The sequence below is a fragment of the Sminthopsis crassicaudata genome, chromosome 1 (genome assembly GCF_048593235.1).
Source record: "Sminthopsis crassicaudata isolate SCR6 chromosome 1, ASM4859323v1, whole genome shotgun sequence".
Classification (NCBI taxonomy): domain Eukaryota; kingdom Metazoa; phylum Chordata; class Mammalia; order Dasyuromorphia; family Dasyuridae; genus Sminthopsis; species Sminthopsis crassicaudata.
This window is the reverse complement of record NC_133617.1, coordinates 626,756,235-627,310,283: the sequence shown is the minus strand read 5'-3', so window position 1 is coordinate 627,310,283 and position 554,049 is coordinate 626,756,235. Positions and strand designations below refer to the sequence as shown.

The following is a 554,049-nucleotide window of genomic DNA, read 5'->3' as shown; positions in this document are numbered from 1 at the left end:
AAAGTAAGACCCAGAGAAACTAAGTTGCCCAAGATCACCCAGGAGGTACGATGTAGAAGTATTGCAGCTTTAAGTCCAGCATTTTGTTGCAGCATTTTTGCTGGAAATTGGGGAACAAGGACATGACTGGTGAAATTGCTGAATATCCTTACCACAACCTATAAGATTCTCTGAGTTGTGTGATTTGACTCTGTTCTCCATAAGACTACAGAAAGGAAGTGTCTCAGTGTACTAATTGTCTAGCAAGAGAATGTAATAATTAAATTATCTATAGATGGCATCCGCCCTGAGCTACTCATTCAGACTTCTCAAATTCTCCCTTGGGTTGTGTAGCTATCCTAAGAGACTAGTATAGAGGCTGCTATAACTGCATGGTCCACTACATGGACAGCAGCCTTCAAACAACAGGGATGCTCAATCTTTGCCACCCTTCTCCCCACCTCAAGAAAGTTCTTACTACAGCAGGGCCTTTTTTTTTTGTTGTTGTTTAGTGGTTTGGTTAACTCCTCATTAGCTGGTCTAATAATAATCTAGAGAATGAAATGGGTTTTTGTTGTTCAGTCATGTTCCTGTTTGGGATTTTCTTTGGCAAAGGTACTACTGAAGTGGTTTACTATTTCCTTCTCCAACTCAATTTACAGATAAGGAAACTGAGTTAAGTGACTAATCCACAATTATATAGCTACTAAATAGCTGGGGCCAGATTTGAACTCAGTTCTTCCTGACTCCAGGATCAATACTCTATTCATTAAGACATCTATTTCCCATTTCACTGCAGATTGTATCTATAGATTTGGAGACATGTTATGATCTTATAGTTTATTATTCATAATAGAGTAAACTGAAATAGAGCTAGATAACATATTTCTGAATGGTGTCATCCTTTTCCTGATGATTTCTAAAACGTCTCCCAGTTATCTTTCCAGATGTGGTTCAGAGATGAATCCTAATCATCCTAATCTGTGGCTCATGAGAAAGGAATCAGATTCTTATTCCTCTCTCAGGGTTCATAATTAGAGACAGTGAAGACAGTGGTTGAAATCAGTTTCCTATCTTACCACTCCAAATGTGATACATAGTGGCTGCTAGTTTCTGCTACTCTGGATCTTTTTTCTCCTCGGACTCTCAGCTCTTGTCTCTGCTGCTGCTTTTTCAGATGTGCTGGACTCCAGTCACTTTATCTTCTGGACCTGCTGACTCTGTTTTTTTGTGGTTTTTTTTTTGAGGCTGGGATTAAGTGACTTGCCCAGGGTCACACAGCTAGGAAGTGTTAAGTGTCTGAGATCAAATTTGAACTCAGGTCCTCCTGAATTCAAGGCTAGTGCTCTATCCACTGCACCACCTAGCTGCCCCCTGCTGACTCTGTTAATTGTTATCTCTATACATTTGCCTACTCCCCTCTGACTCTAGAAACCTGCAAAAGAAAGGTCATTGGAAAAAAGAGAGGAAGTGAACATCATAGTGTACATATAGTGCTTTCACTTTTTCCTCATCCAATCATATATCTTTCTACTCCAGAACATACCCGGGGAAGAACACTTTACCCTGATCTCTGTGACAGTCTCAATTCTGATAATGTTGTTTCACAAATTCTTCTCTCTCTCTCTTCGTCTATAAAAAATTCCAAGAGTGCAGTTTCCTCAGAGATGAGAAACAATGCAAAAGTCCTGGTGCTCACTCACAGCTTTGTTGCTCATTTGGTCAGAGGGAAGAATTTCTGATAGTTCCTTTGACCGTTTATCAATTGGGGAATGACTTGTATTCTTATAAATTTAACACAGTTCTTTATATATTTTAGAAATGAGACCATTTTCAGAAATACTTACTATAAAGATTTTTCTTTCCCAGTCCAAGACATGGAAGCATCTGGGGCCATAGTGGAATTTCAAGAATTCTTGAAGAAATAATTATAAGCTTGCCTATATATACCAAGATTTCCCCCCCAGATTTGTACTTTCCCTGTAGTCTTGTTTCTGATAGTTTTGTTTGTGCAAAAACCTTTTAATTTAATGTAATCAAAGTTGCCCATTTTGCCTTTTATAATGTTCTCTAGTTCTTCTTTGGTCATAAATTTTTCCCTTCTCCAAAGATCTGATAAGTAAATTATCCCTTGTTCTGCAAATTTGTTTCCATTTTGACCTTATGGAATAAGGTGTGAGATGTATGTCAATGCCTATTTTCTGACATATTTTCCAGTTTTCCCAGCAATTTTTGTCAAATAGTGACTTCTTATTCCAAAAGCTGGGTGATATATATTTTCTATGTGATAACATAAATACTATCCTGTACTAGACATGCATTTATTACTTTGAATATTTGTATAATGTCTAGGGATTTGGTTATCTGCATCTGAAGAAACCTAGACATATTCTATATTTAAACTACATATGGTGACTCAGAGAAAATCTGGGTAGGAGCAAATGAACCAAAAGTGAAAATTGCTTTTACAGCCCAGATCCTAAATTAGACTTAGTCTTTGTGAATCTGGAATTTGGAGATCCTTGAGCCATGAATTACAAAATCATCCTAAATCATCCTTCTCTTTGTGGGTCAGGGGTTACCCCTCTGTCATCCTTCTTTTCTGAGATCAGGATGACTGAATTTTGGAATGAGAGTGATCTTAGGGATCCAGTTCTGGGAAGGATAATCATAGGCACATATAATGTTAGATTTGTAAAGAACCATTGAGATAATCTAATCTAATCTCCCTTTTTTATATATGAGGAAACTGTGACTCAGTATGGGGAAGTATCTTGTCCAAGATTGGAACTGGTTCTATAACCTTGGTTGCTCTTTCTAGTAAAACCATTGCTGGGTTTGGGGTTAAGAACATCTAGGATTCAGAACAGAGAGGATAAAGTTAGAAGCCTAGCAGAGAAGTCACATAGTCTCTTGAAGGTTACTGTAGGTAGCAGCAAGTGTGGACTGAGAAATCTTAATAATAGTTGATAATTTGTATGGCACTATATGATTTACAAAGGTCTTTATATACTCTAACTCATTTAAGCATTATCCCAATCTTCTGTGATACGACAATGGGCAGGATTATGTTCATTCTTTAGTAGAGGAAAATGAATCTCTAGTTTAGGTGATTTGCTCATGATTACACAAATAGTAAATGTTAGAAGTAGGATTTGAATCTCTATTATCTGACTATCCATTTCAAAGCTGAACAAGCAAGGGGAAAAAACAAACTAACAAATATGTCTTAGGATGAAGAGGAGAGTACAAAGAGTAGGGGAGCAGGATTCTTGGAGAGGAGCTGAAGGAAGGTACTTCCTCTATACCAACCAACCTCTATAACAAGATTACAGGTTTGGTAAACACTTCTATCCCTTCATTCTTGGGGAAATGGTGGTCCTTGTTGGTCTTTATTGCTCTTAAGAAAATATCCTGGCTAATTCCTAATCAGGAACTAGCTCACTGAGGGAATTTCTCAGTCTAATAAACCCATTTTCCAAAAAATATGTTTGGAGATTGGGACTGTGAATTCAATTGCAAAACCTGTGACACTGGCTTGGGGACCCCCATCGCTGTTAGGGTATCTCACCCCTCAACACTTTGATATTTCTAGCTATTGCAGAAACTGAAGAGAAGAGGTTGGTTGGCTGAATCCAAGTGCCGGAAATTCCTAATGACCATATAGAGTGTAGCCAGAAAGTCAACTAATTGGTTCATCTTATAGACCTTTTTCCATTCTCAGAATTACTTCATTCAGGGATAATCTCCAATAAGGCACTGGGCTCCAAAGAAGATTTCCCAGAGGGTGGACAATCAAGAAAAATTTATTAATCACCAACCTAGGTACCAGAACTGTGCTAAAAGCTGGGGATACAAAAATAAATAAAAGTGCCTGCCCTTAAGGAGCCTGAATTCAATAGGGAAACAACAAGCAAACAAATATGTAAAATAAGCATAAGTAAGAAATAGATAAAGCGGGAGCAGCACTAAATTTGAAAAGAATTCCTGTAAAAAGTGAGATTTTAGTTGGGATTCAAAGAAGCACAGGGAATGTGGTAGGTAGAGATGAGGAGGGAAAGCCATTCAGCATAACTGACACTAAAGAAAATGTAGGGGAAAAAGGAGAACGGGATAGAGGCGGGAAAGGGAGAGGTGGGAGCTAGATGACAGAGTAAAGAAAGCACTTTTTGCCATGCTCTCTCAACACAACCTTCTAAACAACTTAAAAAGCACAGTCCAAATTGAATTCTGAGTAAAACAGCAAAAACAACAACAAAAAAAAAAAAGAAAGAAAGAAAGAAAGAAAGAAAGAAAGAAAGAAAGAAAAAAATCCTCTATATTATCTCACCTGAGCCCAACCATAACCCTGTAAAATTAAGAGAGATGTTGTTATCTTCATTTTATTGAAAAGAAAGCTGGCTCAGAGAGATTAAGACTGTTTGAGATACTCCCAAGTGTCCTTTGGCCTGATATCAGAAAGAATTATTGCCCTTTGAGACATATACAAACATAGGTACACTTGCTCTGGGTTAGAGACATACAACAGAAGCACACTTCCACACACTGGCTTTAGCAACATCCTTTTATTTGAAACCATTAGTAGAGGTGGGGCAGGGGAGGGGGAAGCTCTCAGGTGACAGGACTTCTTTGCTGCGGATGTTTAGCAGCTGCTGCATTCACTGGGGTAAACATCCCAGTGTAGGCCAATTGCATTGATGAGGGAGCCAGAGCGGCCACTGAAGAATCTCAGAACGGTGTTGGGGTACAGTGGGGCAGCATTGAAGCTGGTGCCTGTGTCCTTGCCAAAAGGCAGGTAGCGGCCCTTGTCTGTCACAAAGACCAGTTTCCGAACGTAGTACTTATATTTGCCAGACACTTGGATGATTGATTCCCCAGGGTACAGGAAAATCTCCTCCAGGTCACCCTGAGAACCCCCAACATAGTTGCTCCATTCCTTGCCATATCGGACCTGGAGGCTGGAGTTGGGAGAGGAAGGAGAAAAGAAAAAGGGAGGGAAGTATTTAGCATCCTACGAGCAAGAAAAACAGAATAATGTGCTGGCTGGGAGACCGAATATTATTATTATTATTATCATTTTTTTTTCCCTGAGGCTGGGGTTAAGTGACTTGCCCAGGGTCACACAGCTAGGAAGTTTTAAGTGTCTGATACTGGATTTGAACTTGGGTCCTCCTGAATTCAAGGCTGGTGCTCTATCCACTGGGCCACCTAGCTGTCTCCCATGGGAGACCGAATATTATATATTATAAACATGGCAGACATCTATCAAGCACCTACTCTATATAAAACACTGTACCAGATAGAGGGGAGATATATATTTAGATAGAATATTATACCCTTAATAATAATAAGCAAGCATCTAAATAGTGCCTTAAAGTTTGCAAAGTTCTTTACAAATATTAACTTATCCTTGCAGCAATCCTGGGAGAAGGTGCTATTATGTCACATAGTATTTCCTGATCCTAATTCTTTCATCTATCAATCACAGGGAGTGAATGAGGGATGTCATTATTTAATTCACAGAAGTGATAAAAAGTATTGGGTCAAATTAGGAGCCCTGGGTCCACTGATATTATCAGGAGAGAAATCATCAGGTCAAGGTTGAAGGAGAAAGAAATGAATAATCTTGGTTTCTGTTTCCTTGCTAATGAATTTTTGAGGCAGTTCTTTGTTAACTTGGCACTAAAAATAAGGAGAACAAACCAAGGTATGAATCCAGGAGAATACAGAGAAACTCCAAAGACTTTTCAAACCCACTGACTGCTAACTACTTCTTATGATGCATGTGGTCACCAATGATACAACCAGAAGGAATCTCAAAGCATTGTCAGGGTTAATGAAGTTTGGGAGAAGAAATTGAAGGCTCTCAGTGCCGTCAATCAAAGGCAAAAGTTTCAGAAGAGAAGGCCATTCTGGGAAATAAACACCTGGTCCAGCATTTAGCACAGTACCTGGCACACAGTAGGATCTTAACTAATATTTAATTTTCGTTTGGCTGACTGGTTAGGAAGATGTTAGGCAATAAGCTTTGTTTTTTGGACCCTAACCTAAAATATATGAAATGGTGATTTTGGCCAAGGATAGAGAGTATCTAACAAGGACTGGTAAGGTTTTTGCCTGGAAGCTTTCAAATATAATCAAAAGGATTAAAGCTGAAAATAAAGTAGGAAAATAAAACTGCCTACCGGACTTTATAAACTAGCTAGTGTAGAAAATAGTGCCAATGTAGGAAATACAGCAATAGAGATTCCAAAGATTCACAGGAGACAAACCTGGTAGAAGCCAGTGATAGGTATTTACATATAAATGCCTCAAATATTGGCAACAAGCAAAACGAAGGATCCTAAAGCAAGGAATCTGACTATGCCTGAGACTTGGTAGACTGGGACTCATGATTGGAATATGTCCCTGGAAGGAGATGCTTTATTAAAAAACAACACAACAGGAAAGATGAATGAGAGGGGTGGAAGATTAACTGAAGAAATCTAAGAACAAAAGAGGGATGAATAGTGAGGGCCAGCCCCACTAGGGATTCTTACCCAACAATGTAGTATCTGTTGACCCGGATTCGGATGGCAGTGATGGGGCCATCTAACTGATTGCCTGAGTGGGAGAAGCGTTCTCCTCCACCTCCTCCATACTCCCCATTGTAGGAGGATGACCGTGGCTGAACTGGAGACAAAACAATTGATAAAGGGGATAAAAAAAGTGGCAATTCCACCAAGGCTCTGTCACCATCCCTAGGAGTTCTTCCACAGATCTGCCCCCTCTCCAGACCCAAGCTTGAATGTCTATTCCATACACTTCTCAAAAACCAGGTTCCTTCTCTGATATTAGGCATCCTATACTACAGATCACTTACCGGATTCAGCTGAGACACAGAACAGGGCAAGGAGAACCAAAGCCAACATCCTAGGAGTCAAGAAGGAAAGAGTGAACATTAAGATCCAACCACCCTGCTTTCCTAATTTAGTCCTAGGCTTTTTAACCGGCTACCCCAGACCCTGGCACCCCCACCCCCTGGCTCAGAGCCCTTCAAGTCTGCCTTCCTAACTCTGGTATCCTCATTACCCTAACTCATGCCTCTAACAAATCTACAGCGATTACTCATCCTCCTAATTTAGGACCAGGCATCCCCTACCCCCTCACCTGGCAGATCCTGGTATAGTGGGAACTTAGTGAAAAGCCAAGTCCTTTTTATCTCAGGCCCAGACCCTCCCCTATTTCTTATCGTGCGAACTTCACCTCCTGAACAAATACTATAAAGTCATTAGGGTCAGGTGTGGCATAGAGAGGGGGATATCTCTCACTGGTCCCCTCCCAATTTGGGGTTTCTTCCAGGACTGTAGCTGGCTGAACCAGGGTCCCAGATCAAAAAGAGTCAAGATGATGGGGTGGAGTAGTCATGGGCAGCAGAGGGGGAGGTCTAAGAAAGATAGAAGAAGGGGCAGCCTGAACAGCATGATATTGAAAGTATTGGAAAAGGTTACCCTATCCAAAATTTCTCTTATGCTGCTTTTCACAATGCCTGACATTCTACCATTAGTGATTTCTTTCTTTACATTAATCTATAGGCTTTTAAAAGTCTCAGAAGATATTCAGTCTTTCTCACCTCAATGTAAATGAATTGATCTGGGACTCAATACAGCAAGGGAAGAGGTCAAGGCAGACAAAAGAGAAATGAGAGTAGACAGGAGGAGTACTCTGTATCAACTTTATTTCCTTCACTCTTATTTTGTTTACTAGCTTTTGGGACAGACACAGTCCAGTCAAAGAGAGAATGTAGCCTAGATCCCTTCAGAGAAAATGCATTAACCTAGACTTGAGCTGATAAAAACAATTTGAATTTTTATAATCCTGTAATTGTAATCCTGTTGTATTTATAACCTTCCTATGAGGTAGATGGAACAAGTATTAACACCATTTTACAGATAAGGAAACTGAAGCTTTAAAAATTGGATTGTCTTGCCTAAGAACATGCATCAGTATTAGAGTTAGGATTTAATTCCATGTCATCTAATTCCAAATCTAACTCTGTTTCTACTATACCACTGGCCTAAAGGTCTTTGAGTGGGCCTCAGAGGCTTGGGCTAGAATTATTTTCTTCCTCTTCCTGGCCCCTTTTCTCTGTTTACTTCTTTCTCCCGTCTATTTCTACTTTCTGTCTCCTTCACTGTCACTTTTCATTTCTTCATTTTTCCTGCCTTTCTCTTTCCTTTTGTTTTTCTCTCTATAGCTTTTTCCTTACCTCTTCCCTTTTCCTGAGTGTCCATCTTCCTTTCTCTTCCTCTACCTCCCTAATCTCTCTCTTATCTCCTCCATCCCTGCTTCTAGAGACTTATGTAACCTCTCAAATATTCCCTCTTCTTAACCCACCCCACCTCTCTGGGCTTAGTCCATATCTGGGAGAAGAGTTCATCCCACATGTCCAATCCTTTGTCAAGTCTTGTTGTCTCTTCTTTCACATCTCTTATTAAATCCCCTTTCTCTTCCTTCACACAGTCAAAACCCTAGATAGATTCTCATACCCTCTCACCCAGACTCTTGCTATAAGTCTAATGGGTCTCCTTGCCTTGCTCCTGTCCATCCTATGCTCAGCTGCTAAGGTGTTGTGTTGTTTATTTTATTTTTTCTAGAACGTACATCTAGCCCTGTCAAGCTCCCATGGTTCTCTGTGACCTTCGGAATGAAACATAAACCACACTTTTTGGCATTTAAAGCTCTTTATAACTTGGCTGCTTCCTATCTTTCCAGTTTTTCAGTTGACTCATTTCCACATACTCTCTGATCCAAACTGGCCTATTTCCATCGATAAACACAGCACTCCATCTCCTATGCTCCTATGCCCAGGTCCTAGTGCTCTGCTACCTATCTTCTTCCTCTTAGTTTTTCTGGATTCCTTCAAAGTTAAACTCAAATAAAACCTTCTATTTGAGGTCTTTCCTGTTTCTCCAGTCTTGAGTGCTTTTTCCTCCTCAATTACCTTTCATTTATTCAATCTAAATACTAACTAGGTCCCAAAGTTTGAATAATGAAGGAAGAAAATAGCATTTATTAAGTATCTACATATGCTGAGAACTGTGTTAAGTACTTTAAAAATATCATTTCACTTGATCATCACAACAACCCTGGGAAACCGGTACTATTATTATTCCTATTTCGCTAGGGCAGGAGATTGGAAGTTAGAGTCTGGGGGACACCCAATTTGGAAGGCAAGTAGATGTGTGGAAGAGATTCATAAAAGTCTGCAACTGGTAGCATTTTCCTGACTCTAAAACTCTCATACATGTTATACAGTTTAATTATCTATACTCATTGTTCTTTAGGGTAGGTAGTGTGAGAGCTGGTTCCTAGATACTTAAGATAGAACAGTAAGAGCAATTAAGTATAGTCCTGAGAATAGGACCCTGACAAGAAGTACATGGTAATTTGAAACTGTGATGAGATGCAGTGTGATCAGAGTATTCACTAGTTTCCAAATTTTGTGTAGTAACACCTCCTTTTACAAAAATTATTGTGCCCCATTCCTTTCTTACAAAATAATCCTTGCAGATAATTTTCTTAGATCATATTATATTTAATAACATTAATAATTTATTATGTTTTTCTAACTATACAAATACTAAATCTGAATGTACAATACAAATAAAATATTTAATAATATAAATTGTCTCCACATAGTGTTCATAGGAACATAGATTTAGAGATGGAAATGGTCTTTCAAATCAGGGATACTTAGTCTTTATTGTATCATTGGATCCTTTGGTAGGCCTATGAAGCCTATGGGCCCTTTCTCAGAAGAATGTTTTTATATGCATTAAAAAAAAGACAAAGGATTACAAAGGAAACCCAATTTTATTGAAATAAAGTTTTTTTCCCCCACCCAAGTCCATGAATCTACCTACTCACCAGATTAATAATCCTTATTCTTAGCTATCTAATCCTCTCATTTTTCAATTGAGGAACCCAAGGCTCAGAGAGGTTGATTACTTGCCTTAGGTAGTAAGTGGCAGAACATAACTTTAAATCCTGTCTTCTGATTCCAAATCTAGTACTCTTTCTTTAAAAACAATTGATGATGTTTTTTCTTAAACATCACCATAATTTCCCCAGTATTCCTGCCCAAGCCCCTTCTAGAGATCCATTCCACACAATAAATAACATTTTTTTTAAATAAAAAAAGAAAAGGAAAATAATTGATGCTATAAGTAAATGAATAAATCAGATCAATACATTGAAAAACTCTGAAAATATGTGCAACATACACTTTTGCAAGAGAATGATTGGGGGATTTTTTTTCATTATCTCATGATTGTTCTTTGTAATTTGCAACATTTTTTTTTTTCTTTAAGGTAGTTTTTTTCCACTTACATTTTCTACCCATTTTATAAAATTTATAAATTTTCTTGACTGCTTGTTTCATTCTGCCTCAATTTATGTAGATTTTTACATGTTTCTCTATATTCATTGTTTTTATAGTATTATTATATTCATGTCCACAACTTGTTTTGCAATTCTTCAGTTGACAAGCATCTATTTTATTTTCAATTATTTTTTTATCACAAAAAAATGTGACTATAAATGTTTTGGTGCATATAAGGAGTTTCTTTTTAACAATAGCTTTCTTGGACCATGAAACTAGCAATGGAATCTTACAGTAAAAGGGTATGGACATTTTAGTCACTTTATTTACACAATTCAAAATTATTTTTAAACAAGATTGTATTGATTCACAGCTCTATCAATAATATATGGTGAGCTTTTCACCCCACAATTTCTTAGCCATAGACTGTTCCCATCTTTTGTCATCTTTGGCACTTTGCAAGATCTGAGGTGAAATCTCAGGGTCGTTTTGATTTACATTTCTTTTATTATTAAGGATTTGGTACATTCTTGCATGTTTATTAATTTGTGATTTTTCTTTTGAGAACTATTTGTTCATACTCTTTGGTCAGTTGTTTATAGGGAAATAAAAACTAATTTTGTGGTCTTATAGATTATATGTTAATTGTCTACATAGCTTGAATACCATAAACCTTTATCAGAGAAATTTGATTCAAAGATTTTCCCCACTTGACCACTTCCCTTCTTATTTTAAGTGCATTATTTTTGTGTTTGCATAAGTTTTTGATTTCATATAATCAAAATTATCTATTTTATCTTTTTTAATTGTTTCTATCCTTTGTTTAGGAAACATCTAGCCATAGCTGTGAGAGATATATAATCTGTTTTTCTTCTAATTTTTAATTTTTTTTATATTATGATCTTTAATCTTTTTTTAAGTTTTATTTATAAATTTTTTTGACAGTATATATGCATGAGTAATTTTTTTTTTTATAACATTATCCCTTGTATTCATTTTTCCAAATTACCCCCTCCCTCCCTCTACTCCCTCTCTTTGATGACAGGCAATCCCATACATTTTACATGTGTTACAATATAACCTAGATACAATATATGTGTGTAAATACCATTTTCTTGTTGCACATTAAGTATTAGATTCTGAAGGTATAAGTAACCTGGGTAGATAGACAGTAGTGCTAACAATTTACATTCACTTCCCAGTGTTCCTTCTCTGGGTGTAGTTGTTTCTGTCCATCATTGATGATCTTTAATCTTAAAGTAATTGTAAATTAGGTAGTATTACCTTCTTCTTTTTTTTTTTTTTTTGCTATATTGATAGTCATAAGCAATGAATATTTCTAGATACTTAAGTTTCTTTATTTAAAGAGTACTTTGGAATTGAATCTCCGAGTATTTTATGGGGTTTGGTAGGTTGATCCCCAGATATGTATTTTGTGGTAGTAGTTGTTGTTTTGTTTGGGATTTCTCTTTCTATTATTGCTTCTTAGATTTTATTATTATCATCTAGAAATGCTATTGAATTTTGAGGATTTCTTTTGTAGATTGTAAATTTGATGAAGTTACCATCCTAATTAGTATCTTTGTTAATAACCTAAGATTTTCTTGTGCATTGTTATGTCATCAGCAAATAGAGATAGTTTTTCTTTAGTCTCACTTTACCTCTTTTTATATTTGTAATTGTTTTCTCTTGAATATTGTTATTTCACTATTCTATTGCCAGTTTAAAAAAAAAAAACACAAAATATGAGCAGGCCTCTATTTATAAATTTCCATGTTCTGATGTGCTAGATACATAGGACCAGGTGTTGAGGAAAGGTATAGATAAAGAAGGAACAATGACAAAATTGATTTGATGATGATTCCAGAATTGAGGGAGGAAGGGAAGAAGGAAGAGAAAGAATATTTAAGGGAGGACAAGGAGACTGGTGGGGAGAAGATAGCTGGAATATTGGGAATGAAGTGACATAGCTAGGGCTTTTCTTGAAATAGTAGTTTGGGAAAAGTAGTCACCAATCAAGAAGTAGATTCCCAGGAAAAAGTTTTTCTATGGCAGAAAAGCATATGGTAAGCATATGGTTGTGAAATTGAAATGTAAAATTAGAGTAGACTATGAGAATAATAATAGAATATTTGAACTGAAAAATATTTTGGACATCCTTTCATTTTGGAACTCTCATTTCAATAGCAATCATTTATTAAATATCTACTCTGTGCATGGTACTGTGTTTCTAGTAATACAAACTCTAAAACAAAACAGATCCTATACTCAAGGAATTTATGAAGTAAAGATAAGATATTTTAGGGATTTAATGGTCATTTTTAAAAAGAATAATTTTTATTTTGAATTTAACAAACACCAAAATAAATGAGCTTTTCCATATAACAGCAAAACAGAAAAAAGAAGATTGCACACAAAATGGTACCAATTTCTTTTAAAATACATAGCAATTTCAACATGTGACTTTCAAAACTGTCTTGCTGGACTAATTATTTCTGTGATTCTTTCTGTGCTCCATTGTGCATTAAAATAAATGGTCCAATTTTTCTTTGAACTGGAAGCACTGGCTTTTGGCTTTGATGTTTCTGGAAGTGTTTCTTTTGAGGTTTCCTTCAGGAGGTGACCAATGGATTCTTTCTATCTAACCTTTTGCTATTGTTGTTGTTGCTTCACCCTCCTAGTCCTAAAAGATTTGGGTTGTTTTCATTTAAGACGTTTTTTGAAAGAAGGTAGCCAGGATTTTTTAGGTATGATTTTCAGATAGTTGTTGATTCAAAGAACTCTGAGTTCTCTCCTTGAACTGTTTTCTAGGTCAATTGTCCTTTGGTAACATAACTTACATTTTCTTCGCTTCTATTCTACCTTATGTCTGATTTTTGCTTTAATATTTCTCACATGAGAAAGGCATTGCTTTCTGTCAGACCCATTCTAATTTTCAGGGAGTTAAAATCTTAAGTAATGTTGATCATCTGTTCCAAGCTATTAATTCTCTTTGCCATCTTGCCTTCCCAGATATTTCCTTTAACATTATATCTCCTATCTTGTTTAGTTTCTTCCAGATACTCTTGTAGATTTTGTGGTCAGAACATTCTTTCGAGATTCTACTTGGACTTACTTTTTAGTTTTTTAGGTTTTTTTTTTTTTTTTGTGGTTATAACACTCCTAGTTGGATAATTAAATAGAATCAGTCCTTTTGTCTTGGGCAGCACCCAAGTTGATTTGAACTGTTCACACTGCTATGCCTCTGTTGGAGTGATGCATGTCCCTCACAGTGTACACACAAAAGGGCATACACAAACCTTCGTATTACATCTGGATAGAAGCTATAAATTTATTTTCTCTTCTTGGTTCCTCCTTGTCTCTATCTACAGGCTGCTTAGCTTATCTCTTTGAGCCACTCCCTTCCTCTTCCTTTTGGTCCCAGGTCTTTGAGAAAATAAGGACTATTGGTTTTCCAGCTACAATCCCATTGAGTCAAGACAATACTGCTTTTTTTTTGCAGGCCCAAGACACCTCAGAATTTGTTCTTCCCTTCTCATCTGGTAGTTCTTGCTCCTGGGAACCTACCTTCAAAAGTCACTTTGTATAAGTTTCTAGCTGAGGATGACTTCCCCCACATTCTCTTTCCAGCTCCCTTCTGATTAATTAAGTCAGCAGTTTAGTGGATCCTTAGAGAGTTGTAAAGACCTTAGAATTTTAAGAAGGGCCCATGTGTTAGAACCATTGAAGAAAAATTACTAGTACTGAACTCTGCGTTTTAGGCACATATCTGATAGAAACAATTTAGTTTATTTTTTAATATTAAATGAATATACAAACCATTTCTGTTTTGAGGAAAGAGAGGAAGAGAGGTTCAAACTGACTCAGTTCCTAGATGATCTCCAACATAATTATCAACATATCTCCAAGATAATTAGAATTAACATTTATTTATAGGAATCTTGAATAAAAAAAAAAAGATAATGTTAAAATACAGATTGGAGGTTAACATTCCAAAATAACAGTGACTATTAGAGGACCAACTGTTCTCTTGTAATAATCAAAGGGATTTTTTTGTTTCCTTTTATCTCTTAATTCTTTGTTATTAGAGAAGGGAGGGCCATTGCACCAATCATTTCAGGAGCAGGGAAAGTCAATAATCTCAACAAAACCAGAAATATTCTAAGTTTTGAAAGAGAAGTTTCTTCCCTCCTAAATATATATCCCATTTCCCTAGCAAAGACCTTTTGTCCTATAACTTATCCTTCTTCAAATAGGAAAGTTTAGAAAGGTGTTGTTTTTTTTCCAGGATATATTAAGAAAAACTATTTCTTAATATTTGTAACTTTGTTTAAAAGAGAATTTTAAAAATATGCTTTGATAGAGGTTTTCTCTACTTTCTAAAAGAGTTTCAGTTTCCCTTGAGACTCATTCACTTTGTTTCTACATTTAACAGCAATTGCTATCTAAATGGAGTAAACAATTGTTATCTAAATTTCTGATAGTCTAACCACTATACCAATGGACTATATGCAGAAAATTATTAATCTATTAACAAGTACTTATTAAGCTCCTACTATGTGTCAAGTACTGTCTTAGCTTCTGAGAATATAAGTACAAGTAGCCAGGAGTTTCTGGACAGATGGAGATGAGATGCTCCTTTCCTTCAGACCTGGTTTCTTATTTGGTTTTCTACCAGTGCTCTGAGACTATGGGCTTGTTGCAGTGAAAGTAAGGGAGTAGAAAAGGGGAAATGGCATTAACTAGTAGAGGTGGTGGTAGTTGTTTAGTCATTTTTTCTCCCTGATTCTTTGTGACCCCATTTGAGGTTTTCTTGGCAAAACACTGAAGTGGTTTGCCATTTCCTTCTTTTGTTCATTTTACAGATGAGGAAACTGAGACAAGCAAGGTTAAGTGACTTGTTCAGGGTCACCTGCCTGGTGAGTGTCTTAGGATGGATATTAAACTCAGGTTTCTCGACCCTAAGAACAGTGATCTATCCACTGTGCTACCTAGCTGTTTAGGCAATATAAGGTCTACTATCTCTAATACTACCTCGTGAGAGGGGTGAGGGATGGTAGCAGCTCAAAATCCCTTCTAAAATGGCTCACAAATTTTCCTTTTTAATGGTAAAAGAAGGCTCCATCTCTGATGTAATTTAGAGTTATTTAATTTTTTTTTCAACATTCCAAGGCAGTGATTGACTATGTGAAATTGGGGCTCACCCTTTTTTATCTCTGTCTCTTCTTAGAATGAGAAACCTGTTATTTATGAGAATTAGAAAACTATAAAAATTTGCTTCAATTGCGCAGAGTTGACCATTATTACAATTTTGGAAACAGGGACACTTGTTCTCTACAAAATGGGAGATAGGGTAAAATAGTGAAATCTTGTCTCTGACTAGTTTGACCAAGGTTGAGTGGGTCTTGATTTTCCAGGAGAAAAATAATATCTTTTCTTTGAATAGTTACAGCTTTTCCCCTTTTCCTTTCCTATGTATATATGAATGTTGACCTAGATAGCAAAGTGTAGGGAGAGGAAACTTTCATTAGTATTCTAATGTTGAAGAATAATAACTGAGAATAACTACCACTACCATCACAATAATAATAGTAATAATACTAATAATAAGGGAAGATTGATATTTGAAGCTTAAAATTCTAAATGACAAATTCATCTCTTTATGCCTTTTTGACAGGAGTATTGAATTTTGGAGACCAAATATGAACAGCATTGTAATATTTTGCACTTTTATTGGCTCATCTCCATCCTTGAATGTATTGGAAATTTTAGTGTTTCAATTTTTTAGCAAGACAAACATCTGGAAACAAAACAGATAATATTTCTCACAAATATATGTATTATATGTGCATGATTTGTGTGTGTGTGTGTGTGTGTGTGTGTGTGTGTGTGTGTGTGTGTGTAGCATTTAGAAAGCTGGACTGAAAGCCAACCCAGATTTGGGTTCAGTTTCTGTTTCTGACATATGCTATTTATATGATGTTAGATAGGTCACTGGATCACTAAATATTATAGGAAACTTTCTAAACTTTCTTTTGTTGAGAAATTGCCAATCTAAATTGGTAGAGTAACCATAGGTCCGGTCTATGTCCCTTTAGATATTATCATGATTAATCAAATTCATCTGAAATTATTACTTAATGTGTAGTAGTTTGGGATTTTTTTTGTTATTGTTAATATGAATTTTCTCAGACTAATGGATGTTAATTGTACAAATTGCTGCCCCATGAAGGTAAATGACACTTTCTTTTTTTGACATGAAAACCAAGTTGTATTAAAAACAATTGGGAGTCATTTGTCAGGACCTTAGCAATTGATGATGAAAAGTCAGTGTGGACTCTAATTGGCAGCATGTATGAACATGGGTTTTCAGAAGTAAAACTGAAGGAAAAAGGGTAAGAGAAGGATAGATGGAGCAAGCTTAGGATGAGGAGGCTTTGGGAGGTCTCCTTCCCTCCTGCCAAGGTTTGATGTTGCTTGTTGATATTTTCTGTTTCCTCATTCCTGCTGATGCATGGCTTGCAGAGAATGCAGTTGGTGCTCTTGCAGACCCCTGGACAGATCTTCTTCCTCTTACACAGCAGGAAGAGAGGGCTGTTCTGGAAGACTATAAAGATGCCTATGTCCCACAAATAATGGGCAAGGTCTACTCTCCCATCTACTTCATTTCCTCTGGATTAAAGTCACTCTGAGACTATGGGACCCTGGATCAGAAGACCCTGGACTCTCAGCCACCCAGTCATTTGTGTGCCAGAGTGGAGGTGAGATAAGAAGAACCTTGACCTTGAGAGTTGATTATGTGTTCTATGGTTTATGTTGCCTGTGCTTGATATATATTTTTTTAATATTGTGTTTTCCTATCTAATCTAAGTAAAACGTTTGCTTTTCTACAATATGTTATAAAAATATTTTAATGACTTTCTAAGACAAGGAAATTTCCAGTGGGGTGAGGGGGTCAGGCTAATTTACAGGATCCTGAATATGGGCTCTGACTAGAGTCTCAGGGAGTAACTGGTAAAAAAAAGAGCTTGCCCACAGATCCTTAAAGAATTGATTACCTTTATGTGACAGCTTTTTCCTGGATTCAGTTTGAATTTTTTAGATTTTTTTTTTTTTTTTTTGGCAAGACTATTTGATCATTGGGTTAGATTAAAATTGCAAGGGGCATTTATCTATATCAATCTATATCAATATCAACATCTATCTCACTATATATCTGTTTATTTTTCTTCCCTGGGCAGTAATTGATTGTTAAGAATTTTTTTTTTTTTTTTTCTCACTGAAATCCTTTCTGATCAGGTGAGTTGCTGTTTCACTGCATCTCTTTCACTGCATCTCTTTATTCTATGGGCGTGTAAAGAATCAATTTGGATGTAATACTATTTGGTGTGTACAGTTGCTATTTGATATATAACATATGTCTCTGCATTGCTGTATCATAGTAACTGCTATTTTTGTTGAACATTGCTGTATTGTTGTCGAGTATTCTGATTGAGATTGAGCTAAGAATGAAGATTGTGTTTGAGGTCACAGAACTATTGAATTTTAGAGTTGGAAGGGACTCCAGTGGACCTTCAGTACAACCCTTCCCTATCCTGAATGAATCTCCACTATGGTTTCCCCTTTCCAATGGGCAGAACCCACTCACCACCTACTGAGGTCACCTTTGCCCCTTTGGATCTGAGGGTCTTTTGGAGAATGTTAATTGTTATGACATTTTCCCTTCCACTAAATCCGTCTCTCCCACTTCTATCTCATTTCTCCTGGATCTGCCCTCAGGAGTTCAATAAAAAAAGTCTGATCTCTCCACTAAATGATAGACTTGTAAATCCAGAAACACAGCAATCATACCCGTGATGAGATTTCTCTTTTTCAGCCCCTTCAACTGACCACTGCATTACAGACCTTGGGCCTTTCACCAATTGGCTGATCTGCTTCAAACATTCAACAATTTTATCAATTTCCTTTCTAAAAGATTATCCCTAAAATTTCAGTTATGGTCCTATCAAGGCAGAATATAGATGAATTATCACTCCTTTATTTCTGGAAGCCATGCCTTTTCATATAGCAGAATAACATCAACTTTTTGGTCTCTTACTTTATACTATTTCATATTGAGCTTATAATCCACTATAACCTCTAGATCTTTTTCAGATAAGCTGCTGTTCAGTTGTGCTTTCCCCAGCTTGTGTTTTCAAAGTTGATTTTTTGAACTCAAGTTTAAGATATTTATCCCCATGAATTTCATTTACTTACATTTGGTCCAAAGTTTTAGCTTTGTCAAGATATATTTTTTTGGATCTTGATCATTATTCAGGATGATATAATTATCCTTCCTAGCAGGTGTCATCTGCAAATCTGATAAGATTATCATTTTTATTTCGAAGAAAATGATAAGATATTAAGCAGCCCAGATCAAAGCACATCTTTGGGCACTCTATTGAAAACCTTCTGACATTTTGACATATAATTCTTAGTGACTACTATCTAGTCAACAAATTCTGAATCCACCTAATTTTATCACCATGTAGCCCATTTCTCATTCTTTAACTTAAGAATGATATGGGATAATTGATCAAATACTTGGCTAAAATATAGATAAAATATGTTTACAAAGACTCCTGGTTTTTACAATGACATTATTAAAAGAAAGAAAGAAAAAAAGTTAATCTGGCATAATCACTTTTTGTGGCAATTTGTGGTTGCGATTTCCTTTTCTAGATGTTTACTAATCTACCCTAATGATTTGTTCTAAAATTTTCTCAAGAATAAAAAGTAAAATTTTCTTTAATACAGTTCATAGATTCTATAGTTCATAGATAATTTTCTTTACTTTTGAATATTAGGATATTTTCCCTTTTGCAATATGGTATTATCTCCTTTGTTTTCTATGATCTTAAATTTTTAAAAATTGTTTTTCTATTTTTATATCATTTTCACTTCTGAATATATCCTTTCCCTCTCTTGCTCAATGGGTCTTTTTTTTTTTTTTTAAGCAAAGAATTAAAAAGAAACAGAAAAAAACACAATATAGCAGAACTAAACAACACTAAACATCAGCTAAAACCAATAGCGTGTATAATGTTCTACACCCATAGTCTCCTACTTCTGCAAATAAGGGAGGGAAGTGAATTTTTGCATTTCTTTGGGTCCAAGCCTGGTCATTATAATTACATAACTTTTCATTACAAGTCCATTCATTAACCCTCTTTCTGACCCTTATCACACTTCACCTCAACTATTGTAATAGCTTCCTAATTGGCCTCTTGTCTCCCACCTCCAATTTACTGGATACAGATTAATCTTGTTGGCATATAATTCTCCTTATCCATTCCTAGTGGATAAGATTATGGAAGACCTTGAATGACAAGCTGAGAAGTTTATATTTTTTTCCTATAGAAAAAAAGGGTCTGTAATTAGTAAGGGTTCTACTAGGGGTGAATGTTCTCTTGATTCTGCTCATTCTAAACTTCATTATTTTGTGCAAGTCTTTCCATGTTTTTTTAAAATCATAAAGCTCATTATTTCTTTTTTTTTTTAATTGTGGTAAGTTTATTTTTATTAATACATTGTTTTATGAATCATGTTGGGAGAGAAAAAAATCAGAGCAAAAGGGAAAAACCATGGGAGAAATAAAAAAAAAAAAAAAAACACACAATAAAAAAAGAAGTGAACATAGCATGTGTTGGTTTACATTTAGTCTCCAGAGTTCTTTTTCTGGATGCAGATGGCATTTTACATCCAAAGTCTATTGGGATTGCTTGGGATCACAGAACCACTGAGAAGAACCAAGTCTTTCCTATTTGATCATCCAGTATTCTTGCCGTTACTGTGTACAATGTATTCCTGGTTCTGCTTGTTTCGCTCAGCATCATTTCATGTGAATCTTCCCAGGCCTTTCTATAATCAGCTTGTTCATGATTTTTATGGAACAATAATATTCCATTATCTTCATGTACTTGTTTAGTCTTTCTCCAGTTGATGGGCATCTGCTCATTTTCCAATTCTTTGCTACCTCAAAAAGAGATGTTACAAACATTTTTGCACATGTGAATCCTTTTTGCTTCTTTATGATTACCTTGGGATACAGACCCAATAATGGCACTGCTGGATCACAGGGTATACACAGTTTTATAGCCCTTTTGGGCATAGTTCCAGATTACTCTCCAGAAGTGTTAAATCATTTCACAACTAAGCTCATCAGTTCTTATAGCAGAGTAATAGTCCATCACAAACATACATCACAATTTATTTTAGCATTCACTGATTGATGAAAGCCCATTTTGTTTTTAGTTCTTTGCTACCACAAAAAAAAAAAAAAAAAAAAAAAAAATTAAAAAATGCCATGAACATTTTGGTAGAAGTAGGGCCTCTTCTCTGACAATCCCCAATGTCTAAACTATTTTTTCTTCATATTTTCACCTCCTGACTTCCTTCAGGTCTCATCTAAAATCCCACTGTTTGGAAACATTTTGTGGTTTCCCATAATTCTAGTGCCTTTCTTCTGTTGATTATTTCTAATTTTTTCTGTATAGAGTTTGTTTTTACAGAGTTTGAATGTTGTCTGCTCCATTTGAATGTAAACTCCTTAAAAGCAGGGATTATCTTATGACTCTTTTTTGTATCCCTAATACTTAAAACAGGGCCTAACACAATGCAAGAGTTTAATAAATGTTTATTGACTATTGTTAGCCCCTTTTCTTGTAGTGATTTTTTAAACGTGTTCAATCTGCAAGAAAAAAATCACTGAGACAGAGCTCTTTTAAAATTTATTTTTGGTAAATAGTATGTTGGCTTTTTCAATTACATGTAAAGATAGTTTTCAATATTCATTTTTATAAAATTTTTAGTTCAAAATTTTCTCTTGCTCTCCTCCCACCTCCTCAAGTTGGCAAGAAGTCTGATATGTTATACATGTGCAATCATGAAAACATATTTCCACATTAGTCATGTTGTGAAAGAAGAACTTAACAAAAAAGGAAAAACCATAAAAAAACAAAAAAAGAAAAAAAAGAAAAACAAACCATCAAAATAATATGCTTCAATCTGCATTCAGACTGTCTTGGATCATTGTATTGCTAAGAATAGCTAAGCCTCTTATATTGGATCATTCAACAATATTACTGTGAAATGTTCTCCTGTTCTGCTTACTTTACTCAGCATCATTTCATGTAAGTCCAGGTTTTTCTGAAATCTGCCTGCTCATCATCTCTTAGTACAATGGTATTCCATTACATTTATATTCTATAACTTGTTTAGCCATTTTCCAATTGAGGGCAATTCCCTCAATTTCCAATTCTTTGCTACCACAAAAAAATCTTTGTTGCCAATGGCACAAAAAGAGCTGCTATAAATATTTTCATATATTTAGGCAATTTCCCCCTTTTTATGATCTTTGGGGGATAGTATTGTTGGATCAAAAAAATATACAATTTTATTGACTTTTGTTTCCAAATTGGTGTCCAGAATGGCTGGATCAGTTCACAGCTCCACTAACAATGTATTAGTATCTCATTTCTTCTTATCTCCAACATTTATATTCTGATGGGCATGAGGTAGTACTTTGGAGTTGTTTTCATTTTCATTTTATAAATTGTGGAATAACTTGTGTTCTTAAAATTTTTACTCAGTTCTCTATAAGCTTGAGAAATCAGGCCTTTATCAGAGGCATTTGCTTAAAAATTATTTTCCAGCTTTCTACTTTCCTTCTAATCTTGGCTGTATTGGTTTTGTGTGTGCAAAATCTTTTTAATGTAACCAAAATTATCCATTTTACATTTCATAATGTTCTCTCTGTTTTGATCATCAATTCTTCCCTTCTTCATAGATCTGACAGGTCAAATATTCCTTGCTCTCTTAATTTGCTTATGGCACCACCCTTTATATGAAAATGGATATATCCAAGTTATGTACCCATATTGACTTTATCTTGTTACATGGAGTTACATGTTGATCTATGCCTAGTTTCTGCTAATGGCACCTTATTAAAAGTTCCTAATTCTATCTAATTCTATATAATCTTATGACTTTTATTTAAGCTGAATCCTGGCATTTCCCAGAAGCCTGAGCATTCAGCAACCAAAGCATTAGACCTTGCTCCAGGGCTCAGGGCAGCAAGAGGAAGAGAGGTGGGAATATGAAGATTGGGATCAGAATTTGTGAGAGTGGGAGAAGCATGGAGATGGGAAAGGTAGGGCCTTCGTAGACAAAACCATACATAACAGGACATTAAGTGGGTGAACCAAATTCTCATGATCCCCTTGGATTTCCAAAGGTTTAGGAAGGGTCTGATTGCTATCCCTTCCTGACATCTGAGTAAATATCCAGAGCCTGCACCCAGAAAGAAGACAGGCGGTTTTAGCCGCTGAAAACTGAGAATAAAGGGAAGAGTTACAAAGGCAAAAAAACAAAAACAAAACCTTTCATGCTGGGGAGCAAAGAAGAACTACTCCCTTTTCCGGTAATACCTCACCCCAGGAAATGGTTCTTTACCATGGGTGACCACATCCACCCTGTTTCCATAGAAACACCTGGGAGGAAGAGGGTGGCAGGGGCAGTTGAGTCACAGTTGCTTAACTGCCTGCCCCAAATGGGCCCTGTTTATGCCCTTCTGGGAATCCCACCCCATTCAGTGCCCTCCCAGCATGCACTGAAGCGATCATCCCTCAAATTGGATGAGAACAGAGACTGCTGAACTATCTGAAGAAACCAAGGTGAGAAGCATGGGTAGGAAAGAAAGCTGGGGGGAATATAGAAATAAAGAACTAGAGATTCAGAGAGAGAGACAGACAGACACTTATACACAACACACACAGATGGAAAGAGAGAGAGAGAGAGAGAGACAGAGAGACAGAAAGAGGGTAAAGTGGGGGAGACATTCAGACAGACAGAGATAGAGAGAAAAAGTTTGGAAGATCAGAGAGAAACAGGCCTGGGGAAACAGAAAGAACTGGAAGGATAGAAATTGAGACAGAGAGATAGAGAAACTCAAAGAGACGCACAGAAAGAGATGGTTTAGGACCTCGAGAGACAGAGATAGGAAGAAAAAGAGAAAGACAGAGGAGAGAGAACTTGGGAAGGAGAGAAAAAGAGATAAAGAAAGAGGTAAAGAAATCTAGAGAAAGACAAGTGCTCATCTGAGGACTACAGTGAAAACTTCAGAGAAACAAAAGCAGAGGTACAGAGATTGGAAGTCAGACTTAGAAAACCAATCTTTGCCCCAGAAAGACAGACTTAGAGAAAGACTAGGGGAAAAAAGACAAGGGAATAAGTTTAGAGAGATAATGAGAGAGAGACTCCAAAGCAACTAGGAAAAAAACCCAAAAAACCAAAACAAGAAAGGCAGCCGGAAAAAGGAGCAGGAACCACTGTAAGTAATGGGAAGAACAAGAGTGATTGGGCCCCTGGGGTGGAAGGATATTTCTGTCCTTCCCTCCCCGCCATTTCCTCTTAAGCAAAATGGAGGGGGAAAGAGTCCCTGCAGGAGAAGATTCCAGCTGGCTCTTTAAATGCCAGTGCTAGGGACACCTAAGTTCTGTAATAGAAGTGGAGCCCCGGATACTGAAGTATTTTCCCTCTCTCTCTCTCTCATTCTCTCTGTCCCTTTCTCCCCTTTCTCCCACATTTTCCATTTTTCCTATTCTCCCCTTCTCCCCCTCCTCTCTGGCTCTGTTCATGCATCTGCAATGGACTCTTTTTCTCTCGTTTTCTTTCCCTCCCTTTTTTCCTCTCTGTTTTTCTCTCCCATCTTGGTCCTTCCATTTCCCTCTCCCCCTCCCAGATGTCTGCAACTCTGGAACAGCCTCCCGAGGACCCAGGCCTGCCCCAACCCTCCCCGTGGCCCCCCCTCCTGTGTGGACCCTGCATCCCCATCATGCTGGGCCTGGCCTTGGTGGCCGCCATCTTCCTCGTGGCCACAGCTGTGTTGGCCGAGCGTCTTTTCCGCCGTTCTCTGGAATCAGACCCTAGAGTCCAGGGGCCCAGCCTGGTCTGGCGCCCAGGAGGGGAGCTGTGGATTGAGCCTGTGGGGACACCCCACGAACGGTCTGAGGATTGGTATGGTTCAACAGCCCCTCTTCTGCACTCCCAGGCTCCTGAGCCTCCTATTCTTGGGGGCACTTTGGAAATGCGGGCCACAGCACCTCCCCTTCCAGATTCTCCTCTCTGTCCTTCACTTCCACCCCCGGCCCCCGAGTCTCCTGGCAGCACGTTCTGCATAGCAAATCCTTGGGAAGAAAGGCCTCGGACCACTGGTCTGGTAGGCTGGTTTGAACCGCAGCCAGGGCCAGAACCCTCACCCCCCCCACTTTATGGCATCCGAAGGCCTGGGAGCCCTGAGCCTGACTGGGGCCTACAGCCACGGGTAACCCTGGAGCAGATCTCAGCTTTTTGGAGAAGAGAGAGCAGGGTACATGGAGGCCCCTGAACAATGAGGTTTTACCCAGGTTAAGCTTCCCATAAAGAACTTCTTCCATATTGAAGGCCTAGGGGAAGCTGGGCTTCCTGAGGGTCAAAAGACATTGAGACCTATGGACATAGGACCCTGAACCTCCCCTTTGGATCCTGGACTATCCCTCAGACAAGAGAGGTAGGATCTGGAAAGGACCCTCAAGGATGGAGTGCTGAGCACTTTTTAAAAACACCAAGACTCTTTTCTTCTGGACTCTGGAGGTCAGGCTGGGAGGGGATGAAGTGGTCACTCCAGCAGAGCCAAATGGATCCCTTGCTCACCCTATGATAAGGTGCCATCTCACTTTAGAATGGCTTAATGGAGGTGGGGCAAATAGGGATGTTAGTATAACTGTAAAGTCACCGGAGCAAGAACATCAGGCGGGTGAGATGTAGGAAATGAACAATTCTCTTTCCCAGCCTTCAGCTGCTCTCAGTTTCCCACCTGTTGTTCCCTCCCAAGCTCCCAAGCTCCTCACCTATGACAAATAAACCTGCTTCCAAGCACTTAACTCCTGTAGACAAAAACAATTTTACCTTTATTATTTGTATATATGCATACAATATAACTTAATTATATATGTATAACTTGCATATATGTATAAAGTATATATACATATAACTTGTAAATATGCATTCAAGTGTGTATATATACATATAACATATATATGTATACAAGTATATATATGCTTATACATGTATGCAAGTTATATATATGCATGTATGCAAATATATATAACTTGAATCTATTTATACATAATATGTACATATGTTATATATAACTTGTATGTATATACACACAAGTATATGTGGATACTTGTCTATGTCACTCTATGACAGAAGACAAATGTTCTGTTCCAATTCTTAGGTCTAGAAGGGATTGCATCATATCCATCCCTTTCATTTCATACATGAATTAGTTGCAGCCTGAGGGAGAGGGCTTTCCTTTAGTCTGCATGACCAGCTTGTGTCAGACCCTCGGTCTCCTAACTTCTGGATCTGACATCCTTCCACCACATCTTCATGAGAGAGAGATGAAGGAAGGCCTGTATAAGCTAAGACCGTTCCATGTGAAGGTGGGGAAGCTACAGCAAAGCCTGAGAAGGCTCTTCAGGAAATGGTGGTTGGAGTTGAGAGTAGTGCTTGAGGGACCCTTTCAGAGAGGACTTTCTTTCCTGGGGGAACAGGCACCTGGAGATGATAAGTGCTCTGTATTCTATTAAAGTAGAAAGGAGATTTCTTTAATTTGGCAAAATAGTTACTCATTGGCAACTATGTAATGTGCTGTGTGTTGGGGTCACTACATAAATAAGCCGTGTGTAATTTGTATCCAAATAGCTTACAATCTAATAGAAGGGATTTAATCTCAATAAACTATGATACAATGTGTCGTCAGTCAGTATGACTCTTCGTGACCCCATTTGGGGTTTTCTTAGCAAAGATCCTGGGAGGGTTTGCCATTTCCTTCTCCAGCTCATTTTACTGATTACATGACTTGCCCAGGATCACCCAGATGGTTAGTGTCTGAGCCTGGATTTGAACTCATGAAGATGAGCCTTCAGCTTACAGAATAATTAAAATTCTAGGAGTGAATTCTGCCTGGGGGCTATCTGATCTGGCCTTGGAGGAGGGGAAGGGTTTCGGCCTTTGGAAGTGTGGAGGGACTTTGGGCAAATGCATAGAGATGGGAGAGGGGTCAGGGAGTGCAGCCAGAGTACAGAATGGGCAAGTCAAGTCAAGTCAATAAGTGCATGATGGTACCGTATCATTGTGTGTTAACCTATTTATGACTATATTTATCACATGGGGGGGGGAGGTTAATTATTTACTGATTAAACAGTGAGTTGGATGTGATATGACTCAGTTTATTCTGTTACAAAAGGGAAACCATAGAGGCCTTAGAGGAGATCCTCCATCCCTTGGCGGTTCAGGGCGTGACTGCAGGCCAGATCAGTGGAGAGTGCATTCTGACTGGTCAGTAGGACCCAGGATGTCATCCTCAGGGGCCAGTGCAGACCCCATACCGGAGTTATTTGTATCTTCATAGGTTAGCATTTATTGAGCACCTACTATGTGCAGGATCTAGCATTAGCACTCTGAGGAATGCAGGAGATGTCCTTGGCAATGGTCCTTGTCCTCCCCCTCCAATCAGGAGATTGAATTCAGTGGTGGAAAAGCAGAGTTATTGAAACAAGGCCATATATGAGTGTCCAAAACACAACATTTTGGAGTGAAAGAGTGGAAAGAGCCCCAGATTGAGGGGCAGGTTTCAATTGCCACCTTTGCTATTTGCTAGCTGTTTGGCTCTGGGTAAATCACGTAAGCTTTCTGAGCCTCAGTTTCCTAATCTATTAAATGGGGTTATCTTTATTACCTATCTCACAGAGTTGTTTTAAGGAGATCAAAATGCCAATTGTCCTTAGGATGAAGACTTTGGACAAGGCATTTGCTCATTCTGGAATTCAGTTACCCACAGAAAATTCAGACATTGAAGATCCTCATTTCACATTATTCCCTCAAAGTTCCCTGTGCTCCCACCAAACTCTGTTCCCAAATTCACCCCGTGGTTTCCAAGTTCTGAGGGAAAATGCTCTGCGAACCTTTGCCCATGATACCTGAAATGTCTTCTCTCTCCCTCTTTGAAGAATTCTGACCTCTCTTTGAATCCCAACTCAAACGGCATCAACCCTCCCTGATTTCCCTTCGGTCAGTCACAAATGTCTCTTTTCTTAAGCATTTAAGTGTTATTGTATATTATTCAATTCAATGAACTACATGCTCAAAGCATTGGAGATATAGAGGCAAAAATGGAAAAAAAAAAATAATCCCTGTCCTCAAGGGGCTTAAATTCTATTGTAATGACAACAGGCACACAAATACACATTAGATAATTTGATCCCTAACTGTTGACTCCAGAGAAGACCTCATGGAGGGGGTGGTACCTGAACTGAGCCTTGAATGAAGACAGATTCAGAGTCAGATTTGAAAAGGAAGTGAATGGAAAGTGTGGGAACGCTGAGGTAAAAAAACAGCTCCTAGTCCAGTTTAGTTGGAATTTTGAAGGCACAACTCCCTTGGAAGGGAAAAGGAACAAGCATGAATAAGAGCTTGCTTTGGGCCAGACTCTGTGCTCGTCCTTTACTAGTAGATTATCTCATTTGATTCTCACAACAACCTTGGGAGAGAGGTGCTATTATTATACACATTTTACAGTTGAGGAAACCGGCAAGTAGCAATTAAGGGGCTTACCCAGGACCACACAGCTGGTAAGTATCTGAGGCATTACTTAAAGTAATGAAAGTGAAACCACTGAAGGTTTCTGAGAAGAATTAAACATTACCCAAATTAATCGAATACTTCTCCTTTGTGACTCTCATTGAATTCTCCTCAAAGTTTACCACAAGGACACTAATGTGCTGAAGGTCTTCCTTACATTTAGGCTCTTAAGAGACGGCCAGATTTTAAGAGTATTTTTGGCAGCTGTGTGGAGGATTTGCTGGAGGGGAGAATTTAGGAGCAGAGATGCCAGTTAGAAAAATGGTATAATGGTAAAGACAAAGGCCACGAGGGCCTAAACTAGGTGGTACTTCTGTAAGTGGAAAGATGGTAACAGATTGGGATATAGTTTCCCATATCTCAACAGATTGAGATATGGGAAACTACAAGCAATAAGAGTTGGCAATAGTTTGATCTTGGGAAATCAAAGGAGTGGGAAAAATCAGGGATGATTCAGAAACTGAGAATCTGGGTGATTGGTTTCCTTAACTGTAATAAGGAATTTAGGAGAAAGGACATTCTTAGGGGGAAAGATAATGAGTTCTGTTTTGGACAATTTGAGATACTAACAAATATCCGAGTAGTTTTAGATAGCTATTCATCATTTTAAAGGTTCATTTATTCTTATACTTTTTAGTGTTTTTAACAGAAATGAGTGGTTTATTTTGTCAAGATATTTTTCTGCATCTATTGTAACAATCATATGATTTTTGTTCTTTTATTAGTAAGAAAGTCAATTATGCTTAGTTTTCCTATTACTGAACCAGTCTTGCATTCCTAGTATAAGTTCAGTCTTGTCATAGTATGTATATCTTTGTGATTTTTTTTTTTTTTGTTGTTGTTGTTAATCTTTGGCTTGTATTTTATTTAAATTTTTTGCATTACTATTCATTAGGGAAATTTGTCTGTAGTTTTCTTTCTCTGTTTTGACTCTTCCCAGTTTAGATATCAAGCCCATCCATAGTTGTGTCAGGAAGGAATTTGGTAGGATTCCTTTACTTTTTTTTTTTTTTTTTTCAAACAGTTTATGTAACATTGGAATCTGGGGACTGAAGCTCTGGAGAGAAGTTAGGAGTGGATGTGTAGATTCAGGAAAAATCTACATAGAGATAATGCTGATGAGATCCACAAATGAGAGACTGAGAGAAAAAAAGAGGGTTCAAAAAACCTTGAGAGAACCTTATATTTTGGTGTGAGAGAGCAGGAAATGGAAAATAAATCAATGGGATGGAAAAAGAATAGTCACATGGAAGAGAAGGAGGAGGAAGTAGTCAGTTGGTCAACCAGATGGACTTCTTTAAATTTCAGATTATTCTGTAAAGAACTAAGGGTTGGATAAAATGGTGTCTGAAATCCCTTTAGTGGCTAAGGATAGGGAGTTGGTGGGAGGTGTAGCTAGACCTAAATAAGGACCCTGCCCTTCCAGAATCCATAATCTAAAAACAATAAATACTAAAGATGGGTGGACACATTTATAAGATAATTAGGGAAAAGTCAATATTGACAATGTAAGTCGAGCACAATAGGATTATAAAGAGAGAAAGGGCCTTAACTCTTTCAAGTTTAGGTTAGATCAAGAAGCCTTAATGAAAGAACTGGGATTCTAGGAGGGAAAGGAAGGAACCCATGAAGAAATGTAAGTAGTATGAATGGAAGAGAAGCAAGATATATTGGGAGAAGATTCCAATTTGGAGAGGATGACAACTGGACCTTTGATCTGGAAAAGCAAAAGTACAGCAGCATGAGATGTTGTGGACATCATTCCTGAGAACATAAAAATAGAGTGAATAGACTATCAGACCTGATTCACAAACCCCATTGACTTTTCCTTTTCGAAGATCTCTTTTATCATTATATTGCTTTCTGACCCTCATATTTCACCTTAACTACTATTATAGCTTCCTAATTGGCCTCTCTGCTTTGATCCAGTGATTCCCCACCTCCAATTTATTCAGAATAATCTTGCTGGAACATAGTTTTGAGCTCTTTGGCCCCTTCAGTGATTCCTCTTTTCTAAAAAAAAAAAAAAAAAAGTTATTGATAATTAATAAAAAAAATCCAATGATGTCATTTTCCGATGTCCACCCATTCTCCTTATACGCTTCTAGTGGAACTCTAATTACAGACTCCTTTTTTCCTACAGAAAAAAATACAAACTTCAGAGCTTGACATTCAAAGTCTTCCATGATCTGCCTTCAATCTGTCTTTTTATGACCTTTTCTCCCTTCTATTCTTTCTGGAGTATTCTGTATCCTGGCTAAATTGGTCTTCTACTATCTTCTGAATAGACCAAAATAATTTCTTTTGGCTAGAGTGTTTTCCTTGTTTCTGCCTATGCAATTCCTATCCCTGTAATTTTTTTCCTGTAATTTTTTAAAAACAATAGTTTTTTATTTTTTAAATACATGCAATGATAGTTTTCAACATTCACTATTGCAAAATCTGTTCCAAATTTTTTCCCTCCCTTTCCCCGCCATAGCCAGCAAATAATCCAATATATGTCAAACATGTACAATTCTTCTACCTGTATTAAAAAAAATTAACCAATTATAAATATGATTAATAATAATAATATAAACATAAAAATAAAAAATTAATATTGATCATCAATAAAATAGAACCTGTCCTAGGTTATACATTCTGTCTGTTGCTTATTATTCACAAAAGCATCATCTTCTATCTCCATGTCATGAACATTTAGGCCTTCCAGACCTTCCATCTCCCCTGCTGAAGCACTTTGGGCTTTGTCATCTGTTTTCCTGTTGAACTATTGGGACTCGAGTTTTTCCAACCACATTGTAGCTGAGCTTTTTTATTTATTGTCTCCTCCAATTAGAGTGTGTGAACTCTCTAAGAACAGAGTTTTTTTGTTTGTTTTTTATTTAAATGCTATTTCATTGACTGGAGGCAACTCCAAGCATCCTGATCTATATTTTGCCATTGGACCTAGATGGCTCTGAAGGAGAGAGAGGCTGGTGACTTTGGACAACCCTCTCTTAAATCTGATTCACTTACATGATCTGACATCTCCTTCCAGATGTCATGGTACTTTTTGAGAATGAAGGACAAGCAATCTCTACATAGTAGTAGCTGCCCCATTGGGGACCCAACTGGTCAGTTTTAAAAGTTTCCTTCCTTCCTTCCTTCCTTCCTTCCTCCTCCTCTCTCTCTCCCTTCTTCCTCCCTAATAATTTATTTATTAATGGGTTAATTGATAATCAATAAATTGTCAGTAGTTTCTCTCAGTAATCAAAGACATGGAGATACCTGAAAGCTTAAATGTTTTTGGAAAAGATGATAGGTAAAAAAAATCAAACCTGACTGGTAAACATTTAATGAGGGGATGAACAATTAATAAGGAAGCAGGCTAAAAGCTGTTTTTCTCCTTCATAAGCTGGGTTACCCTAGATCACAATGGCAGGGGTGGGGCAGGGCAAGGGGACCAGTGGAAGGGCATAGACTTATTTTCTAAGAGCAAGAATTCACCTACATTAGAATTTGTTTATAAGATCTTCTAAATGGGTAAATATTACCCAAGATCAAAGAATATATACCCAGAGTATTTGTGCAACCTCTTCTATTAGTAATATTCCTCAGAGACTCATTGACTGATCTATTGGGAGATCCCAGAATCCATGAATAAGGAAATAGAAAGGAAAATCAAAATCCTAATTCACTAATTGATTATTAGCATAATGGAAAAATAACTTTCCTCATAAAGAAATTTGGATGAGGGGGGAAAATAATGAGTTCACATTTTGGATTTGTTGAGTTTGAGAGGCTTAAGGGACATAGAGTTCAAATGTCAAATTGGCATTTGATCATATAGAATCAGTGCTTAGGAAAGAGATTAGGGTAAGATATAAAGATGTGGAAATTATCTGCATGAGAGATCAGATTTGAACCCATGAAAGCTGATGAGGTTACCAAGTAAAAACTGTAGACAAAAAAAAGACAGCTGGACCTCAACCCAGGAACACTTGAATTTAGATCCTGCCACAGACACTTAGTGTCTTCGTGATCTTGGGCAAGTCACTTAACCTTGGTATTGCCTCAGTTTCCTCTCCTGAAAAACAGGAATAGTAATAGCACATATTTCCTAGGATTGTTGTATTTATAAAGTACTTTTTTTCCTTGAGGCAATTGGGATTAAGTGACTTGCCCAGGGTCACACATCTAGTAAGTGTTAAGTGTCTGAGGTCATATTTGAACTCAGGTCCTCTTAACTTCAGGGCTGGTGCTCTATCCACTGCACCATCTAGTTTTAAAGGACTTCATAAATATTAGATCAAACCAATTTTTTTTTTTAATCTTACTTTTTCACCTAGCACATTTTTAAAAAAATCATCCAACCCCCCAACCCCCCCCCAAAACCCCCCCACCACTCTTCTCTCTCTTTTTACTCACACCTCTTCTTCAAGGATCAATCAGTTAAAGCACCATTTTCTGTAAGACCTCTCCAGATCCTCCAGGTGATAGTCCTTCCCCCACTCCTGTTATTTTGATTTTACTTTACACATCTTTTACATTTACTTATCCTTAAATATGGCTTCCCTTCCAGTAGCATATAATCTCTTCTAAGGACAGAGGATGTTTTCATCATTGTGTTTATGTCACCAGAACCTACTAGTGTACCCAGCACATAATAGGTGTTGTTGGATTGAATTCAGCAACTTGAACTCTAAGCACATTTTGTTGTCCTTATTAATTTTCTTTTAAAAAACTTCCCTCCCTGAGGCAACTGGGATTAAGTGATTTGCCTAGGGTCACAAAACTAGGAAAAGTGTGTGAGGTCACATTTGAACTCAGATCCTCCAGAATTCAGGGCTGGTGCACTGTACCAACTAGCTGTCCCTCTTATACATTTTCAATCTCAGCTCATCCTGAGCTCTTGACCACATGATGTTTAGAATCATATGGCTCTTTTTAAATCCCTTGTTAATTACTACTTCTATCCATGCCTTTTGGAAATCAAAGTTGGGGGATGAGTTATTGGTGCATTTCCATCACTTTTAGCTTTTCCACCTCCTCATTGGGATGATTGCCATATGCATTTTTAGAATTTAGCTTCTCTTTTGGTTTCAACTCATCTTTGAATGTTCAACTCAAATTCCCCTTTATGAATCCTTTCTTGAGCCTCTCCAAAATGATCTCAGACATCACATAACATTATGATGTTTTATACATCTTTAATGTATGTATTATGTGACTGTTTCCCATATGGCTTCTAGAATATAAGCTCTATGAAGACAGGAAAAGTTTCTCTTCCAGAGCCTAACTCAATGTTCTGTACATCTGTCCCCCCATTGCTAATGAGACTAACAGTTGCTTCTATTGTTGGTGATTTCCCTCTGAAACTACCTTCCATTTACAATGTATATATCTTACAATGTATATATTGTATCTACAATTTGATTTTCTTATTGTCTCCTCCTTGTGCTAGGATGTGTGTTTTTGCCTTTCTTTGTATTCTGAGCACTCCTGGCACATGTAGGTGGTTAATAAAATTCTTCTTGATTAATTGACCATAACTACTTAATGGATTATTGGAAGTTATTTTAAGCCAACATTGCCCTCTAATGGCCAAGGTTGAGAACTATTTAACTGATTGGCTCTTCCTTTTTCAAAGGGAATTAATTGTATCACCATAGTCTGTGTTCCATGTCTTTTTTCCTTTATCTTTCACCATTCATACCAAATTCCATTTCAGGCAATCTCTCTCTCTCTTTTTTAACTTTGTTTTAAATTCCATTTTTTTTTTTAGTTTTTACTTATTAATATTTTTTTTATTTAGAATTTTTTTCCACAGTAAATATGCATGAGTTTGTTTTTTATAATATTATCCCTTGTATTCATTTTTCCAAATTATCCCCCCCCTCCTTTCACTCCCTCCCCCCGATGACAGGCAATCCCATACATTTTACATATGTTACAATATAACCCAGATACAATATATGTGTGTAAATACCATTTTCTTGTTGCACATTAAGTATTAGATTCCGAAGGTATAAGTAACCTGGGTAGATAGACAGTAGTGCTAACAATTTACATTCACTTCCCAGTGTTCCTTCTCTGGGTGTAGTTGTCTCTGTCCATCATTGATCAACTGGAAGTGAGTTGGATCTTCTTTATGTTGAAGATATCCACTTCCATCAGAATACATCTTCATACAACATTGAAGTGTACAGAGATCTTCTGGTTCTATTCATTTCACTCAGCATCAGTTGATGTAAGTCTCTCCAAGCCTCTCTGTATTCCTCCTGCTGGTCATTTCTTACAGAGCAATAATATTCCATAACCTTCATATATCATAATTTACCCAACCATTCTCCAATTGGACTTCCATTCATCTTCCAGTTTGTAGCCACTACAAAAAGAGCTGCCACAAACATTTTGGCACATACAGGTCCCTTTCCGCTCTTTAGTATTTCTTTGGGATATAAGCCCAATAACAGCAATGCTGGGTCAAAGGATATGCACAGTTTGATAACTTTTTGGGCATAGTTTCAAATTGCTCTCCAGAATGGTTGGATTCTTTCACAACTCCACCAACAATGTATCAGTGTCCCAGTTTTCCCACATCTCCTCCAACATTCATCATTATTTGTTCCTGTCATCTTAGCCAATCTGACAAGTATGTAGTGGTATCTCAGAGTTGTCTTAATTTGCATTTCTCTGATCAGTAGTGATTTGGAACACTTTTTCATATGAGTGGATATAGTTTCAATTTCATCATCTGAGAATTGTCTGTTCATATCCTTTGACCATTTATCAATTGGAGAATGGTTTGATTTCTTATAAATTAGGGTCAGTTCTCTATATATTTTGGAAATGAGACCTTTGTCAGAACCTTTAACTTTAAAAATATTTTCCCAATTTGTTACTTCCCTTCTAATCTTGTTTGCATTAGTATTGTTTGTACAGAAACTTTTTAGTTTGATGTAATCAGAATCTTCTATTTTGTGATCAATAATGATCTCTAGTTTTCCTCTGGTCATAAATTTCAGGCAATCTCTTTATAAAATTATGTAGTCTTTTCACCATTTTCTTATTCTTCTTTTACTTAAGATTACTTTTGGAAAACCCTCTTTTGCTCACATCATTTCAAATATGAGTCAAAAAAGCTATCTTTATGGTACTGATACCTAAACAAGGTAGATTGAAAACAGAGAAAGAAAATTATAGACCAATCTTCCTAATGAATATTGATGCAAAAATCTTAAATAAAATGTTAGCAAAAAGATTACAGAAAATCACCCCCAGGATAATACACCATGATCAAATAGGATTTATACCAGCAATGCAGGGCTGGCTTAATATTGGGAAAACTATTTATAATTGACCATATCAATAACCAAATTAACAAAAACCATATGATCATTTCAATAGATGCTGAAAAAGCATTTGATAAATTCCAAGATCCATTCTTATTAAAAACACTTGAGAGTATAGGAATAAATGGACTTTTCCTTAAAATAGTCAATAGCATCTATTTAAGACCATCAGTAAACATCATATGTAATGGTGATAAACTGGAACCATTCCCAATAAGATCAGGAGTGAAACCAGGTTGCCCACTACCACCATTACTATTCAATATTGTACTAGAAATGCTAGCTTTGGCAATAAGAAATGAAAAAGAGAAAAAAAGAATTAGAGTAGGTAATAAGGAAACCAAATTATCACTCTTTGCTGATGATATGATGGTATACTTAGAGAACCCCAGAGATTCTACTAAAAAGCAATTAGAAATAATCCACACCTTTGGCAAAGTTGCGGGATAAAAAATAAACCCACATAAGTAAGTCATCAGCATTCTTAAACATCACTAACAAAATCCAACAGAGTTACAAAGAGAAATTTCATTTAACATTACTGCCAATAGTATTTTTATTTGGGAATCTATCTGCCAAGGGAAAGTCAGGAATTATATGAGCAAAACTACAAAACACTTTCCACACAAATAAAGTCAGATCTAACCAATTGGAAAAATATAAATGCTATTGAATAGGTTGAGCAAATATAATAAAAATGACAATACTACCTAAACTAATCTATTTATTTAGTGTTATACTAATCAGACTCCCAAAAACCTATTTTAATGACCTAGAAAAAATAACAAAATTCATCTGGAAGAACAAAAGGTCAAGACTTTCAAGGAAACTAATGAAAATAAAATCAAATGAAGGTGGCCTGGCTGTACCAGATCTAAAACTATATTATAAAGCAGCGGTTACCAAAACCATTTGGTATTGGCTAAGAAATAGACTAGTTGATCAGTGGAATGGGTTATGGGTTAGATTCAAAGGACAAAATAGTCAATAACTTTAATAATCTAGTGTTTGACAAACCCAAAGACCCCAGCCTTTGGGATAAGAATTCACTGTTTGACAAAAACTGCTGGGAATATGGCAGAAACTAGGCATTGACCCACACTTAATACCATACACCAAGATAAGGTCAAAATGGGTTCCCGATCTAGGCATAAAGAATGAGATTATAAATAAATTAGAAGAACATAGGATAGTTTTCCTCTCAGATCTATGAAGGAGGAAGAAATTTGTGACCAAAGAAGAACTAGAGATTATTGATCACAAAATAGAAAATTTTGATTATATCAAGTTGAAAAGATTTTGTACAAACAAAACTAATGCAGACAAGATTAGAAGGGAAGCAATAAATTGGGAAAACATTTTTACAGTCAAAGGTTCTGATAAAGGTCTCATCTCCAAAATATATAGAGAACTGACTCTAATTTATAAGAAATCAAGCCATTCTCCAATTGATAATGGTCAAAGGATATGAACAGACACTTTTCAGATGAAACAATTGAAATTATTTCTATCCACATGAAAAGATGCTCCAAGTCATTAATCAGAGAAATGCAAATTAAGACAACTCTGAGATACCACTATACATCTGTCAGATTGTCTAGAATGTCAGGAAAAGATAATGATTAATGTTGGAGGGGATGTGGGAAAACTGGGACACTGTACATTGTTGGTGGAATTGTGAATATATCCAGCCATTTTGGAGAGCGATTTGGAACTATGCTCAAAAAGTTATCAAACTGTGCATACCCTTTGATCCAGCAGTGTTACTACTGGGCTTATATCCCAAAAAGATACTAAAGAAGGGAAAGGGATCTGTCTGTGCAAATATGTTTGTGGCAGCCCTTTTTGTAGTGGCCAGAAACTGGAAACAGAGTGAATGCCCATCAATTGGAGACAGGCTGAATAAATTGTGGTATATGAATGTTATGGAATATTATTGTTCTGTAAGAAATGACCAGCAGGACAATTTCAGAAAGGCCTGGAGAGACTTACATGAACTGATGCTGAATGAAATGAGCAGGACCAGGAGATCAACAACAATACAATATAATGATCAATTCTGATGGATGAGGCCCTCTCCAACAAAGAGATGAACCAAATCAGTTCCATTTGTTCAATAATGAATAAAACCATCTACACTCAGTGAAAGAACTCTGGGAAATGAGTGTGAACCACTACATAGAATTCCCAATCCCTCTATTTTTATCTGCTTGCATTTTTTATTTCCTTCACAGGTTAACTGTACATTATTTCAAAGTCTGATTTTTCTTGTGCAGCAAAATAACTATGTATATGTATATATATTGTATTTAACTTATACTTAATTTTTCCCCCCTATTTGAATATGGTTTATTTGAAGAACTCCAAAGTATTAACAAAGAAACTAATTGTGCTGATTAATAGCCATAATAAAGTAGCAGGAACCAAAACAAATCCACAAAACATCAGCATTTTTCTACAGTACTAACAAAAAGTAGGAAGGAATAATAACAGTATTCATAAAATAAAATATCTGCACATTAACCTATCAAGACACACTCAGTACATATAAATACAGCCATCAATTGTTTTTTATAGAAATAAATATGGACAGATAACTAGAGTGAGAAGCACTGTTCATGGTTGGTGTGCACCAATGTAATAAAAATGATGTACTTGTCTAAATTATTTTACATATTTGTTATGATAATAATAAAGGTTTTACGAAGGGGTTGCTATACAGAACTAGGTAACAGAATTCATGTGATTGAAGAAGAGATCCAAAATTACAAGGGAAATTAAAAAAAAAAAGAGAATGAATTGAGAGGGCATCTAATATTACAGGATACCAAGTTATATTATAAGGTAGTAATATTCAAAAGAAATTTTCATTGTAAAAATATATAAATTGTGAAACTGTCTAAATAAGCCAAGATTAAAAAAATCAAACTAGCACTTCTTTTTTTATTACACTTTATTTTTAAAATTAATTTTATAATTATAACTTTTTTTTTGACAGTACATATGCATGGGTAATTTTTTTACAACATTATCCCTTGCACTCACTTCTATTCTGAATTTTCCCCTCCTTCCCTCCACCTCCTCCCCTAGATGGCAGGCAGTCCCATATATGTTAAATGTATTATAGTATATCCTAGATACAATATACATATGTGCAGAACCTAATTTCTTGTTGCACAGGAAGATTAACTTATATTTTAACATATTTACATGTATTGGTTTGCCTACCATCTGGGGGAGGGGGGAGGGGGAAGAAAAGGGGAAAAATTGGAATAAAAGATTTTGCAATTGTCAATGCTGAAAAATTATCCATGCATATATCTTGTAAATAAAAAAATTAAAAAAAAAAACCAACTATGTCCGCTATTGCTTAGATACAGACATATCTTATTCAGATAATGCCAGTGGTGACCAGCAGTTGTCCATAGCTGAAATTCTATGATTCAGTGGAGTTTATTCAGAGGAATGAACTACATCCTTATGTGTTTCCCCATGAACTGCTGCTTTGGTCAGAGTAGTCATGGAAGCTTCTTAAGAGCAGGCAAGGACTATTTCATATTTATCTTTATAGTTTTAGACTTTTGGGACATCTTTGTAGTTCTTAAAGCAATATAAAATGGGAGTTACTGTTACTACTAGAACTTCAAGGTCTCTGTACTTCTTTTGGCTCTGTCTTTTGAGGGATCTATTGTAGTTAATTCTTGCTAACATATTTTCTTCTACTCCTACGTAATTGAGTATCCTAGTCTAAGTATTTCTCCCTTCTCTTTATACCCTGGTGTTTATATATTTTGGACCACAAAATGTGCTTTCTCAGTTTTATTTACAAAGGAAAAAGGAACACGCATATTTAAATTGAACAACAACAAATAAATAGGCTTCCTGTTTTTTGCATATCTATTTTTAGATTTGTATCAGGTGATTAGGGTTTTATGTCTGGGGAAATTCAGCACATTCATCACAAGTGCTGAATCATCCAATGGAGACAGTAGAGAGGTAAGGATAAGTGCCATCAGTCATTCACCAGTCATTCGGCTTCAAGATATCTTTTTCATCCAAACAATATTAGAATTTTTCATCCCAAAATCTAAAGTGGAGTAGAGTCAAGATGTCAGAGAAAACACAGGGACTCATAGATGAGCTCTCCTAAATTCCCTGCCAAATAACTTTATGTAATGCCCCCAAACAAATTATGGGACTAGCAGAACCCACAAAATGATGGGTAAAATAATCTCTAGTCCAAGACAACTTAGTCAGCAGGAAAGTTTTGTGATACTAGGATGAGAGTGGAGTGAAATCTAGTCTAGGCCGTGCAACAAATCAGCAGCAAGCCTTGTGAGCAACTGATGATGTGTGTGGGGGGTGGCATTCAGAGCTCTCAGATGATAAGGGAGTCAGGTAGTTTTTCAGAAGGGGATTGCAGGAGAACCCTTGCTGGCAGTGGGGGCGGGGCTCTTGCTGTATTGCCAATATTTAGATGTGGATTAAAGTCCTGAGATGAAGAGGAGCACTAAACACCTGAGCTTGTGGCTTGTGGCTGTAGGGAACTGGGCACCTTGGTCATAGTTCCAAAAGAGAAAAGAGTGCTTGGGGTCAGTCACAGACCAAAGCATAGTCCAGGGAAGTAGTAAACATAACACTCCCTAGATCATAACATGTAGACCCTCAGAACTAGTTCTGAAAACAGATGCAAAAAACCCCTGAAGTTTGGGACAGTGTCCTCTCCAGTCCTGGAGTAGAGCCCATTTTTAACATAAAATTAAAATTCAAGAAATAGGTTGGAAAAATGGACCAAAAAAAAAAAATCCTGACCACAGAAAGTTACTATGGTGATGGGGCAGTTCAAAATACAAACTCTGAAAACAACAAAGTCAAAACTGCTCCACCCATAGCCTCAAAGAACAATGTGAATTGATCTTAAACCAAAATGAATTCGTGGAAGAGCTCAGAAAGGATTTTAAAAATCAAATAAAAGCAGTATAAGAAAAATTGGAGGGGGAAATGACTGATGCAAGAAAACTATGAAAAAAAAAATCAACATAGAAATAGAATAGAAAAAGAATCCACACTGATCACCTCCTCAAAGAGATCCTCCAAAGAATAACTCCCAGGAATATTATAGCCAAATTCCAAATTCAATTCATGGAGAATATTTTGCAAGTAGCCAGAGAGAAATAATCAAAATATCGGGGAGCCGCCTGATTACACAAGTTTTAGTAGTCTGCACATTAAAGGACCAGAGGAGATCATAGAATGATATTCTGGAGGGCAAAGGAGCTAGGATTACAACCAAGAATCACTTACTAAGCAAAATTTAGCAATAATCCTTCAGGAAGGAAAATGGATATTGAATGAAATAGAGGACTTTTAAACATTCCTGATGAAAAGACTTAAATTGAATAGGAATTTAATTTTCAAAAAAAATAATCAAGGTAAACAAGAAAGAGAAATTATAAGGGATTCAATAAGGTTAAATTATTTACATTCCTATATGGGAAAATGATACTTGCAACTTTTAAAAACTTTCTCATTATTAGAAATTATAAGGTGTATACATTGAGCATGGATGTGAGTTGAATATGATGGGAGATGATTGTAAAAAATTAAGGATGAAAAAGAGAAATGCACTTGGAGAAGGGGAAAGAGATGGAATGGGGTAAATTATCTCACATAAAAAAGGCAAGAAAGAGTTTTTGTAATGGAGAGAAAGATGGGGGAGGCATGGAGGGGAAGCACTTGAACCCTTCTAGAATTGGAATTGACTCAAAGGAGGAGTGACATACATATCAGTTGGGTATAAAAATCAGGAAAATAGGAAGAGAAGGGGATAAAAACGATCGGTTGATCGGTTGGGAGAGACAGTAGCCAGAAACAAAATTCTTCTGAGGATGAACAGGGTGAAAAGGTGAGAGAGTAGGATAAACAGTAAAAAATAGGATAGAGAAAAATAGTTTAAAATAACTGTGGAAAAATGTTTATAGCAAGTTTCTCTGATAGTGTTTTTGATATCTTCTCAAATATATGTAGAATTGAATCAAAACCATAAAAATAAGAGGCATTTCCTGATAAAGCATCTGAACAGTTTTCAGATTAAAAAAAAAAAATCAAAGCTTTCTTTAGTAATGTGAAAAAATGCTCCAAATCACAATTGATTTGAGAAATGCAAATTAAAACAATTTTGAGGTGCTTATACTGATACCTATGCCAATCAGATTGACTAATATAACAGAAAAGGAAAATGACAAAATGTTGGAGAAGTAGGAAAATTGTGACACTAATGCACTATAGGTGGAATTATGAACTGACTCAGCTATTATGTAGAACAATTTGGAACTATGCCCAAAGGGTTATAAAACCTTGCTCTTTGACCTAGAAATAGTCCTATGAGGTCGGTATCCCAAAACAAAAAGAAAAAGGGCCTCAATGTACTCAAATATTTGTAGTAGCTTTTTTAGTGATGACAAATAACTGAAGGGATGCCCCTCAACTGGGGAATGCCTTATATGTTGTGGTATTTTGTTGTGATGGATATTATTGTTCATAAGAAATGATGAGGGGGATAGTTTCAGCAAAACCATGAATGACTTATATGAATTGATACAAAGTGAAGTGATCAGAATCAAAAGAATTTTGAACATAATAGCAATATTTATGATGAACAACTGTGAATGACTTAGCTCTTCTCAGCAATACAATGATCTAAGACAATTTTGAATGACTTATGATGAAAAAAAATCTATCCATCTCCAGACTGATGGAGTCCGAATGCAGATTTAAGTATACTTTTTTTTGACTTTCTTAAAAAAATTTTTTTGGGGGGAGTGTTTTCCTGTATTTTCTTTTACAACATGACTGATATGGAAATGCTTTCCCTGACTGCCCATGTATAAGATATATCAAATTGCTTGCCTTCTCAATGGGGAGAAAAAAAAAAAAAGGGAGGGAGAGAATTTAGAACTCAAAAGTTTTTTTTTTTTTTTTTTTTAAAGCATTGGAAATTATTTTTACATGTAATTGAGGAGAAAACAAATATTAAATAGTTCTTCTAAAAAAATCATACAAAAAAAAACTGAGGAAAAAAAAGAATCAGTAATAACGTCCCAAAGATATTTTTTCATCTTTGAATTTTAGTAAATTAAAAGGGCTATAAAGGCTTGAAACTACTGAGACATTTGGGACATTATGGCAAGGGTGTAAAATGGAATGAAAATATTGCTAGCCAGTAAACTAGTAATCATTTTCTAGTGTCTGGGAGGAGGGGCAGGAATAGAGTGAGCCTTATGGATCTTGTTCCCTTCTCACTTTGATTCTTCTTCTTTATGAAAAATTTCCTTCCATCACAGTGCTGCATGTTTTGACCACCTTTCCCTGCTCTGCCCACAGCCTCCCTTTGAGTGGGAGCCTTTGGTTCCATTCTGCTTAATATGGATGGTTCCATTTTGCTCATTTCTCTAAATTGGATATTGCGGGAAACCATCCAGAACTGTTTGGTTTTACCTGCCTATCTCCTTGGGAAGATTGGTGGAAAACCACCCATCTGAGAATTTTGGAAGAGCAATCTTAGTTCAGTTCATGGAAGCCATGTCAAGAATCAATGATTATGACGATGTCACCATCTGCCGGTGGCTACCAGGAACCGCAAGGAGGGTGGCGAGCTACTTTGAGTTAGGGGAATTCGCCAGTGAGGAAAGGGCAGGAAAACAGAATTTCAGATTTGACAAGGACCCCTGGGGCCTTCTAATTCAATCCACGCTAGAAAGGAATCCTTGGCTTTGCGTACCTGACAAATAGTGTTTGCTTGGAGGAGGAGGAGCCCACTCAGTTCATTCCACTCTTGGAGATGCTCGGAGTCTCTCCTGGTATGAAGTCAAAATTTAACCCTTTGCTCCTCCAGTCTGCTTCTCTTGGGTCTTCCTCTGGGGCCAAGTAGAACAACAACAACAACAACAACAACAACAACAACAACAACAACAACAACAACAACAACAACAAAATATATATATATCTCAAGACAGATGCCCTGAAGTGCCATCCTGGAGTTGCAGTTGGGAGTTCTGTCCAGTGCCTGGATTTTAAGTGGCTGAGGCTTCTAGGGTATTTTGGGGGTTCCCTACCCCTAAAATATAACTCAAGGATTATTATCACTATTGAGCTTACCATTGTTAGCCTGTGGACACAATTAGCTCAAAGGCATTTACTAAGATGGGACACCCTTCCATTAAACCAAGGTTCACTTTTCCACAAATACACAAATCTCTTGAGTGGGCATAAAGTTAGAATACACTAGTAATAAAGCAATACAATGACAAAGCAACAAATTGCTGTAGTACTGCAGGGTCCCTATATCTTTTCTCTTTCTATGATACTCTTGGCTCAGTGTCTCTGCTGGATTATTATTCAGTGGGGCTCTATAGTCCTTATTAAGTTATATGACCATCAGGAGTCAAACTCTCCTCTGCAGTTCAAGTCTATTTTTTTTTTTAATAGTATTTTTTTTCCCAATTACATGTAAAGATTGCCTTTACAATCTCCCCCCAATTAAATGTTTGCTTTCCCCAGTGTGATATATAGCAAAAATATATCCCTAGTTCTATATAGCTCTCTTAAAATCCATGTAGAATATTTTTTTCAACCATACAGATATTAACATTCTTGCATGAGGGTCTGTGTTTATCAAACCTAATAGGCCTAGGAATCACATTCTCCCTTAAATATTTTAAAAAATTCTTGTAGGTTACAATTTGAATGAATCTTGCCCCAAAACAATGATAATAAAGCAGATAAAAAGAAAAAAAAGAAAAAAGAAAATCAAATTTTCTCTCTTAAAAGCAAAGTTTGATCTTAAAGGAGTTTCCAACAGTGATGGGGGACCCTAGAGTTGAATGAAAATCACTCCCTTGGCTTCAGGTGAGAAACTAAGTTCCCTCAACTGAAAATTCCTTAAAGTTCCAGCAATATATTAGGCATTCCCAGGGATCTTCATATTGCATGAGGTCCAAACAAAAATTTCCTTTAACACATAAGGTAATTTGAATGGGCTGGTAGGTGGAAGCAGTGAATAAAGAATGCTGGCCTTGGAGTCAGAAGGATCTGAGTTCAAATATGGCCTCAGACCCTATATTAGCTCTGTAAGGCTGAGCAAGTCACTTAATCTCACCTATAAAATGAGTTGGAGAAGAAAATAGCAAATCACTCCAGTATCTTTGTCAAGAAAACATCAAATGGGGTCATGAAGAGTTAGATATAACTAATCGACTAAACAATAAATCTGAATGGTAGTCCAAATTTCCCCTCACTCAATCAGGTAAGCTAGGTTAAAAAAAAAGAAATGTCAGAAAGTTCTTCAAAGATATGTGGGACTTCCCGCAAAAGAATTAATCACCTAGGGTAAATTATTCCATTTCTAGGTCATTAGGCAAATTTTACCCTGTGGTAGTTTATATGCACCTCAGATAAACTGTTCAAGTTCATGTCAAGTATTATTATTTTAAGAACTACTTTGAATGAATAAGTTATTTGGTCTGTTATAAATATCCAAATTAACTCTAATGGACATATAAAGTTGCTCTTTGAATCCAGAGAAAGAACTGATAAATAGATGTATAAACTAATTTTACATTTACATAACTATCTGTATTTAATGGTAACCATAGGTGAGAGGAAAGGGAAAATTTTACATGATAATTTTGTTGAATATTTTAAAGGCATAGCAAGTTGTACCCAGTAGATTTGCAGTTTCATATACAATCATCTTTTTAATTATATTGTTATGGAAATGCTTCTTATTCCATAATTTAAAAATAAAATTTAAAAAGTTTATATTTGCTTAAAAAAAAACAACTCAAAATGGATGTGTTCCTACAATATGCTCCAGATAAAAGTGCTAGGCAACAGTATTCTAGAGACACAATACTGATGTTCTTCCTAACATCTTATATACTCATCTTGGAAAAACTTCCCACTAAATCTTTATTCATTTAAACAAATTTAAAGCTTTTTAAAAGTGGAATCAGGTTGAGAAGCAATGGGTTTCACCAAATTGGAAGCTGGATGACCACTTGTTTGGTATGTTGTAAGAGGGGTTCTTTTTCTGGTGTGATTTAGATTATCGAAGATTGCCGAGTTCCTTTCCAAGTCTGAAATTCGGGGCCTCCTTAATCTCCGAGACCAAGAACCTAACTGGCAGACAGCATGAGTTAGCAGCGTGACACAGCAGCTGAAGAAGCTAGTCCACTGTGAGAGTACAGCCCACTGCCCTTGTCAGACCTAACGGAATCTCGTGCTTATTTTTGGGCACCATAACTTAAAACAGATGTTGATGAGCTGGCTAAGGTTCGGGGAGAGCAGTCGGGATGGTTAAGGGCCTTGAGAACTAGGCGGACTTATCTAAGTTTAGCCGGTAAAAGGTTCAGGATATACATGATAACTGTGCTCAAGTATTTGAAGGGCTGTTGGGTGGAGATCAGGCTTATTTTGGGGGAAGCCAGTAGTGGGTGAGAATTACAAATAGACCAAGTTAGGCCTGGCGCTAATGAGGACTTTGTTGTGTCCAACTCTAGGGACCCAACGTCTGTGGGATTTTCTTGGCAAAGGTACTGGAGTAGTTTGCCTGCCATTTCCTTCTCTACCGTGTCCACATTTTTCAGATGAGGAACCCAAGGAAAGAGATGTTGACTCACTCATTCTGTTTGGAAAGGCTGCACATGCTTGGGGAGATATCTCCCTAACTGGCTATCCTCAACCTAATTCAGCCTGTCAACCGGGTGTGGCCGGGAACCACTACAGGTGGCTACACAAGGTAGACATTACAGGTATCCTTGCAAAGGGCCCAGCAAGCCCTCACGCCACAGATGCAACCCATGGCAGAAGCAGAGAATAGGGGGCACCAGTATATTTGTTTAAGTCCCTTGATATTGAGGGCAGGGATTGGGCTAGGAAAACCGATCCAGGTACTAGACTAAAACTGCAAATGTTTTAGTAAGATATCAATTGGCACCTACCTATGGTGCTAATTGTGTGACTTGGGTCACGCTCCGTCACTTAAGCCCCATTTCCCATCTGTAAAATGAGGTTGGAATAAATTTTTGAGTTCCTCCTAGCATTAAATTCCACATTTAGCTTATTTAAGATGCTGCATTGGTCATCCACAGCCCCTTTTTTCCCAATCTTTTCCAACTTGGTATACTAAGGGATTGCCAGGGGTCTTGACCTTCTTAAACAATTAGATAAAGGGTCCTCTGAGCAGGAAGCACAAGCACAGGACTAGACCAGGGAGGGGAAAGTCTGGAGACAACACGGGAATGTGTACTAGGTTAGAGTTTAAGGCCCTACTCAGTCACCCCAAGCTCCCAGCTTTTCCAATCTCCCCTACAACACGAGGAAATGGAGACCATTAGGAATAAGGGCTTTGGTCCCTGGACAAATGCTAACAACAGGAAGAAATTAGAACATTAATTTTTATTTTTCACATTTATTTTCATTGGATCAATGAATGGCCAGAGACAATTCTGCAAATAAACTTCCGTTGCTGTCCCATGTTTTGGGGCAGTGTTAAGCTTCTTGGGGCTATATAGTTAAGATGCATTTGGAAATCAGTTGGAAAAACTATTTTAGACCTCAGTCTCTCAGAATCTGACAACCCGTTTGCTAAAAATGGGAGAAAATATCAAGAATTCAGTGACACAATGGTTTCTCAGAAGCATAATTTGGCCAGGGTGTAGTTAATCAAAGATTAATTTGGATACACTTCAGGTTAACTATCTCCCCAGATATAACTCCCTATAGTAAGAGGCTGACTGAATATATTAGTGAAGCCTTTGAATCCTACCATATGTTAATGAAATTGAGTGGAAGGTCCAGTTACTGCTGTTCAGTACTTTCTAAGTCTACAATATGCTGAAATACAGGATTCTGGGAGAGCTGGGCAATGCTATTTTCTGCTCTTTTCCTCCATAGAGAAGACTGGCTCATAACTATGGGGTGGGGGGAAAAAAAAAAAAAGAAAAAAGACTAGTTGCTTCTTTTGCTCATGATAGATGTTTCTGAATCCATTTCTAGTCTCTCAAGCCCAGTCAACTTCATAGACCTGAAGTTTGTTGGTAGATAAGTTCAGAAATAGGTAATTTTTTCCTGTAGCTGAAATTTGATTTTCAAGCTATAATAATTTTTCTAAAAGCAGGACCAATGTGGAAATGTCTTTTTTTAAAATACAACATGAAAAAAAAGCTCAATTGGGAATAATGGGACTATAAGGCATTTCCTTTCCATCATCATTACCAAATTTAGTAAAACTAGAAATTGGGATTAAGCTGAGATCACCCCTTTAGCAAGCTGTAGGGGTTAGGGGTGGGGATGAAGAGTATGGGAAAAACTTTTCCCATAGCACCCTAAGATCCTCAATTGTTCAGGAAATTTCCAATGAAGTCAGTCACTTCTTAAATATCTATAATATCCTTCAAACAACATCCTTGTAATCTATGTGTTTCCATTTCAATTTAAAAGCAATTGAGATTTCCCTTAGCTCTTGAGTTTCCAAGTTGAAGCTTCAAAACAACCACATCCTCAAGAGACATGTTTCTATAGAAATCCTGTCTGTTGCACTAATTCCAGGGGAAAATATAGAATGAGAAGACAATGGATCACACATTATTTCCTCAATGTTGCATAGTTAAAGGGACATACACACACACACACAAACCCCCCCCCACCCCCCAAAAAAAACCAAAAACAAAAAAACTGGCATTTTACCCACAGTAATTATTAAAAGTAAACAATTACTTTACAGTTTCAGTGTTATTCCATTTCAAACAATTTACAATGATGAAACCATTAAAATCCAAACTGCATTGGTATTTCTCTCTCCCCCCTTAATCTATTTGGCCATTCCCACGCAGGAAGCAGGTTGAAGAAATCACATCTTGAGGAAAATGCTTTCAGCATATGTTTGTCATGATGTTACTTGGAAATAGGGCTTGGAATTTAAAAAAAATCCCATTCCCCTTGCAATTGAGTTAATTTTCATCTTAAAGGATGAATTTTTAAGTGAGGGCAGTGCAATGGTAATAAACTAAGAGTGGTCCTAAACCCCACTGTATAAAGAGCAGTTCTTGGCACCAACACTGGACATGGAGACAGTAAAGATGCAACAGCAATAAGTTGTTTAAAAACAAACAAACAAACAAACAAAAAGGCATTTGACTTTTCTATTGTAAAGATTCTTTGTAAAGAGCTAAAAGTTGGTGGGGAAGGCACTTGGCAGTGAAGGCTTTAGACAACTGGTTAGTGAGGGGGAGTTCAAAGCTAAAATATGCCATAGTTCTTAGCTCTTAAAAAAAAAAAGTAATAGCCTCTGCCACCACTGGACACATTTCTAGGTGCCATAAGGACAGAATCCCTTTTGAATGAGATCTCTAGTTCCCCAGGGCCCAGCAAAACCCTGTAGGCAGAGTCATTGTAACAGGGAACTATGTGAAATACTAGGGACATCCTAGCTGTCACTCTTAAGAGCAACATCAATAAAGCTTTTCCCAGGAACGTACCTTTGAATTCAATGTTACTTGAAGCCTGGAATACTAGCATTGGATTGGGCCTGGACATCAGATTTTACTCAGTAAAGAATTCTATTGGAAAGAGGCTCTTCTGAACAGTGAGAATGGTGTTCAGTCTCTGCTTTCCCAGGAGAGCATATACCACAGAAAAAAAAGGTGAAGAAAACAAAATAGACTTAACACAATAAGGCATGATTGCTTTGGGCTTGCATTGCCTAAGAGAAGGATTTGGTACTCTTCTTTTGGTTGGAGAATTCAACTGTGCACTTTTTGTTTTGCATAGGACTAAATGGAAGGAGGTTCCATTTGGTGCCAACAGTGATATTTCTCCATCTTCCACATGTTGGAGTTACCAGTCCACAGACCCCAGCAGGTTGTACATCTGTTACCTTTAGAGTTTATAAGGTACACATTTATGGCCCCCCCCCTACAATCCTTAGAAGGCATTACAGAATCCTTTTAGTAAACATTGAAAGCAACAAACACTGCACAGACGATCACAGACTCCAGAATCCTAAGTTCTTCTTGTCACTATGCTCAGCCACATTTTTCCTCTTCACCTGTCTCCGGTGCAGGCCGCTCTCAATGGGACTGGTGTGAAGAGACTGTAAACATGATTCTAAGGTGGTGGCTGTACACGGGTGAGAGTTTGGGTCCCTGTCTGGGGACAGTGTTGAGGTAGTTTTGATAAACGCTCCAAAGTTGTTCTCCACGGAGGAGGATGTGGGGCTGGCGCTGTTGACTGAGGAGTAGCCTGAGGTCACTTCTGTTCTGGTCTCCCTCTTGTCCTGGAAAAGGAGCCAGTGCTTCTCAGTGTGCGTGTGGTCTGATGGCGGTGGCACATTCTGCTTAGAATGCTCCTCTAGTCGACTGTCTTCATCACTGGACTCCTGACAGCAGTGCTGTTCTGGATCCAGATACACCACAGTTACATCAAGGACCCCGCTGGGAGACGTGACTGTAAGAACAGAATACAAGTCTTGGAGAACCAACTAATGCCCATCTGTAGCACCAAGCTCACTGTAGATGAGAACATTAGATGGGTCACCACCTGAGCCAACTTCATGGGTGTCTTGCCCGGGACAGTCTCTGACAGAGGGTGCTAAGCGACCTCTTATGGGAAGGACCCAATGAATGACCACCTTATAGGTCATTCAAAAGTCAGGAGGCAGCATCCATATAGCTTTCATTGATCATAAGAATCTCACAATGAACTCAACCCTCTCTATTTTTGGAAGACTAATCTTCAGGATAGGAGAGGCAGCAGTCTCTATTCTGGCCTTGAAAATGATAACCTTACAACCCAGTAACATGTAAGATTATATTTGTTCATATCATTTAACTATTTATCCCTTGAGAGATGAATATTAATCTTATACATTGATTAGTTGCTTATATATTTCTTTTATGTATATTCAGATCTTACATTAAAATACTGACTTTTAGAAGTCTTTCCCAGCACTGGTGAGATGTTTCTGCATAAATATACATCCATCTGAGGTTATACAGATGATAGAGGCCTGACTGACCAGAGTGGCAGAGGCACAATTCTCAGCAAAAAAATGACAATTTGTGCTTTTCTCCAGTATTGCTAGAATAATGAAACTTAATCAATTCACTTATTCTTCTGGGCATGACAAAAAAAGCTGAGAAAGCCATCATCGGGTGTATGTTTAAATAGTCTTTAACACCTTTAAGCAAAGATCATGATTCACGAGGGCACACAGGTATGCTTATTACAGTAACCACAACTTAACAAGAAGTGTGTTCTGCACTCAATTTGGAGAAGTGCTTCTGTGTGACCTGACACTTACCATCTCCCTCTTTCTCCCCTTCACTTTCCTGGTCTCCCTCATAGCCAGAGCAGTAGTCCAAGCTCCAGTCCAGGAAGTTGCCCAGGAGAGTTTCCTCTTGACTGGATAACTCGGCAGTAGGTGTTGTCACAAAACTGCCTCTATCTTCCTGAAGGCTGTTTTCCCTTCTTCTGAGGAAAGAACACAATCTAAATTAAATACAAGGCAGGAAAAGTGGCACTGGGAAAGCTCCCCCAGAGAGTCCCAAATAAAATAGGAGCCTGGGCCTGGCTCACTTCAAGATCTTTACCAAGTCACTTAATCCCCTTGCCCCTTTAGGTAAGTAGCCCTAAATGTTTGAGAAATGACACCTCCCTGCTGACAGCTTTTTCCTGCTCTTATTGGAGCCACAGGCAGAAGACAAACAGCCTTGCTTACTAGGCCCACTACAAATAGGTTAATCTCAGATGGCCCTTTATATTTTGCATAGCGGTCCTTTTATTCCTGCCTGATGTGCTCTGTATGTGGCTGTTTTTAATTTTCTCTAATCTATTAAGCCATCTCCTATTGCCTTTGCTCCTCTCAAAAGATACCAAAAAAAGACCATTTCTTCTTTACTAAGAGGTCCTCAAATCACCTTCTCCTCCACTATTCTATTCTCTTATTTTTTTTCTCCAGTCCCAGTCTCAGACATACCTTCCCACCATTATCTTATTACCATTTTGGGGCCATTTTTGCCAATATGCAGGGCATGGGGTGAAATCTCAGGATTGTTGACCTGCATTTTTCTTTTTATTTATGATTTAGAGCAGTTTTCCATACTTTTGTTTTATATTATTTATTTTGTTTATGTATTTTGGATAACAAACCCTCTATCAAAGATATTTGACCAAAAGATTTTTTTTTTCCCATTTGATCATTTCTCTTCTAATCCTAGGTGCATTAATTTTGTTTGTGCAGAAGCTTTTTGGTTAAAAAAATAATAAGTTATCTATTTTATCTTTGGTAAAACCTCTATCTCATTTGGTTAAAAATACATCTCCTATCTACAGTTAATAGTAGTATGAGATTTATTTTTCTTCTTATTAAGGTTGGATAACCATTTAGAATAGATTGTGAAATATGGTGGCATGCATTACTCTTAACTTCTGCCAGACAGCTTTACAGTTTTCACAGTTGTTTTTAATCAAATAAGATAATTCTAGGTAATTTATATTTTTCACTTTCCAACACTTGGTTATTAAATTCTATTTTTGATTCTCCCTTGCCTAGTCTGTTGCATTGATCTATATTTCTGCTTTTTAACCAATATTAGATGGTTTTGATGACTACTGCTTTATAATGTCTGAGGTCTGGAAGTGGTTATTTCTCCTTCATCTCTACTTCTTTTTATTGTTTTTCTTGATATGTTTTTCCAAATGAATGATTACTTTATGGAATTCTATAGAGTATTACCCCTGGTAAGTTGATTAATATAGCACTAAAAATTTCTGGCATTATGTTTTTTCAATATTGGTATGGCCTAGCCATAAATACTGAATGTCCTCCCAGCTATGTTAAATAGTTATTTCTGAAAAGAGTATCTTTTAACAGTCTATACAAATCTTCTGTGTGCTAATTTAGTAGGTAGATATTCAGATAGTTTATGTATTTTATGGCTATTTAGAATGGGATTTCCGTTTCTATTACTGCTGCTCGTAGAATTGATATTGATAATTTAAGGATTTGATAGGCTGCAGCTTTGCTGAAGCTATTGTCTCAATTAGCATCTCTCCTGATTCCCTAGGTGAGATAGATGCTTTTTATAATACTAAAATAAGCTTTATGCCTGTATTTTCTAAGGTCTTTTTGAGTCAATGTTTATTAGCAATATTAAAAAAGTAATAATAAAAATTAATAGTTTTCTTTCTGTGTTTTATCTTTTCCTGGTTTAGGTACTATGATTAAAATTGTCTCATAAAAAAGATTCTTGTAAGGTGCTTTCTTTCTCAATTTTTGAGAATAATGTGTAATTTGTGTACTGTCTTTAAAAGTTTGACAGAATTTTCTTATGAATCTAACAGGATTAGGAGTTTTTCCTTTGGTAGTTCCTTTATAGCTAGAGAAAAATAGTAATTTTTTCCTGATATAAATAACACATTGAAAATACTGAGCATAGGGGTAGCTAGGTGGCGCAGTGGATAGAGCACCAGCCTTGAATTCAGTATTTGAAAAAAAAAGTATACTGAGGCAAAATTTTAAAAGCAGGACATAGTCCCTTTGGTGAGATAATAAGAGCCTTGGTAAAAAGAACTCAGTATGGATATGAATCCCACTTACCTTTTGGTTCTCTTCCCAGAAGGCGAGTTGAGGAAGGTCTGAATTTCTGCCACACTGAGGGAGGAAGAAGGTTCTGTGTCCTCTTGCTTCACTCCTAATAACTTACACAATTGGCCATAACCCATTACCTGGGGGAGTGGGAAGGGGGGGGGTGCAGGGAGGAGGGGGAAAGAGAGAAGGATAAAATGTAATACTTTTTCATCTTCTCCAATACCAAAACATGAATGATAGAAAGTTTTTGAACAGGTGGGCTGGTAAGTTCAGTTATACACACTTCTCCCACATCTGAACATTCTTAAACCAAACTTTTTAAGATAACTGGTCAAAGACAAAGAAGTATACCTTTTCTTGACCTATTCCTTCATAACGTTTATCCTCAAAACGTTGTTTCACAGCTGTCAAGGAAACTTGTCTATAATCCTTTGGGGCATCATCATGGAAGCTAACAGAACAAAGTAAAGGAGGAAGAAAATAAATGATAGGAATCAAATACAGAGAAGTGACTCATTTCCATTTCAGTGACAATGAAGGCTTAAAAATCAATTTTAAGCTAGAGAGAAAAATGCAAGATATTCTAAATGAGTTCAGAAAATACATCTGTTAAGATTGGTACTAGACCCTTGAGAATCATTTAAGGCTCCCGTGGAGCATGCAATTGACTGTGAGAAAAGTCAAATTACTCTCCCAAGAAGGCCCTATCTAACTCCATCACTCTGGGAGGAGGAGATGGGTAGCTAGAGAGACAAAGAAAGACCAACATTAGTACTTTTTTCAAAAACAGTTCCTATTCTCATGGAAGTTTCCCATTTGATCACTGAAATGATTTACTATGTAATAATCTGGCCATCAAAGGTCTTGGTGAAGAGGCTAAAAGAACCATAGCTCCAAAGTCTTGACACTGAGCTTGACAGAAGAAAACTTTGTAAAGCATAGAAGCCATCTTCTTGGGCTTGGTTATTATTATTTTCTCCTGCCTGTTCATTTAGACTTCCTGTATTCATCAGTACCACTGGAATAAAGAAAAATCAAACTTTCTTTAAATGCTTGGTATTATAGCTTAGTACTGATACAAACATGTGCAGTACAACAACCTGTCCAATCTCAAAGGAGATCTGGTACTGCATAAGTCTTCAGATGATTTGGAAAAAATGTTTTAGACTATAGTGTTGCTCAGAAGTTGAATAAACAGTAATTGCATATAATTCCTTTCCCTTTAAATTATTGTAAACTTTTCAACTTACCATTTTTTGTGAAGGCTCAAAACGCAGGGTATCAGGTCTTCATAGAAGAATCCAGTGCATTCCCACAATTGACTTGTCCAGGGATGTGCTGGGAAAGAAGGGTCAGAATTAGACAAAGTACTAGGGCTATATCATCACAACACTAATTTCTCAAGGACATTTTGTTTCTTAGTGCCAAAAAATAGTCTCCAAAGATTTAAGTTCCCTACCTCAGTAAAATTCTATCAGCAGCAATGGCACAGCAATCTAGTTAGTGTACACAGGACTTACCAGAGCCTTTCTTCCCTGGCTCTGACGGCATAAACAGAAACTTACAAAGCCAAATAAAGACTCAGAAAAGGGATTTCAATTCCTTAGAGTTGTGGGGTCTTTACATGGAATCTAACATAGAATAGTTACTGTCATTATTACAGAATGACAACCTATCATTAAATGAAGCCAAAGAGAGATGATAGGGAGATGAAGTGCTTTTTTTTTTTTTTTTTTTTTTTTTTTTTTAGCCACAATCCAGTGCCCTCACCAGAGCCTGCTCACCTGCTAGCTAACTGTTGAAAGAATTGCAAACAATTAAGACAAATTATCAATGAGAGAACACCTTATACTTTTTGAGGGGCAAAAGGGGGGAGAAAACAGTAGGGGAGAAATTAGTGATAACACAATTCTGATAGTTCTTAGCATCCAATTCAGGAGACTGCTATCTTGGCTAGAGGAAGATCAGTAATGCTTTGCTCATTTTCCCTTTTCAGTATCTGTCATTGGGAATGGGCATGACTGCCAAGACCACCATTCCAGCCCAATTCAAGAATCTAGGTTTGGGGTCTGTACTACCCGGGCCATTTCACTGGTTATTCTCTGCACCAAAAGGACACCATGCCACATATGTCAGGCAACCTAAGCTCCCCTCAGAATTCCACATGTACTTTGATACCTGAAAAAGCCAAGAGGTTTTTCAGTCTTCCTATATTGGCTGGAGGAAAGGTTGTATTGTAGCTTTGTGATGGGGATGGGTGAACAAGTGAGAAATGGGAGAAAGAAATCTAAGAAGATGAGCCTGTAGAGCTGAGAAAAACTTTGTAGAGAATCAGGAGTTGCCTCTGGAAACAGATCCAAGAAATACCCAAATTGGCATAAGTATAACATCCTTTCATTCTTTTCCCTGGTTCTGCCAGAACCTGCGAAGCCTTAGAAGTCACTTCCACTCTCAAGGTCAGAAGGAAATAATGATCTTCTTCTCTCTGCTTCCCAACAACGGTGATGAAAGATTAAATTCATACAATAAAGACTAACTATATGTCCACTCATGGACTCATCTTCTTAACCAGTTATAAATAAAAAGTCTCCTACCCGGGGAGCTCAGAGGAAGATGTACATACAGACAACTTCACTCTGGATCACTGCTGTAAAACCACAATTGCTGGCTGTATCCCATCCTTTGTAACCCCTTCTGAGATTTCACACAGCTTGGGCTATGCCTTGAGCTTCTAATCCCACCTTGGATGCAAGAGAATCCATAGGTTATCCTGTAAATCTTGATTTTTCTCTTTCCCCCAGAAATAAATACAAATAAGTTTGATAGAGATTTATGAACTATGAAATGCTACCATTGTCAAATTCTACACCAATCTTATAACTAGACTGCACTTCAGGTATGATGGAGAAGTGCACAGACCAGCTGTGTGACTGGGGTGAGTCACAAAAGGTGTTGATAAAACCTGTTTCCCTATCACTGAAATGAGGAAAACAGTACTTATACTACTAACCTCACAAGGTTACTTGTAAGGATCAAATCAGGTATTGTATACAGACAACTTTGTAAATTATAGACAGATGTTGGCTATTATTACTATCAGTGTGTCTTACCTTGCCGGTGCATCAACTTGGCCAACAACAAGGCTGCAGCAGCCAGATGGGCTGGGGAGTACACAGAGAGACTCGTATACAACAAAGAAAGTTCACAGATAAAGCTGTATAGATGAAGAGTTCTTCTCTCTGTTGGAACTACATTCATTAGCACTTCTTTGTAATCTACAAGAGTAGGAATCTAATAAAAAGAGAGAACACTACAATTTATTAAACTTAAGCTTTCAGATCTAAATAGCACACACTACTCCGTTTAACTACAGTAGCCTACTATGTAATAAGGGGAAGTCAGTCTCTAAGATGAATTTAAATCTATCTTCAAAATACTTTATTTATTTGAGAAACACAAACACAAATTTTGCTATGTGGATCCTTAGCAAGTCTTGTTACTCAAGTGTACACTGAGAGGAGTTCTGCTTTCGTGGAGGGGAGGTGCAGGAGCCACTTGCAGGGCTGATGCAGAGCTTTAACTCTTTCTCTATTTGGGCTGATATTTTCATTACTGCTTTGGCCAATGCTGAATCTTTCTGCATAAAGCTAGGTTGGTTCTTGGAAGACACACAGACTGTTGCTAGCCCTGGACTTCCCAGATAGATTCTTCTAGAATTTGTCCTTTGCTGGCACTCTTTTAGAGTCTTGGATCATTTGCATGACATAATAAAGCATCAGAAAGATGACTTTTAAAATGGGAATATTCTTAGTCAATTATGTCTATGAAAAAGGAAAATTCATAGATCACAGATTTAGAGCTAGAAGGGACTTTAAAGGAATCAGGTCTAATCCCTTCCCTGTAAAGATGGGGAAACTGAGTGCCTCAGATAGGATATGAACACAGACCTCACTTGTCTTACCTATAATGCCATGTTCATTTTTTGCTTCATTGTATTCTGGACACTTCTTAGTGTCCCAAAGAAAAATATGTTGAGTCACCTCCTTCCTTGGTACTATCCTGCAAAACTTAAATCTAAAGGTACCATTGCTGCACAGGGAACATTACAGGAAGAAACTCCAATTTCTAGATACTGTGAGCTCCTGCTCAATCCTATCAAAACACATTGGCATGATTGCTGTGGGAACCCACCTAATTTGTTGATTTGGCCTTAATCCTCCCTACTCAGGGAAAGGTCTTCTTGTGATACTAATCAGTACCAGTGATTACTTCCAGTTTCCCTGAACTCCCCCTCCCTCACCTCTATCCCCTCTCAGCCATTGACATAATCATTCAATAGAGACAGAAATACTTTAATTTAAAAATCCATAACTTACTCGAATCTTTCCTTCCAGGGCAGAAATGATCTCTCCCATCATTCTTACTAGATCTTCATATTTATAAGTGTTATCTGTTAACCAAACTGCTTCACGAATTGTCAAGATTTCTTTGCTAATGAAACTGAAATATGAAGAGATATATACCATATTTTAATTAAATGTTAAAAGCTTGTAGGGTTTGGCAATGACTAGAACTTTATGGAAAGTTCTGCTTGAGTGAAGGAAAAAGGTAGAGAGTTAAACTCCTTGAGCACTCAGTGCCACTGGGAAGCTTAACAATATACATGGACAGACAGAAAAAAAAAAAAAAAATAGGGACAGAGGAATAAAAGAAAAAAAAAGTACAGGTCCATGAGAGAACAAAGTTAGGAAAGGTTAAAAAGAAAAAAGAAAGCTAGTTGTCTGGTGGTGAATGATCAAACTATCCACACTGTTTTTACTTCCTCCACTAACCTATCCTTGAGAACCTTAGAATTTATACGGAAATAGTTAAGGGCTGGATTAGAGATTTTTAAAATTAGCTTAAAATCAAAGATCTTCCTTCTTTCCACATGTTAGCTTTATATAGGTATTGGATAGCCTAAAGTTAACTGTAACCATTGTTCATATGAAATGACTCTAAGGCAACAGAATGAAAAACTCATCATGTATCTTCTGAATAAAAATGCTTTCTCTTGACTCCATTAGCAGCTGCCTACTAGACATCTGAAATTGAATTTCTCCACACCACCTTCAACTCATCATATTCAAAACAGAACTCATCATCTTTCCCTCTAAGCTTTTAACTCCTTTCTAACTCCTCTATTCTTGTTGGGAGAGCACCCCCATCTTCTAGTTACTTAAGATTTAAAACCTTGAAGTCATTCTCCATTTTCCTTCATTCTTTTTACCTCCTACCACTCTTCTATTCTCTTTCCCCTCTCCCCCAACCTGTTGTCAAGTCTGGCTGATTCTAACCTCCAAATCATCTCACATTAATCCCTTTCGCTCTACTCACAAAATCACCCCAAGTGATTCAGGCCCTTATCCCTTCACCTAGTCTACTGTAAGAGCCTCCTAAATTGTTTCTCTGACACTACTCTGTCTTTTCCAATCTAACCTCCACATAGCAGCTAAAACAATGTTTGGCAGCTCAGTGAAAAATAGTTCAGGAAATTAGTACTGTAACCAAAACTGGATACATTCCAAAGGACAAAGCACTCTAATGCTGAAGTTATTTTTTTTCCCTCAATGCAATTTCATTACATCTATCCTTTAGCTGGAAAAAGGTAAAACAATTTTCTTAAAGCATTTGACCATGTTATACCCAAATACAGACAGCTTAGCAACTACTAAACTGAAGAGTGAAAGAACAGTGATTTTAATACAGCAGTGGATAGTCAGCAATCAAAATGAGTTTCAAAAGTCCATATGGTATATTTCTGTTAAGACAGTCTGATGAGAGATTAATAAAAAGGAGTTAAGACTCATATTCCCCCTGAAAATCAGGAATAAAAATGCCCCAGAAGAGCAAAATTACTAAAAGATGTGATAAATAAATAAACTCACTGAAGAGACAATGAATAAATCAAAGAATAATTCAGATTTAATTTTCTAGAAAAATGTATGGCTTTTTAAAAAGAGGAAAATTTAAGGAATAACTGCACATGAAACAAATCTCAGGAGGAGGTAATAGAAATAAGGAAATAAGGAATACAGAAGAGAAAAATTAAATACTTCAAAAAACATAACCAAAGCAGAAGGCATGAAGTGGAATAAAAAAGCAAATAAAACAGTTGGAGTCAGAAAAACAAACACAGAAAACTAGATAAGATTTGAAAGCAGTAGAGGAGAAGCTAAATTTGGAGGACAGATCTAGGTGAGGAAATCACCGAAGTATCAAAGTCCAGGGAAATAATGAAAAACAAAACAAAACAAAACAAAAAACAACTGATCCCAATATTTTGAGTAATTATTGAAGAAAATTACTCAAAATATTGTGATGACTCTCTGAATAGAAATATCTAGCATCAATCCAATATGGATAAATTACAAACTCAATCCTTCAAGTACATCTTTACTAAATAACAAAACTGGTGAGAAAAATTCCAAAGTACCAGAAATTATATACTGCTTTCCTCTTCCTCCTTTCTTTCTAATCAATCACTATATCTTACCAGATTTGGGGGAGGAGAGGCATCGAGGAATGAAGTGACAATAAAAGTTGGAGCACAGTTATATAAATGGAAAAAAAATAAAAACAAAAAACAAAAACAAAAACTCAAACTAGCTTTTAGTCTCAAAAATCAATTTTCTAGTACATCTAACCTTTTCATTTGAAAATTTAAAATAAAAGTTATTTAGGACCCCCAAAGACCTTAAAGAATCGAGAGAGAAAAGCTACACTTGAAAAGATCCTTTAAGGAACTTGGTTCTGATTTAGCCTCTCTGACAGAGTTCACACAACTGCCTAACAAAAATACAAAAAAAAACAAACCAAAACAACCAAGCAAAATTGGACTAAATGATCTCTAAAGTTCCTTATGCCTCTAAATTCTAATACTAGATAGTTAATTACAGTTGAAATTTCAAGATAGATCTTCTACAATCTAATAAAAACAATAAAACTAGTCATCTTATGAAATGAGATCTCATCTCAAGAAGCAAGCATGGGGTATTTGTCAGGAATATTCTATAGATTAGTTTCTTATATTATGATGTTTAGCCTGTACTAAGTTTAGTTAGGCTAAGACTTTAAGATTCTAAAGAAGAATAAAAAATATCCCAAGATTCTAAAAACAAAAATGGAATAAATTTAAGAAGTCAGATTATGAAAGATATACTTTAGACCTTAGAAAATAAGGGCATAAGGTTGCATGTACCTTCGGATTCTAATGTTTATTGTGCAACAAGAAAATGATATTCACACACATGTATTGTACTTAGACTATATTGTAACACATGTAAAATGTATGGTATTGCCTGTCGTCGGGGGGAGGGAATAGAGGGAGGGGGGGTAATTTGGAAAAATGAATACAAGGGATAATATTATAAAATATATATATATATAATAAAAAAAAAAAAAAAAAAAAAAAAAAAAAAAAAAAAAAAAAAGAAAATAAGGGCATAGAAAGCTGGCAGCTTTCGTAAATCTTAAGTATCTACCCGATAAAACCCAGAGGAACACAGCAGCTACATTGGGTTACATGTTGGAATAAAGTATAAACATAGTTTCAGAATCAAGAAGTGAAGATGCCTGCCTAAATCCTACATTTAATGTTTCTACAACCTGTTTTTGAATTTCTAGAGAGTACTCAGGTCACAGAGAACAACCCAGGGTCCACACAGCTTTAGAAAATTATCAGTCAATAAACAAAACACCCAAATCATTAGTATCCTCTCCTATAAATGTTTAGCCAGCACTGCAGGATCTGTGAACAGGTAGGTATCTTACCGGGTACAGATAACCATGCAAGCAATTCCCAGAAGCTGTAGCTTGGCTCGAGGTACCACTCTCAGCTTCAGGTAACGATCCACACATTCCACTGTCATGTGAAGGCACAGACTTGTAAAATCCTTCATGGTGGCAACTTCTACTAGCCAGTCAATCAAGATGTACCTATGAAAACAGCAACCACCCCACAGTCTGTATTAATAAAAGCATTAAAAGAAAAGTTATATTTAATAAAGCTCACAAATATCCAATATAAACATTTTCCCTCTGTAGGAAGGAACTTTATAAATAAAACAAGCATACTCTAAACCCAACTGACCATAGCTGAATTAATTTGTACAAATAAACAAACAATGTTGAGGTGACTGCTTTCATGATGCATGGAGATGCTAAATGATTGAATTGGGTGAAATGATTGATTCCAAAGAGATCACAAACCTGAATCAATTACAGGGTGAACCTAATACCTAAATAATTCTGGACAAGCAAACAATGAATTGTCAGACATGTCTTTTTTTCTTCCATTATACCCACAAAAAGACTGCTCAGTCAAGTGTGCCTACATTCCTATTAACTGGCTATTAGCTTCAAGACTATGCATTGATTAATTCTTTAAAGGCTAAAGGAACATTTTCTACTTTTATATAACATTGACAAAACCATCACTAGAGTTGGCTATTCAGCCTTGAAACTCTACATTTCAAGATGATTGTTTAAAAAAATTAAAGTTAAGGGGCAGCTAAGTGGCACAGTGGATAGAGCACCAGTCCTGAAGTCGGAGGACCTGACTTCAAATCTGGTCTCAGACACTTAACACTTCCTAGCTGTGTGACCCTGGACAAGTCACTTAACCCCAATTGCCTCAGGGGAAAAAAAGTGAAGGTAAGAAAGAAGTTCATTAGGGAGACATTTAAGGAAATATATAGAGAACAATAATATCCCATTTATATGGAAGTCACTTATGTACCTAGAAAAAGAATATGAAGGCATGACAATTATAATTATAACTAATAATTGTTGGTCACACCTAAGTATGCACTTCTAAAAAGTTAATTTTAAGTAGCATAAAGTAGGAAACATTAAAATGGCTAAAATTTTTTAAATTTAAAAAAAAATCTGTAGGGCTTTTCAGTTAAGTTGAAAAATTGATTTATGTGTAATCATTAATCTCAAATAATTCTGGACAAGCAAACAATGCACAGTAAAGAATTCAAAGGGAGCAACTCTATCTTTCTTGCCACCATACAGAATGTGTTGGCCATTTGTAGCTAAAGTACATTTGTAGCTAAGTACTTACCTCATTGTATCATTCATTCCTTTCTGCACAGTGAAGATACTCTCTTTACTGACAGGGTGAGAGGCCTGAAAGAGCTGTAGCACTACTTCATTGGAAGATTTTGCTTCTAACCCAAGCTGGTTTCCATTTCCACAAGCTTTAGCTAAAGATATCTTGAAAAGAAAACAAAACCAAAAATAAGCCTGAATCACATACCTATAGACAATTCATAGTAGCAGAAGAGATGGTTGGAGTCAGGGGCCTGAGCTCACTCTTAGGCTCAGATGTTTAGTACAAGATAAGGCCAAGTCAACGCCTCTCTGGTGCTTATTTAGCTTTCATATTTATCAATGTTTGGGGCTAAACTAGGTGGTTTCTCAGGTCCCTCATAGGCTTTTTTGCAGTGTAGGACAGTGGAAAGAGCTCTGGATTTGTAGCCAGAGGACCTAGGTCCTCGACTCAGGTATGGGACTGGACAAGATATTCAGTTCAGTTGATGATGCCACGCTCTGTCAGTGGACAAAGGCAAGAACAGCCAGGTTACATCCAGCCTCAGAATCCTTAATAGCTGAGGAGATTATTCCGGGTGGAATGGAGATTATTATTAGAAGGGGGCATGAGGAAAGACTTAAAAATGCTGAGACCTAATAAATCTTTGAGAAAGGCTTAAGATTTGTACTGATGAAGGGGAAAAAAGTCCTCTTTTCTCTTTAATATAAGGAAATGTGAAACCCTAAATGTAAGTAATGTAAGGAAAGAAAGAACACTACATGTGGAGTCATGTACAAGAGAAATCAGACTTGATCTCTGCTTGGCCCCAGAGGCCACAAACCAAAAGCACTGGAAGTAACAAAAAGAAAAATGCAGGCTTGACTGAAGGAAAAAAAAATTCAAATAATTACAACTATTTAGAGTGGAATGGCCAGCCTTTGCAGGTAGTGAAATCCCCCTCCTTCAAAGTTTTAAAGCTTAAGACTGGATTCTTTTTGTTGGGGATATTATAAAGGAATCCTGGTTCAGTTATCAGCTGCACAAGATGACCTCTTAAGTTTCTCCTAGCTATGAAATGCCTTGCTTCTGTGAGTTAAGATCTGTTTTTGAAGCTGAGAAAGGCTACTTTTTACTTTTCTGAACTTTTTTCTCTGTAAAATGTGGAAAATATTTACTCACAGGATTTTGTGAGATAAGAGATAAAATATAATGACTAAAATAAAATACACTTAAGGAATATAAGCTGGCAATAAGTAAATAAATAGTAATGTTTTAGTTTCAGAAAATTTTATTTTACCTGTGCTTCCCAGCAGCCCTTGGTTGCATAGTCCCTGAGTTTCCGGAGGCTCTGGAGATACCTTCCAGGGTCTGACATCTGTCAATGGAAGAAATTACAACTTATTTTTTTTCTTTTGTGGAACTCTGAATGTATCACAGCTTTTCTATTCTACAAGTCCTTAATAGTGCCCATCACCATTCCTATCACTACCTATAAACCCTCAAATTCTGGAAAATGCTACCAGTAAAAGAAAATAACCATTCAGAGTTCTTTACACTGCATTAGAGATGTTAAACTTTGGAAGAGTCTAGGATAGGTGATTTGAATAGGTTTATTTGACCAATTGATATGACTTTTGTCATATCAAAATGTCCACTTTGAGAACACATAATTTTTTACTTTTAATCAATCAATAAGCATTTATTAAATGTCTACTATATACTAGGCAGAACACTGGGTGATGTTAACACAAAACCAAAAATTTAACAATCCCTGTCTTCACAGATCTCACACAATATTGGAAGAAACATAAATATAGGTAGAAAACTTACATAAAATAAGGAGTGTAGGGAACACTAGCAGTTGGAGGGGTGTAAGGAAAGAATATTCAAAGTTACTTACAGCAGTCCTTTGACTACTTTCCCAAAGGAGGTAAGAACTATTTAAACATCCCTGATTAGATGAAGCCTCAAACATTTCAAGTGCTTCTTTTTTTTTCTCTTCATCCTAGAAATAAGTCAAAGTACAAATTCTCTTTTACTTAAAACCAGCTAAATATTAACTTTTATTGCCATGTATATTTACATCAACATGAATATTATATATACACACTATCCTAATAAGCAATCAGATATTCATCCTTAAGGATCAGCATTCTAGCTCTTAAGTAGCAATATCTTGCTTTCTAGAAATGTTAATATTTAAAACCCAAGACTACTGACAGATAAGATAATACATATATAGTAATCTGTAGATTTTTAAAATATAGAAATGTCACCATGATTTCCCCCCCTCAGAAGTTTATCTTTAAAAAATCAAGCACAAGAAAAGATGTAATTCTCTATGTGATCAAATATCAACACAAATTAGTATTTGAACAGGTTTTCAGGTAATATAAAGCTGAATTATCAATATCCCAGAGATAACTGACTGGGATGTAATTGATGGTACCCACAGAATCTTTAAAGAAATGAAAAGAAGACAATTTATCCTCTATCAAAGTGCCTCCAAATTGCTCTTTTCTTTGTAGTCCTGTGCCAAGTTTATGATTTTTGTCTTCTTCCTTCCTATCAGCTTGGATGGACAGTTGTTGCTTCCAGTGAACTTGTTTCTAATATCTGAACTCATCCTTTGCCCCCTTCTAGCCTGCCATGGGCTGAAGACTAATTAACTAAGTTTGAAGCACTGAGGGCCATCCTGCTTCCAGGTCATCACCTACTCCTTTCAAGAAGATCACCAAAAATATAATTCCTGTATAAAAAAAGAACTGCTACTGGACTCTCACCTTATATCATAACCTAGAGTAGTGGTCCTCAAACTTTTTAAATAGGGAGCCAGTTCCCTAATAGGGGAGTTAAATAGGGAGTTCACTGTCCCTCAGACTGATGAAGGGCCGGACTACAGTAAAAACAAAAGCTCGCACTCTGTTTCCGCCCCTCAGCCCATTTGCCATAACCCAGCGAGCCACATAAACGTCCCTATATATTACCAAGAGAAAATTATATTTTCAAATCTATATAGAACCATATATATATATGGTTAACTTACCTCAAAAAGGCTTAAAACTTTACCCAAACAATATAATATGGATCCTTTATGAACCTTAAAAGAAAAGAAAAGGCAGTTACTTCATTAAAAACAAACAAAACACCCATTTCCCCCAGTTACATGTAAAAATAATCATTTTTTTTTTTTTTTTTGGTTATACACGCACTTTAATTCCCCCCTCCCCCCATCTCCTTATGAATCATGTTGGGAGGAAAAAAATCAGAGCAAAAGGGAAAAACCACAGAAGGAAAAAAAAAAAAGTGAGAATAGTGTGCTGATTTACATTTAGTCTCCATAGTTCTTTCTGTGGAGAGAAAAGTTTATGGGGTTTAAGACAGTTACATCAAAAGGTCACTGCTCAAACCTTGATAAATTTCCCTCCCAAACCCCAGTTGAAGAAAGTAACTGAGAGAAGCAGGGATGGGGTACAAGTGAAGCTTGGCAGATCACAACTCCACAGGGCCATCCTCTCCCATATTTAAAGACAAAGAAAGTGGGTTCTTCCCCTTGTCTGTCCTCTGGCTAATGCTTTTGCTTTACCTCAATTCTTGGGGGAGGGGCTATCTCACAGTTGTTGTGTGCATATTCTCCCTGCCTGATATCTGTCCAAGCTTGTGATCAGGCTTCTCTATCCGTACTCCACAGAGTTTCTTCTCTTTAGGGTCACCAATAGACCCCAATCATTGAATCCACTGGCCTCTTTTCAAACCTCATCCTTTTTAATCTCTACATGGTGCCAAAATCATAGAAATGGGAGCTACAAATTCAGACATAAGGCTCCTTACAGGCCAAATATTGATTTAATTTTAAAATGAAATGCAATCTGAATTTTATTGTATTTTTACTTATTTTGTTAAAAATTTCCCAAGTCCATTTTAATCTGGTTCTGATGAGTCAGGTTTTTTGTACACTTCTGGTCCTGCCTCAGCTTCTGAAACCATTCTCAGTTAGTCTTTTTTTACTCATCTGCTTGCTCTCTCCCTCTCTATTCTGGGCTCTTTCTCCTTCTAATTTTCTGAGATGGTTTTCCCATGGTTTGAGTCTCACTTTCTTCCTCCTCATGCTCTCAGTCTTGCTAGCTTCTACTGTCCCTTCTTGGCAGAAATGCCCCTTTTTCTTTTCTTTTTTTATTTTATAATTATAAATTTTTTTTTGACAGTATATATGCATGAGTAATTTTTTTTTTTATAACATTATTCCTTGTATTCATTTTTCCAAATTATCCCCTCCCTCCCTCTACTCCCTCCCCTAGATGACAGGCAATCCCATACATTTTACATGTGTTACAGTATAACCTAGATACAATATATGTGTGTAAATCCAATTTTCTTGTTGCACATTAAGTATTAGATTCCAAAGGTAAAGTAACCTGGGTAGATAGACAGTAGTGCTAACAATTTACATTCACTTCCCAGTGTTCCTTCTCTGGATATAGTTGTTTCTGTCCATCATTGATCAACTGGAAGCAAGTTGGATCTTCTTTATTTTGAAGATATCCACTTCCATCAGAATACATCTTCATACAACATTGAAGTGTACAGAGATCTTCTGGTTTTATTCATTTCACTCAGCATCAGTTGATGTAAGTCTTTCCAAACCTCTCTGTATTTGTCCTGCTGGTCATTTCTTACAGAGCAATAATATTCCATAACCTTCATATACCATAATTTACCCAACCATTCTCCAATTGATGGGCATTCATTCATTTCCCAGTTTCTAGCCACTACAAAAAGAGCTGCCACAAACATTTTGGCACATACAGGTCCCTTTCCGCTCTTTAGTATTTCTTTGGGATATAAGCCCAATAGCAGCAATACTGGGTCAAAGGGTATGCACAGTTTGATAACTTTTTGGGCATAGTTCCAGATTGCTCTCCAGAATGGTTGAATTCTTTCACAACTCCACCAACAATGTATTAGTGTCCCAGTTTTCCCACATCCCCTCCAACATTCATCATTATTTGTTCCTGTCATCTTAGCCAATCGAACAGGTGTGTAGTGGTATCTCAGAGTTGTCTTAATTTGCATTTCTCTGATCAGTAGTGATTTGGAACACTTTCATATGAGTGGATATAGTTTCAATTTCTTCATCTGAGAATTGTCTGTTCATATCCTTTGACCATTTATCAATTGGAGAATGGTTTGAAGAAATGCCCCATTTTCAATTTTTCACAAACCCTGATGTACTTATCTAACTGCCAGTTCTAGTCACATTTAACATACTGCTGTAACTTCTAAGTCAATGTGTCCCAAAAGGAACTTACTCCCTCTTTCACAAAATTAGCTGCTCCTCTCTTCTCTATTATAGTTAAGGGCACCATCATTTAAAAAGATTCTCCATTTAAAAGTTCAGTGTCATCTCTGACTTCTCATTCTCCCTGTTCTCCCAAACCCATGGATCTCTTAATTGCAACCATTCTCCCTTTACAAGGTTTCTTTCCTTTTAATTCCATAAATAGTGTGTGTGTGTGTGTGTGTGTGTGTGTGTGTTAACTAGATGGTGTGGTGAATAGAGCACCAATTCTGGAGAAGAACCTGAGTTCAAATTGGACCTCAGACACTCAATACTTACTGTGTGACCTTAGGCCAAGTATCTTAACCCTAACTGCTTCTTTAAAAAAAAAAAAGAAAAAGAAAAAAAAACAAAACTAAGATGGGATAACCATTAAATGTCTACTATGTACAAAGGTGTGTCCTGAAGATTCCTTTCTAGTGCCAGAATCCTATTCTAAGATCTTATTTCATTCATACCCGAACATCATTAAAATTATTACATTATTCAAACACCTTTTTTCTCCAGCGTTATGTTGCACATTAATGTCTAATTAATCTTTAAAAACACCACTTTGATTTTATCATTTCTTTGTCCAAAAACTGCCAACTGCTCCCCATTAGCCATATGATCAGGTACCAACTTCTTATTTGGCATTCAAGAAACAATTCAATTTAATCTCAATCTGCTTTTTAAATTCACTTCAATAAACACTGACTACATGTGTGCAAGGAACCTTAACTTTTGTAATTTCCTACAAGAGCCCTTTTCCCCAACCGAGTCTCCTCAGTGTCCCAAGAACATACCTTTTGATTTTCCATTTCTATTCTTTTGCTCACATCATTCCTGTTCTGTTAAAATATACAAATTCTGCCACCTCTTCAAGATGCAGCTCAAATATCCTGTCCTCTACAACTTTCTTTTCTGATAAGCCAAGGATGAATTAATCTTTTTCCTCTAAAGATCTTTAGTAATTATTGCCTATGTTTCATTGTTTAATCATATACTTGAGTCATCTTATAAGTTATTTTGAATGCCTTAAATCTTTTTTTATATATTTGTGTTTTATCTTCCTAGCTTATAAGTTCTCCACATCAAAAAGTAGACTTTTAACCCTCACAGTGCTGAATCCACTTCAGATATCCAAACATGTGTTGACTAGATTTTTCAAGCTTATATTCATATTCCTCAGGGTTCTGACTTTGCCAGCTGAAACTGAGGTATTCTGAAGCATTAAAAATAAACATTTATCCAATATTCACTACATGCAAAGTATTATTTTAGATTTTAAAAGCTTAAGGTGATCTTCAAATGAAAAGAATAGCATAAGTGCAGATCTTTATAACTTACTTTTTGAAATTGACATTCTGCTTTGAGGCTTTCAAAGACTACAGCTTTACAGCAGCTTCCAGACACAGACCAGGGAGGACGAATAAATAGCCAGATAAATGGAGCAGCATTAACATTCAGGCGTTCCGTTAAGCTGAAGAAACGTGATGCCTTTAATCCATTCACTTCTGCACGACCCTCATCAGAAATAGACACTAGAATGGCAGTCCAAAATAAATAAACAAACAAATAAATAAGTACCCAAGTAAATGCTTAATAAGGCTTGTGATTCTAACCTGGCTTGATATAAAAATATGGAAAGATCTGATTTATCAGATAGTCAAAATTTTTAACAGTATTTCAATAAAAAGTTCTGGAAACATTTAGCCAAAGCCATAAAGAAACATCAACAATAAGGCATATATTTCTGGGCACAGTTATTAACATTAATTTTAAAAAAAGTTGGTCTACAAAGATTGGAAACATTTCAAGTTTTAAAAGTGAGTCATATCTATTTACAATATGTCACATAACACTGTTAGAGATCCTGGGCTTGCTCAATTGAACACTTACGGCCTTCATTGTAGAGGTAGGCAATCCCTAGCTTCACAGCAGCTTCAAAATTACCGCTTTCAGCAGCCCTAAAAAAGAACACCAAAGGCTGGTTAGAGATTTTTTCTTCAAAGTTTAGCGTTATAGAAATCAGCTAATTTACTTGTACCATTGGTGCAGTTCAAATTGAAGTGGATCTGACCTCAACATATGTGCTTGAAGGATAATGAACATTTCTTTATTCATTTACCCAATAATAAAGGATGATCAAGGCTGGAGTAGTACATTTGGGCAATAGGAAAGTAAAAGGCATAGTCCTTTCTGGCAATAAGCTAAAAGTTTATTGGGGGCAATCTAGAGAGATAAGGAATAATTAAGGGAAAATTACAAAGATATAAATGATTGATGGTAACATACTATGGCCACAGCAAAGGAATGACAAAAAAAGGAGATTGATTTTTAGAGAAGGCTTAATTTCCAAAGGTTTAAGTAACAGTGCATCAGTTTAGGTTCATAGAGACTAATTTGAATAAGAGAAGTTAATATTTGCAAATTATTTTTAAAACATACATAGTTTTGCTACTTTTAAGTACTTCCAGTGCCCTACTAGAGGGAAATATTTTCATTAAAGGATCTTTGGATACTTATTTAATTGGATAACAGTGAACATTATAATTGTACTTTAAGGTTTATAAATTATCTTCTTCATAATTTTTCCCTCATGGAAAGTTTTTAAGTAACCAAATATCAGGTATGTTGTAGAACAATTCTTAATCAGATGTACTAGTCTTGGTAGCTTCTAAGGTCCATTCTAACTCTTGAGATGAAAACTTTCCCTCCCCCCCCCCCTGAGGCTGGGGTTAAGTGACTTGCCCAGGGTCACACAGTTAGGAAGTGTTAAGTGTCTGAGATCAGATTTGAACTTGGGTCCTCCTGAATTCAAGGCTGTGCTTTATCCACTGCGCCATCTAGCTGCCCCTGAGATGAAAACTTTCTACAATCTGGAGCATGTCTACTTTTCTAGACTTGGGAGGAAAAAACTCCTGAAGACAGTGGCCTTTAAAGTGAGACTTCAAAGATGGTAGGATTCTAAGAGGGAGAGGTGAGAAAGCATTATAAGAATTGGGAATAGTCTGGGTAAAAGCACAGAGGTAGGAGATGGAATATTATGTATGGGAGACAAAAAGTTTGACTGAAGGAAAAAGTATATAAATTAAACTAATACAACCAATCTGGAAAGAAAAGGTGGAGGCCAATAAGAGAAAATGATGAGAGCCCTAGTAGAAATGAAATTATTAAGAACCAGCAAATGAATAGATATGGAGGTTAAGATAATGAGTTCTGACTGGGAAGCGAATGTAAATTGTTAGCACTACTGTCTATCTACCCAGGTTACTTATACCTTCGGAAGCTAATAATTAACGTGCAACAAGAAAATGGTATTTACACACATATATTGTATCTAGGTTATATTGTAACACATGTAAAATGTATGGGATTACCTGCCATAGGGGGGAGGGAGGGGATAATTTGGAAAAATGAATTAAAAAAAAAAAAAAAAAAAAAAAAAAGAAAAGAATGCCATAATAAATTGTTATTGGTACTAGTGAAGTTAGCTTCCATATCAATAAGAACAGAACTCTTAGATGAAAAGAACACAGGTCATTTTGCTTCTCAGTAATTTCTAAAATATATTTTCTCTCAATGTATTTCTCCTAAATCATTTTCAGGAAGATCAGAGCTTATTTTAATTTCTCAGATTGAATTCACATACAATGATGACATTTCATTTTTTGCCATTCCTTCCAACATTTTCTAGGGAAAGATAACATCATGATCAAGGTCACTGAAGCCCTGAGCAGTGCTGAAAGGGCAACTTGTTAAGTGGCTCTGCCATAGGCAAGCCATCAATAAACCTAAAAAGATGCTAAGATTAAATGTAACTACAAAGGAGTGCTTAAAGTCTTTGAAAACACAAAGAAAAAAAGAAAAGAAAAGATACTAGGTATCTGCTAGTGAAATAAGCTGATATTGAAAAACATGATTTAAATGATATTTTAAAGAGGAATCCAATAAAATATGTTCCTTGTGCATTCCCTCAAAAAAAAAAAAAAAAAAAAAAAAAAAAAAAAAAAGATAATGAGTTCTGTTTGGGACAGAGTTTGAGATGCCAAAGTAACATCTAGGTGGAGATGTCAAGAAAGCAATTGGGAATATGCATCTCCCTAGATATAAAATAAAGGAGTTAGACCATAGGATCTCTCTAAGACCTTTTATACTCTAAAATTTGATTTCTACAGCTGATTAAAACAAATGGCCATTGCTGAATTTGACTTTTGAATCTGAAAGATCAGTGATTTAAAATGAAATGACACAACAAAGGTTACCTTTCAAAAAGCTTTAGATTATCTGGAGAAGGCCACATCTCCCGAAAGCTTGCACATGCCCAAACACTGGCATGATTATCTACAAGATACTTAAGATGCGGATGTACCTACAAAAAACCAGAAAGGGTTAGAAATCAAAAGGATATCATAAAAATATCTTCCTAAGAATTCTTTTAGACAAAGTATAAATTTACTCTTAATTCAGGAGTTAAGTGATTGAAATTTAGCATATGCAAAATAATGGAGGTATACAAATAAAGAAAACCTGGTCCTTTTAAACTCAATTAATATTTATTGTCTACAAAGTATAAGATATTGAAGAAACAAATATTGAAAAAAAAAAAAGAAAAGAAATTATCTCTGCCATCAAGGAATTTAAAATATGTGTGTGTATATATGAAATTTGTGTATACAGGCACACACTTATACTCTCACAAAAATCATAGTGTATAAGAAACATGTCAGGAATATAAATATAAAATACTATGAGAGATCAGAGCAAAGAAAAGTTCATTTGTGACTAGAAAGCAGGAGATTATCAAGAAAAGCTTCATGGGAGAGGTGGTAAATTTTTAAAAAGTGGATATGTGAGCAAGGAAGAACAAGTGGCTATTCAAGGCACAGGGAATGATGTGGACATCATGGGAAAGGCACAGGGAATGATGTGGTAGGGGAAGAATGGGAAAGACTAAAAGTACACACTTCCTCTTAGAAACTATTGGATTGTTTATCCTCTTTGGGATTCAGTTTCTATAAAATGAGGAGATTAAACTGGATAGCTTCTAAGGTTTCAATTCTAAATCCCATGATCTTAAATTAAATAGTTAATCAAAGTTGAAATTTTAATCTAAGAGCCTCTACAGTGAAAAAAAAAAAAAAACACACAAAAAAAAACATACTCAAAAAAGATGATATGCAGGCAAAAAATAAATATAAGGATATAATTACAAGGATGTTTGAACAAAAAAAAGACAGGGAAGAGGGTGAGTTAACAATTACAGATTTTATAGCACAAAACATTGGAATTGTACTTAGTATCAAATTTTATTGAATATTGAGATTAGATCAGATAATTATGTTTCCTTCCAGTTCTGAAGATAAAGAATAATATTCATGGCTTGTGAATATATTTTCAGTTGAGTTGTAAAAGTAGAAAAACAGGTAAGTTTCTTTCCTACCGACAACTTAAAAGAATGGCAAAAAGATGAGTCAAATCTAACAATTATAAAGTTAAATATGAGTGCAAGTTCGTATGGATCTTAGAGCATCAGCTCACTGGTGAATTATAAATTGGCAATCTAAGGACAAGCCCAACTAAATTAAAAGACTTTACACATCATCAGAAAACTCGGCACTAAGTGAGGAATTTTTTTAATTACTGTTACTCATGAGGATCACCTATCCATTAAAACTTGGAGGGAATGTGATTTGCCTTGATGAATAGTGCACACATCAACTTTAATTTAATATGTGAAGCTTTTAAAATTCAACAAGGTCTTAAAGTATTTATGGGATAAGAGGAGGTGATTATGAGCTATAGCAAAAAAGATTCTTCTTTGGGAGTTGGGAGATCTGAGTTCTATTTGGTCCCAGTTCTATCACTAATTTGCTTTTATTACAGATAATTCATTTGTCAATGATTCTCAGTCTTCTTATCTGTTAAATGAAGGGTTAAAGAATGATGTAAAAGTTCCTCTAAGCACTGAATGTCAAGAATAGCTTTTGTGCTTGAGAATGTATTTTTAGAGATTTAACAGTATTTCTATTTACTAAGGGAAGCAGAGCACCAAAAGATGAAGGCTTGATTAGCACTGAGGTTCAACTAGACACAAATAGAAACTTCCTGACCACCAGGGCAACCACATTTTACAACATACTCCTTAGTAGGCTGGGTGAACCAGATTTGGTTCATCAGTCTCTATACTTTAGATAGCTTCAAAAACACATTCACACAATTCCAAGAGACTTGTGATGGAAAATGGAATCCACACCCAGAGAAAACTATGGAGTCTAAGTACAGATCAAAGCATACTATTTTCATTAAATTTTTTTTTCTTTTGTTTTCTCCTTTTGTTCTGATTATTCTTTCACCACATGTCTAGTATACTGTTATGCATAACATATCAGATTGCTTGTTGTCTTGGGGAGGGGAGAGAGGAGAAAAATTTGGAACTCAAAATCTTATAAAAATGAATGTTAAAAACTATCTTTACAAATAATTGGGAAAAAATATACTATTTATTAAGTCCAAAAAACCCCTCAAACCACAGTCACATAATTAGAGAAACTTATTTGAAAGTGCTTTAAAGGTCATCTAGTTTAACTGAATCTGTTCAGAAATTTCATCTATAATATTCCTTACAAATGATCAATCAGCTTCAGTCTGAAGAATTATAGTGATAGGGAATATACCACAAAACTCAGAAATGATTCAGTGTAATTTTGGGAAGTTCTGATTCTCTAGAACGTTTAAGAGGGACTAGGAAGGTAGAAGTCAAAGAATATTGCATTGGAAGTCATGAGAGCTCAGTCTGAATCATGATATATGGCAAGCTTTATAACCTCAATGGACCTTAGTTTTTATTCTATTTCTGTAAAATAAAGAGCTTTAACTAACTTCCTTTCTAATTTGTAATTTGTATTTTGCATTATCCTTACGTGAAGCCAAAATCTGCCTCAAATATTTACCAGCTGCTTCTAGAATGTATGACTAAACTCTGACTAAACAAATCAAAACTGTCTTCTAAAGGCTAGGCCTTTAAATACTGAAATGCAGGTATTTTCTTCTGCAGGTGAAACAAATGCCCCCAGTTTCTTCAAGTGATCTTTATATGGCAGTGATCCTGACCATCCTGTCTCCTTTGTCAATGTCAATCTTAAAAGTTGCACCCCAAACTTAACACAATAACTCAAATGTTCTGAATGGGGCAGAGGTCAGGAGAATCATTTTACTTCTCTTATTCTAGATACTATATACTTTTTAATGCAGCCTAAGATTATGTTAGCTTTTTTGGCTACCAAGACAAATTTGGCATATTATTATTATTGTTATTACTACATCGTAGTTTTAGACCCAGGAGAGACTTTAGAGGTCAATCCAATTTTACAAATAAGGAAAATTGACAGTCAGAGCAATCAATCAACTTCTTCATAGTCACACAGGTAATAATGGCAGAACTGGGGCTTGAACCTTGGTTCTCTTCAAATCAAACCTCCTTTCTATGGCATTGCACTGGCATCTTATACACAGATGGCTCACTGGACCTGCTATCACCTGAGACTTTGAGCTCTTCAGCTAAAATGGTTTTTAAGCTCCTAAACCCTCCACTCTCTGTTAAATTTTTATTTTCAAATGGAGCAGATTTCACAAAAATCTGGGAAGACTTACATGGACTGATACAAAATGAAGTGAGCAGAACCAGGAGAATATTGTACACAACAATATATACACAATACACAATGTTTTTTTTGTTTTGTTTTGTTTTTGTTTTGTATTCAAGCACAACACTTTACATTTATTCATTAAATTTCATCTCATTAGTTCTGGCCCATTGTTCTAATCTGAAAGTAGCCTTTTGGAACTTGTCTTTTGTCCTCTAGGTTAGGAATCCTTCCCAGCTTTGCAAATATGCAATTCAACATAAAAGAATCTTTAAGGTTTGTTACACTGACTCTTTCCCTGTAATAATAAATTAGGTAAACATTGATGTAAAATTTAGCAGTATCCATTTTACTAAGGGATAGGATTTTCTTGACTTTTCTAAATGGTAATATCTACGTCTTTAAAAAAACATTTTTAAGCAGATACTCAGCAGTAAGATACTCTGATCACTAATTGATGAGTTTAACTTACAGCTCGGATGGCTAGGATATCCTCGGCAGGAAGCCATTTCAGTATATGGAAGAGGACATCTTCAGGAAGACTCAATAAAGTTAAGACGCGGGGCCTCTTTTTAATTCTTCGTTTTGAAGGAAGACAAAAACATTTGGAGCATCTACAGTGAATCACTGAAAACAACAATAACAAAATATAGTGAATGGAAAGTGAAAAACAAGCCCCAATTAAACATATTTTTAGGGAAAAATTGAAATCTAAATCTCAGTAAGAAAAGAACAATAATACCTCATGTATCAGAAACTTTGTCTAAAATGTAGCTGAGAACAAGTTTGCAAAAATGCCTCTGAACTATCAAAATGGAAGCTAAAAATCCTCGCATCTAACTCATATGAAAGATTCTTGGGTGCCAACTTGGCCTATTTACTCTTCAGACACAATTCTTTGTGTCTCCATTTGTGGGGCAAAGATCTTGGAGCTGTTTCCATTTCCTTTTCCAGATCATTTTAGAAATGAGGAACCTATAGATTAAGTGACTTGTCCAGAATGACCCAGCTAGTTAAAGTGCCTGAGGCTGGATTTGAACTCAGGTCTTCCTGATTCTAGGCCTGGTGCTCTATCCAAGCTGCCAGACACAATTAACAACTTGTATTAACAAAACCAGAGATCAGAAAATTCTGTAGGTTGCCAAAGGTTAGCACAATGACAGTACAACTAAAAATACATAAAATCTTATTGTCCGATGGGGGAAAAAAATCCCCATTATTCTTACTACATTGTTACACAGTAGATGATAATCCAGAGTCAAGAAATTCTCTTGTCTGACTATAATCTTATTTAAACTGTCCATCTTCTCTCTTTGCCTTCCCACAGCAAACCTTGTTCTTTAGCAACATTGTAACTTGACTGCTCATTTCTCTTCCAGTCAACCTTCCCTGCGTTAGTCAGTCCCTCCATCTGGATTCTGGTAAAACAGTTCAATTCTATACTGGCTCCTTTCATCATATTGCCAAATGTATCCTCTCACTATCTCCTATTGACTTTGTTCCTTTGTCATGTGCTGCTGAACAAAGATGGAGAAAATCATGCAACTGTCCTGACTAGGTTGGTTACAAATGTCTATTTCATCATTTCTTCTGGACACTCACTGCTGCTAAGTAATCCTTCAATGTCTTCTTTATTATCTCGCTATCTCAATCTCCACAGTAGTTCCTTCAAAACCTTTTCATCCCTCCTCACACATCCCATGGTTCCTCTTCTCCTAGCTTTTTTTTTTTTTTAAGTTTATTTTACAAATTCTCCTAGCTCTTGTCTCACATTTTACAGAAAATATTATTGAGGCCCCTGCTGAGGGCTTCCTCTTCTATCACTCAGATGTCTTTTCATCCCTTCTCCAGCACCTCATCTTACTCTTTTATGTTCAATCTCTTTCTGCCTACTGGTTCTTTCCCTACTGCTTACAAACACAATCATGACTCCCTCACTCTCAAAAAACAAAAACTCCCACTTGGATCTTCCATCCCCACTACTATCCTTCAGCTTTGTGTCTAAATCCCTCGAGAGGGTTATCTACCTCAATTACTACTTCCACTTCCTATTTCCTCACTTCTTAATCTTGTTTACAATCTGGCTCCCAAACTCATTATTCCACTGAAACTGCTTTTTCCTATTACTAAAAATCTCCTAATTGCTAAAACCAGTGGTCATTTCTCAGTCCTCAGCCTCCTTGTCTGCAGTTGTTGACATTGTTGATCACCTCCTCTCTAGCTTTTCTTGACACACCTCTCTCCTAACCTATTTTGACTATTCTTCTTCTGATTCTTTGCTGGATCCTCGACCAGGTCCTGTCCACAAACTGTGAGTGTCCGAGGATGCTTCCTATCCTGGGCCTTCTTTTCACTCATTCATTTGGGGTGTGTGTGTGTCTCATCAGGATTTATCATCTTGATGATGATGATTTTTCAAATCTAACTTCTTTGTTGACATCCACTCTTAAATCTCCAGCTGCCTTTCAGATTTCTCCAAGTGCATGTTCAGCAGACATCTTCAACTCAACATGTCTGAAACTGAACTCCTTATTCTGTCCCACTAAATCCTCCCAACTTTCAAACTTTCCCATTGCTATTGTGGGTACCATCATTCTCTAGATGTTATCCTCAGCCCCTCACCCTGACCATAACTTCCGTATTCAATCTGTTAACAAAGCATGACAATTTCTCATCCCTAACATCTCTGCCATCACCTCCCTGAAAGTCCTCGTTATCTCTTGCCTACACTCTGCTACAATAGGCTGGCTGCTTGGTGGGTCTGCCTGTCCCCATTCAGGCCTCCCTTCAGTTGCCAATCTGATTTTTTCTAAACCAATAGTCTGATTGTGACTCCCTCACTATCAAAAGACTCCAGAAGCTTTATCACTTATGACATCCCCAGGATCAAACACAAAATTTTACTTAGTATTCAAACCCTTTATAACCCAGCTTTCAGCTGCACCTCCTTTCTAGTCCTCCTACATTTCTTCACACTGATGCAGTGATGTTGGTCTTCTTGGTATTCCACAAACATGACAGTGCCAAGCATTTCTTTGGCTGCCTTCCGTGCTTGGAATGCTCTCCTTCCTCACCTTGGCCTCCAGACTTCGTTTAAGTTGGAGAGAAAACCTCATCTTTTTCTACAGGATGCCTTTCTCAAAACCTTTTAATTCTAGTTAATTCTCTGCTAATTATTCCCTACTTACCCTGCATCTGGCTTCTTTGTACATAAAGTAAGTGCTGCTTGTTCTTGTACGTTAGACTGTCAGCTCCTGGAGGGCTTTTATCTTTCTTTGACTCTCTAATGCTTAGCACATAGTAAGCATTTACTAAGTGCTTATTGACTTAAGTGAAGGAAAAAAGGCAGTGTGGATGGTGGATAGAGCGCCAGCCTCAAGAGCAGAACATTTAGATTTAACTCTTGGATGGGTGAGCCTGAGGGAGAGTTATCTCAAGATTTTAAAGAAACTCTCTTAAGACCGATAGTCCCCCCCTCCCCCCAAGTTCTGGTGTTAGAAGCAGCGCATCCTCTGGGCACGTTCAGGGATCCCTCTGCCTCTCCTTAGTCTCCAGCCTATTCCTTCCCCTTCCCTTTCCTCCTCTCCTCTGCTAGGAGTCCGCTCTTACTTAACCCTACCTCACCCCAGCCAAACTCCGGTGGCCCTGGGCAATGACTTCGTACTTCAGCGTTAGGAGGGAGCGGGGCAGGACGAGCCCCCGAGCCCCCTCAGCGCTGGGGAGTGCTCACTTTCATAACTGGCCCCTGGCTCGTTAGGTACCGTAAAGCTGTTCTTCCGACACAGCCCACAAGTGGAGGCAGCGGGGTTCCCGGGACGCACCGCTTCTGGCTGAGGTCTGTGGCTCCTTAAGAGCCATTCAGGCAGCCGCGGGGCGCGATCCCTTCCTCCTTTCCTCCCGGCGGCTCTGCGCTCAGCGCCCATTTTCCCCATTTAAAAGGCCCTCCGAATACGCCGCCCACATTAGGCAGGCACCTGGACAGAGGGGCAGCCCTTTAACGAGGTGGGCGCTGAGGGCCCGGACTCAGGGCGGGATCCAGAGCGCCTCGGGGAAGTCGGAGGCCCGTGCTCCGTCCGGATCTTGCCCCCGTCTACCCGGGAGCCCCAGGAGGGTCACTTCACGTCTCCTTTCCCTCGTATAAAATGAAGGGCTAGAGCTGGGCCGGACCACTTCGGGGACTCCTGCCTGGTTTGCGGGCGTCCCGCCTTCAGTCTGGGGGAGCACGGGGGTCCCCGTGCCATTATTCCGGAGCCTCGTTAGGAGGAACGCACAGAGTAAGGGGGTCGGGCAGACGACGGCGTCCGCTGACCCAGAGCCGAGGGAGGGACCCCTGGGGCGGAGCGTCCTTATCCCAGCTATGAGTTTCAAAGGTTGGCTCGGTCACTCACCCCCGCCGCGGACCCTCATCGCTACCGCCGCTGTTGCTGTTGCTATTGCTATTGCCGCTGCTGCCGCCACCGCCGCCGCCGCCTCCTCCTCCTCTAAGCGCCCTCCTCTAGTCGGGTCTTGGTAAGAGCCGTGCGGGCCGCCCTCTCTAACCTCCGGGCCCCGCCCCCCGCCTCGCGCCCTTTTTTTCAAACACAGCAGGCGTCCTCATTGGCTGGCTCGGGGCGCAGGCGGTAGGCTTTAGCACTGGGCAGAAGCGGCTCGCGAGGGCGTCCCCATGGCGTCTGGCCTTCCGATTGGGCGCGTGAAGACGCGAATTCGAATAGGGGCGGTTGACTGGCTGGGAGCGCTGGCCCGTCTGCACAGCTGCAGTCGAGGGTTCAGGGACGAGGGGGGCGGAGCATTGGCGCGGGGGTGGGGCGGGACGGGTAGGAGGGGGCGAAATTAACTCGAAGCTTGACGCTCTTAGCTATCTCGGCCGCTTCCTGCACTCGCGCAGCCTCGGGGACAAACGCTCGGGAGTCGAGGTAGCCCGGCACTGAAGGCGGTCGCCTTGGCTGAGTCCCCGCACTTCGGGAGGCCTCTTAGAGTCTTGGGCCTCTTGCAACTCCTAACAGTATCTCTCCTCGATCCTTGACCACCCTGACCCCCACATTGCCAAACCTCCGATCTTCGGTTCGCTCCACACTGGCTCCTCCTCTGATCCGGCTTGGAGCTGGCCTCCCCCAAATCCCTAAGAGCCCCCCCAGCTCCTAAGAGAGTAGTCTTGTATCTGCCTCTCTTGCTTCATCTTTAATCTTCTCATCCCTTGGAATCTGCTGAAAAGGCTTGCAAATGACTCCTTCAGCAAAGCCAGGACGTTTTTTCAGTCCTCGGGACTGCCTGGATTTAAGTACTCGATGTTGTTGCGTTCCCCCTGTCTCTTGGCCTCGCGGTCCTAGTTTTCCCTTGATTTGGGTTCTTCCTCATTAACTGGAATTAAAGCCACTCCAGGTGATCTTCATAAGCCTTCTTAAGAGCACACCCTTGAGGAGAGGAATTGCGCCTTAGACCTCTATGGAGAAGAGATCTAAAGTCCAGCAGTGATTAAGCTCCCTCCCCTGTGGACGGGTCGGGAACCCATTCGTTACCTCTTCTGCCAAATCATTAGATCACCCTCCTCATCCTTTTTTTTTTTTTTTTTTTTAATTTAAATTTGTTTATTTTTAATACACATTGTTTTATGAATCATGTTGGGAGAGAAAAATCATGGGACAGGGAAAAAAAAGAAAAAAGAAGTGAACATAGCATGTGTTGATTAACAGTCAAACTCCATAGTTATTTTTCTGGATGCAGATGGCATTTTCCATCCCAAGTCTATTGAGATTGCCTTGGACCTCCTCATCCTTAACGGCCATGCCACAGATCAGATGACTTTCAGGATTCTATTGGGATCACAATTTTCCTTTATATCATGTATGCTAATGATTGACTTGTCAATGGTATTAGGATACAGTATTTCCTGGAAATCCCAGAGGGGCTATCAAGGGATATTACCAAGATCAGTCTTCTGAGGGACATGGAAAATGTCCCTTTACTGATGGTGCCCTAAAAAAATCTTTGGTCAATTTGGAGCTGAAGGACCTCATGAGGTTTTCCAGATTCCACACTATACTGGGAAATTACAACACATGGGTAAACTCTAACTTATAAAGAAACAATTGCTAAAAGTTGCTACATCGAAATAGACTTGGTTTGGTTTCAGTGTAACTTCCCAGCAAAATATAAGCATAGGCATGTTGGACAAGAAGTCACTCATCTCATCAAACCTGTAACTTTCAGGGTTTGTGATGAGCTAAAGTGAAAGAGAAAGATGAATGGAACATGGTCCCTAACCCAAGAAATTTTTAGCCTGGTAGAACATACATGAGCTACCTTATTGGAACCTCATAATGATTCTGGGAGACAGATGATATCCCCATTTTACAGATAAGAATATTGAGGCTGAGAGGTGTCAAATGACTTGCCCAGGATCACATAGCTTATAAGTGTCTAGGCAAGATTCAAATCTCAGATCTTTCTGATTCCAGCATTAGCCATTTAACTGGTTCAAGGATATAAGGCATACTTTTATATAAAAAGTGAGCAGAGCAAGAGTAGAGATAAAGTAATCAGCACTTGCAGAGGTGAAAAGTTTATTTCTAACTGGGCAGATGAGAGAAGACCTCATGGGGAAGTATTTGGTTTGATTCCATTAATTTAAACACTATATAGTAGGTGTCAAAAAACTCTTACATAATAGGAGTTTACATGTAGAGGGAGAGAGATGAATTAACGTTAGAACAAGTATCAGAGAAAGGAAAGAAATGCCTCTAAAGGAAAATAAAGGAAAAAATTCCAGGGGAATTCAAACTTGTATCAGGAGGTTGGAGGGTAGAAAGTAACATTGAAGAAAGGGAAGAGGGATCACTGAATCTTGAATTATGCATTGTCTGAGCTTCTTCAGAAGCAGCTTCTCCATCTCTAAAGAATAATAAAGAACTACTAGACCCATCAGGAGACAAGACATTCATGGCTTAATCCCAGAAGAAGAGTCATGAAACTCCCTGCTATTTAAGTCAATCTGACATGAATAATCAGAAGATATGTTGACTTCTTATGGTGTCTATATGGAACATCATGAAAAGCCTCCTTGAAACATTGTCACACTGCAGAATTACTGTACACTTTGGATGATTCATTCATGTGAAAATCTAGATTAATAAAATACTAGATAAAGAATTTAAGACCTTCCATGAACAGATGGTGTTTTCATTACTGTTGAACCAAAGGTAAGAGTTTCAAAAGAAAGAGGGAAAAGTTGGGAATTAAATAAGTAAGATGATAGAACAATTTTGAAACTAATGCATTTATTATGCACTTCTAACAAACCTGTACATTAGAGAGATTTATAGTTTTATTTTGTTCTTTGCATGTGGAAATGTTCCTGTCAAGAGTTTGTCAATTTCAGAATAAGTGAAAATTTTGAAACAGAAAAAAAATTAGATCTTGTCAGAAAACAAGATTTGCATTTCTGAATCATGACTTTAGGTCATTATGAGAGGTTTTTGGTTAGTGATGGAGTGCATAAAAAGAGGGCCAGCAAAAATAATTTGTTTTCCTAGAGACTTGCAGATTTGATGGAAAACTAAATTAGAAATGAAGAGGGAGAAAGAAAATGCAGAAAGTGGCTAGTATAACATAGGAAAAAGACAGTGGAGAAGATCAGTAATTCACATATAACATCTTCTTGTAACTTCCACATCTCTTGCTTCAAGATCTAGCTGGAATAGTAAGGAAGTGAAGTCTTACAAAAGTAGCAGAGAAAGTTATGAAAGGGAGATGCTGGGGATGGTTGCTCACTCTATTCACTCTGTGATGGGTTAGCTGTGGTCAGACCAGACCAGAGGTTCTTGCTAGTAACTAGACAGCAGAAACAGGGAAATACCAACCTTCCTAAATTTATATTTCATTCTTTGAGTGAGCCAAGCCTGGACTTGTCCTAAGGAAAGTGTGAGTTAAACATCCTGAGGGAGTTGTATTGTTGTACTCCTAGTCCTGTTTTATTGGAGGATTTAACAATCTACAGCTAGGTAGATTACTAGGTCCAAAATAATCCTATGTCTAAGGGATTTCCCAGATCTTGGAGAGAAGTGGGCTTAATGTGCTTGATTGATTATGTAGTCTCCTTGTTATTAAGTATTGTTCATTTACTTATTGAATAAATACACTTTATAAAGCATTCAAACTTGTGTGTATCCAGTGGGGCACCAGCTCCATTATATACTAAAGTCATATGACTAGAATCCATTGAAATTCTGGACATTCAAAAGGAGACAAAATCTCAGAACTCTTTCTGATTGGGTAGATCCATGAAACTACCTACCCTTACACTATAGGTGGTTCCTACTGTATAAGAGTTGAAGGATAGAAGATCTTGGATTCTCTGGTAACCATACCACAGTACTCACAATTTCTGTGGGATATTTGTAAACTGCCAGTTTGAGTGTGGAATTCTCCAGTGAATAAGCTATTAGTGCCATATAAATAGAAGATATTCAAGAAGAGAGCAATTAATAATACTAAAAGAATCAGACACATGAACACAAAGGCATAGACTATAGAGAATAAAGCTATTTTTTGTTCATCATTTCAGAAGAGAACCAATGACATCACAGTGATATTTTAACTTATGTGAATTGAATTTAAGTGAAGCTGAGTTGCATAAAACCATCAGTCTGATGGTCTTCCATACTCATCAGAGCCCAGTGACAAGACAACAGTAGACAACTGGTGATGGCCTGGGATGTAGTGGATGGCCTCAGCATCATCCATGTCTGATCAAGCTCTAAGCTCCACAGAGCCTGCTTCAGCTACCTGCATAACTGTTGGAGCAATCTGATCTCATATGCCAAAAGCTATTTGAGATCTCAAAAGAGCTCAAAAATATTTGGTAGAATATGATTTAAGACTAGACTCATGACTGCTATTGAGCATCTAAAAAATCTAGTGGAGTAGCTTTAGATATTGAAAAAATATACTGATGTGAAAAAATCTAAGAGCTGGAAGGAGAAAATCTGGTTGATTTTAGCATTTTGGATATTCAGAAAATATATTTATATGAGGAATTCTAAGAACTGAATTGGGAAACCTGGCCACCACTGAGTAGCTGTTTGGGGGGTGGGAGAACAGAAGAAATAAAAATGACAAGTTCTGGAAAGAGATCATATCATACTATGCCAAAGGGAAATCTGGATGTGCTCATATTCCCTCTTTGTTAAAAGTTAAAAATAAAATTTCTGCTTCACCACCAAATTTGGAGGTCATCTGCCTTAATGAAAATTTCATCCTTCAAAAACTTGAGAAAAATGATAAATGGGATCTAGTTCTAACCAGTAATTACTGGAGGAGCTAGGCACTAAATTAGAAATGATAGGAAGCTTGGCTTGAAGAGACTCTGACATTTCAGAATTTGTATCTGTAAAATTTTATAGGGGAATTTGGCTTAAAAGGTACACTCTAGTACAAAACTGATGACAGAAACATTTCTGGCAAGAAAGAAAATGGGAAGTTGTTTAAAGAGATTGATGTGGATACTTTCAGGATATATCAAATAATTTGGCAAAAAGGTGACAATTGGTGAATAATATAAGAGTTTCCTGGGTTTCCAAGCATGATGTCAGAAATGCAAAAGCCAAGAATGAGATGAGACTAGCCATAAATAAATGGGAAAGAGAACACCAAGGGCTTTGGGAATTTTGTTGGGATAACACAAGGGATATAAAGGCAATTATAAAGAGAAGGCAGAACTCCCATTGTTTCTATGTTCTCTAGCAAGGAGAATGATCTACAAATGGGGGAATAAGGAATGAAAACAGGAATTTGAAACTAAAGGAGATGATATAAAGAAGCATATTTTTTTCATTGAGTTTGAGAGCAGAACAAAATATATGGCACAATACTGAATGTGTTACCTGGGCCACTGTTATTGTTGTTTGAAAAATCATAGCAAATAGATATTTGTAATACTATGGACCAGCATATGTTGTTCTGACTTTTAAAGAGGGGAAGAATGGAAAGAGTATAAAGGATTTTTTTTCTTTTGTGAGTACTTAGAGAATTAGTGATAATTATGAGTTCATCAAGAATAAATCATGCCAGATTAATCCCATTTCCTTTTTTTTGTTGTTGACAGATTTGCTAGATCACTTGATTAGGGAAATGACACACATAAAGAATATTTGCATTTCAGTAAAGTATTAAGCAATTTTCTTATGATCCCTCAATGGACGAAATGGAGATGTTGGAAAGTATAGTCAGGCAGGCTCAAAATTGGTTGAATAGCTAGACAAAAATAGTAGTGATAAATGGATTGTTGTCAAATAGATGGAAGAACTCTTCTGAGGTGTTCCTTAGGTTTCTCATTGGCTCTTTCATATTCAACATATTAATGGTCTGGATGAAGGTGTACATGACATGTATATCAAATTTTATTAGGGATAGCTAATACATTGAACTGTAAAACTTACATTTCAAAAATACCTCGCTAGATTAAAATGTGCCAATTGCATAAAATGAAGTTTAATGGGGATAACTAAATTTGAGTTTAAAAAACTGTTGAAGAATAGGATAAAGGAATAACATGGAAAAGATCTGGAGGATTTAATGAATGTCTTGCTTGATAGAGTTAAGCAGTATAACATGGCAGTCATAATAAAAATCTTAAGTTACATTAACAGAAATATAATGTTCAGAACAAGGGAAGTGATAGTGTTTTTATGCTACCAGGCTAACATACAACAAATATTCTTACATTCAGAGCACCATACATTGGTAGCAAGTTTAAGCATGTCTAATGGAGGACAATTAAGAATCCAAAAATTTCAAGAGTCAAAAGATTCCTGTAAGATCCTTTAACCCATCAGGTACCTGAAAGAATTCTCTTTGCAAGATCTCATGTGAGTAGTACTAAAGACTTCACTTGAATATCTCTACTTGAAGCAGTTCCATTCCTATCCAGATAGAACTATTAGGTTTTTTTTTTTTTTTTTTTTTTTTTTTTTTTTTTTTTTTTTTTTTTTCCTTTTAGCAGTCTTCCTCTCCCACCATCACTCCAATTGAATTGGATTGGATTGGGGGAGAGAGATTATGTTTGTAAGGTCAGTTTGGATATTACTTTTTTTCCCTCTCACAAATGTCTGTATTCCTTTTTTATACTTTGATTAGTCAGTAGATTTTTTTTTCCTTTAATCTTTTCATTATTGAGGTAAGGGTATTAATGCTTGGTAATTATGAATTGTTTAAATAGAATAGATTTTGTTGCTGCTATTTGAATCTTCATTTCAAATATGTTTCTTAAAAACAATATATTAAAATCCATTCTGCTATCTTCTTTCCTTTTTTTTTTTTTTTTAAAGATGAGTTCATCTAATTCAAAGAGTTGACTATATTTCTACACCACATTCTCTCACTCTTACCCTCCCTTGACCAGTTCATATGAAAGTGAAGTTCAAGTATTACCTGCTTCCTCCACCCCTTCCACATAATTTGGATAGTCTTTTTGTGGACCCAGACAAGAAACAAAAAGTATTTATTAAAAGTTTACCAAGTTAAAAAAAAGGGGGGGCAGCTAGGTGGCATAGTGGATAGAGCACCAGCCCTTGAATTCAGGAGGACCCGAGTTCTAATCTGGTCTGACACTTAATACTTCCTAGCTGTGTGACCCTGGGCAAGTCACTTAACCCTAGCCTCAGGGGAAAAAAAAAGTTTACCAAGTGCCAGCCAGTCACTACTAAGTACTGGCAATACAAAAACAAAAAGTGTCTTTACAGGAGTTTATAACATAAAAGAAAGCTGGAACCTGATTACGTGAGGTAGCAATCTTTTCTTTTCTCCCACTTTCTTTCACAGTACATTTTCCCTCCCTTTTCTTTTTTCTTTAAAAACAAACAAACAAAAAAACCCACAATATACTCCCTAGCATTGTTTTAATTTCATGATTATTGACTTATTTATAGAATTCTTGTTTTTTTCACCTTATTGGAACACAAATATTTCATCCTTGTTTAGCCCCTTTCAGTTGCTCAAACATATTTAACCTTTTATGTTTGACTCCTTCATTATTTTTATTTATTTATTTTTGAGGCTGGGGTTAAGTGACTTACCCAGGGTCACACAGCTAGGAAGTGTTAAGTGTCTGAGATCAGATTTGAACTCTGGTCCTCCTGAATTCAGGGCTGGTGCTCTATCCACTGCACCACCTAGTTGCCCCCCTTCATTAACATCTTAACATTTCTAATTAATTCTGGACTTTTCATCAGGAGTTCTTGAAAGCCTTTAATTAGATTAAAGATCTATGATTCCTCTAAAGGTGATTTTTCTAGGTAATTTTTTTTTTTTTTTGGTTGAATCTACCTCTTTTGACTTTTGGTGTAGTATAGAGAACTGGAACTCTGGAGAAGTATACTTGAAACAAGGTGTTAAGTCAGTGGAATTGATGAAAGAATGGTTCTCGAGTTCACATATATTTAGTATACTATAATAAAAAAATCAGACTAAGGGGGGAGACTGGTGGAGACTGTCATTGCTGGAGGAGACTGGGTCAGACTATGACACACACAGACTATGTATGAAACAATAAAGACTTTGGATTCTATTCTTGTCCATTCTTGTGGTGTCTATCATGCTGAGACCAAAGCCCTTCCGAAGGACCTCCAGAAATCGAGCCCGAACATTACAGTGTAATGTATTCCCAAATATCTTTTCATTTAAAGTAGAACCTTTGATCCTGATTGTGACTCTTTGTCCTTGAACACTCTACTTGCAGTATTTTGCTTTGACTTAGGACCTCTGGATTTTGGTGATATTCCTGAAAATTTTCATTTAAAGCTTTCTTTCAGGAGATCCTGGTGGATTCTTTCTATTCTCTTTTTCCTCTGGCTCTTGTAGATCTGAATTGTCTTCATGATTTCTTAAAATGTTATCTGGCTCTCAAAATTTTTTTTTGTCATAGCTTTCAGGTACTCTATTGATCCCAATTTTTTTCTTGTTTTTCACTTTATTTTTATATAAGCTATAATTTTTTCTCCTTTTTAATAATTCTTGTCTCCTGTCTGGTCTGTTCCAGAGTTGAAGGAGTCAATTATTCAGGTGCCCCTGGTATTAAGCTATTCATTCTTTTGAGTATTTCTTCTAATATTGTCCATTTCTTTGAACTTTTAAACTCATATTTCATTTCCCACAGGAATTCTAGTTGAGTTTTTAGCTAATCAATATTTTTGAGCTCTTGCTAATAGGTTTTTGTGTGTGTGTGTGTGTGTGTGTGTGTGTGTGTGTGTGTGTGTGTGTATGTGTGTGTGAGTGATTCCCTTCTAGATTTGTATCCAGAGCATCCCTAATTTCATTTTTTTTTTGCCCATTCTTTCAATCTTGCTTCCTAAACTGGGATTATGTGTTAGGGTCAGATACTGTGCATTTTTTGGGGGGAATTTTAGGTTCTGATCTTTTATTATTTTGGGTTCTGACATTGCTTACTCTGGGTTTAGGTGCTATGTTAAGGATCTCAGGTATGGTTCAGTCCAGGAAACTGCAAACTCTGTATTCTCTCACCCATCTGATCTAGCTTGGATATTGATTTTCTAGGCTCTGGAGCTACAGGTCAGGCTCTGGGTGCCTTATTAAACCCTTATTAAAACTCCAGAACACAATTGCTGACTCAAACTCCTGCCACTTAGCTGGAAGGCCTGGCAGAATGACAGAACTGCAGGTTCACTTTGGTTCAAGCTCCCAACCCTGATAACTCAAAGTCTGGGCTCCATCCTCTTCTGTAAGTTGAATTTCTTCCTTGTGGGTCAGAGCCTTTCCTAGCTGCAGGCTCATCTCTATTGAGATGCTGGCTTACCTGTCTGTGCTGTGAGTAGCTGGAAGTAGTTGGGCCCTATCCACTTCCTTGGGTCAGAGCAAGAGAGTAGTGGGTTCAGCCTTGTTCCCAATCTTTATCCTGGTTCATACCTGACAGTCCCAGCAGTCTAGATGTCAGAAGGCTTTGTTCTGGGCCTGTTTTGCTGAACTGTCTTCCTGGGTCTCATAAGCTTTGGACTAAATTTCTGTGTTGACTTGAGCAAGAAATATAATGTACTGTCGTTTCTTCTTGAATTTCTGATGACCATTCTTTCTTAAATCTTTATTGAAAGGTTGTAGGAAAGAGTTAGGCTACTGTAGTGCTTTCCTGTGATTTGTCAGTCATCTTCTCCATTGTTAGAAGTGTGACACTAAAGCCAGAACCCTTTGGCTTAGGTTGATTTTGGGATGAAATTGTGAGTTTTTGAACTTTTACAAATGGAGGTTGATCTGGCACAACAAGGATGGTATTTAGGTGCTCTGGAGAGACATTATATGGTTGGCTCATAAGCTAAGGGGTAACTGAGGCAAGAGGTGAATTCAGGAACTACAAGTACATGTCAAAATGGCAGAAACTGGAAAAGAACTAGGATCCTCAGGTCCTAAAAATAATTAACATATGCATCAAAGGAAAAAAATGGCTGAAAAATCTGCAAGAATAAAGCTTTAATTAAAAATTAAGTTTGCAAAGTGAAGAAAGGTACTGATGATAGTGATGAGGTGCAACAAGTCAGGAAGCCCTGATTCAGTGAATGTACTCTAGCAAAAGACCATGTCCTTGGTGGCACATCTGAGTGAGAAGAGAGTTAACTTTATAGAATTATCTTGTACAGACAGAGCTATCCTATTTATATTTATAATTTTGTCTTGACCAGCAATTAACTTTTGTGAAGCAGGATTTTCATTGGTTGCTGTAATTAAAAAGTGCTAAACACCTGTCAGATTGGCTAAGATGACAGGAACTAATAACGATGAATGTTGTAGGGGATGTGGGAAAACTGGGACACTGATGCATTGTTGGTGGAGTTGTGAAAGAATCTGGCCATTCTGGAGAGCAATCTGGAATTATGCCCAAAAAGTTATCAAAATGTGCATACCCCTTTGACCCAGCAGTGCTACTGCTAGGCTTACATCCCAAGGAAATACTAAAGAAGGGAAAGGGACCTGTATGTGCCAAAATGTTTGTGGCAGCTCTTTTTCATAGTGGCTAGAAACTGGAAAATGAATGGATGTCCATCAATTGGAGAATGGTTGGGTAAATTATGGTATATGAATGTTATGGAATATTATTGTTCTGTAAGAAATGATCAGCAGGAGGAATACAGAGAGGCTTGGAGAGACTTACATCAACTGATGCTGAGTGAAACGAGTAAAACTAGGGGATCATTATACACTTCAACAATGATACTGTATGAGGCTGTATTCTGATGGAAGTGGATATCTTAGAGCATAACACTTAGGATAACATAGAGAAGAGCTAATCCAATTCCAATTGATCAAAGATGGACAGAATCAGCTACACCCAGAGAAGGAACACTGGGAAATGAGTATAAACTGAGAGCATTGTTTTTTTGTTTTGTTTTGTTTTCTCTTCCCAGATTATTTTTACCTTGGGAATACAATCCTTCCTTTGCAACAACAACAACAACAAAATTCGGTTCTGCACATATATATTGTACCTAGGATATACTATATTTAATATGTATGGGAATGCCCTATCTAGGGGAGGAGGTGGAGGGAAGGAGGGGGAAAATTCGGAACAGAAGGGAGTACAAGGGATAATGTTGTAAAAAAAAATTACCTATACATATGTACTGTCAAAGAAAATGTTATAATTATAAAAATTAATAAAAAGAAGTGCTAAAAAAAATCAATGTGGAATAGGAAACAAGAATGATAGTATCCAGTCTGATCCTAAGATTTGAGATTTGCAGTGCCCTACAAGAAGACACAATTGTATAATTAAGAATTGTGTAAATATTTAAGAATAATCATGAATAATTACTATTTTTTTTTGATTCAAGCATTTTTTCCCCCAACTTGTTAGGATACAAATATTTATTAAATCCTTTGGACCTAATTACTTAATAAATGGAACTGCTAAGCATTTCTTTTGGCCTAAGGGGTCTGTGAAAAAATACTAAAAATACTAAAGGTGCTGTCAACCCAGAGACGACAGTTGCAGAGAAAATGCTAATCTGCCTTGGTAGAAGGGATTTTCTAGCTGGGAATTCCTACAGATCCATTCTCCTGATATTTAATATAACCCTTCTAAATTTCATTTTGTTTTCTGTGTATTTTAAAGTTCTGCTTATGTTCTTTTCCTTTCTTTACATTTCAGTTTATCAGAGCCGGATGAATTGGAATCATTGAAGGAAACTAGATTCATTCTTGTGTTTCAATAAACTAACAAATACTTTAATTCGTGTTTTTCCAGCCCAGAAATATATTTGGAAGAGAAAACAGCAATAAAAGTCTGGTAGTTTTGGCTTTTCTCTTTTTCATTATTACTGACAAATGAATGAGTGGATGGGTAGGGGAAGAGGGAGGATATAGAGTGAATGGTTTAAGATGCCCAATGTAGATTAGTGTATGAAAAGTGGTTTAGGTGAGTTTGCTCACCAATTCTTCATATCTCAGGAGATGCAAAATTGGGGGGATTAACCGGGGTGGGGGTGGGGAGGAATCAGTAATGGTTGCGATGAGGAAGGGAAGGGCATCGACTGAAGGTTTGGTTGGGGGAATGTTGTAGGTGGAGAGAAGAGTTAGCAAAAGGGCAGATGGTGAGATTCTGGGGTGGATGGTGAATTAAATTTATGACACAGACCAAACTGGGCTTTTCCCTCCTCTGTCATTTTTTTAAGGAATTTTTTACCTCTCAAAGTTCCCATGTTTTCTCCTCCTTTAAACCATTTTTTTTTCATTGTTTAGAATCAGGTTTAGAATAAGAATTTCCCAAATCACTTCTACTATAGTTTCTAAAAAATGAAATAATTCAGGCACATCAATAATTGATTAGCTACTATGCTTTTGGCAGAGAGCTATAACCAATGTCTAGATATTTAAAATCTCTTACTACTGTAAAGAAGCCCACTTGTGTTGAAGGTGGTTATTGTCTCTCTCCAAGGAAGCAGAATAGATACTACCCTCTTCTCCTTTATTCTTCTCCAAGGGAGAGGAGAAGGAAGTTGGGACCAGAGGCTATCTTCTTCAAAGAAAATGATATTTATATCTGCTCCCTTAAATACTGTTTGATGTTAATTTAGGGATTATGCATGGGTTCAACCTAATTTCTGCACTATTATTGAGGGGAAGAAGAACCTTAAGCTCTACATCTAAAACTTGATCCCTTTACCACCAAACACTAGTTTCACAATGAAACATGCTTAATAAACATGCAATAAAAATGAACATGCATAATAAAAAGCAAAGAAACTCATTTATCCTGTCTGGCATTTAATTATCTTAAAAAAACTGACTCTTTGCTACCTTTCCCAACTTTGCTTTCCACTTTACTTTGAACCAGATATACTGAAATTCCTCTCAAGATACTTCATCTCCCAACTCTGAGCATTTTCATCGACTATCCTCCATACTTAGGATGTTCTCCCTCATCTTCACTGACTGGTTTTCCTGAATTTCCTGAAGTTCCATCAAGTCTCAATTTTTACAGGCATTTCCCAACTTCTGTTAGTTCCCATCCCTCTTAGAAGAGGTAATTCCTTCTGATGGTTATTTCCAATTTATTCTGTATAAAGATTTTTTTTCACAGCTTTTTTGGATGTCTCCATTATATTGTGAACAGCAGAGACTATTTCTTTGTATTCCCAGGGCTTAGTCTAGTGTCCAGTACATAGTGCTTAATGCTTATTGCCTGTAACCTCTACATTTCCCACACTGGAGCAAAATCCTAGGGAATCTATGTAGTTATGACTCTGATATTTGGTTTTAGCTGTTATAAGTCTGGATCTATTTATATTCTGCAAACATGAGTTTTAAGCAATTTTAGGGATATTTACAATGTAATTGTCATCTGAGTGTTACAAATAATTATCTTCTTCAGTAAAGAAAGCCCAGTACCTTGCTCCCTATCTCATTTGAAAATTCCTGACATCAGCTCTCAAGATGACCTAGCCCTTGATGTCAATAAGACAGATCTGGCTAGAGGACCCAAGGCAGAGGGAGGCTGTCAGTACCATAAATTAGGAGCACCAGATTACCAATTTACTTACACTTATCTGGTAATGGTGTGCATCGAGTTCATCTTTAGTCTTCATGACAATTATGGTAGGACCTCCCATCAATTTCACATGATGGGACAGAGGGAAAGTCAGTATGGTATGATTCAAGAGGTACCATGTCTAGTTCAAATCGCCTGGGCATATTTAATTCTATTCAAGTAGGAAGCCACCACCAATGGATTGGACTGGCTGTCACTTGAGGGCAGTGACACCTCCCCTCTTTTTATCCCTAGCTTGATTACTCTTGACTTCTTGTCCCTATGCTCCTATTTTAATCAAATTTTTTTTCAGCTCTGCATTATCTCCTTCCCATAACTGCAGCCCTCCATAAAAAGGAAAACAAAACCTTTGTTTCAAACATGTAGATCAAGCAAAACAATTTCTCACATTGGCCTGTATGAGTTTATTACTTCTCAGGAAGTGGGTAGCATGTTTTCTCATAAACCCTCTGGAATTGTGGTTATTGTGTTGATCCAAGTTCTTAAGTCTTTCAGAGTTGTCCTTACAATATTGTTGCTATGTCTTTTAACATGCCAATGTATTTCTGACTCATGAGTTCAGAGTGTCTATTAGGAATCTCGTTTGGCTTTGGAGAGCCCTGCAAAATTTACAAAATTAGTTCTGACCCAGAGAGAGCAACTATCCAAGGATTCTATGTCACTATATTGGTGAAATAATTGACAGGCATCCATCTCAATCTGGACCCATGATCCAGAAAATCAAGCTAGAACTCATGGGAGTTGTTGAAAATGTTAAGGAAAAATAAAGGGAAGTAAAAGAAGAGGGTTTGGGGAATGCCAACATTAAGAAGAAAAAGGATAACAATCCAAAGAAGTTGATAATGATCAGATTGAAGATTAACAAAGCTTCCCCCTTAACCTTCCCTTCCTTCTGATTCACGCTTTCTATTTATGGCGATATTTCACCATAACTCAGGTTTGTCAACTAAGAGTCATCTTTGACCTCTGTCATATTTTATTCATACCAAATCCTTTCCATTTTATTCCTGCAATAACTCTCATAGTCCTCTTTTCTATTATCACTACTATAGCCTTATTACTTACTTGCCTAGACTACTACAGTAGTCTCTGAACAACAAAACATACTCAGTCCATGAGCACACATGTAGTTTGCTTCCTTAAGTGGTTAATGTCTTCCAAAGCATTTTCAGCAGATGTGTTCAGTCATTTAACTCTTCATGACCCCATTAGGGGTTTTCTTGACAAAGGTGCTGGAGCAGTTTGCCGTTTATTTCTCCAGCTTATTTTACAGATGAGGAAACTGAGGCAAACAGGGTTAAGTGACTTGCCTAGGGTCTTTCAGCTAGGAAATATCTGAGGCTAGTTTTGAATTTGGATTCTTCTCACTCCAGACTTGGGACTCTATCCATTAGACCTGGTGTTTAGAGAGGATTAGCATCTCTAATGTGAGGGGCTCCTGAGCTCTTTTCAGGTCTGTTCATCCAGTTTTGGTGTCACCTTTCCTCCATCTCTCACCTATGGCTCAAAGAAGCTGTAGCATGCATAGCAACCACACTCTGGTAAATCCTCTTGGCAGATGGCTAAACCAGGCTAAGGTTAATAATCTACAGGTCTCACTTCTATTGATGAGTTTGGGTCTCCCCCAAGCCTTTGGCACTCCTGCCTGACTACCCCTGCACAATGGGCAGATGAGAACAATTTGTTCCAAAAACCATGAAGGCGGCTGAAGCAGATGCTGTGGAGCTTTTTCTGACAAAAAAGATGCCAACATCACCCACAGCATCCTGAGCCATCACTAATGGTCTTCACTTTGGTCTTGCTACTGGACTCCAATGACCCTGTAGCTCTGCATGAGTCAAAAGACATCAACCTGTGTCATTGGTTCTCTTTGAAAAAAAGGATGAACTTATGTCTCAACAAGTCTTTCTACTCTGGTACTCTTATCATTTCTAAACCATCTTTCTTATTGTTGGCAAATTTTCTAAGGCATAAGACTTCTTGTCTTCAATGGTCCTTTGTGTGGTTTCCCAAGCAAAAGTCTAATTCCTTTTCCTGACATTCAAGGCCTTCCTTAATCTGGGGTCCAAAACTCCTATTCTGAAACTCAAGTCATCTAGCCTTTGATTAAAGATCTCCAGTAAGTGGAAACCTGCTGCCTTTTAGGAGACGTTTCCAAGAATGAATTTGTTTTCATTTGAGATAAGTCCTGACATCAAGCCTAAATTTATCCTTTTGTGATTACACTTATTTTGCTTTGTTTCTAGGGTAATCAGAACAAGGCATCCTAAATTGCCTGAAAGATTCTCTCAAAACACAATATATTTTACAATCACAATCTTTAAACTAGAGATATTTGATTTGTCATTGCAAGTATGGAACACTAAACTCAGACCTAATCGTCTTTTCTCCAAGTGGGCACAATACCTGTATCCAAAGTAGGACTGGTCTTAGATGGACTCCTGCAACATTTTATTTAACTTGTATCCATCAGAACGTAGTGGAGGGAACATGTTTCATCTCTTCCATCAATTACTGATGTTAGGCCACTGGGTGGGGGGAGGGGATTGATTTGCTTTTTCATACCTTATACACAGACACCTCTGATATTTGGTTTGAGTGACATAATTCTGGCTTGGTATATCTAGGCATATGATATACGTGCTTGGGTTAAGAACCCAAAGAGCTAGCCAGCAAGCTCTCTGTAACACCTATGGATTCACTCTCTTTTTCTAAGTATTGATGTTCATATTCCAACATGGGCTTGCTCTTGTCTCAAGGTAGTAATCAGCTTGGCCAAGATGACAACTTTTTCTCCTTATGCTAAACATAGTTAAGGCCAACTAACCAACTGTTGTAAATGAAATTTTCTTGTTCCAGAGTTTTCTCTCAGATTTCTTCTTTTTTTATGTGTTCAGTTCATTTCATGCTTCTAGAGAATCTTTGGGTAAAGATACACTTTTCAAGTGTGATGGACAGACAGAGACTATTAAATGCTAGAATAATATCCTACTGTTGAAATGATTAGGCCACATGCTATCCAATGAGTATTGTGGTTGTTGTTACTGTGATGTAATCAGGGTTGTGACTTGCTCAGGGTCACACAGCTAGCTAGCTATTTGTGTTTGACCTTGGGTCTTCCTGACTCTGGGGTCATTACATTGTGTCGACTAGCCATCTCTGCCTAATGAGTTTAAAAAAAATGACTTGTCCCGCTCATGGCTTCCACCTATAATTTTTCCCTCTAAATTCCCTCTGTTCCATTTCTTCCATCCAGGAACTGGCTGCCTGGGAAACTTGGAGGCTACTGGGGCTGACGTAATATTTTCTATATTAACTGCCAAAGGGGCCCACTGCCATTGCATCCTTATAGAGCTGTTGAGTGTATCAGGAAGGACACTGACTGAATGATCTCAGGCTCAAAGAATTCTACTTTTCTGACTTCATATTCACCTACTTCTTGTATATTTTTTCCTCAAAGTACATCTGTACTCAAAATGAAAAGTAAAGTCCCTCCTCGAGGGAGTTCATGGTTTCATTTTTATATGCAGGAATGCACATATACAGTGTCAATTGCTATCTCTATATAAAATAGTGACATACAATGAGATAGGGAAGGCAGTGGCAATGAGATAAAAGTACCATAGGCTGCTCTTTAAGTTTCAAACATCTTTCCCAGCATTTTGTAAATGGGCAAAGCTCAAGAAGATTTGTTCCAGTGAGACTTGACTTATGCAATAGTCATCCAATTTATACTGAGTTTTGACTTCTTCCAAGATGCCAAACACCTGTGGGATAGTAGATACAGTCATAGTTAAGATCCTTGTTATAGGGATATAAGCAGTGCATCCTAAATGTGTCAGGAGGAAAAAGTTAGAGGCTGGTGAAATTCCTTAAATCCATCAATAGACAAATATTAACATGAAGTCATTAAATCCCATTAAATCCCAGAAGTTGAATGATAAGTCCCCAAGAAATACTATTCCTTTTTCAGGTGAGCAACATCTCTAGGACACATACCTATTTATCACAGTATTCAGCTATTTATATAAGGAACTCAAATTAAGTTAAGAAAATTAAAGGCTAAGAAATTTTGTCATAGTAAATTGCAGATGTGAAACTGTAACAGGATGGAAAGATCACTACCCCCCCAAAAAAAGGAATTTCTCTCTTTCCAAAGCTGTGTTTCTCATATTCCTAGATGTCTGAGTGCCATATCCACATTCTGAGGTCCCCAGAAGAGTTCAATGCTTCTTGTATGCTCCTCCTCATGGAAAGTGCCATTAGGCAGCATTCTGAGAAGTTTTTAAAAAATATTAATTAAAGCTTTTTATTTTTTCAAAACATATACATGGACAATTCTTTAACATTATCCCTTGCAAAACCCTGTGTTCCAATTCCCCTCCCCCCTTCCTTTCCCCATGCCCTCCCCTACATGGCAACATTGTATGTTAAACAACAAAAAGAGTGAGAATGCTATGTTGTGGTCCACACTCAGTTCCCACGGTTCTCTCTCTGGGTGTATATGGCTTTCTTTATCACTGAACAATTGGAACTGTTTTGAATTATCTCATTAGTATTCTGATAGCTTAATGAAATCTGCTTCCCACACTCACCTTTGACCATTTGAGGTTCTCTTTAGGCAAATGGTAGTTGACCATCCCTTGGTGCTCATCCTTCAGGACACTGCCTGGCAAAGAGAAAGAAATATTCTCACAAGGAGCAAGGGGTGGGAAAGGATATTTCTTGGAAGGATTAGTTTTCAATCTAATATAAATGCTGTAGACATATTTTTAAAGGGGACCATTTGGGGTGGAGAGAATACAGAAGAGCAGATAATCCAAACTGGTTTTGAAAGACTCTTTGAAGCTGCTTTTCCCTTAGAGCTTCTTTGTCTCCCATGCTGGTTAACTTCTGCCATTAATAGAAAGGATTTTTGTTCCTTGAGAAGCGGAAGGACTTTGGCTACAGTCCTCAGGTGGGGACTAATTTCTTATTTTCAGAGGAATTTACTGGGAAAATCTGTCTGGCCAGAGGACCAGACAGACTTGGGCCCTGGAGGGCCTGAGCTCCAGTACCTGGAAAGGTGTCTCTCACAAATGTTTTGAATGACTCGATTGCTATCTTTTCTTCTTCAGGAGTGAAGCCTTTAATCTTGGCCAGTAGGGTGTAGCCACTCCCGTACTTGCTCTTAAGGTGCTGTGGGCTGCCCATACATTTGAATTCTCCATTCACCATAATGGACAGCTTAGTGCACAGTGCTTCGCATTCCTCCATGCTGGGGAAACAAGAGGGAGGAGGGAGGCGTGACCAGACTTGACAGAATGGCCAGTTCCATTTCTGTAGAGGGGTAGCCAGGACATGGCTAAGGGAGGGCCATAGTATTTAGCATAGTAAAAAGGGTTGGCATAAAGGGGGAGGAGGAGGCCCTCAGGTTTGGAGTGGGAATTTCCCCCTTCTCATCTCATGATAGGACATTATTTCATAGAACTTGTCAAGACCAGTACCAGAGGAACCCGAAGTTCCCTCATCAGAGGGATCTTGCCCTTGCCCACTATCCTTAGCACCAAGAGGCCACAGACAAGGTCACGGAGTCGTGCCCACTCTCCTTCTGATGCCTTTTTGTACCAGGCAAAGGGCAGCGCCTACCTGTGGGAGGTAATGATGACGGCCTTGCCAGTCTGACACATCTCTGTCACTGCGTTCCAGAGCATCCGCCGAGCCACAGGGTCCATCCCAGTGGATGGCTCATCCAGGAAGATAATCAAAGGATCCCCGAGAAGGGCAACTCCAGCGCTCAGCTTACGCCTGTTGCCACCACTGTGAGAAGAAGAGGGCAGAATAGGGACAAATAATAGTATGCCGATCCTCAGTACTCATTGTTCATTGGTTCCAGATGTGTGGAATCCATGATACTCAAGTTGAGTCCCAAATGAATTTTTCCTATAAGGAGTATATTTCTGAAGCCATTCCTCCTCATCTCACTTCCCCAAAGGGACATCTGGGGAGAAACAAGCCAACTCAACTTGGCCCTGCTGGGCTCCTCCCTTCTTGATCTAGGAGCCATCACATTTCTAATCTCCCCCTTCCCCATGCTGTCCTACCTCCCTTGGTGGTGAGGTTGGAATCTGGATGTGGAAATGGAAGCTATATGATCCCACATTCTCTGCTGCCCAGGGATCTCTGAGGTTGAGGTTGCTAGGAGTCCTGGGTCTTCTGTCACCACAATCTCCGCCTGGGCTCTCACTGCTGTTCCAGCTCTTGCTGCTTTTCCTCCTGCTGAGCACACTGGCCATTCCATGCTCCTTGTAGTACTACTGTTTTGGGAGCCAGAAGACTATACAGTGCAGCCGCATCATCTTGTAGGAACTGCCCTGGGACCTACCCATTAATATGCACCACACCTTAGTATTATGGGCTCCAAAAAGACAGTTCTTCACAGTACAACCTTCCTTGAAGAGGAGCTGTCTACGACAAGAGGGCAAATGGCAAAGGCAGTGGGGCCGGGCAATGCCCCTGGATAACTTTACATTTCTACTGACCAACCAAGACAACAATCAAGTGTGGAAGTGCCAAGCAAGCACCAAGGACTGAAGCATTTTTTTCTCATCAAAATGTGTCAAAATACCAAATTCTATGAATTTTGAAGCAGATGAATACTGTATTTCCAAGGCTTTAGGGCAGAACATAAAGGAGAACAAGAATAAGAAATAATGGCCAGATATGTCCAGTGTTTGGCAGCTAGATGGCTCAGTGGAGTCAGGAATCAAATCTGATCTCACATACTCACTAGCTATATGACCCTTGGAAAACCAATTAACCTGTCTTAAGGAAATGGCAAACCATTCCAGGATATTTGTCAAGAAAACCCTGTGGACAGTATGGTCCACAGGGTTAGGAAGACTTTCAGTTGAGGTGGAGGTGGGGTAGAGTTGGGTGGTTCTCCAAGAGTCAAAGAATTAAGTTGAAGTCAAAAGTGTCAGAGAAGTAGTTTGGTTACAAGAGTTTGGGTAGTTAGAGAAATGACAATTTAAAATATATGCTCCAAGTATTTGATTGAATTTTTAATAAGCATTTATTTTTTCATTCTTTGTCTTCCATTTCTTCAGTGAAAAAGAAAAAAAAAAAAGAAAAACAAAACTTTTGTTACAGATGTACAAAGTTAAGCCAAATTCCTATATTGCCTATGTCCAAAAATATTTCTCATTCTGCATCTTGAATTCATCACCTCTCTGTCAGGTGGTGGGTAGCATACTTTATCACCACTGGATTCTCTGGAATTATGCTAAATTGTGGCATGGTTAAAGGTTCTTTTGTTTCAGAATTGTTTTTTACAATCTTCTTATCATAGTATAAATGGTTCTGCTCACCTCACTTTATATCAATTCACAAAAAAGTTTCTCCAAGCTTCTCTGGAACAGTCTATTTTATCATTTCTTATAGCCTTATATTCAAGCACCATTATTTGTCTAGTCATTCTCCAGTTGACGAGTTCTACTCCTTTTCTACTCCTTCCCTACTTCTGTCCTGCAAGTTTCTGGTTCTTTGCTATGACAAAGCTGGTATTGACAATTTTGTTCACATAAAACCTTTTTCCTTTTCTTGGAGTTCTTTGAGGTAGAGTCCCATTGATGGTATGTATAAGTTAGAAACTTTGGGTCATAATTCTAAATTGCTTTCCAGATTGGAAAATAGTGCAAAAATTGTTTTTTGTTTTTATAATCTCTACAACATTTGTCATTTCTTCTTTTTGTTTATTTGCCTGTCTGTTGGGTATGAGAAGTAACTTAAGGGTTAATTTGAATTTTCCTAATTATTAGTGATTTGGAACTTTTCTTTCATATTGCTCTAATTAGTTTAGATTTTTTCCCTTGAGAACTTCTCATTCATAACTTTTGAATATTTTTGTCAATTGAGGCATGGCTTATGGTGTATCATTTTAGTGATGAGCTTGCATGTACCTTCTTGCTTCAACATCATCACCATTCCATTAAGAATAGCTAGCATTTATATCACTTATCCATATTAACTCATTTGACCCTCACAGCACTGTTACCCACTGTGGCATCTAGCTTTCTGTCATAACAAGAATCTAACTTTACATATGGGAAACTTAAGGGATCCTTGGCTGAGGCACAAATCTCCCCAAATTATTCTAATACCCTTTCATAGGCACAAAACTTAAAGAGTATTTTTTTTTATCCCATCATGGCTTCCCTTTAGGATAGCACCAATATATGCCATTAAAGAGAGCAACTAGGGAGTACCATAGTGCAAAGAGTGCTGGGCGAAGAAGACTCCTTATCTGAGCTCAAATACAACCTTATAAGCTGAGTGAGCTTGGGCAATCCACTCAGTTCCTCCTCTGTATGATGGACTGGAGAGAAACATAGCAAACCATGCCATTATCTCTGCCAAGATAGTCCCCAAGGGGGTCACACACAGAGTCAGATACAATTGAAACAAACTGAACAACCACAAAATGCCATTATTGAGAGGCAACTATTAAGCCTGGAGGGAAAGAACATGTCTAGAAGGGAAGAGGACAATTATCCAAATTGTGATTTAAAAGTATAAGCAAAATGTCATTCTGAAATCAAAGCCAAAAAAGTAGTTCATACTCCAGAGAGCAAGACAAGTACTCCTAGAGAAGTTGTATAGTAGCTGGGGTACCTCTAGGTTTGAAGCATTGTGTCAGCACTCATTTAAACCAGAGCTCAAAGGCCTCCACTGATATGTTCATTGTCACTTATCAGTCAGAAGACACATTAATTTGAAACAAAACACATTCAATTGAACAGCATAGAAAATCAATTGATCAGAAAGGATATCCCCATGCAAAAATGGAGTATACTCCCTTCACAGGTCACCACACTACATATTCATACATATTCATCTGAATATATACATATTCAGAAAACACAAGTAAGCAGGGAGCACACACAGAGAGCAAACACTTTGGGAATATCTTATTATCTCTTGGGTTAGTATAAATGTTAGGGATCAGAGGTTCTGATCTATGATGCTACTAAGGGCACTATAGTTGTGACAGAGCTGTACTTTTCAATTTTTTTTTAATTTTTAAAGCTTTTAATTTTCAAAACATATGCACAGATAATTTTCAACATTGATCCTTGCATAGCCTTGTGTTTCAGAGTTTCTCATCCTTTCCCCACCCCTTCCCTAGATGGCAAGCAATTCAATATATGTTAAACATGTTAAAATATATGTTAAATCCAATATGTATAAACCTATTTGTACAATTCTCTTGCTGCACAAGAAAAATCAGATTAAAAAAAAAGAAAGTAAATGAGTAAGAAAACAAAATACAAGTCAATAAAACAAGAGTGAGAATGCTATGTTGTGATCCACACTGAATTCCCAGTCCTCTCTCTGGGTGGAGATGGCTCTCTTCATCACAAGATCATTGGAACTAGCATCAATCCTTATTGTTGGAAAGAGTCACGTTCATCAGAATTGATCATCATATAATATTTAATGTTGTCATGTATAATGATCTTCTGGTTCTGCTCATTTCACTTAGCATCAATTAGTGTAAGTCTCTATAGGCCTCTCTGAAATCATCCTGCTGATCATTTCTTATAGAACAATAATATTCCATAATATCCATATATAATAATTTATTCAGCCATTCTCCAACTAATAGTCATTCACTCAATTTCCAGTTTCTTGCCACTCCAAAAAGGGCTGCCACAAACATTTTTGAACATGTGGGTCCTTTTCCCTCCTTTAAGATCTCTTTGGGATATAAGCCCAGTAGAAATAATGTTGGATCAAAGGGTATGCACAGTTTGATAGCCCTTTCAGCATAGTTCCAAATTGTTCTCCAGAATGGCTGGATCCATTCACAGTACCACCAACAATGTATCAGTGACCCAGTTTTCCCACATCCCCTCCAACATTCATTATTATCTTTTCCTATCATCTTAGCCAATCTGACAGGTCTGTAGTGGTATCTCAGAGTTGTCTTAATGTACATTTCTCTGATCAATAATGATTTAGATTTCATATGATTAGAAATGGTTTTAATTTCTCCATCTGAAAATTGTCTGTTCATATCCTTTGACCATTTATCAATTGAAAAATGGCTTGAATTCTTATAAATTTTAATTAATTTTCTATATATTTTAGAAATGAGGCCTTTATCAGAATCCTTAAATGTAAGAATGATTTTCCAATTTATTGCTTCTCTTCTGATCTTGTCTGCATTCGTTTTGTTTGTGCAAAAACTTTTTAATTAAAAATAATCAAAATTATCTATCTGGTGTTCAAATTATGAGTTCCAGTTCTTCTTTGGACATAAATTCCTTCTCCTCCACAGATCTGAGAGGTAAAACTATCCTTTGTTCTTCTAATTTGCTTTTATTCTCACTCTTTATGTCTAAATCAGGAACCCATTTAGATCTTATCTTGGTATGTGGTTTTAGGTGTGGGTCTTCCATACTAATTTCCAAATTTCCCAGCAGTTTTTGTCAAATAGTGAGTTCTCATCCCAAAAGCTGGGGTCTTTGGGTTTGTCAGAAACTAGATTATTTTGTTCTGTGAACCTAACCTATTCCACTGATTGACTACTCTATTTCTTAGCCAGTACCAAATGGTTTTAATGACTGCTGCTTTATAATATAGTTTTAGGTCTGGTACATCTAGGCCACCTTCATTAGTTTTTCCCCCCCTTTAATTCCCTTGAAATTCTTGACCTTTTGTTCTTCCAGACGAACTATGTTATTATTTTTTCTAGATCTCTTCAATTCGTTTAGAAAAAAAATAACCTTTTTTTTTAACTTAAAAAATGAAAAGAGGCATGCAAAATATGAGAAAACACTTAATGGGGAAATCACCAATCTCTATTATTGCTTTTGAGCAAGTATGTCTACTATAGCTTGCTTTGTTAAGTATAATAAATAAAAATAAATAATAAACAGGACTTGTAGAACTTTTCTATTTGACTTTGTAAAAGCAGAAGGTGCTACTGGTGGTATCTATTATTGTTATTTGCAAGGAAATGGCGATGATGTGGTTATGATGTGATGTTGTAATGTTTTATAATTGTTTATAGAGCTAAACAACCCAATGACTTTGGAGAGGCTGAATCAGAACTGAGTAAATTCACAAAAGAAATGACTGGCTAATCTCTCAGTCTTTTCTTTTTTGTTGATAAATAAGGCAAGAATGCTTTGAGGTGTCAGGTAGGGAGAAATTTCATCTGTCTCTCATCTGGTTACTATTCATCTGTGAACACAGTATTTCTGTTTCTTCCCTGATATTAAGCCAACTAAGTATTCAGTGATAGAATTGACAGAGTCACAACATTGTGAATGAACTAAAGGATCAGAATAACTAACAGAGGTCCTAGCAGCCCAAATTGGCAACAAAATCCCCCAGAGGTGGTAGCAGTGGTCAACAACAGAGAAAATGTCTACAGATGAATGTGGACAGTCATATGAAAATGGTAGTGGCTTTAAACATTCTGACTCCTGGTGATGGAGAATGGCAGAAAGGCAGTGATCCTCAGAGCATATCATAGAGCTGTCAGTGTAAATGGGAGTTGGGAGTGTGAGCAAAGAAGAGCTGCTAATAACTAAAGTTTAAAGAATCTTAAAGTTTATAGAACTTTCAAGTTTGTATGTATGTTTGACATATTGTGATCCTCACATCACTCAGTAGTAGATACTTCCAAACATTATTTTATAGAATAGGAAACTGAAGCTGATACAAGCTAAGTGATCTTCCCAGGCTCACACAGATGGCAAATACCAAATCCACCTGAGACACTACCACGTGAGAGCTCAAGAAGATCTGGCTGGCTGGAATTGGACTAGGGTGTGTGTGTGTGTGTGTGTGTGTGCGTGTGTGAGTGTGTATGACTTGCACACCTAAATGCACTAAAACCACTCTGTCTTTGTTCTAGGGGTAGGAAATGGCTTGTAGCTGAGTAAGGGCCAGAGCTGAATACTTTGTGTTTCTTTTCCATGCAATGCATTTAGTTATGTTGGGAAATCATGCAGTGGTTCAATTATGGCATACCAAGCAGTGGTTCCTCAGTGTTACTGTAAAGAATAAGGGAGTTTATGTTCAAATCAAGTGTTTTATAATGCTTGCTCACTTGGGGCTTGGTCTCCTGATTTACTATGGTTCAGACCACAGGAGTTTCCTTTTCCATTGCATTAACACACATTAGGGAGGTTTGCTGGAATCAAGAGAGGGAACATAAAGTGGGACCTCCAATATATGGTACATTATAATACAATACATAATAGTACAGATGTTTAAACCAAATCTCAGGAATGGGTGAGCTGCAGAAAACATTGCTTAGTCTAGGATAGGTCAGGAAGAAATCTATCATGCCTATCAAGAGATCTATCATACCATGGAAGAGGTGGTGGTTAGTATGTGAAGCTGTTGTTGGCTGGTGATTCTCTTCTTGGCCAGGGCACTAACAATTGGCTAGTCATGGTAAACCTGAGCTACTGAGGAATTCTAGGTCTCAAGGGCAGGGGCTGCCTTTTGCCTTTTTTGTATCCTTAACATTTAGCCTAGTACTTGGTGCATATTTTTGTACTTAATAAATATTTAAAGACTAACTGACTAACTATCCCAATTCAACTTTCCTTGCCTGCTTGCAACTGTTCTGGTTCTATTAAACCTGAGACAGTCTATCTTATCTTGTTTCGCTACTATAATTTGTGCTGAATTCAGGATGTTTGGTTTACCTTTACAATTAGTATTATAGTCATTTCTGAGTATGTAAGAAGCAAAGTGGTATAATAATTACATCATTTGTATAGCACTTATTCTAGCTAGACACTAGGCCAAATACTTTGTAATTATCATCTCTTATAATAATATGAAATGTACTGGATTTGGAGTTCAAAGATCTGGGTTCAAATTACATTTCTGCTACTTGAGATCTGTGAGATGTCCGGCAATCAATCTTCCTCCAGCTCTGAATACATAAAGGAAAGATAAGAGAGTGAGCATTTGCAGAACATCTACAACATGCCCAAGACTGTGCTCACTGCTTTACAAATATTACCCTGTTTGATTCTCACAGCAGCCCTGGGAGGTGTTACTGTAATCTACATTCAACAGTTGAGGAAACTAAGGCAAAAAGAACTCAGGGGTCACACAGATGGTAAATGTCTGAGGCTGGATTTGAGTTCAGGGCTTCCAGACCCAGGTCTCTCTCTGCTGCATCACCGGCTGCCTCTATAATTCTACCATCCTAGGACTTAAGGGTCTACTTTGCCTATTCCATTCTTGTGTCCCCTGAAGGCTGGAGTGTCACAGTTCTGTCTCAGTGTGGAATAAGAATTCTCTGAATTCTACACTAAGTTTCAAGTAATCAGCTTTATAGGGACAGGATCAGGGAAGGACAACCAGAAGAAAAAGTGAAAAATATCTGAAACTTCTGAGGGTTTGCTAAAATTAATGAGTTGCCCCAAGACTAGAGAGTTCATTGGAGGTTTCCAAGTGAAGATTGAATGACAACTTGTTTTTGGGGGGCAGAGTTCTAGAATAGATGTGGAATCTGGAAGAAGGTTCCTTCCAATTCTAAGATTCGGTAACCTGTGGCCATCAATGCCCTATGGCTGCTTATACCACTAACACTGCTGCCATCTAAACCTCAAGCTTGTTGCTTAATCACTCTTATATTGCTCATGAAAGAGGAAACTGTAGATCAGGAGGGCTCCTGGGATACTCCCACCAGTCTGGGCAATGGGCAGTTCTGCTGAACCCTCATCCACATCCCGGGGCATAGTCACAAAAAGAGCCAATCAGAATGTCCTTTATGGAATGGTAATATGACTTGTCAGATAATCAGATGCTCTTTGCAGCTCTCCTATTCCTCAAACTGCCCCTCCTCCTTTCTGTCTGAAGCCAGGATTGCATAGCTAGTGTGCAGAGGTCCCTATGTCTAGAGTTATGGCTAAGAAAAAGGCATTCTGAATTATTGTAACGTAATGGTTATTGGAAGGGAAGAGGCTGCCAAAGCCCAGGGTCTCACCTGTAGTCTTTCACAAGTTTGTCTGCTTGGGCCATCAGGAGCAGCTTCTGCATCATATTTTCCACATGCCATTTGATTTGAGGCATGGGAATGCCCCATATCCGGGCATACATGGTTAAAGTTTCCCGTCCTGTCATGTGCTGCAGCAGGGCATCTAACTGAGGACAATAGCTGACTTCTCCCTGCAGCTACAAGGAGAGAAAAGCCCTTAGGTAAGCAAACGCAAGCTGGCTACTAAACAAAACCTTATTTGAATCACATATGTTCCACAAGGCAAAGGATTCAGGCATTTTGATCCACATTCTAGCTCAAGGTAGCAATTTTTTTTAGTGTTCCTGCCAGGGCTTTCTGCTGCTGCCAAAGCTGCCAAAGCTTTGTATTGGGAGCCTGATCGGGCCCATGGGCTTCTCAAATTTTTTCTACTCACAACCCTTTTTTGCCTGAGAAATTTTTTTCCTCGACTTTGGATATATGAAATAGGTATACAAACCGAACATTTGCTGACAATAAATCATAAATTTGTGCCCCTCACATTCAGTTACATGACTCCATAGGGGGTCACAATTCATAGTTTAAAAAAGTTTTGTTCTAGGGAGCAGTCATGGCCAACAGGTAAGAGGAGGGGTGTGATTATTGTAGAATGGTGCTTTCAAGGTGTGTGTGTGTGTGTGTGTGTGTGTGTGTGTGTGTATGTGTGTGTGTGTGTGTGTGTGTGTGTGTGTGTTGAAGATATTTAATATTTTGCTAGCACTAATTTCTTGTAAGAGAATATTAAGATTAATGGCTTTTTTAAGACTAAGGGGACCAAGGATATTTAATTAGGGCTTTTCATGAGTTCTGGAGACTAAGGAGGTAATGGGGCAGTTTTATATCAGTGTATATGAGTCTTTTCTAGGAGGATCCATAATAGATTTTTAGATCCTGTTTCCTTCTCACCTAGTTATTATGCCAGTTCCCTACCTGCTATTCCTGCCCTCTTCTACTGCCTTTCCCATCTACCTATCCTATCTATATCTATCATATAGATATAAGAAAATATATCTATTTCCATCTATATAAAGCTGCCTGGGTAACCTTTCTATTGAAGCATTAAGATGATGTCATTCTTTTGCTTAAAAAATAGTCACTCAAATACCAAATAAAATACAGATCCTCTCATTTTAATCGCTCCATAATATACCTCTCCTTTACTTTTCCAGCTATGGTCTGATAAGACTTTCTGTCTTGTTTGTTCTTGTACTGTTACCATATCTGTATCTTTATTCACACTTTTCCCCATGACTGGAGTCACCCTTGCCCTCTCTCTGCTTCTTTCAAGTACTATCTCAATTATTACTTAGCCTTTAGTACAGTGCCAGGACACATAATAGGTATTCCATAAAACCTTGCTGACTTGACTTGTCTTGACCAGCATTATCAAACATTGTTATTCCAATAAGGAACTGAATGTAAAGGAGAAAAATGCTCAGATAAAACTGCAAAACCCAAAACTTTATAGGAATAATTTGGAAGTAAATACCTGTCAAAATATTTTGGAGATAACTTGTTTCCCAGAGGTAAAGTTCAGCAAGGAAAGTGTGCCCAAAGGTTTAGATAACAACAATCCTTTGTGCTCTGGATAATCTCACTTTCTGGCAAAGGATAATCCAGTCATGACCCCTTTAAGCCAGGTGTTCACTGAGGAAACTCTCCTATTTCCCAGGGACATGAGAGCCAAAAGCAAGTGATCCATCACATCTTTTTACTTCCTCACAATACGTTTATTGCAACAGCTAAGAGAATGGAACCAAGTACTGCACTCCTATTCCCATCATGCTAACTCTCATTCTGTACCCTGCTATGAGACAATCAATAGGGAGACAGGACCCAGAAATGTCCATGCATGAATCTGTTGTGAGAATTGCTACTCAAGACATAAGAATGTTTATGTAATGGTCCAGCCCACTTTTATGTACATGAAGAACTGCCTTTGCATGTTAAACTCTCCTTAGGAGGTCTTCTGCTTGCAAGTATTTTCCTTACTTTGAAATCAACTAAACTTCTATTTGATTCCCAACTTTCCTGTTTCTAGCTTACTTTGCCAAGTTCTGGCCAACGATAGGCTAGAAGCTACTTTGGGCTGATAGACCACATGGGAGGAAAGTAAGTTGGAAACAAGATTTATGGCCTTATTCAGAGGGAAATACAACATTACAAGTATCACAGACATTTGATGGGATGTGACTTGGGAAATGGCAGTGAAGGAAGTGGGGGGGTCAAGAAGGAGTAGAGGCAGCAATCCACACATATTCTTCTAACATTTCCCTTCAAATAACTTTAAAATAAGGTGTCAAATAAAATTCTAGAGAAGTACAGCCAATAAAAGGTCAGAGTGAGGCATTTTGTTAGGCTGAGACATTTTTCAGCCCAAGACTACTTAGGAGATTGGTAGGAGGGGATCTGAGATGCTGGGGAAGGGGCTAGAGCAAGTGTTGCAACAACACTAGTGGCAGGTCTCCTGGGTTATCAGTAGCAATAGCAGCAGCAGCAGCAGCTGCAAAAGCAATAGCAACAACTTTCTTTTAGCCCAGAGATGGTAAAGGGATTGGACAACTGGCCAAAAGGAGATTATAGGGAACGCTGAGCCAGCACTGGGTACAGGACCAGATATTGTTTGTCAACCCCATTGCCCATATACACTTCTGGGGCACAGTCCCAAGGCAGAGATGAGTGTTTGTGCTGGGTCACAAGTGAATGGGGACTCTGGTTGTAGTTCCAGGGTAGAGAGGAACACTAGCATTTGTGGTTGCAGAGGAACAGGGGCTCTTCCTGGACAAAGACAGAGTAGAGACCAGGAAAGCAGTGATTACTCTTCTCCAGGGCAATATGATGTTGGAAACATTGAAAACTTACAGACCCCCACAACTAGCTGTGAAAATAATAGTGCAAAAAATCCCTGAAGCTCGGGACAGTGCCTCCCCATCCCCAGCCTAATTTTAACATAAAATTCAAAGTGAAGAAATACACTAGAAAAATAAGCAAACTAAAACACACACACACACACACATACACACACACACATATGAAACCTCCATCATAAAAGAGATGTTTAGCTGTTATGGTGACAAGAAGATCAAGAACAAACTCAAAAGAAGAAAATGATATGAAATTAGCTACAAGCCAAGTCTCAAAGAAAAATGCAAATTGAACACATTCACAAGTAAAATTCCTGAAAGAAATAAGAATGGTTGAAGAAAAATTGAGGGGAAAATGAGTGATGCAAGAAAATTATGAAAAGAAAGTTAATAGTTTGGTAAAAGAAGCATAAAAAACACTGATGAAAACAACACCTTTCAAAATAGAACTGGCCAAAACCGCACAGAAAATAATTCCTTAAAAATTAGAACTGGTGAGACTTCAAGAAACCATCAAACAAAATAAAAAGAATGAAAAATAAAAGAAAATGTGAAGTATCTCACCAAAAAACAAAACAAAACAATAGCAACAACAACAACAACAACAACAACAACAACAACAACAAAAAACTGACCTGGGAAACAGATTGAAGAGAGATAATTGAAGAATTATTGGACTACCTGAAAGCCATGATCAAAAAAAGACTGTATATGTCATATTTCAAGAACCTGTCAAGGAAAATTGCCCTGTTAGAACCAGAGGATAAACTAGAATTGAAAGAATCCACTGATCTATCACTTCTTGAAAGAGATATGAATGAAATGAAAACTCCCAGGAGTATTATAGCCAAATTCCAGAGCTCCCAAGTAAAGCTCCAGAGCTCCCAAGTCAAGGAGAAAATGCTACAAGCAGTTAGAAAGAAATAATTCAGAATCAGGATCACACACGATTTAGTAGCTTCTACACTAAAAAATCAGAGGGCTTGAAATATAATATGCTAGAAGGTAAAGAAACTACTATTATAACCAAGCATAACCAAGCAAGACTGAGTATCATACTTCACAGGAAAAATGAATATTTAATAAAATAGAGGACTTTTGAGCATTCTTGAGAGTAGAATAGAGCAGAATAGAAAATCTGACTAACATCAAAAAGAAATCATGAGAAATTTAATAAGCTTAAATTATTTATATTCATCTGTGGAAAGATGATATATATATATATAATTCCTAGGAACTTTATCTTTTGTAGATCAGTTAGAAGTTTACATTGACAGAGAACATGGGTGTGAGTCAGTCATATTGGGATGATTTAAAAAAAATTAAGAGGTGAGATTGAGGTATGTATTGAGAGAAAGGGAAGGGAGAGAAAGAATGGGGAAAATATTTCACATAAAAAAGGTATGTAGGGAAGACCTTTGACACTAGAGGGGAAAATGGAGATTAAGGAGCTTAAACTTAACTCTGATTGGATTGTTTCAAAGAGGGAAAACATATACCATCCGAAACCAAATTAACTTTCTTTCCCCCTAAACCATCTTCTTTTTCTAATTCCTGATACTCAAATCTTACCAGTCATTATGGCTTGAAACACAGGGGTCATTTCCAACTCTTCATTCTCTCTCAACAGCTCACATGCAGCCTATTACTGCCTCGTGTTGATTTTATCTTTTTAACATCTTTCATAGGACCCCTGCTCTCCTCTGACATTGCTACTCACCTTAGTGGAGACAGTCATCACCATGCATGGACTATTGCAATAGCTTTCTGGTTGGTCTTCCTGTCATAATATTGCTTTACTCAAATCCATCCTTCCCTCCTAAAGTATGGATCTGATCATGTCATTCCTCTACTCAATAAATTCCAGTAGATCCCTATCACCTCCCGTATCAAATAAAAAAATCCTGCTTTATATCCTCTCCCGTCTTTTCCAGTTTTCTACCTTACACTCCTATCCCACCCCTATGGATTCTGTGATCCAATAGCCCCTTCATTCCAGTGCATTTCTTCTGCTAGTCATCTCCAGATTTTCCTGCATACAGCTTGTCCATCAGCAGTTGTTTGCATGTTGTGCCTCCCATTAAACTATGAGCTTCTTGAGAGCAGAGATTGTCTTTCACCCTTCTTTGTATCACCAGTGCTTAGCATAGTGCCTGTCATGTGTCTAATAAGTGTTTATTTACTGACTAGTTTGCACATCCTTGTAAGTTCCTTCTAACTTGCATCCATATGTGAAGTACTAGGAACCATGAATCTAACCAGCATGTGTAAACAGTCAAACAAGGAAAGTTAGAAAAAAATTGAGTATGTAACATTTTGGCTCACTTGTTGTTCAGTCATGTTTGACTCTCATTTAGGATTTTCTTGATGACGATACTGTAATAGTTTGCCTATATAAGATTTAATTTTAAAATTGTAAGAGATCTTAGAAATCACTTAATTGAACTCCTTCAGAAAACTGATGGCCACAGCAGTGATATGATTTATTCAAAGGGACACAGCTCTTTAATGGCAATGCTCAGACTGGGATGTAGGTCTTTCAACTCTCAGTCTATTGCTCTGTGTATAATGGAATATCTTTGAAAAGTATCATATTCATATAGAATCATATAAGAGGAATTCAGCTCTTCCTTTTTCTTCATACTGCTATAATAATTGTGATCACTGTTGCCTCTTGTCCAGAGTGTGGCAGCAGTTTCCCAACTACTTTCTATGTATCCAGTCTATTCTCACTTCCTGTGTTGCAGCCAAAGGAATCTTTTTAATGCATCATTCCAAGGATATAAAATTCTTCCTTAAAAATATTTAATGACTCTTCATTATCTACTGAGTAAGGTATAAACTTCTCAGTCTTTTCATTGAAGGAGTCTATATTAGCTTCAATTTATCTTTCCACTCTTATCTCACACTATGTTCTTCTACACACTATTTTTTCAGCCAAAGTAGATCTTTCTTGTCCCTTTCTCTCTCCATCTCTGTGACTTTGCTCATGTTGTTCCTCCAAGTCTAGAATGACTGTCCCTTTCATCTTTACCTATTTTCATCCCTTCTCTTCCCTCAAGACTTCATCAGGGCATATTTCCTTTTAGTTGGAAGTGATCTTTTGAATCTCTCACTACTTTAGACCTCTCCTTTGCCAAATGATATTGCTATTTGTGTAAATCTTTTTTATTAAACTGTAAACTCTTTGAAAGTGCTTTGCAACTGTACTCCTTAGGTCCATGCGACTATTGGACCTTTCCTTCTGATTTGTAGCTAAAACTTTCCATATATGTTGTTGTCAACCTCAATTAGAACACAAGTTCCTTAAGAGCAGGGACTATCTTGTTTTTCTCTTTGTATCCCCTGTGCTTTGCACATAGTAAGCATTCAATAAAATATTTTATTCTTTAATTTATTCACTTGTGCTAGGCACTTAATTTTTCCCAAACAGAATGGAATTCTTAGACACCTTTTATTAATACAAGTTGATCTCTCCATATCTCTTCAGCACCCAAGAGGGACCAAGTCTATTTGGATTCTAGTTTGGACAAACAATGGGCTTGGGAATACAACAATTGAATATAAAAGAAAGTCCTGTAGACAACTGTGAGGCTCCTCCACCCCAGCCCTCCAAAATTAGAACCAGATTTAACTATTAGTTAGGCTAAACCTTTTGAACAGAACCCATCTTGGGGCACTCTGATTCTGACACTTGCTTTCACACTCCAGAAAGCTATAAGAAACACTCTGCACTCACACTTTCAGGGAAAAACTGTTTTAATTTTCTATCAACTATTCCTAAATTTCCATCACTAGTTTAGCACCTATGTCTTTCATTCTCCTCATTACAGTTTCCATTATTACTTGTTCATTGATTGCCATCCTTTCTATCCTTCTGGGAAGTGTGTTTCCCTGGCCCTGGGGAGGATCTTACCACATTGAGGTTACTGTGGATGTTCTTTCCGTTGATAAAGGCATCTCCAGATGTGATGATGATTTCCCCAGTCAGCATTTTGAAAATGGAGGTTTTCCCAGCTCCATTGAAGCCTAGTAACCCAAAACACTCTCCTCTCTGGACTGTGAAAGAGATTTTGTTCACAGCAATGATAGATTTCAGCCTATGGATATATACCTAAGAAACACCAAGAAGAAAGTCCACATATTTCCTATGAATCATGAAAAACAGGACTATCAATCCTTATGTAATAACCATCACCATACCTCCTAGGGCAGTAGGAGCATTCTCCCCCCTTAGCTCAAGCTACTTCTCCCCAACCTTATGGAATCCAGGGACTAGCCACTCCTCAATCAGTTACATATATGATGTGCCTCCAATGACCAAGGTCCAGGAGAGCCCTGCTCATTTGGCTTTACCTTTGTGAGTTCTTTAGCAATTAAAGGGGTAGCTTGCAGTAATTCTTGAAGTGAGTTCAGGATTCTTTCTCTTTCATTTTCCACATCAGGGTCTTTGAAAATCAAAGATGTCTCAGTTTGCACGTGTGACTATTTCAGAGAGAGGTAACACAGACATGAATGCTTTTCAGGCATTTGATTATCCTGAGGGATAGATGGGAAAAGTGGCTAAAAGGCTGGGGATGAGAAGGCAAAACAGATGTATTGAGTCTTGGGAGATATCAACTAAGTAGCTCTTGGCTACTTTTAGAACATTTTTCACCTCTTAGTTAAGCTGACTCCAGACTTCCCAAGGACAATCAAAACATTGGAAAATTAGCTCAAATGTGATCAGGAAATTCTGGAAATAGAAACTTTACTTGGCATTCCATGTAGCCTGATGCATTTTTGCATCAAGAATATAGTAGTACAGTTTTAGGAAAAGAAAGCTTATATGAGGCCTGAAAGTGTCAAGTAGCAGAACATAGAAAGGTATAATTTTCTTAACTATTCTCTCCGGGAATTTGCCCTCAGGAGGACAAACATATTTACAATCAAAAGAACAAGTTCCTGTCCTGCCTGTATTGTGCATGACAATAGGAAATAATGGATTTATTTGGGTAGCATGATTTTTGTGAAACCCAGTACTATCCCACCACCACTCATGCTGTGAACAATCTGTGTGTGTGTGTGTGTGTGTGTGTGTGTGTGTGTGACAGAGACAGAGAGACATAGAGACACAGAGAGATACAGAGACAAGAGAGATACAGAGACACACAGAGAGACATAGAGAGATACAGAGAGAGGGAGACAGAGAGACAGAGACAGAGAGAGAGACAGAGAGAGAGAGATAGAGACAGAGAGACAGAGAGAGAGAGACAGAGAGAATGCCAGAGTCTATACACTGGTAAGAGCTCCTAGGAGAAACAGGGTAAAGGGTTTTCTGATTTCCTTTCTCTCTTGCCAGTGACTTGAGCTTCCACAAAGCCCCATGCCACTGATATTCCAGAATCACACTACTTTTCTTGGAGAGCACATGCTGAGAGATTGAGACTTCTGTCCCACTCCCCAGACCTTGAGATTATAGCTCCTTTTTCAGATATTTCCATGAGGAATGATGTTGAATGGGACCAGTTAAGATTTTACACAAAGTCTCTGAGTTGGAGTAGGTCAGAAAAAATTAGGCCTAAATTTCAGGAAGTCATGTGATTCCTATTACCAGAGAGCTATAAGGCAGAAAAAGTCAAATCCTAGGCCTAAACTTCAGAAATTCAGTGACCCAAAAGAAATGGACAGAATTGTTGGCCATTGGTCAATGGTTTCTTCCTTTTCAGTCCATCCAATGAATTTAAAAACCAACAGGAAGGGGGTGGGTATCGCCTCTTTTCTGCTACATAATCCATCCTGGTTCTGGCCCAGGGCCGCACACCAGACTGGACTATCCAGTTGATGTGCTTGGGCCTTTCCTAGAAAGGACTCCTCTAGTGCTTTCTGTTTGTATCTGGAGATGCCTCCGAGGTCTAGCACCCAGCCCCATACAAGCCCCATACACCGTCACCAAGAGCCCAATCGCAGTATTCAGTGCCTCCCATGGGACAAAGCCTTGTCCTGGGCCCGAGGACACAAAGACGAAAAGCGGCAGAGTCCCGGACCTGGAAGATTTAGCTGAGCATTTACCAGAATAGAAGCTAGGCTATGACTGGGAGTTCAGACTGAGCATTAGACAAGATTTGAAGAAAGAGGGATCAGTATAGGCTGCAGGCCCTGCTATCATCACAAAAGGAGTTAGCTCTTGAAGGGAAAGAATTCAGTAGGTAGAGGTTGCTGCAGAGGGCTCCAGGTGCTGGGTTAGGTTAGGCCAATTTGTGTTTGGCAACAGTGGGAAGGAAAGAGAGCGAAGGGGAGAGGCTGAGTAAGAGCCCAAGCTTGGCTTCCCGTGCCAGGGGATTGGCAGGAGAGGTAGAAATTGTGTTTCAGAGTCTCTTACAGAACAGGAATTATAAGCTCTGTGGGTGGTTACTAGCTCTAATCACTTACTATTTAACTATGGACAAGCTACCTAATTTCTCTTAGTCTCAGTTTTATTAAATGTGAGATACTATTAATAACATTGGTACCAACTTCCTCAGAAGGTTGTTGTAAGGAGATCACTTCATAAACTGTAAAATACCATAAAGATAGGTCATTCTATGCAGTGAGCATGGAGGTATTTCCCTCCTCCTAATTTATGGGTGATCCTTGAGGCACATGGACTACAAGGGATCTACTTCCAGTTTTAAGAGGGAATTGGAAGATAATAATGAAAGGAGATAGAGATGCCAATCTGTAGGGATCCACATGTCATCCATGGGGAACTATGTGCACTGAGCTGCTGGTGACAGTGAAATAAAAGGAGAGAAATATATCATGCAGACTCAGAAGTCATTAGTGAGTTATATGGAAAGAGAGGTTTACTGGTACCATGAACTCTATACATTGTGAAGGTCTGAGGAAAGATAAAAATCTCTAGCCACCGTGAGTTCTTTGGAATACAGGGCCTACTGAGAGGGAAGAATTGATTGATTCCCTATCAAGATAAGTAACCAAGGGGCAGCTAGGTGGTGCAGTGGATAGAGTACCAGCCCTAAAGTCAGGAGGACCTGAGTTCAAATCTGGTCTCAGACATTTAACACTTCCTGGCTGTGTGATCCTGGGCAAGTCACTTAACCCCAATTGCCTTAACAACAGCAACAACAACAAAAAAAGATAAGTAACCAAGACTATATATGTCCCTATAGGAGTTTTCTTGTCTATTATAGGTTAAAATATAAGCCATTCTCCAATTTTTTTTTTTTTAGTTGTTTGTTTTGTTAGTGTGAGTGCTGCAGAGGATTTTAGGATGTTTTCCAGGAGAGCAAAATGAGCCAGATAATCATTCTCTCAGGGTTTTCCTGGATGGGACCATGAATCAGAGCGATTTTCCCAAAGTGTTTCCTTGGTGGGTGAGTCAATGAGATAGAGATTTTGACATGATCCTTCCCAAGTGTCCAATTATGCCAGCAGCTGGGGTTCAGCTGATGCATAGATCACATAATGAAACAATAAGACAATTGAGTGTACTGAGGAAGAAGGACGAGTCAAATATAACTTTTGAGCTATGGACTTGGGTAACTGCATAAGCATAAATAGGGGTAGGTTTAGTGGGAGAAGATGGTGTGCTCTGTTTTGGCCATTTTGAATTTGAGGTACTGCCAGCTCATTTGGTGGAGATGTTTGGTGGGCAGCTAGAACTATGAGACTGGAGCTTAAGAGAGAAGTCAGAGCTAGAGCCAGAGATAGGGATAGGAATATCACTCACAAAGAGGTGAGATTTTGAGTCAGGAGAGGAGGTGAAAACCTGGAAAACAACAGTGTTTAGGACAGAGTCTTGGATCACATTCTCAGTTAGCAGGCAGGAGAAGACTAGGAATCAGCAAAGAAGTCCTTAGAACTGGAGACAAAGGCAAAAATGAAACAAGTTTTCAAGAACCTTACATTTTCTGTGGGGAATACACATACTCAAAATATGAGATAATTTGAGGGGGGAGAGAACTTTAATAATGGAGTTGTGGAGAGCATTAGGAAAGGAATCATAGAGGAAGCAGCACCAGAATTGAGTCTTGAAGGAGAGGTGTGTGTTACAGGCATATGAGAGAAAACTTGTGCAAGAGAATAGAGACCACCAATTTATGGTGGGTACCTCAAGTGGAGCTCACTCAAAATGGAGTGGTGCCAGAGTAGATTTCATTCCTTTAATGAAAGGAAATCTGAAATCAGGCCATTTAGCTGGTCAAAAGCTAAGATAAAAACTTCATATGGTTGATTTAAGTTTCATAATAAGCCACTCACCAATTTCTCTCTCTCAAAGATCTTATAGAGAGACATTTTCAGTTTCCAGAAGAAGTTGGTCTCAATGAAGAAAAGGAGCAGAAAAAAAATAAAGCCAGATATAACCATGGAGGTCAAATATTTTCCAATCCCAAATTTCTTCCATGAGTAGATATTTTCAGATACAGTATCTGTGAGACATTGATACTTCATTGAAACCTTGGTTTTATCATTTTTTTAAAATTTCATGTATTCAGGTAATATTTCACCTTAGCATATACCATTAAAAAGAAACACATTTTAGTGTTATTTCCATATCTTGGCAGATGACTATTCTGTTGGTATTGATCTAGTTGAAACAAATTCCCTCTATAGAAAATATTTGAAAAACATTCAAGTTCAACAAAAGACTTTCTCTGGTCTTTTCATATAACAATCATATTCTATACTCAAAGTACTTCCATATCCTTGAATGTGGGGATAATAAACTGCAGGGTTTTCAAACTTTGTTGTTGTTGCTTTCATCAAGCAATTATCCTTTGTCTTCCTTCTCCAATTATACATAGAAATTACTCCAGAAAAAAAGCCCCTCACCCATTTAAATTCTTAAACTATATATAGCAAATAACTATGGTCTGAAGCAACTATATCAACTCTCATTTCTATGGATGATCTGGTTTTCCTTGTATTCCGAATTCATTTTAAGTTAGGCCCTATAGGTCATAATCAAGTTTTCTCCACCAATTCAAACATTTTTCCTATGCAATGTCACTGTTAATTCAAGAACTGTCACTCAGTCTAAAGCCCATGAATGAATGTTTGATAACTGAAAATCCTCATCTGGTTAAGGTATCAGGGCATAGCATTTTATTACTTATTTTAAATGGAGTGGGGTGGAGTGACTCAAGAGATTCCATCAGCCAACCCCAATTTAAACATTCTGTCTTTTAAAGTTTTAATATTATATTTGCCATACTTAGTAAATCCACCTGAATGTTATTAGTAACATAACTAGACTTCATTTTTCAATAACATATCCTGTCTGAATGCTGAATGCCTCACACTAAGTCTCTATGGCACAGTTCCTAATCAAATCTAGTCAATGACATTTTCCCATACTTCCAAATATATGATGCTATAACTTAACAAATACAAAGTTAATATCTATCTTGTTGCTTGCAAAGGCCTTCCCTGACCCAAAACAATAAAAAAAAAGGTTAGGGAAAAGGACAAAAAGAACAAGTTTACTTTCTCAGAGGGAAGACCAAGTTCCTTGGGGACTCTTCTCCCAGGGACTAAGGGATAAAGAGTCAGCTGGAAGTTTACCTCTTCACTATTTAGGTAAGAAACCAAACCAGTGTGGTTTGGTGTTTGTGTAGTAACCCTGATCCACTGGATGAGATAAAGGGTTGGAATTCTTACCTAAAGGGTCCCTCTACTCTGGACTCCCTCCCCCTTACACAGGCTAGATTTAATCACTGACCTATTTAAAAAAGAAAAGACAATCACTTTTCCTATCTCCGAAGAAAAACTTAGTCCCTACAGATATCCAGAACATGTAAGCTTTTCCCCACAGAGATTAGGGTCCTGGGTCCTGGAGTTGACTAGAAGTTGCCCCTTATTTTCAGTTTGAGAAACCAAGACCATGTGGCTTAGTGCTTACAAAAAGGTTCTGTGTTCTGGGGGTACTTAGGCAATTTACCATTTCCTTTTTCCACTAAAACATCTCTACATCCTGCTCTGGACTGACACTTGAGTAGGTTTAATGCTTAAATTCTTGTACATTTCTGCAACAATATAGGACAACTCAGATTTTCTCCAGAGATCTCTGAAATTTCTCCAGGGAGTCCCTTGTCTATAGGTGATTCCTGAGGCAATTGGGATTAAGTGACTTGTCCAGGGTCACACAGCTAGGAAGTGTTAAGTGTCTGAGGTCAAATTTGAACTCAGGCCCTCCTGACTTTAGGGCTGGTGCTCTTTCTACCTGGACATCTAACTGCCCATTTTATACAGATTTCAACAGGTATTGCCAAGTATCCTCAGACTCTACCCTTGTAATTCCATTTGATCAAGGATCTCATTTAGTCAAAAGCCTGTGATTGATTGAAGCCTGTTCTCACCTGTTTAAAGTATAAGGGTGTAATATTTTTCACTAACTTTTGAGGCAAAAGTAATTAGATTAATCACTACATGTGCAAACAAGTGCAAATACCTGCTTTTCACTTTCTAATTTACAAAAAAGGAATCATCAGCTAGATTTGTTGTCCAGCTCTGATAGGGTGGGGAAAATAGTATTTAGCAATATACTAATTATAACAGAATTATGCCACAATGAAATCTGGATGTTTCATAGACTTTGTTGTAATGATTTATGTATTCACTGTTTACATTTCCCCAATCTCTCTAGAAGATCAAACTGAATTTTTGATGACCTAAGCAAGCTAATCTACCTCTATACCTGCCTTGTAAATCCTTGTTGTATAGCAGACTCAATGTGATCATCCATATGGGGGGGGGGTACAGGGAAGAGACGGATTAAGTTTCTAGTTTGCTTTAGCCAACATTTCACATCATTTCACATCATTGCCCTAATGATGATCTGCTTTACTGTTTGTAGGAGTCAAAGCTCTAATTTGGAGCTGCACGGTTTCCATAATACATAATGGGATCTTAATACAATACTTAATACAAGAACTTGCATATATTGCAAAGGGATATTGCAAAGGACTAGGCTCAACTCACCATGTAGGTATTATTGCCCGGGTATCCCCAAGAGCAAGGGCCAAAAAATACTCCCATCTTTTCCCCTTCTATCCTTTAGGATGTTCAGAGAAGGATTAACTTTTTCAGGCTCTGAGGGCACTGATGAGAACATTACTGCTCCAGAGTACTTCATGATACTCTAGGGATCAATGGGATTTTTTTGAAAGGATCCTTACTTCTTAAAAGTCTGAGTCTACAAGCTATTTGTCACTTAGTTGCTCTGCATTTTTACCTTGAATTTTCTCCAAGAACTTCCTATTTCTTTGTTGTGGGGTATGATTTAGGAAGTGACAATAACCTCTGATGACACTTGAGCTCTTTTCCTTTGGGGCAGAGAAAGGTACCATTCATCCAACTACCCTTATATCTTCTATTGCCAATGATGGAAAAACAGAGAAAAGATTGTTTCCAGGGACTGAAGGTAGGTGGGTGGTATGCAGATACTCACTCATTTTTAGGCACTTCTTCCCTGTAGTTTCCAACAATGCACACATCATTTTGGTTTGATAGTTATAATACAAGTTGGAGAAAGACTTTGCTAAGTTATAATTTGGTAGTATCTGGAATATAATATCCATTTTTTTGTTCAAATTTTGAAGGCCAAGTTCTGTAATGAGAAAGAAAAAAAATGTTACTTCCATCACATCATTCTCCTGTCTCATGATTGGTCTTAACTTCTTAGCCTAACCTCCAAAGACCTCCAATTTTATCCCCCATAATTCCTTTATAGAAGCCATTTTGTTACATCCATAGGTATAAGGCTCCTTTAAATGGGCAGCCACATGCAACAGATTTGAGTGGTTCAGAAGTAATCTCTGTGGGTAAAGGACCACCCGTTGGGCAGGATACTGGCCATATTGAGTTAGCTATGTAATGGATGACGGCTTTCGCTGATTGGCTATGTGTGTGTGACCTCACAGATCCTTTTTAAGCCCACTGTGGGCAGCTCATTGCTCTCTTTATCCTGGGGTAGCCAAGCGGATGGATAGCCGAGAGAGGTAAGGAGGTTGATAGTGAACATGTGGACCTTCAGACCAGGTGTTCACTAGGGAGTTAACAAGTTAGAGCATTATGTGAGCAGGTATAATAAAGGCTTTAAGTCTGCACGTGGCTGTTCTTGAGCATGCTACCAGTTATTAAATTACGATTCAAGAAATCGTGGCCAGAGGCCTCTGAAAGCCTCAGAGGAGGCCAGTTGGTAGAATTAGTTGACACTGCAAAGGTCAGTGGCCAGGGGTACCCTGGAGCCCTAGGAATCAGGAGAGACTGATAATAGTAAAGACTATGAAAGCATGTTACACATAGGAGAGTATAGGAGTGTGCAATTCATTCACAAACACTCAAATTTAATTATTCTCACTTCATTATCTGTTCCATTCTGTGTTCCTATTTTCTCTTTTTTTCAAATTTATTTTATTTTAAGAAACAATAAGAAAAAAGAAAAACAGAAAAGGAATCTAAAACAAAACAAAACAAAACAAAAGAGAACATTGTGATGTTCCCACCAGAACATCAGGGAGGATTCAAAAATATTTAACAAAAATACCAGTTCAAGAAAGTATATATAGTAGAATAAGAATTTATATTCACGAGTGTCCACCTTTTCTTTACTTTCTTATAATTGTTCTTTTGTTCTCTTCTGCCCATCTTTTTTTACCTATTTTTTCTCTCCTTTTATTCCCCCATCCCCAAGTTGGCTATGGTTAAAAAAATATATATATATTTTTATACATACATACATACATACATAAAAATATACATACACATACAAATCCTACCCCCCTCCACATAGACACACACACATCTCTTTCCTATCCCTTCTGACCTTTTACTTTAACTCTGTTCCCTAATTTGCCTTGCTATAACTTAACCTCCCCCTACTCATTGGTTTTTTTTTCAAATGATGAAATTAAGGGATGAGAGAGGAATGTATTGGGGGAAAAAGAAAGGGAGAAGTGGAATGGCACAAATTATTTACCATAAAAAAGGGAAGGTGGGAAAGACAGGGTGAGTGAGTGAACCTTACTCTCATTCTTTAAATAAAAAATGACATACTCAATAGAGATATAGAAATCTATCTTACCCTATAGGAAAATAGGAAAATGGGATATAGGAAGGGAGGAAGGGTGATAAAAGAAAGGGCATATTGGTGGGGAGTGGTTAGTAGCAAAATAGCTACTTGAAAAGGGACAGGGTAAAAGGAAAGATAGAATAAATAAATACAATTAGCAATAGTAAATGTAAAAAAAATTTCAAAGCAATGAATGGAATATTATTGTTCTCTGGGATATGGTGAGCAGCATGCTCTCAGGATAAAAAACAAACCTGGAAAGTCCTCCATGAACAAAATGAAATATACTGTATACAAAGTAATAGCAATATTCTGGGATGACCAGTTATTGTTATTCTCAGTAGTACAATCATCCTCTACTACAACTACTCTAAAGAGATTATGTTGAAAAATCCTGCCAGAGAAGGAATTGATTGAATCTGAATACAGATTAAGGCATTCTCTATTTCTTTCTCTATTTTTAAATTAATTTTTTGAGGGCTTTTATTTTCAGTAGGGTGGGAGTTATGTGGTTTCTTTTGCAATTTGACTTTTATGGAAATGTTTTGTATAATTTCACATATAGTTTCTTAATTGTGGGTGGGGATAAGGGAGAGAAACTAGAATTAAAAAATCTTAAAAACAAATATAAAAAAATAGTTTTGAATTTAAGTGGGGGCAAAATTAATTAAATAAATTAAATAAATATTCAGGGATCATTCTGTGGTCATATTCTCACTTTCTTGTCCAATAAATATTCCAAATCCAGAACTTGCAACTCTCTAGATTCTCCACTGACCACACTGTCTCTTTTTGATACAAATCCTGAGGTTATCATTCTGACAAAGATGCTGACAACATGGTGAAGACATTTTCACACACCTACTAGCTCTCCTCCTTCTACATTGATTTAAATTCCATGGTAACAATATACTGACAAGTAAATCATTGAAGACACAAATGATGACATTCCTCCAACATTCTCTGCATCAAATAATCATCAAATCATCACACCAACTTGTACATGCTAATCAAAATCCAACCCAGGTCTGTTTTTTTTAATATAGCTTTTTTATTTAAAAGATATATACATAAGTAATTTTTCAGCATTGACAATTGCAAAACCTTTTGTTCCAACTTTTCCCCTCCTTCCCCCCATCCCTTCCCCCCAGATGGCTGGTTGACCAATACATGTTAAATATGTTAAAGTATAAGTTAAATACAATATATGTATACATGATCAAGCAATAATTTTGCTGTGCAAAAATAATCGGACTTTGAAATAGTGTACAATTAGCCTGTGAAGGAAATGCAAAATGCAGGCAGACAAAAATAGAGGGATTGGGAATTCTACGTAGTGGTTCATAGTCATCTCCCAGATTTCTTTCACTGGGTGTAGTTGGTTCAGTTCATTACTGCTGTATTGGAACTGACTTGGTTCATCTCATTGTTGAAGAGGGCCACATCCATCAGAATTGATATCATATGGTATTGTTGTTGAAGTATATAGTGATCTCCTGGTCCTGCTCATTTCACTTAGCATCAGTTCATGTAAGTCTCTCCAGACCTTTCTGAAATCATCCTTCTGGTCATTTCTTACAGAAGCATAATATTCCATAATCTTCATATACCACAATTTATTCAGCCATTCTCCAGTTGATGGGCAACCACTTAGTTTCCACTTTCTGGCCACTACAAAGAGGGCTGCCACAAACATTCTTGCACATACAGGTGCCTTTCCCTTCTTTAAAATCTCTTTGGGATATAAGCCCAGTAGTAATGCTGCTGGATCAAAGGGTATGCACAGTTTGATAACTTTGAGCACAGTTCCAAATTGCTCTTCAGAATGGCTGGATATATTCACAATTCAGTGTCCCAGTTTTCCCACATGCCCTCCAACATTCTGCATTATCTTTCCCTGTCATTCTAGCCAATCTGATAGGTGTGTAATGATATCTCAGAGTTGTCTTAATTTGCATTTCTCTGATGAATAATGACTTGGAGAATCTTTTCATATGGCTAGAAATAGTTTCAATTTCTTCATCTGAAAATTGTCTGTTTATATCCTTTGAGCATTTATCAATTGGAGAATAGCTTGATTTCTTATAGAGTTAATTCTCTATATATTTTGGAAATGAGGCCTTTATCAGAACCTTTGACTGTAAAAATGTTTTCCCAGTTTATTACTTCCCTTCTAATCTTGCCTGCATTAGTTTTGTTTGTACAAAACCTTTTCAATTTGATATAATCAAAATTTTCTATTTTGTGATCAATAATGATCTTTTGGTTCTTCCATAAATTCCTTCCTCCTTCACAGATCTGAGAGGTACACTGTCCTCTGTTCTTCTAATTTATTTATAATCTCATTCTTTATGCCTAGATCATGAACCCATTTTGATCTTATCTTGGTGTATGGTGTTAAGTGTGGGTCAATGCCTAGTTTCTGCCATGCTAATTTCCAATTTTCCCAGCAATTTTTGTCAAACAATGAGTTCTTATCCCAAAAGCTGGGATCTTTGGGTTTGTCAAACAATAGATTATTAAAGTTATTAAAGTTACTGTTTTGTCCTTTGGACCTAACCTATTCCACTGATCAACTAGTTATTTCTTAGCTAATACCAAATGGTTTTGGTAACTGCTGCTTTATAATTTTAGATCTGGTACAACTAGGCCACCTTCATTTGATTTTTTTCATTAATGCCCTTGAAATTTTTTTTTTTGTTGTTGTTGTTGCAAAGGAAGGATTGAATTCGCAAGGTAAAAATAATCTGGGAAGAGAAACAAAACAAAACAAAACAAAAAAAAACAACAATGCTCACAGTTTACATTCATTTCCCAGTGTTCCTTTTCTGGATGTAGCTGATTCTGTCCATCATTGATCAATTGGAATTGGATTAGCTCTTCTCTATGTTGAAGAAATCCACTCCATCAGAATACATCCTCATACAGTATCATTGTTGAAGTGTATAATGATCCCCTAGTTTTACTCGTTTCACTCAGCATCAGTTGATACAAGCCTCTCTGTATTCCTCCAGTTGGTCATTTCTTACAGAACAATAATATTCCATAACCTTCATATACCATAATTTACCCAACCATTCTCCAATTGATGGACATCCATTCATTTTCCAGTTTCTAGCCACTATGAAAAGGGCTGCCACAAACATTTTGGCACATACAGGTCCCTTTCCCTTTTTTAATATTTCCTTGGGATATAAGTCCAGTAGTAGAACTGCTGTGTCAAAGGGTATGCCCATTTTGATAACTTTTTGGGCATAATTCCAGATTGCTCTCTAGAATGGTTGGATTCTTTCACAACTCCACCAATAATGCATCAGTGTCCCAGTTTTCCCACAGCCCCTCCAACATTCATCGTTATTAGTTCCTGTCATCTTAGCCAATCTGACAGGTGTATAGTGGTATCTCAGAGTTGTCTTAATTTGCATTTCTCTGATCAATAGTGATTTGGAACACTCTTTCATATGAGTGGAAATAGTTTTAATATCATCTGAAAATTGTCTATTCATATCCTTTGACCATTTATCAATTGGAGAATGGCTTGATTTCTTATAAATTAAAGTCAATTCTCTGTATATTTTGGAGATGAGGCCTTTATTAGAACCTTTAACTGTAAAAATGTTTTCCCAATTTGTTACTTCCCTTCTAATCTTGTTTGCATTAGTTTTGTTTGTGCAGAAACTTTTTAATTTGGTGTAATCAAAATTTTCTATTTTGTGATCAATAATAGTCTCTAGTTCTCTCTTGGACACAAACTCCTTCCTCCTCCACAAGTCCGAGAGGTAAACCATCCCATGTTCCTCCAATTTATTTATGATTTCATTCTTTATGCCTAAATCTTGGACCCATTTTGATCTTATCTTAGTATGTGGTGTTAAATGTGGGTCCATCCCTAGTTTCTGCCATACTAATTTCCAGTTTTCCCAGCAGTTTTTGTCAAATAATGAATTCTTATCCCAAAAGTTGGGATCTTTGGGTTTGTCAAACACTAGATTGCTATTTTTATTCACTATCTTGTCCTGTGAACCTAACCTATGCCACTGATCAACTAGTCTATTTCTTAGCCAATACCAAATGGTTTTGGTGACTGTTGCTTTATAATACAGTTCTAGATCAGGTACAGCTAGACCACCTTTATTTAATTTTTTTTTTCATTACTTCCCTTGAAATTCTTGACCTTTTGTTTTTCCATATGCACTTTGTTATTTTTTCTAGGTCATTAAAATAGTTTTTTGGGAGTCTGATTGATATAGTGCTAAATAAATAGATTAGTTTAGGTAGTAGTGTCATCTTTATTATATTTGCTCGCCCAATCCAAGAGCATTTAATATTTTCCCAATTGGTTAGATCTGACTTTATTTGTGTGGAAAGTGTTTTGTAGTTTAGCTCATATAGTTTGTGATTTTCCCTTGGAGGTAGATCCCTAAATATTTGATACTATCAGTAGTTACTTTGAATGGAATTTCTCTTTGTAACTCTGTTGGATTTTGTTAGTGATATATAAGAATGCTGATGACTTCTGTGGGTTTATTTTGTATCTTGCAACTTTGCTAAAAGTGTGAATTATTTCTAATAGCATTTTAGTAGAATCTCTGGGATTCTCTAAGTATACCATCATATCAGCAGCAAAGAGTGATAATTTGGTTTCCTCATTACCTACTCTAATTCCTTTAATTTCTCAACTCTTACTGCCAAAGATAGCATTTCTAATACAATATTGAATAGCAATGGTGATAGTGGGCAACCTTGTTTCACTCCTGATCTTATTGGGAATGGTTCTAGTTTATCCCCATTATATATGCTGCTTACTGATGCTTTTAAATAGATGCTACTGGTTATTTTAAGGAAAAGTCCATTTATTCCTATATTATTAAGTGTTTTAAATAGGAATGGATGTTAGATTTTATCAAATGCTTTTTTTCTGCATCTATTGAGATGATCATATGGTTTTTGTTAATTTGGTTATTAATATGGCCAATTATACTGATAGTTTTCCTAATATTGAACCAGCCCTTCATTCTTGGTATAAATACTACATGATCATGGTGTATTATCCTGGGGATGATTTTCTGTAGTCTTTTGCTAATATCTTATTTAAGATTTTAGCATCAATATTCATTAGGGAGATTGGTCTATACTTTTCTTTTTCTGTTTTTAACCTACCTGGTTTAGGTATCAGTACCATGTCTGTATCATAAAAGGAATTTGGTAGGACTCCTTCAGTCCCTATTTTTTTCAAATTGTTGATATAGCATTGAGGCTAATTGTTCTTTCAATGTTTGGTAGAATTCACATATAAATACATCTTGTCCTGGGGATTTTTTCTTAGGGAGTTGATTAATAGCTTGTTCTGTTTCTTTTTTCTGAAATGGAACTATTTAAGAAATTTACTTCCTCCTCTGTTAATCTGGGAAGTTTATATTTTTGGAGGTAGTCATACATTTCACTTAAGTTATCAAATTTATTGGCATAAAGTTGGGCAAAATAACTCATTATTGCTCTAATTTCCTCTTCATTGGTGGAAAGTTCCTCCTTTTCATTTTTAAGACTAACAATTTGATTTTCCTCTTTCCTTTTTCTAATCAGATTTACCAAAGGTTTATCTATTTTTTTTCATAAAACCAACTCTTTTATTAATTTTATTTTTTTAATTTTTTATTTATTAATTTTTATTAATTTTTATTAATAAATTTTTATTAATTCAATTTTACTTTTAATTTTATTAATTTCTTCTTTTAATTTTAGAATTTCTAGTATTTGATTGGGGTTTTTAAATTTGGTCTTTTTTTTTTTAGCTTTTTAAGTTATAAGCCCAATTCATTGATCTATTTTTTCTCTATTTTATTCAAATAAGCCTCTAAAGACATAAAATTTCCCCTTATTACTGCTTTGGCTGCATCCACAAATTTTGATATGATGTCTCATTGTTGTCATTATCTTGAGTGAAATTATTGTGTTTATAATTTGCTGTTTCGCCCAATCATTCTTTAAGATGAGATTATTTAGTTTCCAATTACTTTTTAGTCTATCTACTCCTAACTTTATGTTGAATGTAATTTTTATTGCATCGTGATCTGAAAAGAAAGCATTTACTATTTACTTCTGCATTTAATTTTGAGGTATTTATGTCCTAATATATGGTCAATGTCACTATTCAGTTTTCTCCAAAGATCTATCATATCTAATTTTTAAAATATTCTATTTACCTTTTTAATTTCTTTCCTACTTGTTTTATGGTTTGATTTATCTAATTCTGAGAGTGCAAGGTTGAGATCTCCCCCATTATAGTTTTGCTATCTATTTCTTCTTGCAACTCTCACTTGGTGAATATATGTTTAGTATTGATATTGCTTCACTGTCTATGGTACCCTTTAACAAGATATAGTTTCCTTCCTAATCTCTTTTAATTATATCAATTTTTGCTTTTGCTTGATCTGAGATAAGGATGGCTACCCCTGCTTTTTTGACTTCACCTGAAGCATAATAGATTCTGCTCCAACCTTTACCTTTACTCTGTATGTATCTCCCTGCTTTAAATATGTTTCCTGTAGACAACATATTGTAGGATTCTGACTTTTGATCCAGTCTGCTATCTACCTCCACTTTATGGGAGAGTTCATCCCATTCACATTTACGGTTAAAATTACTAATTCTGTATTTCCTGCCATCATATTATCCCCAGATTATGCTTTTCTTTTTCTTATCCCCTTCCCCAGTATTAAATTTATGGGCCCCACTTGCGTCATGCAGCTCTCCCTCTTTAGAATCCCTCCATCCTCCCTTTGAAACCTTTCCCCTTTCTTGTACCCTTTCCTTATTACTCTTTTCATTTTCCCTTTTCCTCTCCCACTTTTTAATATGTTTCTCTGTAAACCAAATATGCCAATTACTTTCTTTTTGAGCCAACTCTGATAAGAGTAAGATTCACACAATGTTCCTTCCCTTCTCTAAATTCCCTCAGATATGATAGGTTCTCTTTGCCTCTTCATGGGATGTAGTTTCCCTCTTTTTATCTCCCCTTTTCCCTTTTTCTGACACTATCTCCTTCCCATTTCTACTTCCCTTTTTTATGTTATATCAGTAAAATCAAATTATACATGTGGTCTTTATGTATATCCACAACAGAAATACAGTTCTCAACCTTTGACCTTTTTCTGCTTGAGTCCTATGGTTGGAGATCAAATTTTTTGTTTAGATCTGGTTTTTTCCTTACAAACAAATGGAATTCATCTGTTTCATTAAATGTCCATCTTCTTCCATGGAAGAAAATGCTCAGTTTAGCTGGGTAGTTTATTCTTGGCTGCATTCCAAGTTCTTTTGCCTCAGATTCCAGGCCCTTTGATTCTTAATGTGGAGGCAGCCAGATCTTGAGTGATCCTTATTGTGGCTTATGTTTGTTTTTTTCCTGGCTGCTTGTAATATTTTTTCCTTAGTATGATAGTTCTGAAATTTGGCCACAATATTCCTTGGTGTTTTTATTTTAGGGTCTTTTTCAGAAAGTGTTCGATGAATTCTTTCAATGCCTATTTTACCTTCTGGTTCTATTACATCTGGGCAGTTCTCATTGATGATTTCCTGAAAATAGTATCTAGGTTCTTTTTTTCATCATGATTTTCAGATAAGTCCAATAATCCTCAGATTATCTCTCCTAGATCTATTTTCCAGATCTGTTGTTTTTCCAAGTAGATATTCATTTTTTCCCTAATTTTTCAATTTTTTGGTTTTGCTTGACTGATTCTTGATGTCTCAATGAATCATTCATTTCTATTTGTTCAGTTCTGATTTTTAATGAGTTATTTTCTTCATTAGCTTTTTTTACTTCTTTTTGTATATGTCCAATTGAGTTTTTAAATGAGTTGTTTTGCTCTTTGGAATTTTTTTCCATTTCACTATTTTTTTTTTTAGTGAGTTATTTTCTTTTTTCCAATTAACAAATCCTGCTTTCTTGGGAATTCTTTACCTTTTCCAATTCATAAATTCTGTTTCCCTGCACTTCCTGGGAATTTTTTAACCTTTTCCAATTCACATTTCAGGAAGTTACTCTCTTGCATAGCTTCTCTTTCCTTTCCCCATTTTTCTTCTCTCTTTTGAGAGTTTTAATGGTCTCTTCTAGGAGAGTCTTTTGTGTTGGGGACCAACAATACCTGGAGACTGTTTGCTATTATAGTCTCCTCGGGGTTGAAAACCTGCTCTCTTTCTGTGTAGAAGCTATTGTCCTTTTGATTTTTTTTACTCATTTTTTAAAGCCTGTAGGGTCTGCCTTCAGAGCCAGGAGGTTACCAGCTTCCTCTGCAGAACAAGGATAGATATATGGACAGTAGCTGTCCTGCCAAGCAGCTACAAAGAACTGCAGAGTATGGGAATGCTCTGGGAAAGAGCTCCCTATTGGAAGTGGGAAATGACTCAGTCCTGCATGGCCCAGCTGCAGGGGGGGAGGCGGGAGGGGGGAAGTGGAGGGAGGTCCCCTGCTAAGAACCCACTGTGTGGATTAGCCCTGAGGCTAGAGGCTGAGCAGCAAAAGTGTCACTATCCCAAGCTAAAACCGGCTGTGGGGCTATGGGTATTAGCAGTTGCCCAGCAAATAGTCTGAATAGTCCCGCAAGACACCTGAAGTGGCTCTGCCCCGGAAGCAAAGTTCTATTGCCCCAAGCTGAGCCCTGCACTGTGCAGATTAGTGACTGCCTGCTAGAGCCCCAGTGATGCAATTGCCGTTGCACAGTTGTGTTGTAGTCTGTGCTGAGTCACTTACAATTTTGGGTGGAAATAGCCAGATCTTGTTAGGTTCTGGCGTTTTTAGTGTATCCTCTACCTTTGGCTTTAATTTCTCTGTTGCTCTACTGCTTTGTAATCAAGGCAGAGCAGTCAGCCTATGGCAGAGTCCTCTCTATAACTTTTCTAGCCACAGAGGCCACCCCCTCTACTATCTCCCTGCTTGTGCTGATCTGCACTGGTCCCTTAGGACAAGAAGACAGCCAGCACCGAGAGATGGTGCTCCATTCTGGAGTCTTCCAGATTATCTTCGGCTGGTAAGTTGTTGTACTTCTAATTTCCATGAATTTTACCAATCAAGCGCTAATTTTGAGGATGAATTTAATAACTGGTTGTGAGGGCATGAGAGGAGTGTCTCTTCCATCTTGGCTCCACCCTCACCCCCCCAGGTCTGTTTTGAATCATCCTTATGTATGATAGTAGCCAATACCTAGGAACATGCCCTATGACTCCACAAAGAATGTAAACTACCTTGAGTAAATGTAAGCAACAAAGGGAACTCCAACTGTTCCATGGGAGAACTTGTGCATGGCTCTGGGCTTCCCCTGACATTATGCCTTCTTTGTTCTATTTCTATAATATCTGGCCTGGTGTTGGCATGGGGATTTATCTTGTTGTCTTGTTGCACTCTAGCATCTTGTAAGCTCCCCCAACAAACCTTAATAAACCTAAACTATTAATAGCCATGCTGGAATGGATCCCTTTTCCTTTAGTAACTCTGTATTCTCTTAAGAGAATATGCTATTCTACAACTGGCACATTAGGGCAGAACACATCTTCCCCATTATTCCCTATTCCTGGATAAAGGTAGTACCTTGATACTACCAGGAAATATTTTCTGTCTTCTTACTGCCTATAAAAATTCTATTTATTCTTTGAGTACCAGAACACATCTCACCACACTCCAGGCAGCCCATGCTGATTTTGCTTTCCTCTGGATTCTGACAGTTATTATTGTTTGTACTAAAATTCAGAAATTATTTTTTTCCTGTGTATATGTCTCAATAATATTCAATGATTGCCTTGTATGTACATCATCAGAATACTACAATGATGGTTAGCATTTATTTGTCATGTATTACATGCCAGGCATTGTGCTAAGTGCTTTACAAATGTTATTTAATTTTATTCTCGCCACACTGGGAGGTAGATGCTATTATGATACGTATTTTATAGCTGAGAAAACTAAGGCATAGAGAGCCAAGATGAGTTGGCCAAGGTCCCATAGCAGTTCTGACTCCATGTTTGTGCTGCTCTGTGAATCCCTCATGTTCAGCATGTAGAAAACTCTTATCAAATGCTTTCTAGCTGGATGATGAGCATGGAACCCCGAGGGAAGCTCAGTGCTAGAGAGGCAGTCTGGAGAGTGACCATAGAGAGGCAAGAGTAGACCCTCGGAGGCTGGAGCAGATCACGAGATGGGGTTCCATGGGCAGGAGGGTGAGTGTGGCCCTCTCCTTTTCCTTGAGGCTTTGAAGCCAGGAATTCTCTCTCTTCTGCTTGCCCACTCTATCATTTTACATTAGCTTTTCCTTGAGCTTCTTATTGTGTCTATATGACTGTCAGCTTCTCTGACAGTTCTCCATTATTTCTTGTATTTATCATTATTTGGTACCCAGGGGTCATACACTGCTCCTCCCCACAACTCCTATGAGTTATCGCCAGGACCTGTTATGTTAACATTGCCATGTCCCTCCGCCACTCCCCTTTCTCTCCTCTGACACTGCCATCACCCCACACCCAAGCCATTATAACAGATTACTGGTGGGTCTGCCTGCCTCAGGTCTCTCCTCACACCAATCCATTCTCTCTTTATCAGCCACTAGTCATTTTTTCCCTAAAGTGCAACCTCATTTTGTTATCCCCCTACCCAATAAACTCCAGGGGCTTCTTGTCACCTCTAGGATCAAATACAAAATGCTCTGCTTGCCATTTGAAGCCCTTCATAATCTAGCCTCCACTTGTCTTTCTAGTTTTCTCATACTTTTCCTGAACATGTACTCTTTGATCCAGTGGTGGCCTCCTAGCTGTTCCACAAATGGAGCACCATCTCTCGGTGCTGGCTGTCTTCTTTTCCTGAGATGTTCTCCCTCTTCATTTCTGCCACCTGACTTCCCTGGCTTTCTTTAAGTCTCAGTGAAAATCCTGACTTCTACTTGAATCCTCTTCCAATCCTTCTTAGACCTAATGCCTTATCTTTGTTAATTATTTTCTATTTATCCCGCACCTAATTTGTAAGTAACTGTTTGCATGCTGTCTCTCCCATTAGATTGCAAATTCTTTGAGGGCAGAGACTAGCTTTTGCTTTTCTTATATCTCCAGTTCTTATTATAGTGTCTGACACATAGTAAGCACTTAATATTGATTGGTAGATGGTTTAGGCATTTAAATAGGCAAATGACCTTTTATATTTAGTGTCAAGGAGAAATAAATCAACTAGTCAAATCATCTTCATCCAGGACTGAAGTTCTTAGTGATATTCCTGTCCTTGAATCCATTCCCACCCATTCACTCACGGGTGCTAACCACTCCTAACAGGCCTTCCCTCCCTTGTCTCCTGATTCACCAGAATAGCTTGATGAATAGGGAATGAATATCCTTTACCTTTAACATCTGTAACAGAAATAAAAATGAATGGAATGACGCCTGAAATGATGTTCAGAAGTATGAGCTTGGCACACCCAGAAGTAGGACCAGAAAAGAGGAAGCTCATCAGGTACATGCTAGGTATGGCACACCAGCCATGTAGCATTAACATCAAAAAGGTAGCTTCAAATTGACCGGGATCGACGTAAGCTGTTTCATCCATGATTTTTAGGATTACCTTAGGCATGGACACAGTTTCAAAAGGAAGGAAGAAAAGAAAAAAATTAATAAAAGTATTATGAAATAAATTCTGAATATCAGAGAGGAATGCACTATTCTCTACTCTAAAAACAAGTTTTGCAATTCTCAATTAATTCAATTGAGCCTTTTGTAAAAATTTTGGTATTTCATAATGAAACTAAGAGATATCCTCATTTTCTCAACAGCAAAGGAGTCCTTATGGATAGCATTCTCTTACTGTATTTGTTTATTTTTCTAGTTGGAATAGTTTTCCCTTCTAATTGGTAAGATAAGGGAACACAGAAGGAATGCCTTAATCAATGTGGATATCCCTAATGACATTGTCTCCAAATATTTAGGGTAAGAATTTAGGGAACAAATATATAGGGAGCTCAGCCTAAAGAAGGCCATCAATATTTCTCTAGATCCAAGGAAATTAACATTTTTAGACCAAGGGCTGGGGATCTAGAAACTTTTAAATTGTGTTTCCCAGTTGGCAGGAGTCAAAGTAGTCAACTTGACTTTTGGGGTAGATTCAGGTGCTGGGTTAATGGGAAGTTTCTATAATGTACAATAGAATGAAACTTAATATATACACTATCCAATACTTACCAATAATAGCAAAGTGTGAAAGCAGATGGTGATGATATCCCACAACAGGGAAGAGAGCCAGTAATGAGCTATAGAGGTTCCACTGATAAACTGGAGATATTTTGACCTTCTGATTCTCTCACTGATTGCCAAAATAGCAAATGAACTGATTATGAATGACACTCCAAAAACCAAGGCAATGGAAAGAAAATGTCCCTTAGGACCCCTATGAGAGACAAGATATGAGAAAAAAGGTTCAGGGTACTGGGATTTTGAATGTCTGGGAGCCCCTTATATGCCCTCGGTGATTCAGTAGTTAAGTCTTAGAGAACTGCCAAAGGTTCAAGACAGTTTAAGTAATTTATCCATGGTTCTGAATCCCCTGTCATTCCATCTTCTCTAGCAGACTGCCCCTTTGATCATCTTCCCTCTCACTTATTTTCAAACTGTCCCCATCTAATGGTTGCTACAAACACGAATATCCCCCATCAAAAAACCCTTACTTCATCCATCTTCACTAGATTTCATCTCATATTGTCTTGTTTTTAAACTCCTTGAAAAGGCAGTCAACAATTGATACCTCCACTTCTTTTTTTCTCATTCTCTCAATTCTCTAGTCTTGTTTCTGACATCAGAAACTGTTATTCAAAGTTACCCAACTTTGAAAGAGAAACTATCTCTTGGCAAGCCTTTTCCTCCAAACTAATTCTTCTTGACCTTTCTGAAGCCTTTAGTAAGGAAAGGATGAAGGGAATAAGCACTCTGCTAAATGGTGTACAAACATCACCTCATTTGATCCTCATAATCCTTCAAGAGAGGTCTTATAATGATCTCCATTTTACTATTGAGGAAACTGAGGCAAACAGGTGTTAAATAACTTGCCCAGGATCCAACATCTTATAATTAACTGAGGCCAGACTTGATCCAGGTCAATCATTCTCTTCAGATTTTCATGGAGCTGCTTCTTTCCTTGTCCTCCCAACTAAACGCCTGATCCTTCTCAGTCTCCTTGACTGAATCTTCATCCAAGTCACTCTCACTGACTGTGAGTAATCCCCAGGGCTCTGTCCTGCACCTTCTTTTCTTCTCCTTTTATATGATTTCTTTTTCTATATGATTGACGATCTCATTAGCTCCCATGGATTCAATTATTATATCCTTTTGCTGATGACTCTCAGATCTACTTATACAACCATAACCCCTTTCCCCAGTTTTGCATCTCCAAATTTGCCATTTCCAACTGGCCCAAAACTAGATGGTGCAAAGGATAATATGATAGACCTGGAATCAGGAAGATCTGAATCTAAATTCAGTTTCAGACCCTAGCTGGGCAATTAATTTAGCTTTTGTCTGCCTCAATTTTCTCTACTATAAAATAGGGATAAAAATAGTACCTAACTCAACGGTTGATTGGGATAGATAAAATGAGAAATATTTGGAAAGTGTTTCACAAACATATAGCATTATATATAAATGCTAATTATAAATCATAATATTTATGTTATTCCCCCGCCCAAATCCTTCCTAATTTTCCTGTTATTGTTGAGGGTACTACCATCTTCCTTTTTACTCAGGTTATAACCTATTTGTCATCCTCCACTCCTCACTATCTTTTATTCCCATTATCCAATCTGTTTCCAAGTTCTGTCAATTCTACTTTTGCAACATCACTCTTTTATGCTTCCTTTCCCCACTTTATCTCCTTAGATACCACAGTCACCTAGCTGAAGGCCTTCAATACCTCAAACCCGGGCTACTTCAATAGCTCTCTCTTCCTATTTCAGTAAATCCTTCACTCCAGCTGTCAAAGCCTATTGATTTAGTTTTTATTTTATGGAATAAAACAAGTATTTCCATAACATAGTATAATAAAATATATAATAAATATATATAAAATATATATTATTAATATATTATTATATACATAAAATATAATAAAGATGCTTATGTATGAAACTAATTTATTATGAACAACTTGCTATACCTTTTAAATATATTATAAATATATATAAATATTTACATAATATAATTATATTATATACATTATATAATATAAATAAATATTTATAACAAATAGATATTTATAAATACAAATAGATATAAATACATATAAATATAATATTAAATATGCAATAAAGTTATTATATGAATTTTTTCCCTCTCTCCTTCTCCCCTTCCCCCCAGACATATGTATATGTAAAATCATTCTATAAATATTTCTAATTTTCTGGATGCAGGCAGTATCTTCAAATGTCCTTTGTAGTTAATTTGGTTATTTATAACAATCAAAATTGCTTATTTATTCAAAGTTGTTCTTAAAATAATATTGCTGATACTGCATATTCATTTTCCTCAAGTACAAGTCTGTCCACGTCAACTTCCTACTCAATAAACTCTAATGACTGTGTATCACTTCAAAGATTAAATATGAAATCCTCCATTTAGCATTCAAAGTTCTTCATAACCTGCTCCCCAATCTTTCCAGTTAAAATTTTTTTTTTTAATAAATGACTCCTCTCCATGTACTCTGTCATCCAGTAACCCTGGTGGTAGTGTTTTTCCTCATACTCCATCCCCTTCCTCATCTCTGCTTCCTGGCTTCCCTGACTTCCTTCATATTCCAACTAAAATCTCACCTTCTATCGAAATCTTATGTAATTCCCTTTAATTCTAGTACCTTCCACTCTACTGGTTATCTCAAATTTATTCAGTCTAGAGCTTCTTTGTCCATACTTGTTTGCATGTTGTCTTTCCCATTAGACTATAAGCTCCTTGAGGTCAGGCACCATCTTTTGCCTTTCTTTGTATGACTAGCGCTTAGCATAATGCCTGGCACATAATAAGTTCTTAATAAATAAAGTAAGTATTAAAGATAAGATTTAAACCCTGTTTTGTTAACTCCAATTCTATCACTTTATGCATTAAATTAGATTGGCTTCAAGAGTGTAACATCAAACTGAATAAACAGGTAGAGAAGTACTACAGAGATATAGTCTTAACTTCATAAAAAGGAAAGTTATACATACTGAAATACTTTGTCAAAAATAGAATGTGAATCACGGGGAGACTCTGGGTCGTTGGTGACTGTAATGGAAGCTCTGGAGCCAAAAAACAACTTGTAGACAATATTATCTGCCACTGACAAGGCCATGGGAGCAGAATGGTAAGCCTGATTATTGAACAGAGCAGTGATGATTGTTCGTTCTCCCTCTTCATGAAATGACATTGCCATAAGATAGTTTTCATCGAAGGTATCAGATTGCTCTGTTGCCATGAGTATCAGGAAATCTTCTATAGGATCTGGAATTGGAAACAATATTAGAATGTTAGTCAACTGGCACTGATTAACAAGCTTTGTGTTCTTAGCACTAAACCAAACCTCATGATGTGAAGACAACATAAACAAAATTGAACATACAAATCAGAGAATCTTATGCTGTCAGAATGTATTTTAGTCTAAAACTGTCATATGATATTGAGTTTTGGAAAGAGAATATTAATTTTCCAGGATCATACAACTGCTGTTTAGTCTGAAGATAACATAAGAATATGAGGAGAAAGAATGGCTTCCAATTAGTGGTATTCTGAGGCAGGGCTCCAGTCACTCTGCTCTTTTTATGATTATGAATGCTAGACTTGGAAGAAACTATCCAGCCGTAGGTAGAAATGACCTAGCCTAATCCTGTCACATAATCAGATGAGGAAACTGAAGTCTAATCTGGAAAAGTCTTTGTCCCAAGGTCACATAGCAAGTGACTTCCTGACTTCCAGCCCACTGTTCCATCATGATCTAGTAATTAAAAATCACAAATTATATATAAAAGTATGTGAATTAGCATACAGGGATACACAGATGGATCAGTAACCTACAATATTACTTAATAACCAACAAAATAATAATCTACAGATATTTTAAAGAATTTTGTCTAGCACACTATCCTTGCTGTCACTCAAATTTGCAAAATATAGAAGTCTGTGTTTAGGCCTCTATTTCTTTTTGGTTGTATGGTTTTCTCTATTTTTTATATTCTACTTTTTTTTGATAAAGAAAAAAATAAATATTTTAACAATAACAGCTTATTCCCTCATGCACCTTTTTGATGTCTTCCCTCAACTTTTTCTCTATTTGTGTGCTTGTAAAATTTTGCTGTGTGTGTGTATGTGCATATGTGTGTTTTAAATGCCAGGTTTCTATATCTTGCCCAGGCTACAAGGGTGTGATCCCAGTACTGACTGATCAGTACAGGAGTTCTGATTTATTTGGTTTCCAACCTGAGTCAGTTCATTTTTCCTTAAGCAACCTGATCCTCTTTACCCCATCCTAGTTGATCTTCTAGATCCTGGGAGGCCTTACCATATTCATGATGAATTAAGTTTGAACATCCAATAAGCATAACCCCTAAGCTAAAGAGATCCACTATCCTCACCTTCCCTGGAAGTTGGGATTATAGGCATGTGCCAACATGGCTGGATTGTTTTTTCCAAAGATTTTCTAAAAATTGATAATCAGTAAGCACTGTGAAGTCACATTCTCTATACCTCCCAGTTAGCTATACAATTATAATAATCTGGTCTACAATCCACTTCAAAAGACCTATCTGGAAGCAGAGCCATGATGGAGAAGTAGAGGGAGCATTTCAATCAAATTCTCCCAATATTCCTCTACAAAAATCTTTAAAATAATGTGTCAATTGAATTTTTGAAGAACATAGCCAAAAAAAAATTGGGGCCAGACATTTTTCTAGACCCAAAGGAGGGAGAGATCTCTGACATGTGGTGGGAGATGGCCTGCAACATATGCAATAACAATATTACTTAGGGACTTGGAAGCTACACAATTCCTAGAAGAATATAAGAATTCCTAAAAGAAAAAGAGCAAAAAGTTAATTTTGAAATCAATTAAGAGCAGTAGTGGAAAACTGGGAAAAGGAATGAAAGTGTTACATGAAAATCACGAAAAGAGAATAAAGAGTTTGGTAAAAGAGGAATACTGAAGAAAATAACTTTGTAAAAAGCAAACTCAATCAAATGAAAAAAAGAGACATAAAATCTTATTGAGGAAAATAATTCCTTAACAATTAAAATTGAGGGGCAGCTCTAGGTAATGCAGTGGAGAGAGCACCAACCCTGAAGTCAGAAGAACCCGAGTTCAAATGTGACCTCAGACACTTAACACTTCCTAGCTGTGTGACCCTGGGCAGGTCACTTGACCCCAATTGCCTCAGCAAAAACAAAACAAAAACAAAAATAAAAAATCAACCAACCAAACAAAAAAAAATTAAAATTGATCCACTTCCTATTAAAAACACTAGAAAGCATAAAAATAAATGGAACTTTTCTTAAAATAATTAATTGAAACCATTAGCAAATATTATCTGTAATGAGGATAATAAACTAGAAACCTCAACAAGATCAGGGTAAAGCAAAGATGTCTATTATCACCATTATTATTTAATATTATACTAGGAAAGCCAGCTTTAGCAAAGTTGGATACAAAATAAAACCCCATAATTCATCAAATTTCTATATTTTACCAACAAAGTCCAGTAAGAAAAGATAGAAAGAGAAATTCCATTTAAAATAACTGAAGACAACAAAAAATACTTGATAGTCTACCTGCCAAGACAAATCCAGGAACTATATGAACAAAATTACAAAATATTTTTCATACAAATAAAGTCATATCTGAACAAGTGGAAAAATATTAACTGCTCACAAGTAAGGTGACTAATATATTCTACCTTATTCAGCGCCCTACCACAATACCAAAATATATTCCATAGAAGTAGAAAAAAATAAAAAAAATTATTTGGGAGAGCAAAAAATCAAGAATACCAAAGGAATCAATTAGAAAAAGGCCTAAAGAAAGATAGCTTAGTAATACCAGATCTCAAACTGTATTACAACCTGGTAATCATTAAAACAATCTAGTACTGGCTAAGAAAGAGTAGAGAATCAATGGAATAGATTAGGCATATAATATAAAGTAGTAAGTGATCATAGGATCTTAGTGTTTGATAATCTCAAGGAGTCAAACTTTTGGGACAAGAATTTACTATCTGATAAAATCTCCTGGAAAGTGATCTGGTAGAAACTATGCACAGAACAACATCTCACACCCTGTAATGAGGACATGAGCATGGAAAAAAAATCATCTGCCTCATCTATAGATAAAGGAAAATTGTTATGATCTAACAAGAGTTAGAAAGAATGGGAAATGATAGTTTTGATTACATGAAATTAAAGTTTTTAAACAAAATTAATGTAGCTTTTTAAAATGAGAAGGAAAGCAGGAAAATAGGAAAAATTTTTGACAGCAAGTTTCTATGATAAAAGTCTCATTTCTCAAATATATGTGCAACTGAGTCAATTTTTTTTATTTAAAAGAGTCATTCTTCCTTATTTGACAAATTGTCACAGTATAGGAACAGGCTATTTTCAGAAGAAGAACTTAAAGCTTATCAATAGTCATATAAAATGCTCTAAATTATTATTAGAGAAATGTAAATTAAAACAGCTTTAAGGTACCACCATATACCAATTAGATTGGCTAATATGACAGAAAAAAGAAAAGATGTGGACAAATGGGGACACTAATATACTGTTGGTGGACTTGTGAACTGGTTCAACCATATGGGAGAACTATTTGGAACTATACTCAAAGGGATATAAAGTGTACATGTCGTTTGACCCAATACTACTATTACCAAGTTTGTATCCCAAAGGGATCAAAGAAAAAAGGGAAAGGCCGTATTTGTACAAAAATATTTATAGCAATAGAAAATTAATGGGTTGCTGCCATATGATTAAGTCTGACAGTTCTGAGATCATCATGCTGGTTTCCCCTTCAGAGAGTCGTTTTAGTTGTTCACTTATGTCTGATTCTTCATGGACTATAGGATCCTCCACTCTCTCTTGAAGACTGTTCTAGTTTATGTTCATTTTTTTCAAGACACAATCTATTCATCTTATCCTCTTCTGTCTCCTTTTCCTTTTGCCTTCAATCTTTCTCAACATTAGGGTCTTTTTCAATGAGTCTGCTCTTCTCATTATGTGGCCACAATATTTAAGCTTTAGCTTCAGAATTTGACCTTTCAGTCAAATTTCTTCAAGTATTGATTGACATGATTTTCTTACTGCCCAAGGGACTCTCAAAAAATCTTCTGTAGTACCACAATTTGAAAGCATCAATTTTACTGCACTCAGCTTTTCTTACTCTCCAGCTCTCACAGCCATACACAGCCATACACTGCTACTGGAAAAACCGTTGCTTTGACTATATGGACTTTTGTTGGCAAGGCAATGTCTCTGCTTTTTACTTTGCTGAACAGATTTGCCATAGCTTTTCTTCCAAGGAGTAGGTGTCTTTTAATTTCATAACTGCAGTTGTTGTCTGCAGTGATCTTTTAGGCCAAGAATATAAAAACTGACACTGCTTCTGTTTCTTCTCCATTTGCCAGGAATGATGGAGGACAGTTGTCATGATCTTAATTTTTTTTTTTTTGATGTTAAGTTTCAAGTCAGTTTTTATGCTCTTTTATTTCACCTTCATCGGAGGCTTCTTAATATTCTCCCTATAGAATATATTCATAGCAAAATAGCGACAACATTTTTCTAAGGTTAGTACAGTTCTAAGCCCAAAAATAATTATGTTGTCAACCACCAGCTTATTTTCCTGATAATAACTCCCCGAGATGATCTAAATCCCTTGTGTGCCCTGACTCCTGATAAACAAATCAGCCAGCTCTAAAGAGGCCACCCATTTTCAAAGGGTACTTCTTCCTGCTGAATAGAATCAGGTCTCTACTCCCCAGTGCTGCACTACTCTTACTTCAGTTATGTTCTATATTCATATGCTTGCCTTAGTTGTATACTGGGTTCCATTTTCTCTCTCCCGACTCCCTCTTCTCCAATGCTTACAATTATTCTTGGCACGGAACTTATTGTTTTGCATGTTATTTACAGCATCCCAATTCATTAAGAGATTGTCTTCCCTGATATCTCTGGTTGGTCCACGGACCTCTCATTAGACATAAAATGAGAACCCAGATAATTACTTAACCTCTTAATAGCTGTACTTACACTGGGGGAAACAGAACCCTATGTCCTCCCAGAAGGGACTCCCTTATACCAGAAGACTGTCACAAAACAGATGCCCACCAGTTGGGGAATGGCTAAACAATGGAATACAAAGTATTCCAAAATGGCCAAACAAAACAGAATATATTGTGATGTAAGATATGATGAGGGAAATAGGTTCAGAAAAACCTAGGAAGACCTATAAGAAATTGATACAGAGTGAAGTGCACAGAATCAAGAGAACACTATATACAGTAACAATAATATTGTAATAACAATTAACTGTGAAAACTTTGCTAATCTGATCAAGACAGTGACCCATGACAATCCCAAAGAACTCATCATGAAAAATGGTATCCATTTCCAAAGAGAGAACTGATGATCTCTGAATGCAAATAGAAGTATTTTTTACTTTATTTTTTGTAATAATACACTTTTATTATGGAAATATATTTGACATAACTCTTCATGTGTATTATGGGTATCATATTGCTTGTCTTCTCAATGGATTGGGAGAAGCTGAAAGGAGGGAGAAATTTGGAACTTACAAATTTTAAATGAATGTTAAAAACAATAATAAAAATCCTACTTATTTCTTTATCATGCTTTCATTGTTATATGCCTTCAGTGTATGAATAGATTACTTTCATAAAGATTTTACAGATATGATAAAGAAGGCCCTTTTCTCCATACACTTTTATGGCAAAATTCATGGGATTTCCTCTCTCCCAATTATTCTTTTTATCCTAGGAATGAATTTATGACCACTTTTAATACTAAACTATGGATAGGTAAAAGAACAAATCTTAAAATCAGTAAACAATATTATCAGAAAAATAATCATAATGAGACAATATGCCAAAAACACGTAGAATACAGCCAAACCATGATGGAAAAATCTGTATCTGAAAACCATTCATTAATAAAAGAGACCAGTGAAGGACTAAGTCTAGTCATGCTCTAAAAAATGACAAAGTAATAGAAAAGCAAAAGGTCCAAATAAAAATTTAAAAATAGAAATTCTGAAAACTAAGGAATCCCTTTTCCTTCAACCTATTACTGATCATACTTTGCCAAACCCCAACCTTTCCACTATCTTTGTTTTCCACATATTGCTTAACAGAGCTGGAGAAAGTCATGAAAAAGTGTTAACTATTTAACAAAATCCACTACAGATTTATGTCCCATAATCTCAACTGAGCCCATATTGCGGGAGGCAAGATTTTTATATTTCCTTGCTCAATTCACTATCCTTCTCACTAAAGGAGCTATTCTGAACCTTTTCACCCCTCTTCAAAGTCTCCCTAAGCCTTTTTCTCCTTTTATTTATTTTATTCTTCTCATTTTATTGAAAAAAAAAAACTAAAGCCATGTTTCAAGAGCTGTCTCATCTTTCTTTCTCCTTATCTCATATCACTCAGATGTCTTCCCCCAAATACTTCCCTTCATCTCTGTTTCATATGAAGAAGTTGTTGTTCTTATTGTCAATGCAAACCCCTCCCATTCCATCCTGTCTTCCCCAACAAATTGCCCCTTCTATCATCTTATTTTCAGTTTCTGCCTATCTGGTAAGTTGCTTACTTGCTGCCTACAAACATGCTTATTTCTTTCCCATCCTTAAAAAAAACTCACTCAATCCATGAATCCCCACTTACTATTTTCCTTTATCTCAGGATCCTTTTTTTTTTTTTTGTAGCTTAACTCCTTGAAAAGGCCACATATATTAGGTGTTTCCAATTCCTTTTCTATCATTCTCTTCTTAACTCACTCTGCAAGTATGACTTCTGATCATTCAACTGACACCGCTTTTTTAAAATAGTATTTTATTTCCCTCCCCCTCAGATACAAGAAAATTTTTAGCATTCATTTTTATAAGATTTTGAGTTCCAAAGTTTTCTCCTTCCTTTTCTCCCTCCCGTCTTTTTCATCTTCTGAAGAATGGAGGTAGTTTGATTTAGTTTATATGTGTGTTATAAGGTAAAACATATTTCCATATTAGTCATGTTGTGAAAAAAGAAACAGATAAAAAGGGAAAAAAAAACATTAAGAAAAAAGTGGAAAAAACATGCTTTGATCTGCATTGAGTCTATCAGTTCTTTATCTGTTTATGAATAATAGTTTTGCCATTATCAAAAGATGTGCTAGATATATTTTTGCCCATGTAGATCATTTCCCCTTTTTTATTATCTCTTTCGGATACAGACCTAGTAGTAGTATTGATAGATCAAAGAGTATGCGTAGTTTGATTGTCCTTTGGGCATAATTTCAAATTACTCTCCAGAATGGATGGATCACAACTCTACCAATAGTGCATTAATATCCCAATTTTTCCACATCCTTTCTAACACTTTATCATTTTCCTTTATTTTGTCATATTGGTGAATCTATAGGTATGAGGTAGGATCTCAAGAGTTGTTTTAATTTTCATTTAGCTAATAAAAAGCACTTCTTCATATGCTTATAGCTTTAATTTCTTCATCTGATAACTGCCTATTCATATGTTTTGGCCATTTATCTATTGGGGAATGGCTTGTATTCTTATGAGATTAAATTCTCTACATATTTGAGAAACAAGGCCTTTAGAAGAGACACTTGTTGTAAAGATTTTTTTCTTAGCTTTCTGGTTTTCTTTCAATCTTGGTGGAAGTACTAGAAAAATTCAAGACATCCCAGACATAAAAAAATACATATCTGAAGCCAAAGGATCTTGCAACCACATGTGTTTGTACAAAAGCGTTTAAAATTTAATAAAAATAATATTTTTTGAATTTTTTAAATGCTTTCTATCTCTTGTTTGATCAAGAATGACACTGTTCTTGGAATGGCTAGGGGTAGTGATGAAGGTTTGAAGTTTGCAGAACTCCGCTTGGGATACTCCAGAGTCTACACACTCTGAGTTTTATGAAAATACAGTAGAAAGATAGATAGTGGAGCTCAAACTGCTCAATGTTCCAAGTGTAGACATGCCAAGTGAGACGGAAATCAGAGCTAAGATCCCGGAAAATTCTAGTCAGGAACAATCAGGTCCCAACCATAGTATCCAAGAGTGATGGTGGTAGAGGTGGGGGTAGGGGAGATGTAGAATTTGGCTATTGCACAAAGACCTAAAAGTGGAATTGAGGATGGACTTATGAGTAAGCAAAAGGAGATACTACCAAGAAGGTGGAGAGAATAGAACATTTCTACTTTAGCTTTCCCAAACAACCCTCTAAACAACTTTTTTGAAAATGCCTCCAGTCAAATTCTGAGTGGGATATTAAAACAAGTGACAGTATCTCTTTTTTTTCTTCATTCCAGGGCAATTTGAGAAAACCTAAAAAAAGGTCTATGTTTGAATCCGGGGATGGAAGATAGCCAGGAAGAAGTACCAGCTGTGGCACCTGAGACTATGACAGCAGAGGCAGCAGCAGAAGTGTCAAGAGGGATGAAGGGGCTAAACTTCTGGTCATAGAGATATTATGGAACCCACATTGAGTTTAGATTTGATAGCATCGCAGTTGAGATTAGATTATAAAATTTTTGTGTAGGATTCCTAAAATCAGTATGGTTGCATAACTTCTAGATCTGCTCAGGAGCACAAGATAGAAGGTAGGAGCAATGCTTTGGTGAACAGGAAAACAGGAAAAGAGGGGTGATTAGAGAATAGGGAATAATATAATACTAAACTGGTTAACTATAGGATGAAAATTAAAAAGAGAGGAAAGTAAAATCGGAGAGTAAAATCACTAGTGGCCTAGGCTAATATTGAGGAAAAGAGAGACTAGAGGTCTAGAGATATGGAGAGGATTTGGAATAGTTTAAAAATGGGGCATAAGGAGAGATGGAATGATACATTATAGTTAAAGGAATTTCTTGATGGAAACAGAACACCTCTTTATGACGACAAAGTCAACCCCTATATGGGGTTGAGTCGGAGTGGAGCAGTATTTCATGAAAGTTAGGAACTGGTAGCTAGAGTATTTGAGGGAAAATCAACATATGAAAGTCTATACATAAAACATGAATAGTATAACTATCTTTTGTAAAAATAAACCTTGGAAAATATAAGAAACTAATGCAAAGTGGAGCAATTAGAACCAATGCTTACTATACAATAACTGCTTTCTTTATAGAAAAGATAGGGGGCTGTAGGTGTGGAATGTTGTATATTGTCAGAGATGGTGAATATAGTAAGTGATCTTAATGAACTGCATCTTTTCTAATCTTTTTTTTTAAAATAATGGAATGTTTACTGAATATAAGAGGAAAAGTATAAGGTCATTTTGCCAATAACCTTTGAACGTGACCCTTCTGTTATGCTTACTGAAGTCTGAGTAGGATTGGGTGAGATTTGGGAGTTCCACAGGTTAGACAAGGACACTTGTCCTTTAGAGAGATCAGTAAGAGAACCAGAAGTCCTATTGTTAGTTTCACCACCTCTGGTCCAGTCACATATGATTGCAAGATCCTTTGGCTTCACATATGTATATTTTTTATGTCTGGGATGTCTTGAATTTTTCTAGTACTGTCATTGATTTAACAAAATTGTCCAGCTGGTAAGTATTTGTTAATAAATTGTAGGAATGGGATAGTTATATATAATTTTTCCTGATTCCATTAGGTCCTCAAACCCTCAGACTAGAATACATGGAGAAAACATTCCAATGCTCTTTGCTGTCAACTTTGCTTTCCTAGAGTTTGTTATTCTGAAAAACGTTTTTGTGCCTGATTGTGGTATAATAGTGCTATTATTACTTTTCTTTGGGTCCAGAATATCTGATTTCATGTCTATAGGAAACTTCCTGTCTCAGGATCTATTTGGTAATAGATGAGTCTTGGAAATTAGGTATGCAGTGGAGAATTGCTTGGGGCCACTGAAAGATCAAAGGACTTATCCAGGGTGATTGTTTCCTTGGAAATGATTCAGGTAACAGTGTGGTGGAATGCAGGGTTTGAATCCAGAATCAGGAAACCTTGGTCTTAATCCCAGCTCTACCATATAATCCTAGCATGACTATAAGCCAGTCCTTTTACCTGTCTAAGCCAAGGTCTTTCTTCTCATCTGTGAAATAAGGGAATTGTTAATTTCTAAGGATCCCTGCAACTCTAAAACCTGTGATGCCATAAATATTCACATGCCACCAGGCCCCTTTCATATGATTCTTACCTACACTTTCCATTGGCATATGTCCCTCAGCTTGAATAACATTTGCAACATGATCTGAGAGTTTAGGATGCAGCCTCAAAGTTGCAGGAATGAAGAAAGGCACAATTGTATGGCCATATTGGCTTAAAGTCAAACGTAACATGGGTCTTTTCGATGCCTGTCTACTCATTTTTAAAAGGTGTATAGTTAATATGACACAAATCAGAGGAACCAATGCCTGTGTTAACATCATCTTCTTGTTGCGCCAAGTGAATAATGCCTTCTTAATAAACATGGCGTAGAATTTCTGGCAATGAAGCTTCAACTATAAGACAGAGGAGAGATTAGGAATTACAATGGCTATAGATCTAAACATGTGAAACAACTCCAAATTATTTGCAATTTATGGATCTGTGGCAGCTTAATGGTAGAAAGATAATATATGATATATAAAGTCTGAATAATAATCAAAAAGGAATAATTTTGAAAAGGTAAACAAATAAGTCACAACATGAGCATTCTGTTCATACTGGAACAAAGTGTTTCATAAAGTGACAATTCCTATTTATATAGTACTTTAAGGTTTTTTTAAAAAAAGTCTGTAAAGTACTTTACACATTTTACCTCAGCAAATATCACAATACTTTTACAGGATAGATAAAGTGTCTATTTTTATACCCATTTTATAGATGAGAAAATTGAAACTCAGAGACTGTAACTCAAGACCATAAAATTTTTCAATCAGTCATTAAACAAACTTTGCTAAGCACTGCTGGGGATGAAAAGAAAGGCAAAAGATAGTCCCTCGTCTCATGGAATTCACTGTCTAATAGGAAGACAACATGTAATTATATGTAAATGAGCTATATGCAGGATGGACAGAGGGCTGACAAAGATCTTAGGTTGTAGCCCACTTACCAAGGATTTCTTCTACTTCCTCCATGAATAGTTACTGTTCAACCTCCATTTCATGAATAGCAAATAGGCTGAATTTATCAGCTGAGATCTTCTCACAATAAGAATAATCTCCAAAAAGATAAAAAAGAATTTTACAACTCTCTCTATATTTTCTGTCTCTGCTGCTCACAAATCAGATTACTCTTACGTATAAAATGCATCTGTGTTTCCAGGCATTCCAGAATGCAAAGAACACTCTGATAGCTGTCTCTCACAGATAAACATTTCTATATGTTTATAAGAACCCAATTCTCACTTTTATGGATAGCACGAGATCTGGGGTCAAAGAGTTTGAGTCCTGGCTCTATTTCTTATTGCTATCAATTCAAATATCCTCTCGGCTTACTGTTTTATAAAGTGAGGATAAAAATACCAGTACATATTTCTCATGTGTTGTTGTGAGGATAAAGTGAGATTCTGTACAGAAAGGGCCACAGAAATGCCAGCTCTTCTTCGGAAAGAAAAGGAAAATTGACACTTTTTCCTTACTACTTCTGCTTTCAACTCCATCTGCTGGCTGGTTAGAGCCATGATTATGATCTTTGGTACTATGTTAATAGTAGCTCATTCACACTAAATACAGCACCTTCAAAATCCCCCAAAGTTCCTGCATTATCATATCCATTTCACAGATGAAGAAACCTAGAAGCAAGGTGATCAAAGAGGCACAAAGAAAGTAAACGGACTACATGACTTCAAATTCAGCATCTTTTCCCATTATCTCCTTCACTTGACTTTGCTGAAATTATTTACCTCTTATGGCTGTGCTTAAAACAATTTGTAATCACAGAATAGTATACAAATGCAAGTGCTTCTCAAACCTGTGAGAGTCTGTCGTCTAAGTTGTTTGATTTTTTAAAGGTGTTCTTCTTGAAGGAGGCAGGAAGATCTGTGTGCTTCTTTGATTTGAGAGTAGGCAGGCCTGGTATAGAAGGAAGATGGATGGCCTGGAGATCCATGCTGGAATCAACTTCTTTGCTAACCCTAGATTAAGAAACCATAAGGAATTAATTTTATTTATTTACATAGGGAGATGTTTATTTTTCTGCCTCTGTTTCTTATCAAACTGCGTTTCAACACAGCCTCTGAAAACATGGCTCTCATCCAGGAAGGACATGATGGACAAAGACGGGGCTCACATGTTCAAAGGTGGGCCAGTGGGGACAGATAACAACATCTAAAGCTGAATTCACAGTGATAAACATCAAAAATTCTTAAACTGTGAGTCATACTATGTAGGATCATGTAACTGATTGTGGAGATTGTGAAATTATCATGTATTATCAGTAAATATTTGGTTTGTATACTACTTTATGTAGCGAGCTGTCGTCTCCAGAAGCTGCCGGATCGCTCTCTGGGAAGAGATCTGCTGTGTCTACTCAAATCTCTCAGACAGATTCTTCTTCTTGTAGTGAACTGTTGTCTCCAGGCAGTTGCTGTTAACTCTTGTCCTTAGAAGTGACTTCCCTTCCTGCATAGAGCCCCATCAAGCCTGATGCAATGCAGAGTCTTCTTATTGAATCTCCTCCAGCTCTTATCCTTCTCCATGTAGACTCACTTTCCAGGCCCACTGTTGCTTTTTATCACTCCCAGAGAATGGGCGTGGGATAATGCAAGGGCTTCTGGGAAGAACCACTTCAGCCAATGGGCTTGCTCCTTCTATCAAGTCAACCTGAGTTCTCACCTTGTCACTATCCAGACAACCTCAGTTCTCACTTATTAATCCTAACATCTCCCCCTTTCTTTTGATTTAGAACATAGGACAGTCATGACCTTGAAACATAAATCCATCAATATGGGAAGTATTACAGATAATTACATAAATGACCTTGAAACATAAATCCATCAATATGGGAAGTATTACAGATAATTATATAAATTACATAAGCACATAGTAACATAGTAATGTAACACATGCTAGAAGTATATAACATAATCATAATCAAATAATCATAAATTGAAAATTTATAAATGTCCATAAGTCCATTGTCCATTAGTCTCATCTTGTGTGAGGAAGTCCAATGATTCCTGCTGGTTTTAAAGTTCTTTAACAGTCTTCTTATTATCCATGATCTTTCAGTGTCAGATGTTTCTTAGATCTTCTCCTTTATTTTGAGGCCTTTCTCTTTTTCTGTCTTTCTCTGATGGACAAGGCGAATATGACTTGTTGGCACCCATCTGATTCCTTCTCCTGCTGAAGAAATACAAGCAAACCCTCTCCCCCAGGCAGTTAACCTATCTGGTCCCTTCCATTCACCACTTTCTGGATCTCTCCACATCACCTGGCGATTATCTAAGGACAGTGGAGCTGCTCGCACTGGACACTGCCCTTCTGGTGTGTTATAAAACCTGTCTGCCGGAGCCAGTGCATCTTTGTCAAAAATTAGAAAATTAATGGTATAGAGAACTAAATTTAGAAGTTCTCTAGGGTTACCTGTGGCTCCCCCTTTCTTTTGTTTTTGGAGGAGTGTCTTAATATCTCTGTTTCTTCTCTCTACTATTGCCTGCCCTTGAGGATTAAAGGGTATGCCCGTGGTATGTAAAATCTTATACTGTGCACAAAAGTGTGTAAAATGTTTGGACGTATATGCAGGTCCATTGTCTGTTTTTATTGCTTGTGGCACACCCATAATTGCAAAAGCTTGTATAAGGAATTCAGTGACCACTCGGGCTGTCTCTTTTGCTGCTGCCATTGCAAATGTGAATCCTGAAAAGGTGTCTACCACTACATGGATAAAAGATAGACGACCAAAAGATTTATAATGGGTCACATCCATTTGCCAGATTTCATTGGGTCTCTGTGTATATTTATATACACAGGATCACATAAAAAATTCTTGGGTGAAAAGAGGTTGAAAGTAAAAGAAAATAAGGAGGCCTGATATATATTATAGGTCCAAAGAGACTAATGCAAATGATGTGGAGAAAGACAGAATTTGTGAAGAGGTTCTCCATTACTAATCAGCTAGAACAAATGGGTCTTTGCTGAGAAGTTATTCAAAGACTGCTGCTTTGCTTATCAACTTTCATGCCTAGCCTTTATCAATATATTGACATAAAGATAAATACTTTTCCCTATAATCTATAGCCAAATTTAATTTTAATTCAGAGAATGTGATTCAAGGCAATGCAAAAACTATTAAATGAAAAGACTACTTAGCACGGTCACTAAAATAAGAGAATATGTACAGAATTAGATGGTACCTAAGACAACATAATAACATCTAAGTTGTAAATAAATACTTTTGGAATGTATGAATCATTTTCCATATTCTTTATATATGAAGACTGCATCATCTTCCTTAAACCTAAAAGAAACAAGCATTTCTATAGAAAATAACATTGTTAATGAACCTGAAAAAGGATACTCAAAGAAACAGAAATCCAGGATTTCTCAGCATCAAAAACAAGATAAGAAATGTAGGGACACATTCTTTTAGATCCTTTACAGGATGTTCTGCCTGGTTTTCCCACCTACTTTTCTAACAGCTCCTTTTTTTCTCTTTGGTTGTCTTTTTGTACTTTTGGCTTTTTAAGGTACTTTTTTGTATGGCTATTCCTACAGGCAACCAAACTTGCTTTGATAGTCGGTGTTTTTCTTTCTCAGTCAGTCCTTTAGTTTTCTAATTCTCACTGAGACCCGACTCCCTTCTTATGGCAACCTCTCCGATCACCCATTCCAACACTGGATGCATTGTCACTCATTGTTTCCCTCACTGGTCAAGGGCAAAGGGGAGATGCACATTGACTTGATTTTACAAAAGGGTGAACAAATCAAAAGAAATGAAAATTAGGATTTTATATGAGAGGGTAGGAGTTATGATTTGAGATAGTATACTATATCAACAGCAGAATACAACAATAATAACAATGAGAAAAGAGTTGAACATCTTGATTAATATGGCATGAAGATATAGATCATGAGAATTGGGGAAGTTAATAAACTGGGATTCTGGTGTGTCTGAGGGGACATCAATTAGAATACTTCATCATCATGTCGACAAGGGTAAGGGTAGAAAGAAAGGTTGTAAACTAGCCATAGACCTTGAAAAAGAAAGATAGGATATTGCAGTGAGAATTAAGATGATAGAGGCAGATGGAGTGAATCTTAAAGAAGCTACTGAGTGCTGGTAGTAATAGTAGTGGTAGTGATGGTGGTGGAAATGGAAGTAGTGGTAGTAGTTATTATTATTGCCATTCTTAATGCAGAAAGGATTTGAACACAGACTTTCCTGATTCTAAGTTTAGCATCTTTTTCATTATGCTTTTCAAAAGTGGTAGTTTCCTCAAGGAACATACCTAATCTTTTGTTTGTTTGTTTGTTTGTTTGTTTTAGATGCTGCCTAGATTACTTCATAACTTTTTTATTATAGCTTTTTATTGACAAAACATATACATGGATAATTTTTCAACATTGACTTTTGCAAAAACTTCTGTTTCAACTTTTCCCCTCCTTCCCTCTACCCCCTCCCCTAGATAGCAGGTAGTTCCATACAGAATATACCTATTCTTAATGGCCTACTACATTAAGAGATTAAGAAAAGAACAGTTCCCAATAGTGGCAGAAATGTGTTTTCCAATATGGTAAGATTTTGTGAGTTCCATATATGGAAAGCATAAAAGAAAAAAGGGGTCTAAGATGACAGCAAATTTATTAGCTATGTATTAGCGCATTTAAGGATGGGTGCATAGGCCATTGGGCCTTCAAATATTTGAAGGGAGGCTATTTAGATCAGGCAGGCAGAACACTTTATATAGTACACCTTCAATGACCATGGTGAACAACTTTGACAAGCATGTATTTCCCACTTTTTTGCCTTGTTTGACAAGGATAATCAGAGGATTATTGAACAATTACTTCTATGGTTGCATTTATTAAGACATTATTGTAATGCATATTGATAAATTATAATTGTATTGATTGTAATACATACTGATAATACATATTGATCAATCAATGAGTATTTATTAAGTAATAATTATGTGCCATTAAATATGATGCCAGGCTGCCTTTTTGCTCTGTCAAATCTATTATGAGTGTGTACACTGTGTTCGCTGTATCTTTTGCTCCATTTTTGTGATTAAAAAGATATGATCTACTAGAGAGAATCATCAAAGATAACTTGAATACATATATAAAAATTAGAAAGACACATAGGTTGGTAGTTATTGGTGTAATCAATTATATCTTTACTGATATTATTACCCCTAATTTTTTCCATTCTTTTGGCATTTCCTCCTTCTTGGGATATCTAATAAAGTTATCCCTTAATACGATTTCTGATTATGTTGCTTCCAGAATGGCTTTCCCCCTTAATTCATTTTTAACATTCTTTTTTTAAATCAATTTTGAATTCCAGATTAATTCCCTCCTTTCTTTGAGAAGGTAAACAACATGCTATCAATTATTCATGTGAAATCATGCAAAATAATTTCCATATTAGCCATATCACAAAGAAGCAAAAAAAGTTGAGAAAATTATACTTCAATTTATATTCATAGTTCATCAGTTGACTCTCTGGAATTAGATTTCATTTTTTCATCATGAGTTCTTTGAAAATGTCTTGGTTCATTGTATTGATCAAAGTAGTCAAATCTTTTAACAGTTGATCACCATTATGATATTACTGTTACTGTGCACAATGTTCTCCTTTCACTTTGCATCAGTTCACATAGGTCTTGCCATATTTTTCTGAAACCACCAGTGTTTACTTATGTCTCTCTTCTATATTAAACAGGACATGAGAACCGCCAGTTGAACAAGACAATAAAGATAGAAGAGGTAAGGTGATTGGGCAAAGTATAACTATGACTAAAATGTCTAGTTGGTATCTAGGAAGTGTTTGTATATCCAGCAGAGCTACAGTAAATGTCCTACAGTAAATGATTAGGATGGGTGACACAGAACAAAGAGACGTAGCAACTGTGGGAGGAGGAATTCTTCCCATGACCTGTCTCCAGAATGGAACTTCAAGAAAATGATAAGAAATGGGAGGCAGGTAGCTGTACTAGATCTAAAATGATATTATAAAGCAGCAGTTACCAAAACCATTTGGTATTGGCTAAGAAATAGACTAGTTGATCAGTGGAATAGGTTAGGTCTAAAGGACAAAATAATCAATAACTTTAATAACCTAGTGTTTGACAAACTCAAGGACCCCAGCCTTTGGGATAAGAACTCAATGTTTGACAAAAACTGCTGGGAAAATTAGAAATTTATATGGCAGAAACTAGGCATTGACCCACACTTAATACTGTATACCAAGGTCAGGTCAAAATGGGTTCATAACAGAGGCATAAAGAATGAGATTATAAATAAATTAGAGGAACATGGGATAGTTTATCTCTCAGACCTGTGGAAGAGGAATGAATTTATGTTCAAAGAAGAACTAGAGATCATTATTGATCACAAAGTAGAAAACTTTGATTATATTGAATTGAAAAGTTTTTGTACAAATAAAACTAATGCAGATAAGATTAGAAGAGAAATAACAAACTGGAAAAACATTTTTATAGTCAAAGGTTCCGATAAAGGCTTAATTTCCAAAATATATAGAGAATTGACTCTGATTTATAAGAAATCAAGCCATTCTCCAATTGATAAATGGTCAAAGGATATGAACAGACAATTCTCAGATGATGAAATTGAAACTATATCCACTCACATGAAAGAGTGTTCCAAATCACTACTGATCAGAGAAATGCAAATTAAGACAACTCTGAGATCCCACTACACACCTATCAGATTGGCTAAGATGACAGGAACAAATAATGATGAATGTTGGAGGGGATGTGGGAAAACTGGGACACTGATACATTGTTGGTGGAGTTGTGAAAGAATCCAGCCATTCTGGAGAGCGATTTGGAACTATGCCCAAAAAGTTATCAAACTGTGCATACCCTTTGACCCAGCAGCGCTACTACTGGGCTTATATCCCAAAGAAATACTAAAGAGGGGAAAGGGAGCTGTGTGTGCCAAAATGTTTGTGGAAACCCTCTTTGTAGTGGCCAGAAAGTGGAAACTAAGTGGTTGCCCATCAACTGGAGAATGGCTGAATAAATTGTGGTATATGAAGATTATGGAATATTATGGTTCTGTAAGAAATGACCAACAGGATGATTTCAGAAAGTCCTGGAGAGACTTACAGGAACTGATGCTGAGTGAAATGAGCAGGACCAGGAGATCGCTGTACACTTCAACAACAATACTATATGATGATCAATTCTGATGGATATGGCCATTTTAAATAATGAGATGAACCAAATCAGTTGCAATAGAGCAGTAATGAACTGAACCAGCTACACCCAGCAAAATAATTCTGGGAGATGGCTATGAACCACTACGTAGAATTCCCAATCCCTCTATTTTTGTCCGCCTGCATTTTGCATTTCCTTCACAGGCTAATTATACACTATTTCAAAGTCCAATTCTTTTTGTACAGCAAAACAAGTTTTTGGACATGTATACATATATTGTATTTAATTTATACTTTAACATATTGAACATATATTATTGATCAACCTGCCATCTGGGGGGGAGAGGAGGGGAAAAATTTGAATAAAAGGTTTGACAATTGCCAAAGTTGTAAAATTACCCAAGCATATATCTGGTAAATAAAAACTGTTAAATTATTTAAAAAAAAAAAAGAAAGAAATGGGAGGCAGGGAAGAGAAATTCCCATGGAAAATTCTTGGATAATGAAATCTTTAAGTTTGTTACTGTGTTTTAAAAAATGAAGCTTAAAAAAATCCCTCTTTTTTACTTCTGTATGTGTAGGTGCTCCAATGTTGTGCTGATGTTAAAGTGATTTTAAAAAATAAAGTTCTTTGAGTCATAATTGACTAAGGAATAATGCCACTTGGAGGCTTTGTCTTCAGTCATAAATGACAGCAATTACATTTTAATTTTTTATTTTTTTTAATATAATTTTTAAAAATTTTATAATTATAAATTTTTTTATGATCGTATATATGCATGAGTAATTTTTTTATAACATTATCCCTTGTATTCATTTTTCCAAATTTTCCCCTTCCTCCCTCTACTCCCTCCCCTAGATGACAGGCAATCCCATACATTTTACATGTGTTACAGTATAACCTAGATATAATATATGTGTTAAAATCCAATTTTCTTGTTGCACATTAAGAATTGGATTCCGAAGGTATAAGTAACCTGGGTAGAAAGACAGTAGTGCTAACAATTTACATTCACTTCCCAGTGTTCCTTCTCTGGGTGTAGTTATTTCTGTCCATCATTGATCAACTGGAAGTGAGTTGGATCTTCTTTATGTTGAAGATTTCCACTTCCATCAGAATACATCCTCATACAGCATTGTAGTTGAAGTGTCTTCTGGTTCTATTCATTTCACTCAGTATCAGTTGATGTCTCTCTAAGCCTCTCTGAATTCATCCTGCTGGTCATTTCTTACAGAACAATAATATTCCATAACATTCATATACCACAATTTACCCAACCATTCTCCAATTGATGGACATCCATTCATTTTCCAGTTTCTAGTCACTACGAAAAGAGCTGCCACAAACATTTTGGCACATACAGGTCCCTTTCCCTTCTTTAGTATTTCTTTGGGATATAAGCCCAGTAGTAGTACTGCTGGATCAAAGGGTATGCACAGTTTGATAACTTTTTGGGCATAGTTCCAAATTGCTCTCCAGAATGGTTGGATTCTTTCACAATTCCACCAACAATGCATCAGTGTCCCAGTTTTCCCACAGCCCCTCCAACATTCATCGTTATTTGTTCCTGTCATCTTAGCCAATCTGACAGGTGTGAAGTGGGATCTCAGAGTTGTCTTAATTTGCATTTCTCTGATCAGTAGTGATTTGGAACACTCTTTCATATGAGTGGAAATAGTTTTAATCTCATCATCTGAGAATTGTCTGTTCATATCCTTCATTTATCAATTGGAGAATGGTTTGATTTCTTATAAATTATGGTCAGTTCTCTATATATTTTGGAAATGAGACCTTTATCAGAATCTTTAACTGTAAAAATATTTTCCCAATTTGTTACTTCCCTTCTAATCTTGTTTGCATTAGTATTGTTTATTCAGAAACTTTTTAGTTTGATGTAATCAAAATTTTCTATTTTGTGATCAATAATGATCTCTAGTTTTCGTCTGGTCATAAATTCCTTCCTCCTCCATAGGTCTGAGAGGTAGACTATTCTCTGTTCCTCTAATCTATTTATGATCTCATTCTTTATGCCTAACTCATAGACCCACTTTGATCTTATTTTGGTATATGGTGTTAAGTGTGGATCCATATCTAATTTCTGCCATAATTACATTTTTAAACCATTTATCTGAAAAGGGGGGAGTAAGAAGAAGTGTTCCATTATCCTTTTCCATGTCCTGTTAAATTTTGGAGGAAGAAGAAAACCTTTTGTCACTTATAGTAAAATAGTGTTTAATAGAGACACAATACATTAAAATTTATCATTTTCATTGAGCAAGGAGTTTCCCCCAAATCATCATGTTCAGTTTCTGAACATGCAAGAAAATGCAAACATTAGAATAAAATTAAAAGATTAAAGAAATAAAAAAGTCCATAGGAAGACTGATAAAGGTTTGCTGTATCTTAGTGAAAGCCCAAGAAAAAACATGAAAGAGTTTATATCAACATTTACTGAGCACTTACACTATCGACATTTTAGACAGAGGGAACAAAATTAGGATGTTGACCTGCCATTCAAATGATTTGATAGAAGAAATCTTCCTGATAACCTAACTCAACAGGTCTATTACTTATTTCATTTTTTCCCCTTGGGTACAGTTATTATCAATTGCATTTATTGATTCTCCCACTAGTTTATTAATTTTGTAGTGTTTAAATACTTTTTCATTATTGCCTTTAGAATCTCTTGTAGAGAATTCTAGAGTTCTGGAACCAATTGTAATTCCCACTTCTGAAACTTTACATCATTCCACCATTTCCTCCTTAGTAATGCAAAAAGTGTCCAGAATTATCGCTTTACTCACCTAAGGAAGACTTCTTCCATAGTGGTGACAGAAGCCCCAAAGCTAGAGATGCCCAGCTCTGCTTGTCTCTCTTCCAATTCTTCAAACAAAGCTTGAAATCTGGAAGAGATTTAAAAAGGGGGAAAACTAAAAAGAGCCTTTTTTAAAGGTAGTATTTTAATATTTTGGGGCCTCAAATATTTTTATTCTAGGATGGGAAGCAATCACTTCATAAGAAATTTATATGGTTATTTTAAGAAATATAAGGAGGTGACAAGCATAACTCATTCGGGGAATTTTTGATGTGGGAAAGGGATGTCAGTTTGAGGCAAAGTACAATGAGACTATTTTCTGAAATGAAAAAAAATTCTATATTCAATAGATTATTCTATTATTCTGGTTCAATGGCAACTGTACAAGCTGATGAAAGCCAGCAAAGCTCATCCCAAAGGGGTGAAATAGTTTCTCTGAGGAAAATTCATGCCTCAGATAAATCAACAATATAGTCTGAAGAATGGGCTAGACTTTATATCAAAACTTTCTAGTAGTTCTTCTTTCAACCCACTTTCCATTCAACTGTCTAAAGTAAAGATCTCACCCTGCTGCCCCATCCTCACTGAATGTCCCCCATCCTCTCTCCAACCCGCAATATACTGAATTTCTATTATCTTCAGAGTCAATTTGAGATGCTTTCTGGCATTTAAAATCCTCTACAGCCTGAACCTTCTTTCTTCTCCAGTCTTCTTACATTTTATTCCAAGAAATCTTTAGTAAAGCAACACAAGCCTTCTTGCTATTCTCACTCTGATCCCAACTCAGTGCATTTTCACTGCTATCCTGAAATGCTCTCTCTTTCTTCACTTCCTGTCTTCCCTGGATTTCTTAAGAGAGTTAATTAAAATCCTACCTTTTACAAGTCATTTTAGGTTGCTCTCATATCCCCACATCCTTACTTCTATTGTCTTCCCTCTGAAATAATTTTTCCTTTCTACTTTATGTTATATGTAGTTATTTTGCATGTTGTCTTCTTCATTAGAATGTACATTCCTTTTAAGTATTTAATACATTTTTGGTGACCAGTTGCTTGATACTACTTCACAAAATAATTAGCCTGTTCTGAAAATTTAGTGTTTTTTTTTCTCTGTGTAGAAGTGATTAGCTTTCTCCATTTTTTCCCCAGGGAAATTTCTGATTTAGTAAAAGTAATTTTCAATGAGTTAATTTTCTAATTGCAAATACTCCTATTCACTTGGTGATGTAATTCAAGGAATATATCTTTTGCTTCTGTGATTTTTTGAAGAGGAAAGGGGAGAAAGAAGGAGGAGGAAGTGGAGGGTAAGCAGGGAGAATGAGAATGAGACAGACACTGACTATCACAACAAGTAGTCAGACTCCAGAAAGTGAAAATATTACTCATTCCCTGTCTGGAATGATGTTTTGTGACAGCAGCAAAATATGAACATGTCAGGACAAAAGTATATTATCTGTGTTTTACACTTTCTCTATTTTTTTCTTTTTCTTTCTTTCCAAATCAATACTATTGCTACTAGTGGAGGCAAACCAAGCTACTTTCTTGTTGCTCTTCTCAAAATTCCTGTGACTTTTCAAACCAAATGACTGTTTCTGACCACTATTCTCCTGTATGTATTATCTCTTATTACAACATAAGACAGGAACTGTCTTTCTTTTGTATTTGAATGAACACAACATTGTTTTTTTTAGGGGCAGCTAGGTAGTACAGGACATGAAGAGGATTGGTCAGGATTTGTCAGGGTCAGGATCAATCAGGATTGCTCAGGAAAATAATTTTAGGGACCAAGTTGGTTCTCAATTAAGACAGATTTTAAGACAAAACAGTGAGGTAGGCCTAGTTTGTAAGAGATCAGCAGCAAACTAGACAAGAGATTCCATATTTATACTAGTTTATGGACCAGGTGTCGCAGAGTTATAAGTTAGTTCTTTATGTGGGCAATTAAACACAAGGAACAGAAAAACAGAATGTGTTTGCCCACCCAGCCAGATGCAAATGGCCTGGATTATGCTACATATTTCAAAGATCTCTGGTTGTAAACAGTAGTAAACAGTATCATGTATGCCCCAAGTCTTAAAAAAACGAAAAAAAAAAACAGCTTTTGTTGGTGGGCAAAACTTCTCTTGTTGATGGACAAGTTTTCCAAAGAGTAAGGTGCAAGGTAAGGGCAATGCCAATCCCATTAGCAGATGAAGTGCCCGAACCAGAGTCAGAAAGTCTCATTTTCCTGTGTTCAAATCTGGTCTTGCACACTTACTAGCTGTGTGACAATGCTCAAATCACTTCACCCTCTTTGTCTCAGTTTCCTCATCTGTAAAATGAATGGGAGAAGGAAATGGCAGATTCCAGTGTCTGTGCCAAGAAAACTCTAAAAAGGGTCATGAAGAGTCAGACAGGACTGAATAAAAATAAAACCTAATTTTCTGACATGGTACATGATATGAGCTCTATGGACCCCACCCTGTTCCCATTGTCAAAGGAAGGCCATCTTCCTGGGATTGCTCTCTTGTCAACACGACCAAGGCTTGCCCAAGCATCCAGGAATCACTAAGTACCCTGAAAATAAGGGACTTTTTCTTCCCCTGAGCAGGCACACATTACTTGCCCAAGTAACCTTTGTGAGAAAACACTTTCATTTACTGCATTAGTATATCCCAGGTTTTGTATTCCATTCATGCAGTTTGAAGTAGACATAATGTACATATGAGTTCTTTCTCAATTAGGAGCCTCCTTAACTCCTCCTTAACTCTGCAAAACCTTGCCTTCGCTTCTCCTTGCCTTCCCACCCTCAGTAGTCTCTCTTCCCTCACAAACCTCATATAGATTACTTTGATAATCCTATGCGTTCTTTGAAGAAATAATCTTTGTGGCTATGAGGATGCTTTTGTTTTTCATATTCTAAACCAATCAGAACCTAGGGCTTCATTAGCAAGCATCTAATTAATGTTTTTTCATTCATGCATACATACAGTAATTCTTTTCTTTCTGATTCAAACATCTGGAGGACAAAGGCTGTTCCAGGGATGCAGAGACCAATAACAGCAGTATGAGCAATGAGAAACAGCCAGTGCTACTTAAAATCAGCTGAGGGTTTGAAGTCTTTGATTGCTAAATTGCGGAGAATTTAGTTATCTAAGTTTGCTTTAATCTAAGAGCTGAAAAGGAGAAAAATGTCCCTCTCCAATTTTTCTTTCCATTTTTCATGAAAATATGTTCAGGAAATATTTTTTTCAATGCCAAGTTCCTGGGAGTGGATTTTTTTTTTTGGGGTGGGAGATGAGCTTATATTGTATTTTGCATTTTAATTTTATTATTAAAGCTATGTGATCCTGTAAAGGGCTAGAACTGAGTAATTGCACTTGGATAATGGAGCATGTGAGACTAATTGTTAATTGAACAATTCTCTATTCACATGTTTGAAGGATGACCCTCCCCAACTATTCTGTGCTGGCTGGATCGGTGGATGTGGACAAAGAAGGGGAAGTGACATGAGTAGGTAGAATAGGAGGATGAAATTGAGGCATTCTCCTGGTGGTGGAGAGAGAGGAAGGAGGTGTGGAGATTGCTAGATCTAATCCCCTGACAGTGACCTCAAAAGACCAAGAATAAAGACTTTTGATTATCCTGACTCTGGCTGATTCTGGGAAGACAGGGTCCCAACATTTGGCCTCCAAGGTGGACCAAGCACCCTACCTCCACTGAAGTCCTTCGGCGACCAGGAGATTAGGTGAATATTTTAATAGACAAATAAGGAACTTACTTTATTAAGGGCTAAACCATCAATCTGTTATAGCTGAAATGGGGTAGATGTTAGCTAAAGACATTCCCTTCACCTCAGCCAATTCAGCCCCAGCCCCTGCTCCAACCCCAGCTCTAGCCCCACCCAGAAGTGGTGCTATAGAGTGTATAATTAAGATAATTGAGGAGCAGAGTTTACTTGTAACCTGGGTACAGATTGCTAAACTCTTGGGGACATTAAAACGCACATCCCCTTGATTCTTAGAGGAAGAAAAACTAAGTGTAGATAACTGGAAGCTAGTGGGACTTCAACTGAAAGAATTCCACACAAAAAATGGGCATCATTCAATTTCTGTAGAGGTATTTTATATATACAACGTAATTCAATTAGCTTTAAAGTATCGAGCAAGTTGTAGGAGAAGGAAAAGTTTTAAAAATGGACAGAGGAGGAAGTGTGAGGGAAAAAAGAAAGATGGTAAGCAATCTCAAGATCTTGCCCGAGGGCAACGGGACTTAAATGAGGATCCAGGGTGTGATGATTCTGGTTTTCTTGAAGAAGCTTCAACCTCACCTAGAGAGCAGATTATTGACAGGCCCACATCAACTCCACCTTCAGAAATGGAGGGAGGAGGAGTAGTGGGAGGGGTGGTGATATCATCAGCACCTCCTCCCCAGCAATCACCAACTCCTATAACTAGATTACAGAAAGCAATTTTTAAAGCGGCAGAAGAAGGAAAGGAGATACATAGTGATCTCAGACTTCAAATTTTTCCTGTAATTCAACAGTTTAACTCTTCAGGCCAAGGAAGTAGAAGATATATTTCTTTTGATATAGACATCCTCAAAGACCTGAAAAAAGCTTGTATTCTCTATGGGGCTACATCAGTTTATGTTAAGATGTTATTACAGAATTTGGCTTATGAAGTCTTAACCCCTTGTGACTGGAAAGACATTGCAAGGGTGTTCTTAGAACCTGGACAAATTTGTTGTGGCTTTCTGAATATAGTGAGCTCTGTAGGATTCAAGCCCAACAAAATAGTCAAAGTGGAGTTAATACTTCAATCACCTGCGACCTACTAACAGATATAGGTTCTTGTGCAGAAGCTTCAGTACAGATTAATTACTCCATAGCAGCATTTGAGCAAATTGCTATTGCTGCTATCAAAGCATGGGCTTCTCTCCCCGGTAAAAACGACAAGGGTGAGACCTTCACAAAAATTGTACAAGGACCAAATGAACCCTTTGCTGATTTTGTGGGATGTATGACAGCTGTCATATGGACTAATGGTGAAAATACAGTAACAGACACTTTGGTAAGGCAACTTGCTAAAGAAAATGCCAATGAGGTTTGTAGAAGGATTATACTAGGACTACATAAGGATGCTCCTTTAGAGGAGATCATAAGACGCTGTGCCACAGTGGGCACAAATGCCTTTTATAGCCAAGATCCCAACATGGGAAGACAGGGTCCCTTTTGGCAAGGGACTTCCAGAGAGACTCGTCAATGCTTTCAATGTGGAAAAGTAGGGCATCTGAAAGCTCAACGTTGGCATAGAGACAGAGTGAGAAAACAGAGTGGGAGAACAAGACCCAATTACCCCATGTCCAAAATGCAACAGAGGACTCCATTGGGCATCAGAGTGTAGACTGATTCAGGGAAAAGGGATGAGGGGCCCAGCTCCAGGGCTCCAAGCAAAAAAACACTTGGGACATGATGGCAGCCAATGCCACATCCAGAGAGTGCCTAGAAGTCCAATACTCAGACACGACCAATCAGCCAGGAAGCCATCTGATGGGAGGAAGAGATTATATAGTCAATCAGCCAGAAAGCAACATGATGGGAGAAAGGGACTACAATTAGGGAGGATAGAGTTGTATGCAGCTTGGACAACTGAGATACTCCCTGGAGAGGTGAAATCTGTTCCTCTCCAGCCTATGTATCCCTTGCCTCCAAGCACAGTAGGCTTGACCATTTCACCTCCTGAGAGTACTTGGCATTCCCCAGTATTTGTTGTAAAAAAGAAATCTGGAAAATGGAGGATGTTGACTGATTTAAGAAAAGTAAATGAACAGATGGAAACTATGGGAACTCTTCAACCTGGACTTCCATCTCCTACTCAATTGCCTAGAGAATGGCCTCTTTGGGTTATAGACATTAAGGATTGTTTCTATTCTATCCCTCTAGATAAAGAGGATATTGAAAAGATTTGACTTATCAGTGCCCAGCGTTAACTTAGCTGAGCCTTATAAAAGATGTGAATGGACAGTTTTGCCACAGGGAATGAAAAACAGCCCTACTGTATGTCAAATGTATGTTCCTGCTGCTCTTACTCCAGTAAAAAAAGCATTTCCAAAAGTAATGTTATTACATTGCATGGATGATATATTGGGATGTACACCTGAGGAACAAATGTTAGAAGCATGTCTACAAAAAAACCATAGAAACACTAAGGAATTATAAATTGCACATAGCTCTAGAAAAAATTCAAAGACATGCTCCTTTTCAATATTTAAGATATGAAGTATATCCCAAGATGCTTACAATACAAAAACTCTCCTTAAGAACAGAGAAGCTAAACACCTTAAATGACTTCCAAAAATTGATAGGAGATATCCAATGGATGCATCCTGTGTTAAGCTTGACTATCTGTCAGTTGCAACCGTTATATGACATTTTAAGGGGAGACAGTGCTTTAAATTCACCACGCCAGCTTACAAAAGAAGTTCAAGATGCTTTGAGACAAGTTGAACTGGCTTTATCCAATGTGGTTGAAAGAGTCTCTCAAAAAACCTTGGAAATATTAGTTTTTGCTACACAAGAAGCACCCACAGCAGTCCTTCATCAAGGAGACAATGTGATAGAGTGGGTGAACCTCTCAGCACAATCAGAATAAAGCCTTACTCCTTACCCAGTGCTTGTGGCTAGAATTTCATTAAAGGCCATTAAGTGAGCAGTACAATTATCTGGGATAAGACCTGACAAGATATACACCTTTTATACTAATGCATAAGTTAATGTGTGCTGTGAAACCATCCCAGAGTGGCAATTTTATTAGCCATGGCTCCAAATTTTACACACGGGTCTCCATTAAAGATAACCAGACTGTTACATAATTGGCGATGGATTCTTGAAGAAAAGGTTTCTAAAGTTCCTCTTAAAGGACCAACTATCTTTACAGATGCATCCAAACATAATATTTGTGCTGTATACTCTTGTGACTTAACTATAAAGAGAGTAATCAGAACTCCTTTTCAGTCCACTCAGCAGAATGAATTGTATGCAATCATTCTAGCTCTTGCTTATTATCTGGGAGACATAAATATAATATCTGATTCGGCCTATTCAGTAGGTGTGGTACAAAGAATTGCCAAAGCCCAAATAAAATTTGTAGCCTCCAATATATATCAGCTCTTTAAGGAACTTCAAGAGCAAGTGAGAAAGCATCCAGGTAAGATTTATATTTTGCATGTTCACTCCCATAGTGGACTTCCAGGTCCTATTTTTGATGGTGATTCAAAGGCAGATAGCCTTCTAACCATGCTGGCCAGTACTCCTTTATTTCAAGAAGCACAAGAATCTCATTCTAAATATCATCAGGCTGCCTGAGCTTTACATTTACAATTTGGAATAGCAAGAGAAGAAGCTAGGAGCATAGTAAAAGCCTGTACAGCTTGCCTTCCTTTCTACACTCCTACACTCCCTACAGGGAAGAATCCTCGTGGTTTGAGACCTAATGAAATTTGACAAATGGATGTGACTCATTATAAGTCTTTTGATTGTCTATCTTTTATCCACGTCGTGGTAGACACCTTTTCAAGATTCACTTTTGCAATGCCAGCAGCAAAAGAGACAGCCAGAGTGGTCACTGAATTCCTTATACAAGCTTTTGCAATTATGGGTGTGCCACAAGCAATAAAACAGTCAATGGACCTGCATAGGCTTCTAAACACTTTGCACACTTTTGTGCACAGTATAAGATTTTACATACCACAGGCAAACCTTTTAATCCTCAAGGGCAGGCAATAGTAGAGAGAAGAGACAGAGATATTAAGACACTCCTCCAAAAACAAAAGAAAGGGGGAGCCACGGGTAACCCTAGAGGACTTCTAAATTTAGTTCTCTATACCATTAATTTTTTAATTTTTGACAAAGATGCACTGGCTCCGGCAGACAGGTTTTATAACCCACCGGAAGGGCAGTGTCCAGTGCAAGCAGCTCCACTGTCTTTAGATAATCGCCAGGTGATGTGGAGAGATCCAGAAAGTGGTGAATGGAAGGGACCAGATAGGTTAACTGCTTAGGGGAGAGGGTTTGCTTGTATCTCTACAGATGGAGAAGGAATCAGATAGGTGCCAATGAGCTGTATTCGCCTTGTCCATCGGAGAGAGATGGAGCAGACCCTTGAAACAAAGGTGAAGATCCAAGAAACATTGGGTGGTTCTGTTGCTGACTGTGCCCACCACTGAAAGAGCCTGGCAGTTATGGCGTTTGACTCATGGACATCAAAAATTGTTGGACTTCAAAATCCTCAGGAATCATTGGATTCTATGAGACATCATAAGACTGTTGCAGGACTTAAAAACCTGTGGGGATCATTGGATTCCCTAACATGTGAAGCAATGGACAATAGATTGGTTTTTGGACTATCTCTTGGTTGCTGAAGAAGGCGTATGTGTGACTGATGTTTACATACCCTCCTTGTAAGACTTCTGGAAGTCTCTTGCAATACCATGTTGATTCATATTGTTTGTTATATCACTACTTGCATGTACAATTCATACTTGTTACACCACATCGAGTCTGCGCTGACTGTGGGGAGAGTCATCACTAATAGCCTCTGCGTTATTGCTTTGTGCTTGTGTAATACCTCCCATGCTGATGGGTTTGTGCATACTTGTCTCTAATAAGACCCTTCAACCCAAAAACCCGCTAGCAATCCCCACTTCCCTTTGGTGCTTTTCATCTCCCTTCCTGAGATGTCGGGGGGGGGGGGGCGTGATCACCTCCCTTTTAGCGCTTTCATCTCCCGTCCTGAGAAGTCAGGGGGGCGTGATCACCTCCTTTTTGGGGTTCTCACCTCCCTGAGAAGTCAGGGATGGCGCCACCACCTGTGGTCTAAAACAAAAGAAAACCGGAGATGTAAAGGGCTAGAACTGAGTAAATGCACTTGGATAATGGAGCACGTGAGACTAATTGCCAATTGGACAATTCTCTATTCACATGTTTGAAGGATGATCCTCCCCAACTATTCTGTGCTGGCTGGATCGGTGGATGTGGACAAAGAAGGGGAAGTGACATGAATGGGTGGAGTAGGAGGAGGAAATTGAAGCATTCTCCTGGTGGTGGAGAGAGAGGAAGGAGGTGTGGAGATTGCTAGATCTAATCCCCTGACCTCTACCACAAAAGACCAAGAATAAAGACTTTTGATTATCCTAACACTGGCTGATTCTGGGAAGACAGGGTCCCAACATGACCCAAACATTCTAAAAGTCTGAATATATAACTCTTGAGGGGAGAGATATATCAGACAGTATAATATCCTTAAGGGGTGAGGAGCAATGAACCAAAGTTATAAATAGTTAAGTTTCATCTTTTAATATTTCATCAATATTTAATCTCCCAGAATGGAATTAAATCTAAGAACTAGGTGAAAATATAGAATTCTGTAAGATGTAATGTTTGGGGTAAGGAGAGATGTTTGGATTTAATTGTGACCATGAACTAAGTAAACAAATGGAGTAGAGTGACACCTAGAGGCTAATTCAAACCCCTTGACTTTATTTCATCTATTATGACTATCCTTATGAGCCAACATTCCAAATGATTATCAGGTTAGAGGGATTCACTTTCCCATGAATATTGCACATGCCAAGGGAATAGTAACAAAGTCACAAGGGGCAGTGACAGGAACCTAGAGGCTCAAATTCTGACCTGAGGAAAGCATAAGGCTAGGAGGAGATTGACTCAATCAAATTACTCAACCCACCTTAAAGCTGTAAAGATGCCATGTTCTGACACTGTAAATTGGGAACATTTTTTGATTGAATTGAATTAATCATAGGCTTTAGATATGGCACAAAAAAAGTTCTTTTTTTTTTTAATGTCACTGGATGAACTGAAGTAAATTTACAAAGGAAGAATGTTTGAACTGGTTGAGAAAATTTGGTCATACAAAAGAATAGGCCAGAGTTTTAAGTATCTAATAGCAGCTGAATAGTAGAAACTTCTAGTCAAGCCTTGAGAGGAATTCTTATGGTAGGAGAGAAAGAAATGCCCCTTAGCCTAGGCCTTTGGTCTCCTCTCCCCAAATCCATCATCAGCAAGGTTGGAAGAGGACTTTGGCTACAGTGTCTGCCCTGGGATCCAAACTGGATGCAATGAAGAAAGGCAAATTCAAGGATCTATATTGAGCCCAGGAGAAAAGTTATACAAAATCTAAGGAGGTCATTCTGAGAATCCTAGCAAAAGGACTTCTACAATCTTTGAATTATCCCTTGTCACAGGTGCTTTCTAAGCTTAATCCCACTTTTCTCTAGACTCCTTATGTATATGTGGGAAGAGTATGTTATAGATTTTGGGGGGTTTGTTTCATTCCAACTGTATCACTATTTCCTTTTAAAATTAATCTTGGCTGATTCATTTATATCAACTAATAATGTGTTAGGTTCTTACTAAGTGCTAATGAGATAATGAGATATTAGGTTCTTACTAAGTGCTAAGTCAGTACTTAACAATTCAATGCAAACACCTCCAAACTGACTTAGCACTTAGTAAGAACCTAATATCTCATTATCTCATTAGCACTTAGTAAAAACCTAACAATAATGGAGAAGAAACATGGTGATGTGTATACATACATATTTATATATGATATAGCAATGGAAATATATCTCTTCTCTACTCCTTAGGGCTTTCTCGAAGTTTACAGGGGATAAGAATTAACCATCTGAGCTCTGAAGATGCAACTTGGGTGGTTCATATAAGACAAGTGGATTCAAGGAGAAAAGCCCCAGAGTATATGCTATAGTAGAAAATCAACTTTGAACACTGAACAACTAAAAACCATCAGCATTGTTCTTTCTGGATCCTTCATACCTGTTTACACTTTCTTTAGGCAGGATAAATGATAACTCTGCTCCCATATTGCTCTCCAAATAAGCATTTGGTATATATGCATAAATCAGATTTTCAATATTACTTATGTTACACTCACTGTCCTTCACCATGATAATATGATATCCTGCACCTGAAAGAAAATATATGAAAAATTAAATAAACATTTTGACAGTTCCCTTCCTTACATCACTCTTGGACTTCAGTTATTTAAATTAAGTTGTCTCTATAGGAGGTGCAATTTGATTGCAATCATAAGCTGTTTATCTCTGGTGCTTCTTGATTTTGCTTCTCACTCTTGTCTCCTATTACTCAGCTGGATTACAGGATAAGAGGCATAATAAAAACAAGGGATCTGTATTCTTCATAATGTTTTAGGATGATTTTGTATCTAGGTAGGGAAGGATGGACTATACGTCCAAAAAAGCTTTAAGGGCAAAAAGGAGAAGGTTCTGAATATGATTCTGGGGTGTGTGTGTGTGTGTGTGTGTGTGTGTGTGTGTGTGTGTGTGTGTGTAAGGTATGGCATAATATGTTTGTATGGGGAATTAAGAAAAAAATGACAGCCAAATAAAGGAAAAGAAAAAAGGGCCTTTGGGAACATAGAAGATGGAGGTCTTCTCCCCTCAGTTCCACTTCTGCTAATAAGTGGCAGACAGTGAAGTATTTTTCCGGAATAGTCAGTCAAATCCAAATCCTTTCCTTTTGGTAGAAGTGGTAGAATAAGATGAACTGACTGGGAATAAGCAGAGTTGTGCACAGAGCCAATCCTGAGAGACAATTAAGACTCTTGTGACAGTCTGAGGCATATTATGAGGGCCAACACAAACCAAGAATTGCCCAAAAAGGTTTTCTATTATCCACTGTAAATGACTGAACTATTCCCTCTCCTGAAAAGGCTGGATGACAGAAAGGTTAATGAAGAGGCACCAGTGAGGAAATGTAGAAAGGAGTTTGATGTGAAAATGGTTGCTGGACTTCATATTATTTGTTTTTAGATTCTTTTTGATGCTACAATGCTTTCTATTTTAATTTTAAAAATTATGTCTCCTCCTACATAATCTTTCCTGAGTTTTTAAGTCACATTATTTTTTTCTTTTTGAATTGTTTTCTGATTCTTCTTTCACGATTCTACATGAATACATATTTTCTAAGATTCTCTGAAATCATATTTTTTTGGTCATATTTTAATGATGTAGTATTTCTTAACATTAATATGCCATAATTTGTTCTTTAGATTGTGAGCTCCTTGACAATGGCTTTTGTTGTTGTTGTTTTGGCTTTCCTTGTATCCCTAATGCTTAGCACATTGCCTAATATATAGAAGCTTAATAAATGTTTGTTGACTTGAAGATTTGACCCATTCCTCAAATGATGAGTACAACCTTAGATTTTAGAACTTTTTCCTTTTTCCTCTTTTAATCACACCTTCATATCAGTAAGCCTATTATCTGCAACTATTCTATCCCTGGTATTACTCTCCCTCTTAAACAGCTCTCTTCTTTCCCTTTCTGTTTAGTTTGATAAACTTTCACATTATTTGCATGTACGTGTGTGTACAATTGTGTGTATACAATTATCCTTAACCTGTTTCAGATAAGAGGGTCATTTGATATGTGATGCCCTCACTTTTTTTTCCATATTTGCATACTCTTCTTCTCATGCACCTAATTATGTTTAAGTTTTATTATTTAAGTATTTAAGTTTCATCCTCTTCTTTCCTCTTTCCACATTAGAATATTCCTTCTACGCTCCCTTTTTATTCCCCATTGAAAAACTTCAGAACAGAATCAATCTACCTCCAGTTCCTATTTTTCTTATTTAATTACATCAAAACTTGTTGATAACATTAAGGTTTCTTAAGGATAGTTAACAACACATTTTCCCTTTTAAAGAATGTATTTCATTAACATAGAGCCTATTTTAATTGCTTGAAAACATTTACCTTTCTATGTTTCTCTTGACTTTTGTGTTTGCATTTCAAAATTACTACTTTGTTGTTATTACTTATTGAGGTAATCTAACTCAGAAATATTTCTGAGTTATGTTTAACTTTATGACTCTATGGATTATATAGCATGCCAGGTCCTTCCCACCTCCATTATCTCCCAGAGTTGATTCAAGCTCACATTTGTTGCTTCCATGATACTATTTATCCATCTCATCCTCTTTTGTTTCCTTCTTTTGCCTTCAATCTTTTTCAACATCAAGATCTTTTCTGGTGAGTCCCACCCATCTTCTCATTATGTGGCCAAAGTATTTAAGCTTCACCTTGGTATTTGACCTTCCAATAAATGGTCTGAATTAATTTCTTTTAAGTATTGACTGATTTGATCTCCTTGCCATCCAGAGGACCCTCAAAAGTCTTCTCCAGTACCACAATTGAAAAATGTCAATTCTGTGCCACTCAGCTTTCTTCATAGCCCAACTCTCATAGTCATACACTGCTACTAGGAAAACCATAGCTTTGAATATACAAACCTTTGTTGGCAAGGTGATTGCTCTGATTTTTAGTATGCTGTTCAAATTTGCCACAGCTTTCCTTCCACAGAAGCTCTTTTAATTTCATGACTTCAGAAGTGATGTATAGTGATCTTTTAGCCCACAAATATAAATCGGACACTCCTTCCATTTCTTCACCTTCTATTTTCCAGGAAGTGATGGGGCCAGTTGTCATGATCTTTTTTTTTTTTTTTTTTTTTTTTAGCTAAATTTCAAGCTAGCTTTTATACACTCTTCTTTCATTTTCATCAAGAAGCTTTCTTAATTCTTCACTTATTCCTACTTAGCTCTTTTTTTTCCATTAGAAATACTTGAGAGTCCTTTATTCCACTAAAGGTTCATTTTCCATGGGATTATACTCAGCTTTGCAGGGTATGTTACTTTTGGTTCTCTATCTTTTGCCTTTTGAAAAGTTTTATTCCACCATTTCCTCTTAATAGTAGAAACTTCCATGTTTCATGTGATCCAATTGTGGTTCTTTGATACGTGAACTCTTTCATTTGGCTGCTTACGGTATTATTTTTGATTTGGAGGCTCTGGTTTTTTAACCATGAAATTTTTTTTTCCAAATGATAGATGAATTCTTTTCATTTTTATTTTATCTTTTGGTTCTAATAAATATGAGTTTACATTAATGTTTCTTAGCATAGTGTCCAACCATTTTAAAAAATCATGCTTTTTAGGAAATGATGATTTTTAAAATTTTAATTAACTTTTTTCTGTATCCTTTCTTTTCTTTTCTTATATATTTTTTTCTTTTTATTTTTCAGTCAGCAAAAATTCACCTTCTCTTCCTCCTACCCTCACATCATCCCACCTCCATATTGAAAATGAAAGAAAAACAAAATCTCTATTATAAATGTGCATAGTCAAGCAAAAAAAATTCCATTTAGCCATATACAAAAAAGAAGTCTCATTCTGCACCCTGAGGCCTTCACCTATCAGGAGATGGGTAGTATATTTCATTATTAGTTCTCTGGAATTGTAGCTGATCATTATGGTGATTATAGGTCCTAAGTCTTTCAGAGTTGTTTGTCCTTACCATATTGTTTTCATTATATAAATTTTTCTCCTAGTTTTGTTCATTTTTCTCTGCATCAGTTTATATTTGTCTTCTCAGGTTTTTTCTCAAGCTATCTCTTCAATTTTTGGCAGCAAAATAGTATTTCATCATTTTCATTTATCATAACTTGTTCAGCCATTCTTTAACAAGGACTCCCTTTTAGATTCCCATCAAAAAAGATATACTTTTTTGAATATCCTTACAATTTGTTTTGATTAGGAATAATCTATTTTTCTTATTTGCCCTTCCTTCCTTCTTTTTCCTTTCTGTTTCCTGTTGAGTGAAATGTACTTCTGTATCCAACTCTTTGTGTGTTTATGTATGTACATGTATTCTTCCTTCATTTTAACAGTTTAGAAGTGAGATGGAATTATTAGCTGATCTTTCCTCTCTTCCACTTCTCCCTCCTTTTCTGCTTCTAGACATCTACTTTTGGACCCTGATTATGTGAAATAATATTCTTTAACCTTCTGTTCCTCTCTCTTATCACCTACTAGTATATTCCTCTGCCCTTTAACTTTCATTCTTCATTTAAGATCATCAAAAGATGAAAGAACTACTCCCACATCTTAGAGTCTGATTAGATTACCTCAATGACCCCTGATAATGACATGTGTCACCTTCCCTTGATAGAATATAATTAATCCTTGTCTAGTATGTTGTGATTGTTCATTTTTATATTTTTTTGTTTCTCTTCACTCCTAAGTTTGCATTTCAAAGTTTCTATGCTGCTGTGGTCTTTTCATCAAGAATGCCTGAAAACCTTCTATTTCATTAGAGATAACTTTTCCTCCTATATAATTATCCTCAGTTTTGCTGAATAAGTTATTTGTGCTTATAAACCTAAATGTCAGCATATATAGACAGAAACATATGTTTTTTTTTCAGGTCTCTATGAATCTATATCTATATCTATCTATCTGTCAATATCTTCTGAAATATCTGAAATATTTTTGAAAGTATTCCAAACTTTCCACTTCTTTATAGTGGTGGATTCTAAACTGTGTCCCTCACTTTGGTTCTTTGGTCTTTGAATTTCTTTCTGGCTTCTTGCAGCATTTTTTCTTTGACCTGAAGTTCTGAATTTTGGCTCAAATGTTCCTGGGAATTTTCATTTTGATGTTTCTTTCAGAGGGGACTGGTGGATTCTTTATATTTAGATTCTGTAAGAAATCTGAGCAATTTTAACTGACTGTCTCACTCTCTCTACATTCACCCCTCTCTTCCTGATTGATTCTTAAATATGGTTCTTACTGATCTGTTTTCTAGGGCAGTTTTTTGTTTGCTATGAGATATATTTTTCTATGCTTTCAGTCTTTTGCTTTTATCTTAATATTTTGTCTCATGAAATCAATTGGCTCTATTTGGTCCATTCTAATGTAATGATTAGTTACACATAGGCCCAAGTCCCCTGCTACATGGATGGGAGTAAACTCTTGAGTGACTGTCTAGATCATTAAAACTGGAGAAGCTAATTCATTCACAATGAACTGCTCTCTTATCAGTTACATATAGGGGATGAAGATGCCATGAACTGAACTAATGAGAAGGGAAGGAACTTTCTTCCTCTGTTACTTATTTACCCTGCTTCTGAGAAATGGGCCTGGGAATATATGTTTCTGTTGTTTATAATTTGTCTTTTTGAGTTTCGGGTACTCTTCAGGAGGTCCTCATGAAATCCTATCCTGGCACTGGATTCAGGATTGCAGGCAGAGAAATATAGCTAGCCAGCTAGCATAAAAACTCCGAAAGCCTGAATACCTTGGACTCAAGCACAGGAGGGTTTTTGAATTTAGAAATGGGATTGTGATATAAAGAAACCAAATTAAATTATGAATTTAATCCTGAGTTTTCTTCCCCAGAGAATAAGATGCTACAAAAGGAGGAAGGTTATAACTTACATGTGTTGAGGAGCAAGTTTGTGTACTTGTGATTATACTTTTAGAAAGTGTAAAAACTAATGTATTAGTGGCTAATGGATCTGTAGTAGAGGGCAGTTTATTATCTCAAAATTGGTGGATTCTGATGTCAGTGACAAAGAGCCTAGATACTTTCACTATCTTTTAGAATACCAGAAAATCCTGGAGGAAGAGAGAAATGTAATATACATAGTGAGGGTCTTGGGAATCAGTGTTATACTAATTTTCTGGGGATTTATTGCTTGGGCAGGATTGAATACATACTATACCATGCAGCTAATTTCTTTTCTAATTATGTCTTCCAAAATTTTCATTTTTTTTCTAATTTTTCTCAAGTACTCTCATTTATAAAAAAACATTTTAAACTCTTAAAAAAACCCATTTGCTTTACCTATTGCAGAAATTCTAGTTGAAGTTGCCCAAGCTATGCTTTTCTTTGAGGCTTTACTCATAGATATTTCAAAATAATTTTCTTCCAGATTTGTTTCTTCAGTATTCCCATTACAACAATGTTTTCTGCTGAGATTCTTCCCTTCCCCCCCCCCCCCCCCTTTTCCAGGCTGCTTCCTGACTATGGATTTTATGTTAGGGCTTGGTTCTGCACACTTCAAGAAAAATGTGGGCTTGTCCTTTTATCTTCTTAGGAGTATCAAATATATTATTACAGGATCTCTTGGGACTAGCAAGCTTTCAGTGCTCCTAAAGTGAGATGTTCTAGGGCAAAATCTGATCATTGTCTTTCTGGTCTGTACTCTACATAAGTTTTTGTCCTGAATTTGGGACTGAGTATACTGCTGTTTAACTACCAGCCAGTGGTGATGCTCTGCTAGTTCAGTGACAGAATTGTAGGCTTCCCTTTTGGCTATAATTCTTGCCCTGACTATTCTTCTGAAGTCTTCAGTCTAGGGCAGAAGCTAGAACTGAGATCCTATTCTGCTCTGGTATCTGAATTAGTGTGGCTATTGACTTTGGAATTTGCTCTTGTCAGAGCTCATTGTCTTTTGTCTGGATATGAATAGCATTTTTCCTCATGAAACCTTTGGAATTGTCTTGGGTCATTTATTTGCTGGAAATAGCTAAGTAACTTCATAGTCTTGATTATTATACAATAGTAATGTTACTATGTATTTTCCTGGTTCTATTCATTTCACTTTGCATCAATCAGTTCATAGAAGTCTTCTCAGGTTTTTTGAAATCATCTTGTCATTTCTTATAGCACAGTTCTTCCTATTCTATTACAATCATATACCTTAACTTATTCTAGCTGTTCCCCAACTGTTAAGTTTGTTCTCCCTTTCCAGTTCTTTGTCTCTATTAAATGAGTTGATATATATATATATATATATATATATATATATATATATATATATATATATATATATATACATATATTTTACATGTAGACCCTTTCCCTTTTTAAAAAAATCTGCAGATGCACTAGTGCTATTACTAGGTCAAAAAGTATGCAGAATTTTATAGTCCTTTGGGCATAGTTCCAATTTGCACTCCATTATGGGTAAATTATTTCACAATTCCAACAACAGTGCATTAGTGTCCCAATTTTCCCACATTTTATCATTATCTGTCATATTAGCTAATTTGCTAGATTAGGTGGTACTTTTTAGATTTGTCTTAACTTTCATCACTCTTACCAATAGAGATTTAGATCATTTTTTATATGACTATAAATAGCCTTGATTTCATGTGAAAACTGCCTGTTCATATTCTTTGACCATTTATCAATTGGAGAATTTACTTGTATTCTTATAAATTTGACTCAGTACTCCTTTTAAAAAAATAGGTGTTTTTTTTTTGTTTCCTTTTTATTTCATAATGCTTCTCTTGGTCTTGTATTTGATGATCAAATTTTCTGTTCAACTATGGTCTTTTCATCAAAAATGACTGAAAATTCTCTATTTCACTGACTGTTCATCTTTTCCCCTGAAAGCTAATACGTAGCTTTGTTGAATTTAATTCTTGGTTGTAGTCCAAGCTCCTTTGCCTTCAGAAATATCATATTTCAGGCCCTTAGATCCTTTAAAGTGAAAGCAGCTAGGTCCTGGGTAATTCTGATTGTGGCTACTTGATATTTGAATTGTTTCTTTTAGACTATTTGTAATATTTTCTCCTTGATTGGATAATTATGAAATTTAGCTACAATATTCTTTGGAATCTTTCAGAAGTTGATTGGTAGATTCTTTCAATGCTAATTTTACCCTCTGGTTCTATGATATCAGAGCAGTTTTTTCCTTGATGATTTCTTGAAAGATGCTCTCTAGGCTTTTTTTTTCCCCCATCATGGCTTTCACATAGTCCAATAATTCTTAGATTGTCTCTCATGAATTTATTTTCCAGGTCAGTTGTTTTTCCAATGAGGTATTTTGCATTATCTATATTTCCATGTTTTTAGTTTTGTTTGACTGATTTTTGACTGATATCTCACTGAGTCACTTTCATTGATTGAATCAATTCTAATTTTTAGTGAATTATTTTCTTTAGTGAATTTTTCTTAACCTCTTCCATTCTTGCCAATTCTATTTTTTAAAGGAGTTTCCTTTTTCTATTTCACCAATTTTATTTTTTTTAAGGAATTTTCTTTTTCCATTTTGCCAAATTTATTAAAGAAGTTGTTTTCTTCAGTATATATACATATATATATATATATTTTTTTTTTTTCCCCAATTTTGACAAATCTATTTTTTAAGGAGTTGTTTTCTTTAGTCGATTTCCATGGTTCCTTTTTAAAGCTATTGGCTCTTTCCCTTAACCTTTCATACTTCTGTCTTATTTTCCTTTTTTCTTCAATCTCTATTTTAAGATTCTTTTCAAACTCTTTTAAGAGAGTCTTTAGAGCTGGAGACCAGTTCATATTGCCCTTTCAGCTCTCACCTGAGGGCATTATGCCTTTACTGTCCTCTTCTAGGTTTGTGTTCTGATCTTCCCTTTCTATAGTCAGAACTCTTTTTGCTTCTTTGCTCATTTTAAAAATTGAACTCTGTTCCTAAGGCACAGGGGAAATGCAGGATGACAGGGACCTCTCACTGACTGGAGGGCTGGGGCTGATGGTGATGCAGACTTTCCCACTGTGCTGGGTGGGCCTGCCCAAGTCCCAACTGTGATGCTGGGTTCAGGCCTCACAATTTGCCTCCTATAGTTGGGTTGGAAGTTTCACAGCTGGTCTGCTGTATTTCAGTTAAGAGCCTCCTGCTAGATTTCCTATGTCAGGCCTTCCTGCACAGGGCCTTCCTGAGCCAAGCCTTTCCATGCTGTGCCTGCATTGGGCTGTGTTCCCTCCTGGCTCAATGAGACAGACTTTTCCTGAAATCCTTCCAAGATATTTTAAGCTGGAAAATTATTATAGTCTGAATTTTTGTAGGTTCCAGAAACTGTTCAGAAGCTTGATCTAATATTGATTTTGAGGGAAGCTGGGGAGAGCTCAGGCATGTCTTGTCTACTCTGCTCCCTGTCATCTTGGCTCTGCCTCTGTTTTCTATAAATTTGAGAAATGAAGCCTTGATCAGAGATATTTAGTACAAAAATTGTTCCCAGGTTCCTGTTTTCCTTCTACATTTGGATGCACCAAATATTTTTTGTGCAAATTTAAAAAAATTTGATATAATCAAAATGATCTGTTTTACATTTTGTACTGGCCTTGATCTTATTTGGTCAAAAATTCTTCTCTTCTTCACAGATCTGACAAGTAAACTACTCCTTGCTCTCCAAATTTGCTTTTAGTATGTCTAAAATATGTACTAATTTTGACCTTATTTTGCTATGTGGTGTAAGATCTTTGGTTTACACTTAATTTCTGCCATTTTAAGTGTAAACCAAAAATCTTGTTTTCTAGTTTTCCTAGTGGTTTTTGTCGAATAATATATTTTTAATCCAGGAGTTAGAGTTTTGGAATTCATCAAATAGTAGATTGCAATAGTGATTTATTATTGTGTCTTATGTACCTAAGCGATTCCACTGATTTTCCACTTTTGTTTCTTAGCCAGTACCAGATAGTTTTCATGGATATTGCTTTAAAATATAGTTTGAGATCTGTTATGGTTACTTTTTTTTTTAATTCCCTAGATAAACCTTTTGGTTTTTTCCATATGATTTTTGTTATTTTTTTCTAGCTGTATAAAATAAATTTTGATAGTTTGATTGGTATGGCACTGAATAAAGAAATTACTTTAGACAGCATTGTCATTTTTATCATATTAATTCAGTCTGTCTATGAGCAACTGATTTTTTCCAATTGTTTACATGTGACTATTTGTGTGAAAAGTGTTTAGTAATTGTGTAGAAGTGCATTACTTAGGTAAGGTTTGCCACACTCTGGAGCTAAGCTATTTATTTTTCTCCAGAGCTTTTGTTTTATTTTAAATCTTTTGTTTAATTTCTTGCACTCATTTAGTCATTGTGGAAAATACATTTATTTTTGTCTTAAATCTCTCCTTGCAGTTTTCCTTTTTTTTTTTTCCCCCCCTGAGGCTGGGGTTAAGTGACTTGCCCAGGGTCACACAGCTAGGAAGTGTTAAGTGTCTGAGATCAGATTTGAACTCGGGTCCTCCTGAATTCAGGGCTGGTGCACTATCTACTGTGCCACTTAGCTGCCCCTCTCCTTTGCAGTTTTTAACTGTTGCTTTCTCTTTCTAAGCTTGATTTTTGGGGATATCTCCATATCTATAATTCTTTTGGCCATTGCTATCTCTTTATCCATTTCTTAAGGTTTAGGTCCTCAATTTATGCATAAGCAGCTCTGCCCCTTACTGCACTATTGGTTGAGTTATTACCACTGCTTGGCTTTGGTTCACCAGGGCTCCTATGATGAACTCTTACCTCCTGGGATGTGCCTATGTTAAAAGGACTGATAAATTTTAGTCCCCTTTGTATCTTTGATATTCAGACTGCTTGACCTGCAGGATCATTATGGCATCTCAAAACAGAGTGCCAGGCACTTTAAACCCCAGGCCAGGTCTGAACATTATTGTGATTGTACTAGTTATTTATGAGTCTATGTTATGATAGCTAGAATGCATAGTGGACAGAATGCTGGGCTTGGAGTCAAGAAAACCTGAATTCTTATGTTGTCTCACATGTTAACTTAAGCTCTGAGATTCTGGGAAAAGCCTTTAACCTCTCTTGGACTTAAGTTTCTTCACCTATAAAATGGGGATAATAGCACACTGCTCAGAGTTGGTATAAACAAACTCCTGTGTAATTTTCAACACTATAGCCCTAGTTTATCTTTCCTGTTTCATTATATATTACTCTTCTTATACTCCCTAATTCTCTCTATATAATACGTATGTATTTTCTTCCCTACATTATATTTTTTTGTATTTGTATCCAATTGCCTTGTACTGTCCATGGCATACATTAGATGATTGTGCATTACTTAGGTAATTGATAATTTATTGATTGAATAATTATCTCTTAATGACAACTGCTCTAGGAAGAAGGTTTGGGAACTCACAAGTTTTTTTTCATAAAGTAGTGGTTCTTAGGAGCCCAAGTTTTTGGGAATTTGGAGATACTTAGGGGCAGCGACATCAAGAAACCTACTCTATAAAAAAAGAGTTCTCAAATATCATTGACTACATAAGCAAATATCACCAGACTAAAGCCCTGTTTGTCAGCAGAAAGTGGAGAACAAAGACATTTTATAGGAAAAAAAAAATCCCATATGCCTAGAGCATTTTGTGCATTCTCTTAGGTTAGTATGGTTTCTTTTTTATTTCTTTTCTATTACTATGTCAAGAGGGAAAAGAAATAGTACCTTAAAGAGAAAGAAAATTTATGGGGGTCCATAAGAGAGTAATAAAATATTATTATTATATTGTTATTATTATATTATAACTAATAATATAGTTAGCATTTTAAGGTTTATACATGTTATCTCATTTGATCTTTTCATTGACCCTGGGAGATAATTGCTATTATTATTTCCATTTTAAAAGGTAAGGAAACTGAGATTGACACAAGTTATGTGATTTACTTACCCAAGGACATATCCAAAGACAGTCACTAATTTGTGACTGAGACAGGATTTGAAATCAAATTTTCCTGATCAATATTCTATTCATTGAACCACTTTTCAGCCTCATCAATCCATATGGATCATTGAAAGAATATATTATCTATCTAAGGTCACCCAGGAAGAAAGTGAATTATCAGGATCTGAACCAAGGTCCTTGGATCCCCAATCCATCCCTCATTGTACTGTACATACACACTCCTTCTCCAGAGTGCAGGGGAACTATTGCAAAGTTATCATGAGAGTCAAAGCAGACCCTACAATAAAGATAAATATTAGACCTGCTTGATTTCTCTCTCCTGCCCCGCCCCCCCCTTACCATATTTTTGTTTGAGGAAAAGTGAAGAGCCACAGCATTGCAGTTCCCCCTTTGCCATGATGGCAATGCGGTCTCCCAGAAGATCAGCTTCATCCATAAAGTGGGTAGTCAATAGAATAGTTCGGTTACTTTTCTGATTTTGAAGGAGGTCCCAAATGTCTCGCCTTGAAACTGGATCCATACCTGATGTTGGCTCATCAAGCATCACTACCTACAGACCAAAAAACCAGACTCAAGATTAACAAGGTAAGTTTTCAAATGAAATTTCAATGCTTACTTGGTGAGAAGCCTGATCCTGTCTCTATTCCCCAACTGATATGCTAGTTCACTCAAGGGAGAATGATGAGTTTACTAGAAATTCTACTGTAATATAGAAATTATTCTTCTATATTGTATATTCTTTGAATTCATTGTTCCAGCTGAGATGAGAGAGAGTGGAGTTGAATCACTTGTCTAAGGACAGAGAACAAATGCAGGCCAAGGAAGAGTCAGTCTTTTAATGCCCTAAATTCTATGGCCATCCTATACTCAGACTACCTACCCATTTGTTTAATATTAAGTATACCTTAGGAAGTTTCATTTAGAGAAGACCATATCAACTTACTTAGGTCTTTATAAGTGGATTTATCTATTTAAGTTGTTTTGGGGACTCGAATTTACCCATAGAAATGGGGAAATTTATACCTTAGATCCTCCTATGAGTGCGATGCCAATGGAGAGCTTGCGCTTCATTCCTCCACTCAAGTTCTTTGAAATCACATTGCGCTTATTCTCCAGTTTAAGAATTTTCAAGACAGAGTTGATTTCCTCAGAACAATTTTTATCACCCAATTCTTTCAGCTAAGAGAACAAAGTTAAGACAAAGAGTAGATACTTTGTAAAAGGGAACTTTAGCCTATCCACAATTTTTTTATGCCTCAAAAAGACTTGCAGGCAACTCTAGTTGCTTCCTTACTCAGGAATATCAATTTAAGAATGTCTTTCTTTCCCCTATGTCTTTTTATGTCCACAGAATGTTTTTTAAAATTTATTTTTGGATTCTTTAAGGGTAAAAATATTGGTCTGTTAAATGGCCATGTAAGGCATGGAAAAAAAAGTAAATAAACATTCTTTTGGGCCTACCTGAAAATAAAAGTAAAGGTGTTCAGCAACAGTCATGAGATCAAACAAAATGTCATGTTGTGGACAAAAGCCCAGGCTTTTCCGGATCTGATTTAGGTCCTTTGAGATCTCATACCCGCTGAGATATACCTCTCCACTTGTGGCAGGGATAAGACCTAGAACCAAGCAGAAAACACCCTATCTTTCTATTTCGCCCTCAGGAATCCCTGTTCTACTGTTATCATCTTTCATATTAATTAAACTTGTGCCCTTCTTCCCTTGGAAATATATATATATGTATATATATATATACATATATATCTTTTTCTCCTGATAAAAATGTAGGCTCCTTGAATTGAAGATAGGGGCTATTGCATTCCAGTTTTTGTCTAGTAGTGGCCAGCACACAGTAGGAATTTAATGCTTGTTAGATTGAATAAGAAGGTACAAAGAAAGATAGCATCAGTCTCTGCTAGAGAGCAAATAATGTGCTCTTGGAAACAAGAGATGGAACCTTGGATATATACATCTTGTTGGTCTAGATGTCAGATGTGTTCAATCCACTTATAATTCTGCTGTAGGACTGTGTGAAGAGGCAATCTGCCACACCAACATAAGCCTCTGGATATAAAGTTTATCTTGAAAGTAGTCTGATCAGGATAGAGTAGAGCTAGATTCTATCACCTCACTATTTCATTATGTCTTTTTGAATTTAGATTAAGGTCAAATTAAATTTTTTTACTACTATTTACTACTACTAGGGTACTATTCACTACCCTATTACTTCATATTGTATTGTAAAATCCCCAATCTTTTCCAAAAAAATTATCACTTAGTTATAGCCTTCCTATCTTGCATTTGTGAAGTTGACTTTTTTGACTTTTTTATTTACATTTAGCTACATTAAATTTTATCTTACTAGATTTGATTAATTGTTTTAATCTCTCAAAGTCTATTGCCTAACGTGTTAGGTGTCCATCTAACATATTTGTGTCACTGAAGAAAAACTAATATTATATGTAATACTAATGGTTCTTTATGATCTTTCTCCTGCTTAACCTCTCTACCACAACTGATATGCCTGGCCTCCCAGAGTCTCTCTGTGTTTTAGTGACATTGTTCTCTCTTGGCTTTTCTCCTGACTACGCACTGATTCCTTAGTTTTTTTTTCCTACCCTTTGGAGATACCATACCAGTAGGATAGTCTCTGCCCTCAGAGAGCTCACAATCAAATGATTAATTACAAATTAATTAATTACAATCTACTCTAATTACAAAACATAATATAGATGACAAAGTCTAGAACCATATGACAAAGTCATATAACCATAATAGAAATATTATATAACTCATGTCTTCTCCCCTCCAAAAAAAAAGTTTTTTGATTTCTCATAGGACAAGTAGACCAGTAAATAGCAGAATGCCATAGACATTCGTATATTTAGATTTTTGCAAAGGATTTTACATTCTCTCATGCCATCTCTGTGGCCAAATTGGAGAGATGTAACCTACATAATAGATGGATAGTGTATCCACTTATTTTATGTTATATATTATCAACATATATTATGTTGTTTGTCCATTTTTAAAGAGAACCAATTGACTCAGGGTATGATGTCTTGACTTGTTTGTGAATTGGGTTTAAAAGTAAGACAGAACTGCACAAAGTCATCAGCCTCATTCTGTCTTTGAGTCATCAAAGTCCAGTGGCTAGACAAAAGTCGAGATGACCAGGGATGGCCCAGGATGCTATGGGCAGCCTCAACATCTTCCATGTCTGGAAGACACTTGCTTCAGCTCCTTTCATCAATAATTCTGTCAGGGATCTTCCCACGCTGGGGGCAGACACCCCTTAACTCACCAAATGGCCTGAGGCACGTCAGTTACTTTCAACCTGGTTCACCCTCTAGGACAAGATTTTTTTTTTTTTTTAAACTAGGTTATGGTCCTGTGCATGTTAAGCTTCTTGAAGCCACAGGTAACAGGTGATACTATATATACTCTTTGGCCAAATGATTCTTCTATTAGTCCTATATCTCAAGGAGATCAAACAAAGGTGAAAAGAACCCATGTGTATGTACAGAAACACTTATAGCAGATCTTTTTTGTAAAGGCAAAAAATTAGAAACTAAGTGGGATGCCTACCAATTGTGGAATAGCTGAAGAAATTATGTTATGAATATAATGGGATACTATTAAGCTAAAAGAAACGATGAAGGGGCATTCCAAAGAAAGCTGGCAAGACCTATATGAATTTAAACAAAGTGAAGTAAGTGGAACTAAGAGAGTATTTATATGGTACTAACAACATAGTTGAAACAATGAACAACTTTAGTAAAATTGTAGGCTATAAAATCAACCCACACATATCATTACTATTTCTATATATTACCAACAAAATGCAACAGGAAGAGATAAAAAGAGAAATTTCATTTTAAATAACTGCAGACAATACAAAATACTTGGGAGTCTATCTATAAGGACAAACGCCAAAATTACATGAATACAATTATAAAATACTTTGTACACAAGACAGATCTAAACAATTAACAAAACAAAACAACAATAACAAAACAATTAAAGAAAAACTTAATTGCTTAACAATAGGCTAGTCAATATAATAAAAATGACAATACTAGTTAAGTTAACTTATTTATTGTCATACCAATCAATCAAAATTATTTTATGGAGCTAGCAAAAAATAATAACAAAATTCATTTGGAAGAATAAAAAGGTCAAGAATATCAAAGGAACCAATGAAAAAAGTGAAGAAAGGTGGTCTAGCTGTATCATATGTATTACAAAGTGATAATTATGAAAACAATCGGATATTGGCCAAGAAACAGAATAGTGTATCAGTGGGATAGAATAGGTACACCCCTAAATCCAAGTTTTGGGGATAAGAACTCACTAAATGATAAAAATTGCTCATAAAACTGGAAAGCAGTTTGACAGAAGTTATACAGATCAACATCTTACACTGTATATTAAGATAAAATTAAAAGGATAAATGATTTAGTCATAAAGGATTCTATCAAATAAATTAAGGGAGCATGGAAAAATTTACTTGTCAGATCTGTAAGAATAAGGAAACAGTTTATGATCAAACGAGAGAGAGAGGATCATGGGATATTAAAATGGCTAATTTTGATTAAATTAAATTAAAAGTTTTTTACAAAAACAGAAATAATGTAACTAAAATTAGAAGGAAACTAGAAAACTAAGAGAAAAATTATAGCAAGTTTCTCTGGAAAAGGCCAGTCTTCCCAAATGTATAGCAAACTGATCAAAATTTATAAAAATATGAGCTATATTCTTCAACAAGTAAATACTTAAAGGATTTATCAAAAAGGCAGTTTTTATAAAAAGAAATAAATGCTATCAATCATCACATGAAAAAATTATCTAAGTCACTAATGATTAGAGAAATACACATTAAAATAGTTCTCACATACCACTTTACTCTTATTACATTAGCTAACATGATAGAAAAAAAAATCACAAATGCTGAAAGAGAATTCAGAAAAATTGGGACACTAATGTAGTGTTGGTAGTTATGAAATAATCTAATCATTCTGGAAAATAATTTGGAACTATGTCCAAAAGGCTATAAAATTGTACTTACTCTTTGACTTAGCAATACCACTATATGGCCTGTATCAAAGAGATCAAACAAAAGGGGGGAAAACCTATTTGTACAATATAGAAAGTATTTGTGGTAGCAAAGATCTGATGAGGTAGCAAAGTGATGGTTCACTAATTGTGAAATAGGTGAACAAGTTCTGGTATATGAGTGTGATGGAATACTATTGTGCTATAAAAATGATAAATAGGATGGTTTCATAAAAGCTTGGGAAATCTTATATGAACTGATGCAAAATGAAGTGAGCACTACCAGGAGGTCATTGCACGCAGTAATAGCAATATTGTAACAATGACCAAGTGTGAAAATTTTAAGTTACTCGACTCAAGACAATTCCAAAGGACTCATGATGATAAATACTATCCATCTTCAGAGAGAGAACTGATGAACTCTGAGTCCAAATTGAAGTATTCTTTCTTTTTTCTTTTCTCTTTCTTTTCTTCCTTCCTTTCTTCCTTCCTTTGTCTTTTTCTTTCTCTTTCTTTCTCTCTTTCTTTCTTTCTTTCTCTCTTTCTTTCTTTCTTTCTTTCTCTCTCTCTTTCTTTCTTTCTCTCTCTCTTTCTTCTTTCTTTCTTTCTTTCTTTCTTTCTTTCTTTCTTTCTTTCTTTCTTTCTTTCTTTCTTTCTTTCTTTCTTTCTTTCTTTCTTTCTTTCTTTCTTTCTTTCTTTCTTCCTAGCTATTTTTCTTTCTTTCCAGCATTTTTCTTTCTTTCCCTTTTTCTTTTTCCTTTTTTCTTTCTTCTCTTTTTTCTCCCTCCCCCTTTCCCTTCCCTCCCTTCCTACCTCCCTCCCTCTTTCTTTATTTCCATCTATTTTCCTTTCTTTCAAAATAAGTAAGTTAATTTGGAGGTTTTTAGAATATTGTACCAGAGATCTTCCATGAGCCTTATGAAGTTATGTATTTAACTGATTACTTGAATGAAGTCATAGAAAGCATGCTTGTAAAATTTATATATGGCATGAAGCTGGAGGTAGAAACTAACACATGGATAACAAAATCAGAAGCCAAGATGATATCAGTTGTCCAAAACAACTGATTGAATGTAAAAGGATTAAATACAATAAAGAAAAATGTAAAGTCTTATAAAAATGAACTCCACAAGTAGAGGAAGAACTATTTGATAGGATTACTATCTACTAGGGTTCCCTTAGGCTAGTTCTAAAAGCTAAGGAAACTGCTTCCACGACTTGACTGGCTTGGGTTCAGTATCATTAATATGACTTTTTAGTCATCTAAGGGCATTAAAAAGATCCTCCTTTGTGGAGTCAGTAACCTTTAGACTTGGCAGATAGTTCAAGGCCATGCATATCACCACATCCTGCCCTGATGACCTTATATGGACATACATTTTTTGTATGTAGGCAAGGTGTGTGTCATATTTATCCAAATTAAGTGGTCTAGTGTTTTTAAGGAATAAACTATGAGGGTTTCACTTCATTCCAATGTTGAACCTAAAAGAGAGATTTGAATCACCTACTGACCTGCTCGCCAAAATTTGTATAGTCAAGAAATGGAATGAAATGGCAAAATGGCTCACATGTTTGAAGTGGTAGAAAATCAATACAAATATAAAGAATTAAGAAGAGAAAAGGGAAGGGAATAAGTATTTATATAGCACTTACTATGTTAAATACTTGCTGTTTCATCCCCACTACTACCCTAAGACAGGTGCTGTTATTATTCCCATTTTATAGTTAAGGAAACTAAAGCAAACAGAATTTAAATAACTTTCCCAGGATCATACAGCTAGTAGGTATCTGAGGCTGAATTTGAATTCAAGTCTTCCTGATTCCAGGTCCAGCAATGTACCCATTGTTCCATTTATTTACCCCAGTTAAGGTGACTGGTCAATTAGAGCAATTCTTTTGTCGACATATGGTGCGATTTAGAACACAATGAGGTGCCTATTGATGCAGAATGATTAGCTCAACAGGTGCTGGAGACCAGGGGAAATATTATCCATGGGAATAGACGGTTGGGGCATGGGAGAAAAGACCCAAAAATCAACATGTGGTTAGAAGGAACCTTCTGGCAGAGGAAGCTTTGGATGTAACTCCTGAAACACAAAGTAAACAAGCCATTAATTGCCAGCCTAAGAGGGTGCTAGTAACTCTAGTATAAAATGCAAGATAGAGCAGAAGAGACCCTGAGTCAGGTCCTTTCATTGCACATGCTCCTGTGAAAAAGATCTGGGGCTTTGGTGGATTGTAAACTCAATATGAGTCAACACTGTGAGATGATAGGCAAGATAAGCTAACATTAGTTCCAGAGAGAGAAGTATAGTATACAGTGTGAAATATGTAATATATAATTCTACTGCAATATTTTAAGACTATACTCTTTCTTGAATCATCATTGAAGTTCTAGGTGAACCATCTTATGATTGTATTAAATACAATATAAGTTACAGCACATCCAAAAGGAGGCAGTCAGAATGGTAATATCAACTGAGATGTTGGGAATATTTAGTATAGAGAATGAAGGCTGGATTCCCAATAAAATCAGGGGTGAAAAAAGGTTTCTCTTTATCGCTACTATTCAAGATTGTACTAGAAATGTAAGCTTTAGCAGTAGGAGAAGAAAAAGAAACTGAAGGAATTAGAATAGGTAATGAGAAAACAAAGCTATCACTCTTTGCAGATATGATGCTATATTTAGATAATCCTAGAAAATCAACTAAAAATTACTAGAAACAATGAACAACTTTAGCAAAGTTGCAGGATATAAACCCAAATAAATCATTGGCATTTCTGTATGTTATCAACAAAGTCCAGCAGCAAGAGATAGAAAGAAAAAATCCATTTAAAATAACTGTAGATAATATATTTTGGAGTCTACCTGCCAAGAAAAACCCAGGAACACAATTATACAATACTTTTCACAGAAATAAAATTAAGATCTAAACAACTGAAAGAATATCAAGTGTTCATAGGTATGCCCAACGAATATAATTAAAAATAGCAATTCTACTTAAATCTACATATTCAATGTCATACCAATCAAACTGCCAAGAAATTACTTTATAGATCTATAAAATAATTAAAAAAACCCCATAGATTAGAGAAAGTGGAGATAATCATGTCTTAAAGTACAAGTATGACTTTGATAAGTAGAATGGGAACTCCAGAAAAGGAGAGCATGCATGAAGATATAGAAGGAGGAAAGAGTATAGGATATTTATATGCAAGATAGGCATTATTGTTGATTGCTTGGCCCAAGAAGCTAGTCCCCTGCAGGAAATTTGTTCTATTGTCATAATGATGTGGTTCTGACAAAAGGGACTCTTCTGATGTTCAACTTTTAAATTACTTAGTTAAGGTGAAGTATTTTCTTTATAGCTCTTATGAGCATGATTCAAGATTACTGAATAAAAGTAAAATCAGAACTGCACCCATACTGATTACAAATTTCCATACTTTAAACAAAATGAAGGGCTCCTTTCGTCCATACTGCTCCTTTTTGACACTTTTTGTCCATTTACTCTCATGAAGCCTCTATGATAGGCCTCTCTAATTTGTTTACATTTTGTGGGTAACAGTGTAATAATTGGGCTGTTTATCTGCTACCCATCATTTTTGACACACCAACTGCATAATTCTGGATATCTTTAATAGCATTTCTCTTCTTTTGTGAAAGCCAGGATAATGATTTTAATAAACTCCAAAGGTCATTATGATAAAAATCTATTCTAATATGTATGAGAACATTGTCTTTACCTAGTTTTTGTGTTGAAACAATGGCAATTTTAAAGGGCCAAATGAACAGACAAGATAATTGTCTGTTTTATTCAGTCCTAGGACCAGTTTCCTTCTACCTCAACCAAAAATTCTGCCCAATTTCTACAAAGAGTCACACTCAAAGAAAAACCCTGACAGGAGATACAGCACAACATAAGCAGAGGACCAATGACATAGGACCAGGAAGAACACAGGAATGCTGAAGAGGAAAGACAATGCATAGAATCTGATTTAAAGATGCAGTATCAAACATGGAGTGCTAGACTGAATACTACTATGTCACTGTTAGGATGTTCATGAACTTCTAGGAACCAGGATCTTGAATCATGAGAGCTATAAAGAAAATACTTCACCTTAAGTAAGTAATTTAAAAGTTAAACATCAGAAGAGTTCCTTTTGTCAGAACCACATCATTACGACAACAGAGAGAACAAATTTCCTGCAAGGGACTAGCTTCTTGGGCCAAGCAATCAACAAATCCATTGCACTGGGTATCAAATGCCAATAAGCAGATTTCGTTACTACATGAGGAAGAAATCCTTTGACCATCAGAGCCGATGTAAAGTTTCTTCATGAACTCTGCCTACATTATTTTCCTCATTATAATGAGCCAATTTTAGAAAACAACAGAATGGAATTGAAATTCACAGACATTGGTTCCTGATTCCTGATCATCTGCATTACCAGAACATTGTAGAAGGATAGCTCAACCTTTAGGATGTAGTCTCAAAGATATGATACAATTACCACTGTCCCTTTCACCAGGAACTTAATAGCATTTCTTACATGAAATCATCATTGATAATACATTGCAGCCTACTTCTGCTGCATATTTTAAATGTTTGCTAATTTTATAATATCTTCTGATGAATATTAAGTCAGTAATAAAATTTATATTAAATAAAAATAAAATATAATTAAAAACAATAATAACTCTCCAACAGTTTAGAGCAGACCTTTCTACACTGGGAAGGAAAGCAAAGCATTTGTTTTTTGTTGCACAATTTTGAAGTACATACATACCTGTCAGTATGGACAATGTAGTAGTCTTCCCTGCTCCATTATGTCCAAGAAGCACAGTGATCTGCCCCTCAAAGATGTTCAGTGTCAAGTTTTTTACTACCTTTTTAATGGTATTCTTTGATTTAAATTCCTGTGTAAGAAACAAAGAAAGTGACCACATATAACTCTTTTTAAAAATATTTATTTTTATTTTTTATTATTAATTTTTATAATTATAACATTTGACAGTACATATGCATAGGAATTTTTTTTCTTTACAACATTATCCCTTGTATTCCCTTCTGTTCCAAATTTTTCCCCTCCTTCCCTCCCCCCCTTCCCTAGATGTCAGGCATTCCCATACATATTAAATATCTTATAGTATATCCTAGGTACAATATATATGTGCAGAACCGAATTTTTTTGTTGTTGTTGCAAAGGAAGAATTGTATTCGGAAAGTAAAAATAATCTGGGAAGAAAAACAACAACAAAAAAAAAGCTCACAGTTTACACTCATTTCCCAGTGTTCCTTTTCTGGATGTAGCTGATTCTTTCCATCATTGATCAATTGGAATTGGATTAGCTCTTCTCTATGTTGAAGATATCCACTTCCATCAGAATACATCCTCATACAGTATCATTGTTGAAGTATATAATGATTTCCTAGTTCTGCTCATTTCACTCAGCATCAGTTGCTGGAACTCTCTCCAAGCCTCTCTGTATTCATCCTGTTGGTCATTTCTTATAGAACAATAATATTCCATAACATTCATATACCATAATTTACCCAACCATTCTCCAATTGATGGGCATCCATTCATTTTCCAGTTTCTAGCCACTATGAAAAGGGCTGCCACAAACATTTTGGCACATACAGGTCCTTTTCCCTTCTTCAGTATTTCTTTGGGATATAAGCCCAGTAGTAGCACTGCTGGGTCAAAGGGTATGCACAGTTTGATAACTTTTTGGGCATAATTCCAGATTGCTCTCCAGAATGGTTGGATTCTTTCACAACTCCACCAACAATGTATCAGTGTCCCAGTTTTCCCACAGCCCCTCCAACATTCATCATTATTTGTTCCTGTCATTTTAGCCAATCTGACAGGTGTGTAATGGCATCTCAGAGTTATCTTAATTTGCATTTCTCTGATCAGTAGTGATTTGGAACACTTTCATATGAGTGAAAATAGTTTTAATTTCATCATCTGAAAATTGTCTGTTCATATCCTTTGACCATTTATCAATTGGAGAATGGCTTGATTTCTTATAAATTAAAGTCAATTCTCTGTATATTTTGGAGATGAGGCCTTTATCAGAACCTTTAACTGTAAAAATGTTTTCCCAATTTGTTACTTCCCTTCTAATCTTGTTTGCATTAGTTTTGTTTGTGCAGAAACTTTTTAATTTGATGTAATCAAAATTTTCTATTTTGTGATAATAATGGTCTCTAGTTCTCCTTTGGACATAAATTCCTTCCTCCTCCACAAGTCTGAGAGGTAAACTATCCTATATTCCTGCAATTTATTTATGATTTCGTTCTTTATGCCTAAATCTTGGACCCATTTTGATCTTATCTTAGTATGTGGTGTTAAATGTGGGTCCATGCCTAGTTTCTGCCATCATATATAACTCTTAAAGAATACTGAAATTTAAAATAAACTTCCTGTGGCTCCAGAATACTTACTCCGAAAAAAAAATACTGAAATTTACTAAGAATCTACATTAATTTCCCTTCAATGGAATGATACTACCATATCACGGAACATGAAGGGAACTATCTAAAAAAGGCAGGCACTTCAGTATGAAATAAGCCAAAATAGGCCACCTGAAGAAGGAATCTTTTGGAGTAGCATTTAGGGATTGCCTCACAGATCCACTGTACAACTAAACAGGTCAATTTCATCTCATTCTCACTATGTACTTTTTTTTATTGTCATAAAAGTAGCTATCCAATGTGAGCTGTAACTCCAATTTGTTCATTTGCCCCAGATCAGATCTAACTTGGTTTTAAAATAAATTGGAATAATCCCAGAATTCAGAAGTAATGGTTATGAGGTTTATAAAAAGCAGAGAGGATAAAGGGCCTGCAGGCAGCAGCAAGATGGATATCAGCAGTATGGCAGGGACAGTGGCCTTAGCATTAGCATCAAAGTGGGCACTAGCACATTTAGGATTGCAAATGAAGCTTGCTATGAAGATCCCAAGAATGATGGGATGGAAAAAGAGACCCAAGGCTAGTGTCTGCCTTGGTAAAATTGGAGCCCAAAATGTAGAAGTAGGTATGATATTTTTTCCTCTCAATAGTATTTTATTTTTCCAAATACATGCAAAGATAATTTTCAACATTCATTTTTCTAAGACTTTGGAATCCAATTTTTTCTCCCTTTTCCCCTTACATTCCCTTCCCTAAGACATCAAACAATCTGATATAAGTTAAATATGTACAATTCTTTTAAACATATTTCCATATTTGTCATGCTGTGCAAGAAAAATCAGATCAAAAAGGGAAAAACTATGAGAAACAAACAAGATGAAAAAAAAAACTATGCTTCAATCCACATTCTCCGTAAGAACTACCTCTGAATGTAGATGGTATTTTCCATCCCAAATCTACTGGAATTGTCTTGAATCATCTCATTATTGAAAAGAACCAAGTCCATCATAGTTGATCATCATATAATGTTGTTGCTGTGTACAATGTTTTTTTTGGTTCTACTCACTTTACTTAGAATCAGTTCATGTGGGTCTTACCAGACTTTTATGAAAGCAGCCTGTTCATAATTTTTTATAGAACAATAATATTCCATTATATTCATATAGCATAACTTATTCAGCCATTCTCCATCTGATGGGCATCCACTCGGTTTCCAGCTACTTGTCTCTACAAAAAGAGCAGCTTCAAAAAATTTTGCACATGTAGATCCTTTCCCCTCTTTTATGAACTCTTTGGGTTATAGACTCAGTAAAGACACTGCTGATTTGTATGCACAGTTTGATAGTCCTTTGGACATAATTCCAAATTGCTCTCCAGAATAGTTGGATCATTTCACAACTCCATCATTAGTGTTCCAGTTTTCCCACATCTCCTCCAACATTTATCATTATCTTCTGTCATCTTAGCCAATCTGAGAGTATGAAGTAGTACCTCATAGTTGTCTTAATGGGCATTTCTCTGATCAACAGTAATTCAGAGCATTTTTTCATATGACTAGAAAGGACTTTAATTTCTTCATCTGGAAATTCTCCATTCATGTCTTTTGACCATTTAGCAACTGAAGGATGACTGATATTCTTATAAAGTTGAGACAGTTCTCTATATAGTTTTTAAATGAGGCCTTTATCAGAAATAATTGCTATAAAAATTGTTTCCCAGCTTTCTACTGCTCTTCTAATCTTGGTTACATTAGTTTTGTTTGTACAATTTTTAAAATTTAATGGAAACAAAATTATCCATTTTTGCATTTCATAATGTTCTTTAATTCTTTGGTCATAAATTCTTCTTCTTTTCACAGATCTAAGAGGCAGACTATCCCTGGTTCTCCTAATATGCTTATAGTATCATCTTTTATGTCTAAATCACAAACTCATTTAGACCTGATCTTGGTATAGAATGTGTTAGATGTTGGTCAAAGTTTGTCATAGTATTTTTAAATTTTCCCAGCAATTTTTGTGAAATAGTGAGTTCTTATCCCAAAAGCTGAAGTCTTTAGATGTATCAAACACAACATTTCTATAGTCATTGACTATTGTGCCTTGCAAACCTAACCTATTCTAGTGGTCTATTTCTTGCTCAATACCAAATGGTTTTGATGATCATCACTTTGTAATATAGCTTTAGGTCTGGTACAACTAGGACACCTTCCTTTGCAAATTTTTTCATTAATTCCCTTGATATTCTTGACCTTTTGTTCTTCAAGATGAATTCTGTTATTTTTTATAAAGTAATTTTTGGGGGCAGTTTGATTAGTATGGCCCTGAATAAGCAGATTTAGGTAGAATTGTAATTTTTAATTACATTAGCTTGGCTAATATAATCACTAATGAGCAACTGATATTTTTCCAATTCTTTTAGTTATAACTTTATTTGTATGAAAAGTATTTTGTAATTACAATTACAAAATTGTGTTCATATAGTTCCTGATTTTTCTTGGCAAGGTCGACTCCCAAATATTTTATTTTGCCTACAATAATTTTAAATTGGATGCTTCTATCCCAAGTAGCTATGATTGCCTGCTACCTTGCCTGCCTTAGTCATTGGGGGGTAGGGGTCAGAGGGTAAATTGTAATAGGTTCCTTGTACTAAGTTTAATCTTCCTTGGTTCTAATGAAATACTCAGAGATATATTATTCATTTTGGGTGGTTGTTTTTTATAGCATGCCCTCCTGGCAGTTACTATTACCAGTCTGTCCTAGGCCCAACAGTACCTTTGACCACTGACCTTTGCAGTGTCAACTCTACCCGGCTCGCCTCCTCTGAGGCCTTCAAAGGTCTCTGGCCACGATTTCTTGAATCTATAGTTTAATAACCAGTAGCACACTCAAGAACAGCCACGTGTAATCTTAAAAGCCTTTATTATACCTACTCACATAATGCCCTGACTTAATGCCATGACTTGTTAACTCCCTAGTGAATAACTGGTCTGAAGACCCACGTGTTCACTACCAAACTCCTTACCTCTCTGGGCTATCCATCAGCTTGGCTCAGCTACCCCAGGTTAGGGAGCCAAGTTAAAGAGAGCGACTTGCTGTCTGCAGTGAGCTTATAAAGGACCTGTGAGGTCACAGACACAGCCAACCAGCAAGAGAGCCGTCACCTATTATGAAGCTATCTCAATATGGCCAGGATCCCACCCACAGGGCAGTCCTATATCCACAGAGATTACTTCGGGGCCACTCAATCTCTTGTTGTGCTGTGGCCGCCCATTTAAAGGACCTTTAAAATTCCCTTCTCTTGTTTTGTGGGAACCGCATCCTTACAGCTTTTACTGATGGTTAAAAAAAAGAACATATAAAATGTGATTCCCTAGTCACCAGGCCCAGCTGAAAGCAGTCTTAAAGTGTTGAGACTAGTGAGATCCTGAAGAACAGGCAGAGCAGCTTTTCCCTAGTGGTAAGGCTCTTTACTTCCAGGTGGCCATCCACACCAGGGCCCATTCCTCGATCTCACATCATTACCTGGGGACAAGCAGGTATTGTCTGTTCTATAATGTTCAAGTCAATTGCCAGCACCCCAGGCAGATGCCCAAGAAAATTTTGTGTCTTAACACTAACAGAGATTGTAAACACCTGTAGACATGTAATAGAAGAATTGCTTTGAAAATGCCCATATGTAATGTACAATCATGAAATAATGGTAACAAAACATGAGACCTTTGAATCATAGACAGTAATAAAATAGAGATAGAAATGGAATGAAAAAATAAGAGTGAACAGATCCTCTAACTCCCAACTTGGGGGCCACTGTGGAGAACCACAAGTAGTAGTGGAAGACAGAGAGAAGCAGGGCACATAAAAAAGTCTGCAATTAGTTTTTTTAAAAAACATGCCAAAAAAGGGTAGTCAACAACATGAAGATTTTCTGTTAATAGGGTTGTATAATGAAACCAAGGAAAGTCAATAGGCAGGCTTTTGTCACAGGTTAGAAACAAGCAGCAATAACTAGTAATGCCTGGTACTGTTTAGTAGTTAGAACCTTTGAATTTGCTAGTTGAAAATAATCCAATGATAGAAAAAAGAAATCAAATTAGTTGTAAAGAAATTAACAAAGGAAAAACTTCTGGTTCTGATGATTTCATGAGATTTCTATCATACTCTTATGGAACAAACTAGTAGTCATACCTCACAATTTATTTTCAGAAACTGAGAAAGAAAGAATCTACCTGAATTCTTTTATAAAGCAAATACAGCCTAATAACCCATTCCAGTGAATTATAAAGCCCAGGAGAATTATAGATCAATATCATTAATGAATACTTATCAAAAATTTTAAGCAAAAGCCTATCAAAAGACTAGAAAAATTCATCCAAGCAAAGAATTTATCATGACTAAGTTGTATTTATACAAGGAGGGCAAGAATGATTTAATATTAGGAAAACCATCAGTATAATTATGTCCAAAATGAAAACATCAAAAATCACATGATTATCTCAACAAAGGTAGAAAGAACATTAGAAAAATGCAACACTCATTTGTATTGAAAATCCTACAAAATATAGACATGGAGAACTGGTTTTAATATTTTAATATCTCATAAAGAATTTTTTAAAAGTAGGTATCTTGCAATGTGGATACAATGGAACTTTCTCCAATAAATATGGAAGTAAAGCAAATATGTCCACTATCTCTGCTATTGTTTCATATAATTCTGGAAATAATCAGCAATAGCAAGAATACAAGAGAAATAAATAAAATGCATAAAAATGGGTAAAGAGGAAATAAAAAATCTATTTGATGATTTCCTTAGAAAATCCTAGGATTCAGCAAAGATAACTGCTACAATTAATAGCAAAGTTGTGGATTACAAAACAAATCCTCAAAATTCAAAAGCATTTCTATGTAATAATAACAAAATTCAAGAATCAATAGTAAAAAGTGAAATCCTATGTATTCTGATGGAAATGGATATCTTCAACATAGAGAAGAGCTAATCCAATTCCAGTTGATCAATGATGAACAGAATCAGCTACATCCAGAAAAGAAACACTGGGAAATGAGTGTAAACTGTTAGCATTTTTTGTTTTTCTTCCCAGGTTATTTTTACCTTCAGAATCCAATTCTTCATTTGCAACAACAACAACAACAAAAATTTCGGTTCTGCACATATATATTGTACCTAGGATATACTATAACATATTTAATATGTATGGGAATGCCTGCCATCTAGGGGAGGGGATGGAGGGAAGGAGGGGAAAAATTCGGAACAGAAGGGAGTACAAGGGATAATGTAAAAAATTACCTATGCATATGTACTGTCAAAAAATGTTATAATTATAAAAGTAATAAAAAAAAGAAAAAAAAGAAATATACCCATGTAGATACACATGGCTAACTCCAGAAGCAAGCAAGATAAATAGATATGGACTTTAACTCCCAGAAACAAAGAGTCTCCCACAGTAGAAAATTTTAATATATTAACAACTATCAAACTAAGATAACACAAATAAAATGTAAAAATGGACAGGAAAAAAAAAAGAGAAATCCTGTTAAAAAAATAAAATAACTATAGATTGAATAAAGTATCTGGAGATAAATCTACTAACATATGCAAATATGTATAAATTTAAATTACAAAAGGTTCTTTAAAGAATTAAAGAGCAACTTAAATAGTTGGAAAATATTCAGTGTTCATGATTAAGTTATAACAATATGATAAAAATTACAGTGCTTCCAAAGTTAATTTGCACTTTTAATGCAATACCAACAAAATTATCAAAGGGCTATTTTACAGAATTCAATAAAATAACGAAAATCTATTTGACAAACCAAAAGATCTAGAATACCATAGGAAATAATGAAAACAGTCATGAATGAAGGGAAAATAGTACTTCCAAGCTTCAAATTGTCTTATAAAACAACAGTTGTCAAACTCTTGGTTAAAAAACATTAAAGTAGATCAATGAAACAGACTTGACGAGGGAGAATTAGAAATAATTATGTTCAATATATCAGAAAACATAAATTATAAAAGAACAATTTGAAAAAAGAAAGTGCTGAGGAAAATGGAAAGCAGTTTGCCAGAAATTAGTCTTAGACCAACATTTCATGCCATATTCCATAGTACATTTTAAAAATGAACACATTAATTTATTATTAAATGTCATACCATAAAAGTATTAGAATTGAAACAGATCATGTACATTTCATAGCTATGGATAAGAGATTATATTCTTAACTGTAAAAAAACCTAGAAAATTGATTAGATGAAACTGAAATTGTTCTTCATAAGCAAAAATAATGTGTAGGTCAGAAGGGAAGTGGATGAATGGGGGAAAAATCTGTATCAAATTTATTAGATAAAGGTTTGTAATCTAAGATATGTAAAAATCAATAGAGACAGCCAAGATGACAGAGTAACAGACAGAAATGCAAGTAGTCCATTCACTAAAAAACTCTAAACAGTTAGAAAATATGCACCAGTTGCAAGTCTAAATGGGCAATCTAAGAAAAATTCACAGAAAGTCAATTTTTTTTTTTTTTTTTCTGAGATGAGAACACAGAGAGAAAAACAGAGAGCTCTGGAGACACTGAAGATGGGATCTGGTCAGGGGCACATCAGGAGAATCATTCCAGCATTGTTACTGAAAGAAGCTTGGGGATATGCCCTAGTTCTAGAAGAAGCAACAGAGCCCTATAGAGCAGTGTGTCCTTGTGCAAGGTTGCAGGAACAGGTGCCAACTTACAGTGTAATGGACTGACATCCAGTTTCAGGGCACAGACCCAAGGACTGAGAAAGTGATGCCAAAATATGTATAAGCAAAGTCCCAAATTAAAATACAATGAGGACATAAATTAATCTAGAATTTCTGAAAGTGATTGAGCAAAAGATTAAAAAAAAATTTTTTTTAAACAAAGAGGAGAATACTACCAAAAAAAATTGGAAAAGAAACAGAGAGCTAGGGAAGAAAGCAATGAAAACCCCAATTCCATATAGGCTCTTCCTGGAAACCCAGAATCATCGATGACCTATCTGAACTAATTCCTTGATCATCCACTGTCACTCTTTTGAGAAGATGAAGCCAAGATTTCTCACCCACCCAAACAAGATTCTAATAGCTGTTGTCTCTTGGTCTCCAGAACTCTTAATAAGTTCAGTGCCTGACTCACAGGCACTCACTTTTATTAAGGGACTTCATTATACAAACTTAATCTCCCTCAAAAATCTAATCTCCCATTTCTTTAATTTATATTCATTTCCCAAAACATAATCTTCCACTATACCTCAGGTACACTGAATTAGTAATACCTTTTCTATTACCATTACCCACAATAGTCCTATATTCATTTTCATGAACTTTGAAGTTCCTTTATCTGATCACAATCTGTTACCATTCCATTTCTCTCTTACAATTCCTAACCCCTTTTTATATGCTCACCATGACCGCCAATCTCTCCTCTTGCAATAACTTTTCGTAAGGTCTTCCTGTCTCAAGTCTTTCTCTATTTCAATTCACCTTCAACTCAGTTAGCTACCAAAGTGATCTTCCTAAAGCAAAAGTATTACTATAGCATACTCTTATTCAATTGCCTCTCTATTACTTGTAGGATCAAATCCTATTTCACAGTCAAAATCTTCTATAATCTGGATTTTGCCTACTTTTGTTATTACTTTACTCTTTTTCATGTACTTTGTGATCCAGTGATTCTTTCCTTTGTCATTGTTCCTAATACAAGACACGTCAACTCGATATTATTTTCACTAATTGTTCTTGATGCCTGGAATTCTCTTTTTGAGCCTGTCTCCTATATCTTCTCTCTAGAAACTGGAAGCTAGGAGGATCTGGGATGACTCAACACTTGTAGAATAAAAGAAGACTCAAAAAGTTGATCAAAGGGATTGGTGGAAGTTTGGCTTCTGCCTCTCACCAACACTATTCTGTCCCTCCTGCAGGGTAGGAACTTTATCTCCATAAATAAGGAGAGAGTACCAAACCAATGGACTTTAGGATAAGGATTACAAATTATATTCAACAAAGGGTTAGTGAAGAATTAAAAATTCATTGGAGACTAAATTTAAATACAAAGAATTGGTGGGTCAAAGAACTTTAATATGAGTAATAGAAAAATTACCAGCCTATTTCTTGACTTTGCTAACATGGGGCTCTGCTTCATAAGTAAAGGGGGCATCATCCCAAGCTTTAGATTTTTTAGGCAATTGTTTTCAGAGATAGCTCTTGGGACCTGTAATATTTTGGGACTTCCAAGGTGCTATGATCTAGGAAGAGGTCAGAGTGCTGGAGCAGAGGTGCTCCTCCTCACCTCAAGACTCTGATTTGGTTCCATGTATGGGCAATGCATCAGAGGCCTGTATGCAGTGCCAAGCAGGTGGTGTCACTATTGACTTGCCCAGAGCTCCTTGCCCAGAGCTCGAGAACTTGCTGCTGGCTTGTCAAGCATGGCATGCACTCAATTGTGCTCCCCTCTTGTCCCAGTAATCTCAGTTGTCCTGGGCTGGGTTACTGTTTTGCCCAATCCTTTAGTTAATTTTGCCACTCCAGAGTTCATTTTTAAGATTGGGTTTGGAGGGGAATTTGGGAGAGGTTGGTTGAGTGTCTGCTTTTACTCTATCATCTTGATTCCTTTCCCTCCCAAATCTGTTCCTTTTTAGGCAGTATTTTACATTTCTGAAAGTATTCTTCCATTTCATCTGGGCTAATAGATTTTTTTGACATACATTTGGGTGAAGTCATTTCTGATGGTTTCTTTTATTTCATCTTCAGTAGTTGTGAATTCTCCTTTTTTTCTCTTTTGATACAAATAATTGGTTTCCCCCTCTATTTTATTAGATTTTTTAAGGTTTCTTTGCTTCCAATTTTGTTTCTCCCTTTCATTTTTGGAAAATGGATATTCAATGAAATAGAGGACTTTCAAGGATTTCTGTGAAAAGACCAGACTTGAATAGAAAATTTGACTTTCAAATACAAGATGCAAAAGAAGCATAAAAAAACTGAAAAGGAACAAGAAATCATAAGGGATTTTGATAAGATAAGTTGTTTATATTCCTACTTGGGAAAAGTAGAACTCTTAGAACTTATTATTAGGGTACTTAGGAGTATGCATAGCAGATATAATAGGATGAATATCAAAAATAAAATAAAGGGGTAAGAGAAAGGAATGCACTGGGAAAAGGGAATAGGAAGAGGTGGAGGAGGGGTGAACTGTCTCACATAAAAGAGGTTGTGTCATATAGAAAGAGCTTTTACAGTGGAGAAAAAGATGGTGGATATATGGGAAAGAAGCATTTGAATCTTATTCTCATTGAAATTGACTCAAAGAAGGAATAACATACACAGTCAGTTGGAAGTAGAAATCTATCTTACCATGCAGGAAAGTAGAAAGGGAAAAAAGGTAAGAGAAGATTGGAAGAGCTAATAGAGAGGAAGGCAGTCTGAGGTAGGTAAAAGTCAGAAGCAAAGCACTTTTGAGAATGGACAGCTTAAGAAGAGAGAGAGTAGGATAAATGGGAAAATAGGATAGAGAGAAATACATAGTTGGTAATTGTTACCATGGGAAAGTTGTTTTTTTAATAGTAAATTTCTTTAATACAGACTTCATTTCTCAAATAAACCAAAAAAATAAAATTTATAGAAATAAGAGCCATCCCTCAATTAATAAATGCTTAAGAAATATAAACAGGAAGTTTTCAGACAAAGTAATCAAAGCTATCTATAGTTACATGAAAAAAAGTGCTCTAAATCACTATTGATGAAAGAAATGCAAATTAAAACAAATCTGAGCTACTACCTCATACATATCAGATTGTCTAATATGACAGAAAAGGAAAATGACAAATGTTGGAGAGGATGTGAGAAGATTAAAACATTAATATACTAAGTTGTACATGTATTCAACCATTTTAGAAAGCAACTTGGAACTATGCCCAAATGGTATTAAAACCATGTATCTACCTCAACAAAGTAATAATATTACTAGCTCTGTTTCTCAAAAAGATGAATACAAAAAGAAAAGGAACTTATGTGTACAAAAATATTTATAGCAACTCTTTTAGTGATAGCAAAGAATTGGAAATTGAGGAGATATTCATCAACTGGAGAATGGCAGAATAAGTTATGGTATATGATTGTGATGGAATACTATTGTTCTTTAAGAAATGCTAAGTAGAACACTTCCAGAAAAATATGGAAAAACTTACATGAACTGATGTAAAATGGAAGGAGCAAAACCAGGAGAACATTGTACCTGTGCAATACTGTATGATGATCTATCATTAATAATTCTCAGCAATATAATGATTCAAAACAATTCTGTAGCACTTATGACAAAAGGTGTTCCTCTTCAGAGAAAGAAATGGTAGAGCCAGGATGCAGATTGAAGATACTTTTTCTTTCTTTTTCTTAAGTTTTTTTTTTTTTTTTGGTATACTTTTTATTTTTCTTGTGTATGTTTTTTTTATTATTTATGTTTTCTTTCACAGAATGACTTACATGGAAATGTGTTTTGTCTAGGTTATACACATGTATAACCTATGTCCAATTACTAGCCTTTTCAATGGAGAGGAGCTATAAGAGATAAGAGAATTTTAAAATGCAAATTTGAAAAAATATTAAAATTATTATTATATATAATTGGGAAAAATAAAATATTAAATAAGATTAAAAGAGTTGGCTGAAAGAGGGAATAATATACAAAATTGGGTATAGAAATCTATCTTACCCTAGAGCAAAGTATGAGGGGAGGGGGATAAGAGAAGAAGAGCTCATATTAGAAAGGGCAGATTGGAAGAGGTCATAGAAAGGATAAATAAGAGAAAAGTAGGATGGAGATAAATACACAGTTAGTAATTATAATTATGAATGTGAATGGGATGAACTCACCCATAAAATGGAAACAGCAAAGTGGATTAAAAACCAGAATCCTACAATGCATTGCTTGCAAAAAGCACACTTTGAGAGACATGCACAGTGTAAAAGTAAGGAGACAGAGCAGAATTTATTAAGCTTCAGTTGAAGTTTAAAAAAAAAAAGCAGGGGTAGCAACTATGAACTCAGACAAGGCAGATCTTACTAAAAGAGATAAGCAAGGAAACTACATTTTGCTAAAAATGTACTATAAACAATAACAATTCTAAACATGTATGCACCAAATGGCATAGCATACAAATTCTTCAAGCAGCCCTCTCCCTTTAGAGACCCTTCCCCCTCTTATGCCTTTCCCCTACTATTTCTCTTTCCCTTCTGCTTAGTCTATCCCTTCCCTTTTCCCCTTTCCTCTCTCACTTTTCTACGATGAGAGATGTTTCTCGGTGAAACCAAATATAGCTAATATTCTTTCTTTGGGCCAAATCTGATGAGAGTAAGATTCACACAATATTCAGCACCCTCTCATCTTTCCCTCAATTATAGTATGTTTTCTTTGCCTTTTCCTGAGATGTAATTTTCCACATTTTACCTCCACTTTCTCCCTTTTTTTTCTGTTACAATCCCCTTTCCATTTTTAGTTTCTTTTTTATAACAGTAAAATCAGATTATACATGTATTCTCAATGTATACCCACAGAAATACAGTTTTTTTCTTTTTATCTTTTTGTGCTTTTCTTGAATTCCATATTTGGAGATCAAATTTTTTGTTTAGCTCTGGTCTTTTCATCAAAAATACATGAAATTCACAAGTTTCATTGAATGTAGCATACAAATTCTTAAAGGAAAAAGTTAATGAGTTACAGAGGAAAAAGACAATAAAACTACACTAGTAGAATTTTCCCTCTTAGCATTAGATAAATCTAAAAATAAAATAGAAAGGAGTAAGAATATGAATAGAATTTTAGGAAGTTAGATATGATAGATCTCTGAAGAAAACTAAATAGGAATAGAAATATATCTTTTCTCAGTAGCAAATGGCATCTATACAAAAACTGATTATGTATTAGGGCATAAAAACCTCAAAATCAAATGCAGACTACATCTAGATAAACTACAAAAAGGCATATGCAATTTCTGAGCTGCTAGTTGCCAGTTCCTATAATTCACAAAGAGGAAGTGCTCATGGAAAATAGTCTGGGGTTTTAATGTGACCTCTAGCTCCTTCTTGATCAATGTATTTTTAAAAATAGTGCTTACAACTACATAATCCAGTTGAAATTGCTGTCCATTAATTATGATTCATAATATTATTAAAGGAAAATCAAGAATGTTTATATGACCAACTTTTGACCATTGTATAATAGAGGGGAATTATAATTATCTTCCACAAAATTTTTCTTGGGGCTTCTGGTCTAATATTGCAATTTATAAAGTGTGATCCAAAAATCCCTGAAGCCTCCTTCTGGAATCTTTCAAGGTCAAAGCTATTTTTATAATATTACTAACTTATTATATGCCTTTTGAAATATGTATACATATATATTAATGTGAGGCCAGATTTTCGTTATATACTTCAATTAAAATAATACATCGTAATAGACTGAATGCAGAAACAAACAGGAGAATTTAGCTGTCTTCTATTGTCAGACCTTAAAGAGATTGGCTAAAATATATGAAACAATGTTATTCTTCTCATTAATTTTTTTGCTTTGAAAAGTTTATTTTCCTAAAAGATGTTATGTTAATATGTAACAGGTTTGTTATTTTAAAAATTAGATTAATAAATATTTTAAACTTTATTAGCTTCAATTTCAAATATAGTACATACATGTAGCTATAACCAATGTAAACTAAATCTCTTTGGAGTCCTCAAAAATTAAGAAGATAAAAGATTTCACATGTGCAAAAATATTTGTAGCAGCTCTTTTTGTGGCAGCAAAGAACTGGAAAATGAGTAGATACCCATCAATTAGGGAATGGCTGAAAAAGTTGTGGTATGTGAAGGTGATGGATTATGAAAAATGATGAACAAGCTGATTTTAGAAAAGCCTGGAGAAATTTACATTAATTGATGCTGAGTGAAACAAGCAGAACCAGAAATACATTTTATATAGTAAGAGCAAAATTGCACAATGATCATCTATGAAAGATTTGGTTCTTCTCAGTGATTCAGTGATCCGAGACAATCCCAATAAACTTTGAATAAAAAATGCCATCTACATCCAGAAAGAGAACTATGGAGATTGAATGTAAATCAATACATGCTAAGCTCACTTCTTTTTTTCCCCTCTTCTGTGGTTTTTACCCTTTTGTTCTATTTTTTTTCTCAATATGATTCATAAAGAAATGTGTATTTAAAAAGTTAAATACATGTACAACCAGAAAAATTAAATTAAATTATAAAAAAGAAGGTGTTCTTAGATAAAATTTTCTTGAGAACTGTTTCTCTAAGTTATGGTGGTATTCCTCATGCTTTTGAAAGGAGACCTATAAAACAATACCTTGGACAGATTATGAATTCTTACTCCTGCAACCAAGTCTATAGGTTCATCCTGCACATAACGGTTTTTCTGAGATGTATTAAAATCATTCTTTATTTCTTCTTTCTTTGTAGCCTTACGTGGCTTTCCAGACCAATAGGAGGGCTAGGAAAGAAATTTTTAATGAATTACAAAGTTTGAATTATACTATAGTTTATTTCTTTATGCTGTTTCTCTAAAGTAATGATGTTTAAATCATATTTTAAGAAACTGTATCTATGTCCTTTCATTGACTTACCTTGTAATTTTAAAGATATACTCCCACAGGAAAAAAATGGGCAATGACATGAAAAAATTACAAATTAAGAATCTATCTCATATTTAAAATTAACATCACAACATACTATGGTGTTTTGTTCAAGAAATCGTTTACTAACTTGGATTTATATGAGAATGCAAGAATATTTTAACCTTTGGGGGAAAAAATAGCTGACATAAGTAATCCTAATAAATAATCATATAAAAACTCAAACATCCCAAACCATATGATTATCCCAAAGCTTTCCTAAAAGAATAGCACTTATTTATGCTAAAAACTCCACAAAATATAGAAACAGAGGAACCTATTTTTAGTATACTAAACTCTATATAAAACTAACATCATATACAATGAGAATAAATTGGAAAATTTCTCATTATCAGAGTAAAGCAGGAATTTCCACTGTTCCCACTATAATTTTATATGGTTCTCAAAATGCTAGTAATAGCAATATGGCAAGAAAAAGAAATCAAAGACATAAAGATAAGAGGAGATAAAAACTATCTCTGTTTTTACTGAGAAAATCCTAAGGAATCCGCAAAGATTGTCATAATAACACAATTACAGGCTATAAAACAAAGCTTCAAAAGCTGTAATATTTCAACAAAATGACAACAAAAACCAAAAAAATCAATAGGAAAAAGGGAAATTTCATTCCAAGTAACTACAAAATGCATAAGCATCTGGGGAACAATTGGCAAAAATATACCCCCAAAAAAGAATAGATTCAACTACAAAGTGAAACTTAAATAAATTCAGTGCTTATGATTGAGTCATGCCATATAAAAGGACACTGTCACCAAAGTTAATTTACACTTTTAATGTTATACTAAATTATTAAAGGTATTTTACAAAATTTGATAAAATAAGAACAAAATCTACATGGAAAAAAAGCATGTAGAATATACAGTGAAAGAACAAAAAGGGACAAAGGGGAATAGCACTTCTAGACCTTAAACTATATTATAAAGCTGCAGTCATCAAACTTTTAATGTTTAAAAAATATAGAGATAGATCATTGGAAGAGACTAGACAAATGAGAATCAGGAAAAAATGGAAATCAGTAAGACAGTATTTCATAAAGGGGAAAAAGAAATTATTTAGGAATGAACTCCCTATTTCATAAAAACTGCTAGGAAAATGGAAAACAGTCTGACAGAAATCAGGCTTAAACCAATACCTTTCACTATATTCTATTTTAATACATTTTAAATGGATATATAATTTTAGTATTAAAGACTACCATAAAACTAGATGAGAGATAGATCATATAATTTTTAGCAATGATTAGGAGATGTATTCTTAATTCTAACAAATTACAAGCAATTACAAAAGTTAAAATAGCTAACTTCGATGCCATGAAATAAAATATTTCTGCACAAATAAATGCATGTAGGATAAGAAGGAAAGCTATTGGGGACAGCTAGTTGGTATAGTAGATAGAGCACCAGCCCTAAAGTCAGGAGGACATGAGTTCAAATCTGCCTCAGACACTTAACATCTACTAGCTGTGTGACCCTGGGCAAGTCACTTAACCCCAATTGCCTCCACAAAAAATAAAGGGAAAGAAGGAAAACTGTTGAAAGGGAAGAAAATAGTTGTTTCCTATTTCTCAGATATGAAGGTTTAATACCTGAGATATAATTAACACCCACATATATATGCACATATGTATATATGTGATTGTAATGTTCTGGTTAGCTTTCTGGAGGTCCTCCAAATGGGCCTTGATTTCAGCAGAATAATCACCACAAGAATAGTCAGGAATAAAGTCCAAAGTCTTTATTATCTCCTTCATAGTCTGCCTCCTTTGCCTGGGGGACCTTCAGATGAGCCTTGATCTTAGTGGATGAACGCAGAAGTCAGGGGAGCCACCAGAATGGTGGGAGATGGAATGTCTATGGCTAACTTTATCCTCAGTTTAAATACCCTATTACAATTACATCATCTGTATAACTATTATATCACCATGCCAAGTACTAAGTATATGTAAACTAGATAACCATTGTCTCATTAATTCCACTGAGTTAACACCTTGTTTCAAATATACTTCTCAAGGGTTCCAGCTCTACATGTGATCAAAATACAAACATTTATATAAACACAGAGATATCTTTGTAAAAAGATATTTATCATAAACTATATTCCTATGTATGTTTTCACTCATTTTATTCACATTGTATTCAACTCTTCCTGATTGTCCTTGGGGATTTCTTGAAAAAGACACTGGAGTGGTTTGCTTGTTTCTTCTCTGGTTCATTTTACATCTGAGAAAACTGAGGCAAATACTGTTAAGTGATTTGCCCAGCAGCACACTGCTAGTAAGTATCTGAGGCCAGATATAAACTTATGAAGAATCTTCCTGATTCAGGTTTATTACCTAGCTGTACTTAAGTGTACATATATATATATACACACACAGATATGTATGTATGTATATGTGTGTATGTGTATATGTGTGTATGTGTGCATGTGCATATGTGTGTAAGGTGTATAAAACCAAAAGCTACTTAGACATAGATAAGTGGTCAAAAAATGTAAACAAGTAGTACCCAAAAGAAGAAATATGAAGAATTTAATAACCATATTATGAACATCGGCAAAGATGACAAAAGATGGGAATAATCAATGTCAAAAAGCAATTTTGTATTTTGGAAACTGATTTTTGAATTGTACAAATAAAATGACTAAAAATGATTATCCTTAATATTGGAAAATTCCATTATTAGTTTTGAAGAGGCCTTAAAGAGATTTCTCATATATACCAAAATATTTTTTGCAGTAAATTTTTGTGATAGCCAAGAAAAAGTAGATACCCTTTGATTAGTTAATGGCTAAATAAACTGTGGTATATGAATGTAATGTAATATTACTATGCTAGAAGAAAAAATGAATGTGATGAATTCAGAAAAGTAAGGAAAGTTTTACATTAATTGATAGTGGCATAGAACCAAGGAAATAATATACTCAATGAGGATGATAATATAAAAAAATAACAAAAAAGATTAAAAGTGAATTTTACAAAATTATAAAAGAAGCATGGCTCAAAAGAAAAGATATGAAAGGGCACTCTCATCCTATTTTCTTATGAGGTGGGAAAGCCCCAAGTGTTATACACTGCACATATTTTCACCTTTTTTTCTATACATTGATCCATAATATTTATTCTTTTTTCTTTTTTTGTCTTTAAAATACTATTTATTATATGAGATGACTCCTTGGGAGGAAGATTTGGAAGGAGAGTTGGAAAAATTGTGGGAGGACAATCAAAACAAATACATTAATAAAAACTCATTTAAAATTTTAAAAATTAAATGACTATTACAATGAAGCATTCTCTATAACAACACTATTTTCATGTCCTAGAATAATAATGCTTTTTAAAATATGAGCACAAGTTACCTATATTGAATAATCTCCTCTTCCAATAATGATATATTACCAAAGAGCAGGATATTAAGCTCTATAAGGAAAAAAGAAAAGTTAAATACTTGAGTTCTGCCATCAACTCTATTCCTCCCATATCTGAGGAGAGAGGAGAAATCCATAGTTGTAGGAGTTTTTCCTACCTTGCCAACTACAAAGCATTCCTGAATTAAGCAGAACAGAATTGAGTGAGACAATTCTTTGTAGCTATGGAACACAAATCTCAAGAATTCACTTCTGTAAGAAATCCCAAGCACGATAGTCAATAAAGTAGCATTTGTAAAATGTCCACTATGTGCCACACATTGTGCTAGCCAAAGGGGGAAATAAATATAATGAAATAATTTCTTTCAATGAGATTACATTCTATCAGAGGACATCTCTAAACTCAGAGCACCAAACGTACAAAAAAACCTGTACTTTCTGAGACATGAGAGTCTAGAATATTTGTTCCATATGCTTCTAGGTGCACCTCATCCTTTAATATCATGGGTGCTAAATATGAATTCACTGAAGTTTTCATATCCAAAGCAGCATTCATTATCTGCTGTCACATTTTCAGAACAATAAGAGATTCTGAGCATCAACTATGAATTTTTATATGCAAATGCAAAAAATACAGACAATAAGAATGATTAACTGGAAGTGAAAATGCAAAGAGGCAAATTTGATCTCAAAAGTATCACTGAAACATATAAGACTTATGAATGGAATATAAATCAGGATGTGTAGGACTTGTTTAGGGGGAAAAATGGTAAATGGGGTAAGTACATAGAATTTTATATTGAGAAGAAAACAAAACATGAAGCAGTTAGGAATTAAGACTGGGGAAAAATAACAGAAAGCATTTGCGTGAATATGAACACAGGCAGAAAAGAAACTATTTGGTTACTGAAATATGCTAAAGGTCATCTGAATAGAAAAGAATAGATGAGGAATTTGGAAAATATTACAGGATAGAGAATTTGATCATATACATATGTGTGGGACAGTAGTGACCACAAAAATAATCAGAAACTTTTGAGCTAAGAAAAAAGCAAAAAGGGATTTATTATGCTCTCAGTAGAAAGGGCAACTCCCAACAGACAAGGTGTTGTCAATGGAATGCAAAGCACAAACTGCAAAACACAAGATTAAATAGAACACCCACGCCCCTTGAACACTTTAAATTCAGAAATCTATTTCAGAAACAAAAGAATTTTAGTAAATAACAAAATCATAATTTAAATTTCCCTAGAGAAATGCTATACAAGTAGATATTGTTAGCTGAATTCCCAAAGCCAAAACTGATTTTAAAAGAAGTGCTTAAATGCTAATTAAGAGTTGATGGGAAACAGGAGAGGAAATGTTCATCCAAGACAATCGTATACCTGCAGCTTTTTAGCGATAGTTCAATTTATTATTGTCAAGTCACAATTAGGGCATAGTTCAAGGCCACATTCTCATGAAAGGTCTTCACTCAGTTAATTCCTCATGAACCCTCTGCTTTTATTTAGCTTTTGAAGACCTCTCACACCATTTTGTGATACATTTCCTTAACCATCTTGTTCTCAGTCTCCAATTCCTCTGGATCTGGTTTGTCCTTTTTCTTTACGGGGGTTCATCCTCATCAGGAACCAAAGAACCTGTTTTCAGTTTGATTCCTTGGTCCCACCCTCTAAAAGTCCAAGTCTAATTGGATGTCCCCTTCCAGGTTGTTCAGTCTTTCCTCTGTGGAAATCCCAGTCATGTACCTAAGGTTAAATTTACCTGTAAAATCTATTAGTGGGCCATCCCATGGCTGCCTTGTGATGTCTTTCTCCTTCTCCCATGCTTTGTGGTATCGCCCTAATTCTACTATGTTTCCCAACCCCGCCTCTCCTCCTTACAGCTAACTAACTCTTTTAGGGCGTTAGGTGCCTTTTAGGACTTAGCCTGCCAGCTAAGGACATGCCCCAACTTCACGGGGTACTTCCTTTCTACTAGGGAAATTGTGAATTCCACTGAGGAACTTGTCCTTCATGTGCCCTCCCAACTTTATTTCATATTTACCATCCTTTCATTTTGTCTGTAACCTATTTCCCCAAATAGGTTACCTTTTGCCAAAGAAAATGACCATTGTCCTTGGGTGCTCTGTTGTAGGTGAAACCACTACTTGGAGAGGCAGTGGCCAGAGATCTCTGAACACCTCCAATTGGGTTAAGATTGGTAGAAGCACTGTACTAGACAGTGGCCAGAGATTCTTCTGAGGGTCTGAGAATTAGGAGTGACTGGTAGTAGTGGCTCCTCAGTGGGAAGAAGCCACAGGAGTTATCTTCCCTTTGTTGTTCAAGCACATATTTGAATAGCATACAACACATTCCCCTTCATCCTCCACTGCTCTTCTCCATATTTATGAAGTAAAAGTCAATAAGTATTTATTAAGTGTTTTAATTTGTATGCAGGCAAAAAACAGTTCCTGATCTCAAGGAATTCAAAAGTTCAAAGAGGTTATATATAACATGTAAATAATAACGTAAAAACAAGATATAAAAAGCCTTCTCACATAAAGTAGGATTTAATCCCATGAATATGGAAAGATTTAAAAGAACTGATGAAGCAAGTGAAGCAAGCAGAGCCAAGAAATCAATATGCATAATAAGTAGAAAAACCATGCACACACAAACACACACAGAAAGTTGAAAAACAAATGCTGCAAAAGTATAAAGAACAAGCACAGATCAAAAGAAAAGACACGAAAGGATGTTCTTACCTCTTTAAGGCACACAGTTGTTGAATATTACTTTTGTTTTTCAACTTTTTCACTATATTGAAAGGTTGTGAAAATATTTTCCTCTATTTTGTACAAAAGATAGATTTTTAGCTAAGATTTGAAATAAACAAGGCAGAGACAAAGGGAAAATATTCCAAGTATGGGAGTCAGCCAGTGAAATAGAAAGGTTCTGGAAATGGACTGTGTGAGGAACGGCAAGGAGGTCAGTATTACTGGATCATGAAATAAATGGAGGATAACAAGTAAGGTAAAAAAATGTAAGACGACTGGAAAATGGAGGGGGACAGGTAATGAAAGACTTCAGAAGCTCAATAGAAAGTTTTATATCATATTACAGAAGTAAAGGAGAATTACTGGAATTTAATAATAAGGCAATAACATGGTCAGACTTGCATTTTAGGAAGATCACTGACAATTGAATGAAAAACTGGACTGGGGAAAGACATGGGGCAGTAAGACTAGCCAGAAGGTTTTTACAATAGTCTGTGCATGAGATGACAAGAGACTGCACCAGGATGATTGTCATGTCAAGAAATGTAATCACTACAGAAATAATACTTGGCGACTTACTGGATATGGGGAGGAATGAGAGAAAATAAGTAGGGAATTATATCTAGTTTGGAGCCTGGCTAACTGGGAATTAGCCCTTATAGTTAACAAGAAGTTTAGAAAGTCGAGGAGGGAGCTTGAGGAAAAAGAAAATGAGTTTTGTTTTGGAGTTTAAGATGTAGCTCAAGATAAGCAGCTCAAGATGAGAGATGGGAGATCAAGAGAGAGCTTAGAACTGGAAAAAGGGATTTGAGAATCATCTATATAGAGATGAAAATTGAAAGCATGGGAACTGATGCCATCATTAACTGATGAAAGAGGGAGAAGAAAAGTGGGACAAAAACTAAGTCAGCCAAACTTGATAGTTAGCTTCCCATTCCATAATTTAACCCCACACAACAAACTGATTCACATAAAAGGGGATTGTGTAGTTCGTGGTGTTTCAGGTCTATTTTTCCACTGTCTCTTCTATTCCTTTTTTGAAATAAGTTTTTATTGATATCTTTTTTTTCAATAGTATTATGGTTTTCCTTAGAATCTTTCCCTCTTCCTCACTCAGCCATTCCATGACAAATAGCATTGTCTGACAAAAATCTGTACAATTTATTGGAAAAATTCTGAAAATAAGTGTATTACTTAACCTCTGTGGACCTCCCACATCAGTAATGAGGTAGGAACAGCCTCTCATATCTTTTCTTTTGAGGTATGCTTGTTCTTTATAAATTTATAACTTTTACTTTTAATGTGTGTGTTATACTCTAATTGCATTTACACAATCTTACTCATTGTGTATATTATTTTCTTAACTCTCCTTACTTTACTATATATCAATTCTTATAAATCTTCCCATGTTTCTCTGGATTCATCAGATTTATCATTTTTTTCCCAGCAAAGTAATTAGTATAACCATTTCCCAATTAATGGGAATATACTTTGTTTCCATTTCTTGGCTACCACAAAAAGGGCTATTATGAGACTTTCGTTTAAAATGTATAAATATTTTTGTCACTTTATTTGTGTAACTTCAAATTGCTTTCCAAAAAGATTGTATTAATGCATAGATCTACCAACAATGCATTAGTATGCCTATCTTTCCATCACTTCAACATTTACTATTCTCATCTTTTGCTGTCCGCTTTGCCAATTTACAGAGTATAAGTTGAAATCTCACGGTTGCTTTAAAATGTGTTTTTCTTATTATTCTTAATGTGAAGCATTTTTTCAGGTCCTTGTCAACCTTCTGCAACTCAGCGGTGAACAGTTTGTTCACAACCTTTGAGCAAATTTTCTTCTATGTAGTTATTGGGGAATGGTTATTTTTATACATACATACATGTATAAGTATATTTGTGTGTATGAATGTTTGTACAGCACTTAATTATTTATATATCTTGACTACCTTATCAGAGAAATCTGAAAAAGATTTTTTTCAACTGCTTTTTAACCCATGTGCATTTTTTCTGTATAGAAACTTTTCAATTTCATATAATAAGTTATTTTAATTTTAGCTTTTGCAACTGCTTCTATTCCTTGGGAGCCCTTAACATAAGGGTTAAGAATGCCTTATCCATAATTGCAAGAGGTATGTAATTTTTAAAAAGTTATTTAACATATCCATTTAGAATATATTGCAAAGTGTTGATCAAAGCTTAATTTCTGTTAGATGGTTTTTCAGTTTTTGCAGTAGTTTTTTTTTTTAAATCAAATAAAGCATTCTTTAATGTGTTTTCTATTATATGGAACATCCACTGTTTCTGATTCTCTCTTGTCTAGCTCATGACATCAACCTACCTCTCTATTTGATTAATACTAGATGGCTTTGTTGACTGCTGCTTTATGATATACTTTAAAGACTGGAAGTATCCCTCTATTGTCCCTACGTCTTTTAGCTATTTCCTTTGACATATGAAATCTTTTGTTTTTCCAAATTGTTATTATTTTATAAACTTTTATAAGACATTCCCTTAAAATTTTTTCTATAACATTAAAAATGTAAATTAACTTTGCTAGTTGTCATATTTAATACATTCCCATGACCTAGTCAGGAGCCCATTGCTCCTTACTTTACTATATGCTTTTTATTTTTTTGCAAGGTTCACTTGATATTAAAATCTATACAGATCTTTTGTATTTTTTTATATATTGATCTCCAGATGCTTTATGCAATTTTTAGTTACTTGGAATAGTGTTTTTCTTCTATTATTGACTCAAATTATTTTATTATTACATATAAATGCTGCTTATTATTGAGGCTTCAATTTATAGCCTGCAGTTTTGCTAAAACTATTAATTTCATATATTAATGTGTCATGGTGATTCCCTATGATTTTTCAAGTGTACTTTTCCCTCATCTTACTATTGTCTATAGCACTTTAAGAACTGTATCGAACAATGGCAGAAAGAGTAGGTATCCTTGCTTTACAACCATATTTATTGGAAGAATTTCTAATGTTATCTCAATTACATATGACTCTTGGTTTTAAATAAGAACACAATAGTGACAAGACTTCATTGTTTTCAGTTTTGGATAAATATAAAAGAAAAAGGAAAATATGAAACTAAACAAATTGATGAAAATGTTTAATTATATTTTCATATTGAACATTTATCTTTTTTTCTCAAATATTTAAGTTCAAATTTTTCAGGTGGATCACTAGGCCTTTCATTCTGAGCTTTACTGCTTTTTGAAATAGATTATTTCATTCCCTCATATTTTTTTTGGTGGGTGTAAAATACTTTTATGTTATTTGAATTCCTTTCCTTTGTATTTTAAGGTATTTCTCCAGATCATTTGCAGAATCTGTTCTTCCTACATTTACTTATTAAATTTACTCACTATGTCTTGGGGTATACAGCCTCAGGATTTTTTCTTCCGGAGGAGATTTAGAAATTCTTTCAATTGGTATTTTCTGAATTCCAAAGTCACAGACAATTCTCTTCTATTATTTCCTGTTGATTATGTTTTGGTGTTGATTTTTTTTTATCCTGTTGTGTTCTTCTGAGAAATCTATGATCCTTAAATTATCTCTATGCACAATATATTCATCATTAGTATTTTATTTTCATGTTACTGGATTTTGCTTCTCTCCTCAATTATCCTTTCTTTAATTTTGTATTCCCAATTTATTGGGTTTTTTTTGTGAGGCTTGACCCTGAAGATTCCAGCTTATTTATTCGCCCATTATTTTTGCTATGCAGGTCACAACTTCATTCTGGTTCTATTTTCTTCTCACATTCCAGGTCCTCTATGTCTCATCAAAAGTTCGATCTTTCCCCTTTGTTTTGCAATATTTATTCATAGAAGCCTGAACTTGTTTTGTAGTTTTTAAAACTATATTGTTACTGTTTTCCCTGTTGATGTTCAAGATCTTTGGGTTTTCTTTTTCCTGAAATCTTTGCAAATTTTAGTCTTTTTTTCCTTCTTATTTTCTCTTATTCATTTTATGACTTCATCCCATCTGATAAGTTTCCTTGAAGCTTCCAAAGCTTTTCTACCTCCTTTCATGCTGTGCAGAGCACAATGCACCAGTCTACATCTTTGCCAAAAATGACTTTTGGGTGGTTAGAACTGATCCCAGCTAGATGCTGTGCTCTCTTTCAGGCTTAGTTCCTATATACATAGTGTCCTATAAAATTCCCTCTATTTATTAAAGTTTTGCTCCAGTGGTTCAGAATTTTTCAGCCTTGGAGCTATAGTGTTGATTGTCCTGGCAGGAGTTCTTCTAGTTTTACAGGGTGCCAGCAATCCAAAGCTTTATAATGCTAGAACTACAGATTGTGCCCCTTGATATAGTCTTGTTGCTGAAGGATTGAAGATTTGCCAGATTCTATTTGTTTGGTGTCAGGGGCACATGTTGGCATTGGGGTTTCACAGAATATGCAGAGATACAAGTTGTTTAGTTGTGACAGTATTAAAGATGTTCCTTGGTGACCTGTGCCTTTTTTCCTAAATGGAGGCGTCTTTGTCAGATGATTATCATGTGGATACTTAATAGTATGCTAAAATGAGGAGCTTACATAATGAAAATGTACATAATCTCAGAATCACATATTATGACTTTTCTTTACAATTTTTGATAGTTAATATGGTGCTGAATGGTCAAACTGTCAGATCAAACACTGGGTTATTACATCTACAGATTCCTTAGATTTTGAACTGAAGTATAACCGTATGGTAAAGTTCTGTCTCATGTTTTTTCTTATGATGGTCAGGTGTTAGTTTCAGGATCTGTGGATTAATCTGTGATTGTATATGAATCTAATAATGGGAGCACACTTCATGTATTGACTCAATATACCAGTTAAATTACAAACTGTTATGGGCCAGAACTCTGTCTGTTCTTGAAATAAGGATTCTTATAAGGTGTTAAGTCAGTGGAATTGATAAAGACAATGGTTATCTAGTTTAGCATGGGGCTTAATAGTTCTCTAGTTCAGTACATGAACTTAGTACTTAATATAGTTCCACAAGATTCACACCTATGATAATGTAATTAGAATAGAGTCTATAAGCTGGGACAAACTCAGCCAGGGTGAGACTCAGAGAATACAGAGAACTGGAGGTAGGAGCATAAGCCCTTGGACTCAGAGAGATTCACTCCATCTTACACCACTGTGGTGGCTGTCCTCCTGCATTTCCTCCACTGAGACCAAATTAGCCCGGGCCCCAGGCAAGGACACTAGACTTTGAAGGAGACAATAAAGAGTTTGGACTTTAACACCTGACTATTCTCATGGTGATTAATCTGCTGAAAAGGCTCCCAGAGACCTCCAGAAAACCAACCTGAACATTACAACAAACTGTGCCTTTATACCCAATAATCACTTACTTGCTGCAATGAGGAAAAATACATAAAATATACCAGTGAACATTTGGCAATCTGAGCCCAAAGTACATTGTCAAAAAGTAGGCCAGAAGGTGATCAAAGCAATTTATTGAAGATTGACCAAAGGAAGAAATTTCAATGAGGTTTTATAAATAAAAAAGATCATGTTAGGATTTTCAAGATTAACAACTGTCATGATGAGTGAATTTATGCCTGAGTAAACAAAATCTAAGCTGTGTGATTTATTTGAAAGATACGTAAATTGTGAACCAAATCAAGCCCAGGTTCCCTCAATAGGCAAAAGGACTCTTGAATACAAGTTTTGCACAGATTTTTATACATTAAAATAAAACAAACAGGATACAAAACATGATGTAACATCAGGTAATTTGATTTATTATTGGAGGATAGATTTGGGACTTTTTGAGTTGGAAGGGGATGAGCAAGCAGATAGAATTCCTTGAAATTAGATGATTTAGGAATAAATCTCAAAACGGTGATTGTTTACAAAATGGAGTAAATCTGATTCTTACAAAGAACGATTCAATTTTACAAAAGAAAGTCTCCTTATGACTTAAAATGTTAATCTCAGTCTATGAAATAAAGTATTGAGAAATGAACAGCTAAAAGCAAAGGGGAAATCCCCCCTTTTTTTGAAATTCCAGATGAACTCCTATGTTCAATAAGTAGGGAACTAATGAAACAACTTGTCACTGCATCAGGTAGACATTCTTATGAAAAGAAAGAAAAAAAAAACAGAAGCACACAAGTTCTATGACTAATTTGGTTCTTCCGTCATTACTACTACCAACAAAAAAATTCTGAAAATGGCTATCTATTGGTCATTGGCTAGTAACTCATCAGAAATTATATTAAGTGATTATACTTAGATATTATAGTAATTCTATGGAGGTAAAAGTTTAGCAGTTTGAAAGAAAGTCTATATCCACTTAAACAGTTATATCCAAAAGGAGACATGAATTTTATTAAACTAAAGTTATTACATTTTGTCCTTAAAACAATGTGAATTAAATTGCTTATCTATCCTAAAAAACTCAGGTCATTTCACTTAAATAAGTATCCTAACTCAGTCCAGTCTGGCCTTGCTCTGTTTTCATGCTCCACACTAAAATATATGTTGAAAGTTTTTGCCTACCTGACCCCAAATCCTTCCCAGCCCTCCTTTGCTGTTGTGTCTCACTCTGACCTACAGTCATATAACTATAATGGCTTCTGGTCAGTCTTTGTATTTTATCTAGTTTTAGGCTACAATACATAATGCAAATTTATGTACTGATCTTTTCTTGTGCCATATAATCTAGACTAACTTTTAGGATATATTATCATGAAAAAAGTTCCATGTGCTTGACTTTATCTTACATGTTAGGGACTTTTGGTGAGGACATAGAGAATCTAAAGTTGTAGTTTTGGGAGCAGGCCTATTAAAGATCTTTCCCTGATTTCAGAAAATGTTATTTGGTTTGGTGTGTCCAGGGATCAATTTCAGTGCTTGGAAAATCAAAACAGTCAATGAAAACGCGAACTCTTTCCAATTTCTCAATCTAAATTCTCCCCCATCCTCTATGTATCAGTAAAAATAGCTAAGCAAATACAAAAGTATTGTGTCTGATAGGTTGATACAAGTTTCCATCCATAGTTAACTATTGCTCTACTAAGAAGGAGGAAGGCAGTTTTTATGAAAATACCAAGATCAGTCATTCTAATGTAATGTTGTTCTTGTTTATAAAATTTTAGTCATCCCATATAGAAGTTTATGAGGAATATGCTGTGAAAGAGTTTAGATTCTCTAATTTTAAGCACCCAAAACTGGTCTTATATCATGAGGGTGATAAGGAAGATAGATGAAAAATGAATCAACCTGTTTAGGAGATACCTTATCTTAAATATCTTAGGAGACACCTTAGTACTGGTATTAAATGGAATTTGAAATGCGACTTTCCAGAGGATGTTGTTCAACTCTATGATTTCCACATTACTATGGATTCTGAAGAGCCTCTCTTGCAAGTCAACATGATTAAGAAAAGTGTATAGCCTATCCTTCACCTCTCACCAATCACAGTCTTAGTTTAGTTTGCCCCATTGAGCCTTGTGCAACCAACTGTATAAAAAGCTGTTTTGATGCTCAAATCATCCCTGGCCACTGATGGACTTGGGATCTCACTTTAGCATTTCTATCTTTGCTACTAAATTGATTAAACTCAGAACTTTGTGTTTCTCAGTTTCTCTTCACTGCAGATTTTTATTGCAATACTAGTAGGTAAAAAGTACAGGGCATATGTAATTTTCACCTTTAAAGAATAATAGACTAATAGACTATCTTTAGATTTTTTTTTTTTTTTTTTTAGAAAAAGACTATCTTTAGGAAGAAAAAATGGGTTCAGAGAACAAGTCAGATGCTGATTTCTGGAGAAGGTAGAAAAGGACAACCTTAGGAGTAGACTTGTAGAAGGTAGAGTTTTTAATACTCTTTTCTCAGGGGCTCTTTGTTGCAAGATGCAGTTTCAAGTAGTAGGACAAATTTTTACTGTGTTGATTCTACATTATTGATTTTATGCTATCTTGATTTTTAAAGCTGAGTCTATATTTTCCTAAAGCCACCTTTCTATATCCTTGAGTTGTGCTAAGGAATTTAGCTTTCTTTATGAGTTAGTTTAAATGTATAATTAAGAACTGCTATCTTTCATACTGGATTACCTCTGGGATACTTCCAGGATACTTGTTTGTTATCTACAAGCCTCATAATTAACCTGGTATCATCCCCAAAAGATATTATCACCTGAACTTCCCTGTAATTATACAGAGATTTATCTCTTCCAAGGAGATAACAAGCCTATTAGTTTTGATCCCCTAGCAAAGATTAAAAGATGAAGAAAGGTCCCATAAAATAATTGTAATTCCTTATTTATCAAAGAGAGTCATAATTAGTAACACTTGAATGCCAGTTCACCTTTCTTAGTATAGTTGATCATAATATACCATGACTACTAAGACCCCTTCTTTATTGTGTGACAGTAAAAAGGGTATCCTCCTTTTTACTGGGTCATTGGCTTTATTGAGGTGGCCAGTCTTACCTGTTATGTTACAGTTAATAAAATGTTTATAAACTGATTGCTGTTAAAAAAACACAAACAAAAAAACAAAACCTGATTTTTTTCAGAGTATATACCTCAGTCTACCTTTATTAAATTTACTTAAGACAATTTTGGAGATCCTACCAAGATCGTGAGAAGAAGCCTACTGCCCCAAATTCTCTTAAGGAAATTTCTCTTGTCTTTTGGGTGTCCCACGTGGAACTTTACACTTGAACAATGGTCAAAACTTTGCCTTTGAACCTAAATTTTCTCTAGCTAGAAAGGTAATCACCCCTTTGGGGAAAATTTTCTTTTGTCTGCCTTATGTAATGCTTTGGCTGACTTAAGGATATGAGAAGAAGTAAGAATAATAAAAGGACTGTAGCTATTCTGAAGGATTTCAACATCAGAACTCACCTTAATGAAGAAGTACCAAGGCTGAGGTATACCATATTGTCCTGGAAAGACAGCTTCCACATACCAGGTCACTAAGCCATATAAGATACTGTCAATTAGCAGCATTATCAGCACCTCCCCAAAGCCGAATTTCTCAAACATGGATATCTTTGACACATGTTTCCATTGAACACCTGAACCTAAGATTCAACAAGAAATAGTTATTATGCCTGCCAGATTAACATTGAAAAAGAATTACTCTCCAGCAGAGATATCAAGTACATGGCCCTGTTGCATGAGAATTACAGTGATCCAGATTAAATATACTTGGTAAATTTCTAATAAGATATATAAAAATACAAAAAAATAGAAGTTTTCTAAGTCAACGTGTAGTTGACCATAGAATGCTATTATAACAACAGAGAAAAAGCACAAACTCAGATGAGGACAACAATGTTAAAATGCCTACTTGCAAAGTCTCAAAGAGAAAGATGAATTGATCCCAATGATTTAAAAAATCAAGTAAGAAAGGGAGGAAAAAAACTGGGAAAAAATGAGTTATGCAAGAAAGGATCAACAGTCTGGAACAGAAAAGAAAAGAAAAGAACAAAATTTGACTCCTTAAAAATAGAGTTAACCAAATGGAAAAAAATCCACTGAGGAAAACAACTCCTTTAAAAGCAGAATTGCCCAAATGGAAAAGGAAGTACAAAAGTTAATTGAAGAAAATAATCCCTTAAAAATTAGAATTGGACAAGTGGAAGCTAATGATTCTGTAAGATACCAGAAATCAAACAAAATAAAAAAAGTAGAAAATGTAAAATGCCTCATCTCAAAAACAGATCCAGGAAAGATAATTAAAGAATTGTTGTACTACCTGAAAGCCGTGATTAAAATAAAAAAAAAAAAAAGCCTTTTTCTTTCTTTTTTTTTTTTATTTAAATATGTCATCTTTTAGTCCTTGATTATAAATCTAACTGCCAATAAATAGAACAGGTTTTTTTTTTTATGAATGAAAACAATATAATTCGAAATAGAAATACTTAAGACAACTTTGGATTCTTATTGGTGTATATATTTTTTTTATAAGTAGTATTTTATTTTTCCAAATACATGCAAAGAGAAGTTTTCAGCAAACCTTTGCAAAACTTTGTGTTCCAAATTTTTCTCCCTCTTCTCTCCCCTCCCCAAGACAGCAAATAATCTGATATAATTTAAACATTTGCAATTTCTCTAAACATATTTCCATATTCATCATGCTGAGCAAAAAAAAAAAATCAAGCAAACAATGACAATAATAATAAAATTGAAAATGCTATGTTGTAATCCACACTCAGTCCCCACAGTATTCTCTCTGGATGCAAATGGCTCTGTCCATCACAAATCTGCAACTGGCCTGATCATCTCACTGTTGAAAAGAGCCACATAATCATTGTTACCAGTGCAATGTTCTCTTGGTTCGGTTCACTTCACTTACACTGCATGTAAGTCTTTTTTGAAATCAGCCTGCTCATAATTTTTTCTTTCTTTCTCTCTTTATTTCTTCCTCTCTCTCTCTCTCTCTCTCTCTCTCTCTCTCTCTCTCTCTCTCTCTCTCTCTCTCTCTCTCTCTCTCTCTCTTAGGCAACTGAGGTTAAGTGACTTGCCCAGGGTCACACAGCAGGAAGTGTTAAATGTTTGAGGTCAAATTTGAAGTCAGCTCCTCCTGACTTCAGGGCTGGTGTTCTATCCACTGCACCTAGCTGAGCTGCCCCCTGCTCATTATTTCTTATAGAACAATATTATTTCATAACATTCATATAGCATATTTTTTTCAGCCATTACCCAACTGACATTCACTCAATTTCCAGTTCCTTCTTACTATAAAAAGGGCTGCTACAAACATTTATGCACATTGAGTCCTTTTCCTTTTTTTATTATTTCTTTGGGATATAGACTCAGTAGAGACAGTGCTGAATCAAAGGGTATGCATAGTTTTATAGTCCTTTGGACATGGTTCCAAATTGTTCTCCAGAATGGTTGGATCATTTCACAACCTGGACAGCATTTTCCAAGAAATTTAACAAGGAAAATTGCCCTGATATTCTAGAACCAGAAGTTAAAACAGTCATTGAAAGAATCCACCAATTACCTTCTGGAAAAAGATCCCCAAAAGAAAACTCTAAGGAATAATGCAGTCAAATTCCAGAATTATCAGGCCAAAGAGAAAATACTGCAAGCAGCCAGAAAAAAAAGAAACAAACAACCTGAGTATGAAGGATCCACAATCAGGATTACATGGGAATAGGCAGCTTCAACATTAAAAGAATCGGGGTTTTGAATATATTCTGGAAAGCAACTGGTTTACAACCAAGAACCAAGTAGCAGCAAAATTGAGAGTATTTTTCTTATAGGAAAAGATGGACATTCAATGAAACAGGGGACTTTCAAACTTTACTTATGAAAAGCACAGAGCCAAACAGAAAATTTAACAAATTTTGACATCAGTCAACTTATATTCACACCCTCTATCTATCTATCTATCTATCTATCTATCTATCTATCTATCTATCTATCTATCTATCTTATTTATGAACATTGTTGAAAACGATCTCATCAGATTTAGTTCAAAGGAGGAACAACATACATTCTCGGTTGGGTATAGAAATTTATCTTAAGGGTGTAGGAGGAAAAGGGGGAAAGAAAAGGGGAAGACTGATACAAAGGAGGGAAGATTTATGGAGAGGGTGGTCAGAAACAAAACGCTAGTTAAGAGGGGCAGTATGAAAGGAGAAAGAAAAACTTAAGTAGGAGGAAAAACAGGACTGAAGGAAATATAATTAGTAATCATAATTGTGAATGTGAAGGAAATGAACTCCCTTTTAAAATGTAAGTTCATAGCAGAGTAATTAAAAACCAGAATCCTACAATATGATGTTTACAAAAAACACATCTGAAGCAGAGATACATAAAGTAAAGGTAAAAGGGTAAAAGGTAAAAGGTAAAAAGGTAAAGGTAAAAAAAAAGTAAAAGTAAAAGGTAAAAAGGTAAAAGATAAAAAGAGCAAAATATATTATACTCCACCTGAAATTTAAAAAAGCTATCAATCTCAGAGAAAGCAAAAGCAAAAATCTAATTAAAAGAAATAAAGAAACTACACTTTGCTAAAAGATACCACAGATGATGAATAAAGTGATATAGCACCACTTGATAGAAAAAAAAATTCTCAGAAGAGACTTAGAATGGATAACAAAAATATATTAGTGGGGAACTTCAATACCCTCCCTTCATAACTAGATAAATCTAACCAAAATATAAACAATAAAGAAACTAAGGAGGTGAATGGAATTTTAGAAAAGTTAGATTAAATAAAAGTAGGGCTAATAATGATTTATCTTAAACAAAGTCAATCTTAAAGAGTCAATCAAGAGAGAAATCTACATTAGATCTATATACATGTAAAAATCCACTTGTCTTAAGATGCATGCTTTCATGCAATAAATGCAATATTCCTATATATGTGTTTAAGACTATGTAGATATGTGGGTATGTATAATATCAACTATGTATGTGTATGTGTATGTATATGTATATAGACATATGTGTGGGTCCATGAGTAGTTGTGAGTGTGTATGTGTGTGTGTGTGTGTGTGTGTGTGTGTGTGTGTGTGTGTGTGTGTATAATATATCTGTATCTAATAATAGCCTGCTTGAGGAAGATGGGGGGAATAAAAGGGGAAAAAAAGAATAAAGTAAAAGGAATGCAGCAGAAAACAAAAGAATAACCTACAAGTAAGCAAAGAAAAGATGCATCCTAATTAATATCATTTCTTCATTATTATATATGTTTCCTTGAAATGTAAATTTATGGTTACATATTTTGAATCTTTTGTGATGTTCTGCTAGACACATAACAATGTTTTGTTTTGTTTTTTTATTTTCTGTTTTTTTCTATTCTGATTTTTCTTATTTTGTATTTAATTCGATTTAAAAAAAGAAAAAAATTTATATATGATAGACCTTTAGAAAAAAGTGAATGAGGATAGAAATAAATATACCTTTTTCTCAGTGGTACATGAGAAACAACTACACAAAAACTGACCATGTATTTTTAAAATTTAATAATATTTTATTTTTTCAATTACATGAAAAGATAATTTTCAACATTCAGTATTGTAAAATTTTGAGTTCCAAAATTTTTTCTCCCTCCTTCCCTTCCTTTTTCTCTCTCCAAGATAATAAGCAATCTGATATAGGTCATATCTATACAATTAGTCATGTTGTGAGAGAAAAATCAAAAAAGGAAAAAAAAACTGTGATAAAGAAAAACAAGCAAATGAAGAATAAAAGTAAAAACAATGTGTTTTGATCTTCATTTAGTCTTTATAGTTCTCTTCATGTGGACAGCATTTTCCATTCCAAGCCTATTGGAATTGTCTTGGATCTTTGTTAATCTGGATAAATTACATTTTTGTAAATAGTGATCCCTTTTCATTAGATCATCAAATTTGTTGCCATATAGTTGGGCAAAAGAGCTCTTAATTTTTTCTTCATTGATATTAGGTTCACCCTTTTCATTTTTGAAACTAGCAATCTGGTTTTCTTCTTTTTCTTTTTTTAATCAAACTGATCAAAGGTTTATGTTTTTTCTTTATAAATCCAAGTCTTAGTTTCATTTATTATTTCAATGATTTTCTTACATTCCATTTTATTAATTTTTCCTTTGATTTTCAGAATTTCTAATTTGCTATTTAATTGGTATTTTAAAACTTGCTTTTTTCCTAGCTTTTTTTTTTTTTTAGCTATATACCCAATTTCTTGATCTCCTCTGTCTCTATTTTATTCATGTAAGAATTTAGAAATATACAATTTCCCCTAAGAACTGTTTTGGCTGCATTAGTTTTGGTGTGTTGTCTCACTGTCATTCTCTTTGATAAATTATTGTTTCTATGATTTGTTAGTTTGACCCATTCATTCTTTAGGATTAGATTGCTTTATTTCCAATTAGTTTTTAGTCTGTCTTTCCATGGTACTTTATTGCATGTAATTTTTATTGCATTATCCTCTGAAAGGGATGAATTAATATTTCTGCCTTTTTGCAATTGATTGTGAAGTTTGGAGGAAGTTTTGGGGCCCTAATACATGGTCAATTTTTGTGTAAGGGCCATGTACCACTGAGAAAAAGGTATGTTCCTTTCCATCCCCATTCAATTTTCTCCAGAGGTCTAACATATCTAAATTTTCTGTGATTATATTCACCTTCTTAATTTCTTATTTTGTGATTAGATTTATCTAAATTTGAGAAAATGAGATCCCCTTATTAGTATAGCTTTTCTATTTCTTCCTGTAACTGATTTTAACTTCTCTTAAGAATTTGGATGCTAAACCACGTGGTGCATATATATGTGAGTTTTGATATATTACTTCATTGTCTATTAGGATCCTTACTAGGTGCTAAGTCGGTACTTAATATTTCTGTAGCCCAGAATTCACACTTTTAGTTCAAACCTTTAAAGGAGTTTACACCTTTCAAAAGGAGTTTGCTCATTGGTTGTAAGGAGTTCCCACAAGCCAGTGGAGTACCCATAAACTCATTCTCTGGGAGGATATAAGGAGCCAGTGAAACAGTGAATGATTCTTATTAAAAAGTTACTATAATGATGCTGGCTAAATAAAAGTGGATATTATGAAGTACTATCAGTGATACATGTTTTGCCACATATTTATGTTACCTTAAGGTAGATAAGATATGTGTACCGTTGACATTGATTTTCACTTGCTGCTGGTATCATTTGCATTAGGAAATGTGCACAGTAATGAAATATTCATGAATGAAAAATGTTTTTAGGGAAAAAATGAATATTTTCCTGCAATTATGTACAAAAACTTATCTTATAAAAATGAATATTGAAAACTATCTTTACATGTAATTGGAAAAATATTGAGGAAAAAAGGTGACAAGACAGAAAAATGTGGATCTGTTCTCTACTTTGTTACTATGAATAGTAATGTACTTAATATTAATTTTCTTTAACTTAACTAGAAACTTCAAAACAATTCAAGGTTAAAGTCTAGTTAACGATAACATTGCTTTGGATATTGCTTCATCGTACTGTTATGAAGATCATTTAGATTCTGCCTATGAATCTTTCTTCTCTATTAAAAATATGAGTGAGAAGGCTCCCTACATTCTGAGAAGTAGTCTTGTAACTCTGGTAACTTAAATTTGCTAATAAAACACATAAGTGGATTATACTCCAAAAATCATAAACTCACATTTTCTCCCTTAAAAAGGGAATATGGAAATGTAACACACATATTGACTACTTTTGGGAGCATTTTAGCCCCAAATCAAATATACATATCAGTTTATCAAAATTTTTGAATGAGAAAATGTTAGTTCTAATATTGAAATCCTTAAAATCCATTCACACAGTCAGCATATGTATGTAGCTCCACCCAACTTAAAATAACTGATGACCTTCCTCCAGGTGTAGGATGTCTATTGAGGACTCTGGCAAGAATCTTGACAGAAATGACTAGGAGACACTCCCACTCTGTGATTGTTACAAGACAATCTATTCCCAAAAGATGGACAATGGAGTCATCCTTTCACTCTTGGCACATAACTTCCTCTTACCATATAATCTGGAAAATTTCAGTCAGCTTTTGTATGAGCAGTGGACCCCCATCTTGTAAATCTCAGTTGGAATAGAATCAGCACCAGGTGCTTTCAAAACCTCTTTAGTTGGAACTTCAGCTATCAATTTGTTAATTTCAACCTGAGGTAAATGGTCAATTGCTTCAGATTGATTGATGACAGTCTGTTTAGAACACTATAGAAGTATTCAACCATTCTCTCTAGGATCATGTCCTGATCACCAATGAATGTGGTTCTGTTAGCATCAAATAGCTGAGATGTACCTTAGATCTTTGGTTCATAAATAGCTTTCAGTGAATCATAAAAGCTCTTTGGCTTGTTACTATCAATATAAGACTGAATTTCATCTGCCTTCTTAGTGAGCCAAGAATCCTGCATCTCTCTAAGTTTCACTTGTACTTTAGTTTTAGATCATCTTCTTTCCCCATTATCAGCCAAATTGTACCTTACATAAGAATGCCTTTTTAAAAAAACTGCAATGAAGGTCAAACGTTAGGTCCAATGCCATCACATTTACTTTACATTTTACATTTTCTTTACTTTACACATTACACTTTCCAAACTATAATTATAAAATTAGTATTGTGATGGGCTGGAATACATTTTAAAAATAACAGCCTTGTCATCAAACTCCTGAGTATTGGGATTGGGCATCCTATATATCAGAGATCTATCCTATATATCAGAAATCGTATAATAAATCAGTCTTATGCCAAGGAAGAGGACTCTCCAATTCAGAGGTTTCTTGGACCTACTTTTCAAGAGGAGTTACCTCATTCAAGAGCTTTTTTAAAAAATATTTTAAAAATTTTTTATAATTGTAACATTTTTGACAGTACATATGCATAGGTAATTTTTTTTTACATTATCCCTTATACTCCCTTCTGTTCTGAATTTTCCCCTACTTTCCTCCACCCCCTCCCCTAGATGGCAGGCATTCCCATACGTATTAAATATGTTATAGTATATCCTAGGTACAATATATATGTGCAGAACCAAATTTTGTTGTTGTTGTTGCAAAGGAAGAATTGGATTCAGAAGGTAAAAATAACCTGGGACGAAAAACAAAAAATGCAAACAGTTTATACTCATTTCCCAGTGTTCCTTCTCTGGGTGTAGCTGATTCTTTCCATCATTGATCAATTGGAACTGAATTAGCTCTTCTCTATGTTGAAGATATCTACTTCCATCAGAGTACATCCTCATACAGCATTGTTGTTGAAGTGTATAATGATCTCCTAGTTCTGCTCATTTCACTCAGCATCAGTTGATGTAAGTCTCTCCAAGCCTCTCTGTATTCCTCCTGCTGGTCATTTCTTACAGAACAATAATATTCCATAACATTCATATACCATAATTTACCCAACCATTCTCCAACTGATGGACATCCATTCATTTTCCAGTTTCTAGCCACTACAAAAAGAGCTGCCATAAACATTTTGGCACATACAGGTCCCTTTCCCCTATTTAGTATTTCTTTGGGATATAAGCCCAGTAGTAGCACTGCTGGATCAAAGGGTATGCACAGTTTGATAACTTTTTGGGCATAATTCCAGATTGCTTTCCAGAATGGTTGGATTCTTTTACAACTCCACCAACAATGTATCAGTGTCCCAGTTTTCTCACATCCCCTCCAACATTCATCATTATTTGTGCAAGGGCTATTTTTCAGTATAGTTTTAGTTGATCCTCTAGACTGAATCTTGATTAAGGAATCTAATAAGAAAAAAATAACCATTTTTCTAGTCCATGTAAGAAGGAGGAGACTGAATTGGAACTTCCAGTAGCCAAGGTGTAAACAGTGCCATAACTCTTCCATATGCATTTCCAAACAACCATAAAATAGCAACCCAAGACAAATTCTGGAACAGCAGAACCAGCAAAAAGAAAGGGTGGAATAATCTTTTAGTTCAAGAAACTTGGAAGATTGACAAAAATGTCTTATTTCACTCAAGTGAAATGGAAACACAGTTCAGTACAAAAAGCATCTTGACAAACCAGCAGTAAAATGCTGAGCCCCTCTGCAGTGGATCAGGAAAATGACAATCCAAGATCTTTCCATGTGCCAAGGGCACAATCAGGCGGATTCAAGAGGCCAGACCACCACATGCTTCAGTATGTAACACAGAAACACCCTTTTAGGCCTCAGCATATGCCAGACACCCCCATTAAGACCTCAGCTCAGCACCAGGTATGCTGCCAGAGCCCTGCAGCCTCCAGCAGCACAAAGCACCTCCCACCCTCATCCCTTCAGCACAGCACCAGACACAGAAGTGCCCTCTGGGTTTCAAGGCAACCTTAGTGCAGTTGCAGTCTAACAGTCAGGCCTGCAGCCACTGGCAAAAGAATATTGAGAGATAGTGTCCTTTCCACCCTGAGAGCAGAGCTCAAATTTAAAAGAAAGAAGGCAGGCCTAAAATAAGATGAGCAAAAAACAACAACAAAAAAAGAAAATAACCATAGAAAGTTATGGTGACAGGGAAGGCCAAAATACATACTCAGAAGAGGACAATAATGTCAAAAGACATCGGCAAAACCTAAAAGAAAAATGAGAGCTCAAAAAGGAGTTGAAAAATCATTTAAGAAAGATAGAAGAAAAATTAATAAAATAAATTAGAGTGAATCAAGAAAAAAGATGCCATGAAAAAAGAGCCAACTACTTGGAAAAACAAAACAATTGTTAAAAGAGTAGAAGGGGTCAATGGAAAAGGAAGCACAAAAGGTAATTGTGGAAAACAACTCCTTAAAAGATAGACTTGGGCAAATGAAAGCCAATGACACTGCGGAACAACAAGAAATCAATCAAACATATTCAAAAGAATGAAAAAATAGAAAACAGAAAAAACAACTGACCTAGAAAATCGATCTAGGAGAGACAATATGAGAATCATAATCAAAAGAAGGAGCTGGACAATGTCTTTCAAGAAATTGTCAAAGAAAATTGCCCTGATATTCTAGAACCAGAGGGCAAAATAAGCATCGAAGGAATCTATTGATCGCCTCAAGAAAGAGATCCCAAAACAAAAAAACTCTAAGGAACATTCTACCAAATTTCAGAACTATCAGGTAAAGGAAAAATACTTCAAGTAATCAGAAAGAAACAATTCAAATATCAGGGAACTACAATCATGATTACATAGAACTTAGCAGTTACAACATGAAATGATTCAAAGTCATGAAACATGATATTTTGGAAGGCAATTGAGCTACGTCCAAAACCAAGAATCACCTCACTAGCAAAAACAACAAAAAATGTCATTCAAGGAAACAGGAAGATTTCTAGCTTTCATAAAAAATACATTAATTCTGCCCAGGATTTATTTTCTAGGTCAGTTTTTTTTCATAAAGTATTTTAAATTTCTTTCATTTTTCTATTCTTTTGAATTTGTTTGATTCTTGATGTCACAGAGTTGTTAACATCCATCTGCCCAACTGAGACACACCAATTCAATTTAAGGTGGTGTGTCTCTTAATTAGCTTTTATATTTTCTTTTTTATTTAGCCGATTGTATTCTTTAAGGAGTTATTTTCTATAGTGAGTTTTTGTATCTGCTTTTTTTCCATTTGGCCAATTCTAGATTTTAAACAATTTTCCAAGTTGTTGATGCTTTTTTTTTTTTTTAAACATTATCTTACTTCATATGTTCATTTCTTTTTCCAATTTTTCTTCTACCTATTTTTAAGCTTCTTTTTGAGCTCTTCCATGAGTTCTTTTTGGGCTTGACATCATTTCCATTTTTCTTTGGGGTTTTGCCCACATGTGTTTTGACAATAATGTCCTCTTCTGAGTTTGTGCCTTAATGTGCTGTCTTAAGCTTCCCTGCCAGTGGCTGTAAGCCCTGATTATTGAGCTGGTACTACATTGATGTTGCCCTGAGGCCCATGGGGTACCCTTCTGTCTGGTGTTGTGCTGAAGAGGTAGGGTGTGGAATGGCTAGAGCTGCTGAAGCCTATAGGGGTCTGGCAGCTTACCTGGTATGGGATGCTAGTGGTGATGTCTGGCATGTGTCTGGTGGGATTGCTTCTGTATTTCCCCAGATCTATAATGAAACATGCAGTAGTCTAATCTCTTGAGGCCACTTGTTTGCCTGGGGCTACAGTGAAGAATATGATGATTCCTGGAACTGGAGTCTTCCCATTCCTCTGCCTATGCTAAGGCATGTGGGAGGATCCTGGTGTTGGAGTTCCCCTGATCCACCACATGGAACTACTGCTGGTTTGTTGACATGAGCCTTATTCAAGGCTTGCAAGAAAGCTTCCTGTCCTGGACTGTGCCCCATCATTACCTGAGTGACATTTCCTGCTTCTCTTCCAAATTTTCCTGGGCTAAAATACTGTTATATTGTTATACTCCATCTCTTTCTTTCTTTTTTTTTTTCCCCTGGGGCTGGGGTTAAGTGACTTGCCCAGGGTCACACAGCTAGGAAGTGTTAAGTGTCTGAGACCAAATTTGAACTCGGGTCCTCCTGAATTCAGGGCTGGTGCTCTATCCACTAAGCCATCTAGCTGCCCCACTCCATCTCTTTCTTGATTTTGCTGTTCTAGGACCTATTTTACAACACTATTTTATGGTTGCTTGGAGATGAATGTGGGAGAATTATAGTGATTGACTGCTTGCTTTGTCTTTTGGCTCCCAGAATCATTATATATTTCTGAGGCAGGACTGTTTTTTACTTCTCCAGTGAGTCTGATCTCTCCTTTCCTTATACTCTTTCTCCCCCCCCCCCCAGTTTTTCACTTCTCTTTTTTTACCCTTGGCTTCCCTACTACCAAACAAATGAGACTGGACCCTTATGAGTGTTTTGAATTATATATAAAGAGGCTATATAATTATATAAAAAGAGGCTTAGCCTCAGGGGAAATGTGATCGAAACTTTACTTCCAGGTAATGGTTTCCAGGAGAAGCTGAATTGTATATAATCTTAACTTTATCTTTTTAAACGTATATTCTTTTAATTCTTAAATAAAGAATTCTTAAATTTAATTCTTAAATAGTAAGTTGATTTTGAATTAGATTTTATAATGCACAAATGCTTTTAAACCTTGAACCTACTGAACTTAACATAATTTAGACTGGAATCATAATATACTCTGTCCCTACTTTTCAACATGTTCTGCAGGAGAACTTTCCTGTTAGTTTGTATAAGTCTTTTTTTTTTTTAATATGTTTCTTGTAAGTAATAGATTGTAAGATTTTGTTTTCTAATTCAATCTGTCACTTTATTTTATTGCATTATTTTATTTATTGCATTATTCACATTTAAAGGTATGTGTTAGATTTATAGTTTACTCCATATGTCTTTAAAATTGGTCTAATGGTATGATTTTCCCCCCTTTCCCTTTCTCTCCCCAATATCTTCCTTCAGTTAATTTTTAAGGTAGCTCTCTTCTCATTCTCTTCCTCTTTTGCTGATTCCTTCTTCTCATTTGTTATCCTATACCCTTTAAGGTCTTTTTTTTTGTTAGTTCTTCTCTCCTGCTTTTATCTGGTTATATATTTCTTTACTCCTTTTCCCCCCCTTTCCTCTCCTTGGCTAGTCCTGTTCATTACTTTTTAAAATTTCATTTTTTTGGTGCCCTTTTCAAAAAATATTTCTCTCAGTTTCTTCATTATATGTCTTCTCTATTTACTCCAGATTTTTAATTCTCTGATTCAGGATCTCTATAATCATCTGATTTCTCTCTTTTCTCTGTAATTTTTTAAAAATATAAAATCCATGGTATCCATTGTAGATTCTATTCTTTAAGCTTTCTCTATCATTGCAGGTGATCCATTTCATTTTCCATCGTGCCTTCCTCTGAAAACAATGCCAATTATTGCAGATATCAGAGAAGACACTGCTTTATAGTAGGGTCCTTTCCTCATCACTGATCTATATAGATCAGTGCTCTCTGATTGACCTTTAATTTTTTTCTCTTATTCCATTCTTCCAAGGGCCAGTTGCTACCAGGGATTAAAATTTCCCTTATCTTTAAGATACTATGTTTTACTTGCATAGTGAACATATTTTCTTTTAATCATCTTATACTTTGCTACTTTTCTCTGTTGTCCTTCCCTTCTGCACATGTGCACTCCCAATCCACATTTCTTCCTTTCTTCCTTCTTTTTTTTTCTTTGCTAAGGTTTGACTTTACAGATGAAAATTTTCTATTCTGATTATTATTTTTGCTGTGCAGGACATACATTTTGCTCTAAAAATCATCATTTTCCCTTTAAGCCACTCAGTAACAGCATATTGTAGATCTATATTCTCAAATTCCAAAGGTCCTCCGTCTCACCAAGTGTTGCATCATTTCTCTTATTGAAACAAATTTGCCCAATCTGGAGGTCTTATTTGCTTCTGTTATTATTTTTCCTGTTAATTTATCTTTTTATGTTCAAGATCTTTGGAGATTTTTTTTCTTCCTGAAGTCTTTAGTACTTTCAATCTTTAGCCCCCTCATTTTTCTAATCACACGTCCCTGACCCCCCCTTCCCCCACCATTTGATGGTAGTTTTGTTATTGGCTGGATCTCATAATATCTCAATTCATAATTCATCAGCCTGGGTTTCTTCCCCAAATGACTTTTGGGTAAACAGAGCTGGAGTTACTGTATGCTGTGCTTTTTCTCTCAGGCTTGATAGAGTGATGCAAAATCTACTCATGTGCTCAGTATCCTGTCCTGGTAACCTGTCTCCTCCTTCTGTTCCTCAGTTCTATGGCCTGGCAAGGCAGTACAGAGATTTTTTCTCTTTTACTGGTGATTCAGAGGTTTACCAGCATTGGTGTGAGACAAATAAAAAGCTTGAGACACCAAGTTTCTGGACAATTAATAATCAATTTGTTAATTAGGTTAGCAAATAATCAATAAATCAATGGTCAGTGGTTTCTCTCAGAAATAAAAACAAAACCATAGAGATCCCTGAATAATTAAATACCTTTGGGAAAGGAGATGCCAATTAACTAAGATTGGTGAATAATTAGAGAAATGATGAACATAATGAGGAGGTAATAAGCCAGAAGTCTTAAGTTCCTCTTGCTGAGAATGTGACTTGATCATTAAACTCAGCTGCTTCCAACAATCTGGAAAAAGGAATCTCTCTCTCTACTCAGATCACTCTGATTGTTTTTCTCCTTTGATGGGGTGGGGGTAAAGGGAGGGGTAAAGGGAGTTGTTGTAAGGGCATAGACTTCCTAGAGGGAAGAAATTACCTAGATTAGATACTGTTTGTAAAGTCTTCTAGTTGGATAGGGTCCCTCCCAAGATCTCAGACCAGGTACCAGGAGGATTTGGGCAATCATTCATGTCCTTCAAAGACTGACTGACCTACAAACACTGATCTCTGAATGATGAAATAAAAAATGAAAAACCTAATCTTAATTTAACAAATTGTTATTAGCAGAAAAATAATCATTTCTTTCAGGTGCTTCTGGGTTGCAGGTTGCAGGTAGGGTTCTGAGTGAACTCAGAGATATTAAGCATCACTTCCTTGATTCATTTTTATTTAAACCTTCTTTTGGATTTTGAATGCGCTAGGCCATGGAAATAACTGCAGCTGCCTTATCTTTTGAGCATAATTGATGTTTTAGAGAGGTTTGAGAGATTATGGAGATTATAGAAAAATATCTAGTCTTGTTGCTCATGTGACCTGGAAGTCTCCCAGTTTTAAGTTTTAATAAGTTTAGCTATTAAATTTTAATAGCATAAAATTGCATTAAGACTTATCTTATTCTGGGCCTCATCCATAATCCTGCTGCCAAGACAATAAAAAAAAACAAACATGAATGGAATTCTGCTGAGGGTTTTTTCATTAATATTTTAAAGTCTTGATTGGGTCACTGTATTTTGTTTGAGCAGGGAGAGTTCTTAAGTCTTTCAACAATTGTTTATTGTAATGTAGTTAAGGTATAAACTATTCTCACTTTATTCTAATTGGTTTTATATAAATCTTCCCTTTTTTCTTTCTCATGGTAATATAATTTTCCATTGTAACTATACACCATAATTTATTTGGTCATTTCCCAAATGATGGGCATCCACTTTGTGCTGCTTTAAATAGGAGTTTTCTATAATAAGGGAATTGGACTGAATAGACAGTTTCAAAGGGCCCTGTAATTATAATAAATTCCCTGCCCAGATTGTTCTCCTGTCTTAATACTACTTCCTTTGATGCCACTGGGGAAAAACTCAAATAGATATGGGGTTCACTAAACCATACATGAAAATCTCTGAGTACTACAAATTGACTTAGAAATTAATATATTAATACTGTTTTATTGTATTTCAATTTATTTTGTTAAATATTTCCCAAATTCATTTTTAATACATCTCCCCACTCTTCCTGGCCTTCATGTTTGATACTTCTTTTTTTGATACTCCAAAGTGGCAGAGCATCTGTGCTATCATAGGTACTGAGGAAGAAGATGCATGTCACACAGGAGGAATGGCAAGCCAGTCTAACTAAAATGAGGAGTGCATGAAAATAATAAAATGAAATAAGACAGGGAAAATGGAAGTCAGATATGGGAGGAATTTAAATAGGTTAAAGATTTTGTATTTTATCCTATTAATTCACCTAGAAAACAAACAGAGAGCCAATGATGATTTTTTTTTTTAAATAAGGGAGTAACATAACCAGACCTATGTTTCAATTTGACAGTTGTTAGAAGGGTGGATTTCAGAAGGAAATCATAAACTGTAAACAGTGAGATCAATGAGGAAATTATTGTAGTAGTCCAGGTAAAATTGGAGTGACAAGAGCCTAGACCATTGCAGAGTCTGTATGTATGGAGAGTAGGAGACAGATATAAGAGATTTTCTGGAGGTAAAATTGACAAGGCTAAGAACTGATTCAATATAGGGGATAAAGAAGAAGGAAAATTCAAAGATGTTTCTAGGGTTCTCAATACAACTAAGTGGAAGAGTGATATACCTTGATAGAAATAAGAGGTATGTTACATGTGAATTCTACCAAACATTTAAAGAACAACTAACTCCAATGCTATGTAAACTATTTGAAAAAATAGGGATTGAAGGAGTCCTACCAAATTCCTTCTATGACACAGACATGGTACTGATACCTAAACCAGGTCGATTGAAAACTGAGAAAGAAAACTATAGACCAATTTCCTTAATTAATATTGATGCTAAAATCTTAAATAAGATATTAGCAAAAAGACTTCAGAAAATCATACCCAGAATAATACACTATGACCAAGTGGGATTTATACCAGGAATGCAGGGCTGGTTTAATATTAGGGAAACCATTAGTATAATTGACCATATTAATAATCAAATTAATAAAAACCATATGATTATCTCAATAGATGCAGAAAAAGCATTTGATAAAATCCAACATCCATTCCTACTAAAAACGCTTGAGAGTATAGGAATAAATGGACTATTCCTTAAAATAACAAGGAGCATATATTTAAAACCTTCAGTAAACATCATATGTAATGGCGATAAACTAGAACCTTTCCCTATTAAGATCAGGAGTGAAACAAGGTTGCCCACTATCACCATTACTTTTCAATATAGTACTAGAAACTCTAGCCTTGGCAATAAGAGCCAAGAAAGAGATTCAAGGAATTAGAGTAGGAAATGAGGAAATCAAACTATCACTCTTTGCAGATGACATGATGGTATACTTAGAGAACCCCAAAGACTCTGCTAAAAAGCTATTAGAAATAATTCAGAATTTTAGCAAAGTGGCAGGATACAAAATAAATCCACATAAATCCTCAGCATTCTTATATATCACCAACAAAATGCAACAACAAGAGATACAAAGAGAAATTCCATTCAAAATAACGGTCGATAGTATAAAATATTTGGGAATATATCTACCAAAGGAGAGTCAGGAATTATATGAGCAAAATTACAAAACACTTGCCACAAAAATAAAGTCAGATTTAAATAACTGGAAAGACATTCAGTGCTCTTGGATAGGCCGAGCGAATATAATTAAGATGACAATACTCCCTATTTACTTACTATTTTTACTGGACAAAAGATCGAGAATTTCAAGGAAGTAATGAAAAAAAAAATAAGTGAAGGTGGTGTAGCTGTACCTGATCTAGAACTGTATTATAAAGCAACAGTCACCAAAACCATTTGGTATTGGCTAAGAAATAGACTAGTTGATCAGTGGCATAGGTTAGGTTTACAGGGCAAGATAGTGAATAAAAATAGCAATCTAGTGTTTAACAAACCCAAAGATCCCAAATTTTGGGATAAGAATTCATTATTTGACAAAAACTGCTGGGAAAACTGGAAATTAGTATGGCAGAAACTAGGCATGGACCCACATTTAACACCATATACTAAGATTAGATCAAAATGGGTCCAAGATTTAGGCATAAAGAATGAAATCATAAATAAATTGGAGGAACATGGGATGGTTTACCTCTTAGACTTGTGGAGGAGGAAGGAGTTTGTGTCCAAGGGAGAACTAGAGACCATTATTGATCACAAAATAGAAAATTTTGATTACATCAAATTAAAAAGTTTCTGCACAAACAAAACTAATGCAAACAAGATTAGAAGGGAAGTAACAAATTGGGAAAACATTTTTACAGTTAAAGGTTCTGATAAAGGCCTCATCTCCAAAATATACAGAGAATTGACTTTAATTTATAAGAAATCAAGCCATTCTCCAATTGAAAAATGGTCAAAGGATATGAACAGACAATTTTCAGATGATGAAATTAAAACTATTTCCACTCATATGAAAGAGTGCTCCAAATCACTATTGATCAGAGAAATGCAAATTAAGACAACTCTGAGATATCATTACACACCTGTCAGATTGGCTAAAATGACAGGAACAAATAACGATGAATGTTGGAGGGGCTGTGGGAAAACTGGGACACTCATGCATTGTTGGTGGAGTTGTGAAAGAATCCAACCATTCTGGAGTGCAATCTGGAATTATGCCCAACAAGTTATCAAACTGTGCATACCCTTTGACCCAGCCATACTACTACTGGGCTTATATCCCAAGGAACTACTAAAGAAGGGAAAGGGTCCTGTATGTGCCAAAATGTTTGTGGCAGCCCTTTTCATAGTGGCTAGAAGCTGGAAGATGAATGGATGTCCATCAATTGGAGAATGGTTGGGTAAATTATGGTATATGAATGTTATGGAATATTATTGTTCTGTAAGAAATGATCAACAGGAGAAATACAGAGAGGCTTGGAGAGACTTACATCAACTGATGCTAAGTGAAACGAGCAGAACCAGAAGATCATTATACACTTCAACAATGATACTGTATGAGGATGTATGCTGATGGAAGTGGATATCTTCAGCATAGAGAAGAGCTAATCCAATTCCAATTGATCAATGATGGACAGAATCAGCTACATCCAGAAAAGGAACACTGGGAAATGAGTGTAAACTGTTATTTTTACCTTCTGAATCCAATTCTTCCTGTGCAACAAGAAATTCGGTTCTACACACATATATTGTATCTAGAATATATTGTAATATATTTAACATGTATAAGACTGCCTGCCATCTGGGGGAGGGGGTTGGGGGAGGAAAGGAAAAAATCTGAACAGAAGTAAGTGCAAGGGATAATGTAAAAAATTACCCATGCATATGTACTGTCAAAAAAAGTTATAATTATAAAATAAAATTAAAATAAAAAAAAGAAATAACAGCAAAGTAAATATGTCCAGTAGACAGCTGGAAATGCAAGACAAAAATTCAGAGAAAAATTATAGCTGCATATAAGAATTTGAAAGTCACATGCTTAGAAATAGTAATCTGGTAATCAAACCCATGAGAGCTGAAGAACTCACTGTGGAGAGAAAAAAGAAGGCCTAGGATAGGCTCTAGAGATGGCCACACAATAGGGACTAGAGAATGATAATGAAAAAAAAAGGTAAGGTGTATAGGAGATACACCAGGAGAAATCAATCAAAGAAGTAAAGGGAGTAGAAGGTATCTCAGAAAATGGTCAAAAGTGTTACTCTGTAGAGAGTTCAAAAAGAATAAGAATTGGGAATTAGATTTGTCAATGTAAGAAACTGTCCTTAATAGATAGAGAGCTATAGGATATGAATAAATAGTTCTCAAAAGAAGAACTACAAATGGAATCATAATAATGAAAGAAGACTTTAATTCATTAATTAACAGAAGAAATTCAAATCCAAAAAAAAAAAAAAACCCGAGTTCTACCTCAAATTGGCAAATTGGCAAAGATGACAAAAGATGGAAATAGTCGATGTTGAAGGGGTAATGAAAAGATAGGCACACTAGTGCACTGTCAGTGCAATCATTTTAGAAAGCAAATTGAATTTATGCTAGTGAAGTGACTAAAATGTCCATACCTTTTGACTGAGAAAGCCCATTACTGGTCTTATATGTAAAAGAGGTCAGTAAGAAAAATAATGTCAATTGATAGTCAAGAAACGAAGTAGATGCTAATTCATGAAAGTAATGGAATATTACTATGCTATAAAAATATGACAAAAGTGAAAAACACAGAATAAGATCTATATAAAGTGATGCAGAGTGAAGTAAGCACAGTTAAGAAAAAAGTTCATGACTACAACTAAAGAACTACAAAATATCAAAAGTAAATGTTACAAAATATAAAGAAGCAAGGCTTGAAAGAAGATATATGAGAAACGCTCAACCCTATCCCTCTGCAGAAGTGAGAGATCAGCAAGTAATGTATTTTGCACATATTTTTAGACATTTTTGGTATGTATTAATTATGCTAATTAGTTTCCAGTTTTTCTTTTTTTAATCCTTAAAATATTATTTATTATGTGGGATGTCTCTCTGAGAGAGAGATATGAAGAAATAGTGCGGAAATTATGGTAAAGTTACAAAGACATCAACAAAAATGCACATAGATTCTAAAACAATAGATTATTGCCTCTAGAACAGGTTCAATTGACTGATTAGTTCAGAAGGCAGATTGCAAAGATCCCAGAAGTGAGTAGGAGGAAAGAAACCAGCAGCACGAAGTGTACATATTTGTAATATGGAACATGGTTGTGAGAGCAAAGAAATAGAATGATTGCTTGATGAAAGGCAGGGTCAACTGAAATTTATAAAAGGTTAAGGGAGACCAAGTCAGGTGTGTAAGCAATAGGGTAGAAACTAGTGAAGAAATAGGGAATGTGGAGTAGCTAGGCAGTGCAAGTAGATAGAGCACTGACCCTGGACTCAAAAAATAATAATGGGAGCTGGGGAAAAGGAGTTTTGAGGTAGAGAAGGGTGGCAGATAGATGGCTTTTGTTTTCACAATTTAGTAAGAGCTAAGAGGTTGAGGGAGGGAAAAATGTGAATTAAGAGATTTTTAGGAGAGAGAAGGCAGTTTGGAATAGCCACTGAGAAAAGTGTGATGGAAAGGCAATCAGTGAAAAATATGTGGACAATCATATAATAGTAAAAGGCTCAGATAAAATCAGATACATTTTTGTAATCAAAATTATCCATTTTACCTCTGTTGATCTTCTCTATTTCCTTAGGCAAAATTAGTTTACGTTATTACAATTCTCTTCAAGGAAGTTTAACTAATTCTTTTTGCTTTATGAAGCAATATTGCACACCAGCTTCCATCACTCCTTGTAAGATCTTACAAACAAATTTATATATTAATCTGTTATTGCCTTTGGCAGCTACCTTTCTCCATTTGGCAAGTAAGCCAAACGTTTGTTATCTCAGTCTTCTTATAGCAATTGACTTATGCTGATTTAACTTCTAAATGAAATTATTATATTTATGTGACTTCTATGATTCATGTAATATCTATTGTCTAGTTTCCATTTTACTATTAATAGTTTGTTTAAAAAATTCAGGGTTAATTTTCATAATTGTACATCACATTTTTTTTCTCACTACTATGATTTCTTTTCCTTTAGACTTTTCATAGAGATCTACATAGAAGCAATTAAATCCATAAAGTTCATAAGGCTATCACATTAAAATGTAGAAAAAAAGGGGAAGAGGGCTTATTATAGAGCCACAGATATATATCCACTGTTAGGAGTTATGATATATTCAGCAAAAGAGACTAAGACAGGTCAGAGAAGAAGAAAATTATGATGATGACAATAAATAATAGCTAACATTTACACACCACTTTCTATGTTTTAGGCATAGTGAAAAGTTCTTTAAAATAGTATCTCATTTCATCTTTACAATAATCCTAGGGGATAAGTGATATTTTAACCTCATTTTACAAAGGAGGGAAATGAGGCAAATTGAGGCCAAGTGACTTGCCTAGAGTCACACAGCTCATATCTGAAGCCAGATATGAACTTAGGTCTTCCTAACTCCAGGAAAAGAAACATATAAAGAGAATAGTGTTACAAAAACCCTGAGAAAGGACAACATCCTAGAGAAACCTATAGAAACATTTCTATAAAGAGGTCAGGAAAGATGAAGATTAAGAAAAAAAGATCAGATCTGGCAATGAAAAAATAATTGGTAACTTTGGAAAAAACAGCAATCTAATTCCACATTGAACATCAGTCTCTTCAGACAACTTCCCCTTTTACAATTCATCAAAATTATTTTTCAGTGTCTTCAAAATTTCTTTCTTGTGAGCTTCTCATCTTCTTTGACTACCTTTCTCTATGGAATTTTCATCTATTATTCTACCTATCTTTAGGAGACTAAGCTAGTAATTTCTAATCTGGAATTCATGAATTTACTTTAAAAATATTTAAAATAAAACATTTTGACATTTTGATAACTTATTTAAATATTTCAATATCATCTGTTTCCTTTGTAATCAAATGTATTTTGTGTTATGAATTTAAAAGTTATTCTAAGAAAGGGGTTCCATAAGCTTCACCAGCCTGCCAAAGAAGTCATAGACATGAAAAAAAGGTTAAAAATCCCTGCTCTAAAATTTTTGGAAACTGTTCTTTCAAATATCTATGCTTCAGGAAGATAGCATACTTCCTACATACTTTTGCCAACTTGAAGTACGGAGACACAGAAGAGACATATCTTTTCTTTAGGTGGCCAACAATGAATGGCATCTCTCAGAGCAACAGGATCACTCTATGGAGTATAAATTGCTTATTCTTCCTCAAAACGTACCCTCTTTAAAGTTTCAAAATTATTACCTAGATGAAATGGTTCAGTAGTTCTTTCCTTCTTAATATGTGTTATATTCTTTTTTATCTTGATGCAGAACCAAATTGTCTCTTGAATTGAGTTTTCCTTTTTTTGTTTTCTCTCAGTTTTACTTCTTCAAGAAACACTTTGTTCTCTCTAATAAGGAGAGGAGCTGTATTCCTGTAGTCTTTTTAGGCAGACTAATATTTTATACACAAAATGAAACCTTCTAATTTTATTCATAAATCAGTTACACCTTCCTTTCCCTTTGTTTTTAGTCAGGTCTCAGTGCCTTCCTAATTTTTAACTTTTTCCATTATTAAAACAGGAATTTACACTGAAACTTACTCATATTAATGAGTAATGAGAAACAAGTATTTTTCTAAGTACTTGAATTTGAAGAACTTATTTTTTCTAAATATTATTTTTCTAAAATAATTTTAATAGGAAACAAAAGCTTTAATTGAAATAAAAGCTTTTGTTTCCTATTAAAATTATTTTAGTATATAGCAACCAAACATAGAATTTGGTTTTGCTTTTTTGGGGGAGTGGAGGATCAGGAGTGTTTTTTGTCACTGAAGTCATTCAAACAAGGGATATTAAGGTACTTAGGCTACTGTCCTTCCAAACTCTTTAGTTTTCTCTCTCTGGTCCTTCTTCCTCCTTAGCATTAATTCATCTTCTGCTGAGCCACACTTTAAGACTACCAGTCACAGTGGCTCTAGAATCTGCTATTGGCCTAGAATTCTCTTTCATGTAGCATGAGGTTCATGCTGTTGACCACCAGGGTCAATTCATAGACTAATAGCTTAAAGATTCAACTGCCTCAAAAATCTCCAATCCTGCTGCTCAAACCCTCTTGGAATTAATGCCTACTCTCCTTTCCCCCTAAACCTCCAACAACAAGGTTCCCTTTTTCTTTGTCTGACTGGCTTTTCCATATGTATCCTTAATCCCATTCCCTTTCTCCTTCAGTAGATTATATCTTAAATCACTGCCTTTCCAAATCTTTAATCTTTCCCATCTACTTAGTTCATTCAAGATGCTGAAGATTCTCCCATTATTAAAATTTTCTTACTAGACACTACCATCACATCAGACCACTTCCTATCCAATCTTTTATAGCTAAACTCCTTTAAAAATTGTCTATGCTCACTGTCTTCATTCTCTCACCTTTCACTCACTACTTAACCTTTTGTAATATGGCTTCTGGCCTCATCACAATGACTGAAACTAGAGATCTATCTGTAAAATCAAGGGCAAAGCAAAAATATCCATTATCATTATTACATGTGATATCATGAAATTATTAGCTATGCAGCAAGAAAAAAAATTGAGGACTTAAGCATTAGCCAAGGAAACATGGTTAGTGAATTTTTGAGATAATATGATGGTTTAGAGAACCCTAGCAAAACAGCTAAAATTAATTGAGTCAATGAGTAACTTCAGTAAAATTTTAGTATATAAAATACATCCATATAACTTATCATCAGTTATATGTATGTAGATATATAAAAATATTACCAACAAAGTCCAACAGGAAGAGTTATTCAAAATAACTAAAGATTATATAAAATACCTGGGCATCTACCTTCCAAGACACACCCAATGGAACTGTCTATAATTCTGAATGCAATTACAAAATACTTTTTATGGAAATACAAACATCGCTAATTAGAGAATACTTGTTATGTCATATATATTAGAGAAATGCTTATAGGGAGACTGAGTCAATATAGTAATAAATGATTGATTTATTCAGTGCAACCAAAAGATTAACTTTATAGAAGTGGAAAAATAATAATTCACCTGGAGGATCAAAAGATCAAAAATATCAGGAGAAATAATGAAAAGGTAAGAAGGAAGGAGGCCTAGCAATACCAGATTTCAAACTTTACTTGAAAACAGTGGTCATCAAAATAATTTGCTACTGGTTAAAAAACAGAGATAAATCAGTGGAACAAATTAGGTATAAAACTTACAGAAGCAAAGAATCTAGCACAATAGACAAGACAAGGCAATAACTTGCTTTGCTACAAAAACTAGAAAGTAGAATGGAAGACGTAGGTTTAGATCAGAACCTCATAAGACATATCAATATTAACATTAAATGACAGTCATAAAGGGTGATACTGAAGAGGGAACCCAAAAACTGAAAATCCTTAAAGGAGAAAACCTCCTTCAACTCTTGCCTCAGTGAGGGGACTCCACCCTAAGCACAAACAGTTTCATCTTTGTTTTCTGGGTGGGCTCAGTCCCAAAACCCATTGAATTCAATTCAAATTCTACCCTAGCTAAAACCTATTGAGGAGCCAACCTGGAATTCCACCCACGAGCCCCCTTTGGCTTGTAGCCAAAGCCCTGTATTATAAAAGAGTCAAACTAAAACCCTCTCTTTACAGAGATTCCAAACAAGGCAGCCCTATGCTTGGCACCCCAAGAGTTTCTGCCCACTGGAATCCTATTTCCAGTGCCCTCTTCTCTTTATCTAACACCTTTTACTAAGTAGACTTTAATCTTACTTCCAATCCCCATAAAAAACCTTTTTTTTTTTTTTTTAATCAATCTAGGTTTTCGGGTCTGTAAATTCCTTTATAGAGGACTCTTGCACTGCCATTAGACCGCATTTAACTCCCTACCCTTGTGCTGAATCCTGAGGGGTTGCAGGAGAGCTCCATTTGACTCCCTGAATCCCGAACCTGCCACTAGATCTCATTTAACTCCCTGACCACCAGAAACCCTAATGTCATTTGGGTACCCCAAATCTAAACCTCCTCATCATCAATATTATAAATAAATCAAAGGAACAAAGATAAAACTACCTTTCTAATCTATTAATAAAGGTAGGGTCCATTGCCAAATAAACAATATAAAGGATCAGGGAAGATAAAATTACAGAGAAAATAACTGACTAGGAAAAATTCTTTTGAGACAAATTTCTTTGATAAAACGTGCATTTTACCCTCAACCAGGGTTTAACCCATCTACTGAGATAGGCTTTTCTGATTCGCTTATTTACTACATTACCTAGCTATGGCCGCAAAGCCAGAGGAAAGAAAAAAAACCAAATACTTTCTAATAAACAATGCATTCCTCTTGATTTCTAATAGCACTATTGTAGGCCAGCTACTCATTATTTCATGTCTCTTTTTCTAAGACAATTTTCTAAACTTGTCTCTCTGATTTCCCTGCCCCCCAATCAAGTCTCAATATAATCTCTAAATTAATAATCTTTTAAGACAACTTACATCAAAACCTTTCTTCAAAAACATACAGTGTTCAGTATTGCTTCCTGAATCAAATGTTTCAGATTAATTTAATAGGTCTTCCATAACCCAAAAAGATCCCATTCATTCTATTATTTTTCATTAATCGCTAGAATTTATCTTGCACTCAAATTAATCTAATCGTATTTTTCAAGAACATTCTCATTTCTATTCCCATGACTTCAGACATGTTTTTGTACTTTCATATGTCCTCTCTACTTTTCTATTCCTAGATGATTCTTACAAATTAAAGCCCAATTTAGGCTAATCTTGTCAATGAAGCCAGGAAAGATTACAGTTGCTCTTACTCTCTAATATCTCTGAACTCCTATAATTCCTACAATATGTAATGTATACCATAAGAGTTTAGTTCCTAATGTTTCACAAGTGTTAAGTCTTATATTTCTAAAAAACCTATAAACTGCTTAAAGTCAGGAAGAAATGGTAATCACTTAGTAAATGCTTATTTAATGGGAGGATTTGTATGAATTAAAATGAATTAAAGATGAAAAACATTTTATTGAACTAATCACATTTCAAATTTGTTTTAAAGTGGGTGACATTTAAATATATCAAATGCAAAAATTTTTCATTGACTGAAAAAAGCCAAATCTTTGGTACTTTAAGGGTTCTATTTCAAAAAGAAAATTAGACTAGCATTATTCATACCACTTTTATACCTATTGTCTCTAATTAGCAATATGATCAAGAAATAATTAAGAAAAATCATACTTACCTTTTGCTTCAAGTTGGATCATGAACATTACTCCCAAAGCCATGGCAACATTTGAAAAGAGACAGGAAAGTATCTTCATATAATGAGACATACTGTAGATGTTGTTACTGATATAGAAGAATGGAAGGTAGGAGAAGAAATAGATAATACTTCCTGTGGCAACTGCTATGTTAGCTATAAAAACCAAAAAGAAGAAGTCAAATTAATTTCCAATAAATAATATACATAGGCTATTATAAGAGTTTGCATTTATCCTTATCAGTCATCTTTCTTCCACATTATCAGTCTGTCACAATGTTTTTGGATTACTATTCTCTTCCCCAGTTTGAATAGATATCCCTGAGTTTTTTTTCTCATCTATAAACTTCAGATGCATACTAATTATGTTTTCATTCAAGTTACAATAGTGATATTAAACGAATGTAGGACTGCTATACTATTTTCGCACACATTGATCCTTTTAGTTTTTCTTTATTCTATTTGGGGAACAAATCTAAAAGTGGCATAGCTAGATTAAAATGATACAAAAACACTGAAATGAAAAAAAAGTTGAGAGCTCTGTAGGAAAGACCTAGGAGTTTAGCTTCTGAATGTAAGAGATATAAAACCTTACTCAAATAACACATTCTTTGAAAATTAGAATGGACCAGACAAAAGTTAATGTTTTCTTAGGTCAACAAGAAATACTAAAAACAAAGTCAAAAGACTTTAAAAAAGCCCCAAAAAACCGAAAATGTGGAAAATAGATTAAGGAGAGCTTATTTAAGAATCATTAAACTAACTTAAAGACTTGATTTTAAAAAGCTTGGATATCTTATTTCAAGAGTTCATCAAAGAAAACTTCTCTGATATATTAGAATGAGAGAGAAAAGTGAAAATACCAAGGATCATTTAATAAACCATTTACTATAATAAACCTCAAACTGAAAAGTCCCAGAAATATTATGGCCATTCTTATATTTTCATTCCAAATGAGGGTAGGAAGATGATAAAAGTACTCCATTAGAACTGTCATGTCATTAAAAAGGAGTTAATCAAGGCAGAGGAGGGGGTCTGGGCCTACTCCCAGTACTCCTACTTTTTTTTTTTTTTAAAGATCTTGAAAAGAAAATAGTTGGGGGAGGGGAGAAATAGGGAAGGGGAGGAATATACTAGGCAATAAAGAAGAGAAACAGTAGGAAATCTTATTAACATGTAATTGGGATATTCAAGTAGACTATAAATATGGTACTATGGTAATGATAATTAACTTTGAAAGACTTAGCTACTACAATCAATATAATTATTCACAGTTCCAAAAGCTTCATGATAAAAATGCTATGCATCTTGAAAGAAATGATAAACTTGAGTACAGACTGAACCATATTTTTTCACTTTATTTTTCTTGCTTTTTTTTTTCAATTTGGCTAATGTGATATTATATTTTACATAACTTTATATATATAAAACAGGTATCATATCTCTTATATTCTCAATGCGTTAGGGAAGGGCTAGACAGTAGTAAAGAATTCAGAACTAAAATAAATTAAAAGAATTTATTTCTTGTTCTCTTAATCTTTTTATGCATACATATAAAATTTATGTTAATCATTATATAACTGGCCAAAATATTTTTTAATGATTTTTTATTTGTTGTCTCTTTTTTCATTTTTAGAGTGGCAATTTTGTTTTTCTTACTTTTTAAAAGAACAGATGAAAAATAATTTCTCTGTTTCATTATCTTTTAAAAACTGGCTTTTAATTTTATCAATGTAATGAAATGTTTATATGAAATTCTATCTTCTTTGATATTGAGAATTTAGACTTTTGTATTTGCTTGTAATTTTTAAATTTGATGTTTTCTTGCTCTTTTCTAATGGGAAGTGTTAAAAAGTAATTTTCCCCCTAAAGACTGTTTAGGTACAAACTTTGAATACTGTTTACTGTAGCCATTGTTGTTTATCAAACTATATATTGTTTCTATGACTTACATAATAGATCAATTATTTAGTATAATTTAGTACAAAATCATTTTGTCTCATTTAAGTTTGCATTCTTGCTTCAAAAGTCACTTATTCTATTATCTTAAAGGTTGTGATGAGGTTTCACCATATGATGAGGTCTAGATAAGAGATACCTAAATAAAATTAGGATTAATTGAGGTCTAGTGGCAGATTCGGGGTACAGGGAGTCAAATGGAGCTCCCCTGCAACCCCTTTGGATTCGGCATAAGGATACAAAGTTAAATGAGGTCTGGTGGAGGTGCGAGAGTCCCCTGTAAAGGAGTTTACAGGCCCGAAAACCTAGATTGATAAAAAAAGGTTTATTGTAGGGTTTGGAAGTAAAGTTAAAGTCTGGTTAGTAAAAGGAGTTAGATAGAGAAAAAAATACACCATAAGTGGTGGACAGAGAGTCGGTGATGCAAACCATGGTGCTTGCATGTTTCGACCCTCTGCCAAGAGATGATTCCAGCTTGGCTTTTTTATTTGCTTGAAGGGGCCTATGGATGGAGTCCCAGGTTGATTCCTTGAGGGCCAGAACCCACCAGGTGGGGTTGGGAAACCTGAGCAGATCATTAGAATGGAGGCTGGCTACAGCCCAAATTAGCTCAGATACAGATCTCTCCCCTTGGAATACAAAAGGGTGGTTTTGACCAGATCTTGTAAATCAAAGGTCAGTCCCAAAGGGGACTGGAGATCAGAAAAGGAATCTTAAAGGGGGCTACTGCCTGCATCAGTTGTTTTAATAATTTTGCTATACCAGTTATGAATTTATTTTCTCATAAAACAGTCAGTTTTGAAAAGGTTATCATGCAAAGATGAGAAATAAGCAGTTTCTTTGTAGTTTTATTCATTGATATCAAGAATTCTGTCATATATAACAGAATATAATTTTCTGGTTTTTTTATATTATTTTTAAAGATATGGAGGAACATGATGAAATTACCATTATCACTTTATTGTTTGTATCTTTCCATGATTTAATTAATATTTTTCTTTATATAATTAGAGTTGATCAGAGGATGTGTGTGTTATGTGTACAAAATACTGGTATCATATCTATCAGCATATGTTTCATCATAATATTGTTTCCCTACTTATCTCTTTTAGGGCAACTGGATGGTATAATAGATAGAGCACTTAGCTTGGAATCATAAAGACTCATCTACAAATCCCACTTCAGACACTTATTAGCTGGATGACCTGGACACAAACCTCTATTTGTCTGATTTGAGAAAATGAGCTTAAGAAGGAAATGCCAAACCATTTTAGTATCTTTGCCAAGAAAAGCCTAAAATGAAGTCATAAAGAGTTGGACATGATGCAAATGACTAAATAACAATCCTTAGTTTTTTTAACCAGGTCCATTTTTACTTTTAACTTGTTTGAGATTGTTATTCCTACTTCTGCTTTTGTGAATTTCCTTAAAGCATAATAAGTTCTGCTCCATCCCCTCATTTTAACTATGTTAATCCTGATTTTTCAAACAACATATGACTGAATTCTGCATCCTAATCCATTCTGAGACTATATACTTTAATGAGTTGCAATTCAGTGCATTTATGACTGTTAATTGTGTTTTCCTTCATCATTACTTTTTTACTTTTTCTCTTTTCCCTTACCATTTTTTAATAAAGGAAATGTAGAAAGAAATGAAATTTGACTAACATTAATTTTTTGTGATCTAATTAATTTTTTCTTCTTCACCAAGTGTAACCTCCTTTTACCCAAGTACAGACCCTGATCTATGATTCTTAATCTTTCTTACCTCTGAAACTGTATTTATTTTGCTTGTAATAATTCTTTCCTTAAAAAGTACTCACATGTGCAAAAATGTTTGTGGCAGCCCTTTTTGTAGTGGCAAAAAACTGGAAATTGAATGGATGCCCATCAGTTGGAGAACAGCTGAATACGTTATGATATATGAATGTTATGGAATATTATTGTTCTATAAGAAACAACCAGCAGAATGATTTCAGAAAGACTTGGAGAGACTTACATGAACTGATACTAAGTGAAATGAGTAGAACCAAGAGAACATTGCATACAACAAGATTATGTGATAGTCAATTCTGATGAATGTGGCTCTTTTCTATAATGAGGTGATTCAGGCCAATTCCAACTGACTTGTTATGGAGACAGCTATCTACAACCCAGAGAGAGAGGACTGTAGAGACTGAATGTGCATCACAATTGAGTATTTCAATCTTTTTTTTTTTTTTGCTGCTGTTTGCTTGCTTTTTAAAAAACTTTTTCATTTTTTCCTTTTTAATCTGATTTTTCTTGTGCAGCATGATAAATGTGGAAATATGTATAGTAGAATTGCACATTTACTGTCTAGGAGAGAGGGTGAGGGGAAAGGGCAAGAAAAATTTGGAACACAAGGTTTTGCAACAGTAAATGTTGTAAACTGTCTTTGCATATATATATTATTTTATTTATAATTTTTTTGACAGTATATATGCATGAGTAATTTTTTTAAATAACATTATCCCTTGTATTCATTTTTCCAAATTATCCCCTTCCTCCTCCTACTCCCTCCCCTTGATGACAGGCAATCCCGTACATTTTGCATGTGTTACAATATAACCTAGATACAATATATGTGTGTAAATACCATTTTCTTGTTGCACATTAAGTATTAGATGCCGAAGGTATAAGTAACCTGGGTAGATAGCCAGTAGTGCTAACAATTTACATTCACTTCCCAGTGTTCCTTCTCTGGGTGTAGTTGTTTCTGTCCATCATTGATCAACTGGAAGTGAGTTGGATCTTCTTTATGTTGAAGATATCCACTTCCATCAGAATACATCTTCATACAACATTGAAGTGTACAGCGATCTTCTGGTTCTATTCATTTCACTCAGCATCAGTTGATGTAAGTCTCTCCAAGCCTCTCTGTATTCCTCCAGTTGGTCATTTCTTACAGAGCAATAATATTCCATAACCTTCATATGCCATAATTTACCCAACCATTCTCCAATTGATGGACATCCATTCATCTTCCACTTTCTAGCCACTACGAAAAGAGCTGCCACAAGCATTTTGGCACAGATCCCTTTCCCCTCCTCACTATTTCTTTGGGATATAAGCCCAGTAGTAGCAATGCTGGATCAAAGGGTTTGATAACTTTTTGGGCATAGTTCCAAATTGCTCTCCAGAATGGTTGGATTCTTTCACAACTCCACCAACAATGCATCAGTGTCCCAGTTTTCCCACATCCCCTCCAACATTCATCATTATTTTTTCCTGTCATCTTAGCCAATCTGACAGGTGTGTAGTGGTATCTCAGAGTTGTCTTAATTTGCATTTCTCTGATCAGTAGTGATTTGGAACACTCTTTCATATGAGTGGATATAATTTCAATTTCATCATCTGAGAATTGTCTGTTCATATCCTTTGACCATTTATCAATTGGAGAATGGTTTGATTTCTTATAAATTAGGGTCAGTTCTCTATATATTTTGGAAATGAAACCTTTATCAGAACCTTTAACTTTAAAAATATTTTCCCAATTTGTTACTTCCCTTTTAATCTTGTTTGCATTAGTATTGTTTGTACAGAAACTTTTAAGTTTGATGTAATCAAAATCTTCTATTTTGTGATCAATAATGATCTCTAGTTCTCCTCTGGTCATAAATTCCTTTCTCCTCCACAAGTCTGAGAGGTAGACTATCCTCTGTTCCTCTAATCTATTTATGATCTCATTCTTTATGTCTAAATCATGGACCCATTTTGATCTTATCTTGGTATATGGTGTTAAGTGTGGATCCATATCTAATTTCTGCCATACTAATTTCCAGTTTTCCCAACAGTTTCTTCCAAATAATGAATTTTTATCCCTAATGTTGGTATCTTTGGGTTGTCTTTGCATATATTTTGAAAATAAAAAAGCTATTATTAAAAAAGAAATATAATGAAAAATGCTATCCAAAAAGTATATTAATTGAAAAGAAATATAGAAACTATTTATTAAAATTCTTCTATTGTAAACATTAGAGTTCCTACATCAGATGACAAATATTTATCCTATCTCAACAATAAAGAGAGGGGTTTAATAAATATATACTAAGTTAAAAAAATTCTTCCCTAGATTTGATCTCCCTTTATATAACCCTATTTGCCCTTTCTGTATTCCTGTTTATTTCCTTATTGAATTTTATTTTGACATTAAAATCTGTGTATTTGTTTGTTTGGTTTTTTTATTCAGAGAAAAGGATCATGAAATGCTAGTGCCGCACTCTCCTATCCATTTTATTGTTTTCTTCTTGTGTACTCCTTTTGTGTTGCAGAGATCTATGAGAAAAATTTCATGTATCTCATGCTGCAACAAGAATCCAAAAAAATTTTCAAGTGGTTTGGTTTCTCAAATGATGGTGAGGAAGTGATTTCTAGTCAATCCCACATCATTCAAATTGGAAGAGTTCTATGGAGATAGTAGGGAAGTTCAACTTTCTCTTTCATTGCTTGGCAGTTAAGACAAACTTTTGCCAATATCAAGACAAGGGATAACATATCATCTTTGGGAAATGTATAACCATGTATTTGAGAGAGTATCCTGGGCCTATCAGCTAAAGTAGGTCTGGGCTCTGATAGAAAAGTCTGTTACTTTTTGACTTAGCTAAGAATTATGCCAATGGAAATTTGCTGTGACTCTTAAGTATAATGCATTAAAAAAGGAGCTCTAAGGATCAATGATGAGTATCTCCAAGTTACTAGAGTACTATCAAGAATTGGACATATAGACAAGACCACTATGACTGATTTTCTGGGGACACCGAATATTTAAATGGTGAGAGAGAATAGTTTTGGGAAGCTGATCAGAAATTGGTAAATTGTTTTCCTTCAACCCAACTGATGAATTATAGAATATAAGGGGAAATTTTAAAAATAAAATAAAGTGTAAAGATCCTAAACAGTGCTTAGCACATAGATTTAATAAATGTTTGATGGCTAAATAAAGTATGTAATGCAATGCTTATACTTCATTATCCCTTTATGAAATATGAATATCTCAAATGAACTTGATCAAATTAAAGGGCAACTAGGCTAGCTAAAAGGTCAAAAATATCAGTAATAACACTTTAAAAATGTCAAATTCGTCTTGGTTCTTAAGACAAGATGTTTCTAAGAATTGTGAAAACTGTCAGTGAACAAGAGAATTTGTTACAAAAAATTTAAGTTCTTGAGAAGGAATTGATCCTTGCTTTATGAGGAATGGGGGAATTCTCTCTCCTTCCTATCTCCACTATTATGAGTGCATGAACACACACAACACACACACACACACACACACACACACACACACCCCACACAAACACACATACACAACCCACACATACACACAGACACACACTCCACACATACACACAGACACACACCAGCTTGAAGCTATTGGCTAGTCAGAAGACACAACTGGGCAGTAAGCTTAGTCATTCAGGGCAGCAGAACTGAGGAAATAAGTGAGTTGAGGGATATTTAGCAGCAGAGAGGGATGTGACAGTAGAAAATATTGTGCCCAGAATAAGCAGCATAATGACTTAAGAAGAGAAAAAAAAAACCTGGAGGCTTGTAATACCAGAGATCTGAAGAACCTGGGCTATGTGTTTCCTGTGGATGCCTACAATTCTGAGACATACTACAGTTTTATAACTTATTTTTTCATAGGAGGTTGGGGTACAGCCTTTGTAGCTACAGGTTCTTGCAAAGAATTTCAATGAATGACTTTGCTTTTGATTTCAGTGTGTGTAATCTTCCTGATTATTAAAGCATGATACATTTGTGAGGGCTTGTGAGCTATGTTTTTGGGAATGAGAATCAACAGAGTGGGTAATTACATTTTTATATACTACACACAATTATATAAAATTATATTATGCTGTGAGTAATTATATTATAGTATGCCTGGGTATTAGTCTTTTAGGAAATTTGGCTTGTTATTATGAATTGGAAAGAAATTAAAAAGGGATGCCATATAGAAATACAATTTAAAAAACACTATACTATTAATTTTCAAAGGGTTCTGCAGAAGGATTTTAAAATTATTTTCATCTAACTCCTCAAATAAATTAAAATATCAACTCATGAGAATAAACAATTTACTCTGAAAGGCTTAAATAATGCCTAAGAATCTCTGTTCTCTATGAGAACTTTTAAAAGTAATAGGGTGGTAGTGATGTCCAATAGGAAGGCTTAAAAGAACTTAAATCCTGTTGAATCTGTGTGAAAAATTTAGTAATTACAAGATAATATTCTTTTAACTCACCTCTAGTGAAGAACACAGTAATCATAAAGCTGAAGGAAATGGTGGAAATGGCAAAACATAATAGAAAGAAAAACACCAAAGCTGGGTCACTGTTTGTGAGCACTGACACATCATAATCCATCTACAAAATAATCATTGAAATAATTCAGTCACACAGATAAATTTTATTTCAGAAAGACAAGGAAAAACATAAAATAATTGAATATCCTTAAATTAATTAAGGTATATAAATTCTTTTTCCAGATGGCTAAAAAAGAAATTTAAGTAAATCAATTTACTAATGAATATAGAAAACAATATAAATAAATGGAAGTCAATTAATATGGTACTAAAAAAACCTAAATAATTTTAAGTAATGATAGTATTCAATTATATTTCATATTGTTTTCTTTAAAATTATTTTGAACCATGATTTCAGATATGGAATGGGTATGGATAGGGGTGAGAAAGGGGTAAAAGAGGATAGAAATCAGCAGCAAAAATAAAATAAACTTGAATTAAAAAAAAAAAACAACAAAAAGCTTTAATGTTCTCCTTTTGCTATAATCACTTGAATATGATTTTGCATTGAGTTCCCAAGATTTTGACACATATTTAATTCATTATGAAACCACATGAAACTACATTTATATATTGCATTGGATACTAAACATACCTCTGAAGAAGTTTCCTCAAAGCTTTTAAGCTTTCAATGGCATTAAAATCAAGTGAATTTCCAAGACATTGAAGCATGTTACTTGGAGATATTTCTGTATGCTCTTGACAAATGGCTTGGTGCAAGGAGATATCCAGTTTGAAATGCCTGTAATTGCAGAACAATTCTGCTTCCTAGCATATCAATGCATTGTGGTAGGGTGAATATAGAGTGGTAATAATACTAGCAGTGGTCCTCTTGGGACAATCAGAGAAGATCTGAAGAAAGATAGTAGGAAAGAGGTTTGGCTCCTGTGAAGTGTAAATAATTCTAGGCTATTTCTGCTGAAACAGCAAGTGACCAGCCTTGGGACTAGCTGGGTTGGGAAATAGCTTCAGTTCTAGGAAACTCTGCTGATAAGGAATAATAGGCCTAACTGTGTATAGATGGGGTCCTGGATGAAAAGGAACAAGCACATGGCAGGTTGAGTGCAGAAGCAGTGGGACAGGTTAGATGCTGGCTGCAACATTTACAGGAGGGTAGAGTTCTTGGTCTGGGGTCCCAGACTGGAGAAGAGAATCAAAAGAGAACCTGAGACAAAGAGCACCATCTCCCATATCCCAGAGGTATGGGAGGAGGTTATACCAACAATCTATTGCAATTTTTAAAAAAAGAGTAAGCAAAAAATAAAGAATCTAATTTAGGAATTTATCTTCAAAGGAGAGAATATTGAAGTCTCCCCTACCCCAAAGAATAACATTAAATTTTTACGTGTCAAAAAAGAATTCATAGAAGAACTCAAAAAAGACTTTAAAAATCGAAGGAGAGAGATTGAGGAAAAACTAAAAAAAAAAAAAAAAAAAAAAAAAAAAAACAATCCAAGAAAAACAAGAAAATTATGAAAAGAAAATCAACTAACCAGAAAAGGAGTTTCAGAATCTCGAAAAAAATAACTCTTTGAAAATCAGAATTGGGCAAGGGGAAGCCAGTGAAGTTATGAGAGACCAACAAATAAAAAAAAAGTATAAAGAATCAAAAATATAGAAAACATGGGACATCTCATAAAATATATCTAGATTACAGATGAAATAGATAAAGCATAATAATTTGACTACCTGAAAGCTATGACCAAAATTAGAACTTTGATATAATAAAACAAGAAATAACCAAAGAAAGTTTTCCTTGAAGTGAAAAAGGAAAAAGTAGAAAATTTAAAACTCTACCTATTACTACCTGAAAGAGATCCTATAAGGAAAATCCATGGGAATATCACCCACAGATCAAGGAGAAAATATGACAAGCAACAAGAAAAAAAACAATTCAGATATGGTGGAGCCACAATTAGAATTACACAAGACTTAGAAGCAACTACATTAAAAGACTGTAGATCTTGGAATACCAAATATCAAAGAACAAATGAACTAGGGTTGCAGACAAAAATATCATACCCAGAAAAATTAAGTTTAGTTCTGAAAAGAAAAAAATAAACAGTGAATGAACGCCAGACCTTTAGGATTTTGCTGCAAAAGACCTGAATTTAATTTTAAAAATCAACATGCAATATCCAAGAGAAAATAAGATATCAAACAAAGACTAATTTCAAAGTCCTCAATAAGGACAAACTATTTATGTTTTTGTACATGAAAATGTAAATCATAAGCCTAAGACTATCATTAGTAATTGGATAGTCTGAAAGAAAACAGGGATAGAGCTGAGTATGATGTGATTCTAAAAAGTAAAATCTATATAGTAAAAGGTAAAAAGAGTAATTATGTTATACAAATGAGATGTGAGAACAAGAACTGAAACAGAGGAATTAGATGAGGTAGAAGGCCTAATAATTTTGAAATCTTACTCATATCAGGAATAGATTACAAAGAGAGAATTAAACATATAGATATATTATAGATAGATAAAATGATGAACAGATTTTATTTTAAAAAAAGCAAGGATAATAATGATTTCAGACAAAGTTAAAGCTAAAACAGTCTTAATCAAAAAGAGAAAAAATAAAGAAAATTACACCATGTCACTCATTTTAATCAATGTTGTTTTAAACTATAAAAAAAAACAACAAAAACCCAGATACCATAATGTTGGAGCACTGCTGTGGTGTAGGAAATGATGAATTGGTAGATTTAGAAAAAATACATTAGCTTTTTTTGCACCATTCTAATTCTTTTTCTAATTTTTGCTCTCACTTACTTGATTTTCAAAGTCCCTTTTGAGCCCTTCCATAGCCTGGGACTGATTCTTATTTCTCTTGGAGGCTTTGGATGTAAGAGCTTTGTGAGTTCTTCTGAGTGTGTTTTGATCCTCCTTGTCACCATAGTAACTTTATGATCAAAAACTTTTTTTGTAGTCTGCTTATTTTTGGCTTTTAACTTTTTGTTAAAGTAAGACTCTTGTTTCCAGGGTGGGGGGGGTGCACTGTCCCAAGCTTCAGTAGTTTTGTGCAGTTACTTTCAGAAATCCTTCTAGTGATCTGACCCCAAGCACTTTTTTTCTGTCCTGGAGCTTTTAGGAGGGTTCCTGCCCCACTGTAGCTGTAAAATTTAGTGTGCTAAAGCAACAGAGTGCTTTGCTGGGGCTGGGGCTGAGGCTGGGCCTGGTGTTGGAACTGCACAGGCATGGCCTGCACTAGGATTGCATGTTGGACTTCCACTCTGGTGTCACAGACTTTTTCTAACATTCTAAGTTGTCTTCAGTTGGAAAATATTCTACTCCAAACTTTGGATATTCTGGTGCTCTAAAATTGTTTATAGAGTCATTATTTAAAGTCATTGTGTGGGGGAAAAGGTTGGATGAGTTTCTGCCTTTATTCCACCATCTTTTTCTAAAATGGAGTTAAGTATTTTATTTCCTTTTAGGTTAATCTGGCAAATTATATTTTTGTAAATATACATCCCTTTCAATTAGATTGTCAGATTTATTGGCATGCAGTTGTGTGAAATAGCTATTATTGTCTTAATAGTCTTTTCATTGGTGGTGAATTCACCCTTTTCATTTCTGAGACTGGTAATTTTTTAAAATCAAATCAATCAAAGTTTATCTAATTTTTTCCCAATAAAATCAGCTCCTTAATTTATTGTTTTCTTATATTCATTTTTGTTAATTTCTCCTTTGATTTTCAGAATTTCTAATTTGTTATTTAATTGGGGGGTTTTAATTCATTCTTTTTCTAAGTTTTTTAGTTGTATGTCCAATTCATTGATCTATTTCTGTTTTATTCATGTAAGCATTGAGATATATAAAATTTCCTCTAAGGATTGGTTTGGCTGCATCCCATACTTTTTGACATGTTGTCTCACTACTGTTACTCTCTTGATGAAATTATTGTTTCTATTATTTGTTGTTTGACCTATTCATTCTTTAGGATTAGACTGCTTAATTTCCAATTAATTTTTAGTCTATCTTTCCATAGCCCTTTATTGCATGTAATTTTTATTGTATCATGATCTGCATATGATACATTAGTTCATATAGTTCCATCTTTCCACATTTGATTGTAAGGTTTTTAATGCCCTAATACATAGTTTTTGTACAGATGCCATGTATTGCTGAGAAAAAGGCATATTCCTTTCTATTCATTCAATTTTCTCCAGATGTCTATCATATCTAACTTTTCCAAGATTATATTCATATCCTTAACTTGTTTATTTTTTGATTAGATTTATCTTATTCTGAGAGGGGGATGTAAAGACCCTTCCCATTAGTATAGTTTTGCTGACTATTTCTTTCTGTAACTGACAGCTTCTCTAAGAATCTGGATGCTATGCTACTTGGTACGTGTATATATATATAGTATTGATATTGCTTCATTACCTTTTAGCAATTTGTAGTTTCTTTCCTTATCTCTTTTAATTAGATTTAATTTAGATTTATTTCTGATTTTTGCTTTGATATCAGAATTGTAAGTTACTCCTACTTTTTCCCCCTTTTAGTTGAAGCATAATATACTCTGCTCTAGACTTTTATCTTTACTCTGTGTATATCTCTGCTCCAGCTGTGTTTCTTATAAACAATGCATTGTAGGATTTTGACATATGATCTATTCTAATTCACTTCCATTTTATAGGAGAGGTAATCCCATTTGCATTCACAGTTTGATTAACAGTTGTTTGTCTCTCTCCATATTTTCTCTTCTGTTTATACTCTATTTTTACCCTTTTCTTCCTCAACAATCTTTTGCTTCTGACCATGACTCCCTCAATCTGCCCTTCCTTCTATCACCCTTCCCCTCTTCTCTTTACCCTTTGCCCTACTAATTCTGGCTTCCCTTTTACCAGTCTACCTTCTTTTTTTCTTTTCTTTTTGTCCTCCTACTTCCCTATTGGGTAAGATAAATTTCTATACCCAACTGAGTGTGTATGTTATTCTGTCTTTGAGTCAAATCTGATGAGGTTAAGGTGAAACTCATTCTTCTTTCTTTCCATCTATAGTAACTGATCTTTTATGCCTCTCCATGTGATTTAATTTACCCCATTTTACCTCTCCTTTCTGCTTCTTCCTTTAACATCCTTTTTATATCATCATCACACCAAAGTCAACTTATACTCATATCCTCTTATGTACACTTTATACTCCTTGATAAAAGAAGTTGCTATGCTCTTTCCTATCCCTCAAAGTTTTTTAATTCATTGACCTTTACCTGTGCCTTTCTGATTTAAAGATATGTTAGTTCATGCCCTAAAAGCTATTAAACTGTATATGCCTTTTAATCCAGCAATACTATTATTAGATCTATGCCAAAAAAAAATCTAGAAGAGAAAAAGAATATATGAAAAAACAAACCTATATATATGTACACACACACACACATGTATTACAGTTCTCTGTGAAGGTAAGAATGCAAACTAAAGAGGCATCCATCAATTAAAGAATTACTGAACATGGTATGGCATATGAATGTGACAGAATATTATTGTAAAGTAAAATATTATGAGAAAGATAATTTTAGAGAAACCTAGGAAGGCTTATATATACTAATACATAGTGAAGCCAGCAGAACAAGGAGAAAAATTTATGTAAAACAGTAGGATCATAGATCCTGAGAACATGGATTCTCTTTTACTTGAAAGATTTTCTCTTTGACCTGGCAGCACTGGAGCTTATATTTTATGGTTTCTTTTTGCTAGTATCCTACGAATTCCACTGATTTATACTTTGCCCTCTAGTTCTATTAGTATAATTTTCTTTCATAGTTAACATGAAATATTGCAGTATTTCTCTAGCAGGCTAATAATTATTAGGTATGTTCTTGCTGAGCTCTGTTGCTAGATCAATTTTCCTTTTGATAAGGTGTCTGAGTGGGTTATGTAAATGTGGCTAACAAAATGCACAGAGAAATATACTGGAATTTTGCTCATGCTTCTCTAAAATATATTGTTATTTCTCTACTTAGGGAACAGAAGAAGAGCCTCAAAGCCAATTACTCCATTCTCTGAGAAAACTATGATAGATTAGTATTATTTCTATCTGCCCCACTAAATATTATTGGCCTAAGAATTTGTAGGTTCAGAATGTATCAACTTTCCTGGTCTACTGTAGATTAAAGGAATAGTATTGCCTTTAGCTTATACCCACCGATTTGATTCTTTATCATCAAATGTTAGTAACACAAAAGACAATCACAAATAACAAAAATAGTAAACTCATTTATACAAGGAGATAGCAAACAAAAATCAGAGAAATTATTATACAGATTAGAATATATGAGAAAATACACAAAAATGAAATGGCTTTTTAGATGGTAATAAGATGATATGTTCTCTTAGTCAAAAGAAAGATTCCAATCTTATTCAGGGGAAATTCCCTTAAGTTTTTAGGGATATAAGCTAGAAATCACAAACACTGAGGATCTGATTCCCTATATATTTCTGTCATTTGTGACATTTATGTCTTTATCTTTTTTTTCTCTCTTCCTCCTTCTCTCTTTCATTCTCTTCCTTCTCCTTTCTTCCTCTCACTCTCCCTTTCTCATCTCTCATCTTCTCTTCCACTCTCCCCTTATACAGGGTGCATTCTTTCTACCAATTAAGAAACTCTCATGCAAAATGCAATAGGCTCAGCTGGAAGCTACTGCTATACCAGGTATCTTTTCACTTCTGTCTTTTGCACTTTTCTTTAGCATTTCGTTTTGTATTTTAGGTTCTGTTTCATTCATTCAGTTTGTTTTTCTTCAAATTATATTGCTTTGTTTAGGTTTTCTAAAATTCTATTCTAATTTGTTAATTTTTCTTTAAGGTTTTTCTTTAAGAACTATAATTCTATTTCTTATCTCTTCCTCCAACTCTTTTTATTAGGCTTCCATTACTCTAGAGGGTTCTTCTATTTCATTCTTTGTTCTGGAGTTCAAGGTGCAATTACATCAGACTTATTCTCCTATAAATTTCTCAATGCCTTTTTTTATCCCATAGTGTATTTAAAAATTATATCAGGAGTTTTTTTAGTTATTCATTAATTTAAGCTCTTTGCTGTTTCTTTTTCCTTAGTGCATTTGAAAAATTCTGTTCTTGGGGCAGCTAGGTGGCACAGTAGAGAGAGCACCTGCTCTGAAGTCAGGAGGACCTGAGTTCAAATCTGGTCTCAGATACCTAACACTTCCTAGCTGTGTGACCCAGGGCAAATCACTAAACCCCAATTGCCTTAGCCAAAAAAAGAAAAATTCTGTTTTTTCATTTTGTCTTATTTCTGTGTTTTAAAATGATTAAGGAAAGGAAAACTTAAACATGACCTCTTGATCTTTGAATCATCTTTCTGTAAGCTTAATGTTTTCAGAGAAATAGTTATTTCTCTCTTAAGTAATAACCAATTATTTAGATTTTCCCTTTCTAATTCCTTATTCAGAAATGAGACCCTGGTAGGCCATTCAGCCAGCATTGGAAGAACATTGTTGATAGATGAGATTGCCCAAACTCTTCACTAATTGTTAACCAATCAAAGTTGATTTCCACCTTCAAGTATATCCCCTTTCCAAAGGCTTTTTAAGCATTTGGAGGCCTCCAAGGGTAGTCTCTGATTTATGAAAGAAAGCCAAATAATCATCTTCGTATTAATTATTTACTAGTCATAATTAATAAATTTATTAATGACTCAAACTAAGTCTTTCAAACTTTTCATATGAAAGTTTTCTTTTTATCAAAATGTAAAATAAACAAGTCCTACTCTGAAGTCTTATTGTGGCATAGAGCTTGTCTTGTGTAATTGAAGGCTTTGCCAATAGATAATAACCTTTCTAGGACTGCAAGTTCTGAAAAGCACAGTTCTGAAAGCAATCTTGAGTCTTATGTTCAAGGAACAATCTGGTAAAATACAAATTTTCTCATAATTAACAGACTGGTAAATAGATGACAAATTATTTGGACATGGAAACTCATAAAACAAAGGAAAATGAAAACCTCCAAGCCATTCTTTTTTTATAGTGATGGAGGGGAGTGGGTTCCAAGAAATATATATTATAATAGTTTTTAAAGCACTCATAAATATAACCAAAACATAAAGAGTTTGAAGTATAAATTAGTCTATAAGAATTTATTCTTTACTTACTCTTGGTGATTATTATTTTATTTTTTATTATTATTATATAATTTATTATATTACTTTTGTAATTATTATTAAATTGTCTCCTAAGAGATTTAATAAATACCATAGATCAATCTCAGAGTTTTTATACCATGGTCTATATATCAAGCTATTCTCAAAGGGGAATTCTAATATACTAAGACAAAATCAGATACTTGCCTTCAAAGAGAAGAGTGTGGTCATAACTGAGATAATCATAATGAAGAGAACCATGTACATGAAGAACCATGAACTCCAATGAAACCAGTTGTTAAGTCCCATGATGTGCATATACTCCTATTGGGGAACAAAAAAGAAAAAAATTATTCAATTATTTTACATTTACCTGATGCTGTCCTGGTGCAGCAAATTATAACCAAAGTCTTAGAAGTTAGGGATGAAGTTGTCCTTTTTTTCTAATTCTATTATTAAAAAGGCCAGGGCATGGTTGGAGGGAGGCTTGAACAAGATGAAGAAGAACTACTGATAAATGCTTGAAGGTAATGTGTGGGTCTGGGAATGTATTTAGAGCAAGGGGAGTAAAAATCTATGTTATCTGTATTACATTTGTATACTGTAAATATATATCATATTGAAAAGGTGATAAGGTGCAGCAAAAAGTCAGATGCAAGAAGATAGCTTTAGTGAAGAAAAAAATATCAGAAAGATGTATCCATTTAAAAAGTCTTTTCAGATAAATATTGAGTACAACTTAATATTTGCATCCAGTTGCTAGAAGAAATCTGCTAATTTCAATCAAAAGCAACTGGAAAAGGTTTGTTTGTTTGTTTTTAAAGCAGTTTATTTTTTTTAAAATACCATCTTTCCTTTGAGACTGACTAGCAAATAAAGTTCCCAATCTGTAGAGGGATGCAGAGAGTGGGGGAACTCTGGGTAAGGTATAAGACTCATTAGCTTAGAGGAAACCTGCTGACAATGTCTGGTTTGGCCCCCCATTTCCCTTTTTCTGATAAGTCAAGGAGGGCGTGACTACCTGTGTTCTACTTGAAGCAAAGATACTTACAGCAGGGTGTTTACTCAGTGTGATTGATGGTTCTCTAGTTCACATATACTTAGTACTTAGTATGGTGATGTAATGGTTCTACAATTGGCACATGCTCAGTGTGCTATAGTGATGTAATTGTACTAAAGTATTTAAAGGCTGAGAGGATTTGAAATAAGCAGACTAGAGTGTGTATGAGAGTGTGAGCTTGAGCTCAGACTCCAGACTTCATACTCTATCCCTGACCAAGACCCTTCCAGAGAATCTCCTGAAAGCTAGCCTGGGCATTACACCAATCATTTAGCTCTAACAATTAGTAGAAAAAACAAGCAGTATGAACTAATATAGCAGATATGAAAAACAAGGGGCATGCTTCCACAGCCAAGTGAGATTGTGCTATTTGTGTTTCTTTAGCACATAGGATTTCAAAATATCAGAGATCATAGATATCTATCTACCCTAAACACACAGACACACAGACACACACACACACACATACACACACACAGAGACACAGAAACACACAGACACACACACACACACACACATACATTTTGTCTTCATTTTATGGATGAGAAGGGTTAAATGATTTGTACATAGTCCCAAAGCTAGTAAGTGGCAAATATAGTCCCAAAGCTATTAAGTGGCAAATATTTGAACCAAAGCTTTTGAAAATTCAAAATCTAATGTATCTTTTTTTCTATAATATATAATTTCTTGTGAAATAAACAGGTTGGGCTTCTTGTTAAAGAAGAAAGTGATAAGAGTAGTGTGCATGCACATACACGCACAACAAATGGTACCACAGAAAACGTAACACAGATACTTACTAATACATGTGGATTTGGCATGTGAGCCCGAAGTATGTCACATGTTACAGAACAACCAATATCAAGAATACAATATGCTACATGGAGAAACATTTACTTGGAATGCTTGGAGAAGCATTATACTATCAACTGTAACACATTTTTATTTCCCCAGGGTAGGAAACCTATACACAGAAGGTAATTAGTAAGGAAAAGAAAACGAATCCCTAAAGAATTCTTATTGCTGGGGGCAGCTAGGTGGTGCAGTGGAGAAAGCACCAGCCCTAAAGTCAGGAGGACCTAAGTTCAAATTTGGCCTTAGACACTTAACTCATCCTCGATGCATGACTGGGTAAGTCATTTAATCCTAATTGCCTCAGCAAAAAAAAAAAAAAAAAAAAAAAAAGAATTATTATTACTATCTAGAATTAGAAATGTATTATAGTCCTGTAATTACATTTTTGAATTTAAGTTTTCAGCATTTTAACAAATTTATGATTTATTTCTATTTAGTCTCTTGATAGTATTTCTTATCATCCCATTACTACAAAGAACTTGCTACCCTCAACTATTCCTTTGTTAGTGTTTCACAATAAATATTTGTTGATTTGAGTCATTAGGAACTCTCTAAGAATTATGAGATTGAAGTGGTACTCTGAATAAAGTGGACAAAGTCCAAAGAACAATAGTGAAGTACATTTAGCAAAGGCCATGGATGCCAATAAATATTTATATTCCAATGTAAATTTGAGGTTATCACCATAAAAATGAGATACTCAGAAGTAAACTTTTTGCCTCCAGATGACAGAAATACCTTCAAGATAAATTATAGATCATGCCAATGAATGGATTGCTATGTTGGAATGTATACAACTGTCTATGTCTCAAATCTGAAACTGGGCCATTGAAGGAAGAAAAATAGAAAATCAGTGATGCTGGCCATACTTCATAAATATTAATTAGTAAACCTGAGTATGGATGCATGAGGAGCTGCATGTTGTTCATGGGTGTAAAATGAGAACAATGACCATAACTGACACTTTCTATCATACGTTAGCCAAATAAATCTTCATTGTTTTTAAACTCAAACCTACATTTATAGCATCTTTGTGCCATTATTACAGGTAGTAAATTTTTGAGAAGAGTATGAATTATCAGAGTGAAAAGACTGTGCTTATTTAATATTATTTTTATTATTATTATTAATTTTGGAGTTATTTTAAAATAATTATTTGTAAATCTGAAAACTACTTTAATTAAGGGCTTGAAGGAACCATTCTTCTGTGATTTCTTGGTTTCATCAATAGTTAGATGGGTATTACTATTTTTTTCTTGAGGATATATAAGATGAAAGAAGTGCTAGGACTTAGTTCTTTGCAGTAATTAGGGGAGCATAAACGTATGAGAATTTACTTCCTCTCTGAACATCTAATTTGCCTCTTCTTACAAGGCTCAAAAATGTATCTTCTGCCTTATTATCCCATTGCTATCCTTTATGAGATTAGTAGCAGTAGCAAAAGCTGACTCCAAGGAAATAGGAACAAGAAGAATAATCTCCTCCAAGGGACCTCATTAATTCTTATGACAGTTTCCAAAAGATTATTATTTTTTTTTTTTAAAGAATGACCTCCCTTTCTCTCCTTTAGAACCAGTTTAAAAAAAGAAAAAGAAAAAGATGGTACATTGTAAATCAGCATTTCCTTCTTTTATAAATAATTTAGAAGAATTAACTAATTACTTGGCTGCCTTAGTGCTTAGAAAACATACTGATTTGATGTTTGGAGCCTTTCACTGAAAAATATTGTACCAGGACAAAAATCTGAGGTCTACAAACATTTTAAGTATAGTATATTACAAAATAGCTGGGTTCTATAGCTTCCATTCTCTCCATCTCAAATTTCTGTATAATTTTACCCATCCTTTTCCCCTGCTTTCCTGTCTCAATACAGGATCCTTCCTTATTTCCATGTTTAACCTGTCAACTTATGCTCTTAGTGAGTTTTTGTGCTCTTTAATCACATCCTCTCTTACTTTCTTTTGATCTATATTCCATGTCTCTTTTGAGCGGCACTTTCTTCTTTGCTTACAAACATGATTAAGACTGTTTTATACTAAAAATAACCTCCTTTGACTTTCCTATCTCCTCACCTTGGCCTTGTATGCTTTCCTATCTCTGCCTCCATATTCACTTCTTAAATGTATTCTGCCCTCCCCCACTCCCACCAGTTGTGATTTCTCCTTTCTATAAATTCTCATAACACTTAATATAACATTTACAAGATTCTGCCATTGTAAGTCCTTGAATACATACATTAGCTGTATGATTTGTTAAGGTCCTGGCAGGTAGGAATTGTCTTGTGCATTTTTGTAACCTCTAGTGCCTGCCACAGTGCATTAAACTTAGTAGAACTTTAAGATCTGTTGAATTAATGAATAAATAAAATGGTGTGGAGAAGAGAAGTGTGTACCTTCTTCCTGGATATGTCACAAGGAGGGCAACATTGTTGACTAAGTGTTCTCCATTTCCTGGGTAGTTCACATTAAGTGAACCCTGTTTGCCTCAGTTTCCTCATCTGTAAAATGAGCTGGAGAGGGAAGTAACAAACAACTCCAGTATCTCTGCAAGAAAACCCAAATGGGTTCACAAAGAAACAGACATCATAGAAACTACTGGACTACAACATTTATACACTTGGGCATCTCTCCCACAGTAGGAACTTTTTAGTGTATTAAATACCCTGTAGGGGTTCTTAACAAAGTTCTTAGTGATTTGAGTTAAAAATTATTTTACGGTAGTTGGGTTATATAGTAGATAGGGTAAGCCTGAAGTCAATAAGAGTTATCTTCATGAGTTCAAATTTGGCCAAAGGTATTTTCTCACTGTGTGACCCTGTATAAGTCACCTAACCCTGTTTTTCTCAGTTTCTCATCTGTAAAATGAGATGGAGAAAGAAATGGCAGACTGCTCTGGCATCTTTGCCAAGAAACCCCCCCATTGGGGTGACTAAGAGTCAGACACAACAGAAAATGACTGACTACAATGTACAAAACACTGTATTGCTAGAAATACAAATACAAAAAATAAAGAGATGCTGTTCCCAAAGACTTTTAATTCTACTGATGATTTGTTAGTTTTATTTCATAGATGATCTCAAAAAGCTAAACCAAAATTAAGTTTTACCATTTTTCTAACTGGAAAAACTAGAAACATGCTGTTGTAATTTTATTTGTTTTGGAATTATAATTATGAGATAAAATGTCACAATACATATTTACTGTAAATGTAGTGCTAACTAGCACAACACCTTCACAGAAATGGTGAACATGGATTTTAAAATCATTCTCTGATAGTTCCTATAGGTAATCACTATAACATGAGGAGAATTTACTTTGTACTTTTTTTCATTGAATTATTTTTTTCCTCTAAGCTGAGGAAACAATTCAGAGAAAGACTTGCAGAAGTCTTTGTTGTAGAACAATTCTGGATTCTGGCACAGAGTAAGGCTGCCACTTCTCTATCTGGGATCACAATAATCCTCTTTTATATCAGAAACAGAAGTCAGGATAAAATGGATGCCTTTCTTTTGTGTTCTCTCTTTTTTTTCCTCTTTCCCTTCTGCTTGAACCAGCAAGTAAGATGAGAGCAATGGAAGCTGGGATAAAGTAAGGAAAACCTGAGTATCAATCATTACTTGAAACCTTGAAGAAGATGGGAGAACTATTGGGGCATGGAGGAACAGCTGGCACTATTAACTCACTCAGAACCAAAGAACAACAGCCACTCTGATTTCAGTCTGCCTTTAGGTAGGTAAACTGGAAAAAACACAGTCTTCACAGTGTTCCCTTTAATTTTTGATCTAAGACAGGAGAAGGAATGGTCCTCATCCCATTCCTTCTTTTTCAGAAACTTTGGACTTGAATTTAAGATCCTTTTTATCCACACCAAAAATTCTGGAAGAGAACTGCAACAGAAAAGTGACAAATATAATGACAACTTTTCCATCAGAAGTGTTTATTTTCCTTTTCACTTGGTTATTTTGTGCACAATAAATTATGTGATCAAAACATATTAAATTTAGGAATACATGAGTGATGTAAGAAGTGACCCAAGAGAATGGAATAGACCTAAGAAGAAGAGTCTCTGAGTCAGATCCAAATAGTAGATTTAATTATTAATAATAGATTTTATTACCTGCTCAATATTTCATTTAATCGTAGTTAACTCCAGTGTTAAGTGCTAAGACAATTGAAATTCTGCCACCCAATGACAATTACCACTTTATACAGATAATGAAGGTAGTGCTAGGTTAGTATTACATATATAAATAAATATGAATAAAATCTGAATTCAAATCTCCTTAAATCAAGTTTATCCTTACTCCCAAATCATGCTCTATATAGCTTCTAAAGTACTTTTCTTAAAGCACAGTTCTATCATCACGACTTCCTATTCCGCACTCTTCCAAACCCCACCAAACTCCACTAACTCTCTATTGACGCCAGGATAAAATATAGAATCCTTTGGAAATTTAATATTTTTAATTTCCCCAGTTACATGTAACATTTTTTTACATTTGTTTTTAAAAGTTTGAGTTCCAGCTTCTCTCCCTTTCTCATTTAAAAGACATCTATGATGTTATGTAAAATATTTCCATAAACCTCATGTTGTGAAAGAAAACATCTATCTCTCCCTCCTCTGCAAAAAAAAAACAAAAAAAAAACCTTCAAGAAATAGTTTTTTTTAAAAGCATGCTTCAATCTGTATTCAGACACAATCAGTTCTTTCTCTGAGTATGGATAGCATTTTTTATCATAAGTCCTTCAAAGTAATCTTGTATCAATATATAGTTGAGAATAGCAAAGTCATTCACAGCTGATCATCTCACAAGATTGCTATTACTTGGTACACAGTAAATTTCACTTTGAGTTCAAGAAAGATTTTTTTCAGATTTTTCTGAGAACATCCTGCTCATCACTTCCCATAGAACAATAGTTTTACATCATAATCACAAAGGACAATTTATTAAGTCATTCCCCAATTAGTAGGCCTGTCTCTAATTTCCAATTCTTTGCTCTGTGAAAGAGCTAAAATATTTTTGTACATAAAGATCCTATTCCTTTTTTTTTCATTTTAAAATCTTTTTTTTTTCTTTTTTGATATTTATGCTTAGAAGTGGTATTGTTAGGTGAAAGGATATACATGGTTTTATAGCTCTTTTGGTAAAGTAATCTTGTATCAATATATAGTTGAGAATAGCAAAGCCATTCACAGCTGATCATCTCACAAGATTGCTATTACTTTGTACACAATAAATTTCACTTTGAGTTCAAGAAAGATTTTTTTCAGATTTTTCTGAGAACATCATACTTTTGATCATTTAACAAATGGAGAACTTTTTCTAAAGTAATTTTGACTCAGTTTTTTATACATTTGATAAATGAGGTCTTCATCAGAGAAACTTGCTTAAAAATTCTTTCCACAATTACTATTGCTAACTGCTTTTCCTCCTCTGTATTTTCTATTTTCTTTCACCCTGTCTCTCCTCAAAAATGATTTGTTTTTGACCACCTCAATATGCCCTCTCTCCTATCACCCTTCCCCCTTCTCATATTCCTTTCCCTTCCTGTAAAATAAAATAGATTTCTATAATCATATTGGGTGTGTATGTTATTTCTTCTTTGAGCCAATTCTGAGCAGAGTAAAATTCACTCACTCTCCTTCCTCCTCCTCTTTTTACCTGTATTGTGTTAAGATTTTTCTTGTCTCTTATGGCAGATAATTTATATCATTCCACCTCTCCCTGTATATTTCTTTTTCATATATTAATTCAATTAATTCATCTCTCTCCCACCCTAATGGAAAAAAAACCTGAAGAAAAATAAAGGAGGGATGGAGAGAGATAAGGAGGGAGAGAGGGAGAGAGAGAGAGAGAGAGAAACAGAGAGAGGGGAGAAAGAGGGGGGGGAGAGAAAATGTTTCAATCTATATTCAGACAAAATCAGTTCCTTCTCTGAGTACAGATAGTCTTTTTCATCATAAAGTCTTTCAGAGTAGTTATGGATCATTATACAGCATTGTTATTAATTTGGGTACAATGTATTCGAGTTCCTGAAGGACTTTCCAGGCTTTTTTTTTCTTTCCTGAGAGCATTTTGCTCATTGTTTCCCTTAGAACAATAATATTCCATCACAAACTCATCCTATCATTTATTCAGCCATCCCCCAATTGATGGGCATTTCCTCAATTTCCTTTTTTTTTTTTTTTTTTTTTTTTTTTTGCCCTGAAAACTGCTATAAATATTTTTTTGGTATATATCTTTTCTTTTTAAAAAATCTCTTTTGGCATTCATGCGTATTGATATTATTACATAAAGGATATGCATGCATTTATGGCCCTTTGGGAATAGATCATATCTTTGGATCATTTATAACTTGGGGCATGGCTCTTATTTTTTTTAATACATTGACTCAGTTCTCTATTTGAGAAATGAGGGGTCATCAGAGAAACTTGCATCAAAATTCTTTTTACAATTACTATTGCTAATTATATTCCTCCTTCATTTATTCTATTCTCTTTCTCCTTTCATCTTATCCATCCTCAAAGTGTTTTGCTATTGACCATTCCCTCCCTCAATATGCCCTCTCTTTGATCATCCTCCTCCCTTCCAGTATCCCATTCCCCTCCTATTTTCCTGCAGGATAAGATAGATTTCTATACCCCTATTGAGAATATATATATATATATATATATGTTATTTCCTGTTTAAGCCTATTCTGATGAGAGTAAGATTCACTCACTCCCTCTTTTCTCCCCCTCTTCTTCTTTACTGTAAAAGCTTTTTTCTTGCCTCTTTTTTATGGCAGATAATTTGTACCATTCCACTTTCCCCTTTTCCTTTCCTCTAGTATATTCCTCTCACTCCTTAATTTAATAATTAAAAAAGACATGATCATTTCATATTCAACTCACACCCATGCCCTCTATTTATACTCATCCTAACTGCTATAATAATGAGAAAGTACTAATGAATTATAAGTATCATCCTCCCATGTAGGAATATAAACAGATAAACCTTATTAAGTCCCTTATGATATCAATTCCTTGATTACCTCCTTATGCTTTTCCAGATATTGTATTTGAAAATCAAATTTTCTATTCAGTTCTGGTCTTCTCATCTTGAATGCTGAAAAATCCTTTATTTCAGTGAATGTCCACCTTTCCCCCCGATGAATTATACTCAGTTTTGCTGGGTAGGTGATTCTTGTCTGTAATCCTACCTCCTTCTCTCTCCAGAATATCATATTCCAAGCCCTCTAAATCTTTATTGTAGTAACTGCTAAATCTTCTGTTATCCTAACTAAAATTGAATTGTTTGTTTTGGATGCTTGCAATATTTTCTCCTTGACCCGAGAATTCCAGAATTTGGCTATAATATTTCTGGAGATTTTCATCTTGGTATCTTTTTCAGATGATCAATGGATTCTTTCAATTTCTATTTTGCCCTCTTGTTCTAGTAAGTCAGATAATTTCTTGAAAAATGATGTTCAGCTTCTTTTTTGATCATAATTTTCAGGTAGACCAATAATTTTAAAGTTATCACTCTTGGCTTTCTTTTTCAGTTGGTTTTCTACTGAGATATTTCACGTTATTTTCTTTTTTTTTTTTCATTCTTTTGGTTTTGTTTTATTGTATCTTGAGCTTCCATTTGCTCAATTCTAATTTTTAAGGAATTATTTTCTTCAGTTAACTTTTTTACTTCCTTTCACATTTGGCTAGTTTTACTTTTCAAGGAATTTTCCTCATTAGTTTTTTTTGTATTTTCTTTTGCATCACTCTCATTTCTTTTCCTAATTTTTCCTCTCTTTTACTTGATTTTCAAAATCTCTTCTGAGCTCTTCAGTAACCTGAGACAAATTCTTATTTTTCTTGGAGACATTGGATGTAGGATCTTTTACTTTGTTATCTTTTTCTGAATGTGTTTTGATCTTCCTTGTCATCATAGTAAGTTTCTATGGTCAGAATCTTTTTTTCTGTTGTCTGCTCATTTCCCCAGCATATTGTTTGACTTTTATCTCTTTGTTAAAGTAGGGCTCTGCTTCCAGGGTGGAGGATGCACTGGCCAAGCTTTAGGAGTATTGTGCAGCTGTTTCCAGAGATCCTTCTAGGGACTTACAAGTTTTCAGTTCTTCCAAGGAGAAGTATGTTTGAGTGACCACAAGCACTTTGTTCTGCCCTGAAACTATGAGGAGGGTACCCACCTCCCTGTGGTTACAAGTTCTGGTATGCTAAAATAACAGTCTTTCCTCGGAGCCAGTTCAATGAACCCTTGACCATCTCTGGAAAAACCAGTCCAGTCAGTGCTGCCACTGATTCAGAGGCCCCAAGGCTTGTTCCTTGGGGCCAGGGTGGGGACAGCCAGCATTGGGATTACATGATGATCTCCCACTCTGGTGCAAAAGATCTTTCCTGCTGATCTTCTAAATCATCTTTGGTGGAAAATTGTTTCACTTCATCTTTTTATGTATTCTGACTTTCTAAAATTTGTTTAGAGTCATTATTTAAAAGTATTTGAAGAGGTTTGGGGGAAAGCTCAGGCAAGTTCCTGGCTTTACTCCACCATGTTGGCTTTCTGGGTTAGCAAATACATCTCTGCTTTTGTATAAGCTGGAGACTTTGTGAAACTCAACCTCACATAAATCCAATTCATGTGCAAGTCAAAACATCACCTGTAATGTCATTGGTCCTCTTCAAAAATGAAGGACAAATAAACAAGTGCAGGTTTATGTCACACACTCCCTCAGAAAATTCCAGTGACTTCCTATTGTCTCCAAGAGCAAATACAAAATGCTGTTTTTAGCATTCAAAGTCCTTCATAACCTGACCTCCTTATGCCTAGAAGGAGAAAGAAATGGATAAAAATTTGAACTGTTTTTCATAATAAATAACTCCAAATATTGAGTTGATTGACTGTAAGACAGCCAGTGGACCCATAGTTAAGCTTGATTCTTTCAAAATTAAGTTCACTTTTACTTGTAACATAGAGATGAAGTCAACAGGATCTTTTCTTAAAATGGAAATATGGGTTATATCACTATCAGCAATAACAGTCGAGGAAGTACAATAGCCAAATTCTTCCAACTTCCTCTCCAAACAACTTTAAAAATAATTTATTACACTGAATTCTGGAGCAGGAAAAACAGAACCAACAAATGCTTGGGGTGAAATATTTTTTGAGACCCAGACAACTTTGGAACCTTAGAAATGGCTGCACCGGTAGAAATGACACATTTAGAAGCTCTCAGCCCAAATACTGATTAAAAAAGACTAAACTAATTAAAAGAAGATTTAAAATTAGTCAAAAGAAGATTATAGGGGGTCTGTGCCAAACAATAGGCAAAGATCAGATGCTATTTGGCAACTCCAATGTCCATATGCAATTACAGAAAACAGAGAAGAGCTAGAGTTTGTCGCTGCAAGGGAGCAAGAATCCTGCTTGTTAAGGACCAAAATTCAGATCAGGAGTGAAATGACCATACCAAGGACCACAGCATAAAGCAGTGGTCATATCACCACATCCTTAGATTACATTACAAACCCTGAAAACTAGCTGTGAAAACAGCATCAAGAAAAATACCAAATACACAACTCACTTCCACTGGAAGTGAGCTAAGTTCAACTTAAACATAAAGTTCAAAATCAAGAGAGAGACTGGGAAAATGAGTAAATAACAAAAGAAAGATTTACTGTGAAAAGCTGCTATGGGAGAATTCTGGGAAGATGGCATTATAGGTTGTTAAATCATAAACTCTCCAGATTTCCCCTACAAAAAGAATAAATTTGTGCTTCAGGGCGAACATAGGTGAAAAATCAAGAAGATTTGAGGGAAAATAGGCATCCCTTAGATACAACTGGAGAAAATCTGAAGAAAGACCAAGAGCCAGGATTAGCCTCTGTGAGGTGCAAACACCTCCAGGCCTGCTTGGAAGAATGAATCATTGGGGGAACCCTGGGGTCAGCTGGGTGTAGCTGGAACCTTAGCAGGAACCACAGAAAGTTTCATCACCTGACTGCTTTGGGAAGACAGAGGGAATCTCTGCTGATTAGGAAGGCAAGGCCCAGCTTCAGGGCAGGGACACAGCTCTGGGCAAGAAGAAGCCAGCACCTGTTAGTGCAGAGGCAGCCAGGCAAGCATGCTGCTAGCTGGGGGCATGGCAAGAGAGGGGAGCTCTTGGTTTGGAGTTCCTGGTCAGAGGGGAGAGGTGCAGTGAAAACAAAGACACTATTCCCCCACCTCATGATTAGAGGTGCTGATAGTAATACCTCTTATTTAAAAAAAAATAAACAGGCAAAGAAGAAAGAACCCCATCACAGAAGCATACTATGGGAATAAGAAAGACCAAGTAGGACTCAAGTAAAAAAAGCTTCTACCCAAAAGAATAACATGGAAGAGCTTCCCCGGTCAGAGAGAATTTATAGAACTCAAAAAAGAATTTAAAAATCAAATGAGAGACCTTGAGGAAAAACTAAAAAAAAAATAAAATAAAAACCATTCAAGAAAAAACAAAATGATTAAAAAAAAAACTTAACCAACTAGAAAAGGAGATACCTAGTCTTAAAGATGAAAATAACTCCTTGAAAATTAGAACTGGGCAAGGAGAAGCCAGTGATGTTATGAGAGCCCAAGATATAACAAAACAGATTATAAAAAGTGAAAAAATAGAGCAGAATGTAAAACATAAGAAAAATGACAGATCTGGAGAACATATCATGAAGAAAAAACATAAGAATGATTGGACTGCCTGAAAGTTATGACCCAATAATGCAAAGAAATAATCCAAGAAAATTGTCTTGAAGTGATAAAAGAGGAGGGGAAAAAAGAAATAGAAAAAAAAACTTTGATTATCACCTCAATGAGATCTTTTGTGGAAAACACATGGGAATATTATGGTCAAATTCACCAGATTAAAGTAAAAATTTTGTAAGAAACAAGAAAACAATAATTCAAATATGCTGGAGTTACAATGAAATTGTACAGGATTTATCAGCAGCCATAATAAAAGACCATAGATCTCAGAATCATATCTACCAACGATCAAAAGAACTAGGCCTGAGGCCAAAAATATCATATCAAGCAAAATTATCTATTAATATTGAATGAGAAAAATGGACATTCAGTTTTCAGGACTTGCTATTAACTAAATCCAAACTTAATAGAAAATTTAACATATAAAAGTCAGTATTAAAGATCAATTAAAAGGAATTCGACAAGACAAATTGTTTATGTTTTTTATAAATGGAAAATGAATACCATATGTTTAAGATTGTCATCAACAAGAGGGCAACTCAAAAGAAAGAATGGAACAGAATTAAGGCAAAAATAGTTATTCTATAAATGAGGAACAGAGGAGGAATAGACAGAGACATTAGAGGGGGGAGGAAGGCTTGTAGCTCTGAAAATCTACTTATATGAGGAATGAGTTAAATAGGTAATACTACATACATACCATGAAGGATATAACACCCTCCAAAATCTAGAAAGAAATAAGGGAAGAGGGATGGGGAGAAGGCGAAGCAAAGAGAGAGGAAAATAAAGGAGGAATAATGGGGAGAAAAGGTTAAGTAACAGCAAGGCAAATTAGGGGTAGTATTAAAGCAATGAATCAGCAGGGATAGGAAAAATATATTTTTTCATTATGCTTGCTTAGTAGACTTACTTATGTATTATTTGACACCCTGAGGATGGAGATAGTTGCTATTTTGAATATGGGATGTATGATCAGGGAAGGACAACATGTCTAGCAGCAACATGTAAAGGGTGAGACTAAACCAAAAGGGCTGTGAACTCTGAAGGGAGAAGAATTAACCTTACAATAAGTAAGCTTGTTCTCCTTTTTGTATCAGTGTGTGAACTCTCATGGAGTTTTTCCACTTCAGTAGGAACATATAAAAAGTTTAAACTGCTTCACTCATCCTGAAGTCATTCATTTACTGTACCCTTTTTGGAGGTTCAGAATTTTATTTATAATGCTATTAACTGGAAAATGGTTGAATAAGTTGTGGTATATGAATGCAATAGAATACTATTGTTCTATAAAAAAGTGATGAATAGGCAGTTTTCAGAAAAGTTTAAAACAACTTACATGAACTGATGCTGAGTGAAGGGAACAGAACCAGGAAAATATTGTACACAGTAACAACAAGACTGTATGATGATCAATTATGATAGACTCTCAGCAACACAGTGATCTAAGACAATTCTAATAGATTTGGGATGGAAACTGAAGACTGAATACAGAGCAAAACACTATTTTTACTTTTTTGTTGTTTTTCTTATGGGTTTTCTCTTTTTGTTCTGGTTTTTTCACATCATGAAATATGGAATTAATATGGAAATATGTTTAAAATGATTGTACATGTATAACCTACATCATATTGCATGCTATCTTGGAGAGGAGGATAGGAAAGGAAGGGAGGGAGAAATTTGGAATTCAAATTCTTACCAAAATTAAGAAATTGAAAATTATATTTATATGTAATTGGAAACATTAAATACTATTAAGTGAACAAAAAAGGATCCAGAGAGCATATTTGATAATATGCAATAAAAGCCCTTGAAAGAAGAGGATTAAAAGAAGCACAATTAAAAAATAAGAAAAAAATTCCCAGGACCAGATGGATTTATAAGTGAGTTGTACCAAATGTTTAAAGACCAATTAATTACAGTACTATATAAAGTATTTGAAAAAAACAGGCAAAAAAGGAGCCTTACTAAATTCCACATAAACATGGTATTGATACCTAAACCAGGGAAAATGAAAACAGAAATTATTGACCAATTTCCCTAATGAATACTGATGCAAAAATTTTAAATAAATATTATCAAGGAGATTATAACAATATAACACAAAGATCATATAATGGGAGGGGGTCTTTATACCAGGAATTCTGGGCTGGTTCAAAATTAGGAAAACCATAAACCATAACTGGTTATGATGTGGGTGTAGCTCCCTTTAAGATTCCTTGTACCTTTGATTTACAAGATCTGGTCAAAACCCCAAGGGAACAGATCAGTATCTGAGCCAGTTTGGGCTTGTACCCAACCCCCCCACCGGATCTGAGCTGGCTTGGATAACCCAACCCCCAACTATCTGAAAAGCCCGCCAAAAATCTGCCTTCCAGGAATCAGCCCATAGGCTTCTTGAAGCAGATAAAAGAGCCAAGGTGGAATCTCTTTTGTCAGAGAGTTGAAAGATGCCAGCCAAGTTGCTTGTATCAGAGACTCTCTGTCTCGCCTCTTTCGGTGTATATCTTCCTCTATTTAATGCCTCTTACTAACAAGACCTTAACCTTGCTTCCAAACCTTGCAATAAATCTTGTTTTTATTAATCTAGGTTTTCAGGCCCTGTAAATTCATTTACAGGGGACTCTCGCCGCCACTAGACCTGATTTAACTTTGTATCCTTGCGCCGAATCCTAAGGGGTTGCAGGGGAGCTCCATGTGACTCCCTGTACCCCAATCCTGCCACTAGACCTCAATTAATCCTATTGGGGTATATACCTCATTATTAGGTATTTACCTCATCATGTTACCTCATCAGTTATATCAGTAACAAAAACAACAAATCATATGATTATATCAATAAATGCAGATTTTTTTTAAAAAATACAATACCTATTCTATTAAAAATATTAGAATGCTCCTAAACTAGAGCACTAGAAATTGAACTTTTATCAAATGGATAAAGAGCAAAAGCAAGAGCAACCATTATATGTAATGGGGTTAAAGAAGAAGTCTACACAATAAGATCAGGGTGAAGGAAGGGTATCCATTATCGCCAGTATTATTCAATACTAGAAATGCTAGCTATAGCAATAAGACAAGAAATGGGAAAGGAACTATATGTACAAAAATATTTATAGGAGCTCCTTTTGGTTGCAACAAATAGGCAATTAAGGAAATATTAACCAAGTGAGAAGTGGTTGAACAAGTTGTGGTATATGGTATGATAGAATACTATTGTGTTATATAAGAAATAAGAAGGATGGCTTTGGGAAACTTGGTAAGATTTATATGAACTGATGTAAAGTGAAGTGAACAGAACCAAAAAAAACATTCTACACATTACAGCAATATTATAATGATAATCAACTGTGAAAGACTTAGCTATTTTGATCAATACAATGAACCAATGCAGTTTTAAAGGATTAATGATGAAAATTACTATCCACCTCCAGAGAGAGAACTGATGAACACTGAGTACAAATGCTTTTTTCACTTTTTACTTTTTTTGAATTTTTTTGCAACATTACTAATATAGAAATGTTTTATATGACTTCACATGTATAAATGATAACATATTTCTTGCCTTCTCAATGGGTGGAGGATTAGAGGGAAGAAGAAAATTTTGAACTCAAAATTTAAAAAAATAATTAATGCTAAAAATAAGTGAACAAATAAATTAATTTGTTAATAGTCTGAAGAGTATACATGGTCAAGATCCTTGGGGTTCAGTATGATGACCAATTACCATTGACAGATGCAGTGATTATTTGATAGATGATTACCTTCAGTTTTTTTTCTTTTTCCTGAACAATGACACGGATGATGAAGGTTGAAGTGCTAAGGAAGCTCAGCATTAACAAGATGGAAAAATGCTCCTGTAAGATTGAAATGAATGGGTCCTTCATGTAAGATGGAAATGGGAACCTCTTCATAACAATTTGGATTTTCTTATGTTGCTGAATCACAGTGTCATTCATATGGTAATGCATGATTTCTCTGTTGACAGCATGTTGCAGAGACAGAAACCCTTCTCGGTAATATCCTAAACGAGAAAGCAAAGAATACTAAACACAACAGATTGAGAAATTCTACAGATGTATATCATTTGATGACTGTTGGGAAAGTTAGACCTGCCTATTCATAGAATGAAGATGAATTAAGGCATGAAAGACATTCCTTCAGTTCTGAGGGATGGCAGAAAGCTGTGCAACTGCCTTCTCTGAAAGATTTATCCCCCTATAGGCCCTGCTAATTTCAAAGTCTTCTCAAATTTAATGCCCCCTCTGGATGTAGTCTATAAGCACACAAAGACAAATGTCAATGATAAGGAGCAATGTTAGCTTCATTTGATGCTAAAAGAATCTATATAAATTGAACTTAATCAAGATGAGACATTGTAATAAAGCAACATGAAAAAGATTAATGCTGCTGCCACTGCATTGGCATAAATGTAGCTCCTGAGTACTAAAATAAGGCCTTAACTAATCTTAATAGTAAGCTTATCTTATTAAGTTCCTGCATTTTTCCATGTAAACCCTATTGATATGGGTTTCTCATCTTATTAGAGGAGATGAGACTCTTCTCCCTATGGTTCCATTGATCTTTACCAGTGAGGAAACAGTCCCACACCAAAGGATTTTGAGAAATGGTTATCCATATCTTTATTAGAGGAAGAAGAAATGTCTGAAGTCCCTTTTCTTTGAAATTTAAAAGAAGTACTGAGATCCAGACAATAAAGCATTAAAAAATTAGCAGGAGCTAATTAAATGTTAACATAATGGTAGCTATTTTTTATGTGAGATGGAGAAACATATCGTATGTCTGTATGTGTATATGAGGAGACAGAAAAGCAGAAAGAATATTCTATATATATCTATACACGTGAACAGTGCTTGACATCCATATATCATGTAGCAAAGCACATTACATGGATTATCTCATACAAACCTTATAACACTTTGAGATAAATATTATTATCCACATTTTACAGATGAAGAAACAAACAGGAATTAAATGATTTTCAGTGTCCCACTGGGCAATTAGCAAGTTAAGTGAGGGAGGACTTGAACCAAGGTCTTCCTGCCTCCAAATCTAGAGCTCTTTCTGTTTATAAAAAAGCATAAATAGATTTGGACAAGGAGCTTCTACATCTGAAAGATGGCAGCTTTAGATATGTGTAGATATGTGTGTTTGTATATATTGATATGGAGCAGTGAAGTGGTACAGTGAATAGGGGGCTGGCCTGGAGACTTGGGTTTAAATCTAACTTCAGACACTCAATAGCTGTGTGACCCTGGGCTACTCAATTAATCCTGTTTGTCAAAGTTTCCTCATCTGTAAAATGAGGAGAAGAAAATGGCAAACCATTCCAGTATCTTTGCCAATATCTTTGGACATGACTGATATGACTGAACAATAAATAAATAAATTAATTAATATGTGCACTTATCTACACAGATATACATGAGTCTGGGAGCTTTAAAAATTAGAATTATTCCCCTATAACTGCCTTTAGAAATACAACCTTGATATTTATTGAAGCATCTTTCCTGACATAAGGATCTAGATACAATTTGGGAGATGTCTCATATAAAATCTCTCTGACTCATTCTCCTGACAACAGAAATCCTAAGAACTTAAGTATCTAGCTTATTTTGTTTCTCTCTTCAGGTTTCCTACAGACATTAATCATAAAAAAATGTTTTATTTATACAACAAAAATACAGAAAGAACTCTTCTCCAAGACCACAGATAGTCTAGAAAACTTTCTTTCTAGACTTTCTTTCTTTTGAGGAATTCTTATAGCCCTTGTGACATATACACTGTCCCACGTGACTGATTTTTAGAAAACAAACTTTCCTACTGGGACATGCCAGGTCTACACAACTCAAGTATCAATGAAAAGCAAGGCCTGAGATTGCTCTTCATTATGTTTTTGCACCTGGATTGAATCCCTTACTTGGGTACTTAAGTTTCATGATTCCCTAACACATCAATTTCTTTCCTCCACTTTGGTATTATGTTACTATGGTACCTATTCAGCATTTATATATGGCACTCCTTCCCTTCAAAAGGCCATGAAATACTGCATGAGTCTCTTCAGATTCACATGTGTCTTCCTGTGTCTGTCATCATTGTGTCAACTCCTGTATACATCTGTATTATTTCCATTTGTGTCTCCCTTTCAGAGGTCTATGACATCCCTCTAATATGGAAGCAGTTCCTTTATTGTAATGTACTTCAGGAATTAATAACACAAAAGAGGAGAAGGGCTTTTGCCAGATCATTCTTTACAAATGAATGAAAACTCCTTCCTTAAGCCTTTAAAAAAAATTTTAAGTCCTGGGGCAACTAGGAAGTACAGTGGATAAAACACTAGCCTTAGAGTCAGGAGGAACTGAGTTCAAATGCAGCCTCAGACACTAGTTGTGTGACGTGGGCAAAACACTTAATTACCTCAAAAAATAAGTTTTTACAAATTATACCAGGCACATATATACTACCTCCAAGTATATATTATATAACAGCTTACAAGTGAAAAAAATTATATATATTCATTTTTTAGTGATCCTATTTCCACTTAAAAGTTTAGAAATATAGTTCTTCTGCTAATTATTTTTCGATTCTTGCATCAAGGAAATCTGCTATCCTTCAGAAATGTGCAAAGTTATCAGAGACTCTGGTTTACGATCTATACATCATCAAGTTATCCTTAAAGGATGTCTGACCCACTATCTCTGACCCTGCAGGCGTATTCTATTTTTTGTTTCTTTATTACAGAAAGCAAGTTGTTGCTAGTCCCTCTTAACATCCAACTAATCATATTGTTCCCCATGCCTCAGTTGTGTAATTAATCATGTTGTCTTCTACTTTATAACATCACCACCAATGCTATATCCAATTGTGCTATTTTTTTTACCTACCTTATTCTGTTCTCTCCTGAATCCATAAAAGGACAGTTGTCCTTCTATTTGAGGTCTCTGGCTTAGAACCTGAGGCAATCATACATCCACTCTATTGGTGCTCTACTAATAAACTTTAATCTTGCTCAAATTTTAAAATTTGCCTCAGCCAACTGTGTTGAATTTTACTCCTGACATAGTGAGCTCTTTATATATGCTCTTATTATCTGTATGTTATCTTGCTCCAAATGATAGACAGTATCACACCTCCGCAAATGTAAGCGTCTGTTCAGATGACATTCCCACTTCTCACCACTAGCCTGGCCTCCCTTCATCTTTGGTTCTAATGGCTTGATATCCCCATTCTGGAACTGTGAAGTGACAAAGTGGAGGTATATCCAAGGATATCAATAAGAAACCAGGTCCACCAATAGATGGTCTCTGCTCCCTTTATACTTCCCAAACTGCATACTAATAACAGCTTCTAGACCTAGCCCCTCTTCCACACCGGCAGATCTGCCTCCCTCAGACTGAGAGATCCTTGGTATCCTTTTGTAGTCCCCAGATAGCATGTCCAAACTTGGCTCCTTCCTCATTTACATTTTGACTTAGATCCTCCTTTTATGAGAAATTCTCTGGCTCCAATTGTCCAAAGGCTTATATACATACATACAGGGCTTTGATGAGACTCAGTTCCTCATCTCTTCCTTGTTATTGTTCACCTATTTAAAAGGGAGTCTAATGAGTCTCCCTATGGTCAAATAAATGGTAGTGATTCATTGCTTTTATCGGATCCATATCATTTACTGAAATAATTTTGTAGACTGGAAGAATAGCATTAATTAGAATTGGATAGTTGATCATGTTATGTTTTCAAGAGACAATATGATATCATGAATGGATTATGTTTTCTTTTTAGAACTCCAGACAGCAAACCTAAGTGTCAAACCAGTGCTTATTCTTTTTCACACTCTTCTGATATAAAGCAAGTAATATTTCCCTACTAGTATCTTGGTAAAATCTTGATTATGAGCCTTTATATCCTTAACAAGAATCCAAAGATTCAGATGTTATTTGTAACTGATGTACTAACATCAACATACATGGAGTAAAACCTATGACATCTTGTTGGGTGACTTCATATGCATGTTTTAAAAATATCAGATTCTTAACTCCATTGAGTCATCTACTCCAAATATATAACATAGGGTACAATTAATACCCTTTAGTTGTGGATCTCCTTTAAGAAACCTGAGGATGATGTTTAAGACTTATAAGTTCTTTAAGCACAAAAATCTTAATCTTTATTAATGTATGCAAGAAGGAAAATCACACACACAGAAATATCTCTTATAACATTCTGATATGTAAACAGAAAGGATGGTAAAATAGCTAAAAAGTCAGGCTTAGAGTCAGGAATACTTTGGTTGAAATCTTGAGGCTGGTACATACTAGCTGTGTATCAATAAACAGCAATGCCCCCAGGCCACTTGAAGACAGAAACTTTTTATTTTAACATGAACTCATGTACCTGAATCTTTTTAAAAAATATTTTTGTAACTCAGGGTTCAAACCTGTGTAATTTACAAAAAACACTTTTCATTAGTGGAGAGAATGACTATGTCATGCTATGTGAAGGGGAGAGTAGGTAAGAGTTTGGAAAAGAAGAGACATACTGAATTTTGATAAGTCTTGATTCTTTTATTTCCAATTTATCATATATACATACACCCAGACACATAGATGTACACACATATGCACATACATATACATATATGTGTGTGGGAATGGCGATGTGTATAAAGATCTCTCTGAAGAACTTTGGAATTATGAGCTATGGGAGACATTGGCACAGGACCACCCAACACTGCATGCTAACATCAAAAAGGAAGTATTCTATGAACAAAGCAAATTAAACATGGGCTGCACAAATTTAGAGACATCCCCACTCTAAATGTTCATGTGGATTATGGTGTGTTCAACTCATAGTAGAGTTTTCTGAACTCTCATAGGTCTTACTGGCCAGTCAGACACACTGTATCTCGACTCCTATAATTGTAAAATCATTTTGGCCCTTCAGGAACAAAAATACCAACCAACCTACATATGTAAAATCTTAATACTTGAAATCAGAACAGCAGAGTACTTAAGGCTAAGTACCTACTCAATGTCCCTTACTCAATGGGGGATTTTGTCTACATTGTTGTCTACATGTTCTCTTCTAATTAGACTATCAGTTTCCTTGTAGAGACTACCATTTTTCCTCTTTGTATCTCCAGCAGTGAATACATTTCCTGGCACATAGCAGGTATGTAATACTTTCTGATTGAATGTCTAACTGATTTATGTCTGAGTTTGACTCCAATAATTTATGTTCAACTAAGGGACATATGATTGATTCTCTAATCCATAAAAATTATTCCCACCAATAATATACACTCTGATATATATAGTAAAATATAAAATTTTAATTTTACTTTTCCTGTGTTGAAGCCCCTTTTCCCTGGGCTAGTGATACACTGTTGGTGAAATTGTGAATAGTGGAAAGCAGTTTTGGAACTATACTCAAAAAGTTATCAAACTGTGCATACTCTTTGATCCAGCAGTGTTTCTACTGGGCTTTTATCCCAAAGAGATCTTAAAAGAGGTAAAGAGACCCTCTGCAAAATGTTTGTGGCAGCCCTTTTTGTAGTGGCAAGAAACTGGAAACTGAGTGGATGCCCATCAATTGGAGAATGGTTGAAGAAGTTATAGTATGTGAATGCTATGGAATATTATTGTTCTGTAAGAAATGACCAGCAGGATGATTTCAGAAAGGCCTGGAGAGACTTACATGAGCTGATGCTAAGTGAAATGAGCAGAACCAGGAGATCATTATACACTCCAACAATAATACTATATGATGATCAATTCTGATGGACGTGGCTCTCTTCAACAATGAAAGGATTCAAACCAGTTCCACTTGTTCAGTGATGGAGAGAGACATCTACACCCAGAGAAAGGACTGTGGGAACTGAGTGTGGATCACAATACATTTCTCACTCTCTCTGTTGTTGCTTGCTTGGATTTTGTTTTCTTTCCCAGTTTTTTTCCTTCTTGATCTGATTTTTCTTGTGCAGCAAGATAACTGTGTAAACATGTATACATATATTGGATTTAACATACATTTTAACATATTTAACCTGTATTGGACTACCTGCCATATAGGGGAGGGGTTGGAGGGAAGGAGAGGATAATTTGGAACAAAAGGCTTTGCAAAGGTCAATGTTAAAAATTACCCATGCATATGTTTTGTAAATAAAAAGCTTGATAAAAATTTTTAAAAATCATCATCATCAACAAAAAGCCCTATTCTCATCATGTCACAGTTCATCAAATAACTTTATCATAAGTCACAGCTATAAAGTTGGAAAGGACCTTGGAGGCTATCTAGTCCAACTCTTTCATTTTACAGATGAGAAAAACCAAGGCTGACAGAAATTGAATACAGGTCCTATTTGCCCTTTTTTAGGATTGTATTTGGTTTCTGATAATTGGAAACCTAAGGAACAAGACATCCATTTTCACAAAAGATCTCTTTGGTAGATGGATAATGAAGCTAATGTTAACACCCTTAAAAACCTATTTACCTCCCTTCTCTTGGCAATCTCTAAAAGGTGTCAGTACATACAATACAGATTAACCCTTCTATTTAAGATTATTCTTGTACTATATCAATGGGTAAGAACTTTGAGGGGTTTAAAAATGAAGACAGTTCTCTACAAATATAGATAATTGCTACTGAAACCCAGAAACATAATTAGCACATGATAATTCTTCAAAGGTGAGCAGATAACTGTTTGTATCACGTTTATTTTTGCTAATTGTAAAAACACCTAGTTTAGATATGACCCATGTTTTTGATAGAAATTTTAGCAAAACTGGCATTTCTGAATTGGCACCTTCTAGCTCTCTGATCCCAATTTATCTCTTAATGCTTTAAAAAAAAATTACTTAGTATTTAATTTCCCCTACTTCCATGTAAAAACAATTTTTAAAATATTTTTTTTAAAACTCTGAGTTCCCGATTCTTTCCCTTTCTCCCCCACCTCTCTACTGAGAATATAAACATTTCAATATAGGTTATACATGCAGAACATGTCTATAATAATAATGACCTGGATCCAAGCATGGGTAAAGCAATAGAATCCTGTCTCAGTGCAAACAGAGATCCCCACTATAATCTCCTTATAACCAATTATTCAACCTCCTAACTGGCTATGGGTTGAGAGTTCCACTGCTGCTGCTGAGTCAGTAGCTCTCAAGGCCTGTTCCTGATTTGCTGGGGTTCTGTTAGCATAGCATGCAGTGTACTGTGCTCACTCTCAACCATATTCAACAAGCCTTTCCTGCTGACCTTCTAAGTTGTCTTGGGTGTTTGTGGACTGAGAGGTTTGGAAGCTACCACATTGCCACTGACTCAATTGCCTTGAGGCCTGTGACTGGTTTACTGGGCCTAGGTCAGTGTTGGCACAGCCTATGCCAGCCTGTGCTCTACCCTGACCTTTCAAGGTGTCCTGGACTAGAAAATTATTTCACTCCATCCTTTTGTGTGTTCTAACATACTAAAATTTGTTTAAGTATTTGGAGGGATTTGGGGGAGAATTTGGGAGAGTTCCTACCTTTACGTTGCCATCTTGGTTCCTCTTCTCTTATGCTTTGTAACATTTTCTCAAATATATTGAGATTAATGGCTGAACCAATACTTCCAATTAGTCCAAATCATTAAGAATAAGTGAGCTGCTGAAATGCTATAGGAGACCCAAAATCCTTTACAACACTCACTCAAATTGGTAGAATCCCACTGGATAAAGTGACATGTCTTTATCTTCCACTGTCCCTGAGATCTAATAGCACTGAAAATATCAAAATTATTACCTTTCATTTCTATCATAAGAGTAAACCTTTATAAGAACTATGGCAGGGGAACATCTGGCCCATGAACCGTATCATGAAATCATTTTATTTAGCTCTGCCAAGGCAACTGCAGATGATAATAAGCTAAAAACTACATACAACAACCTCACACTGCTTCAGTTTTTAAAATGATAATTTTGTAAATCCTATACATTATGTTATAAATATCCAAATGGCCCTTGACAGAAAAAAAAAAAAAAGTTCCCCACCCTTAGGCTACGGAGTCTGCTAAATGAGGTCTACAAACAAATTCTTTAATATATTGACAAGTTTCATAAAACAATGGATATTCCTTAATTATGAAGGAGTTATGTTCACTAGTTCCATGTGGGTGTGCTAACCTGCTTTCTTTAAAATAACCAATTATGTATCTCCACCCTCATGATGCTGTCTATTCTATAATCAATAATCCTGTCTTCCTCACTTAACCAATTCTTTATTCTCCAAATCTATATTAAGGCTGGTGAGTCCTACTGCTGGGTCTCTGATCATTCAGAAAAGCCACTGACACAAAGTATTGGTCTCTGCTAACTATCAAGTTGATACTTGGATCACTGTTTATCAGTTTAATTTTCAAATATAACAGCATCTACTAAATCGATCCAACAGTGAGATCCACTAACTGTATAATATGCTGAAATACTTTAATTTTCTTATTCAAATTTCAGCACTCCATTTATATCCTAATATTTCTAGTCATTTTTCATACCATTATTATGAATGAGACATTTAGACTACAGAACTCCATAATGGTGCCATTGATTAGCAGTTCTGAAATATTCTTCCTGAGGTCCGACATCTGAGAAAGTTATTTTGCAACTTTATCCTCTTAAGAGTCTGCAGCCACAAAGCTGAATAATTTGAATCACCCTTTGTGCACATTATGTATTACATTCAAGAAATAGTTTCTCTGACTTTTCCACAAAGCTAAAAATCTTCCTTCTCTTCGTGTAGCAAACAATAGGGAACTTAATATAAATATTTTGAGTGCTCTCCAATAACAGCAAACACTTAAGTACTAACTTAATGCCTTATGTTTGTTTACTTGGGGCAAGGAAAACATTTAACTGCCTTTTGATTTATTCATTTATGCTTGAGAAGAGCTAATCAATTTTACTACAGCCAGGAATGCCAACCAGGGAGGCAACTGGAATCAGTAGATCCCACTCTGGCCACTACTATCCTTTAAGTGTTCTCCTGTTAATGCATAAACTTGAAGGCAAAGATGTCTTAATTTTTATATCTGTATACTTGTCTCTTAGCACAGAACACGTAGAATTTAGTGAATGCTTTTTGATTTATTTATTCATTCATTTAAAGTGCATTAGAAATGCCTTGGGAAACTGGCCAAAATGGGTATAATAAGATGAACTCCCCCTCACAGCTACTCTACAAAAATCCAAAACTACCAAATTGGGTCCTGACCAGGAAATCCAAGGAAAAATAAATCATAATGATCTATAAACAATGTAGTTAGAGTCTAGCCAGATGCTGAAACTTCCTTAAAACAGATTAGTAGGCACTGGGAGGAAAAGGTTCAGGATCTAACACAGGAGTGCCCAATACAGTGTGAAAAGCAGAAACAAATGCCAACTATCAGATCTATTACAAAAAATTCTAGAATTGGGTCACAAATCCAGTGCAAATATGGATGTCTAGGGCAAGAAGCAACAACCATAGTAAAGCTGTGCACTAATTAGAAAGACAGAACAATGATTCCTAGAGCAGAGCAGAGCCTCAGCTCCCTGCCCAATCTGAAACCTAAAACCAAATAAGCAGAATAGAAGGGAGCCTGTATTTCTATCACTCTGAATCTTCAGAGTTTGCCAACTAGCTGATAGTTAATTCCAATAGAATCTACTGAAGCTCCAATCAAGGGCAAAACCACAAATACTTTTCTTAGACCAAAAACCAATTCATGAGTTTGCAAAGCTCAGACTAAGCAAGCAGCAGTTATATACCTTGGAACTCATGAACAGAACTGGATCTCAATTCTTTTTTTTTTTTTTTTTAATATTTTAATAGTTTTTATTTACCAGATATATGCATGGGTAATTTTACAACATTGACAATTGCCAAACCTTTTGTTCTAATTTTTCCCCTCCTTCCCCACCCCCCAGATGGCCAATACATGCTAAATATGTTCGAGTATAAATTAAATACAATATATGTATACATGTCCAAATAGTTGTTTTGATGTACAAAAAGAATCGGACTTTGAAATAGTGTACACTTAGCCTGTGAAGGAAATCCAAAATGCAAGCAGACAAAATTAGAGGGATTGGGAATTCTATATAGTGGTTCATAAACAACTCCTAGAATTCTTTTGCTGGGTGTAGCTGGTTCAGTTCATTACTGCTCTATTGGAACTGATTTTGTTCATCTCATTGTTGAAAATGGCCACATCCATCAGAATTGGTCATCATATAGTATTGTTGTTGAAGTATACAATGATTTCCTGGCTGGATCTCAATTCTAGTTTTTAGTCCATTTTGAAGCCTACAGAGGAATAAACATCAAAGGAATCCAAGAACAAAGGGGAAGCTCATAGTTCTAACACTGAACTAATCAGCTGGCTGATAATGGATAAATACAGCAGCAGTATACTGGAAAAATACAGCAAGCCTACAGAGCTATTGTTCAGACTGGGACCTTTTTTCTGCATTTGGGCTATTTGGAGTGAGAGGTTCTTGTACCTAGCTTTCAGCTCATCATTTGACTGTGGTTGCCTTGGCAGGGGACAAACCAAATGATTTTGCAGGCCTTATATGACTCGTGGGTTGGACCTTCCTCAGTCCTGGCTTTGATCCAAATTGATGTCAGTGACTGCAAAACCTAGACCAAGGAAATAGCAACCCTGTCCTGGTTAAGACCACTTTGGAAGCCTTGAGCTCCAGTTTGAGATATGTCTGAGATTCCTAGAAAAATACAACACTCAGTATCCACAAAAAAACCCTAGCAATAGCACCAGCATAGATCTTCTCTCCAAAACTGCATAGGGATCAGCCTTGACTTGAAGTCTAAAGTTATAGGAAATAGTTCAGAAGAATAAGCCAACCAAAATAACAACAAAAGAACCCCCCCATAAAAAGTTATTGTGGGGACCGAATAGCTCAAGACACAAACCCAGAAGAGAATGATTATACAACATTTACAAGTAAAGCTTCAAAAAACAAAAACAAAAATTATGTTTGAACAAAAGTTCAGCTATATTATAAAAAAGATATGAAGAATTTTCTTTTTGATAGTTAAAAATCATTTTACAGGAGAAATGAAAATATTAAAAGAATTTAAAAAGAAAAACTATGAGCAAAGGCTTTAAAAGAGAATTAATACTTTAACATAAGAGTTTCAAACCAACTCCTTAAAAATTAGACTGAAACAAAAGAAATTGATGACTCCACAAAACAATAGGGAATTTTAAAAAAAGAAAAAAAATAGACAAAAATTTAAGGTATGTAGTAGCAAAAATAATTGATCTGAAAAGTAAATTGAGGATTTAAGAATCATCAGACTACTTAAAATTACTTCACATGATTATAGTGTGTAAGTAGAAGACTACAGAAATAAGGAAAAAGGAGTGACTACAGTGGATAACACTTAAAACCCATTTTTATAGTACAGACTATACACACATACATAAACAATCACACATGAGTGCCTTTGGCTGCAGAAACATATTTCACTGAAAAGAAAAAGAAGAAATTAAAAGAGTTAAGAGGAAAGAATGAGAGGAAAGATAAATTCAGGAAGAGATTAATTAGTCATAGGAAAAATAATGAATAATGAAGGAGGATTTTTTTAAAAGAGTAATAACAAGTAACTGAACTCTGAAAAGTGTTATGACCCTGGATATCTTAGAATCAGCGGGAGTCAGGATAAGCAAAAGTCTTTATTCCTGGTCTTTTGGGTCGACATTATGAGATTAGATCTAACAATCTCCACATCTCCTTCCTCTCTCTCCACTGCCAAGAGAATGAATTTCCTCCTCCTACTCCACCCACTGATCTCACTTCCCCTTCTTTGTCCACACCCTCTGATTGAGCCAGCATAGAATAGTTAAGTAGGGTCATCCTCCTAACATGTTAATAGAGAATTGTCCAATTGGTGATTAGCCTCAAGTGCTAGATTACCTTGCATCTAAGTTAAATACATCTGCTCAGTTCTAGCCCTTTACAGAGATGGAAAAAACAGAAGAGGGGCAAAGAAGAAAAAGAATTAACAAAGAACATCAAATGAAGAACACTGATGCTAAACAAACTCCTTAATTACCTCATCACCCTCTTATTCTTTATAAAAAAGAGGATGGGGGAGAGGGAGAAATAAAGAGAAAAGTGTAAGAGAATAAGATGGGGAGAAATATTGATCATAACTATGAATGTGAATGGAATAAACATCCATGAAAAGGAAGAGGATGGCAAAATGGAAACCGGAATTCAAACATGTGTACACGTTCAAAACACAAAGATTCACACAAAGTTAAAAAAAAAGGGGGGGGGGCTGAAGCAAAATCTATTGTGCCTGAAGTCACAAAAGCCGAACTACCCAATCATAGTTTCAGATAAGGCAAAAGTAAATACAATCTTAATTAAAAGCAATAAACAAGGAAACCATGTTATGCTTAAAATTGCTGAGAATAAATATTAATAAAAATGTGAACTGAATGGCATAGAATCTACATACATAAAGAATCTCCATACTTACAAGGGGAAGGAGATAGTAAAAATATGACAGAAGAGGAAAATCAATGTACTCCTTGCAGACAACTACAAAAAAGAAACAAGAAGATAAGGCCCTGAAAGGAATTTTTGAAAAGTTAGATCTCTGACAGTTATTTAAAGGAAATAGAATGAAATATAATTTTTTTTCAGCAGTGAATGGTCTCTTTGCAAAAATTATTAGTGTGAGGGATAGAAAATCCTATCCAAAAATGACTACTCAGAGGTCACTCATAGAAAAGCAGAATTATTTATTAGAATCTCAAGAAGCAGACCCCATCCTGGTCTGTGAGCCAAATTCACAGCAGGAGAAAGCCACTCCCTTGAAAATGCTCACAACTTTTATACATTTCAGACAAAGAACCTCCAAAATCCCACCCTCCATAGGTTGTGATTGGTCATACAAATCTGCACCCCCTCCCCCATTTGGTCAGTGGAATGCAACTGACAAGGTGATTTACAGCCTCTTCTTTGGACAATGGAATGCAGCCTAGGCCTTCACGTGACTGGGGCCTATAGGTCTGGTTTACGTTAGCTAGCAGTCTCTGATCAATATGTGCTTAATCTGTAAGTTCTTCACCATACCTTACTCCACACATTAGGACATAAAAACCTTACAAACAAAATGTTGAAAAAACTAAACATAGCTTTTAGGGAATATCATATAATGAAATTTTATTAAATAAAGGACCATTAATTCAAAATGCTTCAAGTAAATAAGAAGATAAAAGACTAGACATTTTCTTCAATGTCAACCTCTCAAACTCTCCAAATAAGTTTAGCTGTCCTTCATGGTCTAGAACACAAAATCCAAAAGGAAGTTAAAAAACGTGAACTGACCAAGAGTTGATTCACTATCCAACTCCTACCTCCTATATTACTGGCAGGACGTACTGAAAAAAGGCTGAGGATCATAAATCTCTCAGAAAAAACATGGCAGGATAAATAACTTTACCACCATAATGAGGGAAATAATAAAAAGAACTATTCAGAACTTCTCTAAATACAGAAAATGAAATATCAGCTGAAAGAATTTACAAATCACCATCAGGAGACCAAAACAAACAAACAAACAAACAAACTCAAGGCTGCAAACTCCAACACTCATAGTGATTAAATTAAAAAATTCAATTTAGAAACAAAAGGTTTACAAGAGAAATATTTCCAAATATAAATGAAAGGAAATTCAAATAATGTAAAACTATTTTGCACCCACAAGAATATAAGAAGGAACAGAATATTATGTTCCAAAAAGCAATGGAACACAGGATAAAGTCCATGGTGACCTACTTTACAAATTTGAGTTTAACTATATATAAAAAACATGCATTTTCAATAATAAAGAAGAAACATGAAAATGTTTTTAGAAATAAAAACCATAACTGGAGAGAGTATTTAATTTTCAAATATCCCAAACAGAAATGCAAGAGGAATATCTTAGAAAACATAAAATGCTCATACTAGTTAAAAACTAGATAGAAATCTTAAATAACCCAGTCTTTTAAAAGAGATAATAGATTGAGCTATAAAGGAACTACTGAAAAAGCATGAAAATTTTTTGCTCCTGATAGATTCAAAGGAGAATTCTATCAAATTTTTAAAGAACAGTTACTACCTATATTTCATAAATTATTCTCAAAAATTGAGAAAGAATGCACTCTACCAGAATCATTTTTTTTTATGAAATAAATAGATCTTAACACCTAAACCAAGGAAAGACAAAACACAGAAAGAAAACTAAGACCAATACTACTAATGAATGTTAATTTAAAATTTTTAAACAAAATCTTATCAAATAGATTACAACAATTTATCCAAGAGATCATTCATTATTACCATCTAAGCTTATACCGAAGATGAAAGGATGGTTCAATGTTAAAGACAAACAAGCAATGTAATTGGTCATATTAAAAACAAAATCATTCAAAACCAAATGACCATCTCCATAGATGAAGGAAAAGTCTTTGAGAGAATACAACATTCTTTTGTACTAAAAATATTACAAAGCATAGGCATAAACAAACCTTTTTAAATTAAAAAGAAGTTATCTAAAACAAAAAAAAACAGCATTACACACAGAGAATACACTAAAATCTTTTTACAATAAATATGTGTGAAGCAAGGATACCTACTCTTTCTTTCTTTTTTACCCATTACCTTATTTCCTATTATCCATCCCCCCTTCTCTCTCTCTCTCTCTCTCTCTCTTTCTCTCTCTCTCTCTCTTTCTCTCTCTCTCTCTCTCTCTCTCTCTCTCTCTCTCTCTCTCTTTCTCTCTCTCTCTCTCTCTCTTTCTCTCTCTCTCTCTCTCTCTCTCTCTCTCTATTTAAAGCTTTTTATTTTCAAAACATATGCACAGATAATTTTTCAACAATGACCCTTGCATAGCCCTGTGTTTCAGATTTTCTCCTCTTTCCCCCCATCCCCTCCCCTAGATAGCAAGCAATCTAATATATGCTAAATATGGTAGAAATATGTTAAATCCAATATATATAAACATATTTATACAATTCTCTTGCTGCATATGAAAAATCAGATCAAAAAATGAAAGTAAATGAGTAAGAAAACAAAATGCAAGTGAACAACAAGAAAAAGAGTGAGAATATTATGTTGTGTTCCACACTCTGTTCCCATGGTTCTCTCTCTGGCTGTATATGTCTCTCTTTATCACTGCCCAAGTGGAACTAATTTGGATCCTCTCAATGTTGAAGAGAGCCACGTCCATCAGAATTGATCGTCTTATGGTCTTATTGTTGCCATGTATAATAATCTCCTGCTCCTGCTCATTTCACTCAGCATCAGTTCATGTAAGTCTCTCCAGGCCTCTCTGAAATAATTCTGTTGGTCGTTTCTTACAGAACAATAATATTCCATAACATTCATATACCACAATTTATTCAGCCATTCTCCAATTGATGGGCATCCATTCAGTTTCCAGTTTCTGGCCACTACAAAAAGGGCCACCACAAACATTTTTGCATGTGGGTTCCTTTCCCTCCTTTAAGATCTCTTTGGGATATAAGCCCAGTAGTAACACTGCTGGGTACAAGGGTATGCACAGTTTGATAACTCTTTGAGCATAGTTCCAAATTGCTCTCCAGAATGGATCAGTTCACAATTCCACCAACAATGTATCAGTGCCCCAGTTTTCCCACATCCCCTCCAACATTTGTCATTATCTTTTCTTGTCATCTTAGCCAATCTGAGAGATATGTAGTGGTATCTCAGAGTTGTCTTAATTTGGATTTCTCTGATCAATAGTGTTTTGGAGCATCTTTTCATATGACTACAAATAGTTTCAATTTCTTCATCTAGAAGATGTACTCTTAACCAAATAAGAGTTTCAAAAGATAAAATAGATAAGTTTTGATCATTTGAAATGGAAAAACTTCTACAAAGATAAAATTAATGCAACTAGGACCAGAAGTAATTAAATGGAAAAAAAATGCATCAAAATTTTCTGATACTGGATTTAATAGCTAAGACACATAAATTATACATACATACACACAAATGTATATATACATATATGTGTGTGTTTATGTATGTATATGCATTCTGAGAGATGATTTATTTGAACTCCTACTCTATTCCAATAAGTATTATTCAATTTGATAGAGTTATATCAAAGTTTTGTATATAAGGCCTCAGAGCTGTGAGCTTCAGGTTCTAAGTTCACTTGCTTAACCATAGAAAGTTAATTAAATGTCCTCCATCCTTCTTTTGCCTTGTCATTGTGACCAAGTCCAGCACGACAGAGGTGACAATGACATGGAAGGTCCCTCAAAATGCTTTTGGACTTTTGAACCAATCTTTTGTCCAATTATGACCACATAATTCACTGATTGTGATAGCTTGTATCATTTCCTCCTGCCCATAGTAAGGAGCTTATCCATTTTAGATAGAGAAATTCCTTACTTTACCCAACTTGAGACTCTAATCATATATTATTTTGTTTATTTTAGTTTCTGTGTCACATGTCAACCAATGGAATTATTCTGTTTTTAGTATACCTATTCCGTAGTGACTATCCTTGTTAAGCCCTGGAAAGAGGAGGCGTCTCAAATTGTGAGAAAGATGTGAGGTCCACTTCATTAGAGTACATGGACTCTTTAATAAAATACCATTGGCTCAGAGCTCTGCTTGAGTTTCTTTTATTACAGGTGGGATAATTTTAATCCTCACAGTATGTATGTGTATATATGTGTATATATACTTACACATGTATGCATATAATTTTAATTTCCCAATAGATAGTCAAAAGATATGAATAGTTTTCAGAAGAACTCCTATTCACAAACACTAATGAGAAGTGCAAGTTAAAACAACCCTGAGATTGTCTGCAAATTGGCAAAAATTACAAAAAACTTCAATAGTCATTGTTGAAGGAATTATGGAATGGTAGGTATACTAATACTTTGTTGGTAGAGTTATAAAATGGTATGACCAGTTTGGAAAGCAATTCGGATGCAAATGAAATAACTAAAATATCTATACCCCCTTTTTTTTTTTTTTTTTTTTGCCAGAGTCTCCATTACAGGGATTATAGTCCAAGAAAATCATCTTTAAGAAAATCTCCAGATACTTGAAAATATTTATAACAGTACTTTTTGTGATACTAGGGAATTGGAAACAAAGTAGATGCTCATCAATTGGGAATGGCTAAACAATTGTTACAGATAAATGTAATGATGGAATATTACTTCACTATAAGAAATGCTGTGTGTGATGAAAACAGGAAGTCTTCCCCAAAGATCTTTTAATTCTAATACCTTCTCAGTTAATTATTTCCTCTTTATATTATATCCAGCTTGTTCTGTATGTAATTATTTTCATGTCATCTCCCTGATTAGGTTGTAAACTCCTTGATAGCAGAGACTGTCTTTTCTCTCTCTTTTTTTTCCCCCAGTGACTGTCATGTTGGGCCCATATAGCAGGTGCTTAGTAAATATTAATAATTAATAATCACTATATATTGATTGATTAATTAGGTTATCATAAAAAATGGATGGTTACATCCCAAATATTTTGGTGTGTTTTGCAAGCACAGCAACAAAATATAAATTGAATTAAAGATAATGATGAGACAACATACTAAAATGTCTGAACTGCAGCCAAAGTAGTTCTTAGAGGAAAATATATATGTTTAATCTTATTAGTAAAAGAGAGAAAGAGCAGATCAACAAATTAGTTATACAAATAAAAAAGCCCTACAAAACAAACATGTTATATTATGGAATTATTATTATTATTATTCCATTATTATTATGGAAAACTTCAATTAAACAAAAAATAATAATTCTAAAATTCAATTGTTTAACAAAAATGAAAGAAACAACCATTAAATTAATCAATAAAATTAATTGCTGGATTTTATAAACTAAATATAAACCAATAATTATAATTATAATTATAATAAATTGTTAATTTAGTTTCTGAAAAATAGCCAGTATCAAAAAATGAAAAATGTGAATTCACAACAAATGAACGATTAAAGGAAATTATTACAAAGTATTTTGTTCATTTATATGCCAATAAAAACTCATAATATAAATGAAATGGATGGATATTTACAAAAATATTTACTGCTTAGATTAAGGGAACAAGAACTAAGAGGGTTTAACCAACCCAATCTCAGAAAAAGAAACTAAATAAGATACAAATGAAATCTCAAATTTAAAAAAGATAGAAACAATTGATTTACAAGGAGATTTTATCAAACATTTAAAAATAATTCCAATATTGTAAAAACAATATTGTATTTTCCTATCTGAAAAATATGAAAAGATATGAATCTGTCAAATTCCTTCTAGGATTTAAATATGGTCTTAATACCAAAACAAAGAAAATTATAAACCAATATTTCAATTAATAATGATGCAAATAGTGACAAGCAAAATATTATCAAGAAGACTAACATATCACCAAGTTTAGTCTATAATTATAACCAGAAAAGATTTCTATCACAAAAGCAATGCCAGTTCAAAAACAAGAGGATGCCCATCAGTTCAATATTAGGAAAACTTTCATCATAAGTAAATTACATTAATAACAAAAATAAAAAAAACATGATTCTATAACAGATATAGGAAAAATTTTGAATAAGTTATACTGTTAAAAATACTAGGAAAATGGGAATAAATAGATCTTTCATTAATTACAAAGAGCCAATGCTATTTTTAATGAGTATAAACTATACAAGCCTTTCCAATAAGATCAGGGTAAAAGAAGAATGTCTATTATCACCATTATTTTTACTATCATGTTAGAAATGTTAACTCTAACAATATGTCAATAAAAAGAAATTGAGGGAATAAGCATAAGCAAAATAGAAACAAAATATCACTTTTTTACATTTATGATTGTTGGTTTAGAGAATCCGAGTTAAGTTAGTTAAAAAGTAACTGAAACAATAACTTCAGCAAATGTAGGATGTAAAATGAATCCACATAAATAATCAGTATTTCTATATATTAATCAAAAAAATCAAGCAAGAAAAAGAGAAAGAGAAATTCTATTAGAAATAAATACAGAACATACTTAACACTACCTGCCATGGCACAGAAAAACAGTATAAACATTCTTTATGCAAATATAGATGTAAAGAAGCAGAGATAAATTAATTGCTCATGGTAAGACTAAGCCAATACAATAAAAATCAAAATTAATTTCCTTGTTCAATGCATTACAAATAAATTATACAAATGTTGTTTTATAATAATAATAAATTGGGTAGATAATGAAAAGTAACAAATAAACACTGTAGCCTAAGGTTTGATAAACTAAAAGATCCCAGTTATTTGATTGGGATCTCAAAAATATTTGGGAATACTTGAAAAATATCTAGCAGAAACCAGGTATAGAGCAGTATCTAACATAAAAATAAATATCATAAACAAATTTGATGGTCAAGAAAGAAAATACCTTTTAGATCAAGGGAATGGAAGATAAAATTTCATGGTCAAAGAGTGGATAGAGTCACAGAGGACAATTGAGATTATAATAAAATTAAGTTTTGTACAAAGCTAATATAAGTAATATTCAAAAGAAAGCAGGTTAACTAGAAAAAAAACTTTGTAGCAAGTTTCTCTGAAAAAAGCATTTTCAAGACAATATAACTAATCTAAATTTATAATTCATATTACAATATATTAATTATAAGATATGCCATTATTAATATTATATACTATACATCATATATCATACACTATTATATTATTTATTATGTTGTCTATTATACAGATTATAGTAGTATAGTATATAATATGTTAACTATAATGTAACTAATAATATAACTACTGAAATATAATGTATTTATAGCTAATCAAAATTTTAATAATAACAGTCATTTTCCAATTGATAAACAGTTGAAGGATATGAATAGGAATTTCCATTTAAAGAAATCCAAATCATTAATTGCCATATGAAAACATGTTAAAAATAATGTATGAGATATAGCCTTATACTTATCAGATTGGCAAAGCTGACAAAATTAGGAAATGACAATTGTTGGAGTGATTATGAAAAATCAGGTACTGTAATCACTTTATTAGTAGAGCTGTGAATTAGATTAGTCATTCTGGAAAGCAATTTAGAATTTTGCCCCAAAAGTTATTGAACTGCATACCTTGTAACTAAGCAATAATACCACTACTACATTTATATTCCAAAGAGCTCAAAGAAAGAGGGTTAGGGTTAGGGTTATTTAGGTTATTTAGGGTTAAATATTTACAAAAGTTATTTTAAAGAGTAGCAGATAACTGGAAAACAAGGAGATGCCCATCAGTTGGGAAAACACAGAAAAAATATGGTTTACATAAATACAAACAACTAACTATTGTGTTGTAAGAAATGATAGAGGAAAATTTCAGAAAAACAAGGGAAGACTTGTATGAATGGATGCAGAATAAAAGGAGCAGAACAAAGAGCACAATTTATGCAATGGAAACAACATGGTAAAGAAAATAAGTTTGAAAGACTTAACAATTCTGATCAATGCAATAATCAATCATGATTTCAGAGGAAGAAACCATGATATCATGTAAACATCTCTTGCCTCCCATGGGAAGAGAGGAGATATATAATTCCACTGTGAATCAGTTTTCCTTGAAGTAAGAGGAAAAGATGTCATTCTATTATTCCAGTGCTCTGTCTTTGTTGTAAGGGGAGAGAAAACCATTCCATCTTTCCAAGTGTCCTGACTGTTTTTTCAGGCTCCTGCTGGAAGGGGAGAAACATCATTTCACTGTACCAGTCTCCTGTCTTTATGGAGAAAGTAAAGGAAGTCATTCTACCTTTGGCATAATTAAAATTTTTAAATATATATGCATATATATATGTTAAAAAGTACATTAAAGCAACATCAGAACTCCAGAGGTTATTTGTTAAGCATCAACATTTTTTAAAAAATTAGATAACTGCTTCATCTGAAGCATTTGAATAGCATATTCCAACCAGCCATGGTTTGAAGGCCTCCTCTCCATGTAATCAGATATTGCCACATAAAAATAACTAAAATTTCCTGAAGAAGATCCTAAAGATCCTTATATTCTAATGCAAAAGATCTATGGGGTAGTGAGCTGGGAAGGGCATATTAATCTAGAAAGTTACAAGGACAGTAAGTGGAGCCATAGGAGATTGTTATAACCACATCCAGGAACTATTGCTCTAATCATGATTCAAAGCTCCAGAACAAGAAAAGGTGTAAGGCTGCCATGTTAGGAACCTCCGCAAAGAGAGAACTCCAGCTTGGCTCTTTTATAGCTAAAGGGGCCTGTGGGTGGTGTCCCAAATTGGCTCAGATCTGAGTAGAGGTTGTGAGAGACTTGATGATCTATTGGACTTCAAAAGGGTACCTTTGACAGGATTTGGGAATCAAAGATTCTAGCTTCTTGAATTGATAAATGCATCAGCTAGAAGGGCTGGGAATCAGAAAGGAATAAATTAATATGAAAGGATTAGTTTCTTAAAGGGAGCACAACCCACATCATTCCCCCCTCAAGCAGTTAAAACTTAAATTCATTTAAGAAAAAAAGACTTGGGGAAGAGTCTCTTATTGAGGCAGAATTGAAGATTTCCTCCTTCAAGGATTTTCCGAGTTCTGGGTCCCCTCTTCATTCCTCCCTCAAGCAGTCACCTCCAAATGCATGTGAGAAAAGGGGCAATGATCTCCTCTTAACTGCTTTGAGCTGACAAGGGTCGTAGAGATCTGGGGGTTCATGCCAGGAGGTGAGGCGTGAGGTGTGAGATTTGGGGATGGCAGCAAGGCATCTAAGGGATGTTTGTCCCAGTCAGTTGTCCTCAGTCAGTCCCATGTTCTCCAGGCTGAAGAGCAGTTGAGAATCCAAAGTTTGAAGCCTAGAGAAAACAGATCTCGGGAGCAGATTAAAAGTGGGGTGTCATCCAGGGTGGAGGCAACTTTTGGGAATGGGGCAAAATGCATTAGGTCACTTCTGTGGGCTGCTTGTAGGATGCTAATGGCCCATCTAACTATCAAAGAGAAGCAGGAGAAAATGCTGAGAGCAAAAGATTATTTGTAGCCTAGCCCTTTCACCCTTAATTTCCAAGAAAGCGAATTCCTCCAGGGGTTGGGATTAAAGCAGAGGTTCTCAAACTACTGCTGGCTGGCTAGGTGCAGCCACTGAGGACATTTATGTGCCTGCCAGGTTGTGGCAAATGGGCTGAAGGGTGGAGACAGAGTGTAAGCTTTTGTTTTTATTATAGTCCAGCCCTCCAACAGTCTGAAGGACAGTGAACTGGCCCTCTATTTAAAAAGTTTGAGGACCACTGAGGGTGTGGACTCAGAAGTCAGGGGAGGCAGGAGGCCTTGATATCTAGTCAAGATAAGAATGCAATTTAAACTCTTAGAAATCTCTTAACTGTCTGATGCAGGAGAAATTCTATAGCTACTCCAAGCTGTCCATGGACCCAGAGGGGTTTCAGTCATGTTTTGTAAAGGACACCAGAAAGGAGATTCCATTCAGGTCAAGGGGAATAGATTTGCAGATTCAGCTGCTCCAGCTGCTGTCCATTTACCCCTATGGCATCTTTAATCCCCCAGCTCTCTGATTCTTAAAACCCTTCATATACTCATAGGAACAAACCCTTGCAGAACAAAGGGAATATACCCTTTCTCCTTCTGGCTGGTTTCAAACACCCTCAAACTGATAATCCTGGAAGCAAGTCAATGGAAATTTATTTTTGGTCTTTACCAAGCTACCCACTTGGCAAGAAATGCTCTTCAATAACAAAACTACCAGAAATCTTAAAATTATTTCAACAGATGAAAATACACAAGAGTTTTTGGCAAAGTACAACATCCTTTCTTATTAAAAACACTAGAGAGCATAGGAATGGAGCTTTCCTTAACTAATAGCAATTATTATGAGGACAACATAGAAGCCTTTCCTATAACATCAGATGTGAAGCAAGGATGCACATTATCACCACAATTGTTCAATATTATACTAGAAATGCTAGCTATTTAATAATAAGAGGGGGAAAAAGAAATTGAAGGAACCAGAATAGGAGATGAGAAAACAAAACTATCTTTCTTTGCAGATGATATGCTGATATATGTGAAGAATCCCAGAGAAGCAACTAAAAACTAGTTGAAATGATTTAATAACTTTAGCAAAGTTGCAAGATTTAAAATAAACACATATCTATATATGACCAACAAAGTCCAGCAGCAACAGATAGAAAGAGAAATTCTATTCAAAATAACTGCAGACAATATAAAATACTTTGGGAGTCTATCTGCTAAGACAAACCCAGGAAGTATATGAATACAATTACAAAACACTTTTCACACAGATAAAGTTAGATCCAAATAATTTTTTTAAAAGGGAGAGAACTAATCAAGGCTAGACAGAAAAGATTAACAAACTCATAATAGCACACTCAAAAAGCAATATGGTAAGCATGATTTTATGATGAAAAATTAAAGAATGTTTCAAAATCTTGTGAACTCTCCCTAAATATATGAATAGGCAGTTTCTAAGGAAGAAATTCAAATGATCAATAGTCAAGAGGAAAAAGAAACATTCCAAATTACTTATAAAGAAATGTAAATTAAAGCAAATGTGAGTTCTTACCACACCCCTATCAGAATAGCAGAGCTAATCAGAAAATGGAACATGACAAATACTAGAGGGGCTATGGGAAAATAGGCAAAATTAACTCAATGTAGGTGGAACTTTGTATTGGCCCAGCCCTTCTGAAAAGCAATTCGGAACTACACCCAACAAGTCACCAAATTGTACACACCCTGTGACCCACAGTAACACAACTATTAGTTCAAAGAGATCAAAGAATGTGAAAAAGGAAATGTGTATAAAAATATTTATAACAGTTTTTTTATGATGGCAAATAAATGGAAGCTAAGGGGGCTGCTAATCAACTAAGGAAATGTTAAGTTATAGCATATGTATGCAAAAGAATGCTATACTGACCAAATAAATGATTAATGGGACAGTAGAAAAACATGGAAAGACTTGAATGAACTGATGGGAAGGTAAGGTGAACAGAATCAAGAGAACAATTTATATTAATAACATCAACATGGCAAAATTGAACTATTTATTATATTAGTGCAATTGAGTAAGATAGACAGGTGAAGCTTTCTCAAAGAAGTTTATAAGACTAGGCTTACGTCACATGATTTCTATTCCCAGAGTCTGCAGAGCCAGAAGATCAGGTCTTGGGCCCAAGTTGCAGAAAGTCAGATAGTCTCTAGGCCTTGGGGTCTCTAAAAGCCAAGACTCTAGATCAGTGGCAGGAAGTGACAGGAAGCAAACAACATTGGTGACCATTTATCACTGGTTATTTCCTTTTAGTCTATCCAATGAAAAGGCTTGGATCTTTTGCTATTTAACAGCTTTACTGCCCCGATATATCAGGTCCATGAGCACATGTTGGGAGCTGAAATGCTTCCCAGGTGTGCTTGGGTCTTTCCCTGTAGGAACTAAATGATGCTTTCTCTTTCTACCCGAAGATGTCTCTGATTAATTTGGGGAAGGGGGTCTAGCACCCATCCCATACACAATAATGAATCATAATATCTACCTTCTAACCAAGTGATGACAAACAGATGGTGCAAAGACATACGCTTTCTGGACATGATCAATGTAAGAATTTGTTTTGCTTCATTATGTATATTTATTTTAAGAGTTTTGTTTTGTTTTCCAAACTGGGAGGGAAGAGAGGGGAAAGAGAAAAATTTTTTTTTGTTTCACTAAAAAAGATAAACTAAATTTAAAAGAAAAAACATAAATTTATGTCAAGCTGATTAAAACAAATGATTGTAACAAAAGGACATCTTTTGTATTAGAAGTTTTTTTAATATGTTAAAATTATTAGTTTTTTTTAATATACATGAATTTAATTATTAAAAGACAAAAAAAATCTCCAGTTAGGGTATAAAACTTAATTTCTTCACTCTATGGCACTAACTCATCATTTAATTTAAAAACCTTAGGAATTTAAGAAAGCTGAAAAGATCATACAAAATGAATAGAGCTAATTCAGGCCGGGATCTCTACAGAGAAATCTGTCTATGCAATTGTGCAACCTCTTTTGGAGCTGCATGGCCTCTGGAAAGCAAGTAGAAGCAGCAGTAGAGTGGGGAAGATGGAATGATTCAAGTTGACAGCAGTCTCTCAGCAATATCAGAAGAGGTCCTGATTTAATAGGGAAGATTATGTTAAAAACTGCTAAGGCATTTCCCAAACCTGTCTTTGGGAGTTTCCATATTTTCTAGAAATATTGGCCCTAAAGAACATGGCAAGATGAAACTTCTGTACTCCTCCCTCCTCCCACACCAGGTGACATGATTTGCTATTTGCAACCCAAAATGTATTTCCTATATGTCTTTGGGAGGCACAAGACAAGCACTAGCCAGGCTGTCTCAGGCTGGGAAAATGAGTGTGCAGGACAGGTCCTTTGCAGATAAAACAGATCCTCCTAGTTTCCTAATATGGCAGGTCCCAAGTTCCACTTGTGCCGCGGCCTTGATCTTCTTTCCCCTTTTTCCCTATGCCATACCCTTTCCTGTTTTCTCCTACTCCTTTAGTGGTACTTTACCACACAGGCAAACTTTTAGAAGGACTGGGAACTCACTGGGTTCTATATCTTGTTACAAGCTCTTATAATAAACCTGGATTTACTCAAACTGATGACCAGGAGGAATAAATTAAAATGTGTAATTCACTGACACTGTAGTAAAGGTCAAGGTAACAGTGTTGGCATCAGTATCCTGTAGTTCTTTTCCTGCTTGGAGTTTGGGAAGAAGGAACAACTCCAGGGGAGAATTCTAATTCTCAAAGACTGCTTAGCATTAAGCAAGCATTTCCTACATACCAGGCCCTCAGACACAAAAACAAGAGGGAAAAGAATTATTTCTTTTTTTTTTTTTTTTCAATTAAAGTTTTTCCTTTTCAAAACATTTTCAACATTGACCCTTACAAAACTTTGTGTTCCAAATTTTCCCTCAATTCCCCCACTAGATGGCAAGTGATCCAATATATGTTAAATATGCTAAAATATATGTTAAATCCAATATATGCATACATATTTATACAATAATCTTCTGCACAAGAAAAATTAGATCAAAAAGGAAAAAATAATGGGAAATAAAACAAAATTCAAGCAAACAACAACAAAAACAGTGAAAATGCTATGTTGTGATCCACCCTTAGTTCCCACAGTCCTCTCTCTGGGTGTAGAGAGTCACTTCTTTCAAGGAGCTCACAGTCTGCTGTGGGAGGAAAAATTCTAGACACAAAAGTGGAAGTTTATATTTAATCAAGAACCAACTGGGAGCCATTGAAGCTAAACACAATCTGGTTCCAGCCCCCCCCCCTTTCAAATTTATTTCATATTCACATTCCTCATTATAAACTCTGAATTTCAGATAAACTTCTGATTTCCTTTTCTCCAAATTCCATGTTCTATTTCCAACATCTTGATCTTCACATAGGTGGCTCTCCTTGATTAAAACACACTCTACATTCTATGAGTTATGTGTTCTCTGTCTTCAAATTACCTTATTAATTCAACCTTCTAGAGCTAATTTTCTAACTCACACATACAATTTATATATAGTTATATGTGAGAGTACAAAATAATATAAAACATTTATGTTATATGAAAATTATATACATGTGTACACACATAGAATGAAGAATAGAACAATGACTTTGTCTTTTGTCTTTTATTTTAGCTCAAACTCATTTACACAAGTGAAAACAGCTTTTAGAAATTTCCAACACTAAGGCAGACAGCTATCTAGGACAAATTACCATAATAACCAGATATAAGAGTTAGGGAGACAACATTTAACTTTTAACTTTGGGGAATTCTTTTGTTAGATGGTTGTGGTTTCCTAAAGATTTGTCAACCTATCCTTATCAAGGATATTCCACCATACTTTTGCAGGCTGGAGGCTGACAACTTGGAGATGGCTCTAAAGAAATTAACTGAAGAAGTTGGTAGCAAGGAACATTGCAACAAAGAATATGTGCCTAGCAGGGACAAGAGAAGTTTGAGAGGAACAGCAGAGACACCAGGAGTGGGGTGAGCTAGTGGAAATAGTATTTCATCACAATATACTACAATTAACTACGTGCAAGTTCAGTAAATAGCAAAAGCCAACAGAACCAGTTTCAGAGAGATAATTGGAATAACATTAGAAAGTACTGGATACCTCAATGTCCCTCTGGTGTCATAAATATAAACTGCTTGCAACAATTGTGCCCTGACCATATGAGTAACCACTCACCTATCATATGTGGCGAAGAAGCATTCCCCAGATTTATGGTGTGAATGCTACATTTTTACTTTTACTTCAATGCTATTTTATCTAGCCTTTCCTTTAAATTATGATAGCTTCCAGTTGACTAGTAAAAGTTAACATATCAGTGGAAGATAATGAGATGTTGTTCCAAATGAATATAAAGCCACAGAGCAACTTGAACCTTTGGTAGCTTTTCTGGTGTTCCATGTGACTTATGTGCTCTCCATCTTTTATCCCCATTACTATATTATACAATTCACCATGTCTCACAATAATCATTATAATGTTTCCAAATTAAATTTGTATAAGCTTAAAAACAAAACTTATAACTAGGTAGTTCTTTTTCAAAAATACAACCAAGTATACTTAAATGTTATATTTATAAATGTCATTCCCTTATTCAATTCCTAAAATATTAGCATATTTTGGCAAAAGGGTATGAATATTTTAAAAAGTATAAAGTAAAAGAAACTATAAGCACTAACAGGAAAGCTAGAGATAACCAATTATGCTATTTTTAAAAAAGTATAGAGTGTCTTACCAGGCAATCCTCCATCAACTTGAGCGGCTTGTCGGGGACCTACACCTAAATAAACTGGAAAAAGCAAGTGTGTATTCCATCCATTTAACAATTCTCCAAACTCTCTTTTCATTGATGGAATAAAAAACTTTTGATAAAAGGGAAAATGAAGGTGGTAGTCAACCTACAGAGAACAAAAAGAAAAAAAATCTCAATTATAATAAGACATTAACATTACAATTCATGGGGGGAAAACATGAACTGATAAAAGAAATAGTGCCTAGGGAACCTAGTAAATGTATAAGTGGACAAATAAAAACTGTCAATGTCAAAGAATAGAGAAAAGTTTTTCCTTGAGACATAGAGCAAATCCTACTAGTGGCCACTTTAATGGATTGTATTCATTTGTTTTCACTATTTTCTCTTCATGTACAAATATCTCGAAGTAGTTTTGATAACACACTGAACATTATAGTTCCATCAATCATAAACCAAACAGAATAAATGGATGAATTCTCTAAAGACTTCTTAAGGAGGATCATTCATCTCAAAACTTACTATGCCAGCTACTTATACTTTTCTTTTATCTCCTTGCAAAAAGATACTGAATCTGAAACATTATGAGTTGATCTTAGCCTCAAATCTTAACCATTCTGCCAATCAAGTAACTTAACATTTACATGCTACTTTATATCAAGAAAGCAAAGATTTGGGGACCAGCATTGCCTTTCACAGAATTACAAAGTTAGAGTGGATTGTAAGAGATCAACTAGTTTAGTCTCCTACTTTATACCAATCTTTATTGTTCTTACTAGTGTTCCTAGTGAAGGGTATTAGATAGCAAGGGGACATTCTGAAATCTTCTATTCAAATCTTTAAAAACTTTTCTGATAAGCGTTCATTGACAGAAAAGAATGAAGGTTAACTGGGTAAAATAGATAACTAAATAATTTGGGAGCTCTCAACCAGAGAAAAGACTACATTAAAACCATCAGGCCCAGTCAGAATAAGAGCTATAATTTAAAAAAAAATTCCTTACGTTAAGTGGCAGGCGTTCAGTTCTGTTTCCAATGATATCACTAAATATAATTGTAGCAAATGTCAACCCATGCTTTGCTTCTCCCTCAGGTTGTTTGCTAGGTGGCTTAACTGAAATGTAAAAAGTCAAGCAATGCATTAAAAATGTCTAATTACTCCTTTTACCTTATGGGGAAAAAAAGGAGCAGCCTATTCTACAACCAACATATGGTAAACTTCAAAAACTCTTAAGGCTCTGTAAAAGCTTTTCTTTTCTTAAGGAAAAAATAAATCACAATAATGACTGTCAAAATATTTATGCATTGTTCTATTTCAACCTAATGACATACCTGAGAGAATTGTCAAGTTAGATATTTCTTCAATTAATTCTATACCTTAACCTGATTTTCTTTAACCCAACTGCAAACTGATGAAAAATAAAGGAAAAAGGAATAAGTATTTAAGTGTCTTACTAGATATTTCTGTGTTGATCCTACCTATAAATAAATGCTATTATGACCATTAGATTGCAGTTAAAGGACTTGCCTAGGATCATACAGCTAGGAAGTATCTAATATCTCATGTCTTCCTGACACTAAGCCTGGTGAGCTCTATATACTGTGTCATTGAGGTGCCTATGAGGTTTACTTGCATTACATAGCGGTTAGTAAAGGTTATTTCTTCTTTCAGCACAAATTACACAAAATGAAAATGATACACTACAATACTGAAGATCAGAAAGCAAGCAATTAATCATAAGTACTCAGCAAAACAAAGAATAATACAACTTTCCTCCAAAAATAGCATTGGGAGTCCTCCTGAACTCTCCCTAAAAATCCTTCCAAACACTTCTAAATAATGACCTAAAACAAATTCTGGAGTGGCAGAACCCATAAAAGAATGGGGTAAAACAATCTCGAGCTCAAGACAACTCAGAAGGTTAGCAGGAAAGGTCTGTGGCACCACAGTAGGAATGGAGTGGAGTCCAGTGCAGGCTGCATCAGCACAGACCAGGTGTCAGAAAATCAGGCACAGGCCTTGGAAGTCACAGAATCAACAGTAGCAGCTACTGTATCCAGAAATCTCAGCCTACAAATGTTAAGGAATATCAAACAATTGGCCCAAGGCAGGTTACAAGGATCGCTTCCTGGAACTGCAGGGAAGGACTCTGTTGCTTTGCCCATATTCAGATCTGAATTGCAGTCCTGGGTGGCTGTCCAGGGGTGAAGAGGAGTACTAGTACACAAGAGCTTGTTTCTGCAGTAGAATAGGGACCCACCCTCCTCACAATTCTAAAGAGGGATGGTGGTGGCGAAGAGTGCTTGTGGCCACTCACAGACAACCGCACAGGCTAGGAAAGTACTAAATAAACCTCTCTTTAGATCACACCACTTGCAAAAACTGGCAACATAGATCCCTAGAAGTATCTTTAAAAGCAGTGTCATAAAACTCCAGAAACCTGGAACAGTATACCCTATTTTAGGGGAAGCAGTGCCTCATTTTAGGAAGGAGTTAAAAGACGAGAAATAGGCTGGAAAATGTGCAAACAATAGAGAAAAATCCCGACTATAGAAAATTACTATGGTGACAAGAAAGATCAAAACATGCTCAGAAGAAATAGCAAAGTCACAATTCCTATATACAAAGCCTGAAAGAAAACTATAAATTAATCTGAGGCCATAGAAGAGCTCAAAAAGGATTTTAGAAATTAACTTTATTTAGTTGATTTAGAAATCAACAAGAGAAGCAGAAGAAGAAATTGGGAAGAGAAATGAGTGATATCAAGAAAATCATGAAAAAAAGAGTCACCAGCTTTGGTAAAGGAGGCACAAAAACATACTGAAGAAAATAATATCTTAAAAAAAGACTAGGCTAAATGGGAAAAGAGGCACAAAAATTTACTGAGGAAAGGAATTCCTTTATTAATTAATTTACTAATTAAATTTAAGGAATTTAAGGAAAGAAGCATTAGCCAAATGGAAAAAGAGGGACAAAAGCTCCCTGAAGAAAATAATTCCTTAAAAATTAGAACTGGGCAAGTGGTAGCTAAAGGCTTTATAAGAGACATCAAGAAACAATAAAACAAAACAATGAGAAAATAAAAGAAAATGTGAAATATCTCAATGGAAAAACAACTAATCTAGAAAACAGATGCAGGGGAGATAATTTAAAATTTACTGAATTTCCTGAAAGCCATGATCAAAAAAAGAGCCTATACATCATCTTTTAAGAAATTATCAAGGAAAACTGATTGATATTCTAGAATCAGGGGGAAAAACAAAAGTAGAACGAATTCATCAATCACCTCCTCAAAGGTACCCCATACAAAAACTCCTAGGAATATTACAGCCAAATTCCAGAGTGCCCAAGTCATGCAGCCAGAAAGCAATAATTCACAGAGCCACAGTGAGTATAAGTAAATATTTGTTGATTTCCACATTAAAGAAGTGGTATGTTTTGAATAGGATATTCTGAACAGCAAAGGAGCTATGATTATAACCATGAATAGTCTTTCATGAAAACGTGAAATATCTCAATAAGGACTTGGAAAATAGATGTAGGAGAGATAATTTTATTTTTTGAGAACCATGATCCTTATCTTTTAATTATATCTATTTTGGACTTTGCTTTGTCTGAGATCATAATTGCTACTCTTGCTTTTTTTGCTTCAGTTGAACCATATAAATTCTGCTCCAAGCCTTCTGCCCTTTTAATGCTGGAGAAACTGAGGCAGGATAGAGATTATAGAACATTTTAATAATTTATTTGAAAGGGCGAGATTTCCTGGGACCAAATGGATCCATTGTTTGGTCCCAGGGCTAAATGAGACTATCATCTCCAAGAATCCAGCAGTGAATGTCATATACAAGATTTTTTTATAGGGCAACAAGAACGATAACATAATAGGGGAGGTACCTAATGGGGGAGGCACCGAGGGAAGTAACTGAGAAGCTCCTGATATTATAGTGATGTCTAATAATGGATAAAGACCTTTATCCTATCAAACTTTAAGAGGGAATGGTTATAATCTGAGGCAGAGTAACTGAATAAGACAACTAGGAAGGGAACTGTGGCACAACACCCTGACTCTGTATCTTTCTGTTTCAAATATCTTTCTTGTAAACAATATATTGTAGGATTCTGGTTTTTAATCTAATCTATCTGCTTCTGTTTTATGGGAGAGTTCATCCCATTTACATTCACAGTTTGATTACTAGCTGCATATTTCCCTCTATCCTATTTTCTATTCAGTATGTACATTCTCTTTCCCTTCTTCCCCCATCTTCTAACTAGTGGTTTGTTAATGATCCCTCCCTCAACTTGCCCTCCTTTTTATCACTTCTCTCTTCTCTTATTCCTTTCTCCTTGTGTTTTTGCTTTTCCTTTTATCCAACCCCTCCCATTTCTATTCCTTTTCTCTTCTTACTTCCCTATAGGGTAAGATACATTTCTATGCCCAACTGAGGTATTCTTTGTAGGTTGTTCTCTCATTAAGCCAAAACTGATGAGATTAAGCTTCAGATAATGCTAATCCCCCTTCCTTCTACCCCTCTGCTGTAATAGGTTTCTTGTGCCTTTTCACATGATTTGAATTATTCTATTTTATCTCCCTTTTCCTCTTCTCTTAGTAACTCCCTTTTCCACATTTTAATGTTTTTTTTTCTTTAACATCACATCAGAAACAATTTATATATGCCCTCATCTATTTATGCTCCCCTCTAACTGCCCTAATCAATTCCCAAGAATTACAACTATCATCTTCCCATGTAGGGATATAAACAACAACAGCTACAACAACAACAAAAACTAACCAACATATTTAAAGGAAATATAAAAGAAAAAACTTACATGATATTCTAGAATAAAAGAGTAAAATAGAAATTAAAGGAATCCACCAATCATCTCAAAGAGATGCCAAAATGAAAACTCCCAAGATAGTCAAATTCTTGAGCACCCAGATCAAGGAGGAAATATTGCAAGCAGATAGAAACAGCTCAAATATCATGGAGTCATAATCAGGATTATACAAAATTTAGCACCTTCCATGTTAAATAAGTGGAAGACTTAGAATATGGTATTCTGGAAAGAATTATAACCAAGATTTAAGATCTAGAATTATAACCAAGATTTGACTCTCTAGCAAAACTAAATATAATTTTTTCAAGGACTAAAAAAATGGATATTCAATGAAAGAAAGAACTTATAGGCATTCCTAATGAAAATACCAAAGCTAGATATACAACTTGATAGACAACTTTCAAATACAAGACTGAAGAGAAGGAAAAAAGGCAAACAGGAGATCACAGAGAGAAGTCAGGAAGCTGCTCAAACTCTCCTTTTTTCCCTTGAAAACTACATAAAACCAAGCCTCTGAACAAAGTCTGGAATAAGAGAGTTTATAAAGAAGTGGTAAGAAACATTTTTCTAGATCAAAGCAAGAAAGGTCAGTCTTATTGGAGTGAAAGGGGTGCACAGCCAGCTCAGAAAGCATCTGGAAAGCCAGTGGGAGGGTCTTAATCATAGCCAATTAGCAAGAGATCTTAGTTCTGGCTCAGTAAAACAACAGCAGAGTAGATAAGTGGGGCAGATTCCAGTCTCAAGTCAGAAGGCAAACTTCGAGCCAAGGAAACAGGCAAGAGACAGGACCACATTGGGCTATTCCCAGTGTTGTGAGCAAAGCACCAAACACAAGGGGTCCCTGTGCTCAAAGCCAAGGCTCAAAGTGACACAAAAAGCTTGAGATAGTGCTCCCTGTGCCCAAGGAACACAACTCAACTTCAAAGTCATGAAATAGGAAAAAGAGAGGAAAAAAAAAAAAGAAGCAAGAAACAGAAAAGAACCGAAACCATATAAAACTATTATAGTGACAGGAAGGACCAAAACAACCAACTCAGAAGAGGACAAAATGCCCACATGCAAAACCTCAAAGTGGGATATGAATTGGTCTCAAGTCCCAAAAGTCTTCTTGGAAGAAGTCATAAAGGATTGTAAAAGACAAATAAGAGAGAAAGAAGAAAAATTGGGAAAAGAAACGAGAGGTATGCAAGAGAGAGTTAGCAGCTTGGAAAAAGGGAAACAATTCCTTAAAAAATATAATAGGTCAAATGCAAAAAAAAAAAAAAAAATCCAGTGAAGAAATCAATTCCTTAAAAATTGTAACTGACCAAATGCAAAAAGAAAAAAAATCCACTGAAGAAAGTATCTTTAAAACTAGAATTGATCAAATGGAAAAGATGATACAGAAGCTAACTGGAGAAAATCATACATTAAAAACTAGAACCAGGAAAATGAAAGCTAATAACTCTATGAGACATTATGAATCAAGCAAATTTTTTTAAAAGAATGAAAAAATGGAAGAAAATAATCTCATTGGAAAAACAGTTTCCCTGAAAATTAGATCTAGGAGAGACAATTTTAAAATTATTGGACAATTTAAAGTAAGAAAACTATTGAATTTATAAAAGTAAGAATAGTTCTATGGGGGAAAAACACAACAAAATAAATGTCTTTGATTAATTTGATTAAAAAAAGAATAAAATCAAATTACCAGCCTCAAAAAAAAAAAAAAAAAAAAAAAAAGAAAAGAAAAGAAAAGAAAAGGGTGAATTTACCACCAATGAAGAAGAAATTAAAGCAATAATAAAGAATTACTTGTCCAACCTGTATGCCAACAAATCTGACAGTCTACAGAAATGGATGAATATTTACAGAAATATACATTGCCTATCTTAATAGAAGAGGAAATAAAATACTTAACCCCATTGAGAAAAAGAAATTGAACAAGCCATCAATGAGCTCCCTAAGAAAAAAATCTCTCGGACCAGATGGATTTACAAGTGAATTCTACCAAACATTTAAAGAACAGTTAATTTCAATATTATGTAAACTATTTGGAAAAATAGGCTAAGGAGGAGTTCTATCAAATTCCTTTTATGGCACAAATATGGTACTGATACTAAATTAGGAATAGCCAAAACAGAGAAAGAAAAGTATAGTCCAATTTTACTAATGAACACTGATGCAAAAAATTTGAGCAAAATATTAGCTAAGTGATTATAACAACTGAGCAGCAGGATAATATACTATGACCAAGTGGGATTTATATTAAGAATGAAGAGCTGGTTCAATAAAAGGAAAACTATTGGCAAAACTGACATATCAATAACAAAACATAAATCATATGATAATCTCAATGGATGCAGAAAAAGCTTTTGACAAAATTTAGCACTCATTCCTATTAAAAACACAAGAGAGAATAGGAATAAATGTAGTTTTCCTTAAAATGATAAACAGCATCTGTCTAAAACAGCATGCACTATATTTAATGGGGAGAAGCTAATTGCATTGCCATTAAGATCAGGCTTGAAACAAGGATGCCTATTATCACCACTATTATTCAATATTGTACTAGAAATATTAGCTCTATCAATAAGAAAAAGAAATAGAAGGAATCAGAGTTAGGCAATGATGAAATAAAATTATCACTCTTGGCAGATGATATGATGAAATTAGAGAATCCTAGAGAATCCTACTTGAAACAATTAGCAACTTTAGTAAAATTGAAGGATATGAAATAAACCCACATAAATCATTAGTATTTTTGTGTTGCTAACAAAGCCCAGCAGCAAGAGATAGAAAGAGAAATTCCTATTGAATAACTATAGATAAAATAACTATTTGAAATAACTATGGGTAAAATAAAATATTTGGGTGTATACTTGCCAAGACAAAGTCAGGAACTATATGAATACAATTACAAAACACTTTTCATGCAAATACAGTCAGATATAAACAACTGGAAAAATATGAATTACTTATGGGTAGGCTGAACTAATATAATAAAAATAACAATTCTATCTAAATAAGTCGACTTATTCAATGCCATACCTATAAAACTGCCCAAAAAATTACTTTATAGGGCTGGGGAAAATAATTACAAAATTTAATTAGAAAAAAAGGTCAAGATTATCAAAGGAATTAATGAAAAAAAAATACAACAAAAGGTGGCTTAGCTGTACCAGACTTAAAATTCTATTATAAAGTAGCAGGCATCAAAAACCATCTCTTACTGGCTAAGAAACACAGTGATGGGTTATCAATGGAATAGGTTAGGTACACAAGCCACTATAATCAAAGACTATAGTAATCTACTGTTTGATAAACCTAAAACTTCCAGATTCTGGGATAAGAACTCACTAACAAAAAATTGCTAGAAACATGGAAAATAGTATGTCAGAAATTCAGCATAGGGCAACATCTCACACCCCATACCAAAATAAAAGTCAAAATGGGTACATGATTTAAACATAAAGATAATAATATAAGCAAATTCAAAGAGCAAGAAATAGTTTACCTATCAGATCTTTGGAGAAGGGAAGAATTTATGACCAAAGAAGAAATAAAAAACATTATGAAATGCAAATGGATAATTTTAATTTCATCAAATTAGAAAGGTTTTGCACAAACCAAGATTAAAAGGGAAGCAAAAAAGCTGGGAAACAATTTTTATAGCCAGGTTTTTCTGATAAAGGCCTCATTTCTAAAATATATAGAGAACTTTCAAATTTATAAAAATACAAGTCATTTGCCAATTGAAAATGATCAAAAGGATATGAACAATTTTCAGATGGAGAAATTAAAGCTTTCCATAGTCGTATGTAAAAATGCTCTATATCCCTATTGATTAGAAAAATGCAAAATAAAACAACTCTGAGGAACCACTTCATACCTATCATATTGGATGATGGGAAAAATTAATGATAAATGTTGGAGAGGAGGTGGGAAAACTGGGACACCAATGCATAGTTGGAGTTGTGAAATGATCCAACCATTTTGGAGAGCAATTTGGAACTATGCCCAAATGGCTATAAAATTGTTCATACCTTTTGATCCAGCAGTTTCATTACTGGCATAAAAGAAGAAAAAGGACCCACATGTACAAAAATGTTTTTAGCAGCTCTTTTTGTGATGCCAAAGAATTGGAAAACTACTGAATGCCCATCAATTGGGAAAGGGCTGAATAAATTATGGTATATGAAAGAAATGGAATATTATTGTTCTATAAAAAATGATGAATAGGCTGATTTTAGAGAAGCCTGGAAAGATTTAAATGAATTGATGCTGAGTGAATGAAATAAGCAGAACCAGGAAAGCACTGTACACAGCAACAAGACTATGTAATGATACACTATAATAGACTTGGTTCTTCTTAGCGATACACTATAATAGACTTGGTGGTTCTTAGCTATGCCATCCATATTTAGAGAGAGAACTATGGAGACTGAATGTGGATTAACATATATATATATACTATTTTTTACATTTTTTTCCTTCTGATTTTTCCCTTTTGTTTTGATTTTTTTTTCTTAATTTGTATGGAACTCGTATGAAAATATGTAAAAAATGAATGTGCATATATAACCTTAAAAAAAAAAGGTAAAAAGGAAAGACAAATCTTAAGGAACTTAATAAGGTTAAACTGTTAAAATTCCTGCATGGGAAGATGATACTTGTAACTCCTAAGAATTTTTTCAATATTAAGGCAGTTAGATGTTTATTTAGACATATGGCACAAGTGTGAGTTGAATGTGATTGGTTATCTAAAAAAATAAATAAAATTAAGGTGTGAGAAAGAGACATGCACTGGTAGAAAGGAAAAGAGAAAGGTAGAATGAGGTAAATTATCTCACATAAAAGAATCAAAAAAAGAGATTTTATAGCAGAGAAGATAGTGAAAGAAAGACTATATTTGAAGCTTACTTCATAGGAATTGGACCAAAGAGGGAATAACATACATACTTAATTGGGTATAGAAATCATTCTTACCCTACAGAAAAGTAAGAGAGGAAAAGGTAACAAAAAATGAGTGGGATGCTTACAGAAGAACACATGGGAGGAGGCCATAATCAAAAGCAAAATATTTTTGAGGAGGGACAGAATGAAAGGAGAAAAAGAATAGAATAAATAGGTGCCAAATACAATTACCAATAGTAATTGTGAAAAAAAAAACTTTTGAACAAAGTTTTTCTGATGAAGGCATCATCTCTAAAATATGTAGTGAATTGAGTCAAATTTATAGAAATTAGAACCATTTCCCCCCAATTGACAAGTGATAAAAAAATATGAAATCAGTTTTCAGATGAGGTAATCAAAACTATAGTCACAAAAAAAAAAAAAAAACCCAAACTATAGTCACTATTGATTGGAGAAATACAAATTAAAACACCTATTAAATTGGCTAATGGGACGGAAAAGAAAAGGACAAATATTGTGGGGATGTGCAAAAATGAAGACACTAATGCATTGTTGATTGAATTGTGAATTGATACAACCATTATGCAGAACAATTTGGACCTATGCCCAAAGGCCTATAAATCCATGCATACTATTTGACCCAGAAATATCATTATTAGATCTGTCTCAAAATAGATAAAAAAAAAAAAAGAAACTAGCCTAGGTGTACAAAAATAATTATAATACCTCTTTTCTGGGGCCAAAGAATTGGAAATTGAGGGGATGCCTATTGATTGGGGAATGGCTAAACAAGTTGTAGTATATAAGGAATATTATTGTGCCCTAAGAAATGATGAGCTAGATGCTTTCAGAAAAACCTGGACTTACATGAATTAATGCAAAATTAAATAAGGAGAACTAGAAAAATGTTGTACATAATAACAGCAAGACTTTAAAATCAACTGTGAATGACTTAGCCATTTCTTTTTTTTTATTTGAATTTTCTGAATTATTTTTCTTTTTTAAATTTTTATTAAGATTTTAAAAATTAATTTTATAATTATAACTTTTTTTTGACAGTACGTATGCATGGGTAATTTTTTATAACATTATCCCTTGCACTCCCTTCTGTTCCGAATTTTTCCCTCCTTCTCTCTACCCCCTCCCCTAAATGGCAGGCATTCCCATACATATTAAATGTTATAGTATATCCTAGATACAATATATGTGTGCAGAATTGAATTTTTTGTTGTTGTTGTTGTTGCAAAGGAAGAATTGGATTCAGAAGGTAAAAATAACCTGGAAAGAAAAACAAAAATGCAAAGTTTACATGAATTTCCCAGTGTTTCTTCTCTGGGTGTAGCTGATTCTGTCCATCACTGATCAATTTGGATCTGAGTTAGATCGTCGACTTAGCCATTTTCAATCAAAACAACTCTAAGGGATTTCTGATGCTACCATTCCCAGAAAAAAAAGTAATGGAGTCTGAATCAAGTTCGAAGCTTTTTTTTTTTTTTTTTTTTTTTTAAATTAATTTGGGCTATGTTTTCTTTTATAACACAATATGAAAATCTGCTTTGTATGACTACACATTTATAAAGAACTATCAAATTGCTTGCCTTCTCAATGTGAGGGAAAAAGTAAGAAAGGGGGAGAATTTGGAACTCAAAATTTTAAAATAAATGTTAAAAAGTGTTTTTTGTATATAATTGGGGAAAAAACTAAAATAAAAAGATCATCAATCCCAAGGACTTCTGGTGAAAACTACCCAAATTGAATTCTATTTCTGTGATGCAGACAAATGACTGTAGAAAAGTCTCATTTTGTAACCTGTGAATTTATTGTCAGAAAAGCTCATAATATTCTTTTGCAAAGTTCACAAGAAACTTCTGTAGTGGCTGTTCAAAAAGGCACCTTTTTCTATATATAAGAAGTGCACATGGGTAAAAGAAACATACGGACAGGGAAAGAAGCCTGAATGCTCTTTATAGAAATCTAGCAAAGTAGATTTTTTAGATTTTAGCAAAGTAGGTCTTAAGAGTCAAAGACAGAGATAATAAAATGTATAGTGAAGTTATATTCCACATCTAGAAAGAATTTCTAGGACTCTGAGAGACTCAAATGTATAAGAAAAAGTCAAAAGAGACAATGAACTTGCTTCAGGGCACACACTGCCTCCATAAGAACCAACAGGAATCTAAGAAATGTATCATGGTAGTTACTACAAGCTAGGAAGAGATCCTTCAGTGAGGGGACCCAATTCTCCAGCAATAACAAGGGGATGTAAACTTAAATCATTCTCCATACTAACTTCACTAATTAACCACAAATTAAAGCTACACATGCAGGAATCAGAGACTGTATGCAGAGATGTCATTTGAAAGAGTTCATGTCTAGTACTATGCTAATGTTACAAATTTTGTTAGGCTTTTCAAAAAAGAAATAGATCAATATACAATCTTTTTGCTTATGTCTGAATACTGGACCATCACTAGAAGTTCCTTATGTTGAAATTACCCACCAAGATGATGGGGTTACAGGGTGTAGTCAAATTCTCCCCATACCAGGGCCACCAAAATGATGGGATATAGGGTAATATCCTAAAAGTATATTGGAATTACAGGCCTGTATCACAGATTATCTCAAAAGAATTTATAGGCTTAGATAATCACATCCTCCAAAATCAAGGGGCAAAGGTTTTATTGTACTGTTAAGAGTAGGTTAAATGCCTAGCAGTCTTCAGCAAGGAAAAGGGGTTTTAAACAATTAACAAAGGGGAAGACAAGTTCCTTAGCAGAGATCCATTAAAGTGTGCCAAGTGGGGGATTATAGCACTAATCCTAAAGGGAGTTTAAGATCCTAATAGGTGTCAGTTATTGGAATGCTTAGCAGGGGACTAATCTCCTAAAGGAATTAGCAAATTAAAGAGGTACAGTTTCTTTTATGGAAGAAATATAATGTAGATGGGTTTGATGTCATAACTTGACTTTTGGATTGACACAGTAAACTGTGGGTTTATGATGATTCTGTCAATGCAAGGAACAAAAAGCTTACTAAAGGCACAAGATAATCTCATCAATGCTCTTTACTATTGGGGGATGGAGGGAAAAGGAGTATTATATTCCTATCAATACTCCTCTCTGTTTACCACTGGGACTAGTTTGGCTTCCAGATTTTTTTTTAATGATACAGGGTTTCTCTCAACACCCACCTAGGCTCTCATCATTTCTATTTCAAATCTTGAAAGGTAAAATCCCTATAAATTGGAACACTAATGCATTGTTGGTGGAGTTGTGAAATGATCTAATCATTCTAGGGGACGATCTGGAATTATGCCTAAAAGGCTATCAAACTGTCATCCAGCAGTATCTTTTCTGGGTCTATACTCCAGGGTATATATAAAAGAGGGAAAATATATAAAAAAGGGAAAAGGACCCACATGTGCAAAAATATTTGTAGCAGCTCTTTTTGTAGTGTCAAGGAACTAGAAATTAAGTGAATACCCATCATGTGAGGAATGGCTAAATAAGTTATGATATATGAATGTAATAGACTATTATTGTTCTATAAGAATTGATAAACAGGCTGATTTAAGAAAAGCCTGGAAAGATCTACATGATCTGATATATATATATATATATATATATATATATATATATATATAAATTAAGTGAGCAGAACGAGGAGACACTGCACACAATAATACAAGATTATGTGATGGACTGACTTTTTCAACACTCATTTAGTTAGAGATATGAACCTGATATGGAGTAGCTGATTGCACCCTCTATTGCTACTAGAAATCTAGGGGGCAGTGACAACATTGCCTTCAATTGAAACTTCCTATTTAAAGGAAAATTTGGGGGCTCATTTCTTTGCAGAGGCCTAAAAGCAGGAATCATGCCATACCAAGGGACTTCTTTTTGGCATAGCTGCCTGTCAGGAAAAGTGCCTACTGTGAAAACTTTCTCTTCTTAGTGTTAACTCCTCTTTATTTCTCTGCCAGGATTTCTCTGCTAGGACCTTTATCTCTCTGTTAAGACCTTGCCATTGAAGAAGTCAGTCTCCTAGCAAAAGCTGGTTTCTCATCCAACAATAAACTTCCCTTTTTGCCACCTAAAACTCTTCAGGTTTGTGAATTCTTTCATGAAGGACTTACGCTGACCAAAGAGAGGCTCCTATAATTCTCTACACTGCCACTAACTTCATCACATATTGTGAGTACAATGTAAGTGTGAATAATTATATAAGTATTAAGTCTTCTATTACTGATAATAAAATTTAAATGATTATGGATTAATATTCTATGAAATAATCTGAAAAATCTAGGCATTTAGCAGGTGTCCCCCCATGGGAAAATGCATTCCATGTTTCAAACAGGCAAATTAACTTATGTAGCAGAATTGTTTTTCCTTTCACAATCTTGGAAATTACATATATGAAGATTTTATAATTATAGTCCATTGTAAAGCACTAATAATAAAACAGAACTATTTTCTAATTGTTACTAGTAGATTATAACTTGTTGATAATTGCATACTAGTCTCTTCATATATGTCACTGCTTTGAGCTCAAGATTTCAAAATTATTTTAGCTTAATTTTATTTTTATACTTTCAATTTTGTAATTCATAAAAACAAACACACACATTTGCAATAATGAGATTAGAACCTTATTATCATATTACAGGTCTCAGATAAATCACATTTAAAAATTAGAAAACAACTTTTAAATACTTTATAAAAAAGCTCTTTTTTTGTCCCAAAGTCTTACCTAATACATCCAAGTGGAAGGACTTTCCCACTTTCTCAACTAGCATCTTCACAAGATGACTTTCAGGAGGGATATAATATAGTTCCAAGAAATCTGGTGGAAAAGTTTGAGTGAAGTTGTTGGGTAGATCCTCAATGGGTAAAGATGGGTATCTTATAGAATTCTTAGCTTCTGGTTTGCTCTTCAAACGAAGTGCAATTAAAATTCCAGTAGACAGCAATGGCAAAAAGATTTCTAAGAGGGTTGATATAAACATGCGCTTCTAAAAGAAAAATGAAAAATTCCATGTTAAACCAAAATAAGGCCCAAATAAAAGGCATGTGGAGGGGTTCTTCTTCCAGCCTCATTCCATTGTGTCCAGAAAAGGAAAACAAGAACTGAAACGAGTCATTTGGAAGAGCTCCAATAATTTTTTTAATAATAAACTGAACTCACATCAAAAACATTTTCTTTGAAAATTAGATAATTATGTATGTACACACACAAATATATGTATACATACATACACACACATATATACATATGATGATATCTCAACCATTGTAGAACACTGTACATTTGATAATCAAAATTGTTTAAAAAATGTTTTAGTCTCTCTCACAGTCCCACATTTTTTTGATAGATGCATCTTATACTTACCTTTAAGATATAATTTTTCCAGAGAAGAAGCTTTAACAACCTATATACTCTCATTCTTCTGTTTTGAAGAAAAGTTCACCACTACATAGGGCCAAAGGAAAATAAAAATATTATACATTTAATAAAAATAAATGCAGACTTTTTTTCTGAGAGACTTGAGGGGGAGAAGCAACAATCAATGTAATAGATACCTTTTTTTTCCCTATGTTTTTTCTTTACTGTCTCTTTTCTAAGTCTGAAGTTAAAAAAACAAACAGGAAAACAAGACTGTTTACTGGGCTTTTAAAAGACAATACATAAGACAATACATTAAGTGTTTATGTCACTGTTCTTTTGTTCCATTTGTGAACTTTTTATAAGCAGTGACTGGTGGTGTAGTGGAAAAATTACTGGATTTGGATCAAAGGATCTGGGTTCAAATTTCATTAAAATGATTTCTATGACTGCAAAGCACTTAACTTCTAAAGATTCAGTTTCTCCAAGTGTAAAATGAGGAGAGCCTAATCCAAGGACCATGAGTCAGCTAGTGCAAATATAGATGGCCAATTTAGATATATATTTAGACTCCAAACCAAGTTTCACATCGAAACCAGCCACCTCTCCCCATCTCTTACCAATGATCCCTCTACATCCAACCCTGGGTAACTTAATCAACTCTGATGTGGAAATATCATTCCAAGGCTCTGGTATTGTGCTTGAAATGCTAGCTAGTATAAACACACATAACCCACCAAATCTGGCTGGCCCCAGACCATGCTTCACATTTCATCTGGTCATAATCCACCCTGCTGACCACTAAACTTTCAGAGAAGCCATGATGGATGACTTAATCCATTCAGTTTTGGAACTATCACCTTGGGGCCATATATTGTACTGACTGGTGAGTCAGCCAATGAGAATATATATGGCTCACTGTACCAACAAAAAACTCAGACCATGATACATTTTGTCTGATTATCCACTTCAGCCTTCTCCTTGCCATTGACCTACTGTCATATACATTATACCTTCTTCGTTGCTTTCTATCTTTTGTCCTATTGCTTCTGGAAAGGGTGTTATCAACAGCTCCCCTATCACTCCATTAACCATCCCTGTGACTTCTCAAATTGAAACATTTCTCAAACCATTAGTTCCTTATGTATTACCTCTTCCTTTTAGGATAAAAGAAGCTCTTAAAGGCAAATTTTGTTTTGCTTTTATATTTCTATTTCATTCTACTGAGCCCATAAGCAGCTAGGTGATTTAACAGATAATTTTTAGAATCTGGAATTAGTTAGACTGGAGTTCAAATTCAGTCTCAGATACTAGCTGTGTGGTGCTGAGCTAGTCACTTAATACTTCTCTCTGCCTCATGCAAAAGCACAGTTGAGGAGAGAAAGCATTCCAGGCATGAGGGACTGCTAGAAAAAATGCTTAGAGGCAAGAGATGGAGCATCTTATTTGTGGAAGAGGGAAGAAGTCAGTGTCACTAATCAAAGAGTACCTGTTGTGGAGCATCATATAAAAGGATAGGAAAGTTAACAGGGGCTCAATAACAAAAAGCTTTTAATACCCAAAAGGAATTTGAATTTGATCCTAGAGGCAATAGGAAGTTATTGGAGTTTATTGAGTAGAAGATTCAACTTGATTGGACCTGTGTTTTAGAAAAAAATTACTCTGATCACTAGAGTAAGAAGAGACTTGAGGCAGACAGAATCACCAGCAGGCTAATGTAATAATAGTCATTATATGCAAGGGTAAGGGCTTATACCAGTATGGTAGCAGTATCAGAAGAGAGGAAGGTATATATATACAAGAGAGGCTACAGAAGGAATATAAATAGACCTTGGCAATACCTTGGATATGTGGAAGAGAGGGAAAAGAGATTGTGGTAAATCAATGATAACTCCTACATTGCAAATCTGTGACTACTACTAGGGCAGTGATGTACTTGATAGATATAGAGAAGTTCAGAAAAGGAAACTAGTTTGGTGGGAAAGGTAATGAGCTCTTTCTGATATGTTAAATTTGAGATGTCTCTTGGAAGTCCAATTTGAAATATCCAATCAAGTAAGAAAACTATTGGTGATATGGGACTAAAAGCTAAGGACTGGATTTACTAAGGCTGGATTTACTGATCTGGAAATTATCTTCATAGAAAGAATAAAATCTTTGGGAGCTGATTAGGTGACAAAGTGAGTTAACATGGAGGAAAAAGTAAAGAATGTCCAGGGCAGAATTGAGGGATACCTATGATAAGTGTGTGGGACATGAAAGAAGATCAGTAGGAGAGGAACCATCAGAGAGGGATAAAAAGCCCATAAAGTAGTATTAAAATGAAGAGCTGGTCACAGTGTTTAATGCTCTACAGTGGTTAAAAAGGATTTAAAGTGAGAAAAGATATTTGCATTGATCGTTAAGAGGTCACTGGTAAATGGAAAAAGCAGTTTTAACTGAATGATGTGGTTGGAAGGCGGAGTTGCAAGGTGACAAGAACAAGTGACTTGTTTTCTTTAAGCTGGTGCTAGGTTTTTTTTAGGGCTTTCCAAAAAAAATGTCAGGGGTTTTAGCCTAAATAGTACTTTTATTCTATTAACTTTCTTGGACACTCTGAGAATTAATCTCACCAAGTCAGTGGAATCACCTACCCACTCCCATTGAGAGGACTTCCCCTATGCAGCCAAAAGTTCAGGACCACAGAGTTCCAAGTCCTTCTATTAGACCACCCACACACTGGGGGTCTCTTCTCTTGGATAACACATAGTGAAAAGGGTTTACTTAACAAATGTACTGAAAGAATAGTCTGTATGGACACAATATTGATTCAGTTGTTCATAGCTCTCCTCTTATCCCCACAGCCAAGTTACTTATGGGGCACATTGCATAAGAATGTGTTGACTTGCACATGTGTAGAACGTGTGGTCGATTCATTCTAAGTTGCCCTAACTACCCTGTGGAGTCAGCTTTTATATCTTAACCAACTGGATGATTATATTAGTGGTTTAAACCTTAATTCATTAAACCAATGTGGACCTAGAAAAATACATATTATGAAACTATTCATAATTTGCATACACAGAACTTGAGAGTTGAATTCATAAATAACAATATGAGAAATATTTAAAAATTGGTAATACTATCAGAATGTGACAAATGATATAAAATATTAACAACAAAAAGATATTTAAAGGGCTTCCCTTATACTCTAGAATAGTGATATACAGAGAACTAAATGGAAAAAGCAAAGAATGGACTGTTTTTTAGGTGTATAATAAAACATATAGCATACCATTCAAAATGGTAAACTGTATACATTCTGTATGTATGCAATGAAATTACAATTAGATAACCATAATAACGTAAAGGGCTGAAACTCTTGAGTTAATGCACTGAGGTAGGACAGCTGAGCACTTAAGGCTAATTACTGATTGGGCAATACTCTATAAGCATATGCTTGGAAAATGGCCCTTCCCACTATTCTGTGCTATCTGGATAATTGGTATATACAGAGAATTGTAGAAGGGACTAGGGGGTGGAGTAAGACTAGCCAGAGTCACTGCTGGGTGAGAGATGGTCATGGAGATCCTGCCATTCCCTTCACTTCTACTGCTAAAGACCAAGAATAAAGATCAAGGACTTTTGGCTGATTCTAAGGTATCCAGGGTGCTAATGCGGTCATCATACAATAAAATTAAAATTTTGGAATCTACATGGAAAATGAAAACTAAACTAATTGTGATCTGACTTCATTATGAGAACTGGGATAAAGATCTTAAGAGCTTATAAATGCTACTTAATATTGTAAATATTACCTATCTAAAAACAAGGACATACCATTATATGCAAAAAAGAAGTGTTTAAAGCTTTTAAAACATCAAGGGAAAGCAAGAATGTCTACAATCACTACTATTATTTGACATACAGCTAGAAATTCCATCTATAGCCATAAAACAAGAAAGAGAAATTGAGGGAATAAGAACAAACAAGAAACAAAATCCTTCCTGCAAATAGGATTTGAAGAACCCTAAAAATTCTGCTAAAAATTAAAATAACTTCAGCAAAGCAGCAAGGAAGGAAACCCACATAAATTGCCATTTTTTTTTCTGTATAAAACCAACAAAACCCAAAATATATAAAATATTTGGGAGTCTATCTACCAAGACACTTGTAGTAATTGTATAAATAGAATTACAAAATACTCTTCACAAAAGACAAAAAAATAATTAGAAAAATATTAGATTCTAATGCTTAAATCATGCCAATAAGAATAACAATATTGCCTAAAATTAATTTAATCAATCAGTATCATTGAAATATGTGAGTGTCATAGTTTATAGTTTTAAAGAACTTAAAAATACTTTTATAATCACAAAAGAGTTTTAGTTGACCGATTAGTTTCTAAAAGAGTTTAGCAATTAAGAGAAAATTTGGGAGAGCTTTTTATTATGAAAATCTGGGGCTTTCAGTCTGCCAGCTAACAGCCTACAAGGAGGCTACATATTATAAAAGAGATAAGGAAGGAATCGTGGCTCCTTGTCGTTTAGATTTTATTACTCCACATCCTTAGATGGATATGTCCAGTAGGACATGAAAGAAGATCAGTAGGAGGGAAACTATCAGAGAGGGATAAAAAGCCCATAAAGTAGTATTAAAAAGAAGAGCTGGTTTCAGTGTTTAATGCTCTACAGTGGTTAAAAAGGATTTTAGATTTTGAGGAGACCCTGGACTCTGAACTATCATCTCCCCACTTTCTGTCTTTTGGAGTTAGGGACTCACTATCCCCCTCCTTTCTATCTTTGGGGAGAGCAAATTCTTTTTTTTAAAATTTTTTAAAATTAATTTTATAATTGTAACATTTTTTGGCAGTACATATGCATAGGTAATTTTTTTTACAGTATTATCCCTTGTACTCCCTTCTGTTCCAAATTTTCCCCTCCTTCCCTCCACCCCCTCCCCTAAATGGCAGGCATTCCCATACATATTAAATATGTTATAGTATATCCTAGGTACAATATATATATGCAGAACTGAATTTTGTTGTTGTTGTTGCAAATGAAGAATTGGATTTGGAAGGTAAAAATAACCTGGGGAGAAAAACAAAAAATGCTAACAGTTTACTCTCATATCCCAGTGTTTCTTCTCTGGGTGCAGCTGATTCTGTCCATCATTGATCAATTGGAATTGAATTAGCTTTTCTCTATGTTGAAGATATCCACTTCCATCAGAATACATCCTCATATAGTATTGTTGTTAAAGTGTATAATGATCTCCTAGTTCTGCTCATTTCACTCAGCATCAGTTGATGTAACTCTCTGCAAGCCTCTCTGTATTCATCCTGTTGATCATTTCTTACAGAACAATAATATTCCATAACATTCATATACCATAATTTACCCAACCATTCTCCAATTGATGGGCATGCATTCATTTTCCAGCTTCTAGTCACTACAAAAAGGGCTGCCACAAACATTTTGGCACATGCAGGTCCCTTTCCCTTCTTTAGTATTTCCTTGGGATATAAGCCCAGTAGTAGCACTTCTGGATCAAAGGGTATTATGCACAGCTTGATAACTTTTGGGGCATAATTCCAGATTGCTCTCCAGAATGGTTGAATTCTTTCACAATTCCACCAACAATGAATCAGTGTCCCAGTTTTGGGGGAGAGCAAATTCTAAGGTCAAGGACCAGAGATTTCATTTTTCTGCAGGAGCCATGGATGTTTCAAGATGGAAGGGGGTATAGAGCTGATTCTTTCAGGGAAGGTCCCACTCAAAGGGGTGATGAGCTCAGAAGCAAGTTTGACATTGGTTGAAGCAGCATTCAGTGGGTATTGTGGTGTTGGCCATCATTTGAAGGTGAATTGACTAGAGCCTAGAGAAAATAAATCTAACAAGTAGGAGGTAAGGGATTGTAGCATTGCAAACTGTAAATGGAGTTACTTGGGTGGCCAAAGGCACAGGTGCCAAAAAAGAGTTAGGCATTGGGTAAAGGACATGACAGGTTGAGGGGGATCTCCAATTGAAGACATTTCTTTTGGTAGAGCCTTCAGAAATACAAAAGTGTTTACTTCAGGGGCACAGATGATGCCCGAAGTAAGGGTTTGTCATAATCTGACCAATAACCCCACATGTTAAGTCAGGAAAAGCTGGAAAGCAGCACTGACAGCAGAGCCCTCAATTTGAGATATATGGTTAAACAGACAGAAAAAAAATAATATGAAAGAAAGCAATTGACCTGCAGAGAGTATGGTCAATTTTCTCTATCTTTCCTAAAGATTGAGGAAGCCAGGTAGAGTGGAGATGATAATTTTAAGTGCCTCAGCCAGAGTTTGGGTTGTTTGTTATGTGAAGACTTAGCCATAGTTATTTTGTAAAGAGCTGGGTAGGCCAAAATGAGGTATCATCTCTTTTAATAGAGGCTTTGTTGTTCTTGTGCTGGCCTGACTCTTTCTCCTGAGGAATTTTCTCTGCATCTGGAGTAAAAACAGGCTTAATTCAGGAGCTATGACATTCTCTGAGAAATATAACAGGTGACTGACATCATAAGTTGGCTTTCTGATGGGATACAATGAAGGTGGGATTTCCAGATATCTCCACCTGGGATGGGGCTGTAATCAAAAGTCCATTGAACAAAACGGCCTACTTAAGCTTAGAAGTATAAGAACCAAGTAAAGAGAGTAGCTAAGAACCCCATGAAGTAGATTGTTTTGAAGTTACATTTAACTCAAAAATCATTTTCAGAAAGGGAGATTCTAACTGAGGCATTCAACCTTTTCCTAATAGGAATCTTGAAATAATCCCCTGAAAAAAAAGCAGGAGAGTGAGATTGAAATAGGAGTTATATGTGTAAAGTCTAGCTGCCAGTTTTTTCCTAGACAAGTATCCTCACCTAGGCTAAAATATCAGATATTGGGTAGGTCTGATAATCCTGACCAACAAGTTCTCTTAGCTTATGATCAGTATAGATTTGACAACTTGATATAGGTTTGGAGACATTTCCACTGGCTTGTCTCTGGAATTATTAGAAGCTGGCCTAAAGGTGTTTAAAACCACCCAAGGGTAAAAGAGAATATCCTCTCTTTTGCAATGGCCTGTTATAGGACAGAATGTGCAAATTGGGGAACAGAATATAAGAATTGGAGTATGAAGGTCAATGTAATAGATTGGTCAGAAGCGTCTTTTGTGGCTGCATCAGCAAGCCAAAATTTCCCATGGCTTGATTCTGTGCCCATCAAATAAATTATTTATTAAAAAAAAGTTTGTGCAACAGGACACACGAATACAAAGATATGTTATTCCCACATTAAGAATAAATTTAAATGAAATTGACTTTCCCATTGATGTAACAAAATTCTATAAATTATATCCCTCTAAGAAAACCTCCTGGGGAAAATTCTGGGAAGATGGTAGAATAAGTAGGTAAATTTCAAGCTCTCCACATTTCCTCCACAAACAACCAATTTATGCCTCAGGACAAACATAGACTGCTGAAAAATCAAGACGACTTGTGGCAGAAAAAGGGTCCTCCTGGTACAACCCAAGAAAATCTGAAAAAAAAAAGATCCCAGATTAGGGATTAATCAGTGTGAACTGCAAACACCTTCAGCTAGCTTAGTAGAAACATCAATGAGGAGCCCTGGGGCTAACTAGATTTGGCTGGAGCTTCAGAAGGAATCACAGAAACTTTCACCTGCTGGGCTATGTGTGGAGTCTGGGGTCTGACTTTGGGAAGCTTGAGTGAACCTCAACTGATCAGGAATGCCAAGACCAGTTGTACTGCAGAGACCCTGAGGGAGAAGGAACCAGCACACCTGGTGAGTGCAGAAGCAGTGGGGCAGGGCTGTTGCTGGCCTTTGACACCTGCAGAAGGATGGAGCTTTTGGTTTGGGGTTCCAGGTCAGAGGACAGAGCTGAAGTGAAGCTAGAGTCACCATCCCCCTATCCCAGGATTAAAGATACATTAAAAACTCTTATTTTTAAAAAAAATGAACCAGCAAAAAAAGAAAAAAAAAGAACATGTTCAAAGGACACTAAAGTAAAAAAAGCTTCTGCCCCAAAGAGTAATTTTAAATGGCTTCTGCACAGACAGAATTTGTGGAATAATTTTTAAAAAGAATTTAAAATTCAAATGAGAGATATTGAGGAAAAACTAAAATAAAAGTGAAAACCATCTAAGGAAAAAAAAAGAAGATTATGAAAAAAAGTTAACCAACTAGAAAAGGAGATACAGGGTCTAAAGACAAAACTCTTTGAAAATTAGAATTGGGCAAAAGGAAGCTCGTGAAGCTTTAAGAGACCAAGAAATAATAAAACAGTATATAAAGAATGAAAAAAAAATAGAATGTGAAACATCTTGTAAGAAAAACAATAGATCTGAAGAAAAGGTCAAGAAAAGAAAAAATAAAAATAACTGGACTACCTGAAAGCCGTAATCAAAAAAAGAACTTTAATGCAAGAAATAATCCAAGAAAATAGTCCTGCAGTGATAGAACATGTGGGGAAACAAAAATAGAAAGAAATCCACTGATCATCATCATCTCAACGAGATCTCTTTGTGGAAAACACAAAGGAATATTATTTCCATATTTCAAAATCCCAAGATCAGAGAACATTTTGCAAGAAATAAGAAAAAATACAATTCAAATAACACTGAAGTTACAATTAAAATTGAACAGAACTTATCCGAAGCTACAATAAAAGACCACAGATCCTGGAATCATATCTACTAACAATCAAAAGAACTAGGCCTGTGGCCAAAAACATCATATCCAACAAAATTATCTATAATATTGAATGGAAAAAAAAGGATATTCAATGACAGATTTTCTAGACTTTCTTTCAATCCAACCCAAACTCAATAGAAAATCAAAGATCAATTTCAAGGAACTTAACCTGAAAAATTATTTGTTTTTTTATATAGAAATATATACCATAAGATTAACATCAGCTTTGCGTAGCTCAAAAGAAAGTTTGGGGCAGAATTAAGGTAGTAATAGTACATAAATAGTAATGATGTTATATAAATGAGGTATAGAAGAATAGATACAGAGGTTCATTAGAGGGGAAAGGAGGATTTGAAGTGTTGAAAACCTACTCACGTCAAAAATGAGTTAAAAATAGGCAACACTACATATATACCATGAAGGATATAGCACTCTCCAAAATATGTAAAGAAATAAGGGGGAGGGATGATCAGCAGGGTAATCAAAGGGTGAGAGAAGAAGACAAGGGAAAGATCCATGGGTGGAGGTGAGGCTATGTAATAACAAGGCAAGTTCAGAAGCACAATTAAAAGAAAGAGCTAGCAGGGATAAGAAAGTTTGTGTGTATGTGTATGTGTATTGTGTATCTATATATCTATACATAAATATATCCTTACTTAACTACAGCCTTTTGAGGGGAAACAAGGAAGAAGGGTTGATGGTAAATAATAAAATAGAATAAAGTAAAAAAAAAAGTACACAGCAGAGAACAAAGGAACAACCTACAAGAAAGTAAAGAAAAGATGGATACTCGTGAATATAATTTCAAGTGCTATTATATATCTTTTTTTATACTGGTAATTTATTGATACATACTTTGAATCCTCCTTGATGTTCTGCTGGGCACATGACCCTGCTGTTTTGTTTTTCTGTTTAAAAAAAATTTTTTTTTTTAAATTAAGGAAAAAAAAAAAAAAGAAAACTGGTTCCACTAAAAATTTCTTCTCCAAACTATACTGACAATGTTTCAGATTTAGTTTCAGTAATCAATAATAATAATCAAAAACTAATAGGTCCCAGAAGACAGTTTTATCAATTGTTCTTACATCATTTTGAAACCTCTAAGGATTTTGTTTCACACTGGCATATATCTTTAGTAATAGATAGGTGACTAGGCCAAATACTCATTTACCAAATGATTATACATTTTCAAGTTGGAAACAGCCAGAACTTACATATTTGCAATGTAGTCGTGGTTTCTACTGACCACTTGCTCTGAATATAGAATATTTGCTATATGAGGACAAAGTAGGAACATGATTATGACAGAAAGTATCTTTAGCTCTGTTTGACTTCAGGTATAAATCACAAATGACAATCAAATATACAGTTACAATTCCATCCCATATCCAGACTCAGGAATAATTAGGGGCAAACACCTTCTGTTCAAGGAAAATGTTTAGAGAGCATCATCAAGGTTATGAAAAGCCAAGGATTGATTATAATTTTAGAGGAGATTACTGAACTTTTAAGAACTGTGAAGGTCATATGTCCTTCTTTTTCTCTGGAAGAAGAATTGGATCCAGATGAGTGGAAATTAGTAGGAGAGCAATTAGGTGAACAGTACAATTACCTTTGTGACATTTTACCCTTTGGTTCCAGACCAAACTCAGTTTCCAAAGATACAATTCATACCTACAATTTAATCCAAATGGCTTTAAAAAATGTTATTCTAAAGGAAGAGATGAAGGAGCAAAATGGGGAGGTGTCAACTAAACTAGGTGAAAAGGATGAATCAGATAATAATGAAGTTAAGTACAATTCTGAGCAACAGCAACAGGAGCACCTCCCATCTCCTCCCTCAATTAACCCTTCATGGGTGGAGCAAGAAGGAGGAGAAGAAGAGGCAGAAACACAAACAGAATTGTCTGTGAAGCAGTCTAAGCCTATGACAAGATTAGAAAAAGCATTGGTTAAAGCTAAGAGAGAAGGACAGGATATAAGTGATTTTATACATGCATATCCTGTGATTGAAAATATTGACTCTGTAGGTCAAAAAAGGAGAAGATATGCACCTTTAGATTTGAATAAAATTAAGGATTTGAAAAAAGGTTGTACCCTTTATGGGGCTACATCAGCTTATGTCAAAATGTTACTAGATGGTTTGTCTTATGAAGTCCTAACCCCGAATGATTGGAAATCCATAGCAAGGACATGTGTGGAACCTGGAGAAAATTTATTATGGCTTGCGGAATTTCATGAATTATGTAAAATTCAAGTCAGATGCAATTTGGAAATAGGAGTTAACACACAATTCACTTTTGAGCACTTAGCTGGTGAAGGTCAGTATGGAGAGAATTCGGAACAGATTAATTATACCATGACAATATATGAGCAAATTGCTAAGGCTGCAATAAAAGCTTGGGGTGTCCTCCCTGGACAGAAAGATCGGGGAGAGGCTTTCACTAAAATACAGCAAGGTCCCAATGAACCTTTTGCAGATTTTGTGGGACGTTTGCAAACTGCTATCAAAAGAACTATTGGAGAAAATGCAGCTACAGAAATAATGACCAGACATCTGGCTAAGGAAAATGCCAATGAGATTTGCAAAAGAATTATATGGGGATTAGACAAAGATGCTCCTTTAGAGGAGATCATAAGACGCTGTGCTACAGTGGGAACAAATGCTTTTTATACCCAGACAATGATAAATGTGGAAAGACAGGGTCCCTCCTGGCAAGGGCCTTCTAGAGAAACTCGGAGATGTTTTCAATGTGGAAAAATTGGACATCTAAGAGCTCAGTGTAGGTATGGAGATACAGTGAGGAAACAGGGTGAGAGAAGACCTAAAACTCCATGTCCAAAATGCAACAGAGGACTCCATTGGGCATCAGAGTGTAGAATAATTCAGGGAAATGGGATGAAGGGCCCAGGTCCAGGGCCCCAGGCAAAAAAGACTTGGGGCATGATGGCAGCTGATGTTACACCCAAAGAACCTTTAGAAGACCAGGACTCTGATTTAATCAACCAGCAGAAAAGCAATCACATGGCAGAAAGGGATTACCTGATAAGTGAGCCAAAAGGCAATCAGATTGCAAAAATGGATTACACTTGGGGAGAATACAGGCCTTTTAAACCAACAGGGCTATGTCCAGTGCAAACAATTCCAATGTAATTGCCAGATGATGAGAAGAGATTTAGAAAGTGGTAAATAGAAGGTAATTAGATAGGTTAACTGCCTGGGGGAGAGGGTTTGCTTGTATTTCTTCAGCAGGAGAAGGAATCAGATGGGTGCCAACGAGTCATATTCGCCTTATCCATCAGAGAGAGACAGAAAAAGAGAAAGACCTCAAAATAAAGGAGAAGATCTAAGAAACATCTGACACTGAAAGAGCATGGATAATAAGAAGACTGTTAAAGAACTTTAAAACCAGCAGGAATCATTGGACTTCCTCACACAAGATGAGACTAATGGACAATGGACTTATGGACATTTATAAATTTTCAATTTATGATTATGTTATATACTTCTAGCATGTGTTATGTTACTATGTTACTATGTGCTTATGTAATTTATGTAATTATCTGTAATACTTCCCATATTGATGGATTTATGTTTCAAGGTCATTTATGTAATTATCTGTAATACTTCCCATATTGATGGATTTATGTTTCAAGGTCATGACTGTCCTATGTTCTAAATCAAAAGAAAGGGGGAGATGTTAGGATTACTAAGTGAGAACTCGGGTTGTCTGGATAGTGACGAGGTGAGAATTCAGGTTGGACAATTACAAGGTGAGAACTCAGGTTGACTTGATAGAAGGAGCAAGCCCATTGGCTGAAGTGGTTCTTCCCAGAAGCCCTTGCATTATCCCATGCCCATTCTCTGGGAGGATAAAGAGGACAGCTCTCCAGGAAGAGGAGAAGACTCTGAATTGCATCAGGCTTGACGGGGCTCTCTTCAGGAAGGGAAGTCACTTCTTTGGACAAGAGTTAACAGCAACTGCCTGGAGACAACGGTTCGTTACAGGAAGAAGAATCTGTCGGAGAGATTTGAGTAGAAGACACAGCAGATCTCTTCCCAGAGAGTGATCCGGCAGCTTCTAGAGACGACAGCTCGCAACACATTCCTGTACTAAGGAACATAATTGGGAAACTGAGCCAGTCGGGGCTTACTCTAAGAAAAGCTAACAGCTGTCTTCCAAGGTTTTTGCCTAGATACAGACCTCCACCTGTAACCATTCAAGACCACATCCATCTCAGTTGCAGCATTTCTCTGAAATGGTAGATTACTGATTTAATGCTCTGAAAAACACATACTTGAATTCAAAACACAAAACAACAACACTTACAATCCCAAGAAATTTCATCTCAAATAGCAAGTTTCATAATTAGCAAGTAATAACACCTTTAGATTCAGCTCTCAAGGATCACATATCCTAAATAATAAGTACTGCACTGGTAAAAGATTCATCACAAAAAATTCACAACTTATCTTGATATCTAAGCATATAGTTAAAAAATCACAACAAATTACACAAATGATTTTGCTTTAAGATGCTCAACAACCAGCAATCTAATGGGATGTAGAAATAAGCGTTAAGAAATGCAAAATAAAATAATTGTTATGAAACATAAAACATACCTGTTATTAAACCACATCTTTAAAGTGACTTTAAAATAACCAATTAGCCTTATCACAATAAAGTTTACCAGGCCTCACATAGCTAAGAGATTTCACTTAACATCTTTCAATTGTTTTTCCCTTTTTCCTTCTTTTAAACCTATCTTGGTGTAAAAACCAATCATTAGAAATCATTTCTACTTAACAAACTTGTAGATTATCAGTAAAACCATGGCTTGTTTGGCAACTATATAAAATATGGGAACAACATAACCCACATGAGCTCCTTTCCTGGGGCTAGTGATTCTGCTTCTAAGATGGTTTTAAGAAACCTGAAAGCTTACAAAATTACTGGGAATCTACAGAGACTCTAGAGAAGGGGCTAAACTGCTTAGGCTACTCTGCCTTCTCTCTCTAGCTATTTTTGTGGGCTTTATTTTTTGACACTTCCATCCACATTATGTAATGAGGGGATGGGAGCAGTAAATCTTTAGATCTCAAAGCAAATTGTTCTACAATACAAAACCAATCCAGACAAGGTTTTCATCTAAATCCCATCATTCCACACACAGTAATTATCAGTTTTAGTTGGTTTTAATTATCAGTTTTAGCTGGCTTTAAACAGTTTAAACATAGATACAAGACAAATCTCAGCTCTACAATTTCAGAAAGAACTCATTACTTATCAATTAGTAGTTACTGAGTTGCATAGACACAACTGGTGTAGGATTTTCTTTTTCCCAGCTATTGCAGCTTAGGAGGAGTGCTTGGGCTTCTGATTTTCTGTTTCTTCAAATTAGTTTTCTTTTTGAGTTAGGGAAGAAATAAGAAAATTCTTAAAATTCAGAACATAATCTATCACAAAAACTGAGTCACAGTAATACACACCACTTCAAAAAGTTATTTTTAAAATAGACCAATATTTAACTTTAGATTCCCTAAATTTTAACTGGATATTTTAAAAATATGATTCACATTAACCTTTTTCTCTCTGTGAGTCAGGAAAGGATTAAGTGTCGGTTTTAATTTCTTTTTTTTTCTTCCTTATTAATTTTAGAATTATAACATTTTTTTGACAGTACATATGCATGGGTAATTTTTTACAACATTATCCTTTGTACTCCCTTCTGTTCCGAATTTTCCCCTCCTTTCCTCCACCCCCTCCCTAGATGGCAGGCTTACAAATACATATTAAATATGTTATAGTATATCCTAGATACAATATATGTGTGCAGAACCGAATTTTTGTTGTTGTTGCAAAGGAAGAATTGGATTCAGAAAGTAAAAATAACCTAAGAAGAAAAACAAAAATGCAAACAGTTTACACTCCTTTCCCAGTGATCCTTCTCTGGGTGTAGCTGATTCTTCCATCATTGATCAATTGGATCTGAGTTAGATCTTCTCTTTGTTGAAGATATCCACTTCCATCAGAATACATCCTCATACAGTATTGTTGTTGAAGTGTATAATGAATGATCTCCAGGCTCTGCTCATTTCACTAAGCATCAGTTCATGTAAGTCTCTCCAAGCCTCTTTGTATTCACCCTGCTGGTCATTTCTTTTTTTTTTTTAATTATTTATTAATTTTATAATTATAATTTTTTTGACAGTACACATGGATGGTTTTTTTTTTTTTTTTTACAACATTATCCCTTTTATTCACTTTTCCAAAATTTCCCCTCCCTCCTTCTACTTCCTTCCCTAGATGACAGGCAATCCCATATATATTAAATATGTTACAGTATAACCTAGATACAATATATGTGTGTAAAATCAAATTTCCTGTCGCACGATAAGAATTGGATTCCGAAGGTATAAGTAACCTGGGTAGAAAGACAATAGTGCAAACATTACACTCCTTTCCCAGTGTTCCTTCTCTGGGTGTAGCTGTTTCTGTCCATCACTGATCAGCTGAAACTGAATTAGATCTTCTTTTTGTTGAAGATATCCATTTCAATCAGAATATATCTTCCTACAGTATCGTTGTTAAAGTGTATAATGATCTCTTAGTTGTGCTCATTTCACTCAGCATCAGTTCATGTAAGTCTCTCCACACTTCTCTGTATTCATCCTATTGGTCATTTCTTACAGAACAATAATATTCCATAACATTCATATATCATAATTTACCTAACCATTTGATGGGCATTCATTTTCCAGTTTCTAGCCACTACAAAAAGGGCTGCCACAAACATTTTGGCACATACAGGTCCCTTTCCCTTCTTTAGTATTTCCTTGGGATATAAGCCCAATAGTAGCATTGCTGGATCAAAAGGTATGCACAGTTTGATAACTTTTTGGGCATAATTCCAGATTGCTCTCCAAAATGGTTGGATTCTTTCACAACAACAATGCATCAGTGTCCCAGTTTTCCCACATCCCCTCCAACATTCATCATTATCTTTTCCTGTCATCTTAGCCAATCTGACAGGTGTGTTGTGGTATCTCAGAGTTGTCTTAATTTGCATTTCTCTGGTCAGTAGTGATTTGGAACACTCATATGAGTGGATATAGTTTCAATTTCATCATCTGAAAATTGTCTGTTCATATCCTTGACCATTTATCAATTGGAGAATGGTTTGATTTCTTATAAATTAGAGTCAATTCTCTGTATATTTTGGAGATGAGGCCTTTATCAGAACCTTTAACTGTAAAAATATTTTCCCAATTTGTTACTTCCCTTCTAATCTTGTTTGCATTAGTTTTGTTTGTACAAAAGCCTTTTAATTTGATGTAATCAAAATCTTCTATTTTGTGATCAATAATGATCTCTAGTTCTCCTTTGGCCATAAATTCCTTCCTCCTCCACAGGTCTGAGAGGTAGACTATCCTCTGTTCCTCTAATCTATTTATGATCTCGTTCTTTATGCCTAAATTATGGACCCATTTTGATCTTATCTTGGTATATGGTGTTAAGTGTGGGTCCTTATCTAATTTCTGCCATACTATTTTCCAGTTTTCCCAGCAGTTTTTTTTCAAATAATGAATTCTTATCCCAAAAGTTGGTATCTTTGGGTTTGTCAAACACTAGATTGCTATAGTTGTACCCTATTTTGTCCTGTGTACCTAATCTGTTCCACTGATGGACTGGTCTTCTTAGCCAGTACCAAATGGTTTTGGTGACTGCTGCTTTATAATATAGCTTTAGATCAGGTACAGCTAGACCACCTTCATCTGACTTTTTTTTCATTAATTCCCTTGAAATTCTCGACCTTTTGTTTTTCCATATGAATTTTGTTGTTATTTTTTCTAGGTCATTAAAATAGTTTCTTGGGAGACTGATTGGTATAGCACTAAATAAATATATTAGTTTGGGGAGTATTGTCATCTTTATTATATTCGCTTGGCCTATCCAAGAGCACTTAATGTCTTTCCAATTATTTAAATCTGACTTTATTTTTGTGGAAAGTGTTTTGTAATTTTGCTCATATAATTCCTGACTTTTCTTTGGTAGATGAATTCCCAAATATTTTATACTCTTGACAGCTGTTTTGAATGGAATTTCTCTTTGTATCTCTTGCTATTGCATTTTGTTAGTGATGTATAAAAATGCTGAGGATTTATGTGGATTTATTTTGTATCCAGCAACTTTGCTAAAGTTGTGAATTATTTCTAATAACTTTTTATTAAATCTCTGGGGTCCTCTATGTATACCATCATATCATCTTCAAAGAGTGATAGTTTGAGTTCCTCATTTCCTACACTTATTCCTTTAATCTCTTTCTCGCCTCTTATTGCCGAGGCTAGCATTTCTAATACAATATTGAATAATAATGGTGATAGTGGGCAACCTTTTTTCACTCCTGATCTTACTGGGAAAGGTTCCAGTTTATCTCCATTACATATTATGCTTACTGATGGTCTTAAATATATGTTCCTGACTATTTTAAGGAATAGTCCATTTATTCCTATACTCTCAAGTGTTTTTAGTAGGAATGGATGTTGTATTTTATCAAATGCTTTTCCTGCATCTATTGAGATGATTATATGGTTTTTATTAATTTGATTATTAATATGGTCAATTACACTAATAGTTTTCCTAATATTAAACCAGTCATTTCTTATAGAACAATAATATTCCATAACATTCATATACCATAATTTACCCAACCATTCTCCAATTGATGGGAATCCATTCATTTTCCAATTTCTAGCCACTACAAAAAGGGCTGCCACAAACATTTTGGCACATACAGGTCCCTTTCCCTTCTTTAGTATTTACTTGGGATACAAGCCCAGTAGTAGCATTTCTGGATGAAAGGGTATGCATATTTTGATAACTTTTTGGGCATAATTCCAGATTGCTCTCCAGAATGGTTGGATTCTTTCACCACTTCACCAACTATGCATCAGTGTCCCAGTTTTCCCGCAGCCCCTCCAACATTCATCACTATTTTTTCCTGTCATCTTAGCCAATCTGACAGGTGTGTAATGGTATCTCAGAGTTGTCTTAATTTGGAATGGTTTTAATTTCAAAGTGCAGGCTTTCATTCTCGGATTCCCTACTTATGCTGTTTTCTTTCTATTTTTCTCTCTTGTTCTGATCCAGCTCTCTTCTACCTGCTTTTACCATCTTCACTGCACTGAATATATTTTCTTTCTCTATCTCATTCACCCATCTTTGCAGTAAGGAATAGGGATGATATGATGTGAGGAGAGAAACTTTCTTTCAAAATCTTTAATCTTACCAATTGCTTTTCCAATCAATCTTTCTTGAAATTTGCTTTTTAAATCTTTTTCAACATTTTATAAGATTCAATTTTTTCCTTACAATAAATTCTCAGAGTGGTACCTTAGATTAGGTGCCATACTTAATGATTAATCTCAAAACCTACAAAATCTGCTAAAATGGTTTTTAGCAGTTCTGCAACATTAATCATCTCATTTTATTTCTGTAGATCCAACCTGGCCAGTGTTGGGATCCACAGGAAAAAGTCAGGATTTTTCCCTTTCTAAGGTGAAAGTTGGGAATGTTAATCTTTCCCTATGTTCTTCCTAACTGCACCCCTTAGAAGTTTTTTTTCTTTTTATTTAAAATCTTTTAAGGTAACAAAAATCTTGCTCATCGCACAAGAATGACATTCTGCAAATGCAGAAGTATGGACAGACAAAATGACAAGACTAATGCATTTAAAATGCTTGAGAAGTCCCTCATGATCCTTCAAGGTATACTAAAGTCAGACACTTGTTTGAATTCCCCCTTTCTGAACTTGTCCCAGTGGCCGAGGTTCCCAAGGGGAAAAAAACCCACTTGAATGACTAGGAGATTCAGGATGAGAAGGAACTTGAGATCTGGGATTCCATCTGCAAGACAAAATGACTTCACGACTTACATGTAAAGGTCACATCATAAACTAGAAAACAGGAAAGAAGGTCACTTTTACAACTGTGATTAGGGAAAGAATTCTTAATCCAACAGACATAGAGTATTATAACAGAAACTGAGTAATTATGATGGGGGATTAGATATTTCCACCAAATCCTCACAACCTAAAAAAACCCTCTCCAAAATAGAAATTATGCTCCAGGAAAAAGCAACTTCAGCTGTCTGGGCAGTCCAAGCCATCAAGAACCCAAAGGATTAAAACTCAATGAATTTACAAGAGAAAAAGCTAATCTCTTATTCCTAAACACACTCAACACTCTTGCTCCACCAGCCTTCATTCTACCAACAGCAGGATTGCAGAAGCTGGCCCATGATGATTATAACTATGTGTCAACTCCCACTCTTCTCAAAATACTTCAAGATCCAGCAAAAATTTGCTCAATTGTGACAATGAGCAACATGATAGCAGCAAGAAACAATAGCACTCAAAAACTCATTCAGAGAACATAGGGAAAAAAGGGAAATGGGATAGGACCAAGGGGTAGAGGAAGAGAGTTATGTGACACAATATTAAACTTGAGAGAAAAGCCCAGCATCCCACTGTGACCAGTTCTATTCCCTCAAAAATCCTAAAAGGCAATGATCTACACTGGGAAACCATAACCTGTTCAGTGTGGGAAGACATTGAAACAGCTTTGCAATCCATCTCCCATGGAATCATTAAAGGGAAAGTAATCAGAAAGTGACCAGTGAAGGAAAATTTAAAAAACAAAATAAAAAGACTGAAATTACCTAAAAAAACTCAGAAGAAAAAAAACCCTCAATTAAAGACTGTGATCATAAAAAGATAGAGCAAAACAGGAGATATTAATAAGAATAGGAAATGGTCTCTAGAGCAGGGGAAAGAAAAAGAAAAGCATCTATGAATATATATTGCATGGACCCACATTTAACACCACATACTAAGATAAGATCAAAATGGGTCCAAGATTTAGGCATAAAGAACGAAATCATAAATAAATTGGAGGAACATGGGATGGTTTACCTCTCGGACTTGTGGAGGAGGAAGAAATTTGTGTCCAAAGGAGAACTAGAGATACAAAACTAATGCAAACAAGATTAGAAGTGAAGTATTATACACTTCAACAATGATACTATATGAGGATATATTCTGACGGAAGTGGATATCTTCAACATAGAGAAGAGCTAATCCAATTCCAATTGATCAATGATGGACAGAATCAGCTACACCCAGAGAAGGAACACTGGGAAATGAGTGTAAACTGTGAGCATTTTTTTGTTTGTTTGTTTTTCTTCCCAGATTATTTTTACCTTCTGAATACAATTCTTCCTTTGCAACAACAACAAAAAAATTCAGTTCTGCACATATATATTTTACCTAGGATATACTATAAGATATTTAATATGTATGGGAATGCCTGACATCTAGGGGAGGGGGTGGAGGGAAGGAGGGGAAAAACTCAGAACAGAAGGGAGTACAAGGGATAATGCTGTAAAAAATTACCTTTGCATATGTACTGTTAAAAAAAAGTTATAATTATAAAATTAATAAAAAAATAATTTTTTTAAAAAAAAGAATATATACTGCAAAGAAAAATTAATCAATTTAATCAAATCAATTAGTCAAATAAAAGAAGACTCTGTGGATTCTCAAAGGAGCATGGAAGCAAAACAAGCTGTTCCTGAATGATTTAAAAGAGAAATTCAAGAAAGCAGAATTTATGGACTAAACCTCAGAGATAATTGACAAGAAGTTTTTGTTGTTGTTGTTGTTGTTTTTGTTTTGTTTTGTTTTTTAATTCACTGTTACAAATTTCACCAAAGACACAAAAGAGAGAGTAACTGGGAATTCAAAAAATGAAAATGATGATCAATCTAAAAGAAAAACAAAAAAAACAATAATGTTGCAGAAGAGCAATTTGGTTTGGAGTTAGAATGAGAATATTCACATAGGATTCTCTTTTAAGTCAAAACAATTTGTCAAAGTGGGTAGGTGTAACTAAATGGCAATTAGGGTCAGAGGGAAGAACACTTTTCTACTATAATTTTGGCTCTAAGCCATGTTTGTAATAATAAGCCTGCTAAAAACAATCTTTTTCAGGCCATAGCATAACCATGCCATCTATTAAAAACAGTCAAAACAGCAACTCAGTTACCTAGGTTTAAGGAATGATGTACTGGGTAAATGTTCCTTCTGTGGGCCCAGCAAGTCTAAAAATATTTTATATTAGTGATTTTTTTTTAAAGTTTATGATTCTAATTTTCATAAACTAGTCTAGTGCCCAAGGTTAAGATCCAGCATCTCCTCTTCAATAACATTTTTAAAAAGCAAAAAAAGCTTCTATACAAATAAAATTAGTACAATTAAAATTATAAGATAATTTTAGAATTAAGTTAACTGGGAAAAAATGTTTGCAGTGAATTCCTCTAATAAAAATCTGATATCCAAGACATATAGGAAACTGATTCTCCATCAGGGGTTCTCAAACTACCGCCACGGCATAGCGGCTGAGGATGTTTATGGCAAATGGGCTGAGGGGCGGAGCCAGAGTGTGAGCTTTTGTTCTTACTATAGGGCCCTCCCACAGTCTGAGTGACAGTGAACTGGCCCCTATTTAAAAAGTCTGAGGACCACTGTGCTAACTGATAAATGATCACAGGATATGAACAGGTAGTGCTTAAAATAAGAAACCTAGATTTTCAAAGACTATTAAAAAAATGGTGAAACCATCTCATTTATTAAAAAATTATCTTATTGAGTTAGGAAAAATAGTAACAATAGAAGAACAAAGTCAGGAACTTCAGAGGGGGGAGCAGGGGAGAAGGCGAAATTTGCAAAGGAGACACTAATATCAGACCTTAAAACCTTACAAGGTTAGAGTGCTGTTGAAGTATCAAATGGATTAATTTAGATTATTTTAAATTTAATCCTCTTGTATAAATAAAATCTGTGCAGCTAAGAATAGAAGGAATGAAGAAAATTGGGGGGAAAACTTTCATAGACATTTTCTCAGAATGCTGACTGGATTAGAGTATCACTGGAAGACCTGGACTTAATAAAGAAGATGCTCTCCACCTTCAGGGAAACTGATTACAAGTAGAAATAAACATTATATATATATATCTATATGTATGAGCGCTTATGTGTATGTTTAGAGATAGGCATCGATGATTAATTGTGGGGTTAACTTCTCTCAGTCTCACTATTTTAATTTAATTGGGTTTGAATATATGACCCCTAAGATCCCTTGCAGCTCTAAGGGTATGATCCTGTGTCCTTCCAGGTTGTTCCAATGACGCCATCTTCCACAATTCTGTCAATGCCACATTGAGACATCACTGGAAAAAATATTTTATGTTTCCTCCACAAACTTACTCAATTCAATCTCCCGATTCTATTTCATTCTAGAAATTAACCCCATCAAAGTAATTTACCTCAAATATCTTTGATAAAAGTCTAGCTACGCACAACCATTCCATCTGCCACGTCCCTGACTCGGACAATGATGCTGGTGAAGTTTGCCACTTAGAAAACGCAATTCCTCTTCTTTCCGGCACAACCGAATAACTAGCCTTTTTCAAACATTATAAAAAGGAAGGCAAAATTCACAAGCAGCGGATGTTCGTGCCAGGGCTCCGCATGCCTGGTCTGGCTGGAGGGATCTGCGCATGCGCCGGAGCGAACCCCGAGGGCCCTCACTGCTAGGGTGGAAGCTGAGGCCATAGGAGGGCGGTAAAGGGTGGGGTAGGCTGGGGAGTGAGGGGAGGATTGTTCCCTAACCTTGACAATCCAGGCCAGCCCAGATGAGGAAAACGGGGGCGACAGCCAAGGTGAGGCCTAGGGAGCCAAGGCTCCTCCAGTTCCCCCAGCTCTCCTGATACCTCGAGAGCCAGTCAAAGGCTACGGATCCTCAAAACTTCGGTTCCATAATTCAGGCAGAGCTGCCCAAATCGTACCGCAGGGACCAAGATGACCAAGCAGCCGCCACCTAGCACTCAGACTACCCAACGGCCTCCGCTGTCGTCATGTGACCCCAGCGCGCACGAGTTGTGTCTAAACAAAGGATTCGAACTTCTGGGTAGCACGCTCCCCCACTTCTTAAGTGAGTGTGCCTGCGCATGCGTAGTAAACCACACAAAGTTATTTACATCTTGGGCAATAAGGGATTCTGGGCTATTCTTCTATGGCAAAGTTGACCCTTTAAGGAAGGGCTGTTCTGACAAATCCTCCCCCAAAGGGCAAGGGAAGGTTTCTTTCCTTTGAGAATTTTCAACAAGTTGCCTTCATCTTCATTCTTTCTGTTTCCCTCAGTTTCCACCTCAGGTGGAAGATGGCTTCTTGGTCAGTTGCATCTCCACAGCTCTAAGTTCAGGACCTCCTCATTTCTCACTAATTGGATTAGTCTCTTCTCTACAAACCAGAGACCGAATGTGTTTTTTGTTTGTTTTGGCTGAAGCCACTGGGGTTAAGTAACTTGCCCAGGGTCACACAGCTAGGAAGTGTTAAGTGTCTGAGATCGGATTTGAACTCGGGTCCTCCTGAATTCAGGGCTGGTGCTCTATCCACTGCGCCACCTAGCTGTCCTGCTAAATGCTGTTCTTTTAACAGACTTATCTATCCTGTCACTCACCATTCCCCAACCCCATATTTTTGCCATTGCCTCAGATTATTTCTAGGCTATAAATCAGAGCTGTGTTTTAACAGCTTCCTCTCTAGCACATTTTAAAGGTTAACCTGCATTACAAACATTAGAGCCATCGTTTTCTTTCTAAATCTATTACATATTATTCCCCTTCACCTTGTGTTCTAATTAACTTTTTGAGGGAGGGGCTTGTATTTGTTCTAATTAAACTGGACTGTTAGATATTCCCAGAACAGGTTGGATCCCTAGCTTCAAAGCATAGGTCAAATAGCTACTTCCCTTCAGAAAGGCTTTCCGATCCCCTCCCCCTCTCCCAATTACCCCCCCCCCTCCCTCCCCCTCAATAAAAGGGATCCACTGGAGAAGGAAATAACAAACCTCTCTAGTATTTTCCTAAGAAAAACCTACGCACAATAGTAAAATGACAAAATATAAGGCTCAGGAGGTCAGAAGGTGTCCAATGCACTATCAGTGAGAAGTGGAGGACAACTATAGGTGATTTCAGGAAGAATGGAGAGACTGAGCCAAAGACAAAAGGAAGACAAGCTGCAGTTATGTCTGCTGATGAAATCAGCAAAGCCCAAAGCTGTAAAGATCAATATTGCATAGAAATCTGAACTATAGGGTCTATGAACCAAGGTAATCTGGATGTGGTCAAACAGAAGATGAAAAACTTAAACATTGATATCTTAGAGGTCAGTTAACTTAAATGGATGGGAATGGCGAATTTAATATAGTCATTGTGTCATACACTTCTGTGGAGTAGGCCTTTATACTCAATGAAAGGATGAGAAAAGTAGTATTGGGGTATAATCTAAAAAATGACAATGATATCTGTTAGAATACAAGGCATCACAGGGATACAGGTCTGTGTTCTAATAAACACTGATGCTGAAGAGGCCAAAGTTGAGAAGTTCTATGAAAAACCTACATCTTTTAGAAATAACACCAAAAAAACCATATTCATCATAGGAGATTGGAATGCTAAAGTAGGAAACCAAAGTATAACTGGAATAAAAGGTAAGTTTGTCCTTAATGAAGCAGGGCCTCAACTGATAAGAGTTTTGTCAAACTAATCTTTAGGTCATAGCAAACACTTTCTTTCAACAACCAAAAGGTGACTTTACATGTGGATATCACCAGATAGTGATAAGGAACTCAGTGTAATGAAGAAATCCTAGGATAAGAACAAGTTCCAGCTAAATTTAGCTACTCACTGTCCCCTCAGTTTTATATTCCTTTTTTTTTATTTGGAAATTTTTAAATAATAGCTTTTTATTTTCAAAATATGATAGTTTTTAATGTTCAGCCTTGCAAAACTTTGTGTTTCAGATTTTTCTCCTTCCCTTCCCCCCACCCTCTCCCCTAGACAGTAATACAATATATGTTAAACATGTTCAATGTTATACATTTCAATTATCATGCTGCACAAGAAAAATCTGATCAAAGAGGGGGAAAATGAGAAAGAAAAAGCAAGTAAACAACAACAAAAAAAGATGAAAATTCTATCTTGTGATCCATACTTAGTCTCCACAGTCTTTTCTCTGGATGCAGCTGGCTCTCTTCATCACAAGCTTATTGAATTGGCCTGAATCACCTCATTGTTGAAAAGATCCTTTACCATCAGAGTTGATCATCACATAATCTGTTGCTGTGTATAATGTTCTCTTAGTTCTACTCACTTCATTTAGCATCAGTTCATGGCTCTCCAGATCTTTCTGAAATCATCCTACTGATTGTTTCTCATAGAACAATAATATTCCATTACATTCATATACTATTAACTTATTCACCAATTCTCCAACAGATGAGCTTCCACTGAGTTTCCAGTTCATTGCCATTACAAAAAGGGCTGCTAGAAACATTTTTCACATGTGGATTCTTTCCCTTTTTTATGATCTCTTTGAAGTACAGACTATTAAAGACAATGCTGGATCAAAGGTATGAACAGTTTGGGCATGGTTCCAAATTGCTTTCCAGAATGGTTGGATCAATTCACAATTTCATCAATAATGTATTAGTGTCCCACATTTCCTCCAACATTCATCCTTATTTTTTTCCTGTTTTCTTAGTCAATCTGAGAGGTGTGTAGAAGTGCCTCAGAGTTGTCTGAATTTGCATTTCTCTAGTCAATAGTGGTTTAATTAATTTTTTCATCTGAAATTTGACCATTTATCAATTGGAGAATGGCTTGCATTCTTATAAATTTGAGTCACTGAATTTTATATTCCATGTGAAATGATTGCACTTGTTGAGACAGTTTCCAGTCAAAAGTGAAGAAGCTTTATACAGTTAATTAAAACAATCCTTGGTGATCTCTCTGGCTCCAACCATAAGTTTCTTATTGAAAAATACATACTTAAATTGAATAAAGTAGGGAAAATCATTAAACCATGTTGGTATGACATAAATTTCTTTATGAATATGAAGTAGAAGTGATGAATAGATTTAAGTGATTAGACATAGTAGATAGAGTGCCTGAAAAACTATGGACAGAGATTCACAATAGTGTACAGAAAGTAATAATAAGAGACATTCCAAAGGGGAAAAGAACAGCAAGAAAACAAAATGACTTTGATAAGATTTTACAAATAGCTGAGGAAAGAAGGAAAGCAGAAGGGAAAAGAGAACTAGGAAGATAATATATCCAATTGAATGTGAAGTTCTAGGAAATAGCAAGGAAATATAAGCTTTTATTAAATGAGCAATGATAAGAAGTAGAAGAAAACAATAGAATGGGAAAGAAAAGAGATCTTTTCAAGAAAAAAAGATACATCAGGTAAATGATTCAAGCAAAAATGGGCATAATAAAAGACAAAAATGATAGACATTTAACTGATGCAGAAGAGATTAAGAAGAGGTATTAAAAAATATACCAAAGAACTACATAAGATATCCTAAAGAATGAAATCAAGTAGTCCTTAGAAAGCATTGCTAACTATAAGGCAATATTATAGGTGATGGGATTCCAGCTGAATTATTTAAAATTCCAAAAGATGGTTCTGATAAAGTGCTATAATTTATAGACCAGAAAAATTTAAAAACAAAATAATAGTCATTGGATTAGTAAAGATCAGTTTATATCCCAATCCTAAAGAAGGATAATGCCAAGGAATATTCAAATGATTGAACAATTACACTCATTTCACATGGAATATAAAATTCAGAGGACAATGAGTAACCAGATTTAGCTGGAACATAGAGTATTATCTGAGGATTTCTTCATTACACTTAGTTCCTTATTCTTTCATCTTGTGATCATTTATTAATTTCTTAATAAATACTATTATATTTATTATCCAATTAATTGTGTCTTGAAAAAATTATAAAATTTCACCTGAAGCTAGTTGTTTTTTTCAGTATATGCAAGTTAAAGCTAATGACTTTATGAGCCATCAAGAAACAATCAAGCAAAATTGAAAGAATGAAAAAATAGAAGAAAATTTGAAATATCTCATTGGGAAAAAACAATTAAACTGGAAAATAAGTCTAGGATAGATAATTTAAGATTTAATTTACTGGACTACCTGAAAGTTGTGATAAAAAACAGTCTACTTATTATTTTTCAAGAAATTATCAAATAAAATTGCCCTGATATTCTAGAACCAGTAAGTAAAATAGAAATTTAAAGTACCCACTGAAAGAGATCCCAAAATAAAAACTCCCAGGAATATAATAGCCAAATTTTAGACCTCCCAAATCAAGGAGAAAATACTGCAAGCAACCAAAAAGTAACAACTCAGATATCATGGAGCCATAGTCTGGATAAAACAAGGTTTAGCCGTTTCTACATTAAAGGATTGGAGGCTTTGGGATATGGTGGAGAACAAAAGATTTATGATTACAACATAGAATCCTCTATCCAGAAAAACTGAGTAATAATCCTTCAGGAGGGACATGAATATTTAACAAGAGGATTTTCAAGCATTTCTGATGAACAGAGCAGAACTAAATAAAAAAAAATTGACTTTGAAAAACAAGATACAAAAGATGCATAAAAAAGTAAACATGAAAGAGAAATCATAAAGGATTCTCTAAGTTTATATTCCTATATGGGAAAATGATATTTATAACTCCTAAAAACCTTGCTTATTGTTAGAACAGGAGTATACAGAAAGAGAAAGGAGAAGTGTGAATTGAATGTATTGGTATCATTATCTTAAAAAATAAAGTTAAGGTTTGAGAATGCACTAGGAGAAGGGGAAAGGGAGAGATAGAATGGGATAAATTATATGACATAAAAAAGGCCTAAAGGAGATTTTACAGTGGAGGGGGAAATAGGGAAGGGGAGTACATGAACCTCACTTTCGTTGAAATTGATTTAAAGTATGAATAATATACATATTCAGTTGGGTGTAGAAATCTATGGGAAGAAGATAAAAGAAAGGGGAAAGGGAAGAGAACTGATAAAAAAGCATAATTTGGATTAGATAAAAGTCAAAAGCAAAACATTTTTAAAATTATAGCTTTTTATTGACAGAACATATACATGAGTAATTTTTTACAACATTGTCCCTTGCACTTCTGTTCTAACTTTTCCCTTCCCTCCCTTCACCCCTTCCCCTAGATGGCAGACAGTCTTATACATGTTAAATATGTTATAGTATAACCTAGATACAATATATATGTGCAGAACTGTACAGTTCTCTTGTGGCACAAGAAAAATTAGATTCAGAAGGTAAAATTTACCTGGGAAGAAAAACAAAAATGCAAGTAGTCTTCATACATTTATTTCCCAGTGTTCCTTCTCTGGGTGTAGCTGATTCTGTCCATCATTGATCAATTGGAATTGGATTAGATCTCCTCTGTGTTGAAGATATCCACTTCCATCAGAATACATCCTCATACAGTATCATTGTTGAAGTGTATAATGATCTCCTAGTTGTGCTCATTTCACTCAGCATCAGTTCATGCAAGTCTCTCCAAGCTTCTCTGTATTCATCCTGTTGGTCATTTCTTACAGAACAATAATATTCCATAACATTCATATACCATAATTTACCCAATCATTCTCCAATTGATGGGCATCCATTCATTTTCCAGCTTTTAGCCACTACAAAAAAGGGCTGCCACAAACATTTTGGCACATACAGGTCCCTTTCCCTTCTTTAGTATTTCCTTGGGATATAAACCCAGTAGTAGCACTTCTGGATCAAAGGGTATGCACAGTTTGATAACTTTTTGGGTATAATTCTAGATTGCTCTCCAGAATGGTTGGATTCTTTCACAACTCTGCCAACAATGCATGAGTGTCCCAGTTTTCTCACAGCCCCTCCAACATTCATCATTATTTTTTCCTGTCATCCTAGCCAATCTGACAGGTGTGTAGTGGTATCTCAGAATTGTCTTAATTTGCATTTCTCTGGTCAGTAGTGATTTGGAACACTCCTTCATATGAGTGGAAATAGTTTCAATTTCATCATCTGAAAATTGTCTGTTCATATCCTTTGACCATTTATCAATTGGAGAATGGTTTGATTTCTTATAAATTAGAGTCAATTCTCTGTATATTTTGGAGATGAGGCCTTTATCAGAACCTTTAACTGTAAAAATGTTTTCCCAGTTTGTTACTTCCCTTCTAGTCTTGTTTGCATTAGTTTTGTTTGAACAAAAGCTTTTTAATTTGATGTAATCAAAAATTTCCATTTTGTGATCAATAATGATTTCTAGTTCTTCTTTGGTCACAAAATTCCTTCTTCCTCCACAAGTCTGAGAAGTAAACTATCCTATGTTCCTCTAATTTATTTATGATCTCGTTCTTTATGCCTAAATCATGGACCCATTTTGATCTTATCTTGGTGTACAGTGTTAAGTGTGGGTCCATGCCTAGCTTCTGCCATACTAATTTCCAGTTTTCCCAGCAGTTTTTGTCAAATAATGAATTCTTATCCCAAAAGTTGGTATCTTTGGGTTTGTCAAACACTAGATTGCTATAGTTATTCCCTATTTTGTCCTGTGAACCTAACCTATTCCACTGATCAACTAGTCTGTTTCTTAGCCAGTACCAAATGGTTTTGGTGACTGTTGAAAAGCAAAACATTTTTGAGAAAGGTCAAGATAAATGGGGGAAAATAGGATGGAAGGAAATACATAATTGGAAATCATTACTGTGAAAAAATGTTTAGAGTGAGTTTCTTTGATAAAGACAATTTTTAAAATATTTCATTTCTCTGCAAATTAAAACTCTGAGGTGTCAGATATTGGCTAAGAGGACATGAAAAGATAATGATAAATGCTGCAGGGAATGTGGGGAAACTGGGACAATAATGCATTGTTGGTGAAGTTATGAACTGATCCAACCATTTTGGAGAGTGATTTGGTACTATGTCCAAAGGCTATAAACTGTGTACATCTTTTGATCCAGTCTCACTACTGGGTCTGTATCCTAAAGAAATCATAAAAGAGGGAAAAGGACCCAGATGTACAAAATAGAAGTAGCATCTATTTTATAGTGCCAAGAATTGGAAATTGAGTAAATGTCCATCAGTTGGGAATGAGTAAATGGGTTACAGTATATGAATGTAATGGAACATTATTGTTTTATAAGAAATAAGACTGATTTCAGAAAAACTTTGAAAGATTTACATGAACTGATGCCATGTAAAGTGAGTAAAACAAAAAGAACATTACCCAGAGGACTATAAAATCATGCTTACGTGTTTGTGTCCCAAAGAAACAGAAAACAAAAAGGGAGAAAGGACCTATGTGTACACAAATATTTATAGCAGCTCTTTTAGTGGTGGTAAAGAAGTAAAAATTGAGGGAATGTCCATCAGTTGGGGAATGGCTGAATAAGTTGTGGTATATGATTGTGATGGAATATTATTGTGCTTTAAGAAATGATGAGCCAGATGCTTTCAGAAAAAGACAGAAAAACATGAACTTAAGAAAAGTAAAATAAGCAGAACCAGAACACTGTACTTGTGCAATATTGAATGATGATCTACCTTTAATAACTTAGCTATTAATAACACAATAATCCAAGATAATTTTGTAGAACTTATGACAAAAGATGCTGTTCATCTCCAGAGAAAGAACTGGTAGAGCCTGAATGCAGATCAAAAATATTTTTCTTTATTTTTCTTGTGTTTTGTCCGTATTTTCTTTTACAGAATGACTTACATGGAAATGTGTTTTGATAACTACACATTTACAATCTATATAAAATTGTCTTTTCATTGAAAAAGAGAGGAGAGAGAATTTGAACCAAAATTTGAAGGAAAAAAAGGATGTTAAAATTGTTTTTACATCTACTTAGGGAAAATAATAACAAATAATTTAAAAATTTAGGGAGAATTTCAAAAGCACAGTAGGTTAGCTAGAAAATGGGTAAACTGGGTTGTAGAAGGCCTAGAGAGAGGTAGGAATGATCTTAATAACAATGAGGACTCAGAAGAAAGTAATGTAGGCAAACAGTTTACATTTATTTGATATTCACCAATATTCATTAAAAAATCTGTAAAACTCCAAATCAATTATATTTTCATTCAAAATCCATTTTCCATTCTTAACTCCCATTGATATTTTTCTATGCTTTAAAAAAAAAATTCCCATTTAAAAACTGGGACACTAATATGTTGTTGGTGGAGTTGTGAACTGATCCAACCATTCTGGAAAAAAGTTTGGAACTATGCCCAAAGGGCTGTAAAACTGTGCATATCCTTTGATCTAGCAATGCCTATGCTAGGTCTGTATCCCAAAGATATTTAAAAAATGGAAAAAGACCTATTTGTATAAAAATATTTATAGCAGCTCTTTTTTGTGGTGGTTAAGAATTGGATGAATAAGTTATGGTATATGATTGTGATGGTATACTATTGTGCTATATAAGACATTATGAGAAGGAGGCAGAAGAGATATACATATTTGGACATGGCAAATGTTGGAATTCGCTTGTTTTTGTTTTTTGTTGTGTGTGTGTGTGTGTGTGTGTGTGTGTGTGTGTGTGTGTGTGTGTGTGTGTGTGTGTAGTGAATGAAGTGCTAGATCTAAAATCAGGAAAACCTGAATTCAAATATGATCTTATTAGACACTTATTAGTTGTGTTAACTTGTTAAGTCATTTAATTTCTATTTGCCTCAATTTCCTCATCTGTAACAAGGGAATAACATTGGTATCATGAGGTGTCTCAAAAGAATTTGTAGGCTCAGACCCATCTCCAAGTCAAAGGGCAAAGATTATTATAATTGTAATGTCAATCAAAGGGACCTAGGTTCCAGGAAAATTTAGCAAAGAACCTGGAGCTAGAAGATACATTTATAGGAAAAAGTAAGAGATATGCTAATTTTATGGTTTAGAGATGGATTTGAGGAGTGGTCTGGTATGCAATTCATTATTATCTCAGAAACTTTATCACTGACTAACAGATTGTTATCTGACAGCCAGCAATGTTTGTGGAACTACAGCATTCCAAAAGCCAGGGGACCTTTGGGTTATTGCTACATTTCCTTTAGAAGCTGCATTTCATCACTATCTTGTAGGGTTGTGAAGATAAAATGAGATAATATTTGGAAAGCTCTTAATAAGTTTGTTGATATTCAGTTGAATCTGTCATGGCTGACTCTTTGTGACTCTACTAGCTCCAAAATATTTAGGTTAAGTTTTAATGAAATGATAACGGTGGGGAAACTGAAATTTAGGGGATGCATGGAAGCTTTCCCCTCAGCTCTGCTGCTTTAAGAGGGATTAATGGAACATCATTGGAAGAAATTGAATCTAAATATGGATTGGTAGAGACTATGGATTATAATAATGGAACATACTTTATTCCTAAAGTCTTATAAGAAATAATAGGGAGGGATTGCAAATTGAGTGGCAATCCCATACACCTGGGCATTTGCCCTCATCAGGGAAAGTCGAAAGAATGAATCAGATTCTTAAGAAACTGATAACTAAATTGATGTTAGAAACTAAATTTCCTTGGACCAAATGTGTGCTTATTCCTCTGTTAAAGAATTAGAAGTGATCTGGGACTTTCCCCATATGAGATACTGTTTAGTTTACTTTTATTTGGAAAAAAAAAAGCGGGCAGAATACCCTATTTTGAAACAAAGGATAAGTTTTAAATAAATTATATACTGACCACGTCCTCATCCTTTTTAGTCCTTAGGAAATGAGGATTGCTGATCCAGACAACATCTTTGGAGTTTGCAGTTTGTAGGAGAGTGGGTGTTTACCAAGTCTTGGAGGAAGCAGAATGGGAGGACATTACCAGACTTTACTATGAAGGAGACTGCCATCTGGAGACTGAGGATACCTGGCTTAAAGGAGCTTTGGAGGAACCTCAAGGATGGACTATTAAGTACAATTTATGACCTCTAAAATTGACTTTGCAATTAGGAATGTCTTGGTGGGAAAGGAGATTAATTATGTTTAGAGAAAATTTTAACAATATTGTACATGTTATTTATATTTCCAGAAGAATTTATAGGAAGTTCTCTATTGGATGAAGTTGAATTAGCATTTTTAAGAATGAATAAATTACTAATATTAATTTGGATAGGGTTCTTTAATATAAAATTAGAATATTCTATATTCTATGCAAGTTTTAATTGGTTGTATGGAGTAATTTAAAAATTTTCCCCAGTTTAGGGAGAATCTGAGAGCAATAAGTCTATGTTTTTGTCTCTTTGAACATGATTAATACCTGAACATGATTTGATATTAGTTATTGAGCATCTTAAAGTAAAATGATTTATGTAATGCTTAATTTAAAACCTTTCTATTTAGATATGAAGATAAGCTGTGAATTTTCTAGGATGAATCTCTTACAATTATCAATGTAAGTAGTTATAGTCAATACTTATTTAGGATATATTATCCTTGACAGGTAAATTCATCTGAAGCTTTGATTAATAAGACATTTTTTGGAAAATTTCTTGGGGCTGTAGCTGATATTATTTAGAGTTTTGAACTCAGATATGACTGTCTGATGGATCATCAAGCCAGTAATCCACCAAATGAAAGTAATATGCCACAAGTTGTTCAGAGGAATGTGATCCTGAATTGTTACAGGTAGAGGCTAGTAACTGGACAAGAGTTGGGAGGACAATCTTGGCCTCTGCTTCAAACTCAGTTTCCCAGTGTTTTTCCTTTGAGTAAGAACCCACCTGATTATTCCTGAGTCTGGCTATAAGGTGGAATGGTTAAGCTGAGCTAAGGATGCTTTATCCTTTTATGTATGTGCTCTCAGGCTGAATTTTAAAAATTTTTATTTATTTATTTATTTTTAAATTATTGCAGTTTCTTATCCGAAAATATGTGATCACTATATCCTAAATAAGTGAGTGCTTGGCTAGTAATATATCTGTTGCTAGAAATATGTGTCTGTAGGTTTCTTTTAGTATTTTTGTTGTTGCTGATAGGCATTTTTATTTGTAAAAAGTTGGCTACTCTAATTACTGGGGACACATGGTTGGGTGATAGATGGCCCAAGATGGAAATTGGGGTACATAACTTCAATTTGTATGCTGAATAAGCTCATTAGACTCCAGGCCCTGGTTGAAATAATTACTAACCAGGCAATAAAGGCACTGGATTTATTATTGATTTGAGAGAGCATATAGTTAGCAAGGAAGGGCTTTTTAAAGTTCCTTGGTGTAATTCATAATTTCCCAGTAGAAAGGGAGTACCCTGTGAAGTTGGGGCATGCCCTTAGCTGACAGACTAAATCCTGAAAAGGAATTAACACCCTAAAAGAATTAGTTAGCTATGGGGAGAAGTGGCTGGAAAGCATAGTGGGGTTAGGGGAGATACCATGAGGTATGGGGGAAGGGAAAAGACACAACAAGGCAGAATGTTGTGGTGGGCTGACCCAAAGGAAGGTAGTAGCCATGGGATGGCCCACAAGTAGGTTTTAGAGGAAAAAAATTAGTTAGGAACTGAGATTTCCAGAAAAGAAAGATTGAGCATCCTGGAGAGGAAAGTCTATTAGGCAAGGATGGACCCCAGTAGAGAAAAAGGACAAATCAGGTCCAGAAGGTTTGGAGACTGAAAACAAAATGGTTGAAGAAATGTAGGTGTGAGAATGGTGTGAGATGTCTTCAAAGGATAATAAATAAAAAGGAGGGATTGTTTGGGATTAACTGAGTGAAGACCCTCTCATGGGAATATGACCTAATTATGATTTGAGATTTTATAACACCAAGTTGAGCTATAGCTAAAAAGCTGCAGGTGTTTGATTGTCTTAAATGAACATTCTGTTTCTGACCATCTCTTAATTAGCATTAGTATTAGTATTAAATGATTAGTTTTACTTTTTAAAGTGTTGATGGCTTTGAATTCTCTCATCAGAGAATATCTGCTTGAATAGCAGTTTTCTAGGGAAATTTAAATTAAGAGTTTATTATTATTGACTTGTATTCTTTTGTTTTTGGAATAAATTCCCTAAAAAAAAAAAAAAAGGTCAAGGGTGGGGAGGCTTTTGTTCTATTCAATCTTATATGTTTTGTAGTTTATGTTTTGTACTCCTTTTACTGACAAACACCTTGTCAGATGGAAGATGCCCTTTCTCATGAGATTGTAATAAATCCCTTTTTGCCTTTTCTTACTTTGAGTCTCTGTTTTTGTGATCATTACTGTCTCACAGAATCTCAATAAGGAAACAGGAGAAACTAGAAAAGGGGGAGACAGGAAGAAATCTTTAAATCAAGGATTACAAATAAGCAAAACAAACTCAAATCTTAGAAGTGGATTTTAAAAGCATTAAAAAAAAGGAAGATTGGCTAAAGTGATCAAAGTCAAGTCAAGCCAGAAAGAAACACAGAGAGAAAGAGAGAGAGACAGAGCAAGAGATATGGGGCTGGAGGTGGGGAAAGAGAGAGAGAGAGAGGAAGCAGCATCAGATTGCATCAAGTATAGATTGATAGACTATTAACATTGTGGTTTCTTAGTAAAGACAGGAGTAGAGAAGAAGTGTGTGTGTGAGAGAGGATAGGATGATAAGAAGTTTATAATCAACAATTATATCTATGAACTTCACTACGACAGATAAGTGTGGAACTCAAAAAGCTTGTAAAGGGTTAAAGGGAACTGTACAAAAAGGGGAGGGTCAGTTCTCCAGCCCTGACAACTGTGAATCACAGTACACTTGAGAAACTAAAGGAATGTTTTGATTTTAATAATCTTTATCTTTTTCTCTGAGCAGAACTGACTGACTCAAGGAACACATGACCCTGGGAGTCAGAGATATCTGCTTGGAGGTCATAAATCATATTTACTGATACAGATGTTGCTTGCGGAAAAAAATGTATGCTTTTCTTTAAACAATAATAACCTTACTATGCTTAGAAAATATATTCTGTATAAGAGTGGGATAAATTAGAGGTTCAAAGGTTTTCACTGTAACTCCCTCTCAGTCTCTTTGTATCATTATTGTACTCTCACATGACATAATCTATTATGTTGGTTAGAATTAGAACCCCACAGCCACTAATGAGTGGGTCCCATAATAGGATAAAATCATTGATAAAATGGAAAAGATGAGCAGAATGGATTAGAAAGTAGAAATACAAAATACATTTTTATAAAGGAATAAACTTGAAATATATTCACACACAGATAAAAATAAGAGTCTGGAGTATGATGATCTATTATGAACATTTTTCCCAATAAGCTTTTGATAATTTCTCTCTCTCTTTCTCCCCCTTTTTCTCTCTCCTCTCTCCCTTCCTCCTTTCTTCTCTCTCTCTCTCTCTCTCTCTCTCTCTCTCTCTCTCTCTCTCTCTCTCTCTCTCTCTCTCTCTCTCTCTTCTCTGTCTCTGTTTCTCTCTCTCTGTCTCTATCTCTCTGTCTCTGTTTGTCTGTCTGTCTGTCTCTTTCCTTCCCTCCTTCTTCTTCCCTCTCTTTCTTTCTCCTCCTTTTACTATTTTATTTTACTATCCTAAGCTTAAACACTAGATATATATTTTACTAGTAGTGCAACAAAAAAGGCAATAAGTACTTATTTTAAATGTTTAATGAGAAAAAATCTTTTCAAAATGTTCCTATGTAAGATGAATTATATTTGATCTCCTGTTAAAATTCTCTTGGACTTTTATATTTGACTTATAACCAAAGGATTATAAAGCAGTGTCTATCATTTGATCCAGTAATAGTACTACTAGATCCAAATTACAAAGAGATTAAAAGCAGAAAAGGGAAAAACTTATTTCTACAAAAATTTTTATAGTAGCTTTTTTGTGATGTCAAAGAATTTGATGAACAAGCTATGGTAGATGATTATGATGGAATATTGTGTTATATAAGAAATGATGAGCAGAATACTTACAGAAAAACATGGGCAAAATTACATGAATTGATTGGAAGTAAAGTGACCATTACCAGAGCAACACTGTGTCTAATAACAGCAATATTATAAGAATGATTAACTGTGAAAGACTTAATCTTTCACAGATCTGATCAAAATAATGATCTAAGATAATTCCAAAGAATCCATGACTTTAAAAATGCTATTTACCTTCAGAAAAACAACTGATAAACTTTGAATAAAGATTGAAGCATACTTATAAAAACCTATTTCCTTCTTTTTTATTATTTTCTTTTATTAGTATTCTCTTTTGCAATATGGTTAATGTGGAAATATTTTAACTTCCTGTTTATAATATAAATCAAAATGCTTTCTTTTTCAAGGAGGAGGGAGGGATGGAAAGGAGGAAACTAATTTGGAACTCACATTTTTTAAATGTTAAAATTATTTCACATGAAATTGGGAAATATTTAATAAAATCAGCCAAAAAAGTAAAAGAAAAGACACAGAAAAAAGCTATCTACTTCCAGAGAGGTTATGATCTCTGATTACAAAATGAAGCATAGTGTTTTTCATTTTCTTTATTTTTTTTGCAACATAGTTAATATAGAAATATATTTTACATAATATTACATGTTTAATGGGTGTCATATTGCTTGCCTTTTCAGTGAAGGAAGGGAGAGAATATAAAACATTTTTAAAAGAAAATGTTATCTTCGTTTCAATTGTAACCCACTCTCGTGACAAGCCTGGCATCATTGCCTGAAGGACAGTCTTGTGATGCAAAGTGACTCATATCTCAAAAGAAATGTCATTTCTGGCTGTTTAAGAAATTTGTGAGCCATCAAAAATGTATAGATGTGGGGCAATTTTGGAGAGAGAAGTGATAGAGAGGCATTCAATAGAAAGGGAAAAGGCAACACTCAGAACTTTGAATGGATGAGATGGTACATGAGAGGTCTTCCCAAAGCTACAAACATGTAGTAGAGTCACATATTTCCCATCCTCAATATGTCACTTCATTCCCTATAGATTGTTAAGAACAGACTCCTTTGGTGAAATTGTTGTCTTTGTTTGACCTGGGATTTTATCTTTCTTCTACAGAGCAACCTTACTCTCATGTACTCTTTTATTTAATCTGAATAACTTTTCCAATTTTGATTTACTGTTTGCATTGACAAATCAGTTTGTTTGGTGAGAGAGAACTAAGCTGATGAAAGTCAATCATTGCCTTTCCTTTTAGAATAACTTGGGAAAGTAACTTTTATTCTGACCTCCTGGAAGAAACATCAGTAGATAAAAATATAATTCTAGCCCAATGCCCTTTTTGAAGATAGAAAAGTTAAGGTGTAAGTATCCAGCCATGGCATTTCTCTTGTATCCATATGCTCCTTTGAAGACAGGGTGGGCCAGATCCCAGATCAAATATCTACCTATTCATGCCATATATGGGCTAGTTGTAAATATATGAGATAACTATGTATATTATATGACATATATAAACATACATGTACATATGCATATTTGTGTATCTCTGTGTTTATATACACACACACATATATTCACACATATATGAACCTGAGACTCAGAAAAGTTATGATTTGCTCAAGATCATACAACTTCTATTTTTTTTGTAAAATACAGAATAAATATCCAATACAGAGAAAGTTTCCTTTCATATTCTCTTGCAGCTTAACCCTTCACCTTTCTATTTCCACCATAGTAGTTAGGAATTTTGTCATTTAAGTCTTTCTTTCATACCTTAGGATGAGTCCTAAGCATGTCTACCCTATAAATATACAATAAAATCAGTTTCCTATAAGAAGACTGGAAAATATTTCATAGATTTCTGTCATGGAATTTGATGATTGATCACTAAGATTTCATTCTTTTAGATGTTAATTTTTTTCTTAGATTTATGAATCTTAGAACTCAAAGGGATCTAGATGATCAGTCAAAATAACTTCTTCATTTTAAAGGTAAAAAACTGAGCACTGGAGAGGTTAATAGTAAGTTAATAGTAAATCCAGGATTAGGACACAGATCTCTTTATAAGTACATTTTACTACTTTTGTTCTTCATAAACCTCTACTTAAAATGAAAAGGCACCTGGGACAAGTCATCTCATGTTTTGATTGTTATCTTTATGTTATCTTTATTTGTTATGTAAGAACAAGATAGGTATCTGAGATTGGAGAACAATACCAGCTAAAGATAAAGGAGATAGGCATGAAGGCTCCACTTGCCTGTTGCACATTCAGGCTTAAGGCCTCTAATCAACAAGTATTGCAAAAGTTCAAGCTGTCCTAATTCCTCTGACAAGACCTCTCTCCCAAGTCTGAAGGACAATGCATAAGCCCAACTCTTTGAAGAAATGTGTTCATTTAGTCACCTGACAAAAATTTAGTAGCAGCACTGGTTTAGCCTTATTAGCCATTCTGCAGAATAGTAGATTTGGTGAGGGCCAACATGATAGGACTCATTCTCATCAAAATTTTGAATTGCATTAATGAATGAAGGTGCTAAAATCAGATCATCAAGTGACAGTTAGCAAATGAAATGATTTGCTACCTTCAGATGCCTTCTTAACCAAAAGGATTTTTCAACAGTGGTGATATGTTTTGCATGGATCAATCCACATTAATTGTCCTCCTTAATGTCAGGAATCTCTATTCAGATGTCAGCAAAACTTGGCAATGGTGTGTAGTTACTGAATAGAAGAAAAGGAGTTGACCCACATGAAGATCAGATCCATGACCTTAACTTTATTGATTCAGTGCCCTGGCATAACTAGCCACAAACTGTTTTAGGTATATAGTTTTATAGAACATAGATAGTAACCTAGGAATCTGACTTCTGTCTTCAGCTGTTATTGATTTTCCATTTAGCCTTGAAAGCTTCTCTCTACTTTTCTTTCTTTCACCATAAAAGTGATATATCAATGGAAAAATGACATAGATATGTGACTTTGGATAAGTCTTTTGCTTTTTCCAAAAGCCTAAGATTCTTCATTTGTAAAATGTAAATATTGAATTAAATTTGCACAAAGGTTTCTTCTGATTATATGATTGTATTATTTATTTTCTCCCTTCAACCCATGCCCAGATAATGTAAGTCTAAAAGTCTTCCCAGATTCTTGAGAGCTCCAGTGGTGGAGCTATGTGAAGCTAAAGATCCATTACTATCAAATAACGTGAATAATATACACCCCATTTGTGTGCATACTTTCTGGTTGCTTTCTGCTTATATCATTAACAAAAGCATTCTTTTTGAGCAAAAGAAAGAAATTAGTGATTTTGTATATCCCTCATAGAATGAGAAGAGTTATTAAGCTGATTCGGTTGCTTCTGAAACAGAAATAGGAAAGAATGCAGTTTCCTCATTCCATCAAAACAATGTAATGATCAAGCATGGACCACAGACTTAGGGTCAAATAACACTGAAGGGAAGAGAAAGAATGAGAAGTAAAGTTTATCTGTAAGCATAATAAACCTGAAGCTTAAAATGGGGAAGGAGAAGAGAATTTTCCAGGAAAACCCCAAGTATCCAAACCTTTGCATAGCCCATTTTCTAAGAAAATAAAAAAGTGCTAACCAGGGAATTCCTCAGGACACCTGAATTAAGAAATCAGGTAAAAATTAATCTCTTAAATGGAAAATGAGATTTATTTTACTGAGACCAAAAGCATCCAGGCCAACTCTGCAGGTTGGTAGTTAACCCTGCTCTGTCAGATAGAATCTATCAGAATTTAATTTTCCCCCTGAAACACTAGAGCTCTCTATGGGTCAATGTATTCTCCAAATAGCAAATGCAGTTTTACCTCATAATTTTCCATTTTCCACTTTTTATTTTATTTTTGTAAACCTAATTTTTTTCTACTTCATGTTTCAGATGTAAAGTATAAGGTTGCTTTTAAATGTGTTTATTTTTAAAAACTTTACTCAATTTCTTTCAATTCAAAGTTAATAATTTTTACTTCTACTACTTTCTACTTTCTTTCCCTTATTCACTACAGTATAGCTACATCAGTCAAAAGTAAGAGAAATGAGATTTGAATCCAAATTTTCTGATTCTAAAACCAGAACTCTTTCCATTATAGCAGGGGCTTGTCTTAACAAAGCTTCAATGCCTTCATCTTTAAAGAGGGCCAATCATACTATTACTACTACCTCAGAGGATTATTATATATTGATTATTATTATTAAGAACTATATAAATATGGATTGTCAGTCAACCTTGTGAACCACAAATATTATATAAATGTGGGTTATCAGTCAATATAGGTTTGAGGTAATTTTCAATAATAATAAGGAATCTTACCTGCACTTGGAGAAATATAGTAATTTAAATAGGAATTTTAAATAGAAATGAGGACAGTATTTTATTTTGCAGAGAAGAGGGAAGAAAGAAATTAGGAGGGAAGAAAGGTAAGAAGGAAAAATTTTGTAAAATTCCTTTAATATCAGTCTCCCTCTGTTAGAGATGCTCTTGGCAATGGCATTTTCAGAGGGGTGGAGTGAACCCATAGGGACAGAAACCACTTGAATTTACATCAACTATTAGTATTAATGAAGCAATTTGAGCTCTTACCCCTTGATTCTAAGGTTTTTTCCCTCCAATGTCATGGCAAAAAATTGGGAGAAGAACTAGAATATCCATAAAAATGTGTTTTGGCTGTGCATACCCTTTGATCCAGCAGTGCTACTACTGGGCTTATATCCCAAGGAAATACTAAAGAAGGGAAAGGGACCTGTATGTACCAAAATGTTTGTGGCAACCCTTTTCGTAGTGGCTAGAAACTGGAAAATGAATGGATGTCCATCAATTGGAGAATGGTTGGGTAAATTATGGTACATGAAGATTATGGAATATTATTGTTCTGTAAGAAATGATCAACAGGAGGAATACAGAGAGGCTTGGAGAGACTTACATCAACTGATGCTGAGTGAAACGAGCAGAACTAGGAGATCATTATACACTTTAACAACAATACTATATGAGGATGTATTCTGATGGAAGTGGATATCTTCAACATAGAGAAGAGCTAATCCAATTCCAATTGATCAATGATGGACAGAATCAGCTACACCCAGAAAAGGAACACTGGGTAATGAGTGTAAACTGTGAGCATTTTTTGTTTTTCTTCCCAGGTTATTTTTACCTTCTGAATCCAATTCTTCATTTGCAACAACAACAACAACAAAATTCGGTTCTGCACATATATATTGTACCTAGGATATACTATAACATATTTAATATGTATGGGAATGCCTGCCATTTAGGAGAGGGGGTAGAGGGAAGGAGGGGAAAATTCGGAACAGAAAGGAATACAAGGGATAATGTTGTAAAAAATTACCTCTGCATATGTACTGTCAAAAAATGTTATAATTATAAAATTAATTTTAAAAAATGCGTTTTGGATATAAAAGCTTCAGTAATAGGGGTCTGGGAAATGATAGTATTGGAATAATTGGAAAGCTCCATGAATCTGATAAGGGTCCCTTTGGACTAATTGCAAAGCTTCATTTTTTCAAAATCCAGAAATGATGAAGTAGAAAGTTGTCTCTGTAAAGCATCTAATTTTGGAATTTATGAAGAAATATGTTCAAAAATTTTCCTAACATTTTAGAATAAGCCTGTAATCATAGTTGATGGTTAAAATAGCGGTCATAAGTGGGAAAGAGATAGGGAATTACTTTCTAAATCTCAGACGATTTTTAAACCTTGGATAATGTCTCAGCATATCCATTAGGGTCTGGGTTCCAAACTAGTAGGAGAGCAGAAAAAGACCATTATTATTATTTATGGTGAAAAGATTAGATTTTCAGGTGTTCCCTCGTTTGTTTTTTTGTTTTTTTGTTTTTTTTTTTTTGGGTGGTTGTTGTTTGTTTGTTTGTTTTTTGTTTTTTGTTTTTTCCAAATTTCCAGAGTGAAAGATGGAGGAAGTTGGATTGAAAAGAAAGGAAAATAAGATTTTGATGGAACAGATGAACTGGAAAGTCAAAAAGATCGAGTCAAGATTTAATTCCTCCAACAAAGAAAATTGAGACTTAGAGAGCAAGAACTTTAGTTTCTTTCTATTTCCCCAATCTAATTGCAGGCACTTTAGTTTGGAATCTCCTGATTTAGAACCACAGAAAGTTCTGTCTCGTGCTGATGGATGAGTGCGCATGCTCTTCTGAGCCTGCAGCTGAAGTGGGTGCAAATATAATTCGAAGGAGAGTTGTTTACAACCCACCCGGAGTCAAGTACGATTGAGAGAGGGAGTGATTGATAAAGAAGTGATCTTCCTATATCAAATTCTCTTAGAGAACAATTCGATGAAAAACTTGTGGCGGTAGAGAACCAAGCAGGAAAAATGTTTGCCTTTTTTGTTTTAGGTTTGATTTTATTTTGAGAATAGACAAACTAAAAAATTACAAGAGCCCTCGAGTCACAATCCCGAGTCTTTCAACCTTTCGAGGCAGCTGACCTACGAACGAGAAAGGAAGACGACAGACGGACACCTCCGTTTGAAAGTCCCTAGTCAAGCACCATCCAGTTCCATAGCTCTCCTCAGTTATCTTCCCGCTCCAACTTCAGAGTTCTTTATTCTTCCCGGCCTGGACTCGAGTTGTAGGCAACTCTCTGCTAGAAAGCCTCGGAGGGCCAGTCTTGTCGCTTAGCCAATGCCTGTGAGGTATTTGGTGACTGCAGCTCTGACAAAGGGCCGATTGGGAGAGGAACCAAGGCGAGCATTAAATCGGACTTGCTCCAATCTCAGTCATTAAATCATGGCCCGAACTGTCAACATGAAGGAGGCCGTCTCTTGGCGGTCTGGTCTCCTGGGCCTGTTCCCGGATCTGCTAGAACTGGGAAACTCCAGTGGCAGCTCTTCACTAATGATGAAAGAGACCAGACGGTGTAGCAGGACAGATCCCGAGTTCAGGCATCCGCGGGGGTCCCGGCACAGCAGGCCCACTGGAGCCGCGGTGCGGATTCTGCTCAGTGTGGCTTATTCAGTGGTACGTGCCTTGGGACTCGTGGGCAACCTCCTGGTCCTGAACCAGATGAAAAGAAAGCAGGGCTTTGTCACCAGCCCGGCCTTGACCGACTTTCAGTTCGTGCCTGCTCTGCCCTTCTGGGCTGTGGAGAACGCACTAGACTTCACCTGGCCCTTCGGAAAAGCCATGCGCACGATGACCTTTACTGTGAGAGCCGGGAGCATGTACGCCAGTGTCTTCCTCCTCGCTACCATTCAGTGGCCTCTGCTCTCAAGGGCCACAGACCGCGAGGACTAGGTTGGGACGGTGGCGGGAGGCGCGTCCCGGGCTGGGCGGAGGCGGCGGCCGGTACTTTTCGGCCAAGTCTCTCTGCGTGCTGCTCTGGGTCTCGGTGGTTCTGGTCACTCTGCCCCATGCCATCTTCTTCACTGCCGCGGTGATGGATGGAAGAACTCTGCTTGCTACGCTTCCCGGATAAACCGGGGGTCGGGAACCCTCAGTTTAGGCTAGGGTTGTACCGCGCACAGAAGGGGCTGCCGGGCTTTGAGCGGCGGCTGATCAGCTTCCGCTATCTTGCCACCCGTGCGCAACATCTCCGAACGTCCAGTCCGTGGAGACGGAGGCGGCGGGCGTTGCTCCTTCTGGAAAGGGATCCGGCAGCGCGATTGAAACCAGCGCTAGGAGGCGTCCCAAGGTCTCCTCTCAGCTATCGGCTCTCCGTGGTTCTTCTCGCGTTGCTGCCCAACCAGGCTCTGACTACCTGGGGCATCATAATCAAGCTGAATTCGGTGCATTTCAGTCACGGGTGCTTCCTGAGCCAGGGGTGCGTGTTCCCAGTGAGCGTGTGCCCGGCCCACAGCTGCCTCAATCCCACCCTCGAGCATCTCCTGCGCGGGAATTTGGCAAGGCTCGTAAAAGCCTGCTCTGGCGCACCGCCTCGCCCTCGCTCACTAACGTGCGCCCCTTCAACTAGTAAACCCGAGCCCAAGAAATATGTCTTGCAGACCCTGGCCCTTCCCTGCATGCTTCCTTGGAACCCGACCTCCTCCACGCCCGCCCGGCCTAGCGGTCTACAGCGCATTTCGCGATAACCTGCTACCCACTGGCTCAGAGGGACGCCGCTACTGAAGGAGGAGGGAGGGAAGTGGAGGGCTGAAGTGTGGAGCGCAGTGGGTAATGTTCCGGGGACGGGGGAAGGGACTGGGGAGGAGACAGAAGAGACAGAACAGATGTAGGACGGACTGGAGAGGAGCAGGAAAAGTGCGCGTTGGGTGTAGGATGGAAAGTGGACCAAACTTCCAGAGGGTAAGGGGAGAGCCACTGGGAAGTCGGGCTGCACAAATGCAAAAAGAAAAAAAAAAATGCTAAAGAAACCCAACGTTAGGTCAAGTGATAAATTGTGGTGGTCTATGCAGGGCTTTTAACAGTTTCCCCACTTATGACCCCTTTTTGCTGGAGAAATTTTTTCAAGAATGTTTTCATTCATTTCATGAAATGTTGAACTGCTGGTAAGTGCTCTCTACTCTCAAATAGGCATATATGTATATAAAATAGGCATACAAATCAAGCATTTACCTATAAGTCGTAATTTCACAGATCCCTAAGAAGAACCCATGTGAGGTCCCGAATCACAGTTTAAGAAGCTTTGCCCTGTGCCTTCTTTCTCGCCTTGGGCAAGAGAGCGCTCTAGATTTTTGACAGACCCATGCTTGTTGAGATCAGGTTGTGAGCAGAGGAGGAGAGTATAATCTCTACAAAAGAGAGATGAAAAAGAAGTTTCCTGAGACGGGGAACTGACCAAGGTGGGGAGCGAACGTTATAAATTAGAGATGGAATCAATCCAGAAGACTCAAACTTTGAGCCCCTTAGAAATGCTTCCACTTTTCCTTCTTGATTTTGTTGAGTATTTACAAACTATTCATCATACTCTCCCTGTGGTAGATAATGTGTGTGTCATTCCTGGTCTTCAGCTTTGTCTTAGAAAGAAGTGAAATGACTTTGGGGGCGGGGAATCCACAAAATAGTATGTGGGGTTTCAAGGAAGGGCACCTTCACTCAGGAGTCCTGAAGCTAGCTCTCCATTCAAAATTTAGAAACTGACTACCCTGAAATGAAAGAGATCACTGACTAATACCTGATTCTGACTATATCTGTCCTATTGTGGACTTAGAAGGGTGACCAGAATGGCAAAAAAAAAAAAAAAAAAAAAAAAAGGAAACTATTAGATGCAAGGCTCAGTTAAAGAAATTGATATTTTGTGATCAGTATTGCAAATATTGCCCTTATTTTTAAGGATGTGAACTCTAAGACCAGATGAAATTCCAATAGCTTCACCCAGATTGTCTAACAAGTAAGTAAAGCTGGTATTACACCTCAAACATTACTCTGACGACCAGCCCTCTCCCAGCCAAACTGGGATAATTTCTCTCAGAAAAGTGAAATACTGAATGAAGATAATTGTAATCATAGAATTGTCAAATATTTCGCTATTTTGCTTTTGAAAGGTCCCCTTGCTTTTGAAAAACTTTAAACCACTTTAAACACCTTTTTAAAACCTTGATTTGAGATAATGTTATTGTGCATATGTAAAAATTCATGTCAGGTTACAAGTATTTAAGGAATTAGAAACCATCCACTTGCTAGTTCTCTCTCAGGATACTGGCCTACATCCCCAAGTTGAAGAAGAACTGCTACTGATCATTTAACTTCAAATCTTTATTATGCTTAAATTCTGAAGAATTTCTGAAGCACAAAGCATATAAATTAGTCAAATAGTCTTCATTTTTACTGCTTCCAGAATCCACTCATTGATTGATGAGTTGGGACAAGATATTGGGCAGATGCAACCTCCTGCTCTGGTAGTTGTTTCAATATAATTTTACCCAACTTATGATTTCATCTCTGCAGGAAACTTTCCAGGAAGGATTGATGTTGTTGTTTGTCCTTCATTCTCAAAGACAAACATAACTTCAGGGAAATGATACCATAATATGCAAGACTTGGATTTGAGGGAGGTTACCATCTTTACTTTTCTGGGGAGGAAATTCTTCTACCAATGCCGATCATTCATTGCTTACTGGTCTGCAGCTTATATTATCTTAGAGAGAAGTGAAATGACCTTTTGGGAGGGGGGTCCCACAGACAGTATGTGGGATTGGGGTAGGATATTTGAACTCAGGTGTTCCTGAAGATAGCCTCCATTCAAATTTTAGAAACTGACATATGACTACTCTGAAATGAAAGAGTAATTTAATGTCTGGATCTGACCATACCTGCTCTATTTGTGAACATAGAGGATGACCAGATTGGTAAAAGAATTGGAAACTATTAGATGCAAGACTCGGTTAAGGAAATTGATATATTCAGCCCACATATGAGAAATGGGGTTATGAGAACTGTCTTTAAATATCTGCATGGAGATTATGTATGGAAGAGATATTTGAGTCCTTATGTTTAGCTCCAGTGAGCAGAATTTAAAACTTTACAGAAATCTCAGAGATTTAGTTGTCAATTCAACAAAAGGAATAGACCCCTAACATAATCTCCCCTTAGCAAAGGGTTAAAACGAGATACTGAGTTATTTGTATTAATTCTTAGAATTAATATTCCAGATAAGTAAATCATCTGCTTTTCAAGATCTGTTCATTGTTCCTCTGAGCCCTGGTATTTGAATGCTAAGCCAAATGACTTGTAGTGTTGGGAGTAAGGATTTGCTTCCATCATAGACCTGATAGCATGAAAAGTGTGGGTTATAGATATGTTTTCCCCTTCTATACTTCTATCTAGGGTAGAAAATATTGGGGAAAATCTATAGTCAATAGTATTTGTTATTCAGGAAATAACATCCTTCTGCTTATTTTGTGGTCACAGGGAAAGTAGAAAAAGACCTACCTTGTTTTCCAAGGATCTTGTATGTTTGAGCTCTGACATTCTTGCCCTCCATCCTAATTACTTTTTTTTTTTTTTAAAAGAATATTGGGGCTAGAAAGAACTTTAGGTCTCTGCTCATTTTATACACAAGAAAATTGAAACCCAGAGAAACTAGTGATTTACTCAAGTTGTGTTTGTGACAATTTGTTTTAAGGGTTTGTGACAGCTGGGATTAGAATCCATGTCTCTTGACTCCCAATGTAGGGTCCTCTCTATTTAACCTTGTAGTCTACTTTTCTTCCAAGTTCATCCCCTTTCCTGTTGCCCTTGCTCTTTCCTTTGATTACCTCATACTTTCAATCTTTTGCCTCTAAGAGAAAGGGAGCTTTACTAAGAACAATGCCTAAATAATTTTATATGTATTAATTCAGATATTTATTGAGTACCTATTAGATGTGTCACTATTCTTGGCACAGGAAGGGAAACAAAATTATATAAAAATGTAATGGTCTTAGACCTGAAGGAACTCATACCATTAAAGGAAATAAATAAGAAGTGGGAATATTCATGATGGCTCACATTTTGTAGCAAGCTTTTTGTTTACAGAACTATTTCCTTACAACAATTCTTTGAGAGAGGTATATGCTATAGGTATTAACAATGAAGTGTAATGCAGTGGATCTTGCAGAACAAGGGGTCAAGTTAAAGTATTAACAAAGGTCACTAAACCATACATAAAGATCCCTGTGGGCTGAACAGTTAACTTAGAAAACCACAAGTTAACACTATACACAGTTTATTGTATTTTTATTTATTTTGTTATATATTTTCCAATTACAATTTAATCTGGTTCAGGCCCAACATTTGCAAGTGATTCATTTGCGTCCTATAGTTTTTGTCTTAGAGAGACCAACAATATCCTCCTTCTCTGTTAAGACAAAACTCTATTCTTGGTTTAGTTTTAATCATCTAAGAAAAATCCTCAAGGATGTTGACTTTGTCTACATTTTATATTTACTGATGTGATTGGGGATGTCCCTGGTGAATACTGACCTCAGTGCTAAAAAAGTGCATTTAAGAGTATCTAATGACCATCCTGGCTTCTTCTTTGTTCTCTATTGTCAGAGAGATTGCAAGATTATTATGTGATTATTTACTTCTTATGTTCAAGATTACTTAGTCAATTTAACAGGGATAGCATACTGTTTGGTCCCCAGATGACACTCTAGCTACCTGTGAATGCTTTCCCACTCCTCACTGCTATAGTGCTCTTGGTCAGGCTTTGATCAAGTTGCCTTCTAGTTCAAAGGAAGTCTAGAAGACCCATTCTAAAATATGATAAAAATATCTAAAATATAAATATCTCCTTAACTCAGTGGGTCCTACTTCCTACAGACTACTCTTTCAACCACTATACCCCAAGCTCATAGAATTCTATAATTTCCTATTAATGGCTATTTAATTTGTTAATACAATGAATTATCATAAGAATTTAAAATAAATATCAAGACTTTAAATATCACCATGCAGTGTTTACCCAAGGTATAAGAAGCAGTATTTCTTTAGAAAAGAAGTCACAAGGGAATGGGGCAGTTTTCTCAATGAACAGATTTCATTTAATTTCTTTAAGTGTCTAGGAAGTTAAATACTCTATTAGAAGATTAAGACTATGGTGAAATGTTCGTAGACTAATTGAGGAGAAAGAATAAAGACAATTAGTTCCTACCACACCTGGGGTTTGGTTTTATAAGAATCATGTCTGACAAGTAGACAGAGCTGCAGAAAAACCTATGTGGAGATGTGTATACACAGCATATTTCGCTGAGAGCACATGGGATTTTAATTTTTTAAAGTGAATATGTGTTCAGTACTTAACCATAAAGCATATTATTTTTACTCATCTAATTAAAAGAAACTAAAACATGAACAAACTTAATTTGAAAAAAATTAACAACTAACCCGTGCTTTAAAATTTAAACCTAAAACCAGGAATTGAAAAATGTCCATTTTGGGAGACAGTTAGGCACATCTGGTACATATAACCCAGTATGAGAATCCTTCTTAGCATGGTCATGGTTTCACAGCTATAAAGGTCAAAAAACGCTGCAGTTACCTCTTCCACCAAAAGATGGCCTTTTCATGCTATCTTTTGAGCAAGTGGTGCCTGAGTTAATAGTGATTGTTTTTCTGAGACCTGCTGGAAATTGATGCATGAACACGTCATTTATTCCCCTTTCTTACCTTCCCTTCTAGACCGTAATATTTCTCTCTCTCTCTCTCTCTCTCTCTCTCTCTCTCTCTCTCTCTCTCTCTCTCTCTCTCTCTCTCTCTCTCTCTCTCTCTCTTTCTCTCTCTTTCTCTCTCTCTCTCTCTCTCTCTCTCTCTCTCTCTCTCTCTCTCTCTCTCTCTCTCTCTCTCTCTCTCATTCAATTGAAAACCCAGATAATGTTCCCAGACTTCTGCAAATGGAGTTGGGGGCACAGTCATGCACTGTGGCCAGCTAGTGATGGAAAGGGCAGGGTGACCTCTGACTTCTTTGCAGAGGAAAGCACATCTTCGGGTGACATGAGTGAGGAAACCTCAGGGCAATGAGCAAAGTAACCAGGCCCAACAGACCTAGGAGCCTGGGATAATGGAGAAAGGAAATGGGGGGAACTACCCAAAGGCTTTGGTCACGTTTAAAAAATCACACGACACAGGCTGGCAACATGATATCGACATTCAGCAGCAGCAATAAACTGTACAGGAAATCTAGAAATTCAACATGTAAAAGGCCTGGTACCTGGGATTCTCAGCACAACCGAGGTAGGAGCTTAACCCCAGAAATCGCACACATGCATACCAAAATGTAAACACTGATGGCATCGAAAACAAGGGTAACAGGAAGGAGCAGCTCCAAGTTCATATAAAACTACCATCACAAGAAGGGTCAGGGAATGTTTGAAGCTCACCAACTTACACAGAACCCTGGCAGCAGAAGGCCCTCCTGGTAAAGGGGTGTGGGAAACAGCACTTGAGCTATTATGGGGGAGGGGAGCAGATACAGCTAATCTTTTAAACTACAGGAGGAAGCAGAAAGCTTATGCCATGGCAGCGACATTCCCTCGCTGCTGAATTTTCCATTACAAGTCGTAATTCTACGAAATGCTTCCCAAAAGACAAACGAGAAGTTGGTCCAGACATTTCTCTATGTATTCCAATTCTGGGGGGGTAGAGGTAGGAAGGGGCTGGAAAAAAATGTAAAAATTCCCATAGACATGCTGAACATTTCCTAGATTTCTTAATTATTCCTTGTAAAATTCAGGGCAGAATTTCCTCACCTGATCATTCCTACTTCCTCTCCAGATTTAATGGAAGAATAAGGAAGGGGGGGGGGGGGAGAATGGGAAACTGGTCATCCAGAAATTTGGCTTCTTAGCCCAGGCTCTTGTGCTTGTGAACTTGGACAAATCCCTTTTCTTCTAGACCTCAGTTTACTCGTCTGTTAAAACCAGAGATTTGGAATAACTTCTACTTCTTGTCACTTCCTGGCTAACCATGGCTACCAAGACTCTAGCTACATATGGATCATTTGGTCAAACAATCTCCTAAATACTCCGTTAGGATTACAGGAATGCTGACCAACGGATGGACCACTAACTGTACACATGCCGCAGGTCAGAAGGGGCTGGAGTGCTACCTAAATAAATCTGTCTTGCTCAATACCCTGAGTATTCCTGCCAGATTTACTTCTATAGGTCTGCAAACAAGCTTTGGAAAGTCAGCTGGTACTCTGTCGGAATTCTGTGGGCGAGCTCTTGGGGTTCTCTACAAGAGGAAGACAACACTGTTGTTACACAACCTAAGTTCACACAGTAGACCATAATCTCTTAAGGATAAGGGACTGTGTTTTCTTTTCTTTTTGTTTCCCTGAAGAAAATACAAGTCTTCTGCTGATCGGCAAAACACAAAGAACCAGAGGGATGAGATTGCTTGTTGAATTGATACAATTCCATTGTTTATTGTTTTATTCCACATATCTAACAAAGAGAGCCACAAAGCAGCAGCCAAATAAGGCCACAGTTGAAGCCACAATCACCACCACAATCACACTGCCAGCAGAGATGACTAAGAACCCCAGGATTCCTCCAATCAGGATCTGAGCTAACTGTACCATGCAGGTCAGGGCGGCACAGTCGATTCCCTTCCCTCTGCCACTACTGGAGGCCAAACCTGTGTCTTGTTGCCTCTGTAACAAGAGCACAAGAACAAGAGTCCATCACATAAGGGATATGTGTGTGTGAGACAGAGAGAGACAGAAACAGGGAGATAGAAACAGGGACACACACACACACACACACACACACACACACACAGAGAGAGAGAGAGAGAGAGAGAGAGAGAGAGAGAGAGAGAGAGAGAGAGAGAGAGAGAGAGACGATTGATTGCTGCATGGTGCCATTTGAGGACTTCTGCGATCAATCTCCCTGATTAAAAATATCTCTTCTCCCAGCTTCTTACTCTCCTGACATTTCACCATATCAATTCATTTTCACTTGTACCATTTATTTCATAGTATTAATGTACTGGGTCTTTAAAAATATTAATATTCTCAGGAGAGGTCATACTTTACCACAAGCAGATGTAGGAAAACTTTTTTTCTAGCTTCCTTTCTCCTGTTCACTCCCCATATACCAACTCGGAAATAAATTATTCATGGACAAAACAAAATTAAAAAGTAAAAATTTCCCTGGCTCAAATGAATAGGGGTAGTTGATATAGAAGCCATTTGAATGATTTAACAAATAAGGAGTCACATTGTGTCTGGTTTTAAAACTAGAGATTCAAAGAACATAAAATCACAGATCTAGAGTTGGAAGAGATTTTATAGACTATCTATTTGGACCCCCGACTCCCAGAAAAAAGTCACACAATGAATAATTCTTTTTCTTATACAATTAAGTGCCATTACATATGTAGTGGTTAATTTTCCAAATAAATATCAAAATATTTTGATGGGAGTAAAGGAAATAATAACAAAAACAATTTATTTAGTGGTCTCTTTTTCTGAGTGTTAAAGCTCAGAACTTTAGAGTAAAATGATATGCTGGCTTTGAGGGCAGGGCCTCTGAATTTGAATCTGGACTCTGCAATCTGCATCTGGGTGACATCCAACAAATCACTTCTTTTGTCTGGGAGCTAGGGAGATAGGAATGAACACACAGTGACAATAATTCTAAATTAGTTCACAACTCATTTTTCCCCTCATAGCCTCTAAAAGGCAATTAAAACAGACTTAGGGCTTGTGATTAGATTTAACTTAATCACTAGGTTCTTGTTCAATTATTTCAGACATAATCCCATTTGAGGTTCTCTTGGTAATTACTGGAGTGGTTTGTCACTGACTTTATAGATGAGGAAACTGAGGCAATCAGGGTTAAGTGACTTGCTCATAGTCAAACAGATAATGTGTTTGAGGTTGGATTTGAACTGCAAGATGAGTCCTCCTAACCCCAGACCTGGCACTCTATTTACTGCATCACCTTGATGCCCTTACTTGTCTCTATTCTCCAGAAACAAATTATTGTTGAAGAGCTATAATATATCCTTTAAAAAAAAAGGTACTTCTTTTACTTAAGAAGCTATTCAAACTCTTCACCTCTGTATTGGTAGTATTAAAACCCCTTTGTTTTCTGTTTATTTATAGGAATCCATATTTCTGTAGAACCTGTCATTCTAAATCCGGATGCCAGGAGTCTTCTTTTGATGTTTTTTCCTGGGGTACAGGCACCTTGAGTCAAGATCCTTGTTTGTCTCTTTCTTTCTCTGTAGCTGATTAAACAACAGAAGAATTGGCCCAGGAGGTTAGATTAAGAAGAGTCACTGGTGAGGAGGTCTTTACCCAGGCTTGGCTGATTTATTTCTTATTTAAGAATGACATTTGCAGTTCCTCCATGTTTTGACTTTGTCTATAAAAATACCATAGGAAGAAGTGAGCATCCTTACATTCAGGTTTCTTTCAGTTGTTATTCATGAGTTATGTGTTATGAATTTCAATGTCTTCAAACTATTTGGAGATTTCTGAATTTTAGTCTTTAGTGGAAGATATAGAATGATCATTATTAATTTTTTACTTTAATAATACCTTATTTTTCCTCAAGTACATGTAAAAACAATTTTTAGTATTCATTTTAAAATGTTGAGTTCCAAATTCAATCATTATTAATATTAAATTGAGCATTCATACTGAAATTATTTCTCCATTTCTATTAAAAATAGGAGAAAATATATCAAATATTTATGCAATAATAAATAAATTATTTCCAAATAAAGATGAACTCACATAATTATTGCATCTAGTTACAATATACCTTTTTTTCATGATGGTTTAGTAAAAGCTGAGCAATTGACTAAGTAAAGGGAGTAGTTAAAGACTCTTACTTTCTATAAATAGAATCTATGTGATCCAGCTCTCAGAGCAGTCATGAACCCCTGACAATAACCTCAACTTGTTAAGAAGGAAGAGAATGTTTGGGAAGAGGGGAAGATGAGAAGAATAATCTGTGTATTTCTACTTCACAAATGGGGGAAATGATACTTTGTTCTTTAAACTGTCTCTGAAAACATTTTGAAAATACTGGAAGGCAAAGGTAGCTTTCGTGATTCCTGTAGTTACAATTTTAAACAAAAATATAGATGAAGTGATATTAACATTTGGATGGGAGAAAATTTTCCTTTAGGAATTTGGCCTTCAATAGTTTACCTTTTGCCGAGTAAGATGATACCTCTAAGTTCTGAATGATTAGTTCTACAGAAGTTACTCTCTATTTTTGGAATATAATACTTGACATTATGGATTTGTGGTGGAGAGTATTGTGCTGGAGGATTTCACCAGAGGTGACCAGCTGGATGCAGCTACCTCATTATCCTGCCCTAGGGTGCACTTAGTATGAGAAGTTTAGTTCATTTTGTTAGTGTCAAAATCAGGCAAATCAAGTAGAAGAGACAATCCCTTTAATGAGGTGAGCAGCAGACTTTAAAACATGATTGAATTCTGATCACAGAAAAGAGGGCAGTGAATCAGATCAGATCCTTTCCTCTCTTGTTCATTCACATTCTTTGGATCCAATAAATCTTTCTTACACTTGAATTTCAAGCAGGCTTGAGTATTTTAATTTATTGATGTCTGACAACTGGACTATAATGATGGGATGACTTTCCAAGGTGGCACTGTTCCTAAAAAAAAGTGCCAAGATCCTTGGATAGGTCACAGACATGATGTCTGGATTTCTTCTTTGAATTTCACCAAATGTTGACCTTGGACAAGAAAGTGGAGGTAGAAGTGAACCATGGTGGAGGAGGAAAGAAAGTGGATTTGCACATGTCCAGAAGGCTGACATTCCTCATCCTCATTCTCTGCTAATAAGAATCTTTGATCCTGCTCCCTTGGCACTGAGGTCTCTAACTGGTAAGGCTTTTGCCTTGCCTTGCCTGGAGCCAGGTCTCCATTCTACTTCCTGGCTATTAACATACCATGTTATACTTCCCCTTTGTGTTGGTTATTGTTCAGTTGTGTCTAACTCATCTGTGAGGTTTTCTTGCAAAGACATCAAATACTTTGAATTTCCTTCTCCAACTCATTTTATAGATGAGGAAACTGAGGCAGAGTTAAGTGACTTGCCCAGAGTCACGTAGCTAGTAAGTATCTAAGGCTGGATTTGAATCCAGATTCTTCTGGCTCCAGACCCAATGGTCCACTGAACCACCTGTTTGCCCTCCTGCTTTGTACTGCCTTCCCTCATTAGCATATAAGCCCCTTATGGGTAGGGACTGTTTTGCTTATTTGTATTTGTATCTTACTTATTTAGTACAGTGTCTACACAGTAAGATCTTAAAATAAATGATCTATCTCTCTAATTATCTATATGTAAATTTGGACTTTTCTTTTCTAAAATTTTGATTTCATCTAAGAATTACCCTGCTAACTAAGGAAACTCACCCCACCAATGCAGACTGACAACTATTCTGCAACTTATGGTCTTAAACACTGAATGGAGGTGGGACGCTGAGATTAAGTGATTTGCCTACAGTTTTAAATGCAACTGTTTCTATTTGGAAGGCCAAGTTTATGGCAGCTATTCCACATGAGTATATTGAAGATGGACAGGCAGGCTGAACTAATCAGTGAATAAATAGGGTAGGTGAACATGATCTCCTCATCCAGCTTCCTTCTCCATCCTATATGCCTGGAGAGATAAGAAGCAAAAGACTAAAACACTGGGTTACACTATTAAGTGAGACAAATTTGTGTGGAGCTGTTCTGACAGCAATCACAATTAGAAGTTTTACAAGAAGATCTACTGACAAAGCTGGTCCAAAGCCAGAGAGCCAATGGTTAGCAGCTGAGAAGTAAAATGCAGTTTTCATTGTCATATAAAAAAGTTGTTTCCTCATTCTTCTAACTGCTCCAAGCCATTTGTTTTTCCCACTAATTAGTGGTCCTGACAATGACACCTAGTTGCACAATCTGTGATGGTCACAATTTAATCATCCCTCTCATAGACATTCCCAGAGATGGCTGAGATCATAATGCAATGCAAAGTCATACTGCCTCGCCATTGAAATTCTAGAACCAATTACCTATGATTATCAGTTCAGAAAACAGACTCAGAAGGACATGCAAATTGTTTTCAAGTATTCAAATATTTCACATGGGAGGGGAATTATGTTTGGTCCCCAAATTATAAGCAGTACCTGGAAGTTTCAAATCAAAGTAAGGCTTAATGTAATGAAAACTTCTTAGCACTATCCAAACTTCCAAAGTCATAAAGATTCCTTTTTTATTGAAAGACTTTAGGAAAATCCTGGCTGACTATTTCTTGAAAATTTGTAGTGAAAATTCTTTTTTAGGTAGAAGCCAGCCATCTCTTATGACTTCTGTGATTTCATGATCTCTGAGTCTCTGTTTATTCATCTTTCAGATGGAAAGAATGCAGGTAGCATCTAACTTACAGGGTTATTTTGAAGTGCAAACATGATTGCATTAATATGTAATGTTTTTTGCAAACTAGAAAGTGCTATGCAAATAGGGACTGCTGCTCATGTGAACAAGGTATTTTAAGGGGTTATGATGGTTCTTAGTATGGCTGGATGTCTGGGTGGGGAACTTGAGCCACTATGGTTTGAAACTAGCCTGGTAGGATTTCTGCTACTCCTCTGACCTTTTCAAGTAGCCCCACCTTCCAAGGCTTATAAAACAGCTTCTTTTCCTAGGACCTCTCAAAACCATCTTCTGGGAGCTAAGATTCAGAGACTCACCTCCTCCTCCCGATGGTATTCAGCAATAAGGTGGAAGGGCACAGTATACAGAGTGCTCGACATCACTCCAAAGAGGCCACACAGAACTAGAGTGGAATAGACATTGGGAAAAAGTCCAATAAATCCAGTCCCTAGGCCAAAGAGCAGATACCCCATAATATAAAGACCTTTCAATCCCACGTAGGATAACAGAACTTTCTGAAAATCTGTGGAAAGAAGAAAGAAGGAAAAAAATTATAGGTAGCCTGGCCTTCAAAAAGGAAATGTTTTTAAGTAGTCTTTTGCTTTGCAGATTCATGTTAGGAGGATAAGTAGTCAGGAATCAAAGTTTATTTATCTTGGCTTGAAATATGCAGCTTTGAAAATCACTTTTCTGTATCTGTCTTTCAAAGGAAGGACTAGATATAAGTTTTCAAGTCGCTTAAAAGCAAACAGGAAGACAGGGACACTGAGACCTGGAAGGGGGGGAGACTAGGGGAATTGGAGCAAAAGCTTGAACCTCATATTCTTGGTGGAATTGGACCAGTGTTTTCAGTAGTAACTCTATCTTGTAGATGAGGTGTGGAAGACTGCACCAGCTTCAAGGATTGGGACAATTCATCAAATTTTCATAGATTGTGCTCAGTGCAAAATGAAGGGAAGATTTGACAATTATTTAATTGGGATGAACAATGGGTAAGGGTTCCTCTTGGACTTCACATAGAACTTTGCTAGGACCTCTCTGTGTTCTTAATGCTTTTTTTTTTTAATTTTAAGTTTTTTTAATATTGAATTTTATTGCTTTTTTGAAAAAGTACATAATTCCTCATATTACTTTCTTTTTTCATTTTTATCTTTTTTATGTTGTCTTCAACTTTTATAGATCTTATTGTTTTATTGTTATTTTCAAAATTATCCTGATTATCTGTGCTTCCTCCTGAACTTCTTCTTCTTTTCTATTTTTAAAATGTTTGAATGATTTTTTTTTCTTTATCACTATTGCTAGCCTTTTCCCTTTTGGCCTCCCAATTAAACACACACACACACACACACACACAAACTTGTAAAAATTCCCTTATGAAATTGCAAATTATTATTTCCTATTTTATGGCATCTATGTGGTTCATTGGTTAAAGCACCAGGCTGGAGTCAAGAAGACCTGAGCTCAAATGTGACCTCAGATATTTACTAGTAGTGACTCTGGCCAGGCCACTTAAATTTGTTTCAGTTTTCTCATCTGCAAAATTAGTGAGAGAAAGGAATGACAAAGTACTCCAATATCTTTGCCATGAAATAGGGTCACAAAAGAGTTGGACATGACTGAAACAGTAAAACAACAAAAATTCTACATTATATTATATGAGTATTTGTAATATCCTTAGACTAGAATATAAACCCCATGAGAATGAGAATTATACAAATTTTATATTTCAGTTATGATCTGGCGTGGTACTTTGTAATGATAAGTTCTTATTACATGTTTGTTGAACTTGCACTTGAATGTGAATTTGAATTAGATAATTTGATTCACAAAACTCTCCTTTTCCCTTAGGGAAAAGGAAGGTTGGAATAGAGGAGACAGGCCCTGAATTATCTGTGGGATAGAAGATGGAGATCTGGACTTTGGAATCAGGCAAACCTGAATTCAAATCTTTCATTAGTCACATACTGTGTTAGCGGTCAATTAACTTTAACAACCTGTGAGCAGGTCAATTAACTTCTGTCAGTCTCAGCTTCCTCATTTATAAAATGAGAATAATACTAACACCTACCTCCCAGAGTTGTTTTGTGGATCAAATGAGATAAGATTTGTACTCAGGAATCTAAAGTCATTGTATAAATGCTAACTAATTAGTTAAAGAAATTGAAATTCAGAGACAGCTTTCTATCCACCACTGAAGACTGCATCTCCACAAAGGCTTACATTTCTAAGTTTTTAAGTTTACAAAGCAATATCCTCACAAAAATCCTGTAAGAAATGTAGAGTATGTCTAGCCTGAGACACTTGGCAAAGCTATGTGACCCTGGGCAACCCTGATCGTCTTTTTAAAAAATTTAAAAAACAACAAAAAAGGAGAAATGTACATCACATATCCTTATTATCTCTATCAATGTAAGTAGAAATTTAGAGGAGAAAGTTAATTGCCCAATTGTGACTAAGTCACAAACTTGGATCCCAAACTATGTTTTCAGACTTGAGGTCTAGGCTTCTACCTACTGTACTCTGCTGCCCCTCTAATAAAAATACTACTTTATTTTTTAAAAAATTGGTCATAAAGTCATTACTTTTGAACTCAAGAGAGTGTCATGCAGAGATGTATTTTGACAGTCTTTGTCTTTCCATCCTGAAGATACTGATTTTTCCTTGGTTCAAGTCTTTACGTTTAGCCTTCCTAATTCATTTCTCCTTTCACTTCAAAGACCCCCTCCCCTCTCTCTTTATCTGTCTCTATATCCTCCCTCTTCTCTCTGTTTCTGTCTCTCTCATTTTCCTTCTGTCTTTGTCTCTCTCTCTCATTTTCCTTCTGTCTTTGTCTCTCTCTCTCTCTCTGTGTCTCTTTCTTTCATTCTTTCTCTAACTTGGGCTCTTTTATTCCTTCTTATTCTGCCTCTCCCTTCTCTCTCTTTGTATCTCCTTTCTGTTTTCTTCTTCCTGATTTGTCTCTTTCTTTCTCTGTCTCTTACACATCTTTTATGCTTTTTTCTGTTTCTCTCTCTTTCTCTCTATGTCTGTCTGTCTGTCTCTCTCACACACACAAAACACACACACACACATAATGAATAATGAAGAAACTTCAACAGTTCTCCTTCTGTTCTAGAATGGAATTTTCTACATCTCTCCAGCTAACCACTTAGCTCTTCTTCTCCTAGGAGATCAGATGCTTAGTTTTACCTTCAATTGGAGTCACAGTGCTTCAGATCATTTTGATGGAAGCCAGGGCTTAGGAAATGACAAACTGGCAATGTGTTTCTTCCATTAATTTCATATAGCATGTATAAAGCTTTTACCCCGGGTCAGAAAAACAAAATGAAGCTAATCAAGTTTTTGTTGCTGTTGCTACTACTGCTAATTCTTGTCAGATTAGATATATGCACATCATTATTTAATGACAAACTTCTAGGATCTGGGGGTTTCTTTTTGACCAATGAAATGTATTTATTTAGGCAAAGAGACCAGGAAAAGAGAACACCAATGAAAGCAAAGTGAATTTTGGAGATATAAAGATATTCTGTTAAAAACTACAGCTGTAATGACAGCTTAGACAAAACTACTCAGCATTTGTCAGAGGAATATTTAATTCTTAATTCTGATTCTCACTTGGTCACTGATGTGCCATAAGACTCTCTTTTAATTACATACTCTTTTCCTGCCTTAGTGGCTCTAGGAGGAAGCTGTATTTTTTGGGTTGATGAGGTTTAAAAGGGGTATATAAAAATCTCAAAAATGAAAAACTCTCTAAGAAGAGGAAGGGGAGGAAGGGATAAAAACTTGGAACTCAAAATTATGTAAATAATGAATGCTAAGGGCATCTAGGTGATGTAGTGGATCGATCTCTTGGCTCTAGAGTCAGAAGGATCTGAGTTCAAATCTAACCTCAGACACTTGACACATTATCTGGGTGACAAAGCACTTAATCTCAATCGCCTCACCAAAAAAAAAAAAAAAAAGAGTGCTAAAAATTGTCTTCACATATGATTGAAAAGCAAAATAATATTTTAAAAAGAAACAAAAGAAACACTCTGACTCATGATAATGCCCAAGTGGCAAGTCATCAAATATAATAGCCATGAAAGATGATCAAAATAGTAACCATATTGAGCATTGCAATGAGATAGATCTGAGTTGGAATTAAATTGATGAGCCCATGATATCCTCAGATTAAGTGGAAGAGAAAAAGCACTGGACTTAGAACCAGGTAATTCACATTTAAATCCCAGTTATGGCCCTTCTTTGCTGTGTGGTCTTGGACAAGCCATATCATCTCTCAGGGCTTATTTCACCCCATATAAAGGAGGAAGAAGGATTCACTACGTACTTCAAAAGGGGATTTTTAGGAAAGTACTTTGTTGAACTTAAAGAGCTATTCAAATATAAAATAACATTATTTTACATAGTAACTAGAATTAGATTAGCAAAGCTTTATTTCTCCTAAAAGAATTTAAAATAAATGTGACAATCATCATATATAAATGTAGATACTAAAATAATCGTGGTCTTTGGATAGTAGTCAAGGTGTCCAAATCATGGAAGTGGAAGTTTATTGGAGAGGTCATCTAGTTCAACGCTTGACAGAATAGGAGACTTCTCTACAGCATTCCAGACAAGTGGTCATCCTAATTCCTTTTTAAGAGTCAGAGTGAGGTATAATGCATGATGGATTAGACCTGAAATTTCGAAAACATACATTGGAATCTTAACTCAGACACTTATTAGGAGTCTGGGAAAATCACTTAATCTGTCTGGGCCTCAGATTTCTCATCTGGAAAACGAGAGCATTAAACTTCATTACCTCCACTTCCAAATCCAGGAACCTATGACCTACTATGAGAGAGAACTTTTGACTTACTGTCACAAGAAGCAGCCCATTCCAGTTTTGGTTGGTTCTAATCAGTAGGAAGATTCTTTTTATATAATAAACTTAAATTTGCTTATTTGAAACTTAGCTATTTTCTTTAGTTCTGACTTCTGGAGTCAAGCAGAATAAGTCTAATTCCTATTCCATGTATTTGAGAGCCCTTCAAATATTTCATTGATTCAGAATCACAAAATTTCAGAGTCATTTTAAGTCGGCTAGTTCAACCCATACTTGAAACAGAAAAGGACTTCCAAATACATGAGAATGCTTATAGTCTGTTTTCCCAAGAATTTTAAATATGCATCCCTGCCCTCTTCCATTTCTGGAAATCTTGTGAATTCACATTCTTTATGGTAAAAAAAAAATGTTCAGTTTAAACATTTCAAATCAATAAAAATGAAACAAAAAAACAAATGAAAACATTTAGAAGGTAGCTAATAGAATTATAGAATGAGCTTATATCATAAAAGGACCAACTTGGGATGTTTTGCATGGAGAAGAAAAGACTTGGGAAGTTGCAGGGAAGGGGAAAAGATAGTTGTCTCCTTGAAAAAGAGATTAGACTTGTTCTATTTGCCTTCAGAAGGAAGAATTAGGAGTAGCCGGTAAACATTACAGTGGGGAAAATTAGGTTTGATGTAAGGGAAAATTTTCTAATAATGAGAAAGGTCCAAAAGTGGGCCTTAGATCTGCAAACAATGTCTGAATGTCCCACTTCTACGATCTATTATAGAGACCATTCTTTTTAGTCTATGAAGCTTATTCCAGTTTTGGCATTTTGATTCTCCAGGGACTCTCCATGGACATACAGCTAATGAATGCACAATCAAGCCCAGAATAAAGCTTGTGCTTCCAACACTACAGTCCTGTGTTCTTTAACAGCCACTATGATCTTTCTTGGGTCTATGATATCAGTAAGCTTTCCAGATCTGTGTCATCTATAAATGTGTTATGTATGTTATGCATGTTATGGCTTCATTTAATTCATTGCTTAAAATAGTGAACAATCTAGGACCAGGAAGCAAAATTTACTAATGATCTCCATCCAAATTCACATAGAATCATTAATCTATAGTCTAATAGGAATATGCCTAACAGAGGAGCACATGTTCCTATCTTATAAGTGGAATCTCTTTTACCAGATTAACACTGACTGTGATAACTTTGGTCAAAAGGACAGATTCCTCATTAATCAGAAGATTATGGCCTTATTTTTGAGATCCAGTAATTAATACAAAAATAGAAACTGATCCATGTTTTCTTTGCAAATGGATGGAACAGAGGTGGAGGAGACCATAGATATGAAATATTGTATTTACTATTAGACTCAGTTTATATATTGCTTTGTCTTGCTGAGTTTTAAAATTCTTCTTTATGAGTTATAACATCTTTAGACTCAGAGAAACCTGTGTTCAAGTCCAACCACCAACATATACTGGATGTGTGACTCTGGATTTGACTTATTGCACCAAATAACTCATGAAGACTAAAAATTGCAGAGAAGAAGCTGATTTGCATTGGGAAAGGAAGTTGTCTTACACAGGAGGCAATATTCCTATATTGATGAAATCTCAGTTCCCAGCCCTGAAATGGATGACTTTCTAGAAAAAGGAGCACAGAAGGATACATCAGGAAATAAAAGTAATATTAAAATAAAAAAATTAATTTTTTTTTCTCAAAAAAATTAAAATTTTTATAGGATATAAGGGGAAAAATATTTTACTTATATAGCTCTGAAATTGGTTCCCCTCCCCCTTACATAGATGACTTAAAGATCTCATATCAATTTTCAGAGTGATAAAAGCAGCAGGCAAAAATACTTCTTAACCAGGCTGTATCTGTCTTTGTCATTAAGGGGTGGGGAAGGGTGGAGGAAGAGAAGGATTATCTTACAAGAATACACTGAGGAAAACACTGAATTGATGCATAAGCCCCAGCATCCAACTTCCACTCCTCTTTCATAGGTGCGAAAACTGGTAGAATTGTGCGGAGCATAAGGATCCCCATGGTACACAATCTGAAAAAGAGAGTGAATTGAACTGCTGAGTAAAGCATATTTATTGGTCTATTTCTATGATACCAGAATATCACATAGCCAAGAACACTGGAAAATCTTACTCGAATGTTTTTGTTTACTACCCAAAGAGCAACGTTGTACCACGTGAAATAAAGCCTATGAGCCATTTGGGAAAAGAAGCTATTTTTGGAGTCTTCACTGCCCTTCTTGCTTTTATGATAGCCCCTACCTAATCTATTCTGCTTCCAGATTAATCTTCTTGAAATATTAGCTCCATCACCCTCTTGGGAGACTATCAGTAGCTCCCTAAGGGCTACTCTAGCAAATTCAAATGCCTTTTTCTACCTTTCAAGGAAGATCTATAATAATCTGTCCACCCATGTTATGTTCATCCTTCTATCCCATCATTCTCCAATATATACCTTCCTTTGCAGTCAGACAGGTATGTGATGAAAGGAACTTTTCTTCCTATTGGTAGAAATTGTCTTTATTATATTACATTTAAAATGTATCTGAAACAAGTAATTCTAGAAGGATACACTCTTAAGGAAGTGAGGGTATAACTTGGGGTCTGAAGAATTGCATTTGAAAACTAGCTCTGGCACTTATTTTGTGTAATCTTGCCCAAGGTGTGATTTTGGGCCAATCACTTCATATTCTTTTTTATTTTTTTGTTTCATATTTTTAGGTCTGTTGTCTTATGTATAAAATGAGGGGAGTAGATTAGATGATCTTTAAGGTTGGAAGGTTTTATACTGAAACTAAAGCTTAATTACTTTGGTCACATGATGAGAAGACAAGACTTAATGGGAAAAGCTCCTGATGTTGGAAAAGACTGAAGGCAAATGGAAAAAGGAATGAAAGAGGATGAGATGGATAGATAGTCTCATGGAACAATAAACTTGAGTTTGGACAGACTTCAGGAGATAATGGAGGAGAGGGAGGGTAATGGAAGGTCTGGCACGCTATATGCTCCATGGGTTTATGAAGTCAGACATACCTTAAAGACTGAACAACAAAAAATGTCACTTCCAGGTCTTATAATCAATCAACAAACATTAATTGCTCATTCTATTTCAGGCAAGCAAAAATACTCTTTAGCAGACACACAAAGTTGCCTTTGGCAAGTTTAAGTATCAATAATCTAGCAGCCAGGAGTGTTAAAATGAAAGGAAGATAGCTGTATCCCTCAAGAAGCATACCTTCTATTGAAGCTGCATTCCACAGATAATAATCAATAGCCCTGTTGTTTAGAATAAGGCACTAATAGGAACAAGAAGTAAAACTTTGCCTATTGATAGAATCAGCCCCAATATTAATTAGACTGAATATATGTCTACCATCATTTCTCAAGCATGACTGTAACTCATGCAGGAAATGGTGGCAGTGGCTAAGTACTGTCCACAGTGAGGTTCATTTGGAGAAAGGAGGGCAGAGTTAGTATCATGCTCTAACGTTTAAGAGGACAAAAGTATGCTCATTTTGCTGAATGTAACACATTGTGCATATATATTTTGTTCAAACTCAGGTCTTGTCAGACAAATATGTGGTACTCTTGAATACTAGCCTGGTCTCAGCTTGTCCCATGGGTCTTATGAGTACCTCTTTTCTAAGGTTCACTTCTGGGTCCTAGAAGTGCCTCTTGGAATTCTATCCCTTTGTTCTCTGTTTCATATTTTCTGTTTTGGTAACCAAGTAGTCCTCCTGTTTCTTGCTTCTCCAGTGTCTGATATTTTTGTGATTTCATCAGTGTGGGCATTCCAACCATTGGTAAAGAATGTAACTCCTTCATGGTCATCTGGTCTTGTATACCTTTTGTCCATGTCCTTCTATAATTTCATCACAGGAAATACACCCTCTCCTGGAGACCTTCCTTAGACTGTGTTGATTTCTCAAAGATGCCAATGGAGCACACAGACTTTCCACTGGGTATGCCTTAATTTCTTTAATAGAATTTCCTTAACTTTCTTTAATAGCATTATTGGCACTACTCCTGTTTAATTCTTTATTTGTAATATGTTACAGCCTTCTCTCCATTGCTCTTTGGCTAACCATTAGCTTCAATTGTTTGTGGAATGTAGTCTTCCATGACTCATTATAGAATGGCCATGATTCTGGTCATACAGCATCACCAGAAAAATATTTATGTTAAAAAAAAGATGAATTTTTGTCTTAAAGATAAGCTTGGAGTCACTAATTTTACATTTTCTCAAAGGCAATTCAACCTGCCTGTTGAATTCTAAGCTCAGATCATTGTCACTTTGCAGTGTCCATCTAAGATATGATTGAATTCTGTAAGTTATCAATTCAACTTCAAATCATAGCTTAGATGGTAGGTATTCTTCTTTTATATTGGCCTTTTCTGTGTACATAGTTAGGCCAAATTTGAGTGATTACAAAAGCTCTTTAGGAGGCTCTGTAATGTTCCAGAAATGGATACAATCAACATTGTCATCTAAAAATAATAGCACCTGGAAGATCTCACCATTCATAGGAAATTCTTCTTTGGCACTAGACCTTTCTGATGCTGGCAAACATCCCTGGTGAACAACTGTTTCCTAATTGTATTTGGGGTGATATTCCTGTTCAAAATATTGCTCCTTGGCCACCAATATATATTGTCTTTACCCCATTAGAATTTAAGCTCCTTGAGGGCATGGACTGTTCTACTAGTTTGTTTTAGTGTACTCAACACTTCATACGGTATATGGAACTTTGCAAATACTTAATACATGCTTTTCATTCATTTATCCTTTCATTAATTCAAGCTCATTCTTTGATGCACTTAGGTTTATTTGAACTTTACATCTAATCTCAAACTGAATTTAATGTTTACTGTACCATAGAGTGTTCCTGATTTGTTTGAAGACTTATGCCTTGTTCTTGTTTTATATCCACAATAAAATATAGCAGTCAGAATTCAGCAATTACTTGCTGATTGATTGGTCTATGTGAGTGGATGTCAGTGTTACCTGTCCCATGAAATCCGTGAAGAAGAGCATATTGGAAAGGAAAGCTGTCCATCCAATGAGATGGCTGACACAGAGATAGCGGTAGTGAGAAGGCATACTCAAAATAGTCTTCAGCAAAGACTTTAAAGTCATCTTGCTCTGAGTCTAGGACAAAACAAGAAGCAAAGGTAAGGTCATTATAAGATCATAGCATCATCAATTTTAAACTGAAAGGGATCTTAAGTGCCTTTCCCATAATTGTACATATGAGAAAACTGAGATACAAGCTCCCACAGAAAGTTAGTCAAACCAAGTTATGTGAGTTCAAATTGAGAACTCATTCTACTGTGCTACATTGTGCCTTAGAAATCCCATGTACTTGGGGCTTACTGTATACTGTATACTGAAAGTAATAGTAGTAATAACTCTAAGGAGAGGCATTTCACCTGGCCATTCATCATCCCCTAATTAACTTATTATATCTATGAAACTTCCTTAAAAAGCTACATGGCATAGTGGATATAGTATGCTGGATTTGGAGTCAGGAAGTTCTGGTTTCAAATTCTTTCTGTGACATTAGCTGTATGATTCTGGACAAGTCACTTAATTTCTTTAAACTTTGGTTTAATCATTTATAAAATGAACCTACCCCCTCCAAAAAAAGCCTCCCTACTTCCCAAAAGTCAGAATTGGGTGAGGTTTTACATAAGATGACTAACACTCCTTCCTACACACAAATGTTAGGAGAGACAAGATAAGATAGTGAGAAAACACTGAACTTAGACATGAGTTGAGATCCCACCTCTGGTTTTTACTGGTGATATGATTGCAGATCAATCTCTGAATCTCAGTTTCCTCATTGTCTTGTGGTAAAATTATATCTTGATTTGGTTCCCTTGACTACCTTATGCCACCTTTAATTGGCATAATAAGTAAATTTATAAATAGCCAGTATAAAAGGAGCAATATTAGGGAGTAAGATTGCTAAGAGGAATCTCTAAGTCATGGACAAACCATCCCAAAGATCAAAGGAGCATAATTTACAAATTATATCATATATTAACTAAAAACCACATCCTGATAACATGTTCTGAATCAGGGGAAACCATCTAAGTTCTGCTGTCAGGGACTTTGGTTCCTTGATATGAAAATCTCACATAAGTTCCAGATACCTAAAATAAGACCAGTAGAACATCAAATGGTGCTGACAACTCAGAGATGACATGGCTGTTAACTTTAGTCTTACCAATGAGACGATTTGAATATGTTAATGAAGATTCAAGCTCACACAGATAAGCATTAGTGTGTTACTCCTGAAAAATCCATAAAATGAGATCTCAAACTCTTTTCTTCTGAGCATTTTTCCATCTACCAAGGGTCCATGCTGCTTCAGTTCTATGACCACCATTATGCTATTGATTCATTCCCTTCCCATTTTCTTCCTCCTTTTTTATCCTGTCTGCCTTCCATCACCACACCATCTCCTGTCCCAATATCATTTGCCTCTGTAACTTTTTTCTATGTCTTGTCTCTGTACTTTTCATACCTGTTTCTCCCACACATTTTGTACCTTATTAAAGTGTGATTGCAATCTCAATTCCCATCTGTTATTACAATCTTTCCTGGTGAGTATCCAAGGAACCAAGCATGTCTGTCCCATTTCATGATTTTATAATTAGCAACTAATCATCAAAATATGGATAATTAAGTTGGTAGTATATATCTTGCGAATTGTTGTTAGGCTCAAATGAGATAATGTATGAAAAATACTTTGTCCAAGAATCAGCTACACCCAGAAAAGGAACACTGGGAAATGAGTGTAAACTCTGAGCATTTTTTTTTTGTTTTTCTTCCCAGATTATTTTTACCTTCTGAATACAATCCTTCCTTTGCAACAACAACAACAACAACAACAACAAAAAATTAGGTTCTGCACATATATATTGTACCTAGGATATACTATAAGATATTTAATATGTATGGGAATGCCTGCCATCTAGGGGAGGGAGTGGAGGGAAGGAGGGGAAAAATTCGGAACAGAAGGGAGTACAAGGGATAATGTTGTAAAAAAAAATTACCTCTGCACATGTACTGTCAAAAAAATGTTATAATTATAAAATTAATAAAAAAATACTTTGTCCAAATCTTAAAACCCTATAAAATGTTATATATTGTTGTTATAAAAACATAATAACAATGAATATAAACACTTCTACTAGTATTGTTGCTATTGCAGGGGAACACATAATTTGGAGAGTTTTTTTTTTAGTTTTATGCCCAATTATTGATTCTTTCTCTCTTTTGTCAATGAAACCATTTTAGATATATATGCATTTCTTCATAAAGACTGCTTTAGCTGAATCACATAAGTTTATTGTCTTACTATTGTCATTTTCTCTAATAGAATTTTTTACTATTTGTTCTTTTTATTTTAGGGGCTTAAGTTATTTAGTCTCCAATGAATTTATAACTACTTCTTCAAAGGTCCTTCATTGAACATAGTTTTATTGTCCTCTGATCAGAACATTATAGTATATTAAATATTTCTGACTTTCTGAATTTTTGGTAAAGTTTTTGTCCCAACACAATTTAATTTTCTAAAGGTGCCACAAATGTTTGAAAAGTATATAAACTCCTTTCACAATGAAGGCCATTCATAAATATATACATCTGTTGATTGTCAGTGTATCTGGCTAGCATATCACACTAACTCTTCCTAACCCTGACTGATGATGATGATGATGATGATGATGATGATGATGACAATTATGTCAATTTGTTATTCAGTCCTTTTCAGTCATGTCCAACTCTTTATGACCTCCATTTGCAGTTTTCTTGGCAAAGATACTGGAGTGATTTGCCATTTCTTTCTGCAGCTCATTTTATAGTTAAGGAAACTGGGTTAAACAGGGTTAAATAACTTGTTCAGGGTTACAAAGCTAGGGTCTGGGACTAGATTTGAACTCAGGAAGATAAATTTTCCTGATTTCAAGCCCAGCATTATATATGCTGTACTACCAAAAGTCTGATGATATCAATAAGTAATGTTTACAGATTACTCTTTAAACTTTAAAGTGTATAAAACATTTTCCATGTTTTAATCTTGCTTGATTCTGATAATGTAAGATTGGTAGTACATTATTGTAATCCTTATTTTTAGATGACTGAACTAATTCTCAGAAATTTAATTAAGTTCCAATTCACACAACTAGTAGACCACAAGAATCATTCATAGACATTCTTAAATTTTTAGTTTCAAGAACCAGATTGTACCCTGTCCTACTGGGACCCTCCTATCAGACTTTTGCATGCTAGAGAAAATCTTGAAGCAGTATGTTAATGAAAAGTTATAATTATCTTCCTGGCTACTATCAAGTAGTTCCACATATTAACATATTTGTATTTATAAGCTGCAGGATAAATCCATATTCAGTGGAAAAAGAGAAGGGAAAATAAAAATAGATAATAATCAATCACAAAATGTTAGAGCTGGAAACTCAGAAATTATCTTGGTTCATTTTATAAAAAAACAAAACTGAAGTTCAAAGAGGCTCTCAGACTGAGAAAGAAAAGCCTGGACACTAAGCTTCCAACTAATCCTTCTCTACTCATAAACTCCTTCATCTAGCTTGTATCCTGAGCTTATTTTGAGCAGACCACAATGCTAATAACCCTAAGAGGAGATACAAGATTTGGATAAGATACTTTCTGCCTTCATGGAATTAAGAGTATAATATGGGGAAATGAAAAATATATAGGTGATAAAAGGAAAATATCACGATTAAAATATCACGTTAAAGAGGTGCAATGTAAAGTGCTATCTGAGATTTAAGGGCAAAGTTCATTATTAAGGGGATAGATCCCAAAAGGCCTATGAAGGAGGTGATATCTAAGTAGAACTTAAGAAGATGCATAAGAATCAAGAAACCAGATCTTTAACTCAATTAATGCACTGGACAATAGGTATTCCCTTTTGCTTAACTCATTAATTTGGGTCTCTGCTTCATGCATGCTATTCAGCTCATTTCCTTGCTTTCTCTGAAACCCATTTCTGCTTTTGTTTTTAAATCCTCATGAGCTTTCAGATTAGACTTGTTATTTTACTAAGAGTCAGGCATGAAAATTCTCAGCTTCCCCTTTGGGTTTTAAATACAAAAATGAAAATTCAATCGCCATTTTCTCCCTAGTTCCCTAATTTCTCTGATAAAGTCACAAGAGATTTTACAATGGTTTTGAGTGTATTGTAAAGTCTGACAGAGTCCGCTAATCACTGTCTGATGAAGGGTGCAATGGCTACATTAAGTAATCAGGGTAACCAAGAGTAAAAGGGTAATAAGGAGACGGAAATAGTAAACTGCTCTGGCATTTTTGTCAAGAAAATCCCTAAAATGGAAGGGAAAGCATGAAGAGTCTGAAAAAACTGAACAATAAGACTGCCCCAGTCAGAGCACATCTGAGTCCCTGTGTCTGACCACAACAGTTTAGGACAGACAATGCTTTTATTATTATTATTATTATTATTATTGTACTATGCCAAAGTATACATTTTATTAGAGTTAAATGAGGCTTAAAGAGACAATGTTGGTGTTCAAAAAATTTGGAGACTCTAGAATATCAGGAGCCAGGTCTTTTCAGACTCTTCATGCTCTTCCTCCCCATTTTGGAATTTTCTTGACAAAAGATGCCAAAGCAGTTTGCTATTTCCATGTCTGGCTCACAGATAAGGAAACTGAGGCAAACAGGATTATAGACCTGCCTATTGTATCCAGATGACAACTTGATTAAAGGACTTGGACATGTTCATTCTGGTAGGAGAAAGATTAAACTAAGGGGGATGGCATCAGAAAGAGAGCTTGATTTGAAATCATCAGACTTGAGTTTAAATCCTGGCTTTTTGCCTTGTGACTTTGGACAAGTCTGGGCTTCAAGGTCATCTGTAAAATGAGAGGGTTTATTAAATTATCTCTAAGATCCATTACCAACTTTATACCTACAATCTTATGGCCCTATCATAATGATCAAAGGTTGTCCCAGCAGAACATGCACTCAGAAATGCTGTCCTTTTAGTTTCTATCACTAGTAGCAGCAATGACATCACATAGCTTGTAATTCATTCTCTTCACTAATTCAGCACAAACTCCCCTTCCTCCAGCTCACATCATTTGTTTTTGTATTTGCTTCAAAGCCACATATTTTCCAGTGATATCTCTCTCTCTTCTCTCTGATCTTCTCGTATCTTAACTTCATTTTTTATAGTTTGTTTTGGCATTTGTTCTTGAAAAAACAAGTTAGTTAATATATGATGTTATGTTAATATATGTTAATATATGAAGACTGATCTATATTGAAAACTATCCATGCATATATTTTGAAAATAAAAAGCTAAAAGAAAAAAGAACTGATGCATTGACTGAAGACTGAACCATACTTTTTCACTTTATTATTTTTTATGTTTTTTTTTTCCTTTTGATTTCTTTCTGCTTTCAGAACTGTGACTAATATGGAAATAAGTTTTATGAGAATTCACAAGTTTACCATTGTCAGGAGAAGGAAAGGGAGGAACAGAAGGAAAAAAAATTTGTAACTCAAAATCTTGTAAAAGTGAATGCTCAAAACTATCTTGACATGTAATAAAATACTATTAAAAATAAAGTTAATATATTCATAAACAAAAAAGAAAAAAAGAATCTTCAGTGGGTCTCTACAGCTTCTGTAATCAAATATAAAGTCTTCAGCTTAGCTTCAAAGGCCCTTTACAATGTTAATGTTGCTCCAGCCTTGTTTATCAGATTTATTTGCCAATATTACCCTTTATATATCCATGTTCTAACCAAATTGGCTTCCTTGGTATTTCCTAATAACAGAATTTCACTTACTTCCTGTTTTTTTGTTTTTTTCCTTTTGTTCAGTTTGTCCTATATGTCTAGAATCCACTTCCTCCTTACCTCATTCAATCAATCAAGCGACAAGTATTTATATAATATCTACTATTATATCCCAGAGACAGCTAAGTGGCCCAGTGGATAAAGTTCAGAGTCTGAAGTCAAGAAGTTCTTTCTAAGCTCAATTTTGACCTCAAATACTTACTTGCTGTGTAACCTTGGGCAAGTCAACTTAACCCTGTTTGCCTCATTTCCTCATCAGTCAAATGGGGACATACTAGAGAAAGAAATGGCAACCTGTTCCGGTGTCCTTGCTAAGAAAACTTCAGATGGGGGCATGAAGAATGGAACAAAGGTGAACAATAATAGCATGTCCCAATCATGTTAAAGAGAATGGTTGGCTGGTTGGTGTTCTTCATTCTTGAAGAAGATCAAAATGGCATCACCACGTTAGAGTCAAGTTACAGTGTGTCGGACTGTGGCTGACCAGATCAATAGGACCTCTGAGAACTCTGCCACAAGTCGGACACAAATAGTCCCTGTGAACATTTGGGGTGGATTATCTAACACATCTCACTTTTCTTCTGAGCTAATTCACTTCTGCTCTGCTCATAGAGCACAGCACTTTTTCTGATGAGGGCACACCATGCTGGGCGGTCCTGTGCCTGTGTCTCCCGTGTCATATAATAAGTTCTTAAAAGGGACTTTGAGTCCTATATCACTTTTTTTTTTTTTTTGATCACATTGTGAGCACTTGCCCTGTGTGAGTTCTCCATAAAATAATCTTTTTGGCAACATTGAATGATGTGCCCAACCCAATGGAATGTGCTGTCATTTTACTGGAGGGGATACAAAGACATCAATACAGATAAGTAACCACACAAGATATACAAAAGAACTACAAAGTAATGGGGAGGGAGTGAGGCTGGGCCCAGTTAGCATATAAATAAGAAAAATTAAACAAAATAGATATAAAATAGAACACATAGGGAGCCTTATGTACAGAATGCTAGCACTCAGGAAAATCTGGATTGCCACATATAATGAGCTCTGAAGGTCGATAAGGGTTCCAAGGGCAGAAGAGAAGAATGTTCCAAGCACGGGAAATGGTCTCTTTAAAAGCATGGAGCCAAGGAATGGAAAGGCACGGATAACTGAGCCGTCCAAGACACTATACACAACACTACCAAATATGTGCTAGCCTAATAAGAATACAAATGAGAAATATTTAACAAAAATAAATAAAATGCAATGGAATATAGATGACATCATAGTTTAAAATTAAATCTATATGCTGCCTGCAGTGATTCTTATATAGAGATGAATGGTTCTGGTTTCTTTTTGAGTTTGACATCACTGATGTACAAGTAGAAAGTAGGTCAGCTTTTCTGAAAAGTAGAGACTATGTGCTTTTGATTGAGAGGTGATGGGCTAGAGGTATAGTATCAAGATGTATTTTCCTATATGATGACTGATCTTGATTTGTTTGGCTAATAATAATAGCAATAATGATAATTGTCATTGTTGTTTTAATCTTTTTGGCAAAGATGCTGGAATGCTTTGTCATTTCTATTTCAAGTATGTCCCCATTTTACTGATGAGGAAGTAAGACAAATAGGGTTAAGTGACTTGCCTGAGTCACACATCTAGTAAGTGTCTGAAGCCATGAATTCACACCTGATTGACTCCAGACCCAGCACTTTACTTACCATGCTTCCTAGCTGCCCTTGATAATAATAATAGCTAGCATTTATAGTATACTTTATAATTTTTGGATAATTTTTCAAAGTATGATCTCATTTTTTCCCTTATAACAATATTGGAAGGTACTTGCTATTATATTTCCCTTTTACAGATGAGGAAACCGAGATGGAAAGCAGATAAGTAATTTACCCCAAATTCCACAGCTAATAAATGTCTAAAGTTCTATTTGAATTTGTTTTCCTGACTCCAGGTCCTGCAATCTATTCATTTTGCTACCTAGCTGCTAACTGTATATATTTTTTCATTCTACTTGGGGAGACAGGAGTGTGGAATTGTTTATGAATGCTAAATATTAAGGAAGAAAAAAAGGAAAAGAAGGGGATAAACATTTATATAGTGCTTGTTATGTATCATTGAATTAAGTGCTTTATAAATATCTCATTTGGATGATTCAGGTCAATTCCAATGGTTTTGTGATGAGAGAGTCCATCTGCACCCAGAAAGAGTACTGTGGGGACTGAATGTAGGCCACAACATAGTATTTTCTCTCTTTTTATTGTTGTTTTCTTGCATTTTGTTTTCTTTCTCATTTTTTTCCTTTTTGATCTGGTTTTTGTTGTGCAGCATGATAATTATAGAAATATGTATGGAAGAATTGCACATGTTGTTTTTTTTTTTGTAAGCAACAGATAGAATTTTTTAAAAATTAATTTTATAATTATAACATTTTTTTTGACAGTACATATGCATAGGTAATTTTTTTACAACATTATCCCTTGTACTCCCTTCTGTTCCGAATTTTCCTCTCTTCCCCTCCTCCCCTTCCCCTAGATGGCAGGCATTCCCATACGTATTAAATATGTTATAGTATATCCTAGATACAATATATATGTGCAGAACCAAATTTTGTTGTTGTTGTTGTTGCAAAGGAAGAATTGGATATGGAAGGTAAAAATAACCTGGGAAGACAGAATTGCACATGTTTAATAAAAATTTGGATTGCTTGCCATCTAGGAGAGAGTGGGAGGAGGGGAGGAAAATATTTGGAACACAAGGTTTTTGCAAGGATGAATGTTGAAAACTATTTATGCATATGTTTGGAAAATAAAAAGCTTTAATAATAGAAAAATTATCTCATTTCATCCTCACAATAATCTTTTGAGGTAGATGCTATTATTATCCCCATTTTGTAGATAAGGAAACAAAAGCATAGAGGGTTAAGTCACTTGCACAGAGCACAAGAAGTAAGTGTCTGAGGCCAAATCTGAATTCAGGTTTTCCTGACTCTAGGCCCATATTCCCTGCACTATCCCAATTAGGGATTAAAAATAGAGCAATATCTTATCCCCAGACAAGTATAAATATATGCATATATGTATATGTATATTTATGTGTATGGGTGTGCGTGTATACATATATATATGTGTATACACACTAACATATTTAAACAAAGGATGGCATATGGTAAAGTTAAAAATTCTTTTCTCATATGATATCAGGTCTTCATGGCTTGAGAAATTTGTGATTGTTGTTTATTTTTTAAAAATTCAATAGTTATTTTTTTTAAAAGAAAGAGTAAATAATATGAAATAATGAGTAATTATCTGAGAAAGAAAGATTGGAATGAGATTGAGGAGAACAAAACATTTTAAAAGTATTATTTTGTTTTTATTCCTCACAACAATCCTAGGAGATAGTAGCTATTTTTTTATTTATTTATCTTTATTGACAGATGAGGAAACTGGGGCAGAGAGCAGTTAAGTGACTTGCTCACGGTCCCACAGGTAGTAAGTGTCTGAAGCCAAATTTGAACCGCCAGAGGAGTTAATGTTTTATCTTAGAAGCATCAGATGGCCACTGACATTTCTTGAACAGGAGGGTGAAATCACCATACCTGTGACTAGATTTGGGAACCATATAGTATTCTATACATTGTAGAGGATGTATTCTTAGAACTCCATTAGGTTACTGCAATAGTCCAAGCAAGAGATGACAAAGGCTAGAATATAGTTTAGCTCCTTTATTCTTTTCAGGGTACAACTCTGGTTCCCTTTTCAAATTGTCTTGTATTTATTTTTAGACACTTAGAACAAAACCCTAGACTTGAAGTCATAAAGATATGAGTTCAAAGCTGGTCTCAAACACTTATTAGAGCTTGTCTGTTATTTTCTCTCTGTTTCAGTTTCTTCAACTATAAAATGGAGATAACAATAGTACCTATCTCCCAGGATTGTTTAAGTATCAAATGCGATAGACACTTAATATAAACTTGTCTTCTTCCTCTCTTATAAGCCATGCAGACAACATCCTGAACTGGCTATTCAAAGTTATCACTTTTTTTGTTGCCCCCCAAATCCTAGTGTTCTAATAGTGTTAGAGCAGGAAAGAAATATGATGGCCAAAGGAAAAGCTATAGTTGAGAAATTGCCATTACTTTCACTTAATTGGGGAATTTAAAATTTAGCACTCAGGAGAAGACTAGTTTTAGCTGGTATTTCATGACAAATAACAAGAAGTTGTAGGTTCTCGTTTGACGTTATAAATTTTTTTAACATTTAGAGTGAAAAGATAGAAAAGCCAGAGGGGAAAAAAAGAGTTTAGAATAAAACAAAAACAAAAGGACTTCAGCATCCTCACCTGCTTTTCATTATTTTCCCTGGCTTCTTCCAGTTTTGCTGTGGCTAGTTCAGTTTGCTCTGTTTTCATATAAACATTTCTGACTTTTTCTAGAGAACCATAAGTACAACTTCCATTCTGCATTAGCAGAGGATCCTGTGGGTTGTGCTGTAGTGTGCTGGCTTCTTGGTTATCACAGAAGGGTGCTTCAGGGATGCTACACAAGTGTATGATGAGACAAGTGGTAAGCACCAGAGCCGAAAAGAAGAACATGACCTGAAATTCTGTGCCCAGTAATCTTCCCAGTTCCAAATTACCCCAGTCTATAGCACCCAAAAGGTAACCGAGAGCACCTCCAAAACCTGGGGAAGAAAAAGAAGAAATATCATGATGATATGAATAATACATCTGTATTCATTTTCCATTATACCTTATTCATCCCTCCATTATATTAACATTTATTTAGAGTAATAATAGTGGTTTAAACATATAAAGATTGTAGTGGGGAGCCCCAAGTCCTGAGTTCTAGTAACAACCCTCTCATTAAGTAGCTTGTGACTTTGAGCAAAGCATTGTCCATTCCTGAGCCTTCATTTCCTAATTTGTAAAATGTGGGAGAGGTACCAGATGAATTCTCAAATTCATTTCCAGCCTAGAATTCTGTGTGATAAGACACAGAATTTTATCACAAATTGTGATAAGACAACCTGCAAGATCAACTCAAGTTCTGATTTTAGTGATATCTATTGCTTAGCATTAATTTAATTCTAGCAAATATTTATTGAGGACCAAATATATGCGTAAATATGCTAAAAGAAAACAATATTTTCACCATGGCTCCTATTTTTTTTAGCCATTTCTACCCTACTTCAAACTTGCACTGACTCCTCACCATTCCCTTATGGGTAGCCTCCTCCCAATTATTTCTAGTATCTTTTTCTGCATTGTCTTCCCTCTATCAGAATTTAAGCTGTCTGAGCTTATAGTATACACACACACACACACACACACACACACACATACTTTGCAATTCATATAGGACCTGGCACATATTAAATGCATAATAAATATACTACTTGCCTATCTTTTTATCTCTCTATCTATCTATCTAAAATTGTTTCTGAATCTTCTTCAAGATGCAGATACTTTGGAGCAAAATCAAAAGAGAAGCACAAAACAAGCGAAAGACCAATACAAGACTAACCATTATAGTCTAAATAACTATGATCAAGTACTACAGTACTCTAAGCTCATTCCTTGAGCACTGTATCCTATTGATAGAAAGGTGGTGGTTTATAGGCAGGGTTGTATTGATTTAACAACTGACTCTGTGAAAAGATATATACAGAACACATTTTTATGTTTAATCTGAATTATTAACATTTTCTCCAAATCTTAATTATTAACATTTTCTTCATAACTTTCTTAAGGCTAAATAATAAAACAATGAGTCAAGCCTCAATTTATACCATTTGCTGATTTCTCTAGTATAAATGCTTACACTGAAAATTTAATATTTTTCAAGACTCAAGAGTATTATTTTAAGTCAACAAAGTATTAATTTATTATTTTCTGGAAGAACCCTTCCCAATAGAAAAGAACCATTTTACTTTAAAAAGCATATTCATATTTACTTCTAAAGTTATGAATCCCACAATCATTCTCCATAGTATGGAGTATGTGCCACTATTTGAATATAGTAGCTGAAGCAGTTCAGTGATAGGGCCAAGAGCAGAATTTAGAATTACTGACTGTCAAACTAATTCAGTCTTTTAAATTGCACTATTACTTGGAATTGAAATCAATAGTAACTTACAGCCACATCTTTTTTTATAGTTATCAGTGTTTCACCATTTCAATTTATTAATTAATTATCTTATTTAATTTGCTTAACTAATTCATTCCTCATTATTGATCCTCTGAGATACATACTGTAAGAATTTGCAGCCCTGTTTACAATCCACTTATACACAAAAAATTATACTTAACCTTCCCAAACCTTGATTTTTCTCAACCAACCCTTCTGTGGAAGCTATGACATTTCTAGGGGCTCTATGTTATAGGTTCGGGTTCATAGAGAGCTTTTCTTTGTAATCCTTTAACAAAACACAGCTTTTCTTAGAGGATGGCTATTGTCCTGGCCACAATCCACCAGTTACCAGTTTTTCCTTTTCTTTTCTCTGCACCCAAACAATCTTTATTTCCACTACTAACATCAGTGGTTCCTTTATGGTTGATGGAATCAGCTGTGAATATCAGTCTAAGAATGCAAAGAACATTAGCTGTAGAGCTGAGAGCCACTATACATGGAGTAAAGCAGACAAGCAGTCCAGTTTTCCCTTTTCTTGGATCTGGGTGTAATGGCCTCCATGATACACTCTATCTAATTGTCCTGTGTTGAAATTGTCATTGGTAATCAGAAAATGGTTCCAAAATCTCTAAGTAGTACTTCCATTTTCCTAAATTGGAAGGAATGGGATCTTTTCTATATCTATTTATTCTGCATATATTTTTAATATAGTTATATGTGTTCATGACAGAATATAAGCTCTTTAAAGATTGTTTCATTTTTGGTCTTTGCATTCCCAGTGCCTACCACATAACATACACTGAATAAATGCTTCCTGAACATAAAAAAAACTACTTAACTATTCTGAGTTCATAGCCTTAAGTCTGTGATAACATTTTTGTTGTTGTTGTTCACTCTGAAAGAACAGAAAGAATATTGGACTGAAAATTGAGAGATTAGCCATATCATAGTCCAGGCTTCAGCACTAAGAAGCTATATGATCAAATTTTAAAAGTTTTGCACAAACAAAACCAATGCATCCAAGATTAAAAGAGAAACAGAAAAGTGGGAAAAAATTTTAACAGCCAGTATTTCTGATAAAAGCTTCATTCCTAAAATATATAAAGAATTAACTCAAATTTATAAGACTACAAGCCATTATCCAATTGGCAAATGGTCAAAGGGTATGAATAGACAATGTTCAGATGAAGAACTAAAAGCCATTTCTAGTCATATGAAAAAATGCTCTAAATCATTATTGATTATTTTTTTTGAAGAACCCTTCCCAATAGAAAAGAAACTGTTTTACTTTAAAAAGCATATTCATATTTACTTCTAAAGTCATGAATCCCACAATCATTCTCCATAGTATGGAGTATGTGCCACTATAATATAGTGCTATAATATAGCAGTTGAAGCAGCTCAGACAACCCTGAGATACCACTTCATACCTCTGAGTTTGGCTAAAATGACAGGAAAAGATAATGATAAATATTAGAGGGGATGTGAGAAAACTGGGGCACTTACGCATTTGGGGGGAGTTGTGAAATGATTCAACAATTCTGAAGAGCAATTTAGAACTATGCCCAAACTATACCCTTTGATCTAGCAGTGTCTTTCCTGGGTCTGTATTCCAAAGAGATCAGAAAAGATCAGAAAAGGATCCACATATGTAAAAATATTTGTAGCAGCCTTTTTTGTAGTAGTAAAGAACTAGAAATTGAGTAGATGCCCATTACTTGGGGAATGACTGAATAAGATATAGTATATGAGTGTCATGGAATATTATTGTTCCATAAGAAATGATGAACAGGCTGATTTCAAAAAGGACTGGAAAGACTTCCATAAACTTATGCTAAATGAAGTGAGCAGAACCAAGATAACATTGTATAGAGCAACAAGAGTATGTGATGATCAACTGTGATTGACTTGCTCAATGAGATTTAAGGCAAATTCCAATAGACTTGTGATGGAAAGAGCCATCTGCATCCGGAGAAAGAATGATTGAGATTGAATGTAGGTCAAAGCACAATATTTTCACCTCCTTGTTGTTTGTTTACTTGGGTTTTTTTTTCTTTCTCATGTTTTTTTTTTTTCTCTTTTGATCTGATTTTTCTTACACAGCATGATGAATATGGAAATATTTTCTTTCTGTCTCTTTGTCTCTCTGTCTTTTCTCCTCTTCCTTCCTCTCCTTCTCCCCTCCCCTCCTCTCCCCTCTGTCTCTGTCTCCCTCTCTTCTTCTTTGTCTCCTTCCCTGCTTTCTCACCTCTATTTTACTTCTGCCTCTTTCTCCGGTTATGAAATTTGGCTATGATGTTCCTGTGGGTTTTCTGCTTTCAGATGGCAATCGAGGAATATTTTCTATTTTTACTTTTCTCTTTTGTTCTAATATTTCAGGACAATTTTCTTTTATTTCCAATAGTATTGTCTCAAGATTCATTTTTTAATGTTTTCTCATCTTGATTTGTTCTTCAGATTAGTTGTTTTTCTTATGAGATATTTCACATTCTTTTCTATTTTTTTATTGTATGGGATAAACTGAGTGAAGACCTTCATGAGAATATGGCCTTGAGACTTTACAATAACAAGTTGAGCTATATCTTTAAAAAAGCTGCTGATGTTCAATTGTCTTGGAGGAATATTTTCCCTCCTGTTTCTCACCACTTCTTCAATAGCATTTAAGTATTTCTTTTAAAGGTGATGATGGCATTGGGAGTTCAGGTAACAGAGTTCTCTCATCTAAGAATATCTGTTTGTTATAGCAGTTCTCTAGAGAAATTTGAATTAAGAGTTTCTCTTTACTAATATTCTTTTTTTTTTTCTGGGATAGACTTCAGTGTTAGAGAGTAGGCCTGGACTCCCCCAGTCAATGGGAAAAAAGGATGGAGGTGGGAGGGGTGGGAAGAGTGAGTGTGGGTGGAGACTTCTGGTCTATTTAATCTTGTGTTTTGCAGTCTGTGCTTTGCACTCCTTCACTGACAACACCTTGTCTACTAGGAGCTGCTCTTTCTCACAAGATTGTAATAAATCCCTTTTTGCTTTTTCTGACCTCCAGAGTCTCTGATTGTTTTTGTGGTCGCTACTGTCCCACACATCATTCTTTATATTTTATTTTATTATTTGTTGGTTTCTTAAAATTCACTGGCTTTCCCTTTTCCAATTCTAGTTTTCAAGGAATTGTTTTCTTCCTTTAGATGCTGGATCTTTTTTTCTAATTGGTAAACTTTCTGTTTCTAATCTTCTTGTTTTTTTTTTTTTTAACTTTTTCCTCATTCTTTCTCATTTGATTTTTTTAAACTCTTTTTTTAGTTCTCCAATGAATTCTTTTTGGATAGATGGCCATTTGACATTACTCTTTGGGGTAGGAGGGGCTTTTTTACAACTTTATATCTTCCTCTGAAGATGAACCCTGGTCTTCTCTATTCCCACAGAAACTTTCTATGGTTGAGCTCTTTCTTTTTTACCTGATCATTTAAAAAGTTTTATGTAGGAGCTTATTAATATAATCACCTCTAGTTCTGGGGTGTGGGAGATGGTCCTCCTTTTGTTCTTCTCTCTGTCTTAGAATCAAAAGCAAGAACTCTTTCCTCATTGTATATGCACTAATTCCTTTTTGCCCACGACCACATCTTGGCAACACAGCTGAGCCTGGTATCTCTTATCAGCACAGGTTCCCAATATAATTGGACACATTCCCTGGATTCCACATACTATCTGCCATCCTGTTCAGGAAGTAAAAATTCCTGTGGCTGAGTGAAGTTACTCCCCAACCCAGTTTGCCCCAGAGCTCCCTGCTTGCTGTTTCAGAGGAACTACTTGGAAGTGTCTACTCTTCACTTGAGCCAAACATTGCCCTGGTATCTTTCGTAGGTTCTTCTCCAATTGTGTCAGGAGGACTACTGTTCTGTCCCAATTCTTGTTCATTTTTAAGCATTCTACATTCACCCTGAAAGGTGTATCCTTTGTGGGGAAAATCTAGAGAGTTTAGCATTTTCTGACTGATTCCATCATCTTCCCAGAATCCTCTTCATATATTGTAACAAATAAATAAGAACCAAATAAAAGATATTTGAATACTTGCTGAAAGGGAAGGAGAGAAAAAGAAAGAGAGAGAGAGTGAGGGAGAGAGACAGCCAGCCAGAAAGAGAGAAAAAAGAAGATGAGGAGGAGGAAGAAGAAAAAGAAGAGGAAGAAGAATAAGAAGAGGAAGAGGAAGAGAAGGAAGAAGAAAAAGAAGAGGAAGAGAAGTTAGAGGAAGAAGAGGAAGAGGGAGAAGAAGGAAAATGAGCTTCCTTTTCTTGTTAGTTTTGTTTAGGTTTGTTTCTAGGATAGTATGTGGCTGCCTATGATTTAGTTCCCTTCTAGTAAATAGGATTAATAGAAGTTTTTGCTTTGCATTGGAGCCTCACATTTCATCAAGAGCTGAAATTGCTTATTATCATGAATGTTTAATACTTTGCAAAAAAAAAAAACAAAAAACAAAAAAAAAAAAACTTTTAACGCTCATGATGGCCCTGGGAACATGAAAAGCAAGGTATTATAGAAGAAAGAACACCAAACCAAGAATCAGTTTTCAAGTTCTTGCTTTCTGTTTAGGTAACTGAAATGGACAAAAAGCTGGTCCCCTCACCTGCTGGGTCAAGGGGCCTCAGGAAGTGCTATGTATAGACTGGGCCCCATCCCCTGGAGCATGAGACCCTGGGTTTTCCTAGAAGTGTTGAAAGGCCAAACTTTTCGGGAGGTATAAGCTTAACAAAGGCAGGACAACATTGCATAAGGTGTCGAAAGGGTCCGTTGTGTGTACTAACTCATGTCCAGAAACTTCCCCTTTGTAAACGAGAAGTATAGGAGAAGCTGTGTCAGTGATTTTTGTGATTTTGTAATCGCAAGGCTGTACAAGGATGTGCTAAACGGGCTTAAAAGTGTACCTCACTAAAGGTTCGGGGTTGATCTCTACTAGCCTGTCTAATGGGGGTCAGTTGCTGGCCAGTTAATAAATGATGCTTTAAATTTAATAATCTGGTCAGTACTGTCTATCTCGTGTCTGTCCATTTCAGTAACCACTAGGTAATAAAAACAAAACTTGTCTCCTACATCTTGCTCTCATTTGCAAGAAGGTAATGTGGCATTAGGGGATAGAGGTCTGCCCTTAGAATCAAGAAAATCTTTTTTCAAGACCTGTCTCTGATACCTGCTATATGACCTGGGAAAGTCAGTTAACTTTCAGTACTGGCAAACCATTCTCTATGACTCTAAATTACAAAACAATTTGTTACTCAGAATTCCTTATACCAGTGAAATCAAGGGACTAGTTCCCAATGTATAAAGCTATTATCTTGGGTAATGAGGATATCAATACAAAAAATTAATTTGCAATCTAACATTTGACTGGTTCTCTTATAAACTTACTGCTTGATTTTAGGCAAATCTCTGTGGGTCTTAGTTTTTCCATTTATAAAATGAACAGCAGACTAGATGATTGATCTCAGAGAAGTTTCAAAGTCCTATAATGGAGTCATTTGAGTAAGAAAAGAATGGAGCCTTGAAAAGATTAAGCATAATGCCTGGGGTCACTCAGAAAGGAAGCAAGACTTTCCTTTTTTCTTTTCCTTCCTTCCTTTTTTTTTGGGGGGGGGAGAGTTTCTTTTCTGCCCACATCCTCTTAGAGCTGCTCCAGAGTAGGAAAAATAAAAAGTAATATTCTCTGCAAAGACTTGAAAGAGATGAAGATTATAAAATCAAAGTACCCACAAAGTGTAAAGAATTATTTAACTGACTTAAGATACCTAAGGATTCAATATTCTCTTTTTCACTTACTGGTCAACGCAATTAATTTCAGACCTCAGATTTAAGGCTCTTCTTTCAAGTTTTTATTTATTTCTTAGTAAAAAGTTTTATTATATTCTTAATACTTGCTTGCAAAAATACAAATATATAAATGTTAGAATTAAAAAAGAACTTCAGAGTTTATCTAGTCTAATCTATTCATTTTAAAAATTGGAAAACTGAGTCCAAGAGGTTAAATGACTTAGCAAAGTAGGTTTATGGTTTGCCATAACACCAGATGCAATAATACTGTGTGAAATTAACTGAATGATGACACTCTCATGGGAATATAGCCTTAAACTATACCTTAACTGTAGCTTGATACTTTATAATAGCAAATAGAGCTATAGCTAAAAAGTTGCAGGTGTTTGTTCCTTCCAGTTTCCCACTACCTCTTAATTAGCATTTCAGTACCTCTTTTAAAGGCAATTTATTCTTTTATTTCTGGGTTAGATTTCTGTGATTAGAATGTAAGTCCAGATTCCCCCAAACAATGAGAAAAGCCCAGATTGGATGGGGGTTTCTGCATTTAGGGTATTTAATCTTATGTTCTGTAGTTTTTACTTTGATTTCTGTGGTTTTTTTTTGTTTGTTTTTCAGATGGGACATGACCTTTCTCAAAAGATCATAATAAACCCATTTTTGCTTTTTCTTACTCTGAGAGACTGATTGTTTTTGTAGTCCATACTGTCCTACAATACCAATACCAGAATGCAGATATCAGATCATACGCTCTTTAACATTTTTAATCTCTCTATACTCAACACTAATCACATCACCTTGCCTATCATAAGCACTTATTAAATAAATAAATAAATCAATAATTAAATTAAATATAAATAAAATAAATAATTAAAATTAAATAAATAAAATAAATAAACAAATAAATAAAGCTTATTAAATTGAATTGATAACAGAGAAGTTGATGAGATTTAGATTTGGGGTGCCCAAATGAAATTAGGGTTACTGGTGGTCAGGGAGTTAAATGAGGTCTAGTGGCAGGTTCGGGGTACAGGGTAGGTTTGGCTACCCTGCAACTCCTCGGGATTCAGCGCAAGGGTAGAGTGTTAAATGAGGTCTAATGGTGGCACAAAAGTCCCTTGTAAAGGAATTTACAGACCCGAAAACCTAGATTGATAAAAGAGATTTATTATGGGGATTGGAAGTAAGGTTAAAGTCTAGTTTGTAAAAGGTATTAGATAAAGAGAGGTTGGCACTGGAAACAGTATTCCTTGAGATGTCAAGCATGGCATAACTGGCATGTTCGGAACCTCTGCAAAGAGAGGATTTTAGTTTGGCTCTTTTTATAATGAGAGATTTAGCTAAAGGGGGCCTGTGGGTGGAGTCCCAAATTGGTTCCTCGCTGAGTTTCATCGAGAGCTAGAATTTGCTTGGTGGAACTTCAGAAACCTGAACAGATCATTAGCTTACGGGGGCTGGGACAGCCCAAATTGGCTCAGATCTGATGAAGGCTGGGAAAGCCCGGATCTCTTATTGGAATTCAAAGGGGTGCTTTTGACCAGGATTTGTGAATCAAAGGTGCTAGCTTCTAGAATTGATAATGCATCAGCCAGAAGGGGCTAGGAGTAATCTGAATCACAAATCAATTTGAAAGCATCACAAATCAGTTTCTTAAAGGGACCACAACCTACTTCAAAGTAACCTGGTCTCAGGAATGCAGGCAATAATCAAGAAATAATGAAATCCATGGATTATTAGTGAAAGCCATGACTGCCGCAAAATTGCATTTGTTATCAAGTTAAGAAAGCCAACAACTAGTATATGATGCTAGTGATGGGGTGCAGCTTCTAGAAGAAATACAGCAGTGATCCTAAGGCCCCCAGACCTTAGGAGTGCTATTGTTCTAACAATCTGTTTGTCAATGATTTTTAAGTCTTCTGGCTCTAAGAATACTATAACATAGTCCTAGAAATATTGCTGAAATATTGATAACAATCTGTTGGTCAATGATAACAGGGTTTCTGAGACAAATGACGACATACATACCAGACTACTCCTCCACTCCACCTCTAAACCATTAAAAAAAAAAAACCATAAAAAAATTCAATATTAAGATGCATATTAGACCACTTCTCAGTTCTACTTGCTAAGCCATAAAATTAGCATATTGTGACATGAAGAACCAGATCTCTGTCTTTTCTTATAAATTTTTCTTCTTGCTCCTGGTTGTTTGCTAAATTCTTACAGAACTTAGCCTGTTTCAATTGGCATTACAATTACAATAAACTTTGCTCCTTGACTTGGAGATGGGTTCAAGTATGCAAATTCTTTTGAGACACTCTTGACACTGGTCTGTGACCCCAATCTTTTGGGGTTTTCTTTTGAGCTTCCATACTAGAAAATAAGAGCTGGAATATTTCCATTCAACGTGATGAGATATTGAACTGGGAAAGAGAATTAAAACTGAGATGACAGAAAAGCAGACCTGAATCCAAGTTAGCAAATTAAAGAGTTTCTGGGGAGATAATATGGATTTTGTCATTTGGACCAAATGTGTTAAGGCTTTTTCTAGTCAATCAATTTGAGTAATTGTAGATCAGCCTGGACCACCAGAGAATTAAAATTCAATCCTTTCCCTGCCCCCTCATGCTTATTCCTTTTTCTTTGTTTCCTCATTACTATTGATCAGAGAAATGCAAATTAAGACAAGATACCACTACACACATGTCAGATTGGCTAAGATGACAGGAAAAAATAATGATGAATGTTGAAGGTGATGCGGGAAAACTGGGACACTGATGCATTGTTGGTGGAGGTGTGAAAGAATCCAACCCTTCTGGAGAACAATCTGGAATTATGCCCCAAAAGTTATCAAACTGTTCATATCCTTTGATCCAGCTTATATCCCAAAGAAATACTAAAGAAGGGAAAGAGACCTGTATGTGCCAAAATGTTTGTGGCAGCCCTTTTTGTAGTAGCTAGAAACTGGAAAATGAATGGATGCCCATTAATTGGAGAATGGTTGGGTAAATTATGGTATATGATTATGGAATATTGTTGTTCTGTAAGAAATGACCAGTAGGATGAATACAGAGAGGCTTGGGAAGACTTACATGAATTGATGCTGAGTGAAATGAGCAGAACCAGAAGATCACTATACACTTCAACAACAATACTGTATGAGAATGTATTCTGGTGGAAGTAGATATCTTTGAAAAAGAGAAGATCTAATTCAGTTCAATTGATCAATGATGGACAGAATGAGCCACATCCAGAAAAGGAACACTGGGAAAGGAGTGTAAACTGTTTGCACTTTTGTTTTTCTTCCCAGGTTATTTTTACCTTGTAAATCCAATTCTTCCTGTGCAACAAGAGAACTGTTCAGTTCTGCACACACATATATTGTATCTAGGATATACTATAACATAATTAATATGTATAAGATTGCTTGCCAACTAGGGGAGGGGGTGGAGGGAGGGAAGGGAAAAGTCAGAATATAAGTGAGTGCAAGGGATAATGTTGTAAAAAAATTACCCAGGCATATATTCTGTCAATAAAAAGTTATAATAATAATAAAAAAAAACCTTAGCAAGAAAAAAAAATATTCTGCTTCTAACCTTCATTGACCATTTAGAAAATGTGTCAACATGGTATTCTGGGAAAATGATTAAGATCAGCAAAAGATCAGGATTAGACCATTCACATTCTTACAAGTAAAAGTAACTCTCCTAAACCACTACCAATAAAATGAGAGGAAGCTTTAGGTGTTTTTTTGTTTGTTTGTTATTGTTTTGGGGGGAATGGGTGGAAAATAAAAATGAATTTACAATGAGCCACCTATGCTACCTAATCTTCTTTGATACAATTTTTTTTTTTGACCTGTGGCATGTAATTTTTTATTTAAATATTGAATTACAGGTAAAAACAATTTTTAATTTTTTTTAAATTTTGAGTTCCAAATTCTCTTTTTCCTTCCCTTCTCTCTTAATTGAGAAGGCAAGCAAATCTGATATTGGTTATACATAGCAATCATATAAAACATACTTTCTATTAATCATATTGTGAAAGAAAACGGACTTAAAAAAAAACCCAAATAAAGGAAGTAAAAGAATTATATGCTTCTACCTATATTCAGACTCTTATCAATTCTTTCTCTGGAGGTAGATAGCATTTTTCATTCTATATCCTTTGGAATTGTTTTGTATCACTGTAATCCTAAAAAATAGCTAAATCATTCAGAGTTGATTATTATATAATAGTGCTGCTCCACATTTGTCCAGCACCCCCAAGTGCTTGACCCAGTACATAGTAAATATTAAACACTTAATAAATGCTCAATTTATTTTTCCATCTATAAGTGACCAAGTTACATTCAATAGCTATGAAGTTGACTAAGTAAAAATATTATTATACTATCTCATTGTGGGGTAGGCTACAAAAGTAACTTATCAGAAACTAAAAAAGGACATATACTATGATGCCTCATATGGCACAGAGGGGCCTTTGGGTCTTCAAAGGATTTGTCAGCAGTGAACCAACTCTAAGACCCTATAGTGGTGGAAAGGTCTCTAGTACAGTGCTGGCAACAAATTCTATCTGCTACTAAGGACCAATGTAGCTAAGTAGTCTCTAGCTGGCTACTTTGGATGTAACAATCAAGAAAGCAAAGAAAAATAAAACACAGCTTTCATTTCTATGAGGGACAACGCAATGGCAAGATGGTTGCTAAAAGACTAAAAGTCTTGGGGTTGGATGGATTCTAAATGAATAGAGAGCACTTGCCCTGGATTCAGGGGAACCTGAGTTCAGATCTAACTAATTATAGTTAACTAATAAGTAGTCTATGTCAACAGTTGTTCTTTTATCCATTTTCTATTTTTCAGCCATCAAATCTTGTTTCAATTGACTTTCCCTTCTTTATCAACTCTATATGAGATAGACAAGGGCATCCTTTATGAAGATATGAGAAGAGAAGATAAAAGTTGTCACCAAAAACTATTTTGTAAGACACTATATCCTTTCAGTCAAACAACTGTGTAAAAGGTATGGAGAATACTAGATTCCACTGTACTTATTATATCTTAGCTATATTTTAAAATTGTAGAATTAAAAAAACATAAAATAAAATATTGTGGGACAAGCTCTCTTCTTCAATAAAATGTCTGTCTAGCAGAAAACTGGGGAAAATTTTTTACATCTAAGGGTTCTAATAAAGGCCTAAATTATAAGATATATAGAGAATTGATACAAATTTATAAGAATACAATCATTCTCCAATTATAAATCATCAAAGGATATGAACAATTTTTAGATAAAAAAATTTAAACCATTTGTAGTCATATGGAAAAATACTCTAAATGACTATTGATTAGAGAAATGCATGTTAAAACAACTCTGAGGTACCATTATACACCTCTCAGATTGAATAAAATTATAGGAAAAGATAATGATAAATGTTGGAGGGGATGTGGGAAAACTGGGACACACTAATACATTGTTGGTGGAGTTGTGAATTGATCCAAACCATACTGGAGAGCAATTTGGAACTATGTTCAAACTATATCCTTTGATCCAGCAGTGTCTTTACTGGGCCTGTATCCCAAAGAGATCATAAAAGACGGAAAAGGACTCACATGTGCAAAAATATTTGTAGCAGCCCTTTTTTTGTAGTGACAAGGAACTGGAAACTAAGTGGATGCCTATCAGTTGGAGAATAAGTTATGATATATGAATGTAATGAAATATTCTGTAAGAAATGATCAGCAGGAGGTCTCGAGAAGGAGTTCACTGATACTAAGTGAAGTGAGTAGAACCAAGAGAACATTGTACAAAGCAACAATAAGGTTATTTGATGATCACCATATGGCTCTTTTCAACATTAAGGTGATTCAGGACAATTCTAATACACTTATGATGGAGAGAGCCATCTGCACCCAGAGGGAGGACTATGGAGATTTCAACTTTTTTTTTCCATTTTTTTCTTTTTTGATCCTATTTTTCTTGTGCAGCATGATAAATGTAGAAATATGTATAGAAGAATTGCAAATGTTTAACCTAAATTGGATTACTTGCTGTCTAGGGGATGGAGGTGGGGGGAGGGAAGGGAGAAAAATTTAGAACACAAGGCTTTGCAATGTTGAAAACTATCTTTATATGTATTTTAAAAATAAAAAAGCTTTATAAATAAAATAAAATGTCTCCCTTTACATAGATAAAAACATACAAGGTTCTTTGAAAGAAGAAACTTCAAGTTAACTTTAATAATTAATAATAATTAAATAATAAATATTATTATTAATGAATAATTATATAATATATAACAATATATTATGTATAATATATAATAAACATATAATATTATAATTAATTAATAATTAATAATAATAGCAAGCAATGAATTCATCATACATTCACCAAATGTCTTCACTACATTTTTAGAGAAGGTAGAGTATAGAATCCACATATTAGAAATAGTTGAGCATTTGCATGTTATGTGATCTGCCTCAAGTTCCAGAACATTGTAGAATCTTCTATATAAAATCCATAATCATTCATAAGAATTCAGTCTATCTACACAGGGAAAACCACGTGGATGAAGAAATACTATTATCAAAGATATGATATGTGGTTAGATGGACAGTAGAAGAAAGGCTGGATTTTCTTTAGGGAATTTTACAATGCTTTCAATTATCTCAAGTTTCTCCTTGAAAGTCCCAGTTTTTAACATTTCTTCCAATGATGTGATATCATTGATTCATGGAATACTTGCCCTTAAAAATTATATTATGGGTTAACTAAAGGGCAATGAAGAGATGAATGTGAATAGGTTGCAACGTATTACTAATGAGCAGTTGTACAAGAGACATAGCATACAAAAATGGAACAAAGAAGATTAAATTCAATACAATCCATGGCTTACCAAAGGGAGTAAAGGAGTTGCCTTCCTTTTTTTTGTTATTCAGTGTTTCAAACTTGTCCAATTTTTTGTGACTTCATTTGGAGTTTTCTTAGCTGAGGAAAATGAGGTAAACAGGATACGCCAGTGTTGTATAACTATTAAGTACCTAAAACCAGATTTCAATTTGGGAAAATGAGTCTTCCTGTCTCCATGCCCAACATTCTACCCACTGTGCCATCCAGCTGCCCTCTCCTTCCCTAAAAGTTCTCAAAAACAAGATTGATATGCATTTGTCTTGAATAAATTTGCTGAGGGAGGATATACCAGAGAAGGAAAGATCAGTTCAAGATTTAGTAGGAGACAACATAATGCAGTGAAAAAAACATTGGATTGAATATGTGGACTTGAATCCCAGCTCTGCTACTATACTACCTCTGACTTTTAGAAAGTTACCTTGCCTCCCTGGATCTCACTTTCTTCATCTATAAAATGGGAGGAAAGGTGAATTAAATTAAATTGAACTGAATGTTCTCATGGTTCACGGAATTATGTAATAATTTCTGTTTAATTTCATCCCACAGCAACTGGGTGATGCCATAGTGCACAGAGCTTTAGGCGTGGACTTGGAAGAACTCATCTTCCCAAGTTCAAATCTGGCCTCAGACACAGACTAGCTAGTTATGTGATAGTCACTTAATCCTGTTGCCTCAGTTTTCCCATGAGCTGATGAAGGAAGTAATGAAGCACTCCAGTACCTTTACCATGAAAAACCGCAAATGGGATCATGAAGGGTAGGATGAAGTTCAGATGACTTGACAACCATTTCATCTAGGCAGTGATGCACAGAGAGTTGCTATGAAATTCAAAGAAAAATTTGTAACTATGATCTGTGATAACTCTTCTATATAGTGCTGACCTCAAGATTTGAGAATTTACTAATGTAACTGAGATTTACTAATGTAAAGCAGTGAAGAGCAGTTGCTAAAGCATTTTTCCTGAGGCTTTTGTTCTTGTTAGAAACTACTGCTAACATGAGGTAAATATGGAAATATGTTTAGAAGAATTGCACATGTTTAATCTATATTGGAATATTTGCTTTCTAGGGGAAAGGGGAGATGGGGAGGGAGAGAGAAAAATTTGGAACACAAGATTTTGCAACCATGAATGATGAAAACTATCTTTGCATGTAAAAAACCTTTATGTATAGATAGAAAAATAGATAGATATAGATATAAATTTTGTTAACATTAAAATCTTACATTTATATAGTATTTTACAGTTTTCAAAACACTTCCTCATACCTTACACCTCATTTGATCCCCTCAACAAACCTGTAAGGTAGAAAAAGTAATTTTGGACAGAACTCATAAGATTATGTTTATAGCAGAGTTTTCTTATTCAATTGGCCTAAGTTGATATTAAATCTGTATCTTCTGAACACATATCAACTTGATGTAATAAGGACTCTGTGTCTCCCAGATCTTTGTGAGGGATGGGCCACCTGGCCTGGGGAAATTCCTAAAAATGATCCCTACCTACCTGAATCTCCTACTCCCAATTGATCTGATAATCACCTTGGTCTGGGAAATAATCACCACCCTTTATTGATTTGAAAATTATCCCTTAATCTCCCTAGCCTCAAACTATAGAAGGCTAATAAAAGATGACTCTGAACCCCAAACCTTTGCTAAAATTCCTTTCAGGATTTAGCCCACTGAGGAAGTTGTTTCTCAGTGTAAACCCATCTTTGCTAAAAACCTACCTTTGCTAATTCCTTTTGGAAGAGCCCACTGAGAAGTTGTTTCTCAGTGCAATAAACCCATTTTTTGTTGTTATGGGCCAGAACTCTGAACTTGAAACAAAGGATGCTTACAAGGTACTAAAGGGAATTGAGGAAACAATGGTTAAATTTAGTTTAGCATTGATTTAATCCTACAACAAATAATGGTTTCCTAGTGATATAATGATTGGTTTATATTCAGTGTAGAGCATATAAGCTAGGAATCTCAGCCAGGATTCATTCTGAGAGATTCAGAGGGCAGAGAAGATAGAAGGGAGCTCAGGCTCTCAGAACCAAGGAGAGAGATGGGCCTCTAAGAAAGCTAACCAGGCCCCAGGAAAGGAGACGAGACTTGGAAAGAGACAATAAAAGATTTGGACTTTAACCCCTGGCTACTGGTGTGATGATTACTGAACTGAAACAAAGGTTGCTCCCAGAGACCTCAAGAAAACCGAACAAGAGAACATTATATTTTGCCACAAACCTTGCTTACAGACTAGGACTGCAAATTCTTTAGCCAAAAAACCTGAGACACCAGCCTAGGAATCTCTCACCTTCATCTCTCACATCTCAGCAAACTGATAATAATGGAAGGCAGCCCAGAGGAGTTAAGGGATTAACATAATTAATCTGTTTGGAAAATGAAGAGTTGATTGTGGCATAAATTTATTAAACAGATCATTTCCCCATAATGTACTCTACCTTCACCCTTTGAAATGAAATTGTTTTCTCGACACAGCTTGAGTGCTGTTATATATCACTGTAGGGAAAATTCCAGCAATGCAGAGTTTGTTAAATTTAACATCAGAGGAAAGTCAGACTTTCAGTAAACAAGCACCTCACTGTGCTGGCTTGTGTCCTCACCTCAGGCAGTGCTTCCCAAAGCCTTTCAGGGAAAAGCAGCAAGTCTAGACATGGTTGGCTACAAACTCGGGCACCCCTGAAATCTGAAAGTAATTACTTTGAACAAAATGCTTTTCTATTTGATATGAGGTGGCAACAAGATATTTGGCAAGAAGAAAATGCTTTGTATATCAATATTTTAGACTTTATACAGTCAGAAGTCAGAATCTGAGCATGAATCTCCATTACAATCTACTAAGCTCCTCTCCCCACTCCCTAATAAGAAACTAACAACCTGGCAAGGATGCTCACTCCAGTCTAGGCCAACTTAGATTTTGGGGATGTTTTTCTTTGTTTTTTATTTTCCTCTTTGAATTGAACCATTTATTTATTGATATAGGAAATTTCCTATGAGGCTACTTACTCTATGAAAGCCAGCAGGCTCCTGTTTTGCAACTTAGTCTCCATTCTATTGCTAATGAACTGCCCTTCCTCACAGTTTCTATTTTTTAGTAATCAGAGAAACCTGACCTCTCCCAGAAGATACTACATCCCTGGCCATTCTCTCCAGGATGTAGGGTACATGTAGTTCATATGTCTCCATGCCATTTCCTTTGCCTCCCATCACTATCACTTGGCAACCTTTCTTCCTTTGAGGTTCACTCCATCAGTATATATACACCACTCAATCAAGATTCTGGGCCTATCTATACATTATCTTCTTCATTGTCTCATTTTACTTAAGAAAGGTCAGTACCACCTCAATTTCTTTCTTTACTTTGGGGCCTTGTTGAATATGTTTATATCTCCTCAAACATCTTGGAATTTTGGGTTCATCAGCTTCATATCCTGTTGACATAGACTGAAATCTTTTGGGGAACCTGGAAGCCTGCAAACTCCCAGTTTAGTTTCATTCAATTATAGATCTTGGTCAATCACTCTCCATTAAATTGTCACAAACAACTCTCAATGGCTCAAACTCCTAGTTAAGTGATCTCATTCAATTTTAAATTGAATTGAAAATCAGTCTCTCAGGAGTTGGCCCCCATCTCCAGGTGAAAGATCAAAATAAGCCCCAATATATCTATGACTACATGCCCAGATATCTTTGCAGATGGCTTAACAGACTTTGCCCACTGGTGAAGATATTCTCTCCTCAGTGTTAGCCTTTGATATCTTCCTAATAGGATCTTTTGTCCACTAAGAAGTCTGTCTCTCTAGCAAGCTGGCTGCTCAGTGACAACAAATCCTTTTTTACCACAGATTTTGGGTTTTCAAATTCTTTTGCATTGGACCTGCACCTCTGACCAGAGGGGATTTCTCTCCCCAATTCTCGCACCTCTTCCCTACTACCACTAACCTCATCATTTTGGTTCCCTGACCTAGAATCCCCAAGAATCTGAAAGGGGTAAAGCCTTTTCTTGCTAGGACACTCAAATGCTAGGGAAGATTTGAATCGTTAGAGCTTCAAGTTCAAGCAGAATTCTTTCAGGAACCCCTGAAATGCATTTCTGTGTTCTCTGACAAAAGTCCTCTTAATTAGGGAGCACTTTGTCATCTCTCCATCTCTAGGGGCGAGAAGGATAAGGAGCTGTAGAATCAGGGAAACTAGGCTTGTGGCAAAATGGAACAGAACATCTAAAGATCCTTCCTTAGGACGTCTTAAAAAACAGAGACAAATTCAGCTTGAAAGATCTCAAAACTAAAATACTTAAATTAAAATAGCATTGCAAGATGCTTAAATTTGCTGGAAGGAAATCAAACTCCCTTCTTCCTACTCCTCTAGGCCCCCTATGGAATCCCTTCCAAAACAGGACCTTGTGCCTAATAACTTTAACTTTAGCTTTAACTCTATCTCCCTCACCTAAACCAGATCCTGAGACTCCCAGCCTTTTTTCTCTTCCTCAGGATACTGGTTTTAATCTCTACCCCCTGGGAGAAGTAGCCGACTCTCAGGGAGAGACAATCAGAGCAGAGGTGCCTCTTTCAATGTCAAATCTCTCCCAGACCATTACTCTGAGGACCCCACCCAACTTTTTGAGGGGCCCAAGGCCAATTCCCTCCTTGATCTGTCCTGGGGAGATGTTAATATTAAACAACCTGCCCCAGATGTACAGAGGAAGCTTCAGAAGCCAGCTATGAGCCCTCAAACTTCTCCACCTCTGCTATTACAAACAGCTGTTGGAGTCTTTAATAATAGGGATCACACTGCAGCCAAGGAGAGAGGCCACAGATTTAAAGTGAGATTTGGTGAAAAGTCCCTACTCTTGGCTGCTGACATTTCCAGGAACCATAGAGGTTTGTGCTCTAGGTGTCATGGACCCTATCGGAGGAAGGACACTATCCTTGTCCTAAGTTTAAGCAGGAGGAACACTGGAGGAGGGACTGCCTACAGGGGACAAGCTGCCCCACCAATGCTCTGCTCTCCAGTAGGAGTTTGGAGCTTGGTCAAGCTCCCCCTTACTCCACCATAACATTGGAACCCTGGCTATCCCCAAATATGGCCGGTAAGACAATTGCATTTCTTTTTGTTATGAAGGGGATTTCTTCACTCTTGATCTGGAACTCTGGTCTCTCTTACCCCTCCCCCCATAAAGAGGGGATTGCAGGGGAACTTAAGAACTGTCTCGATTCCTCTCCTCTGCCTCAACAGCTGGGTGACCTGTCACTTAAATACTCGTTTCTTATTATTCCCTCCTATCCTGCTCCCTTATTGGGCTGTGATTTAATGGTGAAATTGGGGACCCAATTTTCTCTTCTTAGACCTCCAGGTGACCTTTTTGTGCTGCTCCCAAAACTCTCGTATATTTTCTCTGAAATCTGGAAGAAAATAGATTCTTCTGTCTGGGATCAGGGAATTCCCGGGAAGGCCAAGCACATCACCCCAGCCTTATTTAAGTTGCAGAGCCACAGTGTATTTCCCCATAAATGTCAATGCCCAATAAAGCCGGAGGCTAGGGAGGGATTGCAACTTCTGATTGAGAAATTTCTTAAGTATAAGCTTCCAGTTCCCTGTGAGTTTCACTGCAAATTTCTGATTCTTTCTGTTAGAACATCTAATAGAAAATTTCGCATGGTACAGGATTTCGGGGCAATTAATGAAGCCATCATTCCAATTCACCCCATAGTGCCTAATCCTTATACAATCTTACTCGGATTCCAGGGACACAAAATGGTTCTGTACCCTAGACCTTAAAGATGCTTTTGTTTGTATACCTTTGCATAAAGGCTCACAATTCCTCTTTGCTTTTGAATGGGCCATGCCAGGAGAATTTCCCCACCAACTAACTTGGACAGTTTTGTTCCAAGGCTTCTGAGACAGCCCTCACATCAGGCACTAATTAAGGTTTAATGGGAATTGGAGCTGCTTAGCAGCAGTTTCATTCAATATGTGGATGATATTTTCATCTGCAGTCCCACCAAAGAGGAGTCCCTAAATGCAGCCATGAAAACCCTAAATTTTCTAGCCTCTAGGGGCTACAGGTTCTCTCCTTATCCAAAGCCCACATTGCCCTCCAGTCTGTCAAATATTTGGGCCACGATCTCACCCCACCTCTTGCTCTCTGACTGAGGAGAGAAAACAGATCATTTTAGGCCTTCTAGATCCTGCCTCAAAGAAGCAGCTACGAACTTTCCTGGGCATGGCTAGTTTCTGTAGGATCTGGATTCCTAATTTTGGGATTATTGCCAAGCCTCTCTATGATTCTATTCAAGGTCCTGATAATCTTCCCCTTGAATGGGGACCTGATCAAACCAAGGCTTTTAAAACCCTGAAAGCCAAACTGACCTCCGCCCCTACCCTGACCCTACCCAACTTAGAAAAGCCTTTCACTCTGGATGTGGATGAAAGGCAAGGTCAGGCTTTGGATGTCTTAACTCAGGCTCTGGGACCAGACCAGTGGCTTGCTGGTGGGAGGCTTAATAGATATCGGACTTCCTGCTGGACACCCCTCCTCTCCATTCCCTGGTGAAACGCATTTTCACTGGTCGCAAGCTGGGAGAAACAATCAGGCAGGTCTGCCCAATTTGGGCCAAGTAAATCCTGAAGAAGCTGTTAACCACCCCCCCCCCTCCTGAAACCTATTCAGAGAAGGAGCACATACCCAAGGAAGATGGGCAAATAGCCTTTACACTAATGCCCCCTTGCAGGGGGTTTCAAACAGCTTTTGGTTTTGTTAACACCTTTACTATTGGGTAGAAGCTTTTCCCTGCAGGACTGAAAAGGCTCAGGAGGTATCAAAAGTGCTTGCTAAAAGAAATCGTACCTCACTTTGGCCTACCTAGCTCCTTACAGAGCCACATATAGTCTAATTTTTACTTCTCAAAATACACTGGAGAAAGAAGGGAGAAATTGTCTGCATCCTTCTTTCTCTCACTCTCACTCTTCTACCTAACTTTTTCTCACTCCAATGATGAGAACTTTACTCCTAGCATTTTCTCTTTTCTAGCTTTTCTAGATATCGCTGCCAGTAGTTAACTCCTTCTTAGCCTTTCAGCTAGAGAGTTTCGGGCACAGTGGGGGCATTCAGGATTGTTGGGTGGGCAGTCAGCATCCTCCAGGTGGCCCACAGATGGGACCTGATATATATATATACATATTTTTTTTTTTTTTTGCAAAAGCCCCATTACCAAGATTACCATCTCTACCTTGATAACACTCCATTTTTAATCTGCTCCTGAGATTTGTTTCTTTTAGGCTTCAAGCTATGAACTTCTAACTATTCCTTCAACCTGGAGATCATGGGATGGCTGACTGGGACACATAATACTCCGTAAGTGCTGCAGTCTTCAGATCTTGCATTTCTCCTCCTGGTTTGCGCCTCCAGTGAATTTAGGGACAACTCTATGCCCCTTATTCAGCTTGAAGCAATTACAGAAGATGAGAGCTTTGTCCTATTACCCCAAATGAACTGGGGGACTGAAGGGGGATGACATAAACTAAGATCTTTTGGGGGGTCCAGAAGCCTGCAAACTCCCAGTTAAATGGTTTCATTCAATGGGAGATCTTAGTCAATCACCCTCCTTTGAATTGCTACAAAACTCTCCCAGTTAAGTGATCTCATTCAATTTTAAATTGAATTGAAAATCAGTTTCTCAGGAATTGGCTCTCATTTCCAGACCAAAGATCAAAGCAAGCCCCAATATACCTAGGGCTACATGCCCAGATATCTTTGCAGACATCTTAACAGACTTTGCCCGCTGGTAAAGATATTCTCTTTTCAGTGTTAACATTTGCTATCTTCCTAACTTCCTTTTGCCCACTAAGAAGTCTGTCTTCCTAGCAAGCTGGCTTCTCAATGCCAATAAATCCTTTTTTGCTACAGATTTCAGGTTTGTGAATTCTTTAGCACAGAACCTGACTCTCTTATCAGAAGGAATTTCTCACCCCAAATTTCACACCTCCTCACTACTACCACTAATCTCATCACTGTGAGCCATGGGCACACATGTGAATACTTTTGACTTCATCATCAAATTTTCAGTCTCAAAAATCCAGAACTCACAAATTTCTCTAACCATAATCTCTTATTATTCCATCTCTGCTGCAATTTCTCTCCTAAACCTAATTTTCATCCTCATCACAATCTTCAATTACTCTCCTCCCCCATTTAATCTCACTTTCCTTTCTCCTCTATTTTGATGCTATAATTATATAGTTCAATTTTACAGTGTTATTGGCTTTCAAATCCTTTGCCCCCTTATCCCATTACTAGTCATTCCCTTAAAAATTTCAATCCTGGATTATTCCCCATTGGCCACCTTTTTATTCTAATTCTCCTGATGCTGGAGGAAACTCCCATGCTGAGTCCACTAAAAATGTTTACTATCTAATCTCAACTTGAACCTCGATGATCCAAACCAACTGATTTACACTTTCCTGATTAACTATGTCACACTTACTACAGTTTCTGTTCCAAACCTCTTCTGTTCTCAAAGCACTACTACTATCTTTCCCACTCTGAGCTCAGAGGACCTCACTTCATAGTTTACAGAGAAACTTGAGATGAATCATCATAAATTCCCTCTTTCACAATTCTATAATTTAAATTTCTTGACTGTTGTCCCACATTCTCTCCTCTTCTCATCAGTTTCAGAAGAGTCCTTCTGACCAAAATCAACTATTTTACTTGTGCTTTTGATCTATTACATCCCATTTACTCTGAAGAAGTTGCTTATTTTACAACTTGTTCCCTCCCTATCCAGGTTCTCTAATCTTTAAGGCAGAACAGATTATCTACCTCCTGACAGAAAGATGAGAGATTTAAGATGCAGATTGAGACATACATTTGTGTACATGTCCAATGTGGGAATTTGCCTTGCTTGTCTATACGTATTTGTTATAAGGGTTGTTTTTTTTGTTTTGTTTTGTTTTTGCCCAATTGGGATAGAGAAAAGGAAGGAGATGATAAAATAAATGTTAATTGGAAAAAAAATTAAATGAAAAAGGAAAAAAAAACATTAAATTCATTGTTTTTCCTTCTCCTTTCTTCTTAAAGCCTTATAATCTGGCTTCAGATTGAAACTGTTCTAGCTAAGGTTATCAGAGATGTCTTTCCTCACTGCTAAATCCAATGACCTTTTCTCAGTTCTTATAACCCTTGAGCTTTCTTCAGTATTTGACTTTGCTAACCAGTCCTTCCTACTGGAAACTGTCTTTCTCTCCATTTTAATATTATTAGTCTCTATTCTGAGTCATCTTTTTCTTTTTGGCTTCTAAGCATGGACCTATCAGAATTCTGCCTCGACCTTCTGTTTTCTCTAGGTAATTTCTCTTTTGCTGGAAAGGACTTAATTATCTCCTTGTAGATCAAAAAGACCTTGAAGCTAGGCCTAATATAACAACTCCAGCTGTCTTTCCAGCCTCCTTCCTCAGCCCCTCAGGCAAAGCTCTGAATTAGTTATGACTCTTTGATTACTAGATTAGCCACCAGGGCATTAAATTTTTAGTTAATTCAAAAACAGAGTATTCTGTTTGGAGTCAAGAAGACTCATGTTCTTTAATTCAAATATGACCACAGACACTTAATAGCTATATGACTGTGGGCAAGTCATTTAACCTTGACTGCCTCAGTTTCCTCATATGTAAAATGATCTGAAAAAGGAAATGGCAAATCATTCCAGTATCTTTACCAAGAAAACCCCACATGGGGTCATGAGTACTTGGACACAACTGAAAAGGACTGAACAACAAAACAACGGATTTTTAACCACGTCATGTGTGAATGTCATAAATCGGCAGTGCCAAGAACAAAGTAATCATTTCATAAAAGTTTGTTTAGTTGAATTGAATCTCCTTAACTAGACTATAAATTCCTTGCAGGCATGGACTATCTTATACTTCTGCCTGGGTCCCTTTATATCTGCTCCCTATTACTATCCTCATCCCAATCTCATACAACAAGCTCCTTAATAAATGCTTCTTGATTAATATTACCATTGGTACATTTTTCCTGATCAGCAGAGACTGGTAAAAAATAATGGCATACAATTAATATGTACTGGAATCTTTGTCAATGTTTTTACAATTTTTCAGGTCATTAGACCTGAACACAAAACTGAACATGTCTTCCTTACAAAATGGTTATTTCTCAATCCTTAATTACAAAAGAAATATCACTGAGATGAGTGAGGTGATCAGAATATTTTACATAAAGTTTTCTATTTTCCATGACCCAGAGATACAATCCACCTCCCAGAAGGAAGAACAGTTTCAAACTAAAGAACTGGATTTCAAATAAGCAGGTTCTATGCCTGTCTTCTTCTTAGTGTATGGAAGTTTTGCATGCTGTTTATCTAAATAGAAATCTGAAAACATTATAATTTTATGCATCATGTGTAAAAAGCTGAAGGTTTTTGTTCATTTTATTAAAAATACAATCTATGGACTTCCTTGTATCATTTTCCTTCCGGAAAATCTGACAGCCCCAGTCACAAGTTGACCTTCTCCTGAAAAATGGATCTGAAGACAAGGCCCTCGTGATAGTGGCACCAGATCAACTGATCTAGTCATCAAAAAGATTAACAAAGCCAAGAAAGAAAACTGCAACCACACTATATTTTCTTCCCCCACAAAGCTCCTCCCCTTCATGGAAGAATAAAAGAAAAAAAAAAAAAGGAAAGCACTTTCATGCCATACCTGTGAAAAGTGCATGGTAATGTAGACCCTTCTCTTTATCCTGATGGGAGCAAACATCAAACAAATAAGCTTTGATGGGGCCATCAATAAAATCAGCTGCAAAATCAAAGAGCACTACTCCCAGCATGGTGATGGTTATGGCCCAGTCAGTCAGTTTTTTGCTTGGCTTTGTAATCATAGCTGAAAAAGAAACAAAAATATCTCTCCAACCACTTAGTTTTAGCAAAGGATATTTTACACAGTCCAGCCAGGATTGCCATGGTCATATTTTCATTTAAAATATCTACTAAGACAACCTGTCATCTAGCTGAAGAGAATAGTAGTTGCAGGTATATGTCCTGTTTTAACATTTTTCAATCCTCTATGAAGTTTTTTATCTACTACTGAGTCTCAGTTTTGGTAGTGTGTGGTCTTGGACCTATACTACTCTAGCCTCCAACTATTTCCCTTTAAAGTGAGGGGGTGGACTATATCTGTAAGCTTCCTTCCAATTTTAACATTGTATGAAACATTTAACAAAATACATTTCAAACTGTATCTTAATGATTAGGGCAAAGGAGATAGATCTATTGTAGAAGTTTGACTTTGCAACCCCCCCCCCCCCCTTGAATTGACATTTTGAAACTTTGCCAGCTTTGTCTTGTCTCTAATTTAAATGATAGTGGTTATTAATTTTGTTTATAATGCTTGGTTGAAAATATGTATTTGATTCAATTAGATGGGTAGAAGCAATGATAAAATAAGTTCAAAGGAAAATTCAGTTGATAATTCTATTTAGGATTTATCCACATCATTTTCTAAATGGAAATTTCCTGATGCGTTAAACACTACCAAGAACTTTCAAAGTTCTAGAACTTGTCACCCTAAACACAGCTTTCTCATAGCCTGAGAGATATGATCTGTTCTGAACAAAACCCATTTAGAGGATAAAACAAATTATTACCATTTCGCAGTAAGATACAAACTTATTTTTATCTAGTTAGATCATAAAGTTCACTTACCTGAAATGACAGCATCCCCATTGAGGTACAATGCCATACCCAGCAGCATCATGATGCCCAGTGTCAAGATGTAGGGCCTCCGTTTGCCCCAACTGGATTTACAGTGGTCACTAGCTGATCCCACTACTGGTTGCAGCATGAAGCCTAGGATGGGACTAATAAGCCAGACCATACTATATAAACTTTTGGGCAGGCCCACACTGAGCAGCACTGGGGTCACATAAGCAGCTTCTACAGCATAGCAAAATTCCCTGCCAAACATAGCCATGCTATGCATGATAAGTCTGCCTGTAGATCTTCTAGGGGGTTCAGTATGGTCAAAGACACCAAATTTAGCTAGGGATGTATACTTTTGAATCCTAGTCTGCCCATTGCTGTCACTCATGCCTGGAAAATAAAGTACCTCCCTACAATACCACCACCTCCTGGGAGTAGCTCAAAGTTTTGCACAACAGACCCTTTTTGACATGGACCCTGGCTGGCTAGGAAGTAGGAGGAGGAGATGCTCAGGAAGGGGGAAGGGCTCAAATTCTTTCATGCCTCCAAGATCACAAGTTATGATCAAGGAAGAAGGGAGGGGGAGTGGGAAAGCATGACAGAGATTAGCAGCAATGAGTCCCCTCTGGCTCTTTGGAATGTTTGAATAGTTTGAGAAAGGTTTTCTTTAATTTCCCTAGTCATTTCTCAATTTAAAAAAAAAAAAAAAAAAAAAAAGAAAAACATTACTCAAAATGCAGAAGCCTTCCCCCCACCAAAAAAAAAAAAAAAAAAAAAAGATTTTTTTCTAAAGCTATCTTTGTGCTAAAGAGACCCTAAAAACACCAGCAGATTAGTTTTCCTAACTTCAGAGTTTCCTGATGTATTAAACATTATCAAGAACTATCAAAGCTCTAGAACTTGTCACTCCAAAGTAATAGCTTTCTCATAGCCTGGGAGATGATATGTTTTGACCAAAATCCATTTAAAAGATAAAACAAATTATTACCATTTCACAATAAGATACAAAATTATTTCTGCCTGGCTAGATCATGAAGTTCACTTAGCTGAAACAACAGCATCCCAGTTGAGGTACAATGCCATATCCAGTAGCCTCATGATGCCCAGTATCAAGATGTAGGGTTTCTGTTTGCCCCAACTGGCTTCAAAGTTATGGTTACTAAATTGACTAAATGTTGGTACTTCCTAATAACAAAGGTCAGCAGAAATAACTAACAATAAAAATAAAGTAGATGATATTCCCTAAAATCCATCATTTCTTCTATAATCTCCATGACAACCACTGAATTATGGCTGGAGAACTAAATTAATGTGTTTGATGAAGTGCTTTCTCTAAAAGTTTTTCTCATGACACCATCAGTCTTTAGCTCAGGGCTTTTTCCAGTTCAAGATAGAGGGATGGCATACGGCTCAATTGTGTTTTCAACCTTTATTGAGTAGAGATCAGTGGGGAAGTTGGAAGATAAGTCTAGAAAAAGCAAAAGTAGATGGGGGCAGGAAGAAATGAAGGAAAGTGATTCACTCGTCAAAAATACAAGAAAGCAGCAGAGGGGAGGATTTTCATTTCTCTTGAAAGAATCAATGGAAGTAGTGGAGAACACCTGAGGGTGTTAAGGAAATGTCTCTATAACAGGTAGTTAGTTAGATTATGATAGAGGGTGCTAAGGAAAGTCTTTAAATTCTTTTTAGCATATTTATGAAGTAGGTTTTTTTTTGGGGGGGGGAGGGTTTTTTGTTTGTTTGTTTTTTTTTTTGCTCAGTTGCTTCTCAAAGAGGGAAGGTGCTCCAGGTACAAATTAGACTTGATGGTGGCCACTGGGTTTCTTTTATTTTTGTCTTAAGGTATCCCTAAACCTTATTAAATAAGATTTTTATGTTTTACAAAATGACTTTTAATTCATTTGAAAATATTAAAGGCACTTCCATGTTCTTAAATTAGCAAAAACATTCAAAAACATTCATTTTAAAAAGCATCTTTTATATACAATCATCTGTTGTGAGCATTATCCTAAAAATATAACACTTAAGCCAAAAGTCCCTATGGAAAATCTGTAGTGAACTCTAGCATAATTGTACAACCAAAATAATTTTTCAGTTATTAGTTATTCCGATTAGAATATAACAACAAATATAATATCATAATTTCCTATTTCCATGTATAAAGTGCTAATTATCATCTTGCATCAGAAGTTCATTCTTCAAATCTACTAAGCTATAATTATGAGTTTACAGATTAGCTTTTGGTTTACTTGTTTCAATAACTTTATCTGAATTAAGCTGATTAATCTCATCCTCACTAAACCCAAATTCTTGAAGTATCTCTTTGGTGTGTTCTCCTCCCAATGCATCCCTTTTAGTAGAAGGAACAGCTGGTGTTCTTGAAAGCAAAGGAGCAGGTCTGGGGCTCACATTATGCTGCTCATCAGTGAAAAAAGTGCCCCGTTCTTGGTTATGTTCATTAAGAGCAGCTTCTTCCAAACTCAGAATGGGAGTCACACAAGCATCTGTACCATCAAAGATCTTACACCATTCTGCCTGTGTCTTCTTTGCAAAAGTGTCTGCAAATTTCTTCTTTGTTTCTTCCCAATCAGAAATACTCAACTGATTTGGAAGTTCATCACCATTTAATCCCAGTCCTGATGAGAAAAAATATGACAGTGTTATTTACTGACTGTGCTTTGGTACTGATTAAGCCATACCACTAATTAAAATGAGCTGTAAGTTGACTGTCCCCACCCCCCAAAAATTCAATATATATGTATATTGTCTTAGGTGAGGAATACATGACAAGAGAGCCAACTGCATATATTTTATGATGATGTCTTGTTTAAAAAAATAGGGCTTAGTTTTCTCTTTGTTTGCAGAAGTACAATGTTATCCTAAATGTTAATTTTAAAAAATTGTTCATAATAGGACAATTCTTTATGGTTATAATTCTCTAAAGTTACAGTACTTATAATTTGATATTTTTAGTTAAAATTACATGATTTACATGCATATCCATTGACCTAACAATACCTCTAATAGCTATGTATCCCAAGAGACTGAAAAAAAATAAAGGAAAAGGACCTTTATCTACAAAAATAATTATAGCATCTCTTTTCTCAGGGCAAAGAATTGGAAATTAAGGATTTGCTCATCAATTGAGGAATGGCTGAATAAATTGTGGTATGTGATTATGTGAATCGTGGTACTTGAAATTATGTGAATACATAATACATGTTCTATAAGAATTGATGACCAAAATGCTTTCAGAAAAGTAAGTCTGAAAAGTCCTCTATGAGTTCATGCAAAGTGAAATGTGCCATGTACAAAGTAATAGCAATGTTGTGGAACGATCAGCTGTGAATGACTTTGCTATTCTCAGCAATACAGTGATCCAAGACTACTCTAAAGGACTTATGATAAAAAATACTATTCATACTCAGAGAAAGAAATTATTGTATCTGAATACAGACTGAAGCATACTTTTTTTTAAAGTTTATTTTTCTTGAGGGTTTTTTTTTGGGTGGGGGGAGAATCTAAGTTTTCTCTTGCAACATGGCTTTTATGTGCCTTTTCAATGGGTGAGGGAAGAGGGAGGAAAAAAAATTGGAACTCAAAGTTTTAAAAGCAAATGTAAAAAATTGCTTTATATGTAACTGGGAAAAATAAAATATAATTTATAAAAAATGATGAATATTGCCCAAACTGAAAAACATAGAAAAAAAGTATGATGTGATGGAAACTGAAGAAGAGAAAAGAAAATAATATATCCAGTGATAATAATGTAAATAAAAAGAACCACCATAAAATTATCAAAAATAAATGCTGGGGGCAGCTAGGTGATTCAGTGGATTAGAACACCAGCCCTGAAGTCAGGAAGATCTGAGTTCAAATACTTAATACTTCCTAGCTGTGTGACCCTGGGAAAGTCATTTAACTCCAGTTGCCTCAGCAAAAAAAACAAAAAAACAAACAAAAAAAAAAAAACTGGAAAATTACAAAGAAAAAACTTGCTCCAAAGAAGATGTATGAGTAGATACCACCTGCCCCCGACCTCATCTTACTCTTTGGAGGGGGGGGGCAGAATATGTATGGGGAGGGTGGTTATGTCCACAGGTGTGAAACATTGCATATATTATCAGGTTTTTTTTTTCCTTCTCTTTTTTTCTTGATTTTTTCTAAATTTTTTTTTTGTTTGTTTTATTTTAAGAGACGGCTCTCTGGGAAGGGAGTAGGAGAGTAATTTTGATGATATATATATACACATACACACATACACACACACATATAAAATATTTTTAAAATGACAATATCTTCTTTAAAATTAGAATAAATCTTACAAAATGTATGACAGACAACTTTATCCCTAACAATCTTAGTTTTAAAGGAATAAAAGTACACACATAATGGCTTCAGAGTAGGATCACCATATTCATAGATAAAATACAATCATGTATACTACAAGAAAATAAATTATCTATAGAATTTCAGTGAAATTTAATTTTGGAAAAAAAAACCCAGAAATTTAATTTTGCATTGCCCATATCTGGGAATATGAAGATTTTTTTTAGGCCTACAAAGCCATCCAAATTATCTTAGCAGCACTAGGCATAATAAGAATCTCCCATTTGTGGTAAACCATTTTGCTTTTCTCTCATTCATTTGAAAGATTTTATTTAAATGACCATGAAAGCTATGATGGGATGATTATGGGAGAATATGCAAAGAGTAATTTGATAGTAAGTATCTACCTTACTCTCAAATGTACTTGCAGATACAGAACACTTTGACCTTTGTTAACACATCTGATCTTTACATAAAGAATCTGAGGTGAAACTAATGTAAGTATTATTACTCCCTCCACATTTTATAGATGAAGAAATTAGATACTTGAGCCATTTTACTAGCCATGTGATTTTAGACAAATAACTTAACCTCAGTGGGTCTAAGTTTTCTAATCTATAAAATGAGGACATCCTTAAAGGACAAAGATTTGCCACAACTGAAAAATACTCAAAGGTTCTGAGAAGACAACTTTGAAGAAGAGTTTCAAAATATTTTGATCAAAGATAGGCTCAATGATATTAAGTGGCATTCTAATATGAAAACTACAAAATTCATTAGGTTTAATTCTGATATCTGTTGCAAATTTTTTTCCATTATTTCATAAGCATATCATATACACGCACACACACATATTCAATATTCACATATATAATACACATCTACATATCCATCTCTCCTTATTTCTCTAATCCTGTTTATCAAAATTGCTATACTTAGATTAAAAAACTGCCAACATTTCTTCCTCAAAATAATTACAAAGAAACTCAAGACATTACAATAATGCACTAGGGATTCTTTCAAAATGGATAGTTTTCAGACACATTGTTCAGGAAACAGTAATATAAATTAATCTATTGCTCATCCTTCCAATCAATTATTCTTCAAAAAAATGATTAAGGTATTGGTTTGATGCTAAATATTGATTATAGCAAATGCATGAATTGCTTTAATGTATAAAATACTATTAGCAAAACTGTTTTGTTGGGTCATCTATTTCATTTACATGTTTACAAATTCTAGATTCAAAAAACACAGCATGGGATGGGACCTCAGAGGACATCTAGTTCAACCTACATCTGAATAAGAATCCCTTCCACTCTAACCATTTCTTGAAAACACCACTTTCTGAGGTAGCCTTTACAAGCTTCTGTGCAACACTAACATCAGGGAGTTCTCTTAACACTGAGTTCAAATCTACCTCTCTGCAGCTTCTATACACTGATCCTAATTCTGTTCTCTGAGGACAGACTAAACAGATCTGTCCTCTTTTACATCACAATCTTTCACATTCTTGGAAGATACTTTCCTTCCCCAACCTCAGTTTTCTCTTCTCAAAGCCAACCCCCTTCAGATCCTTGTATGGCACGAACCTTAAGATCTGCTCACCCTCCTGTGGACATTATTCCAGTCTACAGGTGTCCTTCCTAAAATGTGGCACTTAGAATACAATGAACATCAATTACAGTGTCACCAGAGCAGAGTACTGGGGGGACTATGACCTCCTTAGTTCTAACTCAATCACACACACCTACCCTCTGCTATCACATTAGCTTTTTTGGCTTCCATGTTAGTGATACGGAAAAGGACTTAAACTTCCCAGCTGTGTGACCCTGGGCAAGTCACAACAGCAATTGCCTCAGGAAAAAAGAAAAAAGAAGAGGACTTAGGCTGTTTAGATCAATCACTATATTTCTTTTTGCATTTCTCACTTAGAAGTTGGTCAAATTAGTATCAATAACAACTAAAAGGATCTTAATAGTAACTTAAATATTCCTCAAATTCAAGAACTAAATGTAAATTTAAATTGGGAAAAATATAAGCTTTAAAGTTAAATTTTAAAGTAAATTATGTTTGTTATTCAGAATATAAACTCACAGGAAATCATTTTAAATTTTTAAATTCAAATTTCAAAGTAATCTAAGACTCAAAAGAAGTTCTCAGCTATATTGCCAATATACTTTTATATAAAACAAACAACCAAGGATTTCCTAAAACTCATTACCTTTAATCAGCAATGCATAGAATTGAGGTTCTATGGCACCAACAGCCATGAATTTCCCATCTGAAGTCCTATAAGTTTCATAGAAAGGTGCTCCACTATCTAATATATTCTTTCCCCGAGGCTGGCTCCAGAATCCTAACTTTTTCGAATGCCACAGAAAAGAACTTAGATATGCTGTCCCTTCCACCTGGAAAAAAAGAATAAGTGTCATTTGGTTTACAAATGAAATAGGTGATATAGATTGTTCACATTATGAAAAACACAATTAGCTTCATTAGATTGGGTTGTTTGGGGGTACAGAAGAGGAGCTCCTCTAAGAATTGGTGGAGAAATATTTTTCACATTAGAAAAAATGGACTTGTTTTTAAGGGAAATTAAATACATTTCAAGTTAGAAGGGGTCATCAAAGCTAATCTCCTTATTTTACAAATGAAGAAATAAAGGTTGAGAAACATTAAGTGACGTGCTCAAGATCTCATAGCTAGGATGAGTCCAAGATGTGCTTCAAACCTTGGCCACATGCCTACTCACTTCCCCATGCTATCTACCCAGCGGGTCTCTTCCTTAATGAATCAGTGAATTATTAGTCCAGCAGGGAATTATTTTCATTGGAGAAGAATATCTCCATGCCCCATTACCCATGCCCCAAAGGCTGTGTACAGATGACCTAACCATTTCTTTGTTTTTAGTGGTTATGACTTCAGTCTCTGAATTTTCCATAAATTGTATAGTAAAATTCTTGTTTTTCTTTTAGTCACTCTAGGAAGCTTCATACAAACAATGGATAACTTCTGGCCTCCATATTCTCAGCAGATAATTTGCCTCATCTTATTCAAGACCATCCAAAAGGCATTTTTTCAATGTCCTTCAACACCTCCAAACTTTTCAGTGTTTTCAATCATCTCTCAGAGGAAGTTTTCTCTAAGGTTAACATCTCCATCTGTGCCAATGATTATATTCCATCTCTTCTCCTATGGAGCCTTGTTCTACTGATCAGCCCCCCTCTGTCATCTTTTCCTCCTCTGCTTGCTTCTATGCTAAAAAGCAGAAATGACTTCTTTCCTTCTTTCTTTTTTGCAGAGGCAATTGGGGTTAAGTGACTTGCCTAGAATCACACAGTTAGGAAGTGTTAAGTGTCTGAGGGCAGATTTGAACTTGGGTCCTCCTGACTTCAGGGCTGGTACTCCATTCACTGCACCATTTAGCTGTCCCCAGAAATTATTTCTAAGCCCTACTATACTCTCCAACTACCATCTCCTCCTTTTAGCTAAATTTCTTGACAAAGAAATATATACATATTGCTTCTACTACTTCATCACCTACTCACTCAAATTCTTGTAATTTGGTTCTCCCAAACTACTGTTTCAAAGATTATCAACTACCAAATTAAATAATTTTTCCAAGCCTTCGCCCCACTTTGTCTCCCTATTTGTGGCATAATAGAGTTAGGAACAGTAGAGTTCAAATTCAGTTTCAGACATTCACTTGTCTTTGTGACTTTGGGCAAATAACTGATATATAAAATGAAGAGAGTTGTTCATAGTGCTGACTTCATGGTATTGTAAGAATTAAATGAGATAATGTATTTTAAAAATGTATTGTTGTCCTTAAAGTATTAGGTAAATATGAGTTGTTATTGTTGATAATTTCTACTCCTTTGGACTCTCATCCTTCTCCAACCTGTTTTTAATTTTTCTTTTTTGTCTCCACTGATTTTTTTTTTTAAACTCTGGCATGAATGTAGGCATTCGCCATGGCTCTATTCTCAATATTCTCTATTTTGGCTTTATCATTTCCTTCAAAAGAGTCATGTAATCATCTTCTATCATGGATTTGGAGATGTCAGGTTTAACTATTTCACTTGATAGATGAGGAAAACATGGGTGTTATGGGCCAATGGGTCAATTCCACTGACTTACCACCTTGTAAGAATCCTTGATTCAAGTTCAGAGTTCTAGCCCATAACACATGGGTCAGAAAAGGAAAGTGAATGACTAGACATTATATACATAGCACAAGGTAAAGCTAGAATTCAAACAAAGGTCTTCTGAAGTCAAATACAACACATTCCCTATCACAAATATCAATAGTTAGATTAATATTTCTAGGAAATCTAAAAACTTTAGAATTCTCAGAATTCATCCAATTTTCAGAAAAGAAAAGAAGCAGAAAAGAAATTGAGTCCCATTTTGTATTCATGTTTCATAGATTGCTCCTATAAAACAGGATAAAGTAATAAGAGTATTACAAGGAAAGGAATTAAGTAATTGTAATAGTGAATCTTTGACACAGAGAATGACAATGCACTTCCCTTTCTATGGAGAAGTGGTGGTCAAGGTGTGTATAATGTGGCATATATCGATGGAAACCATAGTTCATCAGGCATCAGGTGTGTGTGTGTTGTGGTTTGTTTTTTTTTTTTTTGCTGTTGCAAGGAAGGGTTCTTTGGTTGGGAAGAGTCATATATATTAGGAAACATCTGTGATATAATTTGAAGAGCTCTAGAGTTTTATCTATGGTCCAGATAAGCATTTCAGTTTCAGAACAATTTTCTTTTCTTTTCTTTTTTTTTTTTTTTTAAAAGAAATGCTTCTGGGGTAGCTAGGTGGCAGAGTGGATAGAGCACCAGTCCTGAAGTCAGGAGAACCTGAGTTCAAATCTGGCTTCAAGATACTTAACACTTCCTAGCTGTGTGACCTTGGGCAAGTCACTTAACCCCATTCCCTCAGCCCCCCCCCCCCAAAAATGCTCCCATCAGCCTTTGAGCTTTCTCTATAAGACCTTTAACTGCCTGTTAGCTAATAAGTAGAACAAACTTACTCAGCCTTGTTGACATTTCTTATCAACTAGGGAACTTCCATGATGATCTCTCTCTACCTTTTGCATCCCAATCATCTTATGGCAAAGCAAAAAGAAATGGTAGAATAAGAGCAAGCAATTGATGAGACTGTTGGACTAGACGGTCTTAGAATCCTAATACGCCAATATAATATCCATGATTATTTTTTCCACTAATTAGAAAAAAATAGTTTGCTTAAGCCATTGCTATTTTCTATTTGAAGCTAGTAATTATGATACCTAATTTGTATCAAATACTTGGAAACTTACCATATTTGCATCAATGACCTGACCTTTGCCAGATTGTGTCCGTTCATAAAGAGCCAGCACAATGCCCAATGCACATGTCAAACTACCACCACCAAAGTCAGCCAGAAGATTTAAGGGTGCATAAGGAGTCTCATTACTCCTCCCTAATTTCGACAGCACACCTATACATTTGAAAAGAAAGTTAAGTCAGGAGACTGAGATAAACTACCCTGTGAATTTAAGCCTATTTTTAATCAAAATCTGAATTTTTCAAAATCAAAAGTATATTAGCCTTTCAAAAATAAGCTTTTTTTTTTTTTTTTTTTTTTTTTTTAATTCAAAGGAAAGCCTTCTCTTTCATTTGTAAAGACAAATAAAGGACAATTTTTTCAATATTTCTTATAAATCAACCTGTGTTTTCTCAAATCCTAATCCAGTTGCTTGCGGTACCATCTTTTCTATTTTTACTAACATTAATATTCCAGAGAACTGTATTTAAAAAAACAACAACAACAACAAACAAACAAACCCAAAACGCACTATTTCTCAGATAAAGCATCACTTTATCTGATTGGCTCATCTGATTTAAGATCAAATGTAATTAAACTTGACAATTTTACAAGTTCAGCACCTCTTTCCACAATTCTACTTCTTCTACTCAATTTTTGCAATGTAGCCTCCATATGCTTTCATTTCCTCAATTGTAAAATGGGGGGAAAATAGCATCTAACTCACAGAGTTGTTCTGAGAATCAAATAAGATATTAATTGCTTGGAATAGTAATGGGAATGTAGTAGACTAGGCACTTAATGTTTGTCTCCTCTCTTTCCTCCTTCAGAGGACCGAGACAAAGTACTTTCAGACTTCTTTTGATTCATTTAATACATCATGGACACCTAGGAGGCACTCAAAGTGTTCCTCAATCTTAAATAGGCCCACTTCCCTTTTTAATCATCCATAACTTCAATCAAGTTTTTTATTCTACTTTTCATCACTGGCAATATGCTATAATCACATGGCAAAACAAAGTGATGAATTTTTAAGCAACTACAACTCAGAGACTGTCCATTAAATCAAAGAAGGATTGTGTGAAAAAAATTCAGTATCCATTAGTAGACACTACACCAGTGAAATTATACATTCTTGGAATATTGGAAGACTGGTTTGGCTGAATCCTACATTGAGTTCTCAGGAAATTGATTTTATCTTCAACAGCTTTTATGAAGCAATCAATACTGCCTGAAGCTTTCCAATATCTTCCCCCAGATGTTCAAAAGTACTATTATGTATGATTTAAAAAAAAAAAAAAAGTTGATAAATGTTGGAGGGGATGTGGGAAAACTGAGACATTAAAACACTGTTGGTGGACTGGTGAACTGATTCAACCATTCTGGAGATTAAGTTGAAACTATGCCCAAAGGGCTATAAAATAGTGTATATCCTTTATTTCAGCAATACCAGTGCTGTATAGATGAGAGAACATAAAAGAAAGGAGACAGACAGACAGAGACAGTGAGGAGAAGAGCTTCTCTATACAAAAATATTTACAGCAGCTCTTTTTGTGATAACTTGAAAATGGATAACCATGAATTGAGGAATTGCTAAATAAGTTGTGGTATGTGATTATTGTACTACAAGAAATAACAAGCAGGACAATTTCAAAAAAATCTAGAAACACATGAAGTGATACGATGAACTGAGTAGAACCTGGAGAATCTTTTGACAACTACAGCACCCCGGCTAGATATCCCGGGTGTTGGGGAAAAAAGACATAAATGAATGTACAGAGTAACAATATTATATAATGAAAAACTGGTCCAAGACAATCCCAAAGGGCCTCCAGAGAAAGAACTGATGTTATCTGAACACAGACGGAAGCATGCTTTTTTTCACCTTCTTTTGTTGTTCAATCTTCTTGCACAAAATGATTTATGTGGAAATGTACATGATTGTAGATGTATAACTTATATCAGATTGGTTACTGTCTTAGGGAGGGAGAAGGGAAGGAAAGGAAGGATAGGATTTGGAACTAAAAAACAAAACAAAAACAAAAACTCAAATATTAAAAATTGTTTTTATATTTAACTAAGGAAAAAAAAGTTTAAAAAAAGTAACACACTCTAAAATCATGCTGCCATGAGTAGCCATTTCACTTTGATCAACAAAAAGACTATATGCTGGTCAATAATTTCTGGGTCTTTCTGTACTGGTCCCTCGTTGAGCAAATATTTCTCTAAGACTGTTGAAGATTTAATACTTGATCATCCTATTGCTGAACTGAATTAAACCTTTGACCTTGGGTGGGTGTAAATAAAATGTAAAAACCAAAACTGAATAATATCCCCAACATACCTGACAAGGCCAAGAAATTGATATCATGACCTGCTACTTTAGACAATCTTCCCACCTGACCGAATCCACTCAATCTGGCATAGATAAGTCTGGGATTATCCTTTAGCAGAATTTCTGGACCAAGTCCAAATTTCTCCATGACACCTAAGTAGAAATGTAAACATTTCAAATCATTTTTCTTTTTTTGTTTAACTACATTAAGAATCTAAGAAAAAAAGATTATTTATCTTTACTCAAGTTTGGCTTGAACAGCCCTGGGAGCCCTGTCTTTCCAATGAGGCAGTTGGGAAACCTGACTAGCCATATATTTTGCTTAGAGAGAGAAATGAATTTGAAGGTCAGCATATCTAGATGGGGTCAAAGAGTAGAGATCCGAAAAGTTATATTTTTTCCAAATTTATATATGACACTTTATGTATTAACTTAGCTTAGATGAGAAGTAACGTCAGTCTTCCTGACCTCTAAGACCTTTCACAAGGAATCTTTTGACAACTACAGCACCCCGGCTAGATATCCCGGGTGTTGGAGATACAAAGACATAAATGAATCTCCAGTGATCCCCAGACTTTTTAAATAGGGGGCCGGTTCACTGTCCCCCAGACTGTGGGAGGGCCGGACTATAGTAAAAACAAAACCTCACACTGTCTCCGCCCACAGCCCATTTGCCTTAACCCGACGACGTCCTCAGAGGCCGCATCTGGCCCGCGGGCTGCAGTTTGAGAAGCCCGGAGTCTAGTCTTTTAGGGAAAGAGAAACAAAGTGGCGGTCCATCCCTAAGCTTCCTCAAGCGAAATGGACTAGCTGGTCTTTTTAAGGCTCCCTCCAGCACGGCACAGGCTTCCACAAACGCTAATGTCCTCGGGCGTCAGATAAGGAGGGCGGGGTCCTTTAACCCGGGGATAGTCTGTTCTCGGGCACAGGAAGTGGGGAGGTGGCAGAGGGGAGAGCGGGGCGCAGAGAGAGGGCAGAGGAGGAGGGAGGAGGACGCCGGGGAGGAGGGGGCCCAGAGGACTGAGTGGGGTGCGAGGGCGCAGAGAGGTGCCGGGGAGGAGAAAGGCTGGGGAAGGGGCGAGGGGAAAGGGAAGGGGAGGGCGGAGTCGGGCCAGGTCGGACCTCGCTCTCACCTGGTCGGAAGGGCTCCATCACCACGTCCATCCGCCTGCAGAGCCGGCGCATTACGGCCGCCCCGGCGGGCCGCTTCAAGTCCAAGGCCAAGGATCGCTTGCCCCGGGCCATCCATGTGGTGCCCGGGTGGCCCAGGCGGTCGAGACGTATCACCTGAGCCCCGAAATCGGCCAGGATCATGCCGCAGTGGGGGCCTGGGGCTAGGCCGGCCAGCTCCAGCACGCGGACCCCTTGGAGAGCCATGGCTGACCTTTCCAGAGCTGAGGGCGCCTCCTGCCGGGAGGGACAGCCATTACGTGACCCCTGAGAGTGCGGCATGGAGCCAAAGCGGGTCCCTCAGTACGTCTGCGTGGGGTTGGGGGGAGCGCGTGCGCAGTGGCCAAAGTGAAGTCTAATGGCCTTAAGAGTAGAGCAGGTGCTGTTGTGTAGAGGCCGAGTAAGAGTATTCTCTAACCCCTCCCCTTTTTTCCCTTCCCTTCTTCCTCCTGCCTCCCTCTTTACCCCCTCCCCGTCCCTCCTTTCTTCTCCTCCCTGTCCTCTCCCTTTCCACCTTCCCTTCCTCCTTTCTCATCTCTCTCTTTCCCTTCCTCTTCCACTCTCCTCTCTCTTCCTTTCTTTCTCTTCTCTTTCTTCCCTCCTTCCCCGCCTCTTTTCCCCTCCCCCGCCCCTCCCGTCCATCTAAACCGCTCTCTAGAAGTGGCAGAGGAGGCCTCGCCCATCTGCGCTGCCGGAGGAACTTATTCACTAGAAGCTCCCGGTACCAACGAGAGCGCGGGTTCGGTCCCTATCGGCTGTTTTCTCCAACTATAACAATTTATATGTAACGTTAAGGTTTGCAAAGGGCTGTGCATAGACAAAGGATCTCACTCAACTCTGTGGAGTAAGGGCTTTGACTGTCCTCATTGTACAGATGAGGAAACTGAGGCCGGAAGGTTGAGTAAATTGCTTCCAGGTCACACACGTCAGAGGCAAGAACCCAAATGCAGGTGGTACCACTCTGTGCTCTTATTGCCCAGCTGCTATACTTCAAAAGATCACTGGTTTTATTTGGGTGTGTTCAACAAACCTCAACACAAAACCTCAGCAAGGCTTCATGAGTCATAAGTCTGTGGGCAAAAATTAAAAAAAAAAATCGTGGGTCTCAGCATCCTTAGGTCCCAAGGCTCGGTGCCCATTGGCACGTGAGATTGGCAGGACTTGCCAGAGCACAGGTAACTCATAGACACCCCAACTCAGTGCAGCATAGAAATAGAACCGGAACAGAATCTCAGAGTTTGAGAGCTAGGAAGATCCTTAGAAATCTTTGTTTCATTTTTCACTTTCATTTTATCAGTGACAGAGGTTCAATGACAGATAGGAAAGCTTCAGGTTGGATCTCAGTTCTTTTGACTTTAGAGTCAGTTCTTTTACCATAGATAAATAAGACCTTGACTGGATCTCTACTTGCCAGACAGCAAATAACAAATTACTTGGAAGTATTTGAAAATTGACAGGGGAGAATTTAGGGAAATAGGAAGAAAATTCAAAGAGATCTATTCTGTGATCCATTCTATTCAGATGTCTTCCCCAAATCTCATGTTTTCCCCAAAATAGAGATGAAAACCCTTATCTCTATAGCAGTTATAATTCTTTGTGAATGCAGGTAGAGGATTTATGGTGGAACTATATATATATGCTGGCGCTAGCTCATATGGTCTTGATTGTTGAGTTTTCCAGATGAGCATTTGTATCTCAGAAAACCACAAATGCTACTAATTAAGTTATTGTTCTGTGGATTGTTTAGATTTAGGAACATTGAAAAATGTTAATGCACATAATACTTAAAATCGTGTCATAGTTATATATGTAATTTTTTCATAGACTTAAACATTTTTAGCATGTTGCTAGATAGGGGGCAGCTAGGTGGCACAGTGGATAGAGCACCAGCCCTGAATTCAGGAGGACCCCAGTTCAAATCTGGTCTCAGACACTTAACATTTCCTAGCTGTGTGATCCTGGGCAAATCACTTAACCCCAGCCTCAAAAAAAAAAAAAAAAAAAAAAAAGAGCATGTTGATAGATAGATGGGACCTTAGAGTTCATCTAATCCAAATTTGATGTTTTTATATATTGTATATACATTATATATTAATATATTTAATTAAATAAATTAATTAATATATTTAAATAAATATTAATATGTTATACATATTATACACCAAATATTAATATATTTATATGTTATACATGTTTTACGTAGAGATCATTTTATATATTGGGGAACTAAGGCTTAGAATAATTAAATTATTTGTTCAAAGTCACATCTTAACTATTAATTCTACTAAGAACAAGAATATGAACCCAAGTGCTCTGACTCAAGAATTAAGCCTCTTCCTATAAGAAGAACCATTGGCTTTCCCAAATTTTCTTATAGATTGGTTTGTGAATCCTATGGAATCAGAGCAAAAGACAGCATAATAACCCAAATGTCAGTTATCAAGGCACGAGTGCAGAGAGGTTAAATATTTGATCAGAAAGAACAAGTTCCAAACTTTGTCTCTGTCTCTCTCCCTCTTCCTTCCACCCCCAGCTCCACCCCTGTTGCTTTTGCTTGTTCATTATTCATACATATTATTCCTTTGAATTTACTGTTCTTAAGACTACAAACATATTACAAACATATTCTTTGCTTGAACTGGTAAAACCAGTGTGTGTCATACTTGCAGTTTCCATTAGATAGTAAGGAAGCTCCTTGAAGGAAGTGCTATTTATTTTTGTAAATGATTATTGAATGGAACAACTCTGCTCTGGGGCCTACTCACTGACTAATATCCCCTCTCTGGGCTTACTATATCTTGAGAAGTTTGTTTTCCCTTTTCACCTCACCTCCTACTCCCTGTTCTGCTCTTTCTTCCCTATCCTTTCCAACTTCCTCTTCTGTGTTGTCTCCATAATGTAAATTTTTGGAGAATAGGATTGTATTATTTTTCTAAGAATTGTATTCTTTTTTTGGTATCCTCAGTACTTAGGACAGTACCTGGTATATAATAAATGTTTAATAAATTTTCTGTCTGTCTTACCTCTCTGTTTTTCTCTGTTGCTGTCTCTGTGTCTGTCTTTGTATGTGTCTTTCTCCTTCCTGTCTCCTTTTTTTATCATTGATAAAATGACCTCATATTTATTGCTCCTGAGACCAAAAACACATACCCTCTCACTGACCTTGTCAAATTTTTCTTTTTTTCCCTTAATAGTTTTAATTTTTCCAAATACATGTAAAAATAGTTTTTAGCACTCATTTTTATAAGATTTTGTGTTCCAAAATTTTCCTTCCTCTATCATCTCCCCCCTCCCCAAGATAGCAAACAATCTGATAGAGGCTATCTTTGTTATTGTATCACTAATTTCTGAATATATACCTCTAACTTCTATTCAGAGTTCTCACTCATCACAAAATTTAAAAAGAGAATAAAAGCAATCCAGTGAAATCAAATTATCAATGGTACATGCAACAAATAATAACATTCCACATCCATAATCTAACTGTGCAAAGGATTAAGGAATACACTCCCATATATCATATAAATTTCTTAAAGTATTGATTTTGGAAAAGCTTCTCATCAGAGTTGGTTTTTTCCCCTTGCATTCAAGTCTAATAAGACATGTAAGATCTGAGGGTTAATTTGTGAGAATCCCTCTCCACCCTCATACTATTATTTAGTTTGGGGGTTAAAAATTTTTTATTTGATAACAAGTATGACCTAGGTCCAATTAGCATTACCTTGTTACCTCCCAAGTTATCTTCAGCAGATACAAGCCCAAAGAGATCTTTTGCTTCCAAGAGAAGATGATTGAGTCTTCATTGCAGTCATGATCCAAAATTTATTCTGGAATTCAGTTGCTTTGTGCAGAAACATTAGTAGCTCCTCCCCAAGTACACAGCCCCATTATAACTATCCTCAGGGACTTTAATCTTAAAGTCAAAAGGTTCAGGTTTCACAACATTTTTCTTTTTTAACTGCCAACAAAATAGACCTCCCTGACTAAGCTTTGTTCTCAGAATTATATAAGAAAAACTATAGTCAAGATTGTGCAAGATACTCCTTTATTTTACCATTCTAGATATATAAAATGGTTATGTGACATAAGAGCTAAAATTAGATAAAATTTTATATCAACTTTTATCTTATCCTACAAAGAAGGGTGTAGAAAAGACTACAAAATATAATTATTATTTATTTAGAGCTAGAAAGGATCAAAGAGTTTATCCTCTCCTGTTTCATTTTTAAGGAAACTGACACCCTGGGATATAAAGTTCCTTACTAAAGGTCACTCAGATATTATCTATCACAGGAGGGATTTGATCCCAGGCCCTATGACTCCATATCCAGAACTCTTTCCACTAAAGCATAGGGGGGAAGACTTAAGATCTCATGGTAGTCAGGGATCATCTAATAAATACTTTCATCTTAGAGATGGTTATTGAGGCTTATTGAGATTAAGTCACAGCTGTTTATTGGCAGAGCTGGAACACTTGTTGTTGGCATAATTCATAAGATCCTGAATTCAAAGCAGGAAAGGACCTTAAAAGCCAGTTAGCATATTTCCCTCATTTTATGGACGTGCAAATAATGGCCTGGAGAGATGGAGTGATTTGTTCCAGGCCCAGACTCTTTACCTGCTTCTCTTTCTTTGAGACCATAACAGGATTTAAGAGCTAACTGTGTACTGGCACTGTGCTAGACATGCTCTGGGATGCATGAGTTTTATGCAGAGATATTGCCCTTCAAAGAAATTTACAGTGTAGTTGGAAGATGAAATGCCTACATGAAATAGTCAAATTTAAATCCAAAAATGAGTGATACAGAAAGTAAAATGTAGCCCTCTCTTTGCAAAGAAATAGAAAGAATAGTAAATAAGGTGTGGTATGTGATTGTTATAGAACACTGTTGTGCTATAAAAAATGAAGGGGATGGTTTCAGAAAAATAACCTGGGAAGACTTACTTGAACTGATACAAAGTAAAGAGAAAAGAACCAGAACTTCATTGTATACAATAATAGTAGTATCATAATGATGATAGACTGGGCAAGATTTAGCTATTCTAATCAATAAAATGATACAAGACAATTCCAAAATGATACAAGACAGTTTCATCATGGGATGATGATAAATATTGTCCACCTCCAGGCAGATAGAACTGATGCTCTCTAAGTGCAGATTAAAACATAGGGGCATATGCCATTTTGTTGCACTTCATTTTTGTTTTGTTTTGTTTTTTGTTTTTTTACAAATTGAAGGTTTGTGACAATCCTGCATCAAATAAGTTTTTTTGGCACCACTTTTCTAACAGCATGTGTTCTCACATTCGGTCTCTGTGTCATATGCTGATAATTCGCTCAATGTTTCAAACTTTTTCATTATTGTTATATCTGTTATGGTGATCTGGGATCAGTGATCCTTGATATTAACTACAAACTGTGCCCATATAAAATGGTGAACTTAATTGATAAATGTCTATGTTCTGACTGCTTCACAGAAAGGGTAATGGGAACCTACTGTTCCCAGTCTCTTTTTCTGTCTTCTGGACTTCTCTGAGAGGCAATAGAATTGAAATTAGGCCAATTAAAATCTTACAACTGCTTCTACATTCAGGCAAAAAGAAGAGTCAATCAATGCAGAAGACTTCATTGTTATCTTATTTTAAGAAATTGCCAAAGCCATTCCAGCCTTTAGCAGCCACCACCCTATTCATAAGCAGGCATTAATGTTGAAGCACTTGTAAAAAGATTGATTCACTGAAGGATCGGATGATGATTAGCATTTTTATCAATAAAATATTTTAAATTGTATATACATTTGTTTAGATATAATATTATTGTGTACTTTAATAGATTATAATATAGTGTACACATATACTTTTGTATGTATTGGAAAACAAAAAATTTTGTGGGTCTCACTTTATTGTGATACTCACTTTGTTGCAATGTTCTAGAAGTAAATCTGCAATATTGTTAAGGTATACCTATACTTTTACCCTCCATTTTCTTTGTTTTCCTTGTTTTTGTTTTTTTCCATCATGGCTAATATTGAAATGTTTTGCAGGACTTCACTTGTATAATAGATATATTTTTTTGTCTTCTTAGGGAATAGAGAAAGGCTGGAGAGAGATAATTTGGAACTCAAAATTTCTTTTTTTATTTAGAATTTTTTTCCCCACAGTATATATGCATGAGTAATTTTTAAATAATATTATCCCTTGTATTCATTTTTCCAAATTATCCCCCCTTCCCTCCACACCCTCCCCCCTCCATGACAGGCAATCCCATACATTTTACATATGTTACAATATAACCCAGATACAATATATGTGTGTAAATACCATTTTCTTGTTGCACATTAAGTATTAGATTCCGAAGGTATAAGTAACCTGGGTAGATAGACAGTAGTGCTAACAATTTACATTCACTTCCCAGTGGAACTCAAAATTTCAAAAAATGAATGTTGTAATTAAATGAATAAATAATCCTGCCTTTGACACTGTGTGTGACTTTGGTCAAGTCACTTATCCTGACTGGACCCCATTTTTTTTTTAGTTTATTTTTAATACACATTTATTTAATGAATTATATTGAGAGAAAAATCAGACTAAAAGGGAAAAACTATGGAAGAGATAAAATAGAAAAAGGAAGTGAATATAGCATGTGTTGATTTACATTCAGTCCCCTTAGTTCTTTCTCTGAGTTACAGGTAGCATTTTCTGTCCAAAGTCTATTGGGATTGCTTTGGATTACCAAACCACTGAGAAGAACCACAGCTTTCCTAGTTGAACATCACACATTCTTGCTGTTATTGTATACAATGTATTACTGGTTCTACTTGTTTCTCCCAGCATCAGCTCATGTAAATCTTTTCAAGCCTTTCTAAAATCATCTTGTTCATCATTTTTTATAGAAATAATATTCCATAACCTTCATGCACCACAACTTGTTCAGCCATTCTCCAAATGATGGGCATCTACTTCCTTTCCAATTCTTTACCACCACAAAAAGAGCTGCTAAAAATATTTTTGCACATGTGAGTCCTTTTCTTTCCTTGGGATACAGACATATGGCACTGCTGGGTCAAAGAGTATGCACAGTTTTATAATCCTTTGGGCATAGTTCCCAGATTCTTCTTCAGAGTGGTTGGATCATTTCACAACTCTACCAACAATGCATTAGTGGCCCAGTTTCCCCACATCTCCTCCAACATTTATCATTATCCTTTCCTGTCATCTTAGCCAATCTGAGAGATGTGAGGTGGTACCTCAGAGTAGTCTTAAATTTCATCTCTCTAATCAATAGTTATTTAAAGTACTTTTTCATATGATTAGAGATGGCTTTAAGTTCACCATCTGAAAATTATCTATTCATATCTTTTGGCTACTTATTAATTGGGAAATGACTTGTATTATTATCAATTTGACACAATTATATATATATATGTATATATATGTATGTATGTATTAGAAATGAGACCTTTATCAGACATACTGGCTGTAAAGATTTTTTCCCAGTTATGTACTTCCTTTTTAATATTATTTCTGTTGGTTTTGTTTGTGCAAAATCTTTTTTAATGTAATCAAAGTTGTCCATTTTGGCTTTCATAATATTCTCTAGTTCTTCTTTGGGCATAAGTTCTTCCCTTTTCCAAAGATCTGCTAGGTAAATTATTCCTTAAGCTCCTAATTTGTTTATGCTATCATCCTTTATGCCCAAATCATGTATCCATTTTGATCTTATTTTGGTACAGGTTATGACATGTAAGTCTATGCCAAATTTCTGACATATTATTTTCCAGTTTTCCTAGAAGTTTTTTGAACCACATTTTTTCATCTGTAAAAATGAGATGGTTGGACTCTAAGGACTTTTCTAGTCCAAAATCTATGAACCAATATGGTTTACTTGAAAACATAGACAGGTTTGTTTTTATCTTTATGTTCCCAGATCCTAGTTGGTACTTTGTACCTAGTAGGCCCTTATCTGTTGAATAACCTGGTTGGCAGAACAAGATTAAGGGATGAAGAGACTTTTATCCCAGCCTTTAAAGAGGAGACAGCATACAATAGAAGGATCACTTGTCTTGGAATCAGGAAGAGCAGAACTGTCACTTGGAGTATATATATCAAAGAACAAAACAACAGTCCCTGACATCAACTAGCTTACATTCTACTATAAGCTGACAATATGTATACAGATAAGTAACTACAAATTTATAGGGAATAAACCCCAAAAAATCTGAATGCTTTTTTTTCTTCTAGGTTTTGAGAGCATTCTAGGAATCCTAGAGAATCCATGCAAAGGTTGGAGGGAGAAAACTATACAGCAGGAGGCCAAATCTGGTACATAGTATGTACCAGAAGGGGAATAATGAAGTAGAAAGAGAGAGAGAGAGCCAGACTGGGAAGAGTTTCAAGAGTCAAACCGAAGAGTCTGGATTTATAGCAATACTAATGATAACTCTGAAAATATGAAAGAGCTGATACAGATTTTCACTTAATTTTGAGAAATATAATAAAAACAAAGCTAATAATGGTCTTTTTCTTGAGGAGGAAAACTAGACACATATGCCCAGGCCTCCCCTAGGAAACCTGCTTTAGCAAGGCTGCATCTTGATCCATAGAACAGTGGCTAGGCAGTGAGCTGGGGTGGTGACAATGAGGAAGTAACAGTTTGAAATAAATTTGATTCATAGCAGGTCTTCAGAACCAGATCACAGTCTAGATTTGAAGGTATTTTTCTGAGCTCAGGTACCAGCTGGGGCTAGTGTGGAAACAATTCTAGCAGAGTTCAGCCAGAGGGTGAGTGCACAGGATTGTCCTGCCAAGCTCAGGATACAGCTATTGTTGCCTTAGCTCTAGAAAACAAGGCTTCTAATAGTAAAAATTCAGGGGTGATCTTGGCATGGAGAGCCTGACAATAGCTAATATTTATGCAGTAGTTTAAGATCTACAAAGTACTTTACAAATAGTAGCTAGGCCAGAGAAGTCCCAGTAAGGGACCCCAGCTCCAGAAGCCTCCACATGGTACTTGGCTTTAGAACTAGAGGAATCTGGTCTCTTATGAGAGGAGTCATACTCTTTCTCTTATTCTCTGATTTTATTTCCCCTACCTGCAGCTGGAGGGAAAGTCACATTTTAGATTTTAGTCAAGTTTAAGGACTCCTCAAAAGGGAGAACAAAGGTACTCAATGTTAAGGTAGGGCAGTTACAGAACAGCTATTTCCTCTACATAAAAGAAATACTAAAAATATAAAATATTTTGAAGTATTCATTGATACAGACACAAACATCACACAATAACTTATAATTCCTGTTATGGTTTACTAGTATGTGACATAAAATGAGACATTTAATGGGACTGTTTAATAGGCATTTCACTTTCACTTCATTGCAGCTTAGTCTGAACAACTTCTTAAAAGTCTATGTCATATAGTAAACCAAATAGGCTTGTCCTGTCAGTGGTCATCTTCTCTTCCAAACACTGTAGTAGCTTCACGTAGCACCTTCCACAGGACAAGCAGCACCTTATTTGTTAGGATTACTAATATTGACAGACTAAAACCTTCTGACTTCTCAAACTCTGTAGGTTAATATAAATTCAGAATTCACACTCAACAAACATAGTCTTAAAGAGGCTGAGTACAAGTTTATTACTGCTCAGAACTGTGATTTAAACAAGATATAAGAAAAGAGGAAACTTATGTTATGAAAGTAATGTTCAATTAACATGGTAATTACCAAGACAATATAAGAAACAGACAATATACACCATATATAATCATTATCACTATGAGGAGAACCAACATCTGAATTCCAGCAGCTAGGAGAACCCAGGTCACAGAGTCTCCAGTAGGAGATTTTGCTAGGCAAGTAGCATCAAACTTTCAAACTGAGTTCTCAAAGTCCCTTTCCACTAAGGGATTTTTATAGGCTGACAACAAAGAAGGCACTACGCTAAATATTCTCAGTTGATACATGACTCTTGAGACAGAACCACAGATACAAGGATGCTATATTTGCAAAAGCTTCATCAAAGAGAATATTTATTCCTTTAGGAACTAGCTAGGTTTCCAGGGTAAACACAGGCCTACCATAAAGGATGTTCATTAATTAAACCAGGAGGATGGCCAGTCTTCCTAATGTTTCCTAAGATTTTATTAGATAACTGGAAGTGACTTCCAAAGTTCTCAGCAAACAAATTTATACAAAGACATGCTGGAACCTTACTGGGATTCCTCCCTAGGATTCCCGACAAACTCACAAGGTCATTTCCCAGTTTGGAAACATTCAACTCTGAATTTCTATCTTGTTATCTATGACTAGGGAAAGAAACAGTTGAAAAAGCAACGAGGGACCCAGTGCCCAGGCTTTCACCTAGACAGCACAGATGCCCTTAGCCACATGTGAAAAAACATGATTATTATCATTGGAAGGCTTTTATCATTTTTGTGAGAGGTCCCAGAGAGACAGTTCTATCACATTTGTATCAAAGAGAAAAAGAAAAAAATTCAAAAGTCTCAACTGTCTCTACCTTTCAAGGTTACTCAGTAAGTAGTCTTTCTTTGCTCAGTGTCCAATTTCCTTCCCCCTTCAGTCATCACAGGAATCAAGAAATTATTGCATCATCCCAAAGCAGGGGAGGGTACAAGTTTATTACTGCTCAGAACTGTGATTTAAATAAGGAAAGGGGAAACTTATAGTATGAAAGTTATGTGCAATTAAGTGTTATAACTGAAATTCACACATGGTTCCCTAGAGGTAGCCCAAATTCCCACAAATTAAGAGGAAAGGGTGTCAGTTAATTATTCTTACTACATATTTTGATCCTAGAGTCATTTAGGAGCTATCAAGCTTTTTGAGCAGGAGAATGACATAGTTAGACATATGTGTTAAAAATATCATTTTGGCAACTATGTGAAAGGTGAGTCAAAGATGGCAAAGATTGGAGTCAATTCAATTTGGAAGTTATTGTAATAGTTCCACAAGCATTAATGAGGGCCTGAACTAGAGTGATAGCCATGTGAGCAGAGAGAAGAGGATGAATAGGAAAAATGCTGTTCTCTGCTAGTTTTTTGTTTTGCTTTTTGTTTTTTAAGCTCAGAGTAGTATATCGGATTTTATAGTAGTTGCCACTTAAGAGACAGAGAACCTAACTTTGAAAGTATGAGCTCCATATTGGACAAGTTTTACAGTTGAGAAATGACATGGGAGCCCCCCTTGCTATTAACTGCTGGGATCTAATTCTGACCAGCAGAATAGATCATGTCATGTGAGAGGACAATAATGATACAAAGAAACTGAAAGGCAGTTGCAGTCTTTTACTTCTATTCCCTTGCCTCTTATCTCTGATTTATTTAATCTCTACACAGAATATATATTTTCTAAGCACAGAAAGATTAATTTCTCTAATGTGCTATGATTCACAGATGGGGGTGGTAGAGGTGGGGCCTTGGAGTACTGAACCACTTTGTTCAAGGTGCAATTCCCTTGAACCATTTTTATAGGCTTTTCTGGGTTCCACACTTAAGTGTAGTCCTCAACAGAGAAACATGCTATAGATATTTTTATACATACTTGCCTCTCTCATTATAATATATATATATGTGTGTGTGTGTGTGTGTGTGTGTGTGTGTGTGTGTGTGTGTGTGTGTATAGCTAGGACTTGGAGTCAGAAAGAGCCATCTTCCTAACTTCAAATCTGGCCTTAGAGAATTAATATCTGGGTGATCTTAGGCAAGTCACTTTACCCTGTTTGCCTCAGTTTCCTTATCCATAAAGCAAGCTGGAGAAGGGAATGGCAAATCACTCCAGAATTTTTGCCAAGAAAACTCCAAAACTTCAAAATGGGGTCATGAAGAGCTGGACACGACTAAACAATTATTGAAAGTAGAGATTATTTCATTATTTGTACTTCAAACCCCAGTGCTTAACAAATAGTAAATGCTAAATAAATGCCTGTTAATTGATTGAGGAATTGATTGATAGTAACAACTCTCAGACAATTCTTGACTATATAGTGAATTAGTGGGGCACCTAGACAAAGAAGGCAGATTCCATAATAGGGGATGGGATATTGAGAATTGGAAGAAATTTTAGAGATCATTTAATACAATCCTTTCATTTTGTAGACAATGCAATCAGGCCCCTGAGAGGTCAAGTAAAGTATTTGTATTCCTAGTGCCCTGTATCTAAAAGATATTTAAAATATAATAAAATAAACTATAAAGATATTTAAAATATATGCTTGTCTTGATTGCCTAAAGTCACAGACTTAGAAAAAGAGAGAATTTGGAATGTTCAGATCTATTGCTCTTTCTACTGTTCCACATGATCTTCCTGTGAATGTGGGAAATTATCACTTAGTCTATGAAATAAAGCAAGGCATTAATATCAACCTTAGCCTCATATCACTTTTCATTACCAGTCTTGTGTCTATTGTTCTGTGATCAGACAAGTTTTGACTTAAGAATTGTGCTTCCCTTCAATTATATTTTTGTCAGTTGCTGAACTGACTTCTCTATTCTTTTATTCTTTCAGAGCTGAATCCCCAGGCAGCTACTATCTGATTAAAAAATACATGGTAATTTTCACCTGGAGAACAAATACATTTATGTTATTAGCTATTTAAAATACTTATAAGTGCAAATAAGTTGTGTTTATTAAAGACAGTCTAAAAATAATACTGAAAAAGGAAATAATTTTTTAAAATCCCAATTCTAACTGAAAATGACAATTATGATTACAGAAACAGGAAAGGCACCAGCTGTAGTGAGGAGAGGAATTCATCAAGATAGCTTCCAGAGTTGGAAACTGGTCCAAGAGTACTGTTACAACCAATGCTCTTTTAGAATGAGAAAAGAATCCTTTATTCAGTGATTCTCATGAGAAGCAGGTGTGCTCAGTGGGGATATATATATATATATATATACACACACATATACATACACATACATACGTACTACATGTGCGTGTATATATATATATATATATATATATATATATATATATATATATATATATACACACACGTAGTATATGTATATATTCTAAGTGGCGCAGTGGCTATATTTGTGTGTGTGTGTGTGTGTGTGTGTGTGTGTGTGTGTGTGTATACACACACATACCCAGACATGCACACATCATAAGGAAATATAAGTATAATATAAATATAAGTAAAATTATTATGATTTTTGTTGAGGGTAGATATTTGGAAAAATGGTATCTTGGTAACAACTTTAAATTACTCCCTCCTCTATTCATCTTACCCATATTTGGCAAATACTCCCCAATTTGATAAAGTCCAAACATTGTACTGGTCAGCCTGCACAATTAGCAACACCTGTGATCCACATTTGGAATTCAACAGAAAGTTTGTTCAAAAAGGTGCTCTTGCTCCTTTCTTAACTTCTTAATGAAATTTGCACTAGGTGGCAGTATGGTGGTGCGTTTTATTTTTCAATCTAGCTCTTTGATTGGTTGGTTTGGAAGGTGGGGAGAATTCTCTTAGAACTTTGTTTAAAAAAACAAAACAAAACAAAAAAACTTTGGTCCTTCCTTTCATATAGGACATTCCTATTATAATGTTTAATGCTGTTGCAAAAGGTGAATGTCTATGATGTTGCACCAGGAGAAAATTACATTGAAGCAGAAACATAACTAGACTTATTATACAATTAATTAGTTTTTTTCCCCCCCAAATCTAGGATCTCTAAACTTTGTCATGTAAACTTCAATAAGGCAGACTTGCTTAGTATCACCAGCACCAAACTCAACGATTGACACATAGAAGGTGCTTTAAAATTGCTTGCTGATTGAACAGGCTGACCCCATTAAAAATTCTTAAACATGGAAAGTCAAGCCTGTGATCAATGACCTTTCTTCTCCTTTTCAACATCTCCCCCTCTCTTTCCAAACCCACTACACCATCCTAATCCTTTTTTCTCTTCTAACAAGGATTCACTCTTCTCAATAGTGTCTCTCATTTCCCCAAATTCTATGTTGTTGCAAGTACAGACAATCCTCATTGTTCACATGTTTAACTTTTTTGATTTCAAGGATATGTGTGATTTTGTTAGTAACTTCATTTTCATGTTTGCATGGGAAATTGCACACATCCATAGCTATTCACAAAAAAGAGGAGGGGAAATTAAAGGCACAATTTACTCAGGTTTTTGAAGCAGTTTGTATGTCCCTAGGGATTTCACTGGTCTTGTTCACCTTACCATTATATAACAAAGAGCTCTCTGTATGTTTGTTGAATATTTGCCTTTCAAATGTAAGTTTTATTTTGCAGTTATGCCTCTGTTGATCTGATCAAGGTTGTGCATCCTTCACCAATGTCATAAAGGATAGAGTTGGAGGTGATGCTAAGACCTCATCAGTCTCTAAAGTGTCTTCCAACAATAGCAACTAAGACCCAGCAACCTCTCCCTAAGTTTTTGAAGGGCATTTACAGCACTATAATATATAACCTTCGTACCATCATCTGATGTGGTGAAAAAATATTTTTATTTGCTACACATCATTTATGATATTATAGATTTCATGTGTTATGAAAAGTAAATGTTGTCTGAGAGCATTTTTTTAATTGAAATGTTAGCACAAAAGGTCATAAAATTCGAGGGAATTGCTTGTAAGAAAATTTTCTGCACTTCATTTTATAGATTATTTAATGATTACTGTGATGGGAAAAGTAAATGTCAAAATATTTTATTATAAAGAATTATAGGCAGAAAGGTGTATTTTCAGAAATCTCTAATGAAAAATAACAGTTTTTGGTAGTTGCAGGAACCTAACTTCCTATTCCTCATAGACTCAATGAATCAACATTTGCATTTTTTACTTTTGCATAGTTTTCTGGAACATCATTCCCTCAAAAGTTGAGGACTGACTTTATTAACTAATTCCTTCTTTAAAGCCAACAAACTTACAAATGCAAGAATGAAGTTAACAATTTTTAAAAACAGCATTTATTAGGTTTCATGCTAAAACATGCTATAACAATATAGTGATCTGTTGATAGTTTGGGTTGGGAACCCCATTCCTAAGACCTGTCTGTACACTTATATAGGTACATTCTATGATTCTTGGCTACATCTTACACTTAGGTTATTTTAATGTAAAGTAAACAGTACTATAGTCACCAAGTTTTATAACTACATATTTATTTAGAATATCAGGAAATAGTATATTTAACTAAAATGAAACAGTGTATGTGTTGATACATATTCATTTGACATGCATTGCTATATATTGTTGACTCATAACATTTGTAGCCCAAATTTATCATGAATGTGCTTTAGAGGTTTTTTTGGAGACAACTTGAAATGCCAGTAAGGCATTTTATTCATAATGCAATATACTTTGTGGCTGTGAAATCTCCTTGGAGCTCTATATAGCTTTTCTCACTACACTTTTTGACAATAAATTCATTTTCTATAGTATTGGTTTAGAAAAATTCACAAAAATATTATGTCAAATATATTATGGCTAGTATGCCTTCACTTTTAAAATCACCATATATAGATGAAAAAAGAGCATGCATATTTTATGCGTGAAAGGAAAGATTTAAAAAGTATTTTAATAAGTCTATCTGGAAACTCAAAGGGCATAACATAGAAAATTATATTAGAAAGGTTACTAGGATAGCCTTGATGTGGTCCTCTGGTCCTAGATAGCATGTTCATGGAGCTATTGGTTTTAAAGCCACATCTTGGGAAAGCCAGCTTTGGTTCCCCCAAGTAGGGAATAAAAGCACATTCTGATTTTTTAAAAATCCAGTTCTGGTTTTTCACTTTAAAAAGAGATTAATTCACTCAAGGTATCCTAAGATTTCTAATGAATTTAAATTTCTATTCAATTTGACAACTCATTTATGTGGAAATTTTCAAGAATAGATGTATCAAGTGAAGTGAGGAACAAAAGGAAAATTGCTATTACTCTCTTGTTGACAATTCTTGGAATGAGCTCAATGGGATAATAATTGTATACTATGGCCAAGCCTGAAGAATAATTATGGGGTAACTCAAATATGTATGTATTTACTAAAGGGCAGTTTTCAACCCATCCTTCCAGGTTTCATCTTGGTTACTGTAGTGGAAGAATTCCCTTTCTGGTATAGATTCAACTAGGTGGCTACTAAGGCTCCTTCCAACTCAATTTCTGTGATGCTGTATTTCTGTAGTACTCATTTATCCATCCCTTCCTTCTGATCCCTAAAAAATTTTTTTCCTCATTATTATTATTTGTTAGGCTTAATCTCTATATATAACCAAGGCTAGAAGTGTTGTGGCCACTCAAATCCCAGTATCAATTTTGATGGCCTGAGAGCTTTGACTTACTTTTTTTTTTTTTTTTTACCTTGACTTGTTTACCATTCCTTTGGTAGCCTGGAGACTTACCATATTGGTATGAAATTTAGTTTGGACATCTTCTTGGCTTAGCCCACTGAAACTCAGAATTTCTGAGGTCAAGCAATGCAGGAGCCTCTGCCTCCTTAGCAGTAGGGATACATCATTATGCCCAGAACATTAGTTGTTTTAAAGCATTACAGAACAAGTTATGACTGCTACTTTATGTGATTGTCTTAAAAAAATCAGAACCTGTACATGTAAATAACAATTACTCCTTTCAAAATAGTCAGTTCCTTTTAAACCCAGCACTATGCTGCCCTTCCTCAGATCATCTGAGAATCTCTTAGCCATTGCTTTTAAAGTCTGTGACAATTTCTTGAATACTCTTGAAAGTGGATAGAAATGCTTTCAATGTAGATGGATATGATTTCCAGAATCCAAAAGCCATTTGGTGTCCAATTTAATGAAAAAAGTAGGGAATCAAGCTGGGTAACAAAGATAGGGAATATCCTTCTAAGGTTAAAAAGAAATCTAGTCTTGATTATAAAATGGTAAGGTTAATTGATTTCTTATAAACTGTGTCTTAAAACAAGTTCCACAAAGAAGATCCAGAAATTATGTGACCTCTGGAGGCATTGTTGTAATCAGTGGAAGGTCTCCAAAAAGCATTCTATACATTTCTGGTTCTGGTAAAACTGAGGTGTTTGTTTTGTTTTGTTCTTTTGTTTTTTATTTCTCTATTTATCTTATAGTCATATTTAATTTTTCCTTTCATCTAAAATGCAATTGAAGTTAGGTTTTATTAGGCTAACTTGTTTAGTTGTATTTTATGTGCTTAAAAACCCTGGAATAATTGTATTTGGAAGGAACTATAAATTGGCAGTGGTTATCAGAGTGATTTTGTAAGAAGAAAAAAAATACCTTTGAGTATTATTTGTTACCTATAATATCCAGAGACTGGATGTTTGCAATCTTGCTTCTCTCATATGACTCCCTAGGCTAGAATCACCTATTCTTAACCCCAAAAAAATTCCTTTGGAAGGATGCCCAACCCCAGCACTAAGACTAAAGAGTCAAACATCAGAAATATTATATGATGATCCTAGGTTTGGATCATGTAAATATCCTTTTTAAAAACTACAACCCAATAGAGAGGCATAATTTTGGTCTAGAAAATGTTCTCTGTACTTTTTTAATTTTTAAGGGGAGATTGGGGTAGTTTTGATCAACCTTTTTCTTTCTTTTTTTTAATTATAAAATTTGGCTCAATGCATGGGAGAAGAGGGAGGTATCTAGTTAGAAATAAAGGTGATGTTAAAACAAAAGATATGAATAAAAATATAAAGAAAAACACATTTAAAGACAAGATAGAAATTGAATAATTATGAGGCCTGAGAATATTTAGAATAATATTGCTACATTAAGAGTCCTAATAAAAGCTACCTTAAATTATCTTCATAGTATTGTAGATATAGGGCTAGAAGGGTGATTCCACAATGCCATCCATTCAGTCCCTTGTGTTACAATGAAGAATGTAAGTAAAAAAGATTCCGAACTCTTAAACAACTGTGCTATATTCTTGATTTGCAGTCCACAAAGCAGAAAGTCACTTCCTGATGGACCTTCCCTGAAATCTGCCAAATTGCCTGGCATGTAGGTCCTGAGAATCTTGGTGCTTCCTATATAGCTCCAACTCTCATCAATACCAAGCTCCTGCTCTTTCTTCTATAGTTGAATTGTTTGGAATCACAGTTTCATTTCCGTTATTGCCATCTTCTATTTTACCTTAGACCTTTAAAAAAGTCAAAGGATGATTTGGAATCAGTTACTCAAACAACTTCCTGGACTCTGTTTCTGGAAGTCATTGGAACATGACAAATCTCTTCCTCAGCACCTGTACCCCCAACTCTTGTATAAATGCTAGATTATAAAGATTTCTCTCTTCAGTGTTAGACTATGCTACTGTCTCATGAGAATGGATGGTTGAGCTTCCATGTGCCAGAACCTGGGCCTTTGAAGAGCAGTGCTGATCAATACTCTCCCCATCCTCAACAGAACCCTAAAGCTCTTGCCATTTCTTCCTTAATTTACATTTAAATTCATTTTTCCATAATTGCTTTATTTTTTTTTTCTTTGTATCACTGAGCACAGTGCCTGGCACATAGTATGCGTTATTGATTGATTAATTCTTAAGAGAAACCTGCTGCGCTCTAAAATGATTTCAAGATGAATTCACAGGCTGTATGGGCCTCTCACAAGAGCAACTTATAACTTTATGTTGAATCTTCCAAGGAGCTAATCCTTAGGGACTTTCTGATTTCTTTGTCCTTTCACCAGGAGCTTACTTAGGACCAGTTTGTCTAGGCAAGTATCTGTATATGGCTGTGGCAAACATTGGCTTATATTGAAATGATCAGTGTAATGGCCTCAGATGATATGGAATGATCCTTAAAGCTCTTGCCAAAAAACTTTTAAACAGTCCTCTCTGCCCCCCACCCCTCACCCCTGGCCAAAATGAATTCTCTTTTAGGTGTTTGGTGGAATAGGATTTAAGATACTGAGCATTTTAGCCCAATCTAAATAAATATTTGGTGACTTTTATAGGCAGGCTTTATCTTTAAATCTATAATGGTTCCCCAAAGGGTTGCCTGCTGTGATGATGCTTGTCTGTGTAAAGCATCAGAACTAGTTCTGTTGATCCTGACATGTTATTCCACAATTCTCAAATCTTCCTTAGACCATAAGAAATATCATAAGAATTTTCACCCATGGAAAATGAAACTTCCCCACCCCCCAATGCAGATGCTTTTTTTTCTTTTTCTTTTTCTTTTTCTTCTTCTTCTTCTTCTTTTTTTTTTTACTTAGTTTCAAAGAGCAGGAAGCCTGCAAATGTAGAAAAGCGCTGGTGATCTCCATGTAGTGCCCCATTCCCCATCCGTAGCCAAACCTCATCTCCCTTGGCCAATTTCAGCACCGCAGTATTGCTTGATGTATCTGATTTTCCTTTTGATTCATAGCTACAGGGAAAAAGTGAGATCTTACTGTCAATTGACATTTCAAAAAGTAACCCTCCCATTTAGACCAGTTTAGAAGAAAAACCTGACAGTTTTCTTAAGACATTCAATTGAATTTGGGGGAAAATAAAAAATTTAGTCAAAAATTGTTCTATGCTATAACTTTTTAGTCCTTGAATTTACAGAAAGAGTTTTGGTTTTTGAATTGTAGGAATATAGTTATTTCAATTTTGTATCAGAAATAATTGGAATGTTTCTTTATAGGACAAAGCATAAGTGTGTATTAATTTGTTTCATTCTTTGATAGAGAGAAGAATGAATAACACTAGGCACTGGCTTGTTTAAGATATATTTTGAGGGGAACTTGCACAGAAACATAAAAATCTTAGTTCTCCCTCTGGGAGATGTGTCCCCTGCTAATACAGTAACACAAAGATGCTAACAAAGGAGTAGTCTTAGTGTCTAAAGAAGTGCCAGATGACTCAGACTAGCCCAGCTTCTTAAACTGTGGGTTGTGATTCCATATGGGGTCTTGCAACTGAATATGGGAGTTACGAAATTTTATTATCAATAAATGTTTGGTTTGTATATTTATTTTATGTATTTATATACTTAGGGTCATGTAAATATTTCCTGGATGAAAAGGGGTTGTGAATGGAAAAAATTTAAAACACCTTGTCCTATACCAATAATAAAAAAATAAGAAAACATATATTAATTAATTATAAATACTGTGAGATACAGATGAAACAATGACATAATGAAAAAGCCCTTTCCTGCAATACATTTACAACTTATAGAGGGAGGATGTGTGCACATAATATTTAAAAATAATATACCTAAAATATGAGTGAAATAAACACAAAGTAATTGGGAGGTGGAGGTTCCTTAGCAAGGGAGAGATTAGCAAATAGGTAAGAAGAAAAAAATTAGTCATACTTGGAAGAAAATTAAGAATTCTGAGGACTGGAGATAAAAAGAAAGAACATGGGGATACAGCCTATGCAGAAGCATGGAGATGGAGACAAACAGCCTAGAAGACTAAGCTGAATGCACCAAAGAGTGTGTTAAGGAGAATGTAAATACTATAAAATAAATCTGGACATGTAGTTTGGAATCATATTTTAAATGTCAGAGGAATTTGTACTGAATACTAGAGATAACAGGAAGTCACCAGAGTTTATTGAACAGTGAAGTGACATGGACATATCTATACTTTAGGAAAATCAATCTGAAAGCTATACAGATAAAATATTAGAGATGGTAGAGATTTGAAATAGGAAAACCATTTGGGGGCTATTGAATAGTAATATTGAGAGTTGATTCAGCTCTTAACTGGAATAGAAAATACGAAAGGGGAAGTAGGGGATGAATGTAAGAAATGCTGTGGAGATAAAATTGACAAGGCTTAACAACTAATTTTATATATGGGGTGAAGGTAATAAAGGAATCCCAGAAGCAGATTTTCTTATAATCTGGCCCTGAAAATGTCTGCTTTATTTCAAGAAGGAAGGGAAATAAGCACTTATTAAGCATTTTGCAAAAATTGCCTTATTTCATCCTTACAACAATTCTGCAGAGGAACTATTACTTTACAGTTGGATAAATTGAGACATACAGAGGTCAAATGATTTTCCCAAAGTCACAAAATTAATATCTGAACTCAGATTTGAATTTGGATCTTCCTAACTCCAGGCCCAGTACTCTATTCACTGTGTGCCACCTAGATGTTGCAAGAAAGCCCATGCATACCTAGGAAACAGAAGCAAAGTGCCTATCTAGGGAACTTGGTCCATTTTAAGTAGTCTTAAGTATGCCTTCACTGAATGGAACATTTCAGCCCTGGACACTTGGACCTCCCCTTCTCTCTACCTTTCAGAATCTTTATGTTCCTGTTACCCTTTGCTTAGGGGTACAGCATCCCTGAATCCCTTTCCCCATTCATCTCTTCTGCCCCTCCTTCCCTCCTCAAATTACCTTGAGTTATGCTTAGTTGCATATGTCTTATATCCCCCAGTTGAATGTGAGATTCCGTTAAGGGAAGGCAACATTGGTGTGTTTTGCTTTTGGCATTTATACCTTAATTGCTTACTATTGTACTTGGCATATAGTAGACCTCAATAAATGTTTCCTAGATTTAACTTCAAACAAAACACTTATCGATCTTCTTGGAAACCTGGAATTTCTCTAGAGCCAGGTTAGAGGATTAAGTCAATCATCCTGGACCAAGTCCTTGGTCTTTGTCACATGACACCCAGTTTATTCTGAGACTTGTAGGTCCCTTGGAGAGCCTGTTACTATATTGCCCCATTACAGCAGTGGAGCCGTCATGGAGGGGACCTAACTTTGAAACCCATCACCTTCCAATTCTGGACCCAGAAGCCACTTTAGTTCTGGGTGTCAACCAAGAGTGTGACGGGGTGCAGACTAAAAACGCTATGGCTTGGCCAAGGGAGAAGGAAAAGAAATGGAGGAAGAAAAATGAACAAATGTTTTTCAATAGATAAAAGGAACAAGAAAGTGAAAGAAAAGAAAGTGAAGACTGAGAAAGATACATAAAGTAAGAAATTATAATAACAAATTTATCTAACACTTTTGCTTGTCTCTTTTTTTTACAAGTGGATTATCAATAAATAATTTTAATGGTATTAACTCTATTTAATAGAGAGAGGAACAAAGGCAGATAGAGATGAAATAACTTGTCCACAGTCACACTGCTTACATGTGACAAGATTGGGACTTGCAACCAGTTTTCTCATTATCTCTTTTAAAATCCAATAATCGGTGGGGTCGAGTGGGAGTGAAGAAATGTCCAATGATTACACTTTGGATTTTAATCTGTATTATTTACACATTGTCCATGATTTTTTTTAAAAAAAAGTTTGGACAATTAACAAAACAAATCAAACCCTGATTTGCAATGTTTGTTGATTTCCAAGGAATAAGTCCTTACATTGAAAATTTAACTGATTCTTGTGAGCAGTTCAAGCTGCTTATGATTTTAAGTGGGGCCATTCTCAAAAGGTTTAAGTCTCTATAAACATAGGAGTACCTATATATGTCTATGAAGCAGAAGTTCTGGGAAAAGAGAAACCAGATCTTGACAAGACAAACTGTCTAAAAGCCCTCAAACAGGAATATATTTGAGAACTTTGATAGAAAAGCCAGGGTACCTGTACATGCTGAAGACCGTATTGCCGTTGTGCATCAAATACACATACACTTCTTCCACATCTTCATGTTTCATCATGCTAAAGGTAAAGAAATAGACCCCTGGAAAAGATGGAACAGAAAACGATTGAGATGACAAAAAAAGAAGAAACAAAGATTTTAAAAATTACACAGAAGAAAAAAGTTCAAAAGGGGAGACAAATAGGGCAATTTTATTATTATCTTGTTAAATATAATATTGTGTTATTGTTTGGTTGTGTTTGACTCTTTGTAGTCTAGTGGACCATAGTGGCAATGGCATTTTCTTTATTATGCTATTATGCTCATTACAAATTAAATCTTTGCATTCACAAACTCCTGCCCTAGCATCTTTTAAAGAGCTGCTGTTTCTTATGAACTCTTTCTTTTTTTAATGCATGAATAATTTTTCAATGTTGACCCTTACAAAACCTTTGTTCCAAAATTTCCCCCTTTTCCCTTCATCCCCTTCCCTAGATGTCAAATGCTAAATATGTTAAAATATATGTTAAATCCAATATATGAATACATATTTGTACAATTATCTTGCTGCACAAGAAAAATCAGATGAAAAAGGAAAAAATGAGAAAGAAAATAAAATGCATACAAACAATAACAAAAAAGTGAAAATGCTCTGTTGTGATCCATATTCAGTTCCCACAGTCCTCTCTCTGAGTACAGATGGCTCTCTGTGGAGATATCTTTGGAACTTGCCTCAATCATCTCATTGTTGATGAGAGCCATGTCCATCAGAATTGATCTTTGTATAATCTTATTCTTGCCATTCTCCAACTGATGGGCATCCATTCAGTTTCCAGTTTCTTGCCACTACAAAAAGGGTTGCCATGAACATTTTTGTACATGTGACCTACTTTAAAATCTCATTGGGATATTAGCCCAGTAGAAGCATTGCTAGATCAAAGAGTATGCACAGTTTTATAGCCCCGTGGGCATGAACTGAGTGTTTCTTAAGGTGAGCAAAGTGAACAGGCTTAAGTTTGGCAATAGAGATGTTATTGTTTGACAAACACCTAGAAATTACTTGATAATTAAGAACTGGTTGAATTAAGGCTCTATAGGTCTTAGACTAGAAAAAGGAGCTTTTATAGTCCTCATACAATGAAATATGCAGGCAAATCATCATCTTGGACCCAAGTTTCTTCATTTGGAAAATGAGGAGGTTGTACCATATAGGCTCTAAAATCCCCTTCAGCCCAAATAATTTATAAACATCTTACAAGAAAGATTTGTGGTAATTTTTTGTTCTGTTTGGAAAGGTATGAAACTATATACCATCAATGAAGTACTCACAGTACGTCCAACCATAGGAATTCTTGTTACTTAAAATCTGATAGTTGAATGACACAGTGATAGATTTGAAGTCAGAAAATTCACCTTCCTGAGTTCAAATCTGGTCTCACACACTTTCTAGCCATATGATCCTGAACAAATTATTTTCCTCATCTATAAAATGAGAAAGAAGTGGCAAACCACTTCAGTATCTCTGCCAAGAAAACCCCAAATGGGGTCATAAAGAGTTAGACACAACTTAACTAAAAACAGTTTCAAAACTAGATTAATGTCTTTTCAAAAAGGGCTAAAAATGCACCAAAGGACTGATTTTTCTTCAAAAAGCCTAGGACTATCTTTAATTCCATGTCATTAAAAATGAACAGAAAAATTTTAAGAGTTGGAATATAAAATTGGAAGGATTTTCCAATGAACTCAGGAGAAGAAGAAAATAACAGCATAGCTTTGAGATTAAGGAGAAAATCTTGTTAAAACTGATATATAAATTAATGCATGGGATGGGAAGGGGTAAGGTAAAGGAGAGAAGTATTTTTGAATCATCCACAGTCCAAGTTACCAATGTCACATTAGCAGACTGGAGTGTATTGGATGGCTTTGTAAGAGGGTAAACACACATCTGAATAGGTAGTGGATAGTTTCACAGGCTTTTAAAGGGTTGAATAGGATTGAAAGAGTCATGATGGCTATATAATTTGATAATGGAATTTAATAAATGCTTCTATAGTGTAATTGAATTGACTTTCTTCTGATCTCTGCCATTCATAGACATTTTTATGTCTGGGACAAAAGGGAAGATAGATAGAAAGGAAGATTAAGTTTATCTTGGGTGAGAAATGGAAACTTGCTTCAGGAGAGGATGTGTACCCTAAATTAAGGCTTCCACAGTCACTCCAGAAGCAGGGGAAGAAGAGGATAATAATTAGCATTTATCCTCACAACAATTAGGGAGGAGGAATAGGTGCTATTATTACATCCATTTTATAGAAAATGGAAATTTTATAGGAAAATTAAGACAGGCAGAGATTAAGTAACTTGCCCAGGATCACTCAGATAGCAAAAGTCCAAGATCATTCTTTACTCTAGGCCTAGCACTCTTTCCACTGCACCAAACCCGTTAAACATTTTCTGGGATGGTACTTTATGCTAGCTTTTCAATTCTTTGTCCTGGGAATAAAGCTCCTATTTTTGTCTGGTTACACCTCTGTTTGTCATAACTCCATGAGAAAGGGGATGCAAGTATTTGTATGCTATTTGACAAGGAACAAATTGGACCCAATAGCACATATTAAGTGACAGATCAAGAAAGATAAACAATGTTAGAACTGGAAAGTATCCTAGGGATCATCCATCTATCCCTTTCATTTTGCAAATGAACTAACAGAGATCTTAAGGTATAAAGTAAGGTAGGTTAGGGGTTTAAGGATTAATTAAGCAGATGATAAGGAATTGTTGAAAGTTTTTAAATAGAAAAGCAAAACTTCATTCTCTGGAAGGAAAAAAATGTGGGCAAGTAAGGGTAGTTCAAAGGGAGAAAGAAAAAAATGTGATAGATTTGGAGGAAATTATAGGCTACCTCATCTGGGTTCTTTGGCTTCTCATCTCTTTGGTGGAGGGAGAACTTCTCTTTATGAAAAAAGATGAGGACTGGATATCTTTATAATGGACCTCCTTAGGAGAGAACAAATTCTCCCTTGTTAGAGGATTTAAAGCAGAGACTGGATAGCCATTTACTTGTCAGAGATGCTATAGACTAGACCCCAGCTTCTTAAACTGTGGGTAGCAACTCCATCTAGTGTCTTGTAATTGAATGTAGTGGTCATGAAATTATAATTCATTATCAATAAATGTTTGACTTGTGTACCTATTTTATATACCTATATACCTGGGGTTACATAAAAATTTCTTGGGTGAAAAGGATTTGTGAGTGGAAAAAGTGAGTGGAAAAATCTCTCAACTAGACTACAGTATCAAACTCAAATAGAATCATGGCCACTAAACTGTATAGGGATCGCTGAAGCCACATATTGACTTAGGAAACCATTTATTAATATTATCTATGTTCTATTACATTTTTATTTATTTTGTTACTATTTCCAGAGGATATTCCTTTTAGACCATTGGTTGGCTTAGATGTCCCCTTAAATGTCCTTTTTCCCACTCAGATTCTGTGATTGATTCTGTGATTTAATGTCAGCTTCAAATTCCTCTACATTGAAACCCATCAAAAAGTCATTAATAAAGTGCTCTTTTTTTTTCTTTTTTTGTCTGTTTGAGACAAAGAATTCCTTTCTTAAAAAACAGAATCCACTCACCTGTCACTGGGGCTCCAAATCTCCCAGTCATGACATCAAAGAAGTTTCCAATGTTGGTTTCCACACTGCTGAAGATTATTCCACTGTTTTGGTTGCTGAAGTGAGTAGCCATGGATGCCATGAAGGCAATCTGTGGAAATAGCCATAATCAAGGAAAAGATAAAGGAGGAACATGAAAAGAAGCCTGGGGGCCCAATTCTATCTATTCTTCTTCTCTTCTTCTATTCAGTTAAGAAGGTCATATATTTAGAGACAGGAGAATTTAGAGACCTTGGATTCCAGCTCTCTGAATTATAGAGAAAAAGCAACTGAGGCATAGAGCAGTTAAGTATCTTGTCCAGGGACAGACATAGTTAATGAAGTGCTCTATATAGAATTTAAAACTAGGGCTTTTTTATTCCATTTTGAATATTATATTCAATAACCCATGCTGCCTCAAGTCTAACATCCTCATCTGAAAAATTGGAGCCTACAGAAATTACACAATTTATTTAAGATTATGTGAGAAGTGAATGATATGGTATGAAATTGAACCCAGTACCAGTGATTCCAAGTTTAACAGGAAAGTTCAGTATTTTTTTTTTACCAATTTACAAATGACTTCTCTTTGGATATAGTCTAGTTAGAAGCCAGGCTTGACTCTGGGGAAAATACAAAGTTTAGAAACAATCTCTTTCAGGGAGATCAGGGTTTATCAAGAGCTATAATACCAACATCATGATAACTTTAATGTGAAATAATGCATGATTAGTAGTACATCAGAAAGGAACAGAACATTGCATGAGGTCTGAGAGATTGCCACTTAGGGCAGGGGAGGGAAAATAAGGAAGCTTCACAAAGGGAAATCAAGATCAGAGTTGGGATTTAAGATGGGTAGGAATTTAACAGGGCTGCTAGATGATGCCAGAATACATAGTGTGCTAGGCCTGGAGTCAGGATTTCCTAAATTCAAATCTGGCCTCAGATATTCAGTAGTTGTGTAGCTCAAGAGGCTGGGCAAGTCACTTTACCCTGTTTGTCTCAGTGTCCTCATCTGTAAAATGAGCTGGAAAAGGAAATGGCAAATCACTTTGGTACCTTACCCAAGAAAACCCCAAATGGGATCCAAAAGTTAGACACAGATGAAAAACAACCGAACACAGGAATTTAACAGACAAATAATAACTCTCTTCACAGGATACAGTTTGGCAACTATATCCCAAATAATATTAGAGAGCTTCCTGGGGTGACAGGCAGCCAATGATGATTTTTGAGTAGTGGAGTAGTGTAATCAGATCTGTGCATAACAATTAGTAGGGTAACAATAGGAATGATAGATGGAAGCAAGGAGACAATCTGTGTGAAGAACTGTTAGAAAACCATTGAGGGAATATGGGTAGATTGTGATAACTTCTTTTGCTAAAGTGGCAGCAATGGGAAGAGAGAAGGGATGGCAGGTAAGAAAGATATTCAAGATCTTCTGAGTGTGGTATTATGAAAAGAACCCTAACTTTGGATGCAAGAGAACTAGTTTCAAAACCTGACTCCAACACTAACCAGCTGTGTGATTACAGACAAGTTATTCTTGCTCAATCTCAGTTTTTGCATGTATAAAATATGAATGATAATAATAATAATAATATCTACCTTTTCTACAGCAGGGGGTTGTTTTAAGGGACAAATGTAATAATATATAAGAAAGCCTCTTGAAAAGTTTAAAACTTTATACAAATATAATAAGAATTAGAAGTTCCTTGAGGTAGGATGTGTCTTTTTTTATCTTTTTATCTCTAACACTTAGCACTGATTTCATCAGTAGTCACTCCTACCAATGCAAATCATAGAATAACATATATTCAGTTTTTATTTGTAAATTATATCAGCATCAGAGATGTCATTTACATGCCAACATTGATTGCCATAATAGATTGTAATCATGTCTAAATGAAATATTTATGGATAGATAGAAGTTATTGATAACTCAGAGGTAATTATAAGGAATAATTTTAATCCATCAGTGGTATTTTCCTACATTGTGAACTAAAACAAACTAAAGTGATTTTCTTGCTGTTTCACTAGTATGACCATGTAAATCAATCTCTAAGCCAGAATAAAGGCTAGAAAATAATGATTTTATATAAAGTTTCCACTTCAGCCTTGTTTAAGAAGTTTTAATATATATTTCTGCAAAAATTGACAAAAAGGTTTTCCTAAAATGAATTTTAAAAGATACCTATTACCCTCATGATTGAAACTTTATTATAATATCATTGACTTCCTTAATAGTAGGCATTTTAATGCATTTAAAAAAACATTATTGTGAAAAAAGATCCCCAGACTTCACCTATTTGTATTTCTGCGACCTACAAAAAGGTAATGAATTCCTTGTTTCATAGAATTAAATAATTTTCAAAAGATATTCTGATGAATAGAATACACTTGAATGAGGCAATGTTGCTCAATGAATAAGCACTGGGCTTGAAATAAAAAGGCCTGGAATTAGAGGATTCCAGGTAATAAACCATCAAGATGGGAGAGTCTGAAGTTTGATCAGTAGAAAATAAGAGAAAAGAGGGAGGCAGAATTGTAAAGTAACCACTATTTGGATTTCTGCCTGAGATCCTCTCATAGCCAATTGCTGAGACAATCTTCTTTTGGTTGGAGGCTTTGGAAAGAATATGCTAATAAGCAAAAGCAGTTTAGTCAAGGTGATTAAACAGTGTGGATCAATGGTAAGAGAGTTTAATATCTTTGGAGTAAGAAAGACCTGGGTTCAAATCCCATTTCTGACATAGCCTAGCTGTGGCCATCTAACAGAGTATTTAACCTGTGCTCCCAAAGACTAGAAATTGCCAAAATACATTAGCAGAAAGAGTTTGAAATATTAGGTAAAAGAAAAAATTATCAAGTCTGCTAGCATCATACTTAATAAAAGTCAGACAGGTAGAAAGGAAGGAAGGGAAAAAGGGAGGGAGGAAAAGATGGAGGGAGAAAAGGAGGAAGAGGAAAAATGAAAGGAAGGAAGGAAAGGAGGGAGGGAAGAAGGGAAGAAAGAAAGGAGAATGAATTGTATAGTGAATTGCAGATTGTATACTGTATTTGTGCTTCTGATAATGACAAATAATATCTATATAGACTTATAAGCAATAATCTATTAACCAGAGGTATAGAATGTGATGGAGAGTAGAGCAGAATTGTCACCACCTACGTTCTGAAAATGTTGCCTTCCTTAATGAAACTCTAATGCTAATTGTCACTATGGAGTCCTTGAAAGGTCTGGGTTCATATTAATTCTGTCCTTGGGACTAGAGCTGTGAAGCAAATGAATGGCTTCTAATTATGCTCCTAGTTAGAAGAAATTCTCTAACAAAAGACTGGCTTGGGTCTAACAAAAGTTGGGATCTCAGCCCTGTATTAGGAAAAGTTATGATTTTCCTTGTTGTTTCCAGATCTGTCCCCCTGAACACGCACGCCACACACTAATGGAAATAAGGAAATACACATGTCTGGATCACTCTAGAAATTTAAGAAATAAAACTAGTTCCATAGTACAATTTACAGCAGAATAAAGAAACGTGTAGAAAGAATACAGTTGGCACTGAGCTGCTGGGGAGATTACAAATAGTTGGCTTTGCCATCACCTCTTTAGCCATTCCCCTCATTTTATCTACCTTTCTTTCCCCATAGCCTGAAAAGAGAAAACAATGTCTTAGGCTACTTAACAGTGCCACGTCAGCTCCAGTTCTACACAGCTGTACCTGCTCCACCCCACTCTTGCCCCCACTCCCAGACAGGTTTCCACAGCTGTTTCTGCTCCATGTCCTCTGCTCTGTCATCCCCAATGGCCTCTTCCTTTCTCCCCTCAACTTTTCCCTCCAACTCCACCCCTGGCTCCTTGGCTAATAAGATGAGTTGAAAATTACCAACTTAGCATGCTTAGCAGAGTTCTAAATCATTTCCCACCATGCACTCCTTAACCCAATCCAAAACTCAAGAAGGGCACTGTTAATTCTCATCCAGCTTTACCAGCTGGTTAACATATTTCCATATCTTCTCTATCCTCTACACGAACAGTTGAATTTTCAAAGTTGTTCTTGATTTTGCCTGTATTCCCATAAAATATTATCTTAGGCTTGTCAGTTTATAATGCATCACAAACTCAATATGAATCAAGAGTAAGACAAAACAATAATACAAAACTTATGTAATTATTATTTGCATTAAAAAGAGGAAGCACATTTTGAGTATTTTATCCTGAGAGCCATATTACATTAATAACTCAATCAACAAGCATTTATGAAGCAGAGTCTCAGAAAAGTTCTGACCCTTGAAGAGGAAAAGCCCCATGTACCCAGCTTCCTGAGAACTAGTGTAGACCAAATGAGAGAGCTCCTCCTTTAGAATTCTTCCCCTAGACTGAATGGTAGTGCCCCGATCTTATTCAATTCTTACAAGCCACTTACCTGCAGTTCAGGAGGAATGCCAGGATAGCCCTTCTCTCCTTTAGGGCCATGCTGTCCTCTCTCTCCTCGGGGGCCTAGATCTCCCTTGTCTCCTTTCTCACCTTTGGCTCCATCATGCCCAGTGGCTCCATTGTTGCCATTGTTTCCATGATTTCCTTAAAATAACCAGAAGGCTTTTGAGAACATTTGTACTTGCCAAGTTGGCAGTCATTTTCAGACTCATGAGTTTTCTTTCATTAATGAAACCAACAAGCAAGGTAAAATTTCTCCACCAAAATGTCAGAAATTGAAAATACCAAGAAATAATCAAAACAACTCCATGAAGATCATGTTAATATCTGAAAATAGATCTTTCTATTACAAATGTTGATCTCCTTCAATTCTATGTTGCCTAGACCTCACTAAGTACTAAAATGTCTAAAAGCCATCAGGGACTAAGAATTGAGTTTACTGTTGAGGAAAAAAGCTAACACTATGAACAGTCAATCCAAGAGTTCATGAAATCTCTAAAAACAAGTTTCTAAAATTGCTTGAGATTTCTGCTTCATTCCACTTATAGACACAATAACAATTTAATAAGGATTGTATTTTCTATACTAAGAATTTTATTTAATTGGGTATAGAAATATATCTTACTCTACAGGATAGTAGGAGGGGAAAGGATAAATGAGTTAGGAAGTAAGTGATGGAAGGAAGGGCAAGGAAGAAGGGAACAAGTACTCAGAGGCAAAACACTTTTGAGAAGGTACAAGATGAAAGGAGAGAGAGAATAGAATAAACAGGGAAAATTATAGCTAGCAAGAATAAGTGGGGAAAAAAAGGTTGAAGTAAGTTTCTCTGAGAAAGGCCTCATTTCTCAAACATAAAGAGAATTGAATCAAATTTGTAACAAAAAAAAGTCATTTCCTAATTGATAAATGATCAAAAAATAAGAATAGTTTTCAGATGAAGTAATCATAGCTATCTATAGCCATTTGAAAAATTTCTCTAACTCATTTTTAATTGGAGAAATGCACATTAAAACAAATCAAAAGTACTACTAGATATGTATTAAGTTGGCTAATAGGACAGAAAAAGGAAAATGACAAATGTTGGAGGAGATGTGGGAAAAATAAGACATTAATGTACTTTTGGTGGAGTTATGAACTAATTCAGCCATTCTATAGAGTAATCTTATGCTCAAAGAACTATAACACTATTCATACATTTTCGACATGGCAATACCACTTCTGGGTCTCTCTGTACCCCAAAAGAGATAAAAACAAAAAGGAAAAGGATCTATATCACCAAGCATATTTAGATTTCTGGGGGCAAAAAAACTGAAAATTGAAGGGATGTCCATCAACTGAGAAATGGCTGAATATGTTGTGATATGTAATTGTGATGCAATACTATTGTGCAATAAGAAATGATGAGCAGGATGCTCTTGGGAAAACCTGGAAAGACTTCTATGAGCTTATGCAAAGGGAAATGTACTATGTACAAAGTAACAGTAATATTGTAAGATGATCAACTATAAAAGACATAACTATTTTCAGCAATAATGATCTAATACAACTCTGAAGGACTTATGATGAAAAATGCTATCCATACTTAGAGAAAGAACTGCATGCAGATTGATACATACTTTTTGTATTTATATATATATGTGTGTGTAGATATATATTATATTTATATTATTTTTGGTGAAGGGTTTTTTTTGGTTTGTTTTCACATATGACTATTATGGAAATGTTTTGCATGATTATAAATGTATAATCTATATTGAATTGCTTGCATTCTCAAATATGTGGGGTGAGGAGGGAGGAAGGGAAAGAATCTGGAACTTAAAAGTTTTAAAAATTAATGTTAAAATTATTTTACATGTAACTAGAGAAAAACAAAATACTAAATTAAAAGAGAAAAAAAGAATTTTATTTTAGTCAAAAGTTCTATATTTGGAGTCAGAAGATCTGTCTTTAACATTTATTCACTATGGGACTCTGGGCAGATCATTTAATCTATTTGAGCCTCAGTTTCCTTATCTGTAAAGTGGGTGTCAATCAAATACTTAGTAACTGCTTATGATGTGCCAAACATAGTGCTAAGCACTGAAATAGAATAAGAATTCTTGTAAGACCTATTTCATTGAATAATTGTTAAGAGGAAAGCACTTTAGGACTCTTAAAATGTCATGGAAATGTGAATATTATTTTTAGTTCTCAATGATTTCTATCTCTTCTCAAGTATTAAGGCATTTTAAACTTTTCTTAAATATTACTCCCATTCTGCCCAAGTTTAGCTATTTGATGGTATGCTTATTGACTACTGGATTGTAAACTCTCTGTAGAGACTATGCTATTTATAATCTTTGAATATCCCATTCTTGGTACATCATAGAAACATAGAATGTTAAAGATGGAAAAGACCTAGAGAAGTCAATATGGTATAGCTCTGGAGGAGCTGAGTCCAATCTTGCCCATGACATACTTTATATCTTCAGTATACATTTTATATATATACATATATACACACACACACATATATATATATACATACATATACATACATAATACATACATATAAACATACATATTTTATATATGTAAAATATATATATAAATTATATATATTTTTTATAAATTTATATATTTATATATATATAAATATATATCATATATATATTTATATATATATAAAATTTACCAATGTTACCATATTCTTTGCCAAGAAATCCAAATGGGTCATGAAGAGTCAGACCCAATTAAACAATTTGGGATATTTGTTATAGTAGACTGGTTACTGAAACTGGTATCAGAAAACCTGCATTGTGTGTATTTTATGTATATATAATAATAATTACAATCAACTATATAGTATTTTAAAGTTTACAACCTGGGAGGTAGGTATATCATTATCCCCATTTTATAGATGAGTAAAACAAAGATGAGAGTAATTAAATGACTTGTCTGGAATCACACAGCTAGTTAATTGTGTGAGACTGGATTTGAATTCAGATCTTCCTGATTCTAAGTCCCATGCTCTTACCCAGTGTCCCACCTAGCTGAGTAATGGAGCTTTACTAAGATGACTTATGAAGGTCTTTTTCAGCTCAAAAATCTTGCAGTTCTCAAAGTCTACAGACAAAGTGTTGGTTGATGATATCTGACCTCTCAAGGGCTGTCTCTTTTAATGGCAGCCTCTTGAAAAAAGCCTCCCGACTCCCACCCCTACCCACAATGTCTTTTTGATTATTAAATTTCAACCCCCTTCCCCTTTGGTGGGAGAGACATTTAAAAGCACAGGGATTTAACAGTAAGTAATACATTATAGTAAATATCCAAGGTAGCATAGAACCTATGTAGCTCATGCAATATACTGAAATCTCCAAATGACCAGTGTCTAGACAAGAACATCAACTAAAAGAATATTCTCAAATGTTAAGGAAATGCAATCCTTTAAATAGTACCATTCTTCTCTGTATCTGCTCTTCAGCCTGGTTTTAGCTCTAGAAAGCAAGAAGACATTGTCCTGATGTCTTATGCCACTTAACCATTTCCTTTCCTGATTCTTTGTGTTTACTCCCCCACCAGATTAAAAGCTGCTCATAGGCAGAGACTCTCTTTTTTATTAATTGCATTCCCAGTGTTTAGCACAGACCTTGGAATATACTAAGCACTTAATAAATATTGATTAGATTAGATATTATTGACACAATTAAACTATTCTATTCTGAGCACAGTGTGTTATGAGTACAGATCTAGATGGTGCTTCAGCTTTCAATGAGTCAATGTCTTGTAGCTTTGATGTCCTAAGTGGTGATGCTCTCCTGCATGATTGGGACTAGTGGGTTAACTACACACCTCTCACATTAACTAAGATGACAGGAAGAAATATAATGATAAATGCTGGAGGGAATGTGGGAAAACTAGGACACTAATACATTGTTGGTGGAGTTGTGAACTGATCCAACCATTCTCGAGAATAATTTTGGAACTATGTCCAAAGGGCTGTCAAACTTTGCGTGCCCTTTGATCCATCAATGTCTCCACTGGACCTGTATCCCAAAGAGATCATAAAAAGGGAAAAGGACCCATGTGTACAAAAATATTTGTAGTAGTTCTTTTTGTAGTGACAACGAACTAGAAATTGAGTGGATGCCCATCAAATGGTTGGATAAATTATGGTATATGTTATGGAATATTATTGTTATATAAGAAACTGTAGAAGGCTGGAACTCTGAAAAGGTGTATTTGAATCTAAGACAGCAGAGTATTTAAGACTAAGTACCTATTTAATGTGAGATAATGGTTCTATAAGCATATATTTAGATGATATGGTATAATGGCTCTCCTCATAATTGGCTTGCTGAATGTGGTATGGTGAGGTAATCAGAGGCAAGAATTAGAGGTCTCAGGGAGAGGGTCAGAATATCTCTGCCACAACACACTGAGGAGGGAAGAATTCAGGCTCCAGACTCCAGAGTCCAGGATTCATCTTTAATGAGCCACGTGGCAGCTTGCCTGTCTCCTTCACTTTTCTTCCTAAAGACCAAGGACTTTGACTCATCCTGACTCTGATTGATCCTGAGGTCCTCCAGAGAGCTAGCCTGGACATTATAGAAATGATCTGAAGTATGATTTCAGAGAGGCCTAGAGAGACTTACATGAACTGATACTAAGTGAGGTAAGTAGAATCAAGAGAGCATTGTACACAGCGACAACAAGATTATATGATGATCAATTCTGATTGATGTGGCTCTCTTCAACAATGAGGTGATTCAGGCTGGTTGCAATAGACGTGATGGAGAGCCATCTGCATTCAGAAAGAGAGCTATGGGGACTGAATGTGGATCACAACTCCTTTTTAATCTGATTTTTCTTGTGCATCATAATAATTATGGAAATATGTATAAAAGAATTGCACATATTTAACATAGATTACTTGCTGTCTAGGGCAGGGGGTAAGATGAAGGGAAGGAGAAAAATTTGAAATACAAAGTTGTGCATGGGTGAATGTTGAAAATTAACTATGCATATATTTTGAAAATAAAAAACTTATTTTAAAAAAGAATTAGTGGGATAATTTTAAACCCAGGATGGAGACAGAAAATGTTGGAGATAGAAAGACCTAAGAGATTATCTAGTCCAATCTTTATTTCAAATGAGGAAACTCAGATCTAGAGGGGAGGAGATGACTTGTACAAAATCACACAAATAGTACATAGAAGCTGGCAAGAAATGAGAAGTCAACATGTTAAGGACTCTGGATATGAAATTCACTAGAAGGCAGCTATTAGAAGCAATAAGGTGGCACAATGAATAGAGCACTCAGTTGAGTCTGAAAGACTTCTGAGAACCACCAGATCCATCTTAAGCACTATCTGCCTTAGTTTCCTCAGCTGTAAAAGGGGAACACTAATAGCACCCATTTTCCAGGATTATTGTGAGGATAAAATGAGATTATATTTGTAAAGTGCTTTATAAATGCTGGCTACTCTTATTAGGCACAGAAGTTGTAAAGCTTGATTTTGTTGAACTGCTTTTTTTTTTCTTTTTAATTTTTGTCACAAGGCATGGCTGTCTAGATTAAGTATAAATGAGAGATAGAGCAAAATGTTATGTAAAAATAAAACATCAATACAAATAAGATAGAATTTTTAAAAATAAAAAAATTAGTTTATTTATTTGGCATAGTGCTATAAATTCTAGAAGATACAATGAACATAAAATGTGGTCTCTTACTTCTAAGATCATCTCATGTAAGTGAGGAAATAAGCCACATATATAGTAGTCACAAAAAATAATGTTAAGTGGCACAGGGATAGTACCAATAGTAGAGTCTACAGTTTTCTCCACTTTAAATGCTATTCCTTCTGCCCTATTTTCTACTGTACTTTTTAACTTTTACACTTATTAGAACACAGGGTAGGTCTCAGCCTCTAACTTTGTCAGTGATGAGACTCATAAAACACAGTGCTTTCCATTTTCTTTCCTTACCTGGGATTCCAGGAGGGCCAGGTGGTCCAGGAGGGCCTTGATAGCCTCGGTAACCAAAATCTCCATGACAACACTTGCTGCAGTCAGGTGGGAGTGCTCCAGTTTGAGATGTCTTTAAAAAGATACAGAACAGACTTTCAGTTGAAGTTGCTCATTCATTCTTGATTTCTATCTGGCCTTGGCATCTAAATGTTTTGAAGTCTAATTCTAGGTTAATAAAGCAAATGGGAAGGAGGCAGCAATTTTAGTAACTCTCTGGCCCCAAGAAGACAAAAGTAAACAAGATAATCAATAAGTAGTGGAAAGAGAACTGGATTTTAAGTCAGAGATCTGAGACTGAATTCCAACTCAATTATTTACTAGTTTTAGGTTTTTTTTGGGGGGAAGGGCATGGTTTGCAAGTCACATTCCCTGCCTTATCTATATGATAACCGTCTCTTCTAGCTCTACATCCTATGATCCTATAAAGGAACCCATAAAAAAGTAGCTGGAAAGACACTCCAGGAAAAAGTATTCCTTTTGCTACTGATATCAGCAATAACAGAAATCTTTTGCATAGTTAAAGTCTGATGAGATCCTTAAGAACATTTAATTTGAAGTGGAAGACCTGAATTCAAATTTTAGCCTTGTTGCTTGGTAAGTATGTGATCTTGCTAAGTGGCAATCTCTCTGGTTGAGCTTCATTTTCCTCGTCTCTAAAATGAGGTGGGATGGAAAAGGGGAGTTTGAACTAGCTGTCCTTTCCATACCTACATCTAGAATCCTAGGATCTTCCCTTCCCCAAAGGCCAACTAGCCTGAAGAAGTGACTCTCCTGGATGTAAGAGCCATTAATATCAATAGATGCTTATCAAAATATCATTGTTATAGAAACCTCTCCTTAGTTACATCTTAGCTATTTGAAATAAATTGCTCAATGATAACAAAAATACCTGTTTTGTAACAGCTGTCCCATACTAAATAAATAGCATTTATTTCTCCAAGGGAAGAAAATAAAAATAAAATAAAATAAAAATTCTAAAATAATTTTAATTTCACATTGAAACCACTTTGGCCTTCTAATTTTTACTTGGTAGTTTTTCTTAAAATATTGGTCTTAATCCAATGAGCTGGGATGTTCTCTTTGGAAGAGACTCTTCCCTCTCTGAGGTTCAGCTTTTTTCTAGTAGTAATAAATGGCCTGGATGAGACAGATGATCTTGAAGGGCTGACCACCCTTTCCATCTTTCTATTTTGATTTACAAATGAGTAGAGTGATTCCAAGAAAGCATTTGAACAGGTGGAGGCTTAGTACTCCTTGCCAAATCATTAGGAATGAGCCCCAAACCCACATCAACTGTAAAATATGAAAAATTGTTATATGAAAAACTTCCTACATGTGTTTTAATAATACAATATTTTCTCTAAAATAATGTTTTTTGCTAAGGGATTTCCTTATCAAGGGATTCTTATCAAGACAAAAAGAAAGTCGTCTCTCCATTGAGATTGAACTCAAAATTTCTCATATCCTTTTTCCTTATGATAGCTAAAGACTCTTTAGAAAAGCATTCTGAGCTAGAATTAAGAGTGAAGGCCATTTAGTGTCTTTAATTTCATCATGCCGTTATTAAAAAATGGAAATAAACTTTTCCTATCTCCTTCATCTTTTTTCCCCTGTTGCTTTAAAGATTGTTATTAAGCTGCCCCAAGAGAGAATAGAACATTATTTCCAGGCCCTGCAGCAGCCAGAGAAAATTTCTACTATTCCAGCCAGCATCAACCCTATGTAGAGGTGGCCACCTGCCAGGAGCCAGTTGTCAAGTCAGTGGGAAAAGAATTAGCCCCACTCGATTGGTTAAGGAATAGTAGGGAGATTTTGGGCAGCTTAGGGAGCCAAAAATGTCAACTAAGTCATCCCACATGTGAGGGCAAAGCTTACTGTAATTTGAAAAGTAATTATCCAGATTTCCCTGGTGGGATTTTACCAGCTTTCTTAGCCATCAGTAATTCAAGTTTGTGTCAAAAACAAATTGTAGGGGAAGAGAGATACATGTACAAAAGTTTTAAATGAGCCTCAGGTAATAAACTGGAGGCATTTTAAATGCACCCAGACCCAGGAATGACAAAGTTGTCCCACAAAGCAGGAGTAATGGGAATAACATTATACTGAGAAAACAGGCTAAGCAGGTCAAAATAGTTCTGCTACAGTTTTGAAACACAACCTTGTGGGAATGGCTCAAGGAAGGAATACTGGATTTAGGGTAAGAGGAGTTGTAGTCAAATTTTTCTTCTGACACTTAATATTTGTGTGACCTTGGGTCTAGGTCTTAAATAGCCCTCAGTCTCCTCATCTGTAAAATGAAGAGGTTGGACTCAATTGCTCTACTCTTTCCTTCAGCTTTAAACCTATGATCGTATGCCATCCACATGCAAAAGCTTTCTCCTTGGTAGCCTTTTCCTTCAAGACTCTGGACAATTACAAAAGCCGTTAAGGGACTTTTGAATGACGCGTAGAGCTAAATGGAATCTCAGGAGATCTAGTTGGTCTAAGCATGGACTTTCCAGTAGGCTTTAGCCTAACTGCTTCAGGCAAAGAAGTATGGATTATATGTCCAGGATTACAAATCAACCCTTTAAGATTAAATTCCCACATGGGAATATGGAATTCAAAATTTTAAAAATAAATGTAAAATAAATAGTAACAACTTTATTCCTAGAAACCTAGAGAGGGAGGAACCAGAAATTCATCCTTTCAATCACTACTCTTATTTTTAAGTCTTTTCTGGCTACTTTTTTGGGTCATTCAGAAAAATAGGGGATTTTCCTGCTAATTAACTATAAGTGGCTTAGCCATATAAATAAAGGGATTTGAAGAAATCTCAAAGATCATCTCCTAGTTCAACCCTTTCATTTTACAGGTGAGGAAATTGGAGCCCCAAATGAAGCTACTTGCCTAAATCACTCCAGTATAAGAAGTAGTAATCAAATCTAGATTCTCTAGTAAAGGAAAGATTATTGGTTTGGGAGTCAAAATATTAGTATCTTATGATACTTACTACCTATGTGACACTGAGTAAGTCACTTAACCCAAGCCAAGTCTGAATTTCCTCTTTTGATGAGTCAAAGGGTCGAACTAGAAAGCCCTCTAAGCTTCCCTCTCAGCTCTATTTGTATAACCTCATGAATTTCAAACCCAGAACTTTCTGTGTTATATATGTTCTGCCAAGAATACAGAAAACTAAAGTTTCATCTCTGAAGTTTAACATCTACTAGTTCTATTTTTTAATTATTGGCTAATCCATTCCCCCCTTTCTCAGTGGCTTGATGCAGACTTTGCCCTTAAGGTGACAGAGTCCTCCTCTCTATTAGTTCTGGTTTGTCAACAATACTTGAGCTTGCAGAGACAGAGTGAGGCAGAAGTGGGTTGGCAACTCTAATTACTACATGACAAACTGCAACAAGTTAGGCTGGTAAAATCTCAAATTCAGTTCTGTTTCACTGTACTACATAACCCTGGAGATCTGGAGCACACATAGCTAATTTCATAACTGGAGACAGGTTAGTAAGCAGTAGTCCTTCTTATCCCTGAATTTAAAGACCAAAAATAACTATAATCCTCTCCTCTATCCCCTACTTTGTGGTGAAGATCAAATGAGAAATGTGAAAAGCTCTTAGTATAATGTCTAGTCCATAATAGTGCTTAATAAATTTGTATTTTCTTCCTATCTACTGCTATTAAATGAATAGAAACAGGGCATTTCTCTAGTAAAGTTGGCTAAGTGTTTTGTTTAAAATGTCTCATAAATGGGAATAATTATTCTTGACCTTTAATTCTCAGCCTTCATACCATAACAAACTACCTGTAATAAATGAATCAAAAATGCTTTTAAAAATACCTACTATGTGTCAGACATTAAAAACAAAAACCAAACAAAAAAACAGTAGCTAAGCACTGAGAATATAAAAAGAGGCAATGACTAGTTTTTCTTTATTGAAAATAGTACATTCCCCAGTTAATTCGAAAATCATTATTCCCAGCAGCTAGGTTCCAAATTACATTGTCAGTGCTACCTGAGTCCTATCTACTGAAGTTCTAATCCAAAAAAAAAAGAGGAACAAGATGCAGTTTTCTGAAAGGCAGGGATTCTAAAAAAGAGAAGTCCTCTTAATATCAGACTGAGTCAGATACCACCTCAGGCTGTATTTGGGACATGGACTTTACTAGCCCTCATTTTAAATTTGGTACTTTCCAAACAAGCACTGAGGTTTTAGTGATCTGCATACATATCAAATTACCTGGAAAAGTAGTCACCATGGTAGTAAATGCAAACTTTTTTTTTTTTTTTTTTTTTAATAAACTCAGAGAGGAGAGTTTTCCCTCACTACTGTTTTAGAAGGTCTTTCTTAGAATTATCTTGAATGTTTTATCAATTTGCAGGTATTGAGAATCCCCCTTTTCTACACAAACAACCAGATCAGATGTAGGACTGATGGGAGAAGGGAGAGAGAAAAGGATGGGGAGTGGGAAGAGAGAGAGGGAAAGAAAGAGAAAGAGATAGAGAGACAGAGACAGAAATAGAAACAGAAAGAGACAAAAAAGAGACACAGTCAGAGACAGAGATAGAGATAGTGGGACAGAGAGATTAGATAGACATAGATTAGATAGATAGATAGATAGATAGATAGATAGATAGATAGAAAGAAAGAAACTACAGAGCTAAAGCTGGCCACTTTCTACTAAAGGAGGCTCTTCTGTATCAAATTCTCCCCACCCAGTGAATAAACCATTTGTCCCCTTCTTATCAAACCACATCATTATCACCTTGCTAGTGCTTTAACAGATGCCCGCCTCCCCACGGAGCTATCTCCCATTCCCATAAGCAGTTTAAAAGGAAACACTTTTAAAATTAGAATACCTAGCAGCCTCTGCTAAAATAATACATATTTTTAAAAAAAGATATTAAAGTTATTAACATAAAATGATTAACCTCATTAAGCTTCAAAGTTAGGCTTTAGAAGAGGAATTCAGAGTACCTGGACCCTGTATGAGGTGATCTGGGCCAGGTCATTTAACTCGGGGTGCGACAGAACCTCTGGCCTCAGGGACTTTGGATCTGGAGACGTGTTATTATCCACAGTCCCCGCTATAGGATGGCTCCGCTCTCTCACTTTTTCCCTCCTGCCAGTCTGGTGGTGGCTTTGCACTATTCTTGCCACCGCTTTATTAGCTCTTCCGCTCACCTCCATGTATTCATCTTGACCCAGGCAAAAAGGGAGGAGAAACAAAGCCAGCAGGTGCCAATGGAGGAGGTCTTTCCCTGTCATAGTTCTCAAAATTAGACCCCAAGCACTCTTGAGAAGACGACCTCTCTGGAGGTTTCAGTTTGCGTGGTCCCTGCAGGCGATCCTAGGACTGGAGAGCCAGGCTCCAGCCAGCCCTGTGGTTTTATACTTTGGCGTATCGTAAATAAAGCTGCTAGGATGCCAGAGTGACAGCATCCTTCCTCCAGCATCGGTCATGCCTCCTGACACAGAACGGCCCCCATTCATTACTTTCCCACACAGGCTGGCAGAAGGGATTAGTACATACAGCTCTCATTCGTGAGTATGCGTTTCAATGTAAGTGTGAAAACATACACACATACACACACAGAGCCAGGCTGGAAATGGAGAATACGTATCTAATGGATTGCTTTCCTTGATTAGACATGGAGAGTCTGAGAATTCATTGTCTGAAACATCTTTTGGAAAAAGCCACCCAGTTCTTTGCCAGGAAAATCAGACACAACTGTGTCGATTCAATCAGTAAGAAGGGGATTGCACCAAGAGCAATCCAGGAACAGAAGTCTAAGAAAACTTTGGCCTGGGCAGAGTCCTGACTCCTCAAGTTCTACTACACTTTACAACCTTTATGAGAATTTCATCTTCCTTTGCTAGACCCCAGCAATAGCAGGCAGGCAGGCAAACACTGACTTGAATTCAGACTCAGGCTGAGCCTCTGTGTTCAGTGTTGGTTTTTTATAACAGATACTGTCTGTTTTTTTTTCTCTTTTCCCCACATATTTCCAGAAACTGATACTCTCTAACTGCAAATGAAGACACAGAGCCATGCTACTTTCTGAAAGACTCTGCCTTCTTAACCTGTTAAATATGTTTAACAGAAATCAGGGGAAAAGATGAAAAGAAAGCTCTTTTTGCTCGGAAAATGTTCCTGACATAGAATCCCTTACTGAGTCAGTAAACCAGTGATTGTTAAGTGTTTTTACCATGGTGAATATACCAAGGTGTTATACTAAATGTTGGGATATAAAGAAAGGTAAAAAATAGCTCCAGCTTTCAAGGAGCTCAAATTCTGATGGTGGGGGAAAATATCTAAATAATCAAGATATATACAAAATTGAAAGAATTTGAGAAGGAAAAGTATTCATACCTGAGAAGACTGGGAAAAGCCTTCTGTAAAAGTTAGTATTTGAATTAAATCTTAAGCAAAACCAGGGAGGGGACAGAGAACTTCAGATAAGAGGAATCACAATGAATTAAAAATAAGTTAACCTTGCTGGTTCATAGATTTTCTGGAGGGGAGTGAAATGTTCAAAAGTAGGGAAAGAGCTGACTTATGAAGAGCTCTAAAAATCATATAGGAATCTATGTTTTTATGATAAAAGTAATAGAGAACTATTCAAGTTCATTAAGCAGGAAAATTATATAGATCTAAACAAATGTAGGAAAGGAGTCATTAGATGGTACAGTGAGTAGAGCATTGATTGGACCTAAAAATCAGAAAGGATCATCTTTCTGAGTTTAAATATGGCTTCAGATACTTACTATCTGTATGATTCTAGATCAGTCACTTATCTCTGTTTGCCTCAGTTCCTCATCTGTAAATTGGATTGGAGAAGAAAATGATAGACTATACCAGTATCTCTGCCAAGAAAATCCCAAATGGAGTCACAGAGAGTAAGACTTAACAACTAAGGTAGAAAAAATAATTTTGGCAGATGTATTGATTGGTGAATTGATGTAAGAGAGATCACTTACTTAGAAGGTTATTTTAATAATCCAGATAAATGGAGAAAAGGGACAAGCAAATTGTGGCTACATGCATTAAGAAAAGGCAATATATATGAGAGGTATAGAGATAGAAATGAAAACATTTGACAATGGGTTGGATATGTGGGATGAGTAAAATGGTAGAGTCCAGAATGATACCAAAATTGTCAACCTGGGTGATTGGGAGAATGGTGATGCCCTTCACAATAACACTGCAGTTAGCACAAGGAGAGGTTTAAAAGGCTTAAACGATTTAAAAGGAAAGGTTTTAAAAATAGTGCATTTTGTTTCGGGCACATTAAGCTTGAGATGCCTATGAGATACCAGTTGGAATGGACCAAAAGGCAGTTGTTGGTTCTGGACCATAAAGATGAGGAAACAAGCTATGGATATGAAAATCATTATGGGAGCTATTGAGATTACCAAATGAGGTAAGCTCTTTCAAGAAAATGCAAACTCCTTGAGGACAGAGATGATTTCAGTTTTGTCTTTGATTTCCCATTGCCTAGTAAGTGCCACACAGAATAGGTGCTTAATGCTTATTCAATTGGGTGCAACAATGCATGCCTATAATTCCTGTTACTGGGGAGACTTGATTTCTGAGCTACAATGAGCTAAGCTGATTGGAATGAATATGATGACCCCTAGAAGAAGGGAGTCATCAGGTTTTGTAAGAATAAAAAAAATCAGCTCAGGTCATAAATGGAGCAAAGTGGCTGCTGTACTTCTAATCTGGATAAGAAGATTGAGGATTCAGTTCAGTCATTTTTTCAGTCATGTCTGATTCTCCATGCCCCGATTTGGGGTTTTCTTGGCAGAGATACCCAAGTGGTTTGCCATTTCCTTTTCTAGTTCACTTTATGGATGAGGAAACTGAGGTGAGCAGGGCTAAGGGACTTGCCCAGAGTCACACAATTAGTAAGTAGCGGAGACCAAATTTGGACTCAGGAAGATGTCTTCCTGATTCCAGACCTGGCACGTCATCTAGAGAAACCCAATCTTTAAAAATAGTTTTTAAAAATAATGTTCATTGAATTGAATGGTCATATAAGGATTGTTTGAAGGAATAGGGTATGTTTAGCTTGAAGAATATAAGACTCAGAAGGAGAAATGATAACTATTCTTCAAAGATTTGAAGAACTCTCTTATGAAGAAAGGATTAGACTTATTCTTGTTAAAGCCAGAAGGCAGAATCAGGACTAATGGGGAAGTTGCAAAGCATTATGGGAAGGGAGTGGAGTCCCTTTCCTCATAGATTCTCAGGCAGAGGATGGATAACTACTGGTCTAGTATGTTAGAGTGAGCATTCATTTGGGATGAGGAGGGGTTGCATTAGGTGTCTCCACAGATTCCTTCTTTTCCAGCTCTTCATTTTCTTATTCTGTAAATTAACCTGAGAAGCTACCTAGTCCAGCCCCATACTGGAGAAAAAAATCCTCTCTACACCATACATTTTTTTTTCCCTTCAAAAGCTGGCTGTTCAATATTTGCCCATAAACTACTGGTTTGAAGAAAACTTTCCTGGCTTTCTCCCTCCAACTCTCTTTACCCCCAAACATAGTCTGTTTTTTCAGAACCTTACTAAAAGGGGCTTTTCTTCTTCAACAGATTCTTTGTCTCTGATATCAAGCCCTTTAAAAAACAGTCAATCAATCTGCTCTAAGGCAAGACCCATCCTATTGCCTAGGGAGGAATTTTCTAATCTTTTGGCTGAATGTAAAGGTTGCTGTTTTTTTCTAAATTGCTCAGAACTTTAAAATGAAAAAGCTGGATAGAACTCACTCTTCTCACAATATAATACTATGGATAAGAACTGTGATTAAAGCTGAAAATAAGAAAGAGCTCCACTATCATATATCCACATAAGCTAGAAAAAACTTCAGCAGCAGTGTCCAGTGGAAATGATGTACACACAGGGCAAGAATCTGACAGATAATGCACTTGGAGAAACCAATAGTATCACCAGAAGACATTGGCAGACCTGCAGCATCTGAGAAAGGAAATAAATATTTCTTAAACATTTACTACATGTCAGGCATTATGCTAAGCACTTTACAAATATTATTTAATTTAATCTTCAGAGAAATCCTGGTAGGTAGATACTATTATGACCCAACTACAGTAGACAGAAGTTAAGTGATTAGCCCAGTGTAAACTGAGATTTAAGCTCTCTTTAGGGAATTTAGATCTCTTTTTCCTCAGAGGGGGAAGATACCTGGATTATTCAAAGGGTAATTTTCAAGATCTAAATGTTCTTTTTCCCCCAAAAGGAATAAAACTAAAGGAAGATAATACTGTGAAATTAAAGAAGATTTTTATTAAAGAGGGAAGTAAAACATGTGCATGGGATCTGGCAGCCTATGTTAAGCAGCCTGCCCCAGTAATGGATGTGGAGTATATGGGGAGAATATATATTTACTCTCAGTCACCTCAAAAAGATTATTGGTATGTCAAGCCCTATCTTAGTTAATACAGCCAGCCCTTATTGGTTATCTGAATACTTGGGTAACTCTAGCATGAACTCACTTGTACACCAGCATCACACAGCTAGTATTTGAGATGGTATTTGAATTTGGATCTTTTTGATTCCAGGTCCATCACTCTCCCTACTTAAGTCTAGATTGATTATAGGATCATAGATTTCAGTTTAGAAGGGACCTCTGAGATCAACGAGTCAAATCCCTTCATTCTACAAGTGAGAAAACTGAGGTTTAGGAAAATAAAATGAATCTCTCAATGTTACACAAATAGTAAGCATCAGAAGGGAGGATCTAAACTTAGGTAGCCTGACTAAAGTTTGTTGTGAAGTTCACAGCCTCTTAAGATGTTTATTGAAGGACTCTTCTAGTTCACTTCTTATTTTTCCAATAAGGAAACTAAAGCAGAGAGAATTTAAATTCACTAACCAAATTCATATAGTTAATTAGCAGTGGAGTTGGGACTAGAACCTGCATTTCTTGGTTCTTTCTACTCATTGTTCCTGTCATTTTGCATCTTCCACCTTTATATAGCATTGGCATAACTGATAGTTTATGAAATAGGAATTAGAGATTGTTGGTTTATGTTATTTTATTTCAGAGGCAAAACAAAGGTCAGTGGGTAGAAGTTGTAAGGAGGCAGATTTCAGCTTGATAAAAGGAAGAGCTGTCTAACAGTTTGACCTGTCTGAAAATGGAATAGGCTGATTTGTAAGTAATAAGTTCCCCATCACTGAAGGTATTCAAATAAAGATTGGGCAACCACTTAAGCGGTATGTTGTAGAGACTGATTTATGCATTGGATTTGATGATGTCTAACAGTAATATTAACAATAACTACACCTCACATTTGCCTGGTACTTTAAGGTCTACAAAAGACTTTCCTCATACCAACCCTGTAAAATAGGTTAGATTTCAGTTTGGGGAATTCTTAGGAGACTATGAAATTTCCCTAGGAGGATCAACATTTTAAAGACTTCTGAGTTGTTAATACTTTAATGAAAATTAGTTTATCATATTTTATCCTGAAAGTAAACTTCTTGGTTCTCAAGTAAAGCAAATTTTTCAAGGAGGGAGGGGAAATGGAAACATGAATCTAATAAATGGTTTTGGGGGATAAGAAGGAGTATGACAAAGAAATTTAAAAATGAATTTGTAGTTCAATAGTGCACCACTTATTCTCATTCCCATTTTTTCAAATGGCAAAACTGAAAAGTAAAAGGTAACAAAATATTCAAAGACAAATTGAAAAGTACAGCTACCAATCCTATTTATCAACACACAAAGACATTATAGTAACCAGTTTATTATGTGCTTGGAATATAGTCCTATGATACAAAAAAACCAAATGGGCAACAAGTAGCATTTTCAAAAACCTTACATAGAATAATGCAGATAGATACAATTGGAATTTTAACAGAAGAGAAGATGGGAAAGTAAAGATTTATATATCAAAGGACAGACAGAACAGAGAAAGATCTGTATCAGGCAAACTACTAAACTGATCAGCAAACACCAGTACTAAAATTGATAAAAGGAATTTTGCAGAAATATAACAAGAATCAATCAAATAGCAGTAGAACTGTAATTAATATCTTTGTTTGAACATGCAGATCTGACACCTGTTTTAATAAAATGGTGGTCATAAAGTCAATACAGAAAAATTATTTAACACGAGGACATTAAATGATCTCTACTCCTATATAACAAAGAATTTTTGTACAGAAACCACACAAGACTTTCTCCTTTAGGAAAGGATTGAAAATTATATTTCTCTCTCCATTGAAAATTGTATTATCTATGTGGTACTGTTTGTCAGTGATAGAAGTACTTCAGATTTGACACGTTGAAATAAACACGTACCAACTCCGCGTTTCATAAGCTCTTCTTATCAAATCATTACAGGATTAAGCAATCACATTTTATTCTGAACCCCTGGGGAACTTTTTTTTTTCCCTGAGGCAATAGAGGTTAAGTGACTTTCCCAGGGTCACACACCCAGAAAGTGTTCAGTGTCTGAGGTCACATTTGAACTCAGGTCCTCCTGAATTCAGGGCGGGTGCTCTATCCAGTGTACCACCTAGCTGCCTCCTAGGGCACTTCTTGATACTTAAGCTCCCTTTTTGATACTTGGCATGGCCTACTTAATCATATCTTTACTTTTTATGTGTACAAATTCAACCTGCCGGATGAAATCCATTAGATTATCCTTTTCACCTAAAGAACAAAGACAACTAGGGTGATTAAGGAATGTCCATGAAAACAAAAGCTCCTACTCCAGGGGAATTTTGCTGACTCTTTCTCTAAGGCTAATCTGACCTATTCATGATTTAAAACATTCAAAGCCAGCTAGAATTTTCTCACCAGACATTGAAGCATCTATCTTTCTTTGGCTACCCGATATAAAATTTCATAGCTCTAATACTCGAGGGCCACCCACAACTACTTGGTTGCCTGGAACAACCCGGTTTTAAAGGTTTAAACCAGCAAACTCTCTACATCTTCATATCCCCTTCCTGTGCAAAGGTGGTCAAATAGGTGAAGGATATACATATCTTTTATCTTTTTTTGTGTGTGTGTGGTAAGTATGTCTATTAAATCTGTTTATATGCTCTCCACAAAACCTGCAATTAGATTAACATAATGTGAAACTTTGATTTTGCTGTTTAAAATCCCCTAAACTGACAACCACACCATCACACTACATTGTTAACTCCTTGGGGACAAGTGCTATGTTATGCCACTTTGTATAATCCAGTAATTTAGTACAATTACTTGAAAGTGTTAATTACTTGAAAAGTGGTCAGTGACACTTGGTCAATCAATCATTCTTTGGTTGAATGAATAGATGTTTTGATCATTGAATAATTCTAGCCTGAACTCAATGAGAATGATACCAGAAGACAAGAGAAGAGAAAGGAGAGACAGGAGAAAGGGATCATTTAGTTGTTTTTCAATCATGTCCAACTCTTCCATGATCCTTGTTTGAGGTTTTCTTGGCAAAGATACTGAAGTGGTTTGTTATTCCCTTCTCCAGCTCATTTTATAGATAAGGAAACTGAGACAAACAGGGTTAAATGACTTTTCCAGAATTACACAGCTGATCAGTATCTGAGGCTGAATTTGAACTCAGAAAGAGGAGTTGTCTTGATTCCAGGCCTGGCATTCCATCCACTGCATTACTTGGCTGCCCCAAAGGGGTGATAGAATCATAGAATTACAGATTTAGAGATGGAGTTAAAGATATGAGCGGCCATTAAGTTCAATTCCTTCATTTTGCAGATGAGGAAAAGGAGATCAAGGTAAATTAAGATCATATAGCTAGTAAATCGTTGAGGCAGGATTTGGATTTTTTTCTCTCTGACTCAAAGACTGGCATCCTATTCACTGTGCCAAAGAGGTATTTAATTCTTTTTTACTTTTCTCCCAAAGCTTCCTGAGATGGAAGAGAATAACTGGTTGCCCTAAAACCTCCTACATTCCTTGCCATTAATTATTGTACAAAATTAGTGTTAGATATTTTCAATATATCAAAATTCCAAGTGAATGAAAAACAACTTTTCTCCCTCTACATGAGTCAATGACAAAATGTGTTATTTCCATCCTTTTCTTTCCTTCAACTTTTATATATTATTGTTATCTCATAATTTTTTTAATATAAGAGATAAAGTGCCCTGATACAAGAGCAGCTTGTGCTTACTTCAGAAGCAAAATGAGAACATCACAAAAATGAGCATGGCCTCTGCTAGAATGGCATGAAGATTTTTGAAGTGATATATTTTTTTTTTCAAAAAAGAAAAAAACCCAGAACAACATCTTGGAGCTATTGGACTCTTTAAGCTTAGGAGTGGCTCCCTGAAAAACTATTTATCCCTCATGCAACTTAACCATTTGATTCAGCAAATTGGAGGACAGACTTGACCTTTCCAGCTCCCATGCCTGCTTTCATGGTTTGCCACAGTCTGTTCCAGGGGCTGCTTGAAAATTTAAGGAACAAAATGTTTCCACATGAGTAATGCTGATTCAGGGCTCCTTGCCCAAAACCACACAAGGAGGGCAAAGTGGGAAGGGGGTTGTTCCCCACTCAACCTTTTTTCATAAAGTTTAAAGCTAACTCTCAAAAGTATTCATTTTGGAACTTCAAAGCAAGGAAAATAAGGCACTGTATTCCATGGCAGTTCAGTTCAGGAAGAATTCTTCATACCCTTCTTGAGTTTATTCCACTGGGATTCTATTGCTTGATTTGTCTGTTTGAAATGGTGTCCGGTGAAAGCATTTCACCCTAATGATGCCTGATGTAGCTCTTCCTCTTAGACTTCTTTGATCGATGATTGTAATACTTAGAAATTGTCCCTGCTTAGAGCAGAAAGTACCTCTCCAAATTCTGGGAACTGAATAGGGATATGTGAAGAGAGGGAAGATATTTCCTTTGTAGAATCATAGACTACCAAAGCTGGAAGGGAACATGTAATCATTTCCTTCAGTCCCCTTGTCTTACTCTCATATGATTTAATCCATCACTCAAAGCTTGAGGATTGAAACCAGGGGTTTTTTAAAGATTTTTGTGTTTTGTGACAATCTGGTGAGAACTATGAACTTCTTCACAGAATAATTTTTAAAAGCTCATAATTGGAAAAATGCTAACTTTCATTTAGAGGTTAGTGAAAAAAATTTTTTTTTCTTATCTAAGCTCCTGGAATCACTGAAATATAACCATGGACCACAAGTTAAGAATCCCTGGTTTAAACAGATTGTTTTATTTCAGTGCCCTCAGGTAAAAGAAATTCTCAAGACAGTTAAAAAAAACCTTTCTGGAAACTAAAAAACAAATGTCCCTTGACAAGGGAGATAAAAGCTCTTATAGAGGTCAGATAGTTTCAGGAGCTTCCTACCAAAGTGTGTCTGTCTGTCTCTCTCTCTCTCTCTCTTTTTTTTTTTTTTTTTTTTTTTTTTTTGCTCAAAGGGCAATGCTAAAACTACATTAATATGATTAGTAACAAAGTTAACTTAATTTGCCCTAGATCTACCCTATGATTTCTCACAATAGTTTTGGCTGGTGGTATAGAAGTGTGTGTGTGTGTGTGTGTGTGTGTGTGTGTGTGTGTGTGTGTGTGTGAGATACTGTCCAAGTCATTTAATCCTGTTTGTTTCAGAATCCTCCTCTTTAGACTGAAGAAAGCAATGACAAACTACTCCAGTATCTTTGCCAAGAAAATCCTAAATGAGGTCATGAAGAGTCATACATGATTGAAAAACTTAACAATGACTGATGGAAAATCTACTTTGCATCAAGTAAATCTGAAAAAAAAAAGCAAGAATTGCAATCATGTTAATGAACAAAGAAAAATTAGAAATTCACAATATCAAGAGCTGCAAAAGGGAAATTGTGTTATGCTTAAAAGAATTATAAACAATTAACATCCATTATCTTGTGAAAGAAACTGGGAAGAGAAGGAATCAGGGGCCTTTTGTGTGTGTGTGTGTGTGTGTGTGTGTGTGTGTGTGTGTGTGTGTGTGTGTGTGCTGAGGCAATTGGGATTAAATGACTTGCCCAACTAGGAAGTGTTAAGTGTCTGAGACTGAATTTGAATTTAGGTCCTCCTGACTTCAGAGTTGGTGCTCTATCTACTGTGTCACCTAGCTGCCCCAAGGGCCCTTTTAAATGGTCATCTCTAGGAATGTGATCTCTTCCTCATCAATGTTAATTAGTAATTCAGCTTTTCTTGTGGTCTTTAAGGGTTCCCTAGGGTATTGACAATTTGAGTGAGTTGCTCAGGGTTACACAGCCAGTGAATGTTAGAGGAAAGATGAATTAATAACGCTCATCTCTGGTGTGCTTTAAGACTAGCAGAGTGCCCTCTTCCCAACAAACTCATTAGGGAGGACGATGAATGTTACTAAGCCATTTTAAAGATAAGTAAGTCTCAGAGAGCTCATAGTCAGAAGGGTAAGAAGAGATAGTTAGGACTTAAGATGGGTCCAAGTTCTAAATGGATGAATGGAGTAACCCTGGGGGCCGAGACTTGATTTTTGGTTCTAGTACTTGGGGTACTCCAACCAATCAACATTATTTACTATGTGTCAGTCAATATACTAAATAGTGGGGAATGCAGATTCAAAGTGAGATAGACCCTGTGCTCAAAGACTTTGCTCTCTACTTACATTTACACTTGTAAGGGTGTTCATTCTGTATATCTGTAGCCACTCAAAACAACAGTTTATAAGCTTCCACTGCTGGGTTTATTTTTTTCTTGTTAATTCACAGCAGTCATTGAATTAAATACTATAATTGGAAAAGTATCAATAAAATTGTTCAGTCATGTTCTACTCTTCATGATTCTATTTGAGATTTTCTTGGCAAAGATATTGGAATGGTTTGCCAATTCCTTAAGCTCATTTTACAGTTGAGGAAACTGAGACAGATAGAGATTAAGTGAATTGCCCAGAGTCACACAGCTAGTAAATGTCTGAGGTTAGATTTGAACTCAGGAAGATGAGTCTTCCTATCTTTAGCCTATGCACTATGCACTCTATGCACTATGGAATCACTCAGTAGTAAAATACTTGTTTTTTTTAAGGTATTTTACTTTCTCTCTTCAATTTGGACCATATTCTTCCAGAAATTCCTACAATATGATTGGATATAGAGAATACATAAAGGGAAAACCTATAAAGGAAGCATGTGTAAAGAGAATACATATGTGGAAGAGTTCACATATGAGTGGAAGTCCCACATTTGACCCAGAAGAATGGAGTTTGCTATTTCTCTTTTGGCTTAATACTTATGGATTAGTTATAGTCAGCTTTGAAGCATCTAGGTGGCATTGTGGATAGAGTTCTAGGTCTGGTATTGTAATGTTCCATTTAGTTTTCTGGAGGTCTCTGGACCAGCCTTAATTTCAGTAGAATAATCACCACAAGAATAGCCAGGTGTTAAAGTCAAAAAGTTGTTGTCTCCTTGCCTGAGACCTGGGCTTACTTGGTCAGTGAAGGAAATGCAGGAGGACAGGCCAGCCACCATGGATTAAATCTCTCTTCTTGGTTCTGAGAGCTTGAGCTCCCACCTCCAATCCTCTGTCTTCTCTGAGTCTGACCCTGGCTGAGTTTGTCCCAGTTTATATGCTCTATTATAATTAGATCATTTACAGTATACTGAGTATAAACCAATCATTATATCACTAGGAAGCCATTATTTGTTGTAAGATTAAATCAATCATACAGAACCAGAGAACTATTAATCACCATGCTAAACTAGATAACCATTGTCTTATCAATCCCACTGAGTTAGCACCTTGTAAGAATCCTTGTTTCAAGTACAAAGTTCTGGCCCATAACATGGAATGAAGAAGCTGTGAACTCAAATCTAGGCTTGAACATTTCCTAGCTGTGTGGTACTGGACAAATCCCTTAATTTCTGTCTGCTTCAGTTTCCTCAACTATAAAATGGGACTACTGATAGCACCAACCTCACAGGTTTGTTGTGAGAATCATATTAGCACAGTGCTTGGGACATAGTAATTGCTTGATAAATGTTTATTGGTTAATTGACTTAATTTCTGTTTGTTTCAATTTCTCCAAATAGAAAATGTAAATAATATCTCCCACAGTTGTTATGAGGATCAAATAAGATAATATTTGTTAAAAAGCATTTAGCCAATTTATGCTGGCACATAGTGTTGCTTAACAAATGTTAATTGATTGATTTGTTGGTTAATATTATCTTTGCCTCAGTTTCCTCAACTATAAAATGGGAATAATAACAATACTTGCCACACAGGTGTGTTGTGAGGTTCAAATTAGAGAATATGAAAGCACTTAGCATGGTGCTGATACTTAACAGTTGCTCATACCAGTCTCCAAAGAAAGCCTGCCTTTCAGAACCTTGTCTGAAAAAAAGACATTTCCTTTCCAAAATGAAATCTTTGGGTGCAAACCTTTTTGGCATCCAAAATTCTGCTAGGTAACTAGTGCCAACAGGCTTAAACATTTTTCTAACCTCTTCTTGCTCACTAAAGCTTGGTGTCTGCCAGAAACCTCCCTTTGATTAAGGATTAAAAATTTCTTGCGGATCCTTGCTTAGTTTCACATTAAGTGTATCTATTAAGTAGTAGTTTCAAATATGCTTTTTCAATAACTGCTAAGAATTCTCTGGTTCTGGATTCCCACAATTTTTTTACCTTGGGGCCTCCTGACTAAAGAGCTGGTGCTCTATTCACTATACCTTATCTTTATTATATATTTGTGATTAGAATCAAATTATTCTACACCATCTTTGTATCACTAACACCTAATAGTGCTCTACAAATAGTGTTAAGTTATTGTTTAATTGATTGGCAAGGCATTCACTCTAAATGGGCTATTCTATGTTATATTTCCTGAATGAAGATTTTGCCTATCTCTCAAGCCTTCGATCCAGTGCTCATAGCTTCCTTTCTTCTTTTTTCCCTCCTTTTTTCCCTCCCTCCCTCCCTCTTTCCTTCCTTCCTTCTTTCCTTTTCTTTCTTCTTTCTTTCCTCCTTCCCTCCTTTCCTTTTATCTTCCTCCCTCCCTCCCTCCCTCCTTTCTCCCTCCTTTCTTCCTTTTGTCCTTCCTTCTTTCTCTTTCTTCCTTTCCTCCCTCTGTCCTTCTTCCCTCTCTCTCCCTCCTTCTCTCCTTCCTTTCTTCCTTCCTTCCTCTCTCTCTTCCTCCCCCTTCTTTCCCTCCCTCCCTCCTTCCTTCCTTCCCTCTTTCTTTCATGTTCCTTGACTGGGAAAAGACTCTCAGTCTCTTATGAAAGAGCCTAGAACTATTTGTTAATCCTTTGACAGTAACCTACACCTCTACTATGATAGATAGTCAGACCTAGGAAGCTCCTGTTGCAGATGTAGCTCCCTGGCAATAATCTCCATAAAAATCTCATATTTCCCAAATGTAATCACTTATGAAGTCAACAGTACATAAATATTTTCTCACCCCTGAACCATAGCAGCTGGACAACAGCTGCAAAGCCCTGATGGTTATGTTCACTGCTCCATGAATAACCAGGACCATACTTATCATTCCTTCTTCCTCTGACAGTAGTGGGGTAGTTCCTAGACCATGGTGTAACCATCATGGCCTAATCATTATGGTCATGAGAATTTAAGAAGTTTTTTCTTTTAAAATTTTCAGAATACCGTAAGACTTGAAAAGTATTTTATTGGCATCCAGCTACAACTGAAAAAAATCAAATATGCTTTTTCCCTTTCACTCCATTTTCAGTAAGGTATATTATTTCCCAGTCAAAAAAACCCCAAACAATTTAAGTGGCAGGAGTTGTAATCCTTTGTCTATTATTAATTAGCTGTGTGGCTTTGGATAATCAACCTCTTTGTTTCTGAGTTTTATAATGAAGTAACTAGGGTTAGTAATATATATTCTTTTCATGGTGCTTTTGTGTGGATAAATGGAGAAAGTACTTTGAAAATTATAAATAACTCTTTAAAGGTAAATTGTTTAATTAACTAATTTATGACTCTGTCGAGTTTCCTAGGGTTCTTCCCTTTTGCTCTATAGGAGATCATATTAATCTTTGTATCTCCTCCAGTACCTAGTACACTACTTTACACACATAGATGTAACCTGTGGCTTAATTTACCTCCTCCCCAAAGAGTCAGGGCTATATAGGGTTCAATCCTGGGGACAAAGAGGATCAGCTCTTATTTTTGACTTGTTAACTTGTTAACCCATCTGAAACTTCTCTAGGAAACTCACCTAGCACATATGTAGATTTCTCACATGTGAGTAAAAGGTGGGAGGAGGAAGAAGAGGTTCTCTACTTCCCATACAGACATTCAAAGGACTAATATAGCAAATAAAAAACTTTATGCAACTCCATAATGTAGAAGATAGACATGATTCAACAGGAACCATAAACAGAGACACACACACATACAGACACATACATAAACACAAATTTAAATTATACAAATAGCTCAACAGCTCCAACCAGGTTGGGAACTGAACTCGGGATGTCATAGTAAGAGCCCTAGCAAACTCTACGCATCAACAGATTCATGCCTATTCCACAAGGACCAAACTGACATAGTCTGGAGAAAATCACCATAAGGAGGTTGGTCACCAGATGACTTTTTGGCCACTGAAGTTCATAAGACAGTTTACTAAAACAAGGCATTGGTGGAAGAAATGCCCATGCAAATGACATCATTGATCTTTTGAAGATTTGAAGTAGAATTTAAGATATTAATTCTTTAAGTTCAGAAATGACTTTATTCTACAGGTGCATAATAAATTCTTGTCAATTGGTTGATATTATTAATAAGTAATGCTTGTGATTTTAGTCAGTTCATCCCGTGACACCATTATTTTTCTACCAAGCAGGCCAGGTCATGGTTTACTGATATTAACTCTTGCTACAAATTTTCTCTGTCTTAGGGTTCTTTCAAACCTAGACATTATCAGGGAAGAAGTCTTCTTCACCCAATTTTTTTCTCTGCTCCTTAACAACATACTGACTTATTAAAAGCTATTTAAAGGAAATTGATTATGAAACACCAAGAAGAATGCACAATAGGAATAATATAAGGATTAACTTATTTCTAATTTCTAGCTGTCAGAAGTGAGTCCATATTTGAGTACTGATTGACCTACCTCTATACAACAAAAGCAAACAAAAAGTTCCTATGTACCCCATAAATGATTTAGTCAACTTTATTTAGGCAAGGAATTCAAATCAGGACCTCTTAGTTATAGTTAGTTTAGTAAACTTCATCTCATGGATGCAACATTAGCAAACTTTCTTAATCATATTGTTCTTGTGATTGATAAGAATTTGTAACCCAGACCACCCAATTATTGACTGCCCTCTCCTAGGTCTTTGTGAAAATACCAAGTAACAACAATGGACAGAAACCCAAAGCTCTATCATTTCCATCAGTCACATATCTCACTATATGCCAGCACCACCACTACTGCCCCATCCTTTCCTAGAGGACTGATGGGATAGCGAGCTGCACATTTGTATGTTTATGAATAAGAAATTTCTTGGTGTATAATCCTTATGTGCATTTCTTCTTGGTATCTCACACACTATCTTCTCAAAAATGGATAGAGGATAGAGGAATCAGGATTAGAATGAACAGGGTTCTTGGCTCCAACCTCATTATCTACTCTCAAGATGTAATTGTGTTGTATCTTTTATGGAGCAAAGCAAAAAAGCAGATCTCATAAAAAGAATGCTATTGATTCTCATACTGAAGATGACCTATAAGGGGAATGATATGATTATTCTGGAAGAAGGTCTTCTAATTATCTGGAGAAAAAGTAAAATTTGGGGGGGGGAGAAAGAGATAAAAATCATAAAAGTTTAGCAACAATAGTGAATTTAAGATTATATCTACACATCCTCCTAAAACAGACTTTGACTTGCTCAGTAAATCAATTCACACAGTGATGTCCTGATTGCAAAAGTGATTTTCTTTAAAGAACAACAACTTTTCTAGAAAAAGTTTTGTTCAAACATGACTAATTTGGAAATATGTTTTACATGATTGCACATGTATAATCTGTATCAAAATACTATCATTTTAGGGAAAATAGAGGTGAAGGAAGGAGTGAGAAAACTTGGAACTCAAAATTTTTTTAAAAAAGAACATTGAAAATTATCTTTACATATATTTGGGAAGAAATTAAACAGTATTATTTTTTAAATTTTGTTCAGATGAATTGAAGATGTGTTTAGCAGGGGGTTAGAGGTGGGGGCAGTGGTGGGAGGTTTATCAACAGATTATAACACTTAGCAAGGCAAGTATCACCATTCAGTTTAGGAACTACCAGACACAAGCTACCACTGTCCTTAAGAAACTGGCTCATTAGGAGCATTACCCCTAAACATAGGGGCAAATGTCCATGGGGATTTCCCCACTTCCTTAACTACAACCAGAACAGCTCTCTTTCCACACAAGGCAGTGTTGATGGTGGCTTTTAATTTAAGGTTCTTTGGGCAAAAGCCTTAGCTGTGTATGGAATAGAGAGATAAGGTGAAGGACTTACAGGAATATGTGAATTCTTTTTCTGTATTTTATTTTCATTATTTCTGTGTTTCCCCTATGACCTGTATAATATGTGCAGGCCCATATGTACTTGAGCTTTGGCCAGCTATACCTGAAGCCTGAAGGCCTGATTTTCTGTTTCCTAGAAATCAGGTAATTTCAGGGAAACAGAAATCTTCCATTCCAATCTCTCAGGATAGCAACAACCAATTAGATGCCTCCCCCTCCCCTTCTCAATGCTCTCTTACTTGTGATGTAATCTCTTGTACAAAAGCTGTGTATCTTTAACATCCTCCGGAGGTATAATAAATGACCTTTCTGCTTTCTATTTTGAGTGATCTCTGAGTAGTCATTTTGGGGTAGGGTCTTCTACATCCCCCATAGCTGCTTCTGTGAAAAGACTCCAGTACTCCTCCCTACTCCTACCTCTCTTTAAGCTTCCTGTTCTTACCTTCTGTTCTGGCCTCCAAGCATTGAATCTGAGCCAGACATGAAGCTGAATTTGAGTGACTTGGACTGCATGTGTCCAGTTTTCTTGAATGTAGAACCTTGTGCAGTTAGGCATGCTATTAGTACACAGAGAACGTGTTGTCTGTAGTTTACTCTGGATTGCCTCTGATTTTTGTTTCTCATAATACTACTTCCCCTGTTAGACACTGTTTGGTGTTTCCTTCAGCTCAACATTTGTTGTTTTCCCTCTTAATTTTCAAGTCCATCATTCCTCTTCTCAGAAACATTGTAAGATCTTTTTGCTCTCTGTACTTGGAATCTGTCAATTTTGAACATTACTATTAGAGAGGAGGAGAAGGAGGGAACTATCTACCCATTTTATTCCATAAGTGGCTAAGGCCAAGTCTTCATGGCCCATCTTGTCTTTACAGCCTATCAGGTGACCATCCTAAGTAAATTTCCAAACCCCAGTGGAACTCAAATCACATTTTTGGTAGAATTTAGTACATTACAACTTAAGAAAAAAAGTCTACAAAATGAAAGGGATGAGGAGAGGCAATGAGGCTTGACTGGTCGTAAATGCATACTAGAGCAGTGAGAAGCTGGAAATCTCACCTGGCAAGCAAGCTGTCTTCCTGGCCCACCTCCCCAAACCCCCATTATATTGGTCCAACTTAAAGTCTGAGAGAGTGAGTTTAACTTTAGAAAGTACACACTTTCATTACCCACTGAAGAAACCACAGCAACCACAGCATGCGCTCTGCCTTTCTGTAGCTCACAGTCTCCATATTAGACACACCCTTCCAGCCAAGCATTGGCCCCAATTCTTTTTCTGCCAGGAAATTAAGGGAGAGACATAAAAATGTGTACAAGACAACTGTCTAGAAGAATAAATTTTCATTGCCTGACTGGCTACACTATTTTAAAAAAAATGGAAGGGATTTAGGATCTACTTCCTCAGCAAAAGAGCTCACAAAGATAACTAGGGATATATTGACAAATCTGACAAATCTTTTATATGGCTGAGAACAAGGTCACTACTTTTTTTTTTTTTTTTTTTTTTTGCAGAGGGACCCTGTAGTGCTTAATAATGGGGGCTTTGACAGATATTTATTATTTGGCTTTGCCTCACATAGCTCTAATAGCCTATTCTACTCTGCACATTCAGTTGTTTCTAATTCTACCACAACCACCACATTTGGGCTCGGGTCAGAGAAAGGGGTCTAGGAATTCATGCTAAAGTCTTGGACATAAAAATAGTGGCCACCTTTTAGTGGCAGAATGATATATATTACATTTTTCTTAAGAACTCTGGGTATTCTATAACAATATATTTTATTTTTTATTTTTATTTCTTTCATTGATCAATAATATTTTCAGTGTGGTGTTGATGTCTCTGTGTATATCTATGTGTTTATCTGTGTATGTATATACATGCACATGTGTATAAAGGTAGGAGAGAATCAATGGGATTTAAAACCATATGGAAAAATGTGCTTCAGAATCAAAAAGTGAGAGACTGAAGACTTGAAAACTTCCAGAAATCTCAGTCCCTCACTATTTCATATCATGAATGTGTTTTTAAAGAAATAAGCTGAGGGGGAGGGAGCAGCTAGGTGGTTCAGTGGATAGAGCATCAGCTCTGAAGTCAGGAGGACCTGAGTTCAAATTTGGCTTCAGACACTTAACACTTCCTAGCTGTGTAGCCCGGGGCAAGTCACTGAATCCCAATTGCCTCAGGGGAAAAAATTAGTAAACTGGAAGCTATTTAATAGCATAAAACTTTTGCTTTTTTCTAAGAAACATTGCTGGTTACTGCTGTGGGAGTCATTTCAGTGTAACCCATGTTTCAATCAAGCCCCCACTTGTTTTTTCCTTTGAGAATATTAGGATATAGTTTATATTTATTTGTTTTTTTATTATAGATTTTTATTTACAAGATATATGCATAGACAATTTTTCAGCTTTGACAATTGCAAAACCTCTTGTTCCAACTTTTCCCCTCCTTCCCCCCATCCCTTCCCCCAGATGGCAGGTTGACCAATACATGTTAAATAGTTCATATTTATTTAAAGAAGAATATGTAACTAGATGATGCTGTGGATTGAGCTCTGACCCCAGAATTAGGAGGAACTGACATTAACACTTCCTAGCTGTGTGGCCCGGGGTAAGTCACTTAACCCCAACTGCCTCACAAAAAACAAAAACAAAAAAACCCAAAATATAAAATAGCCCTTAGCTACCAGGCAAGTATTTAGGCTAACAAAATATTAAGTCCAGAAGCAATATGATATAAGAAAGACACAGAAAGAGAATTAAAACTTTCAAGGAAAGAGAAAGTGGGAGAGAAATTCAATCTTATTTCAGACACTTAATAGCTGTGCAGTTCTGGGAAAAAAATCCATTAATATTCCTCATCTTGAATTTCTTCATTTATAAATTAGAGACAATAATAGTCCCTGTCTTCCAGGACTTAGGTATATGTCTTCATCCAGCATGTTTCTTGATATATAACAATCTTCCACAATGGCTGGGTAGAGACACAGTCTTCTCTATCCAGGGAAACAAGTTCATCCCTTCCCCACCCCTTTGCTTATCTTTCCCCTTGTTTCCTTCCTTTCCCTCTTATTTCCAGCTACTTTTCTCTCCATCCAAATTCTTTTTGTGAAGGTCAAGTCCAAGGACATAACTCAAGCATGTAATTTGGTTATAAATTTGAAACAGTGCCTCATCAATGGAACAATCAGATCCAGTGCAAAAATTAATTCCCATCTTTCCTAAATAATTTTTACTTTATTCAAGGGGAAGAAGAGGCAGAGTTACTTAATGTTGGTTACACAAAAGACCATCACAATGACTAGTGAGTGAATTCATTTATCAAAGCAAAATAGCAAGCAAAAAAGTGGAGTTCTACAAATTAGAAAACAGAAAAATAATGAGTTAATAAGCAAGAAGTGAAATAAGACCCCAGCTCAACCAATGAGAAAAGAAATAATCTTCCTCAGAGATTTTTCAAGCAAATCCAAGGACATAATGGAATTGGCTTTCCATGTGTATCTATCATTTAAAGATTTTTTTTTCTCTGCACCACTTCCCTAAAGCCCTTTTTTCATGTGTTTATTTCAGTGTGTCAGGAATCAATTCCAGTGAGTCCCTTACAAGAGTTAGAGCTGAATTACATTTAAATCATGAAAGATTTCACTACAAATGGGACCACAGAGATAACTTTCTTAAATGGCCCCATGAGCATCAACATTAAGTGAAGCATAAAATAAGGAGATATAAGCTCACAAAAGGTACTTGTCAGTATCATGGAGGTTGTACTAGACAGAGTCCAAATATAAGAAAGCATCAGCACTGAGAGAGTTTCAGCAGATTCCCCCTGTTTAGAAATACAAAGTGTGGATTTCTTCAAGCTTCAGAAATCAGTAGAATCTTCTTAATTTAAATCTAAGGCCCACCAAATTTTTTTCAAATGCTGGGTGGGTGGGGCAGTGAATCCAGAATAATTGTGACATGTAGTTAAACCGAGAGCCAGTGAATTAGGTCATCAGTAAATGTATATGGAAGAGCATTGCAGTTGGACAGTGAGCTGAATAGGAACTTAGAATTTGAGAAATAGTGTAATTCTTTTAATGATCTCAAGCTATTTGTTGTTGTAGAATACAACACTTTGACATAGATATGTTTCCAGAGTTTTGAAAATGCAGTTAATATAGGGACAGAGCCAAGATGGTGGAGAAAAAAACAGGGACTCCAAAATCCCCCCAAACAACTTTAAACAATGCCTCAAAACAAATTCTGGAATGACAGAATCCATAAAAGGACAGAATGAAAAATTTTTCCATCCCAATACAATTAAAGATCAGCAGAAAAGGTCTCTTGCACTGGGGTGAAAGTGGAGCATGCTCTGTTATAGGTTGTGAAATCTTTCATGATTTTAATGTGGCTGAGCTCTAACTCAAATAAGGTGATGCACATATTAATAGATATGACTTTTGTCAGAGAAAATATTAAACCTGATGCTGCAAACTCTTGTAAGGGACTCATTGGAATTGATTCCTGACCAGTACTGGCCCAGTACTGGCCACGAAACAGCAGTGGGCCTTGGGGACAACTGAATTAGTGGTGGCTGGGACAGTAGCTGCTTCTGGAGATTTCATCCCACAGATAGTAAAGTGGATAGATAAATGGTCAGAAGGTAATTACAGGGCTTTTTGTGTTTTTTTTTTCCTGGCACTGGTACAGGACCCTATTGTATTATCCATACTCAGATTAGGGTTACAGTCCTGGGTTATAATGCAAGAAAGAGCAATAATACATCGGAGCAAGATGATAAAAAGAGCTTGTGTTTACTCACAGACTAGAGCCCAGGCCAAGATAGTAATAAACACAGCTCTTCTTAGATTATACTACTTTGGAAAACTGAAAAGCTTATACACTCTCAGAACTGGCTCTGAAAACAGCTTCACAAAAAATCCTGAAGTTTGGGACAGTGCCCCCTCCCCTCATAACATAAAGTTAAAATCAAGAAATAGACTAGGAAAATTAACAAACAGTAACAAAAAAACACCAAAAGTTACTGTGGTGATAGGGAAGATCAATACACAAACTCAGAAGACAACAAACTCAAAACTGTTATGTCCAAAACTCCAAAGAAAAATGTAAAATAATTTCAGGTCCTCGAAGGCTCAAAAAGGATTTTTAAAAAATCAAATGAAGGAAGTAGAGGAAAAAAATTGGGGAAAAAAAGACAGGGAGGCAAGAAAGTCAGTGGGGAAAAAAGTCAACAGCTTGATAAAGGAGGTTAAAAAATGTAAAAAAAAGAAAGAAAGAAAGAAAGAAAGAAAGAAAGAAAGAAAGAAAGAAAGAAAGAAAGAAAGAAAGAAAGAAAGAAAGAAAGAAAGAAAGAAAGAAAGAAAGAAAGAAAGAAAGAAAGAAAGAAAGGAAGGAAGAAAGGAAGAAAGAAAGAAAGAAAGAAAGAAAGAAAGAAAGAAAGAAAGAAAAAAGAAAGAAAAAAGAAAGAAAGAAAGAAAGAAAAAAAAGAAAGAAAGAAAGAAAGAAAAAAAGAAAGAAAGAAAGAAAGAAAGAAAGAGAGAAAATAAAGGAAAAATGCTAAAAAAAAAAATAGAACAGGTAAAATGGTAGAAGAGTTACAAAAGTTCAATGAAGAGAAGAACTCATTAAGAAGAGGAATTGGCCAGATGGAAAAAGAGATATAAAAGCCTAATTAAGAAAATCATTCCTTAAAAAGTAGAATTGGTCAAATGGAAAAGGAGGTATAAAAGTTTAATTAATAAAATATTCTTTAAAAATTAGAACTGGGTGAGTGGAAGCTAATGATACTGTAAAATATTGAAAAGCAATCAAATAAGATCAAAAGAATGAAAAACATGGAAGAAAATGTAAAATATCTCACTGGAAAAACAATTGACCTGGAAACATAATTTAAAAATTATTGGATGACCTGAAAGGCATGATTAAAGAAAAAAAGAACTAGACATCAACTTTCAAGAAATTATCATGGAAAACTGCCCTGATAGTCTAGAACCAGAGGATAAGACATTTTAAAAATCCACTGATCATCTCACAAAAGAGATTCCCAAGTAAAAATTCCAAAGAATATTATAGCCAAATTCCAGAGCTCCAAGGTCAAGTAGAAAACAATGTAAAACAATCCATATATTATGGATCCACAGTCAGGATAGCACAAGTTTTAATAGCTTCTACATTAAACAATAAAAGGGCTTTGCATATGTTTATGGAGGGCAAAGGGTTTAGGATTATAATCAATAATTACTTACCCAGCATAGCTGAGTATAATCCTTCAGAGGAAAAAATAGATATTCAATGAAATAGAAACTTTCAAGCATTCTTGATAAAAAGAATAGAGTTGAATAGAAAATTTGATTTCCAAATACAAGATTCAAGAAAAATACATAAAAGTAAATAGCAAAAAGAATAATACTTTTTAAAAAATTATTTTTCTTGTTTTTTGTTTTTTTCACAGCATGAGTAATATGGAAATGTTTTGTAAGACTGCAAATGCATAACCTATGTCAAATTGCTTGCTTTCTCAATTAGGTGGGAGAGAAGAAAGGAAGGGATAGAACTTGGAACTCAAATTTTAACAATGAATGTTAAAATTTATTTTTAAATGTAATTTGGGAAAATAAAATATTGAATAATATTTTAAAATAGAAAAATTGTATTGTTAAGAGGCTTTTAAAAACTGTACTTTGCATTGCATAAGTAAGGGATTATAGATGCAGAATATTGTGTATCCTGCCCGATTTTGGGGTGGTGATGTTAAATAAAAGGTTGCTTTTGCTTCTGTATTTTTATTTATTGGTTTTCTCTATCTTCAATTTTGTTGCAAGGAAAGGCTTGTTAAATAGGGGAAGAAAAGAGACATAGTTGCAAATAAATGTGACACAAAAGCAAAAAAAAAAAATTGTTTTGCAAACTGCCTGTTCATCTCAACAAAGGGCTTGATTTCTCTCTATCTTTTATTTCTAACTTAATTCCTTCCCTACCATCTCTGCCAACCTTATTTTCTCTCTTGATTACTGCATTTTCAATCAAAAACAAATCTTCAAATAAACAACTTTGAGCTAAAGTTTTTAAGAGTTTAGCCAATCCTCAGATACCAAGTCATAGAAAGGCTACAGTCACTGTAACATAGCAAACACATATTTAAAGTCCTGATGGATTAATAAATCAGATTCTCTTCAGAACTCCCTACAAATGTAATGTGATGTGGAGATCTTAAGTTCAAAGGCGTCAGTTTCCTTAGCTGTAAAATGATGAGGTTGGACTAGGTGTTCTCAAGGTCCCTTCCAATTCAAAATCCAGATTCCTATGACCATTATTACTTATGATCATTGCATTCTAGTATAAACCACAGTCAAAAGACTTCCATTCTTGCTCTGGCTCTGGAACTTATATCTAGGTAATTTTGGTTGAGCTATGGTTGAAATAGAGCACAGATGTCTACTAATCCAATTTATATTTGAACTAGGACTCCTTTATGAATTCTGACAAATAAATATTGTACCCTTGCCTTAATGAAAGAAAACCCCATGGCCTCTCAGGGTAGACCATTCCATTTTTTGGATAGCACAAATCATTAATAAATTTCTACTAAGTAGAAATTTTTCAACAACTTTCACTTATTGGTCCTCATTTTGCAAAACAAGTAAACTTCTTTCTGCCCTCGTGTTTTTCTTAAGTCTTCTTATCTAGATTGTCACTTAAGTTTGTCTACCCAAATCAAAGTAATCAAAATTGTATTTAGAAGATTAAGAAGAATCCTTTACAATCACAACTCTTATGACTTATTTGAGACATCTGTTTAACCAACATTCTCCCAGAATTTTAAAAATGTACTTAATAATCTTTATTTTTTAAAAGGCTTCTAAAATTATATTTCCTATTGAAGTGCTAAGGCATTATGGAGTGAAATGCTGAATATCCTGACAGATGTGATAGTTATAATGAATTTGTTTTGCTCAACTGTTTAAAAAATGTTTTTTTTTTTTTTTTCTATTTCAGGTATAGGTTGGAAGAGATGACATTTGAGATCCATTCCAACTGTGATCCACTAAGGCAAGAATTTGGATCTTTTGATTCCCGGTTTGCTGTGGTTTCTACTGCTCCACAGGAATCATAGGGTGATAAATTTACAGCTGGAAAAGACCTTTGAAGGCATTAGTCCAACTCCACCATTTTAAGAATGAGGAAACAGTACCAGAGAAGTGAATTAACTTCTAAAAAGTCACTATCTGATAAAGAGGCAAGATTCTTTAGAGTACTTTATCCTCAGATTTCTGACTCAAAAGCCCTCTCTCTTTTCACCACATGACAATGTCTCTATAAAGCCATGAGAGGAGCTGGTCTCCTATTTGTCTCCGGTCCTCAACAATCTGGCGTCTGGTAACAATAAAAAATTTGGGATAGGGAAATGATAGCCTGTACCCTTTACATGTATTGAAGACCTGACCTCCTGGGTGAATACGTAATAAAGGCCTAACCCTCTTATCAGTGTGAGGGTGAACCATATCTGCACATCTATTGTATACTACTTTTATGTAAAAAAAAAAAACAAAAAACAAAAAAACCAACAACTTTCAAAGAGCACTGTATTTGAAAGCAGGGGATTTGGGTGTAAATCCTGACTGCCATCTATTACCTTAGTCCTTGGTCAAGGGCCTCAGTTTACTCACTTATAAAATGAAAGGGTTGAATTATCTAGCCCTTCAGGTCCTTTTTCCAATTTTAAATCTATGATCCTACAGTCTCTGAGATAATAAATGATACCACATTGAGAAATAATAAATGGAGTTAAGCAATTACATATTATATCATCACAATAATCAGCAAGATTACCTGATTCCATTGTTGTTGTTGTTGAATTGCGGGAGTTGTTGATTGTTTTAAGACCTAATGGGTTTTGTGGTTTGGTTTGGCATTTTATTGACAAAGGCTGTGGGATGCTAGACAGGCTTATGACTTAATTCCTGAGAAACACAGAGCTTCTCAAATTGAATAATTCAAACATAAAGATTTATCATTGCTGCTTCCAGCTGTTTCTTGTCCTTGCAGTTGTTCACACACATGGGATAATTTACTGAAACTGAAATATTTCAGAGACACTCCCATGAGATGGATGAAAAATGGGTAGGAGTTGATGATTAAGGGTTTTTTCCCAGCTAAAGACATGATATAACAAGGCAATCTATTTAGTGATCTGAGCAGTTGTTAGGAATTGTCTAAACTGTCTCTGCAGCTTATTGGTACTCCATAGGGTAAGTGATCATTCTATCTAGCTATTCAGATGCAGGTCTTGACCAAACGCAGCCCATTTTATTCTTTAGGAATGGAATTTTCATGCAACTTCAAATTATTGTATAGTAAGGCAGTACTGCACAATAGAAAGAACAATGGATCTGGAACTAGAGTTCTAATTTCAAATTCTGCTTCTGATATCACATACTTGATTTATCCTTGCCATTCAATCTCTTTGGGTCAGTTTCTTAAACTTTAAAAAAATGAAGAAATAATATTAGAGTGACTCTTCTAATATTTATCAGAGTTTCTAGTGCATAGTACTCCCTTAATAAATTCTTGTTCATTCATCTTTAAGCTCTAGATATGTCTTATAAAAGGATTGTTTGACACAGCTAATCCATTTTTAGAACCTCATATAAGAGATGGTGCTTATAATCTAGGGCATTCAAAAAACTCCTAGAGGATAATAAAAAATATTAAAATAGGTTTCAAGAGTCAAAGTCCATTTCATGGTTATTTTCAATAAGAGTCTTCATTGGGAACACAGCATCAGCTAAGAAGCAAGCAATTGTCTGATGGAGCTGACCTCTCACTCAGATTTCACAGCTAACTATATGTATAAAACTAGTATAATATTATATTAATATATAATATTATGTGAGTAATTATTAATATTATATATTAGTTTAATATAATATTAGTGTACTAGATATATAACATATATGTATATATTAGATCATATGTATACATATATATAGATAAATAGAAAAATATAGGCTGGACTTGTGAGGTAGTAGTTTTCCCTGGGGACTATCTAGTAAGTATTTTATGATGTGAATTCTTTTTGCAAAATGAATTGAACCAAATCATAGAATCATGAGATCATAGATCATAACTTTAGAAGGAACCTCGAAGACTATCTACTCTAATACTTCATTTTATAGATAAGAAAACTGAAGACCAGAGTATATATGGAAGGGTGAGGGAGAGTTTAAGTGACTTGCTTGATGTTACACAGATGATATCAGAATTTGAATTCATGTCTCTGACTCTAGTTTCAGGGTCCTTTTTATATTGTACCAAAGCGGTTGCTGAAATTCTGTCCAATATTCAGATTCTGTGTTCCCAGTAGGTAATTCTGTGACTCAGGATAGATGGTAGACAGTGAAATCAGTACGGTTATACATTTTTTGTAAAAATAAAAATGCTAGGATCAAAGACTACAATGAATTAGTCACAATCTGGCGCACCTATCTTCCCAGCTTATTTTGTATTATTCTCTTTATAGCTTTATCTGAAATTTTACACCTTTCTCAAGTCAGATAGGTAGTGCTCTGAAGTCAAGAGGACCTGAGTTCAAATATGACCTCAAGTACTTATTCAATCCTGCACAAGTTCTGATTGCCTCAAAAAAAAATTACTCCCATCTCATTTCAGTTTTTTATTTTCATGCCTTTGCCCCCACCTACTCATTACTGCTTCAATTTTCCTTGTAGCCTACCTAGTTGTATACATGCTATATCCTTCAATTACATATAAATTCCTGGAGGAGCTTTGCTTTAAGGCAGGGAGCGTGTTTTTATTTATTTTTTCTTTGTATACCCACTCCAAACACTATGCCGTATATAACATTTGCTCAGTGAAATTATAAAATATGATTTTCTGAAGGAGCCACAATATGGTTCTAGGTCCCAGCCATGTGGGAATTAAACGAAATTAAACTCTTCTTGTTCAGTTGTATTAAGTGTTGTATTAAGGTGATATATAAATGGCCAAAACTCTTGAATTATAGCCAGAAGTATGATTTTTCTGAGTCTAATTTTGAGGCATCTCTATTTATATCTAGCTATTCCCTTAGGCTCCCTTATCTCCTTGAAGGTAGGGATTAAATTTTTTTTTGTCTTTGATACCCTCAGAACCTAGCACAATGCCTGGCACATAGTAGGCACCTAGTAAATGTTTTTTGATTATAGGTCAAGTGCTAATTAGCATGTGTTTCAGTACCTAAAAACTCTCTTGTCCATTCCAGAGAACTGCTTGCTTTGAGACAACTCCAGTTTTTGCAGAAGCATCTGGAAAAATCATTTTGCCTTGCAAATATGCAGCATACTGGGTTACTTACTAGAAATTTGAGACTTTCCATTGGGTGAGGGAGTTGGCTTCTACCTGCTAATGTAAGACAAATAGTTTTGCAGCTGGATCCACTAGCAATAGGAAACTGATTTTCAAATAACCAAACAGACTGTCTACTTCCTGTCCCTATGTCAGGAAAAGTTTTTATGATGATGTTGATGAAGAATTGTCCATGGAAGACTGGACAAGAGGAAAATGAACTGAAAAGAAAGAAGATAGCAATTGAACATCAGGAAGGATTTTGAGCTGGCAGGGATACAAACCCCTTTTACAAGTAATTAAAGAAGGGTATGTAGTCTACTATTCCTCTTCAAGAAAAGGATAAACAACTATGAATCTTGTCTGTTTTTTCCTACTTAGATATGTATATATGTGTATAAACAAATAGATATATATGCATATATGTGACATATTTGTGTATATGTATGCACGCATTTATATGTGTACATATGTTCAATTAGTTCTTGAATTGCAGATAATTTCCCTCCTTTTTCCCTTCTTTTCTTAGCAGTGATCTATTTATTTTGTAATAAACAGAAGGCATAGGATGCTTTCTGGAATGTATAGTTTAAGTACCCAGACTTTCAAATAACACTCATACTACTATTCATTCTTCCTCCTTTTCCTAGGAATTGAAAATTCTCACCATCTTAGGGGAGCCATCAAGAATTTAGAATCTTTCCTGGATGAGAAAGAAGGAAAGAGAAATATAGACCTTTGGGAGAGTCTGTACTAAGTTCCAGGGCACCATCTGCACCCGTATATGATCCCTAAGATTTCATAAAAACCATTTGGCTCCCATATCTGCCTTGTCCTGGGGACAAGACCCTTCCCATACAGAAAAAGAAAGCATTCCAGCTGCAGCACATCACACAGCTGCTCCCATCAGCTGAGAAGCTCAGTCTGGAATGGCCCTGGGTAGAGATAGTTTGATCAGCACCATCTGCCACTCTAGGATAAGGACCAATAGCCAATTTTTTTCTATTAATTTTTAACAAAACAACATGTTTTACTGGAGAAGGATATTGAATAACAAGCACAGATGGGTCTTGGAAGAATGATGGTCAACAAGCTGTCATTTTAAGTAAATAAGCCACCTTTTCTGGAAGGCTATCAGGTGTTCACAAAGGAGCATAGATTTACAGCTAAAATAAGCCTTAGAGGGCAAGTCCAACTCCTTTATTTTAACAGTGAGGAAACTGAGACTTAGAGAAGTTAAATGATTTCCTCAGAGCTACACAGGTAGTGTCTGACAGCAGATTTGGTGTTCCTTCCTTCTGCCTGACTATGCACACTGCCTCTAGGTTAGGAAAGTCTAAGAACCTTAAGACATTTCTGAAATCCATAGATTAGCTTCCTATACCTGACCTTTTTTTTTTTTTAAAAAAGTTTTCATTATTTGTTTGCATGCTGCAATATTAAATATAGGAAAGAGATACCTAGATTTGTTCTTTAAAATGTCCTTCCTATTTACCCTTTCTTTTCCAGCTTTATTGTCATTATCCTAGATTAGGACTTCATTGACCATAGAAACTTCTAATATTCTTCTCCATGTCTCCATTCTCTTCCCTTTTCAATCCAAACATCATTCCCAGCTGACTCTACCTGCTTCATCAAGAGACTTCCTTGTTCAAAAACTTGGTAATGTCAGAAGGTGCTGATAGGAGAAAATTATGTTGTATTTTGTAGAGCAGTTTCATAAACTGTGGGTTGTGACCCCATATGGGGTTGTGTAACTTGAATGTGGGGGTTGTGAAATTATGATTCATTATCAGTAAATTTTTGATTTGGTTACATGCCTATTTTTTATACCTATATACCTGGGGTTACATAAAAATTTCTTGGGCAAAAAGGGGTAGTGAGTGGAAAAAGTTTAAGAAGTCCATTTAAGAGGGGTGGAAGGAATGTGTCTTTGTATATACTCCTAGCTTAAGCCCCACCCAGAAACCCTGAAAAAATTAATTGGACAGCTTAGCATATTAGAGTCAATACTATATTTGCAAACATTATGTGATATATCAAAGAAACTATCGTAAAAAGAGAAAGAAAATCAAAGAGTGGCACATATTCAGCAATAATCAACAGGGCTCCTTAGTGCCAGGTATTGAAGATATAAGTATAAAGAATTAGCAATCCCTCCTTTCAAGGAGGTTACATTCTAATTGGAGAGACAAAAATGCACACATAAATAAATATAGAATAATAAAGATAATAAATACAGAGTAGCTAAATATAAACTAGCTTGGGGAAGAGAATACTTAGCAAATTGGAAAGGGGGAATCAGGAAAAGGTCTTTAAATTATATCTTGAAGGAAGAGAGGAATTCTATGGGGAGGGAGAAAGATGTTCCAACATGGAAGATGGCTGCAGCAAAGATAAGAGATAATAATAGCTAGCATTCATATAGTGCTTACTATGTAAAGTGCTTTACAATGATTTCATTTGATCCTCACAACAATCCTGGGAGGTAGATGCTATTATTATTATCATTCCCATTTTACAGATAAAGAAACCGAGGCAAGCAGAGTTTAAGTGACATGCCCAAAATTATATAGGTAGGAAGTATCTAAGGTTAGATTTGAACTCAGGCTTTTCCATGCTCAGTGCTCTATCTATTGTACCACTAAACTTCCTGTAAGAAACAGAGAGGTGGATAGTTTGATCGTTGTACAATCAGAAAGATAGGTTGTGAAAGATAAAAGTAAAAAGTGAAATTGTATTTTATCTTTCAATCAATAGAGAGGCTCTGAAGTTGAATGAGGGTCGACATGGTCATATATGTGTTGAAGGAAAATCTTTTTGGTAAGCAATATATAGGAAGAGAAAAGGCTTAAGGCAGGAATACTAACTCGGAAGCTGTTGCAAGGATCTAGTTTAGAGGCAATAAGAGAGAAAATTTCTTATATGGAAGGAGGAAGGAAAAGACCAAGTATTTGTTTATTTATTTTATTAAAGCTTTTTAATTTTCAAAATATATACATGGATGATTTTTCAATATTAACCCTTATAAAACCATTTGTTCCAATTTTTCTCCCTTTCTCCCATTCTTTCCCCTAGATGGCAAGTAATCCAGTATGTTAAATATATTAACATATATATTAAATGTAATATATGCATTTATATATATTCATGTGTATATTTGCTGAGTCAATTAGGATTAAGTGACTTGCCCAGAGTCATAAAGCTAGGAAGCCTTAAATGTCTGAGGCCAGATTTGAACTCAGGTCCTCTTGACTTCGAGGCTGATGCCCTATCCACTGCACCACCTAGCTGCTCCTGTGTGCATCCATATATATTTAACAATTATTTTGCTACACAAGAAAAATCAACCCAAAAGGAAAAAAAAATGAGAAAGAAAATAAAATGCAAGCAAACAACAACAAAAAGAGTGTAAATGCTATGTTGTGATTCATACTCAGTTCCCACAGTCCTCTCTCTGAGTGTAGATGGCTCTCTTCATCACAAGATTATTGGAACTGGCTTGGATCATCTCATTGTTGAAAAGGGCCACATCCATCCAAATTGATCATTGCATGGTCTTGTTGCCGTGTATCTGCTGGCTCTGCTCATTTCACTCAGCATCAGTTCATGTAAGTCTCTTCAGGCCTTTCTGAAATTACTTCTTACAGAACAATAAAATTCCATAACATTCATATACCACAATTTATTCAGCCATTCTCCAATTGATGGTCATCCACTCAGTTTCCAGTTTCTGGCCACTACAAAAAGGGCCACCAGAAACATTTTTGCACGCGGGGGTCCCTTTCCCTTCTTTAACATCTCTTTGGGATATAAGCCCAGTAGAAACACTGCTGAGTCAAAGGATATGCGCAGTTTGATAACTTTTTGAGCATAGTTCCAAAGTGCTCTCCAGAATGGTTGGATCACTTCACAACTCCACCAACAATGTAGTAGTGTCCCAGTTTTCCCACATCCCCTCCAACATTCATCATTATCATTTCCTGTCATCTTTGCCAATCTGAGAGGTATGTAGTGGTACCTCAGAGTTGTCTTAATTTGTATTTCTCTGATCAAGAATGATTTAGGGCACTTTTTCATATGACTAGAAGTGGTTTTAATTTCTTCATCTAAAAATTGTTTGTTCATATCCTTTGACATTTATCATTTGGAGAGTGACTTGCATTCTTGTAAATTTGAGTCAATTTCTATATATTTTAGAAAAGAGGCCTTTATCAGAACCTTTGAATGTAAAAATGGAACAAGCATTTATTAAGTACTTACTTTGTGCTAAGCACCAGGGTGTTTACATGTTTTGGTGAGATTTACTCTGGAAGATTTTATTATTCTATTCTGTCATTATTTTCACTGGGTAAGACATAAATTCTGCTCTCACAATTTTCATTTCTCTTTTAAAACACTCAGGAAAGTTTGTTGTGGTTCCATGTTCTCACATCCCACAGGACCCTCTGTTTCCTCAAGTATGAGTCATTTTTCTTTGTTTTGCTGTATGCAAAGGTTGTCATAAAGTCATAAAGGCTTGAACTTGTTTATTAAACCTCGAGCACTTATTTCTTTCTGTTTTTTTCCCTCTTGATTTATCAGCTTATTTTCAAGGTCTTTGCGTTTTCTTCCTGAAATACCCCCCACTTATTTTCTTTATCATTCACTTTCTGATTCTTTCTTCTCTGTGTTTTTCTTGGGGGCTAGCTCTCAAAGCATCTCAGCTTCCTCCCACTCTGAGCACTTCATAGTTCATCAGCCTAGGTTCCTGCTCCCAAGTCACTTCTGGATGCACAGAACTAGACAATGCTCTGGTATGGGCTGAGAATTTTCTTCCTCTTTATTCTTGTCTTTCTTGTCTCCAGATGCAGTTTTCTTTTGTTATGTCCTCTAGCCAAAGCTATAGGCCTTTTATGGCATCATCTGGGCTTATTAGGAGAACTATCATCCTTTAGTGGCCAGCAGGATACCACTATTCCTGACTATATGCCAGTTATACACTAGTTGATACTAACTTATGTAAAGCATTCCTCTAAAATTTAACACAAAGAGCTAATGGCTCTAGCAACACATCTGACCCAGTGTTCTATTTTATTAAAATTTCAACAGAAGGAAGAATTTTATCATCTCCTTTAATAATGTCATGCTTTCAATCTTTGGATCTTTTTCCTTGGGACATTTTTTCTTCATCCATTTCTCTACCTAAAATTCTCTGTTGGGACTTCATATGGATAGGACAACCAAACAGCAGATTTAAAATTCAATTTGACTATCTCATAACTATGTGATCTTTGAAGAATAATTTCATCTCTCTAGATCTAAGTTTCTTTATCTATAAAGTGAAGTGGTTTAAACTAAATGGCATTTGAAGTCTCATTTGGTCTGGACCTATTACAGAACCCTAAGTCTGTCATACTTCTGATAATAGAGATGGGTGTGAAAAGAATACCCAAAAGAATATTTCTTGATAGTTGAGAGCCTGACAAAGCACAACAGCTGGTCCCTGATTTCCTCTTCTTCTGCACTTAAGAAAGCTCATTTAAATCATCCATGGCTGCGATGCTGTTAACCTCACTCAGGAGTAGGTTGTGTTTTGAACCGTTTAGGTTACTTCCATGCTTCTGCTGTGGTAATCTCAAAGAGGGTATCTAAGAATTTGGAGAGCTAAAGCTTCATCTTTAGTGATAGAGAACCAACATATTGAGTTTCCTTGGCACTTTGTACCATTAGTTGAATGAATCAAATTAAGAACTCACAGTCCAAGTATTCACTTCAAGAAGCTATTGGGAAGGATTAGAGCAATGAAGTCTGGAATGGAACAGGAACAGAAGTAAGGACTGGAGTAAACTCCAAGGTAGAAAGAAATGTGATGACTTCTTTCTTGAGCACAGAGTGTTTTTTTTTCTATGAGATTACATCTCCTTGTCTTGCCCTCTTTGGAAGTACAGTTTCTACTCACAAACTGATCTGCATCAGACATTTGACTTCTTCTACTTTTGATGTGGGACAATGTACCTCTTCCTTAAGCAGTCTTATGGTCAGCTCGATCTGGGAGCTTATCACATTGATGCCAGCCATTTTGCAGATACCCTGTCTGGTCAGTCAAGTGCAGCTCAGAACTCCAGAACTCAAAAGATCATGCAGCTGTAGCCTCCCTGGTAGCAGGAATTTTAGGCACACATCACCACAGCCCAGGCTGACACAGGACATTTTGTGAAGTAGCTAAAGTTTTTTTGTTGTTATTTTTAAAATTTAAATTGGACAAATTTTATCTATAAAATGGGAATAATAGCTCTTGCACCTCACTGGTTGTTATGAAGAAAGGGCTTTAACTTACATGAACTAATGCAAAGTGAAATGAGCAGAACCAGGAGAACACTGTATATAGTAAAAGCAATATTGTATGAAGATAAACTGTGAAGGACTTAACTATTCTCAGCAATATGATGAGTTAAGACAATTTTGAAGGATTTTATGATGAAAATTCTATCATCTCCATTCTATTTCTCTCCAGAGAAAGAACGGATGGAGTCTGAATGTAGATCAAAGCATACATTTTCTTTATGTTTATTCTTTTTGGTTTATTTTTGTTTTTTTTTTCTTTCACAGCATGACTAACATGGAAATATGTGTGTGTTTACTTCTTATTAGTATTTTATTTTTTCCCAATTATTTGTCAAGATTTTGAATTCCAAATTTTCTTCCTCTCTTCCTTCCCTTCTTTCTTTTGAAAATGGTAAACAGTTTGATATACTTTATTATATATGCTATTGTATAAGAAACCTATTTTCATATTAGTCACAGTTGTGAAAGAAGAAACAGACCAAAAGGGGAAAAACAACCATAAGAAAGAATAAAGTAAGTGAAAAATATATGTTTTGATCTGTATTCAGAGTCCATCCATTATCTATCTGGATATGGATAGTATTTTCTTTCATGAATCTTTATATATGTCTTGGATCAATGTGTTGGTAAGAAGAGGTGAGTTCTTCATAATTGATCATCACAAAATGTTGCTATATATCATGTACAACATTTTCCTGATTCTACTCATTTCGCTTTATATCACTTCATACAGGTCTTTCCAGTTTTTTTCCCTGAAATATGCCTGTTATCATTTTTTATTGTACAAACAGGATTCCACTACATTCATATACCCGCTGACAGTGACATGACACAACCTTCTGATCTGGAGTCGGTCACACTACCATTGTACCATGAGGTTAGAATCGATTGTATGACATGGGAGACACTGGCACAGTGGCTCAGCATGGCGTGCCCTCATCAGAGTAGGTGCTGTGCTCTATGAGCAAACAGAATTGAATTAGCTCAGAAGAAACATGAGATGCACAAAATTAAAAAAGCCATCTCAAATATTTGTAGGGACTCTTTGTATCCAACCTGTGGCAGAGCATTCCAAGTACATATTGGTCTGATCAGCCACAGTTTGCACATATTGTAACTAGACTTTAACATAGTGATATCATTTTGATCCTTTTCAAGAATGAAAGACAATAACCAACCAACATTCATATACTATAAGTTGTTTAGCCATTCTCCAATTTATAGGCATTCTTTCCGTTTCTAATATTTTTCTACCATGAAAAGGGATGCTATATATATATATTTGCACATATAGGTCCTTTTCCCTTTTTTATGATCTCTTTGGAATACAGACTTAATAGTATTGCTGGATCAAAAAGTAAGCACAGTTTGGTTGCCCTTTGGGCATAGTCTCAAATTGGTATCCAGAATGGTTGGATCAGTTCACAACTCTACCAGTAATACATTAGTGTCCCAATTTTCTCACATCTCTCCAGCATTGATCACTCTCTTTTTTGTCATATTAGCCAATCTGAGATGTATGAGGTGGTATCCCATAGTTGTTTTAATTCTCATTTCTTTAATCAAAAGTAATTTAGAGCAGGGCTTCTTAAACTTTTTCCACTCACACTTTTTGCCCAAGAAATTTTTATGTGATATAGATATACAAATCAAAAATTTACTGATAATAAATCACAATTTTACAATCCCTACATTCAATTATGAGACCTCCATATGGAGGTCATAAACCATAGTTTACGAAGCTGGGATTTAGAACACTTCTACATATGTCTATATATTTGATTTCTAGATCTCAAAACTGTCTGTTCATGTCATTTGACTATCAATTGGTGGATGTCTTGTATTATAAATTTGGCTCAGGTTTTTAGAGATTTGAGAAACATTTGCTGTTTAAAAAATGTACCCTATATCTATGTATATTCCTTCTAGCTGAACAATTAGTGATACAATTTTTTAATATTTTAATAAATTTATCATTCATTTTCTTTCTTTTTTATTTATTATTATTATAGCTTTTTTAATTTACAAGATATATACATGGGTAATTTTACAACACTGACAATTGCCAAGCCTTTTGTTCCAATTTTTCCCCTTCTTCCCCCACCCCCTTCCCCAGATGGCAGGTTGACCCATACATGTTACATATGTTAAAGTACAAATTAAATACAATATATGTATACATGTCCAAACAGTCCAAAAAGAATCGGACTTTGAAATAGTGTACCATTAGCCTGTGAAGGAAATCAAAAATGCAGGTGGACAAAAATAGGGGTATTGGGAATTCTATGTAGTGATTCATTCTATGTAGTGATTCTCCTAGAGTTCTTTTGCTGGGCATAACTGGTTCAGTTCATTATTGCTCTATTGGAACTGATTTTTCATCTTAGTGTTGAAGATGGCCACATCCATCAGAATTGATTATCATAGAGTATTGTTGTTGAAGTATAAAATGATCTCCTGGTCCTGCTCATTTCACTCAGCATAGTGATACAATTTTTTGTATCTGCAAGTATGATAGGGATATAAACAGCTTAGCTCTATTGAAACCTATATTGATTTCCCCACCATTTTACCAATTTATGTTTCTCTTGGGTCTTGATATTGATCTAGTTCTTGTTTTCTCCTTATGTATTCTTGAAATCCTATTTCATTAAATGCCCATTTTTTTTCTCTTGATGTATTATGCTAAATTTGGCTAGGTAAATGATTAATGGTTGTAGTCCTAGCTCCTTTATTTTCAGAATATCATGTTCCATGATCTCCATTCCTTTAATGTTTCAATGTCTATTTTCCATTCTGGTTCTAGGACTTCAGGACAATTTTCCTTGATAATTTCTTTAAAGAAGTTGTACAGGTCATTCTTTTGATTTTGGGTTTTATATTATCCAATGATCCTGATACTTCAATGTTTTCATTCTTTTGAATTTGATTCTTGCTGCCTCATAGAATTATTAGCTTTTACTTGCCCAATTCTAACTTTTAAGGAGTTGTTTTCTTCAATGGATGTTCATATCTCTTTTTCCATTTGGCCAATTCTATTTTTTAAGCAGCTTTCCAAGCCACTGACTCTTTTTTTTTCATAATTCTCTCTTTTCCTAATTTGTCTTCTACTTCTCTTTATATGATTTAAGCTCCTCTTTTGAACTCTTCCATGAGTTCTTTTTGTGCTTGAGTCCACTTCCAATTTCTCTTTAGGGTTTAGCCCATAGGTTCTTTGATACAGTTATCTTCTGAGTTTGTATCCTAATCTTCTCTGTCACCATAATAACTTTCTATGATGAGATTCGTTTCTTTTCTTTTTTTTTTGTGTTTTCTGCTCATCTTTCCTCCTTTCCTCCCTCTTTCCCTTTATTTTAAATTTGAGCTCTGCTCCCAGGGAAGGAGTACTTTATCAGGGTTCTTGTGCCAGTGGCTGTAGAACCTGTTTACTTGATGCTGCACTGATGTGGCCCTGATATTCATGAGAGACACTCATACATGATGTTGAGCTGAGGGTGTGAGGAGGTGGTTGGAACTGCTGGAAGCTGTAGGGATCTGGCAGCTTAGTTGGTACTGAATTTGGGTCCTAGTGGTCATATCTGGCATGTCTGAGACCTGCTGGGTATTTCTGCATTTCCTCCTTCTTAGAATAGGAGCGCTACACAATGAAGCATGTGCCTTCCTGGCCTCTGGAGACTCCCTGTTTGCTCTAGGATACACAGAAACATGTATTGGTTTCCAGAGCTGGAGTTCACTGGCTCCCCCCTCAATGCCTTTAATTAGCCATCCGGTTGTTCAAAGCTAGCCACTGAATCCCTCTACCTGTTCTCTAATCCCCAAAGTCTAATGATTCAAAATTACTTCCTTTCCTTTCCTACTCATTGATTTTCTCAAACCCCAACTCCCTCAACTGATTAAACTAATTTAGACTTAGATGCAGATAACTGATCATCCTTAGTTCCCTCAAATTTGTTTACATTTTAAAAGGCTATATTTGTGAATTTCCAAATTGGTAAAGGTTTACATTTCTAAAAAAATAGAAATAAAAAATTATATTATGGGAAACTATATTCAAGAGAGAGGAAACCTTTTTAGAAACTCTTAATCTCACCACTATCGTCTCCTTACCCTATGGTTAGATACACCCTGGGGATGAGAGAGGAAAGTGAACTAATTTAAACTCTAATGCTGCAATTCAAAGACCAAAGGGAAAAGTTTCAGTGCCTCAGTATAAGCTTTTTTATCTAAAGCTGGAATGAAAACATTGGTTTTGGCTATAGTTGCAATGGGGCTTGTGTCTAGTGATACATGTAAAAGGAAATTTTAACTGAGGAGGAAAAATGAGGGGATTGTATAGAATTGAGGTGAAAGTGGAAACTTTGATCAACATTGAGTTTCACACTGCCTACACAATGAGTTAGTTCATTCGAGGTCCATCATACTGGAGACTCAGCGCTATGTAAATGGAAATTTTTAAGATAAAAAAAATTATCCTGAGATATCCTCCTTTTCAATTCATTTTTTTTTTTTTTGCTTTGTTTTGCTTTTTAACTTGAGGGTCTCTGATTTTAATTTGGGTAAGGGTCGATGTCCCACACATGCAGGAAAGCTTTACCTACTTAACTTTACTTTTGACTTAAACAGATTTGTGCCCTGTTAAGTAGTTCCATGGCTTCAGGCTACTAGCAGCTCATTTTATCAATTCTAAACTTAGTGCAGATGTGTGTTTGCCTCAAGACTTCCCAAACTCAAGAGATTCATCAGCCTCAGCTTCCAGGTAGTAGGGATTATAGTTGTTAACCCAATGGAGATAGTTGTTTTTACTTAACCACTCTTTTCCCCACTTTTCTCTTCTATTTTCCAACCCCCTCAGTTCCATACACATCTTTCTCTTTCATCTTTCTATAAGCTTACCGATTTAGTCTGCTGAAAATAGGAACCACATGCATTGTCTGCAGTAACAAATAATCAAGCCCTGTTGGATTCAGCACGATCCGCCAAGATGTGGAATTAGCACATTTATATAGTACATGCTCAACTAGAATTTACTCCTAAACAAATATCTGCATCCCAGCTGGTCAAAAAGCTAAACTAGGCAAGCTCAAAAAGATGAGTAGTTTAAAAAAAACTAAAGAATAGGTTTTTTAAAGATAGTTTTAAAAATATGTGTCTAGATTTTTTAAAAAATCAAGATAAAACAATCTCCAAAATGCAAATATTTTTAGCTATTACAAAGACTTGTTCTCTTTTAGAATGGTGAGAGTGCCCTCTGGTGTTTTCTATTCAAAACCACCATCAGTTTTCTCTTTTTCTGTGCCTCCAGATCAGCCTTAAACTTTACATATATCTTATTTGCTCTTTATAACAACTCCTTGAGATTGTTGTTGTTCAGTCATGTCTTTGTGACCCAATTTTGAGATTTTCTTGGCTAATATACTAAAATGGTTTGCTATTTCCTTCTCCCAGTTCATTTTACAGATGAGAAACCGAGGCAAGCAGGGTTAAGTGACTTTCCCAAAGTCACACAGATAGTAGTAAGTGCTTGACATTGACTTTGAACTCATGAAGATGAATCTCCCTAATTCTCTAATAGCTTCTCAAATGGAAGTTGCCGAGGGGATGCTGAAGACAAATTTCACCTGATCTACAATTTCCCTTAAGGCCAGTCCTATAATTAGCTTCCATCCATCTGCTTTCTTAATTTGACTTGCCAGATGCAAGAGATATTTTCTACTACATGGGGCTAATGGTACTCTTTCAGGAAGCCCCTACTTTGATTACATCTTGGGTTTGACGTGGGTAGGGAGTAGTTTCAGAATCACAGACTCTGAGCATGAGATAGAACTGCAGAGGCCGTGGAACTTGAGACATAAATGAAAAGAATGCCCTTGTAAAATTCCAGATAAGTGGATATCCACTTGGAGGTTTCTACTTAATGATTTTTCTCTTCCATCAAAAGCAGCCCCACCCTATGCTGGACCTGGTTTTCTTTATAACAGACCTAAATCTGCTTCCCATTCCTTTCATCCACTGGTCTTAATTCTGTTCTCCTGAGCCACAGCCGGATAAGTTTCTTTCAAATGACTGTCCTCATGTCATTGCTATCTTGTCTTCTCTAGGTTAATTTCCTTCTTTTCCTGCATTCTAACAATCCTCCTATGGCAGGATTTCCCAATGTGGCAGACCCTTTACCATGCTAGTTTTAGAAAAGGATTAATTAGAATACCACAGTATCATCTTTAAAAAATATAATTTGTTATTATCTTTTTGTTGTTGGATCACCTTCATTTACAAGTGTATTCATTGTCCTCTACTTCTTTTACTTGGAATAAGGATTTTTAAAAAGGGGTAGGGAGGAAGCAATTGAGCAAAATCAGTGTTCACATCAATCAGGTCTGACAATGATATGTGGTGAGAATTATCTTTCCTATAATCTACATAGTAGTTTATGATAAGTGAGTTCTTGCACCTTAAAAAATGAAGTTGTTTCCACGATTACTATACAATATATTTGCACAAATTTTCTTTTTGTTGAATAAAATCCTTGACTCCGATATGCAGTTCTACTGTTGAACAAACTCCCAATAGAATGAGTTAAGCCTGCATTTAGGACTGAAGATCAAGAATATTAATGATCTATTGGCAAATATTTTATTCAATAAAATCCTTGATTCCAATATGCAGTTCTGCTGTTGGACAAACTCCCAATAGAATGAGTTAAGCCTGTATTTAGAATTGAAGATCAAGAATATTAATGATCTATTGGTAAATATTTCATATTTTTCAAATGATTCCTCATCCTTTGTGCCAAGTCCAAGAACAACTGTTCTTCCTTGATGGATAGAGAACAAAAACATTTCAGGCATATCTGTCTCCTTTTGTGAGACATCTTAAGACTGCTAAAGGGATAAAAGCTACTTTTGTACCCCTAAATCACAAAATCGTAGAGAGTCACCAAATATTAAAGCAGTAAAAGTTTTTAGAGAATATCTAGTCATAGTATAACAGACTCTGAATTGGAAGGGATCAGAGAAACAATTTACTTTAATGTCTTTACTTATTATTGAACAATGGATAGAACACTGGATGATCTGAGTTCAAATCTATCTTCAGATATCTTCTAGCTCTGTAACTCTGAGTCAGTCATTTAAACTCACTCTGCCTCAATTTTCTCTTTGGATGATAGTGGTGAACAGAAGAGCCTGCCATGCTATGGTCCAGGGGATTAGACATGACTGAAAAACAGTAGGAATTCAAAGAGTGAACAAAGGGAGGATATACTTTCTATATATAAGACATAACTTGATCCAAAGCACAGAAGTAGACGCACAAGTAATCCAATGTAGCTGGAGTGTTTGGTAGGTGCAGGGAAGCAATAGTATAAATATTTTAAAATGTAGGACTTCTTGTTAAGATGACTCTGTGAATGATTGCTAAGGAGCCCAGCTGTCACATGTGCTGAGGGATGATTAAGGAATCCAAATAGAATCTCTTGTAAACACCTTAACAAAAAAGGCAGCTAGAAGCCTGTATGTACTCAGAGAAGCATCCCACCAAAAAAGTCCAGCAGGAATATAGTAAAACTTCACAAACAACAAAAAGCAGTGAAGGAGAAAATGGAAAATGAATCTTCAAAAACGCTGGGTGTGAGATGTAACTAAACCAAATCACTTCAAAATAAAATATAGATAAAATTGGAAGGAGGACAATATATATATAAAACGTTAATAAAGTCTTTTAATTTGCTGCTGAGTCAGAACTGAGTATGTATATAAATGATTTGAGCCTATAATTTCTCTCTGGCTGTCTTCAAGTGAATAGAACTGTTTGCAGTGAGCTTCCAGGTGGAAAAACTCCTCCCTTGGCCATTGCTGTGGTTATGGATAGCTGACATTTCTATTTCTTTTGTTTCTTTGGGTTTATTCTTTCCTGATAATAGATGAATGAGTATCAAAGATGAAGTGGACTTGGTTTCATGAGCTTCAGAATGCTGGAAATGCCATCAAAGGTCCCCTAATTGAACTGCAGCAGTAGCTGAATTCATGAGGAGGAATCTACTTGTTTCAGCCCATAGTGAATCATCCTGGCAGCTAAGCTATTGTGGGGAGAAACTTGTCCATCAGCTATGCTATGCCCATTTGGCACAGAGTGAACATGATGAGTACTTTGCCAAGGCAGAAAAGGATTCCCATTGGCAAGAGTTATGCTTTGGTCAACTATATTCCCCAAATGTATGTTTCAATATTTTCTGCCTCAAGGGTGAGTGAACTCTCCCCAAGAAACTTAATTTACATGCAGGAGAGAGTAGTACCCAAGTTTAGGATGTGTGTAATGTCTGAAACCATTATCTCCAGGTATCAAGTATCTATACAGGGGACAGTATACTTAGTTTGTGGAACTTTTGTCCTTGCTCTATATGGTCAGTAAATTTGTTGTTGTCAGTTATGTCCAATTCTTCACGACCCCATGGATCATAGCCCTCAAGATCCTTCTATCCTCTACTTAGTCTGTCCAAATTCGTTTGTTTCCATGATACTATCTATCCATCTCATCCTTTGGTGTCTCCTTTTCTTTTTACATTCAACATCAGGGGCTTTTCTAATGAGTCTCATACTCTCATTATGTGGCCAAAGTACTTAAACTTTAGCCTGAGTATTTGACTCTCCAGTAATTAGTCTGAATTAATTTCACCAAGTATTGACTGATCTCCTTGCTGTCCAAGGGTAGGACAAAAGTCTTCTCCAGTACCACAATTCAATTATGTGAGGTCTCAAACTTGATTTAGAGTCTCAAACATCAGACTAGATTGCAGTCTTGATTGCAGGGATAATCAGGATCAGGGGTCTTTGGATGTCAGACCTCACACAGAGCTAATTGTATGTTAGACAAATGGGATGTCATATGTATGCATCTTATAACCAGCCATCTTGAGCTGTAATTACTGTGCTCATACTATGTGTGAGTTTAGTGTAGACCTTAAGAAACTAAGACAACCTACCTAAACTCTCTGCCATTGCCAGTGCTGGTTCCTCAGTGTTTAGAGATGGAACTCCACACTAATGCCATCCATCTTCATCACCAAACTTTGGAAGGTAGAAGCCCCAACCACATGGTACTTCAAAACTCTGAAAGCTGACAAATTCTTACCTCCTAATCCCCCAATCCCAATGATTTAAGAAATACCTGGTTTATGGTATATGAATGTTCTAGAACATTATTGTTCTATAAGAAACAATCAGCAGGATGATTTTAGAAAGGCCTGGAGAGACTTACATAAACTGATGCTGAGTGAAATGAGAAGAGCCAAGAGAGCCTTGTATACAGGAACAACAAGATAATGTGATGATCAGTTCTGATGGACATGGCTCTTTTCAACAGTGAGGTTATTCAGGCCATTTCCAATGGTTTTGTGATGGAGAGGACCGTCTGCACCCAGAGAGAGGACTGTGGGGACCAAATGTGGAGCACAATATAGTATTTTCACTATTTTTGCTATTGTTGGCTTGTATCTTATTTTCTTTCTCATTTTTTTCCTTTTTGATCTGATTTTTTTGTTCAGCATGATAATTATGTAAATATGTATAGAAGTATTGCATATATTTAACATATATTGGATTACTTGGCATCTAAGGGAGGAGGTGGGAAAAAGGGATGGAGAAAAAAATTTGCAATACAAGGTTTTGCAAGGGTGAGTGGTGAAAACTATCTATGCATGTGTTTTGAAAATAAAAAGCTTAAAAAAAAGAATTACCTCGTTTGGAGAGACTTACATGAACTGATGCTGAGTGAAAGAGCAGAACCAGAAAATCACTATACACTTCAACAACAATACTGTATGAAGATGTATTCTGATGGAAGTGGAAATCTTCAACATAAAGAAGATCCAACTCACTTCCAGTTGATCAATGATGGACAGAAACAAATACACCCAGAGAAGGAACACTGGGAAGTGAATGTAAATTGTTAGCACTACTGTCTATCTACCCAGGTTACTTATACCTTTGGAATCCAATACTTAACGTGCAACAAGAAAATGGGATTTACACACATATATTGTATCTAGGTTCTACTGCAACATATGTAAAATGTATGGGATTGCCTGTCATCTAAGGGAGGGAGTAGAGGGAGGGAGGGGAAAATATGGAAAAATGAATACAAGGTATAATGTTATAAAAATTACTCATGCATATATACTGTCAAAAAATTTATAATTATAAAATTAATAAAAAAAGAGAAAAAAAGAATTACTTTAGAAGAGGAATATCTTACCTTACTCCCTTTCCTCATATTCTCATTTTCATCTACCTCAATACAATTTTTCTCTACTCCTTTCATCCTGTATTCTTTTTTTTTCCAATGTCACTTCAAAAAGCCTCACTCAACCCTTAGGAAATTTCCTTTATCCTTAAACTCTACTTTTCATACTTTTCTATCTTTCTTTACTCACAGAATCTTGTCTCTCTCCTGAAGGTGGTGCATCATTGGTTTTCTTCAGTTTAGCTTGTCATGCTGAGTACCTACACAGGACCAGGATGAATTGACTGTCCCTTGCTCCCCAGTACCACATTTGCCACCATCATTTAGCAATCTCTTTTCCTTTGAATTTCACTCATCCATGCATACTGCCTGCTCCAGATACTTGTTACAGATGATATACCTGAAAACTATATTTGTCTCTCTCTTTTCCAAAGGAGTTCAGGAGTTGACTCAGACATTCTGCCCAATTCCAACCTTGCTTTCATACTTGGGGATTTCTCTCAAACATCAATTCATCAATTCATCTCATTCATCAACCTCAACTTCCATGACCTAAAGCTTTATTCTACTTCAATCACTGGTAGGGATAATCATCATTTAGCTCTCATCATCACTCATAACTGTTGCCTCCAGAATTTTGAATTTTGAAATTACTTTCTTTGATCTCAATTTCTTCCTCTCAATTTCTGTCTCTGCGCCACTACTCCTAAATCTATCTTTGCCAGCACCACAACTTCTGATCCTTGTATGCTTTCTTTCCTTCAGGACTGCTTGGGTGATCTCACTTTGCCTCTTTAATTTCTTGACCCCAAAGTGAAGAAATTAAATTGTCATCCACCATCAGCTGCCCATTCCCTTGTCTTACCTCTATACCCTGTCAATTCTCATGAATAACTGTCACCATTTACATTCTTTTCTTAGCCTAAAAAAAAGCTGTATATTTTCAGACGTTTCATCACACTGCCTTATTTAACCAATCAGTTTTTGTCTTGCTGATCCTATTTCTGCATCTCTTGGATTAACCCAATTCTGTCACATATACTGCTATAGTTTAGGCTCTCATCACTGTTTGCCTGGAACATTGCAATAGCTTCATCATTGGATTTCACACCTCCAGTCTCTGCCCTTTCCAGTCTATACTCTATACAGCTGCTGAGATGATCTTCCTAATGTACAGATCTGGATTTGTCACTCTTCCACTCAAAAGCTACATCCACTAATATAAAATGCAAACTTCTCAAGTTGTCATATCAGACCTTTCATAGTCTGGCTTCTACCTATATTTCTAAACTTGATTCCTTCTTCCTTTCATGATCTCTACATTCCAGCCAAACTATTAAGTTCTTCCTTGAACTCACTTCTAATCCCATATCCATGTATTTTCACAAGCAATTTTTTCATGCCTGAAATGCACTTTATTTTTGTCAGAAATCATCAAGACATAGCTCATTGAGAGTCCTTTGGAAAGGCTGCTCTGGTCACCCCAGGTATAAGAGCTTTTTACCTCCTCAATTTTTGTCCTGTGTTTATTTGTGCAAACACTGTATCTCTTCAGTAGAACATAAGTTCCTTGAGGATAAAGATTATTTCATCTTGGTATTCATATTCTCATTGCCCTACAAATGTTATGTTCTTAGCAAATGTTTGTTGAATTGACTGGTTCAAATGGAAGTTCCAATTACTCAAGATGCACAATCAACTGACTTTGGGTTTGTACTGATAACACTCAATGCAGAAGAAGAGAATTACTGAATCTGACATTTTAATAAAAAGCCACTGCTAAGATAGTATGAGAAAAGTTCCTTTCTCCCCCCGGGCTTCCTCTCCAGACACAGTCTAAACTAAAAAGCAGCTTGTGACTGCTAGGTCTAGCTGGTATTGGGAGGAAAGAAAATGATATATTAGATACCCTACTATAACTTCTGAGATGATAGATAGAGACAAAGAGAGAGACAAAAAAACAGAAAGAGATGGCTTAGCACTGGGAATAAAAATATTTTTTCCTCAGAAAATTTACATTCTAATAGGGGAAGATAGTACAAAAGGGCACTGAATGGAAAAGGAAATAAAGACATCCAGAAAATGAAAAATGGAGCAGGAGTGAAGTAAGCATCATCTGGCATTTCATGAAATGGTAGAGACTCAGAAGTGAAGGCATAATCAGGGTGAGAGAATGCTGAGGGTCTAGCTTACTTCTTGCTATTTTTGAAATGCCTCCAAAGCATGCTAGGATGGTGCTTTAAGCTTACCTACACTCTTTCTATTTCCTTGATTCATTACCATCTCCTACATTGGTGCTGATTAAGACGTATGGATACAAGGGAACAATTTGTATTTAAGGTTGAAAATCAAAAAAGAGTAGTCTTTTTTCTAGACCCTGATTACTTTTGTTCCCTTCCTTCTGGCACTTTGTACACATAGTCAAGGTTTACATATCAGTAATTTGAGGACAATTTACCTATTCTATTATTTCCATTGATTTTTTGAGAGATCAATGGGGTTAGGTTGGTGGGATAATAGAGGAATTAGATCAGAAAGAAGAAAGTCTCCAGCAATTTTTTGCTTGGTCAAGCAGAATACTTCAAAGATGCCTGAGAACAGGCTGGTCCAGATTCCCAAAGGGAAGCTCACTTTCATGTTCTTAGCAAAACCTTGCTTTCTCAGGCCAACTTTGCCCAAGTCCTTTCTGATCAACTAATAGTTGCCAGATAGTGGCCCCATTGATCAGCAAGCATTTAGGGCCCACACAATAAACAAAACACAAAATCTACCCATAGGAACAAGGTGCCTTGTTCTGACCACTCTCTAGGAGTGCCATTCTGTCCCAGAGTACAATGATGCACTAGAAGGAGTGCCTTAGGGATCAGGGCAAGCCCTCCACCCCCACAGCTCTGATCCTGTGCAGAACCATTCACTCCACAACACATGAAAGTTCAGCTAAATTTCCTCTTTGATTTCAAAATTGACTTACCCTGTTTCTTAAGTGAGCAAAGGAAAATAGCTTTTGTTGACTGGAGTATCTATTTCCACTTGGAGAATCTCTGCTTGCTCTTGATTTAATGGGGGTGAAATAGATGGCAATGGTGAAGCTGAAAGTATTTGCCAATAAGACCTGGGGCCCTGGAGTCCTGGTACAGGTCAATAAACTTCCAGAGCTTCAAATTACAGCTTCTTAACCCACAAAGCTGGCAAAAGAGTGAGGTCAGCTCAGTACAAAGATGAATCAAAGTGTACGTCCCATTGCACATGGCACAGTCATGTCATTTTTGTGAAGTACAATGCATTCCCTTAGATGGAATGAAAGGGGATCTTACATTTGTTTTATGTCAGGCAGTTTTGTGGCTTTTGACTTGCATTCAAAGAATTATACCTTGGGAAACAAGATTGCTATAGAGTGGCCTCCAAACCTTTTTGATCATGCACTCCTATTAGAAAAAAGAATTAGCACATATTAAATATGTGTCTGTATTTATTTATAAATAATTTACATTTACGAATATGTTAATAGTTATATATGTTAAACACCTTATGTAAGAATATAAATTAAAGAAGGAAGAGATAAAGATGAGATAATATATAATCCTAGAGTTAATAGGGAACTACTAAAGTTCACTCTGCAAGGAAATTACATGATCGGACCTATACTTTGGTAGCTAAATGAATGATGGATAGATGAATTGGAGTGGAAGTGAGTAGAATCAGGGAGACTTGATTAATAAGATTTCAATAGTCCATTGATATCATGAAAGCATGAATCATACTAGTGGCTACATAAGAAGAAATAAGGGAACTGATTGACAGATGTGCTATTAGAAAAATAAGAGTTGGAAAATGAGTGAATGTGTTGGGTGTCAAGAGTAAGGACTCAGAGGCAATCCTACAGTTATGAAACCTAGGTGACAAAAAACATGGTGTTTCCCTCAACGGTAGGAGAGAAGTTTGGAAGAAGGATGGGTTTGCAGGGAAAGATAATATAATGATCATAACCTATCCATGCCAGCTCATCTGACTCTCCCAAAGCAACAAGATGGAGGGGAGGAAAAAGAGAGGTCTTGCTCATTATTCTCTGCAACGGAGCCTAGATCATGCTTAATAGGGGAGGGGGGATTTCTGCCATAGCCATAAAGTAATCTGGGAGGCAGAAGGTAGAAATTCTGGAAAGTCAGGAAATTTTCCCAACATCATCTACACAGCTATGGCTACAAGTGTTGTTCATTCAGTCAGTCTTGTATGACTCTTTGTGACCCATAGTATAGCAAGCCCTTCTATTTTCTACTATCTCTCAAAGTCTGTTCAAATTCATGTTTGTTGCCTCCATGACATTATCTAATCATTTCATCCTCTGTCACCCCCTTTTCTTATTGTCTTCAATCTTTCCCAGCATCAGCCTTTTCTGAGTCCTAAATTCTTATTATGTAGGTAAAATACTTGTTTCAGCTTCAGTCTCCCTTGCTGTCCAAGGGACTGTCAAAAATCCATAATTCTCCAGCATTATAATTCTAAAACCTTGATTCTGGGGCACTCAGCTTTCCATATAGTCCAACTCTCACAGGCAAATGTTGCTGTTAGAAAAACCATTGCTTTACTAGATGGATCTTTGTCAGCAAAGTGATGTCTCTGCCTTTTAGTATGCTGTTCAGACCCTGTTGGATCCTGGGCCCACTTAATCCTGTTCGCCTCAGTCTCATCATATGTAAAATGAGCTGGAGAAGGAAATGGCAAAGCACTCTAGCATCTTTGCCAAGAAAATGCCAAATGGGTCATGAAGAGTTGAACATGGCTGAAATGACTGAACAACCACAGAGTCATCTTTTAGATTGCTGAAAAAGAGTGTCATAACCAGTGAATTATCTTGATAAAACTCTATTAGAGTCTGCCCGGCTTCCTTCTGTATTCCAAGGTCAAACTTGCCTGTTATTCTGATTATCTTTTGATTTCTTATTTTAGCTTCCAATTCCTTATGAAGAATGTGATATCTTTTTTGATGTTATTTCTAGAAGTTGTAGGTCTTCACAAAATTAACCAACTTTGATCTCTTTAGCATCAGTGGTTGGATCATAGACTTGTATTACTGTCCTCATGAATCCCCATCTAGGCCTTGAGCTTTAAAAGGGCAATATTGAGAATGTGAATAGCAGAGAGAGAGGATAGAATAGGGGAATGTTAGGGGATGAGGGAAGATGGTAAAAGAACTTTTGTTGTTGTTGTTTGAGCCTTTCATAAATCCTGGAGATAAAGACAACTCTTAGTTGTAAAATAAGGATTTATTTTACAGTTGAAGACACTTAGTTGGAGACATTGATTAGCCCAAGGTTATATGACTAACTCGTAGTGTCAAGGGCTCTCTGAATCCTAGTTTTGGATGTCCTGGAATAGTTCCCGCCTTCACAACTACACTTTCAAAAATAGATCCTTAGTCAAAAGTAGACCTGACTTTCCCCACTGTGACTTCTGAAAAAAAAAGCCCCAAACAAATAAAAAAACAACAAAACCAACAACTAACTAACCAACCAACCAACAGATTTTTAAAAATCAGCAAAAAGCAATGTTTTTTTCAATGGGGCCCCAGTGCCAATTTCTAGTCTAATTAGAAGATGAATCAGATACTGAGGCATCCTACAGAACTAAGATAAGTTTACTCTCATCTGCCTCTGTCTTCTTACTTTTTCCTTCTTCACCTTTTCTCCAGTCCCATACTCACATAGTCTAACTCCCAATAGGAAATCAAGAGAAAATGGGTTCAACTCTTGCCCCTGACACATGCTGGTTATTTGTCCTAGGCAAATTACTTAAGCTCTCAGTGGCTTCAGGCAACTCTCTAAAACAAAAAGTTGTAAATCAGGTACTGGTCTTAGTAACATTGTAAATCAAAAATATTTATGTTGTGTAATTTATGTAAAATAAATTGTTGATAATGTTATTATGACTCAGTAGCTTATCTCCTTAATTAAACTGTAAGTCATAGCAGGCCCCTGAACACCTGGCATAGGGATTTGTACATGATAGGCATCTTTTTTATTGACTAAGAGAAACTAAGAAATGTCATTAAAGGAGAAACCCAAGGATGAGCTCTAAAAGGGGATCTGAATCCAACTGGTTAAGACGGATTGCCTCCAAAGGGGAAAGTTTGGAAAGCACTTGAGTGTTTTGACTGCCATCTTGTGGTAAAGGGTAATGAATTATATATAATTTGGCTAGCAATTTTTTCTCCCTCCCTATTAGGAGAATTAAATTATCAGGATGATTTTAAGGGGAATTTAGAAGATCTTTTAAGACAACTTCATTTTTACAGATAACTGAAATAAGACTCGAGAGGTGAGATAATTTGCTGAAGTTCAAAACAAGTATTTAAAGGCAGAATCTCATTTTTTGCTACATCAACAATCCTTCCTCCGCTCATGGTTATTCTCCTACCTCATATGCTTCTCCTTTTAATTGTGGCTCTCTCTCTAGAACTTTTCTATCCACTAACAGACTATTCAATAGCAGACTGTCACTTTTAGGATATTATGGGTAATCTATAGTTTTTAATGTCAGTCCCAGTGATGTGTTTCCCATTAACAAAAAGCCAGACAATATTTTAGCAAAAATATCTGCTAATATGGTACAGAAAGTCACAAAAATATTTTACAAAAAAATAGGGCCAAAAACTCATACAAGGTCCATAGGAAAAGGGAGGGCCTTGAGCCACTACACTAGAATTTTTTGTCTAACGCTAGCACTAGTATTGACTGATAGAAGCCCATATATACTTCTCTTAAGACAGCCATGAGAATAACCCAAGTCTCCTGGATCTTTTCAACAATCTCCAGCATAATAGATTGGTCAACTGGAATTTAGTTATATTTCAATAGTCCAATGGATGAATGATCTCAGCAATATAGACATTTCTTCGATTGGCAAAAATCATAACCCATCCCAGACTTTAAGGTCTATGCAATTCTTGTTCAAGCTCTAGATAGATCCTTCAGAGAGGATCTTCCAACATGCTAGAATCTTTCTATGTTTTTCCACCTTTCTTGAGGAGTGCAGTACTAGAACTGTTCATCTAGTGCCTCTTTTCACTTTTACTCCATGATGGAGACACTTTACGTAACTTTACTTCTTACTTTCAGTTTCTCATTGAAATTATGTAGCAGCAAATTTGCACCTGCCATGTACCTCTCTGTCATATTTTGGGTCACATGAAACAGTGATTGTTCAGAAACTGTACTGTTTTAAGATCTGCAAATATAAAAAAACCCTATACTGTGTTCTATAGCACAAAACCCAAGGCTGATATCTATATAAAGAATATATACATGAATATAATACAGAATATCACAGTATTTTTAACTAAATTGTTTCCTAGCACAAAACCATGTGTGTGTGTATATATACACATGCATATCCGTACATATGTTTGCATATGTATATATATATATATGTGTGTGTGTATATATAAACACACATGTGCATAAATATAAATACAAATGCAATTTCTAAAATTCAATTCACCCAACTTTCCTCTTCCTAATTAATAATGTTCATATATAATGCCTATCCCTGATATATTCTATATATACTGATATGACAATTCAGTGTACTGGACTGCCAATTATATGAAATTGTGTGACCAGTAAACATCTTCATATGGTTTTTAGGATTTCTTTATATGGATTAGACTAATCCCTTTTAAATAATAACAAATTTCAAGGAAGAGTCTGTGTAATCTTTTGGGGCTTGATGAAATAATTACATCAATTGCAAAAAGGAGAAAGTAAAGGACCTCACTATTTGGAATTCTTATTTCACTTAGATCTTGCTCAGGATAGCTTCTGTGATATTAGTGAAAGGATAAGTAAGTGAATTAATAAGAGGAAAAACACAAATTAAGAACTAGTTATATGCAAAGCATTGTGCTAAAAGCTGAGGATACATATAGAAAAGTAAAATAATGCCTTCTCTCAAGGAGTTCACATTCATTAAGTGAAGACTTATGGTAAACTTGTATCTCCTTGTTTTGTGTCTTGGAATACACAATCTGAAATAACCTTGGCATATGCAAGAGATCATTCCTTGTTGGAGGAGAGCCTTTATGACTATGCTTTGCTCTCCCTAGTCAAATGCTCTTTTGCAATCAAAAATAATTAATACAGCTAAATAAATAAAATACTATCTATAAATACTATATTATACTATAAATTTATTATATATATATTATACTATATTACATATTATATATTTATATATAATATTAATGTATTATATACTATAAAATAAATAATACTATCTTGTATTCTTTGAAACTTTTAGTCAATTGTGTGCCTATAAAAATATGATCTTCTATAGGAAACTGCATGAAAAACAAAATCTTGTTCCATCTTATAGTTTCATCAAGGTCATCAAGGATACCTTTCACAAGTATAAATTATTCTCATAAAAATGACCAAGTAGATATATGTCAATGATTGTTAATATCTCAATCATTTTGTCTAGCTGTTAATTCAGCTCCTCTTCCTCTCACTTCTTAGAAAAATTATCCTAATTAAAACAATTTTGCTGTTTGTTATTCAGTCATTCAGTCATTCCTGACTCTTCATGACCCCATGCACCATAGCTCCCCAGTCCCTTCTACCTCCACTATCTCTAAAGTCTGAACAAGCTCAAGTTTATTGTTTCTATGACACCACCTACCCATTTCATCCTATTGTGTCTTCTTTTTTGCATTCAATCTTTCCCAGTATCAGTCTCATCCTTTCATTATGTGGCCAAAGTATTATTACTTCAGCTTGAATACTTGACCTTTCAGTGATTAATCTGAATTAATTTTACCATGTATTGAGTGATTTGATCTCCTTGTTGTCCAAGGATCTCTCAAAAGTCTTCTCCAGAACCATAATTCAATTCTCTGGAGATCAACTTTCCTTATAGTTCTCACAGCCACACATTACTAATGGAGAAAACATAGCTTTGACTATATGAACCTTTTTCAGTGATATCTCTGTTTTTTAGTATGCTATCCAGATTTACCATAAATCTCCTTCCAAGGAAAAAGTATCTTTTAATTTCATGGCTGTAGCTGCCAATTGCAGTGATCTTTGAGTTCCAGAATATAAAATCTGACACACTTTCCATTTCTTCTCTATTTATCAGGAAGTGATGGAGCCAGTTGCCAACATTTCAGTTTTGTTTTATTCCTGTGTGTGTGTGTGTGTGTGTGTGTGTGTGTCTGTGTGTGTGTGTGGAGAGAGAGAGAGAGAGAGAGAGAGAGAGAGAGAGAGAGAGAGAGAGAGAGAGAGAGCTTCAAGTTAGTTTTTATACTCCTCCTTTTCATTCTCATCAAGAAGCTTGATAATTCTTCTTCAGTTTCTACCCTCAGAGTAATATCTGTATGCTTGAGATTTGTTACTTCTTACAACAATCTTAATTCTGACTTTTAATTCATCCAGCTTGACATTTTGCATGATGTACTCTGCATATAAGTTAAATAAATAAAATGGTAATATACAGTATTGTCACACTCCTTTTCCTTTTTTAAAAAAAATTTATTTAAAACTAAATACCAACTAAGAAAAAACAAGATAGAAAAAGAAAGACAGAAAAGGAAAATAATAATACAAAACAAAACATTATCATGTGCCCAGAAGAATATCAAGGAAGATTAAAAATATGTAGTAACAAATTTCCATTTCAAGAAAACATATATAATAATAGGAGAAAATATATTCTTGCCTGTCCATCTTTTCTTTGCTTCCTTATAGTTTTCTTCTCTGCTGTTCAATTTTTAATTTTATTTTCTGCCCTTTCATCCCCACTACCTTTTCCAAGCAGGCAACAGTCAAGCATGGACCACCTCCCATACATGTATATATGGATATATTCACACTCATACAATACATATATATATATATATATATAGTTATATACAATATATAACTATATACACACATGTGTACACTTACAGGCATTATACACATATACATACATATTTATACACATGTAGACATGCATCTAAAATGATATTAAAATGGATTATATATAATGTCGATTTCTCTCTTGATTGAATCTTTAAGTTTGACTTTGTCTAAGAGCAATAATTACTAGCCCCACTCTTCTTTTCTAATAAAATCTACTCCTGATTCTTGTTATATTGTTTATGTATATCACTTATTTCCTATCCCTTCTAACTCTTCTGCTTTCATTCTACTCTTAACTTTCCTTGTTCCACCTTTCCTTATTCCATAACTTCATCTATGGATCCCTCCCTTATCTTCTCTCCCAACTTTTCCCTCTCTCTTTATTCCATTCCCATTAATCTACACATTTCCCCCATTAATCTATACACCCTTCTATACACCATTTTAACTCATATTATCCTTTCCCTCTCTATTTCTTTCCCATTAATCTATACACCTTGTTCCACTGTCATAAATCTTACACACTTTCCTATATCTCACATTTTTTATTTCCCCCACCCTAATTTCTTTATAGATTTTGGAGGATGCTATATATCTATATATGTATATATTTATATGTATCTGATAGGTAGATGTGTGTGTGTGTGTGTGTATGTATGGGGGCATATATGTGTGTATGTATATATATATATATATATATATATATATATATATATATATATATATAGTTCCATATTTAAACCTTTCCTGATATGAGTAGGTGTTCAGAACTATTTCCCCCTTTAATGCTTGTGTGTTGATTTTTTCCTCTGTATCTCATTTGTATAATAACTGCTATTTTTATCTTTTCCTCGAAAATTTTGCTTTTTAGAGTCAGATCATATTCAGCTTTATCCCAATCTTTCTTTTGAACTACCCAATTACTGATGTCAATCTTAAACATATGGTTTACATTTCCATGTAAAAATACAAACAATTTGTTCTTATTGAATCCCTTGAAGTTAATATTTTATGTTGTCTCTTATATGTTAAAGTTTCTATAGTTCAGGTTTAATGAAGTTGAATCTGTGAGATTGCTGAATGTCCAATTTTTGTTATTCAATATTATGGTTAGTTTTGCTGAATATGATAGTTTGGGTTGTAGGTTTAGTTTTTTTAATTATATCTATCTATCTATATCTCTCTCTATATATATATGTATATATATTCTATATTTAGATTTTATATATGTGTGTGTGTGTGTGTGTGTGTGTGAATATCTTAGAATTGGCCAAAGTCAGGATAAGCAAAAGTCTTTATTCTTGGTCTTTTGGGGTGGCCTTCGGGATTAGATATAGGAATCTACACACCTCCTTCCTCTCTCTCCACCACCAAAGAATGATCCTGCTTATCCTACTCCACCCTCTGATTTCCCTTCCCCTTCTCTGTCCACACCCACAGATCAAGCCAGCACAGAGTTAAGTAGGGTCATTCTCCAAGCATATGTTAATAGAGAATTGTCCAATTGGTAATTAGCCTTAACAGCTAGGTTATCTTGCATTAAGTGCATCTACTCAGTTCTAGCCCTTTATATATATATATATATGTGTGTGTGTGTGTGTGTGTGTGTATATATATATATATATATATATATGTGTGTGTGTGTGTGTGTGTGTGTGTGTGTGTATATATATATATATATATATATATATATATATATTCTTCCAAGATCTGAAGTTATTTTTATTGTAGTTAATGATAAATCCTATATGATTCTAATTTTAGCTCCAGCATATTTGGATTTTTTGTTTATTTGCTTGTAGAATTTTTTTCTTTGATCTGGGCTTTTTGAAATTTAGCAGTAATATTCTAAAAAAACAAACAACTACAACAAAAAAGTAATATTCTTATACATTTTCCTTGTAGGATTTCTTTGAGGCGGTAATTGGTGGATTTTTTTCTTTTTTTCTTTTCCTCTTTTGTTCTATTACTTCAAGACATTTTTCTTTTATTATTTCTTCTATTATTGTGTCAAGGTTCTTTTTTTTTTTTTTTTTTGGGTCACAGCTTTCAGGTAGTCCAATTATTCTTATGTTTCCTTTTCTTATTCTGTTCTCCAGATCTGATATAATAATAGATGATGAAGTAATATCAATATTAAACTTATATGCACCAAATGGTATAGCATCCAATTCCCAGAGAAGAAGTTAAGAGAGCTGCAAGAAGAATTAGATAGCAAAATTATACTAATGAGGGATCTCAATCTTGCTCTCTCAGAACTAGATAAATTGAACCACAAAATAAATAAGAAGCTAAGGAGGTAAATAGAAAAGTTAGGTATAATAGACCTTTGGAAAAAATTGAATGAAGGCAGACAGACAGGAATTAACTTTTTTTATCAGCACTACATGGAACCTATATAAAAACTGACCATGTGTTAGGGCATAAAAACCTGAAAATGAAATGCAGAAAATCAGAAATAGTAAATGCATTTTTAAAAAATCATGAGTGCAATAAAAATTATATGCAATAAAAGCCCAGGGGAAAATAAAACAAAAATTAATTGGAAACTAAATAATCTGATCCTAAAGAACTGAGTGGGGTGAAACAACAAATCATAGACACAATTGATAATTTCATCCAAGAAAATGACAATAATGAGACAACATACCAAAATTTATGGGATGCACCCAAAGCTGATCTTAGGGGAAGTTTAGTATCTCTAGATGCTTACTTGAATAAAATAGAGAAAGAAAAGATCAATGAATTGGGCATGTAACTAAAAAAGCTAGAAAAAAAATTAAAAGCTTCCAATTAAATAACAAATTTGAAATTCTGAAAATAAAAGGGAAGATTAATAAAATTGAAAGTAAGAAAACTATTGAATTAATAAACAAAACTAGGAGTTGATTTTATGAAAAAACCAACAAAATAGATAAACCTTTAGTTAATTTGATTAGAAAAAATGAAAAAGGAAAATCAAATTGTTAGTATCAAAAATGAAAAGGGAGAAATTTCCACCAATGAAGAGGAAATTAGAGTAATAATGAGCACTTATTTTGCTTACCTATCTGGCAATAAATTTGATCATCTATGTGAAATGGAGGAATACTTACAAAAATATAGATTGCCCAGATTAACAGAAAAGGAAATAAATTACTCAAATAGTTCCATTTTAGAAAAAGAAATGGAACAAGCTATTAATCAACTCCCTAAGAAAAAATCTCCAGGGCCAGATGGATTTACATGTGAACTTTACCAAACATTTAAAGAACAATTAACTCCACTACTATGCAAACTATTTCAAAAAATAGGGAAAGGAGTCCTACAAAATTCCTTTTATGAAAAAAATAAGGTGTTGATACTGACAGGTAGGGTCAAAACAGAGAAAGAAAATTATAGACCAATTTTCCTAAGGAATATTAATGCAAAAATCTTAAATAAAATATTAGCAAAAAGATTACAGCAAGTTACCCCCAGGATGATATACCATGATTAAATAGGATTTATACCAGGAATGCAGGGCTGGTTCAATATTAGGAAAACTATTAGCATAATTGATTATAATAATAAGCAAACTTAGAAAAATCACATGATTATCTCAATGGATGCAGAAAAAGCATTTAATAAAATCCAACACCCATTCCATTAAAAACACTAGAGTATAGAAATAAACAGAGTTTTCCTTAAAATGATCAGTAGCATCTATTTAAAACCATCATCAAGCATCATATGTAATGGGGATAAACAAGAACCATTCCCATCAAGATCAGGGTGAAACAAGGTTGCCCACTATCAGCATTACTATTCAGAATTATACTAGAAATGTTAATTTTGGCAATAAGAGAAGAAAAATAAATTAAAGGAATAGAAAAGGAAGTTTTAAATAAAAATTGTAGACAATATAAAATATTCCACCTGCCTAATTCTAAAATAGTCTACCTGCCAAGGCAAAGTCAGGAGCTTTATGAACACAATTATAAAACATTTTCTATACAAATAAAGTCAGAACTAACTAATTGGAAAAATAGCAAGTGTTCTTGAATAAGCCAAGACAATATAATAAAATACCTAAAATAATTTATTTATTCAGTGCCATATCAATCAAACCCCCAAGAAATTATTCTACAGATATAGAAAAAAAATAATAATAAAGTTCTTCTAGAATTACAACAGATCAGGAATTTCAAGGAAATTAATAAAAAATGCTAATGAAAATGCTTAGCTGTACCAATAGAAAACTATATTATAAAGCAGCAGTCATCAAAACTATTTGGTACTGGCTAAGAAGTAGAGTTGTCGATCAGTGGAGTAGGTTAGGTTCACAGGACAAAGTAGTCAATGGCTATAGTAAACTAATGTTTGACAAACCCAAAGACCCCAGCTTTGGGGATAAGAACTTACTACTTGCCAAAAATTGCTGGGAAAATTGGAAACTAGTATGGTAGAAACTAGGGATTGACCTATACCTAACAACATATACCAAGATAAGATCAAAATGGGTTCATGGTTTGGACATAAGGAGTGATATTATAAGCAAATTAGAAGAATGTAGTATACCTTACATCTCAGATCTGTGGAGAAGGAAGGAATTTGTGATCAAAAAAAGAACTGGAGATCATTATTAAATACAAAATAGATCATTTTGATTATATTAAGTTGAAAAGTTTTTGTACAAACAAAACTAATACAAACAAGATTAGAAGGGAAGCAATAAACTGGGAAAATATTTTTACATTCAAGAATACTAAAAAAGGCTTCATTTCTAAAATATATAGAGAATTGACTTAAATTTATAAAAATTCAAGCCATTCTCCAATTGGTAAATGATCAAAGGTTATGAACAACTTTCAGATGAAGAAATTAAAACCATTTCCAGTCATATGAAAAAGTGCTTTAAATCATTATTGATTAGAGAAATGCAAATTAAGACAACTCTGAGATACCTTCTCACACCTCTCCAATTGGCTAAGATGACAGCAAAAGATAATGATGAATGTTGGAGAGGATGTGGGAAAACTGAGACACTAATACATTGTTGGTGGAATTGTGAATGGATCCAACCATTCTGGAGAGCAATTTGGAACTATGCCCAAAGAGTTTTCAAACTGTGCATACCCTTTGATCCAGCAATGTTTCTACTGGGCTTATATCCCAAAGAAATCTTAAAGGAGGGAAGAGGACCCACATGTGCAAAAATGTTTGTGTGAAGTTATCTCTGACGTGTTTACACTTCATACGTCATACTTCAAAGATCCCAGTCCTGGGATCTTTCTTCAATCTGATTGTTCCAGTAGAATCCCTATTCTACCCCAAGTCTTATTTGTTTTTCATTGGTCTATGTTTGCCCTGGGGTGCAATTTTGTTTTGTTTGTAGGAGAAATCTGAAATGCTTGGAATTTTCTAATCTACTCTTTTATCTTCCCAGAATCATCCCTTTATGCTTCTTTTCCAATCTTAAACCAATTAATTATTCCATGCTTCTTGGATCACATATAAATTCCTCAGGAGACAGGTAAAATTATTTAGTACTGCTATCTCTTTGAGAATTTGCAATATTTTGTGTGATCCATATGATTAAAAGCTTTAGCATAGACAATGAAGCTAAAGTAGATTTCCCCTCTGGAATTCCCTTGTTTTCTTCATAATCCAGTTGAATGTTGGCAATTTGGTTTCTAATTCTGCTTCTTCAAAAATCAGCCTTCTCTCTCTCCTAGTAATTTTCAATTCACAAAATGCTGACGCCAGACTTGTAGGATATCAAGCACAACTTTACCACCATGTAAAATGAGCACAAGTGTTCAATAATTTGGATATTATTTGGCATTGCCCTTTTATAGTTTTGGGACATAAATGGATCTTTTCCAAACCAGTGAAACACTGTTATGTCTTCCAAACTTTTTGGCAATTTGAGCACAGCACTTTAGCGCAGCATATTTTAGGATTTTTAGCTAGCTCAGCTGGAATCTTGTTTCTTCCACTATCCTTGTTGATAGTAGTGCTTTCTGAAGTCCATGACCTCATTCTTTAGGATGTTTGCTCTATATTAGTAATCACACACAGTTATCAGCAATGTTAAGATCTTTCTTGTATAGTTCTCTTATGTATTATTGCCACCTCTTTTCAATCTTAATCAAAACCATACGTAGTTCAAAAGCTCTGATATGTTTATTTTTACCAGTCAGCCAAAGGACACATTAGTTCATAACATAACATATTTACTCAACAATACTATCAAACAAAGTAATAAGAAAAGACCATTTATATATTCATGGATTGTAATCTTCCATAAGTTTTCATATACCTAGTGGATAAAGAACATATAAAACCAGAATAGACACATGGAGGCTTGAGAAATGTTGAAAAATTATCCATGCATGGTTCTGTCAATAAAAAGCTATAATAAAAAAAAAATAAAAAAAGATATAGGTTCTGAGTAATTTAATCATTTTATTAATAAGGCCAATGTTGAGGTTCAAAAGGAGATCCCTGGGTTACAGACCAGTGTCACAAGGCTTGAACCCATCCTCAAGTCAAAGGGAAAAGTTTATTATAATTGTAACATCAATTGAAGCAGGCCACGTTCCAAAAGGACTTAGTAAAGAACAGGAGCAAGAAGATAAATTTATAAGAAAAGATAGAGAGACCTGTTCTTCATGTCACTAACATGCTACTGAGGAGTAGTCTAGTATGCACCTCACCATTTGTCTTAGAAACCCTATTATCTCTGACCAACAGATTGTTATCTGGCAGTCAGAAAAGTTTCTAGGACTTTAATATTCCTTAGGTCAGGGGAGTTTAGGATCATTGACAAACAGATTGTTAGAACAATTTAGTTCTTTAGTGGAAGGAACTTCTTTTTTGCCAAAAGAAGGGAAACTCCCCCATGAGATTGGAGCATGTCCTTTGCTGGTGGGGCTGAATCCTGAGGGGGACCTGATACCCTAAAAGAGTTAGCTCTAAGGAGGAGTGGGGTTGAGAAGCATAGTAGAGTTAGAAGAGAAACCACTAATTTTGGGGAGAGGATTTGGCCCCAGGGACATGACTGAGATTTCTGGTGAGGCAGGCAAGGTGAGACTGCTCCTCTGCAGAGGGTAAGTCTCAAGAGTTTGACATAATTTGGATTTCAGACCAGACCACCTCTCCAAAGTATGGGAGCATGAACTGATCTCTATCTGTGTCCTAGTTGTATAACCCTGGACAAGTTAAGTTGGAATTGTAAGGCACCCACCTTACAAGGTTGTTCTCTTTGCTGGCCTCAGGGATTCTAAGGTGGAGTTATACAGGCAAGAAAAGTAGATTTCAACCCCTGCTTTGTGAACTTGCTGGGTTTGGAAAAAGCTTGGTCTGGGTGTAGAGTTCCAGTCTCTTCATCATTAGGTTTCTGGAGGTTTTTGATTGGGATTTTAAGTTAATCTAAAATTTAGGATCGAAAATGACATACTAGTTATTTGCATGAAGGCAAGGCCATTTTTGATGCTGTATCAAAGATTATACTGCTTAGCAATGCAAAAAAACTTTTAAGAGGTTTGTTAGAATTGTAAGTTCTCTGAAAATGATTATTTCTACCAAGGTCTCCATCTTTCTTCAGCAAATTATTTAATATTTATTTAAGTGCATAATGGTCTCCTTGTTTAATGAATATGATAACAAATATTATCTATAGCTTTATTGAAGTACTTAGAGCAGGATTCCAACCTGACAATCTAGCTTTGGCTGTGCTCTACAGGCATGTGGGATAGATAGTTTAGGATCTAAAATCTGATAGTAAAATTTGCTATTGAGATGAAATCTTTTGGGACTGCTACTAATATTGTTTTGAATTTCAAATTTGGATATGATTGTTTGATGGATCATTAAGTCAGTAACCCACCATTTGGGAGAAATGACATAAGTGACTCAGAGGGATGCCTTCCTGAACTGTTACAGGTTGATGTTTTATCTGGGGAAGAGCTGGGAGGACAACCTTAACCTCTGCTTAAGGTGGGATCGTTCTGACTTACTTTTTCCAATTGTTTCTATGTTTCTCACCTGATTATTCTTGAGTCTGGCTATGAAGTGGAATTGTTACTACATGATTGGTTGTCAGAGCTAAAATGCTTTATCCTGTCATGCATGTGCTCTCAGGCTGAGGCCTTGAAGAATCAGTTTTGACACTATTACAATTATGTCCCTGCTTGTTCCTCTTATAGCAAATTTCTGTAATCAGAGCAAGTGCTCATTAGAAGACATGAGCACAATACAAGTATGTAGGTGTTATCTTGATCTGCAGCCCAATTCTGATGGCTTCTCCGGCTGCAGTCATAAAAATCCCTTAACTTTCTGGCTTTCTGGGGAGAGAGTTTCTTTGTTTGAAGGCCCACTTGCCTATCAATTCATTAAGTATTTGGGCCATGAATTAACTCCCACCTCCTTTTTGCTTACTGCAGATGAAGCAGACAATCTCATCACACCCTGATCAGACCAAGGCTTTTTAAGACTTTGTAAATGAAATTGACCTCTCTCCCACCTTACCCCTACCTAAAACCTTTTACTTTGTGTGTTAATGAAAGATGGGGCCAAGTCCTAGGGGTCTTGACTCAGTCCCTGGGACCCAATCCCAGACTCCTTGCTTATTCTTAAATAAACTTAGTGTCTTTGGAGTGACCCTCCTGCCTAGAGCAATGACTGCCATAGTCCTTCTAACTGAGAAAGCCTCTAAGCTCACCCTAGGTCAGTCATTGGAGATTCTAACTCCCCATCAGGTTCAAAGCATTTTTGCCTATACCAGGGCTTTAGAAATGGGGAAAGGAATGAGAATGAATATCTATAATGACTCCAAATATGTCTTTCATGTTTTGCATACTCAGGGGATTATATGGAAAGAAAAGGAGGATACCCTTTTTCCTTCTGAGTAGTTTCAAACACATTCAAGTCAACTTCTAATCCCAGAGACCAAACAGCAGAAACTTCTATTTGGACTACATCAAGTTACTCCAAACCCTTGAGAGACCTATTTTTACTGGTCACAAGCTGGGAGAAACAATTAAACAGATATGTCAGGTCTGCCCAGTTTTTGCCCAAGTATATTCTGAAAGGACTGTTAAAAAGGCCTATCTGGAAGAAGGTACATACTCAGGGAGAGATTGGAAGATTAATTTTGCACATATGCTCCCTGGCAGGGGCTTCAAACTGCTTTTGGTTTTTGTTGACACCTGTATTAATTAGGTAAATGCCTGCCCTTGTAAGACTGAAAAGGCTCAAGAGATTTTACTAAAGGAGATCCTACTCACTTAAGGCCACACTGTTCCACCCACTGCCCCATCTCCTTTGAGGAAACAAAAGCAGGAATTTGGAGGAAATGTTCTTTGGTATTTATTCTAGGAAAAGATGTCTGAATGAGAGTCATTCATGATAACCTCATCTTCTCCCTCCCAGTCTTCTTTTGGGTGGATTCCTGGTTACTGTCCCTACCTCCATACTTTTCTTCATTCATGTATTTATTTTGCTCATTTGGTCCTTGAATTTTTGATCTACTTATAAGAATTGTTTCTTCCAGATTCCAAGTTGTAAAATTCCAACTGCTTGGTCAACCTGAAATCACCTGATACCTGATTCTGACATTTAGCACACCATCTACAAATCACATGTCTCCCCTCCTCAGTCTGGACCCCACTAGGCAGGGCCAGCTCTACACCCCTTATCAGCTTAAAGCAGCTCCAGATGAGACCTTCATCCCTTTGTCCCAGATGAATTTGAGTCTGGACTGCTTGAGGTGGGAATGATGGGATAATGGCCCTGAAGCCACCAGACCTCAACAGTGCTGTAGTTCTGTGGCTGCCAGACATCAATCTGTTGGTCTTACTTATCCTGATATGAGACAGAGATAGAACCATTGGAGATACAACCAGTTGAGTCAAGTAAAATTTCTGGTAACTAAAAAACTTCAAAGTAATGGACACTAGGCCCTGTGGAGAGAAGACTGGAAAAGCCCCTGGATACAAGGGAGATGAAATAGCAAATGGTTCAATAAGGGGTAGATACATGAGGCCGTTACATATTAGAAATATGGAATAAGAAGAAAAAGAAATATGGAAGAAACTCAATTCTAGAGCATAGATACATCTGTAACAATATAATTACCATTGGAATAGAAGGCACTGAACTACTCATCCTTTCCTCTCAGTCCTGGACCCACACAAGTTTGGACCATGTTCAGTCCTGGGGGAACTGGCCTCTAAGTGGAAGAGTTGGTTTCTAAATAAAGAAGTTAGACTCTTTCTTGAAAAAGTAAGCTTTTCATATATGGTCAAAATTAGTAAGGGGCTCATTCTCAGTGATCTCAAGTATTGAGTCACACATGGCCAGAAATATGAGGACAGCTCTGGACCTGTTCCAAAACATGACCTTATGATATAAGGAAAAACTGCCTAACATTTAGAACTGATCAAAATTGAAATGACCTTCCTTTGATGACCAGATGCCTATTTGTTGGGAATATTTATTATAGGGAAGATTCTTAACCATACATAGTTGAGTTAAATTGTCTCTAAGTGCATTTTGCTTCTGAGATTCTATGATTCTATAAATCCATGAATTCAGGCAGACAAGTTTTAACTTCATTTAGTAAATAATGTAGAGTTATCAAAAAGCCTTTTAGTAATTGTTTGGGCTCCGATGGCTTAGAGTAAATGTAAATAGCAATTGTTTCTGTTTTGGCCAGAAATCCTAAGGGTCTTCCCTTCCCTCAGATTAATTTTTTTAAAACTAGATCAAATAGGCCATTCTTTACTTCATTTCTTATCCAATCTTAGTCATTTTAACATCATAAAGTGACTAAGTCAAGCTGAAACCTGGGAAAGATCTTACCTTAAATAGGCCAAGGTCTCCCACTGCATCTTACATCTCCAGTTGTCCTCATCTATATCTTGACACTGGACAGATCCAGGTGACTCCAGAAGAGAGTAAAGATGGTAACTTTGTACAGCTTTCCCTCCCTTAAATCCAATTCACTTGCAAGCCATGACATCACCTTCCTAATGTTATGGTCCCAATCATAGAATTTTAGAATAAAGGACAAATAATGAATGATGAACAGAGAATTGATATTATAAAATGTCTTTTATGAAGATTAATTTGGCAACTATAAAAGTTTTATCTAGAAAGAAACAGGCTAGATTAGAGGCAGGAAAATTTGCTAGGTGTTATAATCCTAGACTAGGAAAGTAGCAATATGAAAAGAAATGAAAGAGAAAATCCAAGAAAAATGGCAGAAAAATTGCCAGGATTTGTAAAGGAGAGTCAAAAATTACTTCAAGAGTTCAAGTGTGAGTGACTGGAAAAATCTCAGTATCAGTACTATCCAAGATGCTGACAACTCATTTAGCATTGATTTAGACTCAAGTTGGCAGGTTCTCTTCACCATCTGGAGCAGTATACATCCCCAACAGCAACTGTTGGTCCCATGCCACATATATACTGATATACTGGCAGAGCTAACCTACCTTTTTATAAGAACAGAAAGATGGCATCTATTCACATATATTTTGGCAGGCACCATAAGAACCAGTTGTATGGCCCAGTCCTATGCTGATTTTTTGTGTCTTTCCACTTTGCCATCTTATTTAATTGTGGGAACACTGAGTGCCAGTCTATTATATTACTTGACACTGTATCCTTTTCTTTATTTCTTGAATATTGTATTTACTTTTAACAAGATCAGAAGCTGTGGTTACAGGACCAAAGGGTTTTAATAGTGTAAAGGGTATGTTTGTTATATTCTTCTCCATGTAGGTTATGTGTGTTCACATGAAATTACTTAGATGTGGGAGGAATGAATGGATATCTATAAAGCATTTTCCTCCATGCTTTTTCCAAGAGAAATTCCAGTAAGGTAGGGAAATAGGAGGTTGTGACCAGAGACTGTCTACTTTGCTCTCCTCACAGAGAGGATAGACTAAATATTATTAGTCTAGGAGAAATTATTTTTAAATTCATCCTTTAATCCTTTAATAAGCAAGAAGAACTCCAGAGTTTGACTCCCTACATGCCAAATGCCAATTCCATAATGAACACACATAGTAAATTGTGAACAAATACATTCATCCAAGTCAATAACAAAACACAATTCCAACTCCTCTACATGTTGACTTCTTGCTGGAACATTATGCCTTCTCTCTAGAAGCTGAAAGCAAGAAGACCAGACTTTCTGTTCTCCCTAACACTCCCCAACTCTCCCTGTCTCCCCACATGAATCATTTAATAAACAATATTAACGAAGACAGTTTTATGCAAATAACCTTTGAGCCACATGTTATGTTGGTATAGTTTTATTTTTTTTTACTAAATATGTATATATGTGTGATCAACTATGTAAGGTCATCTAGAAGTACTCTTTTTTAAGTGGAACCAATTAGGATAAATGTTCTATCCATGATGAGACATCCAGACCCTTAACGGTATAGTATTTAAGCTGGGTCAGTACCAATGGTTGGAGAGATCAAAAATGGCATTATATAGGAAGTGGAGCTTGAGCTTGAAGGAAGTAAGGGGGTGTAAGTAAATAAAAGTAAGTAAGAAGTCATTGACTAAAAGGTCTATGAGGAGAAGGGGAGATGGTGTCCCATGTGTGAGGCAGAAGGAAAAGACCAGTTTGACTGGTAGGATTAGCCTTGGTTGAAACAGGGAAGTCAGAAGATGGTTTCAGGGGGAAGAGCTTCCACTAGACTACTGCCCTCTGGATTCACAGGCCACTTCTTATCTAGGCAGTAGCAGAAAATTTGGTAAAGTACCACGTGATCCTGAAACATTAAAAAAAAAAAAAAAACTTTTAGTATAAGTTGGGACAGATAGGAAAATACTTCATCAGTACCCTAAGTGTGGGGATCAGGCAGAACAGAAAGGTCTGGCAAGAAAGAAAGGTCTGATCTTCAGAAGTTCCATTAACTTCTAGTTACTCGAACTAGTTAATTAGTTCTTAATTTTTGCTTGCTGTCCCCCAACCTTTTATTGCACAGGAAGGCATTCCATATACATTTCCTGGATAGCAGCAAAGGTTTTCTGATTCTGGAAAGCATCCAGGGGGATGGAGTATGATTTCACTAGGTCATTCTTTGAGAAAAAGGCAAAACTGACTAAAGATCAATAGAAAAACAAATCATTTGGTTGGGGTCTCAGTGGTGCTGTTCAGCAGCATTTTTCAAATGATTTAAAGGCTTACTTTGTCTATGGGAGAAGTAGGCCTGTGGCACAGATGGCCTATGATGTCAGATTCATTTGTGGTTGGTTGAACTAAAGTGTATTTGCAATAGCCAGTTCAGAGATGATCAGAAAGGCAATCTAATTTAGCTGCTGGCCAGACATTCCATGGGGAGCAGAGCTCAGCTTTCAAAGGATGGTGGAGCATGTGGAAGGACTTTACAAGCAAGTCTTCCGTCAAACCTCAGAGCCAGGCATTGTCATGTGGAAGGAAAGCATGTGTATTACTTTCCCAAGCCTGGAGATAACTCATTTCAGTTTATTAAGCTAAGATCAGGGCTCCGGGGATTTTTAAGTTAGAGAGAAGTCAAAATAGAATAGCAGCAGAGTTGGGAAGGATCATGTGGTCCAACCTCCTTCCTTTCTTATATTATATTTTATTTATTTTACACTTTTAAAACTTCATTAGAAAAACCCATGTCCCAACATCTTAGATGGTCCCTTTCTTTAGAAATCAGTACTGTCATTGTTATCAGAACGTGTATGTTAATCTACTCTCCTTTTGTTCCACTTACCTACTCTGTGACCTCCTAGACCAAAATTCTCTTCTCGGGTCTCTATTCACCCAAAATGTGTTGTTCCTTCCTATTAGAATGTAAGCTTCTTGAAGACAAGGACATCTCTGGTTTTGTATTTCTATTCTCAATGTTTCAGATTTACTAAGTGTAAATAAAGGCTTTTCTTTCTGTGTCAAAATCCTTAAGATATATAGATGATTACTAACAGAAATATTTAAGATCAATAGAAAGTAAGTAGTCAAATTATGTGAATAATTATTTCTCTAAAAACTGCAGATTATTAACTACCATATGAAAAAATGTTCCAAGTCACTAATAATAAAAAATACAAAGCAACATAAGCTTGAAATCTTACCTTACACCCAGAAAATTGGCAAAGATAAAGGAAAAAAAGCAGAAACAGCCAATGTTGGAAGAGTTATGGAAAGATAGACACACCAATGCATTCTGGTGCTATGAATTAGCACAGTCATTTTGGAAAACGATTTGTAATTATGCAGATAAAGTACCTAAAATATCATACCCTTTGACCCAGAGATTCTACTTTTGATCCCAAGAAAGTCACTAAGAAAAAAAAAAAAGGCCTCTTACATGACAAAATATTTGCAATGGCACTTTTGTAGTAGCAAAAAATTGAGGAGTGGTTAAACAAATTGTGTTACTTGAATGTAATGGAATATACTGTACTGTAATAAATTGAAAATCATAATGATTACTGATGTAAAATAAAAGAGCTGAATCCAGGAAAATATAATATATAATGAAACTATACAATGAAAAAAAATACCAAAAAAATTTTTTTATAATGGATATTACAAAACTACAAAAGGATAGCATGGTGCCAAAGATGAGTATGAGAAGCTACCTCTCCCTACTCCATTGTAGAGGTGTAGTGGGCATGTCCACATGTGTAAAATATTAAATGTACATATGCATACATGTGTATATATGCCTATGATAGGTGTACATATATAATGGGATGTATATATTGTATATGTGATTGTGTACAGATAGATTAGATAGATAATAGATGATAGATACAACATAGAGACAGCTAGGTTGAACAGTGGATAAAGCAGTGGACTTAGAATCAGGAAGGTCAAATATAGCCTCAGACACTAGCTATATAATGCTGAGAAATCACTTAACCTCTGTCTGCCTCAGTTCCTTCATATGTAAAATGGGATAATAATATGTGAAATGGGGATTAATAATAAAGCTCTGAGAGTTTTTTGAGGATCAAATGAAATAATATTTTAAAAACACTTAGCACAAGGTGCAGGACATGGTAGCCACTTAAATTATTATTTCTTTATACTGTCAGATTTTATTCCATTTTATTAATTGAATTGATGACTTCTTTCCCTCAAAAAAATTTTTTGATATGGGGTAGATCTCTGGAAGGGATACAAGAGGAAATTTAGGCTATGTCAAAACAAAAGATAGCAATAAGATTTTATTTTTTCCATTCAGTCATTCCCTGACATCAAAGTCCTGGAAAAATCTTTCTGTCCTCAAAAGCTCCATTTCCCCACATGTCACTCTGGCTTCCAACCATATCACTTAGCTGAAGTTGCCCTCTCTAAGATTATCAATAATCTCTGAAAAAAATGATATTATTTTCTTAGTCTTAGTATTCTTGATCTCTCTTCAGCTTTTGACAATATTGTCAATCCAATATTCTCCTCCTAGAGAATCTCTTGATTTTTATAGGACTGGTTTCTCTTGGTTCTCTTTTCATTTGTGACTACTACTTCTTACATTCTTTTTCTGGTTTATAATACATGTTCCCATTTGCTTTGTTGAACTGTATTCCAAGGCTCTATCTGTGGTCCTTTCTCTTCACTCATTACTGTGCAGGTAATTCCCATATCTCCAGATCCAGTTCTCATTTCTCTCTTCTGATCTCTAGTCCTATAGCACCAATTGATTGTTGGAAATTTCTTCTTGGATGTTCTATAAGCATCTTAAAATCAATACATCCAAAAAGAAACTCAATAACTTCCACCACAAAATGTACCTCCCTAATTCTATTGAATGCTCTATCTTTCCAGCTTTGAAACATCAGAGTCATCTTGGACTATTTTTATTCACAAGTACCACTACCACCCAACCCCCATGCACAATTAGTTGCTAAATCCTTTTAATTCCATCTTCAAGGATCTCTAGAGGCCTTCCCTTCCCTCTATTATCATAGTCCTTAACCTTGTACAAGAACTCTCACTTGGATTATTGCAATAGACTCTTAATTGATATCCTGCCTCCAAATAACCTTTTTGAAGCAAAGATTTAATCATCCATTTTGAAAGTGATTGCCTTGGCTCCCTATTGTCTACAGTGAAACTGTTCTCCCTGACATTTAATTCTCTTCACAATCTGTCTCCAGTCTTGTTGGACATTGCTCTCTTTCATATAATCTATGTTCCAGACAAACTGACCAGATGATTTTCCCTGTACATAGCATTCCCTGACTCATATCTGTAACCGTGTGCTTATTAGAAATGCTTTTCCTTTTCATCTCTATCTTTTAGATCCTTAGCTTCCTTCAAAATGCCCATATGCCATCTTTTACAGTTTGCCCCATGCCAACCTCAAATAGATTTATTTTTTAAAAAATATTTTAAATATACATTTATATTTTATGTTAATTTTAAATTTTTCTATTTTAAAATATAAATTTAAAAATGTGCTTACATATACATATATTGGTTTTAAAATACATTTAAATATTTTTGAATTTTCTATTTTAAATATAAATTTTAAAATCTATTTTTAAAAATATTTTTCAAATATATATTTCCATATATCCATATATTGGTTTGTTCCAGCACAATTGTAGGCTCTCTTAAAGCAAGGACAATTTCATTGTTGTCTTCATATACCAATGTATAAAGTATATGTGGAAGGCATGTTCATTTGAATGGAAATTGTATATTATATATCTCCAATGACAACACATTTGCAAGAAGTAGCACAAGGGCATTTTCTCAGGCTGTTCCCAAGTCTAGAATACTTTTACTCATTTCCTCCTCTTAGCTTCTCTGATTTCCTTTAAGTCTCAGCTAAAGTCTCAGTCTTTACAGGAAGCTTTATCTAATCCCTCTTAATTCCAGTGCTTTCCCTCTTTTAGTTATTTCCAATTTATCCTCTCTATAACTTGTTTGTATATATTTGTTTGCTTATGGTCTCTGACATTAGATTATTTCCTTAAGGTCATGGACTATTTTTTGCTTTCTTTTGTGTCTCCAGAATTTAGTATAGTGACTAGTATATATTAAGTGTTTAATAAATATTTACTGACTGACTGAGTCAAATAAGGCAAATCAGGAAATGTATGAGTTTAAAAGGAGAATAAGAGGTAAAAGATGGGCAAACTATGCCAAACATAGGCACAAATTATTAAATTATCTAAGGAATAGTCCTGCCAGCATGTTTGTTAGGTCTTTGAAGAAATCACATGTGATGATGTGTAATCTCCACCAGCAGAGGGAGTACCTATATCAGTGGGATCTCATTTCCGCAGAAATGTTGAAAATATATTTATCTCTCTATGAAATTCACATAGCACTATTTCTTCAAAAAACTTAGTAAGATAGAAAAAAAGTATATTTCCAAAGGGAAACATTTCAATTATTTAATATTTATGGAGACTCTATATTGTTTTTGCTGTGTTTGAAACATCTACTGAATTTTCCTCAAATCTCAACTTTCTTGCTTATAAGATTAAGGAATCAGATTATTAAGTTTATAAAGAATAAATACTTTGGTTTTTTGCTTTTTTCAATAGGTTTTTATTTACAAGATATATGCATGGGTAATTTTTTCAGCATTGAGAACTGCAAAACCTTTTGTTCCAACTTTTCCCCTCCTTCCCCCCACTCCCTCCCCCATATGGCAGGTTGACCAATACATGTTAAATATGTTAAAGTATAAGTTAAATACAATATATATATACATGTCCATACAGTTATTTTGCTGTACAAAAAGAATCAGACTTTGAAACAGTGTACCATTAGCCTGTGAAGGAAATCAAAAAGGCAAGCAGACAAAAATAGAGGGATTGGGAATTCTATGTAGTGGTTCATAGTCATCTCCCAGAGTTCTTTTGCTGGGTGTAGCTGGTTCAGTTCATTACTGCTCTATTGGAACTGATTTTGTTCATCTCATTGTTGGAGAGGGCCACATCCATCAGAATTGATCATCACATAGTATTGTTGTTGAAGTATACAATGTTATCTCCTGGTCCTGCTCAGCATCAGTTGATGTAAGTCTCTCCAGGCCTTTCTGAAATCATCCTGCTGGTCGTTTCTTACAGAACAATAATATTCCATAATATTTATATACCACAATTTAGAATAAACACTTTGAATCAATGACTATTCTAAGATAAGATACCAAAAAATGAAATTACCAATAAAGATGGCTTATACATGTGAGGAATTTAGGAGACCGTAAGATCATAGATTTAGAACTGGAAGGAAACTTTCTCTTTCTGGTCCAATCCTATCATTTTACTATGTGAAAACCAACTTCTAAGGAGATGAGATGATTTACCAAGATCACAGAGGTAAGCGGCTGAGCCAGGTTCTCTGACTCCAAATCCAGCACTCTTCCCCCTGACCCATAGATGAAAGTAGATGAGTTTTACTTCTAGATGGCAAAAAAAAAGTCCTTTAGCTTCACAGGATCCATACCCTCTTAATTATCCTATTGCCTTTTAAATAACCCTTCTTTGTCTCTTCCTCTGGCTCCTCATTCTTCCCAATCTCTTGAAATGGTTATTTCCTAAAATT

At 35.7% G+C, this 554,049-nt stretch overlaps 7 protein-coding genes and 1 pseudogene across 21 annotated transcripts; 2 read left to right on the top strand and 6 right to left on the bottom strand.

Moving 5' to 3' along the window:
• Positions 1–4,529: 4,529 nt before the first annotated feature.
• Positions 4,530–7,143, bottom strand: ZG16 (zymogen granule protein 16). 2 transcript variants are annotated; one of them, XM_074282736.1, is made up of 4 exons: positions 7,129–7,143; positions 6,842–6,891; positions 6,519–6,651; positions 4,530–4,937 (listed from the first exon to the last, which is right to left on the bottom strand). In XM_074282736.1, the coding sequence occupies exons 2-4, from the start codon at positions 6,888–6,890 to the stop codon at positions 4,622–4,624; spliced, it is 498 nt and encodes a 165-aa protein (XP_074138837.1). In that variant the 5' UTR covers position 6,891; positions 7,129–7,143; the 3' UTR covers positions 4,530–4,621. The 2 variants fall into 2 exon arrangements, with proteins under 2 accessions (XP_074138837.1, XP_074138836.1); XM_074282735.1 differs by lacking the exon at positions 7,129–7,143 and having other exon boundaries at positions 6,842–7,059.
• Positions 7,144–22,867: 15,724 nt separating this feature from the next.
• On the top strand, positions 22,868–26,189 carry C1H16orf54 (chromosome 1 C16orf54 homolog). 2 transcript variants are annotated; one of them, XM_074282723.1, is made up of 2 exons: positions 22,868–23,055; positions 24,123–26,189. In XM_074282723.1, the coding sequence occupies exons 1-2, from the start codon at positions 23,017–23,019 to the stop codon at positions 24,765–24,767; spliced, it is 684 nt and encodes a 227-aa protein (XP_074138824.1). In that variant the 5' UTR covers positions 22,868–23,016; the 3' UTR covers positions 24,768–26,189. The 2 variants fall into 2 exon arrangements, with proteins under 2 accessions (XP_074138824.1, XP_074138825.1); XM_074282724.1 differs by lacking the exon at positions 22,868–23,055 and adding an exon at positions 23,062–23,711.
• Positions 26,190–48,040: 21,851 nt separating this feature from the next.
• Positions 48,041–79,605, bottom strand: CCNF (cyclin F). Its single transcript, XM_074282722.1, has 17 exons — positions 79,484–79,605; positions 75,568–75,722; positions 71,715–71,821; positions 69,349–69,416; positions 68,797–68,990; positions 65,176–65,229; positions 64,030–64,134; positions 63,427–63,504; positions 62,160–62,311; positions 60,863–61,027; positions 57,427–57,550; positions 56,161–56,341; positions 54,301–54,388; positions 53,402–53,501; positions 53,060–53,187; positions 50,762–50,931; positions 48,041–49,905 (listed from the first exon to the last, which is right to left on the bottom strand). Exons 1-17 carry the CDS (start codon positions 79,500–79,502, stop codon positions 49,445–49,447), a joined length of 2,349 nt encoding a protein of 782 aa, XP_074138823.1. The 5' UTR covers positions 79,503–79,605; the 3' UTR covers positions 48,041–49,444.
• A 16,957-nt stretch (positions 79,606–96,562) lies between these two features.
• On the bottom strand, positions 96,563–346,487 carry LOC141551272 (phospholipid-transporting ATPase ABCA3-like). Of its 11 annotated transcripts, XM_074282727.1 has the most exons (32): positions 346,325–346,433; positions 323,983–324,026; positions 323,792–323,872; positions 323,153–323,414; positions 309,669–309,778; positions 308,651–308,813; positions 280,522–280,781; positions 264,324–264,440; positions 255,947–256,067; positions 247,703–247,876; positions 222,010–222,188; positions 206,650–206,793; positions 191,634–191,763; positions 183,252–183,406; positions 182,814–182,969; positions 182,130–182,340; positions 170,281–170,431; positions 159,437–159,535; positions 150,257–150,419; positions 148,500–148,803; positions 138,301–138,574; positions 135,296–135,500; positions 134,462–134,681; positions 121,469–121,627; positions 118,279–118,448; positions 114,394–114,522; positions 113,954–114,151; positions 107,144–107,331; positions 98,767–98,937; positions 98,196–98,395; positions 97,734–97,807; positions 96,563–96,905 (listed from the first exon to the last, which is right to left on the bottom strand). In XM_074282727.1, the coding sequence occupies exons 3-32, from the start codon at positions 323,843–323,845 to the stop codon at positions 96,780–96,782; spliced, it is 5,067 nt and encodes a 1,688-aa protein (XP_074138828.1). In that variant the 5' UTR covers positions 323,846–323,872; positions 323,983–324,026; positions 346,325–346,433; the 3' UTR covers positions 96,563–96,779. The 11 variants fall into 11 exon arrangements, 9 of the variants coding, with proteins under 9 accessions (XP_074138828.1, XP_074138827.1, XP_074138826.1 ...); XR_012484816.1 differs by lacking the exon at positions 323,983–324,026 and having other exon boundaries at positions 97,734–97,803; positions 346,325–346,479; XM_074282726.1 differs by lacking the exon at positions 323,983–324,026 and having other exon boundaries at positions 346,224–346,487.
• Positions 346,488–366,282: 19,795 nt separating this feature from the next.
• LOC141551268 (relaxin-3 receptor 1-like) lies at positions 366,283–369,532 on the top strand (annotated as a pseudogene).
• Positions 369,533–375,152: 5,620 nt separating this feature from the next.
• SLC45A2 (solute carrier family 45 member 2) lies at positions 375,153–428,150 on the bottom strand. The gene is made up of 7 exons (XM_074282719.1): positions 426,446–428,150; positions 425,445–425,624; positions 400,229–400,569; positions 390,027–390,170; positions 386,931–387,054; positions 380,482–380,687; positions 375,153–375,412 (listed from the first exon to the last, which is right to left on the bottom strand). The coding sequence occupies exons 1-7, from the start codon at positions 426,828–426,830 to the stop codon at positions 375,191–375,193; spliced, it is 1,602 nt and encodes a 533-aa protein (XP_074138820.1). The 5' UTR covers positions 426,831–428,150; the 3' UTR covers positions 375,153–375,190.
• Positions 428,151–428,248: 98 nt separating this feature from the next.
• AMACR (alpha-methylacyl-CoA racemase) lies at positions 428,249–443,419 on the bottom strand. 2 transcript variants are annotated; one of them, XM_074282721.1, is made up of 6 exons: positions 443,317–443,419; positions 439,559–439,832; positions 438,435–438,578; positions 436,104–436,264; positions 432,996–433,182; positions 428,249–429,078 (listed from the first exon to the last, which is right to left on the bottom strand). In XM_074282721.1, the coding sequence occupies exons 2-6, from the start codon at positions 439,800–439,802 to the stop codon at positions 428,669–428,671; spliced, it is 1,146 nt and encodes a 381-aa protein (XP_074138822.1). In that variant the 5' UTR covers positions 439,803–439,832; positions 443,317–443,419; the 3' UTR covers positions 428,249–428,668. The 2 variants fall into 2 exon arrangements, with proteins under 2 accessions (XP_074138822.1, XP_074138821.1); XM_074282720.1 differs by lacking the exon at positions 443,317–443,419 and having other exon boundaries at positions 439,559–440,165.
• A 10,853-nt stretch (positions 443,420–454,272) lies between these two features.
• C1QTNF3 (C1q and TNF related 3) lies at positions 454,273–481,557 on the bottom strand. Of its 2 annotated transcripts, none has more exons than XM_074282716.1 (6): positions 481,188–481,557; positions 476,176–476,287; positions 470,198–470,352; positions 465,756–465,885; positions 462,117–462,216; positions 454,273–458,946 (listed from the first exon to the last, which is right to left on the bottom strand). In XM_074282716.1, the coding sequence occupies exons 1-6, from the start codon at positions 481,476–481,478 to the stop codon at positions 458,787–458,789; spliced, it is 948 nt and encodes a 315-aa protein (XP_074138817.1). In that variant the 5' UTR covers positions 481,479–481,557; the 3' UTR covers positions 454,273–458,786. The 2 variants fall into 2 exon arrangements, with proteins under 2 accessions (XP_074138817.1, XP_074138818.1); XM_074282717.1 differs by having other exon boundaries at positions 481,395–481,557.
• Positions 481,558–554,049: the final 72,492 nt, after the last annotated feature.

Excerpts from the sequence above, each read along its gene's own strand:
- ZG16 (XM_074282735.1), bottom strand. The coding sequence starts at position 6,920 with ATGTTCACTCTTTCCTTCTTGACTCCTAGGATGTTGGCTTTGGTTCTC. Across the intron at positions 6,652-6,841 it reads CTGTGTCTCAGCTGAATCCG|TTCAGCCACGGTCATCCTCC; the intron begins GTAAGTGATCTG and ends TTTTGTCTCCAG. Across the intron at positions 4,938-6,518 it reads AACAGATACTACATTGTTGG|CCTCCAGGTCCGATATGGCA; the intron begins GTAAGAATCCCT and ends TCCCAACTCCAG.
- C1H16orf54 (XM_074282723.1), top strand. The coding sequence starts at position 23,017 with ATGAGAACAGAGACTGCTGAACTATCTGAAGAAACCAAG. Across the intron at positions 23,056-24,122 it reads AACTATCTGAAGAAACCAAG|ATGTCTGCAACTCTGGAACA; the intron begins GTGAGAAGCATG and ends TCCCCCTCCCAG.
- CCNF (XM_074282722.1), bottom strand. Across the intron at positions 63,505-64,029 it reads AAAGTAGTCAAAGGACTGCT|ATGTCAGACCCTGGAAGGTA; the intron begins GTAAGTAACTTT and ends TTCCATTGACAG. Across the intron at positions 53,502-54,300 it reads TTGAGCCTTCACAAAAAATG|CTTCCATGATGATGCCCCAA; the intron begins GTAAGTTGAAAA and ends TTGTTCTGTTAG.
- LOC141551272 (XM_074282726.1), bottom strand. The coding sequence starts at position 323,845 with ATGAGAGTATATAGGTTGTTAAAGCTTCTTCTCTGGAAAAATTATATC. Across the intron at positions 256,068-264,323 it reads CCACACTCTTCTCTTTGAAG|ATGGATTATGATGTGTCAGT; the intron begins GCAAGTATCTGA and ends ATTATTTTGTAG. Across the intron at positions 134,682-135,295 it reads TTCACACTTTGCTATTATTG|GTAATCCTAAAAATCATGGA; the intron begins GTAAGTATTGGA and ends TCCATGCCTAAG.
- SLC45A2 (XM_074282719.1), bottom strand. The coding sequence starts at position 426,830 with ATGAGTGACAGCAATGGGCAGACTAGGATTCAAAAGTATACATCCCTA. Across the intron at positions 380,688-386,930 it reads GTTTTCCTCAGTGTATTCTT|ATTTTCAGAAAGTTCTGTTA; the intron begins GTAAGATAATCC and ends TTCTTTCCACAG. Across the intron at positions 375,413-380,481 it reads AATACCATCGGGAGGAGGAG|AGGCAACAAGACACAGGTTT; the intron begins GTGAGTCTCTGA and ends CTCTTGTTACAG.
- AMACR (XM_074282720.1), bottom strand. The coding sequence starts at position 439,877 with ATGCCGCACTCTCAGGGGTCACGTAATGGCTGTCCCTCCCGGCAGGAG. Across the intron at positions 436,265-438,434 it reads CAATTTCTTGGCCTTGTCAG|GTGTGCTGTCGAAATTAGGG; the intron begins GTATGTTGGGGA and ends TCAAATGTATAG. Across the intron at positions 433,183-436,103 it reads AGGTCATTGATGCAAATATG|GTGGAAGGGACAGCATATCT; the intron begins GTAAGTTTCCAA and ends CTTTTTTTCCAG.
- C1QTNF3 (XM_074282716.1), bottom strand. The coding sequence starts at position 481,478 with ATGACAGGGAAAGACCTCCTCCATTGGCACCTGCTGGCTTTGTTTCTC. Across the intron at positions 465,886-470,197 it reads GCATTCCTCCTGAACTGCAG|ATTGCCTTCATGGCATCCAT; the intron begins GTAAGTGGCTTG and ends CTATTTCCACAG. Across the intron at positions 458,947-462,116 it reads ACGGTCTTCAGCATGTACAG|CTATGAATCAAAAGGAAAAT; the intron begins GTACCCTGGCTT and ends TTTTCCCTGTAG.